Consider the following 484,972-nt stretch of genomic DNA (forward strand, 5'->3'; position numbering starts at 1 on the left):
ACCAACCAACCAACCAAACAAAACCCAAAAAAACCATGAAGTGTGTTTTGTGTTGGTCATTTCCTCCTGGTCATGAGGCCCCCATGGAGTGTGGTTGACCTACACAGTAATGCTGCGTTGGAGAAAACAGATTCCCTCCCTTCCAGCAGCGTTAGTTATAGATAGTTTCTTAGTTAGGGGGTAGGACTTTGTGTATATTTCTGTATGCTGAAATATCGTCTGGATTAAATTTGTGCAGATATTGTGAATGCTGACCCAGTCTTTATGAGTTTATATTACCTCAGCTCTGTCTAGAAGACACCCTTTTCTGGTAGCTGTCTACCATCTCCGGGCCTGAAAATTTTCTGGCTTCTCTTCCCATAAATTTCTGAGGTTGAGTGGAGGGGTTTGATAAAGACATCCCATATACTCAGCACTAATTTTTTGATTTCTTTCTATTTATTGTTTTGGTGTAATATTCCCTTTTGTTTTTCCAAAGCCTTTAGATGTATCATTACACTATTAATGAGATGTTAGATCTTTTAAAGTTTTTGATTTAGCCTTTCTATCAAGCCAGTATTACCTTGCTAACAAAACCAGAGAAATACCAAACAGAAAAAGAAATTAGAAGCCATTTTTCTGATGCACATAGATTTAAAAAAAATCTCAGTAAAATGCATTCTGACTGAATTCAGAACACATTAAAAAGATTATCCACCAAGATCAAGTTGGCTTTATCCCAGAGATTCAGGCTTGGTTCAACGTATGCAAATTATAAATGTAATCCATCACATAAATAGACTCAAAGAGAGAAAGTACATAATCATCTCTTTAGACACAGAAAAGGCCCTGAATAAGATCCAAAATATCTTCATGATAAAAGTCTTACAGAATACAGGGATACTGCAGACATAACTCAGTACAATAAAGGCAATATACAACAAACTCATTGCTAACATCATTCTAAATGGATAAACACTAAGCACATCCCCCACTAATATAGAAACAAGATAAGGATGTCCACTTTCTCCATTCCTTTTCCACATAATATTTGAAGTCTTAGCTAGAGCAATAAGACAATTGAACAAGACATGAATTTCACAATATCGGAAAGGAAGAAGTCAATGTGTCTTTATTTGTCGGTTATATGATTCTATGCATAAAGCATCAAAACTCTACCAGAAAACTCTAACAGTTGATAAACATATTCGTTAAAGTAGTAGTATACAATATTAACAAGAATCAGTAGCTCTCCTATAGACCAACAACAAGTATAGGAAAATAACCAGGAGGGAACAACAAGCCCATTTAAAATAGCCTCAAAATATTTTGAAATAAGTATAATCAAATAATTGAAAGACTTTTTTAATGTAAAACTTAAGATACTGAGAAAAGAAATTGAAGATATTGCGTGAGACATTGGCTTACCTCATTTATTGGCTCCATTCTCCCAGGTCCTGCTGCCTTTAGAGCTGGACACAGGGAGGATCTCAGAGGAGATGGGTGAGGGGAAATTGTGATCAGAATATGTTGTATGAATTTTAAATAAAACAAACAATGCACATACAAAATGGAGACATAATACTAAACATAAAATTCTGTAAAGATGAAATTTATATGGATGAAAAATATTTTTAAAAATGTTCAACAACCTTCAACCTCAGGAAAGGGCAAAGAACATTACTTTGAAAAATTCTTACTCCAATCAGATTCAGGCATTGATTTAGGAAAAATAGAACACTTTCTATTTGCCTTTTATTTATTATTGGTGGGGGTGCAAATCTAGTCACTATGGAAATCAGTGCGGAGGTTCCTCAAAAAGTTAGAAGTGATGTACCATGTGACCCAGTTATAATACTCTTAGCATATACTTAAAGGAGTCGGTACTCTACTACAGAGATGAGTGATCATCCATGTTAATCGAAGCTCTATTCACATAAACTCACCCTAGATGTATGTAAATGGATTGACTAGATAACATACAATGAATAGAAAATATACAACTATACAACAAAATATTATTCAACTATTAAAGAAATGAAATTAAGAATTCTTAGGCAAGTGGATCAAATTGGAAATAATCATTCAGAATGAAGAATCCTGTAACTAGAAAGATGTTGGTGCCTGTTTTCTTTCATTGTAGATGCTAGTTATGAATCATTGAATATGTGTATTTAAATTGGAATAGCTACTGAAGCCAGGAAGCTAGTAAGGTGCTATGGGGGAAGCTTGAACTGGGGTGATGTAGACTGTAGGTAGTACAAGAGGAGGATCAGAATAATGGAGCGAGAAATAGTAGCTGGTATGAGGGCTCGGAGGGCAGGATAGAGGAGGGAATATGGAGAGTGAGAACACTAAAGACTTTTGAAGAAGTCATATGAAAACCCAATACTTTAGAAGTTTCTTGAAATGTATACATATACATAAATAAAATGAATTTCAATAGAACTACTCTATAACAGGAAGACAATGCCTATTTTAGATACAGTATGCTATCAAAAACTCTAGTGCCAACAGTGGTCTAGCTTTTTGTAATTGTTAGTTCATTGATGTTCTATAGACACTCAAACATTAAAGGCTATTAGCATTGCTTTTGATATCTTCTAGAACTTAATGGTAAGTCACTATGTGGATGGTACCATGTACTTGAGTCACAGAACACGGAGAAATCAAAATGGTACCCACATGCAAATTTCATTCCTATAAGTTAGCTTTCACAGTGCTGGTAAGTGCTATATACACCAATGATGGGGAGGAGCATTCATCAATATTACTCTGTTGTGAACCCTGTAAGCCACAATAGTGACCAACTTGACAAGTTATGCCTATTGGTGCAATAATGTCATAACTGTTAAGGAATAATGACTCATTTTCTGATTGGACTAAAGTCCACAGGAGACTAAATTTCTGCCTATACTGTTATCAGGGCAAGACCATCTGGCTAGGGCAGGTGCGGTGGCATATGCCTTTAATCACAGTGCTCAGGATGCAGATCTCTATGAATTCAAAACCAGTGTGGTTTACATGGCAAGTTTCTGGCTAGAAGTGGCTATATAAGGAGACTTTATCTCAACAACAACAACAACAACAACAACAACAACAACAACAGCACTGCTCCCACCTCTACCCCCCACCTCACTGCCAAAAACCCTCAAAACAACAAAATCCTCTAAAACCTATGGGTAGATAGGTCACAGTTCCTAATGGAGAACCTACTACTCTTGTTATGCTAAATGAACATACTATTAAATAGTTTCCTACATATTTAAACCTGTGCATTTCTCAGTCTTCATCTTGGAAGCTTCTTTGTGTTTTCAATAGATGGTGATTAACATAGAGACCCACAAATAGTTAATGTGGAGAGAGTATGGGGCCTATGGAGGGATCAGCCCTAAATGGGACACCTATAGTATGCTCTCTCCTTTCAAGCCTCAGTAACCATCATGAAAAGGGGGATGGAAAGAATGTATGAAACAAAGTGGAGGTATATAATGAAACAATGTTTTCTAGATACAACGGGCATATACCATTTGCATACACAAGATGTGCACAAAACATACCTGCATAAGATCAAGCCAGACAAAGTGAAGGGGAGAGATATTCATAAACTGTGACCCCTTGTCGAGGAGCTATTGGAAAGTGATGCTAGCAAATGGAGAATCAGCTTTCTGTAAAGCTGTGACCCCTAAGAGTTAGGGCCAAGGTTCAGTTTAGTTAGGGTTAGGATAAAAAAAATAAAGCAAAACACAACAGCAGCAACAACAACAACAAAAACAAAAACAAAAACGGGTTAGCCCTGGTAAGTCTACTATGTCCTACTGGGTGGGCTCACAAGAAGTCTTAAGCAATCTCTATTTCCTATCTTTATTGATTTGAATATAATGGAAAATTTGTGTAAGAGATTCATATGGTATGTGGTCTTTTGTCTCTGTCTTTTTACCCCTAGCATAAAGCTTTTGGAACTCATTAATACAATTTATGAATCAATGTTTCCTTCAAATATGTAATATATGGAAATTGTTCACTAATTCGTGTCAGGAATTTGTGATGTTTTCAACTTTGCCTAATATTAATTATACTGTTGTTAATGTGAGCATACACATCTATGTTTTCATTTGTGGGCATATATATAGGAAGACTTCTTGTGTCTATTTCTGAATAGATTCTAGAGTAGAGTTACTGAGATATATGATAAAGCTATGTTTAACATTCCAAGAAACTATGAAATGTTTTATACAATGCTCATATCATTCTTCAGCAATGTATGTGGACTCAGGTTGTCCATACTGTTTACATTTGTTTTTACAATAGAAGCTTCCTAGAATATACATACATGAAGGAGATCTAGATGAAATCACCAAATAATGAGGGAGACAAAGCCCCACCTGGTCATCCATTGTCACAAAATGAAGTTTCTAGTACTGGGATTGGGCTACATCTAATTGAGCTGTTGACCAAGGAGTCCCATGGGAATCTCTAAACAATTCTCACTGTTGCTAAGATTATAGGTTGCCCTCCAAAAACTGATAGCAAGGCCTCATTGCTGAAGACAACACATATAACATTGTTCAACATTAAACATGGCAAAGTTGAGCTGGTGCCTATACATAACCTTTACTCCTATGTGCTAGTATCTTTGGTACTGGAATGTACTCTGTATGCTACAAAAAGAGAAACGAAAGCATCTACTTAGCCACAAATCTTTGGTCTAAAATGGTATCCTGCCTACAAGATATTCTAGTGCAATGGTTGCACAAAGCTTGTGGGAGTAAGCAATCAACCAATATCTGATTTGAGGACCACTCCACAAGATGGAACTATAACCAATACTTCTGGAGTGACCAAGAACCTGAGACTAGATTCAAGTGGTTTCTTTGGAAAGTATTGGATACTGTTTTGCTGGGGCAAAGCCATGAAGGAGTGTTTTCCTGAAATGGACACAGGTGAAAGGATGTTTTGCTAAAGCAAGCACGTGAAAGGACATGTGATGCGGGATTCTTCACTAACAATATGCGTGTGTTGGCTCACCTTACACGCATTGTTGAGCTCCATTTGTCTTGACTCCGTAGAGAGAAACATGCCAGAAAACGTCTGGTGGTGTGCTGGGAGCTTCTTGCTGCTTCTGTAGACTCAGGCCAGTTGACAGAGTGGTGTCAACTCATACAGACTCACCTGATGTTTTGCTAAGGCAGACTCATCTGCTGAGCCAAGAGGCATGTGATAAGGCAAAACCTGCAGGAGGCATGATGTTTGGAGAGAGTATAAATAGGACTCAGTGGACAGTGAGTGACAAAGGCTTGGTTTGCTTGCATAGCTAGCTGTGCAATACTTTTTGTTCTCTGCTTTGCTGAGAAAGGATCAGCCAAGAACTTCTCCTGGTGTTCCTGGTGTTTCTGGTTCCTTCTACAGATCCGTGCCAATTCGGCTGAGGCCTAGTTGTCTCTGCTAGGTCAAGCCATCACTGTGGTTATCCCTACACTACTGAACTGGACTGCTGGTGTGTATGTGAAATGTTTGCAAGTGGATTGAGATGCCACTGCTGACCTGTGAACTGAACTGCTGATTTCCCGATAACCTTTCTTTTCTACTACTTCTGGTGATTGGTGGACTAGAAAGGAGGTTAAAGAATTTCAGAACCATCATTAGAAATAAGGTTGAGAAAAATTAAAGACTGTACTAGATAGCCTAGGGACCAAAAATAAAACCAAGTTCTTTCTATCCTAAAAGAAACAAACAAATAAACAAAACCAAACAACTCACACATAGCAATAAAATAGCTTGTAATGACACATTCTGCTATGCCCCTAGAGACTGAGGCAGCATGCACAGGGTCTGTGTGAATCTGTACCATGTCATCTGTGTATGTATTATGCTCTCAGTTTAGTGCTTTAATGTTTTTATTCCTGAGTCCTGGGTCTTTCCCAAACAACCCAGGATACTGCCAAGATAATATGTTACTCTTCAATAACTTATAGTGGAGCCCCATTGCCAAGGACAATACCCACACGATTCATTGAACACTGAGAAGCCAACATGGTGCTTAGGTGGAGATATCACCTCTATTTTTTAGTTGCTTTATGGAAAGGTGTGCTATAGGCTACCAAAAAGGAAACATGGACATCAAACCATACACTAAACCTGTGACTACAATCTCTCCTGCTAAAAAATATGCTAGGGAAGTGGTGGCACAAGGACCTTGTGGATGTAGCCAAACAATGTCTGATTTGACCTAAGGACCACTCCTCAAGAACCAGAGACTAGATAGCAAAGAGACCTAGGGTAAAACCAAAATGTATCAATAAAATGACTCTTAATGTTACTTTGCTATACTCAAATAACTGCCTAATCCAGTCATCATCAGAGAGGCCTCCACCTGCATATGGGAACATATGGAAAGACCTACAACCAGACATTATAGGAAGGGGAGGTCTTTATCAATCCCTCCCGTCAGAACTTAGGGAGTCCCACAGAGGGTGTAAGAGCCAGAAGGGATAAAAGACACCAGGAGAGTAGGACCCTGTTAGTCGACTAGGCCAGGGGAACATGAAGTCACCAAGCCTGAGACACCAGGAGAGTGTGACCCTCTCAGTTGACTAGGCCAGGGGAACATGAAGTCACCAAGCCTGAGACACCAGGAGAGTAGGACCCTGTCAGTCACCAGGAGAGTAGGACCCTGTCAGTCAGCTAGGCCAGGAGAACATGAAGTCACCAAGCCTGAGACACCAGGAGAGTAGGACCCTGTCAGTCAACTAGGCCAGGGGAACATGAAGTCACCAAGCCTGAGACACCAGGAGAGTGTGACCCTCTCAGTCAACTAGGCCAGGGGAATATAAGGTCACAAATAATGAGACAACAAGGAGAGTAGGACCCTCTCAGTTGGCTAGGCCAGGGGAACATGAAGTCACCAAGCCTGAGACACCAGGAGAGTAGGACCCTGTCAGTCGACTAGGCCAGGGGAACATGAAGTCACCAAGACTGAGACAACACTCACAGGGCCAACATGAGTCTCCACCAGGCTCTCTGTGTATATAGTATAGCTTTTAGCTTAATAATTTAATTATTCTGACTGAGAATGAGAGGGTCTTTGAGTCTTGTGCTCTTAGAACTCTTTTTCCTCCTGTTGGGTTGCCATACCCAACTTAGTATGATAAATTTGGCTTTATCTTCTTATGTTTTATTTTGTCATGTTTGGTTTTTATCTCTTAGAAGTCTGTTCCTTTCTAATAAGAGCCAGAGGGGAGGAAAAGTGGGGGAAGAACTGAGAGGAATAGAGAGAGGGAAAACTATAATCAGGATATGTTTTATGAGAAATAATCTATTTTCAATTGAAGGGAAAAAGTGAAAGGAAAAAATCAGAGATTCGCTCTTTAACACACACTCTGGAGTCTCATAAAAATACTAAATTGAAAACTATAATGCATACACAGAGCCTGGTACAGACCTGTGTAAGCCATGTGCTTGTTGCTTTAGTCTCTGTAAGTTCTTATGAGCTCTGTTTAGTTGATTTAAAGTAGTTTGTTCTCAAGAATTCACAGCTGAGGAATATAGAATGGCTCAGAAGCACCTAAAGAAATGTTCAACATCCTTAGTCATCTGGGAAATGCAAATCAAAACAACCCTGAAATTCCACCTCACACCTGTCAGAATGGCTAAGATTAAAAACTCAGGTGCCAACAGATGCTGGCGAAGATGTGGAGAAAGAGGAATACTTCTCCATTGTTGGTGGGATTGCAAACTGGTACAACCTCTCTGGAAATCAGTCTGCAGGTTCCTCAGAAAATTGGACATTGCACTACCTGAGGACCCAGCTATACCTCTCCTGGGCATATACCCAAAAGATGCTCTAACATATAACAAAGACACATGCTCCACTATGTTCATAGCAGCCTTATTTATAATAGCCAGAAGCTGGAAAGAACCCAGATGCCCTTCAACAGAGAAATGGATACAGAAAGTGTGGTACATCTACACAATGGAGTACTATTCAGCTATCAAAAACAATGACTTCATGAAATTCATAGGCAAATGGATGGAACTAGAAAATATCATCCTGAGTGAGGTAACTCAATCACAGAAAAAGACACTTGATATGCACTCATTGATAAGTGGATATTAGCCAAAAAGCTCGAATTACCCAAGATGCAATCCACAGACCACAGGAAGCTCAAGAAGAAGAATGACTAAAATGCGAATGCTCCCACTCTTTCTTAAAAGGGGGAAAATATCCATAGGAGGGGATATGAAAGCCATGTTTAGAGCAGCGACTCAAGGAATGGGCATTCAGAGCTTGCCCTATATGTGGCATATATATATATATATATATATATATGTATATATATTCACCAAAACTAGATAAGATCTATGAAGCTAAAAAATGCATGCCAAAAGGGACTGGATATAGATCTCTCCTGAGAGACACATCCAGATTATATCCAATACAGACATCAATGCTGGCAGGAAATCACTGAACTGAGAACAAGACTCCGTTTAGGGGAATTAGAGGAAGGATTGAAAGAGTTGAAGGAGCTTGCAACCCCATAAGAACAACAATGCCAACCAACCAGAGCTTCCAGGAACTAAACCACTACGAAAAGACTATACATGGGCTGACCCAGGACTCCAACGGCATACGTAGCAGAGAAAAGCCTTGTTGGGGTACCAGTGTAAGGGGAAGCCCTTGGTCCTGCCAAGGTTTGACCCCCCCACTGCAGCGGAATATGGGGGGGACAATAAGGGTTATGAATAGGGAGAATACCCATATGAGGGAGGGGGAGGGGAGGGAATGGGGTCTTATGGACAGGAAACTGGGAAGGGGAATAACATTTGAAATGTAAGTGAAGAAATATATCTAATAAAAAATTAAAAAACAAACAATGACTTCATGAAATTCATAGGCAAATAATGGATGGAACTAGAAAATATCATCCTGAGTGAGGTAACTCAATCACAGAAAAACACACATGGTATGCACTCACTGTTAAGTGGATATTAGCTCAAAAGCTCAAATTACGTAAGATGCAATGCATGGACCACATGAAACTCAAGAAGGATGACCAAAATGCAGATGCTTCACTCCTTCTTAAAAGGGGGAACAAAAATTTCCACAGGGGAGCTTAGGGAGGCAAAGTGTAGAGCAGAGAGTGAAAGAATGGCCATTCAGAGCCTGCCCCACATGTGCCCCATATATATAGTCACCAAAACTAGATAAGATTGATGAAGCTAAGAAGTGCAGGCTGACAGGAACTGGATATAGATCTCTCCTGAGAGACACAGCCAGAGCATGTCGAATACAGAGGTGAATGTTAGCAACAAACCACTGAACTGAGAACAGGACCCCCGTTGGGGGAATTAGAGAAAGGCCTGAAAGAGCTGAAGGGGCTTGCAACCCATAAGAACAACAATGCCAACCAATCAGAGCTTCCAGGGACTAAACCACCACTCAAAGACAATACATGGACTCCAACTGCATATGTAGCAAAGGATGGCCTTGCTGGGCGCCAATGGAAGTGGAAGCTCTTGGTTCTGCCAAGGTTGGACTCCAAGTTTAGGGATTGTCAGGGGGGGGTGGCAGTAAGGGGAGGTGGATGAGTGGAGGAACATCCTTATAGAAGGGCAGAGGGAGGGTTTAGGCGGCTGATGGACAGGAAACCGGGAAAGGGAATAACATTTGAAATGTAAATAAGAAATACCCAATTTAATAAAAATGTGCGGGGAGGAAGTAGCTTGTTCTCATGATGATCTCCTCTCTGACTCCTATGCCTTTTCCACTTTTTCTTCTATGGATTCCCTGACCTCTGAGGGGAGGGATTCATTTGATCGAGACATCCTATTTAGGCCTGTGCATTCCAAAGTTTCTCTCTTAGCATAATGTCTGGCTGTGGATCTCTGTGTTCTCATCTGCTGCTGGAGAAACTTCAGTGATGATGGTTGATAAGGTACGGATCTGTAAGTGAAACAGAATATCACTACCTTTTTTTTAAGACTAGTATTGTATCCCATAAGTTTGGGCTGAAGTTTAGAAGGGGTAAGTCTTTGCAATCCATGTGAGACAGCGACAGGGAGGGAAGGGAGGCTGCAGAAAGTGTCCTGTTGCAGAACTTGGAATGAGTCTGGGGACTTGTTTCCCTGGCCTGCTGAGTGTTCCCAGGGACTGCTTGGATCTGTTGTGCTCCCAGGGAATGCCTGCTGGTTTTGAAGGTTGGGATAATAGGATGAGTTGATGGAAGGATTGTTGGAGAAGATCTTTGTGAAATAGAGACTGCAGAATGTTCTGCCACAAAGTGGGTGGGGATGGGGTGAGATACGACTAGGGCTTGGATCTGGAGGAACAAGAGAGGTGAAGATTTCAGTCAGCCTAAGTGCTTCTTGTCAGGCCTGGTGTAGATTTAGCAGACTGTCCTGGGGTTGTGTGCTAGGATAAAGTAACTAGCAAGAAGAGGGGTTTAGGCTGGTGAGGAAGGATCTGCAGGATATACTGGAGATGGAGTGGGGACAGAATACCACAGAAATTCTGCCTCAAAGCAGGGTTTGGGGGATGAGACTAGAATAACCTATTTGAGACTGGGATAGTGTATTTTCATTAAAAGGAAAAATGTTTTTATTTATGTATGTATTTATGTATGTTCATGTAGGTTTCTGTATATGTGTGCAGTTGTGTGACTGCACGAGTGTTTGTGGTGGCTATATCTGTGTGTGGAAGTATTTTCCTTGGTCATTCTCTAATTTATTTTTTGAAACATGGCATCTAATGAAATCTGGAGCTCTCCAATTCATTAGTACAGCCAGCAGTGAGCACTTGAGATTACCTGTTTTTCTCCCTAGCTCTGGGATTATAAATACTTGCAGACGCCTGGCTTTTACATGGGTACTACTTGTGTCTTGTTGCCTGCACAGCCAGCAGTTTAACAACTGTACCATTTCCCTTGCTCCATCCAAATAATTAGTGCCACTAAGCATTTACAAAACATTTTAAATTTACTGCAAAGATAATTGCAATACCCCCAACCCCATCTTTATATCCTATCCAGATTCCACAACCACCCTCTCCCCCAAATTTATGGCCTCCTCCTCTTTAATGTTGTTTTTACATACACGTAAATGAATAACATATGAATACAACCTACTGCCTGCTTGTCTGTTTCTGGAGCAGACCACTTGCTATTGTTTAACCAATCGGAGGGCCCACCCCTGAGGCAGGTTACTTCCTCCCATCTCAGCAGGTATTATGTGCTTGTAATCTTACATCCTAGAGGCAGTGCCTTGTGAGATTTTCTTCCTCTACATTAGATGTTAGCTATTGTTAGAATTGTTCAGGTCTTTTTTAAGAACAGGGAGTTTGCTGTGAGTGTGTCTCCTAGTAATGTCAGAAGCTTATACCCATAAAGTCTTATGGACATGACTGTCGAAACTGAGCTGAACAAGGACCAAGAATAGACATGCTAAGGTGGACTGGTGGAGAGGGGCCGCCCAGAAGATCTCAACTACACGAAAACAGTAGTCCACCAAGGAGTGCTGAGAGTGGGGAAAACAGTCTTCCTCAAGGAAGAGTTGAGACCAATTGCTTGTCTGATAATAAATGACTAGCCCCGAAAACATACATACATGAGCATTTAAATATTATACTGGTGAGACAGGCTGACTCCATGACAGGCTTCAAATTGGCAGTTCTGGAGCCTAAAAACCCAGGCTTCAGGCAGCTAGCTAGTCAGAAACTGCCCTGCCATCAGAAACTGCCTCACCACCTGGCCTGAAGCAAGGACAATGGGTCAGCAGTTTCCAGCCAGCCCCCATGCCCTGGTAATGGAATGTCCCAAGAGATAGAGTAAAACAAAACCCACCTACTCTGGGATTCCTCTAATGTGCTTTAAATCGGGCCTGTGAGGTCACTTCGGGGTCTCTCTATTTTGGTAATGGGAGACCCCAGCATGCTGGACTTCTGCAGAATAAAGGACTCTGTCTTTATATAGTATTTGAGTCCAGGGTGTCATTCTTCTGTGAATTGTGGACTCTTACAGTACAGATTGAGCAGGTTGAATTTTGTATTGAGGAGTCTGTCTGTCTGCCGGTCTGTCTATCATCTATCTATCTATCTATCTATCTATCTATCTATCTATCTATCTATCTATCTATCCATCTATCTATCTATCTATCTGTATACAAACTTGTACATGTATCTATATAACAATAATTAATGAGAAAGAGAGACCATAAATTTGAAAGGGAGCAAGGAAGGATATATGGAAGGTTTTTTGGGAGGGACAGAAAAAATAAAACAATGTAATTATGTTATAATTTCAAAACTAAAAAGCAATTTACTCTATGAGTTCATTTAAGCCAATTCTTTTAAATTATTACTTGCTGTAAACCTGTTTTGTGTTATTGAACTAATGTGGCTGTAGTAATCATGACTTTCTGTTACTACTGTTTATAAAAGTGCAGAGCTGGAGTAGAAACAGGTCATCAGTTTGATGTCTAAGGCTATATTAATGCTTAATTTTATAACCCTTTCACATTATCACAAGAGAGATGAGAGAGAGGGCCAGAGATGAGAAAAGGGAAAGTCGGAGGAGAGAGTGTAATGGCAGCTTGGAGACCTAAAGAAGATCTCAATAGATACTATGTCTTTATCTCAGAGACACTGTGTGCTTATCATAGTCAAGTACAGATATTATCCAATGAGTAATAGCTTATAATACACCAAAATATAATAAGCAGCTAACATAATTAAGCAATGTTTAGTAATAATTTGTTATTGTAATAAAAAACCTACTGTTATTTTTCAATACTTGTTTAGAAAAAAACTTTTAAATTAAAATGGCAACTCAAAAATATTCAAATGGCTAGACATCCAACCTTTCCACCTAGCCAGATCCTGCACATCCTTTTTCAGGAACAAACCCTGTGACTAAGCCTACCTCCCATCCACAACCTCCCTCCAACCAACCAGATTTATCTAGAGTCCCACATCCAGTGGCTCAGCTTAGTCTGACCAAACCTGCCTGTGCACCTGCAACCAACCTTTAGGTTTCCTTCAAGACCTGCCTGCACACTTGTGACTCACAGGCCTCTCTCTTGTCACATCCGACCTTCTATCCAGATGATCTATTCCCACACTCCAGGCTTAGACCAGGCAGTACGTCCTTCATCAGTCCAGTCTCCTTGTCTATCTCGCTTCATCCCACTGAGGTGGTGTCTAGGTTTTTAGGGCTAACCTCCCTGCACATCTTTTCCCCCAACCTGCTTTGTCCGTAACAGATGCAAGAAGTAACAAAAGAAGTCCACATACCTAGATCTCACTGTAAAAACAACAAATATGACAGATCAAGCCAGTACTTTCTGCCTCAAACCACCAGTCTAGTAGAAACATTTGTCCATGAGAATTTCCACAGGACACAGAATTTGAAAGAATAGTCATAAACTTAATCAAAGAATTAAAGATGACAAATTGCTCAGTTAAATTAAGGTAAAAGAACTGAAAGAGAATACATGTGTGGGCAATAGCCCACAAAACAATGACAAGGACAATACAGAATTTGAAAATGGAACTCAGGAGATAGAAACACTGAAAAAGACTCTATCTGAAAATATCTATTTCTCCAACTAGAAAACTCATAGGGAAACCTTACTAGGTCTCACAAATCCTCACTACCTCTCCCCCTGTGTAACTCCATGCCCTTCCCTCCATTTTTACAAAACCAACACAACAACAACAAGAAACATACAAATCCCCTCTCAGAACATAAAACAAAAGACAGCATATACAACCAAAAGACCAATAAGATACACACACACACACACACACACACACACACACACACACACACACACACACACACACTCAGCCCAAACAACTCAGTATGAGACAAAAAGACCTCAAAAGTCCCATCAAGTTAATTTTGTGTTGTGCAACTACTCCTGGGCATGCTGATGGCATCTACCCTGAAGTATGGTCAATATATTCAGTGAGATTCCACTGGAGACACCTATATTTTTTCTTTCCAGTGAGTATCAGTTGTAGATAGCTGCTGGGTCAGAATGGGGTTCCACGTTCCTTTCCTCCTCTCAGCCTTGAACCTGTGCAGGCTTTGTATGCGCTGTGTGCTACCAGTCTCTGTGAGTTCATATGTGCATTAGGCCTATATCTGGAAGATAGTTCCTTTTGCTATCATCTACTCCCTCTGGCTCTTACAATCTTTCTACCTTCCCCTTCCTGTAGCTCCTTGAGCCCTGCCTGAAGGAGGGCATTTGATGAAGACATCCTCTTTAGAACTGAGTGTTCCACGAGCTCTCGCTCTCTGCACATCATTTATTTGTGGGTCTTTACATTAGTTCCCATCTAGTGCAAGAGAAAGCTTCTGCAGTGATGACTGAGCAAGGCATTGTTGTATGGGTATAGAAGAATGTCATTAGGAGTTATTGTATTGTTATTTTTAAAAGCTCTTTCTGTACATGTGTACATTCATGCTATGTATGTATGTATGTGTGTGTACACATACACACAGGAGGGTACAAGGGGAAGGGGGAAATGGGGACTCATGTAGAGGTTAGTGAAAAGCTTCTACCGTGTTGCCAGTCCTTGCCTTGCAGACTGTTTGAGAACAGGTCTCTCGTCACCACTCTTAATTTTTGGGCTAGCTGGCTCACAAGCTTCTGTTCACCTATATGGTTGTAGGAACTGGGATTACAAATGGTGCTCTCATGTTCTGTTTTATATGTGTTCTGGGAATCTAAACTTAGGTCCTTGTGCTTTTATGGCAAGCACTTTAACCACTGAGTTATCTCTCTAGCAGTAGAAAATCCATTCTTTTTTCAAAAACAGAGTAATCATTAGATAAGAAAACCAGTTATTCTATTGAGAAGCAACAATTAAAACATGTTTTAATAACATTCGTAACATTTTTGTTAAAAAGAATGAGTGATATACTTTAATTGATCTCCCATAGTGCATACAATATTCAGTTTCTTCAACTGTGATTTACAGACCAGCTGCATTGGCATCAATCTGACCTACTGAACTATGAGCTTTATAACAGGATTCTCAAGTGGTCTAAAAATTGGATTAGAGAAACAGCCAAAGAATTGGCTAAATGTACTATCTTTATATAGAATTCTCATGGAAATAAGTACTTGCTAGGTGAATAAAAAGATTATAGGTCATATTTTCTGTGTAGCACAAATCCTTTTATAAAATTTAAATTGAATTAAAACTTAAAAATGTACTAACAATCCTTTTGCTAGGTAAAACAATCTGTAAAACTGCTATTAATGGTCAGATACTCCAGTCAAGATGCCTGTAGTATAGCAATGTTACCACAAGGTAGTGATCATTGAAATGGAGCTGACTTTGGACATCTGGATTTCATCTGAAATTCATCAGTGTGGAAGTGTAAGACACTTCTTCGAGTTTTAGTTTTCTATCAAAATATAATCAGTATGTTTTAGATCAATAATATGAAGCAATACTTCTTTGAATGTGTCCCTTAAGTAAGAATCTTTTAACGTAAGGGCAGAAATATCATTTAAGGTATAGGGGAACATTTCTTTTCATGATTAAACCACAGGATTGCTGAATTATATCTAGATTTCAATAATTTGTCGTTCATCACATTCCTTTTTGTTTATTTTCTGTTATTTGTCTGCCTGCCTGCTCTGCTTATCTATCTATCTTCTATCCATCTATCTATCTATCTATCTATCTATCTATCTATCTATCTATCTATCTATCTATCTATCTTCTTTCATTTATCTATTTATCTATCATCTATCTATCTATCTTCCTTCTATCTGTCCATCCATCCATCCATCCATCCATCCATCCATCCATCCATTCATCTGTTGAGACATACTATGTAGTCTTGATTAGCTAGTACTCACCACTCAGATCAAGCTTTTCTTAAACTTACAACAATTCTTTTACCTTTGCTTTCTGAGTGCTACAATGTGCCACTGTGCTTGGCCTTTGACTTAAAATCATTCTCTTTCATGCATTTTTTTTAGTGTAGATATGGTCTTTTAAAAAATTTCCTCTACTACTGAGGCATGGGAGTCAAATGTATTTTATATCAAGCTTATGGATCCAGGGGAAGAATAGAAATGGGCGTGCATGTGCATTAGGTCAGGTGCCCATCCTTGGTCCAACAATCTCTTGCCAACGAGTTGACAGAGGACTCTTCAGAAGGAAAGGTGAAATCTTCATGACAGACAGATAGCAGTAGACTCCTAGAACGAAGCCAAAGCACTGGCTCTAAACTTCTATCCCACAGAGAGTATGGTTAATTTTTCTCTTACCTTTGTTCACCTGGTTAATGTGGGGGCTGCTGAAGAAATTCTTATGTTTGATTAATCTGTCTTGATGATGCTTTGTGCTTTCTACCACTTATCCACATGCTGAGAAATGCACTGGTAAATACAGATAGTCTTCTAATTCTCCAAGTCCCTTTTCTCTCATGCTAATCTATTCCATATGGTACTATGTGTATGTAGTAAGGCGAACTTGACACTCTCCAATGAGAAATCTCTTTGAATCCTGTATCCAGAACCCAGAATCTTCAACTCTCAGTTCAGAGAGGTTCCTTTTCATGCCCATCTAAAGCCTGCGTAGGCTTGATAGAAATATTTTGTAAGAATTTTACTATCACATAGAAGTATGGTCTAGTCTTTGTTACTCAGAAAAGGAAATTGAAATATTGAGTATTCTGCTTTAAAAGCTTCTGTTGTCAGTCATCAGCAATGTCATTGTCATGTGGTTGAATATATATATGTATATATATAAATATATATTGCATTAAATGTTATTTAATGACATACACTGAATCTTCCATGTCAACACACCTGCTAGTTTTCACAGATTTATTCATGATGATACTGTCAAAATATAGTCTCACTCTCAAGAAAAGGAGCTGCTAGGACTCTCCATCCTCCCAGGAGTTGTTTTGTTAGAGAGAGAGAGAGAGAGAGAGAGAGAGAGAGAGAGAGAGAGAGAGAGAGAGAGACTGAGAAACAAAGGAATCCAAATTAAATTAGACTTTTCTTTACCAGAGATTCACTTAAGTAATAGTATGTTAGATTATAAAAGTATATAAAAACATACACATGTGTTATATGTTCTTTAAAGTGTTCAGTGTATATGCAGCATATGTGTGGTGATTGTTTTGTAGAAGCAGTTTATTAAACAAGATGCTACCTATGACTTAGGTAGCATCATAAATTCAAATGATGCTTTTTAATTTATCCATTTAATTTATATGTTCATTCACATACTTATTCAATAAAATGTTTATTAAAGGACTGTTAAGCATTTAGCACCAAGATAGATGTGGGGAAACAGGAAGGAAGACAAACTCAGTCCATATTGTTATAGATCATAGACTGTGGTGGAATCTTTTGAATAAGGTTTTAAATCAATATCTTCTCCATTCAGAGTTGAGAATAATAACAGCAAAAACTTCCATGCTCTTATGAAGAGAGCCGCATTGTTGTTACCTCTGATGTCCTGAGCTGACTCTAGGAATTATATTTAGTTTACCATAATGATTCATTCATTCATTTAGCTGGATGGCATTCTTTGCTTCCTGTCTCCAGCAGATCCATGTCTACCAGACCACAGGAATTATAGTCTCATGGTGAGAGAACTGATACCATGATACAGTTTAAAAATATTTGTTCACTTCTTATGTAATCAGGCATTTAAATACAGGAAATAACTTTTATTTATTGCTGATCAAATCACTAAGCCTTCCCTAGTGAATGTTCTACCTCCCATTTTGATGAAAGAAGTGCTGCTTAGTTTTACGTGTTCTTGTAATCACGTTGAGTATTGCTACACTGTTTTAAAAACATAACTATGAAGTTGACATAACTACTTCATTCTCATTCTAACTTGCTAGTCTGAAAGATGGCAAAAGGATATAGTAAATAGGATATAACAAAATATTTATAAAGACAAGTTAAAATACCTTTTGTTGTCGAGCAATATTTGATGAATTTTTGAACTCAGGACCTCTGGAGGAGCAGTGAGTGCTCTTAACCGCTGAGCCATCCCTCCAGCCCTTATTTGATGAATTTTAAAGCCCACTTTTCCTTTCAATTTTATATTATTATTTTGTTCTTCTTTTTTTTCAATCTTGTGAAGTATAACTACTGATACTCCAATGTCTTTTGCATGATCTCTTAAAAATTCTGCTCCAGGACTGTCAAGGTGGCTGAGCAGGTAAAAGTCTGTACAGTGTAAGCCTGACAATGGTGGAAGGAGACAATGATTGGTTTTGGAATGGCTATAGCAAGCTTGCAAGCACCCTGCCCACTCCATACACACACAGACTCGTAAGCACCCCTCCCCCACTCCATACACACACAGACTCGTAAGCACCCCTCCCCCACTCCATACACACACAGACTCGTACACATTCACCTGCCACTGAATTGAACTGTGCCTGTGAAATTCCCCACCAGCCTTCTTGTGGGTAAATATAGTAAAGTTCTCAGAACTCAGCATTCTTGGGCAGTAGAAATGCCAACCTTGCTCAGTCAAAAAATATTACCAACATCATTAGCTTCTGTCTTTCTCTTATAGCCCACATTTTGTTCCTTGCAAATACTGTAGACTGTACTAAAAGGAACATTCAGAATCCCATAATGTCTCAAGTGCTCTGGGCCTTCATCCTCTCTTGTGTATCTCTCCGCTGTTCTCACTGTATGGACTCGATTCATGAAGATAGAATCACTGTTCACCGTGCTCCTTCCTTCAGAACTGTACTCAGATTTCACACCAGTGAGGCACTTTCTGGCTCTCCATTCAACAGTGGACTCCAGCTCTCCCAGTCCTTCCTTTCTGTGTTCTATTCACCGCTTTTGTCACTCATTTGTGCTGTATCCCCTTACCTGTTTATCCTTTGACTGCTTCATTCTTCTTTTACAAGACAGTATTTTGAATGTTTTATTTTTCTGCTATATTCTCTAGGTACCAGGACAGTGACTATCAAATACCTGGCATATAAAAGCTTTGAAATAGCAATCTGCTATAAAGGAAAACATCTTATTGTTATTAGTATAATTTTTATTCTAGTAAAGTCAGTAATAGTTGAAATAGGTATTCGATAGGTCTGGGTTACTAAGGAGGAATATAATACTTTTATCCATTTTAATTTTAAAATAAGAAACTAGTGATGAAAACAATAAAGTACCCGTCTTACAAAAGTTCTTACTTTGTGTGAATCTAATTTTCTTGGATGTGAACAGCACATTCAATTTTAGATCTTCCTTTTTATTAAGATAAAAATTGCTTTTACATGATGCAGTATAGACTAAATTAAAATTTTACAAGTGCTTATATCGGAAACAAAGTTAGGTGGATCAATACAATGTTGGGTTATGACAACCAACCATTTATGAATCCTTTTTCTCTTCCCCTCTTTCCGTAGGGCAAGAAGCCCTATCTTGAGGATTACCCACACTCTGACCTAAATTTCTTCAGAAACTTCTGGAATTAATTTTACTATGTTTTACTTCACTGAAATGAAATAATAACAAGACCAGCACTTGTCTTCTGGTTTTCAAGTAAGTGATGGTCCTGGCATTAAAAACTAGATTGCTATGTTCATTTGTGGGGAAGCCCATGAGGCTAATGAAAAAGTATCATCTGACTGAAGGATACATGCCTTTCAGAACTCATTTTTGTTCACACACTGATCAAGTCAAAATTGTTCCTGAAAGTACAAGTCATCAATGTTTTTATGTCACATGTGTGTGATATTTGTGTTCTGGTGAAGAAATACTCCAGAGTTTACTAGCTCTGAACTTTTGCCCTAAAGTGTGTGTGTGTGTGTGTGTGTGTGTGTGTGTGTGTGTGTGTGTATGTGTGTGTGTGTGTGTGTGTGTGTGTGTATGCTTTAAAGGAAAGTTGAATTACAAATGGAACAGTACCAGGTTTCTAGAACAATAGCAATAGATTGTAAGACAACTTACCAAAGGATTGGAAATGGTTTGATTTATTGGGAAATATTTTATAGTAATATATTTTTATTTAACATACACAAAAATTTAGGATGCTGAGTGGCCAGTGAAAAGCCCAGAAAATGTTTAAATGTTGATGTTTCCTCAGTGTCTATTCACTGCATTATTTTAACTCTAGAGACACCTATCCTCAGATGCTATTCCCATCCCAAACTCACTTCCAAGTCTGTCATTATAATCTCCATTTGGGCATCCATAGCTAGTTCACCCAGTGAAATAATGGTGATTTCCACTATTTGTTGAGAAATTACTATGTACTGAAAAATACCATAAGTTTTTCGTTGCCATTAGCTGATTTCTCAGAACAGTTTAAACTTGCTCTTTAATTAATTTTACAAAACTTAGAGTTCAAGAGTTCAAAAAGCTTACACAAGTTGCAATGGATATCATATTACACAAGTACAAAGTTCCTTGCTTTCTTTATTTTACATTTCCCCGGTCTTTGCTTTTGTTTTCTTAAATACTTTGAATCAAAATGAGGGCTTCCCATAATGCTGGGCAAGCACTCTGCTACTGAACTATGCTGTACTCTCTCCAACAAAATCTGTGCTACTACAGCTTCATAGTTCAGGTAAGGACCTAGCACCTTTTGGGACACCAAATAGACGCCTCTTATACAAATTTAATAATAAGTAAATGTATTATCTTTAAAAAACTAACAATTGGATAAGTAATTTATTATTTTTGACATTAAATATTTGATCATCTTTGACACTAAATGAAAATTTGTTGGGAGTATATGATTTACACCCAGACCTCCCAGAGCTTCCAGGGACTAAACCACCAACCAAAGAGTACGCATGGAGGGACCCATTGCTCCAGCCGCATACATAGCAGAGGATGGCCTTGTAGGGCATCAGTGGGACGGGAGGCCCTTGGTGTTGTGAAGGCTCGATGCCCCAGTATAGGAAAATGCCAGGGAGTGGCTGAGTGGGTGGGTGGGGGAGCACACTCATAGAAGAGGGGAGGGAGGATGGGATGGGGGTTTCCAGAGGGGAAACTGGGAAAGAGGATAACACTTGAAATGTAAATAAATAAATAAATAAATAAACAAACAAACAAATAAATAATAATAAGAAGAAATGGACCATGGCAAGGTTGAAAGAGAATCTAGAGAGGAGAGTAGCAGGACACCAGTGATGGGAAGGAGAAAGTGGAGAAAATAGTGGGTGAATATTAGGGAGGGGGAAGGAAGACAATACAGAAATAGAAGAAGGGAGAGAGACAAAAAAAACAAGCAGCAGAAGACATGAGGAAAGCACATTATATGTTTAACTAATCAAAGTCAAACAACCTGGCTCAGGTCATTAACACTGCAGGATTTCTCACCCTGACGCAGAATTATCACTCCAATTATTTTCTGTCAAGAAACAGGAGCACATGTTTCTTCTCTGAATGAAGTTGGAAGAAGTTTTGCTATAAATAAAGCACCATTGCATACATCATTGTTTTAGAAATACTGTGTCTTGATTTTTAAGTAAGTTTACAATTTTTAAATTTTTTTAAATTTTTAAAATTTTATTGAATATTTTTTATTTACATTTCAAATGTTATTTCCTTTCCTGGTTTCCCAGACATAAGCCCCCTATCTCCTCCCCCTCCCCTTCTTATATAAAGGTGTTCCCCTCCCCCTTACCCCCGGACATTCCCCTACACTGGGGGTACAACCTTGGCATAACCAAGGGTTTCCCCTTCCACTGGTGCCCCCAACAAGGCCATCCTCTGCTGCATATGCAGCTGGAGCCATGGTTCTGTCCACGTGTGCTTGTTGGGTAGTGGCTTAGTCCCTGGAAGCTCTGGTTGATTGACATTGTTGTTCTTATGGGGTTGCAAGCCCCTTCAGCTCTTTCAGGCCTTTCTCTAATTCCCCCAACAGTGGTCCTGTTCTCAGTTCAGTGGTTTGTTGCTAACATTCGCCTCTGTATTTGACAGGCTCTGGCTGTGTCTCTCAGGAGACATCTATATCCAGTTCCTGTCAGCCTGCACTTCTTAGCTTCATCAATCTTATCTAGTTTTGGTGACTAGACTATATGGGGCACATGTGGGGCAGGCTCTGAATGGCCATTTATTCAGTCTCTGCTCCAAACTTTGCCTCCATATCCCCTCCTATGAATATTTTTGTTCCCCCATCTAAGAAGGAGTGAAGCATCTGCACTTTGGTCATCCTTCTTGAGCTTCATGTGGTCTGTGGATTGTATCTTGGGTAATTCAAAATTTTGGGCTAATATCCACTTAAAATACTTTCTGAGTTTGTATAAATGCTGAATGTAGATGTGGACATCATAATTTTTGTGCTAATTAGACTTGGGATAAACATTTTATTTGGTTACCTAAACAAATTAAAGATCAGTTAGAGCATAATGTAAAGTGTGTGTTGTTGAGGCAGGTAGTCCTGCTTTGGAGGCTTACGAGGCTGCGTCAAGGTGCATGAAGGTCAGCAAGTTGTTCCACTTGGGTGCAGTTCAGTTTTTAAGTATATCAGTTGATATAAAAACATATTATTAGGGTTGAAATTAAGGTTAAATTACTTAATTATATAAAACATTTAGTATGCCATGGGATGTATCCTGAAGAATAAAACCATGGTGGATTTTGTGTTGTTGTTAAACAATGCATATAGCACATTGGTTAATTTAGGATGTATATAATATTTGTCATTTGCTAAATTATTAGTGATATTTAAGGCAAATAATTTTCTTTCTTTGTTTTTTGACTTGAGGTAGTGTCTCCCCACTTAGTTCTGTCTGTTCAGGTACTACTTGCTCTGTAGACCAAGCTGGCTTCAAGCTCAGAGGTCCACCCGCCTCTGCTCCAGAGTCCTGGGCTTTAAGGACTATGCTACTACACCAGGCTCAGAAACTTTCTTTTAAGAAAGATACTGTGTTGGGTAAAAGAAAATATGAAAATCAAGCTACAATAAGTGATACACAGGCCACTTAATATAAACACCTCAATTTGAAAATACAGAACACTTATTCTCACCCAACTTATTAGATTAGAATCTTTGAATATGGAACCTACATAAAAGCATTCATAACAACTCAGATATAAGCTCACTATGGGTAAGTTCTAGCGATTCCTTTATACAAGCTAGATAGCGTAAATAATATCTATCTCTGTGTCTATATATGTATATCACTCTGTTGAACTTATTTCAATACTAAGGCAGTGAATGCAAATGTTCTTCCTTAGTTTGAGAGCCTGTTAGCATCTGTGTTTTGTAGATGGGATTTCAAAGTCATAGTAGTGATGTCAATTAATTTATTAATTTTACTTTAAATCTCATTTTAATATTTAAATTATTTATTTTTTGAAAATTCATACAGGAGTATGGTATTTATATTGTTTCCTTGCCTCTTTATCTCCATTTCCAGTCCTCTTCTGCCCCTCCATTCCTTTCAAATTTATGACTTTATTTTTTAAAATTAGACACACACACACACACACACACACACACACACACACCTGTCGAGTCTATTTAGTATACATGTGTTCAGAGCAAACCACTTGAGATTCAAATAACTTATCAGGGAGCCTGTAGCTTGTCATCTAGAGATGGGACCTTGTGAAACTTCTGCCCATGCTAGCATGGAAACTTGTGTGTTCAAGTGTGTCATGTTTTCAGGAATAGGCTCTTACCTTCAAGTTCTAGGAGGCATCCAAGGGCAATGGTGTTGGTGTATATTGTTTTGGGAGTTTTTTGGAACGCCCGTGACCAACAGCCTGAAAGAATTCCTGTGCCTGGCATTATGTGTTTTGTTGTGGCATTGTGCTCTTGAGGTGAGCATTAACACCTTGTGTGGTGTAATTCCATTTAAAATATATATACACCATATACCCATGATATACCACATGGGTGATTATATATATATATATAATTTTAACATAAATTTATAATATATAATATAATTATATAATGCCTCTTAAAATACATTTATAAGACAGTGTATTTTCTTCTGGCTTATCAAACAACTTTTGTATTAATCTTTCCTTCTTCTCTTTGTGTATTACCTTCCTCCTCACTTCATTATTATTTGATAAATTATGCTTCTGAGTATAGTTTAATATTCACTTAAATAATATTTGTAATAAATTTAAATACTTTTGGCTTTATTATTTCTTTAGTTTTGTTTCAGAGACAATTAGTTTTGAGCTAAATAATTAGAAACAAAAGAAAAGTAAATAAAAAACAAGAAATAGAGCTCAACTTACCATGCTTCTGTGTCTTACAGTATCAGCTGGCTTTTCTGTCCATGTGCTATGAATATGGTATGGCTTTCTATGTTTTTGCATTGCCTATACCATGTATTAGTAATGTTTTGTCTCATATATATATGAAACTGGTGCTTCATGCTTTAAATTTCTATGCTTTAAATTTGATTCAGATGTCATCTTTCCTGAGGTGTCATCCTTGATATTCCCTTGCCTTCACTTTAATTCTTTTGTAGACCTATGACATCACACCATCCTTCGACATGTCTGAATATTCATATTCTTTCCATACGGTAGCCTCCGTGGGGAATACTTTTGTAGTTTTCCTAGTGCCTGGCATAATATTGTATACATAGGCATTATTCAGTAAATGAATATACCAACACCAGTCTTTGCTTTATTTATGAGATACTTACATTCCTGAGAAATACTGAATACTTAAGTAAACATTAATTTTCTCACAATAAATTTTTTTAAAAACAGTTTTTTCTGTTGTTAAATTATGACCTGATATATTCATAATAAAACAAGATAATATTTTCTATCATAACCAAGTTCAAAGTTATTTAAGTGTCATTATCCTTTATTTACTCATTGTGTTTAATTCTTAGGAGTGAATGATGCAATATCAAATCCAGTTGAATTTCAGGAGATTAAATTCAGATTCTGGTTCCAAAGAGCATGGTGAGGAAAGCTGAAGACCCAAGATGTACACTACAAAGGCTTCTCTAGAACTGGAGAGAGGAAGAATTGGAAATGAGTAAGACATTTATTTCCAACGTACTCTTTTTTTTAAATGTTTAATTTATTTATTTTAAAGATTTATTTTTTTGATCTTTATTAACTTGGATATTTATTTACATTTCGATTGTTATTTCCTTTCCCGGATTCCAGGCCAACATCCCCCTAACCCCTTCCGCTCCCCTTCTCTATGGGTGTTCCCCTCCCCATCCTCCCCTCATTACCACCCTCCCCACAACAATCACGTTCACAGGGGGTTCAGTCTTGGCAGGACCAAGGGCTTCCCCTTCCACTGGTGCCCTTACTAGGATATTCATTGCAACCTATGAGGTTGGAACCCAGGATCAATCCATGTATAGTCTTTGGGTAGTGGCTTAGTCCCTGGAAGCTCTGGTTGGTTGACATTGTTGTTCATATGGAGTCTCAAGCCCCTTCAAGATCTTTCAGGCCTTTCTCTGATTCCTTCAACGGGAGTCCCATTCTCAGTTCAGTGCTTTCCGGCTGGCATTCGCCTATGTGTTTGCTGTATTCTGGCTGTGTCTCTCAGGAGAGATCTACATCCGGTTCCTGTCAGCCTGCACTTCTTTGCTTCATCCATCTTATCTAGTTTGGTGGCTGTATATGTATGGGCCACATGTAGGGCAGGCTCTGAATGGGCATTCTTTCAGTCTCTGTTCTAAACTTTGCCTCCCTATTCCCTGCCAAGGGTATTCTTGTTCCCTTTTAAAGAAGGAGTGAAGCATTCACATTTTGGTCATCCTTTTGAGATTCATGTGTTCTGTGCATCTAGGGTAATTTGAGCATTTGCACTAATATCCACTTATCAATGAGTGCATACCATGTGTGTTTTTCTGTGATTGGGTTACCTCACTCAGGATGATATTTTCCAGTTCCATCCATTTGCCTATGAATTTCATAAAGTCATTGTTTTTGATAGCTGAGTAATATTCCATTGTGTAGATGTACCACATTTTCTGTATCCATTCCTCTGTTGAAGCGCATCTGGGTTCTTTCCAGCTTCTGGCTATTATAAATAAGGCTACTATGAACATAGTGGAGCATGTGTCTTTGTTATATGTTGGGGCATCTTTTGGATATATGCCCAAGAGAGGTATAGCTGGGTCCACAGGTAGTTCAATTTCCAATTTTCTGAGGAACCTCCAGACTGATTTCCAGAATGGTTGTACCAGTCTGCAATACGACCAACAGTAGAGGAGTGTTCCTCTTTCTCCACATCCTCGCCAGCATTTGCTGTCACCTGAGTTTTTGATATTAGCCATTCTGACTGGTATGAGGTAGAATCTCAGGGTTTTGATTTGCATTTCCCTTATGACTAAAATGTTGAACATTTCTTTAGGTATTTCTTAGCCATTCGGCATTCCTCAAATGTGAATTCTTTGTTTAGCTCTGAACCCCATTTTTTTAATTATTTACTTGAGTATTTCTTATATACATTTCGAGTGTTATTCCCTTTCCCAGTTTCCGGGCAAACATCCCCCTCCCCCATCCCCTTCCTTATGGGTGTTCCCCTCCCAACCCTCCCCCCATTGCCGCCCTCCCCCCAACAGTCTACTGAGCCCCATTTTTTAATAGGGTTATTTGTCTCTGTGCAGTCTAACTTCTTGAGTTCTTCATATATTTTGGATATAAGCCCTCTATCAGTTGTAGGATTGGTAAAGATCTTTTCCCAATCTGTTGGTTGCCATTTGTCCTAACAACAGTGTCCTTTGCCTTACAGAAGCTTTGCAGTTTTATGAGATCCCATTTGTTGATTCTTGATCTTAGAGCATAAGCTATTGATATTTTGTTTAGGAAATTTTCTCCAGTGCTGATGTGTTCGAGATTCTTCCCCATTTTTTTTTCTATTAGTTTGAGTGTATCTGGTTTGATGTGGAGGTCCTTGATCCACTTGGACTTAAGCTTTGTACAGGGTGATAAGCATGGATCGATCTGCATTCTTCTACATGTTGACCTCCAGTTGAACCAACACCATTTGCTGAAAATGCTGTTTCTTTTCCATTGGATGGTTTTGGCTCCTTTGTCAAAAATCAAGTGACCATAGGTGTGTGGGTTCATTTCTGGGTCTTCAATTCTATTCCACTGGTCTATCTGTCTGTCTCTGTACCAATACCATGCAGTTTTTAATCACTATTGCTCTGTAATACTGCTTCATTTTACAGATAGTGATTCCTCAAGAAGTCCTTTTATTGTTGAGGGTAATTTTAGCTGTCCTGGGTTTTTTGTTATTCCAGATGAATTTGCAAATTGTTCTGTCTAACTCTCTGAAGAATTGGATTGGTATTTTGATGGGAATTGCATTGAATCTGTAGGTTGCCTTTGGTAAAATGGCCATTTTTACTATATTAATCCTGCCAATCTATGAGCATGGGAGATCTTTCCATCTTCTGAGATCTTCTTCAATTGCTTTCTTCAGAGGCTTGAAGTTCTTATCATATAGATCTTTCACTTGCTTGGTTAGAGTCACTCTGAGGTATTTTATATTATTTGGGACTATTGGAAGTATGTCATTTCCCTAATTTCTTTCTTGGCTTGTTTCTCTTTTGTGTAGAGGAAGGCTACTGATTTATTTGAGTTAATTTTATACCCAGCCACTTTGCTGAAGATATTTATCAGATTTAGTAGTTCTCTGGTGGAACTTTTGGAATCACTTAAATATACTATCATATCATCTGCAAATAATGACATTTTGACTTCTTCCTGTCCAGTCTGTATCTGTTTGATCTCCTTTTGTTGTCTGATTGCTCTGGCTAGGACTTCAAGAACTGTATTGAATAAGTAGGGAAAGTATGGGCAGGCTTGTCTCATCCCTGATTTTAGTGGGATTACTTCAAGTTTCTCTCCATTTACTTTAATGTTAGCGACTGGTTTGCTGTATATGGTTTTTACTATGTTTAGGTATGGGCCTTGAATTCCTATTCTTTCCAGGACTTTTATCATGAAGGGGTGTTGAATTTTGTCAAATGCTTTCTCAGCATCTAATGAAATGATCATGTGGTTTTTATCTTTCAGTTTGTTTATATAGTGGATTTCATTGATGGTTTTCTGTATATTAAACCATCCCTGCATGCCTGGGATGAAGCCTACTTGATCATGATGGATGATTGTTTTGATGTGTTCTTGTATTCGGTTTGCAAGAATTTAATTGAGTATTTTTGCGTCAATATTCATAAGGGAAATTGGTCTGAAGTTCTCCTTCTTTGTTGGGTCTTTGTGTGGTTTAGGTATAAGAGTAATTGTAGCTTTTATATGTGATCTTTTCTATTAGTTGAGCCTTGTTTTATGATGAAGAAAGGAAGAAACAGTGACAGATAGCAATTTCAAATGAATGCATAGAGTGTGAAAGTAGAAAGTGACAGTTTTGACACAGCCCGAGTGAAATAGCAGAAGTACACCTTTAGGTAATAATCAGTTTAACCGCAGAATTTATTTAGATATTATGTCTTCTAGATAAGGACTTCCATTTCATGATTATAAGGTAACACTTGCTTTTATAAACAGAAAGGAACTATTCCCATTACGTTCAGAAAAGACAAAAGTAGGTAATTGTCGCGCGCCTAACGTCTCTCCAGCAAGAACGATGACGCGCGGACACCAGGATCCTTCTGCAGCAAAGTGTTTATTGCATCTTAAAGAGGAAGAGACCTGGGGCCCAGAAAGGCGCTGCTTATAAAACCCTAGCACGGCGCGTCCACGCCTGACTGGTTGCTTACCCATGATCTCACTGGCACGCCCCGGGGTGGGCAAAGACTTGGCGTGATCACACTCTTGTACATGCGCACACAGCTAGTTTCCTGAAAGGAAGTCAGGCTGGCGCAGCGGAAGCCAGCGCCATCTTGTAATGGCAAATGCTATCGCGGCTTTCCACGTGGGGCACAGCGGAAGCCAGTGCCATCTTGTAATGGCAAATGCTATCGCGGCTTTCCACAGGTAATGCGTGCCAAGTGTGGAGGTGACTGTCTCCAGTGAGTGAGGTTATAAATGACTCTTTGTCTGGTTTCTATATCATTCTTGATTTTCCTGGCTAAATATTATCCTTTAGGTTTTATTTCCTTTCTTTCCTAGCACATTAGTTACACAGTACATCCCTAGTTAATGATCCTCTAGTAAATCCAGACAGCTCATTCGTGATCAACATAATACACGGAAAAGTCACAATTTTCTTCTTTTATAGATTCAGGTAACACAAAATATGCAAGTCTTTATTGAAATTTCTAGTAAAATACCATCCTAAAAGTATTTTATGGTATGCTAAAAATTAATTTCAGGTGAGGTTTTGTATTCATAAGAAAATAATCCCATTTTTAAGTAAGTAATCAGAAAACATATTTTGAAATTCTCTGACAATTATAGTAAAATTAGAAAAAATATTCAGGCTATTTATATTCTTTTGTATATTACATAAAGTTTCCCTGGATATTGTATATAAAAATATATAAGAATATTATTCACTAATAGTTTGATTCCTAATGATCAAGTGGAGAAATTTTTGAGTATTAAATTTTTCCCTTTGTTAATTTAATAGTTGTCATCTTTGACAGATCACTTCAAACCCATTTAGCTCTAATCCCTCCAGTAATTGGCTATAGCCAATTTTATTTAACCAATATGAAATCAAGGAAAAGGTTTGCACAAGAAATGCTTGTAACATGAGAAGTCACTTGTGGGCCTAGTCCTTTGGGTATAGAATCTAGCATTATAATGCATAGCATCAGGTCTTCTGCGAATAGAGCCATGTCTTATTTGTTTCAATGTAGTTTCTAGTGCACAATAGCATTTTAATTCTTTTCTTTTTAATTAGATATTTTATTTATTTACATTTCAAATGTTATCCCCTTTCCTGGTTTTCCCTCTGCAAATCCTCTATCCCATCCCCCCTTACCCTGCTTCTATGAGTCTGCTCCCTCACCCACCTACCCACACCCACCTCACTGCTCTAGCATTCCTCCACACTGGCTATCAAACTTTCACAGGACCAAGGGCCTCTGCTCCCATTGTTGTCAGATAAAGCCCCTTCAACTCCTACAATCCTTCTCCTAACTTCTCCATTGGGGTTCCTGTGATCAGTCCAATGGTTGGCAGCATCTGCATTTGTATTGGTCAGGATCTGGCACAGCCTCTCAGAAGAAAGCCTTTTCTGGCTCCTGTCAGCAAGCACATCTTAGCATCAGCAAGTATATGGGTTTGCTGTTTGCATGGGGAATGGATCCCCAGGTGGAGCACTTTCTGAGTGGCATTTCCTTCAGTTTCTGCTCCACTCTCTGTCCCTGTATTACCTTTAGACAGAAGCAATTCTGGGTTTAAATTTTGGAGATGGGGGATTGACTCCATCCCTCACCTGAGGGACCATGCCTAACCTCTGGATATGGTCTCGACAGGGTCTTCATCCCCTTTGTGGGGTATTACAGCTAATGTCATCCTGGTGGGGTCCTAGGAGGCTCTTCGTTTCCTGGCATCTGAGACTTTCTGGTTACTAACGCCAGTTCCCCATCCCCCATTGCTACACACCTCTGTTCAATTTCATGACCCTCTATATATCATACCCATCTCCTCCCATATCTGATTCTGCCCTCTTTTTCCCCTCTCCCTCCTTTCTTCCTCCCAAGTTCCTCCCATTCTCTACTTCCCTTGATTATTTTATTCTCTCCTCTAAGTAGGACCGAAGCATCTACCCTTTAGTCTTTCTTCCTCTTGAGCTTCATGTGGTCCATGAGTTATATCATGGGTATTCCAAGCTCTTTGCCTTATATCCACTTATCAATGAATACATACCATGTGTGTTCCTTCTGTGACTTATACAGGATGATATTTTCTAGATACATCTGTTGCCTAAGAATTTCATGAAGTCATTGTTTTTAGTAGCTGGATCATATTCCATTGTGTAAAAGTACCATGTTTTCTGAATTCATTTCTCTGTTGAGGGACATCTGGGTTGTTTCCAGTTTCTGGCTATTATAAATATGGCTGCTATGAGAATAGTGGAGTATGTGTCCTTATTACATTTTGGAGCATCTTTTGCATATATGCCCATAAGTGGTATAGCTGGGTCCTCAGGTAATGCTATGTCTAATTTTCTGAGGATGCACCAGGTTGATTTCCAGACTTGTTGTTCCAGCTTCCTATCCCACTAGCAATGGAAGAGTTTTCCTTCTTTTCCACATCCTCACCAGCATGTTGTCACCTGAGATTTTTATCTTAGCCATTCTGACTGGTGTGATGGAATCTCAGGGTTGTTTTGATTTGTATTTCCCTGATGACTAAGGATGTTGAACATTTCTTTAAGTGCTTCTCAGGCATTCCATATTTTTCAGTTGAGAATTCTTTGTTTAGCTCTGTACCCCAATTTTAAATATTATCTGTTTTTCTGGAGTCTAACTTCTTGAGTTCTTTGAATACATAGGATATTAGCTCTCTCTCAGATGTAGGATTGATAAGGATCTTTTTCAGTCTGCTGGTTGTCTTTTTGTCCTGTTGACAGTGTCCTTTGCCTTACAGAAGCTTTGCAATTTTATGAGGTCCCATTGGTCGATTCTTGATCTTAGAGCATAAGTCATTGGCATTATATTCAGGAAATTTCTCCCTGTGCCCATGTGTTTGTGGATCTTCTCCACTTACTCTTTCACTGGTTTCAGTGTATCTGGTTTTATGTGAAGGACCTTAATCCACTTGGACTTGAGCTATGTACATGGCAATAGGAATGGATCAATTTACATTCTTCTACATGTTGACCACGAGCTGAACCAGCACCATTTGTTGAAAATGTTGTCTTTTTTCCACTGAATTGTTTTAGCTCGTTTGTCAAAGATCAAGTGACCAGAGGTATGTGGGTTCAATTCTGGGTCTATTCCTTTGATCTACCTATGTGTTTCTGTACCAATACCATACAGTTTTTATCACTATTGCTCTGTAGTACTTTTTGAAATCAGGGATGGTGATTCCCCAAGATGTTCTTTTCTTGTTGAGAATAGTTTTCATTATCCTGTTTCTTTATTTTATTTTTTTGTTATTTCAAATGAATTTGCAAATTGCTCTTTCAAACTCTATGAAGAATGGAGTAGGAATTTTGATGGGAATTGCACTGAATCTCTAGATTACTTTCAGCAAGACGGCCGTTTTTAGAGTATTAATACTGCCATCCATGAGCATGGGAGATCTTTTCATCTTCTGAGGTCTTCAGTTTCTTTCTTCAGAGACTTGAAGTTCTTGTCATACAGGTCTTTCACCTTTTGTGTACAGTCACCCCACGATATTTTATATTATTTGTGACTATTATGAAGGGTGTTCTTCCCCTAATTATTTTCTCAGCCCATTTATCCTTTCAATAGAGGAAGGCTACTAATTTGTTTGAGCTAATTTTATATCCGGCCACTATGCTGAAGTTGTTTATCAGGTTTAGGAGTTCTCTGGTGGAATGTTTGTGGTCACTTAAATCATCAGAAAATAGTGATATTTTGACTTCTTCCTTTCCAATTTGTATCCTCTTCACTTCCTTTTGTTGTCTGACTGCTCTGGTTAGGACTACAAGTAATGTAGTGAATAGGTAGGGAGAGAGTGGGCAGCCTTGTCTAGTCCCTGATTTTAGTGGGATTGCTTCAAGTTTCTCTCCATTTGGTTTGATGTTGGGTACTGTTTTGCTGTATATTGCTTTTACTTTGTTTAGGTATGTGTCTTGAATTCCTGATCTTTCCAAGACTTTAATCATGAAGGGGTGTTGAATTTTGTCAAATGGTTTCTCAGCATCTAATGAAATGATCATGTGTTTTTATTTTTTTTGAATTTGTTTATATAGTAGATTACGTTGTTGGATTTCCATATATTGAACCATCCCTGCTTCCCTGGGATGAAGCCTACTTGATCATGATGGATGATTGTGTTGATGTGTTCATGGATTCTTTTTGCATGAATTTTATTGATTATTTTGGCATCAATATTCATAAGGGAAATTGGTCTGAAGTTCTCTTTCTTCGTTGGATTTTTCTGTGATTTAGGTGTGGCTTTGGAGAAGTAATTGGGTAGTGTTCCTTCTGTTTCTATTTTGTGAAATAGTTTGGATAGTTGGTATTAGGTCTTCTATGAAGATCTGATAGAATTCTCTACTAAACCCATCTGGTCCTAGGCTCTTTTTGGTTGGGAGACTTTTAATAACTGCTTCAATTTCTTTAGGAGTTATGGGGTTGTTTATCTGTTCCTGATTTAACTTTAGTACTTGATATGTGTCAAGAAAATTGTCCATTTCCTCCAGATTTTCCAGTTTTGCTGAATATAGGCTTTTGTGGTAGGATCTATTGATTTTTTTGAATTTTCTGATTCTGTTGTTATGTCTCCATTTTCATTTCTGATTTTGTTAATTTGGATACTCTCTCTGTTCTCTCTTGTTAGTCTGGCTAAGGATTAATCTGTCTTGTTGATTTTCTTAAAGAACCAGCTCCTGGTTTTGTTGATTCTTTGTATAGTCCTTTTGGTTTCTCCTTGGTTGATTTCAGGCTTGAGTTTGATTATTTCTTTCACTGTACTCCTCTTGGGTGTGCTTGATTCTTTTTGTTCTAGAGCTTTTTGGTGTGCTGTCAAGCTGTTAATGTATGCTCTCTCCTGTTTCTTTTTGGAGACACTCAGAGCTATGAGTTTTCTCCTTAGCACTGATTGATTGTGTCCTATAAGGTTGGGTATGTTGTGTGTTCATTTTCTTTATATTCTAAAAAGCCTTTAATTTCGTTTTTTATTTCTTCCTTGACCAAGTTAACATTGAGTAGAGTGTTGTTAAACTTCTATGTATAGGTGGGCTTTCTATTGTTTTTGTTGTTATTGAAGACCAGCCTTAGTTCGTGGTGATCTAATAGGATGCATGTGATTATTTCTATCTTTCTGTATCTGTTGAGGCCTGATTTGTGACTGATTATATGGTCATTTTTGGAGAAGGTACCCTGAGGTGCTGAGAAGAAGATAAAGAAGGTATATCCTTTTCATTTAGGATGGAATGTTCTATAAATCTGTTAAACCCATTTGGTTCACAACATCTGTTAGTTTCTCTTCCTCTGTTTAATTTCTGTTTCCATGATCTGTCCATTGATGCAAGTGGGATGTTGAAACCTCCTACTATTATTGTGTGAGGTGCAATATGTGCTTTGAACTTTAGTAAGGTTTCTTTTATGAATGTCACTTCCCTTGCATTTGGAGCATAGATATTTAGGATTGAGAGTTCATCTTGGTGGTTTTTTTCCTTTCATGAATATGAAGTGTCCATATCTTTTCTGATAACTTTTGGTTAAATAAGTTTTGGTTATTTGAGATTAGAATGGCCACTCCAGCTTGTTTCTTCAGAACATTTGCTTGGATATTTGTTTTTTAGCCTTTTACATTTAGTGTCTTTCTTTGTCTGTGAGGTGTTTTTCATGTAGGCAGCAAAATGCTGGGTCCTCTTTATGGACCCTGTCTGTTAGTCTATGTCTTTTTATTGGGGAATTGAGTCCATTGATTTTAAGAGATATTAAGGAATAATGATTGTTGCTTCCTATTATTTTTGTTCTTACAGTTGGAATTCTGTTTGGGTGTGTCTCTTCTTTAGGTGTTGTTGCAAGGAGATTATTTTCTGCCTTTTTCTAGAGTGTGTTTTCCCTCCTTGTGTTGGAGTTTTTCATCTATTATTCTTTGTAGGGCTGGATTTATAGAAAGATACTATGTAAATTTTGTTTTGTCCTGGAATATCTTGGTTCCTCCACCTATGTTAACTGAGAGTTTTGCTGGATATAGTAGCCTGGGCTGGCATTTGTGTTCTCTTAGGGTCTGTATGACATCTGTCCAGGATCTTCTGGCTTTCATAGTCTCTGGTGATAGTCTGGTATAATTCTGATAGGTCTGCCTTTATATGTCACTTGACCTTTTTCCCTTACTGCTTTTAAAATTCTTTATTTTGTGCATTTGTTGTTTTGACTATTATGTATTGGGAAGAATTTCTTTCTGGTACAATTGTTTTCGAATTCTCTTTGTTCTAGAGCTTTTAGGTGTGCTGTCAAGCTGCTGACATATGCTCTCTCCTGTTTTTTTCTGCAGGCACTCAGCGCTATGAGTTTTCCTCTTAGCACAGCTTTCATTGTGTCCCATAAGTTTGGGTATGTTGTATCTTCATTTTCATTAAATTCTAAGAAGTCTTTAATTTCTTTCTTTATTTCTTCCTTGACCAGGTTATCATTGAGTAGAGCATTGTTCAACTTCCATGTATATGTGGGCATTCTTCCCTTATTGTTATTGAAGACCAGCTTTAGGCCATGGTGGTCTGATAGCACGCATGGGATTATTTCTATCTTTCTGTACCTGTTGAGGCCCGTTTTCTGGCCAATTATATGGTCGATTTTGGAGAAAGTACCATGAGGAGCTGAGAAGAATGTATATCCTTTTGCTTTAGGATAGAATGTTGTATAAATATCTGTTAAGTCCATGTGGTTCATGACTTCTCTTAGTCTGTCTACGTCTCTGTTTAATTTCTGTTTCCATGATCTGTCCATTGATGAGTGTGGGGTGTTGAAATCTCCTACTATTATTGTGTGAGGTGCAATGTGTGTTTTGAGCTTTAGTAAGGTTTCTTTTACGTATGTAGGTGTCCTTGTATTTGGGGCATAGATATTTAGGATTGAGAGTTCATCTTGGTGGATTTTTCCTTTGATGAATATGAAGTGTCCTTCCTTATCTTTTTTGATGACTTTTAGTTGAAAATTGATTTTATTTGATATTAGAATGGCTACTCCAGCTTGCTTCTTCTGACCATTTGCTTGGAAAGTTGTTTTCCAGCCTTTCACTCTGAGGTAGTGTCTGTCTTTGTCTCTGAGGTGTGTTTCCTGTAGGCAGCAGAATGCAGGGTCCTCATTGCATATCCAGTTTGTTAATCTATGTCTTTTTATTGGGGAGTTGAGACCATTGATGTTGAGAGATATTAAGGAATAGTGATTATTGATTCCTATTATATTCATATCTGGATGTGAGGTTATGTTTGTGTGCTTTTCTTCTCTTGTTTTGTTGTCAAGACAATTAGTTTCTTGCTTTTTCTAGGGTGTAGCTTGCCTCTTTTGTTGAGCTTTACCATTTATTATCCTTTGTAGTGCTGGATTTGTAGAAAGATATTGTGTAAATTTGGTTTTGTCATGGAATATCTTGGTTTCTCCATCTATGTTAATTGAGAGTTTTGGAGGATACAGTAACCTGGGCTGGCATTTGTGTTCTCTTAGGGTCTGTATGACATCTGTCCAGGATCTTCTGGCTTTCATAGTCTCTGGCAAAAAGTCTGGTGTTATTCTGATAGGTCTGCCTTTATATGTTACTTGACCCTTTTCCCTTACTGCTTTTAATACTCTTTCTTTATTTTGTGCATTTGGTGTTTTGACTATTATGTGTCGGGAGCTGTTTCTTTTCTGGTCCAATCTATTTGGAGTTCTGTAGGCTTCTTGTATGCCTATGGGTATCTCTTTTTTTAGGTTAGGGAAGTTTTCTTCTATGATTTTGTTGAAGATATTTACTGGTCCTTTGAGCTGGGAGTCTTCACTCTCTTCTCTACCTATTATCCTTAGGTTTGATCTTCTCATTGAGTCCTGGATTTCCTGTATGTTTTGGACCAGTAGCTTTTTCTCTTTTACATTATCTTTGACTGTTGAGTTGATGATTTCTATGGAATCTTCTGCTCCTGAGATTCTCTCTTCCATCTCTTGTATGCTGTTGGTGATGCTTGTATCTATGGCTCCTTGTCTCTTCCTTTGGTTTTCTATATCCAGGGTTGTTTTCAAGTGTTCTTTCTTGAATGCTTCTATTTCCATTTTTAATTCCTTCAATTGTTCAAATTCTCTAGGCTTCTTTTATGTTTATGGGCATCTCTTTCTTTAGGTTTAGTAAGTTTTCTGCTTTAATATTGTTAAAGATATTTACTAGCCCTTTAAGTTGGGAATCTTTACTCTCTTCTATACCTATTATCCTTAGGTTTGATCCTTTCATTGTGTACTGCATTTTCTGTATGTTTTGGGTTGGTAACTTTTTGTATTTTCTTTGTCTTTTTTGTCTGTTGTCTTTCTATGTCATACTCTGCCCCTGAGATTCTTTCTTCCGTCTTGTGCATTCTGTTGGAGATGCATGCATGTATGATTCCTGTTCTCTTTCACAGGTTTTCTAGCTCCAGGTTTGTCTCCCTTTTTGATTTCCTTATTGTTTCTATTTCCATTTTTAAATCCTGGATGGCTTTGTTCAATTCCTTCACCTGTTTGGTTGTATTTTCCTATATTTCTTTAAGGGATTCCATGTGTTTCCTTTTTAAGGGCTTCTACCTGTTTACCTGTGTTGTCCTGTATTTCTTTAAGGGGGTTATTTGTGTCCTTCTAACATCTACTATAATCATTATGAGATTTGATTTTTAAATCTGCATCTTGCTTTCCTGGTGTGTTGGCTCATCCAGGGCTTCCTGTGGTATGAGATCTAGGTTCTGATGATGCCAATTAGTCTTGGTTTCTGTTGTTTAGGTTATTGTGCTTGCCTTTTACGTCTTTTATCTTTGGTATTAGCTGGTCTTGATGTCTCTGACTGTGGCTTTTCCCTCTTGTAAGCTTATGTGTCAGCACTCCTTGGGGACTAGCTCTCTCTGGGCAGAATTTGGGTATTGAAAACTTGGCACAATGTCAGCTCTGGGCCACAGATGGAAAGAAGTCTCCTGTCCCAGGCTACTCCTGTGTCCTGAGGGTCCTGGTAGGTTCCTAGGAGAAGTGTTGGTCTCACCTGTGCTGTCAGGTGTGTCACTACTCTTGGGACAACATCTTTTTTTCCAACATCTTTTTTTCCAGTGGGATTTGGGTATAGAGAGCTGTGGCAAAGGGTCAGCCCCAGGAGTGGATGGAAATCAGAGGTATCCTGTTCAGGGCTGCTTCTCAGTTCCTATATCCTGAGGTCCCTGGGCAGGTCCCTCTTGTGCCAGCTATTTGAACAGAAGTGGTGGTCTTACCTGTGCTTTCAGGTGTGTTAGCACTCCTGGGAGACCAGATCTCCTGGAAGGATTTGGTATGCAGGGCTGTGGCACAGGATCTGCTCTAGGCGCAGATGGAAACTGGAAGGATCCCTTTAGTTCTATTAAATTGAGGTAGTTTGGACTAAGATGCTGTTTTCCAGCCATCAACTAAGAAAGTAGACTGCAAGAATCTCCCTTTAGGATAGGTAAAGACAACATCTTAAAATTAGAAACTTAAAATTGTTCAAATTTCAGGATTAGGAAAACCAGCTATGATGTAAGAGACATGTGGTTTAAACTGTCTCTTTTAGCTTGTACTTCAACACAACTCTAGAATACATTACTTAGTTTGCATATTCTTTTTCTGGTGATTGGCTAAAATTACTATCAAGTTAGAGCCCCAAGGCATGTGTAAAATGAGTTTAAGTAGTGACTTTCCAATTGTGGATAACTGTGTCCCACATTTATATTTTATAGTAGGACTTCTTAGCTTTTCCCATAATGATCAGGATTTTTTTTTTAAGCTGTTAAGAAAACAGTTTTGGTATCTTTTGAGTTGGTTAAATTCAATGAAGTTCTTTGATAGATTTATCTTACAAATCAGCATAATATGTTTTAAATTGCTCAGAACATTTATACTTGTCCTGAAAGACATGGAATTGTTGGGCCAGAGCAAAATGAAAGGGTATAAACAGTGCTGTAATGCATTATCATATGCAAAATATTTTTGAAATATTAGCATAAAATATTTTTAAACTTATTGCCAGCCTAATATTCAGATAATTTACATTAAAAAGCAAGGCACTACTACCAAAGACTATACATGGACTGACCCCGGGCTCTAACCTCATAGGTAGCAATGAATAGCCTAGTAAGAGCACCAGTGGAAGGGAAGCCTTTGGTCCTGCCAAGACTGAACCCCCAGTGAACATGATTGTTGGGGGGAGGGCGGTAATGGGGGGAGGATGGGGAGGAGAACACCCACATAGAAGGGGAGGGGGAGGGGCCAGGGGGATGTTGGCCTGGAAACTGGGAAGGGGAATAACAATCAAAATGTAAATAAGAAATACTCAAGTTAATAAAGATAAAAAAATATAACAAATATGTTCATCCAAGTAATTAAAGATTTAACTTTCAGTAAAAGAAAGAAAAAAAAAAGCAAGGCACTTTGAAGTCCAAGCTAGAAATCTCATACTGAAAAATAACACTGGAAAATAAATCTTTTTATCCAGTATCAATGTTGGTAGTAATTTCTAGAACCCAATGTTTCTTTCAAATACAACCAATATTAGATGGTATTTTGTGAAAGGTAAACAGTGTGTTAACATGAATATCTTACTCCCAGATCTTTAAATAGTAAAAGGAAATAGGAACCGAGAGTACATTGAATGCAGTGTGATCTGTACACTTGAGAGATGCGATGAAACTGAGCTTAGCAAGTCTCAGGCTGCAGGGCAGATCATGGAAGCCAGCTCACATAGAGGTTACTTCTCGTTCCTTACTAACAAATGCATTGGTTAGGATGGGGCAGCTAGAGGTGAGGTTCATTCATGTGTTCTGTAGTGCCTCTTTCTAAGCTGGACTCCAGCTGATCCCTACTTTCATTTCATTCTTTAGAGAGGAAGATTCCACTTTAATATTGCTGGATATGACAGGAAAAATATCACCAGTAAATGCAGTATCTGAAACATAGTAGAATGAGAATAAGTCTATTGTTCCATTCTTGTACGGTGTATAACATTAATTTCTGTTTTGATGAATTGAGTCATACAGTTCTTAACATGATGCTTCCAATTCTGACTGTTAGGTTTCAATAGAATCTTACTGGATTTCTAAACAAGAGAAGCCTATTTTTGATTATCTAGGTCAGTTCTCAACCTTCCTAATGCTGTGACCATTTAATATAGCTTCTCATGTTGCAACCAGAAAATTATTTAATTGCTATTTCATGACTGTAATTTTGCTTCTATTATAAATTGTGATGTAAATATCTGATATGGGGTCATGACCCACAGGTTGAGAACTGCTGATCTAGGCCCAAGGGGAAGTACTTTGGATTAGGAATTACACAGAATTCACTTTGGAGCAATTTTCAAATAGGACACCCCCAGATAATTCATCTCTTGACCTCCACCAAGGTTGTACAGATAAGATATACTCATGTTATTTCAGAGTTCCTTATACAATTTGGAATTTCTCTTCTCTTTTATTTCTCTTTACCCCCAAAATTTGGAAAGCAATGACACTGAGCTAGAAAATTCTTTGTTTTTTAGTAAACACTCTGTGATATAGTGATGAGTACTGTCTCTCCAGCTAGTGTTAGTGTTATACGTACCTCTTCCACTGCAACTTGATTAGAGAATTGATTGGTGCACTGTCTAAGGCTTTGGCTATTAACCTTAAGATATTTTATGAAATAGATATAGTAGAGTAAAATGAGCATAATTTTCTTTTTTTCTCTCATTTTTCCTAGGCAAGTATATGATGCTTTTGATCAGAAATGTATAGAAAGATGGGATTTTTAAAAATTTCATATTATATCTTGTATTATTATTATTTTATACTTTGGGTGTATCTGTGGGAGTTTGTTTCCTCCATCTACTACTGTGTGTGGTGTGAGAATGCAGGTCAGTTCATTAGGCCTGGTGGCAAGCACCGTTTCCTGCTGAGCTGTCTTACTGACCTTGAGCTTTAGCAGTAGGTCTGAGGAACTCCATTGCACTGGTACTTTTAGTAGAATAACCTCAAGCAATGGCGTTCCAGCAAAGCATGCTCACCATTGATTAATACATATTGTAGAAAAATGCTGATTTATAGGATTTAAATAAAATTAAATAAAATTTTGTTTTTATTTTTATACTTGAAATTAAGAGTCAGACTTTTCTTAATTATATTCAAATTAATTTAGAAAATATATAAATTGGGTGACTTAGGATTACTTACTTGAATAAAAATTAGTGCTCAAAGATATTTTTATTATTTTATCCATGTAAATCATTTCTGATTGATTTTATGGTTATTTGTGTGGTAGGAAAACTTACTCAGCAATTTGTTATAGGAAATCAAGTTGAGCCCACTTTAGTGAATTCCTATTCAAACGTCTTGTGATTCAATTCCACTGTATCATCTAAATGTACTATGAACAGAACAGTTACATTATACGTTGCCGTATAAAAACTAGTAGCTTCTATAAAGCAATAAAAACTTATTTTAAGACTTGTATTGAAGATGAGAAAGTTACATGTAATTTCATCTGCAATGAGAGATATATAAACTTTAGTGTATTATTAGTGTTGTTTTTTGTAAATTCCTGCCAATTAAAGATTATAAAATTTGGTGGGGTTTTAAGTTTACTATAAACTATAGTCATGATTTTCAGTTATCCTCTTTTAACTCCTAAAAGACTTTTATTTTTATATACTTTTAACTTTTATATTCTTAGTCTGAGGTCCAGTGATAGATAGATTTCATTAAAGTAGAAACAGTGCTGGCTCACACCCCTAATCTCAGCATTTGGGAGGAAGAGACAGGAAGATGACCAGTTCAAGCCTAGCCTTGGCTACTTACTGAGACACTCTTCCCGAAGACTTAAGAGATGGACGTACAGCTCAGTGGTAGCGGGACGTACAGCTCAGTGGTAGCGTATTTGCCTAGCATATCCAAAGCTTGGGGTTTGTCTCCACATTCACAAGATAGATCCCAAGATTAATTTCAAGAAACATGTATGGGAAATTAATCCCATAACTATTTAAAAGAATGTGTATATAGACCATCACCAATTTCTTTTTTCTAACAATGTTCTTTGACTTCTCACCTTCAATGAATTATTTCAAGTAGTTAAGGCAAGGAATATGTGCCTAGGTTACTCATCAGATTTGCTACCCTTTTATTGACCTTTAATATTTCTTAGTCATTGCTATTGTCAAAATGTTTTACATCCCTTCTCTTTTTGGAGAGGCAAATTTTAGGGGAAAAAATCTTATTTTTAATTAGTGTATGACTTACCAGTTTCTTACGATTTAAACATAGAAAATGTCTATTTTACTAATTTATCAACAACTTACATTTTCAAATTAGTGTATAGTTTAAGCTCACTGACATTCCAATTTTGAAGTCATATTACCTCAAATATTATACTAAATGATAGTAGGTAAGAAAACTCCTATTAAGACTTTGCGTTGACATCACCATACTTAAACTGTTATTTCCTAAAGGATTCTGGAGTGCAGTGAGTGCCTCAAGGTGTCAAAATCAGACTGAGCTGGTTAGAGGCCAGCACGAACTCATTTGTATAAGAAGTTATTATCTCAGGCAAAATTCTCAATGCCCTTTGGACTTGTACATTGTCGGCTGTACTTTATACAAGTATCCAGGTGTGGGCAGTGATTCAGGGCTCGAGTGATCTCTCTTACCGGCCCAAGGATCCAAGGCAATCAGTGCAAAACCTGGCCAGCAGCCCGAGTGAGTAGGAGCCATGTGACTCTGGTGAGTTGGAGTGTGCAGTTGCCTCCTGCTTCAGAGCTACCTGATCCGAATACTAAGCAGAGCGAGTGCCGGGCTGAGTGGAAGACACCGAAGACACTGCAGAGCAAGGTGCTTTTTCCAGAGGTGTTACAGAACATGGAGATTAAAGACCAGGGAGCCCAAATGGAGCCGCTGCTGCCAACGGTAAGAGACATCCTGCTGTCAAATAGATTAACCGCTTGGCTGCTGAACCTGTCAGGCAAGTGGTACACTGCTAGGTGCTGGCAGAGTGTACTTTTGGGGTGGTGGATAGCTCCCACAACATATAGACAGGGTCTCCTCCCATCTCCAGAGACCGAAATGCTTAAAGCAGAGCACATGCCTTTCCCCCCCACCTTCTCAATATGGATGCAGTATGGTGATGAAATGTCTCATGTTTGTTGCTGTTTGAAGAAATGGCTAGGGTTTAGCAGCAGGGACAGTTGTGTGTCTTTCTCTCTGCCTGCTATTGCTTATCTTTCTGTATCCGAAGATTTGCAGTGCCGACTCAAGCCCCTGCAAAGAAACCCACCCCCACACTCTCATCCTATTTAGCCCTTAATACATTTCTTCCTGTGCTCCATCCTCAGGCAGTGAGGTGAGGGAATCTGCTGCTGTTGAAGCTCTAGAGACTTAGTCTCAGCAGAAAGCAGGAGAAAAGGGTCGTGGTGTGTGTGTGTGTGTGTGTGTGTGTGTGTGTGTGTGTGTGTGTGTGAGAGAGAGAGAGAGAGAGAGAGAGAGAGAGAGAGAGAGAGAGAGAGAGAGATCTGTCAGTATCTTTCTCAAAGGGAAGTGCCATAGTTCATGCACGAGGAAGGTATGCGCTTTTGGCAGACAGGAATACTGTTCACATATGAGTATCCGAAAGGTTCCTGAACTGTCATTTGGCATTAGCCCGTTTGTTTATCGCTGGGGTCCGTCAGCCGCCTGCTTGATTTAATATTTGGAGTGATTGATTTGCCTGTCTTCTACACAGTCCCTGTCTGGCGCACAGACTTTGGACTTCAGGCAGCATCCCCTTTAGTCTAGGGCAGCTCAAGGGTAGCGTGGATGGGGGGGGGGTTGTCAGTATTTACATGGTGAAGGAGAGATGCTGAACGTTAGCTCCTAGCCTTCTATCAGCGTGATCATAGCTCAGAGCAGCAGAAATCTCCGCAGACCAAATCATATAAAAGGCTGTTTTAAGCTCTCCTGTTGTGACCCACCTTGCAGACTAGGATCGCTGTAAAATGTCCATTTCCAATCCGTACTCATCTTTCAAATACACAGTTAAATGATATCCTAGAAGGATAGAACAATTTCTGGGCCACTGATTTAGGGCCTTCGGCAGCAGCCGGGTTCTAATGCTGCAAAAAAAGCTCCCGCTTTGCTTCCTGCACCAGCTGTGGCTACTGAGCATGCCCAGTGTTCCCCAGGACGCCAGGTTTGGATAGGGAGGGAGCGGAGAGGTGGGAAGAACACCAGTGTCACCAAGAAGAACAGAGCCTAAATTAAGAGCAAGGACAGTGGGGGGTGGGGGATGTGATTGGGGCAGGGGGAAGGATGTCAGATAGTCGGCCTGCATAAACCTAGAGCCATTGTGTGTGTGTGTGTGTGTGTGTGTGTGTAGTGTTGAAAAAATGAGTAAAAGATTTGTGTACCAACTTAACTTGAATAGATACATAAATTCTGCTTCTGTGGTTACTCTGAATAATAATGTTAATAATACCTGGGGCTGTTCTGTGAACGACAGGAACTATACACAGGAATTACAGCTTGAGATTTAGGAAAGATTAAATATAGGGGAAAATCCCCTGTGTAGCAGGGGAGTGGATGGGGGTTGGGACTTGTCCTAGAAAAGCAGGCTTCAGCCAGTTTGACGTGGTTTATGGCTTGTTACTTGGTGGGAGCAGTTCAGGGATTTAAAACCAAATGAGGATTATCTGCAAGGGTTTAGAAATGGATGATTCTACTGGGCTACAGGGTCAACTGGTTTGTGGCTTAAAAGAGCAAGGGACATAAAATTTGGCTAGAAAAGAGGGTCTACAATGTTTGGTAGAAAAAAAATCAAAAGCCACATGTAAAAGTTTGCATTTCCTGGGTGTTAATGTCTAGTATAGGATGTTTTTTACAGTTTAATGGAAAGGCAAAACCATATTAGCATATGTTTTAAAGAAAATTAGGAAAAATAGTGAAGTTTTGGCCCGATTTTACATTTGTATAGTGTTGTTTTTAACTTCTCCAATTGCTTTAATCAAAAGAAAAAAGTAATAAATAAGAAATCGAGGCACATGGAATCCAAATAAAATGTTGAAGGCTACATTGTAAGGAAGCCAGGACTAGAATACAGATCTTCAAAAATAGTTTTAAAAAATCACTCAATATTTTTGTATTAGATTTTTTTAATCAGGCTGACTATAATCAGTTTCTGGGCCCTTTATATGTATGTTTATATATTTATTTATATATATATATATATACATTTATGTCTGTGTATATGAATATATATACAGATGTATATGTAGGTATACAAATATATATTTATACATATACATTTATACATATGTATATACATACATATAAAGAGAAAGTAAAATTATTTAGAAATATATTATACCGAAGTCTGGCATTTCTAATTTTTTTCTGTAACCTTGGAAAACTTAGGTCTTACAGTCGGTAACTGAAAAATGGGAATGCTATAGCATATGCCTTTTCATTTAATTTTTTTTTTTGGTTCTTATTTTGGGGGGCTGGGGACCGAACCCAGGGCCTTGTGCTTCCTAGGCAAGCGCTCTACCACTGAGCTAAATCCCCAACCCCTTCATTTAATTTTTAAAAATATTTGCTTCTTTATATGTGGAGTGTAAGTTCATGGCACATATGTGGAAGTCAGAGGATAACTTGTAAGAGTCAGTTCTTTTTTTTTTTTTCTTAGTTCTTTTTTTTTCGGAGCTGGGGACCGAACCCAGGGCCTTGCGCTTCCTAGGCAAGCGCTCTACCACTGAGCTAAATCCCCAACCCCTCGTAAGAGTCAGTTCTTTCCTGTCACCATGGGTCCTTGGTATTAAATAAACTCAGGGCCTTGGGGCTGGCAACAGGTAACTTTGTCAACTCATTTATTTCACAGGTGTAAGGCCACATTTTAAATGTAGATTGATTATATGGGTTAGGTGTGGAGGGACATTGACACATTCAGTTCGCTGCCCCTGGACAGAGGTCTGTCTAGTTATTACTTTATTTGTAGAAAAGATGATAAGATTATCTTAGGAAATGGAAGATGTTAGAAAAAGAGAACATGGATTGTCTAAGTAATATTTTTATTTAATTTGAATTATAATCTAAATGGTAATTTTAATTTAAAACAAAGTTGTTATACATTGCTACATTGGAAGACATGTGTAAGAGATCAATGCTAATACTTACTTGAGTATCTTTTCTAGAAAGGTGTACTATAGGAATAAATATATACATATAAGGCTGTTTGTGAGAATGCAGGGGAGGAAATCTAAAATCTACATGTTTTAAGTTTATGGTAAAAGCTTTGAGTTCATATTAAGAAAGTAAGGTAGTTTAGAAAGGGAAGGAAAAATCTCGGCCGAGGGAGCAGTCTAATCAGAATCCGAATGTACGGTTATCTGTTTATGATATCCTTTCAGTTTAGGCTTTGATATTGGTTGCCTCAGCTAGACCCACATAGGAGTGCATTACAATGTACTGAATGCGAATGGACACATGTGAGCACACTGTCAACTCAGCTTTCTCATATCTCACAGGGCATAAGGCTGTGTTGCTTTTTGAGTGCTGCCACCAGCAGTCTCTGCAGTGAGTGCTGGCTAAGACTTATTTGTGCGTTTACATGCTGACACTTGAACCTAGGAACCCACACATTGAAGTAAGCAAGCACTTTACTACTGAACCGCATTCCAGTCCTGTGTTTTATTTTTAGATAAAAGAAATGTAAGTTGAAGATTTGATTTTTTTCAAACAGGTGATATTCTGCAATCCAAACTTGTTTCAAACTCAAGTAATTTTGCTTCTTCAGCATTGAAATGGCTGGAGTTGCAAATATATATCACACCTGGTTTTAATGCTTTTGTCAAAAAAAAAACTGCCTCATATACTCCTTGGGGTATGTTATTTTTCTTTAGAAGCAAGAAATGATTTATTTGTGATCCCACTTACCCATATACCATGTACCCTTTCCATATATCACTTATAAAACAGTGTGTGTATTATTTTAATAGGCATTCTATGTTCATATGAGCATGCTAGGCAATGTATTTTATTATGCAAATCTTCATTTGTATATAACTATATATAATGTACTTTGCTCATGTTCATTTTACCTTTATTCTCTCTTCTTCCCTCTGTCTCTCTCATTAATCCCCATCCTCTATTAGGTCTCTTCTACTCTCTCTCTCTCTCTCTCTCTCTCTCTGTCTCTCTCTCTTTATGTGTATATATATGTATATATATGTATATGATCAATCACATATTTGTTTGTCTGTTGATAAACAAGTATATTATTCCACATCTTGCTACTATGAGTAATGCTACAGTAACAGGGAAAGCAAGTATCTCTGTGATATGCTGACTTAGATTCCTTTGAGTAAATAGTGATGAGTGGATACTCACATAGTGTGGTAGTGATATTTTATTTTTTGAATCTCCATATTTATTTCCATTGTGGCTGTATAAGTCTGTGTTTCCAACAGTAGTCACAATGGTTTCTTCCCTATATCCTCGCCAATATTTGTTATTTCTTTGTGATAGTTGTCCTGACTGGAGTGAGATAGAATCTCAGTGTAGTTTTGATGTGCACTTTTCTTATGACTAGAGATGTTAAACATATTTTTATATTTATGTATTAAAAGCTATCTGTTGTATACATTTATCAATTGAACTGAGTTGAGTTGGTTTGGGGCTAGTTTATTTTTTGGATTCTACTCATATCCTACCTTGGTAGGAGTCTTTTGTTAGATATATAACTAGCATGGATTTTTCCTGATTCTGTAGACTGTCTTTTCACTTTGCTGTTTCTGTGAAGAAGTTTGTCAATTTTATGCAATCCTGTACGTTAGTTTTTAGAGTATTATTATAGCATTAGTTTCCCTTTCAGAAAGTACTGTTAATGTCTATATCTTGAAGTATCTTTTCTATATTTTTCTTCAGCCTTTTTGAGTTGTAAAATATTACCCTTACGTCTTTGATCCACCTTGAGTTAATTTGGGATGTGTACAGGGTGAGAGATACCAGTCCAACGTCATTACTCTAACTTCAGCCTCACTCCATTCTATATGAGGATTTTTAGCTTTCTAAGTGCTATTTGTTAATAGGCTGGCTTCTGTTTTTCTTTCTGCAATGAATTTTTGTGGACCTTTGTTAATGATTACTGTGGGCTTATTTCTGGGTTTTCTTCTCTGTCCTGTTGGGCTACATGCCTTCTCTTGTGCCAGTACCATGCTCTTTCTGTTAGGATGGACTCCAGTACAGTTTGAATTCAGATACTGTGACACCGCTAGCATTGGACTTTATGCTCAGGGTTGCTTTAACTTTTAATTGTTTATTTACAAAGAATTCCATTATAATTTTCACTAAAATTGCATTGAATCTGTAGGTAAGTTTTGATACTAGAGCAGTTTTCACAATATTAACTCTGAATAGGTCTTATTGTTTAGAGTACCTTGTGTTCACAACAATATTGAGTAGAAAATGCAGAGATTTTCTGTATATTCTTTTCCTGTCCACAAGTTTAGACCCACCAGTTGTTACAGTTTATGAATGTTTATTGATATTCCTCATTTTGTGGTGAGAATTTTGCTCCTGCCTTTCCACCTCTATGCTGGGATTTTCTTTGGTCTGAGCTTGCTCAAGTCTTGTTATCTAAACAGTCATTGTCAAACTCTGGGTCATCTAGATTTTCTCTTATGTTATCTTCTAGTGGTTTTATAGTTTTGTATTTTTTAAATTTCTAGCTAATCTTGAGTTATTTTTCTGAACAATGCAAAATATATGTTGAAATTTATTTTTTTATATATGGATATCCAGTTATTTCAGAGTTTTATTGAAAGATACTATCATTCATCTACTTGTATTGCCTTATTCTTTGTCAGAGATAAGGCATAATAGACCCTCTGTGTCTGTGGGTCTATTCTGGACTCTCTTCTGTTCTCTCAACTTAATATATTTCTGGAACTTCATAGTAAGTCTTCATGTTGGGCACTGACAGTCCTCTAGATTTGTTCCTCTTCTTAAAAAATATGCTAGTTTTTGTGGATTATTCCCTCCAAACAGAGAAACAGAGAACCAATTTATTAACATCTACAAAATGATATGCTTTTCTTTCACTTGTGATTGCATTGAATCTAAAGATAAGATTTGTTTCTTCCTTATAGGGACCTTGTATGTATTGTGTTAAATTTATATTTAAATACTTTTGGTGTCAGTATAAATGTTAATATGTTTTAAAGTCCAATTGCATTTGTTCAGTAATTAATTTTGTATATTAATCTTGTCTCTTGTACCTTGCTATACATATTATCTTCAGGAGGATTTTTCTGTTGATTATTTAGGATTTTCTACATAAACAATTCTTTTATGTACAAGTAAAGATAATTTTTATTTCTTCCTTCCAAATCTGTATATTTTTTAATTTTGATGTTATTATTGTAGTTATGACAATGTTAAAATAATCAGAACCAGATGGGGTGGACATCTTTGCCTTGTTCCTGGTCTTAGTTGAAAAACAATGAGTTTCTCATGGTCAGACGTTAAGGGGAGGGGGGACTTGGGAGGGTTACATTTGGAATGTAAATAAATAAAAAATAATAATAAGAAAAGATTATGTAAAGAACTAAAACCTCAGTTTTTAAAGCCATTGTTACTCTGTCCTCATGAAATATGTGTATTACTGTAGTATATTGTATCAAACTCTAAAAATCCCCCTTTTATTGATTTCTGATTACCATAGTAAGTTTCTCCAAAAATCTCATACTTGAAGGTAATTTTTATAAACAAATGTATGTCTGTTTTCAAATATGTAAGGGGTGAAACAAAAGAAAAGCCAATATGAATCAGCAGAGAACAGATAAGGGTTATTTATGGATGGGAGTAGGGTTTTACTACAAAAATATATGAAGAAACTTTTGGGTTGATGGAAATCTTTTAAACAATACTTTGAAACAATTATACTATTATTAATGATATTTTATTTAGTTTGAAATTATGAGTGTTTTGAAATATATATCGGGTGAAAAATATTTTTAAATATTCTGTTGCTTAAAATGTTTATAATTCACGAGTTTATTAACTTTAATGACAAACATATTCCTGTTCCACGCATTGCTACAAAAGGAACGTAATATTAAAAACATGTTCAAGGGGTTGGGGATTTAGCTCAGCGGTAGAGTGCTTGCTTAGTAAGCGCAAGGCCCTGGGTTTGGTCCTCAGCTCTGAAAAAAAAATGTTCAAGAGAACAACCTACTGTGGTGTATTAAATACATAACAGTAGCCTCCTTCACCTAATAAAGAGTCTTAAGCTATGGGGGATACCCTCTTAAACAATCCAGCCAATCACTAACTATTTCATTCTGAGGTTGTTTTCCTTGTTTAGATGTTATGAGATGAGTATTAGTTTCCTAGGTCTTTCATAAAAAAGGAGAACAATCTTCTAGTTTAAAATGATGTGCATTTATTGTCCCATGTAAACCACTGAGCCATCTCTCCAGTCCCAGAAACCTTGTTTTTAAGTCATTTATTTTTAAAGAATTTTGTTGGTGTATAATACATATTTTTCCATTTTAAATGTACAATTCAAAGATTTTTCAGTAAATTTATAGAGTAGTGCAACTGTCGTCATAATCTTGTTTCAAAACATTTTTTAACCCCTCCCCAACTTTCTTTCAAGCCACAAAAAAAAATCCCAGCATGAAATGGAGAAATAATCCTGAATTCCACCTCATTGATGAGGCACTAACTTAGCCTCATAGCAGAAGTACATGGGCAGCACAAGTTAGAGAGGACTTCCGCAAAGTGCTCTCTCACTTCTAGCTCTTAGAAACTTTCTGCTCCACTTCCACAATAGTCTGAGTCACACAGGTAAGGGGTTCGGTATAGATGTCTCATTTAGGGCTAAGCACACCACAGTTTCTCATCTTCTGTCCTCTGAGCAGATGCAGGCCTCTATATTAGTTTCACCTGCTGCAAGAGAGCCGCACTACTGTATGGACACAGAGACGACTATTCAGGAAGTAGTTTGATACCATGCCCACTTAGTAAACAATCACAGTTCTTCTGTATGGTTTTAACTTCCCCATCCATGGATCCTTGGCCAGGCATAAGTCTTGTCTTACATAGTAGGCCTTTAGTCAAATCAGAAAGTGATCAGTTACTCTGTAAAAATTTATGTCACTATTGCATCAGTTGGCGTGCCTTGCCAGGGCTGATGCCTTTGTAGTTAGTAGGGTTTACAACTGGGTAAGTCTATGTAGCCTGCATAGCACCTTCTAGTACCATGAATGCTAGTCCAGAGGACAGTTTTCTAGATCAAGACCAACTCCATGTCCTATGAGCCAACTATGTAGTTTCTTTGGCAGTGTAGTCTTATGATTTGGTTCTGGTAGATGTGCAAGTGCAAGGACAAGTGCCAAAATATAGACCTAAAAATATAAATCCCAATAGGTTGGTAGTAAATAAGTTTCTTATTTATCATTTATTGCACATTGTTTACCAATATCACATCTACATTAGTAATATATTTGAATTATATTTGAATATGCACACATCACACTATATCCTGTTCCTCAAGGGTTTAGTCTCTTCAAAGCTGTGTGTTTTAGGCGATATACTACTGTCACACAGCCAAAGGCACTGAATTTCTTAAATGGTTCCTGAATAATCTGCTAGACACCAATACTACTGACATTACTGAAGAGCTAGATTGTTAGGGTAGGACGTTTCTAGCTGTGCTGATTAGAAGTTATGTGAACTTTGATAAATTAGCTACCTGCTTGTTACTATTTTTATCTGTAAAATAGAAATGATAGCACGGATAGTATCTGCCTTATAGATTTGTGAGAGTTAGTGAAATGTATATATATAAAGTTTCTTGAACTAACGACAAGTAACTATGATTACTCTGTTTCAAAAAAGGTGGAGAGGTATTTAAGAAGACATCTGATATTGACTCTGGCTTATCTGTGCACGCACACTCATACACACACACATACATACACACACACACACACACACACACACACACACACACACCACAAAAAGTTTTTAAGCAAACATCATCAATTTTCCTATCCTAATAATATCCTATTAAATGTATTTAATACACATTTCAGAGAACCTCATTACATATCACACCTCTTTAATCTTTAACTGAGACCTTTACACTTTTGACATATACAAGTCATCTAAAGATATTACTAGTATTTTCATTAGGTTTTTTGAGAATTTTGGGCAGCGAGTTTTCATCAAGTTCACTTTCTTTCCCCCTGTTCTTCCCAGATCTCCAACCCTTTTTCCTCACCCAACTTTGTGTCCAAAACCCCCCCCAAAACCTGATTATTTCTTATTGTTTACTTGCTCGAGAACTTTATAATAAGATTCAAGCTGTAAATTTTTGGTCATAAATACCATGGAGGTGATATTCTCTTTTCTATGCCTTGTATCACTTGACACAAAAACGTCTTGGTTTTGGTGCTGTTAACTGAATGAACAAATAAATAAAAAGGAAAAGAAAGGAAACCTGACTACCCCTAGGCATAGTGGAAGAGAAAGTTTATTGTAGATATGCAGGAGAGCATAGCCAGAGGCAGGGACAGCTGGGAGAGTCCAGAGTGGACATGACCTTGAGCTGGGCCATGGTGGGTAGGAGGTGAGGAGAGAGGAAGTAGGAGCAGTATCCAGGTGGCCCAACAGTACAAAGAGAACTGGTAACCAAAATGGTTGGATTATATAGGGAAGAGCTGACCAACTCCCTGAGCTGAAGAATCAGAGTAGGAGGCCTGCATACCACTCATACCCATAACAGGTAGGGACTGTGGGACGCATGGAAGACCTGGACACCATGTTCACTTTGATGTCCAGGGTTGAAGCCTAACCTTAATCTTGTTTATGGAGGCATTTCTTGGAATTTGGATATCAAGTAAACAAACCAAACCAAGCAAACATGTTTCCTTCTGTAATAAAGTTCTAGTAGAGATGCAAATGTATTTTGTTCAAGCTTTAGCGTACTCATGGTGACTATTTCCTGTAGTATTCTAGTATCGACTGCATCAATGATTTTTCTTTTTTCTTTTTTTTTCTTTTTTCTTTTTTTCGGAGCTGGGGACCGAACTCAGGGCCTTGCGCTTGCTAGGCAAGCGCTCTACCACTGAGCTAAATCCCCAACCCCTATTTTTCTATTTCTTTTATTTTTATCTTTAAAACATTAAGATCTAGGCCTGAAATTCTAGCTTCTTGGGAGGCTGAGGGGAAGACTGCAATTTTAAAGCCTGCCGCTGCTACAGAGTGAGTTCAAGACCAGCTGGGCAGCTTAGTGAGGCTTATCTTTAAAACAAAGAAGGACAATGACTGTAGTCAGTGGTTGTGGTTGACTGTTTACCTAACACTGAGGCATTGTTGTCAGTTTTTTCCCCAGGTTTATGATTTTCACATTTGTTTTTGTCCCATTTGGGTAACTAGGGAAATCGATACGTTCATTGAATAGTAACTATCCATTAGTGCCTGGTAGGATTGATGGCACTCTCTCTGTGTCTGTCACTAACAGGTGGTCCAGTACTGGGAAGTACAACCCTGCTCCTACTTCATCCATACCTGACTATTGATTCGTCCATTCCTATGTAGACCTAGTGTAGACATTCTTAGCTTTATGAGTTCGTGATTGCAATGACTGTGTTTTGCCCACGAGATGACATTTCTCAGTTTTTTACCCTATATTCTGACTCTTTTTTCCCCCTGCCCTATATTTTGACAACGTTACTTGACTCTTGGAGGGATGTTGTATAAATTCTACAGTATGTAAAGTAAATTATATTTTTGAATTTGGTTACAAGACAGGAGGCTTTCATATGATTTTTTCACCACTTTCATCTTGGTTTACTTTTTCCCATCTTACGTCCCCTTTCTCCTCTACCTCCTCACTATTTAAAGCTCTCTGCTCCTTGTTTACTCTCATAGTATTCTGTTCCATTCCCTCCATTCCTTAAGAAATCTCCCTCCTAGCAGCCTCTTTCTAGTTTCCTGACTCTTGCAGGTCCACGCTGAACATGCAAAATTGGAGATTTGAAGTTAGGACTCATATGTGAAAGAGCACGTGCTGCCCTGGTTTTATCATGGTTGGATTACCTACCTCAGTAGAATTTTTTTTTCATTTTTAGTCATTTACTTGCAAATTTTATAATTTCAACTTTTCGCAACTGAGTAAATTTTAATTGTATGTACCATGTTCATTACCCACTCCTCAGGTGATTTTGGTTCTTCTCTCTAGTTACTATGAGGAGAGCAGCATTGAACATGGTCAGCATCCTTCACTCTAGCTGGATATGCTGTCCTTTGGCTATTTGTCCAGGAGTGGACTGTCTGACTAGAATGGTGGGTCTATCTCTGGAGTTTAAAAGAAGCTCCATGCTGATTTATACCGTGGCTATACCAGTTTGAACTTCCAAAGGTGGATATGGGTTGCTCTTTGCTCACATCCTCACCAACGTTTGTTATTTGGTTTCTGTTTCCTTGTTTGTTTCTTATGAGATATAGTTTCATTTTGTAGCCATGACTGACCGTAAACTCCTGGCCTCAAATTCTCAGAGATCCTCTTGTTTTTTCTCACAGGTGCTGAAAAAGTCATGTACCATCATGCCTACTAATGTTTGATTTCTTGAGACTAGGGTGAAATGGAATTTCAAAGTTGTTTTTATTTACATTTTCTTGATTGCTATTGATGTTGAATATCTCTTTTTTAAAAAGATTTATTTATTTTATATATGTGAGTACACTGTTGCTGTCTTCAGACACACCAGAAGAGGGCATCAGAACACATTAAAGATAGTTGTGAGCCAGCATGTGGTTGCTGGGAATTGAACTCAGGACCTCTGGAAGAGCAGTCAGTGCAGTTAACTTCCGAGTCATCTCTCCAGCCCCTTGAATATCTTTTCAAGTGTTTGTTATTTATTAAATAGAAAGCAGAAAAAGTGATTTGATCAATGTGGCCACATTGGGGAAAAAAAAAACTAAGAGATTTCAAGGAAAATGCTAAATCCTCAGAGTCCCGCAATGAGATTGAAATTTAAGTGGAGGGCCTAGGAAGTGCACATCAAAATAGTATCATTCAAGTTGTAGTTCCACCTCCCACTGATTCATCATCATTTGAGGTTCAGTCTTGTAAGAAGGTCTGACAAGTTAGAACTGCGGGAATCGCTGTCCAAGAGACAAGATCTTCCTCCAGCTGGCCCTTTCTTTCTCTCAGCATGAGATTCTTGGGGAAATTTACATTTATTTGGGGTCCATTGTTTCAGTAATCTTATAATTAGATTGCAAAATACTTTGTTTCTGCCAGGCATGTTACAATTCCTCATTTTTTTAAACTCTAATCTTGAGATGGAATAAGTCTATGCTTGTAACAATATAATAAAGAGACTACCTCTAGGACCCCAGGTTAGAACACACCTAGTGCCATATAGCATACATAAGAACTTTTCATAAGTGCTTTTCAAAGTCTCTTTGTTTTAGTTACTCTTGGAAGGACTGACACAATCAGCCTCATCATGTTGGTTTGAATCAGGACCTTGTCATGAGACTTAGCTAGATTCACACGTACCTCCTCCATTTTCAGTTTTCTAAATCCTGGAATGCAGGCCAGCACTGTCCTGCCCACAGAGACTTGATTTCAATTTTGACAACTTCCTCTGTTGTTTCTGAACAATATTTTCTAATGACACTGTTGATTAACTGAGAGTTTTTTCTTCATTGCCTCTTGATGGCTAGGAAAGGACTGATTCTACATGATTGGATTTTATCTTATGCTAGGGTGGAAGGTAAGTGACAGGTGTCAAAAGTTAGTAACAGTAAGCCCTTTATGTCCAATTTAAGTTTCTGAGACATAGAGTTAGGTCAGGCACATAAGAACTCCCAGAAATAGCTGAATAATGCTTACTTAACATTAAATTTTTGACTGCAAATCAGGCAGGACCAACAGCTGCTGAAAGACACTGGATTGTAGAAAAAACTTTCTGAATTAGATCAACCTGTAAAATTTAAAGATGTCTTAACATGAGAATGAAAGTCAGGGAATGTTTTGTGATGGGGAAGAAGTTTTGTCTATATTTCTACAGGTGATGAAAGTCTATGGGTTCCCTCAAAGTTGATAAAAATTCAATCTGAGTAAGAGAAGCTTCCATAAGGAAAGTCTACTAAAGGAAGAAGAGGCACAGAAAGGGAACAATGCAGATGACATAGAAAGCTGATCCTGACTGCACGGGGACAACGCAACAAACTGGCTGAAAAAGGACATATTATTTCTCAGACTGGCAGACTGGAAAACCTTGATGCTTAAATGGGCATTTGCTGGAGGACAGATGATTAGGACAATGGATCTTCATAAGGACATTTAGGGGTAAACAAAGTGATGAATCAGAGAAGGATTTGACAGAATGAATCAGACAGGATAGTCCAACTCTCATAAGCATAGAAATTAGAGACTACTTAAAGGATGGTGAGGGAGAGTGTAGAGCAGTTAAATTCTGTGCAGTTCAGTTTGACTGCAATTGTACTCAGTTCAGTTCAATAGAGTTAGCTGTTCAGTTTGTGGAGTTCAGAGGCAGTCTTCCCCAGCAGAGCAATCTGTCAGAAGCTGAGAGAAACCAGTTTGAATCAGTCAGCTTGGAGAGGAGTTTGAGCCAGAATAGCTGAACTGAACCAGCCAACCAGAGTTCAGAAAGAGCTAGGAAGAGTGAGTTCATTTAGCAGTCAGTCTCGAGGTTGAAACATTCTAGGCCTAGTTTAGCAGATGGAAACTGGAAGCTGAATCCTTGAAGGTCCAGGCTGGGAGAGGAGTAGATTGTACAGAGGCCAGAAGCTTCCAGGCCTAAGCCTAGGGATAGTTGTACAGAAATGCTCTAGGCTCAGCCCGAGCCATGCATTCATAAAGTTTGGCTAACGCCCTCACCTCATCCCTTCATCTGTATTAAAAAGTTACTTATGTTTATAGGTGTACCTGAAATTTCTTCTGCTTGTCTTGTGAGTAATATGCTAGTATCTTGGTAATGTTATCCAGTTCCTTTGTCAAAGGCTTTGCATAAGCACAAATGTCATATAATAGACAAAACTGAGCTATAAGGTTTAAAAAAATAACCAACAAGAGTTAAACTGCTTTGAAAATTAAGTAATTTGTACAGATTTATAGCTATCTAAAACATACCAATCTTCAGATGGCTTACATAATTTAAGAGGTATCTTATTCATAAAACTAGGAATAATTAGAATCATGACACAGATATAGCTTATATGAAAGTTATATATAAAGCAAAATTTAGAATCTTTAATAAAATAAGTCTATAACACTGACTTTTTTAAAATGTTAAATACATTTTTTAAAAAAAGATTTATTTATTATTTTATGTATGTGAGTACACTGTCACTGTCTTTGGACACACCAGTAGAGGGCATCAGGTCTCATTACAGAGAGTTGTGAGCCACCATGTGGTTGCTGGGATTTGAACTCAGGACCTCTGGAAGAGCAGTCAGTGCTCTTAACTGTTAAGCCATCTCTCCAGGCTCCTAACATTGACTCTTTTAATTTTAAACCTCTTACAAGTTTATGGACTAGTGCTGATTATTATAAACATAATATATACAATTATATGTCCTATCTATCTATCTATCTATCTATCTATCTATCTATCTATTAGACTTATTTTGTCAGAGTAAACAGACATGTGCCCAGGTTTTAATTAATAGAACTGAACATAATGACATATTTTTGGTACTTTTTAAAGATTGTAGTAACAAAGATGTCATCATTGAGCCATATATGTAATATAACCTTTATACAGAGTCAAGGGGGATATCTACATCCTGTCATCATTCTATCTTATTTTTTGCAGTACTTTTTTGAAATACTCTACTGTGTGTGTGGATACTTCAAACTTTTCATTCGTCCATTAATGGACATTTAGGCTGACTCCACAACTTGGTTGTTGCAGAAAGTACTGTGATTATACATATGATAGTTTTAAGTGTCAACAGAATCTAGAATAATCTGGGAAAAGAATCTCAATGTATTGTCTAGATCAGGTAGACAGTCAGTCACCCTGACAGCATGACTGTAGGGTGATTGTCTTGATTATCCTAACTGAGGTAGGAAGACCCAGTCTGTGTGAGCAACTTCACTCTCTGGGCAGGAGGTCCTGGACTGTATAAGGCTAGAGAGGGGGCAGAACATGAAGAAGCAAACATACATTCCTCTTCTTTCTGCTTTTGACTCTGGCTGTGATGTGACAAGCTGTTTCAATTTCTTGTCTTGACTTCCATGTAATGATTAACTGTATCCTGGAATTGTAAACCGAATGAATCCTTTCTTCCTCAAAGTTACTTTTGTCAAAATACTTTATCAGCAAGAAAGGAAATTAGGCAACATGTGCTATCTCTAACTACTGACTTTCTTTAAAAACTATTTTGTCTTTCAAACAAGATTGATAAAAGACCAGTTAATAGATATTTTCACTATATATCTTTTCCCCATAACTTTATTATTTTTTATAGAAATAGGCTCTTATCTATTGTTTGTTGTAGTGAAATATTTTTCACATATAATGCTTTCATTTATATCACTCCTTAGGAAGAGATGCTGATTTTTACCTGAACTACTTCATAAATTTTTTGTCATTATAATGATATTTAAGAAGATGGCTGCTTCATATCCTCCTTTACCAGGAATCTTTACTAATGTTACCCTCTTAGACTCTGTGGAGTTCCCACAGCCACAAAACTTCCTACCTACAGTTTGTCCCACCAGCAGCATGTGCTGGGAGACAAGAGAAACTTCATCCGGCAACTGATGGCAGCAGATACAGAGTCCCACAGCCAAATATTAGACTGAGCTTGGGGAGTACTGTGGAAAAGGAAGAGGAAGGATGGGAGGAACCAGAAGGGTCAAGGATACCACAAGAACAAGGCCCACAGATCAAGATCAACCAGAATTCGCATGGGTTCACAGAGACCCGGGAGTCTGCATGTTATGATTCTGTAGCTCAGTGTTCCTGTGCAATTCCTAACAGTGGGAGTTGGTGCTGTTTCTGACTCCTTTTCCTACCTTTCGAACCCTTTTCCTCCTACTGGGTTGTTTCTTTCAGCCTTGATGTGAGAATATATGCCTGATTTTATTGTAATTATAACCTATTTAGTTGAGATCTTGGGAGACCTGCTCTTTTCAGGGAGTGGATCTGGAGGAAAAAGGGAAGTTTATGGGTCAGAGAGACTGGGGGAGGGGAGGGAGAGAAAACATCAGTCGGGATGTAATATATGAGAGAAGAATAAATAAAAAGAAAACAACAACAAAAACAAACAGAAAAATAAATACCCATCCAACCAAGCAAATGATGTACTTGAAGATCCTGAAAGGGGACAATCCTGAAATAAGTGAAATTACTAAATTTCCCTAAGTGTTGTCACTTCATCGAAACATGATGGTTTAAAATAGAGCTCAGATTAACTTGCGGTCTGAGAGTTGCACTAGTATATAGCTAGAAAGATGCAAATTAAGAGGAAACTATTATGTTAAACCATTCAGTAGAATAATAGTATTAGGTTCGCCCTGGAGCTTGTGAGGTCTACAACTATGGATTCTTTGCCAGATTTAAAGCACCAGGAATGTGCTTCTTGTGGAACAGGTCTTAAATTAAATCAGAAAGTAGTTGGTTACTTCTGTAAAATTGGTGCATCTAGGTATGAGAAGGATTTGGGGGGATTTCTAATATTTTCCCCTCTTAATTGTGTATGTTTTTACATACCCTCAAAACCCCAAGAATGAAGTGGTTTAGAAGGAATTTTATTAAGATTTACAAGACAGCCAAGGTGGCACACACCTTTAAAGCACCACTTGAGGGGTAGAGGCAGGAAGATCTTTGTGAGTTCATGGCCAGCATGGTCTATAGAATGAGTTCCCGGACAACCAGGGCTATATAAGTAGACCCTGTTTCAAACAACAGCAAAGAATTACAGATAAAATGGCAATATTTTTCATATCATAAATTTCAGATAATAATACTTTATAATATAATGAAGTAAACACTTAAAAAGAATATCTTGTAAGAAAGAAATGTGATTTTTATTAGTCTCAACTTGTTCTCATCCATTTCAATATAGGGTAGTGATATTAATTTTACTTTCTAACTTTTTATTTCTTTTTAAAAAAGTTATTATAATGGTTTAAAATATGTGAATCATGATCTAAGAGTTCATCTTTGGTTATACTGGATAAGGTCTGTACAAGAAAACACCCTATGTTGTTTGGACTATCATATTTTCAAGCAAGTATGATTGTTAAAAAACGATTTTGTCAAAGAATCTTATGTTGATTGAATGCTGTTGGAAACTGAGTAAAGTAACTTAAGTCCAAGATCCAGTCAAAGAAATAAGCCCTGAGCATTTATGCCAGGCTCTGTGTGGAGTTCCATCACAGTCCGTGTTCCCTGTGAAGGATCTGTATTATATATGACACCCTCCTAGTGTGAGTAAGCATCTACATGAGGATGAAAGAAAGGAAATAGACCAGGAGAAACATGACAGCCTCAGTTTGCACGTGGAACTCCAGCTTAAAATAAATTATGCTTGTAAGTACGTGAAAAAATTAAAATTCTACAAATACAGGAAATGTGTACAAAATTCAGCTAGTTCACTAAAGATTTATACCTTATACTATAAGTTAATTTTTTGTGTGAGTTTGTGCTATGTTTTGGTTTATTTATAATATTCAACTAAGTAGATAATTTATTAAGCTCTGATAACATGAGCTCCAGAATCAGATGCAAGATGCATAAAAATCAAGTAAGGCCATAGAGCCAATTTAGTGTACTTGTTTAGACCTTGAAGAGTGAATTCATCTAAGGCTGGCTAGATTTTATTATGATATACTTCATGTTGAGTACCTCAAATTTGTTCGTTAATGCCTTAAAACAATTGTCTCAGGATTCTAAAAATAAAATTTTTCTTTGTACCTTGTTTTTTCCTAGTTTGACTTATACATCATGAGTAAATGGAAGAGACTTTAATGTTTTGAAGCAGAAAGTCATTTTTATTCTCAACAATATGAAAGTATTCATAGTTATAAATTAGAAATAAAATTTCTTTCCACCCTATTGTTTGATTAGAAAGAACTATGTGTGAATCAAAGTTATTTAAGAATATGTTTTGTAATGTCCATATTAGTAAATTTATAGTTTGTAATCAGCACTACTGAAGTATTTTAAAACTTTAATTGACAAATGATTTATTCATTGCTTGTAAATTAAATTAACTGCTTTAAAGTTTAGCATAACCAATACCAAAGATATTTTTAAATTTTAAGTATTTTTAAAGTTGAAAACAATTTCTATTCAGTCTGTTCAGTTTATGGTTTTCCCTCACATATCCTCTGTGGCTCTCTACTGCTTCACCCAGCCAGTTCCACACAGTCACTCTTTCTCTTCAAAACACACACGCGCGCGCACACACACACACGCACACACACACACACCCCAGGAAAATAAAACAAACCAACTTCAATAAAATAAAATATAGCATAAAAGAAACAAAAACAAAATCACAAAATACTAGATCCCCCCACATACACACACAAACCATACAAACACAAAACCGGAAACTGTGAAGCAGGAGAGCTGTAAAGTTAAACAAACAAACAAACAAACAAACAGAAAAACCTCAAACAAAACATTATGAGACAAAAACATCTCCCAAATCACCAGAGAGCCTATTTTGCAGAGCCATTTACTCCTGGGCATGGGGTCTGCTTCTAAGTGTGGTTTGTATACTTAGTGAGACTTCATTGGAAAAAACTAATTTTTCCTTTGCAAATAGTTGAAAATTGGAGATAGCTTCTGGGTTGGAGATAGAGGCTTCCTAACCCTCACAGTAGTGGGGTTCATTGGACCTGTGCAGGTCTCAGTCAGTTCATTTCTGTGTTAGTCCTGTTGTATCTAGAAGACACTGTTTCCTGGGTGTCTCCCATTCCTTCCGGCTCTTACACATTTTCCACATCCTCTTCTGCTCCCTGAAGAAGTTTGCTGAAGACATCCCATTTAGGACTAAGTGTTTCAAGATCTCTCTTTCTCAGCACATTGTCCAATTGCGGGGCTCTGTATTGATTCCTATATCCTGTGAAATGAAGCTTCTCTGATGATGGCGGAATAAAACACTGAGCTGTGTATGTAGCAGAATGTCATTTGGAACCTTTTTGTTTTGATGTTTTTTGTCTTGTTTTTTGAAACAGGGATGCTGTGTAGTCCTGGTTATCCTGGAACTCGCTCTGTAGACCAGGGTGCCGGTGAACACAGAGAACTGCCTACCTCTCGCATGCTCCACCACCACCCAGTGAGGGGTTATTTTATTGCTGTTTCTTTAGCAGAACGATAGTATATGGTTTTCCCCTAGGTCCTGTCTAGCCTCAGGTTCTTGGTACCTGCGCAGTGTTGCACATGGACTCGATTTCATGGAGTGGGTCTTAAAACTGATCAGATGATGACTGGTTCCTTCCAAACATTTGTGCCACTGTTGCACCGCTGTAACAGGCCTGCAGGCCACCACTGCAGTCAAAGGTCATAGCTGTGGTTTTGTTTCCCTTTCTTCTCTGGTACCATGAAGGTATGTTCCAGTCCCATGACCTCTAGTCAGTAGTAGTGAGGATTTAGTTAGGCACCAGCATGGCTTCTCTGTGTCAGTGAAATATGTAAGGGTTGTCTTCAGCAATAGGGGCTTACCATCACTTACTTTTTTAGAGCAATGAATAACTGTGCCAATATAACCAAACTGTTTGGATGGTTCCTAGTGCCCCTTGGCCAACAGCTCACTTATGTAGAACCTATGTCTGGCATGGAGGTTTTATGGGACTTTACTTCCCTTGTTATTTGTTGATTCCCTTTAGATTGCACACACAGACACACACACACACACACACACACACAGACACACACACACACACACAATTTTTAAAAGAGCTTTCTTCTGTAATAGGTTTCCAAGTGACCACTGTAATAGCCCTTAGTGTTATCTGCCCCTTCATGTTATCCCCTCCCTTATCTCCCTCTTCCCACCATGTCTAATTTTCCTGTTCTAGTCTTCTCGCTACCCCATAACTATATATTCCACTTCCTTTTCCTTGGATGATCTTTCTTTCCCCCTACTATTTTAGTCTATGCCTTATCTTTGTGGTTCTACAGATTGTGGCACACCTATCAAAGGCTTAAATTTTAACAGCTACCATATCTGCCTTTTTGCATATGGGCTTTCTCACTAAGAATATTTTTTCATAACCAATACTGTGATATTTTATCTTTCATATATAGACATGTTCTCATGGGAAGCTTAGCTACTGAGATATAAAAACATTTCATATTCCTGAAAATCCTTCCTTACATGGAGTTTTATCTGTATTGTTTCTTGAATTTTCATTATCTTTGGTAGGAAGACTTCTATGAGAACATACTTTTTAAAAGTTTCTCCATTTATTCATAGCTCTGTAATAGGTGTTGTTCTTGTGAATAGTCATATTCTTTATTCTAAGAGATCTTCAAGAAGGCATTTGAAAATCTACCTTTTCTTTTTCTGGAATGATTATAAAAGATGTTCTTAATGACAGATTGTTAACAGAATTTGTTGTGAAAAAACCTCTTATATTAGAGAAATCAAACTACTCATATTTAATTTTGAAACTAAGCCATTATTCAGATATTTAACTATACAGGTAGCATGTTCATTGTGTTTAATAGTGCCGCAATTCTGCACACACATGAATATAATTTCTGGTCTTTCAGTCTACCAAAGCAATTATGAAGGGATATATTTATTTTGATGTTCAAATTGCAAGGCATTAACACAAAGAAATTGAAATATCAAATGATAATCAAGATGAAATGTTCAAACCAATGTCCAAGTTTTATTGTATGCATGTAATTCTAGCAAAACCATAACTATTTATATTGTTTTATTAAACATTTAATATAAAATAATTAATATGTTTTAAGTGATAGGAATGATTGCCCCAATTTGAAGTTAAATTCAAAGCCAGGTTAGAATTTACAAATTTATTTCTTTAGTTACAGACTGCTGTGAGACACTGGAAGCACAGCAAGGTTAAATAGTATTTTTGGGGGGGGTATATTTTCTTTCTTTTTTATTAAATGCAGAAACTTATGAAATAATTTTTAAAAGTTTTTTCGATTTTTCTTTTATTGGATTTTTAAATTTACATTTCAAATATTATTCTCTTTCCTGGTTTCCCGGACATAAGGTCCCTATCCCATACCCCTCCCCTTCTTCTATAAGGGTGTTCCCCCGACATTTGCCTACACTGGGGGTCCAACCTTGCCAGAACCAAGGGCTTCTCCTTCCATTGGTGACCAACAAGGCCATCCTCTGCTGCATATGCAGCTAGAGCCATGGGTCTATGGGTTTATTTTCTTACTGAGTAAAAGAGAGACAGATTTTCTTAGATAAAAATAAAAAATATCAACATGTATTTTTTGAAATGTTTACTTTTTCTCTTTAAAATATTTTTCCTATAGGTTTAGCTTTCAAAAATTGAATATAGGTGGTTTCTTTTTCTGGTTTTCGTAAATTACAAACCTTACTGTCATTCAGTTGTCACATAGCTCAGGCAGGTTGATGGCAGGAGATGAGTGTGGATGCTATTTCACTGACTTGCTGCAGCACCGAGGGCTAACTGCTCAGCAGCATGCTGGCTGGCTTGGGAACGCTCTGTCAGAGTTCTTTGCCAGTAGTGTAGCAAACACACACATGATTGTATTTCTGCCTCTACTCTCTGTGAATTAATCAGGAGGGTGGTGTTGTCTTCAGAAAAATAACAATAAATTCAGGCCCAGTTACCTGACCATGATCTAACAAGTTGGTGGCAAGGTTAGCACTAGAATTCATTAAGGTGTCTTGATTCTGAGTTTAGTTAACTTTCTGCTTCTTAACTTCTCTTAAAATGAATTACCACGTTTTCCCTAGTTGAACATCAAACTATCCTTTCCAGAAACAGCTGTCTCATGTTATAATTTACTCAAATAACTTACTCATTATTAAGATATTTCTGGAAATACAGAGTGTATGTTCCTGTAAGCTAAGAATTTGGTTTAATGAATTCCGGTTTCATGTAGAAGTGAGGCGATTCCTTGTTCAACATTGAAAAAATTAATGTGATATTTATTGGAGTACTGTTATTATTATTATTACTACAACTTCAGTAGTTGATAATTATTATTACGTGATCTTTAAAAGTCAGAATTTTCCTCTAACATTTAAGATATATATATTTCTATATCATATATCAATGCCTATATATCATAGAGATTAAAATTTCTTGATGCTTACTATGAATATGGCCTTCTCTACAGTCCCTCAATTAATTCCTGTTAGGGATTTGGTGAGTAAACTCCATACCTCACAAGCACTCATAGATAGCACATAGTGTAAGTGTTCCCCAATGACATTATACTATTTTTTAACTTAGGTAATTCATTTTAGAGATTTATTCATGCTTATGCTTGACCTATCTTATTTTTTGCTGCATATTTATTTCCTTAATGAGCACTTAAATAAGTTGCTTTTGGCTTTTTATTTTTATAAATATTGCTTCCATGAAAAGTCTGTGTATTCTCTAGAGTGGATACTGAGATGCCTAATCAAATAAAAATCTTTACTAGGCATTTTGAAAATTGACCTCCAGCCTATCTGGGCCAATTCTTATGTAGTCTTTTAGTTATTTTTCTACTATAACCCTTTCTCAAGAATGATGATATTAACTATTGCTTTTCTTAACCTAAAAGATTATGAATCAATATTTCCTTAGAGTATAATTCCAAGTGTTTTGTCTATTTTTTCCTGAGGATTTCTTGTTAATTATTTTGTATAACTTTAAAAAATACATTTTTGTTTATAGAAAATACTTTATAATTATGTTATATTTTCAGTTTTATTTTTCTAATTTATTTAAAGAAGGCTTTTAGTGTGATTTAGTCTAATTCGTCATTTTTTTCAGTTATTAACTTTTAAAAATCCCAGTTCATAAAGATATTCTTCTACGTAGATAATAACTTAAATTACTTCTACATAGATAGTGACTTAATCAAACCTTAGATCTGTTTTGGGTAGTACTTCATGACACAGTTAATAGTTTTCTTTTGTTCAATTTCATAGATATATTCCATATGAATAACTTTTTAAAGATGAAAATGTGTGTATCTCCCTGCTCCCATCCTATCTAAGCCCTCTGTACTCCCAGCATTTCCCTGGTCACTTTTCTATCCCATTGAATCAAATTCCGTTTCAATTTCATGTTCCCTTATAAAAAATCCCATTGAGGCCATTTAGTGCTACCAGTATAGACCGAGATGTAGGGCCGTCTGCTGAATTGTGAGTAGCCTGTTTGGGCTTGCAGTCCTGACGAACATTGACTCTCCTCCTAGCAAACACAATTTGCCAATGGCCCCTCAGCTGTAGGGGTCTGTTGGTCCCATGCCTCTTGTATGGTGGAATTTTATTTGGCTTGATATCAATCAGGTTTAGTGCATGCAGTCACAACCATGTCCTATGTAACTGCCCTGATCTGTCCTGAAAACACTATTTTGCTGTAGTTGCTTATTAATCTCTGGATATTACAATCTTTCATTCCTCTCTTCCATGATGATCATTGAGTGTTGAGATGATGGAGTGCTATATTCATGTCCCATTTAGGGCTGAGCACTTATTCTCTACATATCTTATTAGCGGTGGGTATCTGTGTCAGTTTGTCATCTACTGCATGGAGAAGTTCTCTGGTGAGGGTTGAGAGATGCAATAATATCTGAGTATAAGTTAAGTACTCATAAGGTTTAATATATCCACTTAGAATAATTGTAGTAGGTTCTTCCCAAGGGCCTATTCTACCCTTGGATTTTGGATCCATTATTAAGCCTGTCTTTTGGAGTAGGCTTTAATCCCATCAGAAAGCAGCTGGTTCTTCCCATAGCATTCACACCAGTAGTTTTATTTTGCCAGGCCAGTCTCTACCATAGTGGTATTAATACCCTACTCCCTGTTATGTAGTATATTGCTTCCCAAAACTAGGAAAGGTAACTGGTAGAGATGGCACTTCCAGGTCATTTCTAGCCTGTTTTCTCCATGTCTATCACTCAAGTATGTGTATTTTCAGCAGTAGGTCTTATTATTAAATTCTGGAGGCCAACCAAGAGCAGTGGCAATAGCCTAAAGAATTAAGGAACCTATAGACACCCCTGACTATGATTCAGATGCAACTAGTATTTCTTTAAAACATGATATATTAAGTGTTATAAAATGTTATAGTAATTAGGTTGTTTCTAACAAGATTTAAAATTCAACTCCTTGCCTAAGTTGTTCAATTTGACATTGCATCTTTTCTTTGGCAGCAGTCATCCATGTCCATTGGAACTAGAATGTAAATTTCTGGGTAAATTCTATAAAAAATCGTATTTAGTTACTGAAGTGTACCTTTAGTTTTTATATTTTAGGATTGTTATGGGCATAAATGCAATAAACAAGGTAAGGAAAATGACTCTGTTGGCATTTTGGAGATCCCACTTATTAGCTTCTAGAAGGAGAAACCTTTAAATATAATTATCTTGGTTACTGTCAAATGATTGTTCTCCTTTGTTCTTTCTCTTGAGTTCCATAGTCCTATTTAGAATTTAACAAGGTTTAATGCAATCACAACACCTCTCTTCAGTGGAAGTAGTGATTTTACTAATGGTTACATTGAGAGGGAATTAGTGGAATATAGTTTAGGAGAAAGAAGTTTTCAAGATATTTCCGGTACCGTTTGTCATGGTTCTTCTGTATGTTGTGGACTCAGGATGGGGATGAGTGAGGAGGAGGCCAGATAGATATGTAGAGAAGATCAGCAAGGGACACTGGTTTGATAAATGTATAGTAGGGAGGCATCTAGTCATCAGGGAAATACATCTTAAATATTTCCTAACCCACTTACTCATCTTTGAAAAACATCCTATTTGTCTTCTTTCTTTTTTTGGAGGAATGGTTCAAAAAATATTGGAGATATTTTAACTTTATATTACATTAATATATATTCCAGGTATCTGTGTTTCCAGGTTCAAGTATCAGAGCAAAGTAATTTTAATCTCTATAAGGATGAGTAAGGTAATAGTTTAAGAAGTCTGAAAAAGGAGTTAGAAGAAAAAATGTAGCAAATAGGAGAGAGAAATGTTTGCAAAAGCTATGGGTAGAACAAGAATCAGCATCGTACCTCATAGCTCAAGTAGAGTAGGAAACTGGGGGAGTTGGATTTGTATGTCATTTTTGTAGGAAGCTAAAGAACAATAACAAAGGAGAAGGAGTAGACCAATAGACTTTTCCAGATGACAGTGCCTCTGCATTTCACTTACTTCATTCTGAGTTAAAAACAGACAGACAGACAGACAGACAGACAAGCTGCAAATGGACTGTTAATAAAGACTGTGGATTACCTGACAGAAGTAGCTATATGTTTTATTGTAGAGAAGGTCACTCCATCATGGTTAAAAGACAGCTACAGTCAGATTTACTTATTTGGTTCTTTTCTTTCTTAAAAAAATTTTCTATTCTCGGTTTATATCTGAAGCATTGTAGAGTATAGTGCTGTGGAAATAAAAGATTAGGAGTCAGAATACCAAGAATGTAGTCTCTCTCTCCTTCTTCCTCTTCCTCTCTCTCTCCCTGCCTATCTCCCTCCTCCCTCTTCTCCCTCCCACTCTGTCCTTCCCTTCCCCCTTCCCCCTTTATTTTCTTTTCCCTTCCCCTTTGTATTTGACGATGGGTTTCAACTATGCCAGGCTGGTCTTGAACTCACAGATCTCCCTGTCTCTGTTTTTGGATTGTTGGGATTTAAAGATTAAATGCCACTGTGCTCAAGAGACTTTTTGGTACTTGTCATAAGCTTAAGTAGAAATAACATAAATATTACTACTTTACCAGGTTGGTTTAGGATAAGGTGAAATACTTTACTTCATTAAATGTGCACAGGCAGCAGCATGTGCACATCCTTTTGGTTTCAGTGCTGGGAAATTAACCCCAGGGTTCTGAAACTCTAGTCAAGTGCTCTAGCATTGAGGTACAACCCCACTCTTTGGTACTTTGCGGTAGGGCCATAGTATGTAGTTTAAGAAGGCGTCCAACTTGCATTTCTCTTGCCTCAGCCTGAATGCTGGGATTATAAGCATGCATGCCTACTGTGAGCTGTTTTAGGATCCCAGTGTATGTGAGTGTAAATCTTGGTTCTTCATTTCCCCTTTTATCTCTTTACTTAGTTTATCAAATCACAAATTCCTTATTCCTATAATAAAGATCTAACAATTACACTTACAGAGTAATGGGAATTAAATATGATACCAGTGCAAAGAGTCTGTTATACACAGCTTATACAAGATTTCTGATAAGCATTAGCTCTCCCTTTTACACATGGTGACATTTAAACTCAACTCCATAGTCACTGATCAATTTGTGAGGTTCCATTATTTTTTATTTATACTATCTACCTTACTGCACTAGACAGTCCTTATTTTTATGTTCTTATAGCATATATGCTTACATTATAGTTATTTGTATATTTCTATTTTAGTCAATACATGCTAGCTCTAATGAAGGGGAACCCAACACACTTATTTTATATTCTTTATCATGTCTATGTAATAGGAAGATTGTCAATATGATCCAGTTCCACTCGGAGCATATACCTAAAGGATTCTATAAACTATTATAGATATGTTTGCTTGTCTATGTTAATTGCTTTCTATTCACAGTAGCTAGGCAATTAAATCTGCCTAATGTCTATCAAGTGGTCAATGAGCAATGACAATGTAGTACACATACAACAGAATTCTATTCTTCTGTTAAGAAATATGGAATTATGAAAAAGTTCAAGCAAATATATGGAGAGATGTCAAGTCAGGCCCCAAAAGATAATGCTACATGTTCTCTCTTATGTATGTGCACTAGCTTTCAAATCTCTAAGTTTGTGTGTTTGAATTGTAGCATCTATAGGAATCATGAAACTAGGAAACTCAAAAGAGGCCATCGGCGGAGAGAGAGTTTATGGGAGGGAGACTGTTGAACACTGGTGATAGGTAGGGATTAAAGGAATAATGGCATGGAGATTTACTGGGAAGGAGTATGAGAGGAGAGGGGAGACAAAGGAATATGGGGAGGGATAATTAACTCTAAGATGTTTGAAAAACCCATATAGAAGCCTGCTATTTTAGAAGTGTCTATATATTTATTAAATATATAAATAAATAAAAATGTATATGTATATGCAAATTTAAATAGATTTCACCTATACAGGGGATAATAACTTTCCTTAATGTCATAGGTTGTCAAAAATAAATCAAACAAAAAAAAAAAGAGAGAGAGAAAGAAAAGAAAAGAAAAGAACAGAACAGAAAAGGAAAAGAAAAGAAAAGAAAAAGTTCCATTCTGAGCATTTGAAATCTCACTGGGGTTGTTGGTGGGCTGGGAATGTTGTGAAATAGGTCCCCTCTCCAAACAGTACCATCTATTACCATTGCTCTTTTATGCTTACTACAACTTGAGTCACAGGACATGAAGCCATCAAGTTGGTCACCTCTCCCTACTGTCTTCCTTGCTTTCATAGGCCTTTTTTGGTTGGGATGAAACGTTTTTAAGTCAGTTGTACTGATAGTTGCACAGCCCCGTGAGCATGAGAATGAACACTGGATCATGGGTTTTAAATGGGTGGATTGTATGGTTTGTCATTTTTTTATTGCAATAAAATAAAAATAATCCGAGAATATGGAACTACATGACTTTTTAGCATTTTGATACAACTATTGTCTACTCTCCTTACTTCTTTGATATTGTTCTGGGCCTCCTTACTTTGAACATGTTTGATTTGCAATTATGTGTTAATGAAGTTTCAGTTGGAACCAGTACAGCATGTTGTGTCCTCCCCCTTCCCCATATCTTCTCATATTTTGCCAAAGCAGCATGCAGTCCTATTGGGTGAAAAGTAGGGACAAAAGGACATTGTGTATTTGTTAAATAGTGAGGTTCCTTTTCTCTTGCATTTAATTTAGACAGGAGGCTTGATTACATGAGTAAGCTTTAAGAACATGCCAGGTCACATGTTGTCAATGTAAAATGATAGCCTTAACAATTTTAAACAAATAATTTCCTTTTCTTGCTGCTGCTGATTAGGGATTTTCAATTTAATGTGTTGTTCTTCTAACACACTATTACTTTCATGGAAAGGAATGAAAAGAATAATGTTTAATGACAACGTTGATCAAACAGAATGAGTGGGAGTCTGTCTTTTGACTTGATTAAATGTAGAAATCTTCAGTATAGTCTGAGGTTGTTTTGTTTTTGGGGGTAATTTATGGAATTTTTTTTTGAGCCGGGGACCGAACCCAGGGCTTTGCGCTTCCTAGGTAAGCGCTCTACCAGTGAGCTAAATCCCCAGCCCCAATTTATGGAATTTTACCATATGATGTTTTCTTCCAGTATTTTTCTCTGAAAATATACTGTTTCACTTTTTGGTAAAGCTTACATCTAGGTATCTGAGGAATTCATTACTACTTCTAGACATTTGCTGGTTCCTTTACTATGTTATAAGTAATATTACTCAAACTGCATAGTTAACATATTTAACAAAAATTGGGAAGGCAGTAAAAGAAATGAAACTTAATTTGTCAGGAACAAAGTATAGTTTTCATCATAAATAAATATTTAGTATACTATAACTTACTTTAGGAAATGGAATTTTAGTTTAGCCTTGTAGTATTTATAATGCAAATATGAGGCCATCATATCTGATACTTAAAAATGTTTAAATAACATTTAATCATTATGTGTGTATGTGCTCATGCATGCATGTGTATGTTTGTAGGTCAGAGGACAATTGGAGTTATGTTTTTTTCCTTCCACCATGTGGGTCTCAGGGAAGCAACCCAGGTCACCAGGCAGAGCAGTGTGAACCCTAACTCACTAAGCCATCTTTATAAACCCTTATTCTTTCAAGAGTAAACATTTTAATATTCCATGAAAATATGCTTTATAGATATGATCTATCACTAATCATTATTTTAAGGTGAATACTGTCATAGATCTATGGACTGTTAAGTTTTTTATACTATTTTTACCTAAATATTATTAGGATAAGTGATGTGTACACACTTCAAATCATAATTTCTTGAAACTCTAAAACAAACAAAGAAATCACCAAGGTTCTTTTGTTATTTATCACTTGGGTAGATTTTCTTAAATTGATTCACAGATCTTTTTTAATCAGTGAAAACTTATTGTTTAGGAATTTAATTTTGAAAAATGGTCCAGAGCAATAATATCTTTTTTTATTGTTTTGAGCAGGACACACTGAGGGGCTTACAACTTCCTTAAAATTATAACTTGTTATAATTAGTTTCTTCTTTTTTTTTTTTTTGGTTCTTTTTTTTGGAGCTGGGGACCGAACCCAGGGCCTTGCGCTTCCTAGGTAAGCGCTCTACCACTGAGCTAAATCCCCAGCCCCATAATTAGTTTCTATTTAAAAGTCTTACCTCTAATGGGTATTTAAAGACATCTGCCAACAATCTCCATGACTAGAAAATATTACTTTCTTTAAGAACAGGTTGCTTGTTTATAAAACAATATTCTAACAATAGTGGTATTAAAAAACCAACTATAGTACTTTTTACATGTTCTTAATTTACTGGTAGATCCTGGATCATTTTGAGCAGGGATAATTAGATTTCTACATAGTTTGTCACTTGAAAAAAATATATATATTAACAAGTACCTTTAGTCTTGATCATAATAAGTTGTTATGTCTTTGATGTACTTATTTAAAAGTTTGTGGGGGGCTGGAGAGTAGGCCCAAATGCTGATTTTCCAGAGGTCGATGGTTTGATTCTCACATCGGAGCACACAACTGTTTGTAACTTCAGTCCCAGGGGACCTGACATCCTTTTCTGGCCTCAGCGGGCACTGCATACATTTGTTGCACAGATATACATGCTGGCAAAGCATCATACACATAAAAATAATAAATAATAAATAAAATGTTAAAAAGTATTCAATTATTTACCTGAAGACTTTACGAAAAGAATATTCCAGAGGATAATTTTGTTGTTGTTGCCTTTTCCATTTTATCCAGGAATTGAACCAGCAAATGAATCATCAGTAGTAGTTACCTGCTGGTCTCCAAGCTGATGACCCTGTTGTTTTTAATGCATCTTAAATTCCTAAGTTTCTGCAGAGAGATCAGTTTTGTTTTGAATTGTATATTAATAAAAGAGAAATAGTTGATGAGAATGGTCATTGTCAACCTGTTTCACTTTGGTTTCCAAGTGGGAAGAAAGACAGCCATGAACCTGACGGTTTGAGTAGAGCATATTGTCTTACTTGTGTGTCCTTGTGGAAGCCCCACTAGATGACACAGTATATTACTTTTGCAAATTAGATGAAAAATGATAGTTTTGTGCTAGAAGTTCCCAGTACTACTCTTGAGTAAACATTTCTTAGGGGGATGTAGGATATTCTTTTGGAATATAAAATTACATGATCTGTGTGATATTACTAGATTGGAGTATTAATAAAAATTTACTTTATCTGTGCATTTTAAAAATTTGTTTCATCTTTTGCAGAGGTGCTGATAATGCAATCTTGTAAAAATCCATGCTGTTTTTATAAACAGCATTTGGTATGCTAAAAGACCTTATGATTTTATAGATTGTAGAGTCTATATATTTTGTGATTGCATGAAGTTCTAGTTGCAGATTGTCTATAAAATTTGTTTTCTACTACGTTGTTGAAATTATTTGATCCCAACCTGGGGTTTCTTACCCTGCCTTTGACATAATCTTTATATTTACAATGAGCCTTCAATAGCACCAGAGCTGAGCAGATGCTTACCCTCTTTGTTATTAGACTCTTCTTTCCTATAGATAACCCTGAGTTATTACTTCCTACATTTCATCTGAGTTGCTTTTAACTCCAATTGGTCAGTTCTCAGGGCCTTGTTTTCTTAACTCCTAAAACATGACAGTTTCTTCTTTCTCCTCCTGCTCCTTCTTCCTTTCCTTGTGGTTCACCTCTGACCCAAATCCTGGGAAACCTAAACCCCAAATATGTTTCTTCCACCTAGCTTTTGGCTGTTGGCATCTTTATATACCAATCAGAAATAATTTGGGACCAGGGTCAGTGGAATCTATGTGCAGACTCCAGGTCTTAAGGGCCCACACTTAGTATTACAGTAGACAGACAGCAAGATCAAACCTCAACAATTTTCTTTTTGTCTAATAAAATGCTCCTTTTCTCTCAGATATAAATTGAATACAATGATAAGAATAATGAAAATTATAAGGTATGATATATATATATTTGTAACATTTAGTCTATTACATTTGGATATTTAGATAAGATATTTTATTGTCTATCTTAATCAGTTTACAATTCTGTATCTCAATCATTGTTGATTTTAATTTGTATTACTACCTGATAACCATCTTTTAAAATCTGGAGCATTTTAATGTCAAATAACTTAAGTTTAATTGTGAGACTGTAACTAACTTGTCTTTAATATCATCAGAGATTTGAGGAGGAATAAATATTTGGGTATGTAGGAAATGCAGGAACACAGCTTCTAAAATTGAAACAATTGGCAGAAACAGCTGACTGTCTGGACAGTCCCCATACTTCTCATAACTTTGGAGCATCTGTCTTCAGCCTTCTGGCCCAGAACATCTGAAAGGCCTTAAGTGAAGCAGGAATTATGAAGGACTCACCTATCCGGTCTTGGCATAGCTTAGCAGTCAACTATCTTGTGTCCATTTGTCCTTTTTGGACAACACTCTTGTCTGCAGATAAAATTAAGGCATTTATTGTCCAGTGGCTAGTCGTCACAACTGAAGGAACTCTACATGGAGGTATTGATGCTAATCACTTTTTTTGAAGTAGAATTGGGATACTGCCAGGACCAGACATGTTTCTTAGGCAAAAGATCTTTTAATAATGAAATAACCTTAAATGTTATATTCTGTGGATCTCTAATGCTTTTGAAGACTATCTCTCTCTATATATAGCAGAACTGAATTATTAAACATTGATTAATTTTAACTATTTACTATTTGAATAACTGTGAAAACATTTTATTATAATTAACTACATAGGAATCTAATATTACAGAGAGTTTGACTATCCATTAACTTGTATTATTTAATTATTCTAAATAGTTTGTAATAGCAGCTATTAAAAGCCCTGGGTCTAACCTTGTTAAATAAGTTGTATGGGCATGATGCATATCTAAGACTAATAAAATTAATTTTAAATTTTGTATCAATATACAAAGGTTTATAGAAATGAAAACCTTAAACCTGTAACAATATCCAAAATTTCATATCAACATAACAAAATATAACCTCAGTTTTTCATCAAAATATAATGATCTCTCTCAATGTAAGATTATGGCTGTAAAATTTTTTTGTTTAAGAGTAGATTTAATAACATCCCTATTTGTCTAATTTCTTTTAATATTACTATAATTACTTTTTATTACCCATGAAAGAAAGAAGGATAGAGAAGAGGAAAGGAAAGATTAAAATCCCTGAATATAAACCCCTTATTTTGTTTCTTCCCTTTCTAAGACCATGATTATTTGTAAATTATCCCTTAGGATGACAACATATCTATAATTTATAAAATGACCAAAACCATCTTCCCTAATTTAAGGGATTGGGAATATGGTCTTATATTTGTTTTTCTACTGAATTAGTTTAAACAATTTCTGTTTGGGGCCCAAAAGAAAATTGGAACAATGGATAATTCAAAATATAGCTAATTGGCATTACTTGTTGTCTAATCTTTGTATGTTGAGAAAGTTCAGGGCTTAACTGAAGTCATGACTGGAACAGTTTGAAAGGGTGGATGAATCAAGGTCATAGGAATTAGCAGCTTTCTGAAGTTGTTCTTGAAGCAAGTCTCTGGAAATAGCATGAGTTTAGGCATGATCAGGCAGAGAGCTGAAACAGCAGGTCATTTCAGCATGCTGGAGGGTGAATCTTGTCAGGGCTGCCCCTTTGGAGTTTCATTCTGTAATATATAAACCTTATAACCAGTATTTAGTTCTATAATGATATTAGTTTGGAGAGTGCAAGGTACACAGATCAGTTAAGAATGAATTTTTTTCCTTGTTTAAGGAGATGAAAGACAACTGTCTTTTTAAAGAGTTATTTTGATCAATAAACAATTTGTAATAAACCTTCATTTATGTCATGTGAAAGGATGGCATGATGAATTTTGAGGACTCTGTAGCCAACAAGATTTATAGGCCATGTATAGCTGAAGTGGTGGCTAGAGACATTTTTATTTCTTAGCCAGTTGAGGTCTAAGTGTGAACTCCAGATCTTGGGAGTCAACACTTAGCATCACAATAGATAGCAACCAAACCTCAACTACTTGCCTTTTTTTTTTTTTTTTAAAGAAACAAGGTCTTGAGGAGCACTCTGTATTGAGGGCCTTTACTACACTTCTGAAAACTTAGGCTTCCTTTAGGAAATATTTTCAATAGTAGTGATTGTACTAAAAGCAGGAAAGCAGAAATAAAAGCCATAGAATTCTAATTTGGATTTTTCATTTGATTTTTTTAAATGCAGTAGTATTTTCCTAATAAAATATGCAATTACTTTGAGTATCTCAGTGATCTTGTGATAAAAGTTAATATGAAGGAATGAATAGCATAGTAGTGTATATTGATCTGGGCTATCAATGTGCCCAAATTATCAAAAAGTCACTTGGTCATTACCACTAATATTTCAACCTTGGCAAAAGCTTGATGTTGATCATAAGTAAAATCAAGTATTTTATGTCTAAGGACTAAAGTCTGAACTAATGGAAAACTTCTTTTTTTTTTGAATGTGTGACCAGAGAGAACGGCTCCCTAGAGCTGTTACAGATTCCTGTTCCGTGATTTGTTGTAATGCCACCCCCCTCTGAGTATTTAGACACTATAATACCTATTGCCACCCAAAATTTGATCACCTAAATGTATAGTACCTACTTTAAGATGTTAAAAGTCAGAGTGTAGGGTGTGGGGAATGGCCCATTAAGAATAATCTCCATTCTGGCTGTGTCTCTCAGGAGAGACCTACATCCAGTTCCTGTCAGCCTGCACTTCTTTGCTTCATCCATCTTATCTAATTGGGTGACTGAATATGTATGGGCCACATGTGGGGCAGGCTCTGAATGGGTGTTCCTTCTGCCTCTGTTCTAAACTTTGCCTCCCTATTCTATGCCAAGGGTATTCTTGTTCCCCTTTTAAAGAAGGAGTGAAGCATTCGCATTTTGGTCATCCTTCTTGGGTTTCATGTGTACTGTGCATCTAGGGTAATTCAAGCATTTGGGCTAATAGCCACTTATCAATGAGTGCATACCATGTGTGTTTTTCTGTGATTGGGTTACCTCACTCAGGATGATATTTTCCAGTTCCATCCATTTGCCTATGAATTTTATAAAGTCATTCTTTTTGATACCTGACTAGTATTCCATTGTGTGTGTGTATGTATGTTTGTATGTATATTGTATATACATTTTCTGTATCCATTCCTCTGTTGAAGGCATCTGGGTTCTTTCCAGCTTCTGGCTATTATAAATAAGGCTGCTATGAACATAGTGGAGCATGTGTCTTTGTTATATGTTGAGGCATCTTTTGGGTATATGCCCAAGAGAGGTATAGCTGGGTCCTCAGGTAGTTCAATGTCCAATTTTCTGAGGAACCTCCAGACTGATTTCCAGAAAGGTTGTACCACCAACAATGGAGGAGTATTCCTCTTTCTCCACATCCTCACCAGCATTTGCTGTCACCTGAGTTTTTTATCTTAGCCATTCTGACTGGTGTGAGGTGGAATCTCAGGGTTGTTTTGATTTGCATTTCCCTTATGACTAAAGATGTTGAACATTTCTTTAGGTGTTTCTCAGCCATTCGGCATTCCTCAGCTGTGAATTCTTTGTTTAGCTATGAACCCCATTTTTAATAGGGTTATTTGTCTCCCTGCAGTCTAATTTCTAGAGTTCTTTGTATATTTTGGATATAAGCCCTCTATCAGTTGTAGGATTGGTAAAGATCTTTTCCCAATCTGTTGGTTGCCATTTTGTCCTAACAACAGTGTCCTTTGTCTTACAGAAGATTTGGAGTTTTATGAGATCCCATTTGTCGATTCTGGATCTTAGGTCATAAGCCATTGGTGTTTTGTTCAAAATTTTCTCCAGTGCCCATGTGTTTGAGCAAATACATAGGCAAATGCCAGCAGCAAACCACTGAACTGAGAACCAGACCTCTGTTAAAGGAATCATAGAAAGGACTGGAAGAGCTTGAAGGGGCTTGAGACCCCATATGAACAACAATGCCAAGCAACCAGAGCTTCCAGGGACTAAGCCACTACCCAAAGACTATACATGGACTGACCCTGGGCTCCAACCTCATAGGTAGCAATGAATATCCTAGTAAGAGCACCAGTGAAGGGGAAGCCCTTGGTCCTGCCAAGACTGAACACCTAGTGAACATGATTGTTGGGGGGAGGGCGGCAATGGGGGGAGGATGGGGAGGGGAACACCCATAAAGAAGGGGAGGGGGAGGGGCTAGGGGGATGTTGACCTGGAAACTGGGAAGGGGAATAACTATCGAAATGTAAATAAGACACACCCAAATTAATAAAGATTAAAAAAAAAGAATAATCTCCATGCCCTCTGTTTCATGAACAAATCAGGAACCCAGTGGGTCTTGGAGGAGTCCTGGATCTTTGTGGTCCCCTCCTGAATATTCACATATTCTGACCCTACCACACCCTGGCCTGGTGGGACTTTGTGCCTCTCAAGACTCTACTTTTTATTAAAGTTTCCTGCTCAGGAATAGCATTTAAGTGATGTGGGGGCTTCTGCAACCTGGCTTGCAAGGACCAAAAGTGCTGGGACCCATTTCTCTTTTAAAAATGTCATGAATAAATTAGGATGGGCATATCGTAAAAAAAAAAAAGAGCCTCTTGTTAAACCAGCCTAGATAATCTGCTACAATTTGTGAGTGACTTTTATTTTCTTGTAGCTCACTTACAAAAAACAAACATATTTCCTTTGTTAGACTGTAAATTGTTGTTTTAAAAGATACATGCTACTTTAAAGAGAAAGATAAATACTTCTATTGGATTAATTAATGTTTTTAAACATTAACATTGTATATTTGTCTAGTGTTATTTTTCCTCATGGTTTGCATCTCCATGGCCTTTTTTCTTTTGTTTGTAACCAATTAAAGCTTTCTTATTGTGTCAAAAAGTGCCGTGAATAGAATATTAAGGATTTTTAAAGAGAATATTTATATGTGGGAAACTTCTATTTTTTATTGTCCAAGCTTTGTGTGTGTGTGTGTGTGTGTGTGTGTGTTTGTGTTGCTTTGTACTCATTACTCATGGAGATCAGAAGAGACCTTCGGTTCCTCCAGAGCTAGATTCCTAGGCAGCTGTCAAACTTGGGTACAGGGAACTTGACTCTAGTGCTTTTTAAGAACAATCTGAGCATTGCTGAACCATCTCTCAAGTCCTTGACTTCCTATTTTTAAATATATTCAGTTACTATAGCATTAGAGAATTATATACTATCATTTTGCTTTTGTTGACAAAGTTCTTTAGTTGATCAGAATTTCATATTCTTTACTTATATGTATACGTTGTTATTCTTAGTGAATGCATATATATTTTCAATATTTTTGAGTCTTTGAGAGGCAATATTAGAAGTCAAGGAACTCCTCCATTCTATTTAAGTATATATTTTCTTTTATTTTAATGAATATTATTACAATTTGAAATATATTTCTAGAAAAAATCTTGTATAACATTTAGTAAGTAATTTATTTTAAATTCTGAAGAATATGCTTCTGTAAGTAGAATTATGGGAGTATAAGTTGGGTAATTATTGAAAGATAGGATCATTCCCACCATAGCAACAGCTTTGATGTGTGCTATGTTGCCCATAGATGGAATTGATGATGAATGAAATAATTATGAACTTTAACTTTTCATGAAACATTATTTTAGCAAATCTGTTTTCAGAATTGTGCATCATAAAGGCTGTCTAGTGTAATGATGATAAAGCCAGATGATAAAGCAACCTTGGCCATGGGCATGAATAGAGTCTCGTTTATAATGGAGCTAGCTGTGATGTTCTGGCTTGCCATCTAAACATGACATTTACAATTTAGGCTTTGTGAAATCATTTCATTGTATAGTTATATGATGCTTTGAGTTGCAACTATTTTTACAAAAAGAAGAGAATACAACAAACAAGCAGCCATGTGAATTCATATGAAATAAAAGAATATTTCAATATGGATTTCACCATTTGGAGCTCTTGGGACTTCAGTTAAGAACTGAATATATAAGATATGACTTTCCTAAAAGGCAAAATATTAAGGTATTTGATGTCTAGAAAAAGTATTTACTTAAGTTTTCAAGATTAGCTACCTTTGGCTTGAGGAAGCTTTTATATTATCCCTGAGCTATAGCAATTCACTCATGATTTGGAGACTATACATAGAGAGGGTCTAGATGGCTAACTCTTCAGTACAGTCAGTGTGTATTAAACAACTCTCTCTCTCTCTCTCTCTCTCTCTCTCTCTCTCTCTCTCTCTCTCTCTCTGTGTGTGTGTGTGTGTGTGTGTGTGTGTGTGTGTGTGTGTGTGTGTGTGTAGGTTCCTTAACATAGTCTTTCAAAAGCTCTTCTTTAATAGGAAAATAGCTTATTGGAATAAACTGCTTTTTAAAAAAATTTTACCTCAAGTGAGCACAAATGTCCTCAGGTTTTAAACATCTTAATGTTAACTCTTTTCCAAAATAATAAAACAGGAAAAGGTATTATATATTAGTAATACTGAACAGTGTGAATTGAGATTAAGACGCTGAATTAGTTGACCATTGCTAACAATAAAATCATTTTTATAGTATCAAAACTAACCTCTAGATTTCTCATGACATAAAATCTTATCAAGGAAAAATTTAGAAGCTTTGCAATGATATCTTCTTTGTTTGATTGCTGGCTCTTTGCTCTTCTGTTCCATTTGTCACCTGGGGCAATTTCTCCAATACGTAACACATGTGATTTTTTTTTCTGCGTTTGGAATAATCAGCTTTTCCTTGTGCTCATTAAAGGGGAAAACCACAGCCAAGGTATTAGCACAAAGCAAGGTATTAACAGTGCCCAATCTCTACCAAATACCAAGTTCCTTTGTCTATTACCTAATTAACATACTTTAATGAGTTCACCAAGTTTAATGAATACTTCATATAAACTCAGCGTTTTCTACCTCCTCATTTAATCTGACACCTGATGTAACAGATCTGGCTTGATATTATGAATAATTTATGAGCCAGTATTTTTCAGATAACAAATAAAGAATATGAAACATTTATTATGGAAGGAGTTAAAGATTTGCTGTTTATTTACTTGAATATACATTATATTTCCCAGTAAGCTATTGAAATGCATGGTCTAGTTAATAATAGCTTGGGAGAAACAATATAATTTATGTAAATATATTTCTGTTCATGCTAATCATTTTAAAATGCAATGAACCATTTAATTATAAAACATTGCTTATGTTATCTTCTATAAATAGACTTGCTTACTTTAACACTATTGAGCTGGTCTGCAAAGTCCTTTTAGTTTTAAGATATGAAGAATAAACACTCCTCACACAAAAACTAACTTATTAAACTGTTGAAGTCAGACAATTATTATTAAACTACTAAAGGCCATAATATTAACAATAATATTATATTGATGAACATAGGCATGAAATTTGTGTTTTCATACCCATGTTAAGCATTTCTTACCACTGCATTTGACAATGAAACAAATCTGAGAACTGTAAGCACTGTCTTAAGGTAAAATCTGGTTGTTTTTGTCTATTTTTCTCACCCCACCCCACTGGAAAAAAGAGACATATTGATAAATCATCTAATGTCATTTTAGCAAATAAAAAAGATTAGCAGATATTGTTGTGCTTCATGTTATTCTAGTGCTGGTGAAACAGGTCAAAACTGACATCTTTCCCGCTGGGTCCCTGGGGAGGATAAACTGATACTTGCAGTAAACTACAACCGATGGCTAAAGAAGTTGCTCAGACAGTCATTCCCTTATGCTTCATTGACAAAGCTGAGCTTCCTTTAACATTTTCAAGTGGTAGGAGAAAGGCACTGTGGTGCTCTGCTACTGTTTCAGGCAAATGTCCCATGTGATATTTAGCCATAAGCTGATGTCATGGGTGCTTTAACACGTCAAAATGTACATTCCAGAATGACTTTGAGAATATGTACAGATTTTGCCTTAGTTAAACTAGTTTTGCTATATTTTTGGGCTTGTCTTTTGACTTTAGTAACAGATTTTTTATGTTTAGGGTAGACTTTCTTTCAAAGCCTGAATTCCATAGGACAAAGAGTATCAAATAAAGCAGATAAATGATGTAAAAATAATTCTTACTGATTAAAAGATGCAAGAATAATAGATACAGTGGTCAGACACGAGGGTACTCAGGTGTTAATGCCTAAATTTCTCTTATACTTATTATTTCCTCTTGGTACGGAGGATTGAACACTGACCTTTGCATATGCTCAGGAGACTCTACTTCTCTTATTCTTCTCTTATTTCATTTATTTGTTTTTAAATTTGAGACCAGGTCTCACTTAAGCTGACCAGGTTGGCCTTGTGTTTATTCTGTCACCTAGGAATGGCAGTCCAAGATCCTCCAGTCTCACATTCTAATTATTTGATAATACTGGGTGTGGCTTTTTTCCTTTAAACTGACCTAAAGGTAATTTTTAAAACATATAATCAAAGTATATTACACTTGTAGAAGCAAAGCCAATATGAGTTATGCCAGCTGCAAACTGTGGTTATAATATGTATTTAACTAATAATAGTTTTGACTTAAATCTAGAAAACATATACTAATTAGCATGTAAGACCTCAGATTTTCTAAGTCCTGTTAAAGTCTGACTAATATTTGGACTTTGGCACTTGAGTAGTGTGTTAGGGAGTGATGGAGATAGGATAAGGGCATGTGATTGTACTGCCAATAAAAGGGCAAATGAACAAGACTATCCAACCTTGAGAAGGTGCAAGGAGGACATGAAAACTCTGTCACTATCTGGAAAGCTCACATGCAGACTTAAGCTTACTACGTGTTACACGACGGCAAACAAGATTATGAGAGTAAATAAGAGGAACTGTTAGCTCATCCTCAAATGGAGGAGGCAGCTTAATTAAGTAGTGAATTACCCTTCACCAGAACCAAAGAATGTATGGTCCCTTGTTGGTTGCACAGAAAACAGAATTAAAGTACTAAATGACAGTGTTGTACCAATCATATGTCTCTATCACATCTGAGGATTTTTCTTTCTGAAATAAACTTTAGTGGGTTAAGATATGTCTAACATGTTTTACATATATTGCGATTGTCATGTTTCCAAATATATTCACGTTATAATATATTTTGAATTATATTACTTAATTTAGTGCTTTTATTCCCAGAGAACACGGATACACAGTTTGCTTTTAGGGTGTTGATTACACCTTTCTAAGTGTATCGATGTATGCTCATCCAGGTTCTTCAATTTAGTCTGTGCAGAGGGTGCTAATTCTGTGTTTTATCTGTTCTATTTCAAGTTAAGTGCTGCAAAAGATGCCTAATTCATCATTAAACGTTCTAGGAATTTGTATGGTCTCTTCTCTCTTTTAGAAAGAATAGTTTATATCTGGTCCACACTGAACTGTGCCTTCGAATGTGAGTGCTTGTGATAAAATTAGCTTCCAAGTAACTTTTGAAATATTAGATACACGCTGTATGACACAAACATTTCCAGTGTATCAGATGACACCATTGGTTTTTAGTCTTTTAAGCTTACTGTCTTTGATTTTTTATGATGAAAGACTCTAAAGTCAATGTTTTTATTACCAAATTTGAATTATACAATCTCAAAAGATTTGTGACTTTAGTTCATAAATATATTTTATGGGATCCCTAACAACAGGAGCAGGGGCTTTCTCTGACTCTGTTGCCTGCCTCTCGATCCCTTTATTCTATCTGGGCTGCCTGGTCTAGCCTCAGTAGGAGAAGATACACCTAATCCTATTGCAGCCTGATGTGGCAAGGCCGGGTGATAGCAATGGGAGGGTCCCTCTTCTTTGAAGAGAAAGGGAGAAGGGATGGAATGAAGAACGAAAGTGTGATGGAGGGACTTGGAGGAGAGTAGGAAGAGGAAGCTGAATTGAGATATAAAGTAAATAAATAAATTAATAAAAATATTGAGATGTTGGGCTGGAGAGATGGCTTAGCCATTAAAGGCTAGATTCACAATTAAAAATTCAAGATATTTGAGAAGTCATGTGGTGTTTCAATTGTTTTAAGTTTTACTCTCACACACACACACACTCACTCACACACACACACTCACACAGAGAGGCGGGGGTGGTTAAAATCAGTGATTTCTTCTTGAGTTTAAGTGGATTAATTTGGCAATTAAACATTGTTTCTTTTGGTGCAATTAGTTTGGCATACAAATACTGTCACATATATTTTTCACTTTTGAGATTATGAAATAATTACCACATTTATCCCTTAATTCCTTTCAAACCTTTTCAAACTCCCGTTGCTCTCTTTCAAATTTATTTGAGTAACATTTATAATTAGATTTTATATTGCTGGACAATATTTTGAAATGTTATATTGGTGATATTATGTGATATATAAACATAGTTAATACTTTAAAATATGATTAACCCTTCACTGTTCATATGGCATAGGCACAAGGATGAATTTTCATCTTAAAGAGGATGCTTATTGTCACTGCTACCTTATAAAAAGTGTAGTGAATCAAGAACATAATTTATATTATAATCCTGATCTCCGACAGTGTGACTTGCTTGAAATAATGGTAGTCATCATGAAGCCATAGTTGATTTACTTTTTAATGCTGAGGGGGAAACATACTCTTTTTAGGATTGTGAACGCAGTCTGAAGTCAAACAGTTAACTCAGTCTTGCTGTCTCTCTGATTCTCAGCTTTTGTGTCTGTTTATCTGGTCTCCTGAGAAAGATGGTTTTGAGGTACTTTCACAACTTTCTTGACCTTTCTGCTTTACTCTTTTCTCCCTTTTGAGCATTTAGTGATTATTTACTGTATGCTAGGAATTGCATATGATGGACACAGATGTTCATTTTCCTAGTGTATTACAGATGAGAATCTCTGGTATAGGGAGGCAATGTGATTTGTGTGCTTCAGCCTTTAGAGTGAATGTGACAATGCAGTATGGCAAAGATGATGCTGCTTGCTCCCCTAGTTCTTGAAATCTTTTCTTTGCAATAGTAGGTGTTGAAACAAGGGCCCTGTGAATGTTAGGTAAGCATCTTATCTCTGGTTAATTTCCTTAGCCTCTTCTGCTTCTTATTTTGAGACAAGTTCACACCAAGTCATCCAGGGCTGGCTTTGAACTCTGTAGCCAAAGTAAACCTTATATGTACCATCCTTCTCTCCTACTTCCAAGTGGTTGGAATTATAGGCCTGCCCCTTCAGTCACAACTTGGTTTGTTCTTATGCTCTCATTAGTCACTCCCCTAGTAGCTTTGTTTCAAAAAATAATACAAGATTACCTTTCTATGTAAGTATTTTATAGTTTGGTGCAGCTCAGTTTCTTTCCCTTAGGATTGTGTAAATGTTTCTTTTCTTATTAGCACATCTACTTCTATATCCTTTTTCACATATTTTTCTGCACTTTAAGAAAATCAAAATTTCCAGAGTTGATATCAGATATCTTATATCTTTCCACATAAAATGCTTTTCCTGCCTTAGGAACATTTTGTGCTAATCTGACTTACACACATAATCCTTGATAGGTGTCCTTTGAACCCAAGGATTTTAACATTCTGTTGTTTTCTTCTCTCCAGAACTGGTGCTCAAAGGTATAATGCTACATAACGTTGATAAATGTGAATTCTATCCTTTAAATGTTTCACAAATCTAATCAGTAATGTGATGGCAGTACAAGGAAGTGGTCTCCAGGGTCACCTGTGGAATAGGAACAGTGCCCCTTGGATGGCACAAGGGCTCTTAGAAGAGGGTTTTCAGGAATGGGTTCATTTTTTCTAACTCACCGCGCAAGGATTTATTCTTTCCAGGAGGGATGGCAGCAGGATACAGTGGTAAAAGCAGAGAGACCGGACTGTAACTATCACTGGTACTACTAATGCCTTGATTTAGAATCTTCTAATTCCCAGAAGTGTTAGAAATTTTTTTTTGTTTGTAAATGGCAAGACTCTGGTATTTTGTTGTAGCAGCATTAATATACCAAGACAATCAGTTTATTTGAATTTTTGAGATTCACAACTATTCTATTTTACATTTCACCATAAGAGTATTGTATATTAAAATTTTCTGAAAGTAAATCAATTATATTAAATCATTTCATATCATTCTAATATGTAGAGGATTTTTAGATTTTGAACTACAGTCATAGTGGTAGGTACTGGCATGACACAGAATTACTAAAATTTTTTCTGATCTTAAGGTATTTTCAACTGGGAAAGAAGGTAAAACCCTTCTGGATCAAGAAAGAAAGAAAATAGATTGCTAAGGAATGGTGTAATGGTTTGAATAAGAGTGTCCCCTACAGGCTCATCTCTTTGAATGCTTAGTCACCAGGAAGTGACACTATTTGACAGAGTAGAAGGATTAGGATGCGTGTCCTTGTTGGGAGATACATGTCACTATTCATGGACTATGAGATTTCAAAAGTCCATGCCAGGCTTAGGCACATTTTTTGCTGTGTCTCTGTCTCTGACTTTCTCTGTGCCTTTGTGTGTCTCTCCCTGGGTCCCTGTGTGTTTCTCTCTCTCTCTCTCTCTCTCTCTCTCTCTCTCTCTCTCTCTCTCTCTCTCTCTCTCTGCTTTGGATCAGAACATAGCTCTCAACTTCTTCTGTAGCACCATATCTGCTAATGGACTAAACCTCTGAACCCGTAATCACCTCCCAATAATTAAATGCTTTCATTTATAGGAGTTGCCTTGATCACGTGTCTCTTTACAGCAACACAACAGTGACAAAGACAATGAGCCAGTAACATGTTTTGATATGTTGTAGGAAAAAATTACATACCTTTTATGGGATGCATTCAGGAATATTTCAGGAAAAATTAATGAATAATTTTTGAATTAAACATTGATGATTGAAGAGAATTTAGGGAAAGGAGAATGGATGTAGGCTGTGACAGTGCAAATGCAGGACACATAGGAAGCCTTGAGAACAGCTAATTAAAGGCTTGATGGCTCCTGAGAAGTAATGTCAGACAGTCTAAACTATTTAAGACTGGCCACCTTTCTCTTGAGTCTGGTTCTCAAAGTATAGTCAGGCTGATCTGGAATTCACTATGTATGAGGTTGGCCTCAGACACCCACAATCTTTCCAACTCAGTCTTTCAAGTACTGGGAATACAACTGTGAGTGACCATTCCTGGTCCCATTAATATCTTTATCAGTGATATGGGATAATGTTTATAAAGGAAATTTAATTTTTAAAACAGTCAGTTCTTTGGCCTTATCTATTTTTAAAAACCGGAGAAATAGCTAAAGAATGACTTTCAAAATGTGATGCATTTTAAAAAGCAAAATAATAGGTAAAATGATAATGATTTGGTGATTTCATTAAGATTCTTTTGTATATCTATATCTTCTACATAAATAAAATATATGTATTTTATTTTATGTATTATCACTCCTGTGCAAGTTAGAGGATATAGTCTTTCTCGGCCTGGCTTCTTTCTTTGAGTTACTGATTTTGAGCATCTGGTTTTTGGGGTGTTTGAAAAAAATGTTTTATACATCAGTATTTACCTTTCCCTATATAGAGTTTTCTATGAAAGATTGTGTATAATAACCCATTCATAATTTGGAAAAACTGGGCCACAGACATTAACCTCATTCTCCAAGTGATTGCTCTAATTCTGTTAGTGTTAAATCTCAATGCTAAATTGTACTAAGCATCTAATTTTATACTTCCTTAAGTGTAAGTGTGCTCTGAATCTATCTTGTTATTTTTTCATTTAATTTCAGCTACTTTCACTATTTTAAAAGTGTGTGCTCAGATGTACAAGGTAAAAGAAAACATTTTAAGATGGTGCAATTCTGGAAATGAGGCCAGTTATTTTAGGTTATCGAATAAAGGTCAAATTATTCTGGTACTTTCAAGTCTCAGGCCAATGCTTATGCTATGTGAAAGCAGCATTATTAGACTGGAAAATAGGCTTGGCCAGGGGGCTGATGGCAAGATTGTATAGTAATCAATAGACTACCTTTGTAATTAGCATTTTCAGTGAAACAGTAGGGCAACTAATGTGGAATTAGAAGTATCATTCTCCAGTACATTTTGAAAGAATCTGGTAATTTACACAAATGTAACCCTGAAATTTTAGTGTTCATATCTATGAAATAATCACACAATTACTTTCAATTCAGCTGATTGAGAATACTATACAAACCAGTTTCATTAGGTCCAAGTGTACTGTATCTGATAGATATACAAGTGAATTTGTAATAGTGATTCCCAATGGTAGTATTTGTAGGTTGACTTATTTATTTGTGTGTGCTTGTATGCATGTGCAGGTATGTGTAGATATGGAGGTCAGAGGATAACCTTGGACACTGTTCCTCAGGTACCATCCACCTTTCCCTTGAATAAGGTCTCAATCTGGCCTGACGTTCACTAAATAGGCCAGCCTAGATGGCCGGCATCCTGTTGGCATCCAACAGTCTCTGGCATCCCAGTGTTGGGATTTCAAGCCAGTGCCACCATGTCAAGCTTTGCTTTTTTCCCCTTCAGTGAAGAACACAGGATATTTTATTGCTAAAGTATGCAATCTTTTCATTGCTTCTGTCACTGAAGACATGTTTAGCTTTGGCAGACTCTTTCATGTTCAGCCAGGTTAAATCCTAACATGCATATGATGTTAAGATGGCTAATCATTTACATACCACTTACAAGCATCTAGAGCACAATTTAGTTATACTTAGTTTTAGAGAGAGTTCTAGAAAGCAGAAGGCCTTCAGAGCTAGAGCTGTGAGAGGCAGATGCATCTGTTAAGGCCTGCTAATATATCATGCAAAGTTATGTTTAGGCAGAGAATGCTGGTTTTCTACAGTTCATTAGCTTTCCTTGCTTGATAATCTTTACTTCTAATATAAAATAGAAAAATGAGGAAATATTATGAGCACACCGGTTCACCTGTTTGCTTCCAAATTTCATGATATTATTTTTTTAAAGCAGTTGAGTTATACTCCATTATGTAAGTGTACCTCATTCTCTTTATTTATTTCTGTTGAGGGACATCTAGGTTGTTTCCAGTTTCTGGGTATTATGAATAAAGCCACAATAAGCATAATTGAGCAAGTCTCCTTGCGGTAGGACGGAGCATTATTTGGGTATATAACCAAGAGTGATATAGCTAGATTTTGAGGTAGATTGATTCCCAACTTTTTGATGAACCACCATATTGATTTACATAGTGGCTGTACAAGTTTGCACTCCCAGCAATGGATGAGTATTCCCCTTGTTCTACATCCTCACCAGCATGTGTTGTTACTTGTGTTATTGATCTTTGCCATTCTGAACAAGTGTAAGATAGATTTTTACACTTTGTTTCAATTTTATTGATTTCATCCCTTGGTTTGACTATTTCTTTTGGGTATGCCTGCTTCCTTTTGTTCATACTTAGAGCTTTCAAGTGTGCTGTTAAATTGCTAGTAGGAGATCTCTTCAATTTTTTAGTGTGCATACTTACTATTCTTAAATTTCCTCTAAGTAGAGCTTTCATGTGTCCCATAAGTTTGGGTATACTATCTATTCACTTTCATTGAATTCTAGAAAATCTTTTTTTTTAGATCCAATTGATAAGATATAATTGCCCACTTAAACATACAAATCCCGGTACCATCCATCCCTTAAGAACATTGATAACAACCTGTAAATACACAGAGCAAGATCTTTACATCAGCCTCCATTGTCCTGCCATGGCTTCTCGGCCTCTCCTCCTCCTCCTCTCTTCCTTCCAGTCTCTTCCTCTTCCTTCAAACTTTTCTCCTGCCCATCCTTCCTTCTCATCCAATGACAGGCCTCCTTCTATCTTGTACCTGCCTCACTTGTGACATCATCCCACATTTCACCCTTTTTGTTTAATTAGAAAAAATCTTTTCTCTCAAATATAAGCTGAGCACAACTATTATCATTTTGTAATTAAAAGCATAAAATATATCTAACACCCAGTCCAACACTATATCAGTTAAACAGAACATTTATCCATTCCACTTAAGAAAGGCTTAAAATCTATATTATATCTTGGCTAGCTTGAATACTATCTGATAACTATCTAATAAAATATGTATTTCCAGAGTTAAACAGCCTGATATGCTATGAAACTATAATCAGTCTTCAACCCTGTCAGAAATCTGAGAATGACCAAATATCTATAAACATAGGAAGCCTAACATGGTTTTCAGAATTGAGAGGTTGTAGAGACAAATTTCCACTAGCACAGTCCCCTGTTAGCAACATGTGAGCACAAGTCTTCAGCCTTCTGGCCCAAAATCAACTGACAGACTCTTGAAATGCAGATTTTGAAGGGCAGATCACCCTGTCTTGGCAGGGTTTATCAGTCAACTATTCTGCATAATTTGTCCTTTTCTGGACAGTATTAGTCTGCAGATGAAACAGGCTGTTTTGTCCAGTGGCTACCTAGCCACAAAGTATTGCCTCACCTGGAGGTAAAGATGTTCAAATTCTTCATTAAATCCACCAAAGGGGAACTGTTAGGAGCAGATATGTCTCAACAAAAGATAAATAACTTTAAATCTCAAATTTTGTGGATTTCTGACGCTTTTGAAAACCACCTATCTATATAAGACAATCTGGACTGTTGTCTTTATATCTTAATATTGTCTTGAAAGTACTCTCACAAAGTCAGAGCCGTGAATTTGCTAGTTGGCCCTTAACTCACAGGTGTAATCAACTCAGAAGTCTGTAATGACATCATTAGAAGGACTGGCTCTAAACCTTGTACTTTTAAACTCTTTTAACAAATAAATTCTATATCAAAGCAAAGATATGATTTTAGCTTAGTTACCAAATGAGATTATGACTGTACAACTCAATCTAGTAATTCCTCCCTGTTAAATTACAACCAACTTTAAATTCCTCATAAAAACAACTTTAGAATAACCACTTCCAGCCCCCCAAAAGTCCAGGGAGTTGGGGTGATGACTCCTCCATAACTTCTTTAAGCTCTACATGGACGTTGAGATATCCTTGGGGGTAGGGGGTAGGAAGAATGAAGCAAATGCTGTAGCCGATGTGTCCTGACTGGACCCAGCTGAGAGTCCTTGAGACCAGGAATCCAAGTAGGCACACTCTGCAAAATGCAACTCTCAAGACAAAAGTTTAGAATTGAGATATCTTGTTTGATTCTCCTGAGTCAATTTTTTCAGGCGGTCTACCTCTATCAAATCTATCAGTATGACTCTGTGAGGTTTTCAGCACCTAATCACACTTTTTAAAAACACAAAGACAAAATCTTTCTCCCAAAATACTGTGTTCCTTAGTGTGTAACCAGGAAAGCTTGTGTCTTACACTCTCTCCCAGAGTAATAATATAACCATAAAACTCAAAGTCACACCCATTATGAAGATTAAACAATTTTTTAAAAAAAGGAAGCAAGCTAAACAATGAGCCTGATAGGCTTTTGTACTCTACGATATCAGGAAATGAACCCAAAATTCCCGTGGAGCCCACGTTAATAGAATTTGACCTTCCCGTTGTGGTAAATATCAAAAGTAATAACCACAAACCCTCGCTAGCTGGCATCAATGAGCCATATGGCCTTTAGCAGGGTAATTCATAAAACAAACTAAACACCTTTTATCAATTCTAATATCAATAAGCAACGTATCAAACCAGGACTTTAGCCCAAAATACCTCAATCTGTCAAGCTCTCTACCCGGAGCCACAGATTTTTCTTTAACCTTAATAACCTAAATATATATCCTTTTCTTAAGCTCTCTACCCGGAGCCACAGATTTTTACTTAACCTTAATAACTTGTAAATATCACAATACTCTACTTGGAGGTAGTGACTAATTTTTCCCTATCTAAATTCCGAACCATAGATGAAAATCCCCACGTGATTCAGGTAATCTGTCTACTCTCCTTAAAACAAACCTAAACACCTTCTATCAATTCTAATATCAATAAGCAACTTAAAACTCAAGGCTTTAACCCAAAATATATCTATCTGTTAAGCTCTCTACCCGGAGCCACAGATTTTTCTTTAACCTTACTAACTTCTATAATATATGTCTGCATTCACTCTGCCCGTGTTACAGACATTTATCACAACTCTCTACTTACAGGTAGTGACTAATTTTTCCCTATCTAAATTCTGAACCGTGGATGAAAATCCCCACATGATTCAGGTAATCTCTTTATTCTCTTCTTTCTAAAAACAAACTTAATCACCTTTTAGTAATACCTGTAATTAAGAAGTAGCTTGTCTATCTAGGATTTCAACCCAAAATTCCCATGGAGCCCACATTAAAAAGAATATGAGTATCCTGAAAGACTTTCTAAACAACTTTCTTTAAAAAGCAGCTTTTAATCTCTACCTCTCTGAGCTGCCATTACTTATCACACAGCAGGGGACCTACAGCCTGCCAGCCCAGGCTGCTTCCCCATTTCTTTGTTTGAATTCCTGCCCTTGAGATATCACATGACTTAACATGGCGCTGGCCTCCTCTTACTTAGAAAATAAAAACTTTCTCTCAACTCTTAGGATTACTAGTGGATTCTTGCCCATCACATTGGTTCGTCATCTGTTGTTGTAAAAATATAAAAATAAAAGAAGTACGGTTGTCTTTTACCCCGCTAGGTCCTGCACCGTGGTGCCCCAAGATATCTTCTAGATATCTTGGCAGAAACACATCCCAACTTCGCCACGGCAACCCAGTATCTCCAGCCACCGCACACTTTCCTACACTCAAACCCTCACATAAAAGAACACACAACACAATAATCTTAGATCCAATTGATAAGATATAATTGCCCACTTAAACATACAAAGCCCAGTACCATCCATCCCTTAAGAACATTGATAACAACCTGTAAATACACAGAGCGAGATCTTTACATCAGCCTCCATTGTCCCGCCACAGCTTCTCAGCCTAAAATTCTAGAAAATTTTAATTTTGGTCTTGACTCACTTTTTATTAAGTAGAGAGTTGTTCAGTTTTCATGAGTTTGTAATCTTTTAAATTGTTTCTGTTATTTTGACATCTCGCTTTAGTTGGTGGTGGCTTGATAGGATTCAGGAAGTTATTTCAGTTTTCTTGTCTCTGTTGACACTTGCTTTGTGTCCATGTCTGAAGTCAATATTGGAAAAACTTCTTTGAGGTACAGAGAAAAATGCATGTTCTTTTCTGTTTGGGTAAAGTGTTCTGTAAATATCTGTTAGATCCATTTGGTTTATAAATGTTCCATTATTTCTCCATTTAGTTTTTGTGGATGAACTGTCTATTGGTTGAGAGTTGAGTATTGAAGTTTCCCATTATCAGTGTGTGAGGGTCAGCATTTGATTTATGCTTCATAGTGTTTCTTTTACGCCCTTTGTTTGGGGTATAGATGGAATGTTACCTTGGTGGAGTTTTCGTTTGATGAGTATGTAGTATCACTGGCTACACCAGCTTGCTGGTAAGATTCATTTGTTCCAAATATCCTTTTCTAACCTTTTACTCTGATATAAAGTCTATCCTTGATGTTGAAGATATATGTGTATATATAATATGTATGTATGCATATATACATACATGCATGTATATATCAGATATATAGTCTGCTGGAGATTAGATCCTGTTTTACCATCTATTCTGTTAGTCTTTGTTTTTTTAATTGGGGGATTGAGACTATTGATATTGTGAAATATCAAGAACCAATGATTGTTGATTCCTGTTATTTCATAGATGTTGTTATTGGTGGCCATAGTGGTTGTGCGTATGTGTATGAGATAGTGTGAGAGAGAATGTGTGTGTGTGTGTGTGTGTGTGTGTGTGTGTGTGTGTGTGTGTATGTGTACGTACATTTCCCTTTGTTTGATTTTGCTGGTGTGAGAATATTTAGTTCCTGTGTTTCGTGGGTGTCATTAACCTCCTTACACTGGAGTTTTCCTTCTATCACCTTCTTTAGGACTGGATTTGTAGATAGATATTGTTTAAATTTAAATTTTCATGGAATATCTTATTTTCTCCATTGACGGTGATTGAAAGTTTTGCTGCGTATAGTATTCTGGGTCTATGGGCTGTGATCTCTTACATCTGTAACCTCTGAGAGTTTTCAGCACATCTCCTCCAGGCTCTTCTACTTTTTAAAGTCTCTGTTGAGAAGTCAGGTGTCATACCACCCCTTAATATTCTTTCTTTGTTCTATATGTTTAGTGTTTTAATTAGTATGTAGGGAAGGGAATTTCCTTTCTGGTCCAATCTATTTGGTGTTCTGTATGTTCCTTGTAACTCTATCAGCATCTGTTTTAGGTTGGAAAATTTTCTTCTATGATTTTGTTGAAAGTAGTTTTTGGGTCTTTGAGTGGGGATTCTCTTTCTTCCTGTACTCTTACTATTAGATTTGGTCTTTTCATAGTTTTCCTTATTTCCTGTATGTTTTATGTCAGGATTTTTTTAAAAGATATAACATTATTGACTCATATATCCATTTCTTCTACTATGTGTTGAGTGCTTGAGATTCTCTCTTCCACCTCTTGTGTTCTGTTAGTGAAGCTTGCCTCTGTAGTTCTTGCTGAAATTACTAAATTATTCATTTCCCAAATTCCCAACTCCCTTACTTTATGTTTCCCTTATTGATTCCATTTCCATTTGCCTTGAACAGTTTTATTTATTTCCTCAATTGTTTGTGGTTTTGGGGCAGGGATTTCTTTAAGGGATTTATTGATTTCCTCCAATTGTTAGTTTTTATTTTCTTGGATTTCTTTCAAGGATTTATTCATTTCCTCTTTAAGAACCTCTATCATCTTTATTCAGTTGGCTTTCAGGTCTTTTTCTTGTGTTTCAGTTATAATGGAATATCTAGGGCCTGCAGTGGTAGAATAGCTGGGTTTTTGTGGAGACATACTGCCCTAGATGTTATGGCTTGTGTTTTCATAGTAGCATCTAGGTATTTGGATTTGGAATGATTATAGTTCTAGGTGCTATTTTCTGGGTTTGTCTTTTGTTGGGTGGGTGTTTCGTTCCTTTTTTTATGTTTCCTCTCTGGATTTTTGGAGAGTGTGATGGCTGTCTGTTTTCTGTTTTTCTGGCCTGCTCAGCCGGTGTGTTCATAGGCATGTGTGATGGTGTTAGAAGTGGGTAATCTGGGATAAATTAGGGGAAGATTGGTGAAGAACGTCTTTGCGATCTGTTGGTGATGGGGTCAAAAAGAAAGTAAGATTGCAGTGAGTTTTCTGCTACAGAGCTGGGGATGCAACAGGGTGGGGGGGAGTGAATCTCAGAAATAGTTGGAGAGCAGTGGATATGCCTTTAGCTTACCTGATACCCTGAGTGGAGTGGCTTTTGAGTTAGCATAAGGTTTATGCTTGGATTGGGGTCTGGGACTCCTGCTGGAGTGAGTTAGTGGGTAGAGATCTGTGGGATTTGCAGGAGATGGGAGCAGAGGGGCAGGAAGGGCTGCCGTGAGTTGTCTGCTGCAGAGCTGGGCATGAACCTAGGGGATTGGATCTGGGGGAACAGAGATGACAGGTCTGAGGGTGTTTACCTGGTTTTCTGGCAGGTGTGTCCTATTGGTTAGCTGGTGGTGCCCACTGCAGTTGGGTGGGGATATAGGGGCTGAGTCTGGGGAGGGAGGTTATGATAGGATTGACTATTGGATCCATATAGATCTTTGTTTATATAGAATGATTTTATAATATGTTTATATAGTATGTTTTATAAAATAGGATTCCTGGGTGTGCAATTGTGTCTTTAAGTCTATGAGTTTCTTGTGCTTTTTCTTTGACTTTTGTTTGTTTATCTTATTATAGTTTCTTTGTTTTTATTTTATCTTCTTATTATTAGATGCCTGCTTGTTTTCTAATGAGACAGAGAATAAAAGGATTTGGATTTGCCTGGGTGTGCAGGGAGCTGATGGGATGAGTTAGAGGAGGGGAAACAATATATAATATAAAAAATTTTCAATTCTATTTTCAATTTTAAAAATAGGAACAAAAGGCTACATATGATCCCTTGCTTTCTGGGCACTTGGAACCTAGCCTGTATTCTGTTTCCTAGGATGGACAAGGAAGGATTTTGGGGTGACAAAAGAGAAGGGAGTAAGAAAGCCAAGGCTGGCCTCCTGCTGTACGGCCATGTGGCATTTGTTTTGGGCTTTCTTGTCAAATAGAAACTCTTGGGGTGGTCTCCTCCCTGCAGCTGAGAAAATGGTGGCATCTCTGCAGCCTCAGACTCATGTGAGGAATATGTTCACCCAACTTCTCTTAGTTTGAATGTTTTATGTGTTTATGTGTTTAAATATGGCGAGAGAGCTGAACTTCAGTGACAGTGAGGTGTCACGAGGTGTCACGAGGACGCCACGCTTCAGTGTGTGAAGTGTGTACGTTTTGTGAAAAAAGTTTAAACGTTTCTTAGTTGAAAATATAAAAAGGCAGGACATATATACTTTTCAAATAGAACCAGAAAATAAAAAACAAAAAATACTATTGCATTTCCTTTCCTTTCTCATATATCCATGTCATTTAATATGGCTTAGTAATTTTGCAATATATTTGAAGTAAGGTAGAACAGATAATATTTTGTAGATGGGGAGATTTTTACCACAAAGGACTTGATATGTTGAATTACTTAATAAATATTAGGGACTCAGATGTGTTGGTGTTAGGCTAGTTGTCCTTATGGAACTTTAAATAAAAATATCAGAAACTCCCAGATACAAAGGAAAAAATTTCATGCCATAATACTTTTTGAGTCATTTCTTGTGGAGTGGGCCCTAAATCTATTGAGAACGTTATGGGTGATCCTGTAGTGTTTGTGACACCAGTGGGCATATCCTGCGACGATTATTATTATTGTCCCTGTTTGCTTGTTTATCATTTGGATTCTGGTTGTCGAACTCCTGATGGAACTGCCTGATGGAAGGCAGATAGTTTACCTTCTGAGCCCCCCTTACCACCCTTAGTAGTCATTTTAAAGAGAGAAACTTGCACTGATTTTGAATAAGTGTTTGGAAAATTCCTTTGCCTATTTTAAATGTAATGGGACAAAATTCCTCCCTATCAGCCTCATGAAGATTCTGGCTAGACAGTTTGGTATGGTATCTGGGAGGAAGCCCGCCTGCTGCTAACGGAACCTTGCTAGCAGTTTACAAAACACTGTTGAAGAAATAGGAGCTCTCCCAGTTGGTCACATGGAATTTGATGACAGTGTCTGATTTTCATAATGATGACAAATGGCATTTAGGTGAAGAAATGACCGTGTACATACCCATTTATATTTACCCCAATTCAGAAAGAGAATAATCTCTCTTGCACAATGTCCCCTTGCATTTGGTACCTATTTGATGCAAGCAGTGCATGTGTGGGTCGGTACGCCAGACTATGAAGCAGAAATCTTTATATTAAAGGGCAAACAGTTTATTTAGGCAGACTTGGTAAAGAACTGAAGAAAGTGGATATGTTAAGTTACTTGAGACATACAAAACCCTCAACAATCAGCCAAATGAAACACCTTTAAGCAGAGACATTTCTCTAAACGGCCAACTATCAGCATTTATGTCTTTTTTTAGTAGTAGCAATTTAGTGAGATTTTAAAAGAACCTTTGTAACATCAGATCCATTCCATTTCAATGATTTTAAGAAAATAAGATTGACTTCAGGATGAGCATTGTGAATTTGTAATCAAGCAGCTTACCATAGCTGGAATGAATTTGAGTGACAGTGGCCTTTAAGGTCAATGTTTATTTACATTATGTGATAGGGAGGCAACTCTTCCTCAGCCCCTGACTTAAATGTGCCTGCTAGAGCTGGGAAACATCAGGATTTTTCTTTTTTCCCTTTTTAAAAATTGGATATTTTCCTTATTTACATTTCAAATATTATCCCCTTTCCTAGTTTTCCCTCCAGAAACCCTCTATCCCATTTCCTCCCCCCTGCTTCTATGTGTGTGCTCTCTCAAGCCACTCGCCTACTCCCTTCCCTCTCCCCACCCTGGCATTCCCCTACACTGGGGCATCAAGCCATCACAGGACCAAGGGCCTCTCCTCCCATTGATGTCCAAAAAGGCCATCCTCTGCTAAATTTGCCTCTGGAGTCGTGGGTTGCTCCTTGTGTACACTTTGATTGGTGGTTTAGTCCCTGGTAGTTCTGGGGCGGGGTCTAGTTGGTTGAAATTTTTGTTCTTCCTATGGGATTTCAAACCCCTTCAGCACCTTCAGTCCTTTCTCTAATTCCTCCATTGGGGACCCTGTTCTCAGTCCAAAGTTGGCTGCTACAATCACCTCTGTATTTCTCAGACTCTGGGAGAGCCTCTCAGGAGACAGCTATATCAGGCTTCTGTTAGCAAGCACTTCTTCGCATCAGCAATAGTGTCTGGGTTTGGTGGATGCATATGGGATGGATCCCCAGGTGAGGCAGTCTCTAGATGGCCTTTCTTTGATCCCTGACCATTCTTTGTCCCTGTATTTCCTCCCATGAGTATTTTGTTTCCCCTTCTAAGAAGGACCAAAGCATCCACATTTTGGTCTTCCTTCTTCTTGAGTTTCATAGGGTCTGTGAATTGTTTCTTGGGTATTCTGGGTTTGGGCTAATATCCACTTATCAGTGAGTGTATACCATGTGTGTTCTTTTGTACCTCAGTCAGGATGATATTTTCTAGTTTCATCTACTTGCCTAAAAATTTCATGAAGTCATTGTCTTTAATAGCTGAGTAGCACTCCATTGTGTAAATGTACCACATTTACTGTATCCATTCCTCTGTTGATGGGCATCTGAGTTCTTTACAGCTTCTGGCTATTATAAATAAGGCTGCTATGAAGATAGTGGGGCATGTGTCTTTGTTATATGTTGGAGCATCTTTTGGGTATATGCCCCGGAGTGGTATAGCTGGATCCTCAGGTAGTACTATTTCCAGTTTTCTCAGGAACTGTCAGACTGATTTCCAGAGTCGTTGTACCAGCTTGCAATCTCATCAACTCCTTCCAATGGAGGAGTGTTCCTCTTTCTCCACATCCTCGCCAGCATCTATTGTCTCCTGAGTTTTTGATCCTAGTCATTCTGACTGGTATAAGGAGGAATCTCGGGGTCATTTTGATTTGCATTTCCCTGATGTCTAAGGATGTTGAACATTTCTTTAGGTGTTTCTCAACCATTTGATATTCCTCCGTTGAGAATTCTTTGTTTGGCTTGTTACCCCATTTTAAAATAGGATTATTTGGTTCTCTGGAGTCTAACCTCTTGAGTTTTTTTTTATACATTAGACATAAGCCCTTTATAGAATGTAGGATTGGTAGAGATCTTTTCCTAATATGTGGGTTGCTGTTTTGTCCTATTAACAATGTCATTTGCCTTATTTTATGAGGTCTCATTGTCTAATGTCTTGGAACATAAGCCATTGGTATTCTGTTCAGAATATATTCCCTTGTGCCCAAGTATTCCAGGCTCTTCCCTACTTTTTCTTTTATTAGTTTGAGTGTATCTGGTTTTCTGTGGAGGATCTTGATCCACTTGCAGATGACTTCGCACAAGGAGATAAGAATAGATCGATTTGCATTCTTCTACATGCTGATTACCAGTCCAACCAGCACCATTTGTTGAAAATGCTGTCTTGGAAAGCCAGTTGTGAGGAGTACTGACATACCTGAGAGCAGAGGTAAGACCAACTCTTCTGCTCCAACCAATCGGCCTGGTGGCCGCAGGACACACAAAGGCAGAAGTCCTCTGGGACAGGACACTTCCAGTTTCTGCCTGCACCCAGAGCAGAACCGCTCTCACAGCTCTCTGTACCCAAATCCCATGGGGAACAGAGCTGGACTCTCTGAAGTGTGGATAATCCTGAGAGCTCAGGGGAGACTGCCACTTCTGCTCACATTCAGGGCCCAAGAGGAACCTGCCTAATGCCGGGAACCTAGGATCAGTCAGGGATAGGACACTTCTGGTTTCTGCTATTATATCATCTGCAAATAGTGACTTCTGCCTTTCTAATTTGTACCATGTTGACCTCTTTTTGTTGTGTAATTGCTCTGGCTATGTTTTGTAGTATTATACTGAATAGGTATTGAGAGAGTGGGCAGCCTTGTCTAGTCACTGATTTTAGTCGGATTGCCTCAAGTTTCTCTCCATTTAGTTTGATATTGGATACTGGTTTGTTGTATATTGCTTTTACTATGTTTAGGTATGGGCCTTGAATTCCTAATCTTTCCAAGACTTTCATCATGAAGGAGTGTTGAATTTTATCAAATGCTTTCTCAATATCTAATGAGATTATCATGTGTTTTTTTTTTTCCTTTGAGTTTGTTTATATAGTGGATTACATTGATGGATTTGTATATATTGAACCATCTGTGTGTCCCTGGAGTGAGGCCTACTTGATCATGCTGTGCGATTATTTTGATGTGTTCTTGGATTTGGTTTGGAGCAGAAGATCCTATAGAAATCATCTACACAATTGTCAAAGATAATGTAAAATGGAAAATGCTACTGGCCTAAAACAGACAGGAAATCCAGGACACAATAAGAAGATCAAACCTAAGGATAATAGGTATAGAAGAGAGTGAAGACTCTGAAATCAAAGGACCAGTAAATATCCTCAACAAAATCATAGAAGAAAACTTCCATAACTTAAAGAAAGAGATGCCCATTAACATACAAGAAGGCTACAGAACTCCAAGTAGACTGGACTAGAAAAGAAACTCCTCCCGTCACATAATAGTCAAAACACCAAATGTACAAAACAAAGAAAGAATATTAAAAGCAGTAAGGGAAAAAGGTCAAGTAACGTATAAAGGCAGACCAATCAGAATAACACCAGACTTCTCACCAGAGATTATGAAGGCCAGAAGATCCTGGACAGATGTCATACAGACCCTAAGAGAACACAAATACCAGCCCAGGTTACTTTATCCTGCAAAATTCTCAATTAACATAGATCAAGAAACCAAGATATTCCATGACAAAACCAAATTTACACAATATCTTTCTACAAATCCAGTGCTACAAAGGGTAATAAATGGTAAAGCCCAACATAAGGAGGCAAGCTACACCCTAGAAAAAGCAAGAAACTAAACGTCTTGGCAACAAAACAAAGAGAAGGAAAGCACACAAACATACCTCACATCCAAATATGAATATAACAGGAAGCAATAATCACTATTCCTTTTGCTGCCTACAGAAAACATATCTCAGAGACAAAGATACTACCTCAGAGTAAAAGGCTGAAAACAAATTTCCAAGCAAATGATCTGAAGAAGCAAGCTGGAATAGCCATTCGAATATTGAATAAAATCGAGTTTCAGCCAAAAGTCATCAAAAAAGATAAGAACGGACACTTCATATTCATCAAAGGAAAAATCCACCGAGATGAATTCTAAATCTTTAATATGTATGCTCCAAATACATGGGCACCTACATACATAAAAGAAACCTTACTAAAGCTCAAAGCACAAATTGCACCTCACACAATAATAGTAGATTTCATCACCCCACTCTCATCAATGGACAGATATGGAAACAGAAATTAAACAGAGACATAGACAGACTAAGAGAAGTCATGAACCAAATGGATTTAATGGATATTTATAGAACATTCTATCCTAAAGCCAAAGGATATACCTTCTTCTCACCACCTCATGGTACCTTTTCCAGAATTGACCATATAATTGGTCATGAAACAGGCTTCAACAGATACGGAAAGATAGAAATAATCCCATGCGTCCTATCAGACCACCACGGGCTAAAGCTGATCTTCAATAACAATAGGGGAAGAATGCCCACATATACGTGGAAGTTGAATAATGCTCTACTCAATGATAACCTGGTCAAGGAAGAAATAAAGAAAGAAATTAAAGACTTTTTAGAATTTAATGAAAATGAAAGTACAACATACCCAAACTTATGGGACACAATGAAAGCTGTGCTAAGAGGAAAATTCATAGATCTGAGTGCCTGCAGAAAGAAACAGGAGAGAGCATATGTCAGCAGCTTGACAGCACACCTAAAAGCTCTAGAACAAAAAGAAGCAAATACACCCAGGAGGAGTAGAAGGCAGGAAATAATCAAACTCAGGACTGAAATCAACCAAGTAGAAACAAAAAGGATTACAAAGAATTAACAGAACCAAAAACTGGTTCTTTGAGAAAATCAACAAGATAGATAAACCCTTAGCCAGACTAACCATAGGACACAGAGAGTGTGTCCAAATTAACAAAATCAGAAATGAAAAGGAAGACATAACGACAGAATCAGAGGAAATTCAAAAGATCATCAGCTTCTACTACAAAAGCCTATATTCAACAAAACTTTAAAATCTGGAGGAAATGGACAATTTCCTAGACAGATAGCAGGTACCAAAGTTAAATCAGGAACAGATAAACCATTTAAACAACCCCATAACTCGTAAAGAAATAGAAATGGTCATTAAAGCTCTCCCAACCATAAAGAGCCCAGGTTCAGATGGGTTCAGTGCAGAATTCTATCAGAACTTCATAGAAGACCTCATCGCAATACTATCCAAACTATTCCACAAAATTGAAACAGATTCCTTCTATGAACCCACAATTACTCTTATACCTAAACCACACAAAGACTGAAAAAGAAAGAGAACTTCAGACCAATTTCCCTTATGAATATCGATGTAAAAATACTCAAAAAAATTCTGGCAAACCGAATCCAAGAGCACATCAAAACAATCATCCATCACGATCAAGTAGGCTTCATCCCAGGTATGCAGGAATGGTTTAATATACGGAAAACCATCAACGTAATCCACTATATAAACAAATTGAAAGATAAAAATCAAATGATCTTTTCATTAGATGCTGAGAAAGCATTTGACAAAATTCAACACCCCTTCATGATCAAAGTCCTGGAAAGAACAGAAATTCAAGGCCCATACCTAAACATAGTAAAAGCCATATACAGCAAACCAATAGCTAATATTAAACTAAATGTAGATGAAAGACTCCGGAAGTGGGGAGACTATCACTCAAGTCTCAGGATGATGCGACCTCTGAAGAACTCACAAGAGACCGATCTTGATGCAATCAACAAGAGGTTTATTAATAGGAACGACAGAAACAAGTGCACTGGGGTCGAGACTCGTATCCCACGCAGGAGTAGAAGAGTTCGACCTCAAATGGTTGGAAGAAGTGGTATTTAAAGGAAAAAACCATACCGAATCACAAGGAAGAACCTCCTGTTTCTCATGATTGTTACAGAATCACAAGGAAGAACTTCCTGTTTCTCATGATTGTTCTTTAAGATTTTAATCTAACTTTATGGTTAACCAGTTCCTGCTATTATAGTCAGCTGCTATTTTGGTCAGCTGCTATTATGGTCAGCTGCTGTTATGGTTAGCTAGTTCCTGGAACAAAGTGGCTGAACCAACTGGTACAATTACTCTTTCTGTGATCAGCTACTTTCTGGAAAACAGGCAGTTCCAGGGCCTGCTTTTGTCTTCAACTTTTGTCTAGGGGGGCAATTTAAAACTTTTTCCTTTCAGAGAGAAACTTGAAGAAATCCCACTAAAATCAGGGACTAGACAAGGCTGCCTACTCTCTCCCTCCTTATTCAACATAGTTCTCGAAGTCCTAGCCAGAGCAATCAGACAACAAAAGGAGATCAAAGGGATACAGATTGGAAAGGAAGAAGTCAAAATATCACTATTTGCAGATGATATGATAGTTTATTTAAGTGATCCCAAAAGTTCCACCAGAGAAGTACTAAACCTGATAAACACCTTCAGCAAATGGCTGGGTATAAAATTAACTCAAATAAATCAGTAGCCTTCCTCTACCCAAAAAAGAAACAAGCCTAGAAAGAAATTAGGGAAATGACATAATAGTCCCAAATAATATACAATACTTTGGTGTGACTTTAACCAAGCAAGTGAAAGATCTGAATGATAAGAACTTCAAGCCTCTGAAGAAAGAAATTGAAGAAGCTCTCAGAAGATTGAAAGATCTCCCATGCTCATGGATTGGCAGGATTAATATAGTAAAAATGGCCATTTTACCAAAGGCGATCTACAGATTCAATGCAATCCCAATCAAAATTCCAATCCAATTCTTCATAGAGTTAGACAGAACAATTTGCAAATTCATCTGTAATAACAAAAAACCCAGGATAGCTAAAATTATCCTTAACAATAAAAGGACTTCTGGGGGAATCACTATCCCTGAACTCAAGCAATATTACAGAGCAGTAGTGATAAAAACTGCATGGTATTGGTACAGAGACAGGCAAATAGACCAGTGCAATAGAATTGAAGCCCCAGAAATGAACCCACACACCTATGGTCACTTGATTTTTGACAAAGGAGCCAAAACCATCCAATGGAAAAAAGATAGCATTTTCAGCAAATGGTGCTGGTTCAACTGGAGGGCAACATGTAGAAGAATGCAGATCGATCCATCCTTATCACCCTGTACAAAGCTTAAGTCCAAGTGGATCAAGGACCTCCACATCAAACCAGATACACTCAAACTAATAGAAGAAAAACTAGGGGAGCATCTGGAACACATGGGCACTGGAAAAAATTTCCTGAACAAAACACCAATGGCTTATGCTCTAAGATCAAGAATCGACAAATGGGATCTCATAAAACTGCAAAGCTTCTGTAAGGCATAGGATACTGTTGTTAGGACAAAACGGCAACCAACAGATTGGGAAAAGATCTTTACCAATCCTACAACAGATAGAGGCCTTATATCCAAAATATACAAAGAACTCAAGAAGTTAGACCGCAGGGAAACAAATAACCCTGTTAAAAATGGGGTTCAGAGCTAAACAAAGAATTCACAGCTGAGGAATTCCGAATGGCTGAGAAGCACCAAAAGAGATGTTCAACACCTTTAGTCATAAGTGAAATGCAAATCAAAACAACCCTGAGATTCCACCTCACACCAGTCAGAATGGTTAAGATCAAAAACTCAGGTGACAGCAGATGCTGGCGAGGATGTGGAGAAAGAGGAACACTCCTCCATTGTTGGTGGGATTGCAGACTGGTACAACCATTCTGGAAATCAGTCTGGAGGTTCCTCAGAAAATTGAATATTGAACTGCCTGAGGATCCAGCTATACCTGTCTTGGGCATATACCCAAAAGATGCCCCAACATATAAAAAAGGCACGTGCTCCACTATGTTCATAGCAGCCTTATTTATAATAGCCAGAAGCTGGAAAGAACCCAGATCCCGTTCAACAGAGGAATGGATACAGAAAATGTGGTACATCTACACAATGGACTATTACTCAGCTATCAAACACAGTGACTTTATGAAATTCATAGGCAAATGGATGGAACTGGAAAATAACATCCTGAGTGAGGTAACCCAATCACAGAGAAACACACATGGTATGCATTCATTGATAAGTGGCTATTATCCCAAGTGCTCGAATTACCCTAGATGTACAGAATACATGAAACACAAGAAGGATGACCAAAATGTGAATGCTTCACTCCTTCTTTAAAAGGGGACCAGGAATACCCTTGGCAGGGAATAGGGAGGCAAAGTTTAGAACAGAAACTGAAGGAACGCCCTTTCAGAGCCTGCTCCACATGTGGCCCATACATATACAGACACCAAATTAGATAACATGGACAAAACAAAGAAGTGCAGGCTGACAGGAACCTGATGTAGATTTCTCCTGAGAGACACAGCCAGAATATTGCAAATACAGAGGCGAATGCCAGCAGCAAACCACTGAACTGAGAATAGGACCCCCGTTGAAGGAATCAGAGAAAGAACTGAAAGAGCTTGAAGAGGCTTGAGACCCCATATGAACAACAATGCCAAGCAACCAGAGCTTCCAGGGATTAAGCCACTACCCAAAGACTATACATGGACTGACCCTGGACTCTGACCTCATAGGTAGCAATGAATATCCTAGTAAGAGCACCAGTGGAAGGGGAAGCCCTGGGTCCTGCTAAGACTGAACTTCCAGTGAACTAGACTGTTGGGGGGAGGGCAGCAATGGGTGGAAGGATGGGGAGGGAACACCCATATAGAATGGGAGAGGGAGGGGTTAAGGGATGTTTGCCTGGAAACCGGGAAAGGGCATAACAATTGAAATGTAAATACGAAATACCCATTTTAACAAAGATGGAGAAAAAAAATACATCAAAGTGAAATGTTCATTTTTGGGGAAGAATACTGTCATAGGAGTGCAAAAGTTGATAATTTTAGGTAAATATGGTCCAAATGCCGATATGAAAGAGCCATAATGAAGGATTTTAACTTATATATTAATAAAACGTCTTTAAAAATAAAAAAGAATCATCTTCTGAGTCTCATCTCTTGAACTTACTTTTCTATAGGAAATCCCCCAGTTTCCTATTTTGGGAGTAAAATCAAAGCTCTTTAGCATGCCAGCTGAGGGTTACCGTCCCCTGGCTTACATTTCTGACTTCATTCCTTGCATTTCTTAAAGTTTACATGGAGTCACTACAAACCCTCTACTGATTCCATTTTTGGAACCTGTTATGATATTTCATGCCTTTGTGTGTGGTGTTTTTCTTTGTGTGTCTCTGCCTTAAAGACTTTGACAAAGGTTCATTTACACTGAGTAGCTGTTTCTGATTCCCCAGGTATGCCTGGCTTAGATGCCTCTCCTCTGTGCTCTTATGGAATACTAAAGATTTATGTTCAGAGAATCTGTAAATTTTTGGTTTATTTTTACATTTTCCTTCATGGAAAGTTCTCCTCTTAAGAGTAAGACTCCTGCCATCTGTACTTAGTTAACAGTAAATAAATGGATAAACTGAACACTTAGCTATTTATTTTTGCTGTGTAGATAGTATTTTTAATAGATGAACAGGGCATGTTAATATATGCATTTTAGTAGATGAATAGCATCTGATAATATGTTTTCATGAGACAGAAAATACAGCAAAGACATAGGGATTAGATTACATTGTGTGTTTTGGACACAGGCGAGTAATGAACTAAAGGAAGGTTGTTTGGGCCTGCTTAGAAGTACTTGTGAGAGTGGATGGGGAGTTAATGCTGAAGAATGCCGGAGTCACAGCTGAAAGGGGACCTGAGATTAAAGGAAGGAGGACCTTGAGGTCTCATGGAGTTTGATATGGATAACAAGAGAGCCATAGTAGGTCTTTAAACAGGGGCAGAATATGATAGAATAGTCTTCATGAAATATTATTATTTAACCCTGCTTTATCAACTCAACGAACACTTCTGTATATTTACAAGTATGATATGTTATTTGGATGTGTATTTATTGTGAAATGACTAAGAAATATTTCTTATAGCAGTGTAAGGCACGCATTTTTAATAAAATATCTGAGCCAATGAAACCTGAAGCCCTTCATGATAAGAAGTGAGAAGGTGAGAATTCAGACGATGGCAATAAGAAAGCAGATATACCTGGAGAGACATGTGCAATTGATATTTTAAATGATAAAGAACAGGATGCAAAACCACATTTTCAACTATTCTCAGTTCAATAAGAAGCCAGAAGTATTGACTTTGTGTCTTTAAAAAGTACTCCCTTTCTTTAAAAATGCTATGTTCTTAAAGAATATCAAATTAGCTTTCCCTTTATTCATATTGTTTGAAATGAATGCCATTTATTTCAAATCCTCATTATCACTTACCATCCACCTTCTTCCATTTATAACTCTCTTAGAAAACATCAAGACTCACAGTCTTCCTTTCCCTGCAGTTGGCTGCCAACATTCGTGCTCATGACTCATATAATTCCTCATTGTCACACTTTACATCAGCCTGTACTGTTAAAGACTTAATCATCGTGTGGCATTAATCCACCAAGCATCAGATGTCCACAGACTTCTGAAACCAGAATATATGTTTTATATTCATTTTAGAGATGAGGAGCTGAGCCTGGAATACTAAGAGGCTTTGCTTGTATAACAGCCTGTTAGTTTTAAGTCTTTTGAATTTTATTTCAATAGACTTTTCATTAATTTCATAGTAATTTATCTAAGATTAAAATTTCCTTAGCTAAATACTTAGTATCTGTGTTCTTTGCATTCTTCTGCTGACTGAACAATTGCCTTTCCCTGAGAGCTGCTTTCTCTTGAAACAGCTTCAGTTCATTGACCACTCGTAACTCTTTGAGCTCTTGTTTGGTCTGCAGGATGCCATGTTAGGTCAGATATTTCCTCCTTAATACAGTAATCTTTTCATTTTAAATCTTGGAGCTCTTCTCCTTTCCCATCCTTTCTTTTGTCTTTCTTCCCTGCTTGTTTTCAATTCTGTGGTTTTTCTCCAAGAATAGAGACCCAATACACTAACAGAAATCACAGAATTATGCTGACATAAGCCTCTAGATACTTGGGTTACTAAATATTATTTTTAATTTTTAATTTTTTAAGTAATATAATTTATTATTTAATACATTTTAATTCAAATAAAATTACATTACTCTCTCCATTCCTTTTCCTCCCTCCTGCCCTTTGGAGGTAACCCCTAGAACTCCTCCCATTCCCCTCTCAAATTGAAAATATATTTTTCTTTTATTCTTTTTCTCCTTTTCTTTTATTGGGTACTTTATTTACATTTCAAATGTTATACCCCTTTTCGGTTTCCCCTCAGGAAAACCTCTATTCCATCCTGTCCCCCTGCTTCTATGAGGGTGCTCCCCCACCTGCCCACCCACCCTGGCATTCCCCTACACTTTGGCATCTGGGCTAGTGATTCTTCATAATGCCATTCCCGTTCCAATATCTCCTTTCAGTTGATGTTCTTAGTTTTCTGTATTTTATTGAAATATGGTAAACACCACACACACACACACACACACACACACACACACACACACAGACGACACACACACAGATACACATATGCACACACACACAGACACATACACACATGCACACACACACAGACAACACACACACACAGATACACACACACAGACACACACACACGTTTAGAGTACAATGGACTCTTGGGCTGAGATTCACTGTCTGACTGTATGAACATAGAAGATATGATTGATTGACGCTCAAACCAGAGATGTCATAGAAAAAGAAAAACAAAATCACTCAGGCTTAGAAGGTTTAGATTTTTCTATTTAAAAAAATGTATTTCTCAATTCTCTGGGAGATTTATCGACAAAGTCAATAAATAACCGTGTAACATGGTTATATGTAAAGAGAAAAGCAGAGGGCTAATTGCTCAACTATACTTCAGAAAGGATTCACAGAGAAAGAATTCATGGAACAGCTGAAGCAGCAGCCAAAGGGAGAGTTTCAAAGAACAGGATGGCAGATGATAGCATTTATTGTGGCAAAAATGTCACGGGGAAAGAAGAGGAGAAAAGCTTGTAGGGTTTTATTAGCATTCCTGGCAGGTAGAAATGTTCTTTGTTTTATCTTCTTTTTGTTTGTTGGTTGAAATGTCTTTAGAGATTTCTCTGGTTTCAGAATTCTAATCATTTTGGCTTTCAGATACTTTAAAGTATAATAGGTCTAGTGAATCTAAAACTGCTATAATCGAAACAAGAGAATGTTTTATTTAGAATTTTTAAGTATTTTTTTAAAGCTGCATCTATAATTTTCGACATGGGGTCTCACTAAGAAGCCCAGGCAGACCTCAGGCCTCTGTCTCCTGCCTCAGCCTCCTAACTGCTAATATTATAGTGTGTTCTACCATTCATAGCTATTTATTCTGTTATAAAACAAACAAACAAACAAACAAACTAACTAACTAACTAACTAACTAACCAATATCCAGGGAAAAGAAGAAAAAAACCCCTCCAAACTAAAGTTATTGAGAAATGACGACAGGCTGTAGTTGTTAGCAGAAGTACAAATCACATCCAATTTTTATCATTGTGGTAAAACATATAATAACTTAAATTTATAGTTGAAATCTTTTAAAATATGTATACATGTGCACACAAGTTCTTTCCTTCCTCCACATAGGTTCTGAGTTTAGATCGCCAGGGTTGATTGTAAGGGTTCTTACCTGTTGAGCCATCTCACTGCTTCAATTTTAAATCTTTTTGGACATACCTTTCCATGGCATTACATAATCCTTCCATCTAATTGCATGAACACCATCACTATTTATTCCCAAAACATTTTTATTATTTCACATTGAAACTCTGAATCAATTAAGCAATTCCTCTTTATTTTTTCTCTCTGCTCCAGATAAAGACCATTCTCCTTTTGTCCTGGATGAATTTGACTACTTATCCTAGTGGAATATAATATTTGTCTTTTTTTCTAGATCTGCTTTATTTTACTTATCATGTTTTCAGGGTTCATTTATGATAATTTATATCAGAATCTCATTTCTTTTTGAAGCAAATAACAACCCCAATTGCATGAAAGTTTATGGGTTGAGTTGGAGAGACGAGTGATTAACATAGACTCAGCTGAAATGAGAAATCAGGGCCATCCTTTTTCTCATGGTTCAAAAAGCTGTAAAATAAGGTCTTAAAGATGATATCTAGGGTTGAGGCTTTGATACAAGTTAAGAGAAGGGACTCATCACTTAGGTAGATAAATGACCTGGGAAATTTACATGATTTTTTTTTTACTAATTTTCTTAATTATATAATATTGATGGATATACTATCTATCTCATAGCTTTGTTACTAGAATTGGATGTGGTTTCCTCATAGGAGGATGCAAAATAAAATGAAGTGTCATGATGTATGTCCCTTTTCTGCTATCATTGAAATGAATGGCTGAGTCTTTCACAAATTTAAGCTTGATGCTTGCGATCAAAATATTTAAGGTACTGATTGAGGCAGATTGTGGCAGAATTATTCAGGGAAATGGGAATTGCGTAGGATGAAACAGTGGTCACCTTTGAGAGGTTCTAATTTTGGAACACAAGAAGAGACCATCAAAATTAGCCAGAAGGATTGTTAATTCAAGGCCAGACTACATTACATAGCAAGTCCCCATTAGGAAAAAAAGTAGAAACAGCCAGTCAGAGGGTCACATGATAGGAACAGTAAGCACAAGATTTCCTATGGAGCCATGAAGAATTATAGGCAGACTAATTCCAACCATTGATTTATAACTAAATTGCTTATAACTCAGAAAACTTAATTTTGCTAGAATTTGGGTAAGTACTAGTAAGAAATTAATTATGATTGATAGTTCTTTATTAAAATTATGGGTGTCTTACATACTAGTGTGTTTGATAGCGTGTGTGTGTGTGTGTGTGTGTGTGTGTGTGTGTGTGTGTCCCCACAGAGGTCAGGAGAGGACAACAGATCCCTTGGAATGGAGTTTTAGACAATTATAAGCTACCATGTTGGTGTTAGAAGTTGAATCTGGGTACTCTTAATCACAGGCCTATCTCTCCAGCCCAAAGACTAAGGGCTCTTTTACTCATTTCTGTGTAGATCATTTAGTATTGATTGTAGGTACCATTTGTTTAGTATTTAATATGTATAGACTCTAGACTAAGTGGAAATGCCATCTTGTACAATCTTCACAGTTGTTCTAAGTTATGCACCAATAACAACCCAATTTAGAGATGAAAAACTGAGGTTTAACAAGACTGAATAATTCTAGTCTTACATAGATAGTAAGTGGCAAAGTTGGTATTTGATCTCAGGCATTTTGGTTTAAGTATACTTTAGCAACTGAACAAAAACAATATTTCTTTTATCATTCAACTTTTCTTGAATTAATATTATATGCATTGAATTAAAATTAAATAAATATTAAAGTTTCTCAATGATTAAGATATAAAAGATTAAACCAGAAGGTTTGCAGTAAGGAAGGATCCCCGAGTGAGTGTTCCCGAAGCATATCCTTAAGGAACAACATGCGTATTTACAAACAGAGGCTTTATAATTCATCAGATGACTTGAGGTCATAGACATTGGGTTTAAAACTGGAAAGGGCATCAGGCTGTCATTTATTACCACACTTTTTAATTAATAATATTTAAGATTCTGACTGAGCAAGGCCTTATTGTTTCTTGTACAGATACTTTGGTAAGTGTCTGCCTTAGACTGGAGAGTGTAAAGTTTGCAGCTGAAGAAGCATGCAGTCCCCGACTTTGGAGAGGTCATAATACAGTGACGAGAATGTATGAGCAAGCAACATAGAGAGCACTTGGTCTCCACCAGAAGGGCAGAGAAAGACAAGCTAGTGTAAGGAGAATAAGGTCACCACTCAGTGGCCTGCGGCTCACGTGGAAATGATTAAAAACATAATAAGTAAAAGCAAAAAACCAAATACGAAGCTTAGATAATGTTCAAAGGGTCTATGTTTTCATTATATAAATACTGTTTTCAACATATCATGTTTAAACTTAAATCCTTTAGCCTGAGATTTTAAGAGGGGCAAGTTTTAAAAACATATGGATATATGGATAGAATGAAGAAATAAACAATTCTTCCCAAACCTACTAATAACATCAACACTAGAAAGAATTTCAAATGAGTACAAAATAAAAGTGTGTGTGTATATCTAGGAATAGGTTTCTATGTATGTGCATGAATGTGGAGGCCAGTTTACAACATAAATGTCAGTCCTCAGGCACTGTTAACCTTTTTCCCCTCAAATCTTCATTTTTTTTTAAATTCATCATTCCATTTGTTTACATCTCAAATGATTTCCCACTTCCTGGTACCCTTCCATCAACCTCCTATCCCACATCCACTCCTCCCCTCCCCTTTGCCTGTGTGAGAGTGCCCCCTCCCAACCCACAGTCTCCTGCCCCACCACTCCACACATCCCCCTGGGTATCAATCCTCCCCAGGACCAAGGACCTTCCTCTCTTGCTGTCAGGCAAGGCCATCCTCTGTTGCATATGCATCTGAAGCCATAGATCCCTCCAGGTACACTCAATGGTTGGTCTAGACTCTGGGAGAACTGGGAGGTCAGACCAACCCATGTTGTTCTTCTAATGGGGTTGCAATTCCCCTCCTTTCTTCAGTCCTTCCTCCAGCTCCCCCACCAGGCTTCCTGAACTTAGTCTGATGGTTGGTTCCAATCATCTGCATCTGCATTAGTCAGTTGCTGGCTGGATTTCCTCAGGAAAAGCCATACTAGGTTCCTGTCAGCAAGACCCTCTTGACCTGGCAACACTGTTGGGGTTGGTGTCTGCAGACATGATGGATCACCTGGTTGGCCCTTCCTTCAGGAAGCTCTGTTCCACTTTTCATCTCTGTTCTTCCATTGGACAGGAACGTTTCTGGGTTAAAAACTTTGAGATGGGTAAGTGTTCCCATCCTTCAACCCCAGGTGCCATGCCTGTCTACTGGAGGAGGTCACTACACTATCTATCTCCCCTTCTCTGTGCATTTTGGCTAAAGTTATCTCTGTTGGGTCCTGGGAGCCTCACGTTTTCCTGGTGTCTGGGACCCTCTGATGGCTATCCCCAGTTCCTCACCAACCCCCTACATATTTTTGTTTGATTTCCTGACCCTCTGTATCTCTCTCACATCCTCATGCTGCCACCCTTATTTTCTGCCCTTTCTTCCACCCTCCCCATTCCTCCCACAATCAATACCTCCCACAATCATCCTGTTCTCCTCTCAATGCAGGACTGAAGCATCCACACCCTGGTCTTCTTTCTTGTTAAGCTTCATATGGTCTGTGGGTCATATTATGGGCATTGTAGGCTTTTGGGGTAATATCCACTTATCAATGAATACATAACATGTGTGTTCTTTTGTGTCTCGGTTACCTCACTCAGGATGATATTTTCTAGTTCCACCCATTTGCCTATGAATTTCATGAAGTCATTGTTTCTAATCACTGCATAGTACTTCATTGTATTTATGTACCACATTTTCTGTATCCATTCCTCTGTTGATGGACATCTGGGTTCTTTCCAGCTTCTGGCTATTATAAATAAGGCTGCTATAAACATAGTAGAACATGTGTCTTTGTTATATGTTGGAGCATCTTTTGGGTATATGCCCATGAGTGGTATAGCTGGGTCCTCAGGTAGTTCAATGTCCAATTTTCTGAGGAACCTACAGACTGATTTCCAGAGTGGTTGTACCAGCCTGCAATCCCACCAACTTCTTCCAGTGGAGGAGTGTTTTCTCCACATCCTTACCAGTGTCTGTTTTCACCTGAGTTTTTGATCTTAGCCATTCTGAGTGGTGTGAGGTGGAATCTCAGGGTCATTTTGATTTGCATTTCTCTGATGACTAAGGATGTTGACACTTCTTTAAATGCTTCTCAGCCATTCAAGATTCTTCAACTGATAATTCTCTATTTAGCTCTGTATTTTACTTTTAATGGGGTTGTTAGGTTCTCTGGAGTCTACCTTCTTAAGTTCTTTGAATACTTTGGGTATTCCCCTCTATCCGATGTAGGGTTAGTAAATATCTTTTCCCAGTCTGTGGTTTGCCATTTTTTCCTATTGACAGTGTCCTTTGCTTTACAGAAGCTTTTCAATTTTATGAGGTGCCATTTGTCGATTGTTGCTCTTAAAGCTTAAGTCATTGGTGTTCTGTTCAGGAAAATTTCCCCTAGCCTATGTGTTCCAGTCTCTTCCCCACTTTCTCTTCTATTAGATTTAGCAAATTTGCTTTTATATGGAGGTCTTTGATTCACTTGGATTTGAACTTTGTACAAGAAGATAAGAATGGATCGATTTTCCATTTTTATTGCCTGGTTCAAACTTAAGGCCAAGTGGATCAAGGACCTCCACATCAAACCAGATACACTCAAACTAATAGAAGAAAAAAATAAGGAAGAATCTAGAACACATGGGCATTGGAGAAAATTTCCTGAACAGAACACCAATGGCTTATGCTCTAAATCAAGAATCGACAAATGGGATCTCATAAAACTACAAAGCTTCTGTAAGGCCAAAGACACGGTGGTTAGGACAAAATGGCAACCAACAGATTGGGAAAAGATCTTTACTAATCCTACAACTCATAGAGGGCTTATATCCAAAATATACAAAGAACCCAAGAAGTTAGACTGCAGGGAGACAAATAACCCTATTAAAAATGGGGTTCAGAGCTAAACAAAGGATTCACAGCTGAGGAATATTGAATGGCTGAGAATCACCTAAAGAAATGTTCAACATCTTTAGTCATCAGGGAAATGCAAATCAAAACAACCCTGAGATTTCACCTCACACCAGTCAGAATGGCTAAGATCTAAAACTCAGGCGACAGCAAATGCTGGCGAAGATGTGGAGAAAGAGGAACACTCCTCCATTGTTGGTGGGATTGCAGACTGGTACAACCATTCTGGAAATCAGTCTGGAGGTTCCTCAGAAAATTGGACATTGCACTACCTAAGGACCCAGCTATACCTCTCTTGGGCATATACCCAAAAGATGCTCTAACAAATAACAAGGACACATGCTCCACTATGTTCATAGCAGTCTCATTTATAATAGCCAGAAGCTGGAAAGATCCCGGATGCCCCTCAACAGAGGAATGGATACAGAAAATGTGGTATATCTACACAAGGAGTACTACTCAGCTATCAAAACAATGACTTCATGAAATTCATAGGCAAATGGATGGAACTAGAAATATCATCCTGACTGAGGTAACTCAATCACAGAAAAACACACATGGTATGCACTCATTGATAAGTGGATATTAGCCCAAATGCTCGAATTACTCAAGATGCACAAACCACATGAAACTCAAGAATGATGACCAAAGTATGGATGTTTCACTCCTTCTTTAAAAGGGGAACAAAAATACCCATAGGAGGGGATAGGGAGGCAAAGTTTAGAACAGAGGCAGAAGGAACACCCATTCAGAGCCTGCCCCACATGTGGCCCATACATATACAGACACCAAACTATATATGATGAATGAAGCTAAGAAGTGCAGGCTGACAGGAACCGGATGTAGATCTCTCCTGAGAGACACAGCCAGAATATGTCAAATACAGAGGCAAATGCCAGCAACAAACCACTGAACTGGGAATGGGACCCCTGTTGAAGGAATCCAAGAAAGGACTGAAAGAGCTTGAAGGGGCTTGAGACCCCATATGAACAACAATGCCAAGCAACCAGAGCTTCCAGGGACTAAACCACTACCTAAAGACTATACATGGGCTGATCTATGGTACCATCTGCATATGTAGTAGAGGATGGCCTTGTTGGGCACCAGTGGAAGGAGAGGCCCTTGTTCCTGTCAAGGTTGGACCCACCAGTGTAGGGAATGTCACAGGGAAGGGGGGGCTGGAAGGGGGGTGGTGGGAAGGGGAACACCTTTATAGAAGAAGTGGACGGTGATGGAATAGGGGGCTTATATCTGAGAAACCAGGAAAGGGAATAACATTTGAAATGTAAATAAAAGTATTCAATAAAAGGAAAAAAAAAACACAAAAAAGCTCCCAACCCAAAACATGCAGGAAATCCAGGACACAATGAGAAGAGCAAACCTAAGGATAATAGGTATAGAAGAGAGCGAAGACTCCCAACTTAAAGGGCCAGTAAATAAAGAATGGGGTGATTTGTATTCCACATGCTGACCTCCAGTTGAACCATCTCCATTTATTGAAAATGCAGTCTTTTTTCCATTGGATGGTTTTAGCTCATTTGTCAAAGATCAAGTGACCATAGGTGTGTGGGTTCATTCCTGGGTCTTCAATTCTATTCGATTGATCTATCTGCCTGTCTCTGTATCAATACCATGCAGCTTTTTTTCACAGTTGCTGTGGAACACACCTTGAGGTCTGAGATGGTGATTCCCCCAGAAGTACTTTTACTGTTGAGAATAATTTTTGCTATCCCAGGCTTTTTGTTATTCCAAATGAGTTTGAGAATTGCCCCTTCTCTGTGTAGAACTGAGTTGGGATTTTGATGGGGATCGCATTGAATCTGTAGATGGCTTTTGGTAAGATAGCCATCTTTACTATATTAATCCTGCTAATCCATGACCATGGGAGATCTTTCCATCTCCTGAAGTCTTCTTTGATTTATTTCTTCAGGGATTTGAAGTTCTTGTCATACATGTCTTTCACTTGCTTGGTTAGAGTCTCACCAAGATTTTATATCATTTGTGACTATTATGAAGGGTATTGTTTCTTAATTTCTTTCTCAGCCCTTTTATCCTTTGAGTAGAGGAAGGCTTCTGATTTGTTAATTTTATATATAACCACTTTACTGAATTTGTTTATTAACTGTAGGTGCGCTCTGGTGGAACTTTTGGGGTCACTTATATATCCTATCATATCATATGCAAATAGTGATACCTTGACTTTCTCCCTCCAAATTTGTATGTCTTTGACCTCTTTTGGCTGTCTAATTGCTCTGGCTAGAACTTTGAGTACTATATTGAATAGGTAGGGAGAAAGGGTAGCCTTGCCATGTTCCTGATTTCAATGGGATTATTTTGAGTTTCTCTCCATTTAGTTTGAAGTTGGCAATATCTATTTTTAAATTAAAATACTTTTTAACTATAGAGACAAAGAAAAGACACTCAATTATATACATCATATATCAGGGTAATATACAATAAGCACAGACTGTTGATCATGCAAACAAGAATTTAAAGTCTTCAAAGACACTTCCATTAAGTACAAACCTTTAAACTATGGCCAATTTGTAAGTGCCTCAAATCCCAGAAAGTCTAAGTTTCTTTTCTCTATTTTGATTTATAAATATTGTTCAAACATACTAATGGCACTGTTGTTTTCTGAAACTTTAAAGGTTATGTCTCTATGTGAAGACCCCTTCACAGCATTCTATGTGAACGAGCTAAACGTTACTTGAATCACCATTTGCTCTTGCACCACAACTATGAATATATTTACAGTCATAGTTAAATATTCTAGGGAAAGACAACAGAAAAACTTACCTGGAAGCCTATGTCTATACATCTATGATATATATAGTCAATAATGCCCACTGATCCACAGTATAGTGTTTAATTCCCCATGGAGCATTCAGGGGGTCTACCGTGATAGGTACATGCTCAATCACTGAAGTTCACTTTCAGCCTTAAAATCTAGTGTTTTTGATTTGCTCTCAATAAAGAAAACACTTTTTTTTTAAATTCAAAAAAGATTGAACTTTTAGAAGAGTTCTCATATAAGACTGAATATACTATTGGCTTCTCAAATGTTTTAATTTCAGTTTAGAGAAACATTATCATTCAAAACTGAGTACAAGACTAGAAAGAGATTTTTTGACAGTGTCTTGCTGTGTATCTCAGGATGGCCTTTATCTTGTGGTCTTGCTTCAGCCTCTCCTGTGGTGTATTCACAAGTGTGCACTACCATCCCTGACTCTGAAAAATAAATCTTTCAAGTGAATCCTTCCTTTAATAGCTTTTAGTAAACTAGGAGAAATAAAATCAAAATAAAATTATCCAGTGGGTATCAATTTATTAAAATTCATCTATATTTTAATTTTTTTGTTTTAATTATTCACTTCACATCCGGCTCACTCCCTCCTTCCAGTGAGTAACAGCTAAGGTTACTGCCATTGATTCTTTGGTTCCTCCATTATCCTAAGTCTGTTTCTTCAGAGAGATGTTCCCCACCTCCTCACCCCTGTTAGTTGCAGACTTCCATTCATTCTCACTGCCCTCTGGCCACCTCTCCTTTCCTCCTCTTATCTGATCCTGAGCCCCTAGTCCCCTCTCCATCCACTCTCCCTCCCAGTTTCCTCCCTCCATCTGCCTTGTATGACTATTTTATTCCCCTTCTGAGTGAGACTCAAGCATCCTCACGGGTTCCTTCCTGTTTAGCTTCTTTGAGTCTGTGGAGTGTAGCATGGATATGCTGTATTTTATGACTAATATCCACTTATAAGTGAATAATACTATGTCTTTTTGGGATGGGGTTACCTCACTGGGGATAATATTCTCTAGTTTGATCCATTTGCTTGCAAAATTTATGATATCTTTTCTTTTTAATAGCCGAATAGTATTCCATTGTGTCGATATACCACACTTTCTTTATCCATTCTTTAGTTGACGGCCATCTAGGTTGTTTCCAGTTTCTGGCTATTACGAATAAAGCGGCCATGAACATAGTTGAGCAAGTGTCTTTGTGGGATGGTGGAGCATCTTTTGGGTATGTGCCCAGGAGTGCTATAGCTGGGTCTTGAGGCAGAACTGTTTGCAGTTTTCTGAGAAACTGCCAAATTGACTTCCAAAGTGGTTGTAGCAGTTTGCACTCACATCAGCAATGAAAGAGTGTTCCCCTTGCTCCACATCCTTGCCAGCAAGACCTAGCTCTTGAGTGTCTGATCTTAGTCACTCTGATGGGTGTAAGATGGGAACTCAGAGCTGTTTTGATCTGCATTCCCTGATGACTAAGGACTCTGATCATTTCTATAATCGCTTCTCAGGAATCTGAGGTTGCTCTGTTGAGAATTCCCTGTTTATCTCTATACCCCATTTTTAAATGCAGTTATTTGGGCTGTTGGTGTCTGACATCTTGAGTTCTTTGTAAATTTTGGATATTAGCCCTTTGTCCGATGTACTGTTGGAGAAGATCCTTTCCCAGTCTCTTGGCTGATTTTTGTCCTATTGACAGTGTCCTTTGCCTTACAGAAGCCTTTCAGTTTCATAAGGTCCCACTCATCATTTTTAATGGGAAAACTATGCAATAAAACAGCAGTTAAAAGTAAGTGGCTTAAGAAATTGTTTATAGAGAAATGCACGAAGTAAAAAAAAGACACACTGAGTTTTAAAATTTAGCAATGGAAAGCTTAAAAAAGATGATGAATATATTTTAAATTGTTTGTGGTCATCATTAAGAAAACATGAGGCATCCTGCCAGAAAACATAAAAGTGTTCTTCCATTCATAGGCATAGAATTTCTTGAAAAATAACAAAGTTGAAATGAAGCAGCTAGCTGAAGTCATTCATAACTCCCTTCTAATTGAGGAAAAGCCATAGTTGTATAGGAGCTAATGAATAAGGGAGATAAATGTTTTCAAGGCACCTTGAATAGAGGCATTCTGTGTAAAAGACAAGACACCTCAATGCCTAACTATCAAGTACATCCATGAGTTAAGTCAGCTTCATGAAACGTTAATATAATTTATGTTATATAATCTTTTCTATACCTTCTTTGATTAGTTTTGTTAATTAACAGAATTTGTCAATCTTATGAATCTTTACCAAGAACTAACTCTTTGATTCTTTGAATTATCTTTTTGTTTCTCTTTCATTAATTTTATCCCTCTTGTAAAAAATTTTTATTAATATATTTTTTATTTACATTTCAAATATTATTCCCTTTCCTGGTTTCCTGTCCATAAGCCCCCTATTCCCTCCCCCTCCCCCATACAGGTGTTCTTCCCCACCCACCCCTCCATGCCACCCCCCCAATATTCCCCTGCACTGGGGGTCCAACATTGGCAGGACCAAGGGCTTCCCCTTCCATTGGTGCCCCAACAAGGTTATTCTCTGCTACATATGGAGTTGGAGCCCTGGGTCAGCCCATGTATAGTCTTTTGGTAGTGGCTTAGTCCCTGAAAGTTCTTTGAATCCTTCCTCTAATTCCCCCAAAGGGGGTCCTGTTCTCAGTTCAGTGGTTTGCTGCTAGCATTGACCTCTGTATTGGACATGCTCTAGTATGTCTCTCAGGAGAGATCTATATCCGGTCCCTTTCAGCATGCACTTCTTAGCTTCATCCATCTTATCTAGTTTGATGGCTGTATATGTATGGGCCACATGTGGGGCAGGCTCTGAATGGCTGTTCCTTCAGTCGCTGCTGTATCCCCTCCTATGGATATTTTTCCCATTTTAAGGAGTGGGAGCATCCGCATTTTGGTCATTCTTCTTCTTGAGCTTCCTGTCGTCTGTGGACTGTATCTTGTTTATCCCTCATTTTGATTGTCTTTCTGCTTACTGTCTTTTAGATGTTTTTTCCACCCACGGTCTTCAGTGCACTATTACTCTATTTATTTGAAATTTGTCATTTTTTTTTGGTTCTTTTTTTCGGAGCTGGGGACCGAACCGAGGGCCTTGCGCTTCCTAGGCAAGCGCTCTACCACTGAGCTAAATCCCCAACCCCGTCATTTTTTTAAATGTAGGTATTTAGTGATAAAAACTTTCCTCTTTGGAATTCGTCCATTAAGTTCCATAGATTTTGGTATGTTTCTATTTTAATTCAATTCTTGGAATTTTAATATTTCCTCATCTAGTGTTGCCTAGTGTGTTCCCTGCTTTCTGTGGCTTTTTTTTTTTTTTTTTTTTTTGCTGTTGATATACACCATTATGCTATTGTTGGTAGATGAAATTTAGAATATTATTTAAATTTTCCTATATTGGTTGAGAGTTACTTCATGTACCAATATATGTTTAATTTTGTAGAAAGTTTCATAAGATGATGAGAAAAATGTGTATTCTTTAGAGATTGGACTCATTATTCTGTAGATATATATTAGAACCATTTATGATGTCATTTAACTGTAGATTTGCTGTGTTTATTTTTTTTATAGATGACCTGTTTATTGGCAAGAATGGAGTATTAAAAATTGCCCATCATCACTATTTTGATTTCAACCTGTAGTTTTAGATCTAAGTGATTTTTGAGTGAAATTGGATATCCCTGTCTTTGGTGCATATACATTGAAGATGTAATATCCTGTTAGAATTTTCCTTTAATGACTCTTTAGTATCCTTCCTATTTCTGGCTAGTTTTAGGAGAAATTCTATTTGATCAAATATTAACATGTTATATCCTATAAATGCTATATATCAACACATTATATACTGTATAGCATATAACCATTATATGCTATATAGCATATAAGAAACAATCCTTATAGTCTTTAGTTCCATTTCCTCTCAATACCTTTTGCCGTCATTTTACTGTAAGATGTTGTCTAGCCTTGATTGTACAGTATTTTTTTTTGGAGACAGCAAAAATATTGTCCATGTTTTGGAATCCAGGTTGTTAATAAGTATCTCTTTATTGATGAGTGGAGATCATGTAAAGGGTTATTATTGAATGGCATATGTTAGTATATAATCATTTTGTTGCTTTTGTGTTATTTTGTTGAACAAATTTTGATAAGTGTTTTGGTCTTATTTATTCCCTGTACTGTTTTTGGACCTTTTTTTGATCCTTTTGGACCTTTTATCCAATATTCTCTTCAGACCTAATTATGTCTTCCAGTATCCATGCAAGAGGTGGTTTAGTGGATGTCAATCCCTAAAGCTGTTTCTGTCATGGAATTGTTGTTTCCTTTTGAGTAGGACAGATAGTTTTTTGGGGGTACAATAATCTGGATCACCACATGTGTTCATTCATATCTAGTAGACACTTTCCATAGTCTCCACTGAGAAACTTTCTTTTGGGCCTACCTTAATATGTGATGTTTTTCTTTCTGTTTTTGTGGCTTTCAATATATTTTCTTTGTTCTGCATGCTTAGTGTTGTTACTAAAAACATGGAGTTTCTCTTTTGGTCCCTCCTACTTCATGCTCTGTATACCTTTTGGTCCTTGATTGACACCACTTTCCTTAGATTAGGGAACTTTCTTCTATGATTTTGTTGAAAATATTTTCTGTACTTTTGACCTCTCTCTTGTCTTTTTCTGTTCCTGTCATTTATAACTTTGTTCTTTGTATAGTGTTCCTGTGTTTTCTTCATTTGCTTTAATTGAATGATCCAATCCCTATATATTTTTTCAAGACCAGTTGCTCTCTCTTCCACTTTGTTCAGTCTTATTAGTGGGGATTTCTTTGAGATTTTTATTTGAATTTCTGAACTTTTCATTGCAATGTTTATTTAATCTTTTTTGTAGAGTCTGTATTCTTTTTAAAATTATTTTCATAGCCTGAATTATTTTCATTATTTTTCAATAGTTTGTGTTCATGCTGGCATTTATTTGATAATTTTTATTATTGCTTTTTAAAAATCATTATCTTGAACATCATCTAAGTTGTTTTTCTCAGGGAATTACTATAGTAGTATTTATTTTGGCAGAAATATATTGTCTTGGTTACTTTGTGGTCTATATTTTGGAGATGGAGTTAGTAGCTGGTAGTGTTATTTGGTAGGAAAATCTTGTCTATTCTTTTTTGAGTGAATGTTTGTCTCTCTCTTTCCTATAACTTGAAACTGTCAGTTGTTAGGTCAGCTGAATGAGGCTGTCTTGGTGAAATTAAAGTAGTGATGTTTGAATGGAGTGATGTTAAATGGAATAGTTTACCTTAGCCTGGTCTAGGTGAACTTTCTTGTCCCAGATACAGATCTTCTGTAGAGTTACAAGATTCTCACAGGCAATCTTCCGAGTCCTGGGGAGTTGCTAAGAACTTCTTAGGCAGAGTGAGTCGGTAGCATAATATCAGGAGCATGGTGTTTCAGCCTGGAAGTGGGGCTCCTGAATAGAAAGAAAGGACACAAGGTCACCAGGTAGCTAAGAGTCTTGACTGGATATATATGGGTTTCCTATGTGGAGTGGTGGAGACGAAGGGCCAGACAGCAGACAAGGAACATATGTAGGAGCAGATAGTTTCCTGTGTGAGAAAAAAAATAAAGAATGGCAGCTGATGCTTTAAATTTCACCCACATTTACATTTCTCTTAGCTTTGCTCAGATCAGTGTGTGAGCATGCCCGTTTCTTCTGCTCCGTTCCCAAGTCCACTCGTGTTGTCTTGCTCATGAAGTCTCCCTTTGTTCTATAACATGTAGCACTTGAATACTGAAAGATCTAAGATTAGCTCCAGAGAATAAATTTCCTTAAACAGAAACTTGAAAAGAGATGTTGATAAAATAATACCATATGACTAGTAATTTGATTTTTATGTGAATATGGCAACTATGCATACATATATAGTATTTAAGATCATGCTTTCATTTCTATGGATATTCAACAGACATGAGTGAACTTCTCATTCCACATCAAGAAAATAAACAATGCATTCAGATGCTGAATCTAGCAATTTAATCCCTTAAAAAAGAGAATGTTTTGACTTTAATTTTGTACTATATTTTTCTGGATATTAAATTAATATCATTTTTTGAAAATAAGTATCATTGAACACTTACACACTGAATTAAAATATTTTAAAGAATCAAGAAATATGGCTTGTGATGACAGAAAATTGATAATCTGAGTAGACACACCTTCCATTTTCTCCAGCAAACATTTATTGAACCTTTCAAATATAAATCGAGCATCCTTTCTTAGGAGAAAGTTATGGATTAAGTGAGATATAAAACATCCATATGCCATTATGAAACAAATTATTGAATGATAAATTTTTCCCTTTCTTTCTTTTTTTTTTTTTTTTTCGGAGCTGGGGACCGAACCCAGGGCCTTGCGCTTGCTAGGCAAGCACTCTACCACTTAGCCAAATCCCCAACCCCCGAATGATAAATTTTTGTGTTTGGAGGTTATCTTCATAAAAACAAAGGTGTCGTAGAATAGATACCAACAAATTAGTTTTAAGGGGAGGATTAGGAATTTGGATTCAAGACAGGTGGGGAATTTTTATTTAGGAGACAAGACTTAAATTAACCTTTAAAATGAAAGAAGGGGGCTGGAGAGTTGGCTCAGCAGTTAAGAAGGCTTACTGTTCTTGAAGATCTGGAATTTGGATCCCAGTATCCACATCAGAAATGCTTATATCTCAAGTTCCAAGGGATGAGTCCTTTGACTTCTGAAGACACCTGTACTCACATGCATACCCCCTATAAACTATAAATTAAAAATAAACTAACTCATTGAAAAGAAAGGGAAAGAAGGAAAGAAGGCTGGCAAGATGGTTCAGTGGGTAAGATCGTATGCTGCCAAGTCTGACAACCTGGGTTTCAATTCTAGAATTCTCATGTTGGATGTAAAGATTGTTTGTTTACCTAATAAAAATAAGGTTTAACATTAACTTAAGTTTGCTTTTAAAAGGTAATCATTAGTTAACAAAAGCTACAGAAATTTTCATTGGACTGAATCTTGACTTATTTCTGCCTATCATTACTTTAGTTTAAAATTACTTATAAAGCTAATGATATTGAGATAGATTATTTAAAACCAAAATTTGCTAACCCTGAATATTGTTTTTTGATTATTCTTAGATCCTGTAGTCAAAGTCATTGTGATCTTAGGTTAAATTTCAGTAAACTACCTTGCTATCATCCTATCTATACACAAAAAGATTAAATGTGAAACTGTAACTAAGTGAAAATATTTGACTATGTGAATATGATCTAGCAATTAGATTTTTGTCCTCTAAGTAATAGCAGTATGATATTTGGAGCTCATTAAAATGGAGACTGTGTAAATATTATAACTTTAAAATACAGAGACATTGAGACTCTTTTAAGGTCAGTTCAATAGAGAAAAGGTTGTTTTTCTTCTTCCATAGTCATGGTTTTGAAGTTCTCTGTCCTGTACCATAGAGAAAATGAACTTCTAGTGCCTTTGTGTGAAACATTTGTTTTGAATATTATTTATAAACCAAAGCTTATTGTTGATACTTCACTTATACTGCTTGATTTGTTCTTGTGTACTCAGTATGGCTGTTTGGAAAGAGAAGAGAAGCAGTTCTGGTTAAATTTAATTTCATAATCTTCATCCTGTGTGCTTCGTTTTCACTTTTGCTTTTCAGGAGATGATTTTAGAACAAATCCTCCTGGCTTTGTTTTCAATTCAAAATGTCACTGGTGTCTACTGTCACTTGTGGTTCTTCCTGCAGATTCTCCCTTTATTGCAGCACTTAACGGTTGCCCCAGTGTTTCACTGTTACAAACACTATTGCCATCTCTATTCTTGCTCTCATATGTACATATATTTTTGCTGTATTTTTAGGCCACTTTTATAAGGATGTCTTCCCAGCAATTAAAATGTTTGTAACCACCACAGCAGCAGCAGTATATGTAAGTGCTTAGGAAGTACCTGTCCATTGCATTCATCATCTTCTTTATGTGTGCACCCTGCATTCTCTATGTATAGACGTTAAAGAGAACAAGCACTCAATGATATGCTGTTTTGGGATACTAATTAACTCGTCGAATGACATTTACCTGTTTCCCTGCTTGGGTTATCCTTGAATTATGCCTTTTAACGTACAACAAGAATGACAGTTTTAAAATAACCATCTAAGCATAGAAAGATATGTTTTAGTGGCTTGGAAAAAGTATCTTTCTGTCTGTCTCTCTTTATCTGGCTCTCTCTCTCTGGCTCTCTCTCTTTGTACCTGCCTCTGCATGTGCCTACCTCTTTGAGCACCTGCCTGTCTCAGGGTGCACGTGCGCGCGCCCGTGTGTGTGTGTGTGTTTGTGTGTGTGTGTGTGTGTGTGTGTGTGTGTGTGTGTGTGTATGTGTCTGCACATGCACCTGCCTCTGTGTGTGTTGTGTGGGTGCAGAAACCAGACGTTCATGTGACACTTCTTCTTTTGTCATTCTCCACTTTATTTTCTCAGACCAGGTCTGTACTGAGCTCATTACCAGTCATCTGAGCTGTGTATCAGCAGCACCGGGGATACTCCTGCCTCTCATTTCCAGCAGTGGGATTGCAGCCGTGCATGCCTAAGCCAGGCCCTTTACACGATGACTCACTGAGTCATTTCTCCAGCCCTTGGCTTTTGTTTGTCACTGGTTCTGTACATATTCAAGTAGACATAAAGTCCAGTGAACTGTGTTAAGTGCAGTAAAGCAGGGTGAAAAATAAGTCCACATAGGACTTTTCTTTAGATCTTAATAAAAATGACAGATAAGATCAAATCTAGAAAAGTGCAAGCATTTTAGAGAATTCAGGCAATAATACAAAAGAGGGAGTAGGACCATAAACATGGAGTCGGGGACTGTTCGTGGTAGATGTGATTTACTGAACTCTGATGGATAGGTAGGACCTGACCCTTGGCCATGATAGTGGAGTGAGAAATTCCATGTGACATGGGATAAAAATAGCCAACAGTATTTTGGAAGTATTTCTAGCTTTCCATCATGTGAGCTAAGTATTTTGTACGTTTAATTTATCTAATTCTCAAAGGACATAACATAGGTTCTGTTATTGTCTCCATTTTAGTGATAAAAACTGCAGTTCACAAAGTATGAGAGAATGTGTGAAATGTTAATAAAGGCCGTGCCATTGTGTGCGCCAAGATAATAATGTAACAAAAGGAGCAAAGATAATGATGGCCTTAAAATAGAGAATTATTATTTATGAATAGTTTGTACTCAGTTTATATTCAGCATAAGGTAAGTGCAGCGTTTGATAGGAATGACAAGTTTAATCAAAACCAACCTTAGGGGACATCAAATAGGGCAGGGCATTCATAAGGAGGTTTTGACCAGGAAGTGAGATAGTGGTTTTAGATAGGTTGAAAATAAAGTTCTTTTTTAAAGATGTGATAACTAGGTAGTGGATAGTAAGACTGTATTTATCGCACAATTCCTTTGCCTGGATTGTGAGGTAAATGCTACCACTGTGGAGATGAATAGGAACAAAGGAACAGCCATTGGTGTGGTAAAGAAAGACCTGGTCTCCTTCCAATATGCCATAGCTCCCTGCCTTTAATTTAGCAGTTTAAGTCGTATAATGTGTTTTCTCAAAATTGGAGCTGAGGATAATATCATTTCTTCTGCTTATATATGAAATTCTGTGATGATTGTTTTGTTATCACCTCCTGAGGTGGATAACAGTAGTATCTATAGTTTAAAAACTATAAATACTGGTATCTATACATACTAAAGAAACTGGTATGAGGAGATTAAGCCTCTTGTTCAGGGTTATTATTCAGTGCATTAAAAATTTACTTAGTGTTTGTCTGACTCTGAAGCCTCGAGGTGTGAATTTTTTCTTAAGCATATTCTTCAGCCAGGTTGGGATACTAGCATTGCCATGCTCAGATCTTTGGAACACCTCAAGCATATGTTGTCTCTGATTCTTTCATGAGTGTATTTAATATCATTGACCTTCCTTGTTTCCTTTGATATTCTAGCCAGTCAACTTGTCCTTGTATGATGATAGCTCACACTGAGCAGCAGATACTGTGTGCTGGGCACAGATTTACTCATTTCACTAAAACTAATACATTTAATTCCTTTCAGCAACCCTTCTAGGGTTATTATTTTATTTAAGAAGAAACTGGGGCACAGAAAATGCATATAGAGCCCTGGTTCATACCTGGAATTTTAATTCACTAATTTGCCTCTGTAGCCAGAGCTTTTAACTATGGGACTGTGAGTCTTTTCAATAAAGGGTAGCTTTTCAAGTAGTTTTACTTTTTTTAGTAAGTTTTTTCTTTAAAATCATATTTACTTACTATTTTGACCCTGTGCATATCAAAATAAATAAAGGGCAAATTTGTTTTCATTTCTCTATAGCTATTACCTTAAATTAATTTTTACTGCACTATCTAAAACCTATCTCACTTCCTGGTCAAAACCTCTACTGAGGTGTTTGGAGAATGATCTGTGATAGTCATACTTCCTTTTTAAAATGAGTGAATTTACTAAGAATAGTAAAACAGAAGTAAAAGAGTAAGCAGCAGGCTGCGGTAGATACACCACTAAGCAAGGGGCTTACAGCATTCTGCAGAAATGCTGAGTAAATCCCACTAAAACAATGGGTCAACTGGAGAGCTTGACTGTGAGTCTTGGTCAGAGAGCTTTCTTTATGTAGCTGAACTTCTGGTCACCACAGGCATTTTAGACTGTGTACCAACAATAGCAGTATCCATTGGAAATGGTTCACTTAGGGCTGTTCTCAAGGATTCAGTGTTATTAGTTAAAAATACTACTTAAAAATTACTGTTAGCTGTTTTTTTTTATTATTATTAACTTGAGTATTTCTTATTTACATTTCGAGTGTTATTCCCTTTCCTGGTTTCCAGGCAAACATCCCCCTAATCCCTCCCCCTCCCCTTCGTTATGGGTGTTCCTCTCCCCATCCTCCTCCCATTGCCACCCTCCCCCCAACAATCTAGTTCATTGGACGTTCAGTCTTAGCAGGACCCAGGGCTTCCCCTTCACTGGTGCTCTTACTAGGATATTCATTGCTACCTATGAGGTCAGAGTCCGGGGTCAGTCCATGTATAGTCTTTAGGTAGTGGCTTAGTCCCTCGAAGCTCTGGTTGCTTGGCATTGTTGTTCATAAGGGGTTTCCAGCCCCTTCGAGCTCTTCCAGTTCTTTCTCTGATTCCTTCAACAGGGGTCCTATTCTCAGTTCAGTGGTTTGCTGCTGGCATTCACCTCTGTATTTGCTGTTTCTGGCTGTGTCTCTCAGGAGCGATCTACATCCGTCTCCTGCCCTTCTTTGCTTCATCCATCTTGTCTAATTGGGTGGCTGTATATGTATGGGCCACATGTGGGGCAGGCTCTGAATGGGTGTTCCTTCTGTGTCTGTTTCAATCTTTGCCTCTCTATTCCCTGCTAAGGGTATTCTTGTTCCCCTTTTAAAGAAGGAGTGAAGCATTCACATTTTGATCATCCGTCTTGAGTTTCGTTTGTTCTAGGGATCTAGGGTAATTCAAGCATTTGGGCTAATAGCCACTTATCAATGAGTGCATACCATGTATGTCTTTCTGTGATTGGGTTAGCTCACTCAGGATGATATTTTCCAGTTCCAACCATTTGCCTACGAATTTCATAAACTCGTTGTTTTTGATAGCTGAGTAATATTCCATTGTGTAGATGTACCACATTTTCTGTATCCATTCCTCTGTTGAAGGGCATCTGGGTTCTTTCCAGCTTCTGGCTATTATAAATAAGGCTGCGATGAACATAGTGGAGCACGTGTCTCTTTTATATGTTGAGGCATCTTTTGGGTATATGCCCAAGAGAGGTATAGCTGGATCCTCAGGTAGTTCAATGTCCAATTTTCTGAGGACCCTCCAGACTGATTTCCAGAATGGTTGTCCCAGTCTGCAATCCCACCAACAATGGAGGAGTGTTCCTCTTTCTCCACATCCTCTCCAGCTGTTTGATGTGCTACTTCCTCCTTATTCTAGCTTGCCCCAAACAAGGAATCCCAGGACAAGGTAGAAACATGGTTGTCTTAGTTAGGGTTTTACTGTTGTGAACAAACACTATGACCAAGGTAACTCTTATAAAGACAACATTTAATTGGGGCTGGCTTACAGGGTCATCAAGGTAGGAATATGGCAGCATCCAGGCAAGCATGGTGCAGGAGGAACTGAGAGTTCTCCCTCCTCATCTGAAGACTGCTAGCAGAATACTGACTTCCAGGCAGCTAGGGTGAGGGTCGTAAAGCCATATCCACAGTGACTCACCCACTCCAACAAGGCCACACCTCCAAATAGTGCCACTCCCTGGGCCAAGCATATTCAAATCATCACCATGGTCAGACTTGAGACATAGGCCCATCTTTGTTCTCAGATCACTTTCAGTAAGAACAAATAACATGACATTTTACCAGTGAGATTTAAATTATAACAGTTCTTTTTTATCTTGGGTTCACTTCTCATGGTTTAGCTATGTAGTCCAAAAACATTAAATAAAATATAGACCATTTTATATAATATTTATTATGGTATTTACTATAATTATATTACTGCTTATCATTACTAGTTTTTTAATATCCTTAACTTTTGAGTTAAAGCTTTTCAGAGGTCTGTATGTATCAAAGAAAAGCAAACCAGCACACACATTCTTTGGTAGTATTATGGTTTCAGGCCTCCACTGAAGACTTCTGAACAAGATTGTGCTTCAGTGATATAGTCAGACTATGAGAAAAATCCATGGCAAGAATCACTTTTTAACAGTAAAAAAACAATAGAAATTTAATCATTTTCTTTTTCTAGTCTTAGCACTGCAGTGGTGCTTTGTGAAGTAAATTTGCACATAAAAACATTGTATATATGCATGGTATTGTTTCTTATCAGAAGGTTTGTCAGACAGACATTCGAAAGGTTTCCTAAGGCTGTTTTCTTTCTGTTTCAATGGGTAAAGTAGCATTGCTCCGGGTGAGTGACTCACTCTTTCTAGGTCATTTCATCCTATAAATGTCACGGAGGAAAAATAAAGAGTAAGTATGCACCTCCCATTTCACTGGGTTATAGTCAGCTGACTTTGCTACTGCTTGGTAACATTGACTCAGAAGGAAATTGATTTGTTTGGTAGGAATAACACTGAAAGTGGTAGGAATAACACTGTATGTTGCTAATTTGTAACCTACTTATAAACTCTGATTCCTAGCCTCCTCACATACAGTATTCAGGGCACAGAAATCTTTTGATTGACTCAAGTAAGTTTTGGCTTCCATGTAACTTGCAAGTTCCAGTTAACTTTCCCAGCTCTTCTTTATCTCTGTCCTCTCCGTATTGGAATTTCTTGTGTCCTTTCTTTTAGGAGTTTGAGAGCACTGTTTGGAAGAAGTTAAGAGACATAAGGAATGAACAAAGCAGTTACAAGTTGAACTTTTAGAGATATTGTAGGTGCTAATACTGGATTTAATCTTTCAGATTTAATTTGTTTTCTGGGCCGTGTAGTGATTCAGTAAACTCCTTAGATCTATGTAATAATTTAATTGTACAACCCTCATTTGTTCCTTTAAAGCCTAGACTAGTCTGTCTGCCTTTTAAACTCGTTGCAATAATGTTGGCAAAATATTAACACATTAGTAAAACTTTTCTTAAATAAACCTCTCTGTGTCTTAAAAAAAAAAAAAAAAAGCTGGGGATTTAGCTCAGTGGTAGAGCGCTTACCTAGGAAGCGCAAGGCCCTGGGTTCGGTCCCCAGCTCCGAAAAAAAAAAAAAAAGAACCAAAAAAAAAAAAAATCCTGAGTTCATTCACTAAGGAGGGACAATCATAATTTATCTGTAGGTTTATTTATCTTAAAATTTCATTGTTCATTGAACACTAATAAAGACGACTATTTTGCTTCGTTACTAATTTAAGCTTGTCTTAAAGTAAATCTTCCTTTAAAAAACATTTATATTAACTCTCTGCAGCTACTATTTTATATAAATATATGATAACCCAGCTTGACAAGTAATAAAGCAAAAGATATTCCTGCTGGAGAACACAGTTTTGGAGAAATTTGATTATTTTGTCAAAAGCCTCCAAAGTGTTCACATTGCCTCCAGTATTGCTGAAGTAAGTGGCATCCTTTGACCCGGTAAGTGTGTTTATAGGAAATTATTTTAGGAAAGAAAATGTATGACATAGTGTACAGTTGATGTTGATTGTATTATTTATAATATTAAAATTAAAGGACTTACTTTTACCCTTCTACTCTCTTACCTTCTGTCTCTTCTCTCCCTGTTCTCCTCCTCCCTCTTTCTCCAGTGCTCATGGCTGGCCTCTACTCTTTCTCTCCTCCCCCTCCTTCCCCCTCCTTCCCCTCCTCCACTTCTTCCTCCTCCTCTCCCTCCCCCCCTCTTTCTGTTTCTACTCCCTCCTCAACTCCCCTCTCCATGCCCTAAATAAATTTTATTCAGGGGGAAGGGATGTCTTAGCATGGCTTGCAGAGGCACCTCCTTTCCCCCTTTCACCTCACCATACCTCACCTTTACCAAATATAGTCCTAATTCCTTCTTTATTTTTACAAAATTTAAAAAATAAAATAAAAAATAAATTAGAGGGTGATGGAGGGTGATAAAATATAGTAGTATATTACAATTGGTCATTAAATATTACAATGTAGAAAATACTGACTGGAGGAAATGTTTATAATTTCTTAGTAGAGAAGAGTTTAATGTAATTTTAAATAAACATTAATTAAACATTATAAGCAAATATTAATAATGGTTATTTCTGTATGCATTTTGGTTGATTTCCCATCTTTCTGATCTTTGGTTTTTCTTGTTTATATAGACAGCTATGATGTACTTTTGAAACTGGAAAAAAAATACCAGTCAAGTATAGTAACAATATCACCTACTAAATTGTAACACCTTTCCTTTCCTCTATTGTTTGACCACTATACAGTCTTACTAAGGGGCTAGTAGAGTGATGAAGGTCTTACACATTAGAGTCTGAAAACTCTGAGGTAAACAGACAGGTGTTGTTATTATGGTTTGTTATAAGTGTATTGAGAAATCGCCATCTTGTGTAAGACAGATGTAGTAGTTTTAGGCACAGATCCTTTATATGAACTGATATTTGTGCTATAGTCATATCATAGGAAACTGAGTATTTATTACAATAATTAGTATTTTAATATGAATGATCAGTTTATACACATTAGGTCTTTTTTTCTAGATGTTTTTGAGTATACTATATTGTAGTACAATTAATTTATGCTTTTCCCTGACTAGCTTACACATAATTGAGACTCAGACTATGTTTATTTTATTTTGCATTGTTAATTACTGGGGTCTAACCCCAATCTACTTTTCTAACTGCTGGCCTAGCCACCTCCCAGCGGTATGCCCAGATATTTGGTGCTTCTCCTGGCTATGGGCTCATTGTTCACCTTACCTCATGGTGGTTTCCTCCTCTCCTCTCATTCTTCCTCCCTCTCCTCCTGGTCCCTCCTCATTTCTTTCTTTATCCCCAATCAGGTAACTCAAAACCCACCTACCTCTAATCCCTCTAGTAATCGGATGTAGCCAATTTGATTTAACCAACAGTTTTAAATCAAGGAACAAGGTTTGGACAACAAAAGCTTATAAACGAGAAGTCACTCTAGGCTTAGACTTTCTGGTACAGAATTTAGCCCTGCAGTACACAGCAACAGACCAAACATCAACACCATATATCTGTGAGTCGAAGACTATAGTTATTTTATTTGTCTTTGACAATAACCCCCAATCTACTTTTCTAACTGCTGACTTAGCCCAGATAACTTGGTGACCTATGTTTTCAAATCCAACTGTATTTCATGTTCAGTAGAATGTTAAGACAGTTCCTTATCTTGGTTAGTTTATAAAAATCCATTTGGAATGTACCACGATGACTAAGACAAAGAGTAAAAAAATCCTTTATTTTTATACCATGATTTTCATCTGTCACACACAGCTGGTTTGAAAGCTAATCTGTCAAAAACAGTCTGTGTTAGCATTAGCTCAGTAAGGAATGAAAAGTGGAAACCTCAATCATATGTACAGCAAATGATACAGAAGACTCATAAGATTATACTTAAAAGTTAAGATAAACTAAAATTAGGCTTAAATATTTATCATGAAACTAGAGCAGAAACAAAACTGAAGCATTAGAAAGCCTGGATTTCAAGACACAGTCATCACTGGAAAGAGAAGTGTTTTACATGGTAACTGATTTAAAGTGTGCCCAAAGTGTGCGTCCTGTGACTGCAGAGTAAAGACGGGAATTGGTTCAACTGTCACCAGACATTAGTTTCTTATTCTGTAGGAAATAATGAATTCTATTTTATATATATTCTAAGTCTCATATTTATAAAATGAATAATACTAGGTGACTGTATTTTGCAACATGGTCTTTGTGTTTTCAGCATACATTGCACATAGCAGAGGTTTTATTCCATGGAGATACTAGTGTCCACTGCATACTTTATGATTGCATTAATCAACTTTCTAGCGCTGTGACAAAGTGCATGAGCAAACAAGTTAAACAGAGGGAAGACATGTTTTGTGCATGCTTCTAGTTCCTGCCCACTGGACCCCATTGATCCTCTGTCATGTAGTGAGAGAGAACATGGACATGAAAAGGAGAACTGTTTTCCACCCAGAGGCCAGGAAGCAGAGAGAGAAAGGATGATGTAGAAAACAAGGGAGAGCCCCTATGCTCTGTTAGGTCTTCTCTTAAGTTAGACACCTCCCTCACATTGACCTGTAAAACTATGACCCCTATGGATAGCTTCAAGGCTGTGAGAGTCTAAGGATTTGCTCCAGCTCCATTTCTAGCAGACATTCAGCACTCGAGCCTTTGAGGAGCAGTTCTAATCTAAATGTCAGTGGCATCCTTTATTATCTCTTATGTAATATTATTTTATCTTATCTGTTTTATTTATTTAAGTTTATTATTGTGTGTGTATGTATGTGTGCATGTGTGTGAGTGAGCATGCCGTGGTATGGTTGTGGAGGTCATAGGACAACTTTTTGGAATAAATTTTCTTCTTCCTACATTACATAGGTTCTGAGGTCTCTAGGTGTCTGCAAAAAGTACTTTTACCTGCTGAGCCATCGTCTCACTGGCTCTGAAATCTTTTATTTCTAATATTCTGCAGTCACATGAATCACACTTTGGGCATTCTTTAACTTAGATATCATTTTAAAAACATTTCCCATTTCTTCTCCACAAATAATGTAACACCAAACATACAAAGTCTAATCTGCTCCATTGCTTTTACCTATTGGTCAGATTTTCTTTTTGGTGTAACAGATGCATGAGAAAAAAAGTTAAGTGTTGATGATTCTATCTGTCTGTTCATCTGTCCATCCATCCATCCATCCATCCATCCATCCATCCATCCATCCATCCATCCATCCATAAATTAACATATGAAGTTGTTTATTTATTGTGACCTTTAAGTACACATATATTAATAGAATGTGTTTGTTTTTGTGGCCTTTCTGATGACTTCTGTTTCTGTTTCTGATGCCTGCATCCTGCTTGCTGTTTCTCCTTTCCCTCTCAAATAGCCGTCTTTCCTGCTTTCAGGTCCCATGCTGGGAAGAAAGAACTAGTTCCGGCTCATAATTTCAGAGGTATCAGCCCACTGTTGTCTAACTCCATGGCATCAGATGTGCAACAGTGTAGGAGAAACATAATGGTGCCTAAATCATTTATCAGGGGCTGCTGATATCATGGCTGTCACAAAGCAAAAGGACACATGGGAAGGGTTTGACACACCTTACATCCTTTAAAGAAACCTCTAGTTAGGCACTGCCTCTAACTAGTCTTCACTTCCTAATAGTCCATTGATAAACTCAGCACCTAGTCCCTCAGCTCACAACCACATCTATATGATGACACCAGTTGGCTACCAACCCTCAATGCATGATCCTTGGACAGAGAGCATTTCAAACTACAATACCTTCAGACAGAACCTCTCATCTAAACGTAGATAAGACTGAATATTTTAAGAACTCTTTGTGGTTTATGTCACCTTACTGTGGCAGGTAGGATTGGTTTGCACTTTAAAAATGTTAGTATGTTGGGCCCACTAGATGTAGTAGAGGTGACCAATTGCGGGAAGCCTCTTGACTTAAGTTCTAGCCTTGGGATCCACATGATGGAAGGAGATAAGCAACTCCTGCAGACTTTATATGATTGCTATATAGACGACTATGTATCTGTGTATGCACTTGCATGCATGCATGCACATAGAAAGACAGTTTATATGCTATGAAATGTAAAACACATATAAAATAAAATGCAATATTTTAGAGGATATTCTGTAAAATAAAATTATTTCAAATTTATTTTATTTAAAAATTTAAAATATGCTTTCCTTAGTCTTTGAGAACTTCATATATGTATATGATATATATTTTTTCCATCTTTATTAAATTAGATATTTCTTATTTACGTTTCAAATGTTATTCCCTTTCCCGGTTTCCAGGCCAACAACCCCTAACCCCTCCCCTTTCCCTTCTATGTGGGCTTCCCCTACCCATCCTCCCCCCCATTACCGCCATCCCCCAACAATCATGTTCACTCGGGGTTCAGTCTTGGCAGGACCAAGGGCTTCCCCTTCCACTGGTGCTCTTACTAGGCTACTCATTGCTACCTATGAGGTCAGAGTCCAAGGTCAGTCCATGTATAGTCTTTGGGTAGTGGCTTAGTCCCTGGAAGCTCTGGTTGCTTGGCATTGTTGTTCATATGGGGTCTCGAGTCCCTTCAAGCTCTTTCAGTACTTTCTAAGATTCCTTCAATGGGGGTCCCTTTCTCAGTTCAGTGGATTGCTGCTGGCATTCACCTATGTATTTGACATATTCTGGCTGTGTCTCTCAGGAGAGATCTACATCCGGTTCCTGTCAGCCTGCACTTCTTTGCTTCATCCATCTTATCTAGTTTGGTGGCTGTATATGTATGGGCCACATGTGGGGCAGGCTCTGAATGTGTGTTCCTTCAGCCTCTGTTCTAAACTTTGCCTACCTATTCCCTCCCAAGGGTATTCTTGTTCCCATTTTAAAGAAGAGTGAAGCATCCACATTTTGGTCATCCTTCTTCAGTTTCATGTGTTCTGTGCATCTAGGGTAATACAAGCATTTGTGCTAATGTCCACTTATCAATGAGTGCATACCATGTGTGTTTTTCTGTGATTGGGTTACCTCACTCAGGATGATATTTCCAGTTCCATCCATTTGCCTATGAATTTCATAAATTCATTATTTTTGATAGCTGCGTAGTATTCCATTGTGTAGATAGACCTCATTTTCTGTATCCATTCCTCTGTTGAAGGGCATCTGGGTTCTTTCCAGCTTCTGGTTATTATGAATAAGGCTGCTGTGAACATAGTGGAGCATGCGTCTTTGTTAAACGTTGGAGTATCTTTAGGGTATATGCCCAAGAGAGGTATAGCTGGGTCCTCAGGTAGTTCAATGTCCAATTTTCTGAGGAACCTCCAGACTGATTTCCAGAATGGTTGTACCAGTCTGCAATCCCACCAACAATGGAGGAGTGTTCCTCTTTCTCCACATCCTCGCCAGCATCTGTGGTTACCAGAGTTTTTGATCTTAGCCATTCTGACTGGTTTGAGGTGGAATCTCAGGGTTGTTTTGATTTGCATTTCACTTATGACTAAAGATGTTGAACGTCTCTTTTGGTGCTTCTCAGCCATTCGGCATTCCTCAGCTGTGAATTCTTTGTTTAGCTCTGAACCCCATTTTTAACAGGGTTATTTGTCTCCCTGCAGTCTAACTTCGTGAGTTCTTTGTATATTTTGGATATAAGCCCTCTATCAGTTGTAGGATTGGTAAATATCTTTTCCCAATCTGTTGGTTGCTGTTTTGTCCTAACAACAGTGTCCTATGCCTTGCAGAAGCTTTGCAGTTTTATCAGATCCTATTTGTTGATTCTTGATCTTAGAGCATAAGCCATTTGTGTTTTGTTCAGGAAATTTTCTCCAGTGCCCATGTGTTCGAGATCCTTGCCCACTTTTTCTTCTATTAGTTTGAGTGTGTCTGGTTTGATGTGGAGGTCCTTGATCCACTTGGACTTAAGCTTTGTACAGGGTGATAAGAATGGATCGATCTGCATTCTTCTACATGCTGACCTCCAGTTGAACCAGCACCGTTTGCTGAAAATGCTATCTTTTTTCCATTGGATGGTTTTGGCTCCTTTGTCAAAAATCAAGTGACCATAGGTGTGTGGGTTCATTTCTGGGTCTTCAATTCTATTCCACTGGTCTATCTGTCTGTCTCTGTACCAATATCATACAGTTTTTATTACTATTGCTCAGTAATACTGCTCGAATTCTGGGATAGTGGTTCCCCCAGAAGTCCTTTTATTGTTGAGGATAGTTTTAGCTATCCTGGGTTTTTTGTGGTTCCAGATGAATTTGCAAATTGTTCTGTCTAACTCTATGAAGAATTGGATTGGAATTTTGATGGAGATTGCATTGAATCTGTAGATCGCTTTTGGTAAAATGGCCATTTTTACTATATTAATCCTGCCAATCCATGAGCATGGGAGATCTTTCCATCTTCTGATATCTTCTTCAATTTCTTTCTTCAGAGGCTTGAATTTCTTATCAAACAGATCTTTCACTTGCTTGGTTAAAATCACACTGAGGTATTTTATATTATTTGGTACTATTATGAAGGGTGTTGTTTCCCTGATTTCTTTCTCAGCTTGTTTCTATTTTGTGTAAAGGAAGGCTACTGATTTATTTGAGTTAATTTTATACTCATCCACTTTGCTGATGGTGTTTATCAGGTTCTCTGTTGGAACTTTTTGGCTCACTTAATTATAGTATCTTATCATCTGCAAATAGTGATATTTTGACTTCTTCCTTTCCAATCTGTATCTCTTTGATCTCCTTTTGTTGTCTGATTGCTCTGGCTAGGACTTCAAGAACTATATTGAATAAGTAGGGAGAGAGTGGGCAGCCTTGTCTAGTCCCTGATTTTAGTGGGATTGCTTCAAGTTTCTCTCCATTTAGTTTAAGTTAGCTACTAATTTGCTGTATATGGCTTTTATTATGTTTAGGTATGGGCCTTGAATTCCTGTTCTTTCACGGACTTTTATCATGAAGGGGTGTTGAATTTTGCCAAATGCTTTCTCAGCATCTAATGAAATGACCATGTGGTTTTTATCTTTCAGTTTGTTTATATAGTGTATTATGTTGATGGTTTTCCGTATATTAAACCATCCCTACATACCTGGGAGCAAGCCTACTTGATCGTGATGGATGATTGTTTTGATGTGTTCTTGCATTTGGTTTGCAAGAATTTTGTTGAGTATTTTTGTGTCGATATGTATAAGGGAAATTGGTCGGAAGTTCTCTTTATTTTTTGGGTCTTTGTGTGGTTTAGGTATAAGAGTAATTGTGGCTTCATAGAAGGAATTTGGTAGCGCACTATCTGTTTCAATTTTGTTGAATAGTTTGGATAGTATTGGTATGAGGTCTTCTATGAAGTTCTGATAGAATTCTGCACTGAACCCATCTGGACCTGGGCTCTTTTTGGTTGGGAGACCTTTAATGACTGCTTCTATTTCCTTAGGAGTTATGTGGTTGTTTAACTGGTTTATCTGTTCCTGATTTAAGTTCGGTACCTGGTATCTGTCTAGGAAATTGTCCATTTCCTGTAGATTTTCAAGTTTTGTTGAATATAGGCTTTTATAGTAAGATCTGATGATTTTTTGAATTTCCTCTGAATCTGTAGTTATGTCTCCCTTTTCATTTCTGATTTTGTTAATTTGGACACACTCTCTGTGTCCTCTCGTTAGTCTGGCTAAGGGTTTATCTATCTTGTTGATTTTCTCAAAGAACCAACTTTTGGTTCTGTTGATTCTTTCTATGGTCCTGTTTGTTTCTACTTGCTTGATTTCAGCTCTGAGTTTGATTATTTCCTGCCTTCTACTCCTCCTGGGTGTATTTGCTTCTTTTTGCTCTAGAGCTTTTAGGTGTGCTGTCAAGCTGCTGACATATGCTCTTTCCTGTTTCTTTCTGCAGGCACACAGCGCTATGAGTTTTCCTCTTTTTTTTTTTATTAACTTGAGTATTTCTTATATACATTTCGAGTGTTATTCCCTTTCCCGGTTTCTGGGCAAACATTCCCCTCCCCCTCCCCCCTCCCCCCTCCCTTTCCTTATGGGTGTTCCCCTCCCAACCCTCCCCCCATTGCCGCCCTCCCCCCATAGTCTAGTTCACTGGGGGTTTAGTCTTAGCAGGACCCAGGGCTTCCCCTTCCACTGGTGCTCTTACTAGGATATTCATTGCTACCTATGGGGTCAGAGTCCAGGGTCAGTCCATGTATAGTCTTTAGGTAGTGGCTTAGTCCCTGGAAGCTCTGGTTGCTTGACAGTGTTGTACTTTTGGGGTCTCGAGCCCCTTCAAGCTCTTCCAGTTCTTTCTCTGATTCCTTCAACGGGGGCCTATTCTCAGTTCAGTGGTTTGCTGCTGGCATTCGCCTCTGTATTTGCTGTATTCTGGCTGTGTCTCTCAGGAGCGATCTACATCCGGTTCCTGTAGGCCTGGTTGGGAGACTTTTAATGACTGCTTCTATCCTTAACATCCAATTCCTCCCAGACTTCATTCCTCAATGATACACTTTCTAACTTAATGTCTTGTATTAAAAAAATCTTTTTATTTCATATTGCACATGTGTATACATGAGTATGGGTCCATTCACTGGAGTATGGATCATCTATCCATTTTTCATAAAGGTAAAAGACAGTTAATGATGAAAGTGAACTTTCATTAAGAATATTATAATTCTTATGGGTTTCTTTATAGAAATGTGTTCTGTGTTTTCCACCTTATCACACTATAGTAGTGTTATTTTAATTATTATTGATGTGTATCATTTTTACAAAAAAATTAAAGTCATAACTTTATATTTAGAGAAACTTTGAAACGAAACATATAGATATTCTGATTTCTGGCCCTGACTCAATTTCTCTAAATTTCATTTACCTCCTTGTTAAATGAGAGTTTGATATCACCTGGTAACTGAAAGAAAATCATGACAATGAAGTAGTTGTGAAATATTTTCTCTTTTACGAATCCTCAACTTTTTATATTTGGGATATTCTGACAGATTAATAAATCAATTTTACCTGCCATTTGTGCTCTGCACCTGGATAAGAGTCTGCACATTTATTACCTCCCTTAGTTTAATATATTGAATACTTAACCACCTGCATGACAATCCCTCACCAAAGGAATTGCATTCCTTCCCTTGTTTAAAAAGCATCGGACAATATTATAGATATGCCAAGAAGTGCATGCTGACAGAGACCTGGTATAGCTGTCTTCTGAGAGGCTCAGCTAGAGTCTGACAAATACATAGGGGATGATCGCAGGAAACCATTGAACTGAGAATGGGATCTTCTTTGGAGGAATTAGAGAAAGGACTGAAGGAGCTGAAGGGGCTTACAACCTCATAAGAAGAATGACAGTACAACCAACTAGACCTCACAGAGCTCCCAGGGACTAAACCACCATCCCAAGAAAACACAGGGATGGACCTATTGCTCCAGCTGCATATGTAGCAGAGGATGACCTTGTAAGGCATCAATGGGAGGAGAAGCCCTTGGTTCTGTGAAGGCTTGATGCCCCAGTGTAGAGGAGTGCCAGGCAGGAGGTGGGTAGGGCTGGGTGGGTGGGTGAGGAAGCACCACCATAGGAGCAAGGGGAGGGAGGATGGGATAGCAGGTTTCTGGATGGGAAACTGGGAAATGGGATAGCATTTAAAATGTAAATTAAAAAATCCAATAAGATTAAAAAAATCCAAAAAAAAAAAATAAAGACCACAGAAATACAACAACAACAACAAAAAAGGTTGCCATGTAAAGTCTTAGTGGGAAGAAAACCTCCACTACACACTGAACATCCTCATGAACTGACCTTGGATTTCTTAGCCTACACAACTGGGTGATGTACATTTCTTCTATTTACTCGTCACTCAGTCTACTTTGTAGTACCAGGACAAAGCAAGTTAACCAATGTTCAAACTCTTTCTAGGGCAGTGCTGGGTCCTTATCTTTACACTTTAAAGTGTAAAACATACCATATTTATTGCTCCTCAATTCTGATTTCTGTAGCCTTTTGTAGTTCTTTACTGGAGAGACCCTTTCTGATCCCCAGATTAGGGAGGATGTTCTGCTTTTGTTCCAATCGCTCTTTAATTCTGCCATCCAAACAAAAGAATCCCAATTAATGTCTCCACTCGTTTTATTTAACTAGCTCCATGTCTGTCGCATCAAGTTTTTGTGGTGCTCAGGCTCTCTGGCGCATGTTTAGTATCTGATCAAGCAGACGTTCACTATTTCCTCCATGGGAAGAGTGAGCATCCAAGGCATGGCTTTACTGATGTTAAGTCTGTAAGAAAGAATACACGTGATTATGAGGATAAGTACTACCCAAATAAAGCGTCTTTGTGTCCCTATGATATTTTTCTTTATTTGCGCATTCAAATATTGAGTCCTTGTCTAAATTTGTCTAAATTTGTGCAGTTGAAAACAGTAATTTCCTAAAAGAAGAGTATCAACCAGACCACTAGGAACCTAATAATGTTTTTTCTTTTAGGGGATGAGTGGAAAGGTGAGTTAAGAATCTTTAATCAATTCATAGTAACAATACCAACAACATCCGAAGTCCACTACTTGTTTCTTTTTAATTTACTGTTAAAAATATATTTTCCCTTTAACTGGTGATATATGTTTTCCTCACATAATATATTCTGGTTACATTTTCCCTCTGTCTAGTCTTTCCAGGTCCTCCCCATATCCGACTCCCCCACCCAGATCCAGTTGTTTTCTGTCTCTCATTAGAATTCAGACTTTCAAGAGATAATAATAAAATAACGGTCAAAACACAAGCTAATGAAGTGAAATTGGACAGAGCAAAGAGAAGGGAAAGAGCCACGAGAAGGCACAGGATCAGAGCCCTGTGCATCGCAGGCATTGGGGGTTCATAAAATCACTGAAGTGGACCTGGTACCAACTGCGCAGGCGTGAGTGTGCTGCCGCCGTTTTTCCTAGTTCATATGAGCTGTCTTTGATCCTGTTGAGATCCTTGTTTTCTTGGCGTCCTTCGTTCTTCTTTTATACTCTCTCTGCCTCTTCCTGCAGCCTGAGCCTGAGGAGAGGGATTTGATAGAAACGTATCATTTAGGGTTGAGTGTTCCAAAGTCTCTCTCTCCTTGCATAATGTCTGGTTACGGGTCTCTGCATTTATTTCCATTTTAGTTATTGTGTATGTTTGGAGAGAACGTGGCATGGCATGGATGTGAAGGCCAGAGGACAAGTTCCTGGGAGTTCTCTCTTCGACTTTGTCTGCCCTGCAGATCAAACTCTACTTTGTAGTGTTGGCAGCAACTCTGAACTGTCTCACCTCCCCGAATTTCTTTTCCTTAAATGGTGTTTTAAATGTATTTGTTTTGACAGTTTCACAAGTGTGTGCAATACATCTTGACCATGTCCACCTCTACACCTTCAGATCTCACCCCAATAAATATCCTGCTCATCTTTATGCCTCTTGTTCCTCTGCCTCCAAGGCAAATTTATTAAGACTTATTGTGAACTGCCTATATATATTATTTTATAATATATTATAATCATATATATACATGTATATATATATCACCCATCAAATATGAGCAGGACAAGGAAGTTTACCTATTTATTGTCAGTGTACACTTGTCTAAAGCACATTTGTGCATTATGTTAGCTATTTTGAAACTTCAGGAGTTTAATTCACAAGTATATAAATAAAGTGTTGTAGCATCATTGATTCTGCCTATACTGAATGTGTGGGCTGTCCTAAGGTAAGATCTTATCCTTTGTACCCTAATTTGCTTAATTTGATGTTGGCCTTAGTGTCTTATGTTTTTCTTTATTCCCATATACTGTTCTATCTCATGAAGAATACAAACTTCACAACTGTAATCCAGAGCCTTTTATTTCTAGGCTCCCACACCAGTGGCAAAGTTTCCTAAGCTGCCGTGCATTGGTAAACAAGAACATTTCTAGTGTGTTGAAGAGTAGGGTACAATGGTATTTCATGCTGTCAATGCAATCTTTTACCTAGTCTTCCTTCCTAAACAACCATCAGTCTTAGGACTTGGTGATTATTTATTAACTTCTGCATATTTAACTCTTTATAAGAAGAGTTAAATAAAAACATATTTTTAATTCAATAATTTAAAATTTTTAATTATGTTGTTCTGAGGTTTAAATAATAAAGATTCCTGGAAATAAATATAATTGACATGCACATGTTTATATTGATCAAAATTATCTAATATTTCATGAATAGCAACTCCTCAGTTTTAGATCCTTCTAAATCTGATGCTTTGGTAAGAAGTTTTCTCAGAAAGGGAGTTCAAATTTATCTACTAAAGCATTATGCTACAGATTAGTTTTATATGGAGAATAAAAAACTTGCTAATAGTTTAGACTTGACATTTTAACATAGTCTTTTCAACATACATATTACATACTTAATAAATAGAGAATTGCTTATTTCAAAAGGTACTGATAGGAAATGGGATGCTCATAGCATGTGAATCTGTGGTAGCAGCGGTGGGAACCTGAAGTCTGTGTCTGATCTGGATGGTGCAGAACCGCTCCAAGCAGTAAGCTGGCAGTTTCAGACAGCATTAACAGCATCAGCAGACACCACTGTGTCAGCATCTCTTAGTCTGCAGTGTTGGTAACTGCACAGAGGGGATGATGCACAGTGCTTGGGATACGATATTTTGATGATGATTTAAATGGATCCTGATGAGCAGATCTGCTATCTGCTCGTCTCGGCACTAGCCCTGTAGATGCTGAGAGACAGAGACGGCTGAGCTTGTTTATTTACTTATTCCTTTGTAAGACAGGAAATGTGTGATCTCGCAGGGATTTCTGGAAATAGAAAGGTCATGCAGCCTGGAACCTGTGAGCATTTCCAGTCTCTAGGTCAAGAGGTACGCACTTGTGAACTGTGATGATATTATTGGTGTGTAAGGTTGTTGCTTTGTCTAGATCAGAGTCCTTTGGAATATGTTAATCAACATAATTACTTATTAACTCCTTTTCATTTGGATATTTGAACATGTGATAATTATGATAATGGGTAAAATATGAATTAATAAGGGTTTGCATGTATGTATGAATTTGTTTTTACTTTAGTCTTTTTTAGGATAGAGATGGGGAGTAAAGGAAGATAGACTTTGTGTGATTAGAAACAATGTTTATGTCTCTTTAAATTTTTTCTAGATTAATCCTGATTAGATCCGGATTTACTTGAAATGATAAAAATAACATGCATGAATTGAACTGAAAATAATACAAGATCATCATCTTTCTATAGATATGTATTGCAACATGGTTATTATCTGAGATTTAATCACAGTAATAAGCGTGTTAGCACTGTGCTGATCCACACACCAGTGGAAGTTTGCTGAGTGGAAGCACGCTTGTCCAGGGTGTAAGCTAAATCCTGAAATCTATATTTCATTCTGGGACATCTTTTAAAGTGATTTTTAAGTCATTTCTCAGATCCTGTGATGCCCTTGAGGCTTTTAACACACACCTCTTCTAAGGCATTAACCACATCTGAAAGCTGATTGTGAGTGTGTTTACATAAAGGAGGTTTGTGGCTTCTAAGTGTCTTGAAGATTTTTGACCCAGAGAGATTTGACATTTGCTTACTTTCATTTTGAAGCTGAAGGATTTTATTGCATTAAACTACAAATTGTAGAAAATCTTAAAACATTAGATTTATATATTTGCTTTATATTGAAACTCTTTATTTTAAACTCTATCTGTGTCTCTTCCCTGCCTCTCCCCCCTCCTTTCCCTCTCAACTCCTCTCCCCCCCCTGCATATAAACGAAACCTCCCAAGTTTAAATTCATTTAACTGTTCTTTAGTGTAGGCTTTCCTTAGGTTTGCATTCTCAACACAACAGAATTATGTGGTCATCCTTCACAATTTTCAAGAAAGAACTGTATTTTATTTATTTTCAGTGATACATACTGCTGAATCAGTTGTAGAGAACTATCAAATCTGTTAAGTTTGTTATCAAAAGAACTTCCCATAAGGGTAGATAATGTAGTATTAAAAGTGAATACATTGGATAAAGCCTGAAATAGTGAATAAATACAGTTGGGGCTGTTTCTCTGTTTTTAATTAAAAACACATTTGAAAAAATTCTTCCTACTGATATTGGATATAATTTATATGTTATTCTGGCTACTTAGCAGCTTACATTCTTATTAGTTGGGAAGACTGCCATATTCTTAAGCTTGATTAATTTTGGAAGATTTGAATATACCTTTTAGTTGCTACAAAACCTGTTTAATCTGTTAGAATTTATTTCCAGTATTTGCATGTATTAGTCACTAGGAGTACATTCTGTTTCTTGGCATGGCTTCAGGTTTCCTCTAGGCCTTGGTTTCACAGCATTTTGCTATATTTTTACTGTAGATTTGGCCTTTTAGGAGAACCAAACCATAAAGTATTAGGTTATGTTCTTTAGTAACATTTAAATATCATTAATTTTACTATATGAAAAAGTCTTAGAGTTGTTATTCCTGCTGCAAATCAGAAAAATGTCTCTGCTACTGTGTCAAAATATATTGCACTGGAAAGTAAAAACTAGTCAGAGTGCTGCAGACATTTAATGGAATGCCAACCATTCTTCCTGTTTAGCAAGATGGTTTTGAACTTTGAACAGCAAAGCTCATTGCTAATCCTCTTAGAGCAAGAGGTCATCTTTTTATAGTGTCACTATTTTATAATGCATGTCATACATCATAAAAATCTCTACAGATAAGTTGTTCATAAATAATTGTGTAATTCTTTAATTCAGAGAATATTATGAGAAAGCTGATCATCTGTAGGATATTGTTTTTAACAGAAGAGTAAAAACGTTTATTGCTGTCAAGGCATGAATGAGAAAGTGCATAGAAGTCAATGTAGATATTTTGGGATGATTCTTCAAAAGTGGTTTGTTACAGTTTAACTCTAGTGTGAGTTACATATTATTCTTCTTTCCTCCCACATACATTTCATAATATTAGAGAAGTCAAAGGTAACCTTATAGATAGGTTAATAATTGTACAGAGTGCAATTTTATTGGTAGACAGAAAGGCAAAAGGACTGAGAATTAAAGGCCATATTGAACTATACAGAAAGACCCTGTTCTATATTTATAAGCCAACATAAATTGGTCTTAAGGTGTGTTCAACCCAGTCCCTACCAGGCAGCTAAGGGGGAAACCCAGAGACTCATGTTTAAATTAGGGCTATAGCTGTAATTCCAGGTGAGGTCTGAATACTTCAGTAGGTGTGTGCAGTATGGAAAAGAGTATTAATCTTGGGGTTAAACATTTGAAATAAGGAGTAGCAAGTATGGGGGATATGACTGTAACTGGATGATCTGAGCTTTACTTGGAACAAAACATATCTAAATACACATATCATACTGAAAATTCTAGGAGTTTTAAAATTTTGAGACTGCATCTCTCTGTATAGGGTAGTCCCCAGATTAGCTGAAAATTGTCACCCTTTTGACATGTTCTCCCAGTTACTGGGATCACATATGTTCACCACCTCACCTGCCTGAAAATATGGAGATCTGATGAAAAGCACTGAAGAATTGGTCACCTCAGACTCTGAGGAAGGGGACTGAGAGAAACTATAATGGAAGCAGGTGTTCGCTTCTGACTGATGGACAGTAGGTGTTACTCTGTTCTGTTTTATATCAACATGCTTGCTGAAAATAGCAGAGAGGTGGGTAGAACATAGAACAGATGCAAATCCTCTATTTTCCACTCCCAAACTGGGCATTTTGCCCAGTAGTGCCTCCAAAGTGCTTGATATCCTGTATTAAAACCTTCAATTAAAGCAATACAGGCTGAGTTACAAATTGATTCTAGTTTGTAATAGCTGAGCTAATGTAAGAGGCTGTATATACTGTGATTAAATATCTACTTAGCTACATTATAAACCAGTCTTTCTTTATTTGTAACCAAGGGATGTGATCCTCAAAGTATTGTGAATGTTAAATGAGTTTATGCACCTAAAGCAGTTGTAATAGTTTGTGGCATGTAGTATGCAAATTAGCAATACTCTATTTGGCAATTAGATTTTATTTATTTGTATTTTATTTATTTGTATTCATTGGACATGATAATGGGTTTGGGTATGGCATTTTAATGCATGTATAACATGGATGGGATTAGTTTAGATGTTTGTTAATAGATGAATTGATGAGGAAAATGTGGTGTATCTATAAACTTTATCCAGCCATAAAGAACAAAATCAGGTCATTTTAATTAAAGTAGATGGAACTAGAGATAATCATGTTATGAGAAATAAGACAGACTAAGGGATAATTGTTGACTGTTTTTTCTTATGAATCTCTATTTAAATAAATATGTGTAGGTGTAGATGTAGAAGGAGAGTGATCTACAGAGAGGAGATGCACAGTAATGTAGAAGGCAGGAAGAATATGATTACTTGAGCAATGCATAATATCCCAGTTCAGCTTTAGCCTTTCGGAGTAAATTAAACCATCCATCACAGGAGAGGTTTCTTAGAACCATAAAGCATAGCCCATAGAACCATACAGTCTTGAGCATTACATTATGATTTTCAAGCTAAGAACAGATTATTTTCTCCTGATCTCCTCATTTCTGGGGAAAAAATGAAATAAAGAACAGAAGAGCAGTTCCTGTGTTTTGAAGTCATTTTAAGAACTCCAGCTCTTTTGAGACTCTGGGAATGAAAATTAAATTCCTAAGTAGATTTAGGAGTTAGTTGACCCAGTAGGAGGGTAGAAACAAAATGAAGGATTTTAATAAAATTATTTATCAAAATCACACTTGAGAGAATTACTCAGTCCCCCCACAAGCACTCGGAAGGTCCAGATTTCATACCCAGGAGACCTCCTGCTTGCTCCAATGCAGTTTGTCTTATTGGGAGGGAATCTGATTTAGCCTTGGCTTTGCTTTCCACATTTTCTATCCAAGGGCAATGTAGTGAGATCACTTAGTACAGTGAATACTCATGTCCCTGTGGCAAATATTTGGATAAAAAGAATGTTGTTTTAGAGAAATTTGATATAATAATTATTATTCTCATCGTGGGAGCCTCTGGCTATTTTAGCTTGTCTTTTTGTATGCTTAGAAATAATAAAGAAGTAATCTATCGAATATATTAATATTACCTCAAAAGGTAATATTACCCCACAAATCAGAGGTTTCAGGCTATCCAAGAGTAACAGGAAAGATAAATAAAATCCTTTAGCAATTCATTTTTGCATCACAGCTTGGATGTAACTTTGGTTTTAAACACAAGAAAATGTCTTCTGTATTGAAAAGCTAAATCTAACACTCTTTTAAATATAACTGCTATACCAAGTAAGTCAATTAAAAGTTGTGTGGGGTTGCAGAGATGGCACAGTTGGTAAACTATGTGCCTCACCAGCACGAGAATCCAAATGTGATCTATAGAATCCACAGAAAAAGGCCAAATCTGCTTGCAATCTTAGTGTGAAAATAAAACCTGAAACAGGTGAGCCTTTAACATTATTTGTAAAACAATAGCAAACATATAATCAAAGACCTTTAAAAAATTTCTTTGAGTTGTTCTTAATTCTTGTGATTTAATATTGCTTGGGAGAAAGACAAGGTAAGGACTAGCCAAGAAAGAGGTGTAGCACACTTTCAATACTTTTTAGGATTCCAGACTTACTCCTGTTAGAAAGCTTGTGATTGGAGTAGCTATTTAGACTTTTTAATGAATTGCAAATGATTACACCTAATGGATGGAAATTCATTAACTATTTTACTCTAACTTTTACTATGTATTATTTTATATTATTTCAATTGTAAAATATGTATTTACTATATAATTTTACTATAGTTGCTATTCAAAGTTCAAATATTATTTTCTTTCTTAGGAAGTAGGTAAAAGACATTTAGAAATCTAGGAAGCTTTTGCCTCAAGTGTTTAAAATAGTATAGGAACATTAGTAAGGAAACAAGTTTAAAAATTGTATATTTCATTACATTCCTGCTTTTAAAGTGAGCAGTAGGATCCAATGACGTATATTGGAAAGTGTGCTGCATATAATTATGTACACTGCTATTCAATTTACCCATCCGTTGTGTCCAGCTTCAGTTAAAGGTCATGCGAGCATGTGGAGGTCGCTGGACAGTGTAGCGAAGGCAGTGCGAGGACAGTAGCTAACCACTAAGTTCTAGACCTGGACTTTCACTCTCCTGACCTTTTGTTTTTATCTTTAAGAAAGTTACTCAATGCTCTTTTCATCAGTGATGCTTCTATTAAATTGGGATACTGCTATGGAGACCTCTAATGTGGTGTTGAGTGTCAAATGACTTACTCTCTGAAAGACTGTGGAAGGTGACCAAGGGGCTGAATAAGTGCCTAGGTTAATTAATATTCATTGTAACCATTGTTCCTACCGAATTTGGTAAAGTTGTGATATATATATATATATACATATATATATATATATATATTCATTCATGTATTTATTTAAAGTCAACTTAAATCATCATCATCACATAAATTCTACTTTACGTGTATTGGGATATGAGAGAAATGATGTCGTTTAGCAGAGATTAAAATTGCCATCATCCAGGAAGCCTAGTTCTAGGGCTGCTGCTGTCAGTCGCTATATTTTATAGCAATTTGCACATGGTTATTAATGACTGCAGTGATTGGTAGTTAATATTACTGCAATTGCATACAACAGTGAGAACAGTCAGGGAGCTAAGAAACTCGTAATACAGATTCAGAATCCTTTAGTGGTTGGATTTGGATAAGAATCAGAAAATCAGACTTTAGTTCTAGTTCTGTTGTGGACGTAAACATATTTTAACTCCATATAACTCACAGTAAAGTTGTTAGTGTTAATGAATTTTCATCCATTGGGTATAATCATTTGTGATCCATGAAAAATTAACCTGTTAAATTAAAAGTAGCCGGGATTTTCTACCTTGAAGTCACTGATAATTATATTCTTTTGCACAAGTCATGCCCTCTATCTGGAATTTCATTATTCAACTTGATTAATTGTTTATCCTATAATTCTTAGTTTTATTATAAATTAGTGGGATTAACACTTTTCTATACACCATGTGTATGTTTAGCCAACTTCTGGTACATGCTTGTTATTTTAAAAAATACACACAATATCTTCTCCCTTCAAGTATGAAGTCTTAGATGGCAATTATGTCTTTTAGTTCAGCAAGATTTTTACATGTGGTAAGGGTTTAGTGATAAAAATTAGTGGTAAATGAATTATGATTTGTTAATTTAAGAACTCTAAAAAATAGATTAGGAAAATGAAATGTTGTTTGTGATCTTGAGAGTAGAAAATGTATCAACAGTTATAGTGAATAATAATATTTACATAATTATAATTGATAGAACAATAGTGATAAGAACAAAGATTACTCTGGTTAATGTATTTCTCTGGAAATATAAACATAAAAACATTAAACATAAACTAGTACCATATACTCTTCTATTTTTTTCCAAAAAATACTATTACAAGATGAGTTTTTAAAATAATCCTCACTCAGGATGATATTTTCTAGTTCCATCCATTTGTCTTCAAAACTCATGATGTCCTCACTGTTGGCCAACTAGTACTCCATTGTATAAATGAACCACATTTTCTGTATCCATTCTTCTTTTGTGGGACATTTGGGTTATTTCAATCTTCTGGCTATCACAAACAAGGCTGCTCTGAACATAGTGGAACACGTGCCCCTGTGGTATGGTGGGTCATCATTTGGGTATATGCCTAAGAGTGGTATAGCTAGATTTTCAGGTAGATCTATATCCAGTTTTCTGAGGAATCTCCAGATTGATTTCCAGAGTGGTTGTACCAGTTTGTAATCTTATCAGCAATGGAGGAGTGTTCCTGTTTCTCCACAGTCTCTCCAACATGTCCTGAGGTTTTGATCTTAGCCATTCTGATTGCAGTAAGGTGGAATCTCAGGGTTGTTTTGATTTGCATTTTTCCGATCACTAAGGACTTTTCCCATTTTATGTACCTAACTGTGTTGTCTCCATCCTGTTTCACATCACTCTTCATTGCATGGAAATAGTTTATTAAACAATGCCCTCTCCCTCTACCAATCTAGCACCTAATTTTCTGAAAGCATTTCTAAGGACTTAGTAAACAAATCAGAAAGTCAATTGGAAATATGCTCTGTTGCTATGGTCTCTTCTTGCAGGGTTATCTCTGCCTTTAATACTTTATCAAAGGGAAATAGATATTTTGAAGCTTTTCTCTTAGGATCCTTTGCCTTACCATCTCAAATTAAAGTTCATAGAAGTAGTTATTTCTGATGATTTATTTTAAAGGGCTTATAAGATCAATGACAATATAATTCTCAAAGTACATTGAAATATTTTTGCCTTTCAACTTAAAATAACTGATAAAACAAAATTGTAAGTGTTAATGAATTACTATGTAACATGATGCAGGTCGATTGGGCGTTTCATCTATGGCTCATTTCTTTCATATTACTCCCTTCGTTAAGCTGGAAAATGAGATAGCCTGTCAACCAATCCCCACCAACCCCCCAAAGCTGTGTAGTAGGAGCTTCTAGACTTGACATTCCCTCCTTTTTCAGAATATCTGACTTACAGCAGCTCTCCTGATCTTCTCTCTAGATCTCAGGAAAAAGGGAGTCACTGTTTTGATATTTCCACTTACACATTTGGACTAGATAGAAATTTCAGACTTAACCTGGAACTTCTTCATTCTGCTACATCAAACAAGATCTCTTCTAGAACACATTGATCAAATAGGGTACATCCTAGGTCTCTGAATCAGACTACTTTTGTTACTGCTTTGATTTTGTTGTTCTTATGCTAAGCATACCTGCTTTGTCTTTGGCTATTAAGTTCTGTCCTGTGTGTCCCACATTAAATTTCCTCACAGCCTTTAAGGTTTCCAGCTCAAGGATAACAGCTTGGACTCAGTCCAAGATTGCTTTTTCAATGAAAGAAAGTTGTTACAAATATCTGATGTTTCAAAGATTTTGGATAGATTGGAGGGAAAGATTCATCTCTTTTACAGTGCACTCACTGTTTTTTTTTTTAAAGATTTTTTCTATTTTAAATAGTCAAGTACTGGAGTTGACTTAGAAATAGATCTCTGAAGGTTCATACATTTGAGTGTTTCTCCTATTCTGACCAGTGTTCATTTTAAAACATTTTTTGTAGAAATTTTTGGGCAGATAGTTTAAAATAGTGTTACCGTGTTCAGTATTTTGTGATCTTTCTCATCCTATGTGATCAAATTGATTATATTTACTACTTTATTCATTATTTTCTGAATACCAAATAATTTAGTATGTTTTGAGCATGTGTACAATGTTCATATGTGTAGTATATATCTAGTCATTCTAAACTGGAAATTATACAAGGACACTAAATGGAGACTCAATCACATGATAATAATTTATAATCTTGTTCAATAAGGTGTCTCACACTGAAACAAAGTAATTATAGAGTTTTCATTTATCTAATAATTGCCTACTAATTGCTTTCAAGGGACTAGATCAATTCTTAATAGAAGTGGAATTAATTCACCCTGCCGTAACATGTGTGGTGTCAATATTAATGATTCTCATATTTTTCTCGTATTCTTAAAAATGTGATCTTGTTAATAGGAGTTCTTTATCAGGGATTAAAATGACTGTTATTAAATTCACCAGATTTGTTTTAATCTTTTCATCTAACAAATAATGCCAATAGGAAAATGTATGAACTTGTCGATGTTAAATCAAAGAACTTACCTCTCTGAATATATGATCAAATTTATTTTAGCTTCTTTTTTATCCAACAACTGCAAATCTGGCAGACTAAATCTCTAAATGGTAGATAATGTTAAGGCTTACTTTTGGAAATTAAGAGACTACGCATACTTACATTTGTTTAATTTTATGTTTCCTCACACTATAGAGAAATGATGAAGAAGCCGTTGTGGATAGAGGTGGAACACGTTCTATTCTCAAAACACATTTTGAAAAAGAAGATTTAGAAGGTGAGACATTGTTTTGGTGGGATAGTTAATAACTTTCCATGGGCATTTCAAAGAGAATTGTAAATTTTTTAATTGTGGAGAACCTAAAATGTTGATATAACAATAAGGATGCTGTGCTGGTGTAGCATAGATAGATTGTTCTGGTGGAGTCTAGAATACCAACTGGCAGACCTACAAATGGTGAGCAGCACTTGGTCACACATAGATATTTGTTTAACTCATTCGATATTCTAGAGAATATTGGTGATAGATTTTCAGTAATCCCTGTTTTAAGGAATTGAAATTAATTAGAGAAAAGAAAAAATAGATAAATCATCTCTGATATGCTGGGAAAGAAGAGCCTGTTATCAGAGGAGGCTGTCACTGGAAGAGAATTAAAGACAGTTAGTCTTCAATTCAGGCACCAGAAAACATGCATTTTTCTGTGTTCCCTTCAAATGAGAAGGACTGCAAATCCAGTGGGTGGGATAGTACAGTCTACTAACTGCAGACCACAGTTTGCTCAAATGCCAGGTCTGTCCCTTCATTAGCATAGGGCCTTTAGTTGACTTCCTGTATCTTAATTCTCTCAATTGTTAGCATACTAAAAGCAATGTATGTATCATAAGGATTTTTAGAAAAACAGGATTCAATAATTCAAGAAATACCTAGGAGTAGAATAATCAGTGGTTGCAACAGCACAACTTAATATTCATGTAGAATTAACTTTCATTTTTTAACCAAGAATTTGTTCATCTCTTAGATATGAGTTATATATAATATTTGTCATTTCAATGTAGGGTGAAACCTAGATGGTCTTAAGTACAGGTAAACAGAACTTATTATTCATTGTGTGAAGAAGCAGAATGTTTTTCAATTTAAGCATTGAATAAAAGGATAAGTATTTAAGTTGCAATTAGCTAATAGTGTTTGAACCTTCTTTTCCATTGCAATGATTTCACTGCTTAATAGTTGATGCAATATTTGGAAACCATGACTATCAACACAGATCTTGTTGATGCATTGTCTGTAATAGGTATTTTATATGGAACACAAAAAATAATGTACAGGTCCAAGAAAGTCACACTTGTTCGACAAGCCTGGTGATTTGCTATACCACACATATTTTATTGTGTAAATTAAAATAAATAACCTTGAAAATTGAAGTTGTAATGTTTCAAATTCAATAACTCTTTTTGAGTTTAGGCACCAAAGTATTACAGTTTTTTCCTTAGCATTCTTCATTTATTCAGCATCAATCATACAGGAACATGTGCAGAGATGCTTTCAGTCTTAACACAAAGCTTATCTCTCACAAACCATGCTGCTTGGGGCGCAATTACATTAATCAGGTTGATTCTGAGAGTAGCCAGAATCAAGCTGAACAGGAAAAGTGACAGAGATGAACAATGGACTTTATAACTTAAAATGAGACAATATAAAATTTCAATTCTTAAGTAACAATAACTTACTAAGTAACATGGAGTTGTCTACAGAAGAAATGATGAAGCAGTCCTACTTACATGTGAGAAATTATTTTAGAATCCCTAGGACAATAGACAAAGAACAGAGAGCTGAGGATTGCTCTTTTAAAAAATCCTGCATTAAATATCTCACATATCTGTCTTTCTATGTCCTTGTGCTCTGTAACCCATCACTGAAAGAATGAGATTTTACCAGTAGAAACCCCCTGGAATCCTGTGTTGATGTCTATGGAAACTGTTTCTCCTAATGTAACCTTTAAACAAATTAAATTGAGAAAGCTGAAGTATATGATGACAGCTATTTTATCTTTTCTACTGAGATTTTACTGTTGTTGTTCTTGTTTACTATCTCGAGGTTGAAACGAAACAAAGCCATCAGTTCAGAATTTTGAATTGTTCTCCCCTCATCCTGCTCTTAATATGGGTGAGAGAAGTTAGTTTATAAAATGAGAAAAGAAAGAGCTTGTGTGGGCAGGGCATTAGATCCCATTTCTCTTATCTCCTGTAAAATGCACTAAAGGCCAGGTGGAGGCTGGACAGGGAGAGAGAGGCATCCATTCCAAAGGACATGACGGCAGAACCCAGTTTTCTCATCTTTAATTATTAGGGTTATACATATACATTAGTATACAGATATAAATCAAAACTGCAGAATCCAGTTACTGTTGCTCCTACGTGTATGTTTTTTGGGCTAACCACTTGGTATTAGTTGATAAATTAGTGGGGCTTATTTCTGGGGAAAATTGACTCTCCTTTGGGTAGCCATTTACTACCTGCAGCTTTTCACCTAGGGGTGGATCATGGCCTTCATCGTTCACTGGCTGCATTGTTCTTCAGGTCCAGATTAGGCTGCCATGTTGTTGTGGTTTCATCGGTACAGACTTTCTGTGTTATACTGAAGACGTAGTCTCTCAGTGGTGTCTTGGTCCTCTGGTTCTTACAGTCTTTCTGTTCCCTCTTCTCTGAGGTTACCTCAGACTTTAAGTGTAGTCAGACATCAGTCACGGTGAGATTGCAATAGGCCACAGCACTCTCTCTCCTCCTCTTCTCCATTATGGTCTTTCTAGTCGTTTGACAGCTTCCCTCAAACAGCCCTCTCTTCCCAGCCCATTGTCCTTCCTTTGGAACCCTGACCAGCTAGATTTTAAGGAGTCAATTTTATTCAGTCAGTATCAAATTGACAAAATTTCATACTTATAAAATAATCATTATGAATTTAGGAACAAGTGACATTTGGTTTTATATGTAATTCAGTAAGTAGGCACTAATTTTAAACTGGAAGGATACAGATACTGCATTAATAATATGGGTTGGGATTTTGCATGATTCAAATTTGTCTATTTGCCTTTGCTTTGATGCATTTTATAGTAATGCTAAGTTGGCCTTTGGTTTTACAAAGTCCATTGATCATGCTTGACAAATTATGCTTATCCTCCCTAAAAAAATGCAGCAAGAAACCCAACATAAAAAGAAGTATGCCTATAAATATGTACAATTTCATGACAAACCATCTTGGAGTTAAATATTCGTGTGAATAAGTCATACACAGATACATGAAATTAACACTTAATAATCATCAATAATTACAGCAAAATACTGAATTGTTCTTCTAGATATAAAATTTTTTATTGAAACATAATATAATTGTTATAGCTAAATTATTACATGCATTTCTAGGCTAAACATTATAAGGGAGTATAGATTGATTATATATTTATAATTATTAATTATTTTTATTAATTAAGTGACATTTACAACTGGTAGGACACTATTGGAAATTATTATTTTTTTTAAATTATTTTTGTTGCTACTTTATAACCCTAACTTTGTTACTGTTATGAAACATAATCTAATTATCTGATATGTGACCTCCAAAGGGGCTGTGACAGGTTGAGAACCACTACCCTAGATGGTAATGAGTATAGTTAAGTCACTTGTGATGAAAATTGTTTTTAAACAGAGATGACATTATATAAAGTTTTTTAAAAAATACTTCAATTTTAAAAATAGACAACAAATCTTATTTGTATTGGCTTTTATTTTTCCTATACTAAAACACAGCAAATGACAGGCACCCGTGCTAATAAAGGGTCTATAATCTATACATAGGTTTATGAGCCCTGGAGGACCTTGTTCGTTAATGCAGGAGTGATGTTCAGGATGAGGCAGTTATCAGTAAGTGAGAGAGGACCATTAAGGAGGCAGCACTGCAGTTGTGCAGATGGTAGTCACTCCCTTTGTGTAATAGAAAATACTGTGATTTTAAGAAGCACATTTAGTGATGCAGACAGCACAGAATAAACACTTTAACTGGAAAAGAGACAGGATTGATATCGGAGACAGGCACATTTTATAAATACAAAATTATCAAGTAAAACTTTTTTATTTAAAAAATTGTTGCTTCCTAGAATTATTGTGTATCTTAGCTACTAGAACTATCAGCATAATTTAGCATTCTGAGTGCAGCTAGTAGAAATGCCAGGTGTTTAAAAATATCTTTGAAATCTCAGGTACAATATATTTAGTGGAAAATAATCACCTTCTTAAAAACAACAGCTTGGAGTAAAATGTTACATTAGTTACATTATTCATGTGTCCTATACATTCTCATGAGTGACAACTGTATGGTTTCTTGTTTCCAAATCTCTCTTTTGTTTGTTTCACAGGTGTTTTATAGTGTTATTATCCCTTCTATTATCTAAACCCAAGATGATACAATTTAGACATTTTGCATACTCACTTTTGTACGTTATGCTGTCACTAAATTCTCTGGGTTGATGTTACTGACATCTTTTCCTCTCCCCCTTTTTGATGCACGCTGATCTCCTTGCCTTGGTCATCTGCACTGTGCACTCCCATTGTGTCTTTTCCACCATCTTCCATGCAGCCTTCTTAGCACCACTGGCATGTTCTTTCTATGCTTTCTTCCGCTTCACGTGGCAATACTTTGTGAAGAATATCAAATCCTATAGTTAGAAAACCTCAGCATTGCAATTAAAGCAAACCTCAATACAATTGAGGTAAACAATTTCTACTTCTGTTTTCCATGTCAGGTTGGGATTTAGTACAGACTGAAGTCAACAAAGGGAAAATAATTAATACTTTAAAATTTATTCTAATATGTTATCCAGTTAAATTTGAATTTACATAACTACTGTGTATTTTAATAATTATAACAGTACTATGTAATGTTTCTATTTCTTATTTTATTTTATTTTATTTATTTATTTTTTAGAAGGTCAATTTGAGGGATATATTCTCTGTTTATTGGATATTTTATGTATTTACATTTTAAATGTTATCTCCTTTCCTGGTTGCCCCTTCTCCCAAGCCACTCCTCCTGCTTCTGTGAGGATGCTCTCCCCTGCAACTCCCACATCATCTCCCTGGCATTCCCCTTCACTGGGAAAACGAGCCTTCATATAACCATGGGCTACTCCTCCTATTGGTGCCAGAAAATGCCATCCTCTGCTACATATGCGGCTGGAGCCATGGGTCTGTCCGTATGTACTCTTTGGATGGTGGTTTAGTCCTCGGTTCTGGGGGGTCTGGTTGGTTGATATTGTTCTTTCTATGGGGTTCAAACCCCTTCAGCTTCTTTAGTCCCTTCTGTAACAATTCCATAGGGGTACCAAGTGCTCAGTCTGATGGTTAGCTGCAAGCATATTAATCTGTATTAGTAAGGCTCTGGCAGAGCCTCTCATGAGACATCCATATCAGGTTCCTGTCAGGTTAGTGTCAGCTAATAAAAAAAATGACTTCATGAAATTCTTAGGCAAATGAATGGAAGGTGTTTATAAGCCCATAAGAACAGCAAGCACTTCTTGGCATCAGCAATAGTGACTGGGTTTGGTGGCTGCATATGGGATGGATTCTCAGGTGGGACAGTCTCTGGATGGCCTTTCCTTCAGTCTCTGCTCCATTGTTTGTCCCTGTATTTCCTCTCATGAGTATTTTGTTACCCCTTCTAAGAAGGACTGAAGTCTCTACACTTTTGTCTTCCTTCTGTTTGAACTTCATGGGGTCTGTGAATTATTTCTTGCATATTCTGAGCATTTGGGCTAATATCCACTTATCAGTGAGTGCATATCAGTCTTTTTTTTATTAACTTGAGTATTTCTTATAATCACTTCGAGTGTTATTCCCTTTCCCGGTTTCTGGGCAAACATCCCCCTCCCCCCCCCCTCCCCTTCTTTATGGGTGTTCCCCTCCCCATCCTCCCCCCCCTTGCCGCCCTCCCCCCATAGACTAGTTCACTGGGGGTTCAGTCTTAGCAGGACCCAGGGCTTCCCCTTCCACTGGTGCTCTTACTAGGATATTCACTGCTACCTATGAGGTCAGAGTCCAGGGTCAGTCCATGTATAGTCTTTAGGTAGTGGCTTAGTCCCTGGAAGCTCTGGTTGCTTGGCATTGTTGTATATATGGGATCTCGAGCCCCTTCAAGCTCTTCCAGTTCTTTCTCTGATTCCTTCAACGGGGTCTTATTCTCAATTCAGTGGTTTGCTGCTGGCATACGCCTCTGTGTTTGCTGTATTCTGGCTGTGTCTCTCGGGAGAGATCTACATCCGGCTCCTGTCGGCCTGTACTTCTTTGCTTCATCCATCTTGTCTAATGTCCCTTTAAAAACTGTGGCACAGGCTATTGAAATGAATTTGGAGGGTGAAAGTGCTTGCTGTCAAGACAGATGACTCGAGATAGAGCCACAGGATTCAACTGGTAGAAGGAGAGATCCAGTTCCTGTTGTCCTCTGATCTCCACAGGAGAATTGTAGCACATACATATCACATATATACATGCACATGATAGAGAGATGCATTCATAAATGTAATAAAGGAAAACTGAGTCAGTGACCTCCTTACTTGTCAGCCATTTTTGCCTTCTAATGGTTCATATATGTGTGCCATGTAGTCATTCTTTTCATCAGAAAGGAGCTGTCACCTACAGAAGCACCTACCCTGTGGCATACTGAGTTCAGTGAAGTCCAAAAACTGCAGAGAAGAAGTACATGAGTTTTTTCCCTAAAATTTCGAAACTCTGATGTACTTTACCCCTGCTTCAGTGTTTACCCAGGGGATTACTAGAGGTCTGTGTCACAAGTGAAGCATGATTCGGCTTCCTGCTGTATTTAAGTTGTGTTTCCTTATTTTCTCACGTGTGTCATTGCTGACAGTTCCCAGCAAAATCTCTGAACATGAATGTCTGAGAATCTCTTTCCTGGGAAACTCAGTCTGCTCATTGAACATTCCCTGGATCCCAAGTAGTTTGTTGTTGTCTTGTTTTGTTTCTGTTTTTATTTTTACCTCTTGACCTCAGTTTCCCCTTTCTTCTCTCCTCCCAGTCCCTTCTTCCCACTTCCCCTCTTCCCCCATCCACTTCTTCCATTTCTCTTTAGAAAAGGGCCAACCTCAGTGAATTTCAATCAGCCATGGCATATCAAGGTACAGTAAGAAGACCAGGTATCTTCTCTGTATTAATGCTAGACAAGGCAACCCAGTAGGGGAAAGAGTCCCAAAGATAGGCAACAGACTCAGAGACAGCTCCTGTTCTTACTGTTAGGAGTCCCATAAGAAGACCAAGCTACACAATTGTAACATATGTATGGAGGGTCGAGATCAGTCCCATGAAGGCTCCCTGGTCATAAATTCAGTCTCTGTGAACCCCTGTGAGCTCAGGTTAGTTGATTCTATAGGTTTTCTTATGGTGTCTTTGACTCCATTTGCTCCTACAATCCTCCCTCTCTTCTTTGGGATTCTCCAAGCCCTGCCTAACTATCTCTACATCGGTTTCCATCAATTGCTGGATAAAACCATCTGATGACAGTTGGGATAGATGCTAATCTATAAGTATAGCAGACTATCAGGAGGGATAATTTCATTGACTTTCTTCCCATTCTTGTTTGGTTCTATCTTGGGTCTCTGGGCTATCCAGATTCTGGCTTGGGGCCTTAAAGGCAGTGTCAGGGACAGGCTCCCTCTCATGCTATGGTGGCATGGGTCTTAAGTTGGACCAATCATTGGTTAGCCACTCCCACAATTTCTGTGCCACCTTTACCATAGCACATCTTGTAAGCAGGAAAAGTTACAGGTCAGAGGTTTTGTATCCTAATGCCTTCACTGGAAGACCTGCTTCATTACAGGAGACGGACAGGTAATGCTCCATATCCCCCATTGTTAGGAGTCTTAGCTAGGTTCATCCCCATCAATTCCTGGGACTTCCCATTGCCATACTTTCTTGCTAGTTCCAGAGATGCTCCCCAACTCCAGTTGTCTCTGCCACTACTCTCTCCGTCCAGAGCAGTATTTGCACTTGATGCAGCAGTTAGTGCTGGACGCTCGCTCACTGGATCCTCGTACTTAGTGAGGGTCTTTCACAGGTGTGTCCACTTTACCATAGACACGATTGACTAATTCCCTACACTAAGGATTTGCTTTTTTTTCCTGTGGCACTTAAAGCAATCAGTTGTGGCATCTACAGGTCATCTGGGATTAACAGGTATTAAGCAGAAGCTCTGCAGCCTTCAGTGCCCGGGTCTCATTTGGGCAAAACAGCCACAGAGACCTGTTCAGATTCAGGTGACTGAACAGTGTTGGGATAGAACCTAAGACAATTCCAGCTAAAATACAAGAGGCTTGTGTATTTATAAGTGTGTGCAAAAATATTTAAGTCTAACACTGCAGCATTTCCAGATGTCCACGAATGAATTAAAACAGAGATAATGTCTTTATTATAATGGGGACTTGACCATGAGGGTGGGCAGGTTTGTTGTGCTTAAATTGCTGGATGACTTAAGTACATTTGGACAAATGGATTCGAGACATTATAAGAGCTGTACAAAATCAGATTGATGGTCATATGCTGGTATAAGTTCCAAAACTTCCGGTATTTATTTGAATCTGTGCAAAACTTGGTGTACGACCAGGCAGCTATTCAATCTTTTCTGACTATTGTAGAATTTTTTTGCTTACAATTCTTTTTCAATTTTGTATACAATCATTTAATAAGTGTTAATAATACAGTTGAATTATTTGTAACAATTCAACTCATTGTATGATGACAAAATTTAAGAGTAGATACAGTATAGAAAGCTGTAATTATCAATGACTACTTGTTGAGTGCGCCTGTAAGGAAGCTTGCTTATACATTTGGTGTATGTTCAATTCCTTACATGCTTTAGGAGAGCTTCCAGGTGTTCCTTTTCAGAAGCAATAGTTTCTGTCTCCCATGTTCCTCAAAGGGTCACACAACTTTTCCAGTGGGTCTGTGTCTGTAATCTGGCCCCTGTATTGTAAGAGCATCAACAAATACGTGAAAAGTTGTTCTTTTTTTTCTGGCTGCTCCCAGACCCATCAGACTACCATTGGATGATCTAATATTTGATGATTCCTTATATGATGTTTTTCTCAGAGTTCTGCAATCACCTGAAACTCATTGGTAAAATGTTTCATATGTTATTTTTTGAAACAGAACTATTTTCCATAGTTTCTAAGCCTCCTCTTGGTTTATACAAGAGAAAAATCCTTTCTTGTGTCGTGGCTCATTTTAGCAGAAGTCAGTTGTAATTTGTACGAGGGGATTCAGCCTCACTCTTGTTGATGCTCTCCGTAGTTCTTAATAAGAAATCTGGGATGTAGGGCTGGAGAGATGGCTCAGTCGTTAAGAGCTCTACTGCTCTTCCAGAGGTCATGAATTCAATTCCCAGCAACCACATGGTGGCTCACAACCATCTGTAATGGGATTCTATGCCCTCTTCTGGTGTGTCCAACAGCTGCAGTGTGCTCATATAAATAAAATAAATCTTTAAAAAAATTCCAGAATGTCTTCCATTGCTGTTCGTAGTATCCTTATCATTTGTTAATAGTAACTTCTCACTGTGTGAATATCTTTATGATTTGACTTCTTTGCTTAGTTTTAAACACATGTCTTTGGCTAGTTCTGTATTTAATACCTACATATAGATATAGCTGATTTTTATAAATAATTTAAACAGAAAAATGTTACAAGTGAGAGTTCTCAACATTTTTGTCATTGGACATTAGTGTCTCAATACTCTGATAGAGCTTACAGGGTGACAAGTTTTCACTTGTGCAGAGATCTCAACTCTTCTAGGGGCATGAAGCCTTTTCTGCTATTCTCTGTCACAGCACTGCACAAAGCAACTGTCTTGAACTAAGGAAGGCATTATGTTAGTAATGTACATCATACTTTTTCGAGTATCCTTGGATTTACCCTTACACAGTTTGTTATCACTGCCATGCTAGCCATATGTAGAATGAATATTTTTTGATTCCTTCATCATTTATTTTTTTCTTTTTTCTATTTTTCGGAGCTGGGGACCGAACCCAGGGCCTTGCGCTTGCTAGGCAAGCGCTCTACCACTGAGCTAAATCCCCAGCCCCATCATTTATTTTTCTTTGAGATATCTGTCACAGTTAACATTCTCCAATGAGAATAATTTATGCCATATTTCTTTAAACACTGTATCTTATATTTATCAATCTTTTATAATTTAAACCTTTTGTTCCAAATACTTCTTATTCACTGGTCTTGGTAGTATAACAAACCAACCCAAAAGTTAATGGAATCAAACAGCAATGGTCCTATCTGCACTGGCTAGTTTTGTTGTCATTGTAACACACCTGAGGAGAGAAAATCTAAATGAAGAATTGCCTGAATCAGGTGGTCCTGTGGGAATGTCTGTGGATCATTTTCTTGATCATCTTTGTGAGAGGGCCCAGACCACTGTGTTGCAGCATCCATAGCAGATGGGTCAGAACTGTATTAAAAGACTACGTAAGGATAAGTAAGGGAGTATGACAGACAGGAAGAAGTGTTCCTCCATGGTCTCTGCTGCATTTCTTGCTTTCAGGTTGCATCTTTGAGCTCCTGCCCTTGCTTCTCTTGATGGGATTATAAGATGTAAAATGAAAGAAACCCTATCTTCTCCAAGTTGGTTTTTGGTAGTTCGCAGCAAAAACTACAGCAACAACAACAACAAAAAACAACCAAACTAGGGTATTATTATAGATACTTGGTTCTAGTGGAAATCTACTAGTTATTCGTTCTATCCTAAATCAGCTGCCTTCTGCATCTGTAGGAAGCTGATACTTTGCCAGCTGAAGCTGATTGGTTAGTCCTCAGCCTCACAGGAGAACTGTCAACTAAGACAATTCATGACCTCTTATCAACTAGTCTCCCGATTTAAATATGCTTACATGGTGGCTTGAGCTCCCAAAAGCAGTAGAGTAAAACCCAGTGCACAAACTCTCTTCATGTCTCTGTGCCACTTTTGCTGATATCCATTGATCAAATTAAATCATATAATCAAGTACAGACTCAAGAAGTGATTGAATAGATTCCTCCTCTTCTTTTACCTCGCCCTTTATTTTTATTTTTCTTTTTAACATAGTATCTTTGGTTTATGAAAGAGGACATAAAAGATTGTAACAACAAGAGGTGGTGGATAAATGTTATTCTCAAAACTCATTATGGATTATATGTAAACTTGTACAGTCTCTAATTTTTCATCTAACAAAGACTCAAATAGGGAAGTATTTTATGTTTTCAAAGATTTTGTGAAGAAAATGCTCTTTGGCACAATTCTGAGTGGAATAACCATATTTTTAGCTTTCAGCCTAAATTCTAGGGATGACTGATTTTGGTATGCAAATAATTATTCATTAGTTTTTATGAAAAAGAACTTTTTGGTTAGAACTGTTTCCTTTTTAAATTTTTTTATTTACTTTTATACTCTAGATTTTATTCCCTCCTGGTCTACCCTCCAACTGTTCCACATTCCATACCTCCACCCACCCACCCCCATCTCCACAAGGATGTCCCTACCCACCCCACCAGACCTCTAAACTTCCTGGGGCCTCCAGTCTCTTGGGGGTTAGGTGCACCTTCTCTGACTGAACCCAGACCCGGCAGTCCTCTGCTGTATATGTGTTGGAGGCCTCATCTCAGCTGATATATGGTGCCTGGTTGGTGATTCAGTGTCTGAGAGAGCTCAGGAGTCCAGGTTAATTGTGACTGCTTGTCCTCCTACAGGGTCGCCTTCCTCCTCAGCTTCTTCCAGCTTTCCCCTAATTCAACAGAGGAGTCAGCAATTATGTTCATTGATTGGGTGCAGTTATCTGCATCTGACTTTCAGCTGCTTGTTGGGTCTTTTGGAGAGCATGATAGGTCCTGTTTTGTGAGCAACCCATGGCTTAGTAATGGTGTTAGGTTGTGGGCCCTCCCCTTGAGCTGGATCCCACTTTGGGCCTGTTGCTGGACCTTCTTTTCCTCAGGCTCTTCTCCATTTCCATTCCTGCATTTCTTCCACATGGGTCAGAGCTTTGACTATTGGATAGCAACCCCATCCCTCACTTGATGCCCAGTCTTTCTGCTGGAGGTGGGTTCAACAAGTTCCCTCTCCTCACTGTAGGGCATTTCATCTAGGGCCCCTCCCACCCCTTTGAGTCCTGAGAGTCTTTTACTTCCCAGGTCTCTGGTACATTCTGGAGGGTCCTCCCAACATCCTTCCTCATGAGGTCACCTATTTCCATTCTTTCTGCTGGTCCTCAGGGCTTCAGACCTTTTCCCCCACCCAATACCAGATCATGTTCCCCTCTCCCCCTATCCACCTCCCTTTTCTCTCCCCTGCCTCCCCACCTTGTGGTTGCTTTCGTCTCCCTCCCAAGGATGACTGAGGTATCCCTCACCTGGGACCTTTAGCTCATTGACTTTTTTGAGTTCTGTGGACTGTATCTTGGGTTTTCTGTACCTTTTTTTTTCATTTTGGCTAATATCCACTTACTAGTGAGAACATACCTTGCATGTCCTTTTGGGTCTGAGTTTTCTCACTCAGGATGGTATTTTCTAGTTCCATCCATTTGCTTGCAAAACTCATAATGTCCTCATTTTTAATAGCTGAATAGTATTTCATTGTGTAAATGAACCACATTTTCTGTATCCATTCTTCTGTCATGGGACATCTGGGTTGTTTCTAGCTTCTGGCTATCGCAAACAGAACTTAAAATAAATTTTATCAACTCTACATAAAACAGAGGGCTAATATCTGTAATAAAGAAACAACTCAAAAAAACTAGATATCAAGAAAACAAATAACCCATTTTAAAAATGAGGTACAAATGTAAACCATATTTTCAATAGAAGAACAGCAAATAACTGAAATACAAAGAAATGTTCAATATCATTTGTCATCAGGAAAACGTAAATTAAAACTACTTTGAGATTTCATCCTACACCTGCCAGAATGGCTGACTTCAACAAGAGAAAACAAAACAACAAAGAAATCCTATAGCTGTACATACAAAGAATAGTTTATTCTACGACAAGGGCACTGTCTCGGGAATAGTCAAAATAGACACAAACTTGAAATAACCTAGATGTCCGTCAACAGAAGAATGGATAAAGAAATTGTGGTACATTTATGCATGCAGTATTACTCAGCATTAAAACACATGAAATTTTCAGGCAAATGCATGGAATTAGAAAAAAATCTTCCTGAGTGAGGTAACGCAGACCCAGAATGAAAAATATGCTATATATTTGCTTATATGTGAATATTTGCTACTATCTGTAGAACCATACATGTTAGATATAGGTTAAGGGGCTGGGGGTGTACGGATAGATCTCTCTAGGAAACAAATAGTTGAGGGGGCTGGAACCATATGATTGAGAAGAGGAGGAAGAAGATGACGAGGGAGAGAATATGAGGAGAGACAGCTAAAATTAATGAGCATTTGAGGGGTAGTATAGAAACATAATACAGTAGAAGTGTCCTAAAATGTATACATATATGAAGGCAATCTAAATGAAATGGCCAAATAATGGGGAGACAGAGCTTCCCACCTGGCCATTTTTGTCACCAAATGAAGCTTCCAGTAGGGGGATTGGGCTACATCTAATTGAAGTGTTGGCTAAAAGGGTCCCATGAGTATCCCAGGCTGTTTTCCAGACTGGTTGCTCTCCACAAACTGACTGCAAGGCCCCATTGTTGAAGACAATATAACACGACTCATTCAATATGGAGAGATTGAGCTCTATCATCTTTGATACAGAATTTTTCTGTGCATGATACCAAGAGTGAAATGCAAATAGCAATATAGCCACAAACCCTGTGATATACGGTGGTATCCTCTCTGCAAGATATGTTAGTATAATGCAGGCACACAACTTGTGGGAGTAACTAACCAATATCTAATTTAACATAGGCTCAATCCTATAGCTAAAGCCCATAATCAACACTGCCTGGGTGGCCAAGAACCTGAGACTAGAGCCCATTGACCCAGGGCTAAACCATGTTTAATTTTTTTTGAACATCCTTCTTCCCTACCTCCCTCCTTCCCTCCTTCCCACTCTCCCTCCCTCCCTCCCTCCCTCCTTCTGTTCCTTCTTTCCTTCCTTCTTTTCTTTCTTTATAAAATTACCTTTAATCTTTTTTTTACAGTCCAGTCCTAAAGCCCCTCTGGTTCTGCCCTCAGATAGTTCCTCATCCAATTTCTCCTTCCCCCTATCTCCAAGAGGATGCCCTTCCCACCCCCACCCCCACCCCCAGGCCTCCGGACTCCCTGGGGCCTCAAGTCTCTCAAGGGTTAGACTTCATACCACCTAGTGTGTGCTGCCTGGTTGGTGGCTCAGTATCTGAGAGACCTCAGGGATCCAGGTTAGTTGAGACTGCTGGTCTTCCTATAAGATCACCCCCCCTCCACAACTTCTTCCAACCTTTCCCTAATTCAACCACAGAGGTCCCCAACTTCAGTCCATTGTTTGGGTGTAAGTATCTGTGTCTGTCTTGATCAGCTGCTTGTTAGGCCTCTTGGAGGGCATCCATGCTAGGCTATAGGCCTACTATAGCATTAGTAATAATGTCAGGCCTTGTTGAAACAATAAAATGACTCCTAATGACATTCTGCTGTATTTATACATCAGTGCCTTGCTCCGCCATTTTCAGAGAAGCTTCATCCTGCAGCAGATGGGAACAAATACACAGTCTAACTTTGTGGAGAGAGACCATTGTACACTCAGCCCCAAACAGGATGGGGATGTCTCCATCAAATCCCTTTCCTCAGGTCACAGGAAAACCTCTGGAAGAGGAGACAGAAACAACATAAGAGACAGAAGTAATGGAGAACTCCAAGAAACAAGGTCCTCTAAACAAAAAGATAAGCACATATATAATTTCACAGAGAATGAAGTAGCATGATGCACAGGACCTGCATGCCTCCGCTCTGCATGGTGCCCTAGAGCTGAAAGGATAAGTTGATCCTTGCCCCATCTCTACCCGAGCTGTCACCAATTGATAACCACTTGCAATGAAAATTTAGTTTCATCCAATGAATTTCATTAAGCAAACAAACTACTCTCTTTTTTTTAAGCATTTTTTTAGCATTTTAAAATAATTCACTTTACATCCTGATTGCTGCCCTTGCTCCTGGTTCCCCCTCACACAGTTTGCCCTGCCAGCCCCCCTCTCTTTCTCCTCTGAGAGGGTGGATCCTTTCCCACTGAGGCCAGACAAGGCAGCACAATTAGAGGAACATATTCCCCGCACAGGCAACATTTTTTGGGACAGCCCCCACTCCAGTTGTTGGGGAATCTACATGAAGAGTGTGCTACACACCTGCTAAATATGTGCAGCGGGGGTGGGGAGTATATGCTCTTTGATTGATGGTTCAGTGTCTGAGAGCCCCCAAGAGTCCCCGTTAGTTAACTGCCGGTCTTTCTGCGGAGTTCCCATCCCCTTCTCGGCCTTCAATTCTTCCCCCAACTCTTCCATAAGAGTTCTGAGCTCTATCTAATGTTTGGCTGTAGGTATCTGCATTTATCTGAGTGAGCTTTAGGTAGAGTCTCTCAGAGGACAGCTATGCTAGGCTCCTCTCTGCAAGTATAACAGAGTATCATTGATAGTGTCAGGGATTGGTGCTAAAACATGGGAAGGTCTAAAGTTCAGCCAGTAATTGGTAATTGATTGGCTCTCCCCTCAGTCTCTACTCCATCCCAGTCCCTGCATTTTTTTACAGGATGAATTTGGGGTTAAAAAGATTTGTGGTAGGTTGGTGTTCCTATCATTCCAGTGGGGTTCCTGCCTGGCTACAGGAAGCAGCCTCTTCAGGTTCCATATCCCCTACTGCTGTGAGTCTCAACTATGGTCACCCCATTGATCCCTGGGAGCCTCCTGCATCCCAGGTCTCTGGCATATTCTCCAGATTCTCCCCCAATGCTCCCCCTATGCTGCAGATTTCTATTCATTCTCCTGGCTCTCTGGCCTTCCCTCCTGTCTCTCCCCACACCTGATCCTGAGCCCCACCCCATTTCCCCTCCCTCAATCTGCCTCCTTCTAAGTTAGATTCAAGCCTTCCTTCTTTTTCAGCTTCTTTAGGTCTATGGAGTGTAGCATGGATATTCTGTCCTTTATGTCTAGTATCCACTTGTAAATGAATACATACCGTATGTGTCCCTTTAGGTTTGCATTACCTCACTCAGGATGATATTCTCAGGTTCCATTCAATTTGCCTGCAAGATTCATAATGTCTTTGTTTATTAAAGCTGATTAGTATCCCATTGTACTTATGTACTACATTTTCTTTATCTGTTATTCAGTTGAGGGACATCTAGGTTGTTTCCAGTTTCTGGCTATTATGCATAAAGCTATCATGAACATAGTTGAGCAAATATCCTTGTGGTATAGTGTGTATATTTTAGTTATATGTCCATGAGTAGTATAGCTAGGTCTTAAGGTAGAACTATTTCCAGTTTTCTGAGAAATTTCCAAATTGATTTCCAAAGTGGTCGTACAAGTGTGCATTCCAACCAGCAATGGAGGAGTGTTGCCCTTGCCAAAGGATTTTTTTCAGCATCTAATAAGATGACCATGTGATTTTTTTCTTTTGGTTTATTTATATGATGGGTTACATTGATAGATTTTTGTATATCGTGTTTCTGGATTCAGTTTGCGATTATTTTATTGAATTTTTTGCATCAATGTTCATAAGAGAAATTGGTCTGAAATTCTCTTTGTTGAGTCCTTATATGGTTTAGGTATCAGGGTGACCATGGCCTCATAGAATGAGTTTGGCAGTGTTCCTTCTGTTTCTACTTATGGAATAGTTTGAGGATATTTCATATGAAATATTGGACTATTTCAGCCCTTACTTTTTATTATTTCCTGCCTTCTACTCCTCTTCAGCATGTTGCTTCTTTATTTCTAGAGCTTTTAGAAGTACTTTTTTTATTTCTTATGCTGCTCTCATATATGAAGTGGTAAATTCTCATTAATCTAGGGCCATCTTATTATACACTCTAAAGCACCCATACCTTACTTATAATACCTGCTAATATGAGGTAGATGTTGATTTTGCAATGGAATAGTTATTCTGTTGTATTGCTTAGGGGGAGAAGAACAAGGAAAAATGTGTATGTTCAGTACAAATATAAGTTTCTTTTATAAAGAAAATGGATATATTTCTTTATTTAATTTCAAATGTTATTCCCTTTCCCGGTTTCCTGTCCGTAAGTCTCCTATCCCCTTCTCTTACCCCATAAGAGTGTTCCCCCCATCCACCTCCCCTTACCCTCCCCCCAACATTCCTCTACACTGGGGGTCCAACCTTGGCAGGACCAAGGGCTTCCCCTTCCATTGATGCCCCAACAAGGCTATTTTCTGCTATATATGGAGTTGGAGCCCTGGGTCAGTCCATGTATAGTCTTTGGGTAGTGGCTTAGTCCCTGGAACTTCTGGTTGGTTGGCATTGTTGTTCATATGGGGTTGCAAGATCCTTCAGCTCTTTCAATTCTTCCCCTAATTCCCCCCAAAGGGAATCCCATTCTCAGTTCAGTGGTTTGCTGCTGACATTCACCTTGTATTTGACATGCTCTGATTGTGTCTCTCAGGAGAGACCTATATCTGGTCCCTTTCAGCATGCACTTCTTAGCTTCATCTAGTCTTATCTAGTTTTGGTGAAAAAAAATATATATGCATGCCACATGTAGGGCAGGCTTTGAATGGCCATTCCTTCAGTCTCTGCTCTAAACTTTGCCTACATATCCCCTCCTATGGATATTTTTGTTCCCCCTTTTAAGAAGGAGTGGAAGCATCTGCATTTTGGTCATCCTTCTTCTTGAGCTTCCTGTGGTCTATGGATCACATTTTGGATTATTCGAGCTTTTGGGCTAATATCCACTTATCAGTGAGTGCATACCAAGTGTGTTTTTCTGTGATTGGGTTGCCTCACTCGGGATGATATTTTTTAGTTCATTCCATTTGCCTATGAATTTTATGAAGTCATTGTTTTTGATTGCTGAGTAGTACTCCATTGTGTAGATGTACCACATTTTCTGTATCCCTCTGTTGAAAGGCATCTGGGTTCTTTCTAATTCTGGCTATTATAAATAAGGTTGCTATGAACGTAGTGGAGCACATATCTTTGTTGTATGTTGGAGTATCTTTTGGGTATAAGCCTAGGAGAGGTATAGCTGGGTAGATGTACTTTCAAACTACTGATTTGAGAACTTTCTAATTTCTTTCTGGAGGCACTTAGTGCTATGAATTTTTCTCTTAGCACTGCTTCCATTCTGTCTCATAATTTTTGGTATATTGGGCCTTCATTTTCATTGAATTCTAGAAAGTCTTTAATTTATTTCGTCCCTAACCCAGACATCATTGAATACAAAGTTATTCAGTTTTAATGAATGTGCGCTTTCTGGGTTTTTGTTGTTGTTAAATCCAAGCTTTAATCCATGGTGGTCTGATAAGATACAAGATGTTATTTGAATTTTTTTTGTATCTACTGAGGTTTGCTTTATGACAAACTACATGGCCAATTTTGAAGAGGGCTCCATGAGGAGCTGAGAAAAGGGCATATTCTTTTGTGTTTGGGTGAAATATTTTGTAGATGCCTGTAAGGTCCATTTGGTTCACATCATTTTACTTTCATTATTGTTTTCTTTAGTTTTTGTGTTGATAACCTATTGAACAGTGAAAGTGGGGTGTTGAAGTCTCCCACTATTATTGAATGGGGTTTGATTTAAGTTTTAGCAATGTTTCTTTTACAAGTGCGTTACTGTTGTGTTTGGGGCATAGATATTAAGAAAGAATTGAGATATCATCTTGGTAAATTTTTCTTTAATGAGTATAAATTGTCCTTCCCTGTCTCTTTTGATAAATTTTGCTTGAACGTCTATTTTATTAGATATTAATATGGCTACTCCAGCTTGCTTCTTGTGTCCATTTGCTTGGATAACTTTTTCAATCTCTTTATTTTGAGGTAATGTCTATCTTTGTTGCTGAGGAGTGTTTCTTGTATGGAGCAGAATGATGGATCCTGCTTTCATATTCATTGTTAGTCTGTGTCTTTTTTATTGGGAAATTTAGTCCATTGATGTTGAGAGCTGTCAGTGATTGTTAATTCCTGTTATTTTGTTGTTGTTGTTGTTGGTGGTGGTGGTGGTGGTGGTGGTGGTGGTGGTGGTGGTGGGTTTTGTGTGTGTGTGTGTGTGTGTGTGTGTGTGTATGTGTGTGTGTTTGTGCTTCCCTTGTTTATGCATAGATAGAATTTTAGATAGAGTTTTGCTCAACTCTTCGGATTGGAGTTTTCCTTGTAGTATTTTCTGTAGGTTTGGATTTTTAAGTAGACTATTGTTTAAATTTGAATTTGTCTTGAAATATTTTGTTTTCTCCATTTATGGTGATTGAGAGTTTTGCTGGGTATATTAGTCTAGTTTGATATCCATGGGCTTTTAGAGATTGCAATGTATCTGTTCAGGCCTCTCTAGTTTTTAGAGTCTCTGTTGAGAAGTTGGTTATAATTCTGATACGTCTGCCTTTGTATGTTACCTGGTCTTTTCCTCTTGCCGCTTTAATATTCTTTCTTTGTTCGGAAGAGTTTGTGTTTTGATTATTATGTATCAGGAGGATTTTCTAGTCCAATCTATTTTTGTGCTCTTTAAGTTTTTTGTTTGTTTATAGGCATCTCTTTCTTTAAGTTGTAAATGTTTTCTTCTATGATTTTGTTGAAACTATGTTCTGGCCCACGGAGCTACAATTCTTTACATTCTTCTATTCAGATTATTCTTAGGTTGGCTCTTTTCTTCATATCACAGAATTCCTGTATATTTCATGCCAGGAATTTTTTAGATTTAACATTTTCTTGCCTGATGCATCAATTTCTTCTATTGTATCTTCCAAGGATGAGATTCTCTCTTCCATCTCCTGTATTCTCTTGTGGATGCGTGCATCTGTGGTTCCTGTTCTCTTCCCTAGGTTTACCATCTCCAGAATTCACTCAGTTTATATTTTCTTTATCATTTCTATTTCTACTTTCAGGTCTTGAATGGTTTAATTTATTTCATTCAATTGTTTAATTCTTGTATTACTTTAAGGGATTTATTTGTTTCCTTTTTAAATCCTCTACCTGATTGTATTTTTCTGGATTAATTTCCTCTTTAAAGGCCTTTATCCTCTTAATAAAGTTAAACTTAAGGTCACGTTATTGTGCTTTGGTTCGAAGAAGATATCCAGGGCTTGCTCTAGTATGATATCATGCTCTAATGGTGTCATATTGCCCTGGCCTTTGTTGATTGTGGGTTTTTTTCAGGACTTTTAGCCATTTAGAAGGCTTTAGTTCTGCATGTTCCTGTTGTAGTAAATATCAGGAGTATCCTTGATGATCCTGATGTGACAGGCCTCTGGTGGGTGTCATTGGGCTGTATGATTCAGGAGCAGCAGATCTGATGAACATGGGAGGAGAGATGGTGGGAGAATGGAGGTCTGGCAGGGATAACAGGCTGCTCAGGCAGCTGGGTATGACCAGAAGACTGAGCAAGCATGGAGTATGGATTCAGGATGGGAACTATCAGTTATAGTCAGTAGTGGGTGAAGTGGTAGTGGGAGAATCACACACTATTAAGTCTGGCTGCATAACCTGCAGTAGACGAGCAACAGGAAACAAACTCAGCTTCATCTTTGCAGATTCCTTGTCTCATAATGTTGTACAGGACTTCTTGATTTTGTTATTGTTAATTTAACTTTATTAATTTTAAGTTCTGACTAGAATGTCCCCTCCCTTGTCTCCCCACCATTTTCCTACTCCTCCCCACCTCCCTTCTTTCCTCTCTTGGTTTATTCCTCCTCAGTTTCTCTTCAAAAAAGGGCCAGCATAAGTGGATGTCAACCAGTCATGGCATATCAAATTGCAGTAATTCTAGGCACCTTCTCTTCTATTAAGGAGAGACCAGGCAACCCATTCGGGGCAAAGGGTCCCAAATATAGGCAACAGAGTCAGAGACAGATCCTTTTCCCAACTTTAGGAGTCCCACAACAAGACCAAGCTATACAGTTATATAACATAAGTGTGGAGGGCCTAAGTCAGGCCCATGCAGGCTCCTGGATGGTTCATCAGTGAGTCGCTCTGGGCTCGGGTCAGTTGATTCTGTAGGTTTTCTTGTGGTATCCTTTACACTTCTGGCTCCTACAATGCTCCCTCCCTCTTTTTTTGTGGGATTCCCCAAGCTCCATCTAATGTTTGGCTGTGGGTTTCTGTATTTATTTCTATCAGTTAATCAGTAAAGCCTCTCTGATGATAATTGGGATAGATGCCAATCTATGAGTATAGAAGAATGTCATTAGGAATCATTTCATTGACTTTTTTTCTATTTATGTTTGATTCTATCTTGGATCTCTGGAATATCCAGCCTCTAGTTCCTGGTTCTCTGTGCAGTTGTTATTTCTGGGAATGAAGTGGATGGGTGAACAAACATGAGGCTACGAACTGTTTTTACTAAAGAGATTTCTTTGTTGATATTCTCTGTTTAGATCTGTACTCTATTCTTTAAATTGGATTACTTGGTTTGTTGATATCTAGTTTCTTGAGCTCTTTATGTATTTTGGATATCAGATTTCTGTCAGATGCAGGGTTGATGAAAATATTTTCCCATTCTGTAGGCTGCCATTTTGCCCTTCTGATGATGTCTTTGCCTGACAGAAGCTTTTCATTTTTATAAGGCCCCATTTATTAATTGTTAATCTTAGTTCCTGTGCTGTTGTTCTGTTCAGGAAGTTGCCTCTTCTGCATATGCATTCAAGACTATTTTCTGCTTACTCTTTTATCAGGGTATCTGGTTTTATGTTTAGGTCTTTTATTCACTTGGACTTGAGTGTGGGGCAGGGTGATAAGTACAGATAGATCTATTTGCATTCTTCTGTATGCAGACATCCAGTTAGACCAGCACCATTTTTTGAAGATGCTTTCTTTTCCCATTATATATAATGACACGGGCCTGAGAAATTTTGTTCTCACCTCTTGTTCCATTAAGCCCATGAATGTTGGCAATGTGAACAGAAAAGCAAACTGACAAGTATCAGTGTCTACTGGGTAACAGATACTGTATTTAACACTTTCTCTTTTATTATCCATTATATTATTTGCATATTATCTGTATGTTTGTAGATATTACATATACGTCATCTTGGTTTGGCACAATATGATGTGCCCTTGTAGAAAATCTCCTGAAAATGCCAGTAAAATTTAAATGTTATATTCTTCATTTAGTTCAACATTAGCTTTTTAGATCAGAAGTCTAAGTTAGTTGTGTTTGCTCTATGTTTACAGTTCAGAACAACAAAACAACAAAATGCAAGCTTGTATAAATATTTGGCAGAAAAAAGATTTGATCCAAGCTCAATTACTGCTCTGTAACGTACTGCATCCCAGAGCAATGCTGTGATGAATAAAATGATAAACAGATGAGATACACATAGATGTGCATTAATTTTCTTTAATTTTGTCTATAAGCTTCATTGGGAGTATAAATTGTCATTTTAGCATTCTGAAATGAATCAGTTGGAGCAGTTAATGCTTTTCACTTCCCTGAGTGGATCCTCACACACAATAAAACAAATATTGAACCTATCTTTAGCTTGACTTTTCCAGAGCATTGCTCTATAATTACTTCATATTTATGTTATTAATCTTTCTTACTAATGTATAAACATTATATCAGATTTTCTTTCAGGGCTAGAAGAATGCCAGTCTTGGTTCTAATCCTTCTAGAACTTGGAGGTATTTTAATTCTGCTTCAAAAATATTTTATATGTTTTTTAATTAAAACCCCACAATTTTAGTACAATCATAGACACTAAAACTTTTTAGTTTATTTAATCCTTTAAAGGAAACACTGTCAGCCTAAATAGTATGCATTGAATATCAAGAAATCTCACAATTTAATGAACTCTCTCCTGAAATTTAATATCACCGTAAGAACTAGGTTTTAGTTAAAATTTTCTCTCTGTGTTAATTAGAACTACCATCACAAGATTCTACAGGCTGGATTAAAGAACAACATTTAGTTTTCCTACAGTTCTAGATAGGGAGTCTATGGCATGGGTAGGTTGGAACTGAAGCCTCTATCTTCCACTTCTAGGCAATAGTTTCTTTATATATTCTAAAATTACTTCTTTGTGTCTCTGTGCTTACTTGACAGAGTCCTTAATGTCTCTTCTTTTTGTAATAATAGTCAGAACTTTATAACATTATTTAACTTAAATTGCCTTCAATAATAGAATGTCCAGATTCCTAAATAGTCACAATCAGGGCTGAGTAATATATGAAGTTTGAAAGGAGACAAACAGCCACAGATATTGGTATTATGGCACATGTACTATTTGACATTTATGAAAGTTTTTAGTGCTAAAATATCAATATTTTTCTAAGGGAGTCATACAATCTATCTTTTAAAAGTTGTACTTTACTTGCTTATCAAATATCCTCTTACTTGCTTGTATTTTATTTTCTAAAAAATACATTCCTTTATTCCTATTAAATGACATGTATAGCTGTAAATGAAGTTACTATAGATATTTGTGTGCAAATTTTTTTGTACATAGGTATTAAAGTATTTAGGTGAAATCCAATGGATTAATTTAATATTCAAAGTAAATTTTAGATATTTAGGATATGGAGGTAAGAATATAGATACAATGGTTATTCATAATGTTATCTAGAACAAGAACTTAAACTTTCTATAAAATTACCTCAAGGTGTAACCATAGACCTAAATGTAAACACAGAGATGTTCTAATAATCTTGAGGAAAGTTAATGAGAGTCCAAACCAAGACAGTAGCAGTCAGGATACGGAGAAAAGCAAGAGATGAATGAATAGATGGCATATTCACTAATGTAGATGATAGAGAATTCATAGTGAAGAAAAAGAAAATTACGAGAGTTTTCTAAACTTACTGAAATTGACATGCCTCTAAGAAGGTTCTTCGGTGAATATGTCTGGTAGGTAAGACAACATAGAGATTGTCAGTTCAAGAGAGAAGTCTGACAGCACAGTATATATCTTAGAGCCAATAGCGTGTGTGTGTGTGTGTGTGTGTGTGTGTGTGTGTGTGTGTGTGTAGCAAGAATAATCAATGACATGCCTAACTTTTTCCTTTTCCTGAGTAAATAAAAGAAGAATCAACAAAGAAATAAATAATATGGATAAAACAAACCACATAGAGTGACCAAAACACCCCCAAAACTCTGTCATGAGTAGGGACTTCATTGTAATACTTTTATTATAAACAGTATAGAGACTTGTTTAATAAAGCAATTATGTGTAGGATGAAGGCAGATTTTTTAAGTGAAGAATGTAATTGTAATTATAGTATGGTAGATGATAACAGAAATTATTAAGAGAGTTAATTAAAAAGATAGCTGCAAAAATACAGAAAATTAACTAACATTAATAATATTCAATTTTATATCTGTGGTACATTTGCTAAGTACATTCTTACAACTACTATGCTAAAATATATCAAGCCCTAAGCCTTATGCACCACAAACACTCAAAAACAACTTACTGTGTTGAATTAAAAAGATATTCTTTTAACTTGTAATTCATAATCTTCTGTGTTCTGGACTAAATGAGAGTTTTTTGCATTTATTTTGAATGAAGGTCATCGAACATTATTTATTGGAGTTCATGTGCCGCTTGGTGGAAGAAAGAGCCATCGTCGTCACAGGCATCGAGGCCATAAGCACAGAAAGCGGGACAGAGAGAGAGATTCAGGACTAGAGGATGGAGGAGAGTCACCTTCTTTTGGTAAGCATTATTCTTCATGTTTTCAGTAAATTGTTCCCTCAATGCATCAGCCACTGGTTTGATCCCACCTTCTTCCTTCCTCCCAAACTCTGAGTATCTTTACTGATGTGCAAATCTAAGGTATACATCACTGGATACTGCACTGGTTCCTGGGAGGTCTTTAGGCAATGTAACTTCCTGAGCATTACTTTTGTCTGTTTCTTTAGGACCAAACTTCTACTTTTAATCTCATTCTACAATGGCTCAAATTAAATATTCAGTCACATGCTGAAATTTACACCATTTTCTAAATGCCATCACACTCAATTCAGATTTGATATTCTGCGTAGTGACGATATGTGGTATTTCTATGCTGAAAGAAAGCTTCAATGAAACATTCTGATGACTTAAATGTTTTTCTTACTTGGAAGAAATCTAAAAAATATCAGACATTACTGCAAGTGCCTCAAAATTTACTTTCCAAATACATGCAGAATAGAGAATAATTCTAAGGAATAGGAGGTTTGTCTGCTGGGAATATGGGTGTTTCACATCATTAAAGAGGGGTATGGGTCAGTGAAACCTGGAATAATTTGGCTAAAATTTCTACTTCAGTCACCAATTTAACAATGTATTTGGAGAAGCATTTGAAGTTTAGTACTCTCTTTTTCCTTTGCTTTTATTGGATTTTTTAAATTTATATTTCAAATGTTAGCCCCTTTCCAGATTTCCCCTCCAGAAACCCCATGTCCTATCCCCATGTCCCTGCTTCTATGAGGATGCTCCCCACACCCACCTACTTCCTCCTCCCTCCCTGCCCTGGAATTCCCTTATACTGGAACATTGATCCTTCTAAGGAACAAGGGTCTTTCCCATTGAAGCCCCACAAGGCTATCCTCTACTACATATGCAGCTAGAGCCATGGTTCGTTTCATGTGTATCTTTGGTTGTTGGTCTAGTCCCTGGGAGATATGGGGGTTCTGGTTGGTTGATATTTGTTCTTCCTATGGAGTTGCAAACCCCTTCAGCTCCTTCAGTCCTTTCTCTAACTCCTCCATTGGGGACTCTGTCCTCAGTGGAATAGTTGGTTGCCAGCATCCACCTTTGTAGTTGTCAGGTCTGGCAGAGCCTCTCAGGAGACAGCTATACCAGGCTCCTGTCAGTAAGGACTCCTTGTCATCTGCAATAGTGTCTGGGTTTTATGACTGTATATGGGATGGATTCCTAGGTGGGGCAGTCTCTGGATGGCCTTCCCTTCAGCCTCTGCTTGACACTTTGTCTCTGTATTTCCTCCTGTGAGTATTTTGTTCCGGCTTCTAAAAAAGGAATGAAGCATCCACACTTTGGTCTTCATTCTTCTTGAGCTTCATGTGGTCTATGAATTGTATCTTGAGTATTCTGAGCTTTTGGGCTAATATCCACTTATGAGTGAGTGCATACCATATGTGTTCTTTTGTGATTGGGTTATCTCACCGAAGATGGTATTTTCTAGTTTCATTCATTTGCCTAAGAATTTCATGTAGTCATCGTTTTTAAAAGCATAGTAGTACTCCATTATGCAAATGTACCACATTTTCTGTATCATTTCCTCTGTTGAAGGACATTTGGGTTCTTTCTATCTTCTGACTATTATAAATAAGGCTGCTATGAACATAGTCGATCATGTGTCTTTGTTGTATGTTGGAGCATCTTTTGGGAGTGTGCCCAGGAGAGATATAGCTGGGTCCTCAGGTAATACTATGTCCAATTTTCTGAGGAACCTCCAGACTGATTTCCAGAGTGGTTGTACCAGTTTGCAATACCACCAACAATGGAGGAAAGTTTCCCTTTCTCCACATCCTCACCAGCATCTGCTGTCACCTGAGTTTTTAATCTTAGTCATTCTGACTGGTGTGAGGTGGAATCTCAGGGTTGTTTTGATCATCTCCCTGATGACTAAGGGTGTTGAACATTTCTTTAGGTGTTTCTCAGTCATTCGGCATTCCTCAGCTGTGAATTCTTTGTTTCACTCTGTAGCCCATTTTTAATAGGATTATTTGGTTCTCTGGAGTCTAACTTCTTGTCCTTTTTGTATATTTTGGATATTAGCACTCTACCCAATGTAGAATTGGAAAAGATCTTTTGCCAATCTGTTGGTTGCCATTTTATCCTATTGACAGTGTCCTTTGCATTATAGAAGGTTTGCAATTTTATGAGGTCCCATTTCTCAATTCTTGATCTTAGAGAATAAGCCACTGTTGTTCTGTTCAGGAAAATTTCCCCTGTGCCCGTGTGTTCGATGCTCTCCCCCACAATCTCTTCTCTTACTTTCAGTGTATCTGGTTTTATTTAGAGATCTTTGATCCACTTGGACTTGAACTTTGCACAAGGAGATAAGAATGGGTCAATTTGCATTCTTCTACATGGTGACATCCAGTCTAATGTGCACCATTTGTTGAAAATGCTCTTTTTTCCATTGGATGGTTTTAGCTCCTTTGTAAAAGATCAAGTGACCATAGGTGTGTGGGTTCATTTCTGGGTCTTCAATTCTGTTCCACTGATCTGGTCTGTCTCAGTACCATACCATGCAGTTTTTATCACGATTGCTATGTAGTACAGTGTGAGGTCAGGGATGATGATTCCCCTAGAAGTTCTTTTATTGTTGAGGATAGTTTTCACTATCCTGGGTTTTTTGTGATTGAAAATGAATTTGAAAATTTCTCTTCTAACTCTATGAAGAATCGAGTTGGAATTTTGATGGGGATTGCATTGAATCTGTAGATTGTTTTTGGCAAGATGGCCATTTTTACTATATTAATCCTGCCAATTCAGAAGCATGGGAGGTCTTTCCATCTTCTGAGATCGTCTTCAATTTCTTTCTTCAGAGACTTGAAGTTCTTGTCACACAGATCTTTCACTTGGTTGGTTAGAGTCACACTGAAATGTTTATATTATTTGTGACTATTGTAAAGGGTGTCGTCTCCCTACTTTCTTTCCCTGACTCTTTATCCTTTGAGTAGAGGAAGTTTACTGATTTGTTTGAGTTAATTTTATATCCAGCCACTTTGCTGAAGTTATCAGTTGTAGAATGTATCCCTTTGACTTTTTTTTTCTGGCTAGTACTTCAAGAACTATATTGAATAGGTAGGAAGAGAGTGGACAGCCTTGTCTAGTCCCTGATTTTAGTGGGATTGCTTCAAGTTTCTCTCCATTTAGTTTAATGTTAGCTACAGGTTTGCTGTATATGGCATTTACTATGTTTAGATATTAGCCTTGAATTCCTGATCTTTTCAAGACTTTTAACATGAAGTAGTGTTGAATTTTGTCAAGTGCTTTGTCTGCATCTAATGAGACGATCATGTGTTTTTTCTTTGAGTTTGTTTATACAGTAGATTATGTTGTTGGATTTTCATATATTGAACCATCCCTGCATTCCTGGGCTGAAGCCTACTTGATCATGGTGGATGATTTTTTTTTTGATGTGTTCTTGGATTCAGTTTGCAAGAATTTTATTGAGTATTTTTGCGTCGATATTCATAAGGGAAATTGGTCTGATGTTTTCTTTCTTTGTTGGGTCTTTGTGTGGTTCAGGTACAAGTGGAATTGTAGATTTATAGAAAGGATTGGGTAGTGTTTTTGAAGCCCTGATAGACTTCTTCACTAAGCTCATCTGGTCCTGTGCTTTTTTTTTTTTTTTTTTTGGTTGGGAGATTTTTAATGACTACTTATATTTCTTAAGAAGTTACAGGAGTGTTTAGATATTTTATTGAGTCCTGATTTAAATTTCGTACTTGACATCTGTTTGGAAAATTGTCCATTTCGTCCAGATATTTCAGTATAGGCTTTTGTAATAGGATCTGATGACTTTTTGAATTTCCTTAGATTCTCTTGTTATGCCTCTCTTTTCATTTCTGAGTTTGTTAATTTGGATACTGTCTTTGTACCCTCTGGTTAGTCTGGCTAAGGATTTATCTATCTTGATAATTTTCTCAAAGAACCAGCTCCTGGTTTTGTTGATTCTGTATATAGTTTGCTACTTTGTTGATTTCAACCCTGAGTTTGATTATTTGATTATTTCTTACCATCTACTCCTCTTGGGTGTATTTGTCTCCTTTTGTTCTAGAGCTTTCAAGGGTGCTCTCAACCTACTAGTGTGTGCTCTCTCCAGTTCCTTTTGGAGGCACCCAGAGGTATGAGTTTTCCTCTTAGCATTGCTTTCATAATGTTCCATAAGTTTGGGTATGTTGTGCCTTCATTTTTATTAAATTCTAAAATGTTTTTAATTTCTTTATTTCTTCCTTGACAAAGTTATCTTTGAGTATTGTTCAGCTCCCATGTATATGTGGGCTTTTTGTTATTTTTGTTGCTATTGAAGAACGTCCTTAGTCTTTGGTGATCTGCTGGGATGCATGGGATTATTTCAGTCTTCTTGTATCTGTTGAGACATGTTTTGTGACTGGTTATGTAATCAATTTTGGAGACAAAAATCATAAGCTGCTGAGAAGAAGATATATTCCCTTGCTTTAGGATGAAATATTCTATAGATATTTGTAATATCCATTTGGTTTGTAACTTCTGTTTCCCTTTGTTTTTATTTAGTTTTTGTTTCTATGATGTGTTCATTGATGAGAGTAGAGTGTTGAGTTCTCCCACTATTATTGAGTGAGCAACAATGTGTGATTTCAGCTTTAGTAAAGTTTAGGAATGTAGGTGCCCTTGAACAGCATAGATGTTTAGAATTGAGAGTTCATCTTCGTAGATTTTTTCCTGTGATATGTATGAACTCTCCTTCCGTATGTTCTTTGATAACTTTTGTTTGAAAGTTGAATTTATTTGATATTAGAATGGGTACTCCAGCTTGTTTCTTGGGACCAATTGCTTGTAAATTTTTTTCTAGCCTTTTGCTCTGAGATAGTGTGTGTATTTGTCACTGTGTGTTTCTTGTATGCAACAATATCTGGATCCGGTTTAAGTATCCAGTCAGTTAGTCTATGTCTTTTTATTGGGGGAATCGAGTCTATTGCTGTTAAGAGATATTAAGGAAAAGTGATTGTCGCTTCCTGTTATTTTTGTTGTTATGTTTGGAATTATGGCTATATTCTTTTAGGTTTTTGAAAGATTACTTTCTTGCTTTTTTTTAGGACATAGTTTCACTCCTTGTGTTGGAATTTTTCCATATATTATCTTTTGTAGGGCTGATTTTGTGGAAAGACATTGTAAAATTTGTTTTTGTCATGAAATATCTTGATTTCTCCATGTATGTTAATTGAGAGTTTGCTGGGTATAGTAGCCTGGGCAGGCATTTGTGTTCTCTTTTAGTCTGTATGACATCTGCCCAGGATCTTCTGGCTTTTACAGTCTCTGGTGAGAAGCCTGGTATAATTCTGATATGTCTGCCTTTATATGTTACTTGACCTTTTTCCCTTACTGCTTTTAATATTCTTTCTTTGTTTTGTGCCTTTGGTGTTTTGCCTATTATGTGATGGGAGGAGATTCTTTTCTGCTTCAATTTATTTGGAGTTCTTTAGGCTTCTTGTATGTTTATAGGCATTTTTTCTTTATGTTAGGGAAGTTTTCTTCTATAATTTTATTAAAGATATTTACTGCCCTTTAGGTTTGGAATCTGTGCTCTTTTCTATACCTATTATCCTTAGGTTTGATCTTCTCATTGTTTACCGGATTTCCTGGATGTTTTGGGTTAGAATCTTTTTCGTTTTACATTGTCTTTGATGGTTGTGTTGATGTTATCTATGGTATCCTCTGCCCCGAAGATTCACTCTTTTATCTCTTGTATTCTGTGGTGATGCTTGCATCTATGACTCCTGATCTCTTTCCTAGGTTTTCTATCTCCATGTTTGTTTCCCTTTGTTATTTCTTCATTGTTTCTATTTTTCTTTCTAGATCCTGGATGGTTGTGTTCCTTTCCTATTTGGTTGCGTTTTCCTGTAATTCTTTAAGGAATTTTTATGTTTTCTCTTTAAGGGCTTCTGCCTGTTTACCTGTGTTCTGTATTTCTTTAGGGGAGTTATTTATGTCCGTCCTAAAGTCTTCTATCATCATCATGAGATGTGATATTAAATTCAAATCCTGCTTTTCTCATGTGATGAGGTACCCAGGAATTGCCATAGTGGGAGAACTGGGTTCTGATGATGCCAAACAGCCTTGGTTTCTGTTGCTTATGTTCTTCCACTTGCCTCTTGCCATCTGGTTATGTCTAGTGCTACCTGCCTTTGCTCTCTTTGACTGGAGCCTGTCTTTCCTGTGGACTTTGTTGTGTCAGAACTCTTCAGAGTCCAGCTGTTCTGTGATCCTGAAATTCTGGGATCTTGAGATACTGGTGTGTCAGAGCTTCTGGGAGTCAAACTTTCTCTAGGTTTTGCAGGAGTGGGTGGGAAGCCAGAGCCCTGGCTTTGCTCCAGGCATAGGTGCAAGCTGGAAGGAACCAGAGCCTCTGGTTGGGAGGGAGTTTGTGTTTTTCTGGTTCCTGTAGGAGTCCCAATTACACTGGGTGTTGGGAAAGATGTTGTAGCCTCAACTGTGATCTTGAGTGTGTCAAAACTCCAGTGCTTCTGGATGTGTCCAGTCTCCTGGGAGTCGAGCTTCCTCTGTGATCCTAGGTATTTTAGAGCACCTGGACCTTTTCTGCATATTGTAAGTGTGGATACAGAGCCAGCACCCAATTCTGCTCAGGGTACAGATTCAGATTGGAAGGAACCCATGCCACTGACTGGGTGGGTGGATGTTCCTGTGTCTCTGGGTGTTGGAGGAACCAGTTCCTCCAGGTGTCGGAGGAGATATTGTGGACTCTCCTGTGATCCTGGGCGTTTTAGCCCTTGGGAGTTGGGCTCCCTCTGGGTGTCATAGGAGTAGGTGCAGAGCCAGCGCCCTGGGTGTGCCCCAGGTGCAGGTACAAACTGTGATCCTGGGCATGTAAGAGTGCCTGGAAGCTGAAATTCCTCAGGGTATTGTGGGACTGGGTGCGGAGCCAGAGCCCAAGGGCTTCTCAGGGGCCAATCTTTTACTTTTATGTGGGAATAGCAGTAAGTGTTTTAGGATGACCAGTTTGAAGCATGAACTTATAGTCAGTGAAAATGCGAATGACTGTGAGAGAAATTCAGAAAAATTCATTTCCTCCCCTTCAGCCTCTCAAAGAATGTTGCAAGAAATATCACAAGGATTGTGTTAGTTAATACCGGTTAATCTATAAGTAGTAGAGATAAATATGAAAATATAAACTCTATTAGTCACTTATTTAAAATATGGTATGCAAAGATAAGTATATATTCCATGTCCTTGAAATTAGATAGAGGACTTTTCTAGGTTTAGCTGAATTAACAACTATCTGACCTGATTCCAAAATTCCCTCTGCCTTTGCCAGTTAACTACTCTTATTCCTCTATGAAGTCTTGATGGTCTTTCTTTTTTGGGGGGATGGGGTCTGAGTTACCTCACTCAGGATGATATTTTCTAGGAAATCCATTTGCCTGCAAAACTCAGAATGTCCTTGTTCTTAATAGCTGAGTAGTAATCTATTTTGTAAATGAACCACGTTTTCTGCATTCTTTATTCTGTTGTGGAACATCTGGGTTATTTTCAGCTTCTGGCTATCACAAATAAGGCCACTATGAACACAGTGGGACACGTGCTCATGTGGCCTGGTGGAGTATCTTTTGGGTATGTGCCCAAGAGTGGTATAGCTGGGTCTTCAGGTAGATCTATTTCCAATTTTCAGAGGAACATCCAGACTGATTTCCAGAGTGGTTGTACCAGTTTGCAGTCCCTCCAGCAATGGAGGATAGTCCTCTTTCTCCACATCCTCTCCAACATGGGCTGTCACTTGTGGTTTTGATCTTAGCCACCTGATTAGTGTTAAGACTGTTTTTGTTGTTGTTGTTGTTTGATTTTGTTTGGTTTATGAATTTGGGTGCCATTGTGTTTGGTTAATGAGTGATTACAATTGCATTATTTTCTTGGTAGATTTTTTATGTGTGTAGTATCCTCTATCACATCTGGTTAATCTTAGCGTGAAGTCTAGTTAATCACATATTAGAATGCATGTTTCCTGGGTCCATTTGCTTAGAATATCTTTCTCCATTATTTTATCCTGAGTTGATGTATAGCCTTTATAGTGAAGTGTGTTTCATGGATGCAGCAGAAAGGTGGATCCTGTTTCAAATCAAGTCTATTAGTCTATTTTTTTTATTGGAGAATTAGTATTTAGAATTATTGGTGAGCAGGGTATATTGATCTCTGTTATTTCTTGCTATGTTGTGGCTTTGTACCCTCTTTTGATTTATAGTTTGGAGAGGAAATATATATCCTTTGTGTCTTCTTGGATGGGTCTAACCTCTTCTGGCTGAAAAATTCTTTTTAGCACCTCGTATAATGTTGTATTACTAGACATAAATTGCGTAAAACTGGTTTTCTTGTGGATTTTTTTCTTTATTGATTGATTGTGATTGATAGTTTTACTGAGTGTAGTGTTCTGGTCTGACATCTGTGGACTCTCAAAGCTTATATAATGTTCATCCATCCAGGCTCTTCTGCTTTTTCTAGTCTCTTAAAGGGCTTACTTTTATATGTTCCTTTGCTTTTTTCTCTTGCAGCTTTTAAAATCCTTTGTTCTGAACATTTAGTATTTTAATTGTTATATATCATAAGGAATTCATTTTCCGGCCCTGGCTATTTAGTGCTCTCTGCGATTACTGTATTTTGACAGACAACTCCTTCAGATTTGTGAAATGCTTTTCTATGATTTTGTTACTATATATATGTGTGTTAGTCAGGCTTTCTTCTTCTATCCCTATTATTTGTAGGTTTAGTCCTTTCATGGTATTATTATAGATTTGTGTATAGATGTGTGTAGACATGCTTTGTGCCCAGGTTTTTTAGATTTAACCTTATTTTGGTTGAGCTATCCATCTATTATATTTTGTTTTCAATATTCTAAGATGTTTTCCTTTATGTCTTGTAATCTATTGGGGAGGCTTCCCTTTGAGTAAGCCTCCTTTTTTTTGTATTTTTTTATTGACATTTCAAATGCTATTCCCTTTCCCAGTTTCCCAGACATAAGGCCCCTACCCCCTCCCTTCTTCTCTAAGGGTGTTCCCTCCCCAACCACCCCCTCTTCCCGCCATCCCCCACATTCCCCTACACTGGGGGGTCCAGCCTTGGCAGAACCAAAGGCTTCTTCTTCCACTGGAGCCCAACAAAGCCGTCCTCTGCTTCATATGCAGCTAGAGACATGAGTCAGTCCATGTGTAGTCTTTGGGTAGTGGTTTAATCCCTAGGAGCTCTGGTTGGTTGGTATTGTTGTTTTTATGGGGTTGCAATCCCCTTCAACTCTTTCAATCTTTTCTCTAATTCCTCCAACAGGGATCCTCTTCTTAGTTCAATGATTTCCTTCTAGCATCTGCCCCTGTATTTGACATGCTCTGGCTGTGCCTCCAGGAGACAGAAATATCCGGTTCCTGTCAGTGTGCACTTTTTAGCCTCATCAATCTTATCTAGTTTTGGTGGCTGTATGTATATGGGCTGTATACCCATGTGGAGCAGGTTCTGTATGGCCATTTCTTCAGTCTCTGCTCCAAACTTTGCCTCCATATCCCCTCCTATGATTATTTTTGTTCCCCTTTTTAAGAAGGAGTGAATCATCCCCATTTTGGTCACCCTTCTTCTTGAGCTTCATGTTTATGGATTGTATCTTGGGTAATTTGAGCTTTTGAGCTAATATCCACTTATCGGTGAGTGCATACCATGTGTGTTTTTCTGTGATTGGGTTACCTCACTTAGGATGATATTTTCTAATTCAAATCCATTTGCCTATGAATTTCATGAAGTCGTTTTTTATAGTACTCCATTGTGTAGATGTCCCGCATTTTCTGTATCCATTCCTTCTGTTGAAGGGCATTTGGGTTCTTTCCAGCTTCTGGCTGTTATAAATAAGGCTTCTATGAACATAGTGGAGTATCTATCTTTGTTGTGTATTGGAGCATCTTTTGGGTGTATGTCCAGAAGTGGGACAGTTTGGTCCTCAGGTAGTATTATGTCCAATTTTCTGAGGAACCACCAGACTGATTTCCAAAGTGGGTGTACCAGCTTGCAGTCCCACCAAGAAAAGGCTGATAAGGTCTTTGGAAAGAGCTAAACTGGGTCTTTACCAAGAGGCAGAGTCCCAAGAAATGGAAGTAGGGTGTGAGGTGGGGGTCCTATAGGCAGGTTTTAGTAGGACAAGTAATAAATTTGGAGACACAGGAATGAAGGGGGCTAGGGAGACCTTGGGTCAACATATTTATTCCCTTAATGGTGTATCTCCAGATTCAGTGAAAGACTACTCAGAGGATAAGATCTCATTCATTAGACAAATTTCTCTGTGTTGTCATTTTTAATTCCACTGCATGTTTTAGTAAACATAAACACAGATTCTTAAGTTTGTTTATACTAAATTTTATATATTATTTATGCTATATTCTTGGCTGTAGTTTATATTTTAATAGCCTATGATTTCAGAGGCTATGAAAAAATAAAATATCAATCATTTAAGGATACATGTTTATATTAACTAAAAGAATTTTTGTTTTGTTAGTAGCATGATTTATATAATATATAATATGCTACTTTAAAAATATAGATTCTCCGGTTGTGGTGGTGCATGCCGGTAGGATTTACTGAAGGAGGCAGAGGCAGGAGGATCACCAGTTTGAGGCCAGCCTGGGCTAAAAATATAGTTTCAGCAGATACAAACAGGCATTGTACAATACAGTTAGAATTTCTTTCTTTTTTTCTCTTTTCAGCCTACACGATGCAGTTTATTTGGGAATCTGGTTTCAGTACTTCACATTCAAAATGTAAATAAGAAATACTCAAGTTAATAAAGAAAACAGTTAGAATTTCTGTTGGAACATAATCTAAATTCTTTTAAAGAAGTTAAAATATTGTTAGATGATCATGAAAAGAGTTTGATGAATAGCATATAATATCCATAAAATCATTTTTGTGTGTTTTGAATTAAAAGAGAGACAAGAAGGCATATGTTATCTTGTACCCAAGTAAATGCTCTCCTTCATAAGATAGACTATATTCATTTAGTAAATTGCAGTTTTATGCTATTGTTATTTTTATTGTGTCTTAGAGAAGTCTTTTACATACCTGATCTCCTATCTCATACTTGCAAGTCCTCTTCAAAATTATGAGGTTTTGTTTCTTGCATATTTTGAGATTTGTACTTTGCAGGTATATTGTGACTTTATAAAGGGAAACACTAAGACTTCTTAAGTTCAAGCCTCATGTATTTAACAATCAAAATTTTAAGGGTGTATACATGCATATTATTCATCTATCTAAATTATTGATAAATAGTAAGCTGAAATGATGAGAAATACTAAAAGGAAAAGTGATTTGGAGTTATTAGGTTATGGCAGTTTAGGGTATGCCTACTGTGAGGCCTGTGACAAGCAAGTGGAAGGTTGAGCAGGCTGCTTCATACAACAAGAACAGGGCACGCTGCACACGCTACACGCATCCGACATAAGTACTGAACTCATTTCTTAGTATAACCGTGAAATTACAGTTAATGTTCTGTTTACAGTTACCCAATTTGTTGTTTATCCTAAAATGCAAGAAATAGAAAACCAACTAGAAATAATTTACTTGGCAAGATCTAGTTGGAAACATAAGATAACTATCTCTGAGATAGTATGTTTACTATCAGAAAAGACAGCACCAGATCCTGATCTCAGATGAAGTAGTTAAGAAATTCGTGTGGCACACCATTAAGTATATCTTTTTCTTCTTTTGAAAGGAGTTTATCAGTCTTGTTTTTAAAAACCTGCTTTATTTACTAAGTTCGCATCTTCTTTTGAAGAAGTAGTGAATCATGAGATTTATTGACTCAATTATTGCTCATCTTGTATATAATGTATTGACAAATTGCTTAAAATATGAGCTATTTTAATATTAATATTAGCAGCATTATTAATATTGACAAATAAAATATCTGGCCAGTGTTCAAAACTAACATGTAGTGCAAATGTAATTTCTTTTTCTAATTTATAATATATTGAACATGTAAAATTGTATATTACATATTGCTGAATTTTGCTGAGAATGATGAGCATTTAAAAAGATATGAATCTTGGTAGTTCTCTTGTGGTCTACATTGTTTAACACCAATTAATATCAGTGCTTTATTAACTATTTTGTGATACATATAAGAGATAGAATTTGAAAATATATGACCCACAGATTTATACATTAAAATTAGTTTGGACCCTCTTTCTCCACATCCTTGCCAGCATTTGCTGTCACCTGAGTTTTTGATCTTAGCCATTCTCACTGGTGTGAGGTGAAATCTCAGGGTTCTTTTGATTTGCATTTCCCTTATGAATAAAGATGTTGATCATTTCTTTAGGTGTTTCTCAGTCATTCTGCATTCCTCAACTGTGAATTCTTTATTTAGCTCTGAACCCCATTTTTTTTATTAACTTGAGTATTTCTTATATACATTTCGAGTGTTATTCCCTTTCCCGGTTTCCGGGCAAACATCCCCCTCCCCCCTCCCCTTCCTTATGAGTGTTCCCCTCCCAACCCTCCCCCCATTGCCGCCCTCCCCCCATAGACTAGTTCACTGGGGGTTCAGTCTTAGCAGGACCCAGGGCTTCCCCTTCCACTGGTGCTCTTACTAGGATATTCATTGCTACCTATGGGGTCAGAGTCCAGGGTCAGTCCATGTATAGTCTTTAGGTAGTGGCTTAGTCCCTGGAAGCTCTGGTTGCTTGGCATTGTTGTACTTTTGGGGTCTCGAGCCCCTTCAAGCTCTTCCAGTTCTTTCTCTGATTCCTTCAATAGGGGACCTATTCTCAGTTCAGTGGTTTGCTGCTGGCATTCGCCTCTGTATTTGCTGTATTCTGGCTGTGTCTCTCAGGAGAGATCTACATCCGGCTCCTGTCGGTCTGCACTTCTTTACTTCATCCATCTTGTCTAATTGGGTGGCTGTATATGTATGGGCCACATGTGGGGCAGGCTCTGAATGGGTGTTCCTTAAGTCTCTGTTTTAATCTTTGCCTCTCCCTTCCCTGCCAAGGGTATTCTTTTTCCTCATTTAAAGAAGGAGTGAAGCATTCACATTTTGATCATCCGTCTTGAGTTTCTTTGTTCTAGGGATCTAGGGTAATTCAAGCATTTGGGTTAATAGCCACTTATCAATGAGTGCATACCATGTATGTCTTTCTGTGATTGGGTTAGCTCACTCAGGATGATATTTTCCAGTTCCAACCATTTGCCTACGAATTTCATAAACTCGTTGTTTTTGATAGCTGAGTAATATTCCATTGTGTAGATGTACCACATTTTCTGTATCCATTCCTCTGTTGAAGGGCATCTGGGTTCTTTCCATTTTCTGGCTATTATAAATAAGGCTGCGATGAACATAGTGGAGCACGTGTCTCTTTTATATGTTGAGGCATCTTTTGGGTATATGCCCAAGAGAGGTATAGCTGGATCCTCAGGCAGTTCAATGTCCAATTTTCTGAGGAACCTCCAGACTGATTTCGAGAATGGTTTTACCAGTCTGCAATCCCACCAACAATGGAGGAGTGTTCCTCTTTCTCCACATCCTTGCCAGCATCTGCTGTCACCTGAGTTTTTGATCTTAGCCAATCGCACTGGTGTGAGGTGAAATCTCAGGGTTGTTTTGATTTGCATTTCCCTTATGACTAAAGATGTTGAACATTTCTTTAGGTGTTTCTCAGCCATTCGGCATTCCTCAGCTGTGAATTCTTTGTTTAGCTCTGAACCCCATTTTTTAATAGGGTTATTTGTTTCCCTGCAGTCTAACTTCTTGAGTTCTTTGTATATTTTGGATATAAGGCCTCTATCTGTTGTAGGATTGGTAAAGATCTTTTCCCAATCTGTTGGTTGCCGTTTTGTCCTAACCGCTGTGTCCTTTGCCTTACAGAAGCTTTGCAGTTTTATGAGATCCCATTTGTCGATTCTTGATCTTAGAGCATAAGCCATTGGTGTTTTGTTCAGGAAATTTTTTCCAGTGCCCATGTGTTCCAGATGTTTCCCTAGTTTTTCTTCTATTAGTTTGAGTGTGTCTGGTTTGATGTGGAGGTCCTTGATCCACTTGGACTTAAGCTTTGTACAGGGTGATAAGCATGGATCGATCTGCATTCTTCTACATGTTGCCCTCCAGTTGAACCAGCACCATTTGCTGAAAATGCTATCTTTTTTCCATTGGATGGTTTTGGCTCCTTTGTCAAAAATCAAGTGACCATAGGTGTGTGGGTTCATTTCTGGGTCTTCAATTCTATTCCATTGGTCTATCTGTCTGTCTCTGTACCAATACCATGCAGTTTTTATCACTATTGCTCTGTAATACTGCTTGAGTTCAGGGATAGTGATTCCCCCTGAAGTCCTTTTATTGTTGAGGATAGCTTTAGCTATCCTGGGTTTTTTGTTATTCCAGATGAATTTGCAAATTGTTCTGTCTAACTTTTTGAAGAATTGGATTGGTATTTTGATGGGGATTGCATTGAATCTGTAGATTGCTTTTGGTAAAATGGCCATTTTTACTATATTAATCCTGCCAATCCATGAGCATGGGAGATCTTTCCATCTTCTGAGGTCTTCTTCAATTTCTTTCCTCAGTGTCTTGAAGTTCTTATTGTACAGATCTTTTACTTGCTTGGTTAAAGTCACACCGAGGTACTTTATATTATTTGGGTCTATTATGAAGGGTGTCGTTTCCCTAATTTCTTTCTCGGCTTGTTTCTCTTTTGTATAGAGGAAGGCAACTGATTTATTTGAGTTAATTTTATACCCAGCCACTTTGCTGAAGTTGTTTATCAGCTTTAGTAGTTCTCTGGTGGAACTTTTGGGATCACTTAAATATACTATCATGTCATCTGTAAATAGTGATATTTTGACCTCTTCTTTTCCGATCTGTATCCCTTTGATCTCCTTTTGTTGTCTGATTGCTCTGGCTAGAACTTCAAGAACTATATTGAATAAGTAGGGAGAGAGTGGGCAGCCTTGTCTAGTCCCTGATTTTAGTGGGATTGCTTCAAGTTTCTCTCCATTTAGTTTAATGTTAGCAACTGGTTTGCTATATATGGCTTTTACTATGTTTAGGTATGGGCCTTGAATTCCTATTCTTTCCAGGACTTTTATCATAAAGGGGTGTTGAATTTTGTCAAATGCTTTCTCAGCATCTAATGAAATGATCATGTGGTTCTGTTCTTTCAGTTTGTTTATATAATGGATCACATTGATGGTTTTCCGTATATTAAACCATCCCTGCATGCCTGGGATGAAGCCTACTTGATCATGGTGGATGATTGTTTTGATGTGCTCTTGAATTCGGTTTGCCAGAATTTTATTGAGTATTTTTGCGTCGATATTCATAAGGGAAATTGGTCTGAAGTTCTCTTTCTTTGTAGGGTTATTTGTTTCCCTGCGATCTAACTTCTTGAGTTCTTTGTATATTTTGGATATAAGCCCTCTATCAGTTGTAGGATTGGTAAAGATCTTTTCCAAATCTGTTGGTTGCCGTTTTGTCCTAACAACAGTGTCCTTTGCCTTACAGACGCTTTGCAGTTTTATGAGATCCCATTTGCCAATTCTTGATCTTAGAGCATAAGCCATAAGCCATTGGTGTTCAGGAAATTTTCTCCAGTGCCCATGTGTTTGAGATGCTTCCCCACTTTTTCTTCTATTAGTTTGAGTGTCTCTGGTTTGATGTGGAGGTTGCAGACTGGTACAACCATTCTGGAAATCAGTCTGGAGGTTCCTCAGAATATTGGACCTGAGGACCCAGCTATACCTCTCTTGGGCATATACCCAAAAGATGTCCCAACATATAACAAAGACACATGCTCCACTATGTTCATAGCAGCCTTATTTATAATAGCCAGAAGCTGGAAAGAACCCAGATGCCCTTCAACAGAGGAATGGATACAGAAAATGTGGTACATCTACACAATGGAATGTTGCTCAGCTATCGAAAACAATAACTTTATGAAATTCATAAGCAAATGGATGGAACTGGAAAATATCATCCTGAGTGAGGTAACCCAATCACAGAAAAACAAACATGGTATGCACTCATTGATACGTGGCTATTAGCCCAACTGCTTGAATTGCCCTAGATGCACAGAACACATGAAACTCAAGAAGGATGATCAAAATGTGAATGCTTCACTCCTTCTTTAAAAGGGGAACAAGAATACCCTTGGCAGGGAATAGGGAGGCAAAGTTTAAAACAGAGACAGAAGCAACACCCATTCAGAGCCTGCCCCACATGTGGCCCATACATATACAGCCACCAAACTAGATAAGATGGATAAAGTAAAGAAGTGCAGGCCGAGGAACTGGATGTAGATCTCTCCTGAGAGACACAGCCAGAATACAGCAAATACAGAGGTGAATGCCAGCAGCAAACCACTGAACTGAGAATGGGACCCCTGTTGAAGGAATCAGAGAAAGGACTGGAAGAGCTTGAAGGGGCTTGAGACACCATATGAACAACAATGCCAAACAACCAGAGCTTCCAGGGACTAAGCCACTACCCAAAGACTATACATGGACTGACCCTGGACTCTGACCTCATAGGTAGCAATGAATATCCTAGTAAGAGCACCAGTGGAAGGGGAAGCCATTGGTCCTGCCAAGACTAAATCCCCAGTGAAGATGATTGTTGGAGGGAGGGTGGTAATGGGGGGAGGATGGAGAGGGGAACACCCTTATAGAAGTGGAGGGGGAGGGATTAGGGGGATGTTGGCCTGGAAACTGCGAAGGGGAATAACAATCAAAATGTAAATAAGAAATACTCAAGTTAATAAATATATAAAATAAAATAAAAAAGCAATATTCTTTTGTACCATTAATTAAAATTTATGACACAAGAAATTAGTTTTGTCTCTCTTCACTTTATAGAATTAGTATGAGCAACTACTATATTCAATGAAATATAAAAGATTTTCAAAGCTAATTTTTCATTTATTCAAGAGAATTCTGAGCCAAATGTAATGGTAACATCTATATTTCCAATGCTTGGAAGACTAAAGCAGGAATCAGAAAATCTAGTCTCATGTAACAGAATCAGGAAGTATAGTGTGAACTTGGGTTGACTGTGAAGTTGTTTTCCTTTCTACTGCTAGACCTTTTGTAGGACAGAGCTATTGAAATTGAAGAAAGAGAGGGTACTTTATAATTTCCCTACCTTGAACAACCTTTGCTTACTTAAATTTCCCTATCATCTTCCAATCAGTGTTTGATTCCTGTAGTTTTGTAGGGTAGGAAATGAGTCTAGTCCATGGGAATGAAGAAGCAGGAGCTGAATTGTTACAAAGTGATGCCACATTTTCTAGTTTAGGTAAAAGAAAACAAACTGAGTTTGTGCATTATTTCCTAGAGAATCTTTCACCAGAATTTACCAAAGGACGGCTTCGACAGGTCATTTACTGAGCAGTGTGTATGCTATTGGCAGCTAATCACTCAGCAGACTTTACTATGTGGGAGCAAAACTTAATTCTCTCAGGCCAGCGAAAAGGGGGTTACACACACACACACACACACACACACACACACACACACACACATACACACACAGATGCATGCACGCACGCACGCACACACACATGCACACAAACACACACTTGGTGGATGAAGCAAGGTTCCAAAACATTTATTTTTTCTCTCTCATAACTTATGTTCCCCAGCAAAACCTCTTGAGCAGTATAAAAATTGTGCAATTACATTCTGTTTTTAAGTGGATAATTACAATAATTAAAGTGAAAAACAGCATTTTCCCCAATTCCTTTACATGCTTAAACATTTTATATATTATAGGTGAAAAAGCAAATGCAAATTATTCCCAAGGATCCACATAAACTTATGTTTAAATAACTTGTTATAGACTAACGAAGTATAAACAAGCAATGTATTTTTCTCAGCCAGGTCTCTCACTGGCAGGCTTCAAAATTTGTAGTTATAAAGAAAGGATCAATTGTGTTATTTATCTTAAAAGTTAATCTTATAAAGAAAATCTTAAAAGTATCACAAATCAAAAATTTTATCTAAAAATCACTCATTTCTACTTTAAATCCTCAGGTGCACACCTATTCATTAATTTTTCGTTAAATTATATCAGGAAGACAAGAGCAAAAATGAACACAAGAAATTAATCCCCAACCCAACTTTAGCAAGAAAGGCACATCAGCTAGTACTGTTGGGCTGCCATTGTTCTTGTTCCCTGACTTCAAAAATCCTTCTCTCAACTATGAAGAGTGTGCCTTTCTGAATTTTTTTTATTTTTTTTGAAATTAAGGATTGAATTTTATTAAATAATATGCTCTTCTAGTTTTATTTGATATATAACTTAAGGTAGAAATATCAGACCTTTAGAGGGCACAATATGTAAATAAGATAATCATCCTAGAGGACACACACACACACACACACACACAGAGACACACACACACACTCACACACACACAGAGACACACACACAGAGACAGACACACACACACAGAGACACACACACACTCTTTCATTTAGTTCTAAAGTAAATATTCTTTGCAGGTAGTAGACGCATATTCACAAAGCTTTTGTAAATACATTAAAACATAACCATATAAATTACAAAAATTACATCCTAAAAAATCACCTCTGTCCCCTGACAGGGGACCTCATCACATGTGTCACCTTTAATATTGTCACAGGAGCATGCCCAGGGAAACTGTACCCTGTGACTCTAAGTTACTTCACTCCTCTTTGACATTCCATAGTCTCAAAACACTCCCAGTTTGAAGTTCTTCCCGGAGACCTACTGAGTCCTAAAACTTCCCTGACAAATGAGCTTGGATAGATTAGGGAACACCAAGAAAGAAATTTAATTTCTTTCAGGTCGAGCTTATGAGAATGTAATTTTTAGTCCCACTGCTGGCTGCATGAGTTTCTTAGCAAACTGCAGCAGTACCAGTTTTCTCATTTTTAGTCACACTGATAATAACAATAGTGGATATATATATATATATATATATATATATATATATATATATATATATATATACAAACAAGTCTGTTCCCAATGGAGTCATGATGATTAATTAACATACTGTCTAGTACTGAGTAAATCTTAACTAAATATTAGTAATGTTGCTGATCGCCGTTGAACTGCTATCCTAAGTCTTAGTAGACAATTGGTTCGTAGTTACAAAAATATTTGGAATTTCTTGTTTAAATTGACTGTATAAAATTTTACAGTGTAGATATGATGAATATCTGTGCAGGGAGATGAGCATATTGACAAACAATTTGAAGTGGCCATAGGGCTCTATTTTTAAAAATATGTGTAATTGGCTTTTAAAGAAATAAACATATATTTTTCAAGTCAATTTACTCTATTTCAACTTTGCAGATCATTTTCATGTTTTTGATTTTACTTAGATATAATATTTAGGAGCATCAATGTATACTTAGAGAAGAAAGAAGCTTCTCATTTTAAAATTTATTTACCCTATTTTATGTGCATTGGCGGTTATAGCTGCATGTATGTCTATGTGAGTGTCGGATCTTGGAGTTACAGACAGTTGTGAGCTGCCATGGGGTACTTGTATTGGAAACCTAGTCCTCTGGAACAGCAGTAGTGCTCTTCAGCACTGAGCCACCTATCCAGCACCCACCTTTCTGAATTTTAAATTGTCCCCCAAGAAGTTCTATATCAAAGCCACTAACCAAAACATCATAACTTAATTTTACTAACAATGTACACCTCCCAATTCATTCTAAAGTTAATGGTTGAATCATTAATCTGCTCCAGCAGCTATACTTGGAAAAGAATCAATCACTCTCATTCTGAGTGCCAATGACACTGCCCAGTGAGGGGCTGGAACCCCTTAGAGTTTTCATTCAACTCATAGATTATGAGGGATATGATGACCACAAGGGAAACAAGCCTAGTGAAACTCCATCGCAGCCTGAAGTCCTCAGGACATAGTCCTTGGGGCTCTGCCTCTCTAAGGCACACCCTTTGTGGATGTGTTAAATACTGGGCTGCCCTCCAGGAATTCTAAGCTGTTTACCCGTCCTTTCCATGGCCTCCAACAAGAATTCTAACTACTTTATCATGCATTCCTCTTTATCCTGTAATCATTAAGTTTTAGGAGTAGATTTTCTCTCAGTGCTTTCCCCATTGGTTTTCATCAGCCTTTTATATGAGATCTAAGCCAAATCCACACTTCAAGGCCTTCTGTCAATACTTCCTACCTCTGTCTTGTTTGGCCTATCTCCGAAACACCTATACATGTTCACTGCCCTGATGGTTCTCTGGGAATTCAGTTGTTCAAAGCAGGAGTCTCAGCCATTGTCAGCTAGGTAGATATTATTTTATCTTTAGGCAGAAGTCTTAATCTAGGCTTTTTGGAGAATTCCAGGTCCCCTGGTACTATTGGAGCTTCATTCAGTTGACTCTAGGAAGAGGCAGACACCCCTCCTCTTCCTCTTTGTCTAGGGATAAGGGGTTTGAGACTCATATCACAGATCTATTTGGAGAAATATGCTAGAACGCATGTGTACTGCCTATCTGTTGTCACTCCTGTCTCAGTGTGTATGAGGGTAAATGTGGGAAGCTTTTTTTTCTTTATTAACTCGAGTATTTCTTAATTACAATTCGATTGTTATTCCCTTTCCCGGTTTCCGTGTCAACATCCCCCTAGCCCCTCCCCTCCGCTTCTATATGGGTGTTCCCCTCCCCATCTTCCCTCCATTACCGCCCACCCCCCAACAATCACGTTCACTGGAGGTTCAGTCTTAGCAGGACCCAGGGCTTCCCCTTCCACTGGTGCTCTTACTAGGATATTCATTGCTACCTATGAGGTCAGAGTCCAGGGTCAGTCCATGTATAGTCTTTAGGTAGTGGCTTAGTCCCTGGAAGCTCTGGTTGCTTGGCATTGTTGTACATATGGGGTCTCGAGCCCCTTCAAGCTCTTCCAGTTCTTTCTCTGATTCCTTCAACGGGGGTCCTGTTCTCAGTTCAGTGGTTTGCTGCTGGCATTCGCCTCTGTATTTGCTGTATTCTGGCTGTGTCTCTCAGGAGAGATCTATATCCGGTACCTGTCAGCCTGCACTTCTTTGCTTCATCCATCTTGTCTAATTGGGTGGCTGTATATGTATGGGCCACGTGGGGAGCTTTTAACTAAATTTTCAGAGACACTGTTTGAGAATCTTTCATATTCTCTTACAACTTCTTTGGTGAGAAACATCTGTCAGTTCTCAGTGGTTTAGTTGAAAATCATTGTATCACCATATTTCCCATAATTAGGAATTAATATTCATAGCCGTATTCATTTTCGTTTAGTTGTGTTACACTCAAATAATATGAGAAAATGTTAAAACTCAACCAAAATAAAAATATTGTTAACTTTGAAGAAACCTGAAGACATGAATTTGAAGGATAATTATTAAACTTTTTATTATTTCATTATATCAAAAGATGGGTTATCTGAATACTGACAACTCTTATGCATAACAAGTGTAAAGAAGATGAAAATTTCTGTAATACCAAGACACATCATGGTAAATAAACTATGGATCTCTCCCTTTAGTCAGTAACTAGCATAGTCAGTAGAAGTGTATACTCCTTGGCAATAAAATCACACATTAAAATGGAAAATCCCCAATTCACCTCTACTGTTACTTGCTATGCTGAGATGAGAAATGTGTTTATCAGTGTGTTTTTGACAATGTTTGTAAGAACCTGTCTAAATAGCATATGAATAATAAGGAAGCACGAAGAACACAAATAATAATCCAGTTATAAGTTTGCTAATAAAATTTCTAGTTATGATTCAAATGGATTTATTACCTAAATTGATTTTTATAGTTAGTTATTTTTTGAAAATTTAGTTAAATTACAAGTGGACAGAGGTTATTCGATTAGTTATTATTATATTTATTCCTTTGGATTCTCATCTTATAATAAGGAGCTATGTATGCTGTTTCCCTAACGACTGGCCATTCAACCATCTGCATTCCTGACTTCTTACTTGTTTTTAAATTCTCTTCTGCCTTATTCCACTATACTATTCTTCCTACTGGATGGAAACTGCAAGAGGGCAGAAAGTTTTCTCTTATATTTCTCTAATTTATTCTATAGAATGGTATTTATAAAGAGAAAGATGCTCATTATGTATTTGTTTAACATCAATTCTACTATCTATTGTACATCTAATTAAAAAATTCCCGTTCGGCTCCCAAATTTGTTCCTTTTCTCTCTTCATCCTCCCAATGTTGGGATGTCTTCTGTCTCCATTCTTCAATTTTTGAATTATCGCCCTGCACTGGTTAATTTTTTGCTGTGTTAAAGCACCATAGCCAAAACTGACTTGCGAGAGTAGCTTGTACCTTGACTTAAAGGTTCAGGGTGAGTTCATAACGGTCTGAGTGAGATGGTAGCCGACAGTCCGAGCAGGATGCTGAACATTCACATCCTCAAAGGCAAATAAAGCCAGAGTGCAATCTGGAAGTGGGTGAGGCTATAAAGTGTAAAAACCCACCCACAGTGACGTGCTTCTTCCATTAAGGCTCCGCCTCCCAAAGGTTCATAACCTATCCAAACAGTGCCTTCAACTAAGGACCGAGTTTTCACATATATGAGCCTGTGGGAGACATTTCTCATTTAGATCACTACACAGCCATTGTAATAGACATTCAGTAGTTAAATGCTACCAATGTTTCTAGCCCTCCTCATTGTTCTAGAATCAGAGCAAGACATAGGGTTTCCATCCAATAACTTTTTATGCTCTTTTTAATCATGCAAGATGCCTTTGTCCTAATTCTTTCACTGTAGTCTTTACTTTTCTTCCTGATGCTTTTGCAAACATGTAAGACCTGTAGTGTTTACATTATAGAATGACAGCTCTTTACCAAGAGTGGGCAAGAGTCCTGAATGCCACTTCCATCCATTACAAGTAATACAGTGACAGTTCAGGAATGCTTGGAAACTCCTATATAGTTACATAGTTAAACAAAAGAACAATATGGCAGGTATGTATGTACATTCCCATGAGCACACAGTTTCCTTCTGGGGTGGTCCTCCTGAGGTGGTCCCTGAGCATTACCCTATGAAGTCTTGGGAGGACTGGCTTTACTTCTCCACTTGTCTTTGATCCAAGGGCTAACTTTAGCCCACCATGGCTACTGCTCGGATCTTAGCTATGGTAGGCTCTGGATCAGCACTGTGTCGTTTGTTTTCCCATCAGCTGCACCTGGATTCTGACAGGTTGTAGGCTGAACAAAACATTTCACCTCAGTACAGTTCACACTACATATGCTAGGGGATAGCTCTTCACCTCTTAATCTTTTCTCCTACCAACTCTTTGATCATAGTTTAAAGCCTTCCAAAAACTCACCCATGGAATGATTAGGCTCTCTTGTTAATTTTCTTCCTGAAAACTCCTACTGATCCCAGATCTTGTCATATTTTCTTCCTAGTAGGCTGATAGTCCCCTTTGTCTGCTCTTTTGTTAGTATCAGGTATTTGCTTTAGTACTTTACGAATCCAACTTCTGTGGCAGTCTTGTGGTGTTCTGCCAAAGTCTCTTTCACTGCATAGAGATTGTGTTCCTCCACAGGGCTCATCAAAAGCATTTAAGTTCCATACTAGTTCCTGTGTCTCTGATGGATCAACCTTTTTCTTAACTCTCCTGTGAGCCTAGCCTTGTATGGCCTATTGATTCAAACACAGCCTTGGCATACCTAGTTTTCTCAGTAATGCCTGTCTGCTCTTGAACATGTCATCAAACATTGCCTCAGTCAGACATATTTTTTTCAGTAATACTTGCCTTTCCTTTTGAACTGGGCAGCAGCACTGTCTCCCAGTACCTAGCCTCTTTAGTAATGTTTGTCTCTTATTATAGGGTGGCTGTTCTTCATGGAGATTTCAGGAGATCCATAATGGCTTGCATGAGCCAGTGTATCAAATAATGCTGCCCCTCACTTTGCAGTAATGCAACCTTTGTTTCTAGGGGGAATGGCTAGTTAGTTGGTTCACTAAACCTCTTTGCTTCTCCTGCACCAATCCCGTTGACTTCAGTTTCATGAGCTGTGCTGATTGCTCCTTCACTCCTTCTTTATGGTCTTTTCTTTTTTTAATTCAAGCAGTTCACATATTGGCTATTTCCTGTTTACTGTACTTTCATGTATCCATTAATCCCACATTAAGACTCTTCTACAAGCAGGTCTATCAATTCTGCCTCACTCTCTTCCTCCTTACCTTCTTGTTTTCACCATGGATTCCAAGGCGTTGGACATGGAGCTTTAACACATATTTAGTTTTATCATTCATTTTGTGAGATTTTATAGTCTACAGAATATATGTTCTCCATCTGTTTCCATAAATTTATGCCTAAATAGTCAGCATATTGAAGCCATTGTGGTTTTTTATTGTGAAATTATATGCTGCAGTGTATAACAATGATCTGAGTATAAACTTACACCCTATAACCTTGCTATATATGTCTCCAGTTATTTTCTTTCTTTTTAGGTATTCTGGGATATTTTCTTTGTAGATAAATCATGTCATCTGTTATATAGACAATTTTTCTTCCTACAAAGGCTTTCTATGCATATATTAATATATTTGTGGTTCAAAATTATATTAGACAGTATTATGTTAAGATCGGTTGAATGCTCAGGTGAGGAATACAAGGAGTATGAAATTGACATTGTGCCAAAGGTTTTGGCTGGGGCATTTAAAGCTTGTAGTTATGGTAAATAGGTGTCCTTCTCTATGATTCTTTATAGATACCCCATCACAGAGGGTGCAGTTTATTCTTGGAACTGAGGACGATGATGAGGAGCACATTCCTCATGACCTTTTCACAGAACTGGATGAAATTTGCTGGCGTGAAGGGGAAGATGCCGAGTGGCGAGAAACAGCCAGGTAAAGATTAGGGTTGAAGGGTGAAAGAATATTTTTATTTTATCTAGGTCACTAGAAGAACAGCGACCCAGTGCAACGACTCTGCAAACATCTAGGATTTTCACAGCTTTCTGAATTTGCTCATCTGGCCTGGGCAGATCCTATAATGGTATAGGGGTCAGAATGAAATCTGAAGGCAGTAATTAAACAGTGATGCAGAGCCAGCTACAGCTGCAGCCTTAAAGATAAACAGTAACATGATGTGTGTGCCAGCAACAAAGCAATGGAAATCAAAAGCAATTTGTTTCTATCTTTTCAGCTGCTGACTTATACCCAAATTGGTGTTATCATGTGGTAATTTCACTGTGGGCTTTTATGGGAAAAAAAGAGAATTTCGTTGTAGTTCTCAATTTAATGTAGTGTTTGGTAAGGAATAAAAATATTTTATGTTGTTTTCAAGCATAAAAATTCATTAAGTTGGATATTTTTAGAAATTTATTTTAAAATATTTTTTCATAATTAATATTTTAGGTGTGCCATATAATTATGAATTACTATAAAAGTCAATGAATTATATTTTTACCTTTCACTAACTTACTGACATTTATTCATTTTATACATTTATTTATTAATAGTCATTTATATATATAATGCTATAGTCTAATAGCATTAGATCTTGTGTTCAATAATCCTACAGTCTAGACAAGACCACAGAGTTGTAAATGTTGTATAATGCATACTGTGACTAAGATATGTGTAGTAAGTACAAAGACCTAGGGTTGTCCTTGCTCTAAAGAGATTCAGGTATCTATATGAATATGACTCACCTGAGGTCTACATAAAAATGTAGATTTTATATATGTTAGACATACAGTCTTAAGTTCTGCATTTTGGTATCAACAAATAAATGTATGCAATAATTTAAATTACCTAATTGCTATGTAATTGAACTTTATTTAGCCAATAGTGATAAAAATTTAGTTTTTTTCCAATAAAATTGCTATAATGATCATTTTTTTAAAGCAAGCTTCCATTTGATGGTACATCAAACACTTTTTATTTGAGAGTCACATTTTCAATAGGAAGAACATTTTCGACAAGGGTAGCGGAGAATAGGTCAGAATAACTACATTGGAGTGATTTCTGATCTGAATCTTATTTTTTTTTACTTTTAATTTAATATGTTTTGAGATTTTCATTCGTGGACCTTGTATTTTTATCATTTTCACCCCTCTTTCCTTTCCAACTTCTCCCGTGTCTTCTCTTGTCAGAATCATACCACTCTATATACTGCATTATACTCTTATATACATAAGTACAAGCTGATCAGTCTATATAATGTTTCTCATAATGAATATAAAAATAATATTAAAGAAGAGGCTACAAATTTGACAGAGAACAAAGAAGGGCATTTCAGATGCTCTGGAGGGAGGAAAAGTGTATTTAGAATAAGAATCATTCCCCAATAGACTTATGTATGTTAGTTTCCCAGTGGATGAATTGTGTGAAAGGGTTAGGAGGTGTGGCTTTGTTGGAGAAGGTGTGTCACTGTGGGAGGGCTTTGAGCTTTCAAAAGAATTTCATAATGCTCTCAGCTACATGCTAGTGGCATGCTGTCTGCTTTCCTCCGTGATGATCATGGAGTAAGAATCTAAAACTCTAAACAAGCCCATAATTAAATGCTTTCAGTTATTATTAGATATTTTATGTATTTACATTTCAAATGTTATCCCCTTTTTCCCCTCTCCCATGACCCCCTTCCGCTTCTATAAAGATGCTCCTACTCTGACCCACCCACTCCCAACTCAACACTCTGGCATTCCCCTAAAGTGTGGAAATGAGCCTTCACAGGAAGAAGGACTTCTTGTCCTACTGGTGCTGGACAAGGCCATCCTCTGCTACATATGCTGCTGGAGCCATGGGTCCCTCCATGCAAGGGTTGTTTAGTCCTTGGGAGCTATGGGGGAGCTGGTTGGTTGATATTGTTGTTCTTCCTATGGGGTTGCAAACCCCTTCAGCTACTTCAGTCCTTTCTCTAACTCCTCTGTTGGGGACCCCATGCTCAGTCTGGGGGTAATCAACAAGCATCCTCATTTGTATCAGTAGGGTTCTGGCAGAGCCTCTCAGGAGACACCCATACCAGGCTCCTGTCAGCAAGCACTCCTTGGTACCAGCAATAGTGAATGGGTTTGGTGGCTGCATATGGGATGGATCCCAGGTGGGGCAGTTTCTGGATGGCCTTTCCTTCAGTCTCTGCTCCACTCTTTGTCCCTGTATTTCTTCCAATGAGTATTTTGTTCCCCTTTCTAAGAAGGACAGAAGCATCCACATTTTGGTCTTCTTCTTTTTGAGTTTCATATGATCTGTGAATTATATCTTGGGTATTCTGAGCTTTTGGGTTAATATCCACTTACCAGTGAGTGCATCCATTGTAGGGTTTTGTTGTTGATGTTGATGTTATTGTTGTTGTTGTTGTTTTCTGAATGAGTAACCTCACTCAGGATAATGTTTTCTAGTTCTATCCATTTGCCTAAGAATTTCATGTAGTCATTGTTTTTAATAGCTGAGTAGTACTCCATTTTGTAAATGTACCACATTTCTGTATCCATTCCTTGTGGGATAATGTCATTACACAGGTGAAGGCAGGTACAAGATAGAATGATACCTGTCATTGGACAAGAAGTAAGGATGGGTGGGAGAAAAGTTTGAGGGAAGAGGAGGAGAATGGAACAGGAGACTGGAGAGGAAGCTGTGGAGAGAACATAGAGGCTGATGTCAAGATTCCACTCTGTGTATTTACAGGTTGTTATGAATATTCTTAAAGGATGGATGTGTACAGGGCTTTGTATGTTTAGGTGGGAAATTATAACTTATCAATTGTATCAGAGGTTATTGTGTTGTGTGTTCTTTTTGTGGCGATTTAAGTCTAAGAGAGTATGTGGCAGCTGGGACACTAAGCCGCCATGCAATTAAGATGTTTATTTCTGGTATGGTCTTGGGAACAGGATGGGTAGAGAGATTGCTGCCAGGCTCAGAGAGACGCCTTCAGCAGTGTGTAACAGTATGGAGCAGAGTGGGTGAGATGTTTTGCTGACTGAGATAAAGATCTATCAGATATCTTGGGAGAACTGTGGTGCCGGACCTAGTGGAGGTAAAAGACAGCATTTCTTATAAATTTATAACAATTCCTCTGTTGAAGGATATGTGGGTTCTTTCCAGCTTCTGGCTATTATAACTAAGACTGCTATGAACATAGTGAAGCATGTGTCCTTGTTATATATTGGAGCCTCTTTTGGGTATATGCCAAAGAGTGTTATACTGGGTCCTCAGGTAGTGCAATGTCCAATTTTCTGAGGAACCACCAGACTGTTTTCTAGAGAGATTGTACCAGCTTGCAATCCCACCAAAAATGGAGGAGTGGTCCTCTTTCTCTACATCCTCGCCACCATCTGTTAATTTTTTTTATCTTAGCCATTCTGACTGGTGTGAGGTTGAATTTCAGAGTGATTTGCATTTCCCTGATAACTAAGGATGTTAAGCATTTCTTTTGGTGCTTCTCAGCCATTCAGAATTCCTCAGCTGAGATTTTTTTCTTTAGCTCAGTACCTCATTTTTAATAGGGCTCTCAGAAGTCTAACTTCTGGAGTACTTTGTATATTTCAGATATTAGCGCTCTATCAGATGTAGGATTGGTAAAGATCTTTTCCCAATCTGTTGGTTGCCATTTTTGCTAATGACAGTGTCCTTTGCCTTACAGAAGCTTTGAAGTTTTATAAGGTCCCATTTGTCAATTCTTGATTTTAGGGTATAAGCCATTGGTGTTTTGTTCAGGGAAATTTCCCCAGTGCCCATGTGATCGAGACTCTTCCCCACATTTTCTTCTATTAGATTAAGTGTATCTGGTTTGATGTGGAAGTCCTTGATCCACTTGGACTTAGTACAGGGAGATAAGAATGGATCGATCTGCATTCTTCTACATTCTGACCTTCAGTTGAACCAGCAACATTTGTTCAAAAGGCTATCTTTTTTCCATTAGATGGTTTTGTCTCCTTTGTCAAAGATCAAGTGATCATAGGTGTGTGGGTTCATTTCTGGATCTTCAATTCTATTTTACTCATCGACTTGCCTATCTCTGTACCAGTACCATAAAGTTTTTATCACTCTTGCTCTGTAATACAGCTTGAGGTGAGGGATGGTGATTCCCCCAGAAGTTCTTTTGTTGTTGAATATAGTTTTTGCTATCCTGGTTTTTTGTTATTCCAAATGAATATGGAAATTTCTCCTTCTAACTCTATGAAGAAATGAGTTGGAATTTTGATGGGAATTGCATTGAATCTATAGATTGCTTTTGGAAAAATGGCCATTTTTACTATATTAATCCTGCCAATCCATGAGCATGGGAGGTTTCTTTCTTCAGACACTTGAAGTTCTTGTCACACAGATCTTTCACTTGCTTGGTTAGAATCACACCAAGGTATTTTATATTATTTAGGACTATGTGAAAGGTGTCATTTCCCTAATTTCTTTCTCAGCCTGTTTATCCTTTGAGTAGAGGAAGGCTACTGACTTGTTTGAGTTAATTTTATACCCAGCCACTTTGCTCAAGTTATCAGGTTTAGGAGTTCTCTGTTGGAGATTTTTGGGGTCAATTAAGTATACTATCATATCATCTTCAAATACTGATATTTAGACTTATTCTTTTTCAATTTGTATCCCTTTGATTTTTGTCTAATTTCTCTGCCTGGGACATTATGTACTACCTTGAATAAGTAGGGAGATAATGGGCAGCCTTCTCTAGTCCCTGATTTTAGTAGGATTGTTTCAAGTTTCTCACCCTTTAGTTTGATGTTGGCTACTGGTTTGCTGTATATTGCTTTTACTACGTTTAGGTATGGACTTTGAATTCCTGATCTTTCCAAGACTTTTACCATGAAGGATGTTGAATTTTGTCAAATGCTTTCTCAGCATCTAATGAGATAATCATGTGCTTTTTTCTTCTCTAAGTTTTTTAAATAATGGACTATATTGGTGGGTATTTGTATATTGTACCATCCCTGTATTCCTGGAATGAAGTCTACTTGACTATGATGAATGATCATTTTGATGTGTTCTTAGATTCAGTTTGAGAGAATTTTATTGAATATTTTTGCAACAATATTCATGAGGCAAATTGGTCTGCCTTTCTTTTTAAGGTCATTGTGTGGTTTAGGTATAAGTGTAATTGTGGCTTCAAAGAACAAATTTGTAGTGTTCGTTTGTTTCTATTTTGTAGAATAGTTTGAAGAGTATTGGTATCAGGTCTTCTATGAAGGTTTGATAGATTTCCACACTAAACCCATCTGGATTTGGGGTTGTTTTGGTTGGGAGACTTTTTTTAAAATAATTTTTAATAATACTTGAGTATTTCTTATTTACATTTCGATTGTTATTCCGTTTCCCAGTTTCCTTGCCAACATCCCCCTAACCCCTCCCCATCCCCTTCTATATGGGTGTTCCCTTCCCCATCCTCCCCCCATTACTGCCCTCCCCCAACAATCACCTTCACTGGGAGTTCAGTCTTAGCAGGACCAAGGGCTTCCCCTTCCACTGGTGCTCTTACTAGGCTATTCATTGCTACCTATGAGGTTGGAGCCCAGGGTCAGTCCATATATAATCTTTGGGTAGTAGCTTAGTCCCTGGAAGCTCTGGTTGCTTGGCATTGTTGTACATATGGGGTCTCGAGCCCCTTCAAGCTCTTCCAGTTCTTTCTCTGATTCCTTCAACGGGGGTCATATTCTCAGTTCAGTGGTTTGCTGCTGGCATTCGCCTCTGTATTTGCTGTATTCTGGCTGTGTCTCTCAGGAGCGATCTACATCCAGCTCCTGTTGGTCTGCACTTCTTTGCTTCATCCATCTTGTCTAATTGGGTGGCTGTATATGTATGGGCCACATGTGGGGCAGGCTCTGAATGGGTGTTCCTTCTGTCTCTGTTTTAATCTTTGCCTCCCTATTCCCTGCCAAGAGTATTCTTGTTCCCCTTTTAAAGAAGGAGTGAAGCATTCGCATTTTGATCATCTGTCTTGAGTTTCATGTGTTCTGTGCATCTAGGGCAATTCAAACATTTGGACTAATAGCCACTTATCAATGAATGCATACCATGTGTGTTTTTCTGTGATTGGGTTACCTCACTCAGGATGATATTTTCCAGTTCCATCCATTTGCCTATGAATTTCATAAAGTCATTGTTTTTGATAGCTGAGTAATATTCCATTGTGTAGATGTACCACATTTTCTGTATCCATTCCTCTGTTGAAGGGCATCTGGGTTCTTTCCAGCTTCTGGCTATTGTAAATAAGGCTACTATGAACATAGTGGAGCATGTGTCTTTGTTATATGTTGGGGCATCTTTTGGGTATATGCCCAAGAGAGGTATAGCTGGGTCCTCAGGTAGTTCAATGTCCAATTTTCTGAGGAACCTCCAGACTGATTTCCAGAATGGTTATACCAGTCTGCAATCGGTTTGGAGACTTTTAATGGATGCTTCTATTTCTTTAGGAGTTATGGGACTGTTTAGATGGCTTTTCTGATCCTCATCTAACTTTGGTACTTGATATCTGCCTAGAAAATTGTTCATTTCATCTAGATTTCCAGTTTTGTTGAGAATAGGCTTTTGTAGTAAGATCTGATGATTTTTTAAAATTTCCCCAGTTTCTGTTGTTATGTCTTCCCCCTCCTTTATGATTTTATTAATTTGGTTTTGCTCTCTGTGTCCTCTGGTTAATATGGCAAAGGTTTATCTATCTTGTTGATTTTCTCAAAGAACCAGCTTTTAACATGAAAGGGAGTTGTCTTCTGTTAAATGCTTTCTCAGTGTCTATTGAGATGATCAAGTGTTTTTTGGGTTTTTTTTTTTTTGAGACTTTTTATATAGTTGATTACCTTGATGAATTTCCATATATTGAACCATTCCTGCATCTTGTTGATTTTCTCAAAGAACCAGCTCCTGGTTTTGTTGATTCTTTGTATAGTTCTTTTTGTTTCTACTTGGTTGATTTCTGCCTTCAGTTTTATTATTTCCTGTCATCTCCTCCTCTTGGGTGTATTTGCTTCTTTTTGTCCTAGAACTTTCAGATATGCTGTCAAGTTGTTAATGTGTGCTCTCTCCAATTCCTTTTCAGAGGTACTCAGAGCTATGAGTTATCCTCTTAGCACTGCATTTATTGTATCACACAAGTTTGTGTATACCGTGCCTTCATCTTCATTAAATTCTAAAGTGTCTTAAATTTCATTCTTTATTTCTTCCTTGATCAAGTTATCATTGAGTAGAGTGTTGTTCAGCTTCCATGCTTTCTTTTGTAAGAGTGGTCCTGGCCATGGCTTATATTCAGACAATAGAATAATACCTAAGACAAAATGGAATGAGGAAATGATATGATTATATATAAAAATTTTACCTCAAAAAGTCATTATTTTAAAAACGCTAAAAATAGATTTCCATAAAGCTGAGATGTATGCTTCTGAGCTGACTTGTGATAATTTAGTTTTGAGTTAGTCAAGCATAAAAGTAGGGAGCTTAGTTTGCTCAACAAAGGGAGGGGATGCGCTGAAGTACACGATACAGAAATTATCATTTTGTTGACATGGCCTGGACCTGAAGGGACCAATCAACAGTTCTCTGCACCCAAATCCCGTGGAAGGGAGAGCTAAACCTTCAGAGGGGCAGACATGCCAGGGAAGCCAGAAGAGACTACACTCTGCCCACATTTCTGACTCCAGAGGAAAACACCTGATGCAATCTGGGACCATGGTGCACGGGGCCTCCCGGAAAAGGCACTGCAGGTTGTCCTGGTTGCCACCCTCATGGAGAGCTCAAAAGGAGCCCCCCCATGAGCAACATGAGCCACAGGACCACAGGTAACACCAACTTTTCTGTTCCAAGTGACCTTCCTGGTGGACTCAGGACACAGCCCCACAGGAACAGCTGAAGACTAGGAGGCAAGAAAGACTACACGCCCAAAAGCAGAACACTCTGTTCCCACAACTGGCTGAAAGAAAACAGGAAAACAGGTCTACAGCACTCCTCACATGGGCCTATAGGAAGGTCTAGCCACTGTCAGAAATAGCAGAACAAAGTAATACCAGACACAACCTGATGGCCAGAGGCAAGCGCAGGAACCCAAGCAACAGAAACCAAGACTACATGGCATCATCAGAGCCCAATTCTCCCACCAAAGCAAACACAGAATATCCAAACACACCAGAAAAGCAAGATCTAGATTTAAAATCACATTTGATCATGATGCTGGAGGACTTCAAGAAAGACATGAAGAACTCCCTTAGAGAAACGCAGGAAAACATAAATAAATAAGTAGAAGCCTATAGAAAGGAATCACAAAAATCCCTGAAAGGATTCAAGGAAAACAGAATGAAACAGGTGAAGGAATTAAAAATGGAAATAGAAGCAATAAAGAAAGCACAAAGGGAAACAACCCTGGATATAGAAAACCAAAGGAAGTGACAAGGAGCCACAGATACAAGCATCACCAACAGAATGAAAGAGATAGAAGAGAGAATCTCAGGAGCAGAAGATTCCATAGAAATCATCGACACAATGGTCAAAGATAATGTGAAATGGAAAAAGCTAATTGTCCAACACATACAGGAAATCCAGGACTCAATGAGAAGATCAAACCTAAGGATAATAGGTATAGAAGAGAGTGAAGATTCCCAGCTCACAGGACCAGTAAATATCTTCAACAAAATCATAGAAGAAAACTTCCCTAACCTAAAGAAAGAGATGCCCATGAAAACACAAGAAGCCTACAGAACTCCAAATAGATTGGACCAGAAAAGAAAATCCTCCCATCACATAATAGTCAAAACACCAAATACACAAAATAAAGAAAGAATATTAAAAGCAGTAAGGGAAAAATGTCAAGAAACATAAAAAGGCAGACCTATCAGAATCACACCAGACTTTTCTCCAGAAACTATGAAGGCCAGAAGATCCTGGACAGATGTCATACAGACCCTAAGAGAACACAAATGCCAGCCCAGGTTACTGTATCCTGTAAAACTCTCAATTAACATAGATGGAGAAACCAAGATATTCCATGACAAAACCAAATTTACACAATATCTTTCTACAAATCCAGCCATACAAAGGATAATAAATGGTAAAGCCCAACATAGGGAGGCAAGCTACACCCTAGAAAAAGCAAAAAAACTAATCATTTTGGCAACAAAACAAAGAGAAGAAGAGCACACAAACATAATCTCACATCCAAATATGAATATAACAGGAAGCAATAATCACTATTCCTTAATATCTCTCAATATCAATGATCTCAACTCCCCAATAAAAAGACATAGATTAACAAACTGGATACGCAATGAGGACCCTGCATTCTGCTGCCTACAGGAAACACACCTCAGAGACAAAGACAGACACTACCTCAGAGTGAAAGGCTAGAAAACAACTTTCCAAGCAAATGGTCTGAAGAAGCAAGCTGGAGTAGCCATTCTAATATTGAATAAAATCAATTTTCAGGTAAAAGTCATCAAAAAGATAAGGAAGGACACTTTATATTCATCAAAGAAAAAATCAACCAAGATGAACTCTCAGTCATAAATATCTATGCTCCAAATACAACGGCACCTACATACATAAAAGAAACCTTACTAAAACTCAAAGCACACATTGTACCTCACACAATAATAGTAGGAAATGTCATTGGACAGATCATGAAAACAAAAATGAAACAGAGACGTAGACAGACTAAGAGAAGTCATGAACCAAATGGACTTAACAGATATTTATAGAACATTCTATCCTAAAACAAAAGGATATACCTTCTTCTTACCACTTCATGGTATTTTCTCCAATATTGACCATATAATAGGTCATAAAACAGGCCTCAACAGATACAGAAAGATAGAAATAATCCCATGCGTCCTATCAGACCACCACGGGCTAAAGCTGGCTTCAATAACAATAAGGGAAGAACACCCAAATATATATGGAAGTTGAACAATGCTCTACTCAATGATTACCTGGTCAAGGAAGAAATAAAGAAAGAAATTAAAGACTTCTTTGAATTTAATGAAAATGAAGGCACAACATACTCAAACTTATGGGACACAGTGAAAGCTATGCTAAGAGGAAAAATGATAGCTCTGAGTGCCTGCAGAAAGAAACAGGAGAGAGCATATATCAGCAGCTTGACAGCACACCTAAAAGCTCTAGAACAAAAAGAAGCAAATACACTCAGGAGGAGTAGAAGGCAGGAAATAATCAAACTCAGAGCTGAAATCAACCAAGTAGAAACAAAAAGGACCATAGAAAGAATCAACAGAACCAAAAGTTGGTTCTTTGAGAAAGTCAACAAGATAGATAAACCCTTAGCCCAACTAACGAGAGGACACAGAGAGTGTGTCCAAATTAACAAAATCAGAAATGAAAAGGGAGACATAACTACAGAACCAGAGGAAGTTTGAAAAATCATCAGATCCTACTACAAAAGCCTATATTCAACAAAACTTGAAAATCTGCAGGAAATGGACATTTTCCTAGACAGATACCAGGTACTGAAGTTAAGTCAGGAACAGATAAACCATTTAAACAACCCCATAACTCCTAACGAAATAGAAGCAGTCATTAAAGCTCTCCCAACCAAAAAGAGCCCACGTCCAGACAGGTTCAGTGCAAAATTCTATCAGACCTTCATAGAAGACCTCATACCAATACTATCCAAACTATTCCACAAAATTGAAACAGATGGAGCGATACTGAATACCTCCTATGAAGCCACAATTACTCTTATACCTAAACCACACAAACACCCAACAAAGAAAGAGAACCTCAGACCAATTTCGCTTTGAATATCGACGGAAAAACACTCAATAAAATTCTGGCAAACCGAATCCAAGAGCACATCAAAACAATCATCCACCATGATCAAGTAGCCTTTATCCACAGCATGCAAGGATGGTATAATATACAGAACACCATCAATGTAATCCATTATATAAACAAACTGAAAGAACAAAATACATGATCATTTCATTAGATGCTGACATAGCTTTTGACAAAATTCAACACCCCTTCATGATTAAAGTCCTGGAAAGAATAGGAATTCAAGGCCCATACCTAAACATAGTAAAAGCCATATGCAGCAAACCAGTAGCTAACATTAAACTAAATGGAGAGAAACTTGAAGCAATCCCACTAAAATCAGGGACTAGACAAGGCTGACCACTCTCTCCCTACTTATTCAATATAGTTCTTGAAGTTCTAGCCAGAGCAATCAGACAACAAAGGGAGGACAAGGGGATACAGATTGGGAAAGAAGTCAAAATATCACTATTTGTAGATGATATGATAGTATATTTAAGTGATCCCAAAAGTTCCACCAGAGAACTACTAAAGCTGATAAACACCTTCAGCAAAGTGGCTGGGTATAAAATTAACTCAAATAAATCAGTAGCCTTCCTCTACACAAAAGAGAAACACGCTGAGAAAGAAATTAGGGAAACGACACCATTCATAATAGTCCCAAATAATATAAAATACCTCAGTGTGACTTTAGCCAAGCAAATAAAAATCTGTATGATAAGAACTTCAAGCCTCCGAAGAAAGAAACTGAAGAAGACCTCAGAAGATGGAAAGATCTCCCATGCTCATGGATTGGCAGGATTAATATAGTAAAAATGGCCATTTTACCAAAAGTGATCTACAGATTCAATGCAATTCCCCATCAAAATACCAATCCAATTCTTCAGAGAGTTAGACAGGACAATTTACAAATTCATCTGGAATAACAAAACACCCAGGATAGCTAAAACTATCCTCAACCATAAAAGGACTTCAGGGGGATTCACTATCCCTAAACTCAAGCAGTATTACAGAGCAATAGTGATAAAAATTGCATGGTATTGGTACAGAGGCAGACAGATAGACCAGTGGAACAGAATCGAAGACCCAGAAATGAACCCACACACCGATGGGCACCTGATTTTTGACAAAGGAGCCAAAACCATCCAATGGAAAAAAGATAGCATTTTCAGCAAATGGTGCTGGTTCAACTGGAAGTCAACATGTAGAAGAATGCAGATCGATCCATGCTTATCACCCTGTACAAAGCTTAAGTCCAAGTGGATCAAGGACCTCCACATCAAACCAGATACACTCAAACTAATAGAAGAAAAAGTGGGGAGCATCTCGAACAAATGGGCACTGGAGAAACTTTCCTGAACAAAAGAGCAATGGGTTATGCTCTAAGATCAAGAATTGACAAATGGGATCTCATAAAACTGCAAAGCTTCTGTAAGGCAAAGGACACTGTGGTTAGGACTAAATGGCCACCGAGAGATTGGGAAAAGATCTTTATCAATCCTACAACCGATAGAGGGCTCATATCCAAAATATACAAAGAACTCAAGAAGTTAGACCACAGGGAAACAAATAACCCTATTAAAAATGGGGTTCGGAGCTAAACAAATAAATCACAGCTGAGGAATGCTGTATCTCTGAGACACACCTAATGAAATGTTCAACATCTTTAGTCATAAGGGAAATGCAAATCAAAACAACCCTGAGATTTCACCTCACACCAGTGAGAATGGCTAAGATGAAATACTCAGGTGACAGCAGATGCTGGCGAGGATGCGGAGAAAGAGGAACACTCCTCCATTGTTGGTGGGATTGCAGACTGGTACAACCATTCTGGAAAGCAGTCTGGAGGATCCTCAGAAAATTGGACATTGAACTGCCTGAGGATCCAGCTATACCTCTCTTGGACATATACCCAAAATTTGCCCCAACATATAAAAAAGACACATGCTCCACTATGTTCATAGCAGCTTTATTTATAGTAGCCAGAAGCTGGAAAGAACCCAGATGCCCTTCAACAGAGGAATGGATACAGAAAATGTGGTACATCTACACAATGGAATATTACTCAGCTATCAAAAATAATGACTATGAAATTCATAAGCAAATGGAAGAAACTGGAAAATATCATCCTGTGTGAGGTAACCCAATCACCCAAAAACACACATGGTGTGCACTCATTGATAAGTGGCTATTAGGCCAACTGCTTGAATTACCCTAGATGCACAGAACACATGAAACTCAAGATGAATGATCAAAATGTGAATGCCTCACTCCTTCTTTAAAAGGGGAACAAGAATACCCTTGGCATGGAATAGGGAGTCAAAGTTTAGAACAGAGGCAGAAGGAACACCCATTCAGAGCCTGCCCCACATGTGGCCCATACATATACAGCCACCAAACTAGACAAGATGGATGAAGCAAAGAAGTGCAGGTCAACAGGATCCGGATGTAGATCTCTCCTGAGAGACATAGCCAGAATCCAGCAAATACATAGACGAATGGCAGCAGCACTAGTAGACATAATCTCTTTTATGATTTTGACACCTTCTATCCCACAGTGTTCTCTGAGCCTTAGGTTTGCGAGTATTTTGTAGACAGATCCACTGTGACTGAATTCCACATCTTTGCCTTTTGTGTGGTTGTTGTTTTCTGTAGTGACTTCTCTCTGTTCCAAAGAAAAGTTTCCTCAATGAGGCATCAAGACTCCACTTACCTGTGGGTATAAAGAAAAATATTTAGATTGTTTCTGAGGACTGTGATTGTTTAGTAAATAGTGGCTATAGGTTCTTCTCCATGATCTATGACTTCACTAGTACTGATTAGTTTGCTAATTTTCCATTGTGAAGCACAGTTTCCCTTCTATTGAGCAGGTCTGAATTCTAATTAGAAAGCTCTTGGTTGGGCTGGAGAGATGGCTCAGCCATTAAAGGCTAGGCTCACAACCAAAAATATAAGAAAGCTCTTGGTTACTCCAATGTATGCCTGCCACTAGTATACTCTTGGGGTTATTGTCTATTAGCATTTCATCGCTTTCAACCTTTATGATAGAAATGAGAACTGAAATTCAAATCTGTTTTTTTGGTCTTGAGTACCACATCATTCTTAGAACTTTCCACTTTGTAAATCATAAAATGATCAATTTCTTTGATTTATAAACATTCTTATCAATTTCCCAGTGTCAGAGAGCTAGGAAGTAGCAGAAGAGATATTAGAAACATCTTTGATTCTGTCAGAGTTAAGCAGACAGGATTTCAATATTCTCTAATAAAATGACTTGAATAATGTGCTCACCCTAAATGACCAGAGCTGCTGCTCTGTTCATCCATAAAGAGTAAAACAGATGATCTGTTTAGTTGTTAGCACCCTGTGCTGATGCTAGCCTGGACCCACGTTTATTGCTCTACTTTTAGTCTTAATGTTCCACAGCTGTTTGAAGTTCATGGAGACATTTGATGAACAATCAAAATAGACATTTAAGAGAAAGGTCGATATTTTTGGCTGAGATGCAATACTTTACAGAAAACAGAATGTACTTATTGGAGATTTACATTTTAGTGAGTTTTAAAGTGACAGAAGTGGCTTTGGTTTTGTTGCCATTGTTCATCTAAAAATAATTTGGGCTAATTAATTCATCTGATTTTTCAAATGAAATTTAATTCTAATAAATAATTGGCATATACTTTGCACTGCTTCTTTCTTTGTTAATATTTATGTGGAATTAGTAGCTTTCTACTCTAATAATAAAAATAAAAATGATATTATTTTTTTCAAGCAAAACTTGAGCAAAATTTTAGATTTAGATGTTAATGTTTTGTATCTACTTAATAAATATTTGTGGAAAATAGCCATTCTGTTTAAAACCCTAAAAGAAATATATGAAGAGACTAATGAAGTAACAAATTTACAATGTCTCACTTAAAAATAACAAGTCTCTCTTTAAAAAGTATTGCTAGAAAGTGAGTCCAATCACCAAAGCTGTGTAATGACTGAGGCAGCATGGTTCGCTCACTGTGCTTGTCCTTTAAAATGGTTTCTACCAGTGAGCTCAGAAGGGGCCAAATAGGGACTAGTAGTTAAGACCTCGGTAGTTAAAGGAAGCCTAGAAAAGTGTTGGTACACCAAAACAATCTTGTTGATGCTACAAAAGCATTTGATAGTCAACATTAGTAAATATTCACATCAACTGAACTCTTGAGTAAAAAGCAAAATGCAAAGATCATATGGATTAAAACAGCAAATATAAAAATATACATACAAGTAACATACAGACTGAGCAGATTATATTCAAGCATCTAGGGATATATTTGTATATACATTATATACATAAATATATGTAACAACAACTAATGAAGAAAAAAGAGACCATGAATTTGAATAGAGAAATGAGGCAATTAATTATAATCTCAAAAATCAAAGAAATTCTTAAGAGAAAAGAATAATTAGGTCCATTAAACATTCGGTTTTGATAGTTTCTCCATTAAGATGGATTGAATTATAGATAATATTTAGTAGTTCTGCTTCAAGTCTCTTAAAAAGTGGAAGACTTTTCTGAGGGTATCTTGCCTCCTTCAAAACCATAATTTTGGAGCTCTAGAGCTCCTATTTGACAGAATCAAAGAATAAAACTTCCTAAAAATGTTAAGTTGAGTTAGTGTTAAATAGTACATGCCAAGTTAATTTCTTTCAAAAACATCTGCTGTTAAATGGCAAAAGAATTTGCTTTGTGTATTTTAATACAAGTGGAGCACATTTTCATCAACTTAATCCTCAAAGAATTCATGGAACACCTATTTAATGTTTAGTAAAGAAAGAATTCACTGTGCTAATCATGGATCAGAACAGATCCAGACACTGAGGGGATGAAAACAATCTGCTCAGGGGGGAACCCCCCCATTTATAGCATGTTATGTATTTGGCCTACAGATTTTATATTTTATTTTTTGTATCATCCAGCAAATGGACTTTATAATTTGAGACTTATTTGCTTAGGTTTACTATTATAATAAATGTCAACCGAGTTTATTTGAAAAGTGAAACAAAATGCAGACCACTAGGTCATTAACTATAATGAAAGATTTTGCACCTTAACCATATACTCAATGGCTAAAAGTCTTGAAATAGGATCTGTGATGTTGTAAACTTCTTTATTTGTATATTTAAATGATGAAATTGGATTAAAACACAGAAAACAAAGTAATAGTTATGTGATATGTATTATTTTTAATATAGTCTCCTTAAAATTTCTCTTAAGTGAGTCTTAATGCTTTTAGCATAATTTTGGAGTTGGCATAAAACATTGGATTTTGAAATGTTTGGTATTCTTAGTAACTTGGTATTTGTAACTTGTAGACTTCTTTTATGGAAAGTACCTTATGTCTTCTTCCATAATTTTCAAAAAAAAACCCTATGGTTATATCAAACCATCCATGCATGTAACTTACATTTGGTCATTTTTAGCTATTAAGCTGCTTCGAACTTTCAAGACTCCATTCTCTTTTAACAGAAACAAGAACTCAATTTGAAGTATTTATTATAAATGAAACAATAGAGTATGTGGATTTGTATTTAAAATGCCATTTTATTTACTACGTAGAGGTGTAGATCATAGTCAAGAAACAGCAAATAGACTAATATGTGTGGGTCACTGGTTTTTTGACAATGTGCAAAAGATATGAAATGAAAGAAGGAAATATTGATGCTCAAAAGCATGAAAATAACAGAAAAATATGTAACTGTCACAACAATTTTTTACAACGAATGTATGGCTTATATATATGCAAAATAGTTTACAAATATGTGTGTATGCATCGTATGGGCATTCATACCAATTTATCCTTAATGATTAAGTTAAAAAATTAAAATGTAAAACTAGGACGTCTCAGAACACACAGGATTCTCTTACATGCATGGACGGCTTGATGCAATCATGGTTTCTGTGTCATTGAAGACACACATGCACACACACGGAAACATACATAAAACACACGAACACATGGTGAATGGCTTATAAAATATTCACCACCATTAATCCTTAGGGAAAAGCAAATTAAATTTTCTGAGACATGTCACTATATAGCCACTTAAACAGTTAAGATCAAACATTGGCAAATAAGAGGCACTGGTGAAAACAGAGCAACCAGACTTCTCAGACTGCACCTGTGCGTGCAAAGGGCTAAAGAAACGCTCTGTGAGACACTGTGGTAGTTTCTTATACATTAATCTCATGTTTATTATTTAACACAGCAGTTGTATTCTTAGGCATTTTGTTATGTAGAAATGAAAACTCTTGCTTGCACATTAATTTCTACATGAATTCTACATAGCAGGTTTGTTTGTATTGACAAGCCTTTTGAACAGTAGATTCCCTTAAACAACATTTATCCTGTCAACACAAAAGAGTATTTTCATCAGAAAAATAGAATCAAGTATTGAAACATGCAACAGCGTTGATGAGTCTGAACTGAAACTCAGCCAAGTCTAAAAAAACTTCAACAGCACTGTTCTGCATCCTCGAAATGATAAAACAGCGGTCTGGTGACTGTTACGGGGCAGGACTGAGCGAGAGTTGAGAAAATAAAGATGTGGCACAAAGACTCCATTCTGTGGCTCATCCAGGTCTGAAACTGTTCTGTGACAGAAATGATATGGATCCACACAAGGGATAAATACACACAATCTACACATCTTACCAGCACTCGCAGACACACCACACACACAGGCATATGCAGTTGCACATCATTGAAAAAAGCCATGGATTTGTAAGAAAACATGAGAGGTTTGGGATGAAGAAAAAGAAAGGGGGAAATTATGTAACTTTATTATCTCAAAAGAATAAAAATCATTAAAAAAATTAAAATGTTTACTATAAAAATGATCAAATAATATAGAAGCCAAGTCCCCTATCTTCACTGGTATGTGTAAGTATTGTTTTAAAAGGAGTTTGATTATATTATGTAGAATAACAGCCTTACTTTAAAAACAAATTTGTGTTATACCTTATAAACTTTTTATAGGTCAATTAATACTTTTATAATCAAGTAATTAAAGAACTGTATGTATGATAGAAACAGCTACAGCTCCCTAAACCATAAATTAGAATATTTTATGTGGAACAAATGTTTGTTTTTTCCACAAAAACTATTCAACCTTTATATAATCCATTGTCTTTAAATCTAACATGAAAATCATGCCAGCTCATGTGATGCTGTAGTTGTCATGGTCTCCCTTTCCTTCTTCCCTGCTCCTTCCCTAGTCCTGTCTTTGTTCCCCCTTTCCTCTTCTATTCCTCTTCCTCCTCTCTCCTATTGTTTGAAAACCACATTACATATGAGTAGCATACAAAATAACAAGAGATTTCATAAGAGCCATTTTGTTACAAAAAATCATTTTTATCTTGCACAATTGATAATTTAAAAATATATAGTAGTATAAAAAGGAAAGAGATCAGAACTGTTGTCATGATTAGATTGTTTTCAGTCATGGTTGAAAATTAAAGGTGTTTGTTTTTGTTGTTTTGTTTTATTTTTTCTGCTATACACATTAGCATATAAACTTCAAGCAAAAAAATTGCCAAAATGAAACTGAGGAGTTCTAAAATGCTCAGCAGAGAAAATAAAGTTAAAGCAAGTTGTATTTTAAAAGACTGTTGGCCAGGTGGTCTCAGCAACTTATTAACATGTTGAATTTGTTTCCTGTTTACTCCTGAGAAACTGATCCAGAGCATTTGTAAAGACTTTACTTGGTCACACTGTAGTTCGTATGTATATTGTAAATAAAGTTCAGATTTCTTATTTGCAACTAGGCCATTGGACATTCTCCAAAAAATCTTTCTCATATTACTTAATAAGGAAGTAATTTTTGTGATTTTACCACTCAGTATGATTGTGCACATGTGTGTGTGTATGTGTGTGTGTTTCTGTGTGTGTGCACACAACATGAGTGTGTATGCACACACGTGTGTGTATGTGTTTGTGTGTAGCATATGTCATATATATGTATGGCAAGAAATACTAATTTATTAATGTATAAAATCATATTCATTCTTACCTGACCTGGTCTATATATTTGATGTTATAGACTTTGCTGTGGGAACAGTCTCCATCTTGGAAATGATTAGTTCCTACATTATAGAAAGAAAAATGATCAGGGAGTCGCACTTTGGCAGTTAATACTGCCAACTCCTGGGACTGATAAGCATAATTTACACTATAAATTCATTGACCAGAACAAGTTATATTCACATGAACTCATACAATTAAAAGGGTGCCAAATGCTAATGTCCCACTCTCCTCAACCAATCAACTCTAATAATCACCAATTGGGTACGAGGTATTTAAATCTGTAAAGGTCAGAAAAATGTTAAGATTCAGTCATATAAAAAATTAAAGAAGGGCCTGGGGAAATAGCTCAGTTGGTAAAGTGCTTGCTAAGCAGCATAAAGGCCTTCTGAGTTCAATCCCCAGCACTCAAATACAAAGCCAGACAGACTAGTGTGTGACTAGAATCCCAGCTCTGGAGAGGCAGAACCAGGATGATTCCTTGGGTTTACAGGCTTTCCAGCTTTGCCCAATCAGTGAACACCAAATCCTAATAAGTAATTCTCATTCCTCAATGTGATGTCTCAATCACCCCTTTCCTCTCAACGCTCAGAGATCTATGTAGAAAGCAGAAAGCGTACTATATTAAGAAGTGTGAACAGCTTCTAGAAAACAGTGTTTTCCAGACACAACAAGGCTGATGCACACATGAGCTCACAGAGACTGTAACAACATTTCTAAGACTTGTGCATGCTCAAGCCAGACAAAAGTCTCAACAGGGAAGCAGGGAAGTGGGCACAAATTCTCACTTTTAGCCAAGAGGTTATTTGCCATGGAGAGATACTAGGAAATCATCATTTTGTTCCCCAGTGGAATAACACTGGGCATGTCAATCATAGTCCATGACAAGGTTCATGTTCAAGATCAGTTGGCCAACCCAAGCCAAACTCTATGTTTTTGGGTGGTTTTGTTTGTTTGTTTGTTTGTTTGTTTTTAAGAGAGAGAAAGAACATAAAGTTGGATGTTTAAGGAGTTGCTGGGGGATGATTTGGAGGTGTTCAGAGAACAGGAAAAAATATAATCAAAATATATTTTATGGAATTCTGAAAGGATAGATCAGAGCATAAAAGATGTTATGGTAGATGATTCCTAAAAGAATGAAACTGGAGCATGACCTGTGGCCTTCACATGTACACATGCACTTGCATTCCTTCCTTCCAACATGCACACTCACATGTGCACATCAACACACACACACACACACACACACACACACCCCAATAGAAATACTGCTGAGTGGGGTGGTCCACACCTATCGTTTCAGCACTTGGGAAGCAGAGGAAAGGAAGGCTTTCCTGAGCTGCATGGTGAAACCCTTTCTCCAGCTTGAACTCCCACAGTCTTCTTTGCCTACCACAATAAACATCAAAACAAACCAGGGATCAATGTTAAAGAATAAAAAAACAGTTAAACAAGGAAATAGAAAAAAACATGTGATGAAGTGTTCTTAAGAGATATTGCCAATGACTTGGTGGTGAAATGTGAGGGGCTTGGATCCTTTGTGGGATCTCTATAAGCGTGGCTTTCCCCACTGTGGGTTATGATACCCTGAGTAGTATTTTGCTTCTTGAACATTAGGACAAATCCATGGCTTTCTTGGCATTCATTTCAACTCTGTGCTTTCTAACAAACTCTTGGTTACTATCTACTAATATGTTTAATTCTTTGTCTAACTTCTCACAAAGGTTTTCATCCATTGAAATTGAGTCATTTTATTACATAACAACAATACCAGATAGGTGTGTGTGTGCGTGTGTGTGTGTGTGTGTGTGTGTCCATTTGGAAAGAGGAAATATGGTCAAAAGTGATAAGGACAGAAGCATGAAGAAGGGAAATGGAGGAGGGAAGGCTATTTAGGTTAGAGTTCACCAGAGGTGGTAGAATTAAACAGCTCCTCTGTTAAGATCACAGAGGAAGCCTCTAAATCATTGAGTCGTTGATGCCAGAGTAGTAAAAACATTGACTTTCCCTATCTTTCCTATTTGTCTTAATTACAAAAGATTGCAGACATTGCTGAAATTTTCTTCACACTAAAAGGCAGTAGTTTCCACTTGGATTCAGAGTTCTTGTTCCATTTTCCATTCTTGGCAAGACTACCCATGGAATGATGTCCAAGAGGAATTTCTGTGTATTCAGGCCCTACCACTATTGTCATGAGTAGCTTTCTTCCAGGCAAAAATAACAGAGAATTTTTCCTACAAAATAAGTGCCAAATTGTATCAACGTCCTAAAATTCATCAGAGAAATTGTCATCCAAAACCTGAGATTTAAGAGTTCCAACTACAGGGAAAAAAAATTAAGCATTCTTTCACCATTTTTATAACTACAAATGTTTTTCCACAAAGGAAAATGCTTTCTTTTGTTAATTAGTACTACAATAGTGGCCACTGGCAAATTTTCATTAAAAACATTTCTGCAAAACAAGATAAATTTATGAAAAATTAAATCTTTGTTTTTAATAATCTATTGCAATAAGAATATTTGTTTAATAGAATTTAAAGAGATTGTAACCGAGTAAAATGAACTACATTTTTCTTATTTCCCCAAACCATTGGAAACAAGTATTAATTTGGAAATTTTTGTTTTTATACCTTTTTATGATAAGGAATAATTCTTCAGCATTGTAGTACTTAATATATTTACAAGAATATCTATTTGATAGGTGGTTAAAATTTGAAGAAGATGTGGAAGATGGAGGAGAAAGATGGAGTAAACCCTACGTGGCTACACTTTCGTTGCACAGCTTGTTTGAGTTGAGAAGCTGCATTCTGAACGGAACTGTGCTACTGGACATGCATGCCAACACTTTAGAGGAGATCGCAGGTGAGCCACGGTCCGTTTAATTCTGACAAGTTCAGCTGATTTTTATTATTATGCTTTTTCCTGATAATTCCATATATGTGAAAAATAAGTTTTCATGGTCTGCGTAAGGACCATTAAAATAATTTTCTTCTTTGTGTTTATTTGAAGTAAAGTAAATTGAATATGAAATAAACTGCATCTCACTTCTAAATAATGATTTATAACAGGAAAATAGATAGCCAGTTCTCCCTGAATATTTACTATTTTCATTAGCATGCTTAGACACACAAAGAAACTAATCTTTATAGTTAAAGATCTCCCCCAAGGAGTTTGTTTAGCTGGATTAAGTGACCAAATTAGTTTTGAAAATTGATTAATGAAAATAAGTTGTGTACTTGCTATATGAAATTTATCTGTTAAGTTCTCTTACAACACTGACCCCAGAACATACCTTTTATGATCTTATTTAACTTTCTTAAAGAATGTGATTTCTAATATTTTCCTTAGGAAGTTACTCTGAGTAGAAAGTGTCCAGTAGGTTAACGTTTGATTGATTAGTTGCCTTTTTTCCTATCTCTGCTGCCTTTCTTTGTCTCAGCTCAGTAGACTCAATGTAGAGGAACTGTGTTCAGTCTAGTTCTCCACAACTGCATTTTCTGAGTCTATTCTTGCAACAAAAGTAGTTCAGGAGGCTCAATACACCAAAAGGCTTTTTATTCTTTGTTGTTCTCTAGTCTGTCTGTCTGTTTGTTTGACTGGAAGTAGTCACACTTGAATGCTCCATTTTCAGTGTAGAGCACATAGTACAGTGCCATTCAGGCTATAACAGTAGTTCATAGTGAGCAGTGGACAGAAACATATAGGTTCTGTACATAATTATGTTGACTACTTTGGCCTCATTTCCCAATGAATAAAAGATTGTGAATCAAAGATTTGTAATTGCAACTTGAGTTTAATATAAAAGGTATTTACTCCAGCCTTCATTAAAATTTCATTGAATATCTTATTATTTCCATTTTATGTTTATTCATGTTGTGATCATGTAATTTTATTATATTAAATAAATAAATATGCTTGCATATTTATGTCTCCTAAACTTTACAATTTGTTCTTATCTATCATTTTATCTTACTGTTATAGTAATCTTTAAATGTAGGATGGAGGCTATTTTCCCTTAAAGGTGATATTTGCAGATAAGGAAATAGTTTCTTCAAATTAGCTTGTAATCATAAAGTTGGTTTTGTTCATGATTATGATGACTTAAAAACTAGTAAATTTTCTTACCAGTTATGTCTCTATTTTACAAAATCAAAAACTAGGCACATATATTAATAGCTAGTGTCTATTTTCTAAAAAAAATTTATTTGTCCTTAAGGATTCTATATCTTGGATCCTGTCATTTCAGGACTGTATAAAGTCTCCAGAATCAGTTCTTTCTAGAGATTTCTTTGTAAAGGAACCAGATATTGTTTGAAGTGGTAAAATAATGTATGTCAGTGGTTTTTGTTTTGTTTTTTTTTCATCAGACTTTTTATTTTTTAAGACTCTCATAACTCCTTAAAGAGATTTTGTTAGACTTAGCAGCAGAAAATCCCATTTTTATCTGGCAGGCCTGTCAAGAATTTCTGGTATAATTAAAGTAGGATTTTCTTCTGGATGAAGTTAATTTAAAACATATCTATTTCCCCGTGTTTCAGGGAACTCCATAAATCCAAACTCTATCCCTCAAAATATTACTTAACCTTTTCAAATCCACAAATCTCTAGGTATAAAATTTCTTACCATGATTTATTCTGACGCAGAGATTAATTATGTTGAAAGTGTTTCCTACTTATATTTATATACATTGTAGGCAATTTATGGTCTGTACTAATCTCTTTAAAACCAGCATTATAAAGATTAAAAATGGAAATATTCTCTTTGAAGTGTGAATACTTTATCCTGATTCTGTCAATGAAAGTTAGAAAGAAATTAAAATCAAGCTAAAGTTAGTATCATGGACAAATAATCAATCATAGCTCACAACTGATTAAAGCAACTTTTGTCACTTAAACTTTTTCACTGAAGGATGAATTTAATAACTGGCTCCACCGAATACAAACTTTAGACTGGTCTGAGAATGCATTACTTGCAATCAGGTTCATGCCAGGCACATACCTTTAATCCTAGCATAGGCGGTCAGGTCTCTGTGAGTTTGAGGCCAGCCAGGCCTACACAGTAAGTTCCAGGCCTGCCAGAGATGCATGGTGAGATGCTGTTAAAAATAAAACAAAGCTCTAAGACCAACTTAATATTATGGCAAAACTTAGCATATAAACGTTAAGTGTTGTGCTGTGTGTGCTGTCAGCGTTGGCAGCCAAGAACAATCTACCACTTCATATTCCCAACTCCTGCCTTTTTCTCTTTGAAAGTTAAGACCACGAGTTTTCAGAGCACTTACATGGGAAATTTGAAGAAGACAGAGATTTATATAGTTTTTTCAAAACATATGGCTTCTTAGGATTCTTTGTGATCATGATAAGTTGATTATACTAAAGCAATTACCTAATTACCTGATGAAAAAATGACTTCCATTTTCAAGCCTTTTTACACAGCACTGAAAGGTCTTGTACAGTGCTTTAAGTCAGAACAATGTGCTCTATTTATCTTTTCCCTTCTTGCTTCTTTTCTTAACAAGATCTTGGCATAGAGCTTTGGCAAGCTCACTGTGTTAGGCACCATTGCCTGCTGAGATTTGCGGGCTTGACTTTGGGCCTAAAGCCACCACGGCTCACGATTCCTTCCTATGTTTCTAGTTAATAAAGATAAGGATTACTGTGGTGAAGAGAGCAACGTAGGTGAGGACTGAGTCATGTTCACGCCTTTGGTGTTTAAGCCTCACTCAGTATGCTTTATTGATAAGCAGGAAGAGGAGCCTTCCTAGTTCACTAATACAGTCTGTAGTGTGCTTGTGCTTTAGATGTATGGACTGGTTTTGTGTGGCTAATGAATGGATGAGTACTTTTTAAACCCTGTTTACTTTCTCCTATGTATCTGCCTGAAATAAATGTCTACCTCTATGTAATATAAAGGTAGATATTAGGGGATTTTGTAGTGCTCCTGTGACTGTGGCTCAATAAAATTCTAGTAATAACATTATAACATGTATGGTTTTTATATGATCAGTTTAGGCTCTGTTTAGCATACTGAACAGGGGTCTTAATATCCTATTTCTGGGTCTGCCTAAAAATTGTGTCATATTGGTATTTCAATAACTTTCTTATAACTTAAACTATTGTATGTAAATACATATTTTATATACATTTTTGGTCACAGCAAGTTTTCAAAGTAATATAATAAGATGACAGTTCTTTAGTTCCTTTATTTTGTTTTAATTCAGAGATTCATAATTACTGATCTCCAAAAACCTGAAACATGAATTTGCATGACATTGTTTAATGCCGTGCACTTTTCAGAATTGAATGGGACTTTTCATTGTAATGGATGACTTCTAAGTACTCACATGCATCATTACCACTCCCAAATATTCATTTTTAACTCCTTCCCGTTGTGAACAGAAAGTGACAGAGCAAATCATATTCCTTGTTTTAAGTATGGCTTGCTGCCTAGTCGTGTAGGCCTTTTGAGCTGTGACTTGGGACATTTCACATGACTGAAATGAAAAAAGAAAAATCTTTTTATAATGGAAAGATTGTATGAAACTCAAATTTCAGTAATCTTTAGGAAATTTTAATATAGTTCAAAGGCAGAGTTGGGTAGTTGTGACAGAAATCATTTATTATCTGGCTCATGGCAGAAAAATTGAGGCTAATTAATTCAATTCTTATTCTGTCCAAAAAGCTGTAGGAATCCCATTTCTGCTGACAGTGATAGGTTCATATCAGTCACAAGTAGAAGTGTTCTATGCCAGGTGAAAAATGAACCTTTCATAAAAGGAAGTGACAAAAGCTAATCCGTTTCTTCTGGATAAGAGCAAGGATATTTCCTTGTTCCTGCTGGCAGCCTCCTTACACCACAAAGGAAATGAGACTGTGCCCAAAGTGCACATCCACAAGAGGAAGCATACAGCATCACAGGGAAATGGAACAGGAAGCAGCCTCATTTTGAGTTTCCTCTTCTGCAAGTCAATCAGATGAGTCAGTTTATCTAAGGTGATTTGCACTTTCTGTTATTGACAAACTCAACTTAATATCTACTATACCGTGAGAATACTGAAGCCTTCACAAATTTCAGAGAACTATGCCCTACTTAGTGGAACGTGCAGAGAAAACCGTGTACTGGGAAGTTACCTACTGATGGGCTTCAGTCTTCTAATGAGTGCTTTAAGGCCTTGAATTATTGTCCTAGCTGCAAACCTGATGCACATGTTGTTGCTCCCACCCCTCAAGTGAGAACCCGTCACTTACTCAGCTTTGCACGGTCACACAGCTGGAACGTTGTAGCATGACCCAAGTCATCTCCATTGTCCATTTCCATTTTGTACCAAACAGAAAACTGAGTTTTATATGATGAAAGTTGGCTGATGTTGATGCCTGCAATGCACTGAAGGTATGGGCAGGAGACAGGTCACTGGGGTTTGCTCTATAAAATTTGTCTTCTCGAAAAACAGTTCAAGTTACTATTGACATTCTGAAAGCAGACTAGAAATATTGAAACTTGGTACGGTGATAATACATTAGTAAGGAACTTCAAAGGCCCTTCCCTGCTATTTATTTAATTAGCATGCTTGACACTGTGTATGAAAAATGTCAATGCACGAAGTTCAATCTTCTGAATTCTTTCCTTCAACATTTTAAAGTTATAGTTCTTTGTTATCGAACACATTCTATGGGCACTGTTGGGAAAGGAGATGAATTTGTAACACATGAAGTGCTTGTTTACTCTGTAAATGGTGGATAGCTCCTAACCCCACTTAGAAGAATCAAGAAAATTCTTCTTCACTAGAGAGTCAGAGAAAAACCACACTAACATATGTGTGTGATGTCAAGTGTGCAGCTAGTGCACATCTGTAATTTGTGTTCTTGGGTGGCTGAGAAATTTGTAGTGTAATGAAGTTTGAAGTTCACCTGGGTTGCAAAGAGGGATTCAGTTAAGTTAGGGTGATTTACTTGATTTACTTTTTCTATTACTGAAAGGTATAAACCTGAACTTTGTAACCAGTTGATACTGTTTTAAACTTTGAGTGTAGGAAGACTGTGCTATGTCATGTAAATGGTGTGTGTGTGTGTGAGAGAGAGAGAGAGAGAGAGAGAGAGAGGGAAAGACAGACAGACAGAAAGACAGAGAGACACACACAGAGAGTTAGACAAAGACAGAGACAAAAAGAGAGAGAAACAGAAGGACCGGACACTTCCGATTTTTAGTGGGAGTCCCAAACCCGCGGATCCCTGCCCGCAGCAGCTCTCTGCTCCCAAACCCCCTGGGAGAGAGCCCTCACTGCCTTGACAGGTGGGCACTCCTGAGACTGCAGAGCGGAAGAGACCACCAACACTGCCCACCCCTGCCCACATCCCTGGCCCAAGAGGAAACTGTATACGGCCTCTGGGTTCCCTTGGATAAGGGCACAGCAGGAGCGGGTCCCCTGCGTCTGAGACACCACCGGAACCTGAGGGACCGACCAGATAAACAGTTCTCTGCACCCAAATCCCATAGGAGGGAGAGCTAAACCTTCAGAAAGGCAGACACGCCTGGGAAACCAGAAGAGACTGCACTCTGCACACATTTCTGATTCCAGAGGAAAAGACCAAACGCCATCTGGAACCCTGGGGCATGGAAGCTCCCGGAAAGGGCTGCATTGATCTTCCTGGTTGCTGCCCCGACGGAGAGCTCATGAGCAAAACCCCACAAGCAAACTTGAGCCTCGGGACCACAGGTAAGACCAACTTTTCTCCTCCAAGCGACCTGCCTGGTGAACTCAAGACACAGGCCCACAGGAACAGCTGAAGAACTGTAGATAGGAAAAATTACACGCCCGAAAGCAGAACACTCTGTTCCCATAAATGGCTGAAAGAAAACAGGAAAACAGGTCTACAGCACCCCTGCCACACAGGCTTATAGGACAGTCTAGCCAACTGTCATAATAGAAGAACAAAGTAACACTAGAGATAATCTGATGGCGAGAGGCAAAAACAGGAATCCAAGCAACAGAAACCAAGACTACATGGCATCATCAGAGCCCAATTCTCCCACCAAAGCAAGCATGGAATATCCAAACACACCAGAAAAGCAAGATCTAGTTTCAAAATCATATTTGATCATGATGCTGGAGAACTTCAAGAAAGACATGAAGAACTCCCTTAGAGAAACACAGGAAAACATTAATAAACAAGTAGAAGCCTGCAGAGAGGAGTCACAAAAATCCCTGAAAGAATTCCAGGAAAGCACAATCAAACAGTTGAAGGAATTAAAAATGGAAATAGAAGCAATCAAGAAAGAACACAAGGAAACAACCCTGGATATAGAAAACCAAAAGAAGAGACAAGGAGCCGTAGATATGAGCTTCACCAACAGAATACAAGAGATGGAAAAGAAAATCTCAGGAGCAGAAGATTCCATAGAAATCATCGACACAATGGTCAAAGATAATGTAAAGCGGAAAAACCTACTGGTCCAAAACATACAGGAAATCCAGGACTCAATGAGAAGATCAAACCTAAGGATAATAGGTATAGAAGAGAGTGAAGACTCCCAGCTCAAAGGACCAGTAAATATCTTCAACAAAATCATAGAAGAAAACTTCCCTAACCTAAAGAAAGAGATACCCATAAGCATACAAGAAGCCTACAGAACTCCAAATAGATTGGACCAGAAAAGAAAATCCTCCTGTCACATAATAGTCAAAACACCAAATGTACAAAATAAAGAAAGAATATTAAAAGCAGTAAGGAAAAAAGGTCAAGTAACATATAAAGGCAGGCCTATCAGAATCACACCAGACTTTTCACCAGAGACTATGAAAGCCACAAGATCCTGGACAGATGCCATACAGACCCTAAAAGAACACAAATGCCAGCCCAGGTTACTGTATCCTGCAAAACTAACAATTAACATAGATGGAGAAACCAAGATATTCCATGACAAACCCAAATTTACACAATATCTTTCTACAAATCCAGCCCTACAAAGGATAATAAATGGAAAAGCCCAACACAGGGAGGCAAGCTATACCCTAGAAGAAGCAAGAAACTAATCATCTTGGCAACAAAACAAAGAGAAGAAAAGCACACAAACATAACCTCATATCCAAATATGAATATAACAGGAAGCAATAATCACTATACCTTAATATCTCTCAATATCAATGATCTCAACTCCCCAGTAAAAAGACATAGATTAACAAACTGGATATGCAACGAGGACCCTGCATTCTGCTGCCTACAGGACACACACCTCAGAGACAAAGACAGACACTACCTCAGAGTGAAAGGCTGGAAAACAAATTTCCAAGCAAATGGTCAGAAGAAGCAAGCTGGAGTAGCCATTCTAATATCAAATAAAATCAATTTTCAACTAAAAGTCATCAAAAAAGATAAGGAAGGACACTTCATATTCATCAAAGGAAAAATCCACCAAGATGAACTCTCAATCCTAAATATCTATGCCCCAAATACAAGGGCACCTACATACGTAAAAGAAACCTTACTGAAGCTCAAAACACACACTGCACCTCACACAATAATAGTAGGAGATTTCAACACCCCACTCTCATCAATGGACAGATCATGGAAACAGAAATTAAACAGAGACTAGACAGACTAAGAGAAGTCATGAGCCAAAAGGACTTAACAGATATTTATACAACATTCTATCCTAAAGCAAAAGGATATACCTTCTTCTCAGCTCCTCATGGTACTTTCTCCAAAACTGACCATATAATTGGTCAAAAAATGGGCCTCAACAGGTACAGAAAGATAGAAATAATCCCATGCGTCCTATCAGACCACCACGGCCTAAAGCTGGTCTTCAATAACAATAAGGGAAGAACACCCACATATACATGGAAATTGAACAATGCTCTACTCAATGATAACCTGGTCAAGGAAGAAATAAAGAAAGAAATTAAAGACTCTTTAGAATTTAATGAAAATGAAGGTACAACATACCCAAACTTATGGGACACAATGAAAGTTGTGCTAAGAGGAAATGTCATAGGTATGAGTGCCTGCAGAAAGAAACAGGAAAGAGCATATGTCAGCAGCTTGACAGCACACCTAAAAGCTCTAGAACAAAAAGAAACAATACACCCAGGAGGAGTAGAAGGCAGGAAATAATCAAACTCAGAACCGAAATCAACCAAGTAGAAACAAAAAGGACCATAGAAAGAATCAACAGAACCAAAAGTTGGTTCTTTGAGAAAATCAACAAGATAGATAAACCCTTAGCCAGACTAACGAGAGGACACAGAGAGTGTGTCCAAATTAACAAAATCAGAAATGAAAAGGGAGACATAACTACAGATTCAGAGGAAATTCAAAAAATCATCAGATCTTACTATAAAAACCTATATTCAACAAAACTTGAAAATCTTCAGGAAATGGACAATTTCCTACACAGATACCAGTTACCAAAGTTAAGTCAGGAACAGATAAGCCAGATAAACAACACCATAACTCCTAAGGAAATAGAAGCGGTCATTAAAGTTCTCCCAACCAAAAGGAGCCCAGGTCCAGACAGGTTTAGTGCAGAATTCTATGAGACCTTAATAGAAGACTTCATACCCATATTATCCAAAATATTCCACAAAATTGAAACAGATGGAGCACTACCGAATTCCTTCTATGAAGCCACAATTACTCTTATACCTAAACCACACAAAGACCCAACAAAGGAGAACTTCAGACTAATTTCCCTTATGAATATTGACGCAAAAATACTCAATAAAATTCTGGCAAACCGAATACAAGAGCACATCAAAGCAATCATCCACCATGATCAAGTAGGCTTCATCCCAGGCATGCAGGGATGGTTTAATATACGGAAAACCATCAACGTGATCCATTATATAAACAAACTGAAAGAATAGAACCACATGATCATTTCATTAGATGCTGAGAAAGCATTTGACAAAATTCAACACCCCTTCATGATAAAAGTCCTGGAAAGAATAGGAATTCAAAGCCCATACCTAAACATAGTAAAAGCCATATACAGCAAACCAGTTGCTAACATTTAAATGGAGAGAAACTTGAAGCAATCCCACTAAAATCAGGGACTAGACAAGGCTGCCCACTCTCTCCCTACTTATTCAATATAGTTCTTGAAGTTCTAGCCAGAGCAATCAGACAACAAAGGGAGGACAAGGGGATACAGATCGGAAAAGAAGAAGTCAAAATATCACTATTTGCAGATGATATGATAGTATATTTAAGTGATCCCAAAAGTTCCACCAGAGAACTACTAAAGCTGATAACTTCAGCAAAGTGGCTGGGTATAAAATTAACTCAAATAAATCAGTAGCCTTCCTCTACACAAACAGAAACAAGCCGAGAAAGAAATTAGGGAAACGACACCCTTCATAATAGACCCAAATAATATAAAGTACCTCGGTGTGACTTTAACCAAGCAAGTAAAAGATCTGAACACTATGAACTTCAATACTCTGAAAAAAGAAATTGAAGAAGACCTCAGAAGATGGAAAGATCTCCCATGCTCATGGATTCGCAGGATTAATATAGTAAAAATGGCAATTTTAACGAAAGCAATCTACAGATTCAATGCAATCCCCATCAAAATACCAATCCATTTCTTCAAAGAGTGAGACAGAACAATTGCAAATTCATCTGGAATAACAAAAAACCCAGGATAGCTAAAATTATCCTCAACAATAAAAGGACTTCAGGGGGAATCACTATCCCTGAACTCAAGCAATATTACAGAGCAATAGTGATAAAAACTGCATGGTATTGGTATAGAGACAGACAGATAAACCAGTGGAACAGAATCGAAGACCCAGAAATGAACCCACACACCTATGGGCACCTGATTTTTGACAAAGGAGCCAAAACCATCAAATGGAAAAAAGATAGCATTTTCAGCAAATGGTGCTGGTTCAACTGGAGGTCAACATGTAGAAGAATGCAGATCGATCCATGCTTATCACCCTGTACAAAGCTTAAGTCCAAGTGGATCAAGGACCTCCACATCAAACCAGACACACTCAAACTAATAGAAGAAAAACTAGGGCAGCATCTCGAACACATGGGCACTGGAGAAAATTTCCTGAACAAAAGAGCAATGGGTTATGCTCTAAGATCAAGAATCGACAAATGGGATCTCATAAAACTACAAAGCTTCTGTAAGGCAAAGGACACTGTGGTTAGGACAAAACGGCAACCAACAGATTGGGAAAAGATCTTCACCAATCGTACAACAGATAGAGGCCTTATATCCAAAATATACAAAGAACTCAAGAAGTTAGACCGCAGGGAGACAAATAACCCTATCAAAATATGGGGTTCAGAGCTAAACAAAGAATTCACAGCTGAGGAATGCCGAATGGCTGTGAAACACCTAAAGAAATGTTCAACATCTTTAGTCATAAGGGAAATGCAAATCAAAACAACCCTGAGATTTCACCTCACACCAGTGAGAATGGCTAAGATCAAAAACTCAGGTGACAGCAGATGCTGGCGAGGATGTGGAGAAAGAGGAATACTCCTCCATTGTTGGTGGGATTGCAGACTGGTACAACCATTCTGGAAATCAGTCTGGAGGCTCCTCAGAAAATTGGACATTCCCCTGCCTGAGGATCCAGCTATACCTGTCTTGGGCATATACCCAAAAGATGCCCCAACATATAAAAAAAGACACATGCTCCACTATGTTCATCGCAGCCTTATTTATAATAGCCAGAAGCTGGAAAGAACCCAGATGCCCTTCAACAGAGGAATGGATACAGAAAATGTGGTACATCTACACAATGGAATATTACTCAGCTATCAAAAACAATGACTTTATGAAATTCGTAGACAAATGGTTGGAACTGGAAAATATCATCCTGAGTGAGGTAACCCAATCACAGAAAAACACACATGGTATGCACTCATTGATATGTGGCTATTAGCCCAAATGCTTGAATTACCCTAGATGCCTAGAACAAATGAAACTCAAGACGGATGATCAAAATGTGAATGCTTCACTCCTTCTTTAAAAGGGAACAAGAATACCCTTGGCAGGGAATAGAGAGGCAAAGATTAAAACAGACACAGAAGGAACACCCATTCAGAGCCTGCCCCACATGTGGCCCATACATATACAGCCATCCAATTAGACAAGATGGATCAAGCAAAGAAGTGCAGGCCGACAGGAGCCAGATGTAGATCTCTCCTGACATACACAGCCAAAATACAGCAAATACAGAGGCGAATGCCAGCAGCAAACCACTGAACTGAGAATGGGACCCCTGTTGAAGGAATCAAAGAACTGGAAGAGCTCGAAGGGGCTCGAGACCCCTTATGAAAAACAAGGCCAAGCAACCAGAGCTTCCAGGGACTAAGCCACTACTTAAAGACTATACATGGACTGACCCTGGACTCTGACCTCGTAGGAAGCAATGAATATCCTAGTAAGAGCACCAGTGGAAGGGGAAGCCCTGGGTCCTGCTAAGACTGAACCCCCAGTGAACTAGATTGTTGGGGGGAGGGCGGCAATGGGGGGAGGATGGGTAGGGGAACACCCATAAAGAAGGGGAGGGGGAGGGATTAGGGGGATATTTGCCCGGAAACCGGGAAAGGGAATAATACTCGAAATGTAAATAAGAAATACTCAATTTAATAAAAAAATAAAAATAAAAAGAGAGTGAGAAACAGAAATACAGACTGTAATATAACTTTTTCTATTATAATCATCTGAATCTGTTTGATGAATAGCATAACTTTTTGTTTAATACATTGAGTATGTTTAGAAAAATAAGTTATTTTCAAAATTAAGTGATCTATAATGAAAATTCATTTTTCCCTGTAGCAATCCTATAAATGATAGACTTTTACATCCTACCTTGAGATAGCCAAAAGAATGCCTTCCTACTTTAATATGATTAGCATTAAGAATGTCTATTGTAAACAGAAAAGCTGTGCTCCTCATCATCTCCCTGTTTCAGATATGGTCCTTGACCAGCAGGTCAGCTCAGGCCAGCTGAATGAGGATGTACGCCACAGGGTCCATGAAGCCCTGATGAAGCAGCATCATCACCAGAGTCAGAAAAAGCTCACTAACAGGATTCCTATCGTCCGATCTTTTGCTGATATTGGCAAGAAACAATCAGAGCCAAATTCCATGGATAAAAATGGTAAGTGCTCTTTTGTATGTACTATAGGACCATAAACATTAAATTCTTTCTAGTACTTAAAACCTTTTATCTGAAAATTGTTTATTGAAATTAATATTGTTTTAATAGATTTGTTTCCTTTTGTGTGTACATATATATGTATACATATACATATATATTACATATAATATATACACAAAATACACTGTATATTGGTCTTATTTTATCATTAAATTTTATCAAAAAACTTGTTTTTAGAAAAGCTTAAAGAAAGTAATATAAACCATGTCTAATTGTAGTGGCCTTCTAATTAAGTCATCTACTTTGTAGAAACAGGTTTTCTCATCTTGGCCATGGTCAACAGGTTTTATTACCGATAATAAAAGAGCACAGTGCTCTTTACACTGCAGCATCTCTGTGTGCAGGGAGCCCCGCCACATCTTCACACCACAGCATACTTGAGCAATATGACTTCCTAGTTACCCTGCTCTTTTGTTTTCTCCTTGGATGAATTTAGTCATTCATCATTTACATTGGGAAATTGCTTCAAATTTTGTTATCATAGCTTCATAAAGGAAAATGAAGTTATCATAAAGATATTATGAATTTGTTATTCTTGTATCAGCTATAAATGCTTCTCAGTTGTAAAAACAAAACTTAGTGACAGGAATGTAGCCCAGTCAGTAGAATGCTTGTTAGTGCTCAGTGTCTCACGTTTTATCTGTCGGACTAAGTAAGCGGTATATACTCACACAATTTCAGAATTTAGGTAGAAGCTGCAGAAAGTTCAAGGTTAACCTCAAGTACATAGAATGTTCATGATCAGTCTAGCAATAAGATGTTGGTTTAAAAAATCAAAAAAAGTGAGAATATTTTCAAATGATTTTTTAGAAAACCTGACTTATGCAAAATTGACCACAGTTACATGGACTGACAGAACAACATATTTCTGTGATTTTCTTCCCTTTTCAAACATTTCAGATATACTTTACAAATACATGAAGATAAGTTTCCTTTAGACTCTGCATTATGAGGGATTTTCATACTACTGAGTCAAATGTACAGGAACAAAAGAAATACTTCAATGAATAGTTCAATTTGTTTCAGTGTATCTTAAAGTCATGAAATACATTAAATCTCAGGATTTAATGCTGAATAGTAATGAATGATATATTTCTAATTGAAAAGTCACAACTGGAATATTTGTTTTCTATCTAGGTACTATGAAAGAAGCGTATCTTTCGTTGAAAATCCCTGTGACCGGGTAGACAGAGTTCTCCCTTTTCTTATTCTAGAAGGCCTATTCCTCTCGTTCCTACTCTGTTACCCTTTGGTGTTCTCAACTCTTGTCTGTGTTGCTTCGTGTTTCTATATTGGGTGTCTGTATGAGAATGTGTTATCCATTGATTACACACTATAAAGCCAACAAAGGCGGCTGAATTTTTGTTTTTAATTTTTAATAATTCACAGACATGGAAATGAACATGGAAGCTGTCCGTGACAGACAGTAAAGCACTGGTATAAAGCATAGACGCGTGTTTATGGAAGTGTCTCATGTATGCCATGGCGAATACCCACTTACGTTAGTAGTTTCAAGTGACTATTTGAAATGTAGTACCAACGCTGAGACAAATACTATATTTAGATTAATTCATATTCAAAATTATAATTTGATTTAAAATGTATATATTAATGTGAAATTGAAGATTTTATTATTTGAGATAGGGTTTACTTTTTAAAGGGAAACTTGAAGACAATTTTATTAGATTTTAAGAAGAAAACCCCTGGAGAGACAAACTTACGATAAGTTCTGGCCTCTGCCTAGGGAAAGGGAGACCATGCTGTTGAAGCTATTGCTTTAACAGTGCAAACCAATTCAGAGATTTAGTAATTTTTATGGGTGTTTTAAGTTTTCTTGATTCTTAAAAATCTTTTTAAAATATTCCATGTTTTAATTTCCAGAAATTTTGGAAAAATTTTGGACAAATAAACAGTCTTCGTCTCAGTACTTTTTCCGACATCAGACAAGAACGTGTAGACCAAACTGTGTTACTGAAACAGCTAGTCCTCATACATTGGTGCATTTCTATAGTCTTTACTTCAGTTTTCACTGAGAATAATGTTTGTATTTAAAATATTTGATACACTTTAGGGAAAGGAAAGAAGAGGTGGAATTTACTGACCTGACCCTATTTGTCATGTGCAGACCTACACTCACTGCTGACTTTGAAACTCCATTACACTAAGGAGAGAGGACAGAAGCACAGCTGTGAATCACAGGTCCACATGCAGATGCAGTAGACACAGCATCACAGAGAGTACCTTTGTTTTATCTGTGAAACGGCTTAGTTTTTCTAAAAGCTAGAATCTGAGTAATTCTGTTGCCATCTGTACAGTCAACCTTTACATGAACACATACAAATCTTTCCAGGGCATGTGTTAGGGTAATAGACACTTGGAGGCACTCATAATAAGATTCATATATCCAATTAAGTATTGTTGTGCAGCATCCTGTCAGCAGTGCTTTCTAGGCCTGGGCTTCCAACGCCTCCTCATGACTCTGTTTTGCTTCCTCACACACTTTACATAATTATGTGTTCTGAGAAGTCTGAAAATGTGTATAGACCTCAGCAATTTAGAAGTAAGGCTCCTACCCACAAGTGAAAAAAGTGCGAAAGACCTTTACTACTCAGGCTCTCAATCTACTCGTGCACTCTATAAACTGACAAACGAGATAAACAAAGAAATTGGAACTCAAAAGCATATATACAGAATTGACATTCTGTTTCAAAACATGAATAGAGACTTAATTTTTATGGTGTAAGAGTAAAAGGGGATGCAATGGAATCCTACCATGCAAAAGCATAAATGTAATAGTCTTTTTATTAAAAAAGAAAACACTCGAGCAAAACATTTTTACTCAGAAAAATGGACTTTTCCTTTTTTAACACTGTAAAATTAAAATTAATAGAGGGTTTTCTAAAAAACTTGACAACAGAACAAGCTTTCTTTAAAAGAAGCAAAGATATAGAAACAAATTATCTACCTTTGTTTAGTGTGTTTTTGTTTTAGGATCAAAAATTTGAAATGTCCTTAAAAAATGAAGTGATATTTACATAATGAAGTCTAAGAAACATTTAGAATGAAGTTTCTGTTTCCTTAACTGACTGCTCTTGTATATGTTACTTGTTCTCTCAAGGATTAAACATCCAGATACTGCATTTCAAATGCAAGTCTTCTTTGTTTTATATGTTACATAAAAAAAATAATATATTTTCTTTCTCTTTTTTCCCACTCCACATTTTCTGTCTGTTACTTTTCTTTAGCGATTTGTGATTTTTTTCAATCTTACCTACAAATTCTCTGATGTATACATGTATGTATGTATGTAAATATTTTTGGTATTCTGCACATTATCCTCAGGGTTAAGATGCAAGATGCTATGGATTCACCGTGCATTTTTAATGCCACCATGCTGTGTTTAACTTTCACTTTTCATTAAGCATCAAAACTGTGAGAATTAAATGATGATTCTGATGTTTCAATAGAAAGTGACAGTTACATTTGGCAAAACAATGGCAAAAAATAATAGAAAATTGTATTTACTTTGACATTAGAACCCTGAAAAGAATACTGAAATGAAAAATATCAAGACTATTCAAGTCATTTCTTGATTCTAGAAACACATTTCAAACACAAATGTGACTTGAGTTAGATGATCAAGAAACTAAACTACATTAATGCTTCTATTTGTCATTTCTGTCACGCATTCCCGTACACATGGAGTGACTTACATTGCAATTCTGTAATTTTCTGATTACATATTTTTTATAATTCTTGGGGCTCATGGCTTCTGTAGCATAGAGTATCTTCACACCCCCATCCATTACTACTAATCTCTATTTCTTCTCCTACTTCCTGCCTTTTCTCCCTCCTAGTTAGAATAATTTCCAGTTCTCATTTTTATTTATAACATGAAAATAGTTAAAGAGCTTCTGCTAATTTCTTCTAATTTACTGTTGAGAGTCTTAAGTGAAGAACACTTAGATTTAGAAGGATGGGCTATGTGTTGAGTATCTGACCTGGGTAGGTTGAAGCCCTTCCTGTAGTGTACATAGATGTATGGTTAATGATATTTCCTTGTGGTTTTTAATTTGTTTTACTGCCTTAAAGTTACTTTTCTTATAATGCTGCACTTTTATTACCAGATACATGATGCCTTTATGTGTTTAGATATTCACTTTATTTATAAAGCATTGTATTATTGTAAATAATATAGTATGTAGTATTTATTCCTCATAACAATCTACTTTGAAAGGAGAAAACTAGAATATTACTTCTTAATGTTGCTTGAGAGAAAGCACATTAAGAGATTCCTATATATGAAAATGTGAACAATTCTACTGTTAAAAGAAAATTGAAATTATGTTAATTATTAACATGGTTGGTGTATATGTTTTGAGGCTGTATTGTCATTGAGCTATGAAAAATTGACTACATTTTAAGAACAAATATATTTCTAAGATAACATGTTTAAGGTTTTAATTTTTATTTGAAACTAATTATTTTGAGGCATATCAAATTTCAACAATTAATGGCATGAATACTCTTTCCATTTTTGAAGCATAGCTCACCTAATCCTAATTTCCTAAAGATTTATCTCTTTCTCCATGTTCTCTATTTCCATAAAATGTATTGTTGCACATATATGTAACTTTGTCATTCATCTCTATATTTCTTCATTTTGCTCTGTCTTGTGTCTGTCTCTAACAGGCTCATCTCATCTCTGTACCTCCCTCATCTCCTACCCTTTGGGTATCTAAATGCGTTGAAGGTTCTGAGGTAGTGTAACCATCCACCTTGGACTCTAGGATAATAGTACTGTGCCTCCATGTCTTCACCCCAGTTTCCTTCTACTGCACAGGATTTATGTTGGATTAACCAATAATAAAGAATGATATATGTAGGAAATAAACTATCTAATGATTTGATTTAGGCCAGGTAAAAAATGTAAAACTGTTATTTTATGTCATGCATTCACAAAGTTTACAGATAGGAAAGAGCTATATGTAAAGCCTCAAATACGATTCAAAGAAAATCAAACAGGTGCTAATATACATGCTATACACTCTACACTTTAATTCATATATAATAAAACAAATTAATTTTTATTAAAAATAAAGAACCATATATTTAACAGATAAAGTAATAGTATAAATAAACTTAAATGTTGAATAAAAAAGGATGGTGTTATATTTCTCAAATATTTACATTTAAATAGTTATAGACTTTAATCAGGTTTTGAATAATATTCATGCAATCTAATAAAATTACTAAGTTAAATGTTTCTTCATGGCATTTTCATGCCTTAAGATTTACATATTTTAATAGTTCAGGCAATGTAAGTTTTCAATATCATTTGATTATATGAATTTTTATCTGAGCATTTACCAGTGCTCATGGTGTAGGAATGAGAAAGAAACAGGCAAAACTACTTGTTTGTAAGTAATTAGAAAACTAATAATATATTTGCAAAGTTTCTAAATATGTAAGGATTTATTTCTAAATTTTTTATATTTTCCCTTAAAGAGGAAAATATCCTTGCAAACTCTTTTCTATTCTTTTAGAAAATAGTCACTGTGCCTAAAAATTGTCATTTATAAATGACATTTTTTCTTATAGAAATTGTATTAGAAATATCCTTCTCTATATTTGTCCATCTGTTTTATGTGACAATCTTTGAGTTCATGAAGTGTGTTTTGAAATCTAAGCCCATCATCTTCTTGCAAGTGGTGATACTTGAATTAAGTAGACTTCAAGCCAGGAGTTATAGTAGACAGCTCATTATGAGAGCTATTCTATGGTCTGAGGAATCTAGTGGTTCTGTGGACTATTACAATGCATGCATTTTAACTTCGTGTATATAACAAAATATATAAGAGTTTATTTAAAGTGTTGTAATTTTTCCCTAAATAACACAAGCTAACCTTTTAAACTTAATTCTTAAACCCACATATTTTCTGTGCCCTACAAAGTTGTCAAAACTCTTTATTTATATTATTTTACTTTAATAATTTAATGTATAGTTTTAGAAGAAGCACTTCTAAATGATTCTAAATTCAGATTTTAAATGCTATTTAAACTTTGAGGGACTTTATATGTGACAAATATTGTCATGCATTTTCTAAAGTATAGAAGATACAAATACGTGTGGTTTCCATACCTTTATAGAAGATGGCTGCACTGTAGTGCACATTCTTCCCTCTCTGCAGATTCTCTGAACTTGTCTGTACTCTTGAAATACACAGCTCTTATTGTCATCCAGTGTGCTTCTTACTTGACATTCAAAACTAGGTCATTATTGAAATCACTTAAAATATTCAGAGACTGTAGTTCTTAATTCACTTTCTGATTATCAGTTTTAGAAGGTAATATTTTATACTTTTAATTCTTAAAACATGAGTAGCATAGAAGAGTAAATTTCCAGATATATTTATTACAATTATCCAAAAATTGCAATATATATGAAAGAAAAACCAGATTTTTCAAATTATAACTTCTAGCATATTTGCTATCTGATTCAATCTCATCAAAGTTGGTTTTGTATTGGGTTGACTCTTTTTATGTGTTTTCTTACAGCATTATGTAAGTGATATTTTATGTAGCTGCTGACTACATGGCATAAATAATTATAAGAAAACATATATTTTATTTAATTTTTCTTAACATGAGTCTTACCACTTAATTTTACAGAACATCTAATAAATTTAGGTTTAAATATAGCTAATGTTCCAACTCATGCAATTATGGAGAAATGTTGTGAAACTGGGGATTGAAGACATCTGTTAGTAGCACAAATGCATTATGTAAAGGCTTTTTAAAAATAACAGTTATTATTTTGAGAACAGTAAGTTGAATGGCTGCTTATGAACAATTCAGTTGTAGCTGTGCATTGCAGGTAGAGATGGGAGAATGTAAAGTTTTTCTGACTTCCCTTGAAGGGTATTCATTGCCCTGAATTATGTATTCAAAATTGAGAATCTGTGTCCATGGTTTGAGGTGAACTCACTTTAAAAGGTCATTAGATCTTTACCTTCACAAAATTCATTGTTTTTTTGTTTTGATGGAAGCAGAAAAATACTTAAATTGTAGAATATTAAATCTATTCCTTTCTAACAAAGTGATTTTAATGCAGAAAATGTTATCTATTAACAGATGATCTCTGACTGTCAGACTTACAAGTCTAAGCAGTGAAATTATATGAACATGTAAACTAAGTAATTTTGGTTTTAATCATCTTTGTTGATCAGCAAAAAAATTTGAAGAAAAAAATTCCGACACCATTTAAAGGAGTTAGAGAAGTTCAGAATTGGCAGGATCCGGGGCGGGGGGGAGATGAAGTTGAATTCTGATTAAAACTGAAATGGCATCATGTAGAGAGAAAAGGTAGGCACAGAGAGTAGGTCCCGTGTGTGAGATCTATGAATGTAAAACACAGATTTTGAAGCCACTGAGTTAAAAATGCAAAAATAGTCACAGCTTCAACACTGTATTGACATTACCCACTTCACAGCAAAAGTAAAAACATGGTCAGAGGGTAGGCTGAGCAAAGTGGGTTAATCATAATTTACAGCCAACTGTGGCGTATTTAAGGCTGTTACATAGTAAATGATGGAAATTAATGTCTTCTGGTCACTGTCACACCCCATGTGATCCTGCAAACTAACCTCACCTTGCATACAAGGGAGAGACCCACATCATAATTGTAATTTCAGTAACATTCATGAAACACCAGTGCAGCGCTGGTTTAGTGACCGTTTCTTCCATAATAGATAAATAGCAGAGCTTATGTAACTGAATAGGTATAGGCACAAAATCACATGTGTTTCTAATAAGCTCCGTTTCTAACTTTCATTGCTAAAGAACACAGTGATTTGGATTTTTAAATGTAATAGAATGAAAAATATTTTGAGCACTTACCAGTATCAATCCTTTTTTATATTGTCAAAAATTCTTCAGAGTTTAAAAGTTATGTCTTTTAAAATATATGCAATTCATTTTTATTTATATTTAGAAATCAAATGTTAGTTTATGGTTAAATTTAATTAAATTTTGTAGGCATCTTTTCATCAAAGAAATTAACCATTTAGTGTTTTAAATTGATAATTGGCTTAAATGTTCTTGATTGATTTCTCCCATTTCTATCTGTAACTGATAATCTTTGTATTGATATAGTTCCATTTAATTGAACGTTCATGCTTACAGCATAAGCTTGTTAAAGTTTCTACTGAGTTTGGTTAAATTGGAGTTCACATTTCACCTACTATAAGTAGTTGTCTGTGTTCTGCAATAACAATCTCTTTTAGCAGGTCAGGTCGTTTCTCCTCAGTCTGCTCCAGCCTGTGCTGAAAATAAAAATGACGTCAGCAGGGAAAACAGCACCGTAGACTTCAGCAAGGTAAGTGCCCCTCTCCTCCGCTGAGGAAGCTGCTAAGTCCCTAGTAAAACTGCTACCTGTGGACACATTCGCATGCCTTTACTTGCTTTCTTAGCTGAAGCCTGAAATTGTTATAGACAAGTGTCAGAGTTCAGTCTCCACGCAGGACTTTGCCCGTTTGAGAAAACAGATGTGTAAATTTTGAGAATCTTTTGGATGTAGCCACTCAGAGTAACGCTTGCAGTAGAATAGACAAGTGAACGTTGTAAGGAGCTTATTCTGTTGTATAAAAACATGTGCTTGATTCCCTCCTCAAAATCACCCTCCCGTTATTTGTAGAAAAACAAGTCTTTGATATAAGTCTCTATCATTGTATTTGGGGAAAGTCAGTGAAGGAAACCCTCAAAGGTAAAATTAGCAGAACTTTGAATAAAAACATATAGAAGGGTTTATTATGGTGAAAGCTACTTCGAGTTGAATTTGATCTAAATGAAATAATTTGTTTAAATTTATACTGAAAAAATAATGAGTTAGCAAAAATGAAGGGATTTTGGTTAATATGTTCCCGACTTTTTATATGCGCTACAGTAGCTATGGCATAGCAACCGTTGAATAGAACAGAAAAGTTTCAATATTGATCAAGAATAAGGATGTTGAACCACATCCTTTTAACTGAGTGGCTGATAAATATTTTGATAATGCTCTTAGCACTAGCAATAATGGGAGGCAGTAGGAATGGTCTTCAGTCTGAGGAAGTAATCTAATTCAAAGTTCTGAAAGGATTGACAGAAGTCAGCTTCTTGGACCTGTTTTAGCTTCCAGGGATGCTATACACCCTAGTTCTGTGCATGCTTTCCCTCTGCTGCCTGGAGCCTCTTGTGGGAGCATGATGTATGAGCTTAAGTCTGTTAATTATGCGTGCAGGGACTGGGAGGCCAGCAAAAAGGGCATACTAGTCCATGTGGGATGAAACAAAGGCTTGACAAAGGACCACCACACCAGCAGGAGAGAGAGGTGAGGGCACGCGGGCGGGCTCTACTTCTACAGTAGTTCAAAGCTCATTTCACTGTATGTAGGCATGCAATTCAAATATTAAACCAGTTTAAATGTGTTCCATCTGCCACTCTAAGAGTTATATTTTTAACGCATTACCTCATCATTCATCTGCAAGTTATAATAAATCTGTCACAAACTGCCATAAATTTAATTTCTGCTGTTCTTAATTCAAAACAATATCTTAAAAGTGATGACATAAAAATTGACAATGGAATATTTGACATTTTTTAAGAACGGTGCTTTTTAAATTATGTAGATAAATTACCTTTAAACTTAAAAATCTTCTTATACATCGTGGTCTATATTTCCATTTCATTTTGATGTTTTTGTTGACCTATCTTCAGGGTCTTCAAAATTAATTGATCTTCGTTAAAGAGAAATAAAGATTGCCATTTAAAGACAGTAGTCTCATCCCTAGGCCCCTAACAATTAGAACTACATAAATGTGAAAAATAAAATTTCTACCCTTTAATTCTTTCCTGTATTGTTGCATTTTCATGTTCTGGGCTATTTAATGGAGGAGCTTGAGCCAGTCATCTGCATCCCTCCATGTTTTCTCCATAGCATTGTTCAGTGGAAAGAACATATCTTTTGAGAAAGGGCATGCAAACTTGAATGCTAAATGTCTAACATCTATCTGTTACTATTTATGGAGACTCTCCCTAACTGCAGCATTATCATCTCCTAAAGCAAGTGTAATAAATATTTATTGTTCTGCTGTAAAGACTTAATGGTATTAGGGCCTGTTAGAGCACTGAGCAAGGCTATGCAAGGAAAATGACTGCTGTATTAAGATTGGGAATGGTAGTGCCAAGACAAATTCCACCCCAGATTTAATGTGCTGCTCTCCACTGGGTCTTCTATGGTGCTTGACTTAGATTTTTTTGAAGGGACCTGAAAAAATTCTAAATAATTTAAGTACTTAGTTTTAGAGTTACAAACCAAAACAAGAAACATTTGCAGTTTTATAACCCCATAGAACAGAAAGGTAGAGTTTGGAAAGAGTTCTTGTATCCATCGCCTTGAAAACAATTCGCAGTGCCAGATTTTGAAAGTATGCAAGTTAAAATGTCTTTAACCTGATGATTTTAGTTTGGTGGTGGATTTATTAAAATTTAGCCAATCTCCACATTACTGTGTCTATTTCAATATTTTAAGTCTTGTTACATGGATCATAAATCTCAGTCGAAATTGAGATATTAAAAAGCTCTTTTTCATTTTATGTAACTTGATCCTGTGTTCTATCAACCCTTAATCTACACAATTTTACTCTATACAGTGATTAGGCCCATCAGCTTATTAAATTAAGTAATGAACTAATATAATCCACTGCATCAGATTATAGCTCTTTCACTTACGCCTTCAAAAATTTGGTGCTTTAACATACTGTAAACCTCTTTGTGTTTTAGCATGGTAGCAATGGCTTCTGGATGTCAACAGTGACTGTTTATTACAAACGGTCCTAAACGGACATTACAAATGTCCCATAGTTCCCCACCTACCATCTCGTGCATTTTCCTATCTTTCTGTTCGGCGTGAAGCATATTAGGAGTAAGGAACCTTAGTTGTCTCACTTAGGCAAAAATCAAATCCTGCTGAAGATTTCAGTGTTGGCCCCAATTTGCTGGGAAAGAACCTCTATTAACTTCCAGGCCTTCGATAGTAGCCTTAAGATTTGAACTTTCTCTGTGAATGTCCATGTCCTCATCTTCCAACTTCAAGTGTGTGCCTTGAGCAGGCAATTCCAGCTCCACTGTGGTCTCCTCCCCCATCTTGTTGCTTAGAGATGAACTATTTTCATCAGCATTTTAAGTCCCAAATAGCTAGAATCAGGCATCTTTCCCTTCTTGGCATAATAGTGGGGCCTACAGAGCCTAGAAATATGGTATAAATCCAGAACTCCCAAAATGTATCTTGACACTCTCAAGGTTCTCTACAAAGCACTGGAAACTTCCAGGGTTCCTCTGTTTTCGTTTCAACTGTTTGAATCCATTAAAGGATTTTCTTAAAAATGCATTAGGACCTAGACCCTCAACTCATCTTTTAAGTAGCTATGAATTTATGCAAGATTAAATTTGTGATTCTTAAATGTAATTTTCTGTTTTAACAAAAAGTGGATATATTGCTAAATGAGATTCTTTATAAACTGTGATCTAATGTAAGTATAAAGTATAAGACTATTCCAGGTATAATTTAATCTGAAAATATGAAAGTGATTAATGTATTACAAAATCTTCCACCTTCTCAAAACCCATATCTCATTCAGGAATAATACAACATAATGAATGCAATATAATGACTGACCACAGATACATGAGTATAATTTATTACATTTAAAATGAAAATATAAACTTACTGATCTTGAAATAGATTATGCATAGCTTTTTTGGTAATAAATATCAATTATATATTTGGTTTAATGTACCTTCTAAAATCATAGATAATGATCACAAGGGTTGTTTTTGTAAATTAAGCTCTTTCATATGCTATGCCATCCTCTATCCAACCTAATTCCAATTTAAAGAAGTTAATTCTGTATTTGTACCTTCTCTGAGGTAAAGATTTTAATAGCCAAGACTGATAGTTGTTGAACAATAAATTAATTAATCACAGTATTCTAGGTAGAATTTATACTTCAAGCATTACCAATAAATTTTATATTAATTACAAATTGTATGAATTTATTTTTTAGATTCACAATTTTCTTACATCTGTGTTTGTGTGTGTGTGTGCACGCGTGTGTGTGTACATCTGTATGCTATAGTGTATATGCGAAGATTAGAGGAGAGGATGCAGGGGTCAGTTATCTTCTTACACCATTTGGGTTCTAGGGCTCAAACTCAGGTCTTAAACTTGGCAGCAAATGCCTGAGCCATATCACAGGCCTCTATTTAAATTTTGTTCCATTGCATTAATAGTAGATCCTAACTTTTAATCTTGATAAGATTATTTATTTCTTTCGAGCTTAGAAAACTTTGTAAAACTTTATTATGGATTTCTCAGAGCCCTCAGAGCAGTGAGATAGACTGCTGAAATCTGAGGGTTATGTTCAGAGTCCTAGCACCCACATAACTGCCAGGCAGTCTGGATAGCGCCCCTATAAACCTGATGCTCAGTGTGCAGAGACAAGGGATCCCCGAAGCAAACTGAACAGGTAGACCCGAGGAACCAGTGAGCTCTTGGCTTAAGAGACCTTCATTTTAGAAGCTGGATGAAGCCAGATAAACGACATTAACTTCTGGCATTCACACATGCATACACTTACACAATGAAGACATATGCATTTACCACACACATGCACATTTACAACAAAAATGAATATCCTAACACATATGGAATATAGAAAATCTTTTATCTGTTTCCTGGAATCTTTTATGGGCAATTATAGCAAAAGTGTAAACATTGCTAATTTAAGAATTTTAAGTGTACAATAAAAGCCATGAATGAACCTTGCTTATCTATGAAACAAAAGGTTAGATTCTAAAAAAAGAAAAGCCAAAATACATGGCATGTAATAGTCATCACACATACCTCAGGAACTCATATTTGTATATCTGAAGAGTACAAGTGGTGGAACTTGTGGCTTATAATAGTTGTGAAATATTTTATCTACACATACATTTAATTTCATAAAGGATTCTATCCTTTAAGATAGAAATATGACTACACTATTAACAGAATGCTATATTTTTTAAGTTATGTTATTTTTCAGTATTAGAAATGGTATCTAGAGCTGGCCACATGCTAGGTAATTGATTTACTCTTACAGCTATATAAACTACTATATCTAATCCTTTTATAGAAATATAGCTACAGGTACTGTTTTGTTAACAGCCATATCTTACATATAGTTTAATACATATCTTTAAATAGTTGTACTAATGCCCTAGTTTTAGAAATTCTTTTATTTTTGAGATTATATCATTTCCCCCATTTCCTTTCTTCCTCCAAGCCCTACCATATACCCCATTTTGCTGCCTTTCAAATTCATTTATTTTTCATTATTAAATGATATATGTGCATATATTCTTAAATATAACCCTCTCCATTTGTATAATGTTACTTATGTCCATAAGAGTTACATTTAAACATTTTATTAATTTAAAACTCCTTGGAATAGTATTTTCTAATTTTTAAGACTTCAAAAAATTTAACTGGTCTAAAAACATCTTAGACTCATTGATACAAAGCAGAACACTCTCTCTCTCTCTCTCGCTTATTCCCACTTTGAGCCTTGGTCCTGATTTCATTAACATAATGGCATAAAAATTACTAGGGCAGATATACTCCTAGTCCCTAAAACAGTGTTCCATAAAAAGCAACACAAATGAGTTAGACACAAGAAATAGGACGTGCAAATTTTACTTTAAAGTCACTGCTTCATTTTCATTACTGCTTCGTGCATAAAAATGATTTGTATTTAAAGACTATTCTTCATGCATTTTCAGACATCACCCTTTAGTCTTAGCATTTCCTCCTTTTAGTGGTCCTTTTTGTTTTATTTTCATTCATTTAAATCACAGGCATTTCATAGTAGAAATTCACCTATGGATCAGCAGTAATTCTAAATGCTTTTAACCAATTTTTCTCTATGCTGTTATATCTCAGTTATATGGAGAATTATGTAAACAGAAATTTGTCAGGCCAACTATACTATATAAAGAACATAATACAATTAAATAAAAACAAATGCTAAAAGCCATATTATACTATAAAAAATATATTTACTTTAAAGTAGACATATTTGAATATTAGTTGAAATGTATAAAATTAGTCTATTCTAAAATATTAAATTTATTAACATTGTAATTTTTCATGATTAAAATATTTACTTGTGATGCTCTCAGGTTGATCTTCATTTTATGAAAAAGATTCCTCCGGGTGCTGAGGCTTCAAACATCTTGGTAGGAGAACTGGAGTTTCTAGACAGAACTGTGGTTGCTTTTGTCAGGTTGTCTCCAGCCGTCTTGCTCCAAGGACTGGCTGAAGTTCCAATCCCAAGCAGGTAAAAGTAGTCAAGCATTTTTCATGTTTATGGAATTATTTATTTTAGGTAATGGCAATATTTTAATACAATTTTCTCATAGACGCTTGATTAGAAATGAGTGTCGTATCCACAAACTTACTGTTTCTTGCTTATAAGCATGGGGAGTGCTTTAAAAATTAGTCTAACCTTCCTTGTCCTTCTAGAAATTCATATTTCATTTCAGGCATGCTCCCCATCTATAAAGTTTAATTTTACAGTTTATCAAAGATTATATTGAACTGTGTGTTCAAGAAAGAGGATCTTATATATGTGTAGTTCCAATCAAGAGGATGATGGTTTCCAGGGAAACCATGGCTTTGTTTTGTTAGGCCTTCAACTCATGGAAATAGCTTATATGGGACCAAATACCTCAAGCTTCAGCCCTAGGACAGTGGGTCTTTAATTCCCAGGATCTGAAGACTCATTGGTAGTCAGTCATATGATGAAAGTGGTTGATTCTGGTTAAAAGGTCAAGATTAATTTGTTTATCTGAACTTTTTCTATTTAACTATGTATTGAAAATAATAGGTAATGTTAAAACAAACTGAGTTCTATTGTTATTTACTCATGTCTTATAGATATAAGGGTTCTTGTGAATAAAGCTGAGGGAAAAGAAACAGAAAATAGAATATTGATTTTGTCATGCTAGGTTCTTACTGTTTACCTGGGAATTGCCTTTCCTTCTCTCCTGCTGCCAACTCTCCCGATTCTCATGCACACCTGACTTTGTCTAACCACAGGAGAGCCCATTCGCTAAGGGACATTAAAAGAGTTGAGAAGTGTGGACGCTGTGTCTAATGGGTTTGGAAAATCATTTTCTTCTATGAAACTTTGACTATAACTCAAAACATGACACATATCATACCACAGTTTGGTTACAGATAAGTTTTTCAGGAAATAGGGAAAAGTAGAAGCAGGAGAAGCCTCATTCTGTACGGACCCTGTTGACGAGAGTAGCAATGAGACATGTACCTCATGTCTGCCTTGGTCCAAGTAGGAAACCTAGTTACCATTAAGGTTATAGAAGTAAATTTCTATTTATCCTATTTCAAGGTTACTGTAATACATGCCGGCTTTTAATTAAAAACTGAGAAGATAAGCTGTGTATATTAAAATAGAATATAATTGTGCGAATAAGGTTATATATTTCTACATGTAAACTATAGGCTACTAAGAGTTTCTAAAAATCTGGGATTCCAATTTCATGTGTCATGTTTATTAATTGCAAAGATACCTGAGCAGTTTAAAATTCCCATTCAGTTGGATACTCACATTTCACCACTAACGAAGGAATTTGGATACACATGAGTAAATGCAGTCTGTTTATCACACTTAACAGTTTCTGTATTTCAAAGAAAAGAAAAATTCCCAGGGGTAGACTATAGCCATGATAAGGTTATACATCTTCCCTTTGAAAAGTCTCAGGCTTAAGTGACCTCTTTCTTACTGATTCAGCAAAGAATTAGAGACAATGAAGAAAAATTCGAGTCACTATAGAGCCACTGTGTAGGGAGAGATTCAAAAGACCAGGCTATTTTGTAGGAAAGGTGAAAAATGAAAGAAGATTAGAATAAAGAAGTGAAGAATAAAGAAAACTATCTGTAAACCCCAATTATCCTTTCTTAGGAGGTAAAAGGTATGACATGATTATAAAGGCATTATACAATAAATGTCAGAAAATACGTTTTAGGGCTTTATAAATAGCACATGCACTAGAAAATTTAAAAATAGCAAGATACTCACAGGTTAGAAAATTTTCAAAAGTAATATAGTTGATAAAACCTCTGACACTACATTCACCTATTCTTGATTTTTATATATTACACACACATGCACACACACACACACACACACACACACAAACCCATGCATACATATACACACATATACATATACCACACACAGAGAAGCACACACATGCACATACACACATAGAAGCACATGCACACACATCCCAAACATGAACCCAATCACTCACAAACACACACATACTCATATGCACACACAAGCACACATGCAAAAACATGCACACACACATACACTCACATGCACATGCACACAGGCACACAGACAGACACACAGAAAAACACACACACACATGCACGCACTAAGAGAGAACAGAATTTGATGTGTTCAATTATAACTGAAAGAAAATTAATGTCATATATAACCTCAAGGTTGTCTAATAGATGCTTCATTTAAAACATATATAATCACTAACATTTACAGCTAAAGAAAGCATAGAATTATACTAACTACAAACTGTACCAGATAGAGTTATTCATCCTTAGTAACACAAACCATTTAACAAATGAATACCACAAAATGCTATGGCAGCATAAATGGAACACTATAATTTTCATACTTTTTTCTTCTGCCTAACTCATTTTTAAGTCCTAACAGTTTTTATGTTCAATAAAAATGCATGTACATTAACTAGATGTTAATAATGTGCTCTTCCCTTAATGTGCAATGCTGTATTGCCTTTCTTCTCGGTCTTCATTTTATGTACTAGTGAGCATTTCTGCTTCCTAGTCAGATTTAACTTTCCCATCATCCTCTTCTAAGGACTTATAATCTTTAAAATTCCTGGCACTAATTCATAGGCTATATAGACAGCTAAAAAGAGAAATCCTGGGGTTAAAAGCAATCCAAATTCATAGGCTATATAGACAGCTAAAAAGAGAAATCCTAGGGTTAAAACCAACCCATCATTCCCTTTGCATGAGGATATTACACTGAAGTCTCAACTGTAAAACATTTCAAAGTCATAATGAACTGCAGAAAGTCTTATATTAAAGTCCTCATTTTGTCTTATTACTTTGAAGGGAGGGGTTCTGTTCCAAGGGGGTTGTTGCTACATTTATACCTTGAATTTTTTCTTCTTAATTACAGATTTCTGTTTATCCTTCTGGGACCACTGGGAAAGGGTCAACAGTACCATGAGATTGGCAGATCGATTGCAACCTTAATGACTGATGAGGTATTTGTTCATGTTCCTACGGAATAGTTCCCTCACAAGATACAACTAAATTTGGAGGTCTATTTCATGATAGTTTTCTGGGAATTTTATTTATGTGTATTAAATCCCATTTTCCCAAGTTTTCACTACCAACTTTCTTTGAGAAAACTGTATCTGTATACATTAACAATAATAATAATAATATGTACATGTAAAATGTACATATTCCAACAAGATAGAGATAGATAGAAGATAGATAGATAGATAGATAGATAGATAGATAGATAGATAGATAGATAGATAGATAGACAGACAGGCAGATAGATTTCTCCATGTCCCTAACCTTGGGATCTTTAGTCTATTGGTGGAGATGTAGATGAATTTTAAGGGGTTGATGATCTCTATTATATAAATATATTTCTTTGTTAAAAAACCATGCAGATATATTTTGGATTATATAAACCTGTCATTAGCTTCTCAAAAGAGATATAATCTCAAAAATGTAAGACCTTAAAATCAGAATCTATGACATCTTAACAGTGTGGCTGATTAAACAAGATGTGAACAAGAACAGCACCAAGCAATATGTTAACATGAAAAGTCATCTTAGAGATGCTAGCCCTTGACAAAGAATTACAGGCAGCTAAGGATGGCTGAAGGAGATGTAGGGGAAGGAAGGAGGGAGGAGAGAGAGATTTAGAGACAGAGACAAGGGAAGAGAGACAGAAATAGAGACACAGAGAGAAAAAGACAGAGAAAAGGGAGGGGAGACAGAAAGAGACAAGAGAAACAGAATCTTCCCCTGGGCTGACTTAGGTTATCCAATACCAAGTGGTCAGCCCTGAAAATATACATACAAGCAATGCTAAATGAACTCAGCAGGTTACACTAATGTTTATTCAGTATGTACATGTAACAATAATAAACTTCATAAAAAGGCCTTGAATTTGAGAGGAAGCATGTGGAGAGAGTTGGAGGGAGGAGATGGTGGATTGTTAATTTATTCAAGTATTTATTAGATATGAACTATATTTCAGCACTTATGCAGATGGTAGATAAAAATACGGACAAAAGATTTTTCTTTTATTGAATCAATTATTGAAAGATAGAGGGACATCAAAGCTAAATACACCGTACATGGAAATACTTGTTACAGAAGAAATCACAAGAGCAGAGGAGGGAGAAAGAGGTGGCCTGAGTTGCCTTTTAAGTTAAAGAGAGGGCTTTTGATCCAACAATCAACAAGGACTAAGGTTCGAGATGGGAACATTTCTAGATCACTCAGAATATTTAAAACAAAAAGGCTCAGGAGGAATGAGGCCAGAGTGGTAATGGACGAGTTGTGAAGGGAATTGGTATATTACCGAGACCTTAGACTGACTTGGGAAACAAGTGGAAGAGTGCGAGTGGACCCCAGTCATCCTTAACTCCTCCTCCTCATTTCACACCCACATTCCATCCATAAGTGAGCCTGTCAGACTCAGGCACTATGTGCAGAATCCTGCCATGTTTCCCTTTCCACACGCCTGTGTCTGTGGTTCCACACAGCTCTATCTGTGTTTCCCATCATCTAGTTTTTTCTGTTATCACAGAGTCCCACCATTGCACCAATCTGTTATACAAATTACTGTTCTGCCTTTGCTTCACTTCATCTGCTAGTAATTCAGTGGTTAGAGAAATCCCTCCTCTGCTCAAAACCCTCAAATGGCCTCCCATCTCGTTCACAGTCAGTGTTTACAATGAACTGCAGAAATCTTCGATGCCGGTCCTTCCCCTCGGCTCTCATCTCCTGCTCACATCTCAGGAATCCCACCCTTACTGTTTTCAAACATGGCATGCATGCTCTACATTTGCAGGCCCTTAGTTTGGAATGTTTTTGTTCCTGAAAGCAATAAGGCTTGGATTCATAAGGTCTTGGTAAAAAGAAATTACCAAAGGCCCCTTAATTACTGCGTTAAAAACCAGCATCACTTCGCTTTCCTGATGTATCTTGTCTATTATGCTTTCCATCGTCCACCAAATGTATCGTCACTTACACTCGTCTTCTCTCCCATCACTCTAGAATGTAAGCTTCACTAAAGTGTGGGTTTTTGGGTTTGTTCTTTCCCATATCCCTTGCATATAAATGACTTGGCATACATTTATTGAAGAAATGTTTAGAGATCATTTTAACAAGTAAAACAGACTTTAAACAGGTAAAATAGGCATTATGTAATTAATAATTAGTTCTTAGAAATAGTGACAATGACAACCTGCTGATTCCATTTAGGGTTCCTTGTGTATATATAATTCAGGGCTGATCACTTAATATTGGCTAACCAATTAGTGGGTTCATCCCTGGGTAGGACATTTTCTCCTATTTCCAGCATTTGTTGGTTGCCATGGTTATTTGTCTATGGGTCTGACTCTGTAAGATATAAAATATCCCGTCCATGTTAGCAGTGTATTGGTGTTGTTCTTCAGGTCTTGTTGAGGTACCTTGTGTGAAGCTTTTCTGTCATCTCTAGAAGACAGCAATAGAGCCTTTACATCAGTTTGTGGAGAAAAAGATGTCTTGGCAGAAGTCTGGGGTATTTGTGGATTCCCATGGTCAACAATTCAATTAGCTGTAACCCCGTCCCAGGATTGGAAGCTTCATTTGGTGACAAGAGATGCCCAGTTGGGTGGCTCTACCTCCCTGGTGATTTTGTTTAGGTCATCTTCATATATGTGTATATATGACCAAGAGTGTTACAGTTGGATCCCTAAGTAGATGGATTCCCTTCTTCCCATGGAACCCCCACACTCATTTCCATGGTACTTGTACACGTTTGCCTTCCCACCAGCAGTGAAGCAGTGTTTCCCTTTCTCCACAGCTTTGCCAGCAAGCGGTGTCATTTAGTTGGTGACCGTAGCCAATCTGACAAGTGTAAGACGGGATCTCAAAGTACTTTTAATTTGCATTTCCTTAATGGAAAGGATGCTGAGTATTTCTTTTAAGTGTTTCTCAGCTTTTGAGTTTCCTCTGTTCAGGATTCTGTTTGAATCTGTACCCTATTTTTAAATCCAGTTATCCAGTTTTAATATCCAGAGGGTTTTTTGTTTTTGTTTTGTTTTTGTTTTTGTTTTAGCTCTTTATATATTTTGGGCATTAGCCCTCTATAAGATGTGGAGTTGGTGAAAATCTTCTCCAATTCTGTAGGCTGCCACTTTGTCTGACTGACAGTGTCCTTGTCATACAGAAGCTTTTTGGTTTCATAAAGTCCCATTTGTTAACGTCAGTCTCAGTGTTTGAGCTAATGGTGTTTTGTTGAGAAAGTCCTTACCTGTGCTAACTTCATCTTCCACGAGGTTCAGTGTATTTTGTTCTATGTTGAGGCCTTTGGTCCATTTGGAGTTGAGTGCACGGTGTTAAGTGTGTATCTACTTGGATGCTTTTAAGTGCAGCCATGCAGCTCGACTAGCACCGTTGGTTGAGCTTTTGCCCCAGTGTGTATTTATAGCTTCTTTATATTAAAAAACTCACATGTCCACAGGTGTGTGGATTTATGTCTGCATCTTCAGTTTGATTCCGTTGTTCACCATGTCTGTTTCTGTGCCAGTAGCATGTTGTTTTAATTATGATGGCTCCGTAGCACGCCTTGAACTCGGGATAGATGATGATACTTCCTACAGTTCTTTGATTAGTCAGGATTATTTAGGCTAGCTGGGGTTTTTGTATTTCCCATATGAAGCTGAAGTTTTCCTTTTCAAGGTCTGTGAAGAATTGTGTTGTAGTTTTGACAATTGCATTTAATCTGTGTGTTGCTTTTGGTAGGATGACCAGTTTTATTATATGAATAATATGCCACTGCTTTTTCTTCTGTAGGTGTTTCATGATGTTGCTTATAAAGCTAAAGACCGCAATGACTTGGTGTCAGGAATTGATGAGTTTCTGGATCAGGTTACCGTTCTTCCTCCTGGAGAATGGGACCCAAGCATACGAATAGAACCTCCCAAAAATGTTCCTTCCCAGGTGAGTATGTTTAAAAACACCCATTACAATTCTAACAGATTGTTTTTCTTTAAATTCATTTCCCTAAAATAAGTCAATGTCCCATAAATGATTTATTACATTAAAGGAAAAATATTAATTAAGAAGATGTTCTTAATATAACCTAATATATTGAGAAATTTAGAATTTTGACCATGAGCCACTAAATAAGTTTCATGTGCCTGAAAATATTTAATGACCAACACAAAAGATATTAAATTTTATAACACCATAAAATATGGCCTGAGATAATTCCCATTATTTCAGTGTTCTGAAATTTGATGAAGATTTAGGAAAATTCAAAAGAGGATTTGTAAAAAACTCCCTATTACTGCTAATCACACTGAAAACTAAGTAAAGTTTTTCATCATGATTTTTACGTTTCTATCCTTTCATGCATGGTATACATTTTTGTAAAAATTCTGTAAATGGAAATCAAATGTGTATTTTACCTATCCCGTGTTATAGTAAGAAAGAATAAAGAGCATTGTTCATGCTCAGGGCATTTTCTTATCTCAGGCATGACTGTTGAAGATGGTGGCCACATGTTTGCAAAGCCCTCTCTTTATGCTGCTGCCCCTTGTTTCCTCTGGAGTCTCTCTCCCACTTTCTTCCAGTCGGTGCCTTTGGGTCTGGTTCCAGCAAAGCCCAGCCTTGTCTCACTCTGAGCTTCTAACTGAAGTGAGAGAGGGGCCTACTGACACAATACTATACTTAGATTTTCAGGTCTGTTAGAAGTAGGCAAACTGGCAAATAAACCGTGAGTATGTAAAAAGGTCATGCCAACTCCTCTGTCAGCTTAAACGTATGATTAATATCTCAGTTCTGTGTTGTTATTTTGAAGTCCTTTTACCATTATTAAAATCTATTCACTTTCCTTAACGATTACCATTTTGTAGATGTGTAACTGAAACCATATAGCTTAAGTTCCTCTACTACTAAAAAAAGCGGTGACATAGAGAGTGCTTGTAGAGGCTTTCTCATTTCTCTACTCACACATGTCTGCACTAGTGACATTAGAAATAACAACAGGACGCTTTCTAAAGTAATATGAATGAGCCTCTTACTAATGGCATTTGGATAAATTTAGTGAAAATATTAAGATATTGAGAGTGAGACTTTGTAATCCACTGTACCACCAATTAATATTCAAATGTTAAATTATTTTAATGTATTCTAGTTTTAAAGAATAGTGTTTTTTGAGGCAAAGTGAATTAAAGGGAAATTATATTTTTTATTTTTTAGGAGAAAATAAGAATTAGCAAATTCCAGGTATTAGGAAATGGTAACATGAAGAACATTGAATTAGGAATTATATTATCTAGGTTCTGCCATGGTGTATTTGTCTGACCATGAATGAATGCTTTATTCCACAGTATGGATGCTTTGTTTCAGAACTGCTCAACAGAATTTGTCCAGTAAAGAAAGCATTCTATAGTCATGGTCTCTAATCACTAACCTACTATTAAATATTAGTAATGTGGCTACTGCAATTAACAAATTGAATTTGTATGAACACATGGTTAAAGCCTATTATATTAGCTAGCAAGATATTATACAATGAGTATAAATTTAGATATATACTGTATACTTGTATAATATTAATATTTTAAACTCCATGCTATATTTAAATATTAGATAATATGAGCTGTTTTCTTTTATTAAAGTACTAAAATAAATTAGCATATATTAAGCATCTTGAATTCACCCTCATTTAAATAATATTATTCTTGTCAAATATTTTTGTGGTTTTTTTATTCCTTTTGAATTGTACAGATGACAGCATTTTTAATACATTTTCTTTTAAGTAATAAAAAAGAACAACCTGTCATCTCAAGAGATGAGCCTGAAGTTCTCCTTTATGCTCTTATTTCTGTCACTGCATCACTCTTCCTTCTGCTTCTTTGCTCTTTTCATGTTGTCAAACCTACAGCTCTATAAGCATCTGACTTTTTGCTCTGTTTGACACACTGTCATTGCCAAAGTGGAAGGGAAGAGTGTGGCTTTATCAACTAGCTTCCCATCATTTAATGACCACATGGCTCAAGTGAACCCTTAGTGCTCCCCATTCACCATTCCGTCCTTCCCAAGGCCAGCCGTTCTTTTGCACCCTGGCTCTCTGTCAACATTTTAGCATACTGTCTGTGACCCTTGCTGCTACATGTTTTGTTTCTCAGTTTCATGAAAAAAGTTGAGACCGGTCCTCCCTTCATTGCTTGTGATGACAGTAAGCATTCTAGTTGTGCCCCACATGCCAGCTCTAGGCATCTACTCAAGGACTTTGCTCTGCCAAAATGCCCTCTCTCATCATTTATCAATCCTTCTGTGTTGTCTCACTGTAATAAAATATTGTTAAGTCATAATTTTTTTTACAAAGTAACTGCTTTAATATCACTTTGTCAGCTACTCATTTTTGCTTTCACGTGCAATAGAATGCTATAAAGGAGGTCTCTATAATACACATCTCCACTACCTTTCTTATACTTCTCTACACATACCTAGCTCATTGGCATCACCCTTTACGTCACTAAACTAATTGCCACCAGTGCCATCCACAATGGTAAAAGCTATGGTAACTTTTTGGTCTCTATTGCACTTAGTACATTCAAAGCAACATTTGATAGAATTGCCCTTATCCTGAGTGTATTCTCTTTGCTTAGTTCCTAAACAGCACAGTCTCATGGTATTCCTACAGTCTCATGGGTCACTTGGCTCGTTCTTCCTCTTCTCTCTGATTTCTTTATGTTGACACTAACACTTAGACCATAACCATGCTCGCTCTATTCATATCTGCCTCTATCTGTGCTCATGTTCTTGGTAATATCATCAAGTCTTAGAGTGTTAAACCTTTTCCACATTTACTTTCTAAACTGAACTCGTGTTAATCATCAGCCTATCCTATGTGTCTACTTGAATATCTGATAGTTTAAGCCAAATTTAATACAGTCTCATTTCTTTATAACTCTCTTGTAATTATAATTTCTAGGAGTATATAAAGATCTCTGAGTTTTCCTCAAAATCAATTGCATTTGTATCTTCCCATCTTATTTAATAGTTAAATATATTCTTGTAAATGATTGGACCAAAACAGTCCATTATTTCATCTCATACCTTATATCTGTTCTTTCAGATTATTCAGATGCCTTTCCTTCTGTCTCTATCCATAAATATACTGTTTCTCCCTGTGGCCTCCCTGATTCAACTTTCCATCACCTTTTGCCTGGGTTTCTGAAATAGCTCCTTAGCTTGTTGCTTTATTCTATACCCTAGAATCTCTCTTCAACCTCATAGTCAAACTAATTCCAAGTTCTGTTTATTATTTCTGTCCTCAAACATTTGTAAACATTTCCCATTTGATGGAGAAAAAAGTCAGATAGGTTTAGTGGCTGTGCAAGTCTCTACCTCACATCCTCTTTTCCTGTGAATGTGTCTCTTCTACTTTCTTTTGTCCTGGTGTCATTCAGGTCATCCAAACATTCTGCTCCTTAAGACTATGGCACTGGCCGGTCTTCCTCCTCTGATGTCCTCAGGTTATTTAGGATGCCTGATTCTCTCACCTCCACCAAGTTTCCCCACATGGTCATTTCCACAGAGCCTGTCTGAAAACTCAGTTTATAATTGCTGCTCCTTCCTCCCCTCCCAGTCTCCTCAGACACCTTGTGCTCTGGGTGAGATTTTTATTTCTTTCATAAATCTCATTTTTTGTAATCTACTGTAGAATTAAATATTTAAATTTAATTTTCTCTGTATTTCCTATGAGTTTCTATATGTTCTACAAGCCTAATTTATCTACTGGTATACTTTAAGGGTCTTTCAAACATTAAAAACATTCAAAATAGACTAAAATAAATTCCATTTATTCAGAATATTGATTTTTATAAGCATTACATTCTTCAGTGGTTTTCTACTCCTTGAGTAAACATGTGCTTAGAATGGTTAATATCGTAATTATTTATTGTCTATCTTATCAATGTACAACTTTTTAAATGTATAAAACAAAAGTTAAATTATTCAAAGGGGTTATTTTCACAGAAGACTGTATATGTTCACTTGTTTACTGAGAGTTGTAGAAGCTCTGACATGTTTCCTAGGTAATTGGAAGTGAAGACAGCCACTCTTAAATCTTTCATATTCACCTTAAATGTCTTATATTTATCTGTAAAGATAAGCCCATCATCAAGTGAAATATATCTTCTCTCTCATAGTTAAGTTTAATCTAGTTCATCTTTTCCTATACCTGTAGGAACTGTAGAAATACTAATGCATGAACTTTCCTTTATTGCACTTAATACAAAACCATTTCATCATATGTAAAACACATATCCTTCTATCTAAATGTCCTATTGTACATAAAATAAACTAATTTATCAATCTGTACTTCACATTTATTCTAATTCTAGTTTGGAATGGCAACCAAGTACAAATTTTATTGTCTAACTGAAACGTTCTTTATCATTCTTTTAAATACTTTTAAATACATTGACAAAATCTAAGATGACCAGAGAAGGAATTTTAGGGAGGACTCTGATTTCTTTCGTTTAGATTTCTCTGTCACTAGCAAAAGTAAGTGGAATAAAACAGGAAAATGGCACTCACATAAACCTCAGTTAATTTGCCATCGGTTCAACAGAAACTTCCTTTTGTAATAGTACTTGCCTATGAGGCATGAGGACTCAGAGCATAAGTATCCCTTTCTAGGAAGACACGGTCTAGAGAAATAGATAATGATACTAAAAAATAGTGAAATGGTAGAGAATTTTTTCTTTTCCCCTTTCTTTTCTGATAGGAATTAAATTCAGGCCTTGGACACAATACACAACACCTTTCTAGTGAGCTGTGTGTATTCCAGCCCCAAAGCACAGACATTTTCTGCTTACCTTTGCAACTATAGCATCTATACCAATGTATGGCACAAAATAGGGCAGCTAAAAATTGTTATGTGTAAGATGTAAAAAGTGCCCATCACTCATCTAGCTCGTCTACACTGTAAAATGGGGACTGTTGTCATCCCCAGTGATGAGGGAAGAATGAAAACCGTAGCAGATTGGATGCATTTTCAAAGGCTAATCAGCCACTAAGCACAGAACCTCTGGTCCTAGCCATTTTACACATGGCTTCAAAGTAGGAAAATGTCGTTTTTGTAATGAATGCCCACCAGTGCAACAAAATACACACCCACAAAAACTCCCTGCAGGAGAAGAGGAAGACTCCTTCTCTACCAAATGGAACAGCGGCTCATGGCGGACCTGAGCAACATGGAGGACACAGTGGACCTGAGCTCCAGCGGACTGGGAGGTTAGTGACAGCCATGTTGGTGACTGAAACGATGTCTTCTATGCAGGAATTGTTTCAAGATCTAATTTTTATATGTTTAATATCTACTCTTTGAGAGTGAAATGCCAATTAATTTGAGGTCTCTGAAGTGAATAATGATTGTCACTACTGTTAAAAGAGAACAGTAGCTACACCATTCCATCTGACCCTAGTCTTTCATTTTATGAAGCATAAAATACATTCACGGAGTCTTAAAATGAATAAGGAAACTGTCAGTTGATGCTTCCAAAACAGCTTGTTGAAAGCTTTAAGTTCAAGATGGAAATAAAACTAAATACCAAGAATTAAGTCCTGTAGACCTTACCTCATTACATGCTAGCATGATGTATATAATGGTATTTTTTTATTATTCTGCCTGTGATTTGAAAGAGCTATATGATTTATTTTTCTAATCATACACCTTTGAAGAGATGAAAGCTTCAATTTATTTCATAAAATGTTTTTATGGGTTTTTGACAGCTTGTCTTTCTGCAAGCAATGTGTGAGGAGAAAATCAGAACCCTTGGGTGGATGTCTCTTCAGGGAGCTTGTGTGGACAGCCTCCCTATAATTAAAGACAATTGCCAAGGCTTTGTAGGATTGGTGGCCCTCCCTTGGGCCATTTTCTGTACTGCTTGCAGTGAGCCCACTGCTGACTTCTCAGTTCCTGACAACCCTGCATTTCGATTCTCCTTTGTTTCCCTTTCTTGCTGTTTGTCTCTGAAGAAATGTCCTTTAACATCTCCCTTGGCGTCACACTGATGTTCAGATGGTTCAAGCATTTCCTTCTCCCTTCCCTGGAAGCTTTGTACTCATTCTGTTGCTTTCATACCTTTAAATACTGTCTTTTTTACTTTTGATGGTATATATTTTTCTTCTCCTCTCAGGTGTAACATACCACATAGCTTAGATTTTTCGAGTTCACTTTTCCTTACTGCTTCCTAAATCCTCCCAGGTCACCAATATCCGGTATCTTCGCTTCTCCAGAGTTCTTCCACAGACTCTGTGGCTGACCTGACTTGAAGTTTCCATTACTCCTCTGCTCTCCTGGAATTGCTGGTGTACATCTGGGCTGCTCTTGCACTGTTCTTCTGTAATCAACTCCCACTTCTGGATTTAGATCTTTACCAATAAAAGCACTTTTATTACACAGCTATCTAACAACTATTCGAACTGACGTATGCTCAAATAAGTGATTACACAGCAGTGGTCTAATGAAATGCTATCAAACTACACATCTTAATTACTAATTAATAGTTCATGACTATCTCAAATTATTTTTAGAGATAGGTAGGATATAAATCATAAATGAATGCTTAGCTTAGTGGAATAAATCTACTTTGAACTGTGACTTTGACAAGGTAACGTATTATTCAGAAATAGAAACTATACAGCATTTACACACTTATGTTTTGCCAAACGCAGTGAGAGACCTTACGTGAGGTTTGCACATGTGTGCATGCCATGTGTTCTCTGGAAGAATCTCTGAGCCTCAGAAGTCCCTTTGTCTCAGAATTTTATTCTCAATCATTTTTAGTTGAAGAAATCACTAAATAAACAGTGATTTTACACTCATATAACATTAGATAGTTACTAATAGACAACTATTATTTCTCCATTCAATCAAGAGAATTAAGGGCCAGTGAAACGGCTCTGTGCCAAGCCTGGTCACCTGAGTTATCTCCAGAACCCACATGGCAGAAGAAGAGACAAGCCCCACAAACATACCACAGCAAATAAATAGATAAAAACTCAGTTATTCTGAACATAATTTCACAGTCAAATAAAACTCAATTTTTAAGAAAAAAATCACTTTTGAGATAACATTAAAAAAGAACACTCTTTTCACAAAATAACAGAAGTTTAATTTTTTATAATCCAAGAATATTGAGCATAGTATCAGCACTTAGAAATCTTACAGTTCTTGATTTAGCACTTTTTTGATACATGGTTTTGCTATATATTTCAGACTGACCTCAAACTCATAATCCTGCCACCTGCCTCTGGAGTGCTGGGCCACCCTCTCCAGCTATAGAATATTTTTAACCGTTAGCGTCCATGTAGGAACCATATTACATTCTTACTTTAAGATCCGTCTTTATTCCATGGAAAAGATGAACTTTCAATATCAAATGTTAAATCTGAATGTTGTCATCAAATATTCAAGTATTGAGAAAGCCCACTTACTGGTGTTTTCATTCCTAATATGCTAGAGAACATTAGTGCTCAGATCTTAAACATCCCTTCACTGTTTAAATTCCTCTCCCAAGTACAAAGCCATGTGAGGTGTTTCAGGGTGTTTTCTTTGGTCATATTTGGAATAAGTGAAATATTTCCAGAAAAAGTCATCATTGTCATGTAATTGATCGGGGTTAGAATATGTGTCGGCAGTAGTAGAACAAAATAACATTTACCTAGTTTGGTTATATTAAGTTACCTTTTTAGTTTCCTGAAACAAACAAACCCTCAGAATCTATCTGTCTCTATTGAATATTGTTATCCATGTGTTCATTTAGTTGTCTTCTTACAGAGTCTTGTTTATTGATAGAGGGACTAAGTGACGGGAGTCACGATTAAACTCAGTTGTATTTGCTTTAGGATGATATTAATGAGTATCACTCACAAAGACCAGTTGTCTCTCTGTCTCTCATTTCCTGCTATGCTAAATAAGTTCAACACACACACACACACACACACACACACACACACACACACACACTCACACACAGTTCCAAGGTTGACAGTGAAGGCCTGAGTTTATTATTAATAAGGGAATGACACATAGATTGGAATCTCTCATTATTTGAAATTTAATTGATGAATCCCCGATGAATGCCTGAGAAAGCCTGATGATTTTTTTTTAGTTATAGGAACAATATTGGGGTAGGGTAGCAATGCTAAGCTGCTTCTGTAGGTCATCATAATGAAATGTGATAGTCTAATGTGGGTCTCATCCCTGCTGATGGAAAATGTTTACTGTGACTGGGTGACAGGGCAAAGGAACTTTCTAACTGACAAGCTTTTTATCTTTGGGTTTCACTCTTGTGTCCCCCCACCCTGTGTCCTAGGATTTTTGGGGGACTTATATTAGATATCAAAAGGAAGGCTCCGTTCTTCTGGAGTGACTTCAGGGATGCTTTCAGCCTGCAGTGCTTAGCATCATTCCTGTTTCTCTACTGTGCATGTATGTCTCCTGTCATCACATTTGGAGGACTGCTGGGAGAAGCCACCGAAGGTCGTATAGTATGTATTGTTCTTTTCTTTGAACCTTAATCTGTCTTCTAAGGTTTGCAGTTATGTTAGTGAGCATTGGACTTTGGGTTTTTGGAGAGATTTGACACATGGTCCAGAGGATTAGCTTTCTATGAATTTCCTGGATGGCTAGTGGAGCTGGTTATCAAAGAACAGAATGTCTTGTAAATACTAACTTTCAGTGTTGTGCAAGGCTATGGCCTGATGCCATGCACTCGACCTACAATTCTAGGTCAGTTTTAAGTTGAGTCCATTTTTGAAAATTCTGAGTCATGCTTCTGTTCAGACACTGAATAAAAATTTTAAATATTTTGTAAAGCAATAAAAATGAAGCAGGAAAATATAGATTATACTTCCCAGTTACTATCAACAAATTTGAGCCCCACTGGTCACTTTCTCAGCCTTATTTCCCACATTCTGCCCAGGTCTCTAGGAATAGCACAGTGAAGGGTAAAACTGTGACCCAATGTGTCTGAAATGTTTACACCTGTCACAAGTGCTACCTGTGCAGTTGAGGTAATAGGTCCATTCATGTGTTTTCAGAGTGCAATCGAATCACTCTTTGGAGCATCTATGACCGGGATAGCCTATTCTCTTTTTGGTGGACAGCCCCTGACCATATTAGGCAGTACGGGACCTGTTCTGGTGTTTGAAAAGATCTTGTTTAAATTCTGCAAGTAAGTGCTGCGACTCTTGGCTACTGTATGCCTTTGTATTGCTTTGCTTGGTTTCTCTTCATCCAACATCATCACTGCTGGAGGTCTTCAGGGAGAAGTGAATTACTTCAGTTTCTCATTTTGTCTCTCAATGGGAATACAGGAAAAGTGAAAATATTTGTGTGTATACTGTGCATGTAGTATTTATACTAAACAAGATTCATTTTCAAGCACTGAGAAACACCCATTAGTTTGTCCTCTTAGATTTCTCTACCGACAAAGTCTTAAACTCAGAGAGCCAAGGGATGTGAAGTTGTTTCCTTTCACTTCCTGGTTTAGGCTTCTTTCCTCTTGTTTAAATTGTATCAAGCTGTCAAATGACCTTCTTCCCACACGCTCTTATCTCTCCTAGAGAATATGGGCTGTCATACTTGTCCTTACGGGCCAGCATTGGGCTCTGGACTGCAACACTGTGCATCATACTCGTGGCCACTGATGCGAGTTCCCTTGTCTGCTATATCACCCGGTTCACTGAAGAAGCATTTGCTTCTCTCATTTGCATCATTTTTATCTATGAAGCCCTGGAGAAGTTGTTTGAGCTCAGTGAATCCTATCCAATCAATATGCACAACGACTTGGAACTGCTGACACAGTACTCGTAAGTAGTCCGATGCCTGCTTCTGACTGCTGGGCTCCTCCTTTTACAAATACTGCTGTTGTTTAAGAAATATGAAGACCTTACTCATCAGAGAGAGGGCCTTGCATTGATCCATGACCTACACCCTGGTCTTTTAGAGCTGAATAGGATTTTAAGTCATCTACTCAGCCCCACGTCAGATTCTTGTGTTCTTGTCATGTCATCCCTGCCAAGAACATCGTTCTAAAGAGCTGTTTGTCAAGTGTTTCATAAAATAAACACATAATTAACCAAGTCAATATAAAACAGATTGGTTCTGTTTTCCAAACTGTATCATTTTACTATGCTTTTAAGTTCAGATTTAAAAAACTAAGTAAAAGAAACTCTTAGAGTTTAAGTTGTTTTTACTTGATGTTTGAAATTGTGATTAAAGACAAATGAAAACCAGCAAAACTTAAGTCTAATTTTGCTTTTGACTGTTTGTAGTAACAAATACTTAAGTATTATTTGCTGAAGGAGATTGTGTAGTTCAGACTGAAGACACATTGGATCTTTCTAATTTTGGTAAACCAGAAATCAGGGACTGCACCAGCATTGTACCTGTAGCGCATTTATGTGGTCATTAAATGGTATGCTTATTTAATTTTACAGTTTCTGTTCAATTTATGTCTGCAACATCACAGAACAAATGTTTGAAGTCATATGCTCCCCATTGGACGTGTGTAACTTTTGTTCCAGCCACCAACATCACTTAGATATAACTCAAATATTTTAAATATTTCTTTATTGCTAGAAATTCAATGTCAAAATTAATTAACAATAGTTTAGTGTTGTGATTCTTAAATTGTGAGACAATGATGCAGTTTTTAAAACAATGTAGTTCTTGGTATTTAACGTTTTCCTTGACTTTGGAAAAAGCTTAGAACAAAGTACTTCTATTTGGAAACAAGAAAATTCAAGATTAACAGGTAAACTAATTTTCCCAAATAAGATAGATATTGGTAGCATTGTTATTGCATTAAGGAGAAAAGTGGGTGTCACGGACATTCAGGAAGAGCCATATAGTAACAGTAATTTGATCAGAATCAAAATTTACACAGTCATATGCTAACATTAATTTTAAAAACTGTTGATGAATGGGGTTCAGAGCTAAACAAAGAATTCACAGCTGAGGAATGCCAAATGCCCGAGAAACACCTAAAGAAATGCTCAACATCTTTAGTCATCAGGGAAATGCAAATCAAAACAACCCTGAGATTTCACCTCACACCAGTGAGAATGGCTAAGATCAAAAACTCAGGTGACAGCAGATGCTGGCGAGGATGAGGAGAAAGAGGAACACTCCTCCATTGTTGGTGGGATTGCAGACTGGTACAACCATTCTGGAAAGCAGTCTGGAGGCTCCTCAGAAAATTGGACATTGAACTGCCTGAGGATCCAGCTATACCTCTCTTGGGCATATACCCAAAAGATGCCCCAACATATAAAAAGACACGTGCTCCACTATTTATATTATTTATAATAGCCAGAAGCTGGAAAGAACCCAGATGCCCTTCAACAGAGGAATGGATACAGAAAATGTGGTACATCTACACAATGGAATATTACTCAGTTATCAAAAACAATGACTTTATGAAATTCGTAGGCAAATGGATGGAACTGGAAAATATCATCCTGAGTGAGGTAACCCAATCACAGAAAAACACACATGTTATGCACTCATTGATAAGTGGCTATTAGCCCAAATGCTTGAATTACCCTAGATGCACAGAACACATGAAACTCAAGAAGGATGACCAAAATGTGAATGCTTCACTCCTTCTTTAAAAGGGGAACAAGAATACCCTTGGCAGGGAACAGGGAGGCAAAGTTTAGAACAGAGGCAGAAGGAACACCCATTCAGAGCCTGCCCCACATGTGGCCCATACATATACAGCCACCAAACTAGATAAGATGGATGAAGCAAAGAAGTGCAGGCTGACAGGAACCTGATGTAGATCTCTCCTGAGAGACACAGCCAGAATACACCAAATACAGAGGCGAATGCCAGCAGCAATCCACTGAACTGAGAGCGGGATCCCCGTTGAAGGAATCAGAGAAAGGACTGGAAGAGCTTGAAAGGGCTCCAGACCCTATATGCACAACAATGTCAAACAACCGGAGCTTCCAGGGACTAAGCCACTACCCAAAGACTATACATGGACTGACCCTGGACTCTGACCTCATAGGTAGCAATGAATAGCCTAGTAAGAGCACCAGTGGAAGGGGAAGCCCTTGGTCCTGCCAAGACTGAACCCCTAGTGAACATGATTGTTGGGGGGAGGGTGGTAATGGGGGGAGGATGGAGAGGGGAAGCCCATATATAAGGGGAGAGGGAGGGGTTAGGGGGATGTTGGCCTGGAAACCAGGAAGGGGAATAACAAGCAAAATGTAAATAAGAAATACTCAAGTTAATAAAGATAAAAAATCTGTTGGTGATTGATTGGGGGCACATGCACTACTGTGTGTGTGAGGCAATGAGAGGAAACTTTCGAAGAGTCTTTTCTCTCCCCCACCATGTATGTCCTGGACACTGAAGAGAGAATAGTCTTAAGAATTAAGGATTGAGCCCTGGATAATATAGCTGGTTTAAAGTTAGAATAATGAAGATTATTTCAGGCATAAAAGTTGAAGCAAAAGTGCTGACAGTTGTAGAAGGCAAGAAGTAAGGATGTATCATAGCTCTGTAGAGAAGAAAGAAAAGAAAGGGGATCCAACAAAATCAAGGAGTGGGCTTTTCAGAAAGTTGTTATTACCTTAAGAAGCAGCATTATGTTGAGAGGTGGTAGAATAAGAAGACATTTAGCAAAGGTTAAGAAAATAGAAGGTGGCAAATGAATGCAGAACATAAACCTAGGTCAGTTGGGTGTCAAAGAGGATGAAATGCACATGCACAGAGGGCACTGAGAAGGCGAGGAGGGCAATTTGTGATGGAAAAGAATCAGTCTTGAAATGAGATGTCAGCATTAAATACAGCAAGACCCATGCATCCTCAGTCTCTGTGATCCCCTATGAACCCTGCTTAGTTAACTCTGTGGGCCTTGTTCTTGGGGTACCCTTGATTTAAATAACAAAAGCAACAAAACTTTCCTAGCTTTGCTGGCATCTTAACCTCACAATGCAGTAATATGTAGACCTTACACTTCAAAATTCACCTCCCTTTTATTTTGTGAAGAGCTAGTGCCAAGAGAATCTATTTCATTTTGAGTATATTCTATACCAGATGATCAAACCGAATTTGTCACGTTAGCAATAACTAATGAGTTTGAGGCAATTGTTTTCCTTGGTTGCACTGATTTTAAGGAATGGCAAAAATAAAATGTTCTGCTCGTGTCAGATGAAATGTTTCTTCAGTACATAATAATAAGGTTCTCAGATGACTAATAAAAGAAAGAGTAAAAATGCATAATGTGACAAGAAAGGAGAAAGAAAAGGGAGAAGAAAGGGAGTTCCTTCCTAGCCAGAGGGTGCTGGCTGTGGGTGAGAATACACGAGAACAGTGTATGACACAGTATGAAAATGCCACAGTTGAATCCATTACTTTGTATACTGACCTAAAAAAAAACCTAAAAAAGTATGCATTATTCTTTTCAAATATATGAGGTGAAGCAAAATTCAGGATCTCTGTTTCATTCATATATATATATATATATATGAAATTTTAAAAAATACTTTCTGAGTTTCTAAAGGAGAGTCCCGATTACTAAGTGATGAGTAATGCATTTTGCTCTTGCCACATTCCAACATTTGTTTTATGCTCCTTTATGTAAGAAAAGATTGTAATCTGTTTTGAATAAATGTTCCTAGTTGGTATTATACTCAATGTCCTTTCTTAGTTACTCAACAAAGTTTGAGCCTCTTTTAAGGTTTAAAAACTCAAATACAACTTTGTTCTCCATAGTTCTACCACAATGCTATAGAAATCCTCAAGTCATGTTTTAATGCACGTTGGTCAACTAAACATTTTAAAAATAATTGTTGACAAGTAAATGGTTTGAGTGTGTGTGTGTGTGTGTGAGAGAGAGAGAGAGAGAGAGACAGACAGACAGAGAGAGAGAGAGAGAGAGAGAGAGAGAGAGAGAGAGAGAGAGAGAGACTGACTTTGAATGGTGCGTATGGTGTCCATAAAATAATGTCGGATGCCCTGAAACTACAGTTAAACCTTTTGTGCCCACCATGAAGGTTCTTGGACCTGAAACCAGGTCATTTGGAAGACAAGTGTTTTTTTTCCAGTTATTTATCTTTCTAACCTCAATATTTCTCTGAAATTTATTTGATTTTCTTGTATGATTATTTTAAAGATATTCCTCTACAAGCCTGCCTGCTTTTCTGAATTACTCTGACTAGCTTAATGTTGTTGTTGTTGTTGTTGTTGTTTTTTGCAGCTCTGTCCCAAGCATGCTGTCCCTCATTCTTTGACTCCCTTGCTCTTCCCCTGACTCTCTCCTCCCTGCCACATGGCTGCTTGCCCACCACATGTCTGACCTCTATGCCTCCATGCTTGCTTAAATGGAATGGCGGCCCCACTTCTCTCCTCCCCTACATAGGTGTTGCCGTTTACAGTTTGCTCACCTTAAATGTTTCACTTTTAGCTCTCGTAACACAGCCTTCATTTAAAAAAAATAAGTGAATCTACAAATTTTCAATAAACTGACACACTATTAGAATCTTAATATGGAATGAATATTTAATTATATATGGATATATTTAATTTATATATACAAATCCAAAAATTAGTTTAGATTTAAAATTTAGTCAGGATATTGACTTGGTGAAGAAATCTTCTGGAGGAAGTCGGTGAAATAGGACATCAGTCTACCAGGGAACTCTAGATGTTGACTAGAAATACAGGAAGAAGGTGAAGGAAGGTTTCATGGTTCATTCATTAATTATAAGTCACTAGTCAAAAAATAAAGGATCAGATTTAAGAAAACTGCATTCTGACGTTTCTGATTGCTTTTCCTACATAACATTGATTATATCCACCTAGAACTAATAACAACTAATTTTTGTTTTGTTTTCTTGTGTTTTGCTCAATAATCCCTGTATGCCTCCACTAGACGAGTTTCCGTGATGGTAGGGCAGGACAGTTGAGATCCCTTTTGCTGCCACTGTGTCTGTAAAGAACTTGTCATATATCTTATAAGTATCTTTTTATGTGTACTCCACATTATCTCCTACAATTTCTCCAGGCCTCGCCAACACCTCCTCTTCCCTACTTCATGTCCTATGCTTGTAATAATGCACTGATTCCAATTAATGCTACTTTAAAAAACTGACATGCAATCTTGGCATAAGATATTTCCCCTCTAAATCCTGTATTGTATGCCATCTTACAGAGAAACAAATACACATGTAGACACTCCAAATACACATGTAGACACTCCAAATACACATGTAGACACTCCAAATTCACATGTAGACACCCCAAATACACACGTAGACACTCCAAATACACATGTAGACACTCCAAATACACATGGAGACACTCCAAATCCACACGGAGACACTCCAAATACACACATAGACACTCCAAATACACACATAGACACTCCAGATACACATGTAGACACTCCAAATACACATGTAGACACTCCAAATACACATGTAGACACTCCAAATACACATGTAGACACTCCAAATACACACGGAGACACTCCAAATACACACGTAGACACTCCAAATACACATGGAGACACTCCAGATACACATGTAGACACCCCAGATACACACGTAGACACTCCAAATACACAAGGAGACAATCCAGATACACATGTAGACACCCCAGATACACACGTAGACACTCCAAATACACATGTAGACACTCCAAATCCACACGGAGACACTCCAAATACACATGTAGACACTCCAAATACACATGTAGACACTCCAGATACACATGTAGACACCCCAGATACACACGTAGACACTCCAAATACACAAGGAGACACTCCAGATACACATGTAGACACCCCAGATACACACGTAGACACTCCAAATACACATGTAGACACTCCAAATCCACACGGAGACACTCCAAATACACACATAGACACTCCAAATACACACATAGACACTCCAAATACACATGTAGACACTCCAGATACACATGTAGACACCCCAGATACACACGTAGACACTCCAAATACACAAGGAGACACTCCAGATACACATGTAGACACCCCAGATACACACGTAGACACTCCAAATACACATGGAGACACTCCAAATCCACACGGAGACACTCCAAATACACACATAGACACTCCAAATACACACGTAGACACTCCAAATACACATGTAGACACTCCAAATACACATGGAGACACTCCAAATACACACGTAGACACTCCAAATACACATGTAGACACTCCAGATACACATGTAGACACCCCAGATACACACGTAGACACTCCAAATACACAAGGAGACACTCCAGATCCACATGTAGACACCCCAGATACACACGTAGACACTCCAAATACACATGTAGACACTCCAGATACACATGTAGACACCCCAGATACACACGTAGACACTCCAAATACACACGGAGACACTCCAAATACACATGTAGACAGCCCAGATACACATGTAGACACTCCAGATACACATGTAGACACTCCAAATACTTCTTAATGTTTGAATACATATGTACATTGTATAGTATCCAGATCTGCGTAAAATTATATACACATCACTACTGTTTCTTTACGTTGGAAACATTCAAACAAATTTTTTCTAGCTTTTTGAAAAAGACAGTATGCTATTGTTATCCAGAGCCACGCTATTGCACAGCAGAGCAGCACGACCTTTGCTCCTATACAACAGTGGCTCATGACCACTCATGAACCTTCTCCATATCCCTGGCTCTGCTGTTCTCAGCAGACTTTGGTAACCAACATTCTGCTTTCCACCTCAGTGAGGTTAACAGTTCTGATTCCACAGATGAGTACAATCATGTGGTGCTTTCCTTTTTGTTCCTGACTTGTTTTACTTAACACAGTGACCATCCATGTTCATACAGTGGACATGCACTTAAATTGCTTTTCGTTCATGCCTCTTATGATGAGTTTACAATAAACCTGAGGTACAGATGGGCCTCTGACAAAACAGTCTCATTTTATTTGAATACGTAACTATTTTTGATGGATCATGTGCTAGCTCTGATTTTAAATCTTTGAGATATTCCACATGATTTTCCACAATAATTGTAATAATTTACACTCCCATCATATGAAGGATTCATTTTTCTACAAATTGTGGCCAGCATTCTTATCTTTTTGATGATACCCATACCATCTATAGTCAGGGAACTTCTCATCGTAGTAAAATTCGTGTGTGACTGACAGTTCTGTAGAGCATTTCATTCATACACTTGTTGGAAGACAGTTGTATATCTTCCTCAGGAGACCGGGAAAAACAGTTTAGAGCTGTTGTCTACTTCTAAATTGGATTATGATTATTTTATCATTACTATATTTTGGTTATTAATAACTTGTCAGGAATATGATTTTCTTTTATTTAAAGTTTCTTTGTATATTTATTCAAAGTATTGCATGTTACATGGTTTCCTTCTTTTTAAAAAGCCAAGTAGTTAACAGTATGATTCTGTATTCCTTTTTTTACTTTTTTATTAGATATTTTTTATTTACATTTCAAATGTTATTACCTTTCCCGGTTTCTCCTCCATAAGCCTCCTATCCCCTCCCCTTCCCCTTCTTCTATAAAGGTGTTCTGCTCCCCATCCACTCCCTTCCTGCCCCACTCCAAAATTCCCTTACACTGGGTGTTCAACCTTGGCAGAACCAAGGGCTTCTCCTTCCTTTGGAGTCCAGCAAGGCCATCCTCTGCTACATATGCAGCTGGAGCCATGGGTCAGTCTTTCGGTAGTGGTTTAGTCCCTAGGAGCTCTCATTGGTTGGCTTTGTTGTTCTTTTGGAGTTGCCATCCCCTTCACCTCTTTCAGTCCTTTCTCTAATTCCTCCAACAGCAGTCCCATTCTCAGTTTACTGTTAGCATTAGCCTCTGTATTCGACATACTCTGGCTGTGTCTCTCAGAAGACATCTATATCTGGTTCCAGTCAACATGCACTTCTTAGCTTCACCAATCTTATCTAGTTTTGGTGTGTGTGTGTGTGTGTGTGTGTGTGTGTGTGTGTGTGTGTGTGTGTGTGTGTATGGTCCACATGTGGAGCAGGCTCTGAATGGCCATTCCTTCAATCTCTGCTCTAAGTTTTGCCTCCCTATCTCCTCCCATGGATATTTTTGTTCCCCCTTTTAAGAAGGGGTGAAGCATCCACATTGTGGTCATCCTTCTTGAGCTTCATGTGGTCTGAGGATTGTATTTTGTGTAATTCGAGCTTTTGGGCTAATATTCACTTATCAGTGAGTGCATACTATGTGTGTTTTTCTGTGATTGTTACCTTACTCAGGATGATATTTTCCAGTTCCATTCATTTGCCTATGAATTTCATGAAGTCGTTCTTTTGATAGCTGAGTGTATTGTGTAGATGTACCACATTTTCTGTATCCATTCCTCTGTTGAAGGGCATCTGGGTTCTTTCCAGCTTCTGGCTATTATAAATAAGGCTGCAGTGAACACAATGGTGCATGTGTCTTTTTTATATGTTGGGGCATCTTTTGGGTATATGCCCAAGAGAGGTATAGCTGGGTCCTCAGGTAGTTCAATGTCCAATTTTCTGAGGAACCTCCAGACTGATTTCCAGAATGGTTGTACCAGTCTGCAATCCCACCAACAATGGAGGAGTGTTCCTCTTTCTTCGCATCCTCGCCAGCATTTGCTGTCACCTGAGTTTTGATCTTAGCCATTCTCAGTGGTGTGAGGTGAAATCTCAGGGTTGTTTTGATTTGCATTTCCCTTATGACTAAAGATGTTGAACATTTCTTTAGGTGTTTCTCAGCCATTCGATATTCCTCAACTGAGAATTCTTTGTTTAGCTCTGTACCCCATTTTTAATAGGGTTATTTGTCTCTCTGGAGTCTAACTTCGTGAGTTCTTTGTATATTTTGGATATTAGCCCTCCATCAGATGTAGGATTGGTAAAGATCTTTTCCTAATTGTTGGTTGCTGTTTTGTCCTGACAGTGTCTTTTGCCTTACAGAAGCTTTGCAGTTTTATGAAGTCCCATTTGTCGATTTTTGATCTTAGAGCATAAGCCATGGGGGTTTTGTTCAGGAAATTTTTCCCAGTGCCCATGTGACCGAGACTCTTCCCCACTTTTTCTCCTATTATTTTGAGTGTATCTGGTTTGATGTGGAGGTCCTTGATCCACTTGGACTTAAACTTTGTACAAGGCGATAAGAATGGGTAAATTTGCATTCTTCTACATGCTGACCTCCAGTTGAGATAGCACCATTCATTGAAAATGCTATCTTTTTTCCATTGGATGGTTTTAGCTCCTTTGTCAAAGATCAAGTGACCATAGGTGTGTGAGTTCATTTCTGGGTCTTCACTGACCTACCTGCCTATCTCTGTACCAATACCATACAGTTTTATCACTATTGCTCTGGAATACAGAGTATGTTTTTCTAACAACGTGTCCTGTCCTGTTGTGTGTTTCTTCTTTCTACTGCTTCTCTAGGTTGCTGGAGCTTTGTAGTTTCCTCATTCTGCTGCTTTTCTTTATGCCTTAGAGTCATACTCCCGAACCCTTCACTCGTTCCAATCTCCTGAAGCACTTCTTTGTTTTCTAGTAGAACTTTCATAGGTTTAGATCCTAAAATATTTAGGTTTGTAATCTACTTCATTCTGTACTTTTTATATGGCAAGAAGTTGGGGTTTAGTTTCAGTCATTTATTGACCTAACTTACTCTAATGGTAAAGTGCTGTTTCCAGGACACTTCTACCAAAACTAGTTCATTTTTGACCTGTTCCAGTCTCACTGTCCCTCTAATAAGCTATGAAACGTTCAGGCACAGAGCTGCTGTGTCTTCATGTGTGTATCCCTGAGACCCTGCACCTCTGTAGACGATAATGCATATTCTTTTTTTTTTTTTTGGTTGGATTTTTTTTTTTATTAACTTGAGTATTTCTTATATACATTTCGAGTGTTATTCCCTTTCCCGGTTTCCGGGCAAACATCCCCCTCCCCCCTCCCCTTCCGTCTGGGTGTTCCCCTCCCAACCCTCCCCCCATTGCCGCCCTCCCCCCCATAGTCTAGTTCACTGGGGGTTCAGTCTTAGCAGGACCCAGGGCTTCCCCTTCCACTGGTGCTCTTACTAGGATATTCATTGCTACCTATGGGGTCAGAGTCCAGGGTCAGTCCATGTATAGTCTTTAGGTAGTGGCTTAGTCCCTGGAATCTCTGGTTGCTTGGCATTGTTGTACATATGGGGTCTCGAGCCCCTTCAAGCTCTTCCAGTTCTTTCTCTGATTCCTTCAACGGAGGACCTATTCTCAGTTCAGTGGTTTGCTGCTGGCATTCGCCTCTGTATTTGCTGTATTCTGGCTGTGTCTCTCAGGAGCGATCTACATCCGGCTCCTGGCGGTCTGCACTTCTTTACTTCATCCATCTTGTCTAATTGGGAGGCTGTATATGTATGGACCACATGTGGGGCAGGCTCTGAATGGGTGTTCCTTCAGTCTCTGTTTTAATCTTTGCCTCTCCCTTCCCTGCCAAGGGTATTCTTTTTCCTCATTTAAAGAACGAGTGAAGCATTCACGTTTTGATCATCCGTCTTGAGTTTCGTTTGTTCTAGGGATCTAGGGTAATTCAAGCATTTGGGCTAATAGCCACTTATCAATGAGTGCATACCATGTATGTCTTTCTGTGATTGGGTTAGCTCACTCAGAATGATATTTTCCAGTTCCAACCATTTGCCTACGAATTTCATAAACTCGTTGTTTTTGATAGCTGAGTAATATTCCATTGTGTAGATGTACCACATTTTCTGTATCCATTCCTCTGTTGAAGGGCATCTGGGTTCTTTCCAGTTTCTGGCTATTATAAATAAGGCTGCGATGAACATAGTGGAGCACGTGTCTCTTTTATATGTTGAGGCATCTTTTGGGTATATGCCCAAGAGAGGTATAGCTGGATCCTCAGGCAGTTCAATGTCCAATTTTCTGAGGAAACTCCAGACTGATTTCCAGAATGGTTGTACCAGTCTGCAATCCCACCAACAATGGAGGAGTGTTCCTCTTTCCCCATATCCTCGCCAGCATCTGCTGTCACCTGAGTTTTTGATCTTAGCCATTCTCAGTGGTGTGAGGTGAAATCTCAGGGTTGTTTTGATTTGCATTTCCCTTATGACTAAAGATGTTGAACATTTCTTTAGGTGTTTCTCAGCCATTCGGCATTCCTCAGCTGTGAATTCTTTGTTTAGCTCTGAACCCCAATTTTTAATAGGGTTATTTGTTTCCCTGCGGTCTAACTTCTTGAGTTCTTTGTATATTTTGGATATAAGGCCTCTATCTGTTGTACAATTGGTAAAGATCTTTTCCCAATCTGTTGGTTGCCGTTTTGTCCTAACCACAGTGTCCTTTGCCTTACAGAAGCTTTGCAGTTTTATGAGATCCCATTTGTCGATTCTTGATCTTAGAGCATAAGCCATTGGTGTTTTGTTCAGGAAATTTTTTCCAGTGCCCATGTGTTCCAGATGCTTCCCTAGTTTTTCTTCTATTAGTTTGAGTGTGTCTGGTTTGATGTGGAGGTCCTTGATCCACTTGGACTTAAGCTTTGTACAGGGTGATAAGGATGGATCGATCTGCATTCTTCTACATGTTGCCCTCCAGTTGAACCAGCACCATTTGCTGAAAATGCTATCTTTTTTCCATTTGATGGTTTTGGCTCCTTTGTCAAAAATCAAGTGACCATAGGTGTGTGCGTTCATTTCTGGGTCTTCAATTCTATTCCATTGGTCTATCTGTCTGTCTCTGTACCAATACCATGCAGTTTTTATCACTATTGCTCTGTAATACTGCTTGAGTTCAGGGATAGTGATTCCCCCTGAAGTCCTTTTATTGTTGAGGATAGCTTTAGCTATCCTGGGTTTTTTGTTATTCCAGATGAATTTTTATGTGCTCTTGAATCCGGTTTGCCAGAATTTTATTGAGTATTTTTGCATCGATATTCATAAGGGAAATTGGTCTGAAGTTCTCTTTCTTTGTTGTGTCTTTGTGTGGTTTAGGTATAAGAGTAATTGTGGCTTCGTAGAAGGAATTCGGTAGTGCTCCGTCTGTTTCAATTTTGTGGAATAGTTTGGATAATATTGGTATGAGGTCTTCTATGAAGGTTTGATAGAATTCTGCACTAAACCCGTCTGGACCTGGGCTCTTTTTGGTTGGGAGACCTTTAATGACTGCTTCTATTTCCTTAGGAGTTATGGGGTTGTTTAACTGGTTTATCTGTTCCTGATTTAACTTCGATACCTGGTATCTGTCTAGGAAATTGTCCATTTCCTGAAGATTTTCAAGTTTTGTTGAATATAGGTTTTTATAGTAAGATCTGATGATTTTTTGAATTTCCTCTGAATCTGTAGTTATGTCTCCCTTTTCATTTCTGATTTTGTTAATTTGGACGCACTCTCTGTGTCCTCTCGTTAGTCTGGCTAAGGGTTTATCTATCTTGTTGATTTTCTCAAAGAACCAACTTTTGGTTCTGTTGATTCTTTCTATGGTCCTTTTTGTTTTTACTTGGTTGATTTCAGCTCTGAGTTTGATTATTTCCTGCCTTCTACTCCTCCTGGGTGTATTTGCTTCTTTTTGTTCTAGAGCTTTTAGGTGTGCTGTCAAGCTGCTGACATATGCTCTTTTCTGTTTCTTTCTGCAGGCACTCAGTGCTATGAGTTTTCCTCTTAGCACAGCTTTCATTGTGACCCATAAGTTTGGGTATGTTGTACCTTCATTTTCATTAAATTCTAAAAAGTTTTTAATTTCTTTCTTTATTTCTTCCTTGACAAGGTTATCATTGAGTAGAGCATTGTTCAATTTCCACGTATATGTGGGCATTCTTCCCTTATTGTTATTGAAGACCAGTTTTAGGCCGTGGTGGTCTGATAGCACGCATGGTATTATTTCTATCTTTCTGTACCTGTTGAGGCCCGTTTTTTGACCAATTATATGGTCAGTTTTGGAGAAAGTACCATAAGGAGCTGAGAAGAAGGTATATCCTTTTGCTTTAGGATAGAATGTTCTATAAATATCCGTTAAGTCCATTTGGCTCATGACTTCTCTTAGTCTGTCGACATCACTGTTTAATTTCTGTTTCCATGATCTGTCCATTGATGAGAGTGGGGTGTTGAAATCTCCCACTATTATTTTGTGAGGTGCAATGTGTGTTTTGAGCTTTAGTAAGGTTTCTTTTACGTATGTAAGTGCCCTTGTATTTGGGGCATAGATATTTAGGATTGAGAGTTCATCTTGGTGGATTTTTCCTTTGATGAATATGAAGTGTCCTTCCTTATCTTTTTTGATGACTTTTAGTTGAAAATTGATTTTATTTGATATTAGAATGGCTACTCCAGCTTGCTTCTTCTGACCATTTGCTTGGAAAGTTGTTTTCCAGCCTTTCACTCTGAGGTAGTGTCTGTCTTTGTCTCTGAGGTGTGTTTCCTGTAGGCAGCAGAATGCAGGGTCCTCGTTGCGTATCCAGTTTGTTAATCCATTTCTTTTTATTGGGGAGTTGAGGCCATTGATGTTGAGAGATATTAGGCAATAGTGATTATTGCTTCCCGTTATATTCATATTTGGATGTGAGGTTATGTTTGTGTGCTTTCACTCTCTTTGTTTTGTTGCCAAGACGATTAGTTTCTTGCTTCTTCTAGGGTATAGCTTGCCTCCTTATGTTGGGCTTTACCTTTTATTATCCTTTGTAGTGCTGGATTTGTAGAAAGATATTGTGTAAATTTGGTTTTGTCATGGAATATCTTGGTTTCTCCATCTATGTTAATTGAGAGTTTTGCAGGATACAGTAACCTGGGCTGGCCTTTGTGTTCTCTTAGGGTCTGTATGACATCAGTCCAGGATCTTCTGGCCTTCATAGTTTCTGGCGAGAAGTCTGGTGTGATTCTGATAGGTCTGCCTTTATATGTTACTTGACCTTTTTCCCTTACTGCTTTTAATATTCTTTCTTTATTTTGTGCGTTTGGTGTTTTGACAATTATGTGACGGGAGGTGTTTCTTTTCTGGTCCAATCTATTTGGAGTTCTGTAGGCTTCTTGTATGTCTATGGGTATCTCTTTCTTTAGGTTAGGGAAGTTTTCTTCTATGATTTTGTTGAAGATATTTACTGGTCCTTTGAGCTGGGAGTCTTCACTCTCTTCTATACCTATTATCCTTAGGTTTGATCTTCTCATTGAGTCCTGGATTTCCTGTATGTTTTGGACAAGTAGCTTTTTCCACTTTACATTATCTTTGACAGTTGAGTCAATGATTTCTATGGAATCTTCTGCTCCTGAGATTCTCTCTTCCATCTCTTGTATTCTGTTGGTGAAGCTTGTATCTACAGCTCCTTGTCTCTTCTTTTGGTTTTCTATATCCAGGGTTGTTTCCATGTGTTCTTTCTTGATTGCTTCTATTTCCATTTTTAATTCCTTCAACTGTTTGATTGTGTTTTCCTGGAATTCTTTCAGGGATTTTTGCGATTTTTTCAGGGATTTTTGCGATTCCTCTCTGTAGGCTTCTACTTGTTTATTAATGTTTTCCTATGTTTCCCTAAGGGAGTTCTTCACGTCTTTCTTGAAGTCCTCCAGCATCATGATCAAATATGATTTTGAAACTAGATCTTGCTTTTCTGGTGTGTTTGGATCTTCCATGTTTGTTTTGGTGGGAGAATTGGGCTCCGATGATGCCATGTAGTCTTGGTTTCTGTTGCTTGGGTTCCTGCGCTTGCCTCTCGCCATCAGATTATCTCTAGTGTTACTTTGTTCTGCTATTTCTGACAGTGGCTAGACTGTCCTATAAGCCTGTGTGTCAGGAGTGCTGTAGACCTGTTTTCCTCTCTTTCAGTCAGTTATGGGGACAGAGTGTTCTGCTTTCGGGCGTGTAGTTTTTCCTCTCTACAGGTCTTCAGCTGTTCCTGTGGGCCTGTGTCTTGAGTTCACCAGGCAGCTTTCTTGCAGCAGAAAAGTTGGTCTTACCTGTGGTCCCGAGGCTCAAGTTCGCTTGCGGGGTGCTGCCCATGGGCTCTTTGCGGCGGCAGCAACCAGGAAGACCTGTGCCGCCCCTTCCGGGAGCTTATGCAGCCTCAGGAGTGCCCACCTGACCAGGCGGTGAGGTCTCTTTCCCACGGGGTCTGGGAGCAGAGAGCTGCTGCGGGCCGGGATCCGAGAGTGTGGGACTTCCGGTAAACACAGGACGTGCCGGGTTCTAGAGGAGTTCTGCCTCTGTGTGTCCCGATTTCACCAGGCAGCCTTCTTGCAACAGACAAGTTGGTCTTACCTGTGGTCCCGAGGCTCAAGTTTGCTCGCGGGGTGCTGTCCACGGGCTCTCTCGATAATGCATCTTCTTAACAGTGTAAGTCAACAATTTATTCTTTGTGTACACTGTCAGCTCTTCTTTTTGCTAGAACTATTGTTCAATTCATACATCCTAAATAAAATTATCTTCCCTACTTGTCGAAGACAATAAGAAGGCAAAAAATTACATCACTACTCAATATTTAATAGAGAATTCTTTCCTCAGAAATGAACCAAACAGCTTTATAAACCAGATTTTGGTGAGATTGAAAGACTTTTCTTAGAGAGTTTAGAGACTATGAAGTACTGACCCAATTTCTCTTTGCTTCTGTGCTGACCTAAATTTAAGGATGTATTCTGAAGTATTTAAAGTGAAATTTAATGGTGGTTCAATTTACATTGAAAGACCCCAGCCTCGATATTGAAACAATTCATTTTCTGCCTCAAAAAGCTAATATCCTGACCTAGAACCCAATGTAATCTAGAATCCAGCCATCCTTAAATCAGAGAAGTTACAGTCTAGAAAACCTCCACAAACTCTAAAGTTCCTCGAATTTTTGTTTTTCTATAATTTTATGGTTACTCAAAATTTTGAAGCAGACAATATTTGCTTTAGAAAGAAGTTTGTGGTTTATGATTTACCAGTATCAAACAAGGCACAGTGAAGTAGAGCTCATTTTCTGATGTAATGCTTTCTCTAATTGATGTTGTGATCTCTCCGTATCATTCAACCTTACTTTCCTATTGGAAACATTGCCTTGGGTTCCATACAGAAATAATATAATGCAGCTATTGATGTTGTGTTAATGATTTGATACTTTTAATCAAGATATCTGCCATTCCTGTTGTGAAGTGTTCACAAATTATTTTGGTTCATGTAGCATGCAATGCACTGTTCATTCATTCAGCTCAGCTCCGCTGGGTGTTATAAGGGTCACAGCTACTTTGCAGCATTAGTCATCGTTAGAAGCTTTGCTAATAACTTGTGTTAGTGGAAGGAAAACTTCTTTAACCATGGAAATTAACACACTAATTGCTTTAAACAAGATACTTGTAAGATATTTATTGAACTGGCCAAATTTGGTTAATTCAGCATATTTCCTATTTGTAAATGCCTTTCTTGGTAATATAAGGTGTTCTGCCTATATAGTTTACATTTTTTAGTTAGCATGTACAAAACATCAAGTGAAAAGTGTGTGTGTGTGTGTGTGTGTGTGTGTGTGTGTGTGTGCATGAGGGAGAAAAACATTTTTATTTTTATATAAAATAAATGTTCTGTGGTGTGGCTTTATTGATCATATACAAATCAAAATACTATTTAAATAAATGTTTTACTACACATTATACAATATAATTCAGTAATTTTCATATCTTGTATTAATATTTGATTGCTATGAAGCACTCTTGGGGGCTAATTTAGTTAATAAAAATGCTTGAAGAAACAAAGAAATCGCAAACCCTTTCTGTTTAGGGTTTTCTTACACAAAGAAGAGCACTGTTAGTAAATGCCAAGACAGAGGGCCTGAGCATCTGTAGTCCAGGAACTAAAGGGAGGGATAATGCTAAAGGGAATTCTACAGAATGGTGCCTTCCAGAAGACAGCTGTAGGCACTTAGAAAGGAAGGCAGGTCTCCTCCATTAGCCTTGAAACAAAAACTTGTGCTGCTGCAATAGGGCATTCAGTTGCTCTGTTGACCTAATCGCATGTGGCCATTTACACACGCAGGAGTGGTCAGAGAACTGGCTTTCTGTAGGAAGCAATGAAAAACAGACGACATGCTCTTTAGAAAGTGCACTTTAAGCCAACTGATTCATTACTATAAAGCATTGTATTCATTTATTCAGAAATCACATGGTCAGCTCATTAGATGCATAAAAAGGCTTTCTGACTAAGTCTAACATCCTTGTATGATAAATATCCTAGAGAATCTAGGTACACAGAGGGCATACTGCAGCATAAAAATACAATATACAGGAAACCAACAGCCAACATAATGTTGAATGGAGAAAGACTCAAAGCATTTCTACTGTAATGTAGAAGACGAGTATTTACTCTCTCTTCCTGTTCATATATTGTTTAAGTATTAGCTGGAACAACAAAATGTGTGAGAAATTAAGGGACACAAATACAGAAAGAAGAAGTCAAATTAATTATTTCTATGTTCAGATGACGCAATTCTCTCTGTAAAAGTACCTATGTACTCTATCAGGAAGCTTCTACAGTCGGTCAACGTATTCAGCAAGGTAGTGGAGTACAAAGTAATATAGAAAAATCAGTAGCTCACCCGTAGACTATTGACAAACATACAGAGAAAGAAATTAGGCAAATTATCCTGCTCACAGAAATCACAAAAATATCTTGAAATATATCTAACTAAGCAAGTGAAAGATGTATAAAGCAAAATCCTTAAGACATCAAAGAAAGTGATTGAACATCCAAGAAACCTCCCATGCTCATGGGTTAATAGGAATAATATTGTAAAATGACCATACTACCAAAGGCAAATTATAGACTCACACTAATCCCCATCAGAATTCCAGTTCAGTTATTCACTGAATTTGAAAACATAATCTTGAATTCCAAATCTTGAATTTTGAAACACACATACACACACACACACATGCACGCACAGACACACACACATACACATACACGCACACACATACACACATGCACACACACATGCATGCACACACACATGCATGCACGCACACATGCACGCGCACACACACGGAGTGGGGGACATCTTGAACAATGAATTAGTGGAGGGTGTCACTGCTCCTGACTGATGTTCACAGCTGCAGAGCTTTAGTAACAATATAGAGCAAAACAATAATGTAGCAGAGAAGTGGTTCTTTCTTCTGCCTTATTCTTTTACTTTCTATTCCAGGAGCATGTGGTAGTCACAAAGTAATAATAATCACATTGAGGATACAGAACACCTACGTTGAATTTACTTATGATAGATCCTGTCTTGGGGCTCTGTTGATGTTAATTTGTTTGCTCTCACTATAACCTGTGAACTTGATGACTGTCATTGCCATTTCATAGGTGAAGACGACTCGGTAAAATCGATTGACTAAATGTCTAAGATCACTCAGCTAAATGCTTGCCTTGAGCATTAAGTTTGTCTGGAAAATTCAATATTGTGATGATCACACCAAGAAAGTCTTTTACTAATATTCCTACTGTATTGCTGGAATCCCTAGAAGTTACTTTGGGTGAAATTAAACAGAATTTGCTCTTCACTCAGATTTTATTCCCTCAGAGCATTACTTCTGTGTTTTGTTTGGTTTTGTTTGGTTTGGTTTCTTTGCTTTAGATTTTAGGTTGAATCTAAACAATATGGATTGGGTTCATATTAAGGGAAGATACGAAATTGTTCTAATTTTATTCTTGGTTCATATTTAAGAGCCTGGGCACTGGCACTCACAAGTCCCCTTTGAGCCTTCAGGGCTTATACGGAGATCACTTGCATATTCCCCTGGTTCTGTACTAAGGATTCACCCCAGGCCTCACACTGCTAGACTGACACTTTACTGATAACAGCGTGCTGAGTTCCCGAGATAACTTAAACTTTCTATGTAAGCATGCGCACCATAAAGCCTGACTGCCGAGAGTTCAGGTGTCTAGTGTGTAAACTCCAGAAAGAACACTGGTTTTCTTGCCTACTCATGATGTCTTTATTATAAAATAAATATTTTAGACTAAAATATTTTTCTAGCTTGGAATTGACTTGAGGAAGGTGGTTTGTCACAGAGCCCTGCCGTGGAGACACGAGTAACTAATATACTTCATGACATGTCTCTCCTTTGAGTTTGCCACGGTTATATCGAGTTTCTGACTTAACACTTTCAGAAGATCACTGTCAGCATGTCAGTGAAAGCAGAACACCAGGAGTGCCGTAGCACTGTACACCTGTATGCTCTTCATGTTCGTCACCAACACAGCCAGTCGCTCCAGGTAGCAGAAACCACTGCCCCAAGGAAAGCCACACGGTGAACAAGGTGAATGGAGAAGCCACATCACCAGGTGTATATGGGACTATGAGAATCAGGACACTAAACAGCAGAAATAAAGGTGGTAGAGGTAGCTGTCATAATAGCAGGCAAGAGTGCAGGGCATATGGAGGCGACATTAAAGGAGACATGTCCTGGAAACAGAAACTGGGGAGGCATAGTGAAATGTAGATCACTCGATTTGATCTGGCACTTCCCACTTTTCTTGCTACCCTGATAGGAAGGGCACCAGCTTCTACCTGGAATTATCAGCATATTACAACAGACAGAGCAGGACTTTCAGGGTTAAGCAAGCATTCAAATCTAATTGTTAGTATGGCTCGACTACACTATCCTGCCTATACAATAGTGTAGTATTTTCATGTGACCTACACACACCCTCTTGTATCATCTCGATGTTTTATGATATGTGGCACAAGGAAACTAGTTGTTACCCTGCATTCTTTACGATATGGTGGCGAGGAATACACCCACACGAGTTCAGGAAAGATGTCATTTTTCTCGGAATTTTTTTATTAGATATATTTCTTTACTTACATTTCAAATGTTATTCCCTTTCCTGGTTTCCTATCCATAAGACCCCCTCCCCTCCCCCTTCCCCCATCCATCTCCCTTACTGCCCCCACCCCCATATTCCCCTGCACTGGGGGTCCAACCTTGGCAGGACCAACCCTTCTTGGCATATTTTTAAACCACTCTTGGTTGAAGCTGTGAATGAGGACTGGATGAATAGAACTGACTGACAGGATACAAGTTTACTTTGAAATTGAACAAAGAAAACTAGCATGATAGAGAAAACAATGATGCTTTCATATTATTCTAGGGTGAAAATTTAATGTTTGTTATAGATCATGAATGACCAAAGAAGGAACCAGAAAATGATGATAATCTTGATGAGAGCGGCCACAATTTCAAAGGAAGCCAAATAGCACAGGGAGAGAGGGGGACAGAGAGATAGAGACATACTGGGGGCGGGGGAGAAAAAGAGAGAGTGGAGGACATACATCTGTGTGAGAAATTTTAATCTCTTCATATTGGTTCTAATGAGTAAGCATTTTCAATCCCATTTTCCATAAAAGGAAACAGATTTAGAGTGATTAAGCCATTTGCCATGGTTGTACAATCAGATGATTGAGCTCTCTGACACAAAAACCTGCATTCTATCACAATGTATCGCTTGTCAGGAACTTAGAGACAACCATTATTGATCACTTGGTGCCTTTGTTTCTTTTTATTAGTATTCTCTGTTAACATCGAAGTCACTAAAATTAACTGCCCATGGTAACTAATGCTTCCATTACCCATTCTCTTAAAACCCATGTCACTGATCATCTTGCCAAAACCCTCTCTGAGTGAGCTCAGCTGGAGAAACTCTGCCTTCCTTTAGTGAGAGGCAAAACCATGCTGTCCTTACAGCCCATCCCAAGTAGGATTTCTTACAGCAATAGAATATAACTCCATTAGGAATGCAGGAGTCACGGTGATGAGCAAGGCAGGTTCCTGTAGTAGAAAACAGAGAGGGTGTTTCCTATGCAGAGGTACTTTTCCTATAGAAATCGCAGCAATGGTCATGTTCTACAGCACGATTAACATAACCAAGTCTGGTGCACTCCACAGCTGTGTGGCTATGTGGGTTACATTTGCAGTGTGGTTGCATAGGAAAATGCTTCCCAGCAGACAAGGTAAAAGGTTTACCAGTGAATTCAGTATCCATCCCAGAACCTTTAGTGTGTACTAAAAATGTGCATTGGTGGTTTGATCTTTAGTAGAATTGTCACTCATCACCAAGGTAAGTATTACACTAGATATCTAGGCTTTTCACTTCAATCAAGCGCTAAATGAGAATTGTATGGGAAATTATATGTGACCTTTAGAGCGTGAATTAAATGTTGCCTTCACTTTTAATTGATGAAATTGTACAAATAACTAAGGTAGGTAATCTTATTACAATACACTGGATAGTTATAATTTTTTCAGGTGACTTATACCTTACAGGCAAGTAGATACTAGAGTGGTTCCCTCATTCTCAGAAATGCTACACAGGGCTCTAGTATCCCAACACTCTGTTGAAATAGTCTTTCCAAGGGTGGTCTAAATGACCCAACTACTGTCCTGCCAGATGAATGAATGCTTTATCTAAGGAAAACACATACTTTTCTTTCAGAAAAGGAATTATCTTGCCTTTTCAGGTGTAACTGTATGGAGCCACACAGTCCCAGCAATGACACACTGAAGGAGTGGCGCGAGTCCAACATTTCTGCCTCTGACATAATTTGGGGGAACCTAACTGTGTCAGTAAGTAAAACATGACAAAAGAACGCACATCTTGAGTCATTTACTATAAAGACCTTCTGTCAACTTTTTGCCCCATTCAAGTCAGTTTAAGTCCCAGCAAAAAGACGTAGTTAGGCTACCACGGTTGCTGTGGTCGATGGGACACTGGTAGAATTTGTGCTGGCATTTGTGTAGTTTCCCTCGCTGTTTGTGTTTGACTCATTGGTGGGCACTTGGTTTGAGTTGGCTCTGAGAATTGCGCCTGCCACGCTGCAGTGTGGTCTTGGCCCTGGTTCTGGTGTGTAGGTAAAGGTAAGGCTGGTGGAGTAAATGATTCCATCATTATGGACCAAAGTTACCGGAACTTGGATTGGATACCGGACCCATCTCCAACCTTCTCAGAACGCAGACACGTCTGTGGCCACACAGAGCATGTTCTCTCCACATCTGTACATTGTTTCAGCTTCTACGTCCCTAAACCATACTTGTGAATTTGGAGTAAAGTTTTGTCCTGTAAGTTCAAGCATTGCTCTGTCCCCACTGCCCGCCATTCAACTGGAGACTTTGTAAGACAGGCACAGGAGTTATGGGGCACTGACAAGGCGCATTCCCTCATAGAACACACACTCTGCCTTATCTGTGCTGACAATGTCCAGGATGCTCCATTGTTTATCATTTCTGTATTTCGTTCTTTTGGACATGGAGTGGCCTGAAATTGAATTAATCTTTCTTGAGAAAGGCACAAGTACATTCTTTTTGTATCCTTAAGGTAAAGTGCACATTTGTGGTTGTGATACAGGTTTGCATCCAGTAATACTGTCTGCAAAATCAAAGGGTTAAATGTTTGATAAACAACAAATGATTATGATGAACTACTTTCACCTCACATGTTTACTATTTAATTCAGCTTTTATGGCAAACTAATAGATGTAGATTTCTGTCTCTGCACATACATAAGTACAGTCAGCAACATCTCACAGCAAGGAGAGATGAATGGAAACACTTGGAGGAAGGGGAGGGGGATATGTGATTATATCGTAATTATTGTTATTATATTGTAATTATATTATAGCTACATTGTAATTACAAAAATCTTTTTAAAAAGAAGGAAAAGTGATTATCAGTCGCTTGACATTTGTTTCAATGCTTTTAATACATATATGTATGTATGAAAAGACACTCATAATTTTAAATTCTTATTTTCAAAATATACTAATAATTTCAGTTCTAATTTCTACAAGTTTACAGAATTGTTGAAATAGATTGTGTTTGAAGAGGCATTAGAATCTGTGTGACATCACCGTCTTTTGAATACTTATTGCATGGTAAAGCATGTTACACTAAAATGAGAGAAGGGCTTTGAAATTCGTTTGCACGTCCAAAGGACACCTTTCTCTCCCTGTGTCACTACAACTCTTTGACTCTGTCTCTGACACACTCTCTCTCTCTCTCTCTCTCTCTCTCTCTCTCTCTCTCTCTCTCTCTCTCTGTGTGTGTGTGTGTGTGTGTGCTTTGAACATATAGATAGTGTAAAACTGAAAATAAATGTTGAATTCTGTAGGTAAAAACTTTCCATCTCCTGGAAAACAAGAGCAAATGATACTTTGCTGTTTGCATTGAGCTGTGCTAACTAGGCTTTGGTATTGGTGGTTTGTTATGGATAGGCAGTTGAATGGCCTTTTCTAGCCTCTGCCTTCTTAGGAGGAGAGGATCTGACCCACCTGCATCCAAAGAATGCTTAGAAGCCTTTCAGACATGAGCAAAGGACTACAGGTGCTCACAAATCACTATGTAAAGTGTGGAATGCCCACTTCCTCTGCTTAGACATCCTGGTACACATAACACGGGTCAGAAATTGTTCCAAGCATTTCTGAATATGCACTCAAAAAGAGATGAGACATTTGAAGGATTTTTGAAAAATTTTTATTTATTAAGTTTTAAGAAGGAAAATTAAAGCTATAAATAAGTCCTAGAGGTGTACTCTATAGTTCTTCAGTAACCAAGTTTCTGTGCTCTGAATCAACTTAGCATGAATAATTGAAATTTAGCTAACAATAAAGACAGTGTGGGGTCTGTTATGTGGCTGTAAGTTATCCTGATAGGATTTCTCAAGAATCCTTAGATTGGGGACCTATATCAAGGGGAGGTTGGTTGGTTGTTTGCAGATGACAATGTGGCCACTTATTTATTCTAAATATTTCAGAGGAGTTGTTTTATGCTATAGTGAACTCAGGGGCTTGAAATCTGATTCAGTGAAAACACTCTATCTGTAAATATTCCATATACTGTTCCACAAAGCAAGTTTTATTTAGGGTCACAATACCTAGAAGGATAAAGATTTCCCTGGCTTCTTTAAGCTGATATTTTCTATTTATTTTGAATGCAGTAATATAATTTTTAGAACACAAAAGTTTTCCAAGATGACTTAGAAATATTTTTTCCTTTCAAAATATTTAAAGCTTATATAAAATGCTGTTTTCACCTCTTGAAATTCTTTTTGACTCTGCTGCCACCTAATGGCTAAGACAGTAATTAAATTTTTTTTTTTTTTTTTTTTTTTCCTTAAACAAAACATAGCAAACATAAAACAGAAGAAAGACCATAGGGAAAGCAGACTAAGCATGAACTTTGCTTTGTTCATGTAGTAATTTCTTTATCATTTGTTATTTGAATCCAACAGTTACCATATATGATTCAAATTTCCATTTCTTAACTATGTATCATTTTTTTGGTTACCTTTCTTATCCTTCTTGGTAATTTTGAACTAGTTCTTAAAAATAATTATTGTTCTGTACTATTCAATAATTCCTACCAAAAGAGTGGCGCTCTACCACATAGCATTAGTGAGGCTGAAAAATGTTGCTTAGTTTCTCCATGTCTTAGCTTTCTCTGATAGCAAATATAAATGAAAACACTGATTTATGTTGTTGGTGTGAGAAAAAAAAACGAAAATGATATATTTAAATGCTTTGCCATATATGTGATGTTAGTACAAACTATACATTATCAAACATCACATTTAAAATATCTGTTATCTTGAACTTAAAACCTATCCAAGTAGAACTTGAAAACAAGTATCATGTCTCCTAAATTCCCCGTGGGAACCATGGGTGGGCAGTTTTGGTGTCTCAGCTGCGGTTGATCAGGTGTTAGTTTCTGAAAGAAATGCACTGAACGTTCTTTACCAGCTGTGTTTCCCTTCCTCTCAGGAGTGCAGATCACTCCACGGGGAATATGTCGGGCGAGCCTGTGGCCATGGCCACCCGTATGTGCCGGACGTTCTCTTCTGGTCAGTGATCCTGTTCTTCTCCACAGTTACTATGTCAGCCACCCTGAAGCAGTTCAAGACCAGCCGGTATTTCCCCACTAAGGTACTTGGGTTCTAATATTTCTGATCCAAATATAAACTAAATATAGTTGTTCTGTAATCCTACATGTTCAAGACTAAGGGAGAGTTCCTAATGGAACGACATGAACTGTAGAAAGGTCATGAGGGAACTGGCAAGCTAGACATGGGCGCTGGAACAGGACTGGGGAGGAAGCCCTTTGTGACATAGATACCAGAAGTGGCACAAGCTCTTCCTCTTGTCCTTCAAACTGAAAGGTCAACACTTCCCTTCCCACGTACAGTTTTGGAAAGTCAAAGTACACGCCATATTAGTGACTGTCGCTTTCTTTCCCTGGGAGCAGTGGGGCCGGTACTAGCCTGACAGGAATCTCAGCGGAGCCAGAGTTACTCTCTCTAAATGGAGAAGCCCTGCACTGTGCACTAGAACACTGTTTTCTTTTCTTGTTTTAAACGCATCACTCCTCTAAGCTACCGTGATTTTATCTGCATATTTGAGGAAATAAACAGAGAATCAACCAAGTTCAATATTTAACACTGCAAAGTAAAATCTATGAGGTCTGATCCCACCATGAAAAGGGCCAGGATGAGATTTAAGACACACACACACACACACACACACACACACACACACACATACACACACCCACCCACCACCACCACCACCACCATCAAAGAAACAAATGTTTTCGGATCTCAAAAAAAAAAAAAATCCACTTTGGTAAATAAGCCAAGAGTTCCTTCCAGGGACCCCTGCTTTTTCTGTCACTATCTTCTTTAAGAAAGATGACAGTTTTATCTCCTCTACCTTTCAGCTTAACTTGATCAATGCTGAACTATCTATGTTGGAACCTAAGGATTTTGTCCATAGGTTGCAAAAGCATACTAATAGAAAAGAAATATTGTTGATAGTTGTTTAAGAATAACTACTCAAAAATGTCCTTGTAGGGCTTGGGAGATGGTTCAATCTGTGAAGTGCTTGCACTTTAATCATAAGAACCTAAACCGAGAGTCCATGCAGAATCCATGCTAAGAACAAACAGCTGGCTGTCTGCGGCAGACCTGTAATACCAGATGGTGAGATTGCAGGGGAAAGAGGTGCATCCTGTGTGTGCCTTTGCCTGAGCTACCTGATGAGATTCCGTGCCAACGAGAAACCCTGTCTGGGGGCCAGTATCGAAGGAGGTTTTTCTCTGATTTGTACATTGTGCCATGAACTGTGCACCACTGCACAATGGCTTTCTACAATGAGAAATGGTTTGAAAACTGGCTTATATAAAGTTCATTTTAAATCAAAGAAATTTTAAAATTTGCCTACACTGTTGTATCTATTACTAATTGACATACCTAAGTAAAGTAATTAAAGTAATTAAAACATGCTTCTTTAATAAAAACATTTCATTTCATTGTCCTTTGGATTCATGATGTTAAAATATAAGTTGTAGGAAAGAGTACTAAAATTCATCTGATACAGGGCAGGCAACTTTATTCTGTGTTCTAAATTTTCACACACGTGGGTTTGTAATAGATACTTTAAGTAGATATTAAAAAGAAAATGACCACCATTATTTCCATTCAACAAATCTTTATTCTGGATAGTATGGAAAAGAAACATAGGTAGGTACTCAGGCAGTAGCATCATGTAGTTAATGATACTACTTTATAATGTGCATATAACATAACATCACAATGTTATGTCACCGTGGTCTTAAAGCATGATTCACGACTTGTCCTGAATATTTCTATTTATTTATAGCTCCCTCAAACTAACAACATTTTTCATTTTTTTTAGGTTCGATCCATAGTGAGTGATTTTGCGGTTTTTCTTACAATTCTGTGTATGGTTTTAATTGACTATGCCATTGGGATCCCATCGCCAAAACTACAAGTACCAAGTGTTTTCAAGGTGAATTTATCTAGCACATAACATCTATCTACTTTTCTATTTCTCTGTGTCTAATGGATGATATCTGTGACCCCAGTACAAGAGATTTTCTTGAGAGCATGAACAATATACATTAAGAAATTAAGTAATAAATTGTTGTGTAGAATTAAAAAGAATCATAAAAATAAAACCTGAAGACTGCTGAAGCATTTCCTATCTATTACAGTTGGAATAAATATAAACAATACAACATGCCTAAAAACCAAGGAAGCATTCTGAAACTAAGGAGCGTGCATTATTGTGAGGCAAAACTGCAGGGTTTGAAAAACAGATAAAAACTAGGCTTCCGATGAGTATGCCATCCATATTATAAAGGCAGGACAGCCCTCGATGCCAGCAAATTTACTACCTCAGCCTGTTTTCTCATCTGTCAAACAGAGCTAGGGACTTAATCATAGAATCATTTGCTGCCATAATGAATTCCTCTGGGACTCATTTCCAGCATCAGCCATGTTTTGAACCTTTTGCTGGGCTTCTGATGTGACTAAGTTCCTGTTGGGTTTTTTTTTTCATATAGTAGCCTGTAATATAGTAACAATAAGTTACTATATTACACCAAAACCTTCTGCTTCTATGTCTGTGACTCTAAACTAGAAGAAAGCTCTGCCTTGTTTCTAGTGCAGTGTGCAGTGCAATTTTAAAGTTGCCTACAGTAAACAGTAAGCATCGATGTCACTTATTAAATAGGTATTGATTGAGAATGACGTCTTAATTAGTCTGCTGGAGTCAAAATTCGACCTCAATTAATTACTAGCCCTGCAACCTTAAAGAACTTACTATGGCACTGTGTGCCTCAATTTCACCTTTACAGTGCTGTGAAGAGAAAATGGATTAATAGATAACACACTTAGAATGGTGTCCTTAATGATCGAAATGTTCCATGAGTTCATTATATATTGGATGCTGTTGTTGTAAAAATATAAAAATAAAAAAGTACGGTTGTCTTTTACCCCCTAGGTCCACACAGCTAGCTATCTTGGCGAAAACACAGCCCAGCCGCATGCTTTCCTACACTCAAACCCTCACATAAAAGAACACACAACACAATAATCTTTGACCCAATTGATAAGATATAATTGCCCACTTAAACATACAAAGCCCGGTATCACCCATCCCTTAAGAACATTGATAAAAACCTGTAAATTCACAGAGCAGAATCTTTTTTTTTTTTTATTAACTTGAGTATTTCTTATATACATTTCGAGTGTTATTCCCTTTCCCGGTTTCCGGGCAAACATCCCCCTCCCCCCTCCCCTTCCTTATGGGTGTTCCCCTCCCAACCCTCCCCCCATTGCCGCCCTCCCCCCATAGACTAGTTCACTGGGGGTTCAGTCTTAGCAGGACCCAGGGCTTCCCCTTCCACTGGTGCTCTTACTAGGATATTCATTGCTACCTATGAGGTCAGAGTCCAGGGTCAGTCCATGTATAGTCTTTAGGTAGTGGCTTAGTCCCTGGAAGCTCTGGTTGCTTGACATTGTTGTACTTTTGGGGTCTCGAGCCCCTTCAAGCTCTTCCAGTCCTTTCTCTGATTCCTTCAATAGGGGACCTATTCTCAGTTCAGTGGTTTGCTGCTGGCATTCGCCTCTGTATTTGCTGTATTCTGGCTGTGTCTCTCAGGAGAGATCTACATCCGGCTCCTGTCGGTCTGCAGAATCTTAACGTCACCTGCCATGGCTTCTCCCCTCTCTCTGTCTCTCCTTCTCTCCTAGTCTCCTCCTCTTCCTTCAAACTTCTCTCCCGCCCATCCTTCCTTCTCCTCCAATGATAGGCCTCCTTCTATCCTGTACCTGCCCCTCACCCGTACTTTACAAATTCAATGGGGAAAAGGTTCTGGTGAAGTCACCTGATTCCTGAGTATGTGGCAGGGCAGCTGTCCTTGGGGCAGCGGAATTAGCATCAAAATACAGATAACTTCAGGGCAAACCACAACAGGATGCTCAACCAATCATTTCATAATTAAGAATTTCCTGTTTATATCTCTATGACTTAGTTTGATTAGGTATTCATCAATCTTGCTACTGATCTGTATGCTTAATTTTTTTCTCAGCCCACCAGAGACGACCGTGGCTGGTTTGTTACACCTTTAGGTCCAAACCCATGGTGGACAATCATTGCTGCCATCATTCCAGCATTACTCTGTACTATTCTGATTTTCATGGACCAGCAGATTACAGCTGTTATCATCAACAGGAAGGAGCACAAGCTAAAGGTACATGCTTAACACCCATTATAATATAAGTAATTCATATTCAGCTGATAGTAATTGACAGTCATAGGTTTCATCTTTATTATGTGTTCATTGTTCAGTACAAAAAGACTGTTTTGGGGTTTGTAGTTTTTATTGTTTTCTAGTACACTTTGTCTTAAGGTGATAGGAAAATTTGGTTGCAACATTTGTCTATCCTCCAGTCTGAAACCTTACTTTTAAAGGGAAAAGCGGTTCTAACTTTAGCATGCTTAACATTAATTTAATGAAATATTCAATTCTGGTAAGTAAATACTTACCAACCTGAATTATGTCTGGGATTGCTCTATTCCTTTATTTGATGCCACGTATTTTCATTATTGTAAGGGACCATATTTCAGGTATGTTTCACTGAATTATGTCATTTAAAAATTATTATTTGTTTATAATGCCTAAAACAAAGGGAAACCTTGGCCATAAATACTGTAGTTTATAAGAGACATCTTTGAGCATTATTGTGGACCTTTAGTAAAAATATTTTTTATTTAATATAATCTGGCCTGCTGTTTTGCAACTGTAATTAGAGATTTCCACCATCATTTATTTGTATGGAATGCACACACACACACACATACACACACACACACACACACACACACACACACACACACACATTCACTAAGTCCACAGGAACAGGGGCAGAAGGAATGTGAGAGCCAGAGGAACAGGAGGTGTTCTATGAGTTAGGAAATCTATACCCATGAACTGAAGCAAGGACAACACCAAAAGACATGCTAACATGAAATAGGAGAATGTCGCCAGATCCTTTAGTAGACAGAGAACTGCAGGGAGCTAATGATTGCTGAGAGAAGGAGAATCAGTCTTTCTCAGGCTTGAGCCCCTATTTGATTATCAGCCCTGCAGTTGTATACACATAAGCAATGCTAAATGGAGTCAGTGAATTATATTCACGTGTGTGTGTGTGTGTGTGTGTGTGTGTGTGTGTGTGTGCGTGTGTGTGGGGGGGTAACAATAATAAAGAAGTAGAGGCCATACGTTTGAAAAGGAGGTTGCAGATGGGGCAGAAGTTGGGGGAAAAAAGCAGAAAAGGGTGGGGGCAGGAAATGACTTAATTTTATTTAATTATTTTTTAAATCAGAATCAAAACTTGTAAAATAGGACATACATAATTATTCTCTGACACTGAAGAAATTGACAGCCACCTCTGCACATCTTTTAAAGTAAAAAATTATTGACTGAAATAACTCTTTTGCTATGTACAATTTTATAAATATATTAGGATAATTAAAATGCCTGTGTAAACTATTTTATTGATATAACAATAAGCATAGTTATAAGAATATATAATTATTTATAATAAATTATATTAAGGAGTTTGCAGTACATATTAGAAAGAATGAGCATTTCCTCATTCTATTGAAAAAATTTTAAGATGAAACTTCTTTTAAAAATAATTAATTCAATTTGCTTGTGGTTTTTGTTAAATAAAAATTTTAATTATTGAAAATATATAATTTACATTTTCACAAATTCTTAATACCAGATATTGTGACTAACTCTTGAAATTCCAGCATTTGGGAGACTGAGTCAGGAAGCTCATCTTGAGTTCAAGGCCACCTTGACTACTAGTGAAACTACCTTATTGAACAGCACAGCCAATCATGCGGCTCCGTAAAGTCAATACAGCATAATGCTACCAAGTCTATTCCCTGCTACTCTCTAAAATCAAAGACATTTACAACTCTACACCTTGTTTTTCCTTTTTAAAAAATAAAAATATCTTCACCTTTCTGTTTTTGTATGAGTTTTATTTTAAACACAGAGACTATAAAGAGTTAAAGGAAAAAGTGAGAATTCTATATTCCATTAATCTGAAAGTGATGTTGCTTATCCTTTTCATACAAACGCAGGCAGCTTTTCTCTGGTACTAAGGGTCTGAAGGGTGGCATGCCCAGCTCAAAGCAAACATTTATATGGTGCACGTACTGCTTGCTTTTACTCAGTAGGACCATTACCTTAAAGACACACCAACGACATAATTTGAATCACCATTTCGAATAAGTGCATTTCATTGTATTCATGTTCAAGGTTGGATGAAAAGACTCCTATTTAGGAAGTAAGTACGCTATACAGTCACCTTTTGCCTTTTGAAGAGTAGTTTAGTAGTAAACAGGCAGAAATACCATGACGTTGCTGAAGCTTGACCATGCGTACAGGCTGTCGTTAAACTGCTCTAGGTAGAGCTATTTCAAGCCCTTGGAGGAATCATATTTAAAATGCTAGACGTAGATGAAGACTTGCTGAGGTTGGTACCATCTCCTCTACTCTTAAATGCCCCAGCTCCTTCCCAGTGACTCAGCCTTGTGAGTCCCAGGCCCTTGCTCTTGCTCCTCAGCTTTGATACAAATGAGTATGTCCTCGACATTTATAGCTGTTCCATAGTTCCAGATCGACACATTCCTCTCCTCCTTTGCTTGAGTACAGCGTTACTAGTGTACAGTTGAACATTCTTCAAGTGTTTCTTCAGAGTACGCAAATGGATAGAATGGAATAAAGAAGTACATCTTTTAATATCCAGTCCCTGAAATAAACACAGGCAATACTAAATTATCTCTTTTGTTACATGAATAAATCAGTATATATTTAACTTTTTAAATATAAATTTTAAATCAGCATGTTTAGTGAACAGCAGACTGGCTTCATCACACTGTCTGTACTCCTCAGTAGTCAGTCTGTCCTCGGCCACCACACTGTGAGTGCTCTACACTCATTCTAGATAGAGTTGTCAAGGCAGGCTTCCTCTGGTCTAGTCATAATTTAACAACAATTAAACATTATATTATTATTATCATCATCATCATCATTATTACTATTACTATTTGACTACAGCCACTTTCACCTGTACGTACCACTATGGTTTAGTCTATTGTTGCTGATTTTCCTTTTGACAACAACAAAAATATTACTTCTTACAATATCATTGATTAAGAATAACATTTTGTCCCATGGATATTCTCCCTGCCTATTGCTACACTGAAATTTTTTCAAAGTTTCCTGGCTTTGGCATGAGCTTCATGTTCATGAAAAGATGTTCCCTGAGTATATCCCCAAGTCGCAAGCTAACCACACTTCTGGCCTTTATTAATCTTTTGACTGAAAGCTCCTGTCCCCTGTGTTGGAACATTGTTCTTGTCCCCTTCGTTGGAACATTGTTCCTGTCCCCTTGGTTGGAACATTGTTCCTGTCCCCTTGGTTGGAACACTGTTCCATGTCCCCTTGGTTGGAACACTGTTCCATGAATCGTGTTTTTTCATTTCTGTGCAAGCACATAGTCGATGCAACATGTATCTGAGCTCACACTGTCTCTTGAGGTCATCTCAAAATTCTCACCATCTTAGATCTCTTCCAAAGTTTTATAGGGCTTTTGATTTTTCAGCACCTCATTGCCAGCACTAGTCATTTTCATTTACATGATATTTTTCATGACACCGAGAAAATGTTTTTACAATAATTTTGTAGTAGTAAATACACAATAAAGTGTTGAGTTACAGAGAATACACAACTCATTGGTTAGGTACCTTACTATACCCAAGAACGAGGGAGCATAAATTAACAAAACTCAAATCACCCCACTGGCCTTTGTGTCACGCAAACACTAAAGCGGCCACAAAAATAAAAATATGACCAGGAAAATTATTATGTATCTACATAGATGTGCAAATAAATCTGTTCTCGCTAGAATTTATGTTTTCCCTTTTGAATTGCCGAGGGCGGGGCATAGGCAAAGATTAACTATTCCTCTTTAAAGGCACTAAAAACAAAAGCTTGGTTTTGTTTAGAGTGTACTCTGCAAAAGTGGAAATAAAGAGAGACATTATTTTGTAGAAAAGAAAGTTTCTGTTAAGATACAGCTCTGGGATTTTCTACATGTTTCTGTAGACAGTTCAGGCTTCTTTTGACATCATTTTTAATAAACAGCAATACAATCCCAGATCACTGGAGCAAATGAATGCATTCGCAGCGTTCATTTGGCACCACGTTCCCTTGATGACTATGGCATTTGATATGTTCTTTTTTGCCCTCTTTGTCAGCCTGGCTCCTCATGTCAATCTATAGTCTTTTATGTGGTTAACTTGACAGATGCAGGAAATTGCTGCCAAGCTTTGAAATGATTTTTTTCAGCAGTGGCATCTGGGTATCAGATGGTCCTCTTGGCTGGCCTCTTGTCTTGCTGCATGTTGGTTTTAGTGGGGTCTGGTGTAGCATCACCTGTTGCTATGCTCCCTCTTCCTCCCATATGTCCATTTCCCATGATTCAAGGGTGAATGTGAAAATAAAAGCTACAGTTCTGTCTTTATTTAAAAAAAAAAACTACAGAAATATGTTGCAAGGTGCAGAGGTCCCTCTCTGACAAAGGATACCTCCCTTTGGCTGGCATGCCTAATCAGCTAATAATTTATTTGCGACGAGCAAGTTTTTAAAAGCATTTTAAAAGAACGGCAAGAAGAAGGATGCTGATTAATGAGTGGAAATGTCAGAACTGCTTTTTCTCCTTTGGTTTGCATTAAGTCAAATTGTTCTTATTGTGCAGCATAATTAAGGGGAATCATGTATTCTTTTTAAAGACAGAATTGTTCTCTCTGAAATAATTATCTTGACTACTTCTAAAAATCCAAAATTCCACTGTTTACATTTATATATTTAAAAAAACAATAAGAGCTATAGGAGATTATTTTTGAGGAAGACTTTCTTTTCTCCATATTGTTAAATTTAGTGAATATGGATGCTTAGAAAGTTAGGGTGTGCTAAAACAACAATATTAAAAAGGAAGGGGGGGCTCAATCATCTTTTTTCTTGTGTCTCCCAGCACTTCTCATAAATACAAAATCACTTTTGACAGCACCACAAGTTTAAAACAGTTCCAGTGGCACAGCTGCATTGATTCCCCTTGGATGAGGAACTTGGGTAGATTCTAATTCTCATTCTGGCTTGCACTCCCTAGAGCAAAGCATTCCGGTAACTGGGTAACTGCCCCAGACACTACCGTTTAAGGACTTGAGTTTTAGACTTAACCTGTAGCTTACAAAATGTTTTGCTGAAGCCTTTTTCTTATACATGTTTGATTATGCTGACACCAGGATGACTTCTCATTTTCTAGATCTCCCTGGGTATTTTATTCACACTACCAGGCTAAATGTAACTGCTCTATTTATTCTATAATTACAACCGTTACATTGAATTTTAAAATGTGTTTCAAGAATATATGTTTCCTTGTTTTAAAAAAGCCATTGTACTTGGGAGGTAGCAGTAAGAGGATTGTCCACGAGTTCAAGGCCAGGCCTGCCTGTGTATATAAGGAATTGCAGGACACTTAGGCCACAGAAGGAGAGACCCTGTGAATAAAAAGGGAAGAGCGAGAAAGAAAGGAAGAGAAAAACAATTTCAATCTGTAACATCTATTGATTGTCTCTTGTGTGCTAATAATTATGCTAAGAAACTATGGACAATACTGAGATATGACTTGAGGTTATCTGATTTTAATAAACTTGGATTTATTATAGTATAACTTAACATGCACTTAGTATTTATGATGGAAAGCACATTGCTCTCATTTTTAAATTTAGTAATTTAATTATCACAACCTAATGACATTACCTTTTATTGACATTATCAACTTCTTTCAGCTAGGAAAAGGCCCAAGAGATTAAATGATTGACCTAAGGCTATCGTGGGGCCTTCATTTATTTATTTTTTGTCTTTAAATTTTCACTTTTTAAAATTGAATATAGATTCTTCTCTCATATAATATATCTGACCACACTTTCCCTTCCCTCTACCCCTCCCTGATCCATGCCCCCACCACCATTTCCTCTTCAGAAAAGAGCAGGCTTCCAAGAGACAACAGTCAAAAAGGACAACACCAAGTGCAATAAGACAAGGCAAAAGCCCTTATTATATCGAGGCTGGAGAAGGCAAGCCAATAGGAAAAAAAAAAGAGCTCCAAAAGCAGGCGAAAGAGTCAGAGATACACCCGCTCCCACTGTCTGGAGTCCCACCAGAACAACCAGCTAACAGCTATCCCATGTACTCAGCGGACATGGTGCAGAGCCGTGCTGGCCCTGCTTGCCATTGTTCGAACCCAGCAATGAACCCAGAACAGACACTCTCGGTTGTGATATTGCATGGGCTTCATGAAGTGGTACTGAAAAAATATAAAGAGCCACGTCACAACATAAGTCCCGATTTTTGCCACCTCTGTGAACAGCAGTGTGTTCCAGCATCTTTGAGCTGTCTCCTCAGAGATCTACCCAGTCAGCCGACCAAGAGAGCAGTCTCTGAGGACTCTTGGCAACTACTTTACTTAATCGTCTGCTTGCATTTGAGTGCAAGAGAGTGATAGTGGAGTGGAATTACTACGGAGGAGGCAGAAATACACACGCTGTTATTTTAAGGCATGGCTGGAGTCGATGGCTGTTGAGAGGAAACAAAAGGAGAATAAGGTCACAGGGCACTGAGGTAAAAGTGAGAATAAATCTCACTTCAAATCTATGATATTATATTTTCCAATAAAACATCATCCCAGAAATGAGAGCACGGTGTTGGAGACAGTGTCGTAGAACCTAGCTGAGGGACATCTGACATTACAGTAATGTCAGGAAGTGGTTTCTACTCTCAACTAAGCCAAGTAGCCGTGTTGGTGACACCATTGCTTTCTCTCTTTTGTTTCTCTCACAGAAAGGTTGTGGCTATCACCTGGACCTGTTGATGGTGGCAGTCATGCTGGGGGTATGCTCCATTATGGGCCTGCCATGGTTCGTGGCAGCCACTGTCCTCTCCATCACTCATGTGAACAGCCTCAAGCTGGAATCTGAGTGCTCTGCTCCAGGAGAACAACCCAAATTTCTCGGCATTAGGGAACAGAGGGTCACTGGGCTCATGATTTTCATCCTTATGGGTTCATCAGTTTTTATGACCAGCATTCTGAAGGTAATGAAATAATTACTTACGAGTGAGAGAAAGTAGTCATATGTTTAAGATATCGTTTTAATATAAGCATCAATATGTAAATATCGCACGGCATGAGGTAAAAGTGATAATTTAAAAAATGTTTATATATTTCTCCTTCACCAATGATAAATGAAAATTTGTCCCCTGTTTTAGAATCTAAAATACTTGAAAGAATAATTTTGTTATACTTTCTGGCACTAACAATTTTGATTTGTAGTTTTCATGCCCCGGGAAAGGTCACACTTTCTGAGTAGCTAATGACTAAATTCACTGCAGTTCTATCCAAATTAAAGTTCTTATTATTTTGTCAATCTGGATATTGAATGTTATTATCGGTCTGTAGATCGAGTATTATTGTAAGTCAGTGATGTAGACAGGACGATGGCTAGGCCACGCTTACATAGACAGTTTTATATTTTGAAGGCCTCACAAAACACAGCATTAGTAATTTCTACATTTAAAATTATTGAATTAATTTTGAACAACGGTAAGACTGATCATTTTGTCATATAATTCTGGAAAGTATTCTTATAGCATGTTAGCTACATTATATATTATTAGTCATTTTGATTGCTAAAATTATTAAATATCAATTGAATTGTTTAATTTACACAGTGTCTTGTATTTAATAATTGAGAACTCATATTTCTGTTATATAACTAATAAAATAATGTATAAAATGAGCTAACCCAATAAAGAAAATTTGAATAGTCTACCTGTTAACAAATATTTGCCATAATGAAGGACCAAATTGTAAAAGTAAAACTTCGCTCCTTGTCTTTAATCCAAATATCTTACTAATTTAAAAGGGAATGTAAATTGTCTTTAAAGTGGCTAATAGTCAATGTTTAGTGTGACTCCATAGAGCTTCCAGTACCATTTCTTAGGAGTCACGCGGGTGTTAGAGTGAGTTTAATTCTTACAGCTACACTGTTGTTATCATCCCCTTGTAGATCTGAGTAACTAAGGTGTGGGCATCATAAGTAACTGATTAATGTTACAAACATAAAAATGCTAAGCTGCAGTGTGAAATTGTCTTCTGATTCCGTACTATACTTGATTCTAGCATGCGCTCAGCTCTCCTTTCCCCCTCTCTGATAACTGCGAGACTGAATGACCGTGTGCTGGAGAGTAATGCCCGGCATCTTCTAACTGTTCTCTTACAGTTTATCCCCATGCCAGTGTTATATGGAGTGTTTCTTTACATGGGCGCCTCGTCTCTGAAGGGAATTCAGGTAAATCACCTCTATAGTCATGTCTGCTGTAATAAAGTATAGATGCTGAGTCAGTGACAGCAAGGCTCATCTGAGGGCAGGCTTTCCGACCACATGTAACTGTAGATGCTAAAGACGATTCTCTGCTAAGTGAACATTCTGTCATTTAATGCAATATTCCCCAAACATGAGTAACCTTAAATTACTGTGTGTGCGTGTGTGTGTGTGTGTGTGTATGCGCATGTGTACATGTGTGTGCATGTGTGTGTGTGTGTGTGTGTGTGTGTGTGTGTGTGTGTGTGTGCATGTGTGTGTAGTGGGATTCACTACCTTAAAGTGGCTGGTCAGTGATCCCACGGATGTTTCTATTTTCTCAGGATGGGATAACAATCGAGTACCACCATGACTGGCTTTATTATGTGAGCTCTGAGAATCCAACCTCAGTCTTCACCCTTGTATGTCAAGCATTTTGCCAGTTGAGCTGCTGTTTACCATACATATATTAACACCGAAAAGTTTGATTTTAATCACCTTTTAGGAAATGAATTAAGTTCATTTCAAAATACATACAAATGCAATTTTTGATGCTCTATCAAGCCATGTTTATGGGATCTATCCATAACAAAAGAAAAATACCTCATGCAAAAGACAAATAAATTCAAAAGAAAGTGTTTCATGTAACATATACTGTTAAATGTTGGAACCAAGCAATTTTCCAACAGCAGTGAAGTAAAACACATTTCCTGAAAATTCATAATGAGAATAATCACAAAAGAAGCATGGCAGAATGACTATTACACAAAGGAAAGGAAAACCCACCATGCACTTTCAAAGCTCTGAGCTGGGGTTGAAGCAAACCCTCAAGGTAGAGAAATAAAAATAATTTGCCAACAGAGTAATATCCTCCTACTAATCTTTTTCTTTGATGTTTGTTTTTCTTCTATTAAAATTGCTTAATAAAGTTATTTTGAAAATTAAGCTACAATAAAGGCATAGCACAAGGAACATTCAAATGTTGGGAATGATGATTTAAATAGTTGAATAAATATTTTAGGTATTGTGTTAGTTTTCTTTTTGCTGCCTGAGCTGTTATTCTGCACTTTAGTAGGTAAAGCAATAAGTATCTGTTATCTCAATATTTTCAAGTCATGAATCTGGAAGATTAGCTGTATAGTACTGGTTGACAGGGGTTGTCAGCATCTGGAGATTTGATAGGGTTGTAAGGTGGTCTTCGAGATGCCTTAAAGCATCTTCAAGGTGCTGAGGGCAAGAGGTGTCACTGGCTCCCCTCCTTTCCTGATCAGGGGTCCTTGTCCTTAGGAATGCTCACACCAGAGTTTTCTTCTTTGGAGTGAGAGATAAAGAAGTGTTGAGGAGTGAGGAGGTGAAGGAGGGAGACAGACAGGGATAGAGGCAGAGAGAATGCTTTTTGGTTTATTCTCCAGAATCACAAGAGGTTAGTCTTTTGATTTTTCTGTTTGAAGTAAGCCACCAAGTCCATTTTGTACAAGAGGAGGGGAATCAGTCTTCACTTATTGGAGAGAGTCGAGGAATGTGTAGACACATGTATACACCTCCATGGGTGCACTCTGAATCTTTGGGGGATATCGGCATATTCTTTCTGCTGGTTTCCTTTAGGATGCTATTACAGTTTCTCCAATGAGTGGTTCCTCAAAGTCATGTCCCTCCAAATTAATGACCAGAACCAATTGTATTTCTATAACATAAATACTTGAAAATTTAAGACTGGAAAGATTTATTTTGGCTCATGATTTCAGGAGATTTCAGGCCTTATAGCAGAGAATTCCTGGTAGAATAGATCTGCCCCAGCAGTGGGAATATGTGCAATGGTTGGTCACAAGACAGCAAACCAGAATCAGAGAGTGGGTGCTTGAACTGTGGGCTGAATAGAATATCTAAAGCCTGGCCTCAGGATCCTTTTGATACTCCCCACAACTTACTAAAGGTTCATAACTTCCCAAAGCAGTGACACCACTGGAGAAGAAGTGTTCTGAACAGGCACCTGCTGGGAACACTTAAGACAAAACCAGAATTTTAGTTGCCCTTGATGAATATAATTGTTCTCATCAGAACACTATCAAAGGTAAACCCTAAGCTTTTCAGAAAACCCTGTCACAAGGAAAGTTGGAATATAGAAACATCTGTGCTATTGTTGAAATCATTGACATGGCATGCTTAATATAAAATATTTTCTGTAATAAAAAAAAGACTCAAATCATATCTGACAGGACTAAGACATAGGTAAGAGAGTGCTGGTAGCCTGGAGGTAGAGATTAGTTCTGCCGCCACAGTGTCAGAATATAGGAAGCTGTCAGGAGCCGGAGGAAGTGAAAAAATGTTCTCTCCTTGGCCAGAAGGATCAGAGTCCTGCCAAAAATCTCGATTTTGGACTTCTGACCTCTACAAATGGACAATACATTTTATTGCATTAAACCAAAATGCTGTCGTAATTTATTCTACAACCTTCAGAAATGAATACAGATTTCTACTTAAATGTACCTTTGAACTGGCTTGGTTTATAACAATACCATTTCACCAAAACACTTCATTGTCTTCAGAGAAGACGACATTGAGGCTTGTTTATTGTACAGATCTTTTAAAATTAAATAATGGGAAGTAGAGTGTTTACTATGGAGTGGCTACTTTAACTGCTGATCAGAAGAACACAGAGAAGAATTAGACCCCAGCTGAGGAGTAAGAAGCACCATGCCTCTGTCTGGGGAATTGACCAGCTGTCTTTGCCTTTGAGAGAAGCAGCCTCCTGACCCAGCCATAGTGTTAGTTGTCAGAACTGAGGCTGTTGTAGACATGGAAATATACAAAGGGTAGGAACTCTGTGCCTCTAGGAGGGGAGGGAATGATCAAGAACTGTTGAGATTAAAATTTTCCTCAAAGAAGATTTAATTTGCTCATATAAAGTATCATATAAAACGTGTTTCAATAGAATTAGTTTAATAAAAGTTTTCATTCATTTGTTTTTCTGTTTTTGTATTTTGCTTTGTTTTTGTTTTTGAATTTTTTTGCCTTTGGCAAAAGTTACAATGAGTAGTGATTTCATCTGTAAATGAAAAGCATTTATTATTAGGCCTCAGGCTCACATAAATATAACAGCAGGAATTTTAAAAACAAAATGAAAAAATTGTGGGTAGATGCCGACAGATTTCCTTCTAATTCTACTCAAATGCATTTTTTACCCACATAGTTTCGAGTTAAACAAAAATGTCAAGTTTTAGAATTATTTGGGATGTGATCCTTTCAAGTGGAGTTGTGAGAGCATCAAAGTCCTCAGGTCAAGTTTAATGAGTATTGAATCACAATAACGGAATAGAAAGCCAAGGCACACTTTGACAGGTCTCACACTGAGAAACAGACGTGGTAAAAATTTAAGTGAACAACTGAAGTTCCTATTGGGAGCTGGAGCTAACAGAATGGGAAGATATTCCATGTTGCTATTTGGACACGATAAAAGCCAAACACAAACCTTAGAATATATTTATCACAACCATTATTCCTTCAGTAATGATACACAAGCGAGGACGTTAGTCATCTATGTTAGATATTTCAAGGAGCTTGCTACTTTGTTACCAAGCAAATTGGAGGACTCTTTATGGAGCCTGGCTTTTTGACACTATATAGGAACTTACCATGTAGGCTTCTCACTGTGAAGTATGGCAGAAAAAACAGATCACAATGTTCTCATGAATGCTGTTTCTGTATTCAAATATATAACCACATCTATATTCATTCCAACATTTCAGGGATCCAAAATGAAGCAAATGTGCCACTTAAACAATAACAATTGAGGCGCCCACTCACTGAAGCACACTTATGCAACACACACCTCCCAAAGCAGAAGGATGGGTGGAGAGCATTCCATAGGACATTCCATTGTAAGCTAGAGGACTTTACTCCTTCCCTATTCTTACTTCCATTGTGCACAAAATCGTATCTATTTGATGGTTTCTAAACTTTAGAGATCGTTTTAAAGTAGAAAAGGCGCGCGCGCGCGCGCACACACACACACACACACACACACACACACACACACACACAGATGAGCCAAGAATAAAGGTAGAAGTTGGTGCTATCATGGGTTCAGCAAATACTTTTGGGAAGTGATGAATGAATATCAATGGATGAAGTAATGTGCCTATGATAATAATTTAGATAACTAAAGAGTGGTTTGCCACAGGTAAGACAGAGAGCACCAATGCAAAGATAGATTGTGTTTTTTGATGTCCTAACATACTTATCTGTTACATATAAAACTGGGTTTTTACAAAGCCAGATGCTCTAACCCTGACACAGGACACTTGTTTATCTGCATAGTAAATTCTGAAATATTTGATGATAATAGCTGACACTTTCCTTATGGTAACTAAGAAATATTTTATTTACCAATGTTCTTTTAAAGTGCATAGATTATTTTATTATCAAGAACTTCATGAGAGAGAATAGTGACTGACAGTGATTAAGACCGTCGTTTTCTAATTAATTACTTTTTGTTGGAATATTGTAAACAGCAGAATTTGACCTAAAGATTAAACAAGTGGTTCACATAAAATAAACTAATGTATAGTAAAATTAGTTATTCAATAAAATGTGTTGAAGTAAAATTCTATAGAAATGCAGTTTATAAATTAAATATAGTTATTTTATCTACCACTATGACAAAATAGATATCGAATAATACATTGATCATACTGGATCCAACTATATATTAAATTGATCCAAATAAGATAGTTTGCATTCATGTGTGTACCTGCATTGATATGTGTTGCATGCATGCATTTGTGCAGGTATGAGTGCAGGTGCATATGCCTATGCATGCACAGGTTCACATGCATATGTGTGTGTGTGCATGTGGAGGCCATACGTCAGCATTTGGGTATCTTCCCCAGACACTTTCTGCCTTGTTTTCTGAGACAAGATCTCCTAGAACTTAGAGCTAAAAGATTTGCTAGATGGACAATGTCCATCTTTTACATGGATGCTGGAGATTTGAAATCAGACTCTCAGACGTGCACTAAGGGCTCTTTGCTTAGTAGACTATCTCCTCGGCCCCCAAGGAAAACAACTTCAATAAAATAAAATAGATCACATTGGTAACAAAAATATAGGTAGGCCAAATGTTTATGGTAATAATATGTATGTTTCTATGTTTTTAAAGACAGCATCAAATCTTTTGTTGGGGATCAAAGTGGCAAAATCAAAACAGCAGGGCTCAGTAAAGAATTCAAGACACAATAGTAGGCTGCAGGGTTTGTGCAGAGCTTGGAGGAGGCTGAGGCAGAGTGAGTCTGGGAGTACTTAGCATGTGAAAAGTAAAGTCCTCTCCAGGAGAGAAAGAAGCTTACCAAGCATGAGGGGCAGAAGGGTAATATTTGGGGCAAAAGGGAGAGATTATGATGTTATAAGCAGTAAGAGACTGATTTGTTTTGCCTCTTAGGATGCTGGTTCTCAAAATAGCAAAATGTAACATTGGCTTTCCCTTTCAAATGGCACCCTGTTGTAACACTAGGGAAAGTATAGCATAGTAGTCAATAAACAGTAGCTCAAACTACCCTGCAGGTTCCACAACTATGTCATTTGAACGTAATATTTGGGAGGATACTAAATATCTAGTTGGCCTACAGTCACTGTTGTCTTGTTCTCAAATACAATAACCATCTGTTTAATCTTTTAGTTGTTTGATAGAATAAAACTCTTCTGGATGCCAGCCAAACACCAACCAGATTTCATCTATCTAAGGCATGTACCTCTCCGAAAAGTCCATCTCTTCACAGTCATTCAGATGAGTTGTCTCGGCCTTCTGTGGATAATCAAAGTTTCGAGAGCTGCTATTGTCTTTCCTATGATGGTATGAAACCTCCCTCAACTGATTTTCCCTTTCACTAATTTTGGGGAAACACATAAACTAAAACTGCAACAGTAGAGAGGCCTAGAATCACTTTGAACAGTTACTAGAAAAGCCACGATAAACTTGGAAACCAAATAAGTATTTGCATGTCTCTGTTCCATCTAAGGTTGTTTGCTTGGTGTTGTTTTTGTTTTGGCCATCCATAATGTAGTGGTTAATTGAAAGCAGGATGGACATTGTAAATTTTAAAAAAATTGCTTGAGGTATACTAACAAATATGACAAATCAGGGGAATTTTTAAAATGACATTTTATTGTATATTTCAAACAAATTTCAAATATATTAAAAAATATAGTGAATGTGAATGACCATCCCTAACTCAAAAACTAATAGCATAGTAAGAATCTTCTAATGTTCACTTATCATGGTTCAAGCTTTTAATTATGTATTTAAGGAAGTGTGATCAAATATATTTTATAGCTTAAAACATTTCTTTCAAATGCCTTCACCACTGAATAAAATATTACATTTCACTCTGGTGCTTTGAGAAGGGAAGGAGAGGCCAGGCCGGGCTTTATGCAGATAGGTTTTCAACTCTTAGATTCTGTCAGCCCTAATACAAAGTCGCCTGCATCTGCATCTTCTTTCTTTGTTTTCAGTTGTCTTCTTTTGTATTTTAAACTACTTTACTCTTTTCTTCAGGTGTTGGCACTGGTATTTGTGAGAAAGTTGATGGACTTCTTGTTTACCAAACGGGAACTTAGCTGGCTCGATGATTTAATGCCTGAGAGCAAAAAAAAGAAACTGGAAGATGCTGAGAAAGAAGTAAGTCAAAATGAAACTGACACTTTATCTAAGAGAGAAAAGCAACAGGAGCCCTTTGCAAAACGAACTTTTTGCATTTTTCATTAAATGATGATTACCAAATACAACAGGAAGAAAAATTTGGAAGTTTAATGTTTAAAAATATTGCTGGGGAGGGGATCTTACCTGAGTAAGCCAACCCTACAAGAAATATGCAAATGCCTTTATTTAGTTGCTCTCCAAATGATAAGGCTTATTTTTCAGAGTTCATGATCATGGGTGGGAGAAAATTACTGATCTGTAGCTGTTTCTGAGTTTCAGTCATATAACTATTGCTTTTTGATTGACTATGTTTGAAACAGAAACAATTTGATACCTCACTGTTGGTATTTTTTATAATAACGGGTTTCAATCAGATTTAAATAAAATTGTTATCCTTAAGACAGACAAAATATTTAAGTGGAAAGAAATTGACCTAATTTGCTTCTAAAATGATCGAAGCTTTAAAAAGTATCTGAGTGTGTTGTGGGTTTTAATTGTCTTCAAAGACCACTGAGTTACCTCATTCTGTTCATAAGAGAAGAGGATGAGAAGGGAGTTTTACGGAATATACAGAGGTCATGTGTCCACCTGCACCTTTTAGAAGACTATTTAACATGCCATTATTACAGTATGTAAAAGCTACATGGAATGTTAATGAAAACAATGAGGCATTCGACATTCGTTAACAGAGTAACTGAGTCCACACACCACAAAACACAAGACCGAAATAAATATTATATAAATGAAAAAGAAAGAAAACATTTTAGAATTGTGCTTTTTTTCCAGTTTTGTTTTCACAGGTGTTTACTAAAAGGTTTCAGCCTCTTTTCTATAGAATATTTTTGGGTCATCCATGTATTTATTTTCTCCTACAGGTAAATTTTATCTATAAAAATGAAGTTTTTGTTTTTGCTTAATCATTTAGATAGCCCAGATTGAACCATAAATCCTGATCAAGTTTTAGTCAAAAGCATTCTACGAACGTAGCTTTATAGTGTGTGGTTGATGGTTCCTTTTTCTATGGCATCCTCACGCACAATGGGGTATCTTCTTTCTGTATGAATGTTTCAATTTTCCAAAATGTTGTAGAAGTCATATGCAGAATCTTACTTCTAATAATGTTAATGCAGCATTAAAATATTGTGAAACTATTATTGGTTGTTTAATTTTCTGCTTATTATACACATCTAAGCCAATAGAGATCTTAAAATAACATTTTAACAATCCATAATAGTGTATTCCACCATGAATTTTTTACGAGGCTAATAGTTTGAAGGTAAATAATTTTGAAGACAAAATTTATTGCCAATAACTTTTCAATATCTTCCAAGTAATTATAACCCCAAGATTACTCATCTAGTAATGGACACACTATGTTTTCTTTATTGTCTTGCTTTTATTTCCCATCAAACATCTTGGCTGTATCTGATACAGGTAGAATATATAGAATATGGTAGAAGCACCCTCTTCCATAGACTATCATCCCTTCCATAGTATATTCCTAAGGCCATTCTTAGCATGAAACCTTCTCAGAATTTCCTTTCTCTTAGTATTTGGAAAGCGCTTCAGGAAAATGCTGTGTAATCTCCCGAGCTATCTTATTTTCTCTAGAACTATAGAAAGACTGTTGGATTCTCCTGTTTGTTCGTGACATTCTAGAGAACAAGTTGACAGCAATCATAAATGTATTAGAGCTCACCACTGAAACATTGCAGAGTGGTACTCAGCCAAAAGGTTTAACTGAGATATGATTATTGCTGATAGAATTAGCCATTCCTCTGTGTGTGTGTGTGTGTGTGTGTGTGTGTGTGTGTGTGTGTGTGTGTGTGTGTGTGTGATGGATGCGTTTGGGGAATTTATTAACCCCACTGAGACCTTGTATAGAGTTTCTAACCATTTTCCATCATTTCACACTCTGCCTTACTGTGCTCTGATCATGTTTACTGGTCTTTTTAACTTGAAAGTAAAGATTTTTAAGACCAACTGAATACCACTAAATTTCCTAAAACTTATACTTTCAACAAGGATATAAAAATAGAATAAGACTTACTGAGGGCAATTTTATAGTTGAATCCTTCAGTTCCAAATATGAGGGGGAACAAACCTTACAATCTATTTATGGGGATGGTTTAGAGATCCTGAAAATTTTACGTAGATTATGATGATGATACTTTCATATGATCCTAATTGCATAACAATAAATAGGAAAGCCAGTACTTCATTCAAGAAATAACCCATGCTCAAACATTGAAATACAGTTCTAAGGAGTGCATAGAGGACATTACTCCAACACAGTGGAGACGGAGGAAAGGGCGTGCAGAGACACTTATGTTCTGTTTGGAATTAGCACTGGAAAAGTAGAGTCGGCGAGGAGTGGAGGAGGACATACGGGGGTGACTCCAACGCTCACATCCAAGGTTCACTTTCTACTTGAGGACCCAAATTTGGGTATTTTCTTTTCTGGAGCCCATGATTTCCCATGAAAGATATGATTGTTCTATAGCATCTTGTACCGATGCTCAGTGCTCCAAGAATGTGTGCAATAGAGCGGGTAATGGACAAGTTGTTCCGAAATGTTCACATTAATTGAGGAACTCTGATTGTGATCTGGCAAGATGATAAACGGCAGAAATGTCTCAGCATCCAAGACTTGAATTTAAAGTGGGCTCACCTCTTGTCCTTTTGATGATAGTTACAAGCTTGTACCTTTATCCTCCAGGGTTTTCCTATCACTAGCCCATTTCTGGACTTATGGCTCCAAGAAAACATTCATATGACCTTAAAATTCAATAATGAGTTAAGCAGAATAAATAGCTACACAGGCCAGTCCAAGGTCGCAGAGCTTCTGTTCCAAATTTTCATGTACTTCATGCATATGCATATGCATATGCTTCGGTTTTTAGGAAGAAAGGATTATAATCAGGGTAGAAATGAATATTGGAACCCTGACATTTTGCACATTGCTCTGTGCAAAGGGAAGACTGCAGAATCAATTCTGGATGTCCAAATGTGCTCAGAGTACCAACATGCCTTCCTTCCGTCTTCAGTGTCCTCCAGGACATTACACACAGGACAGAAGGACTGCCACTAAATGCAGAAAACTCCAGCAGAATGTTTGCTCTGGGGTGGAGAGCAAGTGTACAGGCGTTAGGTAGAGGCTGGGATGCAAGTCTGTAGAAGTGTTCGTATCTATACCTTCTTCATTACTGAGGCATCCCTCTAACACACACAGTATAGAAGAAAACAGAAAGAAGGCAAGTGGAGCCTTGTGATCATGAAAAATTCCAAGAAAGTACAATCTAAAAATAAGCACAATTAAACAAATTACAGCAAACGCTTTACTTCTTAGAAAGGTAAGAATTGGCTGTAGGTTTAGGAAGCATGTCCTCATTACTGACACAGATAAGTGCTTTTATATATATAATTCAACCGAAGAGTGGGGCAAGTGTGTTCTCTCTCCTGCAGCAGCACTTTCCCAAAATGTGGTTCCAGCAGCCCTGCTGCACCAGCCAGCACCTTGCAATATTTTAAGAATGCAAATTCCCAGGCCTGTTCCATCGAAGTGCCGAAGTGAGAGCCAGCAATCTGTTTTCTTAAGACCTCCAGGTGAATTGACATCTGAGATAAGCCTTTTATTAGACTCACGGAATCTCAGTCTCTCTAATACAGCTAAGCTCCTAATACAAGATTATCGTGTCAGAATATTTGCACTTAGAGTAAGTTAGGTGATACTTAAAGGTCCTGAATCAGGTCTAGAGAGAGTGAGGCTATCAGCAGTTACAGGTGCTGCCCATCAAGCCGTCCACCCAGATCGAGTCCTAAACTCACAGTACAGAAGGAGAAAGCAAACTGCTGCAAACTGCCTTCTGACTGCCACATCCCCCCTTACACACGCACACGCGCGCACGCACACACACGCACGCGCACAGACTCACACACACGGGCGCGCACACACACACACACACACATGGGCGCGCACACACACACACACACACACACACACGCGCGCGCGCGCGCGCTTCAAAATGTTGCTGAGTCAAATTCTGATGCATCCATTGACTTAGAATTCTATGTCCCACTCCATTTTTACCTTTGAAGGTTTTATTCCTTTATGTTACCAACTCTTTAATCTATTGGAAATTAAATCTAATCCTTTCGTCGTTCCTTCTTTCCTTCCTTCCTTTCTTCTTCTGGAGGAGGACTCTGATTTCCCTCTCCTCAATGTTGAACATTTTGCCTAAGGTTACCCCCATTGAGTCCTTAGAGTCTCCCACCTCCTGGGTCTCTGGTATTTTCTAGAGGCTTCCCCACCTCCCATCCCTGAGGCTACTTATCTCTATTCATTCTGTTGGTCCTCTAGGCTTCTCTCCTGTCCTCCCATATCTTACCCTATTCCCCTTTCCCCACCCTCCTCTCTCTCCCACCTATGTCTCTCCCTCCCTTTGCCTCCTGTGGTTATTTCTTTCCCCCTTCTAAGTGGGATTGAAATATCCTCACTTGTGTCTTACTACTTGTTACACTTCTGTACTTTTTGGCTAATGTCCACTGATCAGTGAGTACATACCATGCATGTCCTTTTGAGCCTGAGTTACTCACGCAGGATGATATTTTCTAGTTTCATCCATTTGCCTGCAAAACTCATGATGTTCTCATTTTTCATAGCTGAATAGTCTAAAAAGTATTCCATTGTATAATTGAACCACCTTCTCTGTATCTATTCCTCAGTTGAGGAACATCTGGATTGTTCTCAGCTTCTGTCTATTATAAATAAGGATGCTATGAACATGGTCGTTTATTGTATTTAAATTACATGCCTATGTACTGCCTGCAGCCCAGCATAGTAGTTGAGAGAATGAAATGGTGGGTGCTTCCTAAGTTCTTCAGGCCTTATTTGCCTCCTTAATGAAGTGTTGAACATGAGTCCTGACTCTCCTCCCAGTCCTTTAACAAAGCATCAATTACAGCATCACCAAGTGTTTACTCCCTATAATAACTTAAGTATCTTTGTAAACACTGACTCTGCTCTTGTTTATAAATTGAGATTTTTTAATGACTCCCACATAGATACAGACCTTGTTCCCAAAGTGACTATAAAGCTGAAGTTACCAGCCTTACTGAAGGTAAAGGACAGGGAACATGTCAGGTACTGTAATATAACAATTTTAATTTTCTGCTATCTTAAAATAAGTTCAGACTCAGTATAAAATATCATTCAGTTTATCAAACACTAATAGCTGATGGGTTATATTTTCCATATCAACTCAGCACGGGCCTTTGTGTTTAATGAAGCTACTCGCTCACTGCCTAGAAAACCTTTCACTAAGTTCCATCCTTTATGCTTGTCTCACATTCTCATCTTCCTACCTAAAGTTTCCTCTTCTCTTCATCTAGTCCTGTGCTCTCTGTGCTGATCCTTTATTTCCTTCGAGAATAAGGCTCATATCTTCTTTTACTTTTGTATTTCAGTACTTTATAGCCAAATATCATATAGGCCATGTAAATATTCATTCATTAAGAGAACTGATTAGTACTGTCTATTAATCATCTTTGAGGTGTGCCTAAAACATAATGCAATGAGCGCAATTGAGTAGATTCCTTTTTTAATGAGTCAGTTTTCCTGCTCTTTACTGGATATGGATTTACTTGTTTCCCTCTTACTTCATATGTAAGAACTGTTTTGGTAATCATCTTAATTAAAGTATTGTCTTAAAATCATAGCATAAAAGATTTCTATCGTCTTGTTGGCCAAACCCTTCCTTTGTGTTTGGATGGCTCATTGTTGGATCATTGATGGGTCCTATGTGATGACATGCTAAATGGAAACCATGTTAAGCATTTCTACAGTAGTTATCTGGTTAGTTTCATTCACCTTGTGTCTTCTTGCATGATGAGAGCCTGGGCTGGGAAGCCTGTGCCTGATTTAATGGCTCTTCTATGAAAAGCCACCATTTTTGCCTCTCCAACAGTGCTGCTTGGCGTGCAGCTGTCCCTCCATCACCATGCCCAGGCCCACCCAGCTCCCTCTGGCACCGAGACGGCAGCAGTGGCTGCTCTGCCACCTTCACTGCAGATAAGCATGGCTGGGAAATACTGTCTTTAGAGGTGATGAGATTTTATTTGGATAGAACGATGACTAGCATAAAACCCACACATACTAACGAGCCTAAGATACAAAATAATTATTGAAAGCACTTTGAGAGAAAAGCAGAAAATTATCAAGGAAAACATAATTCACAGACCTTAGCCCCGGTCCTTGCTGCTAATGGGTCTGCCTGCTGCTGCTGTTGCCAGGTGACACCAGTGCTGACCGTGCCCTCATTCCCTTCCATTTGTTTTGCATTTCAACCTTTATTAAATCTTTCTGGTTTGGCCGAAAAGATCCTATGTGTCATCTGTGAACAACCAAAGACATATATATTTTATTTACATCTTAGTTTGACATATATAGCCTTTGGAATTACTGAGGGTCTATTTATGTTCCTCCATATACAAGAATATAAAAAAATAACATTTTCTATCTGAATGGATATATATGTTCTGACTCAGACTCCATGGTGTTCATATACCCATATGCCTTGATAGCCTAAGTTGCAAGGAACACCTCATTCTAGGCTGCAGATTAGCTCTTCTTATAGTTAAATGGGTTATTTTAACCTAATGATCTTTTTGTTGTAAATTGAGTATAAATTGTTTCCCATAAGCTTGTGTATTTGAATGCTTGGTCCCAGATGATGACACTTTCTAGATGATTATGGAACTTTTAGGAGGTGAATCCTCTAGAGCAAAATGGCTACTGGTGGTGGATCTTGAGGTTTTAGAGCCAAGACTCACTTCTTGCTGCCCTCTGCTTCCTCAATGCTGATGCTGTGTAGCCAGGTCCCTCAACTTTTGGGGGGGAAAGATCAAAATTGTGTGGGTATCTAGACTGTTATGGTTATTACTCATTGCTTTTACCCAGGTCTATAATATAGCAGCTAGTGGAACAGAAAGTTATAAAAACTGTTCAGTTTGTTGGGAAGTGTGAGCTTACAGTTATATACAAGGCTGCGGCTGATATGCCATTATAATTATTAGAGATTAGCACCATTAAAAAGAAATCTTATGCTGTGTACAGAGACAAGAGAAAGGGTAACTTGAAGGTGAGACTCCATACATATTAGACTTCACCTTGTGAATATGGAAATCTACTTTTAAGACTATATCTAAACTGAGACTACCACTGAAGGCATTGCCCCTCGAAACAAACGTCTACATGGGTGTTTCCATAGGGTCGGTATACAGAGCTGATACAGCTCTATCTTGTGCTGGTTGAAGGACTTGGCAGAACTATGTTGTAGTAGTTGGATAAGCATGGGGGTTACAAGAATAAGAGACTCAGTGAAGTTTTTGCCAAGATTTCTGAAGGCCTCTGAGGCAAAGAAATGTACTACAGGGTTTGAATCCTTGCAAAGGAGGCCGAAGAAAGAAATATATGAAGCTGTGAGGTTGGAGGTTGGCTTATAAAGAAAGCCTCATGTGGTAGATAAACAGAACCAGAGGGTTACTTCAAAGGAAACCATGGAGCAGGTAGTGGAGTTAGCAAAAGAGAGGCAATATAAGCAGTGAAGCAGGAGAGATGGGACTGCTGGAGCCCTTTGAACCACAGGTGTTTCAGGCGCTGGACGTGAAGCTATAGGATCTGGTATTTGTCTTCCTGCGTTTTGATCTTACTTTTGCAAGATCTTTCCCTTCTGTATCCCCATTAGAAATGGGGATACTTGCAACTAACCACTGGACTGAGCACAGGTACCCCAATGGAGGAGTTAGAGGAAGGGCTGAAGGAGCTGAAGGGGTTAGGAAGAACAACAATATCAACCAACCAGACCCCACCAGACTCCCAGGGACAAAACCAACACCCCAAGAGAACACAATGATGGACCTATGGCTCCATCTGCGTATGTAGCAGAGGATGGCCCTATCTGGCATCAATAGGAGGAGAAGCCCTTGGTTCTGTGAAGGCTCGTTTCCCCAGTGTAGGGGAATGCCAGGGCATTGATGTGGGAGTGGGTGGGTAGTAGTGGGAGCATCCTCATAGAAGCAGGCGAAGGGGCATGAGATGGGGGGAAGGGGATAACATTTGAAATGTAAATACATAAAATATCCAAGAAAAATAAAATTAAAAAAGAGATAGAGATAGTTAATCTGTACCATTGTGTGTTGAAAGTATTTAACTTGCCTTTATATTATATAGGGGTTCAAGTTAAGCTATTTTCTTGAGTCTCAAATATAACCATGACGCTATGGTAAAATAGAGCGGAGTGATCTAGTCTAATTATAAAATGTCTTCTATAGCCATGTGTGTTTGGACACTCATTTTCCAGTTAGTGACACTTTTTAGAATATTGTGGAATCAGAACAGACTGAACCCTCACTAGAGGTTAGTGGGAGACCCTCAGGTTTCATATTTATAGTTGAGCCTCACTTCTGGTTTAGCCTCTACTTCCTGACTGCTTATGGTAGGTACCTCGTGTTCTTGCCACCATGCCTTCCCTACTGTTAAACTGTAAGCCGAAATCACCCTCTTAAGTTGGTTCTTGTCGGATATTAAGCCACAGGAGTGAGAAAGTGACACATGCACTATTCACCTTCTTGTTCTAAGAACACTGTCCATGACAAGGGTAAAGTGGGCTTTGAAAGAAACCAACTACTTCTAAAGCAGCACAGAAAGTGAATAGAATTATTTCCTTGGACACGAGGAAGTATTAGTCCCATGGAGTGTAATGCACAGGTATCTGAGGGGAACATATAAGCAAAGTTAGTAGAAGAGCTCATGGGGGCCCCTTACATTATCCACAGCATAGATGACCTGGAACTTCTACGGCCATCATAGCTGAAGTAGCCTCAGAGGGGCCTGCCTTGATCAGCAGGCTGGGAGAGTGCTGTACAGTCACAAGTTAGCCAGCTGCAGAAGCACCTGAGATCACTTCATCACTTGAAATTATATTAAGTATGGCATTCAACATTTTGCCCATGGGAATAATGGCACTAAGCCAACACCATCTCTTTACCAACTGGTAAACTAGTTCATTTAGGCCAATTGAACTAAACTGAGTTTAGGCAGCTGGTTTAAGTTAATCTCGTTAATAGTACCAGTCCTATTTCGTCAGTCCATTTCCAGTGGGCAGGAACACCTGGTTCCTTGAGTCTGCACATCTTAGGAATCTCTCCCAGGAGTCAGACCCACAATTCTAACATTTAAAAATGGCCCTAAATAATGAACTAGGCCAAGGCCAGATGTAAATGAATGCCTTAAATACTACTGTGTGTATACACACAATCTACATATATGATATCTAGACCTATATAATGCATGTAAAAATTTAATGGTACTGTCATTGAAAAATAAATAAGACTTGTGTACATGATTGCCATAAGCTTATCTTCATCTAAAAGTTCATTGATTAAAATCTTATAAAAGAAGAAAATGTGTACAAGAGTATATTAAGTCTTTTCACCTTTTAGAGAAGGATAGAATATTGCTGTTGTAAGAAGAAATATAAAGCATGAAACAAAAACTTAATATACATCTAAATGGAGGGTATTTGTTTATTACTTCCTCATGGCAAGTCACAAATCTGCCTTTCTGTGGAAGGTTACAGGTACAGGTTTATGTGCACATATATGTATGTTCGTACATACATGATCAATATCAGGTATCTTTCTCTATCATCTTCTATTCTAATTTTTGAGCAGGGTGTATGTCTTGGAACCTGGAGCTCACTTATTGACTAGGCTAGTGGGAAAAATGCTGCAGGGACTTCCCTGCCTCCTCCCTCCGCACTGGTGGTGCCGACCAAGTTCGTGTGTGATTTCTGGGGATCTGAACTCAGGTCCTCATGCATGCTTAACAGGTACTTTGTTTCAACACATATGAGAAGGGATTTTCTGACTTTTTGCAAATCTCTACAGCAATTCTCAAAATGTGGTCCCAGGTCAGTGTAACCAACATCACCTGGACTTTGTTAGAAATGTACAGAATCAGAACCTCTAGAGGTAGGACCCGTGATGTTTTTAGCACTTCATGCAGACAACTGTAAGGTAAAGTTTGAGAATCAGTGCTCTGCATATGTAACCCTCACCTCCTCCTAGCGGAGAATTGGGGGGATGTAAATTCAATTTATAAAACCAAAGTCTCAGTGCAGCATCCACACTCAAGTTCCTGTACAATTTAGGCTGCTTCTTTAATGTGCTCGGGAATTAACCATGTTTTGCCTTGAGTGACATGGAGGAGATTGTCGTTAGCATTTAAATTACTTCATGTTATGAGACTTTCCTTAATTACTGTGTTCTCAGTCGCTGAGGCTTTATTGAAAGGACCTGTGCTAGCATTAATAAGTGCAAACAAAGTGGAAGGTCCCGAGGTTAATGAGATAATAAAACATTAATCTGTGTTTCTTCTTTAATGTAAAATAGAGACCCATCAGGTTCACTTTATACATGTTACATTTGTCATTCCAGGAAGAACAAAGTATGCTAGCCATGGAGGACGAGGGCACAGTACAACTCCCACTGGAGGGACACTACAGGTAAATAGACGCTTAAAGCACAGCAGTGAGAGCCTTAGAATGTGCCAGTTCTATTCAGCTTAAGAATTCCATACCTATGCAGATGTTATTCAGGTGGCATTAAAACAACAAAACCTAAGACCAAAAAACGAATTCTACGTTCCAGTACGTTCTGCTAGCAATCGCTGTGCCACAAAATAAATAAAATGAAGCATGGTGCCTCTCTCTCTCTCTCTCTCTCTCTCTCTCTCTCTCTCTCTCTCTCTCTGTCTGTCTGTCTGTCTCTCAAAATAACCCTTTATTGAGGAGAGTCAGTATATTCTCAAGTGAATTCTCAGGGAACTAGTTTTATAACATGCCATTCTAAAAGTGCTCAGTGGTCCAATTGCATGCTAGCTTGAAATTCATAAGCAACCTTTGCGTGTGAGATAATAAAAACAGTTCTGTCCCCTTAAAGTTTAATTCTCTAAACCTTTTCCCCGCATAAGTCTGTCTCCTAATATCATGAGATATTTGTTTTTTATGTAATGCTTCTTGGAAATTGATTGATCTATTCTGAGATTCCAGGAGGTTCCATTTTCAAGGAGGCTGGAGGCACTAAACACATGTTTTCTAACTGAGCAAGGCTGAGTCCTGGTGCTTTGTTCAGTAACTGGGAGATTTGCTGTCCTCTTGTGAACAGCCACCAACAGAGGTGACGTGAGGCTAGCTCAGGAGTTAAGTTAACATGATTTTTCCATAGTAAAGTATGCTAGTTATATCTACTTAAAAATAGTGGTATTTTTGTAGTTACAAAGTTGTCACTTGGTCTGTGATTAGTTTATGCTGCCATTTGATTATGTTTTTACTCTTGGGAAGTTTTGAAGCATCATAAACGTTTTCTATGATTGTTGTAAATGTAAAGTTTAAAAACGAACAAAACTAAACCAACCAGCTAAACACCAGCATAGAATCTAATACTGTAGGCTCCCAGCTGTATGGGAAATGCACAGGCTGCATTCGCTTTCAAACAAATAATTACTGAGTAAGTAAGCTGCAGTCATAGTCAAGCAAATCATCACTGTACATCCATGTGTGCAGCTCTGTCTGACTTTTGAGTAAGCAGCTGTTAAACAGTGATCTAGAATCCTGCTGTTGCATACATTGTATCTAAGAAGAGTAAAGGATAAGGACAGAGCACAGAAATATGCACAGCTAACAGAGTTGTACATGGCAAAAAGAAGACTAGGAAGACAAAGCAAACAAGGGGAAGGTTTAAGAGGCAGAAGAGCAATTTAACATATTCGCAGCACGGGCATGCCTGAGCAGGAGAGATTAGGATAGAGTTGGAAGCAAAAGTTTGAGATCTGGGATGAATTAAGAAAACTGTAGCCCAACTCCATATCTATACATTAGAGTATTTTCTTTAGATTTTTCATATACTTTTTTAAACTGAGGGACTTGGTTATGTGCATTGTTACTCCTTTGATGTCAAATATCAGATATCTTGCATATCATATGTTTACATTATGATTCATACCCATAGCAAAACTTCATGAAGTAGCAATTAAATAATTTTAGGGTTGGGGGTCACCACAACATGAGGAACTGTATTAAAGGGTCTCAGCATTAGGAACGCCGAGCTTCTCTAGACTGTTCAAAACAGTCTGGGGACTATTAGAATGTGGCTACAGAACGGTAAGCAGATGGGAGATAACAAGAGGTGAGGTCAGAAGGGAGGAAGGCACGGAGTATTTTAGGCATCTGGGACAGTGACAGCCACTGCAGGGTTGGAGGAGATGAAGAAGGGATCCACCAGGCTGCAAATGGTAGGGACTAGTGACCGAGCAACAACAAACACAGAAACTGATCTGTGACCTGGGATGGACTAAGAGAACTGTAGCCCAAATCTTTATCTATACAACTCGACTCTTTTCTTCAGATTCTCAAATACGTTTTTAATAATTGAGATAGTTGGTTAATGCTTCTATATTTTAATTATTAAAAATTTGCTATTTTAATAAACAAACGGGAATGTTATTCAACCTTAAAGAATAGAAATGTAAGCATCTTGAACTGTACGGACACTTTCAGACAAAGTGAGCCAGTGATACACACACACACACACACACACACACACACACACACACACACTGTGTGATCCGTTTTCCATCGGTACTGAAAAGTCTCAAAGCATTAGACACAGAATATGCAGTGCAGATTGCCAGGGAAAGGGGCAGGAAAAAGGAGGAAGAGGAGAGTTGATTAATAGATATAAATTTCAGTTTGATGAGATGAAAGAATTCTGGAGACAGATGCTAGATGTAGGCTCTAAGTTGTAAACACCTTTTATAACTTTTAATTGTACACTTTAAAATATTTTAATGAGGCTTTATGTTGTATTTGCTTTACTATTAAAATATTGATAAAATGTTTTACATACTTATAAAATTGTCTTTTATTCCTCTCTCTCTTCTCTGCTCTCTTACCCTCTTCTCCTTTGTCCCTTCTCTCCCCACTCCCCATCCCCCTTCCCTCCACGTGCTCGTGGCTGGCCTTTACTTCTACCCTCTTTTACTCTTCTCTCATTTTCCGCATGGAAAAAATTGATAAAATGTTTTACATACTGATAAAATTGTCTTTTATTCATCTTCCCTAACTGAATGTCCCATTACTTACTTATTGTAATATAAATATATTTTGTTTTGGGTAAACTCCTATCTAGAGACGACCCATCTGTGATCAATATTTCTGATGAAATGTCAAAGACTGCCATGTGGGGGAACCTTCTAGTCACTGCTGACAACTCAAAAGAAAAGGAGTCACGCTTTCCTTCTAAAAGGTTGGAATTTTGAAATAATAAGGTTATATTAATTAATGTTTTATGGTATAAATTCACCAGATTGATTCAACAGATACTATTGATTTTAATAAAAATTAAAGTTAAAATATTTCAGATTTTTTTTCTAAAGGGAGAATGACAATTTTTATAAGCATTATGCTTCTCACTCAGTGTCTTCCTTTCAAATTAAAGCTCACTCCAAAACCATGACAGTGGGGGGGAAATGGAGCTGTTAATGACCCCGTGCATGGCGGTTTTCAACATTCATTCTGGCCCACTCTTTGTTTGTGTGGTTTCATGGATTTCATCACACATTCCCAGGACTACTGAGGCTCCCCACTTCCTACTCCTTTGTGGCAATGATTTGGCACATGAAATGGTCATTCTACATTTACTTGATTTCCAGTTCCCTATTTTCAAGTTCCTGACAAGGTCCCCTAGCCTTACCCTGAACATCCATCCATTCTCATCTGTCTGTAGACATGTGAGCAGTCCTATAGCTGTGCATGCTGAGAGAGGAAATGTTTTTAAGCAGTAAGAGAATCCTGGTATTTCAGTGGAATTTCCCAGAATTTACAAATGAGTTTGGACCATACCAGGCAGCCATCTTAGATGCTGAACAGAAGAGGAAAGTTCTGTGTTATGCTAGTTTTGCTTCTCCTAAGAAAACGGTTGATGTTTGGGGATGGTGTGATAATGATTTTATTTATTTATTTTTATAACCTTACATTAACTTTTCTACTTAATTTTATATTACATTCTTTTGTCATAAGCTCCCCTTCCTAATCACTCTAGAAGCTGATTCCCCAAAGGTAAGATTTTTTCCCTCAAACCTATTCCCTGGTTGCATTTCCTTATGTTAAGTGGTGTCTTCTGGAAACCCGGTCAGCCTGTGTCATCTGTGTGAGTTTTGGGGAGGCAAAAGGCCTGGAGAGTCTTGGACTCCAATCCAATGCTAGACTGATACATACAGTGGTTTATATCTACTCAGTTCTTTAAAGGGCTCTGAAAGATGAGGGAACATTTTTCCCTTAATGTATGCAAGTGTATCACATATAAAAAAACAGACCTTACAGAACCATACTGAGCAAGCAATAAAAGCAAATTGGTAGATTGGGAAAAGAAAATTTGTCCCTTTAATTTTGAAAATTGCAAATCTGGGAGCTTCCATACATGTTGCTGTGGTATATCCAAACTTTCAAACTTCATGAAACACAATATTGGAGCCATGGGCTAGATAGCGAGACTACATTTGTCTTTGTGGGAACCTCTTATTGCATGTTTTTGTCACCCCAAAATGGCATGCTGCTTCAGTGTCATCTCTGTAGCAAGCAGAGTAAACAAGACAGCAATCATCTTCACCCCAGAAGCTGGGGTGGTCTTTCCTTCCTCTCTCCCTCCTTTCCTTCTTCCATTGCTTGACTGAATTCCACTGATTATACTCTCTAAATTCTTTAAAACAGACCAAAGGAGGTTGATATAAGCTTCTTAACAGACTATCTCTAAGACTTTTGAATGATGTCTTGGAACAGGCCTTCAAAACCAGCATGTATACCCCTGCTTGGATTTAGCAGCAGCAAGGTTCATTCTAAAACATGATTTAGCATTCTTCATTCAAAATCCTACTTAGAGATCCTTCTAGTCATCTTCACAGTCATTGAGTTTTGTCAGAAATCCTAAAAGAAAATCAGAGTAACAACAGAGCGATTTGAGTCCATGGACAGTAAAAGTTGATATTTCTCCCATTCATTTTAAAATATGAAATCTAGGTTGATGGACTCCAAATAAAATGCCACTCATGGGAACTGAGTAGAGAATTTGAGACAAACTTCCAGGTGCTTTTCATCGTGAACTACGGGGGCCCATAGTCCAAACTTTCCTGGTTTTCTTTGTATTGAGCAAAAGCTTTATAATGTGATACTACTATATGTGCTTCTTAAAGTCAATATAGAGTCAAATGGTGCCCTTTACTGGAAAATCTAGTTGTTTTAAAAGTCTAGTTCTAAGGAGACCATTATTCATACTGGTGTAGTCATGAGTTTCTTGTTCGATTTTTTAGTTAGATAGTGATATAATTTCAATTTTAGAATGAAAGTTAAATCTAGTGCCCCCTCCCCCCTAACTCACTCCCCCCCCCCGTGTGTGTGTGTGGGGAGGGGTATGGGTGTGCGTGGGGGGGTGTGGGGGGGTGTGGGGGGTGGGTGTGGGGTGTGTGTGGTGTGTGTGGGGGTGTGTGTGGAGGGGGTTGTGGGTGTGTGTGGGGTGTGTGTGTGGGGGTGTGTGGGGGGTGTGTGTGTGGGGTGTGTGTGGGGTGTGTGTGGGGGGGGTGTGTGTGGTGTAGGGGGGGTGGGGGGCGTGGGGGGTGGGTGTGAGGTGTGTGTGGGGGGGAGGGGTGTGTGGGGGGGTGTGGGGGGTGTGGGGGTGTGTGTGGAGGGGGTGTGGGGGTGTGTGGAGGGGGGTGTGGGGTGTGTGTGGTGTGTGTGTGTGTGTGTGTGTGGTGTGTGGGGGGGTGTGTAGGGTGTGTGTGGGGGGGGTGGGGGGTGTGTGTGGTGTGTGGGGGTGTGTGGTGTGTGTGTGTGTGTGTGGTGTGTGGGGGTGTGTGGTGTGTGTGTGTGTGTGTGGTGTGTAGGGGGTGTGGGGGGTGGGTGTGGGGTGTGTGTGGTGTGTGTGGTGTGTGTGGAGGGGGTTGTGGGTGTGTGTGGGGTGTGTGTGGTGTGTGTGTGTGGGGGTGTGTGTGGTGTGTGTATGGGTGTGTGTGGGGGTGTGGGGGGGTGAGTGTGGGGTGTGTGTGGTAGGGGGTTGTGGAGGGGGTTGTGGGTGTGTGTGGGGTGTGTGTGGTGTGGGGTGTGTGGGGGGGTGTGTGTGGGTGTGTGTGGGGTGTGTGTGGGGGAGGGGTGTGTGTGGTGTGTGTGTGGGGTGTGTGTGTGGGGGTGTGTGTGGGGTGTGTGTGTGTGGTGTGTGTGGGGTGTGTGTGTGTGTGTAACCCATGTTTGCCTTGAACCTGTGATGTCCCTAAATGTGCTGCTCTGCCTTCGCTCTCTGATGTGATATAATTTATAATTTATGTCTGTTAGTTGCTAGTGTCTTCCTTCTCACACTGAAAGAAAGGAAGTGGCTTTGAGAAATTCTAAAGCCATCGATATTAATAGCAATGATACCCTTCTGAAGCAACTGCCTCCCCTCAACATCTGCTAAAGACAGCGAAATGTGACAAAGAACTCTGCATATTTGCTGGATGGCAGGCAACCCACTTGTCACCATCACAAAAGGGGCCACAGATTACTGAGACACATATCTCTATCGACCCAAGCTGGCTCCACACGTCTGACCTACCCTTTCCCCCAGTCATTTTCCATTTCATTCCTTTCCATAACGTACCTCAGAAGCGTAAGTACCTGTGCAGAGGAGCTTAGAACAGCAGTGTCCTCTCATTTGTTTTGCTTATACGCTGTTTTTAGAAATATCACGTGTAGTTTGACCAGAAGTAGAGGCAGGAGCTGACTGTGACCCCAGCTCATCCTGAGGCCGCCTGCGTTGGTCCTGGCAGAGCAGTGCCATGCGTGCACACCAGTGCTCCTCTGTGGCTTCTTGTTTTATGGACTTACATTTTATCTTCATCTTCTGACTGCCTTGCTGGGTAACTAACATGAAATATATTAACTGTAAAGTTCTAAGAACTAACTTTTAAACTCAACACTTAAAGTCCAAGAAACTGTGAGATTAAAAACCGGATGCAGGCACTGAGAGTCGCAAGTGGTTTGTATCCTGCACTTGTAAGAACTCTTCCAAGCAAGTTAGAGCGATAAGATGTGCCTAGGGAACTCTTTATCAGTCACTCCAAAAATAGTAGCCCAGCTTATCCTGATATGGCAAAGGCTTAAAGGGCCTAAACTAAAAGCATTAAGAGAATTCTGCTCCTATTTGCTAAGCGTTCTGTGTAAGAATGATATCTTTAAAATCACAAATCCAATAAGACATGTTTGTAATCACACTAAGTACTTTGTGAGCCCATTTGTCTCCTGCGAAAGGCACCACTGTTGACCATTACAGCAGGCCCTGTGCATGCTGCTTCAGTCTCTATGAGTTCATATGAGCTTTGGCCATAATTTATTTAAACAGCTTTGTTTCCATAGTGTCCTTCAGCCCCTCTGGTTCTTATAGCCCTTCTGCCTCTTCTGCATGGTTTCCAGAGCCCTGAGGGGAGAGATTTGATAGAAGCATCCATTTTGAACTCTCTCTGCATGTCTGGCTGTGGGTCTCTGTATTTGTTCCTATCTAGTGCTGGTGTAGACTTCTCTGAAGATGGCTGAGAAAGGCACTGATTTCTGAGTATAGTAGTGCTTCAGGAGTCATTTTCTTGCAACATTGTTTTTGTTTGGTTTTGTTTGTTTCTTGTTTTATTTTTGAACAGCAGTTTTCTGTTTTATACTAGGCTGCTGGGCTATTTGGTCACAGGTTCTTGGTCACCCAAGCAGTGTTGTGCATGGGTTCCACATTGGCTGGTTACCTCCAGGGGCCTTGTGCCACCACTCCTTAGCATACGAAGCTGGCACAGCAACACTGTAGATTAAAGAGTTTGTGCCCGGTTGGCGTTTATGTTTCTCTTTTGGTAGCTTGAAGAGCACCTTCCTGTAGCAAAGAAACTAGAGTGTAGGGTAAATGCTCTGTGTAGGCACCAGCTCGAGGTCTCCTCCACAGCTTCCTGTATAGTTCAATGGAAACAGTTTCTCAAAAACCGCACTTAGCTCACAGTTAGTGAATAACCTCAATGCCTTGTGAAATGGATTCCCAAGTATATTTCCTTCAGTGGCATCTGTCAGTGCTGGGAAAAGGAGCATTTTTCGGTGATTTAAAATATATTTATGAATTTGTTATTCTTTGAGGTTTTATACCATATCTTTTTATCACATTCATACCCAACCTTTCCCCAACTCCTTTCTGATACTCTCCCAGATCACCACTTCAAACTCTGTCTCCTCTTTAATTTACTATGCCATAGACTTCTGTTTATGCTGTCAAAGTCCCTGGGTGTGTGGCCATCTACTGGAACATGGTTGGCCTATCCGACTAGGCTCCTGCTTCTGCTTCTTCATCCCTCTCACCGCTGTACTTCCTACATCCCTCTCCTATCAGGAGTCTACTTTGCTGTGATTTCTTTGGCCTGAGCCTTTCCCCCACTTTTTGGCAAATACTTGTCAGAACAATATTTGAGTGCCATGGGAGGAGCCTCACCGTAGGTGTCTCAGTTGCATGTCAATAGTGGTTTTTCTTATTTACTTTTGAAGCATCACTTTCTTCTTTTTATAGTTTTAGGTATTTTGTTTTTGAGATTATAATATGATTATAACATTTCCCTCATCCCTATTCTTCTTTGCAAAACTTCATGTAACTCTTCTCACTCTCTTTCAAATTCATGGCTTCTTCTTACATTAATACACACACACACACACACACACACACACACACACACACACACACGCGAGTGCAGGCATGCAACCTGATCAGATCATGTGCATATTTTCAGAGCTGACCAAAAAAGATAATTTTATCTATTGTGTGTTTTTCCCAGAATGTCTGACGATATATGTTTATTACGATAAGAAATAACACATATGTGATACATAGTTGTTTAAATGAAAGATTAAAATTGATTAGCATCTAGAAGAAATGTAATAAGAAACCCAGAGAGAGAGAGAGAGAGAGAGAGAGAGAGAGAGAGAGAGAGAGAGAAGAGAGCATCATATAGTTAGAAAATCCAACGAAAATATATTTATAGAGGTCTTTGAGCTGATTATATTACATCTGCCTCCACAAATTAATTTTAATGGTTATAAATTAAATTATTGTAAATGTAATGGTTATAAACCAAAGTTACTATTTCATAATATAAAATACCCATATAATAAATCATCTGGAGAAGCTCATCTGTGGATCAAGTTGACGTCTAAATCTCTCTCCTCCTCTCCCTCCTCCTCCCCCTCTCCCTTCCTCCCCTCACTGCTTAGTGACCATTGAGAAATCATGTATTTATCAAGAAGGTATATGATACCTAAGTCTGAAGTATTGTGCACAAAGCAACTGTGCTTGAGTAGAGGCCATTGTATCTATCCCCCTCCCCACCCCCAGTCTCCTAAGATAGGATCCAACATCCCATTTTACAAAAGACAGTACATTAGAAACAAGGATACAAAATCAGTATTCTGGGAGTAAACTACAAGAAGACTCAGAGGCCATATGGTCTAATGCTCAATTTAGTGTTGAAAAAGCGGAGTCTCAGAGAGAGTAAGGCACTGGTTATAGGCTGCACACCTGGGAGGTAAAGTGAGCTCTACCTATACCTCCGCCCCATTCTGTTGGGTTTTATAGGCTTTGTTTGACTGAAGAGGCGAATACAGGTGAAGGCCAAGGACAAGTTAATTTGGAAAGCAGAATAGCAGACATTTGTCTTATAAAAGGAACATGAAGTAGAGAGAAGTGAGTCATACAGATAGAGAAGTTAAAAATACAGAATTAAGGCGCTCAACACATCATGTGCACACTGTCATCTCTTCTCATGGAAGGAGAAAAGAAAAGGGAAAAAAGTTGCTTTGCTCTGACCTGTAAGGAGTATGTGCTGAGAAGTGTGGCAGGCACACACCCGGGTGCCATAGACACTCGCTCACACCAGCTCTCAGCGCTGGCAGCATGCCACCGATGGCAGAAGCTCCAGCACTTCTTACCTGATGGCGCCGGGTGGTGGTGACAACTGAGAAGGGCTGTTTCTAGCTTGAATTGGAGAAAAAACAATTTTAAAAACACACTCTTAGAATATGTTTAAGTTATTGACCACTAAGAAAGATGCACAAGAAAACTCAAAGAAAACATAACTTGGTTACTTTATCACGCGGGTGCTAACACATTTGAGTATTTCATAAGTGTATATTAAGGGTCAAAGTTAACAGTAAAAAGTACATCGATTCATTTAGTTCAGGGGCTCAGAGGCTGCATGTAGGCTGTTCTTTATGCCATAAATGTGAAGGAGGACAGAGAGACCTCCAGCACATGGGACTTTGCCAGGCACCAGAAGTCCTGGAGGAAGGATCATGTTGTTCTTCTGGGCCCATACCTTTCAGTTCAAGCTTCTTTGGTTTGAATGCTGTATTTGAACTCTCCATGAAAACTTCCCTGTGAGAGTAGAACCACATAGTGATAGATATAGTGTGATAACTCAACAAAAATGGCAGTCACGTTACCAGCACAATCACTGCTGGAGATAACTGGAAGACGAGACTAAACAGAAGCTTTCAGGTGTGAGTTTATTGTGGAAGGGAGTGAATCATCTCTCTGATATGTAGTTTGAGGGTTTTTCTGTAAACACCACACATGTGTGTGGAGAGCAGTGAGCCATTCTCTCAGATGGGAAAATGAGTCTGCCCTACCTACCAAGACATCCTCCTTACCTGAGATCAAGGTCCAGTCCAGGAGCCAAGGAAAAGCCATTTTCAGCAGAGCCTGGCATCCCTCCCCCAGCACCTGCCTGTCACTGTCTGGCCTATGCGACCTTCATGTGGAGCATGACTGACATTTTCACCAATTACCAAGTATTTGTTTGCCAGATGAGGACCATATATTAATCTTGCATGCTGGTAGAATTCTTTGGAAATGTCTTTTTTGTTTCTCCGTGTCTGTTTTTTTTTTTTTTAAATTTCCCCCTCTCTGCAGTTCTTGATTTCTAGCTCAGAGTGCAGAGGATTTAACTGCTGCTGTGTATCTGCATTGCAGCCTGAGAGAGCAATGCCTGAGAGCTCCTGTATTTCTTTGGGGTTGAAGGGTGGTTAGTACCTGGAAAGAAAAAACAAACAAACAAATCTCACAGTAACTAAGCTGATTTGTAGTAGTAAATATCTCCCCCTTTTTGTCTCTCCCTTTAGCATTGAAAGCCGAAAGGAGAAGAAAGCTGACTCAGGGAAAGGCGTTGACAGGGAGACTTGTCTATGACTTGATCTTCAATTTATTTTTTACATATATATGAGAAGAGTGTCACAATTATTAATAAAACTGCTTTGATCATGTCATTGTAAGCCCTGTCTCCCATCCCAAATCCACCTTCATAAGTAAGTAGTGCCACCCTTCGTTCTGTTTGTGTTCAGCCTCTGAGCAGGTCAACACCCTTGTGAGCAGATCCATAGCTAAGGCAGGAGTCTCCATGTTACTGCCGTAGGACATCCGCCAACACACAGTTCTCATTGTTGGCATTAGGAGAGCAAAGCTTTCTTTAAAATATAAGTCATATTTGCCTAGTTTGTATTTTCCTACCTTAGTAACCTGAAGATGCCTGATAATTTTATTCAGAAGAGTTTTGAAAGGTCGTATTACTTTTTCATTTTTATGGCTTAGCATTCGTGACTGGTTTTGAAAGACCCAAATAAAAATGTTAGCATTTTTAATAATTGTATTTATGTATTCCTTGACTTAATATGATACATTTAATACTTAATATTTAACTATTACTTCAAGTCATTTGAGAAAGAGATCTGTTCATACCTTCTTAAAAGACATACTGCAAAGAGTTAAGTAGTGTTTACTTAGAATTCAAGTTGTAACCACGTACTAGGCTTGTATTAAATGCTTTAGAGATATTTGAAGAGTTTTGTGGGGTTTTTCATTTTAAATCTTTACCAGAAATGTGCTACTGAATCTCTCTCCCATTGACAACAGTTGCTTCTGGAATACCCCTATGACATACATTCTTACTGATTGCCACATGGTGCAGCATTGTACATGAGATACCAGCCCTGGCAGAGCTGTTCTGCTGACCTGGTCATGTGCTGCTAAGTTTTGGCTCCTATCATGTTGTCATGTTAGACCAACAGGTCTCCAGCTGTATTTGTTTTTTACAAAGCTCTTTTCCACATTTAACTAAATGCATGTTGTGGAAAAATAGCCTTTGAACTAAAACTTCAGATTCTGTTAGAGACGGTTATGTAAATATTTCAGTCCATATGAAACAGTCCAACTTTACTAAGCTTATTGAAACAGGAAGGAAGTTATGGATTTTTGAGTATTACTAAATATAAACTTCATTTAATTTTAGATAAATGTGATTTAATAAAAAATGAAATATTATAGGGCTCTTAGTTCCTACAAATTGTCAATAATTGATAATTATTATAATCTTTCAATGTCCCAATTTAGAAAAATTCAGAGCCTTTTGGATTTTATAAATTATATGTACTCCATGTAAACGAACATAATTGGAAAAATCCTCTTTGCTATTAAGCTAACGAAGGTGAAAGACAACAAGCCAACGTAACCTTAATATTTTGATATCTTTTGAACAAAAAGTTTCCTCACAATCCTTTCAGAAGCCATTTTTAATGAGATATAAGTCAAAATTGTGAGAAGAATTTGCAGTTAGTAAAGTCTGTATTTATAAATGGTAAAGAAAAATGCAAAACTGTCTGTTCCAAATGTGCTACCTTTGTGTATGTTGTAATAGCGCATTCCATCTAAACATCCTCACTGTCTGTGATGTAGCAGGCCAATCCCCAAAACACTCTCCTGGTGTCTCTATAGCGTGATGTCTGTTTTGTTGAAATGACCAGTGAATGAAACTGCAATGATCACTGGTTTAAATAAGCAATCAGCCTATGAAATTCTGTATTTCTGAGTATTTTTATAGTAATTTTGTTCTTGTGTGAATTTTAATGCTATCTCTATCTTAATCTTAATATTTTGAAATCATAAAATATAAGAAAATGTAGTATTCTATATTTACTCCTAATTTCAAATTCCTGGTCAAAATTACTGAATATCTTGAATGTAATTTATTGCAATGTTAAAGTACTGTGTAAATGTGACTAGGATATTGTGTTTTTCAAAACTAAGAAATGTTATGTGCAAATAAATATTTATCCTACCTAATTTTCATGCTTATTTTAAAGTGTGTACAATGTGTCTTGTCTTTATTTTTTCCTTCATATCAACTATTAAATCACGTAGAGTATCATCTAAGCATAATATTTAAATTAAGACAACCACAGGTTAAGAAACATTTGTGACATAAACATTTCAGGAGGATTCAAACAACTCTAACCTCATGAAGAGAAAATAACAAGAAGTTTTAAGGATATACAGGCCCCTTCCCCCATAGAATATGGTACAAGTGGTGTTACCCTGTGGTGGTGAAAGCCCCATTATAGGATCTGTATCATTGGAGCTCATGAACATCCAATTTTCAACCTGTATGGGAGAAGCATTCCCTAAATGTATCCCTTCTGTTTGCTTCACAGGTCAAATGAGAGCATAATGTAATTCCTCTGCCGCCATCTAGTAGAGTGTTATGAATACTATTCAGAACTCTACTTGCTGGTTAATAATTCTCATGACCAGTGGGTTCTCTTGTAATTGTCCCTACTTAACAGCATACATGCTGTACCAAACATCTTGTTGGGTGATTCAGGCTTCTACATGCAAACATCCAGCTTGACCAGAACCATTTGTTGAAGATGTTCTTTTCTTCTAGTGTTTACCCCTGGCTTCTTTATCAAGAGTCAAATGTCCATAGGTGTGTAGACTTATGTCTGGATCTTCGATTTGAATCTGTTGACCAACAGGTCTGTTTTTATGCCAGTACCACGCTGTGTTTATTACTGGAGCACTGTAGTACCACTACAAGTCAGGAATAGCGAGGCCTCCAGCAGTTCTTCTGTAGTTCAGGGTTGTTTTAGTTATGGAGGTGACTCAGACTCATAGTCTGATAGAGACACTTCAGTGATGACCAGTCTCTCTGGCCTTAGAAGTGAGGTCCAATCTTCACTGACCTCTCTGTTTCTGTCCTGCTGAGGCCAATTTTCTCCTGAGTCACTTTTCTGTCATTGACAGGCTTATTTCTAACTTTTTTAGTATGTCTATCTTTTATATCCAGTTAAGAAAATAAAATGAGATACAATCTGGATGGCAAACATCTATGACATCAGTACTCGGGAGGCTGAGCTAGCAAGACTGCCAGCATTTTGAGGCTAGCTCATGCTCAGGATGGCCAAACTATAGCAAGACGGAGGTGGCAACCTTCTGAACGTTTTTAGTCTCTTAAGTATTCTGTGACTGTGATCGTGGTCAGCAATCAGAAATAACTTCTGACCGTTTGCTGTTTATTTTACCGTCTTCTGCTTCCCTTCAGTCCTGTTGTCCTCATTTCTTACTGTGGGCTGAGTTTATCTCCTTTAGTGTGTGGGGCCATAGGCTTCTACCAGACCACCTTACTCCTCTGCTTGTTTCTAAACCCATTGATGGCAGTGTAGTGTCTCAATCCTCCTTATTAACTCTATACGACTCTGATATTAACCCAAAAGCAAAAGCTATTCCAGAAGCACCAGTAGGATGTTCCAGAAAGTCCTCTTGTTCAGTCTTTTAAGGGCAATAAAGGATAAAGGTTTTGTTTTGTTTTGTTTTAGATGATTACAGTAGAGAACACCAACAGTGCATATTGGGCACTACATAGATCTGGCACTTGAGAATATCAAAGTTTAAGGGAAGGGTTTATGCAATATATGCAGCCACCAAGGTAGGGAAGACAGCAAAATGCCATAGCTAGGAAGAAAGAAAAAGAAAAGGAAGTTGCTGGATGTTGCATATATGTAAATCTTAGTCATCCAGCAGTTCTGGGATAGGCTGTTTATCCTTCTTTTGTTAAGCTCCTGTGGAGTTGAATTGGAAGGTGCTGGATAATGTTCCTTAAATAACGCTATGTTCATTGCAACTGTTGATTGTCTTGTCCCACGTGTCTGATTTGAGCTGAAGGTCAGTATCTCAGGCAGGAGGTGAGAGAGACGTTCTCTCATCCCTAACAGGCATTCACTTTGGTGCTTAGAACCAGACCTAGATTGAGTATGTACTCAATATGCTATACTTTCCCCATTGCTCATTTTTCTGTGGTTGATAAAGGAACAAAAACTATCCAGTGAGATCAACTTTGCTGCTCAAAATTCACAAAGCTATGATTTGGGATAGAAGCAAGTTAAAGAAATACCTTTATGTTTCTTCAGTTTCCCTAATCTTCACATCCATTCACTCCCAGGATTCAAACATTCCCTGATCGAAAGTATTTCTAAAACAACTGTGTTTGCACTCAGCATGCATTTATGTTTTCCCTTATAATTATTTTTTAATACAGCATTGACATTTATATTACAAGAATCTGGAGATTGAAGTATAGAGGGGGACAAGCTTCCATTTCTGTATAGACTGTCATTTTACAGGAGACGCTTGAGAATCATTGGATTTGGAACCTATATCCATAGGAGAATCTAGAACCAATCCCTGTAGATACAGAGAGGTGCAAATACAAGATTTTGTTTATTGAATGGTGAAAATATTCCATTATCATGATGGATGCATTTTAAGTAATTTCACATGCTTAAAGAATTTATTCAAAAAGGCCACATGGACCAAGGACTTTTTATTAAATTGTTGACATTTATAGTTTATAACAGCAGTTCTTAACCTGTGGGTCATGACCCCTTTGGGTGGTCTAACAACCACCCAAGTCAAGGGTCACCTAAGACTATTGGAAAATACAGATATTTTCATTATGATTCATAGCAGCAAAATTACAGTTATGAAGTAGCAATCAAAATACTTTTTGCTGTTAGGGGTCACCACCAAAAGAGGAACTGTATTAAAGGGTCGCAGAGAACCTTCCTGAGGACTGACTATGTGCCTTGAAAGACATACCTTTTTCAATATCTGTAAAAAATATTTTTTATTAATTCAAATTCTTTGGCTTAAATTTTAATATTATCAGAGAAATATGAATGCAGAGAGATGATCAACTATACTCAGCTTCATAGTGGTTTATTAAGCCAGGCTCTGTGATTTTTCTTATGGGGTAGCCAGCGATGTCATGCTTTGTAACCCCATTTGTGTTTCTTTCTCAGCCATCTGTGTCCCCTAAAACATCCCAAATGCATGCTTCAGGTCACTCAGGATGTATGTGAAAATGCTGCCGAAATAGCTGTCATAAAGTTGGCACAACAAAATTATCTTATTTTAGGAAAAAAAAACATGCTTGTGTTTTGGTATGTTTTTTCACTTAGAATTTATTGAATCTTAAATATTGTACAAATCCAGTAATCTTATAAACCAGTACTCTCACTCCAACTTAGAGCAAAAGTAGTACGTGCCAAGAGGTGGAACTGCTAATAATCTGAAGGAGAACTATGATGCCCAGAATGGCACAGACTGAAGTCAACATGGATCGTGAAGCATGGGGGGTGGGGAGGGGAGCTCTTCCTTTAGCGCATGCGCCCCTGGTGCTGGTGTGCTCTGAGGCGGTAGCTTGATCCATGCGCTTCAGGGAGCTGCATATGCCCATAAGAGACTTGTCTATATGCCTCAGTGGTGTTATTAGCTCTTGTGCTTTTCAAACTTGCTCTTAAATTAAGTTTGTTTACAACTTATGCATCAGGGTTTTAATCTAATTTACAACTCTTACCGAACAGTAAAACTTGACCTATGAGAATCAAATAAAAACTGAATGTATTCACATTATCACCATGTGAAACCCTCATCGCCTGAAAAATGTGTGCTGTGTTCTTTTTATTAATTCAGGCTCCAGGAACAACCTATTTAGAAATGAAAGGAACAAAAAGAATTCATGGTTTGGCTATTCTATCAACATATGATACATCATATAAGATTTATTAATAAAAACCTTGATTATTATATAACGGGCCTTAGATTAATGAATTCAGAAGGGATAATTTCTATTTAATTCGCATTTATGTTTCCACACTGTCAGGAACATGTGCTACCTTTGTTCCTTGATCTAGAACTTTGCACATGGCTGCTGCTGCACACGGTGACAGAACTGTGTTCAAAATTCGGACTGTAGCCAGAGGCCTGTAGATTTAAGGACCAGCTGTGCTTGCAGTGGAAGAGCAGGACTTGAGAGTTCCTTAAGGTGAGGGGAACCAGTGGAGTGCCCGGGAAATAGCATCAGGCTCATCAATATCTAAACTCATTTATATTTATAGGTAATTTCCATTTCTGCCATGTTTGGAATTTATGCTGTAGCTCACCTGTCTGTGGTAATTGTACCTAGAAAATTGGCCTGAAACTGCATTTAAATGTGTGGAGTCCATTTTAAATTTTCAGCTGTGTTATAAATAATTGAATCAAGTTTCCAAGTTGTCAAAACACGGCTAAGTCAGGTATCAGAGTGTATTCTATTATGTATATTATCTATTATATTACCCTCCGCCCAAACAGGAAGAGACCAGAAACAAAAACAAAAAACAAGACCCTGGAAAAACATGTCTACTCTGCTGATAGCATTCCATCTCGTGCCACGAACCTCACGTGCTCCCCTAAGTTAAATAATATTATGAGTTCCATAGTATGTAAATGACCAAGTTATTGTTGATTGATTTCTCCAAAGCTATGTGATAAATGTGAGATAGAAATTTCTGGGGGTATTAGATAAACTCTTATGAATCATATAACTTTAAACAGTTTTATGTATCTAAATTTTTTTTTAAAAGTTGAACTCTTTCCATGTTTACAAGACAGTCTTGGATTTCACACAAGTTAAACAAGAACCTTTGAACAAATGTGTCCATATGTCAATGCAGTTTAAGTTTGATTCAAGATATAACCCATTACCTTTGAAAAAATGGAAGCATACTTGCTAAATGACCAGGCAACATTCCAGTGTGTAGAATAGAAATAATAACACAAAACATTCTCATACAGTTTTCCATTAGAAAGATAATGAAGTTAAAATGCTTTAATGAAAATGCTCAAAGAAAGGAAGTAGGAAGAACTGACGCAAGTATTCCTTCATGTTAGAATTTGTGACACAAATATTTTCAACTTTTAACGGGGCAAGTCGCTATGTTCCAAGCTGCCTCTTCTCACTAGGAGACATTGGTAATTTTTTAAAAGCACATTTACAATGCTTTCCCATCACCCTTGCTGTGTTTATGTAGCACCTATAGCCATAACTGGCACCTGGGGCCCTTACATTGCTGGCAGCGTCCCTTGCATTTCTTTGGAGTCTATTCAACTGCTGTGGTTTTACTTAGAAGTCAGTGCTTTGCATATATGATTTCCTGAGACTGTTTGAATAGTCTTTCTCAGAAAACGGTGCCAGTCTGGCAGTGAGCAGCTCTTCTCGAGGCGAGCTGACAGTAGCCTGGTTGGGTTTGTATGCTTGGACCTGGGTTTCTAGCCATATTCTCTGTTCCCGCTTCTCTTGTTGCTGGCCTAATGACATCATTACCCACGTCTTGCCACCCCCTTAAATAAGGGAACAAGATTTGGACCAGCCTAGTAAGGGGGAAAAAAATTGAAATTCTGCTCAGGAAATCTATGCATAGCTCTTGCAAAAATAATTTATATTTGTTGTTTCAGCAGCTGATGTGGAAATGGTTTTAAATGATAAACAAAACAGAGGGGGAAATCCAAATTGCTGTAAGGTAATAATCTGTTCTGAAGACAGGCATCCTTAGTTAGGATTGCAGGTATAAAACTGGGAAGTAGGCTGGAATTTCTCGAGGCGACATTATTAAAATCGTCATCTTAACAGTGCAGTTTTGAGATAATGAGGACAAGTGTGCTCTTGAGTAAGCTGCGGAGAGCCTTGCCATGCTAGCGTAAGGAGAAGCACTGCTGGAGGAAATGGCTCATGTGGGAATAGATGTGCTGGTGAGCTGTGCTGCTGGCGATCCCATGGTCTTCGTCCGTGTACCACTGGAGAGGGAGAGAATGAGGTCAGAATTAGGAGGTCACCTGTCTTTACAAAGGAAAAAGTCAAGTGAACTCTGGCATGGTATAAAAATGGGAATTATTTATAAACTAAAGTGAGATCAAGCAGGGTGTCTAGTTCTTCCCCATAGCTTTTCAGGACCTGTTCAGTCCTGAAGAAGTCTTTGGTCCTCTTTTTATGAGAAAATCTACTATGCATTTGGATTTAGCGCATTAGACTTTAAACATAGGTATATCCTAATTAAAGTACCCCAATCAACCTTTAAATGTAACTCAAAGGTCACTTAAATACTACACTCTAAATGGGAAGGTTTATACCAGCAGCCATACTATTTTATTAAGGCTAGGAAGCATCAAATCTCTCTACACTGTAGTATGAATTAAAATAAACAGACTTTAAGGAAAATTTTCTAATATAGACATCTAATGGATAGAAAAATCAATTTTAATATTAACATTTTATAACTGTAATGTAAGTGAAGTTAAAAGTCAAATGTCTTATTTACCAACACTTCAATTTTACCCTGGGAATTAAAACCTCCACTTACCTGACATTTATGTCAGGCAGGTACATATCCCTGAGACATGTTAATTTTAATCATGCCTCAAGTATATCTGACTTTGCTTTAAACACTGAAAAAAACAAGCCTCAACCTCTTCTGAGAACCTGGCCCAAAAGAGATGGTAAGTTTTCTCAGTACAAAATAGAAAACCTACTCCTGGATAGTGGGCATTATTAAAACCCATTATGAAGCAAATTATGTGTCAGAAGTGTGTGGGGGTGGGGGTGGGGGAATATTTTCTAGCCAAAGCAGTTAAGAAAGTTGCGTTTTATACTATTGTATTATTAGTGCAAGACACGTGTGTATATGTAAGAATGTATAAAAACAATAATGTATTCTTTTTAGTCTGATGAAGAATTCTAATGAAGAAGATGAGTTAATCTAAGTACCCCAAACCTCCTGTACAGGCAAAACCAGCCCCAGCCATTTCTGACTTTATGAACAAGCCTAATTGTTTGCTGCCTGCAGTTGTTCAGCAAAAGATAATGTAGCAACTGCAAGAACTGAAGCATGCTGATTATTAATACCCCACTGTTGTTAGGGTGGCTAGTAATCATAATAACAGAATGAATTTTACATTTCAGCTATTATCATGCTGGTTTCACTTTAGAATTACTCTGCCACACATTTACAGAATAAGTGATTACTTTCGAATCAAAACAGGGAGAGACTGAACCATCACAGGGATCGAAGAATGGTGTTTTGACACTCCCAGGATATGTAATACTGTGTTTCTCAACCTCAAACTGTCTAATATTTACTCTTTGTATGACTCAAGGATATCACGTCTCCAACTTCACAGTGGAATGAAAAGGGGCCTCTCTTTTCTTCCTCTCTTCTGAGACTTCCTTGGGAAAAAAGTAACCCCCAAAGAAGAAACTAGACCCACCAGATACTTTGTCCCCCACCTCCCCCAAACAAAGTCTTAGTGTACCATTGCTTGGAAATCCACGCCAGCATCCACCAGGGCTTTGGAGATCTGAGCTGACTGCTGAAAGTGAACATTATCTGTGGGGAAGACAGAGAACAAGCAGCCGTAAACAAGTAGCTAATAGCCTCTGGAGTTTTCAGATACCAAAGGGGGAAGGCACAAGAAGAAAGTGACTGAAGTTCTAAGACTCGGCATCCCATTTAGCCCAAGACAAGTGAGTTGTGGAAAGCAACACTGTTTTATTGAAGTAAATGTAACAGTCTTGCCCCTCATGCTTTTGTTTTGTCAGTAGTGAAACTGCAAACCTGTCTGTGATGCTAAAAAGTCTAATTAACTGAAACTCACCATCTGCTGTACCGTGAATAAGGAGGTACTCAACTTGCTTAAAATTTTCAGCTCTGCTCATGACTGTTGAGTTCTGAAATTGGGAAAAAAGAATGTCATTATTCAAAAAAGGATCTGCCATAACTGATTTTTCACTTCAGTTTACAAAATAAAATGTTTTCAGCTGGGGCCCCTTTTGATACAAAATATAGCAAACCGATATTCAAGCAAATGCTGTCTCCATGCATGGCAGAATGCACAGCATGCCCTGTGCCTGGGAGACGGGACTGGAAAGGAAGAATGCCACATCTTCTCTGCACATGTAGGAAGAGGGCACCTGTCCCCTAGGACACATGCAAAACCCATTCAGTCCCAGATCACAGATTGCTGTGTCCTATGCGTTATCACAGGGCAGAGTCTCATATTAGCAATGTATGTTCCATGGGCTTCTGCTGTAGTTCAGCCAAAAAGTGTATTGCCATAGCAACCATGTGTCACATGGTGCCATACATGCTACATTTCAAAGAGCCTGTTCATAGCATTTGCAACTAAACATACTCTGCAATATGTCATGTGAACTTTGGTCCACATTGCTAGGTTCCGAATGAAAAGCAAACATTACCTCTCTGTAAACAGATGTTTAAAACCTAAGCAAATGTAACATATTGGGGGGGAAGGGTGAAAGAGATCAAGGATGGCCTCAGGAAATCAGAGGGTGTTTGATACTTCCTCATTTTGAATACTGGAGAAAAATACTTCTGTTAAATGTAATTCCTAAGCCAGCCAGGGAGACAGGATGAAGGGTCAGAAGGTCTAATTTGGTCTGAGTCATCTAGGGGCTTCCACAGTAAGGGTCAGAGGTCTTGGATGGAAAAAGGATCTTTAAAAGCATAGGTCAGATTATTTCAATTTAGCACCAGTTACAATGTTGAGATGGAGGAAAAATGCCAGATAGATCCTCGGAAGCTAGAGTCTGCTTTGCTTGTCCTGGAGTGGGTCAGGGAGGAAGAGACAGTGACATCTCCACAGACACTGCAGCTGCCAACCTGCTCACCATGCTGGTCTGCATTTCAGCGACATCCCATCTACAGTGCTAATGGCAAACCTAATATTTTTACTGGGAGTCCTGGTGGTCTGGCCACCAACGTATGGGGGCTACAGTTACATGTTCAAGTCTAGTTTTTAGTTTCAACACTACTGAGCCTTGTAACTGGGGACATACATGCAGCACTCTCTATGTCCTGGTTTCTACAAAACAGAACTAAGAATAATTGAATTTAGGAGTCAAGAGACATGGTGGAAGTAGTGTTTAAAGTGTTGAGGCTGACTGGAACCTCTGTGATAGAGTGTTTCAGGAAAGTGACATACTTTCTACAAAAGTCGGTACAGTGACCCAAAAGTTTCCATCCACCAAGACTCCTAAGATCATCCTGAACTGGTTAGCTCAAGGTATGACCTATCCTGTTTAAGCAGACTATTTCTTAATCAACTTCATCATATTCAATTTCTGGCCCAAATTGAGACTTTATTCATAAACTTTAACTCATTAAAAGTTGTTCTTTAATTTAACTTTAAAAAACCTTTCCATTCGATGGGATGTCCCACATATATGTACTTATGTGTGATTCCGTGCAGACAGCACGTTTGCAAGCATGACCCCCTCCATCACAATGCTGCCACTGCTAGTGGGATACCCACTCATTTTTTCCATCTGGTCAAATAAAATTCATTTGTATCCAACTATATAGTCCATAAGAAAAGTGACTTGCTTCTAATTTATTATCCTTAAATAATAATACATTTATTATAGCATCTAATACAGAGCTAAATATTTATCAACTAAATGAGTAGGTGCACTTATTCAGCATTATCTACTGTAATCGATCCTACTTTTGCACCATTAAGTGGAAATAGAGTAGGCAGAATAAAATATTCTCATTCTGTGATTTATTAAGTCATTATGCCCACTTCCAAGTGCTATACCACAGCAGTTGTAATCCTAGGTACCATTCCTTGAGCATTTCCTCTGTGCCTGTCACTGTGCTAACTGATCATCTTGAAGGAGTCATGAAGTGAATCAAGTTCACACACCAGTGTGAATAGGTCTATGCCAACCCTGCTCTATGTACTAAGAGACGGGTTCAGAAGTAAGTATCTGCCACCCATCTCTAGGCTATGTCAAAACTGGACCAAGTCTGGAGAAACCTCCCTTACTTTCTGTTTCTCTGTCATCTCTTCTAAAATTCCAAAGGGCTTATGATTGTCTTCTAGCAAAGGAACCCTGTGAAATAAAATTTTAATTAACTGTCCAGGAATTATTACGTTATAATAGTGGATCCTCTGGATTCTGCGCTGTGTTGCCTTCTCCGGGAGAAATAATTGGATATGAGATTGGTCTGAACAACCCTGAAGGTTGGGAAGGGTGTCTTTCCTGTCACCAGGTGATAGCACAAAACTTGATTCTCTGTTCTCCAACAGGAGGTCTCAAATCAAACTCTCCTTAAAGGGAGTTGCTATCCACTAGACGAGGCTAGAGTCGGGAGGTCAGACTCATGGCTCATTCTGAGCTACAGGGCCAAGCCCCTTTCACGGCCCTTCCCGGTGGTCTCCTCTACCAGTTCAGGCACCCAGCCCATGCTGACTTTCTGCCACCATGTTTATTTACGAGTTCAATGCCACCCTTTACTCACAGACGATAATCGACTTTAACACCCAGACCTGACCCAGATATGCAACTGTGTCACCTCGCCTCACCTCTAGCAGTCCCGTGGGCCTGCCTTGCTTGGCAGCATGAGCAGGAAAGCTGCTCCAACCACCTCCCAGAGCCATGAGATGGAGAAATGTCATTGAAACACAGAGTAATGGTGAGGAGACATATAAAGACACAGGACAGTTAGCAAGGAATGTGATAACTACTGGAGTTTGGACCAAAACAGTTTCTGGCTGCCTTTTTTTCTTAAATGGAGTGAATACAGGCTGAAAGAAGACAATTTTTATAAACAAGTAAAACCCTGAGCCTAAGATAAATGTTGTGATGTACACACTGTAGCTGTGATGAACTAGACATGGTGAGAAACGCAACATACTGAGAAAAAGACGAAAACTGTGATAAAAGTGTCATGATGCAAATTGTTTTACATTAACAATATTACACTACAAAGAAAGAAAGACAAATACTTTAATGCAGCAAGAGAAAAATAAAACAAAAGCTTCCCCTGCAGTTGCAAGATAAGTGTGCCATTTCAGTGCACGTTCCCCTGCTCATTGGGAGAAGCCTCCCAGGGGACTTTCCAGTGAGAGAGACAGGCAGCTGCCAAAAGCACACCCTCTTAGGAGCTCTCCGTGCCGGAAACAACCCTCCATCCCCAAATGCAAAGACGCCGCTTTGCCTCCGGAACGGCCGGGGTGTGGTTCATTACTGGACTACGCATCCTGGGCTTCTCTGGTAAGACTCTAATGCCTGCTGTATGGCACACTTCATGCTGTGGAGGACATATGCAAGCATATGTTGGCGATGCATGCATTTCTCCAATATATGATTAGCGGTCGGGAAGATATTAATTGTACTATATCCACGCACCCAAATTGGATGTTCCCCCATTGCCTATCCATGGAAACGGGAATGAAAAAAGGAAATGGATGACTAAGTTACAAGCCGAATAAGTCTATCACCAATGACAAAAACGGAAGCTCGGAGTGATAAATGGGCAAGGATGCAATGGTGGTGCAGTTGGCACTCTCCTGAGGCTAGAAACTTCCGGAGAGCCCCGCTGCCAGCAACAGTCTGGCAGAGAGAAGTAGAAAGGATTGGTCCAGCGGCAATGCCGATTCCACAGCATCTCTGTGAGGAGCTTTTTCCTTCAATCCCCAAGAAGAACCATCTGTAGCTGCTTGTTGGATCATGCTGGTTCCTCAGCTACCTTCCAACAAATAGATCTTTGTATTTTTTGAAATAAAAGGAAGGAGCTGATGAGAGTAGGGAAATGCTGTGAGAAACAGGAGGTGTGACAATTTTCACGCTACCCTTTGTGCCATCCACGAACCAGAAGGACAATTTGCTCCCTGAAGATAAGAATGATGGCAGCTGCCATGCTTTTGAAGCTTACATCATGGCAGGTGTGGGGGGTCTCCTCTAATCACTTCTGTGACTCTAGGAGGCGTATCTGGTTACTCCCATTGTGTAGAGGAAGAAATTAAGGTTCAGGGAAGGATCGTGACCTCCTCAAGTTCAAACATCTAGAACTAATGGAAGCAAACTTTCAATGCAGGTTCTTTGAACTCCAAAGCCCGAGTTCCTGAACAATATATTATATAGTTAATTGATATCACAGTCAAACTACTCATTATCACCCGCAGGCTCCCATAGAGGACCAAACAACCCCTGGGTCCCAGCGATAACAGCTCAACAACTCAGTAAGCTATACCCTCGGGCTCACCACTTCACTCTATGGATTCTTCTCCTGAAATCGATGCTGCTTGAATTAATATTAAAAGGTGCCATTTGGAGAATCATCACTAATACCAAGCAGAGGGCACAGAAAACATTTAAGAGAAACTGAATCCAACCCACTAAATAAGATGTTTCACTTGTTTACATCTACCCAACAACTGCACCCATGAGCTGCCAAGGAAAGAGCTCCCATCCGCCCCAGACAGGGGGTTCTACCTCAGGCCTCACAAGCAACACTGGCTGCTTTAAAGATCACACAGCAGTCAACATTTTATCAGCACTCCACAAACAAGTTAAGGTTTGGCTTAAATCTGAAGGTCTCTCTCCCTTTGGCATATTCTGGGATAATAGAACAAATGTCAAATCAGTGCAAGATGGCATATTTACAAAATTGCACCCTGTTTTGCATAACCTAACGATGCAGCAGTTCTTAAGGATTGAGCGTTTCAAATCTGCTAGCAGAAGACTGCCAAATCCATGACTGTTTCACACACTTGCCAAAAGCCTATCAAATTTTGAGCAAAATGCAAAATAAATCTCCTCTACAAGTTAAATCAGCCCTTCTGTGTGTTCCAGGCTGCCCTCTCCTCTTGGCAGCAAGGCTCAGGACTGGGGCCCCGCTCCTCCTGCCCTCCATCTCCTACTTCTCTGCTTATTCACAAGACAATCCCTTCTCCAGTCTACGCCCTGTCATAACCGTTGGTCACCATTTGTTCTGCTCTTCCCAAAGCTATCCCTCAGTTCAATAGATCACTCTCAGAGATCCCCAGAAAACCCTTCTCTCTGTCACTGTCTCTCTCCCCTGATGCTCCCTCCCCCTCCTTGTAACCTGTTGGGAATCTCTCTGATCTTCCTTGTATCTTCCCCCCTTCCTCTCTGTCCTTCTTCTTCATTCCTGGCTCATGCAGTGTCCTCTTCCTTTATAAACCCTCAACATCCATATGTTACTTGATATTTTAGTGCCTCAGTTTCCCTGTCAATAAAATGGTGGGAATCAGGGAGACTTAAAACTGATAATTCCTCTAAAGTTCTAAGGATGCCATCTAGTCATACCAACACAATAAATGAATGGGTGAGTGCATCTGGGTGGGGGCAGGGAGTTAGAATCCTATATTTTTGGCTCCTCCTTTTCCCTGAACTTCCTTCAGGCTTCTGACATAGACCACCAGGCTGTATGGTCACAATTTGGAAGTGTCTGGTCTTTTCCATACAGATTGGATACTGTGTGATGTTCAAGTTCATGAACTGTTACCATTTGAAAAATTTATTTCTCCAGTGTTTTTACTTTCTTTCTTGTCCGTAAGGAATAAACTTTTGAACAAATCAAATGCCAGACACTTTGGATAAGTGAATGACACACAAGTCTCTGATGTGTTAGTGTCTTGAAGTTCTGGTTGCAGATGGCCTTTGAGACAGTGTTCACCCGTTGGTCAGGATCCCACTCCTTGAGGTGTGGCTGCTCTGCTGCATGCTGTGGCTCCTGATTGCAGAGTTGCCTCCTTGGTTGTCCCATGTCTTTGCTTAAATCGGTTGCCACTTCTGTCTGTTATGCATGGAGCCTGCCCATAGAGAAGATCTGTCTACAGAACTACACTGCTGAGTAGCTCACACTTGTCACCTCTCTGGGGCCAGGTCCTTGTTGGGGAAGGTTCCTCTTTGGGGTCATTGGAGTCTTTAAAAGAGTTTCTGCCCTGTCATTTGTCCATAGTGGGTGGTGATTTTCAAAAAATCTTATGGGGGTCACTGCAAGGGTCATTTTAAGTCTGTGGGTCTAAGCCTATGCCTCAGGATCTCCAAATCTTCATAGCTGCTTTTAAAGTATAGGAAATAACATCCCCACTGCTGGGAAGTCAACCATACAGATGTACACCTTCACAAATGGCGGACCAGCTTTAAGCATGGCACACACTGGCGATTCACCTGGTGGCATCCCTTTCCTCAGTAGTAAAAGGGCCTGAGCTTACAGGTATGTTCTCTTGGAGATTTGGATTCCTTTAAAGTCTGGGTCATTTATCCCCTGGTATTGAATCCTCTCATCAGGTTGTACTGAAAAATTACATTCTCTTCCAAACTCTATAGTTCTATGTGTCAATGGCTTCTTAGCTAAGAATATAAGCTTACTTATTGCACAACCGAACATTTTGTGCATTCCTAACTCTGGATGTGCTAAGAGAGTCCTGACTAAATGGGATTTTTTTTTTCAAAATATTTTCTCGATCCACGGAAGTGCACAGAGTGACAGAAACCTTTCAGGAACTGTTGAATTAGCTCTCTGCCTTATCAAGGGATAGGGCAGGATGAGAGAGAGAGAGAGAGAGAGAGAGAGAGAGAGAGAGAGAGAGAGAATGCAAACCTGGGAGAGAAAAGAAGTAGGAGATGGCAGTCCAGAGGGGCAGCTGGGGCCTTGGAGGAAAATAGAATGTTTGAATATATTCTTGCCAGAGACAAAAGCACAGGCTCATTTAAAAAACAAAGGAGGGCAGCTTTATTCTAAAGCCTGCTGTGCACCAAAAATAGGCACTTAGATTCAGTGCTCCACTCAGATTCAGATCCCCACACAGATTCAGTCCTCCATGCTCAGAGGAAGCAACCACGGGAGCAGAGCTAGGTGGAGACAATTCCCTTAATGCGTTTACCTCACTTTCCCTGCCCACCTTAGCTATCACCCTCCCAGATAATTCCTCTGAGTAACACGTTGGGAACCTTTAGCTCCCTGGTACTGGCAGTTTTAATGTGTCCATTGCCAGCAATCAATTTCATGCCAAGAAAACCCGACTCCTGGCGTGGAAGGATTAAACAGTCCTCGGGAGCCATCTGTGCAGCGAAGAGAAAGAGTGACTTTGTGCACCCAGTGTGCGTGTGTTGCCATTGGCAGGAGAAAGTGACTTCTATTTACATGACTACCTCATACAGGGAACACCTAAGGGGAGAGACGAGAATGGCCACCACTGTGGGGGGTAGAGCTTGGGGATCGGTGTCAGAAAAAGGAGCCTATAGAAAAGGCTGGAAAAGGAACTGTGAAATGGTAGATTCCAACTGCTGCCCTATAGCATTATAGAGAGAGACAGCTCAGAGAACAGAAATGATGGGATGTGTTCTGAGTAAGTGAGGCAAGCGTCCTGACGAATTTTGTTCTTAGGGTTTGGACATGAGTCTGCCCCTCTAGCCTCATGGGTTCTTCAGATTGGGCTTTGGGGTCTCCTTCACCATTCTCCAGAGGCGGCCTTGGAATACTAGGCAGTGTATCTCTGAGTTGACAGGGGTTTTCCCTGCTTGGGCATAGCCAAGAAAACTATCTTTCAGGTTGGATAATTAAGAAGAAAAAAAAATATCGAGCATCAAAATGAGAAAAGTACAAAGAAAAGGAGAAGTAAAATTTGTATCACAGTATTTACCTTAAAAGCTTTTTTTTTAAAAAAAGATAATCAAGTCAAGATAAGTTGCAAGATAAGATGCTTTACAGAAGGACATCCAATGAGTGAAATGTTGAATAACAGTGTGGGGGTGGGCAATCTGGCGCAGAGTAATTACTAACTCAAGGTAGATAAAATGAGAGTTAAGAGTCATCTGAGGAAAATAACAGTGGAAAGAGAGAGAGAGAGAGAGAGAGAGAGAGAGACAGACCTCTTCAGAAAGAGGACAGTGGGAGCATCCTAATATATGGGAGCGGAGACAGATGACAAGCCAGGTATAATCCCATAGCAATGTCAGAAATGGCAGCTACAAAAGTACAGAATCTGACATCTAAACCAGGTCAAGTACAAAAGAAAGTAGTATTAAAACTGTGTGTGTGTGTGTGTGTGTGTGTGTGTGTGTGTGTGTACGTCTGTTTGTCTGTCTGTGTATGTGTACATATGTGTGTGTCTATGTGTGTGTTTCTGTATGTGTGTATGTGTGTATGTGTGTCTGTGTGTCTTTCTGTGTGTCTGAGTATGTATGTGTGCATGTGTCTGTGTGTCTATGTATGTGAGTGTGTTTTTCTGTCTGTGTGTCTATGTATGTGAGTGTGTCTGTGTGTGTCTGTCTATGTGTCTGCGTGCATGTGTGTGTGTGTGTGTGTGTGTGTGTGTATGTGTGTGTGTATAGTTAAGGTCCTAACAAGGTGTGAAATGGACTGTATTGTGGGAAAACAGAAGAGTTTACAAACTGGGTTACTGTTATTCGGGGAGCTAGGTCATTTGCCAGGAGATTGCAGTTATGATGAGACAATGCCTACAGCACATTATGGGATGTGGAATAGAAAGAGTGAGAGGATGGGAGTGTACAGCATTAGAGGAGATTCTGACAGAAATAGGAATAGCCTGATTATGAGACTGCTTTGTAGGTAAAGATGCCTGTGTGTCCTCTTAATTTGTGAGTTGTTACTTTTCTATCATGTCTCAGAAACATATAAAAACACGCGAGTACTAATACATCATGCCCCCTGCACATACAAGCTTGCTAATTTAGTTGAAAGTAGCAAGTAAAAGTAAAATTACACATACAGACACACACACACACACACACACACACACACACACACACACACACCTTGCAAAGTCAAAACTTTGAACTCACTGTGTTTTGATCAGATAGTTTCAGATTCCATTGTAGTAATGACAGAATCTTACAAAAATGTATATATATACTGCTCGGAGGAATATTACTCGTAGGCCTAGGTATTAAGAGTCACAACAGAGAAAATTCCGTGTTGACATTATTCCTGTTTTTCTCTCTTTTTAATTCATTCTCCCTCGGAGGGTTTTTGGACATTGTTGGAGAACGGAAATGTCAGAGATGATTTTTACTTGTTATCGAAAAGCTTTAATTTAGTTTACAAGTTTTTTTTTTCCTCAACTAATAGTGCCAACAGACCCAGGAAAGTTTTGAAAATGTCAACGTGGTGCTGGTTCATGCAGCTGCATCGGGAGGGTGCAGATTGTATTCTGGCTTAGCCGTGGCCTCCACACTGGCGATGGCAAGTACAGCTACAATCGGGTCACCTTTCAGTGTGTCAGCTTCTCTGGAGAGCCAGCTGCCCACTGCCTCTCCCACAGTTGAAAGCTATTTGGTAATTCACGGACAAGGCTCTTCGGGGTCCTCCTCAAATGCACCTGCCACCTCGCCTGCTTTATGCAAATCACGTGTTAAAAAATCTACATAGCTGGCTGAGAGTAAGAAAATTATAGGCATGCATTTACCTTTTGACTATTACAATAACATTAAAAACTCTAATATCTTGCTGAAGGATTAAAGCATCTTCCAGATCCTGAAAGAATGTGTTGAATCTGACATGTTTTCTAAACTGAAATTTTTATAATTAAAGTAATTATCTGATGTTGCTTTGTATTTCCAAATGAATGCATATTGTGACCTATATAGCATATGATAAAGACTGTAATTATGCAAACTATAGCAGGGAAACTATTGGAGCATCTCTAAACCACCTGTGTTACTTCTTTTTAACAAGAATTTAGTTGGAAATAATATATTTTTTTTCTAAAATAGATACAATTAAGAAGTTCCTGGGCCACTTTTACACAACTATGAGATTGACACAGCTCTTACCCTGTAATGGTCAAGGTTGTCCTCTGGAGTTGGGAGACCCATGTAACGCTCTGTGTATACTGAGTCTGGGATAAGAAAAGAGAAAAGAGGTTCAACTCCCCTCCAATAACAGCATTTCTTACATCTACTACATCGCGTTTCCTGTCTTCTTGTGCCTGAACTCCAGCCAAACCCTGCTGATGCAGCTAGAGATGCCGACGGCCAGACCACACTGTCAGACTGAGGAATCCTCTGCCACACTGACCCATCCACACTCAGCCCTCAGGGTCAGGGCGGTGGACGTACAACTAGACAACCTGAAACACAACCAGCAATTGACGAGCGGAGAGACCCGCCCGATCAAAGCCATCTAGTGCCTCTGTTGTCTTATTGTGGTCCCTCATGTGACGATCATCTATCTCCTTTTGGGAATACCTAACAATGACCAATTGCACGGGACTTTCTTAAACCTTAGTTTTGGGGCAGGGTGAGATCCACTGCGATGAAAAGAAAGAATTAACAGTCCATATTGACATGGCTGCCTCATCATAATCCAAGTTAAACATTTGTTTCCCTTCACTTTACGGGGAGATCTCAAGTTTTGTGCTGTAACACTTGAGCACTGCGAACAGATTACATTAATATCTGTCTGCTGAACTGACATAAGCTCTTTTATATATAAATATGGTGGAATAACAGGTTGCACAATTGGTTTATTTATTTTGGGTAATTAAACATAGCTTAACTCGATTTTTAAAAAATGAAATCCTATATCATCGATTACCCTAAAACATCACTGATGCAACTTTGTTGCTGTTTTGTAACTTATTAGTGTTTATTCATTGTACAAAGTGTGAGTTTGATAAACATGTCCCATTCAAGTACAAGCTGCCCTGCCTACTTTCAGCCTGCCCGTCCTGACCCTCCATTTTACATTTTTGTCTCCTTTGTGCTCCCAGACAGTCCCCTCCTACTCTCACATCATACTTATGGTCCTTTGTTAAGGTCAATTCTAGGTTTCATGTATGAAGGAAAATGTGTGACATTTGTCTTTCTGAAATCTGATTTCTTTTGCTTTATATGGTGTTTTAAAAGCTGCTTCCTTAAATGGCCAGAGCGCAGTATATGAGCCTAAAAATTGTGTATTGACTCCATGCTTGACCGTCCCTGGATTGGACAAGGATCTCGACATTAATTCTTTGAATTCTTTCCATTCCTTTCTTGCTTAAAGCCAACACTGCAAGGCTTTGCAATGCCGAGGCTTAGATTAGGCACTAGGCTGAAGAGCTTCTGCTCTTCTGTTTCTCCTTCTCCCTCCTCCTAACTGAGCAATAGGAACATTGCTTAAAGTGAATACAGACCGTGTATAATGTCGTGTATCTACAGAATACTCCTATAAAAACAGAGAATCTCAAAGGACACTTAAAATAAAAGATAATACGCTTTTTATGTATATTTTAATTTAAAAAGTCAAATATTAAATAATATTGCTTATATATTTAATAGGGGAAAACAGTCTTTGAGAGGATATAAAAAATTTCCCCAACGTCTATTCCACAGTCAGCAATGTACCTGTCTCGGGACATGTCACTTTTTACATCTATAATAACCACATTTACATGTATATTAAGATCTGAAAAAAATTTTTAAATATATTTAAAAATATTCATAGCTACAGTAGTTGTGGAATTTTAGAGCAATGTCTTGAAACACCACGTACATATTCTTTGTTTTAGATTTTGAGTAAAATTGTTTAAAACCACTCATTCAAAGTTCTCTTTCGTTACTATGTATTACGCCATGTACATTTAATGAGCTTCTCTCACATGTCTGCAACCTCACAAAGGCTATTTTATTATTTGATTGACCACCAGAGGTCTCCAGAAACAAACCATCCAACAAAACAATTCATTAGAAACAAAAGTATCACAGGAAAAACAACTCCATTGTGTGCAAATTAAATTGTATCTGCGCCTGCCAAGTTTTCAAGGGAAAGATGGTGGCTTCGCACATTGGCTTCTCTTGATTTGGAGAGAGTTTCAAAGATGAGTTTGCCCAGGATTGGTGCTGCCATATATTAGTGTATAACTATTAACAAGCATATTCTTCATCAACAATTCCATTCTTACACCACTACATAAAGAACCTAAGTGAGGTCAGAGAAGGTGAGGAAAACACTACACCCCTTCCTAAACCTCAGTGTTCAGCTCTGCCTAGTCTTGCCCTGGGCATTGTCAGCTCAGAAAAATGACGCCGTACGGTCTATCTCACGATGGAGATGATATTCTAGTGCTAAAAGACAGTGGGAAAGCAAATCCCTGGAAACTCATCTGTTCCTGTCTTCTCCTCTAACGCCCAACTAATATTTGACCTTCACTCAGAGGGAAAAAGGCAAAGACTTCCTCTCCTCTATTAGTATGTGAAGCCCCAAATCAAATTCTAATAATGATAAAGAAACATTTATTTGAGAAATGTAGCGCTGGCACTGTTTTAAAATTCTGGAAACAGGATTTGTTGATGAGAAATTAAATGTGTAGGTAACACACACTAGCACTCGGGCTTGTGTAACAGCAGAACAAACCAGAACGTCATATACGTCTCTGTAAACAGCCACAGAAAGAAACCAGCCTATTATTTTCCACAGAAACACAGAAAGCTAAAACAGGAATGGCTTTCTCACTAGAATGTTAAGGTCAACACTTAATAATTCACTGCACACAACAATAGTTACATACCATAGTACTCCCACCGTGACACGGGCGCCACGGCTATTCCACACTTGAACACGCCACTTCCCGATCCCAGGACCATTGAGGTTACGTACCCTCCATATGACTGGGGAATGGAAACAGTTATTTTTATGGAGGTAAAGGAATAAGGACATATGGTAAGCGAGTCGCAGTTTCCACATTTCTCACATCTTTATATACTGTGCCTCTTTAGAGATAGAAAGCATGATATATGAGGCTTAAATTGGCTTTAATTGGCCAGTATCTAAAGTATACACTTTCAGAGTCCTGGTCCACTTCATAGACATCAGGAAACAAGCATGGGATATTAGTGGACTCTGGGGACCACGAAACAATTAAAGAGAATAATAAATAAAAGTAATAAGCACAAAACCTTTGCTGGTTAGTAAGATCTCTTTTTTCTTCCTTCTTCCTTTTCTCTTTTTGTCCTCCCCCTTCCTCCTTCCCAACTCTTCCCGACTTCTCTGTCTTATCACAGTTACATGTCTAGCTCAGGAGACAGTTAGGAAGCCTGCTGCTAGAGGCCCAAGACTTGACAGACAAGATTTTTGTCTCTAAAGATTCACATGCAAAAGTTAAGTTAACCTCCGCTCTGTTACGTTCGCTAAGGAGTGCATACAAATCCATGAGTCAAGGAAGCTACTCACCCAGCCCCAAATTGCAACTTGCTTGCTGTCCACAAATCCCATTTTTAAAAATTGCCTAAAACACATGGAAGAAGTTTGCAAATTAATTTTCCACTGTGTATAGAAAAGTAAGCTAGCCACACAGATGTGAAAACCCCTTTTAGCACCTTCATTCTATTACAAATTAGAGCAACCAGATCAATAGTCAAAAAACACTTGAGAGCAGTGTCTACTATGCTAACATCAGAGCATCAAAATTACATGAAGAAGGGTTGAGTCCATAAAAATTCTGTGTGTGTGTGTGTGTGTGTGTGTGTGTGTGTGTGTGTGTGTGTGTGTGCATGATTCACAGAAAACAAATCCTGGCAGTTTTTTTCACAGCTTTATATAAAAATTTGCAGCCCAGATGCACTTTTCTTTACGTAACTGAATTTAAATCTCTCCAGATGTTTTTCAGTTTGAAAGTGGTTACCCCCTGCAATAGAAAAAGACAAGGGCATGGAAAACATCTGAGTAGGCTTAGAATTGTCTCTGGACTTTTACCTGAGAATTTAAATACAAACGTCTAAATCCCATCCTGTACTGGGTGTTGATTAGCAAGCTCAACACCATTAAATGAAAGTATATTTTCTTTGATGGATTAAGAAACATCTTTGCCACCCAACTGTGTCAGGAGTTGAAATGCAGGTAAAGAAATATGAACTTTGTTTTTTGCTCCTATTTTTAATCTCATCCTTAAATCAAAAGCCAATTGTTTTTTACTTAAGGAAGTCTAGCAAATAGAATGTGTAATTTTGTGGTGTTATAGGAGGTGTGGAAGTCTTCATTTTGATGGATAGTTGATGCTGTTTTCAATTGGTGATACGTGTCCGAGGCTGCGGAGACAAGTGGTACCAGAACAGATTAAAAGTACTTTTCAACTTTTCTCCTTGTCAATATCCTTAAACACAGAGGATTCGAATCAGGATTGCCTAGGGCGACACACCTTTACAAAGTAAACATGCTATCACAAGGTAACTCCTGGTCTTTTTCCTGTCTGAAAAGCGAAAATAAATTAAAATGTTTCCTTTTGCTGTACTCAGTAGTAAGCATCAACGAATCAAGTTGTACTTGAATTGAACTTCATACCTGACTTCGTTCATTCAGTACTGCTTGGGGAGTCACCTGTGTGTGCTCCTGTATTCAGTTCCCCAAGTTGCTACAACAGTGTCCATCGTATAAGTAGTTCTGCACATCGTTATTGTCTTAAAGTGGGACCTTATTTTATAAATACTGAACTCAGTGATTTTACCATTTTTAGAACTCAGATTCATGAGGTTCTGGAAACCATAGTTCCCTCACATAGAAAGATGACCAGTCCTGCTAGATAAAAGCTTATTTTTACAACAACAAAACCTCCAATTTATCCTTTCATCATTAATCTAAAATTCCTTTTACATTTTAAAGAAAATGGCCAGTAATTAACTTTGGCATAAGGAACTTCATTCACTTAGAGATACTAATCCAACATATTTTATTTTCATTGATTATTTCTCTTTAAAGTTTTTTTTCTCAGTACAGTGACCACCCATGGATCATTCCGCATCTCTCCATCTCTAGTTTACAGTGGTCTCAAAGGACTCATTTATTAGACTTCCCCAAACACCTATCACATAGGTTGGGAACCCAAAGGTTATCATGAGTTCACCAGCTAGATGCAGTCCAATGAAGAGTTGGGATAGATTGGTTTCTAATCCTAGTTCACCTCAACAAATTCTGTTCCTTTACTTGAAATACACGAATAGACTTTCCCCTCCCAAGGCTGCTCTGCAGCTTAAAGCTATGTGCTCACCCCAGTACAATTCTCTCATCGGTTTGTACTTGTATGTGGGAAGGCCAGAATGGAATGGTGTTCATACTTAATGAAGTCCTCATAATTGTGATTCGTGACTGTTGTGCCCCCAAACTTTCCAAAATTAGAAGAGTCACCCTTATCCAGTCTGTTGGAGCCAGTTCTTGGGCGTCATAGCTACTACTCACTACAAGGGTGAAGGTACATTCAACTTCTCGACCATGTAGTTCTGACTACAAGGAATGGGCTCAACAATTTAGCCAGATGTTTCCCTAGTGTGATAGGCAAATATAATGTTCAATTTGATTGGGCTGAGGAATGGCTTAAGCGTTACTAAAGAGCCTTGCATGTATCTGTGGGGAAACATAACAAGGGGAAGACCCACCCTGAATGTGAACAGTACCTTTCTGTCAGCGAGGGCACGGAAGTAATAAAAACCGGGAGGAGAGAAAGCACTCTACTATGCCATGAGGCAAATAGGCTCACCGCAAGTTTTCTGCCATAATTTTCTACCTCACCAGGGACCTGGAAGTAACAGAGCCAAGGACTGTGGACTGAAATCTCTGAAACCATGGTGCAGAATAAATAATTCCTCCTTTTAAATTGTTTAATCCTGTATTTTAGAATTGTAATGAAAAATCTCACTGACATTGACCATTGGTACCGAGAGAAAGGGTCATTGTTGTGACTGTTAGATCTCGTAATTCAGAAACATTTGGAATTAGTCTGAAGGAGACATTCAGATAAATGCTTTGAAGAAGCCAGCTAGAATGCTGTCAGCAGAGGTTAATGAGTAGTCATGGTGGGAGCTCAGAAAACCAGAGTGCCTTTAAGGATTCAGGGAGCAGCAATTCCTGACCATTAGGAGTCAGATGGGGAAAAGGGAATTGACTAACAATTGGACCAAAGGTTATTGTTTTACTGTAGTCTACCTTTGTCCCATGTCCTAAGACTTTGTGGGAGGCTGGGTTTCATGGTGAAAGATTAATTTATTTGAGGGAAGAAATGTCAAGACTGCCTAGAATTCAGTATATGGCATAACTGCTGGTTGCTTCTTGCCAACTTTAAAGTGAAAATTGTCATCAAAGCACATAGAAGAAAGGATTGAAAACACTGTGGTTTGTCCTTATCCAATTGAGCCAAGAATAATGGACTGACATCTCTCAAACCAGAATTCCAAATGAATCCTTCCTCTTGAAAGTCCCTTCCACCAGACATCTTGTCGTAACACCCGGAAGTCTCAATAACACATCATTCCTTCCTCAGTTTATCAGTGTTCATGAATCTCACCCTTCACTCTTGGATGACAGTAGTGTATCCCTTTCTCAAGCCATATAGAAAAAAAAACTTAGTAAGAGCATTTCTAAAACTTCATATAAATCTATTGTGACTCATGTTTTTATCTCTCTCTATATATAATATACACTTAAAAACTAGCAGATATGGGGGATTATAAATTCAGTCCCCAGAACCTTCACACCCTTCATATTAAAGAGAGAGAGGAGAGAGAGAGAGGGAGAGAGAGAGAGAGAGAGAGAGAGAGAGAGAGAGAGAGAGAGAGAGAAGGTCAACAATGTCTGAGCTCATCTCTGAGTTCTTACCTGGCTGCTTCAATTTGATCTTCAACTTCCAGTGTTCCAAGTCTTTTGTTGATTGCATGCATGATCTTATCTCCTTGGTAACCACTTCCTCTGCCATCAAAGCTAGCTACTATGATGTTTTCTGTGCTTGCAAGGTAAGTGGCCCAGTTGAGTCTGAAGGCAGCATCTGCTTTTTGACTACAGGGACCTGCATATCTGTGAAAAATTCCACCTTTAAATAAAGAATGCTAGCATTTTTCTTCTAAGGATCAGGTATTTGCATTTTTCTCAATCAAGAGCCTGAAAATCATAGTAGGCACTGAATTATTAAGAATAGGTTCATTTATAGAGGAATTTTAAACCAGCAACAGGGCAGCTCTGACAAGGCTCACATCCAAAGACCTACATCTGTGTGATCTGGCTGAAATGCAGACAAACCACACACCTTTTATCCCTCCAACTGTATGCCCTTAGTACACGTGTTTAATCTTACAGTGAAAGCAAGGGTAGTTTGAGAAGGAAGTAGCCATACTTGAACGTGATGTCTAATTAAGAGACAGACAAAGGGATCAATCAGGGAGAGCATACACCCAACTCACAGGAAAATAGCAGAGGGAAGAGAGGCAATTTAAGTGAGAGAGAGAGAGAGAGAGAGAGAGAGAGAGAGAGAGAGAGAGAGAGAAGTTTTACTGGGATAGTTTTACAAAGACAGGTTACAGGTGAAGACAGAAGGAACCAGAAGATTAGAACAAATTGCCAGAGTTAGTTTGAGGCCAGGCAGAGAAATTTAGTGAGAAGGAGAGAAGCCCAACTGAATCAGTCAGCTTGGAGAGGATCTTAGGCCAGAAGAGCTGAGCTGAACCAGCCAGCCAGAGATCAGAAAGAACTAGATGTGGTGAGCTTATTCAGCAGTAAACCTCTGAGATGACAATTGCATCAGGTGAATAAAAGCACCATTTATGGTCTTTAAATTTGGCAACATGACACTTATAGCTGTTTGCTTTTTAAAATACATCCCTAAGATTGGTATTTGGACACTACTGTCAAACACGTTCTACATTCCCAGTACTGTGCAATCTTAGAAATAGAAAATGTAATTCATCCAATACTGGGGATAGGGGAAATTGTCTTATAAAATAACAATGATTATTAGTGTAGTTTTCCATCCCAGTCTATACGGTTTTTTCCTTAAGGACTCTGACCAGAGTGTCACATGATTTTCATTCCCCTCTAGGCTCGTACCTAGTGTTGCTCACTCTGAGACTCTATACCATGGTAGAAAGGACTATTGTATAAAAGAATGCTAGTACTTAAAAACCTCAAGGACAAAGAACTATAACTTGAACTAGGAAGTAAGCATGTTATTCATCAGAGCAAGAATTTTACCATTGTTGTATTTGCAGTCCTTAGAGCCTAAGGTCTACCATACATATAGCCATATGCACCACTTTTATCAAATCTCCTGTGTACTAAGAGATAATCCCCATAGCTCACTTGTGTCTTGTTTCAATGCCCTCTCTAACACAGTCTACATAACTTCTGGGTACATGCATATCCTCTCTAATAATAGTCCCCTCCCAATTCATCACTTTCCCATTCATTGGCTCTTGCAACCCCACAGTGAATGAGCAACTCCTGCATGAAAGCCTCTACTAACACGTTCTTGCCTCTCCTTTAGAGATGGAAGTTAAAAGAACTTTCATTTAAGCAAAATACCACATTGTTTTCATTTAAAACTAGATGGTGCAGCGTTCTAAATTTAAACAGGCGAACGTATTCATACATTCGTATATGAGTAAATATTTTTTTTGTAACATGAAATTTCTTGGCCCTGTCAATGACAGAAAATTTGGTAGATCAAAAGTGCCCTTCTCTTTCTTGTCAAGAAGAAAGGATGGAGATGAGAACCAGGAAAGGCCAGTGGGACTCCCTTAAACTCCAGGGAAGTGAAGCGAAGCACATGATTATGACAGAGAGAAGTGTCTATCTCATTTGTTAAGTTAGGAGAAAACAGATGGGATTTGTAGGTACAAGATGGGATGGGGACTAGTAATCAATGCTGTAGGAAAAAAGAGAAGTATTGGCTTTATATGCCATTAATCTATACCCCTCCCCCAGAGAAGTATAGCAGTTGACTGCCAAATTCCTCTCTCTTGAATACTTACACATCTATTAGTAGAGGGTATTTCTTGGATTTATCAAAATGAGGAGGTAAGATCATTTGATACCAAAATCCTAAACAAGCAAAAAGATTAATTAGGAAGGTAAAAATAGTTATTTAAGGAGATTCCATTCCTTTTCTGTCAGTAATTTCTCAGAGTTCACCAATTTGCTATGTTAGATCGAATACTAGAAGGATCAGCTTAGGATCACATTTTAAAGACATGAAAGGCAGCTGTTTTGCTCATAAATTTGAGTTACTATGGTGGTAAAACAATCAAACTGTTTCTAATGCAGCCGTGAAATCCATCGATGCCTTCTAAAATACAAGTGCAGTTTAGGACTCGTAATGTTTTGTTTCTATGCTTCTGTTCTTTGGCACCCAATCTACTTATCTAGCTTGTTTATGTTCTAAATTTTCCTCCCAAATGTTTTCCTCTTCTCGAATTTCCTTGAAGCTGTTTAGAATTTGCAGTCGGCCATAGCTCTTAAAAATCTGGATTTAATAGCAATTCTATGATTCCTATTGCCATCCCAGCGCACAGAACGGAGCTCGGTTTTCAGCTCAGTCTTTCACAGAGTGAAACGGGCTTCCGTGGAATAAAATGCTTTCACATTCTGTGGGCTCTTCCTTGGGTCTTTTTAAATTCTCGTGCTTGATTTAACATCAGTTTAATTAAAAAAAACCTCAAAATAATAAGTCAGTCTTCTTTACTCTCAGAATATATGAGTCTAATCAATCTAAATGAGAATTCCACATACACAGGAAGATGTAAACTATAGGCTCAAAAACAAAAACAAACAAATGAATGAACAAAACCTGATTTCTAGAGGTGTCTCTTACGTTTACTTTCCCTTTTGTTTCTTGATGGATTTTTGTAGCAATTTTGGTTAAAGAGAGAAAGAGAAAAGAAGATTCAGTAGTCAAATATTTATATAGATGGGCTTATCTGATACCATTTGTGTTTCCTAATTGTTTTGTGCTTTTTATTCAATGTGTAGGTAAGAAAAAAATAATTTTCTATTATACCTTTAATCAAATATCAAACTACTAGTCAAACTAACTGATATTTTTAATGCATACACCTGTCACAAGTCAATTTCTATCTTGTCTGGCCAGCACAAGTGATTAGAAGGAATTATAACTCCATCTTTTTGTAAATGTGCAGTTTTTCTGTGAGGAAGGCTCCCAAGGCCTCACTTGCACAGGCCCTGTCTCAATCCCCTTTTCTGTAGTGAGAAGAACGACTAGTGACTAATGGGTCCCTCCCCCCTGTTATGTTGAAATTGAAAATTAAAATAGAAAATTTCCTTTTAACCATGTGCCCTCCCGGCCCTAAAACCTAAGGACTCCCACTGTGTGCCCGCTGAAATAGAGTAGCGTCTCCATATGCACTGCAGAACTCTGGCACCAGACTGTCAAAATGAGCTCAAGATGTCTCAGGGACAGGGAGCAGTGGCACCCCTGCTGGGTCAGAAGGTGTTTGTTAGCAAGGACCCTGGTGACACACAGGCACATTCCCTTTGAGCAGCGTGCTAAGTTATTCTGCCTAAGTGGGCCCTGCTTTCCAGGGCTTGTCCTACCCTCCACAATGACAGGAGTTGAAGTTTATTTTTCATTTCATTTACACAAATATTTTATTTGTATTAGTTTAGGTTATATGTGTATTAGTGTGTGTGTGTGTGTGTGTGTGTGTGTGTGTGTGTGTGTGTGTGTGTGTGTATTTATGCGAGTAAGAGCAGATGCCCTGGGAATCCGGAAGAGGGTGTTGAAATTCTTGGAGCTGGAGTTACACAGTTTATAAACCAGTGGGTATGGGTGCTGGGAAAGGAACTCAGGTCCCCCGGCAGGAGCTGTATCACTTCCCAATAGTTGAGCCATCTCTTCAGCTCCATGTTTCCCATTATGCTAAATAAATGACCCAAAATCACCTTCCTTTCCCATAAGTCATTATTCCTGAATGGAAAAAGAAACTGAAGAGAAACAAGCACCTCTGACTCAGATAAACCTATTGTTCTTAGTGGTGCCTGAGCTTGACCCGGGCTTACCGCATGCCCCACGTGAGCTCGCTAGGAAATAACAAGCCTCACACACACACCAAAGAAGAAACCTGAAGCTTAAACATTTTTAGAAACAACCTCAAAATTTTAGAATAATTATCTTAGGTATTTTCTAACTCTATGGTTCAAAGATAAAATATATCAGGTGTGATTTAACTTAGCCATTATGGTTTTACAATTAATGCCCACCGGTAGAACAGAGTTCCTAACTTGATGAACTGACCTATTTATAGGACATTTCCCCCAAATACTCTCTTGACAAAAATACATTTTATTTAGAGTACTGTTTTAAGACACACACAAAGCAAAAGTAGTAGTTGTAATAGAATGTTTCCTGGAAAACAACCATTTTAAATTAGATTCATACAACACAAAGAACATATTCTTAGACCAAAAGTGTCACATTATTGGTATTTTATTATTATTTCCATGAAAAGAAAAACTATTCCAAAAGACATATAACTTACTTGTTTCATTCAGAACAATGAAGTCCAATTTTTTTGAAGGCATTTGGACATCTTGCAGCATTTTATCCAAAGCAGAATTGTCCTCCAGGACTCTCAGCTCTAAACAAATACAAGAGACATCCATGATTCCTAACAGTACAAAGAGGTTAGGTCACATGATCCAACTGCGAGCAAGCGTGAACGACGGCAGCTGGGCTGTGCACACTTCAGGTAGGGAGACTAGTGTCCCACTCCTGGGTAAGACACTAATGCCGAGGGGAAATCCCATGCCCGTCCTATTCATGTGCACACTTTCCTACAAGCTGGTGGAGGGGGAAGGATGACAAAATACCTTTTTGATCAGTGCTGCGATGCAGAGTGTAGAGGGGCAGACCAGGGCCTGTGAATGCAACCAGTGAAAGACAGGTTTTAGGTGAGGTGAGCATGAGTGTGTGAGCTTCCAAACAATTACTATCTGGCATAACACAAGGCAGATAGTGCAAAGGGACACAATGCTTGCCTGTCTCCTCCTCACTCCCACTCTCCTTCTTGCAAACAACTACCATTAAGTGGAGGATGCATTCCTGCAAAGGCACGGGGCACAGGTAAATGGGCTAGGAAGTGGACCTCTGTTCTGCTGGACACCTTGGGCAGGCTAACATCTCCATGCTTGATTTCCTCCACAGTGAGTTGAAACTACAGCTTAAGCTTCCCACTCTCTGTGGCCATGTGTTGACCATGCTACCTCTGAAGCCCTGTGTTCCTTGAAGGGTGAGTGGGAAGCGCTCTGGAACCAGCTTTACCTGGAGGAGGCGAGTCCGCTCTCGGGCCCCCCACTCAAGAGAGTCTGGGAGCCAGGAGACACATCTGCAGTGCCTCACTTGGATAAGCAGTTTCTTTCTGGCATGGAAATGTGTTTTTCTCACCAGCCCATATCTTCACTATTTATCCCAACTGTGGTAGCTGTGGAGTGGAAGGTAATGTATAGCTAAGCTATCTTGTGATCTATTTAATTTTGAGGCATTTAAATGATATATTTAATTTCTATATTTGCTTTAAAAAATAAAACCACAGTGGAGGCACTGCTAGACCCGGGTTTGAATCCTCACCGACTTGCTGGATAGGTTAGGACTGTGTCTACGTGCCGATATCTTGCCATATAAAGTGAGGATAATATGTACTTTGGAGAATTTTATTGCAGTTTAAATAAGATCATAACTATTAAGTTTTTAAGCACAGTTCCTGCTATAAAGCACATACCCAAGACATGATGCCAACACTTAACCATGCTAAAGAACACTAAAGAAACACGTCGGAGGGAACAAAACACATCAGGGGCAGAGAAGAACAGGATAAGTAGTTTGAAGGCCCCTCTGCCATTGACTATGCTTTTAAGAATATCTGGATTCTTTTCCTCATTTTAAGAAGCAGCCTGGTATAGAATTAGAAAGTAGGACTCAGAGAAGACCCTTAGAGGACTTTGTGCTTTCTGTGCGATGTGAATCTGCCACTTTGCCTTCACTTGCACAGGCTTCTAGACTTGTAACAAAAATTAACAGTAGCAATCTCAACAGAAGACAGGGCAGTGAGGACTCTGATAGGCACCACTCGCAGTGTCTTATTAACGTAAGGGCAAATGCATAAAGTAATTATTCAAAACCTAGAATGAACTCAGAGGGAAGAAAGTAATGTGTCCACATCACACAGTCCGAGTGTAGAAAGGGACTCAGGTGTCTTCGAGGACTCCTATGTGGTCAAAGGAAAAAGGGCTGAGCAGAGAAGAAAGAGTAGGTTCCTGGAGGCTCTCCTGTCCCTCAGGGATGTAAGGGACAGGAACTTTCACAGGCCAGCCATACGCTCTTCCTCACTTAATGCCAACTTACCCCGGCATCCCAGCTGATAGTACTTTGCCTCTTTACTAAGTGACACCGAGTAATACTGGCATCTTTCTGGATTCAGGTCACAACTAAGGCACTTCTTATTTGTGTGGTCAGTAAGCTGAATTCTGTAAAGCCAACAGTGGTGATTAATTGCTTCATCAAAACATAAATGAGAGGAAGAAACTGACTAATGCCAAGCTCCGATCTCAGAAGACTCAGACCACCGTAGCAACCCTCCAGGGACTTTCTCTTCACCATAAAATGCATATATTAGTTTATGATGACCCCAGTCTCCCATAATCAGGAAATGACAGTAAACACCTAGTAGAATCATTGTTTTGGTTATATATGAATGATAAGTGAAGCAACATAAGTACTTATAACAATTCCAGAGTAATAATAATTAGGGTGAGACAAACACACACACAGACAGACAGAAAGAAAGACAGACAGAAAGACAGAAAAGGACAAGGAATAATCTGTCACTGAAAACCCCTGATGTCATGACCCCACAGCACTCTTACTTATAAAGATTTCTTCCTCCTGGCATTTCTTTATATTCATTACTAATGTAGTACCTGAGAAGAAAACAAAGACGATAAATATTAAATGTTTTACAAAAATGTTAAATATAATCCCCTGATCTCCAACCGCAGGCACACAGGCACACAGGGCTGCAGTGTGTGAGTGTGTGTCCTCTGTCCACACTTGCTGCCCTGCCCATGCGTCCCACCCAGAAGTTCTCTCCCTCCACCATCTCTCCCCATGATCCTCTCTTTAAACAGTCTGAAATGTATGGTTCCAGGGAGTTCTTCCTGAATTGAAATCCTAAGCAAAAATTCAAAACAGAGCTTTAATAGGAAGAATATAGCTGGACAGCTAGCTTGAAATTGAGAAACCCCACCCCCACCCCAAGTACCAATCCTGGTTTCTGTCTTTTTTCTGTTTTATTATGTAAGCTGCATGGCTGTAGGGGCTGTATATTCCAGAAAGTGGCAGAGCTCCTCCTGTAAAGTCTTCAGAAACTACTCTGGGCAACGGCAAAATTCCTCTGTGATGAGGCCAATGAAAGAAGAGCCCAAGATCCTAATGGAGAGTAAAATGCCTTTTGCTGACAGCTCATGTATGCTGTTGGAAGGCGCTTAGAGCAAAGCTTTCTATATTCCAAAGAGCAAGGCCGAGCCACCAGCAGATAGCATTGCCTTTGTCAGCCTTTCAGGGAGCTCATGTCAGTCTGAAGTTAACAGAAGGTAGAATGCCCCTGCAGCAGTCCGGGATGCTCAGGAGAGATTGTAGCCCCTCCAGTGCAAAGCAGGTAAAACCAAGAGGTAGATCTGCTTGGTGGCATGGTGTCAAGTCTGCTGAGCGTATGTGAAAATCATTAAGGCTTCCGTATGTTAAAAAGAAAAAAAAAAGGATTGAACATATTCCAAATCAACGATGCTTTGTGGGAGATTTTCCTGCATTTTTGTGAGAGGGCGTGAGTGTAACGCATGGGTTTACAGCCTGCTTACTGGTCGTTAGAATATACTCACAGATAATCGCTGGTCAGAGCTTCGATACTAATGACTTCCCAGGCTCCTTTTGTAATAAATGTACAGTCCTGTTCGGGCTTTTAAATACGAGACATATTAGACTCTCCCATCCAAGGTAAGCAGAGGATTTAATCATTTATATCAGGAAGTCAAACTTGAGATTGTTTTTTGGGGGCATTGATGTCCTATTCCCTTAGACCACCGAAGGATTCGTATTAGTCTATCTACATGCACTGCTCAAGGTCATGAAATGACTTCTAGTTCAGTCAGGGAAGGAGGTCAGCTTGGGGTCTGCTGCTTAAGCGTACTCACTTTCCTATCTTTCTGGAACTGGCAGATGTGTTTGTAGCCATCTTTGTCACTGACGATTTTATAGAAGCTGCTTCCGTCGGAGGTGAAGTGGGGTTCTGCAGGCCTAAACTAGACAAGAACAGAGCAAAGAAATGTCATAGCACCAGTCTTTCCCCAGGATCAACCCCAGTTCCTGGAAGTCCTCTCCAACCCTGCATCCTTTGTCAGGAGACACAAAGGGCTCCAAAATGAACACCATCCAAAGCAGAGGTGGAGCAGAGAACAAACTCACAGGCTACTTTGGTGGGGCTAAACGGGAGAGCGCACATAAAGACGCACACAGCAGGCTCGGACACACAGAAATGTTTTCATTGTTCTGGAACACGTCTTGCAAGGACGACGGAGACTCCCAACCATGTAGGCACGCAACCTAACACTCTCTCCATTTGAAGGAACTCCCTTGATATTGCAAGTGCACTTTCTAGAAGGCACCTAATGATCTGTTTCAGGTTGGAAGTGGAAAATTTCACTCCCGTTCTTACACAATTTGGTTGAACGTCAGGCTTAGTCTGTAACCACTCCTAGATGCTATCAGGAATCTGTGCCATAGATTTCCCATGGAAGCGCTCATATAGTTATTTTTATCCTGAGCCTTTTCATTTTGCTAAAGATGATCAACAACTTAAAAATATGGTTACGTGGGAAATGGAGAACCAAAAAAAAAAATTATTGTTATTTTTTTAAAGGTTCTATAGAAGATAGTTCTCAGGAAATCCTGTTTAAATAGAAGAGGGTCTCTTTCCAGCCTGGGAGGGCCACGTTGCGTTTTAATTTCTATTTCCTAGTTATGTTGCGAGCAGGTAGGGGATGGTCTTTTAAAATTGTTGGTTCACTTCGCCTTCAGTGTTTCCTCTCTCATCAGTTCCCGTCTGGGTAAGGAAGGGAAGTGCTTGCCTCTTCTATTTAGTGATTCAAAGTGAATTCATTTATGAAGCGAGCTGAGGCGTGCAGTACACTTTGTGTTCCCATTACAGAGTTCTCAAGCACACTCCCCTCTCTAGACCCATGTTCACAGCCTTATCTTTTTAATACATTTCCCTGTTTCCCCTGGATGGAGTTGTGCCTAGTAGAAATGTGTGAAAAGTGGCATCTGTCTGGTTAAATACAGAGAGGAAAAAACATATTTTTTTCAGAGAGTCGTGAGGAAGTGTAGCATGTCTCTTGCCATGGAGGAAACCACTTTTCTTGTTGGCAAACCTCTCTCCTCTGCCCAATCAGTGCCTGGTTAAAAAGGACATGGGAATGTTGTGATAGCTCCAGGCCAGCAGAGAGAGGTCGTCATCTTCCTGGACTGAAGCCTCACCTCTCTCATCCAGTCTTTGCTTCTCTTCGTTTCCCTTTTTAAAAAGCTAGGTGTCATTCAGGTTTCATCTTCCCTATAAGGTGTCATGGTGGCTGGAGTCCCTCTCCCCCCCACCCCCGGTGCTTTCTTCCACAGTCTCAGACTTGAGTCCGGGGTGCTATGCATGTACGTGTCAGGTGGTGCCGAGCAGAGCAGTGAGTCTCTGGGGGTCCCCTTGCTTTCCCAGATAAAGCACACCCTCAGAGTGCCTACCAACATGTGGTTTCCTTCAGAGAGGTGTGCAATGGACATTATTGGATTGGTGCTGTTTCTGATGGCTGCCATCCAGGCTAGATCGAACCCCTTTTTCTGCTTCCAAAGTGTTTAGCTCAAACAAGGGGTCAAACAAGTATATTCTGCATCCCGGCAGTCTTTCAGCTCACTGGAAGCCCCAGTTATCTGGAGAACATGTTTTGTTCGTCAGTTCTGAGCATGACTTTGGTGTTTGACTTGTCCGTTTGCCTTCTTGCGTAGACAGTACATTCATTATAAGAAGCACAGCTAATACTCCGAGAAATGGGCCAACTCACATTTCTATCAGTGACAACATAGTGCCTTAGTATAGGACAAGCCACACATTAACCAGCTTTGAATGTCAGTCGAGATGAATATGAAGTCTATAACTCAGAATACTTACTCTTCCGACCCAGCCTGTGGCACTCGTTTCAATATGCTCCTGCGTCTGTGAAGAAAAGGACAGTGCAGTGTTTCAAAGAGAGGACGGTGGAATCTGTGTGCGCTTTTTCTTTCTTTCAAAGATGGAATTCTCGTGTATCTCAAGCTGACAATCTAACCAAAGCCTTCAACTTCTAATCCCGTGTCAGCTTCATAAACACTAGGGTTATATGGGTCTACCACACTTAGCTTTACACTGTGTGGGAAAGGGAACCAAGGCCTTCAGGCATGCTAAGCTACTATTCCAAAGCACTACAAATGAAATTACTCTTAATGACAAGAAATGAAAACATCCTATATGTCTGTTTATGCTAGTCTTTCTCATGTGGTTGCATTTGATCGTTTATCTCTGTAGCTTGGGGCTGGCCTGAAGCTCCAACTGGCATTTTAAATCCAGTCTGCACAGTACTTGATGCTGTCCTTTGCTTTCCTGTAGCCTACTAGCCCATTCTCAGACCTTTTCTTAGCCCCTCGGTCTAGATTCCTGCTCTTACTCTCTTCTCATGGAAAACTCCCTCAGCCCCTTTCTTCAGCCCTTCTGTCATTTCCCACGGACCCTCCCATCATTCACATCTTCTGGGTGTCTAGAGGGCTACAGTCTCCTAAGTGATGCTCAGTTATCATTCATTCCTTCTGGTCCATTATCCTCCCTGCTCAGCCCCTAGCTGACCTTCCTTGGCAACAGACAACTCTATTCCCATTAAACTCTTCATTTTAGAATCCTGAAACAGCTTTCCATCCTTTCAAGATAAATTCAAACACCTCAGCATGGCCCCTGAGCCCAGATCTAATCCCTGGCCTTATTTCCCATCCAGTTTCTCACTTTCAGCTTAGGTGGTAAGCACATTCAGTCCCTCTAGGCTCTAAGCTGTTCACTGTGGATGTCCTCACCCAATCCTCAGCTTAGAGGGAACTTTCTCTCTTATCTGTTCACATAGGACATCTTATCCTAGATGGCTCTCTACTTTCCCCCAAGCCAATTCCTTGTCTTGTTCACTTGACTCCAGTAGAGTGCCTGTTATTACCCTGTGTCTATCTTAAACCCTCTTATTGCACAATATCCTGATATTGTTGATGAGTCAGTCAGCAGAGAGCAAAGAGCCCTGGGTTTCCTGGTATGAGTTCAAGTGTGTCCTATGACATAGGCATTTTTCAACCTCACTGAGCCCCAGGCTTCACGGTGCCTGCCATATTGTAAATGCTCAATGCAAAGAAAGTCTACGGAATATCTTTACGACTGCACTCCCTACCAGAACAAAAACATTTTTTTGGGAAATGCAGGCTGTTTAGTTAATTAAAAAAAAAAAACAATCCCATAGCTTAGCAACGAGGTGGGGACATTTAAAGTAATATAATGTTTCTTGCAGAAACAAATGAGTGTGTCGAGATATAGAGCGTCACTCAAATTCTCTGCCCTGTGCCCATTTAGGACGCACGTAGGTAGGTGTGTGACGCAGGGCTCATGACCAGAAAGAGAAAAAGAGGCACAGAGTGGTCATAGCATTGGCCTGCAAGACTGCAGTCCCAGCCACTTCTGTGGCTGCTGGCTCTCAAGGTAGCCTTGCTGAAATCCTCAGCCTGGAAGGACTTCAGGGTGTCCTGTCTGGGAGCCTCAGCACCTTACACTTGGATCAACACCCTCTCGGGCTGATGGTTCTGTGTTTGGGTACTAAGTCAGTCTTCTGCTTAGAAATGGTTTCAGTCTAGTAATGGATCTGTGCCATCTGGTATCTGTTTTGTTACCCACATGCTTAGCTAGCTATTTTCCATCTTTTATTTTCTACCTGTTAAAATAACCTTCATTTTGCTTGCCACCTCTAGTCCTCATCCTCATTTTGACATCACGGACTTCAACTTCTGTCATCTGGCTTTTACTCTCTCCCTTTCCCCCTCCCAAGTGATCACATCCACAGCATGACTAGCAGGCAAAAGAGAAGCGGAAGCTCCACAGGACATCGAGAATTTGACAGGCGAGACTGACCTCCTGCTTCAGAGCTGGATATAGACTCAGGGAGAAGAGAGCCTAAAACATTTACAGATCCCAACCTTCGCTGACCCGGATGACTCGAATCCCTGATGTTGGGATAGCAGAGCATCCCAGGGAACTCTTACCGTTGGACAGTTCCATACTAGGTTGGTCTTATCATAGTCGCAGATCGCCATCACGGAATAGTTCTGAATCCTCCTGAGCCACTGCAACGAGATTCTGTCTTCTGAAACCCAGGCCACGTCACACAAGTAGTGATCCCTGGAGATAAGAAGAGGGGAGGGGTTTCAGAAATTGTGCGGTTGGGGGAGATGGCACGGTGGATAAAGTGCTTGCCTTGCAAGTATGAAGATTAAAGTTCAGACCCCCACAGTCCCAAGTAAAAGCCATGGAGTTATGGCAGCTACCTGCAATCCCAGCACTTGAGAGGCAGAGATAGGGGATCCCTAGGTCAAGCTTGTACCTAGACTAGATTGAATTAGCAAGTTCAGGGTTTAGTCAGAAACCCTCCTCAATAAATAAGAGTAAAGAACAATCCATAAAGATGCCCCCATGTCAACTTGAGGTCTCTACAAACATGAGCACACATGTTCCCATACACTCGCTAACACACACACACACACACACACACACACACACACACACACACACACGAAATATGATTTTTTTCAGACCTTGTTGCAAATGAACATTTTACTTGAGAAGACAGAGTCTAGTCTGCTGTGGCTTAAATATGTATGACCCCATAGACTCCTGTGTTTGAATTGCTTGGCTCAGAGTGAGTGACACTCTTGGGTGTGTTGGAGGAAGTGTGTCACTGTGGGGGTGGGCTTTGAGTTCTTCTATGCTCATGCTATGCCCAAAGTGACACATAATCTCTTTCTGTTGCCTTCGGATCAAGACGTAGAACTCTCAGTACCATGTTTGTCTGTATGCTGCCATGATGATAACGGACTAAACCTCTGTCTGAAGTGTAAGCCAGCCCCGATTTAATGTTTTTTTGTTTTGTTTTGTTTTGTTTTAAATAAGAGTTGCTGTGGTCATGGTGTCTCTTCACAGCAATACCACCCTAAGACATAGACTAATGAGAAGTAGAATTTTATATCATTAGGAGCACCATTTAATCACATAACACGTTCTCTTCCCTTTAGCTTAAAATACAACTTAATTTCTGAAAGAAATTAAAGTATATCTAACAGAAAAGTATCTAACAGAAAAGGCAGCAGACATATCCTAAAGTGGCTTAACACAACGTGACTGAAACCATATGTTTAGGACAATGAAGTTCCTATCTTGACTCCGGGTCCCAGGTAGTCAAGGGTGAACCTTCCCAACTCCTCTATGCTGAGAGTAATTTAGTGAGGTCAGGGACACTTGTAGACATGCTATAATTTTCTAGTAATTCAACATACTCCCCTCCCCATCAGTGTGTTTCCTGCAAAGCTGCTACTGCTAAATCAATGTCCCTGGCATCCAGGAGCCAATCAGAGCGCAGTGTCTGAGAGTGCTTCTCCACCCCTGGAAGAAGCCAGGGCCCCAACCTAGCCTGGCTCTTCTGCACTCACCTGAAGCTGGGGAGTCAAGAGAGCAGAAGGAGGGTAAACTCTTACCCAGGACTAGTAATGATATCCTTACAAATAACTGAGAAGGGTCAAAAATAAAACAAAGAAAAGATTAAGACACTTTTAGTTGAGGGCCTGGATAGTAAATATTTTTAGTGTTATGGTCTATGCGCCCTTGCTACTAAGAAGAAGCTACACCTGAACCTTTTATCAACTTCACTTCAGATTGGGAGAAAAAAGTAGACCCAAGCCTCAACGAACTTTTCAAACCAAAGAACTATGACCCAAAATACCTTTCTCGAAAGTCAAAAGATGGCCCTGTGAATAGTCTGTAGTATTTTAACCCAAATTTATAGAACCAGTTCCAGCAGGCTGTCCTCCCCAGTACATACCTTAAAGTACGTTTAGAACTGTATCGTGATTTACAGTGACATGTGCAGAATTTATAATTCACTCTTCTGGTAGCCTCCCTAACAGTTTTTTTCTCTGGATGCTTTTTTTTTTCCTTAGACATGTTTGCCAGTCCTCAGGGGTGATTTCAGTAACTGTTCATACATCACTTCTCTCCAGTGTCTGATCAAGGCCTGACTACCTCTGTCAGGAGTCAGTTCACGGTGGGCCTTTCATCTTACTTTATTCCTCTCGGCCCACAGCCTTCTTTGCCTCCACTCGGCCACTCTAAATACCCCCTTATTTGGCAGCAGCCATCCTCCCCTGAGGTCAGCCTGTTCTGGCTTGACTGCCAGCTCCTTTGAGGCAGGGGCGACATTGGTCTTGTCTATAAAACAGGTACTTGCTAAGTTCTCTAGGAACGCAAAATTCTGTTGTGTTAGGACTCACAGCCATCCTTCCTTAGAACTCCCATCTGTTTCTGTCTCCCCTCTTTTCTTGAGCTCCGAGTCTTACGGAAGATATTAATTGAGCACCCAAGATCAAATACTCACAGCTCCACAATTCCCCTAGGATGGCATGAATGTCTCATGTGGCAGTGCCCTGGAGACCCCTTGGGTCTCATGTTATTTCACTGTGGGGTTTCGGGTGTGCAGCGTCTGTACAGCAACCAGGCACCACATTAGCACACACGATACTACCTTCCCATTTCAGGGTCCCTCACGCTCCGCTGCCTTGGTCTCCATGTTCTCCAGAACATCCAAAATCGTTTTCCCAGTTGACCTCTTCCTTCCACTTTGACCTTTATTCTGAAATGACTTCTGTGCCCTTACTCTAGTTCTTAGCTGAAGTGCCTCCATGCCAGCGGTGGTGTTTCCTATAAAGTCTACAAGTCAGTGTTGCTAGCATCCAGGGGCCAATCAGAGTGCAGTGTCTGAGAGTGCTTCTCCACCTCCTGGAAGGAGCGAGGGCCCGAACCTAGCCTGGCTCTTCTGCACTCACCCGAAGCAGGGGAGTCAAGAGGGCAGGAGGAGAGTAAACTGTTAATATATCCTGGCAAATAATTGGGAAAAATTAAAAAATAAGGCACAGGAAAATAAAGTTTTTCAAAATTAATATTCCACCAAAATAAAATCTACACCAAAGATCAAGAAACATCTAGCTGAGGACACAGATAGTAAATATTTTAGTCGTTCTGATCTACATATTGTCTGTCAAATTGCCACAGTATAGAAGCAGTTAGAGACAATGCTGACATTAATAAGAGTGGCTATGTCTCAATATAAAGGTTCAGTTTCAATGCCATGAATTCCTTTTCTATTGTTCTTGTCCCTTTCACAATATAAAACCATGGATAGCTGTGAATGATATGAGGACAAATGCCAGCCAGGACGGATTTGAATCATGGATTCTCTTCTGTTAGACCTGGTCCTACACCACTCATTTTTGCCCGATTAGATTCAGCAACCACATACCACCACTACAACAAACTCTTTGGAGACCAAAGCAGGCAGATTGTTGGAAGTTCAAAGCCAGCTGAGGCCACAAAATAAAACCATGTCTCAAAAAACCCAAAAGATCTGGAGAATCTGATGAGATTTGTGAAATCTCCTTTGCTAGAGAGAGAAAACTTCTTAACTCACAGACACACGCTGTCACCCAGAAACACTCTTCCTCCTTTTAAAAGCGTTCTGATTGCAGTGAGGCAGGTGGGAGCAAGAGAACTCGTTCATGCCCCAAGTCACCTACGGTAGGTAGCTTTATCTATGAAAGCTGTGTTATACCTTAGGCTTGGCTGTCCACACTATAAAGCCACTTCTGTCATTAGAAAACACTGAGCAGTGGAATGTGGGAGAGCAGCCAGCAAACTCTTGTGCATGGGTCACATTATGTGACCTGGCCACCATCCCTGGTGTTTCTAGATAAAGGTTAACAAACCTGGGTCTGAGACCTTAGTCACTGTCAGTGACTCAGAACGTACTCTGCACTCCGAGAGGGCTCAGGAGAGGCCTTTCACCAAGGAAGCAGACAATCTGTTTTAAAACGTTTTTATAAACATTCTTTCCTCTAACCACAGCCCTGAGACAACATTAGGCCAGGATGGCACTTCAGAGTCATGAAAAAGACGTAAACCGATGGACGGCTTGCCTCAACTCCTCACTCAAAGGTTTAAGTCCCCACTTTAGCCAAAGGAACATGCCACCAGCAAGACTACCCACTATCTTTGTAGGATAACATGCTGACTGAGGAGGGGGCCAATTTCTGAACAAATCCCGTCTCTTACAGTGAGTGGGAAACGATGGGGGATTCTTATACAGCTAAGCCTCCTTCAGAGCCTGGTCTTTTATCCTAGGTTGGGCAAAGGGACCCAAACGAGGCTTCAGAGTGTTGGAAATGCATCAGTCACCAGAAGAATCTGGTTGCTTATCATGTGGAAGCAGTGGATTTCGGGAATTATACGAGTTTATACCAGTGTGAAATTGACTCTAGGCTGGAAACTGCCTACTTCCCTTAAGACTCATGACCACTCTGTGAGGCAGGTACCACTGTGGCTCCTGTCTAGCAGATGAGGAAACACAAGTGTAGAGGAGTAACTTGCCCAGAAACGTCCAGATCCAGGATTCAAATCAAGCAGATGGCTTCAGATTCCCCTGTCCCTATGTGCCCCTCCTGAAAATATCTTCCTGTCCCATTGGGAAGTCCTACTAGTTCATCCCACTCTTAGGATTCCCTGAGTGTACAACTCCTTTCTCAGTGAAATGTATTTATTCCTTGAGAGTTATGCATAAGCCAGGTTTTACAAAGAAAGTCAGCCAGCTACACTCACAGGACATCCTGCTGTGGCAAATCTTGCAAAGTGACTCCTTGTCCTTGCAAAGAGGAAGGACTTCATAAAAAGGCTTTTAGGTGACATCACTGCCTCTAATTTATATAAATGTTTCAACTGAACATTAATGATATGTATGCTTTGCTAACTGGAGGGGATAAGGGAGGGGGAAATGCTACCCGGAGCCACTGCAGCCTGGGACTGATTAATTCAATGAGTCACCAGAGGAAGCAGGCGTACTGCCAGTGCCGGCCGTGGGCTCCATGCCACCCTTTGCTCTGATAGGGATGCCAACCCTCCTGGGTCCACTGACAGATTGCTGAGAAGAGGGATGGGTGGTGGGATGCAGGAGGGTTGAAGGAAACAACATTGTGTAGTAGCACGAAAGCCCTAATCTGTCTGCTTTCTTCTGGGTATCACCTGCATGCTGGCTGAGGGGGTGGAATGCCAGTTCAGTTTACCTCTTGCCTGGCAAGGTGATGAGCCTAGTGTGTGTAGACCAAGGGTCATCGGGTGTTCAGAGAAATAGAGGGAGTCTTTGTCTACTGTGTCTCTTATGGTCCAGGGTAAATCATCAGCTGGGTGTGATGGGCCCCCGAGGCTGTTCACCAAATGTTAGGAGGGGTCACCTCACTAGACACACCCTCTCCAGTCCAGTAGTTTTAGCCTGCAGAAACCTAGTCAGAGGAAGGAAAGGGGACTTGGTCCACAGGGTGATTTTTGAAAGCTATCCTTGGAGCTGGCTGTGGGGATTCATTCCTGTGCCACACACCTACAGGAACACATGGAAAGCCCAACTTTCTTACCCACCTTTCCATTCATCTACCAACCCATCCATTTGGCTACCTGGCTTCTTCTCTATTACATTATTCTATAGTATCAGACACTGCATCTCAGTCACCCTGCTTTGCACCAGTTATTATAAAATTGTTCCCTCTCTGAAAGATCTTGTCTTGCTTGACCCTGGAAACACAACTATTAAAGAAAAGTTAGGAATTTCACAAAATCTGTGTTGTATACTGTTTCCTCACAAACATTTTGAGCTCTTGGGTTCCCATTTGGCATTGTCAGTGAACACCAGCAGTTCAACTAACCTAACTAGTCACAAGCTTCAATCTGTGAGTGTGGTAGAGAGGCTCATCCTGTTCCCGGTCTAATTCCTAACAGAGGGGCAGACCAGACTCAGCCACTAACAGGACTCCACTTGCTGACAGCTCTGTGGAAGGAGTGGACAAACAGAAAACGAGTGGGGAGACCTGGGAGAGCCAAGGAGAGTAGTGCTGAATTTGTTTGGTAGTTTTCTCAAGGATCTAGTGAGTCACGAGGGGAAGCAGTGAGACACTCACTAAGTATGCCTTGTCAGGACTGTCTTGGTCCTGGGGGTCTTTTACTCAAAGCATGAAAGTGTTGTCTTGTCAATTGAGAGACTATTTTCCCCTGGTAGACCCAGGGTTTCATTGTAGAAAAGCTATGATCTCAGCAGCACTAACAGAGATCGCAGCTGTACCTTGGAATCTCCCCTGAACGGAACACTTCCCTGTGGCATTTCCTGAGACAGACATCTCTTTGGTAGTATGTTCTACGTAGAATAGTATCAGTCAATAAGGCAGCCCTCACCAAACCTTTAGCTTAAGAAAGTGTGGAAAAGCAAAGAAGTAAGGTGACTTAATTCTCGAAGAGCAAACACTAAGTCCTTAAGTCTTGGCTAAGTCTTCTGAGCTCATCACTTTCCCAACTGTGCTTTCAACGGTGCTTTCTTGGCAGGGAAGACTCACTTTCACCAGCTGTGAGGTGACTGTGGAAATGATACTGTAGGGTGCTGTGTGGAATGGGTGAGAAACCAAGGGTAGATAAGTAGCCCAGACCAGAGAAAGCGCTCACCACTAAACCTTACTAGTCAACCACTTTGTTTTAGTAAGTGCAAAGTGTCACTCAGTACCTATAGCTCCTCCCAGGACTTCTAACCCCACCCGATCTCCCAAACCTATGTAGCTAGGGCAGGGGTGTATGTATGTCTAGGGGTGCAACACTGAGCTTTACACTCTCCTTTCCCCCAGTTTCTAGGTCAGGAGATCTCTTGGTTCTCAGCTCTTGTTCTATTGGTCCACAACTCCTTCCTAGGTGCTCTCTACTTTTTTTTTTCAGGAACCTACGAGAAACAGCAGGGGCAAGACTGAGGCTTGCCCAACACAAGCAGCAATTGTCTACCTACTCTAGAAGTGTGCCACAGTATTATGTCGCATTGAAATAAAGATTTTCAGATTGTTTAAAAAAGTTTGGTAACCACTTTTGAAGTCTATGGTAGTCCTAGTCGGGACTGTTTTCTGGGCTGCATGCCTCCACAGACAGGTGCTGGCTGCAGTTTGAGAGGTCCCAGCAGATACATCCAGTCTTTCCCTGGGCAGCCTTTCCGGTGCGCTGTGGGTCAACCTCAATGCTTTCCTTCCATCTTCCCTGCTCCACGCCACCGGTTCGGTGCAGATTCCTCAGGAAGCTTTCTTTGATCCCTCCGGGCATAGAAAACCCATCACACTGCCAACTTGGAATGCCTCCAACCGGAGGTGGCCACTTCATTCTCCTAGCCACTGACATGCAAGTTTGGAATCTCTTCCCTGATTAGAAATGCCGGAGGCATCCAGCCCCAACCTCTTTAACACACCTTGATTTTGTAAATCATGGTTTTTAAATCAGTGTTAACTTAAGAGTCTTCTGGGTTGAAACAACAGGCTTTAGAGCCTTTGGGTATAGCTTTAGATCTTGGGGTTGGGGGGGGACCAATGGACAAATTGATGGATTTAAATTTCTTACTGATTAAGATTCCTTGCCCGAATAAAGGTATTGTTAGTTACTTCCAACCAAACTAGTAGATTTCAGCATAGTACATAATTTGCACCAAGTTCGACAGTGTCAACTGAGGCACAGGATGCTTCCTGTGATGTCATCTCTGGTTCCTCCCTGGGGGCAGCAGCTGTAGTCACAGAGAAAGTTTCTCATAGTCCCCTTTCTACCCAGAGAGCCTGACTGAACAGGCCTACTCAAGGTTAAGGTCTTTTCCTTAACCTTTGGACCTCATTCTCATATCTGTACAAAAGACGTGTCGTAATAGCTGTTGGGAAGAGAGCTACTTAGAATAACTTAAGTAGTGAGGGAGATCATGTGTTAAGGCCCATGTCTGGCACACAGTGAACGCTCAACACATGATAGCTGCTCAGGTTTTTATAGGAAAAATGGCTCGGTCTTACAGTGCTTGCACAGCAGGATTACAGAATCTGAGAGTATTTAAGCAAGTGACATCTTGAGAGTTAACTGACTATTGGGGTTCCCAAATGTGACCCACAGTGTCTCTGAATTTCTCTGGATCTGTGGGGAAGAATTATAGCTCATCCAAAATGAGGGTATTCAGCTCTTTTTAAAAAAAATCGTTTTTAAACCACTGTTGACATCTAAAGCTAGTCCCAGATTTGGGAACTGTTTCTCAAGAGGCACCCAGGAGCTTTGCCATAACACTGTACTGGCTACAGACTGGTCATAGCACTGTACTGGCTACTGGTACAGGTCATAGCAGGGACCACCAACTGTGGTAGACACGTTATGCTGTAGGTGGCATGTTGCCATGCCCAGAGAAACCTGCATGATCCTCAGCATGTACTACCACCGTTCTCCCTCACTGGAGTCCGTTTCTCCCTGTGGTGCCTCCAAGATTCCAGAACATTCCTTCTCTAGAACTCTGGATTTTCTCTGACTATAGAAGCCCCCCAAGACAACCAGTGGAGAGGTTCCACTCCAGCCTTGTATGTTCTCACTGGAACCCCCTCCCCCAGCCCCCATCACCTTGTCCTGTGGTTTTCTTTACATCAGACTGAGGTGTGTTTGTCCATCTGGTTATTGTCTGTTTCCTCCAGTGATGCCTGGCTGCCCTATTCACTGTGTGTGCCCATCATGAGAACTGGGCCAACAGGAAGTTCCCGGACAAAAGAATGAATCAATGATACAAGATGATGCTATGATTGCTGCTGCCATCTGTGTCTGAAATGTTCTACCTGGGGAGCAGGAAACGGTCTATACCCAAGCACTCAGGTGGGGCGTCTTACCCTGTTGTCACAGATGCAGGAGCGGTGATTTGCATGGGAATCGTAGTAGTAGTTGAGCTGAGAGAGTCTGTATTTACAATAAAGAACTTTACAGTTGGATTCACAGCTCCTGCCTAGGGGAAAAAAAACCACAGAATTGATAATGATTCTTTTAAAATAAAACAGCCTCATCATTACATAAATTTAAACTTCATTAAAATATCTGAATTATGGCTATAGAATTACAACAATTGGACACTGTCAAACAATCTAATAGAAATAAAATGAACACAAAGGAAATCCGTCATGTGTTCAGGTAAAAAAATATTCGGGTGTGAGTGCATGTGTGCATGTGTGCATGTGTGCATGTGTGCATGTGTGCATGTGTGTGTTTATCAAACATGAAGGTCCAAACACTCACAGTTAAAATCATGATGTTTGCTTGCTCATAATCTGTGTGCTTTGTGCCAGGGAGGACAAATGTCTTTTTACAAAAGCAATTCTGTCATTTGCCAATATATCCTGACTGTATAGTAGAGCAGTTTTTGGTAGCTCCACTAAGAATATCACTTGTATAACATCAAAGGCTTGGTCCATTGTGAAAAGAAGCCTGAGGCCAGAGGCAGTCGTGCTGATGAAGTGGGTGCCGCCTTCACTTACAGTCTAGGTTAACCGTGGTGGGGCTCAACGGTCAATATTATAACAGAAGTCTCTAAGCCCTTTAAAAGTGTACACATGGGTCTTCCATTGACAGATTAGTCAGAAATAATATGATTTTTAGAGACTGATTTATGGAGCTTCCCCCCTACTCAGTTCCACTCATCAAAAAATAACATTCTCTGGAAACACATCTCCATATTTAATTTAGGATCTTTTTTCCTTTTAACTTCCTCTCCCTTCCTAAAATGGCAGATCTTCATAAGGCAAATTAAGTGAGTTGGTAAAAATAAAAACTCCTTTTTTTTTTCCAAATCATTTATGGCAGAAATACGTTGTTAGCTTTTCCTGTAGACGACGAAGACGCTGTGGCCGTTTTTGTTATGGTGCTGAAGAATTCCTGGCTCCCTCCTAAAGCCCTCTCCTGGCTTAAACTGCTTGACAAGGATCCTTGATTTTAATACACACAGCGTGGATAGCAGGGAACAATCTTGAAACCCAGGATGCGACACGACTATCTCACATGTAGGACGTGCAAAACTCACGTCAGTGCCAAACCTGTAACAGAGCCACTGAAACTCGTCATGCACTGTATCCTGTTAATTAGTAATACAATCTGATATATAACCAGGCTTTTCAACTTCAATTCGGGCTCATTCCAACTTCCACAAATGAGATGAGCTCCTGATTCAATTACAGCCCTCCCTTTCCCTTCATTCAAGCATTTCCTACCCCTCCCCTACCTCTTTCAAAACCATTTTCACCATCTTTTTCTGCCTGTCATTTCTTAGAGTTTTTGGAGAAATTACAAAACCTTAAATCACACTCTTTCCTGGGATAATAAAAATACTTTAAAATTGCCCAGATGCTGTTGACTTCAGCAAGAGAAATCACAGAAAGCTGTTGAAGAGAGACTGACAATATTTTCATTAGCAGGAAGGGATTAAATGCAACCATTCTCTCCCCTCATCAAATCGCAGAGCCATGATGTGAGCGGGGAGCACAGACCTTTGGGTACGGAATCCACACTGTCTTGGGGTACTGCAGTGACTCATCAGAGTAGAAGGAGTATTCAATGAGAGGCACTCCGGTGTCGTTAAACTGGGCATAAGCTAGAAAAGTGCCGTTTGGAGACCACCACAGTGCGGAGTAGGCACCGAAGATTTCCTCTGAAAAAGGACATAAATTGTTCTGTTACAAGAAAGCTGATAAATTGGCTTTGGCATTCAAAATATTGTTCTCATTAGCTTTAGTAATTATAGTAGAGTTCAACTAATGAACCGTTTCACATTTGCTGGGATTCCAAAAATCGAAGTAATACAAATGAACAAAAATAACGTCTTCGAGGATATATCTAGATTGTAAAAAAAAAAAAAGTCACCCATTGGACCATTTTAGAATATTGCAGCATGCGACATTGGATATATGCTCTCTATTTTTTTTTCTTTATCTTATAATCCTCTAAATTTATGCCTCAAAACATACCAAAAGTAAAATTCACGCGGGAGGCTGATTTTCCTTTCTAATTTTCAAACAGTCAACATGCCAGCAGCACACTGCCTGACTGGGCTGAGTTTTCACTGAGTCCACGAGGTACTGGTGGGTGGTGCCTAGCTCTAGGCTAGCAAACCAATATGGTGCCCAAAGTTTACTATCCTGGCACAAAGAAGGTGTGGAAAGGATGCATGTCGAGAGAACTCCACAGACCCCTACAGAGAAACATTTCTTTTGCTCAGCCTAGAAACTGAGAGTTCCTTGCTTAACCCCCTCTCCTGATAAATAGTGAAAGAAAGGTAGATTCAATGGAGAGAAAGGCGTGGCTTTCAAGTCTATTGAAGGACTACTTTTCAAGCTCCGGCAGAAGCAGTTCCTTGCTATGATTACCGGGGGACCTGTCCACAGGACATTTGATCTCAGGCTTCTAAAATACTCAGATCTGCCTTGTCAACGGGGTTGGGGGGGGGGGGCGAGGCTTAAGATCCAGATTACGGGGTTGGGGATTTAGCTCAGCGGTAGAGCACTTGCCTAGCGAGCGCAAGGCCCTGGGTTCGGTCCCCAGCTCCGAAAAAAAGAAAAAAAAAAATCCAGATTACGGTGGTGTGGATCTGGACTCCCTTCAGAGACTCATGTAGTTAAAGGATTGGCCTCCAGCCTGTGGTGAGACTAGGAAGTGGTGATGAGTAAAGATTTGGATCCTCCTGAAAGGAACTTGGGTCTCTGGGATAGAGATCATGAAAGGGAATTGGGACCTCAGGCCCTTTCTCTTTGCTTCCTTACATCTGTGAGATAAAAACTCCTTCTACTGCATGCCCTTCCAAGTGGCCCTGGGCTGCAAGGGACAAAGCAATATGGACAAATGGACAAGTAAGCCAGAACTGCGTCTTTGAAACCATGAGTTAAAATAAATCTTTCCTCCTTTAAAATGTTTCTTGTGCACTTTTCTTTTGCAATGATAGAAACCTGGTGAACAGTTAACCTGCATTTCCTCTGATGCTATCGGCGTAAGAACCAAAGCATAGACTCTAGAATCTCAGGCTTGGGAAATTACATTTGCCAGTCAGTTTTGGATCACTAAAGGCTCTTTGCTCATGGCTGAAAAATGCATTTACTTTTGCTTTAAATTATATGTATGTGGGAACGTATTCACATGAGTGAAGGTGGCCGTGTTGGAGCCTGCTAGAACAAAAGTTCAAAAACAGTTATGAGGTAGCTGGTGTGGATGCTGGGAATAGAATTCTTTGCAAAAGTCACAAAAGAGACCCCGGCCATCTCTCCAGCTCTCCTAAAATACATTTTTGATAACAACAATAATGGTTGCAGAATAATAGCAGTAGTAAAAATGTAACAATTATTTGTATGAGTCTCCAGCATTTGAAGAGTGCTGTGAGCCAGGAATTGGTGATGGTTGACACTTATTTTGCCAGGCATAATATATGACCCATTTTACAGGTGAACTGAACAGAAAAAAGAATATAAAGAAATCATCTTAAGTCAAATGGTTAATAATTTGTAGACTCAAGAATTAACCTGTCAGTTTGGTGAGTGTGCTTGGCATCTAACATTAGAGGCTCACACTTGGCATCTAACATTAGAGGCTCACACTTGGCATCTAACATTAGAGGCTCACACTTGCCTCTTTTTCAGCAATTTCATTTCAGAATACCTATCCCTTGGTAGGGCAGCCTGCTTTGGCTACTTCAAACCTAAATTGTGAAGTTATAATTATGTCACAGAAATTTATAAGTCATATCCAATTTGGTCTGGAATCTATGCACAGACCATTTTACAGAGAGGAAAACTGAAGTAAGTTAAATGAAACCTTTTAGAATGGAACTAGAACTCAGGCCTTCGTGCACTAACCCAAAACTTTCCACGCAGAAGTTCCTCGTATGCTGAGTTCAGATCTCATTTCTTAGAATTTTGACCCATTGAGTCTTGTCTAAAATACACTTGCAAGGATGAATGTATGCATGCATGTATGTATGTATATGCATACATATATACGATATATTATATCATGTACATATGATATATCATATCACTACATATATGTGATATGTCATATCACATATATATGATATACCATGTCACATACGTATGATATATATGATATTTCATGTCACATACATATGATGTATTATATATTTATCTCTATAAATGATAGGGGTTTTTGTTTTTAAAATTAGTTTCAAACACTGATAAGGGTATAGTTGGGGCCATGTTTCCATTAGTACCTATTTGTTATGTAGAGCAAATCTCTTCTAACAGTGTTGCTATCTCTCTCTGGGCACTGAGCCCCATCTGTAGGGGAACACCCTTTGAAAGCTGTGACAGTATTTTCTTGCACCGTAACTCAGATGTGAACATAACAAATGAAATACCTCCAGTCACAGCTATGCAGAGGAGATGGCCTGAGCTGGCTAAATTCTTACTGTAGCAACACCCAGCTGTTTCCAGGAAGAGCAATGGGTCAGGGAGGAGGCTGTTTCCACTCTATCTTGAAGGCCCTGGCAGAGCCTCAGTGTTGGGCTTCCCAGCACTTAAAGAACTTGTCATTTCATTGCTGGTGTTAATCAAACACTTATGAAAATGGAAACTCATCTTTCTCTTGACATTATCTCTGCTGGTTGTAATGTGTTACTGTTAAGTTAACTTGACTCTCCTAAGGATCAAAATTTAAGCAGAAAGCTAAGAAATAACAAGATGCAGTAAGGATGGGTCTGTCAAACAAATATGAGGCACCCTTATGAATTATTTGGAACAGCCTCAAAAATGCCTTTTATCTTGGCAACCAACACATGGAAAATGCTTTCCTAATAGTTCCCAAATCTCTTTATCCTAAAAGCCAGAATATTCCTTTTGAAGGTTTTGAGTATTGTTTTCTACTTATTTTTTACTAAACTTGCTTAATCATCTTTGTTTTTCTTCTTTAAAGGAAATCACAGTCCCTCCCAGGTTAGTTCAAATGAACACATAATCTTTCTAAAACAAGCGACGATTTCTTTCCTTCTACTTGGCAACTGCAGACAATATTTATCTCTCTCTCTTTTTAATATTGTGGAAGATGTCACTTTCCTTGGAAACTTCTGGCTAGGTAGGTCTCTTTGGAGAAACGCCTGATGTTAATCTGGATGCCCTGGTAAAGGTAGAAGAGTGACACAGAATGGCCCTTTGTGGTAGGAAACCAAAGCCGAGCAGGGAACTGTGTGGCAATGGGGGCAGAAGCCACCCCAGGAATAGGTTAGGGTTCTGAGTCACTGTGAGGTCTAAAAGGGATCTCACGAAATGTTTACGTACACAACTAATTTTGGGTCTTACTGATTGCCCCAGTTTTTAGCACAGCAATGTTGAAGAATTCTTAAAAGCTATAGACTTTCTGGTTAAAGGTTTAGTCTTTACCTTCATAAACCCAGTCATTTATTCCGTTAAATATTACATTTTCTTTTCCTGTTGATGTGATCCTATGACTAGGCAAATGTGGTTCAATTTTAACATAAATATCATTCTTCCAGACATATGCCTAAAAAGATAAAAAAAACATTGATATCAGTAATCACATTACAATATATTTTATAGTGGGATCTTAAAATACTATGCAAAGAAGAAGATAATCGCAGAGCATCCATCTAAGTAAGACCCTCATTTTAAAATGACACAGGAATCATCTCGAAATAATAAAACGTTTTTAATATGTTGAAACAAGAAGGCTTGCAGCTGTGAATGATGTGTGTGTGTGTGTGTTTGTGTGTGTGTGTGTGTGTGTGTGTGTGTGTGTGTGTGTGTGTGTGTGACAACGTAGCCCATAGACCATCTACACAGGATCATGTAGGCTTGTGTTTCTTGTCTGGGACATTAGTAGAGGAATGTAGTGCACCTGCAGAAGAACATTCCATCTTGTCATTTAAATTCTTTTGGGCGCCTAACACTCTTTTAGCACCATAAACAGGAGATGCATCTTCAGTGATTTTGAAGAGAGACTCAAAAATATTCAAGCAGAGCAGACAAGGAGAACTTAAGAGTTTAATAAGCATTTTCCCCCAGTGAATAAGCAACAATATGATCAATACTTTTAATATTCGATTGTATATTATATTTTAATATTCTATTTTAACATTAATTATTGTTTGGAGTAGTACTACCCCTATATTACTAACATAATGGGTGAAAGGGCTTTCAAAAAATCTGTACTTTATATTAGGGTCAGAATCATTTGCCTATGAAAGACTCCAGCCAACCTTTATTCTGACAGCAGGAGAAATGTACTAACCAATTTGTGACCTTCTTGTGACCATGTGATCCACTGTGTATTATTTGGAATCTTCTCTTCTGTGATCAGCTGTCTATAGAAAAGATAAGAGGACACATTTCCAAAATAATAATTCTGTGTGGGCTATCCTCTAAAATTATATTTGAAAAATCCAGTAGTCTTGATGGGGAAGTCACTGACCTTTTATTCAAGTCATAAATACTGTATGAAGCCGTGTAGGAGTGTCTCCATTGCTGCAAAAGAAAACAGACATCTCAGGCTTCTTGGGATTCCAACAGGCTGACCATGTGCTCAAGATGTCAGGTATGACAACAGATCACTGCATAAATATCAAATTTCAACACATAGTATCATTTCCTAAATTCTTAGCATTTTAGAAGTGAAAATATCTTTGAAATCATCTATTAAAAGGTTACAAAGGATACAAAAGGTTCTCTTTCGTATCACCCCCTTCAAGAACCTTTTTCAAAGGATCACTGTGGGCCCAAGTGTAAGCTTTGATATTGAGTGATATTGTTGTTAGCGTAGCACAACAAAGGTGCCTGTTTAGAAAAAAAACCCTCAAATTTTCACCTTTTACCCACATAGCTTCTAAAATATTTAGAATATTTCTTAGTTTGTCAGTGGTAGTGATGATGAGGAATACTTAATATAAATATCTAGTGTTAGAATTTTTAAAGCTATTTGAAAATACATTTACAAATTAATATATATGTCTTCAATATTAAGCAAACAAGCAGTTGAAAATGAGAAAGGAAACAATACAGTAAAGACCATTATAAAGTAAAAGCATATAGTGGTAAAAATTAATGATCAAATGCTGGTTCTATCAGACACTTAAAACTGCTACATACTTAACATATCAGAGAAATAAGAAATCACTATCCCAAACAAAAACGAGACACCACAACAGACCTTACAATCATTAAAAGATTGAGACTGTTATGAACTTTTTTTCAACAAATCATAAAGCATAAAAATAATCAAACTGTCTTAAAATAGTCCTACAGCTAATAAACACGTGGAATCTATGAGTAAAAGTGAAGGTAATTACATGTCAAATGACTTGACCAGCAAATCCCTTAGCATTTCAAACCTGCAGACAAATGCCTACAACAGCTTTGCTCAGAGCTGTCCAAACATTGAAGCAGGTGGGACAACCTTCAATAACAGGTGAATGGATTATCAGATTGTGATAGAGGATATGATAGGATGCTATTCAGAGTTTATAAAACTTAACTATCAAACAGTCAGAAAGGCTACATACTGAAATAACTACATGGCTTCCTGGGAAGGGCAAAACTGTGGACACAGGGGTGATTGGCTGCAGGGAGGGAGGACTAGACAGAGCACAGGGGACTCCTCATAGTAGGCACTCTCATCTCCAAGGCTCCTCAACGTACATGAGTGGCCCCAGCACAAAACGGTAGATTTGAGGTAATAACGTGTCAGTGTTTGCTCCTGCATTGTCACAGATGTACCATCCTCAATGTAGAATGTTTATAGAGAAGACCCAGGAAAGGAAAACGAGGGAGTTTATAGGAAACTTTCGCCTACTTCCAGCAAACTAACACTGCTCTAAAACATAGCATCTACCAGTTTTGAAATTCACTAGAGCTATGACTTAGAAGGAGGAGTTCTGTGGTATCGCATTCCATTTCAATAGAGTAAGCGGTAACTGGAAAGGATCCCTATGTGTTTTAATAGCATCATATGAAATAATAGAAAATACAGAGAGAAATATACTAGACGTTAGGGAACCAGGTTAAAAAACAGGGAGGGGCTGTGTGGTGTGTGTGAGCACACTCTCGCAGTTGTGAAAACCGCTTCTATATGTGTATGTGAATAAAATTAAAGATGCCTTTGAAGTTCCTGGGGGTGCATATTTGTATTCTCAAATGGTTGCACGGGTAAGAAAGCAAATCGTATTACTAGCTAGCTAGCTGGAATTTAGTACAAACAATGCTGTACTGTTTCAGAAACCAAAGGAAGAACAAAATTCAAGCTTTGTCACTCCGGAGGAAACTGGCTGCCTGGTAGAGAAGCTTCGATCAGTCAGGGCTCCTAACGTTACCTACTTATCACTTCTCAGCCTCCTACACCCTCATGTCAACAAGTATTTATTAAAATTCCCATTTCTCGTATGTCATACATTCCTTTTCTGGATCCTGGATTACTGAACACACCCCATGCTTGCTTCTTAGAAACCTCAAACATAATATTTTTCCAAAGCCAAAAGGTGTGGTAAAATCTAGAAATATTAAGAAAGACTGAGATCATCTTGGTAGCATGACAAAACCCTCATGAGGTATGAAATAAAATAGGTTTATCAATCTATAGTCTATAAACACTGGTGCCCCCACCTGCTTCCACTGAAGGTCTCCTAACTAAAAAGAGCACAAGGGAACAGGCACCATGACACAGAAATCACAGTAAAATGTACCAAGAGCTATGACAGGGGCAGGCAAGAAAAGCATGCAGTCCTACATTACTCAAGAGTGGGAGAGAAACCTGTGGTAAAGAAGATTCCAGAGCCGAGCTCTTAGTAGGTGATTGCATGGATAATGGGAGAGAAAGTGCTGTAAAACAAAAGCTGAAATGCAAAGACAAGGAAGGCCATGATTAAAGCTCCCACCCTAGAAACAAGAGTCTCCTCCACTCCACAGGGCCAGAGAAGCTGCTTCCTGACCTCAGTTTTATTTTTTGAGGAAAACCGGATAACAAAAGCCACAAGGGCAGGTGTGTGAGGCTGCATGTGAAGTGCTTCCCAGACCATTAAACATGATCAGCATGGGACAGAGAACACAGTCGTGTCTCCAGAGAGTGTGGCAGGGAGCAGGGATACTAGGAGAGCATCCACGCAGATGGTGGGACACCCCATCATTCACTCTGTCATTCACTCGTGTCTTCAGTCACTCCTTAGTCCTTATTTACAACTTAGAAATAGTGTTTGCAGATGTGATGGAGCAGGAGATAAGGACACTGGAAGAAGATGCAATAAAATTAAATTTTTCTTTTCTTTTGAAGGTGTTAATGCTATTACCCTCAAATTAGTTATATTAGTTCCTATATATCTCAGAAGGAAGACAGAGAGACAGACAGAGAGAGAGGATACAGTCCTTTGTTGGCAGCTACCTAACCATTTTGTGTTCTGCAACAAAGTGTGCACACATCTCTGTAGTCCAGTTCTAGGGGCTAGAAATACAGTAGAGACTAGAACATAAGGAAACTCGCCAGAAATACGCAGGGAATACATAAGCAAAGAAATATCAAAACAGCATAAATGTTAGGAAGAAAATAAAAGAAGGTGATATGACGGAGGTGCAAAGGTTGTAGGATGGCCAGAATGATGGGAAGCCATTATTAAAAGGAGCCAAGCCGAGCCAAGCCAAGCCAAGCCAGGAAAGAAGGGAAAGACAGAACTTGGAAGTCGGAAGGCGCTGGGGAAGAAGTCTCCAGCAGAGAGAGAGCGAGCTAGTGCTCTGGTGGCTTTGGATGGGTGTGTGGTGAGGAATGCTTGAGAAAACCAAAGAGCCATGTGACTCTGAAGTGGGGAAGGGAGGGGAAGTGTTCCTCAAACACAATGAGTGTGGGACAGGGCGCTCACAGAGTGAGATCCTCTCACAAAGCCTCTGAAATGCCATGAGACGCTGCCGCCTCATTCTGTGTAAGGGACGCCACTGAAGGGTGTGGTTTACCATAGGTGCAACTTAACCTGGATTAGATTGTGAAGGAAACATATTGACTGCTCCCTGGAGTGGACAGAAGGCACATGAGATCAATGGTGACGACGTACATCCCTAGTGCTGATGTCTACGGCCGGCCAGGGAGCTGCATCTAACACTGCACCACACCACACCTGTCAATCCAGACCGAACAGTGAACCGACCTGGTTCTCTCCTCCTGCTTCTGCTTTACCTTCATGTGTGATTACCTTTTAACATTCACAACTGCCATCCGCCAGTTTGCAGCCCCAGTTGCTTGCTAGAATGACTTTACACCAACAGAAAATTCTGACAGGAAGTTAATCCCAGAAACTCGAATTGATTGGTGGCAAGACTAAAGCTGGGCACCAGGACTTTAAGGTTTTCCTCACTTAAATTTGTTTTGGGGATCAAAATAAGAAGCTCTGAGTTAGGTACACAAGGGCAATAACTGAGAAGAGATGTGTAAAAGTGACACCGATATCTAATTTGCTTAGAGTTAATGGGTTTAGTAGAATGTGGAATTAAAGCCCATGTGGTGGATCCAAGGTAAACACTATGATGGGGCAGCACCATTCCGAGGTGGCAAAGGAGGAGGAAGTGTTTGGCTTGGCCACAGTCCAGCTGGGTTGGCCTATAGGTAAGGTCACTCAACACTATTTACTCCAAGAGAAAAATAATCAAGAGTAGGAATCACCACCTTTGTATTCTGTTTTCAATATAGAGCATCTCTAGAAGGTTTTGGTCCTTCCAACCCACTTTAAAATTCTCTATATGGATGGGATGGATCCCAAAGTGGGGTGGTCTCTGGATCCATGCCATCCACAGACACCAAACTCAAACACTATTACCGATGCCAAGATGTGCTTGCAGACAGAAGCCTGGTATGGTTGCTCTCCACATCTCTGCTCTAAGACAGATGCAGACACCCACAGCCAACCATTGGACTGAGCTGCTACCCTAATGGAAGAGTTAGGGGAAGGACTGAAGGAGCTGAAGAGGATTGAAACCCCCTAGGAAGATCACCTAACCGGACCACCCAGAGCTTCCAGGGACTAAACCACCAAGCAGGGTATACATGGGTTAGTCCATGGCTCCCATGCATATGTAGCAGTGGACAGCCTTATCTGGCATCAGTGGGAGGGGAGACGCTTGGTACTGTGAAGGCTTGATGCTCCAGAGAAGGGGGATGCTAAAGGGATGAGGTGGCAGTGGGTGAGTGGGTTGGGGAACACCCTCTTAGAGGTGAAGGGGGGATGTGATGGGGAATCATGGAAGGGAGACCAGGAAGGGGAACAAAATTTGAAATATAAATAAATAAAATAATTAATAAAATGCCTGGCAACTTTGAAGATGTATAATTTGATGATAACTTTTTAAAATGTCTGAGAACTCTATGTCCCACAGGTGACTGGGTGACACTGAATGGTCTTAGTAGAACCTTTGTGACTAGAGCTAAACTCCACTCAAGACCGGATTGAATAAAGCTGAGATGTATTCTTGGGCTTTGTCCAGATGCTCCTCTGGAAGATGAGGATGATAACATCTTAGAAGCAAGTACTTATTGAAGGTCGTAAAGGTCATACCGCATAGGCTGAGAAGAGGGAGACACAGGCTAGATCCCGTGTCCACAAATCAGACACAAAGTTACTTTAAGATTATATCACAAACTCCTAGGATAAATTTTATTAGGCTATATCATTAGTATTTCTAATGTATTAATTACGCCTTTTAGTACTTGAAATCATTCGAATGTATTTCTTTGGACATACACAGTAAATTTGTCACGTATAAAAGGGGACATATATTTGATGTAGACTGAGTGAGTTTTTCTCTCAGTGGCATTACTAGGTAAGATCCTTAAGTATGCATATACTTGAAGTCAGAAAATAACATATTCGCCAGATTTTAACACGAGAAAGCATTTTCTTTACCTTCACATAATTGTATTCTAAGAGAACGAACAGTCTGTCGGGTGACACTGAATAATCACTTATAGAATCTCCAAAGATCTCCTGTTGTGGAAGAAAGAAAATGGCATGGTTCAAACGGTTCTTGGTCATTCACAGGGTAGAGGGAACCCTACATGTATGGATTGTGCCTTAGGGATGCCCAGTCACAAAGAGATAGCACAGTTTCCCACACAAATGACAGTGGTATGAGATGGGCAACCATGACTGTTAGACAGCCAGAGAGAGAAGGATCAGCTGAAGAGGCATGGCTTCCGGTCAGAGAGCGAACTCTGACCACAGGAGGGGGAGCATGGGCAGAGAGCCAGTATTCAAGAGAATACGCATATTTGGAATGTTTGGGGGTTGCCTGTAGCCCTAATACAGCATGATGGGAATTGAGCCAGAAAAATATGACGGCTTGAGGCTCTGGGGCACTGAAGAGGAAAAAAATCAAGTTTCGTTTGAGGCGCTGAGCTTTATTTCATAGGCCCACAGGAACTGTGGAAGAGCTAGCAGGCTCTTGGAAAGTGAAGCTGGGATCTTGAGAGATTAGTGTTAATGCAAGTATGAGAATCAAGGAAGTGAAGGGCAAACATCAGAGCCATGGAAGTGCATGTGGTTTACCTAAGGAGAGCACCCAAAGTGAGGGGAGGGGCCAGGGAAGGAAGACAAAGCCGGAGGAACACTTACATTCAAGCGCACAGCTAGAGGGGGAATCATCGAAGGAGACTGAAAGGTAGCCAAGGCAGGAAGCATTTCAAGAAGGAGAGAAAGACCCACTGGCCACCGGCGGCAGAGTCCAACAGGATGAGAAATGAGTCCTCATGATTGGAAAAGAAATGAAAACAGTCCCCGGAGTCCCATACGTGACCTAAGTGTGTGACTAAACATACAAAGGTACTGTTCTCCAAGAAAATGGAGCTGTTCCCGTGTTCAGCATTGAATAGCAAGATATTGTTTTCTTGCTTGTAGAGGTATTCAGAATCTAAAGAGAGAAAAACGGCCAGGTCAGTACGACAAGTTGCTATCAAACACGCGCATAAGCTAATTTTCTTTAAAAATGAAGTTCGCTCAGGGCACACAAAGATACCGTGTGCCAACAGAAGCAAAGAACATGGTACTAAACCCGTCTATATGCCATCGTCAATGCCAAACTACCAATTCACATTTAACTCTTTACAGTATATAGCAAAGAAACACTTGAGCTTCCTCCCGTCTCCTCCTTTACACTCCCCACCCATTCCCTAGGACAGGGTTTCTCTGTGTGGCCTGGAACTCAGAGATCTGCTTACCTCTGCCTCCTAGTGCTGGGGTTAAAGGTGTGTACCACCACCAGGCCCCCTTTTACACTTCGTAGCAAGAACGAATATTGCACAGAATTTTTGCTTTCGTTTTTGTTGTTTTTATAAAAAGGATTGTACCGTCTCATTGACCAAAGCCCTTGCTACTTCAAGCTCTCTAGAATGAACACAAACATAATATTCCCATCCCGGGAGGCCCAAGTCTTACCTGAAACCCACCGCAAGGAGTAGGACTTGACCCGAAAGGTATTCTTTAAATAGTCAGCTAGTGTGTAAGTTCTGCGGCTATCAGCGGCCGCTTCATCTGTTGATAGGAAAATGAAAAGAGGAAAGTATTCAGTAAGATCGAGCAGCTCAGTTTTGGATAAAATAATATGCCTGTTCACAAAGTGTTAAAATAAGCCCACAGAATGCAAAATATGCCTTGAAAGACTTTAGATTAGTCAGTGGGGGAAGAATTCCTTTAAGTATAAATCAAGCACGTGTCTAATATTATAGAAACAAGTTTCACTGAGAATATCTAGACAGCAATGCTAACCGCAGAAATGTAATGACTGCATTTTCTAGCAGTCATGGTTGAAGACAAAGATAATTTAATTATATGGCATATTGTATTTAGCACAACATGTAAAAATATTATCATTTCAGCATGTAACCAATATTTAAATGCTATTAACGAGGCTTTCTATAATTGTTTTTGTACTAATTCTTTAAAATCTGGTACCTAGGTTTGACTTACAGCACATTTTATTTTAACTGTGTTCATTTCAATAAGTACACGAGGCCAGTATCTGCTGGAGGAGATGGTGCAGGGCCAGACCATCTTTTGCTGAGGCCTTCAGGACATCCTAAGTCCTGTTTTTCTCTAGAGTCCTTTGGCATACTCAGAGATCTTGGTTTCCATCACTATTCTTTCTTGTACTTGGTGGAATACGTGGCACTCTATATTCTGCTAATAGGGACCCAAATTCAAATCATTTTTTAAAAATTTTCCCTCCAGAGTCATGGTGGCATATGTCTTCAATCCCAGAACTCTGGATTCAGAGGCCTGCAGACCTCTGAGTTCAAGGCCAGCCTGGTCTACAGAGTGACAGCCAGGGTGATATAGAGAAAAATCTATCTTGACAAAAGACAATAACTACAACAACAAAAACATGTTTGTTTGGTTCTTTTTACAGCGTGTGTTTGTGTATGTGTTTGTGTGTGTGTATGTGTATGTGTATGTGTATGTGTATGTGTATGTGTATGTGTATGTGTATGTGTATGTGTGTGTGTTTGCTTGAGAAAAGCCACACTCATGCCATTGAATGCGGGTGGAAGTAAGAGTACACCTTGGCAGGAGTTACTCCTCTTCTTCTATGCCTTCCTCTACACTGCATCTGTAACCTAACTCAGGTCTTCTGGCTTGGTCGTAAGCACCTTTACCCACTGAACCGTCTTGCCGGTCTCTGGAATCTTTTTTCAGGATATTCTTTTATTTCCTTCCACTTCCATGTAAATGGCCCCATTGGTACTTGTTTTCTAGGTGTTGTGACTTCAAGTTCTCAATCGCGCTCCCTGCCCCCTACCACCAACAAAATGCCTTTCAGCCTGGTGAGCTTGTCCTCAAAAGCTCCCCGCATTTCTTCATTATTCCGTTATTCCCGGGAGCATTAGCAGGTCTCTGCTGTTGGATACAGCCTTCTCTTCTCAGCTCGTGCCTCCAGTTGCTGACTCAGCCTGCCCTGTGGTCCGTGAGTGAACACGGGCACCTTCTCTGCCTGTCCCACCTCTGCTCCTCATCCTCCCCTGTTTCCCTCTAAAGGCCTCACCTGCTTTTGTTCTGTCTCTCAACTGTTTCATGATGACTTCCATTCTGCCCTCTCTAATTTGTTCCTCATATCATTTGTGTTGAGAGTGCTTTTCCAATTAAATTTACTCCCTAACAGTTTTATATATGAATACAAGGTACCCACCCCTCTCAATTCCTACTCTTCCCTACGAGCCCTTATTCCAAGGTCACATCTTTTGTTTTGTGAGCCGTTGAATTTAACAAGGGCCAAGTAAGTGTGCATGAATATGAAACTCTCTACTGGAGGCTGGTGGGTAAACCAGCGGATACGCGGCTCAACAGAAGGATTCCTCTCCCTCAGAATCCATCAGTAGCCAGGATGGGTAGGGCCGCATGAGTTCCTTTCTCATCCACGAACTGACTGTTGACAGGTCCGATCTTGTGTAGGCAGCTCCAGCTACCGTGAGTTCAAGCTTGAAATAGCTGTGTCATTAATTATGCAACCTGCCTCCCTATCTTCAGGCTCTTTGCAATCTTTCCTAGGCCTTCAGAGGGACAGCATGTTGTGTTTAAGGCTGAAGACGCAAAAATTCCTTATCAGCATTGTGAGCTGGCAGAAGTTCCTGAATTCACCACCATGGCACAGTTCATTGTTACTGGGGTGGGGTGGGGTAGGGTGGGGTGGTGTAACTAAATTCTATCTGATTCAAGACCCAGTCCACAGGAGGGAATTCATGTCCGATACTGTAAACTGGTAAAATCCCATCGCTGAGGTGGTCACAGACCCCACTGGGTAACAGACTACTGTTGTTTAGTTAAACTGACGTGATGGAAAGGTGCCTTCTGAATACCTGTTCTTATACACATAGGCACGAATCCCGCTCTTAGCCCGAACAACGGAAACACCCTTGTGAAAACTGAACCGTAGCAGTGAGGGCAGCCTCTATGTTCACTGTGCAGTCTTCTCAGTCAGGCCACGTGCTTTTTAAACAGGTGGGGGTGGGGTTGTACTTTTGTTTTTATTTTGCTTCAACTCTGGCACAGCTCAGTGAGATAGTAGGAGGACACACACACAAACACACACACAGACACACACAGACACACACACATACACACACAGAGAGAGAGAGAGAGAGAGAGAGAGAGAGAGAGAGAGAGAGAGATAAACACAGATGTAGAAGTTTTATTACTTGAGGTAAGAGTTCATCAGAAGTATTACACACAAAGTTTCCCCGGCCCCAGAGACTAATCAGGAAAAGCCTAACGTCTTTCTCCACATTCTCAAACGTTCTCACGTGCGTGGAAACATTTAACCACACCACCAGCCACATCACAAGCATGTCAGTAAAGGCCGCACTTCCCTGTCACTTTTTTCAAAGCCCATGGGAAAGTAATTATCTTATAGAAACTGTCCTTTCAAGCGAAGTTTTTAACAGTAATCTCTTTTGAGCTAACTGGATACTATCTGTTTATTCAACCTTCTGCTTCCATAGATAAAATTGCTACATTTTCTTTGTTAGATCTACAGACTTTGTTTAAACCAAATGTGTTAGACAGGTTGAAGAGATACGAGAAGCCCACTTGATTTTTCAGTTCAACATTGTGCGTGTCCCTATAAGTTGTTAAGATAATGATGTTTATGAGCAGAAAGACAGCAAATGGACAGACAAAATCCACTCTTGAGTTTCATTCCGACAAGAAGTTAAGTACTGTGCTACTGGAAGTATTTTGAAACTCCTACAGCAGGGAGAAACGACACAACTGGATTTGTTCACCAATGCTATCAATTGTTTATGTCTGTCCAGCCATTTTGTCCCACCTCAAATAGTTAAGAAGGAAGTTTTATTTGTTAAATACTACCGAGCACATAAATTACACCATCAAGAGCTAGTCTTCTACTAACAGCACAGAACACACCCGCAAATTTATAGAAATTGAAATATACTATCGATATTCATTTTTCTCTTCTGGCATAGAGTTGGTATGTACCCATAAAAGGGAAGAAATGTGTTTCTGTAAATGCACACATGGATAGATAACGAAAGAGACACCACCGGAGAACATATACCATTGGCTCTTGGTTTTGTAAGAAGGGAAATGGATGAATACACGTAATAGGTCACACGGCTCTATTTTACTTAAATAATATTGTATGGTCATTTGTTTGCCCAGGTTTTCTCATTTAAAATTCTAATAATTTTAATGAATAATTAATTTAATTAATAATCGAGTCCAAATCCCCTTGAGATTACCTGGTATCCAGTGGTTTATTATTTCCTTCCTGCTGCCTTCCCCACTAAATGCACACCTCTTAGCACCCCTCGGGACTGCTCAGTCTGTTCTCTCGTCAGCATATAGCTTTTCTAAGCCCCTCATGTGTGCCTCACTCCAACTCCCTTCAGCTCATGATATTCCTGGTGGGTCTACATGCAGATCAAGGAAGACGGCTCACTGCTCCTGTACACCTACACAGGCCTTGCCTTGTGCTGCATTCATCTAGGTGCTCAGCATGCTGAATGCAAACCACTTTCTACACGTTCACAAACAGTCCCAGAGCCTGGCCCCACTCGAGCAAGTAGAACAACACCCTATTGCCATTTGATAAGCAGGACACATTGGAAGACAGTCGGGAAACATCCAGATAAGCGAGTTCTGTGAGATTCGAGTGCCAAGTCCAGGTTTTGACCTTTATCAGCCCCACAGTTTGCTACCAAGGTACACCCGTCAAACTCTCACAGGACACGCTCATCCACGTTTGTTTCTCCTTCCTTGTCTTCTTGCTCTCTAACAGGGCACTGCTGCAGCAACAGATGCAGGTCCTTGGCTGCTCCTATAGTTTCCGTGGTTCGACCTGGGACATGCCGTTCATTTGACTTATTGGTCTAGAGCACTGTGCCAGCCAAGGAAAGCACTGAATCATCTGGCACCCATCAGCTCAGAAACAAATGCAATCTCTTGAGTTAAGAATCTCAGGGGAATCATTAGTTGTGTTCTGCCTAATCTCCTTGGCTTAAAGAAATAGGATGGGCTGTGTGAAAAATCACATTTTTCAGTCATAAACATCAGGAGAGCAGCACCCAAAATGGTTCAGCCAATTAATAAACTCTCACCAAAGGCTATGGTATAATGAATCGTAGCTTCGAGGTCAGAATTACTTAGAGATCAATTGTAATCCCAGGATGATAAAATCCAGATAAGAGAGACTACAGTCTTTCAGAGTAGTCTTGATTTTGACAAGTGTCACCGAGTGGGTAAAGTATATTTCATTTAAAAAATACATTCATTCATCATTACTTTTTTTTAACTCTTAAATGCTGATTTGTAACATTTCTACTTTCCAAAGATAAACTGCTTTGGAAATTAAATAGCCAATGAAATACTTCTAAAACGAAATGTGTTCCTTAAGGCTCACAAATGTATGAAGTTGTTTTTAAAAACGGGCAAAAGAGGTATCTGGTTATAGTTTGTGGGAGCCGTATGGCAACCAGTCAACAGTCCACACTAATTTTTTGTTTCTACAATGAGTACAAAGAAATAAAGCAGGTGTTACTTCAGAATTCACTCTTGCAAAATAGCAGCCTTGACAGACAGAGAAAAAAAATATTCAACAAGAAGGAAGGAGCAATTAACGGAAGGCTTCATGGCCCCTGCGGCTGGACCACACAGCCACCTCCTATCTCTGCTGAATCAGCAAACACAAGAAGGGAGTAGCAGGTGTCTTAGGTAGCCAAGGACCTAGTTGGGAGCACAAACTTGTCTACTGCATTTGGCTTTGGGGAGCTGCGGAGTTCTTGCTATGGTTCAGATCTAACCCATTCCAGTAGCTTTAATAGGTGCAGGCTTAGAGAGGGGTGACTAAGTCCTGGAGGTTCCATTCTCAGGAATGAGTTAGCACCTTATAAAATGGGCATGAGAAATGAGTGTCTCCCACGATGGATCACCATGTGAGGATGCTGATGGTAGAACATGTCACCAGGGAAGCAGTCTCTTGTGTAATGCTGAGCCAGCTGGCTCCTTGACCTTGGCTTTCCCGGGTTCTAGAGCTATGAGAAATAACTTTCTGTCCCTTAGATATTTTGTCATAGCAGCATAAAATGGCCAGTACAGAGATTGGTACCAGACAAGTGAAGAGTTGTTAAGCAACATTGGAAGTAGGTAATGCATAGAACCTAGACCTGTTTTAAAGCAACTGTCAAATGTGTTCCACACCGTTTCTGTGAATACAGCACTACAGATAATGTTAGTGAGCAGGTCCGAGGAGTAGGACTTCAGAGAAAGGTTCAGTCTTCTTTGACATTTCTCTAAGTGTCCTATTGAGAATGGTGGGAGAACAATAGATGTCACAGACCCCTCTCCTAAGGTCTTAGAAATGACAACCATCTTTTTGAAAACTGGAGGAAAGGCCGTCCTCTCTTAGAATGGCAAAGGACTTTGTGTGTCTATGCTCTAAGGCTTTCTGCAAAGTAAAATATGGGAGCTGTGATCTTAATTTGGTGTAAGAGATTTCTAAACAAACTTATCACAGTATTCTGTTGGTTCTCTTGATTGCCTATACTATAAAGTAAGAATAAAGACATGAACTATGGACGGGGTTGATGATCAAAGGGCAAACAGAACTTAAATACTTGGAAAAATTTCAAGTCATAAAGATAGAATGGCATATTTGGAAATAATGCCAAGGGTACGTGTTAGCATCCTTCTAGGCTCCTCCCAACACTTTCCTAGCAGCAGTCAGGTAGGTCTGGCTTGCTATAAAAGGGGGAGTTTGTGCCTGTCTTCTTCACTCATTCTGGTCCCTTTCTCTCTCGCTGAGCCCTTTCTCCCAATTTCTCCTCTTCTCTTCTCTCCTCTCCTCTCCTCTCCTCTCCTCTCCTCTCCTCTCCTCTCCTCTCCTCTTCTCTTCTCTTCTCTTCTCTTCTCTTCTCCTCTCCTCTCCTCTCCTCTCTTCTCTCCTGTCCTGCGCTCTCTCTCTCTCTCTCTCTCTCTCTGTCTCTCTCTCTCTCTCTCTCTCTCTCTCTCTCTCTCTCTCTCTCTCTCTCTCCTCTTCTCCATCCCCTCTCTTTCACTGTCTCTACTCCCTTCTCAAACCCTGTTCCCATGTCCCCAAATAAACTCTATCCTATACTAGACCCATCCTATGGCTGGTACCTTAGTGGGGGAGGAATGCCTCAGCATGGACCCGCCGAAGCACCCCCTTCTGCCACACCATACCACATTCTACAAAACATATCAGTATGGACAAATAATTATTCAATACGGAGATCAGTGTATAAGGAGGGAGCCTAAGGTTATGTGCTCTGGTCTGTTTTATGGTGTGCCAGGTAAATAACACAGACAAGGTAAGACATGAACAGTGAAAGATTAATTGGCTTATAGTTCTGGAGACTGGAAAGTCCAAGATCATTAATTAATGTCTTGTAGGAATCTTGCTGCTGAGTTATAGAAAGGCATAAGGCATCACATGGCAACAACAAAGTCTGCATGAAATTGCAAGGGTAGGTGTAACTTGCTTTTATAATGTACCTGATTCTGTGAACACAGTAGTCCACTCCCAAGAGTGAAGCCCTCATAACCTCACACCTGTTGTAAGGCCCATTTCTAACTCTTCTGCACTGAGTTAAAATTTCAACACATAAAGTTTATAGATCAAAAACCATTGCAGTACTCACAAAAAAGACTGGAAGAATGACTTTAGATGCATGTTAGAGAGACATGGGGAAGTCAAGACAAGGAATCATACCAAAATAGAAGTACTGTGTGCCCACAGGAACTCAGTATTCAATGCCTTTATTCTCAGGGTTGCCTTGAATCTATACTCCCTAAATTCAGGTGTGGTGTTCTTCTGCTGCCCCATGTGTGACTCTAGTAGAGCTAAGGGGTCTCTCAGTGGCTACTGGTCATCTTAGAGATATAGCAATTACTTATCACCTAGCCTCAAGGTTATTTTAGAAAGTCATGGGGCCTATACAAAGAACTGCTACCTTGGTGATGTTCTAGAAAGCCCCAGTAGGATAAAGTTCAGTAGAGCCAATGGGCATGTCTACTCATGAGATTCTAGAGCTGGACCAAGGCAGGAGACCTAACTTGAAATACTTGCCTGGGAAGCCACAGGCATTAAGACTCCAATCCATGAGAGATCCAGTGTGGCTTGCACTTAGCAGAAAAAGTAAGACTTGCCCTGGTGTGTCTAAAAGTGAACATTGACCCCAGCCAAATGTTTCCTTAAGACACTGAAGAATGAGGCATTCTCTTTGGGTTTAGGGCTTACCTAATATTCCTTCCTTGCACTTTTCTCTCAAATGAAATAGGAACAGCTTTCACATTTCTGTCCCACTATGACAGTTTAAACCTTATGATGCATGTGTTTTCAGTTTCACAGCTGGAGAAAACCTACTTCGGGGTGCTTATTCTCTTGATTTTCACTCACTTCTGATTTAAATGAGGCTCTTCAGTTGGTACTTTTCAGTGTGTGTCAGAATTATCTTCAGATACTAAGAGAGAGGTGTTAAATGCATTTTGTATGTGAGGTCATACATTTGTAAGAGGTCATACATTTTAGGGTAGTGGAATGCTTTGGTCTGAATGAACATCAAAAAATCATGCTCTCTGTTGGAGTAGTAAAGACAGGCTTTCAGCTATCCCCGACCCTGGCAGTTCAAGTCTCTGCAAGGCTAGGCCAAGGTTAATACTTTTTTGGGACTCCTCCTCGGTGTGTAAGCAAGTGAGTCTCTGATTCTTGTGCCAGCTTTTAGGGCTCTTTTATTACTGTTGGTTTGTCCTGTCCAGCCTGGAGGTGATGTTTTTGTTTTTTGTTTTTATCCTACTGTATTTTATTTTGTCATGTTTGGTTGTTTTCTCTTAGAAGTCTGTTCTTTTCTAATAAGAAACAAAAAGAGAATGGATCTTGAGAGGAGGGGAGGTGGGGAAGTACTGGGAGGAGTAGAGACAGTGGAAACTATCATCAGAATGTATTATATAAAAAAGGAATCTATTTCAATAAAAGAAAAATTTAAAAAGTATGAGGGCAATTAATTCATGAATACAGTTTTCATGGGAGATCAGGACTATATAAAAGAGCTTGAGTGAATTAATATGTCTGTCTGTCTTTCTGCCTTTCTGATACCAAGGAAATATCACAAAGGCCCTCATCAGACGCTAAAGTCTACTTAGTACCATGGTCCTAGACTTCTCATCTTTTATACCTCTAAGAATTTTGGTTTTTGACTTATTAGCTGATCTTTGGTGTTTTTGTTATAACAACAAAGAATGGCAAAGACAGACATTTAAAAGCTTAAGTTTTCAATCCAGAAAATTAGCCTAATAGCATTATAAGGCCTAGAGGAGTTTTCAATATACGATGAGGTAACATTTAATGTACTTTATTCAAGACCTAGAATCAAGGTCTTGAAACTATAGATATGTTACAGTATGTGTTACTGTGTTGCTCAAAGCAGGCTATAGATGTCTTCACAAACAAACAAAGATGTTTTCTCTGGAGCACCCAGCAGTGATTCTGATACTGATAATTCAACACCAAGAAAGTAGCAACCAATTAAATTTCACTGTGTTCATAACTTGGGTGTGCAGTAATAAAGAACAGCTTAGAAACCTGCAATTTTATTTGGTTTGGGGGTAAACACACACCCTACTTTAAGCAGTAAACCTAGCAACCCTGGACCCAAACCTATGCTGAGTAGCCTCCACACCCACTCCGAACAATAGAATATATTTTTATGTTCGAAACAACCATCAGTGATTCCCCTTCCATGGAGAGTTTCAATGCTGTTGTATATCTTTGGATATATCTAGGTGTGGGAATGAGAAAGCTGACTCAGTTCAGACTGGTCTGGGGCATGTGAAATAAAACATTATACCCTCTTAGTGAACTTTCAGGAAAAATGCTCTATTAACATCCTATGCCTATTCATAATTAGATGTACACATGAATAAGACTAGAAACATCAGAGGAAGAAGCATCCTCAGAGAAAAGGTTGTATAACCCAAAGCTGTCCATCAAAATATAAAACCATCTTTCCTAACCCCTAGTAGGTAGTTCCTTCTCTTAATGCCATGAAAAGATACTCTAAACAGTAAGCAGGGCTCTTGAGTATTCTCTGACTTGCATAGCCTGTTGTCTCTCTAGGATTCAGAAAATTTCCTAATTTGGAATCTGTGTGTGTGTGCACCTCCCCTGCCCACTTCTTTTAGTAAAACATGAAACTTTAAGCATAAATAAGGCGTCAAGACCCTGAACACACCTGGTTTAGATACTGACCATGGGTAACATAATCCCAATTGGTGACAGTGTGGTAGTCAGAGTCCATGACATTGAGCAAACGCACAGGATGTGTGCAAGCTCATCATTGACTTCCTCTACCGAGGCATTCACAGCACAGGTCAAGAGTGTGGAGAGGGAAAGGAAACCCAAGAGTTAATGGAATGAGAGGAGAAGTAAAGAATGATGCTTTTCTTGCTATATGAGAGTCTAGAAGATAGCCACAATCAGCAGATTTCCTTCTCAACCAAGGAACCATCCCAGGAGCAGCAAGCGGCATCTGATAAAGGTGTAAAACACTGGAAACAAGGACTCTAAATATCTACATCAGGATCAGAGAGTTGGATGAGCAAACCTTTATAAGGAAATGTAGCCATCTGCCTGGATATCTAGCCCTTGTCTAGTTTATCTAAGACCCCGTTTTTGGTATCAAACACTGATAAAAAACAAGAAGAATAAAAAATGTTACCACCCATTACTTTTCAACTGTTCATTTTGAGAAGTAACCAAAGTTATAATGGATATTTACCAGATTAAAATAGTCTAGATAAAAGGAGATGGCATAAGTGGTTGGGTGCTCCTTCCCATTGTTTCTTAGCCCTAGCAGGATCTAACACCATGCATTTCTTTTATCCTTTTGTTTGCCGTCAGCCTCACTTGGTTGACTGGAAACTCTAACGGGGGCACTCATTTTATTTTATTTCATTTATTCTATATCATACCATTATACTTGGACAGTACCTAGCACACAGTAGGTATTCAATACATGGATGTCAGATGACAGGATAGAACAGATAATACCAAGCCAACAGGCAAGAGTCATAAACACCAATGCACAGTTTCTAAGTAGGAATGAGACAGAGAACAAAATTGGCTCTAAGTAGAGTCAATAAGAGATCAGGTTCCAGCCTGTCCCTGGCCTCCAATAGGCCCATTTCTCTAACGTGCACCAATTTTCCGGTCTTATGTATTGTCATCCTCTTCCAGATTTAGCCTTCTTTGCTTTATAATGATGAGAAAATGTATGCGATATTTCCCAGATCTCGGTGTCTGCAGAACTCCTGTTAGCTTCTAACAGGGAAACTTGGAGAAAGGCCAGGCACCAGGAGGAAGCCCTGATTGTTGTTTATGGCTCCCGCTAATTGGGAGCCATACAAATACATCTGTGTATTGTGTGCCTACTATGTATAAGGAAGGACTCATTCAGTCCTTGCTGATCCTTGCCAGTAGTCACACCCGTCCAGCCCCCAGCCTCCTTTATAGTACCCATTTGATTTATTTCAGCTTGCCTTCCAGAAGAACTAGAAGAGTTAGGCTCAATACTTACCTCAGAACTTTGAGTTCAGAGTGTCTGTGCCCTCAAGTCTTAGACCCAGTTCTTCCACACACATGGAATTTCCTTAGACTTTCTCCTCCATTTCCCATCATGCAATTGATTTTTATATAAACCTCTGCCTAAACACCAACTCTAACTCTAGGTTGTCACGGAGCCTTAGTAAATGCTATTCTTGCCTAGAAGTAAAGTCTATACCAGTTGGAAGATTGCAGCAACTAGATTTGGGGTTGCATAATTTCTCTTGGGTGACAAAGTGGGAAATATTTCGTGGTTTGTGAATCATAAGTTGTCTGGTCTTGGTTGTAGCTATTGGTAGTCAGCCTCTATAACTCTGTGAATGAAAAAATGCTATGTTTCCATCAAATGTTTACAAAAGCAGGTGGCCGATGGGGAGCATTAAATAAGTACGTAGACATTTCTTAAAACTGTGAGCAAGGAAACAAAGCACACAATTCTCCAGACTGGGTTTAACAAACAGACATGGAGATTGACAGGTAGACGGCGAGGAAGCGATAAGAACTTGGCCCCATGGAACAGCAGAGGGCAAATGGGCTCCATACTTGGGCCAAGATGAAACAATGATATCACCTGTTTGGAGCCATGAGCCATGTTGACTGCTATGAGGGAGGGTCCAGGAGGCTCTACACACCAAAGCAATGCTATAGAGGAACACACATAGGCTTGCCTTGGAAGGAAAAAATCATCTTTATTCTAATTATAACTCTTACCCCTTCACAGAACTCTCTTGGGAATAAACAAGACTTAAAAACAAAAGGCCTAAACTAACAGATGTATTGATTCCTTGCTAAGCTGCCTGACAGTGGGGGCCAGAGTGATATGAAGAGATAAGGACCCAGTGATGGAGAAAACTTCTTAATACTGTAGGGATAAATGACCCACAGAGCATATCAAATTGCTTCAGCCTAGGAGGGAGTTTCTCTGATGATGAATAGCTGAAAATAATTGTGGAGAGACATCGATGAAGGGTGTTACCGTGCAAGCTGAGAACGATCAGCTGGTATTTGGAAGAATATCATCATTTAGGAAAGCTGAAAAACTCTAATAATGACTCACTGAAGAACTTTCCAGAAATATTTATAAGCATAATTAACAAAGCTACAGATGTTCTTCATCCAGGGTACAAGGAAAAACAATCACTGGAATATGTCCCATAGAAATGGTCCCTTTTCCGGTATTTACCAGGCAAAATTCTTGGCACCACAGGGCCCATGGTAAATGTTATCATGTTTCTAGAGTCAGAGAGTGTTAAGAAACAAAAGCATTTTGAAAGTGTATCTAGAGTCACATTTATGAGCCTTCTAGCATTCTTTGGGTGTGCTGGATAGTTCTAGGCATGTGTATCTCATTAACTCACTTACCCATCTTAGTCTTACCTCGTGCTTGAGATAAGTAGACCAAGATACAGATAGTTGTGACCAAAGGGCTATGACTAATGAATGCCCAAGCCACTCTGAATAGGCAATCGGTTCCAAGGGCTGCAGTTGAATGTGACTTTCTTTTAAACCTCTCTAAACCTTTGGGCAAGTAATTTTACATGGTAGATTCTCTAGGAGCAGATTTTTATGGGGTTGTGTTAGGCCTTATGGAGGTGAGAATCCAACACTTACTAATTGAAGTAGTCAGCTGCTTTTTTTCTTCTACGTGATTTTCATCAAAAAGTAGTCAGGTAAGGCTCAATAGAGATGCCCAGATTTTCAAACTACAAAATGCTGAATAATGCATGCCCTGTGATAATGCATGTTAAAGAATCTAAATTACCTATTAAAAATTCTACAACTTCTGCACCAAACTCACACAGGGACTCATTTTGTACCTTGCTCATCGAGATTGTGCATCTGGCCCTCCTGTTTCCTTAATCCTTTTCTTAGAGCAAAGAGGGATGGGCAGCCTTCCTCTCCGACAACCCCCAGCCATCCTATGCCTCATGCCCTTGGTTCCCTGGCTTGCAGAGGAAATGGTCATCATCTCATCTCTGCCTTTCAAGCATTTTCAGTTTCCCTTCACCACTTATCTCTTCCTCGTCTAAGTGTGCAGGAGAAAGGTCACTTCTCAGGAAGTGCTTTCCAGACCTTGGTAGCTCTTTAAGCCATCTGCCTGCTCTCTTGTGCTAGCATAACCTCGAAAGAACACAGTCTGCTGCATCGATAGCCTCAGTCCTTCCTCTCACCAACCCTCGTCATGTCTCCTCACCAGTTTATTACCGCCCAGTGCAAACCTACCTCTTCCTCCCCATCTTCTCTCATGCTTCTTGCACTTCTTGTTCTATGCCAGATATTTGGCCAATTGATCCGGACATTTTATATCATTAGTTGAACACACACTATCTAAAGTCTCTTTCTTCAGTAGACTGTAAGTGTACCAGGAGAGCGAATTTGACTTTGTCAAACCAACAAGCACTGCACACATAGCAGCTTTAGATGACCTATTGTAGGATGATTTGAACTTGTATTTATGAACATATTATTATGTAAAGAAAGAATTGAGTAACTCCTGTTGTTGTCTGCCTTCTATGTGTAGGCTGTGCCATGAGCATTCACACACACACACACACACACACACACACACACGTTAAAAGGAAAACAATATTTTTTTTCACTCTGCTTTAATTCAGTGAGTATGTATTTACTACATACAATGCTATTCAATGTTCTAGGCACTAGAGATATACCTGAAGAAAACATGAAAAAACTGGTTCTCTGGAAGCTTATATCGTAAAAGGAGGGACTAGGGGGCAAAGAAGTCAGCAACGGTACCAGTCAAATGGTAGTGAGTGTCATGAAGGAAAACAGGGAGGGAAGAGGGCTGTCCATTTTGTTTCTGTTTTTACTGGGCGAGTTTGAAAGGCTGATGGATAAGAAACATTTGAGACAAGATCTGAAGGTGAGCAAGTGGGCACCATACAGATTCAAAGTGGGAGGAGCTACAGAGACAGTAGGGAGCTGAGACAAGTGGGGTTCAGACTTCATGGCCAGCTCATCTGGCCCTGTTTCCTAGCCAATAGATCTGCATTCACTTTAAGGAGATGGGAAGCCGCTGACTGGTTCTATCTGAGGAGAGAAGGACATGATTTGCCTGTGTTTAAATAGGACCACTGCATTTGTTTCCCATCACCATTTAACACATTACCTCAATCTCAGTGGATTAATAACCAGCCCCATCTCCCAGTCCCCAGGTTATTAGCTCAGGTCCCGTAGTTGGCCAAGTCCGGCCTACTACAGCTAGCTCTTCTCCTCGGGGTATGATGGGAGTGGGATCAAAATTCTCCCGGCCTGAGTACAGATTTGGAGGCTCTGGACAGAAATTTTCTCCCAAGCTTATCACAATGTTATCAGACTCGTTCCATTAGGATTACTATGAGACTGAAATTTTTGTTTCTTGACTGCCTCCAAGCCAGGGTTCCTCTCCCCTTTTACAAAACGCACACATTCCTAACTACCTGGATTCTTTCTTCATTGTCCAAGTTAGCAGCAGCAGGCAGGAATCCTCCTGTAACTAGCGTCTCTTAACTCTGTGATGAATGATGCAGTATTAACAAAAAGAACTATGGGGTTTGGTAGCTAAGGGTCAGGGCATGGGAGGTTCTCTTTTGAGGATGTGGGAGATTATAACATGTTTACAATTGAATAAAAACTAGCAACACAATGATCCTATAGACAAAGGAATAGTTGAAACTTTGTGTACAAACGGATGGGGTGCATGGCACAAATAAAGGACCTCGCCTTAGGTAGGACCTCGCCTTAGGTAGGACCTCGCCTTAGGTAGGACCTCCTGAATCAATGCATAGGTGGACTTGTAAGAACTGAGTTATCTTCAAGTGGTTTTGGCTTCTCAGTAAAATAGCAGAAAGGGTCTTAACCTGAGAATGAGCACGACATACTGTAGAGGCTTGAGGGGTGGGGTTCTATAAGGAACCCTCCATTAAGGGAGTGGGCAAATCAGGGGATTTCCAGAAATGCTTTCCTCACTAACACAGTAGACCACAAGTGGGTTATGAATCAGGAACAAGGGGCCGCTCTGTCTTGGGTTCTGCATATTCTCTGTGATGTGATCAAGCTGTTTCCATTTAGACAGAACTGTTGTTTGTCTGTTAATCCCCACACAGAGATAGCTTACAACTTGAAAGACTTGAAACATAAGCAAGATTCTTTTGTGCATGTTAAATTGTCAGTTTCTATGTGGATACTTCACTCCTTTAAAAGGGGAACAAGAATACCCATGGGAGGGGATAGGGAGGCAAAGTTTAGAACAGAGACTGAAGGAACAGCCATTCAGAGCCTGCCCCACATGTGGTCCATACATATACAGTCACCAAAACTAGATAAGATGGATGAAGCTAAGAAGTGCAGGCTGACAGGAACCGGATGTAGATCTCTCCTGAGAGACACAGCCAGAATATGCCAGCAGCAAACTACTGAACTGAGAACAGGACCCCCGTTGAAGGAATCAGAGAAAGAACTGGAAGAGCTTGAAGGGGCTCGAGACCCCATATGTACAACAATGCCAAGTAACCAGAGCTTCCAGGGACTAAGCCACTACCTAAAGACTATACATGGGCTGACCCTGGGCTCCAATTGCATATGTAGCAGGGAATAGCCTTCTTGGGGCATCAGTGGAAGGGGAAGCTCTTGGTCCTGCCAAGGCTGGATCCTCAGTGTACTGGATTGTTTCAGGGAGGGCGGTAATGGGAGGTGGATGGGGAGGGGAACACCCATATAGAAGGGGAGGAGGAGGAGTTAGGGGGATGTTAGCCTGGAAACTGGGAAAGGGAATAACATTTGAAATGTAAATAAGAATTACTCAGTTTAATAAAGATGGAAGAAAAAAATGTCGGTTTCTAGGGATTTGACGATATTTTATTTGCTTTTCATTTGTTTATTTTGCATCTTTTTTGTGACCATTAATTATTTTGAGTCTTACTTTTCCCAAGTTGATTTTTGCAAATCTAATTTTTACCATCTCTTTTTTAAAAAAATGTGCTCGTTTAGGAGCTGGTGAGATGGCTCTGCGGTTGAAATCACTGGGGGCTCTTCCAGAGGACCATGTTCTACTTGGAGCACCCACTTGGCAGCTCCCAACTGTTTCTAACTCCAGTCCCGGGGCATCGGATGCCCTCTTCTGACTTCTTTGAGCACAGAATCCACATAGTGCAAAAAATACACATGCAGGTAAAACATCCACACCCAAAGAAAATAAATATAAACAATTAATTTCTTATTTTACATTGACTCTTTTTTGTCCTGGTTTATGGCCGGAAATTAGATAAAATGTGATAGTTTCTGTGTACTCATAGGAGAAACTGGATAGTAAATTTCTTTAAATGTTTCTGACTCCTCCATTGTCTCAAATTTGTATCAAAAGTGTTATAAATTCAGTCCCCCTCCCCCTTATACCTTCTTTGGAGGCCAAAGTAAGTAAAATGGTGGAGTCAGTGTGCCCTTGGAAAAAAGAAACTTAGAATAAACTCGGGGAGTTAAGAAAGAAAACCACAAGAGAGGGACGGGAGTCAGTTCTAGGCAGGGCAGAGCTCCCGTTGATTTGTCTTTTGTTGGGAACTTACATCTTCCTAATACAAAGGAACAGAGCAATAGCCAGGAGCACAGCCATTGCACAACTGTCTCCCCTCTCAGAATTCTCACCTCAGCTTAAATGGTCCCTTTTCAGTGTAGTAAGGAAAGCTATTCCTCCTCATTCCTAGATAGGTTGATGTTCATTACTCTAGTCCAATAATGATGATCTGTTTCCCTTGCTAGTAATTAATTTAGAAATAGAGAAGAGAGCTTGTGAGCTTGTGATGCTCTGAAGTAGCTATGCTCAACCAGGACAAAGGCCATGAGAGATCCTATAGAGGACACCCTTGAGGAAAACTGCCACATAGGGTGAGAGTGACAGGTCTGAAAGGCAAAAGAACCTTGGACCCTGAGAATACTCTCTGGTCACGACTCTAACGAACCAAAACGCTGCCTGACTTCCAGATTCCCAGTTAAACACGATGCTGGTGATAACACAGGGAAGAGAGTTTGCATTTTAAACAATTCTGGCTAGGTATTCTGATTTCTTCCAGACCCTCCCCCGAAAAAAATCCCATTGAATTTGTTATATGATCTCTATACCAGATCCTGGGGCTGTAAATTGCTTGGAACTGAACACACTGGTGTGGCCTGCTCGCCTAGAGAGTCAGCAGGGGGCCTGGGGAACTAGAAGAATTATATTCAGGCCCGAAATCATTAATCTTTCATGCTTGGCTAGTTCCTATCCACACTTCCCTGGATAGTACTTGACTTTGGCTTTTGAATACTCCCACAGTACTTTGATCATTTACAAGAAGAGCTCTTAGGTCTCTTGTTATAGTTAATGTTCAGGCTTCCTTTAATATTGTGACCCATTTGAGGACAGAGGTCATAGCTATCACCCTTCCATGCCGTAGTACAAAGTGACACTATTTACAGTATGCTCAAACGATACTTGCTGAACAGGAGAATTGCATAGCTGGGCCCGGAGAGTACTGCAGAGGAAGCCCAGAGCCTGGCTCTGAGAGGGGAGTCGGCCAGAGACATCTCTGCAGATCAGCAGACTTCTCCACTTGGGCTTCTTGGGTGGTGGCTCTAGGAATCCTCTGCTCTCCTCCCCCCATTCCTCACGTGTTTCCAGTGTCATACCTCTGAAATACAACTGACTGAAGCAAACAAACTTATTTCCTCTCAAGGACACCAATATCTCCCCTCCCACTGGTACACACTAGCCCCTGCCCCCAAACACAGTCTACACAGGAATCAGAGACACCCTTTTCAGTGTAACTCATATCATGCTATATTTGTATTTAAACCCTCCAATTGCTCAAAATCATACTTGGACTAAAAGAACAAATCCCTTCTGCGTACAGTATCTCCTAATCCCATTTTACTTTTGTCACAGTCCTGTGCTTGCTTCTAATGTGCCTGCAGGAGACTATAAAAGCCCAGGGGAGGTGGTCCTCTTGCATATTTCTCAGGACTGCAGTCCACACACTCCTCACAATAATTCTCGACATTAAAAAAAAAGTATTGAGTTGACAAATAATGCCTTAGTTACTGTAGCACTTTAGCCCTAAAGAGGGGCTAACTCTCTCATGATTGAGTAATTATATTATATGGAACAAAAGGATGAACAAGTATAAAAAATAAGGTTCACCCCAGAGATGTGGTACTGAGCTTAAGGAAGGTGGGTATGGATAGGGGCCGTCTAACTCAGGTTGGATAATGTGACATCAGGGAAGGCATGTGTTGTGGTCCCACAGCTACACTCTGTTCTATATACTCTGAGCATCCAGAACTTCCAGAAACCTATGAACAAGATCACTACAAGGTTTTGTTTTTTTTTTCAGACCGAAGATGAGTAAATTCTATAGTATATGCTCACGGGTCTATTTTTTTCTCACACAGTGAACCAAATCCTGAAAAGATGTGCACTTCAGTGTGTACATTCAGGTCTATAAGCTACAGGAAGCTTCACATGAAACTCTACTTTTGAAGTTCAGTGTAAAACTGGAAACCCTGTTCGTGGAAACGAATCAAACAGCTCAGAAGTGCTAATTTTGTGGTGTCAGATTATTCTCAAATGGAAGGGCCAGCTTCTTGCAGAGGTCATGCAGGAACTGTGAAGATTAAAGGTGGAAATCTTTACAAGATAGTGATTTACGACAACGAAAGGATTAGCATTCGGCCATAAAGCGATGCTTAAACATTAACTCTGAGAAACTAGCCATCAAAGCATTTCTTCAAATCAGCTATTTTCCAGAGTCAACAGATAGGCTCAGGGGAGGCTATAAGGCAAAAGACTTGGGTTCCCAACATCTGCAACTTACTTGCAAGCTCTTGAGCGTCCTCATCACAGTGTTCCTAAGTTTAAAAAGATACAAATCTGTCTGAAATCCACTGCTCTGTTTAGATGAAATAATATAACTTGTATGAGAATCAATGCAAGTATTGTGTTAGTGGTAAATCACAAGGAGTTGTTACTACCCTACTAATACTACTTAATGAGGCAGGAGCTGAAAAACAGAAGCAAGAGGCATGAGAAGGAAAAGACCCCCTCCCCCTTCCACAGCCCCAACACTGGCCTTTGCTTGAAGACCCACCAGCTGGGAGTCAGGAAGACAGTTGACAGAACTTCCCGAAAAGTTTGACTACATCGAGGTATTCTTTTTACATAGACCTCTTTTCAAATGAGAACTTTTAAATAGCCATAAATCATGTTCAAGTCCTGAGCATATATACTTTTCAAAATGGTCTCAGCTTTGTGAGAACCTACAAATTTCCGGATTTTTCAACTGAGTCTGTAAAAGTTTTTACTCCCTGTGCAACCTTGTGTACTGAGTTTTATCTTATCAGCTGTAATCCGGTCCGGGGCACCCAGAAATGGCGCTATGATCTCACCAACATCAAATCGTTTTTAAGGCTACTATAATGACACATAAGTCCAACTCTCTCTTCACAAGTTCATACCTGCGTGTAGGTGTGTTACTCTACCCCATGTGCCTCTTTCCACTAACCTTCTATTTAATAACCTCTGGGTAATAAGCTCCAACTCTGTGTGTGTGTGTGTGTGTGTGTGTGTGTGTGTGTGTGTGTGTGTGTGTGTTGGGTGGAGGGTTTCCATGTATTCTTCACTTAATCCTTAAGATAACTCTTGAAAGTATCCTTATCATTTTCCATTTGAGGAAAAAAAAGTTACTTCTTCGTTGTTGAAGAACAAATATCTCCCAAGCTTGAACAACAGGCTTTCTCCTTGACTGTGGCTCAGGAATTTGGATGTGGACCACCTTGGGATTCTGGCTTAGGGTCACTCACCCTGAAATTCTTTCCTGTGGTGGAATCAAGAATCCCAGTGTCACCTGAGGGAGTACAGGCTTTCAAAAGGAACATCTCAGGGTATTGTAGGTGGAACTGTGACTCTTGGCTCTTGCCCACTCCCACTGTCAATAAGGCCATTGAAAACCACAGATACTGGCCCGGGAATGTCCCAGTGGTTAGAGCACATGCCCAGAACTCATGAATCCTTCGACTTAATCCCCAGGATTTTCCAGCATGACATAGTGGGAGGAGGTAGGGAAACCTGGAATGTTAATTCTCGAGGAAGTTGCCTGCGTATAGCATTAGATAACAGTAGGGGCCTCTGAAACAGGCTCCTTTCCTTAAAACATTTAGAAAGTAGAGATTAGCAGTCATGACATTATAACCATGTAAATTAGAAGCTGTAACAATTTTTGCTAGTAGGATCCAGCTGGTTGTAAATTTGATCACAAGTTAACAAAAATGACAGTGGTGTTTAACAGTGTCAAGTATCAGTTGGAGTCACATGGTCTATATGTGAATATCTACTCTACAGAACCCGGAGAAAGTTCCTTAATTTCTTTGGCGTCCATCCTCCAAGATGGTTCGTGATACACATCTTCTGGTGTTTTCAGCCCCCAGTGGTGTACTGAGTTGTTCGTCCCTGCTAATACCAAACACCGGAATCAATGCTGTGAGGGCCACTTCTGAAGCTAAGCTGTGGCTGGCAACAGGCCTTCCTGCTTAGCCCTTCTTGCATCTGCTTTGCTGACTTAGGAGGCTCACATCAGGGAAACTTAGGTCTGAAGCTAAACACTAGATGAATGACCTTGCACAGGATCCTGGGTCTTCAGTTAATCAGTCAGGTGACCACCTCAGGAGAGACCCTAAACCAGGACAGAATCCAAAGGTAATCTACACCCAAATTCTTCACCCATTGTCTAGGAGATAATGACCTTTTCCACAAGCTTTGGGAAAATCCCTTCTGCAACAGTGAAGTTGAAGCCATTTCCTCTACTGAGATGGAAGTGACAACAGTACTCTTTCCAAAAGTTGTCTTAAGGATTAAATGAGGAAAAACTCAGCTCAATACAAGGCCCAAAGTAAACACTTGGGGATTATTCTCTCAAGTTCGAGGCACCTACTCCCCCACAAGGCAAACTGCTTCTGTGCTAATTACAAGCCACCTTCCCCTTGGGGCCTCAGTACTTAACTTTGAAAGCACACCCAGCCAGTTCAGTCAGTCCCCTTAGCTTGTTACTCTTTGACCATTAACCAGGCTCACAACCTTCTCTTTCTCAATCTCTGATCCCTTTTGAGAGGTGAGGAAAAGATTTCCAAGACAAAGAAAGTTAAGGAGCATGCTGTAGGAAGGGAAAAGAAAGCCTAAATTGCTGGCCTGAATAAGGTCAGTTGCTGATGATCAGGGGTTGACAAGAGTCAACTGAGCTCTTACAGGGCAGGCTATTGAGAAGCTGCACTCTGAGGTACACAAAGCTTCCATTCAGGCTCATCTCCATTCTTTCAACTGGGAATGGATCCTAGACTTTCACAAACTTTACAGATGCTATCATTCCTCTTCCTGGTGATTCCTTTCTCCTCTGATTTGGGTTTCTTTAGTACTGAGGGTGGATGAGAAGCCATGTTTCATATAAACTAGAGGAAGGTATTGAGGAAATTTACTGTGGAGTAAGGAACAAAAGGAGAAGGATGCGTCTATTCCATAATTAAGCTGAATAAGAAAATGATTGACCACTGAGTATGTCAAATATTGTACCATAAAATAATCACAAACCGACTGAGAAAACTTCATTCCCACTTGGCCATTGGCTTTTCTGACAGGTAACATGTGTTAATGTTTCCCTGATGTCTCTCTGAGAAATGAAACGAAACATGTCTCTACACAAGGTAAGTGGAAGTTCAAAGAGAAGTTTTGCATACACTGCACATATACCAAGCAGGGAGGTTTTTCCCTACAGAAGGGCAAGCTTCTCAGCTAACTTCTGGCTTCAGAAAGCTTTTTATCGTTCCAAAAAGACAATGCTGAAGACTCCTCCCTGTCCTGTTTTGTGTTTACTGCATCTGGTCCTGTTGACATCAGCGTTTCACATGGAAACAGTTGACCTTGCCCTAAACCAGCCTTTCAGAGGACGAGCTTAGGCTGCTCTTTCTTTCAGGTCCCTTTCAGCTCTTTAATTCTTTGCAAAGAATTTAATTCTAGGTCTCTTTTGTTTTCAATGAATTCTCCCTCTCCTCTTTTCTTTCTTTAATTCTGTCTCCTTTCCTTTATCTGTCTCTCTATCCACTTCATCCTTGCCTGAGCAGAAGTGATGTTAAACCTTGAGTGCCTCTGGGTTGGGGCAAGGGCGCATCCCACCATCTCATCAGGATGAAGCAGGGTCCTTGTAAGAATCCCTTCCTGAGTGCCACAGCCCAGAAAAGGTACTGCTGACTTAGTGGGAGTGCCGCAGGGCTAGGCTGTCATCTCTTCCCCTTATGATAAGGTAAGAGTTGAAGCAAGATGACTTTCATTTCCTATCTAAACACACAGAGTTCAGAAGTAAAAAAGAAAGAGCAATGTAAGTGTAAACAAGCTACCAGGAAACCGGATTTCAACTCAGCTGTCAGGGAGTCTCTGCTACCCTCCCCCACACCTTAAGATTAACCAGTCACAAAACTACAGCCATTCACATCTGAGTAGCTTCCAGCTTCCAAATTGTGAACTGCACCTTGTCTGGGGCCACATTCTTTGCTTTTCCTCCCAGCCTACCCTCCTTCCCACTACAAATCCTAAGCGCCCAGACATGCTCGAAATTCTCCTATCCAAGTATTTTAAAGGAGGAGGGTTGGCTATGCAGTGGGTAAAGTGCTTGCTGCTCTTAATTCCCATCACCCTCAGGATGGCTCACAAGCATCTGTAACTCCAGTTCCAGGGGATCACTACCCTCTTCTGACTTCCATGGGCACCAGTTATTCCAGCGGTCCCTGGAGCAGGCAAACACTTACATACATGAAGTATAATGTATAAATCTAAGTATATATAATGTTCCATACTTTTACATCATCTAGGGGTTAAAGACCACTCATTGCTTCCCATTACCTCTCTGGCCCCCAAGACCTTTAGAATCCCAGAACACGGAATATAATCATTGCATTTATTGCCACACGAGACACTCATGCTTTCTAACTCTTTTCCAGATTCCTTACAGGATCCTCTTGTCTTTAGAGCAGTGTGCTCAAGTCTCTCTAGAACAAACCCTACCCTGTGGATCAGTGGAAGGAGATGCATGGATCTCTCAGGAAGTCCTCTGCAGAGGAATCATCCCTGATGTTTTCTTTAGGGAAGAGAGTGGGTGCTATTCATGTCATGCGAAAGGTCACAACAAGCCCTCCAGACTCTGCATGCTCTCTCCAGTAAAATAGAATCCTTACAGTTAACAGTAATTTGAGCAAGCCCCTTGGAAACAAGATTATGATTTGATCCCCAAGTTTATTCTTTGTCCATCTCCAGTGAGTTTATTCATAGGCTATAATCCCACAAGCTTCCCTTAGGGAAGTTCTGTGATTACAGTCCCCTCCCCACCACCTCACCCCGCCCCCCAGGGGGAGGATCTGTGGCTTTGAAGAGAAAACTAATCTACCCAAGCTATCCTTTGAGATTCTTTGATTCTAGATAGGGCTCATCTTCTCCCCACCCAGATTTTTGAATGTTACTTAATTTTCCTTTTTTTTTTTTTTTTTGGTTTGTTTTAAAAGTACTTCAAGAAAGGGCCCTATCTTCCAGGCTGGCCTCAGTTTCTTCTGCTGCTAAGGCTGGTCTTGAACATCTGATCTTCCTTAGTTCCCAAACAACAGAACTAAGTTTGCCTAAAACAGTAATAATCACTGGTGTCTTAATTAAACTCGATCAGCTGAGGCTTCATTGACTAACCTTTGGTACCGTGGCTCCATCATGAAACCGGATCATTCTCATAGCTCTACATGTTAATTGTCAGTTATTACCCTGAGGTCTGGCTAAGGCCAACTGACTACATTTCCATCGGGAGAGACTGGTTTGGGTGATGACTGATTTAGAATGTGCACAGTGTGTAGGGTGTAATTCGTAGTGGTTCACAAGAGAAGGGGAGTGGAGGGAGACTCAGATTAACTATTCATGCTTATTGCATCTAATAGTGCCATTCCATTATCTGCTTTTTTTTTTTTTCTGGCAAACTGACTTTTGGCTTTCAAGGAAACAACCCAGTAAAAGCTGACTGACTCCAAGTCACCCTGTTGTGCACAGTGGCGATTTAGTGATGCAACATTTCTAAAATGGTCCAATAATTACTTCTCTACAACTGAATCTTTCAATTGGCGAAATCTCGTCATGTCTGAAGGAAAAATCTCTGGATTTCCTGATGTTGTTGTCTCCTTTCTTTCTCATTTCCCATTCCACTTAAGACATCCTCATTCCCTCATTGCTATGTTTTGGATCTTCAAAGGCTGTCTTATTTCCTTAGAAGCTCTACAAGCACAATCCTCTAAAATCAATTTGAAGCTAAGATACTTTCCATTGCATTTAATAAAAAGAAACCGTGCCTCCCTCCCAGTTTCAGGAAGTGTGTATTTATTATACACAACAAAACGAGGAAGCCTTAAGGCCTAAACACTGGAGCCCCCAGAAGGAGCAAACGTATTTAGAGACTTGTTAAGTCTCTTCAGCCCTAACCTAGCACAGGGGTCAAGGCCCCTAGTAAAGTAAGTGGGCTTTGCAAGATCACATGCCACCTAACCACGGCTCCAACCACCCTCTCTTTTTAAGATGTTGCAAGGTTCTACCTTTGTTCAGCAGAACCACTGGCACGGTGATGATGGTGACAAGCGCAGCGACACCAAGCAGTCCCAGAAGAACCTTCCACGGTGTCTGCAAATAGGTCAGATTGCCAACAATTAGAGGGAAGCCTTTGTTCCTGCTCTGAGAAGAGGGTTAGAACTCGGCCCCTTCAGAGGCAGAGGGGTTTGCAGGTGCAGGAATAGACTGGAGGGATTTGGCGCTCACTCAGCAGAAGCACTGAATTTTGGCCCCAGAGCATGATCTTATGATCTTTTGGCTTCTCTCCTCCCACCCAACCGTCTGAAGCCAAATGAGAGTACCGCGTGCGTTCCACGGGTGACTGTCCCCGACTTCCAAGGCTCAGTGCCTGGGTCCTAGTAGGACACGCCACAGATCTAAGCCAGTGTGAGGGACGGACGTTCCTTCACCTGTTGGAGTGGCCCCATGGCTTCCGCCTATTGCCAGCTCCTGGTTGCCTCCAGGAACGCTAGGGCAGTTTAGGGGAAATCTGTCAAAACACCACCACCCACAACCCGACTCCGGGTTCAGGGAGCCGCGACGCGGGGTGCACTCACCTTCATGGTTGGGCGGCTCCTTGAAACTGAACTCTGAAGCTTGAGCGCAGGCAGAAGTCACCGCGCGCGGAGACGGACGTCCTGCGCCTCTGCTCTGCACACAGTCACCCTGAGCTCGCCGCCAAGTTTCGGCCCGAGTTAAACATTAGTTAGCGCCAGGCGGGCTTCGGTGCGCAGTGTGGGCGCCCGGCAGGCGACCCAGCGCGGAAGGACTACTAGGCGAGCCAGGGAGTGGCACGCAGGGCCCCCGTGAGTGGGGGACACAGGGGACAGCGAACCCCCTTTGCCGAAAAGGACATTGCACATTGGGATTTAACTGTTCCTCCCTTGCGTGGATAAGCAAGGCAGCTGAGGTCCAAGAGGGCATGGAGTTTGGCAGATTCACAGCTCACTGCAGAAACTAGTTGCCAGTTCTCTTGCCTCTTTCCCTGAGAGGTCTGTCAGGCTGAGAGAAGGGGTTGAGTGTCCCATGTTATCTGGCTGGCAAAGAAAGAGAAAGGGTGATTGTTCACCTTTGAATGACACTTCAGGTTGAATATCGGTATTAACTTTCCCCGGGGAATTTTCACTAATTTTGCGGGCATCTCTTCTCATCAAGAAAAAATAATAACGCTACCACTTCTTAAGTGGGAAGTTACTTTAAGCACTGTTCTACGCGATTAATGTGTTACTTTACAGAAAGGAAGATTACGCACAGCGACATCAAGTCACTCCACCAACCCACTCAGCCATGATGCTATGGAGCTTAAATTAAGAGTGCAGGGCAGGGGTTGGGGATTTGGCTCAGTGGTAGAGTGCTTGCCTAGCATGCGCAAGGCCCTGGGTTCGGTCCCCAGCTCCGGGGAAAAAAAAAAAAAAAAAGAGTGCAGGGCACTGCAAGAACGCTGAAGCCACTGGACCTTAGTCTTTCGTGTCTCCACAATTTAAGGAAGTATATTTCTTCATAAATCATCTGTGGCAGGCCACATAAATAGACTAAGGCACGCATACACACACACACACACACACACACACGCACACAGTCTCCTTAATTATGTCTCCCAAGTGTCCAATCTGTTTCTATCTCCCTCTTCTAACACCTAAAGAAGTTGAGTCAAGACTTCCTGGAGTCTTGAGCCAGAGTTGAAAAGGCAGACTAAAAAGACCTGCAGGGAACAGAATACCAGAAGGCTCATTGCTGTCTATTGCCGTCAGCCAGTGGGGCTTTCCACAAAAGTAATAAACACACCAGCCCAGGGCTGAACCTGGAAGCCTGCACCAAGGATCACTGGATGGATCTACAGAACAGATCATCTTGTTCTCTGGGATAAATCTTCCATTCATGCACAGTTATTTCCACACTCTGTGGACATTCTGTGAGTTTTCATGTATCAGCCTTTTGATGGTGTTTTAAACAAGTCCGTAATGAATCAGCCAGTCGATATATTATCTACCACTTGGGCTGGCGTAGACGCTCCGGCTCATCATTTCTTTTCCCACACAGAATGTTCTGTTCCTCAGGAAGAGTTCCTGAGCAGAGCTTTCATACAGTAGCTTCTCCCCCCACAGCTGTGCCCTCTTTCTTTGCTAAAGAACGATGCTTCACCTTCTACCATTCTTTGGTTAAAGGCAACTCTCCCTAAAGCCTCTGAGGGAAAGTGTTGAGGGAGAGACATTGCCACCATGGGAGAAGGCACAGCAGAATCCAAGTTCTCTGAATCGGTGCTCGTTTTTGCCTTGTGGGATCTGGTGGGCTTGTCTTGTTTCTTCCGGAAATACACACCGTTCACATCCTAAAGTCCGCTGTGCTCGCATATGCCAACTTCACCATTTGGATGATTAGGTAAGACTGTTCATTGTGGAGAACTCATTTGTGTATTTAGTTGGCAATATTTCTTAAAGTGAATATTCTAAACAAGAATACGTACTTAAAGCCATAGCTCCCAGATCTCCTCATTTGGAGATCGGTCCTCTGCATATTAAATTATGACAATATAACCCAATGTGACCCCGATCATTATAAAATGGTGAAGCAAAGACGGACACACAGGGAAAATGGCATAAAAGAACGAGGGGGAAAGATGGGCTCCTACAAGCCAAAGAAGCCGAGAGCAAATTTTTTTTCTCACAGAACTCAGAAGGAACCTTCATACTCCTAGGTTCCAGAACTCGGGAACAAATCAGTATTTTTGCTTAACCACCCGGCTTGCAGTAGCTACTCTCAGCAGCTCTAGTAAACTGACGGACTTGCTGTTTCATGGCTGTGCCTTCAACCTCTTCTAGGGCCCGGGAACAAGGTAGTTGCTGAAATTCAATGGAGAGAAGTAGTTTGTCGTTGTAGCCAACTTTAAGGGGGGGGTCCCTGAGTTTGCATAATTAATTATAATAATAGATAGTTAAGACGTCGTGGAAGGCATGGTAGCACATATGTTTAACTCAGGAGAGAGGAGCTAGAGGCTGTTGCATGTCTGTGTGTTCAATGTCATAGTGAGTTCCAGGCCAGCCAGGGCTACATAGTGAGACCCTGCATGCAAAAATTGGCAGGGCCAGAGAGATGGTTCACATGTTAAGAGCACTTTTGCTCTTTCAGGATATGAGCTGAGTTCATGGGAGTTCACAACTATCTATAACTCCATGCTCAGTGAACTCAGTGTCCTCTTCAGGCCTCTTCAGGCACATTTTGTGCAGACATCCATGCAGACAGACTACTTGTACACATAAAACACAGTTTTTAAAAAGGAAGTTGGTGAGGATGCTCTTACACCCGAGGCATTTTTTATGACTCCATTATTGGGCCTGGTTGCTGCAGCCATTTCATACTAAGGACTGTGTTTACCCTCTCATGACGTTCAAGGTGCCGAGAAACTAAGTAGTCGTATAGACTTGCAGATCCCCCATCTCACTGCAAGTTATATTCAGAAGACATAGATAGCCGCACGGATCACTAAGCAGAGGGGTAGAGAAGCACACCCAGTTACCATACACAGTGTTTTGAGAAGCAGAGTTCTGGTGACTGTTGCCCTGACTTGTTGCTTAGAGGTCAGGGATTTTCCGGGATATCGACAACAATCTATGTTGCTTTCTTGGGAAGATGCTTTCATATCCCTTTATTGGTGTAGAGGGATGATTCCAGAGTCTCTCTGTAGGCTCATCCTCCTTACTAAATCTTCATGGTTAAGAGAATAATCACTGAGAGTCTCTAGAAACTGGAGAACATGAGAAACACATGCTTCCAAGCAACCTGTGAAGGAGCAGAAACCTTTTGATCCCCCTATGATCCCAGCAGAAACCGTCTCAGACTTCCAGCTTCTAGAACTACACTATAGTGGTTTATGCTGTGCACTAACAGAATTGGGGAGAGGCGAAGAGGTGGGTAGGAGAATCAACTAAAGAAATTTTCCTTCAAAGATGCCATAAGGAAGCGTTCATTCAAACAAGCAAATACACTCAAAAAGCAACTCAGTTTGTGGTCCTATAAACAGACTATGGTGTTGTTTTGTTTTTAGAGATGTATTTTATGTTTGGGGGTATTTTACATGCAGGGCCTATGCAGTCCAGAAGAGGGTTGTTAGGTGCTGAGAACTGAACCTAGGTCTTCTGCAAGGGTGAGGATTTTGAACTGTTGAGCCATTCGTCCAGCCACCAAGGAAGTGTTCTAACTCCAGAGAAATCATATAATAGAAGGGTCATTAATTAATGTTCCAGGAAGGTCCGTTTTTCCTCTTTCATCCCAAATTTCACGTGTCCTGAGTAAGGCTTGGAAGAGCATTTAAGGTAAGTGCAGGGACAGCATCCTGGGTCAGAATCTTTTCTTGAAGAGATCTATTTCCACCAGCCATCCAGGGCCCATGAGGTTTTGAGCCCAGAGACTTAAGGAGAGACTACCATGACCCAAGAGCTCTCTCTAAAACTCTGGAAATGTAATTGGTATCATGATAGTGTTAAGAGCTGAGGCATTTTGAAAGTGATTAGGTTGTTGGGACACTGCCCTCATGAATATGGATAAGAGGTTATTATTATGGGAGTAGGTTAGAGGTTAGCTGCTATGAGCTCACTAATTATAAAGGTGGGTGGGAGGCTCTGCTCTCTTCCTTGCTCCTACCCTTATGGCATGGGTACCACCACACAATGAGGAGGAGGAGGCCATCATCAATTCTCAGTCTACAATTTACCCAGTTTGTGGTACTCTGTTATAAGTAACAGAAACTTTGGTCGGATTTCTGCCTACCAGACTCTGATTGCTTTTCTAATTGCTTGTGTCTATTCATAACCTAGAATGTTACCAACTACTGACTCCATTATTAAGAACCTCATTGTCGAGGTGTTGTTGTAAAAATATGAAAAATAAAAAAAGGTATTGTTGGTCTTTTACCTCACTGCTCTGCACTGCGGTGCCCCAAGATATCTGCTAGGTATCTTGGCAGAAACACATCCCAAATCCTTGAGGCCCAGAGTCTCCTGCTGCTGCACACTTTCCTACACTCAAACCGTCACATAAAAGAACACACAACACAATAATCTTTGACCCAATTGATAAGATATAATTGCCCACTTAAACATATAAAGCCCGGTACCATCCATCCTTTGGGAACATTGATAACAACCTGTAAATACACAGAGCGGAATCTTAACGTCTCCTGCCATATTGTCCTGCCATGGCTTCTCTCCTTCTCCTGTCTCTCCCTCCTGTCTCTTCTTTTCTGTTCTAGTCTCCTCCTCTTCCTTCAAACTTCTCTCCTGCCCATCCTTCCTTCTCCTCCAATGACAGGCCTCCTTCTATCCTGTACCTGCCCCTCACCTGTACTTTACAAATTCAATGGGGAGAAGGTTCTGGTGAAGTCACCTGAGTTCTGAGTAAGTGACTAGGCAGCTGTCCTTGGGGCAGTGGAATTAGCATCAAAATACAGTTAACTTCAGGGCAAACCACAACAGTCAGGCTTTAATATCCCCCAAGATCCACTCTTAACAGTTTGCCCCAGAGTGGCACTATGGAGCTCATGGAACCTTTAGGCAGTGTGGCTCTGTGGCAGGTGCTCATGTCATGGAGGCACAGCCTCAAAGAAGACTTCCTTTTAAAATCTCCTTCCTTGGAATAAGAGAAGTGGTCTGGCTCTGCCTCAGGCTCCCCGCTATGAAGCTGTGCCTTATTACAGCCCTAACACAATGGGGCCTTTTTGCCACCAGTCAAACTCTCCGAAACAGAGGCTTTTCTATTTAAAACGTTAGTATCTCAAGTACTTTGCTGTTGTGACGGAAAGCTACATATGACGATATTGGCGGCCCATTTATCATAATTACTACTTTAGTAGGCCAGACATGCAGAGACAGCATAGTATCCCCACAACTACTGCATTAATGACTATTTTTGAGAATCTAAGCCCCTAGAATAAACAACAAAACAGATGTAAAGCCAAAGGCATGAATGCTACAGGGTTTTGTTTGTCTGTTCTCCCTCTCTCTTTCCCTCTCCCCCCTCTCTCCCTGTCTCCTTTAAATGCCTTGCCTCTTTGTGGCTGAACCCAAGTGGTGCAGGGACAAAGCAGTGTGGCTAACAGACAATGGTATTTGCATGAAGGTGGCCACTAAGGTGATGGGCAGGCACCCAAACAGAAATGAGCCGAACAAGCGGCAGAAAGCAAGGTAAGGTTTATTGTTTGCTCAACTCTCTCCTAATGAAGAGTGGAGATGTCTCGTCTGCTCCCTCTCCTTTCTCTCCCATTCTTCTATGTGCCTAGTAAAGTGTCTGGGGCACATCAGAAGGCACTGTCATTGAATAAATGTAAAAATAAGTACATAAGAACATCATATTCTTCCGCGTGCTCTTAGGGAACTGGGAGCCCAGAGGATCCTACTCTGGAACTAGACAGTGAGGGAAGAGGCAATCTGATGCAGGGGTAAAGCAGTGAGGGACAGAACATAGCTAGGACACCAAAGACACCATAGGACACCAAAGACACCATAGGAGACCCAGCAGGGCACTCCACTCTATCTGTGAGAATGAGATTCTACTGCTCTTGGGCCACAAGTCCTGTGGATCCCAGATCAAAGCTCTCTTCTCCCCAGTTACCTTTAAGTGCTCAGTAAATACCTGTTGAGCCAGTCACCTGCCAGTCTCCAGAGACCTTTGTGCTCTTCTTTTGATGGTGCTCTTTGGAGAGCGCGTGTGTGTGTGTGTGTGTGTGTGTGTGTGTGTGTGTGTGTGTGTGTTTTAATTTAAAGAGCTTGCTCATTTCAACCTCTGCATTAAGAAATAATTACATGATTTATGAGAAGATACATTAAATCCTTAGAACCCGATTCTCTAAAGTAGCTGTAGCTATGAAGAAAGCTCCTGCTTTTTGTTGTCTGGGCTGTAAACACATAGGGGATATGGGAGGCGTTTATGAGATGGTTTTGGATTGGCATTAGAGCTGAGGTGGGAGATGGGCTGTGGTTCCTATGACTTAGGAAAAAAATGGTAAAAGCTAGGGAAATGGTGTTGAAGGGAAGGCCCAAACTAGATGTGAAAAAAAAAAAAAACCCCTCAAATCTGATGAGGGAGGGACCATTTTCTATTTTAAGTGGTCATTCCAATAATCAGGAAATGATTTATAAGAAGGCTTCTTAATTTTGTTTGTCCTTTGTTGAGTAACAAAAATAAGGGAAATGATGGTTGGAAGAGAGCAAGAAATTAGTCCATTGTCTATTTTTAGAAATAACTGTAGTAAGTGCACAAATCATAAAAATGTGTATTTGTTAGATAAGAATAAAAAAAATTTTTTTTGCCCTCAAGAATCTGACTCCCAGTATGAAGTTGCCCTTCTCAGCATGCATTCTCAACACGCACATATAGTCAGCGTGACCACTCCAGTCCCTCTACATCAAAGAATAGTGCTTTGTCTGCTGGCTCCATATACATGAGGGGAACACTGTATCAATTCTGGAAGAGTGAACCTCCGAGATGTTAGTGATGAGACTCAATATGTACAAAAGCCGTACCTGACAATGAGACCCCGGACTTAGAACCTTTCATAGACATCTGCCCCGAATGGTCAGAGGTCATCTAATGCCTGTTAGCATCCTTGTCTTTGACCTGTACTTCCGAATCAGGTGCTATCAGAAAAGATCCCACGAGTTCCTCCCAGCAGTCTTATAAGATGCTGTTTCTAGTTATCCTACTTCCTGTTTCCCTATGACAACAAGCTCCATCAGGGAAGACCTGAAGCCTTTCTCATTTTTACTCTAAAGTGTTCACACTTTCCTGCCTGTTTTTAGTTTTGTCAGGTCCCATGGGATGGTGAATGATTCCCGCCTGACAGTAAGTTGTGAAAAGGCAAGCTTTGCATGATTTCATTTTGGTGTTCTGCATCTATTCCACGGTGCAGCGTGAGGGCTCAGCCTCGGGAATCTTTCTTATGTATTTTAGACACCATTGATAATGCTTCTCTTTCAGCAAAAAGAGCAGCTAAGAAGCTCATTCTTTGGTCTCTGTTTCCTTTAATCACCCTAAAAGCATGCGAGAGGGAAGGGAAGGAAGTATGAATGCGAATCTGGGAATCTGTAATCTGAGCACAGCTTTTAGGGTGTGTGTGTGTGTGTGTGTGTGTGTGTGTGTGTTGTGTGTATTGTGTGTGTTGTGTGTGTGTGTATTGTGTGTGTGGGTGTGTGTTGTGTATGTGTGTGTTGTGTGTGTGTTGTAGTGTGTGTATGTGTATGTGTGGTGTGTGTGCTGTGGTGTGTGTGTGTGTGTGGTGTGTGTGGTGTGTGTGTAGTGTGTATGTGTGTGTGTTGTAGTGTGTGTATGTGTGTGTGTGGTGTGTGTGCTGTGGTGTGTGTGTGTGTGGTGTGTGTGGTGTGTGTAGTGTGTATGTGTGTGTGTTGTAGTGTGTGTATGTGTGTGTGTGGTGTGTGTGCTGTGGTGTGTGTGTGTGTGTGTGGTGTGTGTGGTGTGTGTGTAGTGTGTGTGTGTGGTGTGGTGTGGTGTGTGGTGTGTGGTGTGTGTGTGTTGTGTGTGTGTGTGTGTGAGAGAGAGAGAGTTTAATTTTATTTTATGTGTATGAGTATTTTGCCTGTATGTATGTCTGTGGAGGGCATTGGATCTCCTGAAACTGAAGTTAGGGATGTCTGTGAGCCACAGTGTTGGTGGTGGGAACTAAATCTGGTCCCTTTGTAAAGACAATGTGATCTTAACCACTGAACCATCTCTGCAGCCCACCGTACTAGTAATGATTCTGATGATACATCTAGACCATTGCTAAAATATTTGGTAAAAAGCCTTCTAAAGCAATCTTTTATACATAGACAATGTTACTGGATTTATAAAAAGGTTTATTATTGAGAAGATCAAGAAGGAAACAGAAGCCAATGCTCTGTGGATACTTTTGGAGAGTTGATTAGACATGTCTCTGTCTTTATAGTTAAGACTTTCTGCTACATCCATCAGCCTGAGTGCTTCGGCATGTAAACTAAAATTGCTCAAAAGGGAAGCTGAAATATGTTCCATACTGAAGAACTGCTGTGCCGGGCAGTACGTGGATCTCAAGAAGAGTCAGGTATGTTTCCATTACCAGAGGGTTTACCAGCCAACGTACAGTAATAATTTACCTGAGGTTAGCAGCAAAGCTCAAGACCAAATACCAGGACTCGTCAGTTTCTGCTGGTTGTTGTGAAACATTTCCTAGGGGCGGGGAGCTGAGAGGTCAGTGTTCTAGCCTGATGAGGTAGGCTTTCTGGATCCTTAAAATAAGTGCCACACCTTCTGTTTCCCTTCCAACTCTTGCTATCTCCTTTTCAATCTTCCTCCCATGCTGAAGGTCTTCTGTTCTAAGATATTTATCTTCTTCAAAGACAGGACATCTTCCTCCTTATCAGTATTTTAGAATTGCTTCTATTAGGACAGACAAGCCTGAGGGAGGGAGGGAGGGAGGGAGGGAGGACTGACCATGCGTTTGGCTCAGAGGGCCTTCTTCATTCTTAGACCCTGTGCCAAACCTACCCGGTACAAACTTCCTTCCCTAGGCTGAGTGTATTTTATGGAAATAGTCTGTGGACTTCCTGTCCATCTTATCTTCTTCCAGGATGACAGTCATGCTCTATTAATGTTGATATTTTTAGAAAGGCCACCAGTGCTGGGCTGGAGTAAACAACTAATGTTGTCAACATATAGAGACAGCTGCCTCGTCCAGTGGCTCATCATGCCACTGGGAATGCATCGAAGCAGAGAAAGTGAAGCCTGCACAGTCAGACAAACTTGGCTCTGCCACTCAGCAATCACCTACCTTTGGCTCTCGAATTTACGGCCCATTTCCCAAGTTGCGGAGGTGTAATGATGTCTGAGTCATCGTCCTTGCTGTTCTCCGGGCTCCACATGCCTCCAAGCACCGATGGTTTCTCCGCACAGCTCTCTGCTTGGTATCTCTCTTGTGGATTCCAAGCTCCAAAGGTCCCCACCTAGGTGACTCAGAGGACTATCAATCATAATGCAATCATGGCCAGTGCAATGCTCCACTCATCAGATGTGAGCCTTTCCTAGAATATCTATCCCCACCCCTTGATGAAGAGAACTTCCTAGACACTGCCCAAACCAGAAACTCAGCAGATCTTCTTGATAGGCAGCTCTCCTTCACCGAACATAGACCTCTGCTGCATCACCAAACTGTCACCTTGGCTCAGGCCTTCCTCTCTCCCAGCCAGGATCACTGTCCAACCCCTTCAGACTGGAGACCACCTCTGTCACCATCTTGCTTTATCATACATAGCTAGGCTACATTCTTCTCGGCCTCCTCTTTCTCTCTTTCTCTGTCTCTGTCTCTGTCTCTCTCTCTCTGTTTCTCTTTTCCTCTATCCTTCTCTATCCCTCCCTCCTTCCTTCCATTCCTTCTTCCCTCTCTTCCTCTGTCCCTCCCTCTCTACTTCCCTCCTTCTCTCCTTCTGTCTTTCCATCCTTTCTTTGAGACAGGATTACATGTAGCTCAGGTCTCCTCAAACATTTTTTTCTAAACGTTTTATTGATATTTGTGTGTGTGTGTGAATTTCACACCATGGACCTCAATCCTATTCACCTCCCTGTCTCTCCATATCTGTCCTCCACTCTTGCAACCTCTCCTCACAAAAGGAAACAAAGCAAAACAAAATAAATAAAAACAAACATGGCACCGTGGAAGCTGCGGCATGTCACGGTGTGTTGCACACTGTAGTCTTTGTCCCCAAACAGCGTTAGTTGCAAATGTTCATTGCAAGGAGTCATTCCTTGGTCTGGTTTAAGCCCGCTCTGGCTTCTGCGACACCATCAATACTGGATCCTCATAGGGGCTCTTCTCGGATATCCTGTTGTTGCCCTGTGTCAAGAAGATCCTGCCACGAACTTCAACTTCAGCTTCTGTTCATACACGGGGCAGACATTGGGGTGGGCCAACTAAAGCACTGGATGTGGGTCTGGGTGGCAGCTGAGCTGTTCAGCCCACTGCAGGCTCTCCCACTTCGGCCAGGGGAAGAGCGATGCCAGCTCTGTGGAGCCGTTGCGACATCACCATGGCCTCAGGTGGCCGTGTAGGCTCCTAACATCAAGCTAGTACATTATATCCTCCCTACCCTCGTATCTCCAGTTCCACCTCACTTCATAGTACACAAACTACTCTCCCTCTTTTTCCCTCCATCTCGCCACCACACATTTGCTCACTGTAAGGGCACCTACTTCCGGGTGGGCTGCTGGGTGTCTTCTACCAGACTGTGCCTCATAGTGGCACTTTGGAACCCTAAGGTAAGTGAAGCTCACCTTGAACTCAAGATCCTTTTGCCTCCACCCTCCCACTTCTTATATTAAGTTCTGTGCCCAGGGCGTAGCTTAAGCTACTTGCGTTTTTAAGAACTGAAGTGCAGCCTTTCTTCCTTTTGCTTCAGAACTTTAGAATGCAATGTCTTCTACAAGGAATTCTGTTTACTTTGGCTTTAGTAGACATTAAGGAGTCAGGTGTCATGTCATACAAGAAGACGTGTCCTAGTAGGGTGCTTTGCCTCACTGTACTCAGAGAGTCTTGTTCCAGAATTAAAAAAAAAAAAGCACACACCATTAGCAAAGCATCCCTTGTCTAAGGTAAAACATATTAATAAAACCATGGTTGAGATTCATGGGCACAGTGCTATGTTCTAGACCCAAGCTCTTTGTATGTATGATGGTCAATTTTGACTGCCAGCTTGACTAGATTAAGAAAGACATACTTGGGTTTGGGGATTTAACTCAGTGGTAGAGCCCTTGCCTAGTAAGCACAAGGCCCTGGGTTCGGTCCCCAGCTCCGAAAAAAAGAAAAAAGAAAAAAAAAAAGAAAGGCATACTTTTAAGTGTTTATTTCTGTTTAACCAAAGAGAGAAGAGTCACCTTGAATGTGAATTGCACGGTCTTACCTCATGGGTAGGTTACTAGACTGAATAAAAAGCGGAAATGGAGACAGCTTAGTTCCAGCATTCATTATTCTTCTTCCTCCTCCTCCTCTTCCTCTTCCTCCTCCTCCCCTTCTCCTTCTCCTCCTCCTCTTCCCCTTCTCCTTCTCTTCCTCCTCCTTCTCCTCTTCCTCCTTTTTCTTTCTTCCTCTTCCTCTTCCTCTCCTTCTCCCCACCCCCTACTGCCTCTCTCTCTCCTACTGGATCCCCAAATCTGAGCAAGTTTCAGCTGCCAAAGCTGCAATCTGTTCCTGCTGCCGTGTCTTCCTTGCCCCGAGAGACTCCGATGAACCACAAGGCAGAATACACTTCCCCATTATGTTGTTCGTTATCAGGTCTTTGGTCACAGCAGTGAGAAAAGTCATTAATACAGTGTTACCTCCTTTCATCTACACAACAGCGCTGTGCAGAAGCTGACTGCCTCCCTGCCTTCTACAAGAGGCAATTGTGTTACCTAGAGGTGGCTGCCCTCTTCCGCATCCTACAGACAAGTTTGAGCCCAGAAGGCTTGATCTACAGCACACATAATTATTTGCTATGCATTTTTGTACCTAATAACCTCGGAGGTTTTCATCTATTTACTGGTGTTCTCCTGAGGCTCAGGGTAATGATGGAACACACTAGCTGCCTATTAAGTGTTTCCAGGAACACTGGATGAACAAATGCTGGCTCCCCAGTGTCTCTCCTTCCCAAAGGGGAGGCACCGGTTTTATTTAGTTTCTTCTCAGCACGCAGCCCACAACTCGTATCTAAAGACTAACGCTAACTGTTAAACCTGTCTTATTCCTAGTTTCATTGTCAATTCAAGGTATACCACTTCAAAGATTCACAGACTTTGTGCTTTTCCAAGTCTCTGAGATCGCTGAGCACACCATCCTCGCTTGACTCTTTGTTACTCTTCAGAGTGTGGAAAAGAACATCTGGTCAACTGCTACTTCACAGCTGGAAAAACAGTTTCTCTGGAGCCAAACAATTCCCTACTTCAGAAAAACAGGGAGGGGAACCTTTTGCCTCCTGTGAATGTGTGGGCAGAGGACTGCATCACCGCGTTCTTTGAATTCCTTGGAAAAAGATAACAGGAACATCACACAACATGGAGATGTTGGTGGAGGTTATAGAAACACAAAAATTGACGGAAATGCTGAAAGCTAAAACCCACGGGCTAAAAATAATTGCAGGGATTTCGAAAAGGAAAGGACAGGTGGATCAACATTGCAGAGCTCTGGAGGGCTGTGCATAAATGGGATTCCCTCAGGAGGATGAAAGACAGATAGATTTTCACAGAAGAGAGGAGTGGACAGCAGGCTTAGATACCTCTTAAGAAGCTGATACAGGGGAAAGATAATTTTACCAGACACAAGACAATTTAAACATAAGCAAAACTTATAAAAGGGAATCCTCACCTCCATGTGATCCAGGCAGTGTTTCTGGGGAGGGGATGGAAGTGCATTGTGTATTTTTCTTTCACAAATGAACACTTAAAACGCTCAGTACATCTGAAAAATATTATGATCTTCCTATAGTGGGCGCTGGAAGATGTGGGTGATAATGTGCATATGCCAGATTTAGGTAGTCAGTTTGGCTGATCTGGTTACTGGCATTGGAGAATTGCGTTGCTGTCACAAACAGAGCATGGTCCCTGCAGCCTCTATTGCTTTATGACCTTGGTGATTCGATTCAACTGTACCTTCCTGTGGTTTCTAAGCCACCCCCTGCAAGCAGTAAGATTTGGAGAAGCAGAGATATAAGATCTTCTGAAGGACATGTGTCTGGCTTCATGTATAATAACAGTGGGGTCTTTATTATTATTATTATTATTATTATTATTATTATTTTATTTCTCACGTCTTGATGTATCATGAATAAAGAAATATATCAAGATAGATTCTAAAGTCAGAAAAGTTTTGGACTAGAGTAAAAGGTTCGAGTTGGTTTCCCACAGTTTGTTCTGCAGCTGGTGCTTGGACTATTGGGAAGGGAGGCGCTATATGTGTGCGTAGCCATAATGGGTATCCATAGGGAGGAAAGGGCTTTTGGGAGGTATCTTCGCTGATTATGCTGTTTACAGTCATCTTTCCTGCCCAGGAAGAATGCATCTGTTTTAAGGACAAGGAAGCTTTTTCTGCTTTCTCTTTGTTAACACTCCTTCCCAGAGTTTATAGGATCCCAGAGTGCACGTAAGGACAAATTGAGTCCTAGTAAGTTTAGTTCCCTGTATTGCTAAACATGTTGTGGTGGTTTCAATAGGTATGGTCCCCACAGGGTTATGTATTTGAATACTTGGGCCCATAGGGAGTGACGCTATCAGGAGTTGTGGCCTCGTCAAACTGTGGCTCTGTTAGAGGAAGTGTGTCCCTGTGAAGGCAGGCTTTGAGGTCTCCTATGCTCAAGTCATGCCCAATGTGGTACACAGTCTCCTTCTGCTCCTTTCTCCAGCGTGCCTACATGCTACCATGTTTCTAAACATGACAATAATGGACTAAACCTCTGAAACTGTAAGCCAGCCCCAATTAAATATTTTCCTTATAAGAGTTGTCATGGTCATGGTGTCACTTCATATAAATAAAACCCAAACTGAGACACGTGTGTAAAGTTTTATATCAATATTATTCATAAAAGGTTCATGCTGGATATTTTGGGAAGTAGTTACAAAGCTTTAGTCTTTGGAGGCCTCTACCCTCAGTATGTCTAGCCTAGTTCTCTCCTGAGAAGCACAAAGACACAGCACACGCACAGCTATTTCTTAGTTACTGTAAGTTTTCTCACATTCAGAGAAAGTAAAATTGAACTACCTGGATTGGCAAGGTTCTCCAAAGTCCATAAACTTTCCTGTAACTTTAATTTTTTTCAAAACCTACTTTTAATGATGGTTTTTAAACACTTTTATAACTTTATTATTTTCAAATCCTATTTGTAATGATGGTTCTTAAATTCTTTAACTTTCTTTGTAACCCACCAGAGGTAACGGAAAAGAAAGGATACAGGGGTAGGGAAAGGGGAGAAGTGGACCTTTGGAGCAACTCCCTTGTGTTGTCTGAAAATTAGTAGTTCAGTTCACAGGTGAGCAGCAGCAGCACCATCCACTTGCAAACACCTCAAGGTTACACCAGCTCGCCAGTCCAGTAGAATACGGTTAGCAACAACAGTGAGGTAACATGATCTAGCAGAGACAGCTAGGCCTAGGAGGAACCAACAGGAACACCAGGAGAAGTTCTCAGCTGTGCCTCTCTCAGAGAAGCAAAGTTAAGCAAAAATGAGAGACCCACAAGCACTACACAGCTAGCTGTTCCAGCAAGCCAAGCTTTGTCTCGTCACTCGGTGGAGTCCTATCTATACCCTCCAAATGTCACATGTCCTCCACATGCCTTGCCTCAGTACGGCTTTTGCATCTGGTCACCCTGAGTCCTTGGAAGTGGCAACAAGCTGCAGCACACCACCAGAAGTTCTTTGGCGAATTTCTATGAAGTCTTGACAAATGCAGCTGAGTTACACAGTGTAAGGCAGACCAATACATGCTTGTCGTTGATAGCAAATAATCCTTCATCACCTGTCCTTTCACGTGCTCGCTTGCTTTACCAGAACATCTTTTCTCTCCTGTGTCTGCCTCAGCTACTTTCATTAGTCTGCCTTAGTATCCACTTCAGGAAAACACTCCTTCACGTGTTTGACCCAGCAAAACCCCATCCGACACAACTGACTCTACAAAGAACCCTTAAGTTTCCACTTCACTTTCCTTTTTTTCCCCATGAAGTTTCTGAGTTTCCCCCTATTCATTAATGCCGTTAGACAAATTTAAAACAGTTTTTCCTCCTTAATATTTTGACAGGGACTGATTGGCGAATAGGTCATTTCTATTTAGTGATTTCTCTTTGAGGATTTTTTTTTTTAGTTTCACATAAAGTTTACTTAAAATTATCTTTCTTTTCTATTGGATATTTTATTTATTTACATTTCAAATATTATCCCCTTTTGGTTAACCCTGTGGAAACCCCCTGGGTCTTCAATTCTGTTCCACTGATCTACTTGTCTGTCTCTGTACCAATACCATACAGTTCTTATCACTATTGCTCTGTAATACTGCTTGAGGTCAGGGATGGTGATTCTCCCAGAAGTTCTTTTATTTTTGAGAATAGTTTTTGCTATCCTGAAATTTTTGTTATTCCAAATGAATCTGCAAATTGCTCTTTCTAACTCTATGATGAATTGATTTGGAATTTTGATGGGAATTGGATTGAATCTGTAGATTACTTTCAGCAAGATGGACATTTTGACTGTGTTAATCACTCCAAGGTATTTTATATTATTTGTGAATATTGTGAAGGGTGTTATCTCCATAATGTCTTTCTCAGCCTGTTTTCCTTTGGGTTGAAAAAGGCTATTGATTTGTTTGAGTTAATTTTATATCCAGCCACTTTGCTGAAGTTGTTTATCAGCTGTAGGAGTTCTCTAGTGGAATTTTTGGGGTCACTTAGTATACTATCATATCATCTGCAAATAGTGACATTTTGACTTCTTCCTTTCCAATTTGAATCCCTTTGACCTCCTTTTGTTGTCTGATTGCTCTGGCTAGGAGTTCTAGTATTACACTGAATAGGTAGGGAGAGAGTGGGCAGCCTTGTCTAGTCTCCAATTATAGTGGATTGCTTCAAGTTTCTCAACATTAAGTTCGATGTTGGCTACTGGTTTGCTGTATATTGCTTTTACTATGTGAAGGTATGGGCCTTGAATTCCTGATCTTTCCAAGACATTTACCATGAAGGGGTGTTGAATTTTGTCAAATGCTTTCTCAGCATCTAATGAGATAATCATGTGTGTTTTTTCCATTGAGCTTGTTTATATAGTAGATTATACATTGATGAATATCAGTATATTGAACCATCCCTGCATCCTTGGGATGAAGCCTACTTGATCATGATGGATGATCATTTTGATATGTTCTTCGATTCAGTTTATGAGAATTTGATTGACTATTTTTGCATCAATATTCATAAGGGAAAGTGGTCTGAAGTTCTTTTTCTTTGTTGTGTCTTTGTGTGGTTTAGGTATAAGCATAAGTGTGGCTTCATAGAAGGAATTCGGTAGTGTTTCTTCTGTTTCTATTTTGTGGAATAGTTTGGACAATACTGTTATTAGATCTATGAAGATTTGATAGAATTCTGCACTAAACCGATCTGGTCCTGGACCTTTTTTGGTTGGAAGACTTTTAATGACTGTTTAATTTCTTTAGAAGTTATGGAACTGTTTATATCGTTTATCTGATCCTGATTTAATTTTGGTACCTGGCATTTATCTAGAAAATTGTCCATTTCATCCAGATTTTCCAGTTTTGTTGAGTATAGGCTTTTGTAGTAGGATCTGATAATTTTTTTTAAATTTCCTTGATTTCTCTTGTTATGTCTCCTTTTTCATTTCTGATTTTGTTAATTTGGATAAAGTCTTCTGTCATCATCATGAGATGTGATTTATATCCACATATTGCTTTTCCAGTGTGTTAGGGTATCCAATACTTGCTGTGGTGGGAGAGCTGGGTTCTGATGATACCAAGTAGCATTGGTTTCTGTCACTTAGGTTCTTACTCTTGCCTCTTGCCATTTGGTTATCTCTGATGCTTGTTGGTCTTGCTGTCTCTGACTGTAGCCTGTCTCTCCTGTGAGCCTTTGAACCTGTGATCTTAGGTATGATAGCACTCATGGGGGACCAGCTCGCTCTCGTCGGGATTTGGGTCTGTAGAGCTGTCCCCCCAGGGTTAACTCTATGGTGCAGATGGATACCAGAAGGATCCTGTCCCCAGTTGCTCCAAGGTTTCTGTGCCCTGTGATCTCCTGTTTGGTTTCTTTTTGGACAGTTATTGGAGCAAAAGTGTTCATCTCACCTGTGAACTTAGGAGTACAGCACTACTGGGAGATCAGCTCTCTCTGGGCAGGATTTGGGTCCCAAGAGTTGTGCCACAGGACAGGATTAACTCTGGGGTACAGATGGAGAGTGGAAGCCAGTTTAGTCTTTTTCTTTCTAGAGTACTATATAATTAAGCTTCAATCCTGGGAAATGACATGTGGTTGACCAGATTTAATGGAACTTACCTGGAAAGTGCGAGCCTGCTCCTTCTCCTAGGTTTGGCAATTTGGTGGACTTGAAAGTCCCAGACTATTTGGCTAAGGAGTATCAGCCTGAGGGATTTAGAAGACAGGGCTGCTTTTGATTCTGTGTCACCTCAAATGTATGGACCGATTAAAGGTACCATAACAATCAGAACTTTCTATCTCTCCAGAGGTTCTGAAAGCTCGTAGTCCGTTGACATCAGTAAACCTAGAATTTCCACAATGTGATGAAGATAACCGTGTGGGGTAAATGAGCCTAGTGCATTACATTTCATGTTCTGAGCCTATCCTGGATTCCAGAAGTTGACCATGGTCTCATGCCCCCTGCCCAGCCCACCAGCAGCTGCACCTCACAGGCTGGCTACCTTTGCCACCAGAAGTCAGAAATCACACTTAGACAGCAATCAACCATGCAGTGGAGCATCACCACATGTCTTTAAAATAGTCTATTTATTCAAAGAAACTTTGAAGTTTGTCCAGACAGTTTTACTATTAGTACTATAAAACAAATCAGTCTTTATTGTTGTAGTGAAAATCACAAGCATATAGAGTCATAGTTCTGAGTCTCTCATCCACCCAGCCATCCTTTTGAAAGTTCATTGCTGTGGCTTGGCAAATACTTCTGATTAAGTGTTTAATAGAATATATACTATGTGGATACTGCTTGTTTCGGGCACTCATTAATGATGTGTGTTCCTATTGCTAATCTCTACTGAAAATTTAAAAAAAGCAAAGTCAAGGAAAAAAACACAAGTAAAGAACACATTTGAATGATAAGAAATCGTTCATTTGCCCCACACACCTTTGGTCTAACAAAATGAACAGTTAATATAGTAAAACTCCCATGTGTAAGTTTTATTCCTAAGGCAACACATTCTACATTATGTCAAATGTAAATTTGGCATTATAATCCTGGCGTAATATAGTTAAGTTTGAAAATTCTTTCAATATAGCTTTAAAGAGCTTTGACAAACCAATGATGGGTGAAAAATGATTATATTATTCTGTACTGTACACAATAACTAAATATGAGCCTATGGTTATACAAAATATAGTTTTGTATAAGATCTAATGCTAATAACACTTTACAACATAAACCTTCATTATATTCTTTAAGCCATAAAGAGCATTTAAGTGAGTTGTGTTTATTAGGCTTGCAGGATTTTCTTTTGTCTCACTGAAGAATGCTTGTTTGTCTTCATTTTGTGATACTATAAAAAAGTTCTATAGACTGGGGTAGCTTATAAGTCATCATACCCTGAAAATTCAAAGCCAGGGTCAGAGTGCTCTGGAGCGTTGCAGGTGACCTCTTTTGTGTTTTCAAACAGTAGGAAGAGAATGGCAGGTTCTCTTCTCATGTTAGTGCCCACAATCTAATTCATTCTAACCATATTCACCTAATCTCATCTGCAAATACAGAACACTGGGATGAAGACCTTGATATAAAGTTTGGTAGACACCAACATTTACTTCACTGCATTATTTCAACAAGAAATGTCTTAGGAGCAGCGGAAATGGTTCGGTGGTTGAAAAAGTTTGCTGTGAAAACAGGAGAGCCTGAGTTCAAATTCCCAGCACCCAGGTAAAAGCTGGGTATGATCTAGTGACCTAGTGTGCTTACAGACACAGCACTGGGAGGTTCAGAGAAGAGAAGAGGATCTTCAGGCAGCTTCTGTCAGTCACCCCACCCGAAACAGTGAGTTTTGGCTAAGGGAGAGACTCTGTCTTAAAGAACAAAACACCAAGGTAGAGAATAATAAAGGAACACACAAAGCAACCTCCTCTGAGATCCCCATGTGCTTCTGTCAACACATGTGTATGTCCATGAGTACCTACAATACACATCTACACAACACACACACACACACACACACACACACACACACCTACTCCCCTCAACACACACACATAAAATGTTTTAATACTGCCCTGTTCATGAATAAAATAGCATATAAAAATAATAAATGTGATTGATAAGAATTGTAATTAATTGTTATAATGAGAATTTGAAGCAATGAGATATTTTGGGGTTATGGCTACTGTCCAAAAGTCATCTCCTCATTTTATATTTGGGTCTCGGGTTCATTAATTATTCACAACTTGGAATTAACCAAAACAGTTAACACTCTCTTTCAGCTACCATGAATCTAATAGACAGTCTTAATAAAGAAACTAATTAGTATCTGGTGGCATGGGGCAGCACAAACATAAGGAGAAACCTAACAGTATCACTCATCCCAGAGTAAATCTCTGTTCTTTTGGAAAGGAGAAATAAAATCAATACTGTAGAATGGCTATATTTTGCCAAGAAAGATATAGCTTCACTATTGATACCACATTGTCAGGCAATGGCTATAAATCATCTTTTCAGAAATAAACACTTTAGAATGTTTGGTTGCCTCATTACTAGATATTTTCCTTCTAAATGTTGAAGGCTCTAAAATCAATGAGCTGTCCCTTAGGGCTTATGACAAGACACAATTGTCCATTTTGGTGAGTGAGAACTGGAATAGTTTTCCCCACAGTGCAGCACAGGACGGTCCCGACAATGACAGCTGTTCAGATACTTTTCTCTAGACACAGGATATCTAGAGGTTGTGCCTATAGGAATCTTTAACCTTACTGGTCGCTATCATCTAGTGCATTTTCCCTTCTTCCAACCGAAACTCAAAGTTGACTCCTCCACTTCCCATTTCCCAGTGTTATTTAGGATTGATATTACTAGGTCACTGAGCTAAGCTCGTGGCCTTCAGACCCTCATTCACCACCACACTCCCTACCTTTATCATCTCTCTGAACTCTGCTCAGAGAGATGGTCTTCAATTAGAGAGGTGTGGTCCTCTAGCTTCTGTGTTCTTGCTTATGTTTACACATAAGCTTCTTTGCAACGACACTTCCGTGTTCTTGTCATCCCTCTTCCTTCTCCTTGTGTCCCTATTATTTATTCTTACCCTTTGCTCACTTGGGAACTTCCTAAAAGCTCCCCAGCAGTGCCGCAAGATTCCAGCTCATGTCTAACTATTCATCTTAAAGCCTTCACTTTGATATTGCTCCCCACAATGTTTCCCTAGTAACTGCACCCTTCTATCCCCACATTACTATCGATACTATATTACCACTGCCTTTTTGCTTATTTGAAATTCACCATGCTCCACAAGTCTCTTGAGAAAGAGGTCCCCAGTTTTTCTTGATTAATATTATATTTCCTACTCTTGCTCAGAGTAGGTACTAAATGCACTCGTTCCTAATGAGTGGATGAAGACCTGAAGAAATAAGGAAGCACCGAGAAACACACAACTATGTTTTAGGGAGAGCTGCCATCTCCAAAGAATACGTGGCATACTTTACTTGGGGTATGTTATAAACCTGTGGGGAATAATTTAAAAAATCATACTTTTTAATTAGATCTGGGTTAATGTTCTAACTTTACAATTTACAAACTGTCAACTAAGGTAATTTATTCAACCTTTGTAAATCTTGTCACATGAATCAGCATAGAAATAAAAGATACATACCATCCCTAAATCTAGAAGCATTATGACATATACTCTAAGGGACAAAGGAGTTGACATTGATATTTTTCTTACCTCCTGCTACTTGGCTTACCTAGTCTGCAGACTAGCGATACCTTCCCTGTTTTATAAGACAGCAAGCTCATAAAATTTTAAGGCTACATTGAATATGGTAAGATTCTCACATTTACTTAAGGTAAATTTACAAACCAGGAGTAAGAGCACATACCTGTCATCCCATCTTTGGGGAAGTGGAGGCAGGAGGATTGTGAGTGGCCAGCATTAAAGACTTTGTTTCAAAAACAAAACCAACATGATGTCAAAATAACATGTGTGTGTGTGTGTGTGTGTGTGTGTGTGTTACATATAAAGTATTTGTAAAGCCTGTCTATAAGTTATCTTGATGCATAAGTAAACAACACAATTAGATCTCAAGCTTGGGTTGTAACTCATCGACATAACACTAGCCTTAGATTAACTCTAAGTAATCGTAGTAACTATTAATTTTACATCACCGTTCAGTGAGTTAAGAGACAGGCAGGGAGACCTTCCAAGATCTTTTGTTGTTATGTACTGGGTTCATGCTGCAACACTGCCAAAATTTGAATTTTGAGCCAGGCATGATAACTCATGCTCTTAATCCCAGTAATTGGTAAGCTGAGACAGTGGGAAAGAAATTGAGGCCAGCCTGGTCCACATAGTGAGTTCCAGGCTAGCCTAGGATGCTGAATGAAAACTCATCTTAACATTCTCCTTTCCCACTCTGGTGAAAAGAAAAATCTCAATGTCCAGACCTCTCGGCTAGTGCTGCTCAAACTTTAGCTTTTGATTTCCAAATGATATTATTCCAGTGCTTATAATTAATAGACTTACAGACCTTACATTCTGGATGAAAATGGAAAATTAGGAACGGTATTCTTAGTATTCTTATACTTAAACTAAAGGTATACGTTGTAGAATCAACCTTTCCCTCTAAGTAATCGTAGTAACTATTAATTTTACATCACCGTTCAGTGAGTTAAGAGACAGGCAGGGAGACCTTCCAAGATCTTTTGTTGTTATGTTTCCAGAAGTGCATAAACCCTAAGGGAAGAAACTGCAGAGTCTACCAGGATAGCCTATTTCCTCAAAGATTCCAACTCAAGGGCTACTCTGGCGTGTTTTCTCTGAAGGCTCAAGTCTGGCTAATCGTGGCCAAGTGTTTTGATGCAGCTGATTTGACTCCTAAATGAAACTGGATCCTGACAAGAAAGTTCAAGAATTATTGTCGGCTTTTTTGCATAACTTAGAAGCATCCACAAAGGCATATGTACTACTGCCCTGGCAGACATGTATACACGAGCACAGTGTAACACCTCCATCCTCCATGCTTGGCACGTTAGCGTGGATGTTCATTTTTATAGCCGCTAACTTATTAGCTGTGGATTACGTTGTCACTTTGTGTGTTACATTTCCAAGCATAAGAAGTGTGAGCGAGTTCTAAGACATGTGAAATGAAGGATCAGCTCGGGAAAGCTGGTCTTGAAGGCACCAGCGAGGGAAGATAAAGATTTCATCATGTGGTTCATACAGACTGCCAATTCCTTGATTGACAGCTCTCTGTATGGCAAGTCTTGAGGGATTGGGTATTTAAATCTTAATTACAAAAAAGTGTTACAGAATACTAAAAATCATTCAAGGAAATTGGAAGCCTTATAATGTTCGTTCCTCTATTAATCTCTTATACAGAATAAATTTGATTGACAAGATCCATATACATTCTGTAAAGGAATTTAGAAAATCAGTGAAAAATTGAAGGGGAAATTTTAAACTACGTGCTAGAAATGTACCCTCTCCAGTAAATTAAATTGCCCCAAAATTGCATACACAAAAATAAAACAGACTAAAGTGAACTTGCTCAAAGATATATTCTTAACTGGCCTAAATAACAAAAACCTCATTAGCACAACTCAAACAAACAAGAAGACAATACAAATAGCACTGTTCTGAGGATGGAAAAACCATAGAAATTTACAATGGTAAAAGAATATTAGCTTCCAGAAGCTAGACATCAAGAAACTGCCTGGAAAAAATTCAAAAATAAAATTTGAGGAATATTCAAGAACATCATTTATGCTTGAAATAGGTACACTGAATTCTCATCAATTTTTTAATTCAACAAATACTTTGCCCTAACCTTTGACCACCTGCAGAAATGGACATAGTGTAAGCAGAATTAAAAGATTCAGGGCAAAACACTGTGGAAAACAGACCATAGCATTAAGATCTCATAAAAGCATATATAGGGCTGGGTATCTACTATGTTTTACACTCCTGTGTGCACTTTACAACTTTTTCTATCTTTTTCCCCCTGAAATGCTAATTTATATGGGCTGCATCAGGTGTTCTATATTAGCCAGGGTTTTTCAGAAGAGTGGAATAAATATGACACATGTATGCATCTGTCTATGATCTATGTATGTATGTATGTATGTATGTATACTTGTATGTATGTGTGTGTATGTGTGTGTATCACCTGTCTATTATCTATCACCTGTCTCTACTTATGTACATAGACTGACATTTATTATGAGAATTGGTTCATACAATCATAGAATTAAAATGTCCTTATGATATGCTGTCTGCAAAATGGAGCCCCTCCCAAAGCCAGCAATACAGTTCTCATCCAAATGTGAGGACCCAAGAATCAAACTAGCTGAAGTGGTAGGTGCCAGCATGCCTTTTGAAGATGTAAAAATCTGGAAGACAGTTGCTCAAGAACAGGAGAGAGACTCATGAACTAGATTAGACAAAGATAAAACTCTTTCATCTATCTTTCTGTTAGATCTAAGCCCTCAACACTTTAGTGCTGAGGGTAACCTTCTGGTTTATTGATGCCAATGCTAGTCTCCCCCCAAAATCCCTTCCCAGTCACACTTGGAAATGCTAACCCTGGCAAGCTAGCACATACAATCAAAAGTCATAGTTCTTCCATTGGACTTTGGATTGAATTCAGCTAATGAGGCCTTGAAAGCAAACCCAAAGGAGAGAGAAGTGTGAGGAGGGTATCAGGTGAGGCAACTCTAATCACAACCTATATTGGTCATGAAGTTACAACTCTCCTCCAGTTGTAGATGCAAATTGGCCATTCAGATGCACATGTTTCCTGCTAAATAAGGAGCAAAGAATCCTACGTGGCACATGACCACAAAGCATGGGTCCTAGAGCTGGGTCCTTTTGGAGGAATAGGGACCCCCCAAAGAAATGGTGAGGGAGTCAAGGAAGCTTGCACATATGAAACATGTGAAAGAAGGACACAAACTGAGGATTTTTGAAGTTGATTGTGAAGAGTGTTGTCATTGAATTCAATTGAGAGAAGAGCAGTTGTCCTGGTTAGACAACTTGACCCAATCTAGAGCTCCCTGGTAAGAAGAGACTCAACTGAAGAAGGATCTTACTGATGATAGTCTGAGAGCAATTATCTGGATTGAAGACTGATGTGTTTCGTGTTATAATCATGTGTACCACACACATGCTCACATAAGTTTGTAGAAACGTACAGAACCAAGAGACAGTGACGTCTCTTTTTGCAAGACACATTGGGATTATTCAAACAAAGTAAAGGCCTTAACTGACCTTTCTATTACATAGGTGAGGCAAGTTAAGCCTGTGTAGCACATCGCCACCCACAGCTCTGTGTTCTAAGCTATTCTTCCTCACTTTCTCTCAGGGTTCACTATCTTTGAAGGTTTAAATGGGCAGAAGAGCAAAACCATGGATTCTCTGCTCATGAAAGAATGTACCTGATGAGTTACACATGTCTTGTTAGTTATCTTGTCTTTTGGGGAAATACTAATTTAAACCATTTTAAGATTTGCAGCAGAATGCTCGTCATCAAGAAAGAATGACAAGAAATACTGTTGGGGATATGGGGAGAGAAGAACTTTTATTCACTGCCAGTGAGAATGTAACCATCTACAGTCATTCTGAAAATCAGTCTAGAAGGTTCTCAAAAAATCGGAAACTAGTAGTGCCTATGTAACCCAGCTATGGTGAACATATGTTCAAAAGTCCATGTAGTCTACCACAGAGATACTTGGATTCCTATGTTTACTGCTAGGGTTATTCAGAATATCAAGAAAATGAAATCATCCTATCTGCCCATCAACTGATGAATGGGTAATAAAAATGTAGTACCCATAAACAATAGAATTTTATTCAGATAAGGACAAATAAAATTAAGAAGTATGTAAAAAATGCATAAGATGCAAAATATTACAGTAGGGAGAAGGGGGTGACCCAGGCTCAGGAAGGCAAATGCCACACTTCTAGTGTGAGTTCCAGCTTCTCATTTTCAGGTATTTGTATTTATGTGGAAGAGAATGCAGGAGATGCTGAGGGAAAATTGAAGGAGATAACTGAAGGGAACTGATGTGAGCATGGTGAAGAGTCAACCTAAATCAAGTAGGTATGAAAATGACATGAGAAAATGTATTGCTTTTTATTGCAGTTTTAAAAATAAAATGGAAAATATCTTGTCTCTTCCCACATTTCCTCACATGGCTTGCCCTGTTTTTTTAGGATATTTTCTTTAATAAGTTAACTCTTAAACATTTCATTGAAGGCTTGCAGTGAATACTATTTTCATAGGCTTATGTGAGGCTGCTAAGACGGCAATGCCACTGAGAAAAACCCAAAGATAGGCAGCTTCCTTACGAACATCGTGACAGGCATGGGTTAGCACTTTCCTTGCTGACCATGGAAACTATCCTTTGCCCTCTCCTAGAGACAACCATGTTGCCATGAATGGTGAGGTGGAAGGAGATTTTTACATCTGGGAAGAATAAGTAGCCCTTAAGTTTGTCATGGGTAGAATGAGACTTCGGGCACAGGAGCAATGGCTCTGAGAAATACCATGAGTGTGCTGTGGAAATGAACTGTAAACTGTGTTTTCTTAGATGACATGACTGCCTTGGAGAGATCTGATGGGATGCCTGAGCCTCCCAACCCCCTTCCCCAGCACCTAAGCTGGTGACTATCATTGTAATAAAAGCTTTTTCAGGTTTGGGATTTTACTGTTGTTCTTGGTTTTATTTTATTTTGTTTTTGTTTGTTTTCCCCAGAAGTTACCCAGAGCTGCTATTGATTTTGGCCCTGTTTTAGGGTTTTTATTGCTATGAAGAGACACTGTGACCACAGCAACTATTATAAAGGAAAATACCTAATTGGGGGCTAACTTACAATTTCAGGGGTTCAATCCATTATCATCACGGCAGGAAGCATGGCAGTGTGCAGGCAGACAATGCTGGAGAATGACCTCTGAGTTCTACATCCAGATCATTAGATAGCAGGAAGAGAGGAGGGCACTCTGGGACTGGCTTGAGCTTCTGAAACCTCAAAGATGGCTGCCCAGTGACAACTTCCTCCAAGAAGTCCACCTTACTCCAATAAAGTCACACCATCTAGTACCAAACCATAAGGACCTATGGAAGCCATTTTTATGCAAACCACCACAGGCCTGGATCTTTTTATGACTACTATGGGGTCACTTGTCTTCTAGTTGGACACTCATAAGGCATAGTTGATGTCTGATCTTTAGTTTATCTGAGGTTTAAGGACTCTTATCTATGAGGACTCTTTTCAACATTATACCTAGTTACAAACTCTCCTTGCCTTTGCAAACTTGCAAAGTTGTCAGGGATGCTAACAGGGACAGACCCTTCAGGATCCTCCCTAGGCTTCTGAGCTATCTGTGGAAGCACAAGTTGAGGTTAAGGGACAGTGAGGATGAGAGCACCTTGGTTCTGTGTATTTGCCCAGTATCATCCCTGCCAAGGCACAAAGCAGGCTGAGGTGTAGAGGAGCAGTGCATAGTACTCAGTTATGTCTGCTGTGTCTTGGCAACAGATTCTGGTTATGAGCAGAAATTCCCATGCTAGTTTGAGCTGAGAGATGGTGAAGCTTAAGAAGACTTCCTAGAAGTTCCCTGCCACAGGGCAAAGAGGCTGACTTTGGAAATAGAAAAGTAGCACAATGCTTGCTGACACAGTCTTGCTGACACCCAGGGCACTAAACAGGTCCCCTGGGATGGGGGAAAACTCAGATGCTTCCCATTCACTTACATTGCATGCCACTTCCACATCCGTTATCCAGTCCCCTGGTTTACATGACAAGAGTGAATGCTCTAATATAACGTGTATTTCTTCTCAGATTACACACCCATTGTACAATGGATCAACCCTGAATACTTTAAGCGTGATCTCACTTTATCCTGGAGTATGCTTGCCTTCTGACAGGGATAAGGTAGAAAAACCTGTCTTAAATCCAATTTAATATCAGGGACCAGCCTTGTATTCACACATCAGGACTCCAAGCCAGTGACATCTCCAAACCTGAAGGCAAGGAGTAGCCAGGTCAGCTCTCTCTGGCTGTGCTATGGCCAGTCCCAAAGACCCTTATCAGATTCTTATGCCATGTAAACTTGAGCAAGTCTCTCCACCCTCTCTGCCTTAGCTCTACGTGTGGGGTGTGTGTGTGTGTGTGTGTGTGTGTGTGTGTGTGTGTGTGTGTGTGTAAGGTCATAATGACATCACTTCTCCAGAGTCAGAACTTATTTGACATTTCAAGAATGGAGCTTCAAATTCAAGTGCCGCATGTGTGTAAGAAATGAATGAACCAACAAACTGCCCCTGGATTGTTGTTGCTCCTTCTTAAATATGACCCCCCCCCAAACCTGACCCATCTTCTCTCTTCAATTCTTTATTCAATATATGAAACAAAAAAAACCATTCTCAGAAGGTTGACATAAAGTTGTACTACAAACAATATGGTTTCATTCTTCTTTGCTGCTGAATGAAACTCCATCTTGAGTGTGAATCACTGTTGTTTCTAATCCGATCATTTACTGATGAGTACTAGAACTGGTTGCAGAACATAGGTATTGTGCATAACACCATGATAACATAATCATAAACTATGATTCTCATAAGAATCGGAGTAACTTACATTCCCATCCATGGTGTAAAAGGATTCCTTTTTTCCTCCACTCTTGGCCAATACTTTACACAGTTTGATCTCTTAATAACAGCCCTTTTGACTGGGTGACATGGAGTCTTACTGTAGCTTTGAGTTTCTTTGACTGGTAAAGATGTTGAGCATTTATCTGTGTGTATTTAGGTCATTTACACTTCTTTTGAGAACCATTTTGTCTTTGGGTATTTAAGTTTTCTTTTACCTGTTGTGGATATTGATATCTGTATTAATAGCTTGGTTAACATATGGTTGGCAAACGTTTTCTCCCGTTCTGTAGGCTATGTCTTAACTTTGATAATTGTTTCCTCTGCAGTGCAGACAATATCATGGGATTCCCCTTTGTCTATTCTTGCTATTATTTCTGGCTTATACTTCTGTTCTGAAGTCTTTCCCCTTTGTTCTCTCTAGCAGCTTCAGATTTTTACAATGAAGACCTTGATCCAGCTGCTTTTTGTATGAGGAAAAGGGGTATCTAGTTTCTGTCTTCTCTAAAGAATATCCAATTATCTTGGCACAACTTCTTGGAGCTGCTTTCTTTTTCCAACATGTGTTTTTGGTCCCTTTGTGAAGACTTCAGTGTCTACATCTGCCTGACTTTTTTTCTGAGACTTCATTCATTGGTCTCCATGTTGTTTTTGTAGCAGTACCTTGATGGTTTTGTTACCATGGATCTATGGTAGAGCTGAAATCAAGTGCTGCGATACCCACAGCACTACTCTTTTGGTTTAATATTACTTTGGCTATTAAATGTCTTCTGTGCTTCTGTGTGAATTTTCTTCCTTGCTAATATGAAGGATGTCATTATAATTTTAATGGGAACTGCATTTAATTCATAGACCATTGTGAATAGGATTGTTACTGTTATGTTGAAAAGTTATTATTTTTGTTGATTTTTATAATCCTGCTCCATTGCTACAAAGTTAATCAGAACTAAGTGTTTGATAGAAGAGTCTTTAAGGTATTTTAAATACAGGATTGTATCATCCTTGGTCTCTCACTTCTTGGATCTCTTTTATTTCCTTCCCTGGCTTTATTGACAAGTTAAGAAACCAAGCTTATACTGGATTAGAATGAGAAAATTTGACATCTTGGCTCATTTGTATTGAAATGTAGAAGCATTTCCCCATACAATATGATATCGACTATGGTTTTCTCATACATAGCCTCTTTTATTTTGAGATGTTCCTTCTGCTCTGCTTTTAGCAAGAAGGGATGTTAAACTTTGTGAAAGTCCTTTTCCGTATCCCCTGTGATAAATGTGTGAATTTGCCCCATGATTCTGCCTATTTGTTGTGCTATATTTATTTATCTGTATATTTATTCATCCGTACTTATTAAACCACCTTTATAACCCTGGAATGAGAGCATCTTGTGATTAGGATTCTTTTGTGTTGATGAATTCAGTTTGCAAAGATTTTATGGACTTTATGCTTATGTTCATCAGGGAAATCGGTCTATAGATTTGTGATATATCCATACTCTTTTTTTTTTGGTAAAGGTATGCTGGCTTTAGTATTGTGAGTTAATACCTCTATAGCACACAAAAGGCAATATTAAAGTGACTGCATGGGGAACTTGCCCAAATCCTGCAGTCCTAAACCTCACCCTTCTGGTTTTTCATGCACAAAAACCACACCTTGGTTGACACACTTCATTTATCAAGAAGAGTTAGGCAGAAGCAAAACTAAAGAAGCCCAAAAGCAAGGTTAATACATTTTGGGACGTTGCAAATCCTGGAGTGATGGCCTAGGTTTTTGATGGGTTAGGTCTTTGTTTCTGGTTTGGCAGGTATTGAGACCTACCTGCTTGATTCTTGTTCTTGTTTTTGTTGTTGTTGTTGTTGTTGTGTGGGTGCTTTGTTTTTTTTTAAATTATTTTATTTATCTACACCATAATGTTGCTCCCTGGTCCCTCCTGCCAGAGTTCTTCAGCCCATCTCCCCTCCCCTTTGCTTCTGAGAGGGCGCCCCTCACTATCTCTCTTTCCTGGGCATCAAGTCTACAGGATTAGGCATATCCTCTCCTGCTGAAGACAAGATAGTCCTCTGCTATCTGTGCCAGGGTCTTGGACCAGCCGGTATTGATGGCTTAGTCTCTGGGAGCTCCCACGAGTTTGGGTTGACGTTGTTTTTCCTGTGGGGTTGCCATCCCCTTCAGCTCCTTCAATCCTCCCCCTAACTCTTCCATAGAGGTCTCTGACCTCAGTCCAATGGTTGAGTGTAAGTATCTGTATCTGTCTCAGTCAGCTGCTGGTAGAGCCTCTCAGAGGACAGCCATGCCAGGCTCCTGTCTGTAAACACAGCATAGCGTCAGTAATAATGTCAGGGTTTAGTCCCTGCCCATGGGATGGATCCCAAGTTGAAAGGATGGGGCCACCAACCCACCTTCAAATTTCTTGACCCAGAATTGTTCCTGTCTAAAAGAAATGCAGGAACAAAAAACAAAAAAAACAAAAAACAAAAAACAAAAACAAAACATAACAAAAGGAGACTGAAGAAAAGGTGGTGCAGTGACCTGCTGGGTTCTAATCACCATGGTGATTCCAATGTAGAGTCAGTTGTGCTAATGTCTCAGGGCAATTTTCCCATCAGAATGAGTTGGGGAATGTTCTTTTGCTGTGTATTCTATAGGATAGTTTGAGGAGTGTGGCGTTTCTCATTTTCTTCTGGAGGAAGCAGATAATCTGAGGAAACATTCCCAGCAATCTTTCTTTGTTCTGTAGCTTTATACTTTCGGCATGGTGTGATAGGGACAAACTAGCCATGCATATTCCTGTACTTGAACATCTATTTCTTCCCTAGATGTGGCAAATTCTCTGCTATAATTTCACTGATTGAAAATCCTAGGATTAAGAGATTTTAATCCCCTAGTTATGCTCCAAAGGTCTCGATGGTATTTTTTTCTGTTTTGTTTCTTGATTATAAGTTTCTTAACTCATCTTCGATTCCCAGTACTCTGTTCTCTGTCTGGTCTAGCCTCCTGAAGACACCTTACGTTGAATGTTTTGGCAGCCCTCCCTTAGACACCCAGTCTACAACAACACCCAGAGAAGAAAGCAAGCTACTGTAACAGGAACAAACCAAAACAAACCAGCTAGAGGAACACAATAAAAACCAATCAAGGCTCTAGTTCACTGCCGCCAGCAACCAATGAAAAGAAAGTGGAAAAAATAATAGAAAAATTACTATAAAAACTATCATTAATAAAGGTATTGAAAACAAAATGAAATAAAGGAGGAAAAACAAAGAAGAAAACAAAATAAAAATTACGAGCTGAAGAAAAACATGCAAATATAATTAAATGGAAAAAAAGAGGAATAAAAGTGTGAACATAAAAGGCTAAAAATGAGAAAACAAAGTAAAAACAATGCAAATATATTGGGCTTTTTTCTTTTAGCAGCTTTTGTTTTTTGCTTTTTTTTTTTTTTTGAGGCACAGACTTAGAGATGCTCCTGGTGGGCTGGAGTGGGACATAACGTACAAACGTTGACTCGTGTCTATTCTGCTTTAACAAGTGGTTGTCCAAGTGGGCTAAGGACTTGGTCAAAGTGTGTTGCCACCATCAGAGTTAAATCTGCTTTCAGATTTCCCCCTCTTTATGGTTGAGCTCTCAGCAAGTTACGTTAATTCAGTAGCCTCTAGTCTGTGAGCTCTGGTGTTGGTGTTCCGTGAGTGTAGTAGAGCCTAGAGGAAGCAGACAGAGCCCTAGTATCTGTGCTGAGGAAACAGACTGGAAGGAATTATACTTTGCCTGCTGGTCTCTAGGCTTTCACATCCTGTTGAACAGGAAACCACCCTGGGAGAGACAAACCTGCAGGAAACAGGTGATCTGCTGGGTGTGGATCAGAGCTCAGTTACTCCTCCCAGCAGCAAGCTCCACACAGCCTTCAGGCAGCCTGTGAGGTCCAGCCACTCTACAGCGATATGTTCAAGACCCTTCCACTTCTCTAATCCACTGAGAACAGCCTGCACCTGTGCGCAGAGGGCAAGGCTGCAGGCTACCGCACTGTCTGCCGCCAATGCCCAGTAACTCCGCATCTGGTCCTCCTCCCAACATCCATTTCTGCTGAGCCTCTTACTGCTATGCGCCAGCCAGAAACTATGGCAGAAATATCTTCAAGAGGCTTAGCTAGATATTGATTCTTGCTTTCAGTTCCCTATAACGTCTCAACCAACAGGCTTTCTTCTTCTTTTTATTTTTATTGGATTTTTTAAAATTTACATTTCAAATGTTATTCCCTTTCCCGGTTTCCTGGACATAAGCCATCCCCTCCCCTTCTTCTCTAAGGGTGTTCCCCTCCCCATACACCCTTTCTTACTGCCCCCTGACATTCCCCTACACTGGGAGGTCCAACCTTCGCAGAATCAAGGGCTTCTTCTTTCATTAATGCCCAACAAGGCCATCCTCTGCTACATTTGCAGTTGGAGCCCTGGGTCAGTCCATGTATAGTCTTTGGGTAGTGGTTTAGTCCCTGGGAGCTCTGGTTGGTTGGCATTGTTGTTCTTGTGGGGTTGCAAGCCCCTTCAGCTCTTTCAATCTTTTCTCTAATTTCTCTAATGGGGGGGTCCTGTTCTCAGTTCAGTGGTCTGCTGCTGGCATTTGCCTCTGTATTTGACATGCTCTGGCTGTGCCTCTCAGGAGACGTTTATATCCGGTTCCTATCAGCATGCACTTCTTAGCTTCATCAATCATATATATATATATATATATATATATATATATATATATATATATATGCCACATGTGGGGGCAGGCTCTGAATGGCCGTTCCTTCAGTCACTGCTCCAAACTCTGCCTCCATATCCCTTCCTATGAATATTTTTGTTCCTTCTTTTAAGAAGGAGTGAAGCATCCGCATTTTGGTCGTCCTTCTTCTTGAGCTTCCTGTGGTCTGTGTATTGTATCTTGGGTGATTCGAGCTTTCTTTTAAGGCAGTGCCTGGCTAAATAGTACTCTGGAATAGGCAAGAGCATCCAATTCAAGAGCTTTCTTCCTTAATGCTGACCTGTATTAAGCAAGAAGGATCACTGTCATATTAAATTCCTGCCCTGGTTTCACAGTTTGTGAAAAATGTGAGTTTTTTTTTTTCTTCACATAGCTAGGACTGGTAGTTTCCTGACATCAGGGATATTGTTTTCCTCTCCTTGTGGTTGTTGCTTGAAGTTCCCCTCCCAGGGAGTCAATTAGAACTGGGGACAGCCCCTTACCTTTCTCCACATTGCCCGTTTCCCAGTGTTTTTAGCTGTCCCCCCTCTCTCTGAGTCCTGAAACCCTCTTTCACCGACATCTGAGTGCCGTTCCCCACTTGCACATATTTGGAAAGGTGTCTTGTCAAAATCTGGACTGTTTTTTCTTGTTTCACTTCTAGAAGGAAAAGAGTTGTGCTACATAGAGAAGAGATTATGCAGGAGATTTCCAGTTGGATTTTCCTCCCCTACCCTTTTGCTCCTAAATGTTATTCTCTACTTTTCTTAGTTTCCAAAGAGGATCTGCTTTGGCACACAAGTCCTAAGGAAGGGGTCATTTAGAATTTAGACAACGAGGTATAGAAGCTAGAGGTCAACAATAGAGAGGGAAGAGGGTAGGGGGAAAAGGGACAAGAAACGTGCCTGAGAAGAAGAGGAAAGAAAATTCCTCTAGAATGGTGTTGGGAGAACAATTGTTCTTAACCCATGGGTCTCGACCCCACTTTGGTTTCATACACTATATCAGATCCTACATATCAGATGTTTACATTGTGATTATAACAGTGGCAGGATTACAGTTATGAAATAGCAAAGGAATAATTTGTGGTTTGGGGGATCACTACAACATGAGTAACTATATTAAAATGCCATAGCATTAGGAAGGTTGAGAACCACTGCTTTAGAGGAGCCAAGCAGAGAGGTTTTCTTGGAGTTTTAGAAACAGAAACTCTTGAGACATATAACACATAAGAGGCTTATTTTTTAATTAGGTGAGATTACGTTTGGCTGTAAGCTACAGAACAATATCTGAATAACAGGCACTGACCCAATTCAGAGCATTGTTTTTAAAACACACACACACACACACACACACACACAATGATCTGGCACAGGCAGTGTTAATAATTGCTAGGGAAGTTGCATGGTCAATAGCATTTGGTATGAGCCCCTCAGTCACTATTTGGTGCGGTCTTTCAGGCACCAAAATAGGTGTTTCAGCTCTAGTCGAGTCATTTACATTATTGCTGTATGAAGGAGAAGACCAAGAAACTGTGTTGATCCCTTTTAGATGTTTCCCAGGAAAGACTGCAATGCTTTCACTTAAAATCATTGCTGACACTCTACATCCATGGCCCCACAGGGCAATGTTTTGCTTTATTCCAGGTGGGATTATTCCTGTTTAAGAAGAGTTTATTTTTTTTTCTGCAGAAGGAAAGAAGAAAGGACACCAAGTGAATGAGTGCCAGACATCTCAAGAAAGAAAGAGGGATTTAAAGGCAGCGCTGTGAAGTATGTGGTTAAATACCTTCAACTCCACCTGAAAAACGAAGCGAATCGCCTGAGTTAGAGCCGTGATCTACACTATATTTTACTGGGTTTGACATAGAAATGAGGTTCAGCCTTGGGAGCCATGCATGGGTCATTGTTCCTCTTGTTACTACAGAGGTCATTAAACATCTATTTCTGGTTGCTGCTGTATACTCCTGCCAGTGAGGTATGTTCTCTTCCCGTTTATATGCACTTGTTAAACAGGAAAGCGTGGTGTGTCTGCTATTGCATAAAAATATTGCGTTTTCCAACGGACGTCCTGAATTCTCGAATGCGGTGTGATACAGGGCTTTAGTCACTTTTACTCTTTCACTTTTCTTTGTTTTAACATTCGAGGACATAAGGACAACTTCCAGCACTAAGTGATGGATCAGTACCTAGGCCTTTCATCCCAGTGTTTGACATGCAGAAGCATGGGGAGCTCAGTGAGTTCAAACTCAATCTACTCTACACAGTGACTTCTACGCCTGCCAAGCTGCATTGTGAAGCCTTGTCTCAAACACTAAACAAAACCAAACCACAAAAAGAGATGTTGGTGCTTCAGGACTATTGCAAGGATGAAATGTGGCTGGTCATACAACTTTGTTAGAAGTGTTAAATACTACCTATGTCAGAACGTTGCCTCTCTCTCTCCCTCTCTCTCTCTCTCTCTCTCTCTCTCTCTCTCTCTCTCTCTGTGTGTGTGTGTGTGTGTGTGTGTGTGTGTGTGTATTGGGCCAGTGACTCAGTTCTTGGACTCACTGTTGTCTGAGTTACCCTTCCTACCCATAGAATAATTCAGAAAATCTCCTGTTGCTTTTTATACTCTTACAAAGTCGTCATTGTTGAGATCACGGAATGTCAGTCATCTCCAGCCATCTTGAAGGCTTCCTTTTCCACCTTTACCAAGTCTTACTGTCAAAGGCCATGTACACTTCTCATTTTATGGTAGTTTTAGAAAGCTCCAGGTATGAGCATAAAGACTGACTCCTCCCTTCCCTTGGTGGATGTTCCTAATACATGCTAGAGGTAAAATAACAAAACAATGCATGTTGATTACAGTAAATTTGGAAAGAAATAAAGAAGAAAAAACCAATATTTTGGTCATATTCATAAGATTCTTTCTAGTCTTGTGTACATGAGTTTATTTAAATCGAACATATATGTACATGCATGTGTGTTTAAGAAAAACAGTATTGGCTATAAACATAGAGTATTTTGTTTTGTCCTCTGCATTCTAACTGAACTCTTTATAGTTTAAAAGATTTTTGAAGCAGAGAGTTTGTTGTTTTGTGGTTGTTTTTAAGCTGCTGCCTGGTATTTGGTTATGTAGACTACTTCCCTTAGTTAGGGTGTCCTTGCAGTGAAGAGACACCATGACCACAGCAACTCGTACAAAGGAAAACATTTCATTGGGGGTGGCTTACACTTCCAGAAGTTTAGTCCACTATTGTCATAGTTGGAGACACGGCAGCATGCAGGTAGATATGATGCTAGAGAAGGAGTTGAGAGTTCTACATATTGATCTTCAGTAGCAGAAGGAAACTGTGTGCCACACCGGTTGTAGCTTGAATATAGGAGACTCCAAAGCCCACTTTCACAGTGACATTCTTCCTCCAACAAGATCACACCTACTCCAACAAGGCCACACCTCCTAACAGCACTACTCCCTATGAGCAAAGCATTCAAACACATGAGTCTATGAGGGGCCATTTCTATTAAGACCACACACTATTATTCTTTCCAATTATAATTTTAAGTTTTGTTGTTTGGTATTTAAAGGTGACATCATATTTACAAGCACAGGCAAAGCCAAAATCAATAATCAGATTACAACACTTAGTCCCAGCTTTATTAACCATTCTGAAATTCTTGAGTTTAGACATCACCCTGTTATATCCTGTCCAGGTTCGAAAGACAGTTCCCAAGAAACTAGTCTCTTCTGCATCCATGGCTTTGATCATCTTCCTTCAGCGACCCGGCTCTATCCTCTGTAGCTGAGAGAGTTCAATGGGTGAGTGGCTCTATGATTTCTGGGACAAGGTCATAAAAGGACTTACTTTTTTTTTTGCCTTGTAGGAATTTAGAAGACATCTAACTACATGGAGTGTTGCCTTTAAGTAAGCCTAGTCAGTTATGTGTGTAGTGTTCACAATCTAGAACAAAGAGTGGGACAAAGAGGGAAAGAAACAAGGAACAACGAGAGATAAAAAGAGAGATCATGTGTATAACTCCAGCTATTTCTAAGCATTCCAATACGAAAAAGAAAAAAAAAAGCCAACTTGAACATCCGGAGCAGCCAAGCTTCCATACCATAGAGCCAGCCACTATGCAGTCAACACTAAGTGAGTTGCTCATGGTTCCTTACTCCAACCTTAGAAAAACAACTTAAAGGCATGAGCTATTTAATTTGGCTTGTGATGGCAGAGGTTTCAACCCATTTCTGGCTGGATTTATTGCTTTTAGGTCAAGGTAAGTGTCCTCAGAGAGTGCTACCACCGGGGACCAAAATGTTCAATACACAAGTCTATGGAAGACATTTTATTATTCAAACCCTAACATTCCTCTTCTGGCTTCTAAAGTCCAATGGCTACCTGAGAATACAAATTACACCCATTCTAAGAATCTTAGGAGTTGTTCAAAAGTCCAAGTGTGAAGGTGTTTCTGAGACTAAAGGCATGGATGTCATTTTTAGAAAGTAGATTCTTTTGAGGATTATAATGGCATGGAGTAAGCATTCCCAAACCAAAAGGCAGGGATGAGGACCCAAAGGAAGAGTGGGACCAACGCGAGACTGAAATGCATTAGGGCAAACATCAAGTCCTTAAGTCTGTGGCTGGTATCTGGGGGATACATTGATGTGATGTGAGCTCCACAGGGTTTGGGCACGCCTTCCTGTGGCTTTACTGGTGCCTATTTCTTGGGCTAACTATTGCCTGAAAATTTCCTTAGAGAATAGTCATGTCTCAGGCATCTCTAATGACATAGCCTTTGGGGGCGTGTCTGGTTCGAACTGCCGGAGCATCGCATGCTTTCCTTGACATGCGCAGTGGTTTGAATGAGAATGGCCTCGCCCTTTTGGGTCACATATTTGAAGACTAGGTCCCAGATGGTGGAATTATGTGGGAAGAGTTAGGAGTTGTGCCCTTGTTGGAGAAAGGGTGTCACTGGGGGTGGATGTTGAGGTTTAAAAATATCATTCCCATCGTGGCCTTTGCTTCCTGCTTATGCTATGAGGTCTCAGCCTTTCCTACCACCCTTGGAACATGGCTGAAAAGTGTGAGGTGGCTGCACACGAGCATGGTGAACCTGTTATTGAGAAAGACATGCTCCTGTATAGCCCCGTGGGAGCAGAACACACTGAAGGTACTGTTGACTGAAGGAACCCTTGACTGAAGGAACACCTTGAAGGAGTTAATCTTTTATGCCTTTACAGTGTAGCAGTAAGGTTTTCCTGATTCCTGAGAGGCCCCCAAGGCATCTTTATTACTGTCCCAGCATGAAGTACTTTGCTTCCTTTTTTATGCTTGATTTTAAATGCATATTTTTACTTGGCATATACTGATCACAGAAGTAGTGTGCCTCATTATGACATTCCTGTTTATGCACACAGTTCACTTTTATTATACTCAACTACTATAGTGCGTTCTCCTCTTCTCCCGCCCTTTCTCCTTCCATATGCCTCACCGGCTCCTTTACTTTGATCGTCTTTTCCCCTCTAGGGGTCACATTTGAGAGAAAGCATGAGTCTCAGGGCCTTTTCTTTTACTGTGGTACAATATTGATGCAAAAGCATCTAAAGGGAGGGAGGGATTATTTGAGCTTACAGTCCATCACGATGGGGAAGACATGGCGAAGGGCATGGAAAGAACAGAGGCCCTACTGGAGACAGGCTGGTTACACTGGAACAGGAAGTGAGGCTGGCTCTAAAGCATCAAGTCCCGCCCCCAGCGACCCATTTCCTTCAGGAAGAGAGGATCTACTTCTAAAGCTTCCACCAGGAGCACCACCAGCGGAGGATTGAGTGTTCCTGCGTGTGAGCTTATGGCCGTTTCGCATTCAAACCACAGAAACGCACACTTGCCTTTGTATAACATCATGGCCCTCTTCATCAACTGCAAACACAGTTCCCTTCTTCATGGCTGAACAAAAGTTCGTTTTGCATATATACACATCTTCTTCCTCATCCATCTGTTTATGGACATCTAGGGTGACTCCTTGAGGTGACCCTTGCATTTCTATGGCTCTAATATCTCCATCAACCATGATTTGTTTTTCTTCTTTCCCCTCGAAACACTGTTTGCCTCATTCCATTCTCCAATCTCTTCTAGCCAAAAGATGATTTTTTTAAGGAAAGGACCAAAAGACAAGGCAGAAAAGGAAAGACAAAGAAAGAGGAGAAGTGGGACACTTTCCTGCACTTTGTATTCTTTTCAAGGAAGAAAACTTCGCAGCTCACAAGTAGGGCACTTCTTTGTCTCTTGCTTTGTCCCTCTCTTCTTTTCCTTTGTATCCAAAGTACAAAAGCCACCTTGTATGGATGCTGGAGAACAAGAGAAAGGATAGTCACACCCCTGCAAGATATAGAAGGGAAAATGGAGCTTTGGCACAGGCATAGCATGTGCTGGCAGTGCCCTGAGTCAGAAACTGTGGGGAGCTTTAGGCATGGACGTCATTGCTTTGGTACTTGAGACTCAAGGATTCCTCAGCTCTGACAAGACAGCCAGTAACTAATGTGCAAGGCCAGATTGGAACAAAGGGACAGCAAGTCTTATCTGCTATTTTGTCTTTCAGATTTCTTCCTGCAGGAGTTCCAGTGTTCACAGAGTCAAGCTGCACAGTATCCTGTGTGCATAAAAACATCATCTAGTGCAGTGGTTCTCGGTGCCGCGTCCCTTTAATACAGTTCCTTATGTTGTGGTGACCTCCGGCCATAAAGTCATTGCTATTTTATAACTGTAACTTTGCTACAGTTACAAATCATAATCCAGGATATCTGATTTGTTACCCATAAGGGTCACAACACATAGGTCGAGAACCCTAGATTTAGAGTACACACATTCTTTCTTATTTGATGTCAGAATCCCTTTAGATTAGAGCAAGCTAGAGACTGACTCCACCTTGTTAAAGACAGCACTCTTCTACCCTAAACATTTCAGCATCTTTAAAAGTACGGCAAGCATAAATGTCCTAGGTACTCCTTCAATGCATTCTCATGACCATTCTACCGAGGGCAATTTGAGTAGGCATTACAAACATCAATTGGAGACTTCTATAGAAAAGACATGAAACACTCTGAATTCGGTGGGACTGTGTAGGTTGCCGTCAAATCCACAAAGGATGGCAGTGTCTCAAGGTTGCTATCAAGGCCCAATTGCTTGCTGTGCACCATGGGAGATTCCTGGAGAGCCCCCTTCTTGCACTATTTATTTATTTATTTTTAACTAACATAGTTCTAATTTTTGATTCTAGCTTTCACCATTTTTCTGCTCAGATTATCCACTTTAAACAGGCATCCCACTGGCATCCCTTTGTTCTCCCAGAGACTGTGGGTGCTGAGAGACCTTCCACAGCATGTGCTACTTGGCTCACCTTGGTGCAGAGTTGATTCTGCCTTATACAACTTGAAAGGCCCTTTATGTGGGTGTTGGTTTCTTAAATGCGGAGTGGTCCATCTTATTATCACTTCTGGTTTGTTTTTAAATTGAGTGTTTTGCTAACATACCTACTAGGTCCATCCAAAGAATATCTTTTTCCTCCCCTAAAACAATTAAGAAAAGCTGTATCGATCCTGCAGGGGAAAAGGGATGGGGAGGGCTCATGATGTGATTCGGTATCTGAGAGTTGTTATCTGTTTTAGTCTTGTCCTTGGGCCTACAAGGCACAATATTGACCTACCAGCCATCATGGTAGTCTTGTGACAGGCCACTTCAGGAAGGTCAAACACAACAGATTCGTTGGTGCAATAATATGCTGATATAAATATTTGATATTGAAGGAAGCACTAGGTTAAACCTCAGAACCACGGTTTATAGTTTGAGGTTCCCTGTCACCCTTACAACATGTTGCTATTACTACACAGATTAACTCCTCGGGGTGTGGCTTGAGAAATGTTAGCTTGGGTGAAGGGGATTTCTTCAGTTTAATTAGCTGAATTTTAATTTAGAAATTCAGCTGCACATCAGCTATACTAGGGCGTCTTTTTTTCTTTTAAGGCACCAGTGTGCTTCTATGATACCACTTATTGTGGTATACAATGCTAGCCTGCCCGTTGCTCACTTTGAAATACATTTACCACAAGCTCTCCTTGGAAGCAGTCATGAATCAATGTGGACTATCAGAAGAACCCTGGGACAGCGGTATACCCTCAGGACTTCTCCCGGGCAATGGCCATAATGCTGCTCATCTTGCAAGCTGTCGAAGAGGAAAAGAAATGTTGATAAGTCATGCCATTTTATTTCACAAACATAACTGGATAGTTACATAGAGCTGAAGATTGTCAAAATATTCCAAATATGTTTTAAAACTGTGTACGTACTTAGCTTTGGGAGGCCAACATCTTAAAATGTTCACTAAGTATGCAGGTTATCTTCTTGTAGTTTCTTAAACCCTGGTTTGTGGTTTTCTGGTCAGGAATTTATATTTCCTTGTAACCCATCTTTATTCCTGCATTGTCACATCCTAGAAATAAGAACGCTTCCTTAGGGAATCAGAAGCATATTGTAATAACCTTTCTTCATGACCATGCCTGGTTTAGTTTGGATACGGTTCAGGAAAAAGAAGAGGGTGGGAAAAAAACACTTGTGCACTTAAAAAAAAAAAAGCTTTTTTCAACAAGATTCCTTTGGGGAATACACTGTGGTTTTATTTCCATTTTTCATTTTCATTTTTATTACGGTTTATGTTTCTCAAATAGTCACTGTGTGGCTTAATATAGAAAACAAGTTTATGAGAATTTAACATTTATTTGACAGCTGGATAAAAAAAAGAAATAAAGGGGACTATTTATGTTCTTAGAGAGGATGCATAATGTAAGCTAATGTTTACATGCCTCTAAGGAGGCACCGGCATTAATATAGAGCTGAACGCGAAGTCAGGGGGAAGATGACTTCAGTTAGAACAGCCAAAGTAGAGGACTAACAAAAGCTGAAGAGATAATTCAACAAGTTCTGCACGGAATAAATTCACTATGGTAAGAAGACTGTTCAGTTTGAGAACATTCCTACATGTTCAAAATAACTCATCATATCATTTTGTATAATGGATGAGCTTCAGTGGTCATGGTTTCATAATTTGTAAAGCCTAACAAAAAAAGCCTAACCTTCTAGTTAGAGTTTTTATTTTTATACTTCTTTTCTAGAATGCTGTGGCATATTAAATTACATTGGGTTGGACATTTTAAATTCCAAGAGATACTTCTCCCAAAGACACTCAAATAAGGAGGCAGAAAGGACAGAGTCACGGGTTTCCAGCAGCATTAGGTTGGAGGGCTTGTGTGTGATTACAGAATGGCTCGTGACTCCTAATTACTGAAAATGTAGGGTTTCATCAGTTGGAGGTTTAGGTCCCAGGCTCCTGTTTCATAGAAACCCCAATAAAAGTGATAGACAAGTTCTAACTCTACTCTCCTGGCAATATTAACAGATGTAATTCTTGGAAGGGAAACCCTGAATCTGAATTGGGGAGCATTTTCATTGGTGAACGTGAAATAAGAAATAGTTCTTATTTCCCAGGTCCTGAGGGTCAAACATATGGATGCTGCTTGAGACTTGATGCTGGTACATGCCTCAGTGATGGCTCAGGAAGCAATGGCCCAGGAGGGGCATGGGACTCTCTTGCTAGTGGGTTGTGATGATGGCTGTTGTAGAGACATGGGGTATTTTATGGACCTTGGGAAGGGTACAGGTGTTATTTCAAGAGATGGAGGAGATGTTCTCCCAGAAGAGAGAGAGAGAGAGAGAGAGAGAGAGAGAGAGAGAGAGAGAGAGAGAGAGAGGCACAGGAATGACTGGATTGGAGTAGCTGCTACAGTCATGTTTTTTAGTTTCTCTGGCTAGGTATCAACTCCAAAACAGTGAAGGAAGAAAAACAAACACAATCAACAACAACCAAATAAGTTTGTCCATGGATTCTGTGGATAGGTCATAGTGAAGGAGTGGGGTTTTTTGTTTGTTTGTTTGATTGTTTGGTGAAGTCTGGATTTCATTTAGAAGATTAAATGGTCAGAGTCTAGAATCAACTGGATGCTTGCCCACCTAAATGTATGGTAGTTAATGCTGGAGCTTAAGGGGTAATTCAAGGGGTGTTCTGGGAACTAAATGTTCATGCTCCCAAGTTAAACCCAACCTTCAAAATCAAGGCATGTGCAAGTAGGGATATAGAGGAGAATTGAATGAAAAGATTCTTAGAAAAAGGAGCCCTGTACCCTTGCTTCCTATGACAGGACAAAACAAGAAGATGACTGCATGTAAGATGAAAATAGCATGCTCAGTAGACCCCAACCCAAGGAGTACTCTGACATCAGCCATTAGTGCCGAACTGTGAGAAAGGGATGCGTACTGTTCAAGCTGCTCTTGTTTATGAAGTTCTACCACAACAGCCTTCGCTGGCAGACATTTACTGACTGGAATCCCTCTCTCTGAGTTCCCAGGGTCAGAGGATAAAGAAAGAATGAGCTTTGTGACCTGTGACCTGACCTGTGACCCTCGACCTGCACAGGTACATAGGTTTCATATGCAGAGGTGTGTGTATGTCAGGGATTTGGGATGGGGAAGACCCTGAGATGGTCTTTGGCTTAGAGGTCTAAAAAACAAATAAGCTTTTTTTCAGATGGCACTGGGCCCCACTAATTATATAACTAAGAAAGAGAGGGGGAATGAGGGAGGGAGAGGGGGAGGGGGAACGGGAAGGAGAGAAGTACCCAGAAGCTACATTGGCTTTTCCTTCTTTTTAACCCTATCTAGGAAGCCGGGCAACATCACTTATAGTACACTGAAATTTGTTAGAAGTGTGTGCTTGGGGTGTTCCATATTCAGAGGGAAGAGAATAGACTGAGCTGCTTGATGGAAGGATGGCAAGGCTCTGGGAGAATATGTGGGAACATAAATATTGCTATGGCCATTTTTGGAAAATACAATCTGCCACACATGCTCTGTATGTATTTCTGCAGGTGGCACCTACTGGGTTAGTTTTTATTTTGTTTCTTGTGTAATAGAGTTTTAAAATTAAAGCTAGAGACTGAGACACCAAGATAGAACCGATGCAGCATTGCACAGCTAGATCTCAGCATACACAACTTTCTCTCCGCCACTTGAGTGGCTACAACTACTTCCAAGGTGGGAGATGGTGACACGAAGACCAGGCATTGGGAGGACATTGTTGGGAAGAACATCTCTCTCATTCTAGTTTACCCGAAGCTTAGCAACAAGACACCTCTGGGACCCTCTCAGAGGCTCTTGAGTCACTGTTCTCAGAGTCGGGATGCTCAGAAGCTCAGAGCCTAACATGTTTGAAGAGGGTGATGGCAGCAGACTGAAGAAATTCTGCAGAAGGAATGTGGCTTAGGGGCAGAACACTTGGGTTCAACCCTTAAAACTGTGAAATATAAAATGCTATCTTTAATTTTTATGAAAAATCTTATTTTACTAAAATATATCGTTTATTAACTTATTTTTCTATTGTTATGATTGCAGTCACTAGGAGTATTGGTATCTTTTTCAAAAAAATAAAAAATAAAATTATCCACAGATCAAACATGGCAGGGGACTCTGTGGCTTACCAAATCTATTTAGTAGACCTTAGCACATCAGTTACAGATAAATTTCTCCAAGACCAATCTGAACACCCCTGAAGCCTTTCAGAGAGAGGGAGGCATTCTAACAGGCCCAGGGCAACCTCAGAGGAATGGCCCATTCTTAAGAGTCCAGGGGAAGCTCCCAGGAGAGAAGAAAGGAGGGGATGAAGAGCTGCTTTTTCCACTCAGACTGAGATGAGCACATTACATATCAACTCCAGGCAGGCTAGAGCGCTTCTAGTTCCAGAATTCAAAGGGCAGAGAGATATTTCCCATAATGACCAGGGACCTTGAGGGAGCGAGTCAGTATGAATTGGTTCTGCATCTGGCTCATAGTATTCTAGAAAAATAAAGAACCAAGATCCAGGAACTAAAACTGATGCTGGATGATTAAGAGCTGTAGAAAGTCTCCCAACCAAAAGAAGCCCAGGACCAGATGGGTTTAGTACAGAATTCTATCAGACTTTCATAGAAGACCTAATACCAATACTGTCCAAACTATTCCAAAAATAGAAACAGAAGCAACACTATCCAATTCCATCTATGAAGCCACAATTACGTTTATACCTAAACTACACAAAGGCCCAACAAAGAAAGAGAACTCAGATCAATTTCCCTTATGAATACTGATGCAAAACTACTCAATACAATTCTCACAAACTGAATTTAAGAACACATCAAAATAATCATTCATCATGATCAAGTAGACTTCATGACAGAGACACAGTGATGGTTCAATATATGGAAATCCATCAATGCAATCCACTACAGAAACAAACTCAAAGATAAAAAAAAAAAACCAAAAACAAAAAACAAAACAAAAAAAACACATGATCATCTCATTAGATGCTCAGAAAGCACTTGACAAAACTCAACACCCCTTCAAGGTAAAAGTGTTGGAAAGATCAGGAATTCAAGGCCCATACCCAAACATACTAAAAAGTAATGTACAGCAAAGCAGTAGCCACCATCAAACTAAATGGAAAAAACATGAAGCAATCCTACTAATATCAGGAATTAAACAAGGCTGTCTACTCTCTAACTATGTATTCAATATAGTACTCTAAGTCCTAGGCAGAGCAATCAGACAACAAAAGGAGGTCAAAGGGATACAAATTGGAAAGGAAGAAGTAAAAATATCACTATTTGCAGATGATAGATAGTGTACTTAAGTGACCCCAAAAATTCCACCAGAGAACTCCTAAACCCACTAAACAACTTCAGCAAAGTGGCTGGATATTAAATTAACTCAAACAAACCAGCAGCCTTCCTCTACTCAAAGGATAAACCAGCTGAGAAAGAAATTAGGGAAATGACAATAGTCACAAGTAAAATAAAATCCCTTGGTATGACTCTAACCAAGCAAGTGAAAGATCTGTATAACAAGAACTTCAAGCTTCTGAAAAAAGAAATTGAAGATCTCAGAAGATGGAAAGATCTCCCATGCTCATGGATTGGCAAGATTAATATAGTAAAGATGGCCATCTTGCCAAAAACAATCTACAGATTCAATGCAATCCCCATTAAAATCCAAGTCAATTCTTCATAGAGTTAGAAAGAGCAATTTGCAAATTCATTAGGAATAACAAAAAACCCAGGAGAATATAAACTATTCTCAACAATAAAAGAACTTCTGAGGGAATCACCATCCCTGACCTCAAGCTGTATTACAAAGCAAAAGTAATAAAACAAAACAAAACAAAACAAAAACAACTGTATGGTATTGATACAGAGACAGACAGGTAGATCAATGGAATAAAATTGAAAACCCAGAAATGAACCCACACACCTATGGTCATTTGATCCTTGACAAAGGAGCTAAAACCATCTAGTGGAAAAAAAATAGCATTTTCAACAAATGGTGCTGGTTCAACTGGAGGTCAGCATATAGAAGAATGCAGATCAATCCATTCTTATCAAATGGAATCCATTCTTATCATTCTGTACAAAGCCCAAGTCCAAGTGGATCAAGGACCTCCATACAAAACCAGATACACTCAAACTAATAGAAGAAAAAGTGGGGAAGAACCTTGAACACATGGGCACTAGGGAAAATTTCTTGAACAGAATACCAATGGCTTATGCTCTAAGATCAAGAATTGACAAATGGGACTTCATAAAACTGCAAAGCTTCTGTAAGGCAAAGGACACTGTCATTAGGACAAAATGGCAACCAACAGATTGGAGAAAGATCTTTACCAATCTTACATCCAATAGAGGGCTCATATCCAATATATACAAAGAACTCAAGAAGTAAACTCCAGAGAATCAAATAACCCTATTAAAAAATGGGGTATGGAGCTAAACAAAGAATTCTCAACTGAGGAATATCAAATGACTGAGAAGCACATAAAGAAATGTTGAACATCTCTAGCCATCAGGGAAATGCAAATCAAAACAACCCTGAGATTCCACTTCACACAAGTCAGTATGGCTAAGATCAAAAACTCAGGAGGCAACAACAGATGCTGGCAAGGATGTGGGGTAAAAGGAACACTCCTCCATTGTTGATGGGATTACAAGCTGGTACAACTACTCTGGAAATAAGTCTGGTGGTTCCTCAGAAAATTGCACATAATACTACCTGAGGACCCAACTGTCCCACTCCTGGGCATATACCCAAAAGATGCTCCAACGTACAACAAAGACACATGCACCACCATGTTCATAGCAGCCTTATTTATAATAGCCAGAAGCTGGAAAGATCCCAGCTGTCCTTCAATAGAAGAATGAATACAGAAAATGTGGTACATCTACACTGTGGAGTACTATTCAGCTATTAAAAGCAATGACTTCATGAAATTCATAGGCAAATGGATGGAACTAGAAAATATCATCCTGAGTGAGGTAACCCAACCACAAAAAAATCACACATGGTATGTACTCACTGATAAGTGGATATAAGCCCAAAAGCTCAAATTACCCAAGATACAACCCACAGACCACATGAAGCTCAAGAAGAAGGATGATCAAAATGTGAATGCTTCAGTCCCTTCTTAGAAGGGGGAACAAAAATATTCATAGGAAGAAATGAGGAGACAAAGTTTGGAGCAGAGACTGAAGGAAAGGCCATCTAGCAACTGTCCTACCTGGGGACCTAGCCCATGTACATACAACCACCAAACCCAGACAGTATTGGTGATGCCAAGAAGTACATGCTGACAGGAGCCTGATATGGCTGTCTCCTGAGAGGCTCTGCCAGAACATGACAAATACAGAGGCAGATGCTAGCAGCCAACCATTGAACTGAAAATGGGGTCCAAATTGGAGGAGTTAGAGAAAGGATTGAAGGAGCTGAAGGGATTTGCAACCCCATAAGAACAACATTACCAACCAACCAGAGCTGTCAGGGACTAAACCACCACCCAGAGAGTACACATGAACAGACCCATGACTCCAGCTGCATATGTAGCAGAAGATAGCCTTGTTGGGCACCAATGGGAGGAGAAGTCCTTGGTCCTGCCAAGGCTCAACACCCCCTCACCCCAAGTGTAGGAGAAGGTCAGGGCGGGGAGGCGGGAAGGGGTGGGTAGATGGGTTGGGGAGCATACTCATAGAAGGAGGGGATGGTATAGGGGTTTATGGAAGGGAAACCAGGAATGGGGTTAACATTTGAAATGCAAATAAAAAATCTAATAAAAATAAGAGAGCTGCAGAATCCCTTAAAGGTTTGTCCAGCCAGTCTGCTCGGCCATAACTGGGGTATGTTTCATGTGGAAGCAGGGCTTGTAGGAGATAATTAAACCATAAAGGTGAGACCTTAAGGGTGGGTAATGAGAACATTTTAGTGAATCATGAAGTCTAAAATGAGATATGTCTACACAACCCAATATGGTCAACTCCCTGTCCTTGTTCTTCCATCGTCAGTTCTATCTGGGACCACAGGCCCAGCAGAGACCCTGCAGGATACTCATCGAAGCTCCCCGAAGGACAGACTCATTTCTAAACACTTGCCAGGCCCAGAATACTGAAAGGTAATCCTAAGTACTAGTACATCTGGCTTTAACTTAGAAACTGACTAGTAAGTTTCAACACAGCTTCTGGAAATCAGGACGGAGGTCACAAGGTAGAGAGAGTGAGTGACCACAGAGAGGATCATCAAACCGCAGGAAGACATCTAGAGAAGAATTGTTCCAGTTTTGAGCTGTGAAAGCTTTAAAGTCTTCTTACCAAAGGGGCTGGAGGATGCTATAGTCCCAGACACTCAAAGTCCTGGGATGTGCTCAAATGCTTAGTCCCCAGCAAAGGCCACTGCACATGTGTAGACAGGGAGTAGTGCAGGTCCCTGGGCACACTTGTTCGACGCCTGTCATACCTGAACATTAAAGCAGTTGAGACTCAACAAGAAATCACAAGCAACAAGTGGGCACAAAACCCAAACTGTGGGTTCTTTTATCTGGCTTCTCAGGGACTGTGCACTTCCAGGAACTATTTAAAGTCCCATCTCATCTCCCACTCATCCACCCATGCCCATCACGTGAAGTTCAGCATTTGCCTCTTTCCTACATGGGACCAGCAACTCTAGGAGGCAGTGCCAAATCTCCCACGGAGCCTGGAGTTGCAGTTAATCTACGGGTTGATTGACAGAAAACCCAGCCTCTCTCTTGCTACCCCTATACCTCAGTCAAGTAACTCCCGTGCAGATGGAATTGGCTGCTTTAACATCTAATCAAGACAGGGTGGAGTGCTCTTAGCTCCAGAAGTAAAGGACACAGAAGTGTTTTCCATGACGTACGGGCTCCCTCCACGTGTGCTCAATTTAGCTCATTTGCTTCTTGAGTTCCATGACACACGCATGACTTACCAGCTAGCCCTCAGCTCACACATGACCTGGACCTCAGTCCTAAGCTCTAAGCACTTGATTTTTTTTTTTTTTGACCAAGTCATCTGGTGCTTCTCACTCTGTTGGCAAGGATTTCCATTTGGAGATGTGACTGCTGTGGTCATCCTTCGTGATTTTCTTGGGATGCCGCATAGCATTTTAAACAACTGCATTAGCTTGGTGAATCTCAATTTCTTCATTCACATGATTGGGATAAAAACCAGTACATTGTAAACGAATAAGTGAATAAATGTGACAGCACCTAATTAAAATTATAACACATACAATAGATGTATGTGTGGTGTTAGCGTAATCTGGTTACCAAGATAATGCAGAGATTTCTAATCCTCTTATTTTTGCCTTTATTCTTACTTATTGTCTCCGCCTCCCTTAACCCTTGCCTGGATCTCTGGTCTTCAGGTCCAGAGAGAGTAAATGTCAATATCTATCTGCCCTCTGGACTATTTTCTAGGGACAGTGTCTTCCTACTAGGTCACACAAAGGCCAGCCACTTCCTTTCAATCCCGGGTGTGCCTTCTCTGGTTTTCTCCGTTGGAGGGCTTTTCTCTCTGGCCTAACTTCTAGTGACTACAGAAACCTGTAAAATTCCAGTGCAGCCAACGCTTCTCTCTCTCCTTCCCTCGGAGCTGTCACAGAGGATAATCAGGACAGCAAAGTGTTCTGGCAGCCAAGCAAAGACTGTTTTTAAGGATAGAGAGAACAACTCTGGAAAAGGCTGCCAACATCTGAAGGAAGGTAAGCCCTAAAGTATTGATCGTTGGAGTTGGCAGTGTGGAAGTTGCTGACGAAATGGGGACGGCCGTGTGATTAGCGTGGGTTCAAACTAGAAGCCAGCAGGAAACGCTAACTTAAAATCAGACAGGTAAAGGCAGCTCATTTGCTAAGTCAGAGATAGAGAAATAAAGCGAAGTGATCACGGCTGAAAGAGTAGACTTGGAGAAGGAACTTGCCTGCAGTTATGGTTTAAGTAGGTCAGAACTGGGACTTACCACGGAGGATGGTCTTGGGGACAGAGACAACTCAACAAGTATATTTTCAGGGAAGTGAAACACTCGCACACACAAGTAAGGGGGTGGGTAATGACTTCAGTTAATTACCCAGAGGAAGCAGAACTGTCAGTTATGAATGAGGTATTAGAATTTGAAGAAAAAGAAGGCAAGAAATAGTCACACATGGCAGTCGAATAGCTAACAAGTAGGGAAATCTGATGCAATTGCTAAGCACTGCTGGTCTCCTCGTCACATTCAGTCTTGCATCTGACTTGATATCATCAGTGTATTTTCTCTAGACACGGTCATCCACGTCAGCGCAGGCGCAGAGCAAGCGAATGTTGCGTTCAGCCAATCAGGCGCACAGTTCAAAGACATCAAGGGAGGCTGGATACAAAAGCTGGAGAGTAGGAGAGGTGGGGCTGCAGGAAAAGCTAATGAAAAACCTAAAGAATCCACTATTTGATGACGGTTGCTAGACAGAGAGATTGTCAGTGTAGAGATGTGTAGGGATTGAGCTAAAGGAATAATATTCACATTTAGTCAGAAAAGTAAACAACACTGAGGTCATGGAGCATTGCAGTTAGGGTCAGAATCAAAGAACAATATTCGTGGAAATGAGTGGTAAAGGGTGCGTGTGTGCTTGCGTGCATGTGTGTGTGTGCGTGTATGTGTCCTCAATCTATAAATCCAAGATTTGAAACCGAAGGCATTGCAAAGCATCGGATGTGGGGACAGAGACTCACCAAGAAGCTAGAGTAGAAGGCTGAGAAAGTAGGAAACATAATTATCTTTAAAGATCACGAGGGAGAACCAAGCAGACAGTAGCAGGCACGGAATGGAGGTGTGGACGAGGTCAACAATCTCAGTCAGCATGACGGGCAGATCCAGTTTAACATGTCCCCTAGGTTGATGTCAGCGAACAACATGTGAAGAGTCACTGTTTGCATTCCCCAAATTATGTTTCCATTTTAGCGAAATATGTTAGAAAGAAGCAGAGGAAGGAGGGCTTTGATTGATTTAACTCAGTGGCCATAATCTAGCTTAATCACTAATCTCAAAATGAGACCGGGGAACCTCTGGGTTTCCTTAAATGTCTTTTTTTTTCTGATTATCTGTATTTCTACAATAATACTAGGATGACGTTTGCTGCTGTTTACTCTTTTTATCCTGTGGGTGTAGCGGAGAGTTCTAGAAGCTGCATAGAAGAGAGCACGATGATTGGTGCAGAAGCAAATGCAGAAATCCATCTACTTCCCAGGCAGGAAGAAATCAGAGATGCCAGGGGCTGTAAAACAGGCCATTGTCTTTCTGTATTTTCTCTGTTTTTGTGAAAGGTATTTTTCCCATAAAATTATTATTTATGTTAACCTATAGCGGGAGAATTCTTCTAACATAAAGTAAATAAACAGTTATTCATTTGTTTTCATTTAGAATATGCTAAAGCACGAACATATATTGCCCATACAAATACAGTGCCAGCATTTAAGAGAGCACAGGTTGTTCCTGACATCAAAACCGTTTAAGAACCTCTGACTTTTGCCACTTGTTGAAGATGCGGGCGCTCACAGGGAGGGGCTGAAAGGTCAGACAGAGGAGGACACAGAGTCCTGCAGAGGCTTTTCAGACTGTGACCTGCATGTTCACCCCCCCCAGGGCAGTGGCTGGAATGTGTGTAGGAAAGTTGTCAAAGAGACCCGTTTTTTCTCGGCAGCTTTCCTAGCCTCGGGCATCGGGAAGAACATTCACTTAATAAGTAATTATTCTGAAAATTTGACCAATAAGTGAGACTCTATTAGAAAGTAGTGTATTTTTGCAATCTCCACGAAGTATCTGAAGTTTATTTCTTTCCTTTAGTATGTACACTATATATATATATATATATATATATATATATATATATATATATATATACACACACACACATATATATATACATCACTATAGAAAATTAGAGAATTCTGAAGTCTTAAAAACATGAATTTTATTTCCCAGAGAAAATGACTAGCATATACATTTTCTTTCTCTTTTAAACAAAGTTATGATTATTGTTAAAGGTATTACTTTATGCCTGCTGTAGTTCTTTTTTTTTCTTCTTTTTTCGGAGCTGGGGACCGAACCCAGGGTCTTGCGCTTGCTAGACAAGTGCTCTACCACTGAGCCAAATCCCCAATCCCCCTGCTGTAGTTCTTAACCCCTTTTAATAATTGTTTCCTGTTTTGGTAATCAGTGGTCATCATTATGTACATGGAATAAAATATTGCCTTTGAGTTATACAAATAAATGAAAACTTATGCTATTTTACATGAGCACTCATCCCACATTATTAGTTTTTACAATGAATCTTTGAGTACAACCTTCCCAAAATATTAATTTAGTTTACACACACGTTCACTGCTGCAAAAATATGTATATCACTGATTCAAAAGTGTTCATTTTATTACTGACAAAAATATAATGAAGATGTAGCTTCCTCCAAAATTGCATGTACTTTTATTATTGCTGTTATTGTTAAAATTTATTGAGAATTTAAATAAAATTCGTGTTCTCCTTTTTAACATAATTAAATGAAGTTGCATTTTGTTTGGGAAAATTATAGGTCAGGAAGATTATGGAAATGAAGACATCATTGAAGGGAAATAATGATTACAACAATATCAAAATGTACTGGAAAACAAGAAAAAATAGTATGGTTTGATAATAAAGATCGAGAAATAAAAATATCTCCTGGGAAATATAGCCTTGCATACCTGAAAGTGGTGTTTAAGTATAGACACCTTCACCAATATGCAGCGACACTAATAAATGTTCAATACGCGTTGCAAAAAAAATACCTTGGCTTCTTTCGTTTTTTCTTTTCCTTTTCTTTCTTCCCTTTTTTTTTTAACCCGAAAGAACACATTTTTTTTTCTAAAACAGCTAGTTTTGAAGAGAAAATTGGAAGAAAAGATGTATGGTGCCATCTAGTGGTTATCAATATAACTGCATACATACTGTTCTTTTTCGTTTCCATTCGCAAAAAATAAATTTCTTCAAAGATTCGAGGTAGGTAAATTATTTATTAATAAAATATTTCGTACGTACTTCTTCAGTACTAATTTAGGAAAAGTCTAATTTCAGTGCTGTTAAGGTGATTGTTAGGTCCTCAGAGATTAAGGTGGTCTGTGTAATTATCTGTAGTTAGCGTTCAAGAAATTACAGTTCCAGACATTTACATAAACAAGCATGCCAACCTGTCATACTTTTTTTTAGTAACACAATGAAACAAAAGAACAATTTGAATAAAAGCACGCTGATTGAAAATTCATATATGGGAGCAGAACCTGCCAGCCGTTATAAATTCTGAATAAAGAACACAATTGGAGAAACCTGTTCTTTGGCTTGAGGTGCGGGAGGCTTGCCGCTTGCCCTCAGCTGTTGCTAGTGTGGCCAAGTAGTTCCTGGGATGACCGCAGACTGCGTCTTTTCTCCTAGTCTCCAGGGAGGAGTTACACACCTTTGACCGTCGCCACACACTGCCCATCTCCACATTGATCCTCTGTCTGCATCTGCCCCATCAAACAAAACCAAAGGTCCTACATTCACACGGGAGAAAATCTACAAAGCAGCCCTTCGGTTTCAGTGAACAAGTCCACCCTGTCCATTACGCGCCTGCAGCAGTAGTTCCCTGCTATAATGTATGTCTTCTCGCCGATAAAGGCTCCGTGGACGTCACAGCGTTAGTCCCCTTCACTGGACTTTGGGTCTGCCAGTGAGATAATGGGACCAGTGTGTTCCCAGCTCATCGTGAGTGAAAGCTCAAGATGTAGAAGCTTCAGGTGGCCAAGAATGTAAACCTGAGGGTCTGAATAATAAGTGGGGGCAAGGGGCTGAAGTCTAAGGAGCAGGGATCGGAGGTAAAGGGAGGGTATCCTGATGTGTCCTACCCAGTGGCTGTTGCTGTGCTCAGCCTGAGTTCTCCTTGATATCTCAGTACCTGCCCGAGGACCCTTCATTTGGTGAATCGTATACAAATGCCTTCCTATCCTTTGATTCGGAAGTGTACTCAATAAACCATCTATAGGGACAGCCTTTTTTTTTTTTTTTTTTTAAATATCACTCAGTAGCTCTATTTCTTCCATGCCAAGTCTGAATTCTTTTGTATGACCTGTGAGAGCTCTTTGACCTCTCAGCATCCCTCACTTCTGGGTCTTTTCCTTCTCCCCACTGGCCTTTTACCTTTCCCTCTACACCTTAAGCACTAGCTGTATTCAAATTCCAGTTTGTGGGGTTTACCCGACACTTATTCGGGCTAGCCCGAATGTTCCAGAAAACATTTTATTCTCTTTCTTTCCTCCCTGGCTTCGGTTTGACCTTCAGATACAAGTCTAAGCCCCTAAGGTCTCTCGGACTTGGACTATTTTACTGACATCACTCCATCATGTATCCCACATCCTGCTACTGCTTTGCTGACTCCGTGACAAAAATGGCCTCTTCCTTTGGGAGAGACTAAGCTAGCTCTGTGATGGATGGATGGTGTTTGTCTCCCTGCGGCTTTGTACTGAACGTGGGCAATAGTAAGCGCTACATACATGCCCAAAGAACTGATGAGAAGTTCCTGTTATTTAAGTGAAAGCAAATAAGGCTCGAGCACTCTATAAAACACTTCCGTGACACGGGACCTAATTGACACGGGACCTCCTTTCTCCTTCAGCTGGAATTTGTAAATCCCTTCTTCATTTTGTGAGAGCTGTTGTTTCAGGTTTCAAAAATGAGACTCCCACTTTCAATGCGACTTCTTATTTAAGTCAAAAGCTGAATGCACACAATCGGTATAAAGATTATCTCTATTTTGTGGACATGGGTGGTCCAGACACCCACAAGGAGATAAATAAATGTTTGAGGTGGGTCCTTCAATGATTTTTTCAATGGATGCCAATTTGGCAAGCTCGCCTGGGCCCTACCAGTGTGAGGAACCATGATTTTGGTATGATGTTGGGGAATTTGTGGCTCCCATCTGCTGGTTATCTCGCAAAATGTAGAGCTGAGAAAAATCACATACTGATTAAATCATAGAATCCCACACTTGGAAGGGACTTCATGAGATGATCGGGCCCGTCTCCTGAAGGTCAATGCATAAACCATCTTGTGCAGATGGCTGTTTATACTATTTTTAAAGCTCTTTAAGGATAGAGATTACACAGCTTCCCGTGGTAGTCTGATCTTCATGGTCAAGAACTTCCCTTTTAAAAAACCAGCTTCTCGCTGCAGTTTGGCTCACTTCCTCTTTTTGTCAGCTCGCTGCGAATGTGGGGAGCACATGATCAGAGTCCCCTGCTAATTATCCCTGGCCCACATCTCACACCCTTGCAACTAATTATTAAGAGCTATGCTGTTTCCCCTCCTAAGCGACACAGTCACAATGTCTTTATTTTTTTCAGGAGACTTATTTCCCCCTCCTATTATTTTTGTAATTTACTTTTTTTAATTTTTTTTTTTTTTGCCATACCACCACCCTGCGGAAAACTGATAATTGCGCTTGCGCTCATGTCTAGATCAGCTGTCAATGGACGGCGAAGCACCCTTACCTTGCTGCCTAGACCGCAACCTTTCTGTTTTTGTTCCTCCTGTGGATTTTTGTTCTGCAGTAAATCCCGAGCTGTTCACTGTCAACCTGCTACAATGGGGGAATCGCTCTTATTTGTATTGGTTCCTTTCTCAGAAGTGCGTGTCCTGTCCTGACCACCAGGAAGTGAATAGTCAAACGGGTCTCACAATTTCGATGAAGGAGTCTGAGTTGAGGAGAAAATCCTGGATGATCCAGGCAAGCCCAGCGTAGATACAAATGTGACGATAAAATAGGCAGATCTGAGATAGAGAGGAAGGGGGGAACAGATGTTAGGGTGATAGGTTTGAAGGTGGATAGGGCCACAAACCATGCAGTGGAGCCTCTCCACAGCTGGATAAGCAGACACTGAGTCCTTTGAACTGCTGTGGAAAACAGCACCATACTGCTACCTAGATTTCAGCCAGGGTGTGTGTGTGTGTGTGTGTGTGTGTGTGTGTGTGTGTGTGTGCGCGCGCGCGGGCAGTTTAGCTGACTTACTTTTTCTCTCTTTCAGGACTCGCCATTGAAATTAGGGCTCCGTGGTGTGCTAGGCAAATGCTCTCCCTGAGATCCATCCTTAGGCATCTTCTTACCTTTTGAGATAGGATCTCAAAGTTGCCCAGCCTGGCCTCAAATTCATTTCTAGCTGATGCTGTTCTTGAATTTATAATCCTCCTGCCCCAGCCTCCCTTTTTATTACAGGATTGCACTGCTAGGTCTGGCTTGATTTTGACTTCTGATTTGGAGAATTGTAAGGGGGATAAATTAGTGTTCTCTGAAAGGACCAAGGTGTCGAAAATCTGTTAGCAGCACAGAAAGAAACAGTGTCCATGTATGAAGAGGCTATGTCTGCTTGTCTTGAACGTAGAGGTTTTATTTTATAGACCTTTAGGGCTGTGAAGGTTTATTAGTTTCATCTCCCCAGCATAGAAGGCTGTAACAAAAGTAACAGGTGTGTACCAGAAGATCAATAACTCACTGCTTCTTATGGATTATTAAAAGTAATTCTTCTAGTAGTTTTTCACCTATGAAGAGTTCTCTGTGAGGCATTGCTCCACGAGCTTGGAACGGTTCATCTTGCCTCACTAGAGGCACAAGAGAGGGATTAGAATGGTCACTTTTCTGGGGCTTCCAGACTCGAGGCCACACAATTAGGTGCTCACTAAGCTGATATTTGAGCCACTAGCCCTGTATCATGCTGGCCTGCTGTGTCGCTGGCTTCTGTGTCCCTAGACAGAGTGCAAAATTGTGAAGCCTGTGAAGCATCGAGCACTGTCAAGGGAGATGTGTCACTACGCATGTGACTCTTGGGGAAATAAACCTGGTTTCCTAGAAATGCCTTCCTTGTACTTGTTCCACATGTCAGATGAAAATGTTTCAAACATCAAAAAAAAAAAATCACAATTGTTCGAAAAGTGACTGGGATCACTCAAAAGTATCTCAGGAGCAGGGAGAAGCAGGCATTCTCTGTTTCAGCAGGAACCTGTGATTTCCCTGGGGGAAGTCAAGTCAATCAACAGAGCAGGGTTTGAACTCTGCATGGTGGAAATTTCTGTCATTGCATTGCTCTTATGTAGGGACTTTATTACCTGTGCAGTTTGATGTGTAAGGCAGGGAGGGACATGGCTTCCCTTCTGTGCTGTTCTTATCTCTCCATGCTGTCACTTCGAAGGGGAAGAGGACATTTTATTTTTAACGTTACCTTCTCCACTTGTGCTTTCCATGAGGTCTGCAGAAGCTAGGGGACTCCTGCAGTTCTCTCATCTTAAACCAACGATGGCAAATTCAGTCAACCAATAACCAACAAATACCCACTGGCTCTGCTAATGAGCTACTTTCCCTTTCAAAAGTCAATAAGTTCACTCATTTTCCATCGCTACTCAAATATTCATACATCGCCCTATCAGACTGCACTCTTACATCTCTCTCACATACTTTACCACACTCTCGCCTCTATTCTTCATGGCCAATCATTAAAGACCACCATGGTGTCCATATTGTTCTTTGTTCTCACTTTCTTCTCTCTTTGTAGTCCATGATCATAATTCTGCTTGATGATTCCTTTATGACAGGACAGAACCTTAAACACACACACACACATACACACACACACACACACACACACACACACACACACACACACACAGAGCTTATGTTCCTGTGGGAGTCTCAGATCAACTGGGCATCATTTCTTTCCTGTGTCCAAACCAAATCTACAGCTTCCTGAGCCATGAACACCGCTCCTTGCTAAGTATTTACTCTTCAGAGCCTTTTACTGTTTAGATGCTCAGCCAGAAACCCAAGAAACTGCTGCCTCCTGGTACCACAGCACTTCCCCTACTGTTTCTGACTCGCCGCTCTCACTCTCTTAGTTCAAGCTGTTATTTTTCATCTGAGTTATTGAACTGCCTCTCAAACTACTGCTTGTCTTCAGTTTCAACATTAATTTCTTTCCAGGAAAAAAAGAAAGAAAGAAAGAAAGAAAGAAAGGAAGGAAGGAAGGAAGGAAGGAAGAAAGAAAGAAAGAAAGAAAGAAAGAAAGAAAGAAAGAAAGAAAGAAAGAAAGGGAGAAAGAAAGAGCCCAAAGGCATCTGAGAAACCAAAGCATGGTGAGAAAAGGTGAAACGTGCTGTAGAGATGAGCTAAAACGTTGAGTCTCTAACAGGTCTTGTGTGTTGTGGCATAGTTGAACACAGAGGGATGGAATACAGTCTGCATAAGCACACATAATGCTAGGAGGCCATTTATGTTGATGGGAGGAGCTGAGGTATAAAACCTAGACAGAATTACCAACTGTGACTTAAAATCCATGGATTATTAGCCTCTCTTGGCCAACACAAACTATGGCATAGCACCCTGCCTGCCAGCCAGCCTCCCTCCCTCCCTCTCTTCCTCCTTCTTTCCCTCCTTTCCTTCCCCTCTCCCTTTTTGTTTTCTTTGTTTTGAAGTTTATCATGATACACTTTAAACACTCAGACATATATGAAATGCCTCGTACTCCCATTGGTTATTGACAGCAGGTCCTACTTTCTGGCCACTCCTCTTGCCTTTGATGTCATCATGCTTGGCCCATCTCCTTTATGTGCATCATGCTTCGTTGTGCATTTGTCTGATTGCTGGTGATGTGATTTCATTTTTGTGTTTATGGATTCTCTGTTGACTATCTTGGTCATTTTCTATTAGAGATATTTCCTTTTGCTGTTAATGTAAAAATGTCTTACCTTGTATCTTAAATGGAACATAAAACACCTGAAGCTAATTAGACTTCGGAAGCTGAAGATTAACATTTCTGATACATTATCTGTTTCCTGGCTGATATCTACTCTTCCCAAATCTTAAATATGTAACTTTTCATTATTTATAATCCTAATATATTTTTCTCACAGAATAGAGGTATTCCTCAATTTTAGAATAAAGTGATTTATCCCCATAATGCAGTGATATATACTAATAAAAAGATTAATTTAGATATATGAGAATCATAATGGATCAATATTTGGAAATATGGTTTAAATATTAAAACATTAAATATTTCCGAAAGGCAATGAAAACATGATACTCTACTCAGGGTACTCCCTAGTACTTGCCTACCATGCCCGAGTCCCTAGGTTTTATTCCCAGCATGTCAAAATAAATTAGCAAAAATGAGTACAATTTAGGTAGAATTTCAAAGCACATATGCTGTTTTGTATGTCATTTAGTTTACATTGTATAGAGGCAGTCTAAACATAAATTATTAAAGAAAACCATCAACACTAATTTTGGGAATCTTCTCTGGGAGTGAGGAAAAGAGAACAGATGAGACTTGAATTGTTGTCCTCGCCACTCAAATCTTTAACACTTGGATCCGCAAAATTCTGTATCGTTATATAATATCATAATTATTATATTTCTGTTTTGTAACTTTTCTTTGTATTTACATTTTGTTATTATTTTAAAACCTAAAACATAAACATTTTCCACTATAAATCATATTTATAGTTAGTTTGTATAAATGTGATTTAAATCACATAGAAATAACAGTGTTTGGTAATCCTACTTTGAAGAGGCTCTGTGTTGGATTCACAGCTAAGAATTACCAGATAAGGGAGTTCTTTGCTTCTACAAGCAATAAAGCCTAGCAATTAAGCTAAAAATAAAAGTTACCAAACCTTTTAAGGTGTAATTAAAGGAGCATGCATCTGTTAGCCAGTAGCTTTAACATATACTAAAATCATCACTATTCTAAAATCATCGTCTTTGTAGTACAGTGCTACAAAGTATAGAGGCGTCCCACTGTTCCGAAATCAGTGTTCTCTCAGTGATGGCTGCTTCCTACTGCAGTAGTCCAGCTACTCCACTCGGCTTTAAAGCCAAACCTTCAGGGCCCACATTCATCAGTCACTTTTCTTCATCCCCTTGTGTGGTGTCTTGGTTGCCACAGTAGGGACAGGCAAATGCACACCTCTTGCCAGATCCACATTTAGTTTGAGATCTGCCCTGGTGGGTGTAGTTACACCATGAAAATTGACAAAAGCTTAAAATCAGGGTCTCCCCTGTTCTCTTGGAAGAGGAGGCTGTTAGGTTGGGTTCTGGCCCATTGCTGCTCATCTCCCAATGCCCATTAATTCAGCTAGCTTCCCCTCCACAGGCTATTTCAGATCTGCCCCTGGCCTCAGCCATTTGCTACATACTTAGACAAATCACTATTTATCTTTGTCCCCCAGTCATCCCTTCCCTTCAGAAAATAATCTGGTTTCCCATTTTCCAGTCAAATCCCTATCCTCGGAGGTAACCACAAATCTATCACCAAACCACTGTACACTTTGGACTATTCTTAAACTCTAGATAAGTGGAACCACACAGTGCACGCTATTTTGTGTTTGTCTTCTTTTTGTGACACATGGCTCGTTGGATTTATTCATGTTGTTGTGTGTGAGTTTTGCCCTGTAATATTCCATTTTGTGGTTTCATGAGATTTGCCCTTTTCTCCTGTTACTGGACTTCGGTTGTTTCTAGGTTTTGGTTAGAAAGAAAACCATGGAGAATGTCCTTGTTCACATCATTTTGACTGTTTTTATAGACTCGTGTGGTTGTGTGAGGGTTTCTAGTTCTGGGAAGAAACACCATGACCATGGCATCTCTTATAAGGGACATTTAACTGGGGCTGGCTTACAATTCAGAGTTCAACATAATCTTTGTGGGAAGCAAGTAGACATGGTGCTGGAGAAGGAGTTGAGAGTCCTAATCTTGATCTGCAGTCAGCAGCAAAAGAACTGTGAGCATTTGAGTCCTCCAAGTCCAACCCTACAGTGACACACTTCCTCCACAAGGCCACACCTACTCTAACAAGGCCACGCCTACTCCAACAAGCCCACACCTCCTAATGGTGCCACTCCCTATGGACCAAGCATTCAAACACAAGAGTCTACAGAGCTGTTCCTATTCAAAGCACCATAGGAGAGCAGTGGAGAGGCACGTGTCATGGTAGGTGGTCAGGGGGATAACTTGTGGGAGTTGATTCTCTCCTTCCACCAAGTGAGTTCTGGGGATAGTACTCTGGTTATCGGGCTTGGTAGCAAGTGCTTTTACATGCTGAGCCATCTTGGTAGTCCATTTTATGGTTACTTTGTTCTCCATTTTGTCCATATAACTTGACTCAATCAGCCAGTAGCCTATGGGTTACGTTACTTACTTACTCTTAGGTTTCATAAGGTATATATTTAAACATCTAACAAAATGCCCAGCAATTTTTCAAAATCTTCCATTTCATGCTACTACCAAGAACACATCATCCTTCTAATTGCTCACCCTTTGGTGTCTGCTGCCTCTCATGGGTTTGATGTTAGTACATAATGCAGCAATCCATTTTCACTCACATCTTATGAAGAATGGTATTATTTTCTACTTCAGGCGGATGTACTGGATATGGAGTAATGCTGAGAACTTCCTGTTTTGGCTTGTTATCAGAACACGCCATTAGTGGATTTCCTAGTAGTGAACCTCCCTCACAATCTTGAAATAAAATCAGCTGATTGTGATATTCTGTGAATTCTTCAGGAGTGCTATCGAACTCCACTTAAAATCAACAGTCATCAGTGAAGTTAATCTCCGTGATTTTCTTCATGTTCTCGTCTTTGTCACGCTCTGTGTAAATTGTTAGTTCTACACAGTACTTGTGTTATAGCTACAATATTTAAGATATTCCTTTAAAACCTAGAACAATTCGCACAGTCACATGTTTATTGAAAATCTGGAAAAACTTCACTTGGACCTGGTACCTGTCTCGTGAAATGTTTGCTTGGTTGGTGGTTGCGGTCTGGGGAGCCCAGGGCTCAAACATGCCGGGCAGGTAACTCTACCTCTGAGCTACACCTCCAGCCCCATCTTGATACCTTCCATTTAATCTGTAAAGTTGGTCGACTCTTAGGTACTTTTAAAACGTCTCTACTAGCATCATTTCGAAATAATATATTAAATGTCTTACAAATTTTATCTAGATTTTCAAGTGCATTTGCTCGTCGATTTCAACCATCTCTTTTTGTCTTAATCATTATTTAAATAGTTATTTCCCAACTCATTTAGCTTCCCAGACCTTTTCCCCTTTTCCCTTTAGACAGGCAAGTATTTTTCCACATCTTTGTTTCTTTTTAGGCAGTCACAACCCTCTCAGGATTATTGTTTATATTATATTGTTTTATACATGATTTATTTTCGTTTAAATTCTCAACGATCATGAATGCACTTTAAATGTCAACAAACGAGTTCATTGTATCTATTGAGATGATCATGCAAACATTCTTCTGATGTCTGTCAATGGGAAGACATCAGAGGCTTTGTGATTTATTGCAAGGTTATTTAAGGTAGTTCACAGTCCTGTGCTCTGTTCCTCTAATACTCTGCTGGGACAGTCTCCGATGTGGGCTTCTCATTTATGTTCACAAACCCCTTTCATCTATGGTTTCCTTTCAGGTAAAATCCTTATAAAAGTATTTTCACCCATGTTACAGTGGGGGGGTTCATTTCTGCTCCTTTCTTACATTATTAGAAGTTTATTACTTTATTAATTTACTCACAGAACTAACTTTCACCTTTTTTTCTTTTTTCTCATTTGTTTGTTTGTCAGAGTCTTGCCATGTACCTCTGACTGGCCTGGAACTCATAGAGATTTATCTGAATTCATGTTCTGAGTGGTGGGATTAATGGTATGCACCACCACAACTGGTACATTATTTTTTCATTTTTTCTCTCTTAGTTTTGAGATTTCCTTTCCTTTCTTTTTCTCTATTTTTGAAAGAAAATTAATGAATAATTGTTTTTAATAAATGTGTTTACTCATTTGTATGGGCATGTGTATGCCACTGTGTATGTATATATGTGTGTGCGTGGTGGGGGGGGGGAGGGGAGGTGTAGACCAAAAGAAAGCTTGCAGGAGCTCGTCTCTCTTTCCCCCACTTTGGTTTCAGGGATGGGACCCCTGTTCTGTTGTCCGGGAGGAGATTCAGCTCATTCACTGATTTCTACTGTCCATTAATCCTCACTTTTTGGCTTCCAGGAGAGCTGCTCCATTTTTTCTTGTGCTGTATTATAGTCAGTCCCAAGCTGGACCATGCTTCAGTGGAGGAACTCCACCATGCTCCTTCCTCTGAGACTCCATGAAGCTGCTAGCCAAAGGCCTACGGAACGAGAGGGCTGTCTGTTGCCCTTCCCCTCCTGCCATTTTCTTTGTTTTTCATTACTTCCAAACCCTAGACTAACTCATGACATCTGAGGACAATGAGCACGTTTTCATCACACTAAATCCAGACCATTTGTCAGTCAACAGCATGAGCAGTACCTGTTCTATAAGTTTGTCTTCAGTAGCCTGCTGTTAGGCCAGCATTTATGCTAGCTCACAATGACTTGTTGCTAGAATCCAAGCATCCAATGTCGCCACTGAACAGACACCCCTTGTTCCATTATTTCCACTGTTGATCTCTGAATCCTTAGGGATTGTTTTCTCTGGCTCTCCAACCACTCTTTTGTTTCCAATTCCCAGAATCTTGGCTTAAGAGGATGGCCATTCCTTTTTTTTTTTTTTTTTCTGACTCTTAGGTCTCTAGGGCACTTCTCTTTCATCACCAAGACTAAGACTCTCCTTTGTTTCAGATTCAAGTTCCAAGTGGGAGCAACCTGAGCTAGACCTCACTTGACATCTTCCCATTCATGCCACCAGGAGCACAACTCACAATTGTTCTCCACGGCCCTCACAGGCCTTCCGTCCCTCTCCTCTTGTGACACCAAAAGCTCTGTTGTCACCTAAATATTTTTAATTTGATTTTAATTTATTTTATTAATTAATCAATTTTCAACTTAT

The 484,972-nt window shown here is 38.9% G+C and overlaps 2 protein-coding genes and 3 long non-coding RNA genes across 18 annotated transcripts; 3 read left to right on the forward strand and 2 right to left on the reverse strand.

Moving 5' to 3' along the window:
• The first annotated feature begins 19,514 nt into the window (after positions 1–19,514).
• Positions 19,515–336,227, forward strand: Slc4a10 (solute carrier family 4 member 10). Of its 13 annotated transcripts, none has more exons than NM_178092.2 (27): positions 42,493–42,598; positions 153,858–153,939; positions 178,348–178,494; positions 203,257–203,395; positions 225,005–225,165; positions 237,242–237,430; positions 245,779–245,867; positions 246,771–246,860; positions 251,750–251,907; positions 254,824–254,911; positions 258,738–258,884; positions 264,097–264,197; positions 267,284–267,458; positions 268,011–268,144; positions 268,536–268,781; positions 290,429–290,534; positions 293,723–293,884; positions 295,652–295,765; positions 297,852–298,013; positions 304,746–304,997; positions 306,185–306,253; positions 311,940–312,113; positions 312,816–312,938; positions 323,457–323,524; positions 326,208–326,324; positions 327,098–327,136; positions 334,235–334,419. In NM_178092.2, the coding sequence occupies exons 1-26, from the start codon at positions 42,551–42,553 to the stop codon at positions 327,108–327,110; spliced, it is 3,354 nt and encodes a 1,117-aa protein (NP_835193.1). In that variant the 5' UTR covers positions 42,493–42,550; the 3' UTR covers positions 327,111–327,136; positions 334,235–334,419. The 13 variants fall into 13 exon arrangements, with proteins under 13 accessions (XP_063139340.1, XP_006234345.1, XP_006234339.1 ...); XM_017591545.3 differs by lacking the exon at positions 42,493–42,598 and adding an exon at positions 144,546–144,825 and having other exon boundaries at positions 245,776–245,867; positions 334,235–334,378; XM_063283270.1 differs by lacking the exons at positions 42,493–42,598; positions 327,098–327,136 and adding an exon at positions 19,515–19,533 and having other exon boundaries at positions 245,776–245,867; positions 334,235–336,227.
• Positions 336,228–339,383: 3,156 nt separating this feature from the next.
• On the reverse strand, positions 339,384–421,012 carry Dpp4 (dipeptidylpeptidase 4). Its single transcript, NM_012789.2, has 26 exons — positions 420,918–421,012; positions 420,348–420,432; positions 395,528–395,623; positions 394,912–395,003; positions 394,001–394,081; positions 388,543–388,595; positions 388,363–388,435; positions 387,495–387,615; positions 383,604–383,764; positions 381,960–382,072; positions 373,215–373,350; positions 371,065–371,109; positions 369,047–369,154; positions 368,735–368,811; positions 367,724–367,777; positions 367,203–367,324; positions 365,672–365,719; positions 365,341–365,439; positions 362,818–362,887; positions 360,674–360,868; positions 357,263–357,317; positions 356,601–356,700; positions 353,887–353,951; positions 343,911–343,983; positions 343,569–343,642; positions 339,384–342,056 (listed from the first exon to the last, which is right to left on the reverse strand). Exons 1-26 carry the CDS (start codon positions 420,921–420,923, stop codon positions 341,955–341,957), a joined length of 2,304 nt encoding a protein of 767 aa, NP_036921.2. The 5' UTR covers positions 420,924–421,012; the 3' UTR covers positions 339,384–341,954.
• Positions 381,598–382,141, forward strand: LOC134486365 (uncharacterized). The gene is made up of 2 exons (XR_010065194.1): positions 381,598–381,659; positions 381,771–382,141. It is a non-coding gene; the product is annotated as an uncharacterized LOC134486365 (long non-coding RNA).
• A 33,885-nt stretch (positions 421,013–454,897) lies between the features above and the next one.
• On the reverse strand, positions 454,898–478,862 carry LOC120101554 (uncharacterized). Its single transcript, XR_005502169.2, has 3 exons — positions 476,618–478,862; positions 461,721–461,839; positions 454,898–459,968 (listed from the first exon to the last, which is right to left on the reverse strand). It is a non-coding gene; the product is annotated as an uncharacterized LOC120101554 (long non-coding RNA).
• On the forward strand, positions 470,533–473,771 carry LOC103691814 (uncharacterized). Of its 2 annotated transcripts, none has more exons than XR_005502168.2 (3): positions 470,533–470,796; positions 472,233–472,387; positions 473,650–473,771. It is a non-coding gene; the product is annotated as an uncharacterized LOC103691814 (long non-coding RNA). The 2 variants fall into 2 exon arrangements; XR_591519.3 differs by having other exon boundaries at positions 470,541–470,796; positions 472,189–472,387.
• Positions 478,863–484,972: the final 6,110 nt, after the last annotated feature.

Source organism: Rattus norvegicus, chromosome 3 (assembly GCF_036323735.1).
Source record: "Rattus norvegicus strain BN/NHsdMcwi chromosome 3, GRCr8, whole genome shotgun sequence".
In the NCBI taxonomy this organism is placed as follows: Eukaryota; Metazoa; Chordata; class Mammalia; order Rodentia; family Muridae; genus Rattus; species Rattus norvegicus.

Coding starts and splice junctions, on each gene's coding strand:
- Slc4a10 (XM_006234275.5), top strand. CDS start 144,742: ATGTGTGATCTCGCAGGGATTTCTGGAAATAGAAAGGTCATGCAGCCT. Junction 254,912..258,737: donor CAACCTTAATGACTGATGAG/GTATTTGTTCAT, acceptor TTTCTTCTGTAG/GTGTTTCATGATGTTGCTTA. Junction 298,014..304,745: donor GGAAGGAGCACAAGCTAAAG/GTACATGCTTAA, acceptor TTTCTCTCACAG/AAAGGTTGTGGCTATCACCT.
- Dpp4 (NM_012789.2), bottom strand. Junction 395,004..395,527: donor CTCCTTGCGGTGGGTTTCAG/GTAAGACTTGGG, acceptor TTCTCTCTTTAG/ATTCTGAATACCTCTACAAG. Junction 342,057..343,568: donor GCGTGGATTTCCAAGCAATG/GTACACTAAGAC, acceptor CTCCCTCTCCAG/TGGTACACGGACGAAGACCA.